At 43.8% G+C, this 576,716-nt stretch overlaps 1 protein-coding gene and 1 non-coding gene across 3 annotated transcripts; one reads left to right on the top strand and one right to left on the bottom strand.

The window, feature by feature from the left end:
* Nucleotides 1-229,660: 229,660 nt before the first annotated feature.
* LOC144695894 (angiopoietin-2-like) lies at nt 229,661-479,044 on the bottom strand. 2 transcript variants are annotated; one of them, XM_078566970.1, is made up of 10 exons: nt 478,745-479,044; nt 459,126-460,032; nt 364,488-364,643; nt 357,798-357,919; nt 347,940-348,172; nt 341,859-341,980; nt 324,619-324,720; nt 297,262-297,428; nt 248,507-248,637; nt 229,661-232,371 (listed from the first exon to the last, which is right to left on the bottom strand). In XM_078566970.1, the coding sequence occupies exons 2-10, from the start codon at nt 459,423-459,425 to the stop codon at nt 232,211-232,213; spliced, it is 1,494 nt and encodes a 497-aa protein (XP_078423096.1). In that variant the 5' UTR covers nt 459,426-460,032; nt 478,745-479,044; the 3' UTR covers nt 229,661-232,210. The 2 variants fall into 2 exon arrangements, with proteins under 2 accessions (XP_078423096.1, XP_078423097.1); XM_078566971.1 differs by lacking the exons at nt 459,126-460,032; nt 478,745-479,044 and adding an exon at nt 401,226-401,461.
* Nucleotides 408,376-408,480, top strand: LOC144696238 (U6 spliceosomal RNA). Its single transcript, XR_013580143.1, has one exon. It is a non-coding gene; the product is annotated as a U6 spliceosomal RNA (small nuclear RNA).
* Nucleotides 479,045-576,716: the final 97,672 nt, after the last annotated feature.

Here is a 576,716-nt window from a genome sequence, read left to right as displayed (position 1 = left end):
AGCCATCAGGCATCTGCAGAGTTACAGTCCACAGGGATCTCACACACCACCAGCTCAACACACACTTTTACATCATAATCTCCTGTCACATCCTGTACAAGTCAAGTCTTCAGCCCTCACGTAGGGCTACTCAGCACACACAGAAGGCAGACAAGATTATCATCTGCTTTGGCATCCACCTTGTTTACAGCCTGTTCATCTTTATGCAGGAAAAAGATCGCCCACACGAGAAGGACAGAAGGTGGGATGATGGAGCTCAGGCCACTCACTCCCTCTGAGGAACAGGCAGCAGAGCTGGCCGGCGAGGACAGGGACTGTTCCTATGCTGAAGGTGAGGTCGGCGTCTCGCAACAAGCCAGTGAGGCCCCGTCCACTCATATTTACCCACCCGCCGAAACTGTGAGTGCTCTTCAATGTAGGTGACTACCCAGCCAGTCACTAATTATCTCTTATTTCTATTACAGACACCAGCAAGAAAAAGAGGAGACACACCGCCAGCAAACCCATCAGCCCCAGGCCACCTCGGATGAGGACCTTGAGGATCCACGAGATGTAGAGCACTGCGGGGCACTGCGTTCACCTGCATCCTCTACCAGCGCAGAGACACACATCTCGGTGGGACCTATTTTTAGAACAGGCTCGGGGTCACCATCCGGTGAGGAGAGATTTGGGTCTACAGCAGATGGAGGCAGGGACAGCCAACATCACTGACACTCGGACGACAGCTGGAGACCAGGCTCCTGCTGAGCCTGAGTCTGATGTCGAGCCTCTGGAAATGGCCCCTACAGAGATCTTGGAGCTCCAAAGACAGGCTGGGTTGTCAAGGCCATCACCAGATTATAACAGAGGATGGAGGAGTCCGTCCACATTCAGTTCGACGTCAAGGCACCATTGAAAGGGTGGCATCCGCCATGGAAACTTGGTCCAGCAGAATGCTCACTTTCTGTCCGATATGTACATGGATGTGCACACCATCGCTCACGAGTGGAATGGAGCAGTGGCTATGCGAGAGGGGGACGGGGCATTTCAATCTCCATCCAAGACCACTTTCTCCTCAGGGATTTAGGGAGGTACCTTCGGGCACCCACAGGGAGGAGGAGCGTCAGTCAGACACTCTTGGGCAATACACCCAGGACTCTCCTGGGCTGCCCATCTCTTCCAAGACCCCTCTGCCTGTAATCACAGCAACTTGTGCTGCTCAGGCAGAGGAGGGTGTACCTGCTCCACAGCAGAAAATCCAAAGAAGGCCAGGGTCCTCCAGGCCTTGGCCCTCCAGAGGAGGCCCGCCAAGGTTATCACAGACAACAGATCAAAGCAGTCAGCAGGCTGATTCCGCCTCTGCTATGGGTGTCAGGGATGCACCTAGACATAGCGGCAGGGTAAGAGAAATTAAGAAATTTTGGGGGCACAATGGTGGCATGGGTGTTCACTCACTGTATATACTATGCACATCTGTAAATATATATTTCTTATCTGAAATTCTCATCTAGTGAGTGGCTTTTCTATCTGATGCAATGCTCCAAGGTCATACAAGTGGAACAGGTGCTGCCCCTCCTCACTTGCCTCTCATCGTCTGCCTCAGGATTATGGTCTTTCACAGAACCTCATTACAGTGAGTCACCCTTCTCTCCACAGCAGCTACATGAGCAAAACCTCTTGCCCTATCAACATGGTGGTTGGGTAATGCCTTTCTTAGATTTGCGTCAGAGGATCATATCATATGGCCCCATGAGTATAGATTTTGTGTTTTGGTTTATTCTCCTGATGCTGCTGCACTGAAGACTGGTCTATGTGGCTTCTAGGTTTTAATGGTGACCCACATTGGAGTCAATATAACTTGGTGCATCTTTCAATGGCCTCCATGTAATGTCTGTCAGGCTTGAGTGTGGGTTGCATTTCAAGTAATAGTCAGGGGGCTTAGGTGTTCATGGTGGCCTGTAACATTACATCGTTTCTATGCACAGCTAAATGTCACTCCTATAGTAGTTCCCACTCTTCACCTGCATGATGCAGAGCTATGGACCTAGCTAGCACTTGGTGACTCCTGCAATGTCTGCTAGATGGCCAGGACTTTGCGAGATCCAAGGTGTGTGTCTAGGCTCCTGATGCCGGCCTATTAAATGGGAGATGCTGCTTTGGACCTGAAGGTCTGGCTAGCGTGGCTTGACATAAACCCCGAGCCAACTTTCCCATTGGCAATCAGTATGGTTATCTCTTCATCATAATGTCATCAGTGCACCAGGCTTCCTTATGATTATCTGAAGCTGCTGGAATGAAAATATTGCAGCCTCAAATTGGGTCAGTGAAGCTCCACTGCCTCTGCATCGTCTGCTTTGTTTGCATCAACAAAATGTTATGACCCAGCAATTTGGTAAAGTCGAGTTCTTTAAAAATCCCAGAAGGAAACTTTAAACAACTGTCATAACCTATATTTGAAGTGATATGTTTGAGATGCAGCTCTAAATTCAGGAATCAGACCACCAGTTCTCGAGAGGCTTTATATTAAACTAAATGAAACATTTTATTAAACTACAACACATTAAACATATATACATGGCTACAAATTACTACTTATAACTTTTAACAAATTCATAAGCTAACCTCCATAAGGCAACAGCACCCATAGACTTAACCAGACACCAGGCAAAGCATTTTCACCTTACAAATTCAAAATGAGGTTCTTTTCACTTTGGTTCCTGTGGAGACAGTTGAAGGTTTACAGCTGCTTTGATCTCACATTGCTTCTGCACTGCACACACAAAAACTACTGAAGTTATACCTAGCACAGCTCATTGAATGTAAATTCTCATTGTCTCACCAGCCTCTTTGAACTCCACTTCTTCTAACAATTAAACCCCTTTCATAGTACCAATTTTATTAGCCATATAAGCATATTATTTGGTCTCTAATAGCTAGGTGCCAGATTTCACCCCATTTCTTGAATGCTCCATTCAAAAAAATGCAAATACACTCTACCTCTCTTACATCTCAAAATTAGTACACATCAAAGCACCCAGACTAGCTGGTTTTAATCCAATTAAGACACACCCACAGGCTAAACCTCTATTTTAGATCAAAAATATTTTCCAATAATATTATATACATTAATCGCTTCATGACAAAAGTTATTAATTAACTTAAATGTATTGTCGACATTTTCTGGGCCACAGATGCCAAGGCATTGCTGGGCGTGACCGGGGAAGCTTCAGACGATGGTTGGGTCATGAGTGCTTATTAATGATCAGATGTTGGTGCTGCTGAAGCTCTCTCTGTGCACACAGAGGTAACCTGACTCGCAGGCTCACATCCATGACTGAGAGTGACAGATCACTGCGTCCTAAAGAACGATCTCATGCTGAGAGCTCAAGATGAGGATGAGGCCAGAACATTATTCTTGCATGAGGGATGGCCTGTGGAGAGATACCATAGTCCAGATTCAGCTCAGGCCTCAGATGTTCAAGCCAGAGCAAGTGATAGATGATTGTCCTCCTTGAGGTGCCTTGCAATGCTCCAGGCATACTGCCATGAGTGCGCTGAGATTTACCGTGCTGCTCCTGCCTCTTAAAGACTACTACAGCAGCGAAATGTTGGTGTGATGCTTGAAAAGACTGTACCATGTCTAATATCTTTACAGTGTGTGCTGCTGGAGTTCTTATCACACAATAGAACAGCCACATGCTCCAGAGGCTGCTTAGCCTTCCAAGGATGAGGCCATCGTAACGCAAGATGGTGACTAGTCATCCTGAGATTGATGTCCTACATTGGGATGTTGAGGATAGCAAAGAATGTGTTAATGTTGAGCCTGCATGGAGGGTACAGGTAAAAGAGCTCACATGAGCTATTCATCTTCTTCGTCCTAGAACCTTGTGGCTATAAGGATATCACAAGTATGTCTGCCGCATCTGTCTGTGCTATGGCCTCTTCCTCTGGGGCCTCAACATTACCCTCATCAACCTCATCCCTCATGACGTCCTCCTCATTGGAGGAGACGTGCAGCTCCTCCATCTCTCTATCTGGCAACTCATCCCCCTTTTGGAGCGCCAGGTTGTGTAGAGCGCAGCAAACCACGATGATGTGGGAGACTCTCTGGGGAGAGTACTAGAGAGCACCGCCCAACCGGCCCAGACATCAGAAATTCATCTTCAGGATGCCAGTGGTCTGCTCAATCAAGGAGCCTGTCGCAGAATGAGCCACACTGTACCTCTCCTCTGAAGCACACTCTGGCTGCCAAACGGGTGTCATTAGCCACATCTTTTGGGGGTAGCCTTTGTCACCGGTGAGCCAACCCTGAATGCACTGAGGACACTTAAAGACCTGTGGCGTATGCAAGTGACTCAAGATTTATGAGGGTATCTGGCACAGACCTGCATAATTTGCTCTTGGTATTCACAGATCAGCTGTACGTTGAGAAAGTATAAGCCTTTTATCTTGATGAATCATTGTGGCTGTTGCCAGGGGGATTTCAAAGCCACATGCGTGCAATTGGTGGCACCTTGCACCTCTGGGAAGCTGGAGATCGACGCAAATCCGACTGTCCTGGCTGCCTGGCTAGTTCCATCCAGGGAGAACTGGACACAATTGTGTGCCTTACTGAATAGTGTGTCGATGACCTTTTGGATGCATTTATGAGCAGATGCTGGAGATATGCTGCAGAGATCGCCAGTGGAGCCCTGGAATGAGCCACTTACAAAAGTGCTGAGTGCAGCGGTCACCTTTAGAGCCACTGGCAATGGATGGCCTCCCAGATCATGCAGCGTCAGATTCTCCAGAAGAATTTGGCAAATGTGAGCCACCACATCCCTTGACAAGTGTAGACTCCTACGGCACTGTCTCTCACTCACCTGCAAGTATGAGAGGTGTCTTCGGTGAGCCCTGGGTTGTGCCAAACGCCTCCATGGAATCGATCTCTTCGTCTTAGCTTCTCGGTCTTCATGTGGCCCTGCTGGCCTATGTTCATCAGGGCGAGGCTCTTCCCTTTGTCCTGCCTGATGGTGATGGGCCCTTCTTCTCCTCCTCAATTCTATGAGAGCCATGAAAAAGGCAGCATTTCATGCTGCCTTCATTCTGTACTCCTCATCATCTCCACAAGATAAGTGAACAGAGACATGAGTGAACAGAACCCTGCAATGATCGCTTTTCACACCTAGCTAGGAAGTCATTGTGAAGCCCTTGGCCTGCCCTCACTCTAGGGACGCCATCCCCAGGTCATCCCTTGCAACTGTCGCACAGCTTAAGAATCACTGGGAGCTGAACAACCCCCCCCACCCCAAACCCCTGCCCTCCAAATGCCCCAGGCATGACAGTGCTTTCACAAAGGGGTTTGGATCTGGATGAGTACAGCCAGGCGCTATTAGCCTCAGTCAGGCTGCCTCCCTTGGAGCAGACTAGAGCCCAGCTCTGCACTAATGTAATGACTGTAATCGTTGAGCCGTGTAAAGCCAAAACCTCTCAGCTGCACTGTATAGACTGCACTTTGGAGCTTTCTGCATATGCACTTTAGCTATTGTCTCTTTACAGTTGGATTGTTACGACCTTTGCACTTCCCTATGGGAGGGACAAATGGTCATTCAAACCCAATCAACAATTGGCCCAAGCTTCTATGGATTCTTACAAGAATGTGTCCCATGAGTTAAGGTGCCCAAACCCTTCATCTGGCATTTGAGTCTTCCTAACATGTCTCAGCTGAGCCTTGCTCTCCATGTACTAAAGCGGAAGTTATTAGGGTGCCTCATCAATTGGCCCAAAGGTGCAGTATTCAACTCCTCCCACAATCCCTCAGACCCCCTCCCCTGGTGATTTTTTTTTCCTAGGTTATTTTTCAACTGTGACATTCCATTAGCTGTTGAAATGGTGCTGCTCTGTGTCTATTATGGACCAGCTTCCAACCCCTTCATCCCCGTGACTGTCCAAGTCTCTCCTATCATTCTGGAAGAGCATCATGGGCAAATTTCCCTCCTCTGATCATTCTCCTGCCTCCCCCTGTAACCCTGGAGCTCATCATGATTCTTGTGGATACCCTTGTCCCCCCCCCCCCCCGACCCAAACCGTTTTCTGTTGATGCCCTGATGCCCCATGTCGACCTCACCCCTCTCCATGTTGAGACCCTATGCACAGTGAAATACAGAGACCACACCCCCACCCATGATAACATCGAGTGTCCTCCTCTTAGTCACCAGTTCCCCATCTACAGGTTGCAGATGCCTCCCCTGACTCTTACCGTGCCATCTGTGGCCCAATACAAAGCCACATACCCCTGGACTGATATGTGTGAGAAACTAACCACTCCCTGCACACCAAGCTATGCAGGACTGACACAGGACGGACAGGCCCTCTCCCTCCCTGGGCTGGGACTGGGACACGCATGCCAGGCACAATATGGTAGCATGGTACGCACAGCCCCAGAAATGCCTCTGCTTTCTTACCTCGATTATGTGCTGTGCAAAGCTCTAGGACTGTCTCTGCTTTTGCTCCCTCTTCCTTTCCCCCCCAGTCATGTGTCTCTGTACATCCCTCTCCCCGCTCTCTCTAGCTTCAGTCAAAGCCCTGCACACCCCCTGTCAAGTGTGCCTTCCAGCCCCTTTCCTTGCCTCAATTTTGTCTCACTCACCCCCCTCCAAGTCAACTGTGTGCCTTACAAACTCCCATCCCTTGCCTTCCCATTGGTCCTGCCTAAGCAGCCTTGGCACGGAGTTGGAGCAGCCGCGAATACAGCACAGTGAAAAGTAGGTGAGCACTGTGTGCACAAACCTGGAAGTCATGAGTGAAGTGCAGTTCACCAGGTGCAGATCAGTTACATATGGTTGTGCTTCACACTGGCCTAATTAGCTGCCAGCGAGGCCATTTGATTTGGAGTGGGGACATGATTCCAGCGAGCTGGGTTTTTAATGAGCATTAATAAGATGCAAAGGTGGTTTCTGACATGGCGCAGCAGTCACCCTGAAGTTTGGAGTGGAAAATTGCGATCCATTTTAACGCGAGGGGGAAACTGACTTTTGGCCGCTCTCCGAATTTCCTGGTCCCGCCTACCATGATGCCCGCTGCTGGGGGACTGGAGAATTCTGTCCATAGCTTCATGTTGCTGTGCAAAAGTAGGATAGCATATTGGGGGGGGAGGTGCAGTATAAATGGTTAACAGATGGGATATGCCAACATATGCCACCGATGATGATGTACCACTGACACTAACCAGTCATGTGTTAGACCCTTGAGAGAAAGGTTTGAATCATGCCTAAGAGCTATGTCCCTTCTCTGTAACCTGTTTAGAAATCGTACTAATAAACAAGAGTGTGTCCACAGTCTGTCTAAAAACCAAGTCCCATGCCTAGAGTCCAAGGCAGAAGGACCCAATGTCAGAACAATTAAGACTGTGTAATAAATGATTTTTTTTAAAGAATATTACAGAATTATTATAGAATTAGCAGGCACAGTGTAAGGTCATCTGGCAGTTGGTGGTATCCCTTCTCTCTCCTGAAAAACACAGAAACAGTCCTTAGAAATGTTGAGGTCTCTTGGTTCAGGCTTCCATGTTGCCACTTCTAAGTTGATAGGATGGTGTCTTGTACCCCGTTATTGATACAAGTGTCTAGTAAAGACTCAAATATCTCCCAGCATGAGGTAATAAAAAATGACTTTGAGCAAAAGTGATGGACAGAGGGGAGGTGATCCTTTGAGTACATGTCCTATGGTCATTTGCCAGTGCTATTCAAACAAGTGATTGACATCGGGTAAACAACCAGCCCCTAGAAATAAAGTATATTAATGGGTGCTCGGAGGCAGGGGGACAGTCCTCGTCAGGCAGCTGCCCAATCTTCAGATGGAAGAAGACCAGTGAAGATGGAGAAAGACAGGGTGAAGAGCTTCCTAACACTTAAAATGCTGAGCAGAGGCTTCTGCCACAAGTTACAGAGATCGCCACACTCTGTGCCATCCATCTGTTTGTCCTCTGGAATCAGTAAAATCTCCCAGCTGTCACAGGTCATATATTTTTCCTATCTAAATAGCCCAAGCATCATATCTAAGCTGTTGCTTCTTCATAAATTTCACAAATGACCTTAAAATCACTTATGAATTCTTAACCGCCTGTTTTGAGTAATATGTGACTCCCAAACCTTAAAACTTACAATGGTTCCTTCCCAATGTTGCATATCAAGGAAGAAAGTTTCGGGGAAATAAAATTGAACATTGACAGTCTCATCAGTCCAGCAATAATGATCTTTTGATGTGGGATCATTTGAGGCACAGTAATTTGGGAACTAAAATGTCCTATAATGTGAAAAAACAAAATTTGTTAAGAATTTGGGCCAGATGGGAATGCTGAATCTACAATTTTTATGTAGAAATATCATTCAAACAGTAAAGTTCCTCCAGGTTCATGACTTATATGAGATGATAATTACAGCATGACATTGGCAGAGAGGACAATAACAAAATACTGCAGATTTTGGAAATCTGAAAAAAAAACGCTAGAAATACTCAACAGATCAGGCAGCATCTGTGGAGCGAGAAACCGAGTTCAGCTGGGTCAAACTCCTGGAACTCCCTCCCTAACAGGACTGTGGGTGTACATAACATGACATAGACTGCAGCGGCTCAAGAAGGCAGCTCACCACCACCTTCTCAAGCAAACTTAGGGATGGGCAATAAATGCTGGCCCAGCCCATATCCCATGAATAAAAAAAAAAGGTCTGGAGAAAGGTCACTGACCTGGAACATCAGCCAGAATTTTACCTTCGGTGTGTGGGCGCGTGCCCAACATGCCGGAATGTAATATGACGTATGATGACATTGGGCATGCGTCTTGACGTCATCGTGCACCATTGCGATATTTCGCTAGGCGGGCGCTTGATGAAAACGAAAGTGAGCCGGCCATTAATTAATGGGCCAGTTAAGGTCCTTGAGGCACCAATTGTCTGTGATTTTACGCAGCCCATGCGATTTTCAGGGCATCACACGGGCACAACAGGCAGGCGGGTCAGCCACATTTTCAAAAACCTCATCCACGGGCAGGATAAGAGGGGTGAGTGGGCTCGCTAATGCGTAAAAGTTGCTGCTGCTTGCTTGTGTGAACAGAACAACTTCATTTCGCTTCAGAGCTGCTTTGACAGAAATAAGAGGCTTCAGTTCAGGACTCCGGAGGAGTCATACCACGTGGGGCCTTCCAGGTATTAGACAGCCTTCCCTTACCCTGGAAATGGGGATTGTGGTCTCCATTGGAGGCACCTCCTCTGAGGAGGAAGAGAGGGCCAGAAGGGGGAGGAGGCCAGCTTTCAGGGGAGTGACCTGGGGGAGGACAGGCGTAGGCACAAGGGTCGCAGGGCCAGCCTGAAGTCCAAGGCGTAAGGGGCTGCAGAAGACGCCATTATCTTGCTGCCAGAATTTACAGGCGGTGATGCAGCTTCCTCAGTATGCCTGAGGTGCAATGTCAAAGGACATCTGCCTCTCAAGGGAGAAAGTGGTCTCCATCTGTCAGACGATCGGCCCTGAGATTGGCTCCGACTGTGTGGGTGGACACCCCATGCCAGTGGCGCTGATGGTCACAGTGGCCCTCACCTTCCAAGCCTCCGGTTCTTTCCAGGGGTCAGTGGGTGATCTCTGCGGAGTCTCCCAATCAGCTGTCCACAGTTGTGTCAAGCTGGTGACAGACGCTCTGTTCGGGCGTGCATTGAATTTCATTCACCACCGCACGGATTAGGCCAGCCAGGCAGAGTGAGTCCAGTGGTGAGTCGGAGGATGAGTAAGGTCAGGAGATCGCTGAGGGGATAGACACTAACCTGGGCAACCTTCAGGGAGGCAGGGACACCTGGGAGGCTTTGATCCAACACTCCTTCAGCTAGCCTACCAAATAAGAACTACCACCACATGCCAGGGCTGCAGGCCCCATACTCGATACCTGACAGGAACATTTGCTGGGTGAACAACATGCACTATGTGCCATTTCAATAAAGTTCAACGACAAACAAGTCACTTGTAACATCATAAGTTACCCTTTACCTGCAGAACTACTGAAGCACCCAGTGGCTTGTTTAATAGAAACACATATAATGCTGTGGTGCCTGGCATACATAATACAAATTAAATTGATAGGTGTTATCCATCACACCAAATAATATTTAACCTAAAACTGGGGGAAGAAAAATATCATCAGTGATAAGTCCATGTTGTGCTTAAGGTGCTTTAAGTTTTCGCTTGCGGGTGCTATGTCTAGGTGCTCCCTCTCGCTGGCACTGGCATTGGAGACAGCCTGCTCACTCTGCTGTTCTGTTGGCCTTGATGACCTTGGTGGTTGTCCTCTGGCCCATGGAGCCTGTGCTGGTCCTGCCTGGAGTGGCCAGTGCCATGGCTGGCATCTCGCCAGTCGCCGCAGCCTCATCAGATGCCACGGTCACTGGCAGAGGGGCGGAGGAGCTGCTCCCGACTTTCGGAGTGCCCTGAGTGGAACCCACAGAGACAACAAGCAGCTCATGCGCCAACATCAGGTCGCGTTGGACCTCCCTGCTCACCATTGATGGATGGGCACTTAGCTGGGATACTGGGTGCCCAATCCATCTCCCACACTGACAGTGGCTGCCTGAGGTTATTGCCAGTGTGAGGGCTTGCAGGTCCAAGCGCATCCCCAGGAACCCCTGATTCAGCTCCTGGAGGAGCCTGTCCATGTGAGTCACCACTTTCCATGGAGGAGGCAGTGCGCTCGGCCATGAGGGTCACCCAGCTGGACTTCCAGTATCTGCTGCCTCAGGGACGTCTCCAGAGGCACATCATCAGACACCGACTGAGCATGTTCCTGGTCCCCAGCAGTCCTCCAATTGCAGGTGCCCTGGGCACTCTGCCTCCGCCTGCACCTCAGGTGAGCATGAAGCGCCCTTACCGCTGTGCACCAAGATATTATCCACCAATCTAATGCCCACTGAGATGCTGGTATCTCTGCTGATGCCTGCTTGGCTGTGAGGGTGTGACGCAGGTGCATTTTGATGGCTGCTGTCCTCTGGGGTCAGTGGTGGGCCTTCAGGCTCCTCACACTGATGGGCTGCTGGTGAGCCTGAAAGGAAGAACAAGGACATGTCATTAGTTGAAGTCATTACACTGTTACTGTGCATGCCTGGCACCCGGATCAGGGTGCCCTCGTATTTCCATTATCAATGGGGATTCCATGTTCGAGGCTCACATCAATATAGAGACTATAGTGGAATGGTTGCAATGACAGACATTCTGACCTCAGTGCACTGCACTCTTACCTCCCTGTGCCGCCCCAACCTCACCGCAGCCGGTTGATCTAGGCGCATGGTGCCTCTCCAACTCCAGGGCCTCATGCTCATATATACTTAGGATTAGAAGGTGGGCCGGTCCTTCGCTAGTCCGCAACCTCTCGGCATTGTTATGGGATGTCTTCCCCTGGAAGGACAGAGGAGCATTGATTACCCTGTACCTGCACTGCCATTGCAGCCAGGCCAACCCCACCTGAGGAACACCTCGCAGGGCTCAGCCGATTCATGACCCTGGGCCACAAGGCACTCATTCCAAGCAGCCACGACTCACTCTATTGCCCAGATGCTGCCTGATTAACATTTTCCACTCACACTCTAAGACCTCTGAGGGTGTGGTGGGGCGGGGGGCAGCTCCTAACTGCTGTGCTAAGTGACCTATACGAACACAGTATTCACCCTTCCTGATTGTCGGAGACCATTGAACTGCTTGCGGCACTGCACCCACTTGCGCCTCACCACATCATGGGAGCTCACCCTGGAGGCCAGCTCCTTCCAGGCATTTTTGGTGAGGTGGGGGAGCCTCCTCCTCCTGTCCCTGGGGACAAGGATCTCTCTACGTGCTGCCACCTCCTCCAGGAGGGCGGCGAGAAACTCGTCGGTAAAACGCGGGGCTGACTGACCCTCCGACCTGCCCTCCCGCCTGCCCTGTTCAGCACTGACGAGCTCCATGACGAGGTTCCTCTGATTCAACTGGCAGCCTTCGCATGACTGCCGCGGCTGCTTATGAATCGGCCGTTGGGTCGCCCTTGGACCCGCCGGACTTTGAGCTCCCGCCCCTTCTCCCTGTTGCCGCTGTCGCGCCTTACGCTGGGCGGGCCTTAATTGGCCAGCATGCGTAAAATGGCGGTGCGGAGCTGATCGTGGGCGGCGTTGGCTTCCTGATCATCCCTGCCCGCTCCCGCCGAGCCTGCAGGCTGACCATAAAGTTCTGGCCATTAACTCTGTTCTTCCCTCCGCAGATGTGGTCTGACCTGCTGAGTAATTCCATCTTACATTTTCTTTTTTTATTATTGACTGAGAGGAAGTGATTGAGGATGTAGGATAGAAACAGACAAGTTATACCACCAATTGGGAATTTTTCTAAAATCATTTTTCTTTGCAAATTTGAATAAATCACCAAAGCACAATTCACCATAAATATCAGCCCGGACACAAAGCACATCCTTGCGATGTGCAGGAAACTGCAGATAAGAATGGCTCATTGGTAGCTTTCTCTTGGAGATTTTTGTATCCTTTCCTATACTATACTATACAATAAGAAAACTGCATTTAATGTCCTGGCCATTACCTGGACCATAAAGGAGGAGGTCTGCAGGGCTCCTACAATCTGTATATCCAACATTTTTTGGGGGAAAATAACTAGTAGTCAGTTATTATATAATTTGTTAACAACGTATAAACTACACAGTTCCCACACTGTCTGCTTCAAGGTTTTATTGGCAGGATCTTGGCAGTTGATCCAAGCAACATTGATCTTTTGCCAGTCCTTCCTCACTGATTTCAGCTTTTTCAAGATGCTAAATAGAATCGATGTGAAGGTCTTAACTGGACACAGCTGATTATTTAAATGTTGTGATTTTTTTTGCAGAAGCCTTTCATCAAAAAGGGAACAGGCTAGGTATTATACTGCAGCAGATAGAAGAGATTCAAAGTATGTACACATTGGGCTGTTCCTTTATAATCTACTGATACAGTACACATGGAGCAACATTTTTCACTTCTGTGCCAGTGACAGTGGCAGAGAGCAAGTATTAGCATCTCTCAATGCACAGGGCAAGATGGTCAGTGGATGTCAGATTAACAGTGAGAGTTAAGAATGAATGTTGTCATTCCCAACTGAAATTCAAAATGGGCAATGTTGCCAGGCAGAAGAGTGATTGAACCCACACTAGTCAAATTACTGAAACTACTGGCTATTTAATAGGTTAACTTCAGCTCTTGACAAAATGATCATGTGGTGATTGCAATTGCTGTCAGGTATCAAAACCAGACAATTTGAAATATTAATATATTAATATATATATAGAAATATTTACAGAAAGGCATTAAGAAGTACAAAAGCTAGCTATGAAATGAGCAGCTGGAATTTCATCATTCCTCACAGTGGCATAAAGCAATTAATGTCCACTTAAGGGCCTTATCCTGCTGTTCATGGTGGTAGATTCGCCATGTGGTGAGCATTTCAAGCAAACCCATGCAGAGTTGCATGCGCACTCCCAGGTGTGGGTGGGGGTTGCCTTTTTCAAAGGCACTCAATACCTGATTGAGGGGCCTGCCATCATTGAAGGGTGGGGCAGCATAGAGCCACCCCATGCCTTATCTGCCTATCTCCCTCCCCCATGACTTCACTTCCACCACCACTCTCCTCTGGACTGGGATCCAGTGACAATCCCAACTGTCATACCAGCAGCAGACACCAACTCCCCAATGGCACGGCCCTTCAATAGAGCTGCCGGCCTCTGATTGGTCAGCAGCTCTTGGCAAGTGGAACTTTCACTCCCACGGTCCTTGATCCTGGGTTAGGTTCGCCGTTGGCCTGTCAAGTGGCTGAGTGGAACAAGTGTTCCCAAAAAGAGGTGATGCAAGGTCCTCGCTGGATCTTCAAACGGTGGCCAAAACCCCATCGCCTCCACAAAATTCTGCCCATGGACTCCAAATTTAAGGAAGGATACACTTGCACTGGAGGCAGCACAGCAAACCTTCACTAGTTTGGTCTCTGTGATGAAAGGGTTGTCCTATAATAAGAGGCTGAATAAATTGGGTCTATATTGTCTGGTGTTTAGAAGATTTGAGAGGTGATCTCATTGAAACATTCAAAGTTATGAAGAGTCTTGATAGGGTAGATGCTGAGATGTTGTTTGCCCTGACTGGGGAATCTAGGGCACAGGGGTGTAGTTCTAGAATAAGAAGCCAATCATTTAGGACTGAGATAAGGAGAATTCTTTTCACTCAAAGGGTTGTTGAAACTTTGAAATTCTCTACCCTAGAGGGTGGTGGACATGCTACCACTGAATATATTTAAGGCTGAGAGAGACAGATTTTTGGTCTCTCAGGAAATTGAAGGGTATGTGGAGTGGGCGGCTAAGAGGAATTGAAGCCAAAGATCAGCCATGATCATATTGAATGGCGGAGCAGGCTTGATGGACCATATGGTCCACTCCTGCTCCTATTTCTTATGTTCTCCAACTCCCTCCGCACTGTGAGATAGTTAACCATGTGCTCTGCACCCATTCTCGTTTTTTTGTTCACAACGAATGTGAAATACTTTCCATTGATATTGCATGTACATACTGGATCCTGGGTGAGTGGCAATGGAGGGTATATGGGGGTGTTTTGGGGTGGCAGCGGGGAGGTAAGGGATGAGGTTTAGGGGGCCTTTAAACAATGCTAGGAACTGTGCTGCTGTTGCTGTGACGGGCCTTTTCACCAGCCTGCTTCCACACCAGCTCTCCCCCTGCACAGGTTCGCTGCTCATAAACTGCTCCACAAAGCCAAACCCTGCGGGAGAAAAATTAAACATCCCGGGCAAAATCACACATTAGGGCAGGAGTGCAGCTTGCGAGCCACCAATAAACCTGACTCACAACACGTGCTCCCAAAAGGAAAAAATCCATTCCCAGGACTCACTTTGTATGTCTCACCTCCAAATTCCTGCTTAAAAATACAAGATTTTGTAAACTCAGTTTTCATGAAGACATGCTTGATCCTGAAGAAAGAATAGTAATAGTGAACAAAGAAACTGCTGGCTGATTTTTGGCAGCCTTGCTTAACTGTTTGCTCATTTTCACATGATGAAGATCTTAACAGAAGAGGACCATAGAGCCCATGATCTGCTTCTACCCATGTCTATTCCAGACTTAAAATCTGTGAGAAGGCTTTCTGCTTGATTTACCTTTGCAATTTCGATCTATCCCCTGAGGAAATTTTTTACTTGCCTTCTCTGTGCACCAGCTCATTGGCATTTAGAATCAATAACGTGAAAGATGTTGGAATATTAGCAAAAATTTACAATTAAAAAAGTGCTTTTCTAATACAAAATGCTTCACTACAAGTAACTGTTCACCTCATATCACTGTATAAAGCAGTGAGATATACTGCAGCTACATTCAAGCTACTTCACATTGTCCATAGCCAGTGTTTGAACAGTGATATCTTAGCAGATCCCTATGAGTTGGGATTCATTTAAAATGTTCAAATGGCTCACTGCATCATCATGAGCTTGTGAGTTATGAATTAATATTTGGCTTTAGTTAGTTTAATTGATGCAAGGTGTTTTGTACTCATTTGGGGTGTCCAAAAAAACCGAGCTCAAACAGATTCTCATTAGGACTGAGGGTATATAAGGACTGGGATTTAAAATGCATGAGAACATTTCTGATTCATTAAGGAAGGTAATTTGTTCTACAGTTGGAATGGAAGGAAGCTTGCTGCAAGAGAAAATGAAGCCAATATTTTTATTATCAAAGCTGAATGTTTCTCCTGACATGATGTGCTTTATGCCAAATAATGATTTTTAATTTACTGGCTCAAAACCTGAACTGAACTTTTAAAAACTGACTTTTGAAAAACAGAGTGGGCTGCATTCCCCTGCCTGGCGTGTTTTCAACAGGGTGGGGGAGGGACGTAAAATAGGGCAGGTGCCCACCCTACTGCCTTCCTGCCCACCCCCATAATAGGGGGATGGGCAGCTGCTGAATTTGGCAGCCGCTCACCGTACTTAATTAGATCATCAAGAGTCAGTTAGGCTTGTTAGCAAGCCAATTGACCCTTAAAATGGGTAGCTTGGGCAGTCGGGCAGGAGTGGGCAGCCATGTTTTTAAAAAAAATTCCTCATAGGGCGGGAAGGAATGGGGTGGGGGGGGTTTCTATCTTTGGGGGCTGCCCTTTGCAGACCGGGTGCGGCCTCCCTTCATATGTTTTCAGATACACAAGAGCTGCTGCCTGGGCAGCCTCAACAGAGACTGGTTAAGGGGGAGAGCTGCCTCTCAAAAGTGAGGAAGAACCGTCATTTGACCAGATGCTGATGGCCATCAGCTCTGATACTGACACTGCGAGGACCTTATTGGGGCAATTATAGAGTCACAGCCGGCACATGGTGAGCCATTGAACATGAGTGGGCTGCAGTCAGGCGGGAAGGAAAGTGTAGCTTGTGTGCCAGCTCCCTGGAGGGTGATGTTGCAGAGGAGTTCAGCTGCAGAGAGCTCCAGTAAGGATCTCATTGGGACAGACTACAGAAAAACATACAATGATGCACAGCAGTATGCTTGGGGCATTGGCAAGCCTGCCTGATAGCCTCCTGTCACCAACTCGGGAGCATGGAAAAGTCTGGTTCCAACATGGCAGAGGCTGTTTTGCAGAGCCTGGAGTCTATCCTTTCCACTATGAGCAATTCCATGAGAACAATGATGCACTGATCCATGTTAGAAGGTCTGGTAGCCACTGTCTCAGCTTCCACACAATCTACACTCTCTTGCTGCACACAGTTATACAGTGACCTATGTTACCACCTCCTCTTCTTTCTCCCCCTAAGGTGGCCTCCAGATGGCAAAAGTTAATGGCTTAGGCCTCATAATGGTCACATTGGGGATGATGCAGAACAGCATGGTAATGGTGCATACCACAGACGTCCAGACAGCAAAATTGTGATTTCAGAAGGCTGATTGTCTGCTCCACCATATTACTTTTAGTTTTCTGACTTTCATTAAATGTCTGCTCTGCTCGCATGGTAGGATTGTCGAAGGGTATAATTAGCCATGTGTAGAAGGCTAACTCTTGACCCCAAGTACTCAGTCTCAGGGGCTTCTTATAGACATGAGGCTAGTCGGTAGAGCAGATTGTTGCAGAATGAAGGCATCGAGGTGGCTGCTGTGGGGATAGCAGGCATTCACTGAGAGGAACTTCGTTGAGTTATTGCACTCCAATTGCATGTAATTGGAGTGGCAGCCCTTGTGGTTTCTGTACCTTCCACTGTTGCCATGTTCGGGGCCCCCAGACTCTAATGCATGCAGTTGGTTACGTCCTACACAGTTGGAAATCCCACTACCCTGGTGGAGCCACGAGCCCTTTCATCCTGCTCTTTCCTCCTGAGGGAGAAGAAAATGAAGTTCGCTCTCCCGGCATATATGGCCTCCATCCTCTCCTAGATGCTGTGATGATGATTCCATATTGAGGTATTCGCAAAGTCTCCACTGGCACTTGAAAATATCTAGATGTACAAAAAGGTAAGAACGAGTGTGGCCTTCATGGCCACTGGGAGGCAAGCTGTCCTCAGCTGGTGTGGGAATCCATTTCAGGCTGAAGGAGATGGCACAGCTCTGTGACCAACTCCTTGGAAAATCTGAACCTCCTCAGGCATTGCTTCTAACTAATACAAATGGAATTTCTCTCGGAAGACCCAAGAGCCTTTGATCGACTTGCCCTTCTCTGCTCTACTTCCCTTGTTGCATTTGCCGGCCATGTTGCAGACCAAGGAAGAGATTTTCTGGCCCTGCCCGCCACTGTTACTGTCTGGCTCTGCCGAAAGTCAATGGACCGGCTGGGCCGCTGAAGCTCCTGTGGCAGATCCCGCCATGATGGGGCCGGAAAACCCCGGCCCAACAACTGCCCCCATTTCTGAGGCCAGAAATCTTCTCTCCTCCTGATTGTAATCAACAACTGTCACAAAAAACCTCCAATAACACTCCACTGTATGGGCTGGATATTCCAAGCAGCAACAATGATAGTCATTTTTCCGTTGTGCTTATAAATTCCCCTGACTCGATGGTTCTGTTAATTTCTTCTGGACCCTTCCGAGCCCGGCTGTTACTAAGTTTATTTTTCCCGGATGTGCTGGCCATAATGACAACATGAAAGATTTTTATATTCTAGAAAATGTAACTTCCAAAGAAAGTTTAGAACAATGGGTTTAGGGATAAAGGGGGAAAAATAGTTTTAAGGGAAGATTGAAAGCTGTATGAGTGAGTGGCCATGTGAGATATTGAGGGGTGGGCTGCGCAAAGACAGGCCTGTGAAAAGCAGCCTCTAGCCACCCCAGAGAAATGCTTGCTTGTTCCAGAAAGCAAGGTTTTGTTTTAGCCTTGGATTCCCATTGTCAAGTAAGAGGGAGAGGGAAGCCTTGTGAAATACCTCCCTTATAGCAACAGTGGATGCCTCGTGGTAATATTACTGGATGGTTTATAGATTAAGAATCCATTTGGACTGTTACCTGGAAAGGGGTGTCTATTTGGGAGTCTAGCTAAATAGAAATCTTTTTTGGAAATGTTGTAAGACTAAATTTAATTGTGTAAATGTAATCTTGTGTGTTTAAGTTTTCTTTTCTTTTGTTAATAAATGTTTAAATTTAATATTTAAAATCTCCAAAAGTGGCAGCAGAATCTTTACTTCTGACTTCAGTGCATATACCTTCTTGTAATAAAAAACAAATTGCAAATTATTATGATGGCTTGGTCAAGTTTTCCTTTGGGATTTGGTCAGCCCAGCAATTACTATCTCCCAGCTCATAACAAAATTCGGGATTCTTTGCGGGATTAAAAAAAAATCCTTGGTTGGTATGGAGTTGGTGAATCTCAAAGGTATGAGTGCGAGAAGAACATTGAACTCAGGAGTTGGTGTTGAGGAATTTTAAAGTGGTTAGCCTACAAATATAGCATTAGCAATTGCTAAAACTTTTCTGGGAGTAGAAGATGGAACACTGATTGGTTTACAAAAAATAACCAAGGCTCAGTTAACAGAATTGGCAGATAAATTGCAGTTAGGATTAACCACAGGGGTGAAGAAAGCAGACATAATTGAAGAAATAGACCGCATTTGAAACTGGAAGGGATACCTGAAATTAGTGAGTCACAACTGGAGGCAGTGACACTTCAGTTGCAAAAAAAAACTTGAATTGGAGACAAAAGAGAGAGAAAATGAAAAAGAGAGAGCACATCAAAGAAACATAGAAATTCAAAAACTTGACCTCCAGAAGGAGAAGTTAGCAATGAAGGAAAGGGAGAAGAAAAGAGAAAAGAAATACCAACTTAAAAGGCTGGACCTTAAAAAGAGACCTCAGATGCCGAGGAAGGTTCTGATGGTGAAACAACCACCTTCAACCCAAAATTCAGCAGGGAGATGTTTCAATTTGTACAGGCACTTCCAAAGTTTGAGGAAAAGGATGTAGAGGCATTCTTTATTTTATTTGAGAAGATAGCTAAACAAATGAATTGACCACATGAAATCTGTACATTGCTTTTACAGACTAGGTTGGTAGGTAGAGCTCATGAGGTATATGCATCACTGTCAGAAGAAGTATTTGGGAAGATAATGCAGTTAAAAAAAGCTATCCTGGGTGTGCATGAGTTGGTTCCTGAGGTGTACAGGCAGAAATTTTGGAATTTAAGGAAACAGCCTGGGCAGACCTATATTGAGTTTGAGAGAGTAAACAAAATAATTTTGCCCATTGGGTTTAGGCATTAAAGGTAGAACTAACATATGCAGCTCTTAGTAATTATTTTGGAAGAATTTAAAGATTCACTTTGTTTGATAGTTAGAAACCATGCAGAAGAACAGAGGGTTGGAACGGCTAGTCAAGCAGCAGAGATGGCTGATGATTATGAGCTAGTCCACAGATCAAAACCATTTTTTTCATCACTCTTTTAAATCTGAGAAGAATAGGAGATGGGAAGGTGAAAGGAAGGCAGGTAGTCAGGGAAGAGAAGGGACTGTTGGGAATTCTCAGGAAAACTCTCCTCAGACCAGAAAGGAAGGTGCTGAGGGTAGAAGTGACACTCGAAGGTTTAAATGTTTCCATTGTAATAAGATTGGGCACACCAAGTCGACGTGTTGGCACTTACAGGGAAAACCTACAACAGTAATTGGAACACAGATAAGTTCCAGAAATAATAGTACTGTGGGCTCTGAGGTCCAGAGGCAAAAAAAATACAGTTATTTGAGTACAGGTGGAATAGGAAGAATCAATGGCAGCTAAAGATGTGGGAATGTGTACACAACTTACCCAACGCAGTTCTGAAGGGCAGGTTACAGAAATGTTTAAAGATTTTATATGTAAAGGGAAAGTCTATCCATGTGTACAGGGTGGAGCAGGCAAAGATATCAACATTTTAAGGCACATGGGGGCTAGTCAGTCCTTAATGTTATGAGATAGTGCCACCTTTTGCTCATAGGGGGTATTGCAGGAAGGAATATTAATAGGTGTAATTCATGGGGATAATAAACATATTCCATTGTGTAAAAAATAAGTTGAAAACAAGCAAGGTGACTGTTGGGGTAGTGGAAAAATTGCCCGTTGTTGGGGTTCAATTTACCCTAGGTAATGATATAGCTGAGTCACAAATGTTGGTGATGCTTACTATAGTCATGCAACCTGTGGAGATACAATCAACAGAGATGTTGCAGAAAGAGCATCCTAGATTGTTTCCAGATTGTGTTGTGACGAGATCACAAGCTCACAGGTTGAAACAGGAAGGGGAAGAACCTAAAAGACAGGGGAAGGATTCTGACATTCAGTTAGCTATGTCTGTCTTTGAAAAGCTTGTTCAGGAAGAGAAAGTGGAAGAGAGTGAGGCTGAAGTATTTGGCTCAGTGAAATTAGCAGAGTTATAGCAGAAAGATCCACAAATAAGCAGTTATACCAGACAGCTTATTCTGAAACAGAGGTAGAATATATTCCAGAGTGTTATTGCCTTAAAAATAATGAGTTAATGAGGAAATGGAGACCTCCTCATATTCTGGCAAATGAAAAGTAGGTGGTAGTACATCAAATAATAATACCATCTGGATACAGAAATGAAATATTAAGAGTGGCTCATGAAATTCTGATAGCTAGACACTGAGGAATTAGGAAAAGTCAGTTTAAAATACAAAAACATTTCTATTGGACTGGACTGCATAAAGATGTAATCAATTTCTGTCTAACATGTCACACATGTCAGGTAATAGGAAAATCTCAAGCAATGATTAAAACTGCACCTTTAATTCTGATTACAAAACTTGAAAACCTTTTACCAGGGTCCTGATTGATTGTGTAGGGTCCTTCCCTAAGACCAAAATAGGAAATCAGTACTTGCTGACAATCTTGCTGATGTGTCCATTGGATTTCCAGAAGTAATACACTTGTGAAATATTACAGCAAAGAGAATTGTAGAGGAGTTGACCAAATTCTTTACAAGCTATGGGATACTAAAAGAAATACAGTTGGATCAGGGTTCGAATTTCATGTCACAGCTGTTTAAGGAAGTAATGAACAGCCTGGGAATGAAGCAGTTTAAGTCCTCAGCTTTATCACCCTGAATCACAAGGTGCTTTAGAGAGATGGCATCAAACTTTAAAAACTGTTACAAAGACTGTATATGGATTATTGAAACGTGAACGCAGTGACAAAAGCAGGTTGATATCCTATCCCATGGTTGGGAGATTGTATTGAGAACGTGGGACAATCAAAGTTTATCACAAAGATTGACTTGCTGTGAGGAGCTTGGCAAGTACCCTGATCAGAAAGAGCAAAAGAGATATCAGCTTTTGTAATGCCAGTTGGACTATATCATTTCAAAGTTATGCCATTTGTAATCAAGAATACACCAGCAACATTTCAAAGACAGACAAACAAAGTAATTGCAAGACTGAGCAATTGTGCTGTTTATATTGACGACTTGGAAATTTTCAGTCAAACATGGGAGGAGCATTTACAATATCTAAAATAACTGTTTGATCAACTGCAAGAAACTAATTTGGTGGTGAATTTGGCTAGGAGTGAATTTGAGAAAACACAAGTTACATATTTAGGTCACACCCGTTGGACATGGTCAGGTGGCCCCATGAGTTGTGCAAGTAAAAGCCATTGTGAATTTCCCAAAGCCTACGATGAAACAGGAAGTTTTGAGATTTCTAGGCATGTGTGGATTTTATTGGAAGTTTGCACTGAATTTTAGCAGTGTGGTTGCTCCATTGACTGAACTACTAAAAAAGAACAAGGAATTTCAATTGACACAGGAGTATTGGAATACATTTGACAGTTTAAAAACTGTGTTGACTATTATACCAGTTTTGGCAGCACCTAATTATGCCAAGCAATTTGAGTTGGTGATTGATGCAAGTGATCTGGGTATTGGTGCTGTGTTGTTGCAAGAAGATGAAACAGGAATTGAAAAGCCAGTAGGATATTTTTCATAGAAGCTGAATGTAAATCAGGAAAGATACTCAACAATCGAAAAAGAGACTCTAGGTCTGGTGTTAGCATTGCAGCATTTCGAAGTTTATGTTGCATGCAATTCTTCATAAACAATTGTTTATACAGACCATAGTCCTTTAAAATTTCAAAACCGGAGTGTCAACTGTTCAGATGGAGTTTATTGCTGCAACCATTTAATTTATTGATTATATATGTGACTGGACGAGAACATTTAATTGCAGATACATTGTCAAGAGTTTAAAGTTCAAGGGAAATTGGACATTTGAAACATGGGCACTTGCCTAAAATGACCTCTGTTGATGCAAAGACCTTGTGTATATTGCCATGTTAATGCATGTACCTGGTAAAGTAATAGTTTTGTATATAGAGATAAGTATAGTAAGTAATGCGAAATGGATTGAGAAAATGAAACCATGGCAATTTGGGGGGGGGGCCCGCTCGCCGAGGGGAAAATGACACGGGATGACGTCGGGAGGAACCTCTGACATCATACCGGTCCATTTAAATCTTCAGGAAGGCGGGCAGACAGCGAAATCAGCTGTCCGCCTGCTGACCTGTCAATGGCCAATTAAGGCCTTTGACAGGCTAATTAGCCTTGTTAAAGACCCTGCCCGTCCAAGCTTAAGGCTGGTGGGCAGGCCAGGAGCCCCAGCGGGCTCTAGATTATTCATGAAACTTCATCCACTGGTGAGATAAAGTTTCATGTTCGTTTTTAAAAAATTTAATAAACTTTATGTGTTTCTTATTAACATGTCCCATCTCATGTGACATTGTCACATGAGGGGGACATGTTAATAATTTTAATATTTCTCTATTTTTTGACATTTCTTACCTGTCAGTAAACTCCCTGAGACAGCACTTTGCCTCAGGGATCAGTGTGCTCTTTTGCGCGCGTGAGCGAAAGAGCGCACTTTGACAGTTGTGGATTCCCTCCCCTCCCCGGCACAGGAAGCGCATAGTCGTGCAGGCCACTGAGCGGGCCTTAATTGGCCCGCCTGCTCAAAATGGCAGCGAGCCTCGTTTCGGCGGCGGGGGTCGGCTGCTCACTCGCCGCCGAGCCGGTGGGGCCCACATGCCCACCAAGGGCAAAATCCTGCACCATCTTTTAGAATTATGATGACTCATTTTTCTATGAGGATGGAGGTGTAAGGAGAATATCATTTTTTCCCTTAGGGAAATGTCAACAAAGAACTTGATTGAAACAGCTTGAAAAGATGCTACCCCAGCTGGCCTGTCAATTAATGCAATTCAACAGTGATTTTACTTTAACAATCACTACAGCTGCAGCCAGTGTTTTACACAGTTGAAAGAGCAGGGGATTTTTTTTAAAAAGCTTCCGCTCTTAACAGACCTTATCTTCCCTTCAAGAGCATTTATGTCTAGCCCATAAATTTAAAACTCCCACACTGTGGGTTAAGGCCCTTGCAACAGCCAAAATGGGGCCTATTTGAACTCACAACTAAATTCAAATGGCCCTACTGAATTTGACCTCTATCCTGTGTGAATCTGGGCCTGGCCCCTTTTCCCTCTGGCAAACATGGGATCTGTCAGAAATCCACATCCAGCTCCCACCCGCCACAAAAATCTGGCCCTAGGTCAACTGTTCTAGAATTACTGGATCTATCCATAGAGCTACAATTATCAAATGTGTTTCTCATTCGAGTGTCCTCTATGTGCAGCAATATATACAAGAGTAGATGCTGAGTGATGAAGTTACAGTGGGACAGATGAAAAGTGTGTGATCAGATTAGCAGTTTGATGGTTCCATTAAAACTACCAATTACAACATAGATCAATCCATCCTGTCCTACAATATGAACACATCTGCTGTCAAGCCTGGTGAAGAGAGTCATGAATTACACCCCATAGATTCTTTGCTAAAAGGTAATTTAGTGAGAGATTTACTCATTGAATTAAGTGACGATTCCCAGTGGTTTCAAACAAAAAGTGACAGGAAGAAGAGCAATTCTACTCCAAAGCAGCAATCTATACAGATCAAATTGTTTGAAGACATTTTTTTCCACATCACGGATGCCGTTGAAATTTGTAAGAGACTGCGGGGACTCTATGAAAGAAAGAATCACCATGCAGAGCTCAACAAACCCAGAGACATTTTTTCTCTAGAATTGACTGTGTAAATAATGCCTTATGATTGGGATTTTGATGTCAAGTGCATGGGATAAACAAAGATGCCATTCAAGATTAACAGTGGGAAGTATCAGCAGGAAAACAATTTACCCTTGCTAAATGCTAAATGGATATTTTCCCTTCAATCTTTCTCTTTTTAAATGTAACCTGATTTTGAACAGTTTTGTGCCATGGACAACCAAGCACCAGAAACTGGGTTTAAAGTGTTCAGTTCTCTTAGAGCATCGCTAACTGTCAGAAGAAAGACATGTTCAACCAACAGTCTAAGATGGGCTCAAGATCAAAGAGCAATGCAGTGATATAACCTTGAGAACAATTAATTCAGTCTCCCAACTTCCACCATTAATCATGCATATTACTCTAGTAATGCCTTGTGTTGGATATTTTGATCACAGGTATTTAAGAATATACAAAACTGGAAGAGATGGCTGCAGTCTTTTGGCAGGTCAAACAGTTCAAAAACAGCATGCAGAATTGGCTCAATACCTATATCCCTCAATTGACGTTCTTTCCAAGTGCACACCTCCCTGAGTAGCCCATTACAAACATCCACTTCTGTATGGAATCATCTGATCTGTCCATTCTCCTTTTAGCCTCACCCTTGAAATTCAGGCCAATTTCATATCCATTTCCAGGGTCTGCCCTGAATCCCTATGGCTGATCCCAAAAGCCTTCCATGTGGAATTTTGTCCAATGCTTTTAGGAAATTTCAGTATGAAATGCCATAGAGCCATTAATAACCCAATTGAGATACCACTTTCTTAAAGAAGTCTAAATAACTTTGGTCAGGCAGGATGTTCCTCTTCTAAATCCATCTTGTGATCTGTAGGATGGTACAGCGCATTTATGAAGAGAAATTTCCTGACCTGATCCCAATTAAAATTTTCTCCATTTATGTTAATAAGGTATCAAAAAAACACAAAAAAAAATGTTTATTAAGAAAGGAAACAAGGTGCACCCCACTGAACTAGGAATTAGAAGTAAATTGTAGATTTTCTTTTCCAAAGCTACATATGCCCAGAGCGATATGGTGTCACCATGCATTGGTGTGTTCATAAACCAGGCCTCAAAGGGGAATTAGAACTTACCAAACGCATACTGTTTATTTGGCGGAGATCCCAACCAGCCATTATGAGTATGTAGTGAGCAGAGGGCGGGAGAAGATTTTTTTATTTTTAAAAACGAAGGGCCGAATTTTGCCCTCGCCAGATGCCCAGGCGCGGTCACAAAAGCGATTAACGGCCAGCCAGCGTGAACTGTGTGCTGCAAAGCAGGATGGTGCCAGGATGGGGGAGGGCAAGCACGGAAGTTTGTGCATGTGCAACAACAGCACAAATAAAGGTTTAAAAAATAAGGTGAACATGCCCCTGCTCATGTGACTCTGTCACATGAGCAGGGACATGTTATAAATGAGATTTAAACATTTTTATTTTATTTTTAATTCTTGTTGGAGACCTTATCCCGCCTCACGGCTGAGGTTTCATAAAAAATCGAAAGGCTGCTTGGCCTTTTCACGCACCTGCCAGCCGAACGGCTGGACGGGCGGCGCAAAGTCAGATTTAATTAATTGATTCAGGGCCTTAATAAGCCTCTTAATTGTTGGTGGGCGCGCTGCAGCCTCTCGCATGTGCCCGCTAGGCGAAATATCGCAAGAACACACATTGACATCAGGACATTCATCTGACGTCATCGTGCACTGTTTTACTCTCGTTCGGGCTGAGCACGCGCCCGCCTGACAAGAGAAAAATTCTGTCCTAGGGATGAGCTACTCCGGCTTGCACACGAGTGTTGAAAGGGATTGGGAAATGGTCTGTTGCATGAAACGACCTGTAGGGGGGGGAAAAAAATTAAGAAAGGGAATCATTTTTGGATTTTGTTTTGGATTTCCAGCATCCACAGTTTTTTGCTTTTATCATAATTTAATCCTGTCCTCATTGTAAATTGAATTTATGCATCTGACCCTCTGGTTTTAAGCTGAATTTAGGTACAAGCTACCACACAACATATTATGCTGTGTTGAATTATTCCAATAGAAAGCAGCAGGGTGACAGCATAGCAAGTGACTGAAAGAGAGAAAAAAGATAAAAATAAGGCAATAAATGCACATTTCTTTTGTTTCATAATGTTACTCAACAGATTTTATATCAGCATTGTACATAGAACATGATCTGTGTGAACACTGTCTGAATGATTAGAGTTATCCCTGATGTGCCCTGAAGTATCACTGGAAACTCCAAAAGACTTACTGCCAGAACATAATCACATGAGAGGGTATCAAAGGATGATATTTTTCATAATATGACCTGAAGTGTGTGAAGAGCCAAGGAAATTTTCAAAATGGTTTTGTTTCTAACACTGCCATTGCTATGACTTAATCATATGGAAAAATTGTTTTTTGAGATTCAGTTGTAAAAATGCAGCAGCTGACTCAGAATCAACGAGAAACTTGAATAGGAGATTGGTTCGGCCTCAACTGGAGTACTGCATCCAGTCTGGGCACCACACTTGAGGGAAAATGTGAAGGCATTAGAGGGAGTGCAGAAAAGATTCACAAGAATGGTTCCAGAGATGAGAAACTTCAATTATGTAAATAGATTGGTGAAGTTGGGACTGTTTTCCTTGGAGAAGAGAAGATTGGGAGGTGATGACAGAGGGGTAAAATCATGAGGGGTATGCAGAGCAGACAGGGAGAAACTATTCCCATTGGTGGAAGGATCGAGAACAAAAGGACGTAGCTTCAAGGTAATTGACAAAAGGAGTGGTAGTGACATGAGGAAAAAACTTTTCACACAGTGAGTGGTTAGGATCTAGAATGCACTGCCTAAGAGTGTGGTGGAGGCAGGTTCAACTGATGCATTCAAGTGGGAGTTGAATGGTTATTTGAAAAGGGAGAATGTACAGGGCCACAGGGAGAAGACGAGGGAATGGCACTTGGTAAATTGCTCCTACGGAGAGCTGACACAGACACAATGGGCCGAATGGTTTCCTTCTACACTGTAACAATTCTGTGATTAAATGGTGAAGAAATCATAGAATTATAAAATTATAGAATGGTTACATTCTAGGATGCAATTTGCTCTGTTGTGCCTGTGCTGGCTGGCTGCAAGAGCTACTTACCATAGTCTCACTCTTTTACCTTGTCCACGCAACCATGTAAATGTTTTTTTAAGATAACTATCTAATCCTTTATTGAAGGCCTCATTGAATCTGCCTCCACCATACTCTCATGCAGTGCATTCCAGGTCTTCATCACTTCCTGCAGAGAAAAGATTTTCCTCATGTCACCTTTGCTTCTTATGCCAATCACCTTAAATGAAATGAAAAAGAAAAAAAAACTGCAGCTCAGTCAGCAGCTTAAAGCTTAAATTTTTGTCTGGGACCATTGACTGTGACTATTGGGATGGTCCCGTCTTTTGACATGGTGATGTTCTAGGATGGAGATTGGGTGGAAGGATTAGTTCATTTTTTGAAGGTGGGATTGAAGGAGTTATGGAAGTGAGGAAAACAATGTGAACTAGAGGACTTCAACAACAACAACAACAACAACAGCAGCTTGCATTTCTTCTTTGTCATGTGTGTTCTGCCCAAAGACAGGTCCTTAGTTCATTGTCCACTGATGCTTTCTCCCCAGTTTCTACAGGCTCGGATTCCTGTTCACCAACATTCTGGGCAGAATTTTCCTGTTGGCGTAAAATGATGCGAGGTGACATCGGGCGAGCGTCCCAACGTCACTGCGTGCCATCGCGATATTTCGTCGGCGGGCACATGATGATGTCCGATGCGCGCTCACCATTAATTAACGGGCCACTTAAGGCCCTTGACTCACCACTTGACTCCAATTTTTCGGCGCCTGTGCAATCCTTGGGTCGGCGCACGGGTGCAACGGGCATACGGATAGGAGGCATTGGTATAAACCACATCCACAAGCGGGATAAGAGGGCTCAGTGGGGTCGCGAGTGTGCACTGTCATGCATTTATTTTTCAAAGTTATTGAAACTTGCCTGTGTGATCTGCAATACTTCAAAATGCATTCCACCTGCTTTGTCTGGACTCTTAACCTTCAGGTCAGCACACTGCAGTGAGTAATCTTTTCTGGGCCTGCAGATTTCAGGAAACGCCCCCTGAGCGGCCCAGGCAGCCGACTCCAGAGGCACATCATCAGGCACCGACTGAGCATGTGACTGGTCCCCTGACGTCCTCTGACTGCTGGCGCCATGGGCACTCTCTGTCTCTGCCAGCTCCTCCAGTGACTGTGAAGTGCCCTCAGCGCTGTGCCATTAACATTCAGCACTGCTATGGCTGTTGGGAGAACAATGCTGGCCTCACTGTTGGGCATAAGTACCTGGCCGTGGCACCCCAGCCTCACCAACACCAGTGGACCTGAGTGCATGGCGCCTCTCCAAATCCAGGGCTCCTGCTCGAACCAGCTAAGAATGGCGATCTGTGTCTGCCCGCCACCAGTCCTCGCACGCTCTGCTGCCTTATGAGCATTCTTCTCCTGAAAACGAGAAACGCGCATTGATTAGTACAAATTGTACATGGACTCTCTTCGCGCATGGCCCACCCCAACCAGAGTGGGATATATCAGGGCTCCAGTACCTCCTCACCCCGTTGCTGCCAAACACTCACACAAAGATGCTAGTCCTGTTCCCCACCACTCCATGTCCCCCCTTGGACACATGCTGCCCACATCACATTAGGCGCCACACAGTATAGCCTTCCATAGCAAGGAGGCGCAAGGATGTGGAGCGCAGAGGGCAGCAGATGGTTCAGTGCGACGCCACCTTGAAACTCCCCTCCCAGCATGTCAGCACCCTGACTTGGACATGTCTTGCAGTTCAAGCACAGCGTCATGTGGGACTCAGTGTAACACATGCTGCGGGGGCAAAACCCATCTCTTCACCACCCTCTCAGGCTGACCTCAGCATGGGAAATACCTGCTGGCCCACCCAGCAAAGGACACATGCCGTCAATGATTCAATGCAGTCATTGCACTCAGACTTGGGGAGGGGGGCTGTAGGGGGTAAGCCGACCTGCTGGGTTAAATGCCCTATGCCAACATGGTACTCACCCTGCCAGAGCCCAACAAGTTGTTGAAGCGCTTGCAACACTGGATCCAGGTCCGCTGCACCACGTCGCGGGAGCTCATCACCTCTGCCACCTCCTCCCAGGCACGTGTCATCATGTGGGGGGGCCTCCTCCTCCCATCATGGGGAACCAGCACCTCCTGCCGTGCTGCCACCTCCTCGAGGAGGGCAGCAAGGTAGTCATCTGAAAAACGAGGGGCACACACTGGCCCCCCGCTCTACCCTCCAGCCTGGCCTGCCCCGATGGACTACCCTCTGGCCTGGCCTGCCCCGATGGACTACTCTCCGGCCTGGCCTGCCCCGATTGCCTACCCTCTGGACTTGCGTCAGCTCCATTGCCCCTCTGCACAGCCCTTCGCCCAACCATTAAGAGCAGCCTTTCCGAGGCTGCCAGGCCTTCCTATATACAGGCTGTCAGGTCGCCACTGGACCCGGTGGCCTGAGTGCGCCCGCCGCCGCCCGCCCACTCCCGCTATGCACAGGAGTTGTGAAGTACGTTGGGTGGGCCTTAATTGGCCCGACCGCGTAAAATGGTGGTATGGACCCGATCGTGAGCAGCGATCAAGTCCATGCCCGCCTGCGCCCGCTCCAGCTCCACCACACCCCCGGCAACCAGAAAATTCAGCCCTCTGTAGGAATTGAAAAAGCTTGTGAGCTCACTATATTGTATTTGCATGATAGAATAACATTCAAATGGCCCCTTAGTTTACCACAAAGGGATACCTAGACACACCTCAAACAGCTACAAAGAATTTGAACTGCATCATTTTTTTGTCTCTTTTGATCTTCCTTTATGCCTGAATTTTATGTTCCAATAACAGTTTCCCACTTCGGGGAGTGTAATATTGGGCGTAATGGTGTCGGGCAGCATTCATCATGCTGGTTTTAGATATTACCATGTGTGGGCAGTTCAAAAGGTTGGGAACCTGCCCACATTATTTAAATGCCCATTTAAGTGCCTATTGAGGCAATTAACACACGTGCAGAGTACATTAATACAGGCTGAAAGACAATAAAACACCTCCAAGGTCTGAATCGCGTCAGGTTTTTTTAAGGACAGGCTTGTTAGGATGGGCTTTTAAACTGCAGCTGAGAGTAGATTCTCAGCCTTGCAAGTGCAGAAACCTCTGATTGCAGGGAGTGCTCATTTAAGTGGGCCTTACAGAATTTGGGATTATACTTTTGTAGAAGGACTGTCCTCTCATTGGGTGGGGTCTCCAGCAACCTCCATTCTCTCCTTCAACTCGGGGTGAGTGTTGTAATTTCTCAGACACGGCTGGGGGTTGTGGTGTCAGTCAGAGGCACACCCTCCAGTGAGGAGGAGAGAAGGTTAAGGAGGAATAGAAGGAGGTGAAGGGTGAGAGGAGCTAGGGATCAGAGGGAGCCCCTGGAGGCAGTGGCTCCTCCGGAGGGAGACAGACTAGCACAAGGTCCTGAAGGTCATGTAGAGCCTGGAGAAGCTCGTTGCAGACAACAAAGACATTACGCAGGACGTACAGGCAGCGGTCCAGCTATCTTGAGATGACAGAAACTCAGTGCTGAAGGCCACGGTGACCATTTCACCCTATCACCCAGTATGATATGTGTGAGCGCTCAACATCAATGCCCAATGCGGCATCCTGCTTGCAGCTAAAGAAGGTATGCCTGTGTGTAGACCGAATATTGGGGAGGGTGGTTGATGATCAGTCAACAGCGTGAATTTCCATCCAAACAGATACTGGCAAAATTTCCTGATTCCGAAAATGATTCCCAGTGCTTTGCATTCGATTTGAGCGTATTGGCTCTCTCCTTTGCTTAAAGTCCGTGGAGTGGACGCAATGGGCTTCTCCACATCTGAGGACATTATGTGTGAAACAATGGCCTGAACTCCATAAGGCAATGCATCACATGCAAGTTGTAGAGGTAAGGAGGGATCAAAGTGCGTTAGTACTTTGGAATCTGTCAGTGCTGCTTTAGCCTTTTTGAACGCAGCATCTCCGGCTTCTGTCCAATTCCAGGCTTTGTTCTGACACCGAAACTCATGCAGGGGTTTCAGCAGGGTTGCCAGCTGTGGAATAAATCTCCCATAATAAGTCAGCAGCCTGAAGAACGAGCGAAGCTGGCTGGTATTCTGAGGAGCTGGAGCATCCACAATAGCCTTGAACTTGGAGGGTGCTTTGTGAAGCCCATCAGCATCACTGACGTGCCCCAAATATTCCACAGAGGGCTGAAAAAACTCACATTTGTCTTTGCAAACCTGTAGGCCATACTCCTCTAGCCTTTGTAGGGTGGCATCCAAATTCTTGAGGTGATCCTCATCAGTCTTGCCCATTACCAAGATGTCACCATGGTAGCACTGAACTCCAGGCAAGCCAGTCAGGATCTGGTCCATGGCCCTCTGAAAGAAGTCTGGAGCTGATGTTATTCCGAAAGGTAAACAGCAATATCTGTACAGTCCCTTGTGTGTTGTGATGGTCAGATATTCTTGTGACGTCTCATCAATGTGCATTTGTAAGTAGGCCTGGAATAGATCTATTTTATTGAATTTCTGTCCACCAGTCAGGCCAACAAAAAGGTCCTCAATATGGGGAAGTGGATATTGTTCAGCACACAACACAGGGTTAACAGTAACCTTGAAATCTCCACAGATGCGAATGGAGCCGTCTTTCCTGAGCACTGGAATGATAGGTGTTGCCCAATTACTATGGGCGACAGGTACCATGATTCCTATATTGAACACACGCTCCAGGTCAGCTTTGACTTTTGGTCATATGGCATGAGGCACAGTTCTGGCCTTCAGAAATTTTGGATGAGAGTCAGCTTTGATATTCAATTTTATGGTGATTACCTTCATGCTTCCCAAATCTCATTTGGAAACAATATATTTTTTTTATAACAGCTGTCAGACTAGTGTCTCCTTTTGCAATGCTGTGTACTTCTGCCCAGTTCTTCTCAAGCCATGACCGTCCAACTAAAGCTGGGTAGTCTTTCACCACAAACAGTGGTAGCTTAGCAGTCTGTCCATTTAGTTCCACTTTAACTTCCGTTCTGCCCATCAGAGGTACAGATTCCCCTGTTTATGTTTTCAGAATGATTTTTGCAGGCGTCAAGGGAAGATGTTTAAGCTTCTCCATAAATACAACATCTGGGACCAGAGGAACCACTGCCTCTGTATCCAGCTCCATATGTATTGGTCGGCCCTCCAAAGCGATGTTACCCAGTAGCCCGGTGAAAAATCTGCCACTGACACGGTGTGGAGGGGCCCTTCTTCTTTGGACTCGGTGTCACCCTGATCCTCCTGTTCCTGCTGTATGACGTGCAGATTTTCCTTCTTGTTGCGCCAGACGGCAGATTCCTTTTTTCTCTAGTTTGCCTTTCTGATTCACTGCTACTTTTTTGTTTTTACAGGCACACTCAATGTGTCCCTTCTTGCCACACTGATAACATTCAAGGTCTCTGCACCAACATTCAGATGGATGGTGACCAGACTTTCCACAATGGTAACATTCTTGGCTGCTTGCTATCTTGTGTGCACACTCAACTGTCATGTTATGCACTTGAATTGATGCACTCAGCTGCTTTGCTTCTTTGCATGAAGGCTGCAATCTCTATGGCTTTCTGCAAAGTGAGGTTAGCCTCTGCCACAATCATTTCTGGATTGCTTCAGTACTAAGGCCACAGACCAACCTGTCACAGAGTTCAGTAGTTCCTTGAATTTACAATGTTCAGCGAGCTTTTTAAATACTGCAACTTACTGCATAATTGTTTCCCCCTCTTCGTTTCTTTTGTGAAACCTAAATCTTTCTGCTATGACAAGTGGCTTAGGGGAAAAATACACCTCCAGGACTTTTACAATGCCCTCGTATGATTTTGTGCCAGGTTTGTCAGGCTGCACCAAGCTGCTTATTAAGCCAAAGGCTTTAGGTCCCATCACACTTAAGAAAGTTGACACTTTTTAAATCATTTTCAATTCCAGTTGCAAGGACAAAAAAATCAAAACGTTCAGTGTAGGAGCTCCACTGTTCCACAGTCTTATCTAAATGTCCCATAGGTCCAGGAAGTATAGTCATTTTCCACCTTTTCATTTTCTCTCCTTCGTCAGTAGCTTTTTGTTTACTGTTGTTTCCTTCTTTGTAGTTACCACTTTAAATGCTGTTCGCGCTTTAAGACAACAACCTTTGTTTTAACTTAGGCTGGCAGCAGCTGCCGGTTATGTCTCTGTGATTTTTACTGCACTTTCTGGGTTTTGGCAAGCTCTGCAGTGATTGTGGGCCTACCCTTTCTGTAAGTTTTTAAACTTGTTAAAACTGCAGCACATTCTGTGTCGCCTTTTTGAACCCTGCATGCCCTGTATAGTTGGAACTTCGGAGACTGTCTGCAACCGGTGGACCTGTCTGTATTTTTCCCATGCTTTCTTGGGATCCCCGTGCTCTTGGGTCTCCTTTTTTTTCTGCAAACGTGGCTGCTTCACTTTTTTCTGTAAGTTTTTTTTTTCTAAACTTCTTTCCTGTTCAGAAAAGCACAGCAGCGATTCCTTCCCTTTTTGTCTTTTTATCTTTGCCTGGTGAATCTCTTTTGTCTGAACTTACAGAGTGCTCCAGGAGAGTAAATGCACTTTCCTTTTGCTAGTAATTTCCTTTTACTAGCTGTTTCACTTCTCAAGTGGCCTTACTGCAAAGATCTGTCGTCCTCGTTGCCAATTTGTTATGTTTTAATATTGGTACGGCCAATAACTTTTTAAAAGACTCATCAATACTCCTGAAGGCGTGGAAATGATTGGACATTGCAGCTCTTGTTTATTCTACTGCAGTAACAGAACTAACAAAACAACATGGAATTTGCGATCCCATGATGCAAAGGCTTGCAAAGTACAGCAAGCTAAACAAGACATTCAATACATAACAGTTGTGGTCTGCTGTGTCCTTCACAACATAGCTATTCAAAGAGGAGGCACTTTGGAGGATGATGCGAAGCCAGAACGGGAGAAGTTATCTGAGGATGAAGGAGAGGATGAGGCAGGAAAACATGGCAATGCTGCGGTGCATGTGCCTGGCAGTGAGCGGGAAGATAGCCACGAGATTAGGGAAACTTTAATACAGCAATGGTTTGTGTAGAGCCCTACCAAACGCCGTCACATCAGTGAGAAGACGGATTCCCCCCATCTCGCAATTCCAATGAGCAACTCCTGAAGCCCTCACAAGCCACGCTTCTCCAGTAACCCACAGGCATATACATTTTCTTCAGCCCTCCCTCAGATTTGGAAATCCTACCTTCGTCCACAGACACGAGTCATACAAGTTCCAGCTATGAGAAAGAATGCATGGATGAGTAAATGTGACTTTACTGTTTAATGAGAACGCTTTACAAACAAAAAAAGTTGACAATGAGAGATCTCACCCTCATTGTGAGTAATGTGAATAATGACAGAAGCATTAACGTGTGCACTGGCGCAGTGCACCCCACTTGCTTGTGGCTGCACTGGAAAGAGGCGTCTGATCTGCCACATCCCTTGCCCTGGATGAATTTGGCAGGTGTCCTCTGCGTGGCATAGGCCCCAAGGTTCCGGCCACTTCTGGAGACTTTTGCATGGATGCATGTGACTCTTCAGTCACCACAGCACTGGCTGAGGCCTGTGTCAATGGCTGTTGGATGGCGGAGATGCTGCCCCCTCACAAATGCCACGAGAGGAACTCACTGATAGAGGTTGCAGCTGCTTATCCCCCACCACTAGGACCGCATGGTCCTCCCTGCCAGCCGGTGAGATTCCAGGAGCTGGGTGGGTGACCAAGCTCCCAGTTCCCCTGTCGCCCTGGGCCTGAGCCCCTGAGCTCAGAGCCAAGGCAATGGTGCGTGGGTCAGAGCGCATCCTGACAATCACATCTGCAATGCGTTCGGTTTGCCTCTCCAGGACAATCACCAGCCTGTCCATAGTGGATACTTGGCGCTCTGAAGAGTGGCTGACCACTGCAATCACCGTCTGGATGGACGCCTCCACAGTCCGGGCCAGAGCATGCAACCCCTCTGGTATACCAGCCATATTTCCAAGGACCTCACGCTGCACATCCAGCATTTGCCACTTTACTGATGACTCCAGAGGCTCATCTTCTGACTTGGAATCAGACTCTGGCTCAATCCGAGCACTCCTCCGAATGCCTGAGGCCTGCTCCACCAAGCTCTCCAGCAGCTGCACTTCTGACTGTGAAGTGCCCTCACCAGTGCATATAGTACCCCTGCCCGACACACAGCACCCTGCTGAAGTGCTTGTGATGGCACTGGGTGCCAAGAGAAAATGCGATGGTGCACCCTTTGAGGGTTGCCCCTTGGAGGAGGGTGGAGGTTGTTAACTATTCTCCAATGGAGGCAGAGCTGCAGAGGCTTCTCCTGTAAGGAACGCAATTGATTCGGGGTTGGGGGGTGGGGGGGTTGGTGGTGGTCATCGGTTATGACATTACTAAAAGCATTATGTCTACATCTTGACGCAGTTACGCTTTTACCCAGCTAGACATGAGTTCATTAGCCCTGTGAAAATAATGAATCCATGAACAAAGACTGGAAGCCTCTGATGATGATGCTTGTCAAGGGTCCCAAGTGTCCAATCCCAGAACCAGACAGTGGCATTTTGCCATTATACCTTCAAACCACAGTGAACATTTTATCCTGTCACCCGATCTGATATGTTTGCCATCTCTTCAGAACCTGGCCGCCCTCCAATTTCTCCACTGCCTATACTCCTTAACCCCTGAGGGGGCAACGAGGTACAGCATTTGTTCCTCAAATGCGGTAAGGATCTCGAGCCTTGCAATTCTGCTCCCAGTGTGGGAGCACTCTCTGGCATTCTTGGCTCGCTTCTCCTGAAAAGATTAGACCTCGAGTTGGCAATAACATTCTCAAATTCTCTCATGTCTTGTCTCAGTAGCGTTATCAGATGAATGCATGATCGGCTGAAGCCTATGCTCAGCTGTCAGAATGTCATCATGCCAACCAACTGGCATCCAAAACTACAATTGTATTAAACAGAGAGAATCTGGTAGAAGTAGCATGTCTGGCATCATCTGTGGAGAGAGAAGCCGAGTTAAACTTTCAAGCACGCATGCATCTTCTTCTGAGCCTTGAGGAAGGCATCAGCACTGAAAATGGGTCCCTTGGTCTCCCTCTCCACAGATGATGCCAGGCCTGCTGACTTTTACTAACATTCTCTGTTTTATTTTACTGATTTCCAGCTTTCACAGCTTTTGGGCATCATACTTTATAACTGATTGGAATGATCCATGGCATGGTTGAGGGAAGCTGTGCATCTGTGCAGACATACAACTGTGGAGGAGCTGGTACACCTGCTGCATTTGCTTTTTACACCTGCCCCACACAGGTCACTTCTTGCTCATACTGATGCCATGCTCACCCTTGCCAACCACGCGAGGTCACTGAATCTTTTCTGGCACTGACTATGTCCATACTCGAGGGTTCTCGGCCACCTCCTCCCACGCAGCATGCATCTGCCTATGGTCCCTCCTCTTGCCACCTTTCAGAATGAGATGCTCACTTCTAGCCTCCATTGCATGAAGGAGTGCACCGAACACCATCTCCGTGATCCTGGGGACAGATTTGCTCCTTCTGGAGCTACTCTCCCCTTGCTCCGATGGTGCAAGCATCCATGAATGGAAAGGTAACATAAATGCACAAATCCTCAATATCTACAGCTGGTAGACTTGCTGAATTATTCAATGGTGGTGTGTTGTGAGGCTGCAGATGGTTGACAGACATAAACAATCATTATCATTTACTTACCTTGATACACTGCAAAGGACTATAACCCTCTCTGGCCAACAGTTCCTTTCTCTCCAGGATGCTTTCAGGGCTCACCTGACACTAAAAGCTGACTGGGGGCCCTTTAAAAGGCTGACCTGACTTGGTTCCTGGTCACGGCAGCGAGTTTCAGCGCCTAATTCCTGCCTTCCAGGACACATTGGGCAGGAAGACTGTCTGGCACCCACCCTTGCCATTAATTGGCAGCAATTAGTGTATTATTGCAGGCTCTAGTACGGCGAACCCGGAAGTCAGAACACTGCTGGCTTCTGGGTGCGGGACCCACCATCATAAAACCCAGCCCCATGTGTGTGTCTTTGGTTGGAGAGTTAGTACTAATGATGTCACAAAGGCATTATCATAGTTGATTCATTGCATAGACAGAGTAACAGAATTCAATTAACATGCAAACACACAACTGATATATAGCAGAAGCGCTCCCTGTCTATGGTCCGTGTTTTTCTATCAGTATACCTATGCCGGATGCAAGTTTAGTACTCAATTATCATTTCTCCTTCTCTTGCAACACCGCATGTTTTTTCTCAGGATGGCTTTCAACAACTTTCTTACTCATTCCTAACAAGCCAATTTCCTTACACTATTTCATGGAGACTTGAGTGCAGCAGTAACAAATGAGAAGTCTATTACCACTTTATAATTGCATTTTGCTCAGCTGTTTACTCAAGGATTTCCATTATTCATAACATCCAACTTTAAGTTTAGCCTTTAATGCCTTGCTGCATTAACTGACCTGCAGGATATGGGCATTGCAAGTGCCTGGGAGAAATTGCATTCAGCTTGATTGGAGTTTAACAATCTTCAGGGGTATGAATGTATAATCAGAGATTAAAGCAAAGATTTACGCTTACTGTAAAGTTTACTTTGTCAGTTCATCCCATCCTTCATGTGTGGTAACATTCACATGCAAATTGTAAAAATTTGTTAATGACCAATAGAAGCATATCAAATTCTGATTGTATAATAAAAATCAAAAACTGCATGAACACAAATATACTTTGATGCATACATAAATATAATACAAAGGTGTAAAATTAATTTCAAACATAACACTGTGAAAGAAAAGATGAACAAGATTACAGTCTGTAAATATATCCCCACAGCTGTTATTTGAAAACTTATTCACTCTATTAGGAGATATTTTAGTTTTATTGCAATATTTTTCTGCCACGTTAGACTTCTGCTTGCACCCTAAACTGCACAGATGTCTTGTAGGACAGCCAATATAAACCCTGGGGAAGTTCAATTCATTTCAATAGGAATTGGCAATTCCGACTGTGAGCTGGAGCCTAGTTTGGAAACGTTGGAGCCAAGAAGGCTAGTACCACCATTTTTTTCTCCTTTTGCATATAATGATCAGAGGGGCCAATGGAAGATAAATCCAGCTAGATCCATAACTTGTTACAGAGAGATGAAAGGCATCTAAACTTAATTAAAAATCTTCCTCAATATTAGTTAATTTTTCATATCAATTGAAATAAATATTTATCCACCACGGGGAATTATTCCACTCAGGTGTCCTAAAATACTTAGCTTCACTTGTTGAACAAATTATAAGTCTATTATTTAGAAGATCCTATTTGCAAATGGTTTCTACATGCACCAGGTACCAGCATTGGCCTCCAACTGTGTGCTGGATGTGTAGAATCTGAATCAGGAAATCTACTTTGGCCCCATTTTAGTAGGTTTCAACATATTGAGATGATACGAATAAAATCAGCCTCTAGTTTTTTTAAAGGAAAGTTCAGGCATGGGTTGCCAATATTCTGACTAACTCCCATTTCCCCGTTTTAAGACAATCGGGCCAGAATTTTATCTCTGGCGGGTATGCGCGACCAGCGGTCCCGGGAGGGGTTGGGAAACGGGCCCTCAACCGCTATCAGCCCCCATCCGCAATTTCACGCTGGCTGGCCAATTAGCAACCAGCCAGTATGAAACACATGCTGAAAAGCTCAGCACTGTTGGGGTGGGGGTGGGAAGAGGGCAGGCGATGACGTTTCCGTGGGTGCGAGGGAGCGCTGTGAGAAAGGTCCCTAAAGGCAGCCAGCAGCCTCAGGGAGCTGCAGACCTGAAAATGCTCAAATAGAGGTTTAAAAAGCGGCAAAAAAAATGTCCATGCATCATAATCAATCACCTGAAAATAAAGCTGATAAAATTGCTGTCCACAGATATTTACTTTAATTTTATTTCATAACGGAAATTTCATTCTGCTCTTGGATGACGTTTAATGATAAATGCAAATGCTGCCTGGCCAATTCGACCATCTGCCAACTGTAAGGTTGGACAGGCCACATAAAATTGGAGACAATTGCACCATTAATGGGCTTAATTGGCCTCTTAATTGTTGGTGGATTTGCTCCCAACTTTTGCACGCGCCTGCCAAATGAAATATCGCGCGAGTGCGCAATGACGTTTGGATGCTCACCTGATGTCATCTCACGTGACTTTTACACCTCTGATCGGGTCGGGCACGTGCCCACCCGCAGGACCTAAAATTCAGCCCTTGGTGTGGGAAGCTGACACAACTTCAAATCATCACTTCATAAGTATTGCCGATGAAGTTGTGCCAATTACCTCACTGACCAGTTTACCGCAAAGAGTTATCTAGACACACCTCAAAAAACTACAAAGGATTCTGAACTTTAGCATTTATTTTTGTCTATTTTGATTTTTTTAGGATCCATGAGAAGAATTTTTGGGTCAGCGAGCGGGGGCGGGGCCCACTCACCGACATGTAAAATGACGTGCGATGACGTCGGGTGTGCGTCCTGATGTCACCAAGCGTCATTTAGATTGTCAGTTCAGCGGGTGCGCAGCCGACTCGGCTGTGTGCCCACCAAACTGTCAAAGACCTATTAAAGCCATTAAAAAAGAAATTAAAGTTTGTTAAGAATGCTGCCCGCCCAACCTTAAGGTTGTTGGGCAGGCGAAGAGCCCAGGCAGCCTCCACATTTTCCATGAGGTTTTGTGAAGGGTTTATTAAGAAAATTAAAATTTTTGAAAAAATTAATGGACAGCTTCACATGAGGGGACATGTCCTTAAATTTTTTTTTAAGTTCCTTCAATGTTTCATGAGTGACAGTAATCTCCCTGTGGCAGCTCTGTGCCTCAGGGAGATTTATGCCCTCTTCTGCGCGCATGTGCGAAAGAGCGCAGACCCCGACTCAGGGAATCCCCCCCCCCCACCACCGCACGGGGAGCGCTCAGCGCTTCCGGGCGTGCGCCACACTGGGCAGGGCTTAATTAGCCTGTCCATGTAAAATGGTGGCGCGGCCCCGATCAAGGGCGCTGATTGGGTCCGCGCCCACCCCCGCACAACCACCCCCGACAGGGGGAAATTTCTGCAACATGTGTGTGTCTTTGTTTAGAGATATCTGATGATATCACAAAGGCAATTATTATAGTTGATTCATTTCACTGGACAGTGTAACAGTATTCAATTAACACACAAACATGCATCTGATGGGCAGAAATGCTCCCAGTCTATGGTCTGTGGTTTTCTGTTAACGGACCAAAATAACTGAAGTTTTAATGATATTCACTATCCTAATTTTTTTTTTTAACCAGAATAACATTGTTATTGTGTGGGCATGGTTCTGCTTTTAGTGTATTCGATTGTCCTAAGGTTAACAAGTACAGATTCCTGTAACACTATTCTTCTTTCACACTGATGTTTGAAGTAATAACCCATTCACAGTGGAAATTACTTCGCTGATGGGCCTTGATACAATAACTGGGAGCAAAGCTTTATTCTCATCAGTGGTTTGTTATGTGTTGAAGGTTTCTTTGCAAGGTTTCTAACTAATTTTGTGCAGTAAATTGGTGCTTTTCTAAAGTTGTAGGCAGAGAGAAGGAAAACTAGGGGGATTGTAAATCTTATTGCACTCATTTCACTGCAGTGCTCGCCAACATTGCTTTTCCAAATGCTGCTTATTAGATTGGGAGTTAGTGCTAGAAATCTACCCCTACCCCCTCCATTTGAATTGTACAAAATTAATTCAAATTTCTACCTCACATACGACTTGGGCTGTCAAGTTAACTGAGGCAGCTACCGACAATTATGTCCACTCAAATTCTAAGTGAGACTTCACACATGATCAGAACTATTACTGGATGCAAACCAAAAATGGTGGTGCAAAGCTTAATTCTCTCAATGTAGGACACAAGGATCCAGCCCTTTCTAAAAGATAAACGCAAACCTTGGTACTGACCTCTATCCTGATCGTGTGATAGCACTTGGCCTTGCCCAACCTTCTCCCCAACGCATGAGAAATGATGCGGGTAATTTATCAATGTTTGTTACTCAGAATTGCTAGCTAAATCTCTTTAAGATATAACAAATTGCTACTGAAAGATGGAAGAAGTAATGAAGTTCTGAAAAATACCTAGATATCTTGGTTGTTGGCTAATCTTGGAATTTTACATTTCCAAATGATAGGCACCAGGATTCAGTTATGTGCAGTGCTTTTGACCCAAGGGATTGTACCAAACACAAAACAAGTATTTATCAACTGCTAACTGAAATTGCGTTGGAATTTTCTCCAGGGTATATAATGAGAGCAGTCTCAATGATCAAGATATATGAATCCTGACAACAATGATCATGAGAAGAATGCATGATTATGAAACATTTTGTAGCCTTTTAAAATAGCTTCATTCATTTGTAAAATGTCACTTTCACATCAGACTTCCTCATGGGAATACTTTTTGAGCTTATCTTGCCTGTTGACAGTTTGCATAGAACCTGCACCTGAAATAATTTGATTCAACTGCAGAGATCTTTCATTTGTTTCTCCTGGTTCCCACAGCAACCATCAGAAGAATCACCAAACTGGAATAAACTAACCATTGCCAACCAAGTTTCCTATAGCTGATATGATCAGAGAAAGGGTGCAACCGGCAGGGAGGTCAGGCTATCAAAGAGATGCTCTGTGCCCTCCCACCAGCAACCACACTTCCATATTTGCAGAGAGCGACAATATACCTTATTTCAGCATGCGTTGTGCTGTTCAGTGTTTCTCTAACTCCGAAGGAGTCTGTGGCAACAGACCATTGGTGGCATCATTTTGAGATTTGAACGCCTGATGAACCATGGAAGGTTGTTCAGAAGGAACCCAGTCATAGCAAGTCAAATTTTATATATGCCAACATTAAGGAAAGCATGTCAGTGTTTCTTCTTTAGCCACACCTGCCAAGATGCTAAACATTTCTGCAGACCCTGAAAAATCTACCCAAGAACAATCATGAGAACATGTGCCAGTTGCCACCAAAGCAACTGTGGTGACCATTTAGCGCAGTACTTGCATATGCATAGAGACAGTAATAGCTAGGTCTGGCTTAAAAACTGTTTGCAACAGTGCTCATCTATGAGATTGGGCACTGTGGAGTGGCATAAAGGACAACTCATAGGAAAGGTAGGAAATATGAGACAAGAAAAGACCTAGGCCCATCTGGCTAACGCTTAACTTACTTAAATGAGTGGGGGAAAAAAACTGTGGCAAATGGAGCTCATTGTGATGAAATGCAAGGTCATCCACTTTTGGACCCAAGAAAGATAGGTAAGAGTATTTTCTAAACAGCAAGAAGCTAGGGAGCATGGAGGAACAGAGATTTAGGGGTTTAAGTAGGGAAATCACTTAAAGCTAGAGGACAGGCACAAAACCTTACTTAAAAAGTTAATGGCACAATAGCCTTTATCTCAAGTGGACTGAAATACTACAGTTGTATAAAACTCTGGTTAAATTGCCTCAGGAGTATTGTGTTCAGCCAGGGCACTGAATCTCAGTAAGGATATTTTGGCCTTGGAAGGGGTGTTCACCATAATGAGATAGGGCCTGAAATGATTCCATTATGAGGGCACAGTGTTTGGGTTGCGTTTATATTTCCTTCGGTATAGAAAGGGAAGGATATTCCACTGAGATGTTTTTAAGATGCTTAAAGGAATTGATAGCTTCTCTGTACCCTATTTCCTCTGGTGGTGAAGTCCAGAACAAAAAATCCTCAGGACTAGGTCTTTGAAGGGTGATTTCAGGAAGCACTTCTCAACACAAAGGATCATGGAAATTTGGAACTCTTTCCCCTGCTTCTCCACAAAAAAAGCTGCAGAGGCTACAGCAAATTAACATTTTAAACTGAGTTTGATAGATTTTTGTTCAGCAAGGATACTAAGGGATAGAGGACCTAGGCAGGTAAAATTAAGGAAGCAATCAGTCCAAGGGGCTGACATCTAAACCATCATTCCCTATCATCCTAGGAGTCACATGATACGATAATAATCGATGTTGACTAATCATTGGCAGGCTTGGCTTCCAGCGGAGAACTCATTGGAGAAGACATAGGAAAAGGTAGCTGCTGGGGAGAGGAAATATCTGATCATGGGGATTTCCCAGGCAGGCATGTTGGATGCAGCAAGTTGGTGCAAAAGTGCTTACCCGCACCTCCCCCGCCACCACCACTCCCCGCTCTCCCCGCCCCGCACCCCCCCCCACCGGATTCACCAGCCCTTGCCTGGCCTTAGCTGCTGGATTTCACCAGGCTCAGGGAACCCAGCTATCCGTGATTAAAGTCAAAAAGTGGAACAACAATAAGGCTTGCGGTGTTACATGCCCCCTTGAAGCAGGCTGGTCAACCATCCACCTCAGTTAAAGCCAGACGTGGGCATGTTGCAGGTGGGCTTGGGTCAGCCTTCTAATTTGCTTGTTTTTTTTTTGGTTAAAATTTGCAGAGCTACTTTGAATTTACCCCTGCTCGAGCAACCATTTAAGGGTGTCACTTCAACTGCTTCAATCAAAGAGGAGAATAAGCTCTGGGTTGCTCAGTAATTTGTCTCCATTTAGACCTGCACTTAATGGCCCTTCCCCTGACAGATTCTAATCTGCCTACCCTTTCACCTTGAAAAAGGCTGCTGATGGTGTCAGGAAGGTATAATAATGTTCATAATGTTATTGGAATTTATTATAAAATAGAGTCATAGTAGGGTCTGTGTCTATGGGTCTATGACTGTGTGTGTATGTGTGAGTCTTAAGTGAATTAAAGGCAGCTGGTCTGAAGGCTTTGATGTAACAGAAGATAAGTTAGGTTTGAAATGTTGGTAAGAATTTTCTCATCGGCGAGTGGGGGTGAGGCCCGTTCGTTGACGCGTAAAATGACACGGGGTGACATCGGGCAGGCGTCCTGACGTCACCGCGCACCATTTAAATTTTCAGTTCAGTGGGCACGCAGCCAAGCTGGCTGCGCACCCGCCAAACTGTCAAAGGCCTATTAAGGCCATTTAAAACCTAATTAATTCAGTTTAATGAGCTGCCCGTCCAACCTTAAGGTTGTCGGCAGGCAAAGAGCCCAGGGGACCTTCGCGTTTTTCATGAAACCTCATCCACGGGCGGGGTGAGGTTTCATGAAGTGTTTTAAAATCTAATAAAAATGTATACATTTATTCTTTGATGTGTCCCCCTCATGTGAAAGTGTCACATGAGGGGACATGTTTTATAAGTGTTAAAAATCTTTCTTTAAAACTTTAGCACTGAAACAATTCTCCCTGAGGCACCTCAGTTTCTCGGGGAGATTTCTGCACTCTTTCGTGCGTATGCGTGAAAAAGCACAGGGAACTTCTCAGGGAAACCCCCCTCGCCCGCACAGGGAGCGCTCAGCGCTTCCAGGTGAGCGTCACACTGGGTGGGCCTTAATTGGCCCACCCACATTAAATGGCAGCGCACCCCTGATCGGGGGCGCCGATCTGAAGCGCGCCCGCTCGCGCCTGCTCCTGTTCTACTCACGCTTTTTCCTGTTCTACTAGTGGACTTGTCCCATGACCACTGAGTGTTGCATCAGGAGTTATAAACAATTATGTAAAAGACCATATAGCAGAAACTTGTTATTTGCATCTTAGATTCAGATGGATTGTAAAGCAGTGCAAAGCAAAATAGAAACTGTGGAAAATCTGACCACAAACTAATCTCATTCTAAATAAGAAAATTGGCTAGTCACATTGAATTAAAGAAAACAAGTTCCTGGTAGAGATAAAGTGTTAGAGTCATTGAACAAGCATACAATCTTAAAAAAAATCTCCACACATGAGTTGCCATGGTTCTCAGCTTGAATGGACTTCTAGTAAATGAATTCTTCATCTCAGGGGAATAAACAAAAATGGATTAATAAATTCTCAACTCACAAAAATGCATGTCTCCTTTAGGTTAGTACAGTAGTCAGAACTCTGGCCTGATGCACTGATGGGTCAGAGATTCTGGAACTACCAACCTTAAAAAATTGAGGTAGTACCTTCACCACATGGATTGCAGTGATTCGAGAAGGCAGTTCACCACTGTCTTTCTCTAGGGGAACTGGGGAAGGGCATGTAATTCTGACCTTACTATCGACACCCACATCTCATGAATGAATAAGAAAAAACTGAAGCGGATGTACTACCAATTCAGCTAACTTACTCACATATATTGTAAGTTTAGAGGGTATTGTGATTAAATTTGCAAATAGTTTGTAAATTTACATGCAGATAAGCAGTACAGATTATAATTTTAAAATTGTTATTTATTTAACCCATGTCAGAAAAATGAGACGAATAGGAGATTGTCACGTAGCATTACAGTTAAAACTATTCTTTATGGGCAGGATCTTCTGGTTGGTGAGCGGGCCCCGCCCCCGCTCGCTGACAAGTAATATGACGTGGGATGACATCGGGTGGAACTCCCGACGTCACCCCGCATCATTTCCATTTTCAGGTTGGCGGGGGCGCAGCTGAGTCAGCTGCATGCCTGCCGACCTGTCAACGGCCTATTGAGGCCATTGAAAAACTAATTAAGGTCATTGATGGACCTGCCCATCCAACCTTAAGGTTGGCGGGCAGGCCAGGAGCCCTAGTGGACTTTGGAAAAAGCATGACACCTCATCCATGGGCAGGATGAGGTTTCATGAGGGTATTTAAATTTTTTATCAAATCTTTCAATAAAAGTTATGGACATGTCCCAACTCATATGACAGTGTCACATGAGGGGATATGTCAGGGAATTTTTTTTGTTATTTCTATTAAAAATTTTAATTCCAAGCCAATCTCCCTGAGGCAGCACTTAGCCTCAGGGAGATCTGTGAGCTCTTTCGCGCTTCCTGGTGGATGTCACGCTGGGCGGGCCTTAATTGGCCTGCCCACATAAAATGGAGGCGTGCCCCCAATTGGGGGTGCTGATCGGAGGCACGCCCTTCCACGCCCACTCCCGCACTCCCCCCCCCAATGGGGGAGGGAAATTTTCCCTATATTCTCTAGTTTTTTTGAGCTTGATAGATTGAAGGCGGCATGACAAATAATTTGGATTCCCCTGTGTGAGTTTGAATTAGTTGATTCTTCCATTGCTCAGCACCTTATCTTTGACAGCAACTCAGTGGCTAGCAGATGAAGATTGAACAGATGTGAACATGACTGCTTCCTTTGCCTTTTATTTGTTTTGGTAGTTAATTCTAAAAAGTATTCATTTACTTCATTTGATTCTCATCTCTCTTATTTTCATCCAATACACGATCTACAGGTGGCCTTTTACTCAGTCAGGATTGCTAAAATAATCTAGGAGCAATCTGAACTTCTCCCAGCAGCTATCAATGCAGTAGAGCAGACTTCTTATAGTGACCTAAAGGAGGCATGCTTTTTTATGAGGTGAGAATTTTCTATCCATTTTTATTTATTCCCCTGAGATGAAACATTCATTCGCCAGAATTGGTGGATGGGGTACTGATCTTTGTTCTGGATAGTGTTAAGCTTCTTGAGTGGTACTCATCCGGTCAAGTGCAGAGTTTCCCATCATATCCCTGGTTCATACCTTCTAGTGGTGGAAAGGCTTTGAAGAGTCAGGTAGTGTCACTTTCCAAGGATTACTCAGCCTGACTTGTTCTTGTAGCCACTGTATTTATGTTAATGGTGACCCCCAGGATAATGATGGTGGGCGATTTGACAGCTGTAATGCTACTGAACGTCATGGGGAGGTAGTTATTCTCTCTTGTTGGGGATGGTCATTGTGTGGCACAAATGTCACTTGCTATTTATCAGTCCAATTCTGGATGTTGTACAGGTCTTGTTGCATGTGGCATGGATTGCTTCATTTTCTGAGGAATTGCAATGATACTGATCAATGCAATCATAAGTGAATATCCCCACTTCTGAACCTATTGATACAGAGAAGAAGATAATTTATGAAGCAGTTGAAGGTAGTTGGGCCTAGGACACTACCCAGAGGAACTCCTGCAGTAATATCCTGAGGCTCAGATGATAAGCCTCAAATCACTATAACTGGCTTCCTTTGTGCTAGGTGTGACTCCAGTCAGTGGAGGGTTTCCCCGCTGAATCTCAATGACTTCAACATTACAAAGGCTCCTTGATGTCACGTTTAGTCAAATGGTGCCTTGATGCCTATGACAGTGACTCTCATTGCCCCTGTGGAATTAAGCTCTTTTGTCCATGTTTGGACCTAGGTTGTAATAAGTTTGGGAGCAACGTTGTTCTGGCAGAACCCAAACTGAGCATCAGTCAGTAGGGAATTGATGAATAAGTGTCACTTGATTGCATTGTTGACAACACCTTCAATCACTTTGATGATGATTAAGAATGAGCTGATAGGACAGCAGTTGTCCCATTTGGATTTGTCCTGCTTTTTGTGCAGGGAACATATATACTTAGATTCTAGTGCTGCAGTTGTTTTGGAATAACTTGGCTGGAGGCGCCTGGATTCTGGAGCATTACAGCTGGGATGTTGTGTCTTGTGGCCTTGGCTCAATACCATGTGCTCAGCCATTTCTTGATATCACAATGGATGAATCAAATTGGATGAAGGCTGGCACTTGTAATGGTAAGGATCTCAGGAAGAGGTCAAGTTGAATTATTTGCTCTCTACTTCTGGCTGAAGATAGTTGAGAAAGCTTTAGCCTTATCTTTTGCATACACATACCGGCCTTACCCATTATTGAAGATGAGGATCTTCATGGAGCCTCCTTCTCCACTTTGTGGCTTAATTATCCATTAATATTCATAACTGAATGTGGCAGGATCTTAGAGTTTTAATCTGATCTGTTGGTTATGGGAATGCTTGCTTCCTACACCTCTGAGTGAAAATGTTGTAGTTTTAAGCCCAACTCCAGATCGTCAGCACATAGACTAGGCTGATAATTCAGTGCAGAACAGAGGGAATGTTGCACTGTTAGATGAGACATTAAGTTGTTGTTATATCTTATAAGATCCCTTGGCACAATTCAAAGAAAAGGAAGGTATTTTCTCAGGGTACTAGCCAATTCCACCAAAAGACAGTTTAAATGATGATTTATTTTACTGTTATTTGTGGGACCTTGCTCCGCTACAACTGCATACATTGCAGTGACGGCACTTAAAAAGTAAATCGTGTCCTTGGGAGGTCTCAATGATAAAGGTCATGTATAAATGCTTTTATATAATGTAGACTCTATTTCCATCTCATTTCTTATTCAAAGCATTGACTCAGAACTTCATGTTATAAAATATATCAAATGCTCTATTTACACTAAAATGGAGTAAGTAGGTTGTTAAGTTGATGTACATATATTAATAAAACTGGTGCAAACAACATCATTAAAAACTGCTAAAGGATAGATTTTAAACATTCAATAAAAATGAGTGAAAATTACGTCCCAAGATTCTTAATAAGAGTAACTCATTTTTGTGAGGGAGGGGATTTAGAAAATAAATCATGCTCTTAAAAAGGAAATGTGTTCTACTGCCAACTGCACAGAAAAAAAAGCTTAACTGCATTGATTTTTATAACATCATATCTGGATACAACTGTGGCCTTTTTTTGTATTCCATTCCTCAGAGTACAGCTAACCAAGGATCATTGTTCTATTTTCAAAAATATATAGAAGTTGCATCATCCAGAGTATGCAGTCCCAGAGCAGTCTTAGCTCAATGCATTGCAAAAACAAACCTCAGATTTGACATATTCTATTTCTAGCCTGATAACATTATAAAATCCTATTTAAGTAGTGTTCTTGGGATTTGAAGTGGATAAAAGGTTTTCAATATTTTGTATGGAAATCTAGAACCTGTCTCTGTAGAAGAATTCAAGTTTCTGTTTTGCAGTGAAGCACTCAAAGGTACGATAAGTTCTGAGCAAGAAAATTGGGTGATCCAACAATTGAGCACTTATGCTAGTTCCTCATTTGTAAGACTGAGTTTATAATCAGAATCTTGATAAATGTCCAGGGGCAATGACGCCGATAAGCATTTTGAAAATGTTGTTAGGCTTGGGTAATGTTTTCAGACCATCCAAACACACAACTTTCTACCTTAGCTAATGACTTATTGCTGACAATCTGTGGAGGTGAATTTATGAATTGGATTTTCTTACACACCTGACCAAAGTTGGGGTGAGAGGTGGGTGTGGTGTGGTGAGGAAAACTGCTATCTTAGAAGGAAAATACTGGGAACTTGTAGGGAGAGGAACAAGAGAAAGATTGGGTTATTTCCATTCTATCATAAATTGTGAACAAAGTCATGTATTTTCACTTGCAGTGGATGCAGTTTACCCGAATAATTTGACAAATCCCACGTGTCCAAAGCAATTGCACTAGAAGTAATAGAAGTGTCATTGTAATGTCAGCACAAGTGATTGGTTTATTTAGACATGTCTTTGAAACTCACTCAAAGCCAAAGGCATTTTCCTACTGACTTGACAAATATGGACTTCAGGAAGATTTGCACTTTAATTGTCTTCTTTCACACTTTGTCCATCTGCATCAACTGGTAGACCAAGGTTAACCATGGGGCAGAATCTTAGGTCCTGCGGGCGGGCGTGCACCCTACCCAATCGGATGTAAAATCGCACGAGATGACGTTGGGTGGGCATTCCGATGTCATCGTGCACTCGCGCGATACATCGCTCGGCGAGCGCGTGCAGCAGTCAGAAGTGTGCCCGCCGACAATTAAGCCCATTAATGGTGCAATTATCTGTGATTTTTCATGGCCCATCCAACCTTACAGTTGGCGGACGGGTCAATCAGCCAGGTGGGCTTTACATTTTTCATAAAACCTCATCCAAGGTTGGGATGAAATCCCCGTTAGGAAATAAAATAAAAAGAAATATCTGGGAACAGCATTTTTATGAGGTATGCTTTCAGCACTGGAACACCCACAGTGCTGTTAAGAAGTGAATTCCAGGATTTTAACCAAGCGAAAGTGAAGGAACAGTGATATAATTCCAAATCAAGATGACATGTGCCTTGCAGGTGTTGGCGCTTGATTGTGCTGCATAGACATTTTTTGCAGCTTTTTTGAGCTTTATTTTATTATTTGCAGGTCTGCAGTTCCCTGAGGCAGCTGCCTGCCTTCAGAGAGCTCTCTTGCAGCGCTCACCCTCGTCCACGGTGATGTTGTTGCCCACCCTCTTCCTACCCCCACCCCGGTAGCCCTGAGCTTTTCAGCATGCGTTTCACGCTGGCTAGCCGTTAATTGGCCAGCCAGCGTGAAATTGCGGTCAGGGGCCGATCACAGTTGGGGGCCCATTTCCCTACCGCTTCCAGCCCCACCGATCATGCATGCCCGATGAGGGAAACATTCAGGTCCATGGGTTGGGAGGACCGTGGAGCCCTGAATCCTTCAGTAATCATCCTAAATGTGAAAGGGACAATCAGCTATCATACAGCTTTCTTCAATACTTCAGCTGTTGTTTGCTTAACATTTAGTATAGAATCCATTCTGTAACAAATCTTTCCACAACTTTCTAGATTAGGGAATTTATGTCTGAGTCACACTTGAAGAAATTATTACAAAAACGACCATTACAGCATTAATATTTCATGCATTTAAGCAACTATACTTGAACAAACAATTAAGTCTAATGACATTTCTTAGCAAACCAGACATACAGTTACAATAGACTTGGGACATACTTGAAGAACATAGATATGATTTTACATTATTCCAATACAGAATAAAGACAGCACAGCTAATGAAAACAGAATTGGTTTACACTGTTAGTCCTAAGTTGTCCCAACCCTCAGCCTGAGACTATGAGCTCTAGTTCTAGACTCTACAGCCAGAACAAACAGCCTCTCAGCATCTACCCTGTCAAGCCATCTCAGAATATATGTTATTCAAATCAGCTCTCATTCTTCTTAATTCAGTGGCAAGTAACTCACCTGCTGACTCCCCAAAACCTGCCCATCAAGGCACAAGTCAGGAGCGTGAGGGAATACTCTCCACTTGCCTGGATGAGTGCAGTTCCAACAACACTCAAGAAGCTTGACACCATCCAAGACAAAGCAGCCCCCTTGATTGGCACCTCATCCATCACCTTTAACAGTCACTCCCTCTGCCACCTGTGACCAGTGGTAGCAATGTGTACCATCTACAAGACGCACTACAACAAGGCTCCTTCAACAGCATCTTCCAAACCTGCAACTTCTATAACCTAGAAGAACAAGGTCAGCAGGCATATGGGAACACCAACGCCTGTTTCTTCACTTTCGCTTGGTTAAAATCCTGGAATTCATTTCTTAACAGCACTGTGGGTGTTCTAATGCTAAATGGACTGCAGCAGTTCAAGAGTTTGTCACCACCTCTCAAGGGCTGTTAGGGATGGGCAATAAATGCTTGCCAGCAAGGCCCACACACCACAATCAAATATAAAAGAGAATCTAGGCTCATTCTATGCGATCTCTCCTCTTATGATAACCCTCATCTCTGGAATTCATTTAGTGAACCTTTGTTGCACCCCCACCTCCAAGGCATGTATATTCTCCCATAGGTAAGGAGAACAAAATGTTACATAGTAGTCCCGGTGTGGCCTCATTATAACCCTATATAATTGCAACAAGACGTCCTTAATCTTATCTTCCAAACTCCTTGTAATAAAGACTAATATATCATTTATCTTACAAATTGTTTGCAAAACCTACATCTAAACTTTCGTTGATTCAGGGACAAGGACACCCAAATCCCACGGAAAACTGACATTCACTAGTCTCTCACCTTTTTAAAAAAAGTGAAATAATAAACTGTGGTCGGTAAGAAAACACTTCTTGTCTACTATCACAGCCTTTAAAATGTTAAGTATGCTTCTGCAAAAATAATGCAGCTATGAATCAGAGACTGTTTTTTTGACTGTTGTGTGGAGTGCAGACTCTTATGTGAAAATCAATCTCAATCTGAACAAAATTTAGTGTCAACAGATTTCTGCCCACGCTTCCACTCATGCACAATCTCCATAGCAAGCAATGTTCAAGAATCAAGGCTAAAAGCATTCCAAACAAAGGTTTCAAAGCTCTCATGAATTCAAATGGACCACTGAGATAGTTTAATGCAACTTTGTGGTGGATTGGAGTCAAACTACATTCAGTGCAAGCATAGGATCAAAGTGAGACACCACTTGCTTGAGGTCTGACATTGCTTGATAGAAGCACACTTGTGTGAGATGCAGTACAAAACCCCAGTGATATGGCCACATTTCAGATCATTGCACATACAAAGCTATTTTGCATTTAATACAAAAGTAGCAGTATAAATGTAGCCTGGAAAAAAATGTGTGGAATGACATTTGAGCAGTACTGAAAAAAGAGACATGTGCAGTCAAAGCTTTTTGTCTTGCACTCACCAGGACAGATTCACAAGAATACTAAATCTCAAAGGGAACAACAATTTACACTACATGTACTGAATGTTGTTCCCTTTGAGTTTTGATATTCTTGGCAGTCTGTCCTGCTAAGTTGAAGATGAAAAGCTTCCTCAGCATGCCCTCTTTTCTCAGTAATACTGCCAAGCAGCTATTTGGAATTACATTTGCTGTGTTGATGACAAGAATGTGCTTTCAAAAGGGGATTTAGAGTTATAAGGAGATTCCTGCTCCCCCACATCCAGTGTTGTTTGATTGTCTCGTTCCACAAGGGTTGGGTAGTTTAATAAATAAGAAAAGAGAAGCGCAGTGGCTTTCTGAGGTGAATTCTTAAGGCATACAATTGTCACAGAGTTGCTGTAAGTTAGCTTTGTTTTGATTGGTTGATTGGAGAGTGCCGAATACTGAAATTGGGGGCAGAATTTTCAGGTCGGCGGACGAGCGTGATTGGCGGGCCCAGGATCGGCTGGGAAAAGGGCTGCTGCCTGATTGGCCCACGACCACGATTTTGCACTGGTGGGCCAAGTAAGGCCCTCCAAGTGTGAAATGCAGCTCCTCAATGGTCAGGAATGGGTGGGCAGGGGCAGGGGTCTATTGGCCTCCAGGTCCAATGGCGACCAGGCAGTCGGTTTAAAATCAGCACAGGCAGCCCCTTGAAGGCTGCCTTGGAAGAACGTATCTCCTGCATTTTCAACAGTAGAGTTATGGAATCAAGTGCAGCTGGGGATGCCAGGTGGGAGGTCAGGTTGGTTGGGCACTCAGCCCCCTGCTACTTTTCCGCTTGTCATGCTCTTGGAGGAGGTGGCTACCAGGAAGAACACCCTTGTCCTCAGAGATGAGAGCAGGAGGCCACCGCACCTCGCAAAGAAACCATGGAGGAGGTGGTAGTGCAGGTCAGCAGCTATGATGTGGTGCGGCACACATGGGTGCAACGCCGCAAGGAGTTTAATGACCTGCTGTGCTCGGGAGGGCTGAGTACCATGTTGGCATGGATCAGTTTGCAAACGTGTTAAGGGCTGGCTGACCCCTGTGGAGCTCAGGGGAGTTAGAGCCTGAGTGCCAACTGTCAATGATGCTGGAGCTGGCCAAGGAGGTGAGGGCTGGCTGCTTGGACTCAATGCCTTGTGGCTCGAGGGCTGTGACTCAGACGTGCCTGCAAGATGTTCCTCAGGTGGGATTGGCCAGGCTGCAATGGCACCTCAGGTAGAGAGTGGACTAATTGTTGCTCCTTTGTCCTTTCAGGAGAAGATGGGCCACAACCAAGCAGAGAAGTCATAGACAGGCAGAGACCCGCCCAACCTGCTGCTGCTGACCAGGTTTAAGCAGGACGCCCTTGAGCGGAAGAACCGGCACACTCCCCATGCACCTGGTCATGGAGAGGCTAGGGTGCCAGACGAAGGTAAGAGCGCAGTGCACAGAGGTGAGAGTTTCGGATTGTGCAACCATTCTAGTGAGGTCTCTTCATTAATGGGACCCTCAAACCTGGAGTCCCCATTGATCATTGAAAGATGATGGCACCATGATGCAGGCCTCCATTGTCTTACCATGGTGCCTGGCAAGCACAGTGACAGTAAGCAGGGAGGTCCAGAGTGACCTTACGTTGGCGCATGAGCTGCTTGTTGCCTCCGACGGCAGCAGCTTCTCTGCCTCTCTGCCAGTGACCATGGCATCTGATGCGGCTGTGATGACTGGGGGGATGCCAGCCATGGCATTGGCTACTCCCTCCCAGGCCAGGCCAGCACAGGGTCCACTGGCCAGAGAATGACTGCCAATGTCATCAAGGCCAACAAGACAGCAGAGTCAGCAGGCTGCCTCCAATGTCGCTGCCAGCGAGGGTGGGCACCAAGAAGTATATCATGAAGCTATTAATGTATATAATATTATTGGAAAATATTGTTCTTTTAAAAGAGATTTGATCTACGGGTGTTTCTTAATTGGGTTAAAGCCAGCTAGTCTGGGTGCTTTGGTGTAAACTAGTTTTGAGATGTAAACAGAGAAGTAGAGGTGCATTTGCATTTTGTTGAATAGTGCATTCAAGAGGTGGGGTGAAATCCGGCACCTAGCTAGCAGAGACCAAGCAATATGTTTATATTACTAATAAAGTTGGTACTATGAAAGGGGTTTTATTGTTAGAACAGGTGGAGTTCAAAGAGGCTGGTGATACAATGAAAAATTATATTCAAGGAGCTGTGCTGTATATAAGGGTAGCAGTTTTCGTGTGTGCAGAGCAGAGGCAATGTAAGATCAAAGCAGCTGTAAGCCTCTAATTGTCTCCACAGGAATCAAAGTGAGAAGAACCTCATTTTGAATTCATATGTTGAAAATGCTTTGTCTGCTTAAAAATGTATAGGTTGCTGTTGCCTTAATGGAGATTAGTTTGGGAATTTGTTAAAAGTTATGATAGTAGTACTTGTAGCCATGTATATGTGTTTATTGTGTTGTAACTTAATAAAATGTTTCATTCAGTTTAATATAAAACCTCTCGAGAACTGATGGTCTAATTCCTAAATTTAGAGTTACATCAAAATGTTGTTTAAAGTTTCCCTCTCGGATTTTTAAATAATTCAGCTTTACCAAACTGCTGTCTCATAACAAGTAGCACTCACAAACTGAAGTTTAACGCACCATGAGCTCAAGAGGGGCTATTTACGGGTGACCCTGAGGAACTCCTGCAGTGATGACCTGGAGCTGAGATGACTGACCTCCAACAACCACAACCATCTTCCTTTGTGCTAAGTATGACTCCAACCAGCAGAGAGTTTTCCCCCTGATTCCCATTGACCCCAGTTTTGCTAGGGCTCCTTGATGCCACACTAGGTCAAATGCTGCCTTGAGTCAAGAGCAGTCACTCTCACCTCACCTCTGGAGTTCAGCTCTTTTGTCCATGCTTGAACCAAGGCTGTAATGAGGTCAGGAGCTGAGTGGCCCTGGAGGAACCCAAACTGAGTGTCAGTGAGCAGGTTATTGCTCAGCAAGTGCTGCTTGACAGCATTGTTGATGACCCCTTCCATTACTTTACTGATGATCGAGAATAGACTGATGGGATGGTAATTGGCTGGGTTGGATTTGTCCTGCTTTTTATGCATTGGATATAGCTGGGCAATTTTACGCATTGTTGGGTAGATGCCAGTGTGGTAGCTGTACTGGAACAGCTTGGTTAGGGGCACAGGAAGTTCTGGAGCACAAATCTTCAGCACTATTGCCAGAATGTTGTCAGGACCCATAACCTTTGCAGTATTTACTACCACACTGTGTTCAAGTCCTGGAATGGGGCTTGAATCCATGACCTTATTCAGACTAGCACTGAACCAAGGTTGACATTTTATTCAAAAATATCCATGTCTGCAAAACAATTCATTTCCCTTGCTCCTTTGCTTCAATAAAACTATATGTTTTCACAAACTAGTTTAGCGAGACACGAGGAAAGTTCATTACACCTTTAGCACAGAAAATATTTTTTGAACAAAATCACCAGACCACATTTTAAATGAGCTAAATTGTACAATTCTGAAAAAGTAATTTACATTTACAGGAAGAGTTAAATACAGTTACATTCAAGGGCCTTAAAACCCATTGTAACCCACACATTTTCATTATTTACTTTGGTATTTTCCTCATAGGTATCTCCCAAATAATTTCTCCCTCTCCCTCTTTCCCTCCCTTTATTAACTCACCGATATGATCGGTTTCTCCGCAGGCAGTTTTTCCGCCCCACAATCTGCATTATAAATCAACATAAAAGTTTGAATAAGATTTCAATCCATTTCTTCTCCAGAAGGTGTATATGTACAGTGCTACTTTGATGGTCTGGTTCAAGGCTGATTAAACTCCCAACAAATAGCGAGGGGCGTTCCTTGAATTGACCTTTTTGAGCATCTGATAGACAAGCACTGATCCTAGCTCACTGCTGTCCCCTCTGCATACTTGCACATGCCAGGCAATGGGCAGAAGGATCTGGATGGTGGTCCTAGCTGTGAACTTCATGTTCATGTTATTGTTTTCCAATCTTGGATTATTAAGTTAAGTTTTTTTTTGTAAGTTCTGTTTGATTATTCTTTCCTTCACTGTAAAAGTGATTATGCATATCTAGTCATCAGTTTAATATTACTTCGCAACACATGCACAGAAACATCCGCCTACAGAATGAAAAGGGCTTGGTTTTTTGCATTTTTACATTACATATATAAATTTGCTAGCTCCTACTAAACCACTGAACCAGAAATAATTGCAATAAACACACAAAGTACTGCTGATTGATTTTCTACTGCATATTCCTCCATTAAGTTTAACAAGCTTAATGAACTTCAGTCCTTTCATGCAATAAAGCAAATCAGAAAAAGAATTTAGGCTTCTTTTACGCAAACAACAGTCACACAAAACACATCAGTGCACTGAATAGGTCAGCTCCAATCTGAATTTTCATTGATATCAATGTTTGTTTTTCTGTAATCAGCTGTATATTGATTATATTTATTAATGTGACGGTTGGATGGGCTCCCTGCAAGATTGCAGAACATATATTTTGGAAACTTGTACAAAAGGTATAACTCCCTCATTAGCTTAAATTTAATGCTTTTAAAGGTGACAAAGCAAAGCCAATTTCCAATTAAATTGGTTTTCATGGAAAATGATTAGTAAAGGTCATTAATATTGCAGTAATGTATTACTTTTTACCCAACAATTAGCAATTATCTTCACTTTAGGTAACTGGTGTAAAATAATTCTCCTTTGCATGCTTTTTATGCTCATTACAAATTATAAACAGAGTTTATGCCCTTCTTGATCCCATAGGGAAGGTGAAAACAAGCAAAATATTTAGAAACGAGTAATAATCTTCCTTTGTGTGCCTAGTAATTTAGATTTACTAACATTTTGCAATAAGGCACTGCAAAATTGAACCTGAACAAGTTACTTACACACATTCTTCATAGTCAGATCTAAAAGGATTCAATGTGGTAGAAATTCATCTTAGCAAGTATCATAAAGCAGGTATTAGCAAATTGGCCACTCATTGATCAAACTGCATGGGGCATATAATGGGTAGTCAATTTGATAACGCCTGCTTTGTGTTAGCACACAAGATACATTTCTAGCCAAATATGTGGCTGTTTTGGCCCAACCCTGTTTGTAACAATGTCAAACAACATCCGCATTACCTCATGTACCAATCAAATATAAAAGGTGTTGGATTAATGGGGACATTTAGAGGTGGCACAACCCAAAATCTTGCTAAAATGCTTTGTTTTTTTTCCCCCTTCCTTCTCTTTTCTCCTTTCTTAATGATAATGGGGCAATTTTCAACTTCACTTACTGAGCAGAGTGGATCAACTGTCCATTTTAGAAGGCGGGCAGTTTCTATAATGTGCAAGTGATCCATGCTGCTTTATTGCTAGGAGCAATCAGCCTCCCAGTTCTGTCCATGTTCAATCCCTAACTCCCCTAACCTTTTCCAGCACAGCCCCTGGCACCATCCCTCATTCTGAGCATCACCTCACTTGCCTGTCCATTCAGCTGCTAATCCAAGCTCAAACAAGTTCAGACCCAGGTCTGCCTGCATCTTCCAAGTCCAAGTCTAGGGCAAGGCATGCTCCTTTCTAGCCTGGGCGCCAGCTTTTCCAGCCCTTCAGAGCTCAGCTGCATCCTGACTGATGCTTCCAATTTCAGCCCCAGCCAGTCTGTATCGCCTGAGCCCAGAAACCAACATGCCTGCTCCCTTTGAGCCCAGCCCAACGACAGTCAAGCCTGACTTTTTCCTCAAAGCTGGAGCTTGTTTGTCTCTCCGAATTGCATTTCTCATTTGCCAGCTCCCTCTTACCCTCAGCCCAAGCCATGTCTTCCTTCTCCTTTTCAATTAAGGCTGCCTTTCCCAAACTCTTCCTCAAAATAGTTGTTCTATTTCATCCCAGCCTAGGACATGCACATTGCCTCCAGAACCTGATGTTGCACTTAGAGCCTGCACAAACATGAATGCTTTCTCTAGTCTGTTCTCTTCTACACCCAACTTCAGTCCCTCTGTATCTTCCCAGCACCAGATCCTGGTTTACAGTTTTTCTTTTTGCACATGTTGCAGTAGTTCTCTGATATGTTAATAGCAGTTGGGAATGTGGCTCCAGGTCAACACTGACTGGAATATGAAATAACCTTGTTAGAATATCTAATCCCAACCCGTTCGCTTCATCCCACTTTTAGCCCTTTTCCCAGCCTAAACCTTACCTTTCTTATTGCCGCAGCTTGGACTTTTCTGGTTCTTTTGCCCCATGACCCTTTCAAACCAAAGGAGAGGGAAGGTGCCATCCGCAGCTATCAGGGGTGAGTTAAGCAGGTTGGAGGTGGAGGTTTGGTATGAGACAAGGGTCAGAGCCCTGAGTTCAGCTCCAGACATGCAGCGGAGGTGAGAAAAAAAAGAGTGATGTGCAGAAAAACAGACAGAGAAAATACCTACATAAAGTAAAACGTATATGGGAGGGATATTGAAAGAGAGACAGAGAGAGACACAAACTTAGAGAAAAATAGACCAAGTGTATACGAGCAAGAGCAGGAGCAGGAAAGGGGAAAAAGTGTGAGACAGATTTTCAAGGAGTCAGGAGGGCTCTGGAGCCATTTAAAAATGTTGGGTAGGACCCAATTCTGGGATTGCCTCCCCATTCCCATACCAGCAACATTTGCCACCACGGGGTAAGGGTGCGGGTAGCGAGTCCATACCCTGCAAATCCGAGCTGGCAGGCTCCATTGAGTGAGCAGGTATCTGCCACCACCCCCTGCAATTTTCGTGGAGCTGCGCCAGCTTCTCCATGATGAGTGGTTCATGGCCCCTCAGCCGATTTGTGGACCGTGGGCTGGATTCAGGAATATTTGAAAGGTAGCTTCAAAACGTCTTACCCGATCCCCTTAGCAACTCCCCATGGCCCCTCATACTCTCCATGCCAACTCAATGTCAAACTCCTTCCATGTCCATTCGTCCATTTGCACTATGTACAAAATTATTGAGCTATTAAAATAGTATGTATGGAACTGTGAGAAAAAAAACAACCATTCCAAAGTGTTATTTGAAAAATCCCTGCTGTCCCTACAACTCTATAAAACTGTCAACCAGGCAGGCCATTAAAGTATTAATAACAGAGGCTTCAAAAACTTCATACCTCTTAACCTTGTCCAAACAACCAAAGGTATTGACAAAAGATTAGGGAAAGAACAACTTACTATAAACACTTAAAGATGTTGTTATGACCAGGATGGGAGGAGTGCGTGAATTATCAAGCGCCACTACTCTGCAGCCTGTGCCATTAATGTAAATATGTAATTTTCTCAACAAAATGGCCAATTGTGTACTTGGAAGAAGGGACCGAAGGAATGGTTGCTAAATTTGCTGACGATACAAAAATAGGTAGGAAAGTAAATTGTGAAGAGGAAGTAAGGAGGCTTACAAGTGACATAGATAGGTTAAGTGAGTGGGCAAATATCTGGTAAATGGAGTATAATGTGTGCAAATGTGAAATCATTCATTTTGGCAGAAAGAATAAAAAAGAAGCTTAGTTTCTAAATGGTGATAGATTGCAGAGCTCTGAGATTCAAAGGGACCTGGGTGTCCTAGTGAATGAATCACAAAATCACAAGTACAACAAGTAATTAGAAAAGCTAATAGAATGTTATCATTTATTGTGAGGGGAATTGATTACAAAAATAGAGAGGTTATGCTTCATTTGCACATGTCGTTGGTGAGAACACATCTGGAGTATTGTGTACAATACTGGTCACCTTATTTAAAGAAAGATGTAAATGTGTTAGAAGCATTTCAGCGAAGGTTTACTAGACTAATACCAGGAATGGCTGGCTTGCCTTATGAGGAAAGGCTGGACAGGTTAGGCTTGTATCCACTGGAATTTAGAAGAGTAAGAGGTGACTTAATTCAAACCTTTAAGATCCTGAGGGGTCTTGACAGGGTGGACATGGAGAAGATGTTTCCTCTTGTGGCAGGGATGTGGGGTTGAGGTGACATTCAGATCAGCCATGATCTTATTGAATGGTGGAGCAGGTTTGAGGGGCCGGGTGGCCTACTCCTCCCAATTCGTATGTTTATATGTATATCTCTAGTCCCCAGAAGAAAAGTGACTCTGACCAGGCTGCTTTCAAGAACTTGGAGTGATTAATTTATTTTTAAAACAAAACTTCCTTTAACAAGCACTGGTTAACACACAATTGTAATCAGGAAGTATAACTATCTATCTCTTCCTAAAGAATTCCCCCAGCACACACACACAGGCACAACCACAGACAAACAAAGGGAAAACAGATAGAGTCTCTCTGCAGAGATGGGCTTTGGAGAATTGGCATTGTAAAATAAAGGATAAAGTCCATAGGGTCTTGACCCTGTTGGCCTGGAGTTCTCTCGTGTGAAGACGAGCTGCTGGTCCCAGTGGATGCCCCAGTGTTCTCACCACTGGTCTCAGCTTTGCAGGTCCAAATGCAGACTAGTTACACACAGATGAGGGTTCTCCGGCTACAGCTTAATAACCACACACAATTTTAGGCAAGGTAGACAGAGGGAGCCAGTCAAGGTAGCCTGCTTTCCTCAGCTTAGTCTGCAACAAAACTGCTTTCCAAACAAGAAGGTTCACAACTTAAGTTTATCCCCTCTCTCCCATGTGACTGCCTTTTTTGTCTCCCAGCTTTTCATTAAGTGAAGCTTTGCGGTTCAAACAAATAAACAACTCCTTCTCAAGTTCCATATAGGTAAGGTGATTTCTTGGAAGAGGCCTGCTTGTTTACAGTTCCAAGGTGAACTTACGATCTTCTTTTAAAAAAATCCCAGGTTAGCTTCCACATGTCTAGATCATGCCAAGACCTTCCATTTTATAAATGAAAACTTCAGTCTTGAGAGGTATAATTCTAACAGTGTCAATCAAGCAAAGCCAATAATTTATTTCACTTATCAAAACAGAAATCCCTACTGAGTTCATGTTTTTATTGGTCTGGGTGCTCAGCCAGGTATGGACAGGGGCAGACCTGGAGTGAAAATCATACAATTTGGGGGATCTTTAAAGTGAGGCGGCTCTATCGAGTCAGGAAATTTCCTGACTTGAGCTACCTGCCTCAGTAGTGAAAATCCAGCCCTTAGAGAGAGAAAATGAGGAGTCAAAGACAGATAGATAGCAATGAACTTACAAACAGAGAGAAAGATAGAAAGAATGGAAGGCGAATGGGAAAACAGAAAGAGGAAAAGAGGAAGAATTGAATATAAGAACCATAAGAGCCAGAAGCAGGAATGGACCATATGGCCCCTCGATCTTTTCAATGTGATCATTGCTGATCTGCCTCAGCTCTATTATCCTGCCTGCTCCCCATATCCCTTGAATCCCTGAGAGACCAAATATCTGTCTATCTCAGCATTAAATATATCCAACGATGGAGCATCAACAGTCTTCTTGGCTAGAGAATTCTAAAGATTCACAAGCCTTTGAGTGAAGAAATTTCTCACCTCAGTCCTCAGTGGCCAGCCCCTTAATGAGTTCGAGGCAAACTGAAAGGCTGGCAAATGAAAAAGAAACAGATTTTTCCTCAAATTTTCTCTGTGAACACTGCCATTGAAGATCAACAAACCAGAATGGTTCAAAGTTCTCCTGTCCGTGCTGAGTGAACTGATCTCAACTGCACTGGTGGTCAACAGTTACATTTGCCATTAGTACCCTTGGGGTGGCAAACAGGAAATGGACCAAGGTTCAGGATCTTTAATGCTAACCAGTGATTTCTGCTGGAAATGCTGCATGGACTCTTGGTCAGGACAAGATTGGGCAGTTGAATAACTTGCCAGCATTCATTGATACAGCTCACAAATAATCCATTTTCACTTAGTCAAGGCATCAGATGTATCTGGATACCCATGGGACATCATGCAAGTAGGTCTCGATGTCCTCAGGGAAGGGAAGATGCAGATAAATATTCATGAGAGAAAACAAAAACAATTGAGTTACTGCCCCTGGAGCCTTCTTCCATTCCTCATTTCCTGTCAGTCAGATTGCCACCTTAATGCACAGTAGGAAATATTTAAAGAATGACTGAACTAGATGATTTTATTGAAATCTAGTCAGAATCTCAGGCAGTCCTGAGGCAAAGAGCCTGAAAGAATTTATAAACAATAGTGCAGAAGGGAATGAGACATAATCCAATTGATACTATGTGGTCCACAGTGCATCATGAAACTGTTTTAGCACAAGTACTGAACACAGTATTTTTGTTAATTAACTGTAAATTATTTCTTGATAAACCTGTAGTGGTAGCCCTAGTGACAAATTCACTGTCCTTCTGTGAGTATCATACCTTCAGCTGCCAGCTAATGTCATGAATGCAGACCGGATTTTTTTTTCAATATGTATTCGCTGCAGAAATTAGTAAAAGCTGCAACCTGAATTATTGTTTAAAAAGTTCAATGCAGATGGATGGACTAATCTGCCTTTCTTAAACCAATAAAAGGGAATCTTGCTCAGCCATGTTCAAAGTGAGGAAATGGAGAAAAGCGTACTTTTGTTCTGAGCAATATCAGTAAATGGTGTAGACTCACACTAGCTCCCTAAGCGCCAATACCATCACAGCCTTCAAGTGTAGTCAGGTTATTTCACACCTGCACAACCATCTGTGCTGCTTTGAAGGGTGGAGAAATTCATAAATAAATACAACAAGTACAAGACCTTTCACGAGTGGCTGCTGTATTCTGAAAGGGTCATAGATCAAATATGAAATTTCTGCATCATTCTCAATCGAGGGAAACTTGAGTTATTGGATGCTAACTACTGGAAATGGTGATTACTCCCAAGGGAACTCCGCCAATTATCTCTTCACTCATGCATCTTTAAATTGTTTGGCGTAAAAGATAAAAACAGTACATGTGATGATGCAGAGAATAGATTAGAAACACACCATTGTAAATTTGACAATAGTGCTTTGAAATGGAAACTCAAGCATGAAATAATATACATAGTTTTTGAGTTTATCATAAATACAGTATTTGTGACTATCTCAGAATGTCATCAATAAATACCAGTGTCAATTGGAACTAATTACTTGTCACTATGTTCCAACCCACAAGGAGTTGGCAGTGTCATGGTGGTTGGTGGGGGCGGGGGTGGGATGGGGGCAGGGGTTACAGAACTAAGCAGCTAACCGGTGCATTTGTATTACTTATGCTATGTGATAGGCAAGATTTAGAGAATAAAAACAAAAAGCTAAAAGCTACTGCGGATGCTGGAAATCCAAAACAAAAACAGAATTACCTGGAAAAACTCAGCAGGTCTGGCAGCATTGGCGGAGAAGAAATCAGTTAATGTTTCGAGCCTTCATGATTTAGAGAATGCTGCTCAACTATCATGCTCCTGTTCAAATTTCTCTAAATATTATTTCATTTAAATTCCATCCTGGGACATGGGCATCACTGGCTGGGCCAGCATTTATTGCCCATCCCTAATTGCCCTTGAGAAGATGATGGTGAGCTGCCTTCTTAAATTGCTGCAGTTTGTGTGGTGAGGTACACGCACATTGCAGTTAGGCAAAGAGTTCCAGGATTTTGACAATGAAGGAGCTGCGATATAGTTCCAAGTCAGGATGGTGAGTGGCTTGGAGAGAAACTTGCAAGTGGTGGTGTTCCCATGTGTCTACTACCCTTGTTTTTCCAGATGGTAATGCTCATGGGTTTAGAAGGTGATGGCAAAGGAACCTTGGCGAGTTTCTGCAGTACATTTTGTAGACGTGTTATGGCATGGCCGATGATAAATGCTGAGTTGTTCAAATTCCAAAGGGAAAGTTGAAATAAGCGCCACAACTTGTTTTGCAATTTATATAAATTTTGAGGTGCATGTCTTGAATTCAGCAGTAATAAGACCACCAGGTTTTATAGGTTTCTTACCAAACTAAATTAAACCTTTATTAATAGAAGACATGATTTTAAATACATACATAGATCTACAAATTACTACTATGGTAACTTATAAATCCCCTAATTAATCTAACTCCCAGTTACACTTTCATTAAGGCAACAGTAAGACACACAGATTTTAAAAGACCCAGGCAAAGAAACATGATGCCCTGAATAATCCAATTCAAAGTGAGTTTCCTTAACTTCAGTTCGTTGTAGACAGCAGCTGGTTAGATCTGAAAATGCCTCCACTTACACACATCCCAGGGTCCTTTATACATATTTTCCCCCTTGAATGCAAATTCCCATTGTTTCACTATGGCTGGAATTTTCCCAAATTTGCACTAAGTGCGGTAACGGGCATTCAAAATGCCATTCCACCTGCTGATGGAAATAATGGGTTTTCACGCCGTATCATCCCGACCCCGCCACATTACTTATGCATTCCTGGAAACATGGAGACATGACCAGCAAAGGAAAAAGACTGCAGCCCCCCACTTCAACAACGGGTCCTTCGAGCGACTGCTGGATGCCGTGGAGGCCCTCCGGGATTTCCTGTACCCCTGCTCTGGTCGCAGGACGGGCAGCAACATGACCAATCCAGCTTGGGAGGCAATGGCAGCGGGGGTCAGCGCCAACGCCCTTCAGAAGAGGACAGCCACCCAGTGGTGCAAGAGGATATATGGTCTCCTCTGTTCTGCCAGGGTAAGTCACTGTTCTCATCACTCTCAACTCTCACACTCACAAACCCATCACACATCCACAGGGCTCTCACTCACTGCCAGTTCAAGGGATATCACCATTCACTCTCTCACACACACCTTCATTGTCCTCATCCCACCCAAGGGACCACTCATCACCCGCACAAGCCAGGCACATTTATCGTTGGGCCCAGCAGGCGTCCTGCTTACACTTTCTCTATCTCTATCCATGCAGGACAAGCTGGCACACAACAGAAGAGAGAAGTCGCAGACCAGGTTCTCACCAACTTTGAAAACAGAGCCATCCAGCTGGCCGGCCATGATCTAGACCTGTCCTGTGCTGACAGTGAGGTCGGTGCTGCTCTACCAGGTGAGGATCCAGCAGTGCAGCATCCATCAGACAACATGCCATCAGTGATGTGTCCTCTTTCACAGGCCACTGCCATGCACTAATTATCTCCCTTTGCTTTCACAGGCACATCTGGGAAACAGCCAATAGAGCCCATGACCCAGGGCCTCTAATCAAGCCCCAAAAAAACCTCTGAAGAGGAATCTGGAGACACCCTCCCTGAAGTCCTGTCACAGCGCTCACCCACACCCTCCACCAGCGCAGAGACACACACTTTGGTGGGAGCTAGCTTTATAGTAGCCCCAGGATCACAATCTGGTGAGCACATCACACTGTCTGATCCACAGCAGGCAGCGGCAGGGACTTCCCAGGTGTCCGGACCTCGGACGACTGCTGGAAGCCAGAATGTTGCTGTTCGAGTCAGATGATGAGCCTATGGTGTCAATCATGTCACAGTTGCTGGAGCTGCAAAGGCAAGTTTGGGAACCAGGAAGGAATGTCTGCTGCACTCCTCTGATTACAAGGCACAGTGGAGGAGTCCGTCCGCTTTGAGGCTGAGGTGATAGTGCCAGAATGCCAATGCACCGAGGTCAACACTGGCAGGATGGCAGCCGCCATGGAGACCTTGATCCAGGTCTTCACTCCTGCACTACTGTGGGAGCTCAACTCCATCGCTGATGCCATAGTTGGCCTCCAACAGTGTGTATGCAAGAGGGGTGTGGGGCAGCTCGATCTCACTCCAGCTACCCCTTCTCCTCAAGGAGTCAGCCTGGGGCCCCCAGACATTGCCCCACCCCACTGAAAACAGTCGCCTCCGAGACTGGACGGCAGTTGCCCCTGAACATCCCCTGACAACAGTCACCCCCGTGGCAGGGCGGTACTTCACCTTGGCCCCCTGACACCCCTGAAGCCTGCAAAGCAAGAGGTAACCCTGGTGAGCTGTGCAGAATGCTGTTGTTCACTCACCTCCAGTTCCCCCAAAGTGAAGGCTGCCAAGTGCACGTTGCCTGTCTGCTGTTGTGAAATACGTCGATGTGCTTTCCAGCTGACGTGGACGGACGAACCAGCGGGAGTCCAAGAGCCTGGCAGGATGGCCTGTTAATGATATGCTGATGTATTACAATAAACTCCCCGATGACCGTTGGCAGGAAACGCGGCCCGCTGTCGATGGGCTGAGCGGACAATCGTGACCTGCCTTCCCGCTGTTGTGAAATAGATCGCGCCATATTGTCTGCACACGCTACCTATCATGCCCTCCATCTGCGGGCACGGAAAATTCCGCCCTATGGCTTTGGACTTTACCTTCCTGATCATGAAAATTTCTCATAGTGCTAATTTTACCAGTCATCTTTGGGAAAAATAAACACACTGTTTTTGTACTTCACCCAGCTAGGTGACACATTTCACCCCGGTTTGAAAACAATCTAGTCTGGTTTATTTAAAAATGCAAATGCCCATTTAAACCTTAAACTCTAAGCTTCCCCCATGTTTACCTGCTTAATGGGAAGAATTTTCCCCCCCCGTTGGGGGGGAAGCTTAGCAGTGGGCACGTGCAGGCGTGCCTCCAATCGGCGCCCCCAATCAGGGGCATGCCACCATTTTACATGGGTGGGCCAATTTAGGCCTGCCCAGCGTGACACCCGCCAGGAAGCGCTCTGCACTCCCTGTGCGGGCGGTAGGTGATCCCCTAAGCCGGGAGTGTGCTCTTTCGCACATGCACACGAAAGAGCGCATTCATCTCCCTGAGGCTAAGGGAGATTGGTGCCAAATTCAAAAACAGTCAATGCACAAATATAAAATTTCCCTGACATGTCCCCTCATGTGACACTGTCACATGAGTTGGGACATGTCCATCACTTTTAAATACACTTTTACTAAATTTTTAAAAACCTTCATGAAACCTCATCCCACCCGTGGATGAGGTTTCATGGTTTTTCTGAAGCCCGCCAGGGCTCGCGGCCTGCCCACCAACCTTAAGGTTGGACGGGCAGGTCCATTAACTACTTTAATTACTTTTTAAATGACCTCAATTGGCCGTTGACAGGTCAGCGGACATACAGCTGATTCAGCTGTGCCTCCGCCGACCTGAAAATTGAAATGACGCAAGGTGATGTCGGGAGTTTTGCCCGACGTCATCCTGCGTCATTTCTCGTGTCGGCAAGCAGGCCCCGCCCCCCACTTGCTGACCTCAATATCCTGGCCAACATTTCAAAACCTCCCAATACATCAAAGTCTTCAGACCAGCTGCCTTTAGTCCAATTAAGTCTCTCTCTCTCACACACACATATAGACACAGATTCCACCATTTTACAGTAAATAACATTATTATATCTTAATGCCACCATAGTGGATGGTGTGCCAATAAAGTGGGCTGCTTTGTCCTAGATGGTGTTGGGAGTAGGTTGAGTGACGTAATTTTTGTGCATGGTCAGCGAAGGTGTATTTATGCTGCAGAGTAACATTATTGATTTTTTTTGCACCTATTACCAGCATTATTGATTCTTCAGTGGACCACAGCTCTGTCACAGAGCAAGACTCCCTCTGAGCTACCCCAACAGCAGGATTAATGAGAAGAAGCAGTATAGGCTAAATTGAACAATTTTAAAGGGGATACAGGACCAAAGAGGCCTGGGATATATGTATGAATCTCTGAAGGTTGTTCGACACGTTGAGTAGCCTGTTAACAGGGCATACAACTAACTCCGATTTGGAGACATTCATGGAGGGTCCTGGGCAGCAGGATAATTGCCCACTGGAATTTGAAACTTCCAGGGCAATTCCCACAGAGGTCAACACGTCAGGACTTCTGCGGGGTGCAGAAGTGCATCTTGGGCCGTATGTCCAGTCTCCAAGAATCCAGAGACCAGAAGATTTGGGCCAATAGTAATATACTGCATAGTATGCTGTATACAATTTACGGTTTCTTGAGTTTTCTACACATGATCATTGATAACCAGAGGAAAAAATAAAACTCCCCACAAAGAGAACTGAATTTCACCTGTAATACTTAACAACAGTCAACATTTACCCTTTAACCAATATCACTGGTAGCAGATTATTAGATCATTAATCTCATTACAGTTTAAGGGACCTTGCTGTGTGCAAGTTGGCCACTGCATTTCCTATATTATAATGATGACTGCACTTCAAATGTACTCAATTGACTATGAAGTACTTTGGGATGTCCTAAGGTTGTTAAGGTTATTATATAATGTCTTCCTTTTCTATTATGAAGTGGAAAGAAGATGGGAACGGTGTCACAGGAATAGCAATAAAAAATTAGTCAACTCTGTGTTCTTAAAAATAAATCAAAATAAGGAGATTTGAAATGAGTAATGGTCTATCTCATTTGCTTCGTCATACACAATGCAAGGAGGCACTCTTATCTTGACATCAAGTTCACATCCTTCCAATTTCTGTTAAAACAGGAAACCATGTATTTCTTAGTGAATCTATCAACCAAACCACACTTCGTGTTTCAAGTAGAATTTTGCTTAAGAGGCCAACAACACTCAGATATAAAACAGTTATGCCTTAGGCCACATTTTCTTTGAATACTTGGAAACATGACCCCAGGGTATACTCTCGTAGTTCAAAAAAAGGCGTTCTCCACAATCGCTTCAAGATGTTAAAGCTTTGATATTATTCTGTCCCATTTTTCCAGACAGAACTAATAATAATTTTATAATGACTGAGATTGGTAAGCATCGATTATTTGTTTATTAGTGTTGGAGAATTTACACATTCCCTTAAATATTACACTATCCCTTAAAGATATTTTGCATTATCAGTAATTACTATTTATTTTACTAATGGTTTCAGTTTGGTATTCATTTTTGAACAGGATGAAATTATTACTTGCATCCATAATCAAAAAATATAATTTACTAATAAATGGTGCATGAGAACATTAAATTGTTGCTAATGCCATAATTCCTTCAACAATGAATTCCTGATCTCAACTTACCCATGGGGAAAGCCACCTTTTCTCAGGAAAATAGGGAAATTTGGAGGTCAAGTTAATGTGATCCCACTCTGAAATATTGGATCCTTTCATTAACAGAAATCTAGGAGTAGGCCAGCTCTTTGCACTCATGGGTAGAAATGCAGGGAAACAGATGTAAATAAGGGATGGAAGATCTAATGTGAATTAATGATAGGAAACAGAGGCTCTGGATTTTTCTTTAAATCACACCCACTTTCAGGTGGTTTTGCAGTGTTAAACTAAGTGGGGGCTGTTGTATTTGTGTTTATTTCATGCAAATTTATCAACATCACACAGGACCAGTAAACTAAACATAGGTTCAGTTCATTTGAAGATATAGTACAGGATACTATAAAGATCCAACAGCTATTGTTAACAGGAAAGTACAACTGCAACTTCTTCACACCACATGCTGCTAGCTAAACTGAAGGCTCCTCTGAACAATGTCTGTTGGCCACATGGCTTACATCCTGGCTACTTACTTATTAACATATTGTCTCTTAAAGTCATATCACAACATCCTGTTACCCACCCCCCCAACTCCCCCAACCCCCAAAAAGATAATACTACATATATTAAGAGTGAAAATACGGTAGGGTACTTGCAAAAGCTATTTATGCAAAAAAAAAAATCTGTTTGAGTGTTTAAGGATTTAAGAATTTAAGAGTTTAAGAGTCTGTATAGTGTATAGGTGGCTTAACAATCCTCTTGGATCTCTTAAAGATATGACTTTCCTGAGATCTAGATTTATCACATGGTATGTTCTTGGCTTATAGGTATGTTGGTATCCTGTGTATTGTTGGGAAGTGCTGATTGTTTGCATGGTGGCCTTGCACAGTTGCACTCTCTAAGTCCATCTGCCTTCTTAATGTCACTCCATCTGGTGTGTTGACCTCATAGGATCTAGGCTTATTGCATACTTTGGATACTTCTGCTGGTAACCAAGTTCCCTGGATAGGATTTCTGACTCGACTTCTTTGTTCAACATGTAGACCAGGCAGTTCCACACCTGCATCTTAGTTGTACACCATCTTCATGCTCCCTTGTTGCAAGGAGTCTCTCTTGTACTTCTAAGAAATGGGACAAGCAATGGCTTGGCAAGGTTGTCCTAGCCTGCCTTCTGAACAGGATTTCCAGTGGTGATGGTAAGCCCATGTCTAGAAGTGTTGCCCTTAAACATAACATGATGATACAGAGATCTTGTTTTGTTTCGCTGCACTTTATGATTGATGACTTAACATTGCAAGCCATTCGCTAGGCAAGGCCTTGGATTTGAGATAGTGTGTGACAAGGTTGTCAATGCTTTATGCCCATTTAGCGCACATGTCCCAAAAGGTCTGCCAGTGTACTATGGCCCATTGTCTGATGTGAATTCTTCAGGTGTACTGAACAAGCTAAAAATTGCACTCATTGGGCAGAATTTTGCCCTTGATGGGCGGTTGGGTCAGACTGACTCGGCGGCGGGCGGGCAGCCGATCACCGCCGCTGAAATGGGCCCCACCGCCATTTTAGGTGGGCGGGCCAATTAAGGCCTGCCAAGCGTGCTGTCTGACGGGAAGCGCTATGCATTTCCTGTGCGGGCGGGGGAGAGATTCCCCAAACGCGAGAGTGCGCTCTTTCGCGCATGCGCATGAAAGAGTGCACATCTCCTTGAGGCAAAGTGCTGCCTCAGGGAGATTGCTGAAACTCTGTGAAACTCTAAAAATAGAAACATTAAAAAAATCATTAACATGTCCCCCTCATGTAAAAATGTCACACGCGATGGGACATGTTAGTGAAGAACACAAACACTTTATTAAAAGTTTTTAAACCCGATATCAAACCTCATCCTGCCACTGGATGAGCTTTGTAAAAAAATCAATCACCCGCCTGCCCGGTGGGCCCGAGCGCTGACCTGAAGTTCACATGGGCCCCTCAAAATCCTGGTCAATTGGAGAGTTAATGGCTTTAACAAGGCCTTTAATTAATGGTTGACGTCGGGACATTTTAAGCGCTGGCTTGCGGACTCCACCATCCGCACGCCAGCCAGAAGATTCTGCCCATTGTGTCTGCCTTGGATGCACTTGAGGTACCCTTCAATTGTCTGATTATTGTAAACTTGGAGAAGTAGTCAGTGCCTAGGAGAAATTCATCGTCATGGGTAGTGAATAAATCTGCTGCGATTTTATATCAAGGGTGCGATGGAACTTCAAGAGGTTGTCAAGGTTTTTTGTGTTAATGTGGCTGGTGTCTTTGGCATGCTTCGCACATCCTCACTGTCTTCTTAATATTGTTGTTGATCCCTGGCCAATTCGCAGTATATCTTTCCAGGTGCCTTGTTCACCCTATGCCCATATGCCCCTGGTGTAACTGTGATAATATGTCCTTGTGAAGAGCTTAGGGTAGAAGCACCTGCTTTCCCTTGAAAATCATGCCTCTTGAAATATCTATTCATCTCGGTACAGCCAAAAATATCTGAGGGTGTCTGGCAAGCCTTGTATCATATCAGGCCAACCTTCTACAACGATTTTCCATTATCCCTTCAGTTGTGCATCATTTGCTGTTTCCTTTTGAAGTTGGTTGCAATTGTGTTGACCAAAATTCATCAGATCGACCTCGGGTACATCTTCTACATTAATGTCCACACCATCTACTTGTAGGTCTAGCGAGGCGTCCACTGTCTTTTTCAGATTGGGTAACCTGCTTAATGTATCTGAAGTAACCATTTTGCTACCAAGTTTGGAATGGACTTCAAAGTCTTAACCCTGTATTGATCAAAAGTCGTTGTAGTCTGCGTGATGCACTTGTCAGTGGCTTGCACCAAATCATTGTCAAAATAGTTCATGGTCAGTTTCCACAATGAGTCATTTGCCAAATAGGAACATGTGGACCCTTGTGATACCGAATATCAGAATGAGTGCCTCACACTCTATGCTCGAATAATTGGATTACGCTGTGATAGACTTTTGGAACCAAATGTAATTGGCTTGCCATCTTGCATAATGCATGCTCCTAACCCTTTTTGAGATCCATATACCTCGTGGATTGTCTCCTTTCTTGGGTTGTAGTATTGTGGAACATATGGCTGTCCTGACAATGCCTGTTGAAGTGGATCGGACATGTGTCAATGGTCCTCCTGCCATATCTATGGAACATCTTTCCTTAGCAGCTCTCAAACTGATGATTCTCTATTGGCAAAGTTGGGTGTGTATGGTGCTAAGAAGTTGAAAAATCTAAGGCACCTCTTCAAGTCCTCTTTGTCCTGAGGAGTAGGCATGTCTCATACATCTTTGAGTTTTCTGGATCAGGACGGATCCTGGAACTTGATTGGATAGAACTGAGAAAGTTAATCTGACCCACATTCACCTGACATTCCTTACTGTTCAAGAGGAGTCCTTCATGAAGAGCTGGTCTATCAATGAGTGTAGATTTGATTCATGCTCTTCTTTGGTTTTGCCCATCACTTCAATACCATTGTCAATGCATACGCATCCTGGGGTATTTTCTGTAATTCTGCCCATGTGCTGCTGGAACAGATCCCGACTGATGGATAAACCAGAAGTTAATCTTTGAAAACAGCATCTTACAAATGGTGTCCTTAAAGTAGTGATTTCTTGAGATCCCTCTACCAAGTGAACTGACCAACATCCATGTTTGGTGTCCAACTTGGAGAAAAACCTTGTTTTGCGAATTTGGGATTCAATTCCTCTAATATTGGAATCTTGTATGGGTACCTCTTTGGTGTGAGAATTAGATGTCTTGGATCTGAGCATTCTTGGATTTTACCATCTTTTTTCAGTTTGCACACAATGGAACTGCATCAGTTGGTGTTCTGATGCACACGACGGATAATGCCGTCTCACTCCATGTCACCCAACTCACTCTTTAGCATCTCCTATACATGCATACTGCACTTTCTAGGATTGTTGGCATTGTATCTTCTCTGAGATGTAACACAGCATCAACTCTGAAGTACCCTGTGCTGTTGAATCTGTCTGGGTACATCTGTTGTAGGTCATGGACTGTCTCAATGCGACTAATCTTGGCCTCTTCTGCTGCGGTTAGTATCTTGATGATCTGGAGTATGGTCACAATGTTGAGTTTGGGTCATGTCGGTAACTCTGCTACTGCTGGTCTATTGATGTCAACCAGGTAGAATAATTGTGGTTTCCATGCAGACTTGCATCTCATAGAAATAATAGAAACATGGAACATAGGAGCAGGATTTAGGTGATTCAGACCTTTGCACCTGCTAATAGAAACAAAGAGACATAGAAAATAGGAGCAGGAGTAGGTCATTTGGCCCTTTGACCCTGCTCCGCCGTTCAATATGATCATTGCTGATCCTCAATCTCAATGCCATACTCCCGCTCTCTCCCCTGACCCCTTGACACTTTAAAGTCTAGAAATCTATCTATTTCCTTTTTAAATATGTTCAGTGACTTGGCCTCCACAGCCCTCTGTGGTAGAGAATTCCACAGGTTCACCATCCTCTGAGTGAAGAAGATTCTCCTTGTCTCAGTCCCAATTGGCCTACCCCATATCCTGAGACTGTGACCCCTTGTTCTTGACCCCACCCCAGACAGAGGAAACATCATCCTTGCAACCAGTCTGACCAACCCTGTCAGAATATTATACGTTTCAATGAGATCTGCTCTCATTCTTCTAAACGCCAATGAATACAGGCCTAGTCGGCCGAATCTCTCCTCATACGACAATCCTGCCATCCCAGGAATCAGTCTGGTGAACCTATGCTGGACTCCCTCTATGGAAAGTATTTCCTTCCTTAGGTAAGGAGACCAAAGCTGCACACAATATTCTGGGTGTGGTCTCACCAGGGCCCTGAGCAGCTGCAGTAAGACATCTTTCCTGCTGTAGTCAAGTCCTCTCGCAATAAAGGCCAACATCCCATCTGCCTTCTTAATTGCTTGCTGCACCTGCATGCTTGCTTTCAATGATTGGTGTACAAGAACACCCAGGTCCCTTTGCACATCAACATTTGCCAATCTATCATCACTTAAGTAATTAGTTCTGATGAAGAGTCATACGGACTCGAAACGTTAACTTTATCTTCCTCTCCACAGATGCTGTCAGACCTGCTGAGTTTTTCCAGCAATTTTTATTTTTGTATCACTTAAATAATATTCTGCCATTCTGTTTTTCCTACCAAAGTGGATAACTTCACACTTATCCATATTATACTGTATCTGCCATGTATTTGCCCACTCACATTCCCACTAAATTTTGTGTTGTCAGCAAACTTGGAAATATTACATTTGGTTCCCTCATCCAAATCATTCATATATGTTGTGAATAGCTGGGGCCCAAGCATTTAACCCTACTGTACCCCACTAATCACTGCCTGCCTCTCCGAAATATTATTATTTATTCTTTCTCTCTATTTCCTATATGTTAACCAATTCTCATTCACGCCAATATATTATCCACAATCTCATGTGCTTTAATTTTGCACACTAACCTCTTATGTGGGACTTTATCAAAAGCTTTCTAAAATACAAATACACCACATCCACTGTTTCTCCCTTATCTAATCTGCTAGTTATGTACTCAAAAAACTCTACTAGGTTTGTCAAACATAAACTTTCACAAATCCATGCTGACTTTGTCTAATCCCATGGATATTTTCTAAGTGTTCTGCTATCACATCCTTTATAATAGACTCTAGCATTTTCCCTACTACTGATGTTAGGCTAACCGGTCTGAAATTCCTTGTTTTATCCCTCCTTCCTTTTTTAAATCAAGGGGTTACATTTGCCACCCTCCAATCTGCTGGGATTATTCCAGAATCTATAGAATTATGGAAGATGACAACCAACGCATCCACTATTTCCATGGCTACCACCTTTAGTACCCTGGGATGTAGATTATCAAGCACTGGGATTTATCGGCTTTTCAGTCCCATTAATTTATCCAGCATAATTTTTTTAGTAATACTAATTTCCTTCAATTCCTCCTTCTCACTAGACCCTTGTTTCCCTAGCATTTCTGGGAAGCTATTTGTGTCTTCCTATGTAAGGCTGAACTAGAGTAGTTGTTTAATTGCTCTGCCATTTCCTTTTTCTCCATTACAAATTCTCTCATTTCAGACTGTAAGGGTCCTATAATTGCCTTCACTAATCTTGTTCTTTTTACATACTTATAGAAGCTTTTACAGTCTGCTTTTATGTTCCTTGCATGTTTACTATCATAGTCCATTTTCCCCCTGTTAATTAATCTCTTGGCTATCCGTTACTGAATTATAAACTGCTTCCAATCCTCAGGCTTGCTACTTTTTCTAGCAACATTATATCTAATACTATCCTTAATTTCTTTTGTTAGCTATGCTTGGGCCACTTTTCCTGTTGTGTTTTTGTGCCAGATGGAATGTATAACTGTTGCAATGCATGTAATTGTTCCCTAATTATTAACCTTTGCTTATCCACCATGCCTTTTAATGAAGTTTCCTAATCGATTGTAGCCAGCTCACCCCTCATACCTTCATAGTTTCCTTTGTTTAAATTTAGGACCCTAATTTCGGGTTGGATTACTTCACTTTTCATCCTAATGAAGAATTCTATCATATTATGGTCACTGTTCCCTAAAGGACTCTGCACAAGGTTATTAATTAACCCTTTCTCAATGCACAATACCAAATCTAGGATAGCCTGTTCCCTAATTGGTGCCTCGATGTACTGGTCTAAAAAAAACATCTCGTACACACCCCAGGAATTCATCCGCCACAGTATTATTGCTAATTTGGTTTGCCCAATCTAGATGTAGGTTAAAGTCACCCATGATTAATGTAGCACTCTTCTTACATGCAATTCTAATTCCCTGTTTAATATAATTCCCTGCCTTAACACTAATGTTTGGAAGCCTATAGACAACTCCTACTAATGTTTTCTGTCCCTTTTAGCTTCTTAGCTCCACCCAGACTGATTCTATATCTAGATTTTCTGAGCCAATATCCTTTCTAACTATTACACCGATTTCATCCTTAACTAACAAAGCCACCCCACCTTCTTTTCGCTTTTTGCCTGTCCTTCATAAATATCAAAAACCCTTCGATATTCAGTTCCCAGCCTTGGTCACCCTGCAGCCATGTCTCCATAATCACAATCATATTGTACCCATTTACATCTATTTGCACAGTTAATTCATCTACTCCATTGTGCATGCCTCATGCATTCAGATACAGTACCTTTAGACTTGTTTTTTTTAACGTTTTACATTTTTTTGTATTATGGCCCTATTTGCTGCTAGTCTTTGTTTTCTCTGCCTTCCACTTTTGCTCCCTATTTTTCTGTCTTTCATTTCTACCTTTATTTCCCTCTCTTGTGTCTCCCTGCTCAGGTTCCCATCCCCCTGCAACTCTAAATTAAACCCTTCCCTTCAATACTAGTGGTTACTCCTGCAAGGATGCTGGTTCGAGCCCTGCTGGAGTGCAACCCATCCAGCTTGTACAGGTCCCATCCTCCCCAGGATCGGTCCCAATGCCTCAGGAATCTAAATCCCTCCCTCCTACACCATCTCTCCAGCCATGCATTCACCTGGTCTATTCTCCTACTCCTGACCTTGCTAGCACGTGGCACTGGGAGTAATCCTGAGATTACTACCTTTGACGTCCTGCCTTTTAATTTATTTCTTAGCTCCCTATATTCTGCTTTCAGGATCTCATCCCTCTTTTGGCCTATGTCACTGATACCGATATGGGCAATGACCTCTGGCTGTTCACCCTCCCCCTTCAGAATATCCTGCAGCCGCTCAGTGACATCCTTGACCCTTGCACCAGGGAGGCAACATACCATCCAGGTGTTGCGTCTGCGGCTACAGAAATGTCTATCTGTTCCTCTTATAATGGAATCCCCTATCACTTTTGATCTCCCACTCTTTTTTTCTCTCCCCCCCCACCCTCCCTGTGCAGCTGAGCCACTTGTGGTGCCACAGACTTGCTGCATTCCCCTGAGAAAGCATCTCCCCCAGCAGTATCCAAAATGGAAAAGCTGTTACAGAGGGAGATAGACCCAGGGGACTCCTGCACTACGTGCCTATTGTTTTTTCTCTGTCTGCCAGTCAATCATTCCCTTTCTACCTGTGCATTCTTTACCTGCGGTGCGACCGCCTCACTGTATGTACTATCCATGGAGATCTCAGCCTTGCATGTGCTCCACAGTCCAACCACAGCTCCAGCTCAAACATGTGGATTTTGAGTAGCTGCAGCTGGAGACATTTCCTGCACTTGTGGTCGCTCCGGACACTGGAAATGTCCCTGACTTCCCACATCACACAGGAGCAGCATTCCACGTAGCCAAGCTGCCTTGCCATGACTTGCCCTTAAATTACTACCTTTACTTTTACACCCTTGAGTTTAAGGAATGTGAAGGGCAGTAGAAATACTCACCAGGTCATAGTTACCAAAGTCGCCACTCCTTTCGCACTGGTTCCCGGTCCCGCTCTGGTCTTGGGCCTGGTTCCCCTTGCTCTTTAAGGTTGTTGCTCTGCTTGTGTTATCAAATGGCAAAAGCAAAAGCAAGGACTACCTCTTTTGCTTCATCCTCTAACTCCCTTAATCACCCAACTCCCAGCACCCTATTCTAAGTTGTACACAAGTGCTAAGTTGCACTAAGTTGCTTGGCTTTACATGCTTCTAAGACAAAGGCTACAGAGTTACGCAGCCACAGCGGAACCGGTTTCAGCTGCTTCTTTAATTAACCAAGCTCAACTGCTCATCCAGTTGACATCCAGACCTTGTTAAAACCCTACTTAAAGCTGGGAACTTTAGAATTTAAACTGAAGATTTCAGTTAAATGCTAACTATAAACAAAATTAGATTTTTACAAAAAGATTTTTAAAAATTAAGACTCGTTACTCACAACCCACTAGCATCCAATCCAATACGTAGGCCTATACTTACCAACCAATCAACTTACGGGACTCCTGTGACGTCACTTTTAGATTTTATCTGTAAACTCCCGGCTCTCTCTCTCTGAACTCCCGCTGCTTTATGGACTTCCCCGATAGCAAATTAAGAGCCAGCTACTGGAGGCTGAGGAAAGGTACAAAATGAAACCTCCTTCCCTCTTCACTGAACTCCATCATTCACCAAACTCCAACTTTAGCACTCTAACGCAGCCCAAAGCAGCACTGAAGATGACATGTTTTTATGCTCCCTGATTCAAGCTTCTGAAAACCTGTTTAAGCCAGGGGTAAACAAGATCTGCTTGGAGCTGCAGCTAGTTAATTAGATAACTGGCTTAAACAGATTTTAGATAAAAATTAGCCCTTAAATTAAATTGACCGTTAAACCTTCCTCACTCACCAAGCTCCAACTTAAGCACTCTAAAGCAGCCCAAAGCAGCACTCCAGTGTCAATGGCCAGAATTTTACGTTCATCGGATGGGCGGGTGGCCGAAGGGCTTTCCCTTGTTGGTTTCTGTGGTATTTGAGTAGTTTGGGGACAAGCTGCAGGGGAGGCCAGTAGACACATACTCAGAACTCCAACACATGTCTTATTGATGGTAATGAGATGGTCCAAGAGGTGCCTCAAGATCTTTTGGGCAAGTCCCATCTGCTGGCATCGGCGCCGCACCTATTTGCTCCTCCTTGCCATGGGCGGTAGGACTCGTGTGCTATTCCAAATGATGGACGCCGAATGTGTCCAAGGGGCCTGTTGGGGGAGGAGGTTGGGACCAGCTGTACTATATTCTGGGGACACATCACTAGTAGTGTGGACAGGAGCTGCTGGAGGCCTCAGATAGGCGACTGTGGTTGGGGTGCGGCGTGCGCATGCAGAGTACATGAGCGATCAGCCCCAATAAATTCTCTTCTCTGTTTTGCAGGTAAAAAGTAACCACAATGCCCGGGAGTGCCTGAGGACTGGAGGTGGGCGGGCCCTCCTCCAGCACCTCACACCCTTCAAGGAGCAGGCCATGGAGCTGGGCAGGAGGCAGGAAGCCAAGGCGGCCGGGGATGGCGAGGCTGGTGTCCAGGGGGCAGGTATTTGAGGTCCACAGTCCAATTTACTCTGTCTGCCCACCATCCAAACCACTGATGGTTGCTGCAATCGTTAATGCTGAAACAATGCTCATTCACAGACTGAGACATTCTGACGTTTGGGTCATACAGGAGGGGCCCTCATCCCCTCGAGGAATTGCGTTTCCACCACCTTCCAAAATCACCTTATCCCATTTGTGACCACTATCACCATGGTCTAACATGCCATTGGATCGCTGCTGCACAGCCAAAGACTTATTCCATTCTAGGACACTTGAGACCTCCTGCACCCTTTCAGCCAGTGCGCCCCTCATTACTTGTCTAAAAGGTCCTCAGCACCTCAGCTGTGAACATCATGACACTCAACTTAGATGAATTCCACCACGTTACTCATCCCTGCGCCAAGGGGAAATGTTGCCTTCTGGCCACCCGGTCTATGCCCCTCCTTACGGAATGAAGGGCAATAATGTGACCTTTCAATCTCCTGTGTTCGGCGGAAAATGTCACAACTGTTTGAGATGTTTCCTCAGCCCCGCAACTATCCAGGCAACAATGTATCAACATCAGGTACCCCTGCACTCTCCCCACTCCTATGGTTCATAACAAGCCATGTGGCATCCATGAGGCCATCTGACCAGCCTGTCTGCATGTGCGTTTAATGGTTGGGGCCCGTCTTGACTCATTTCCACCTCACCAATGTTCTTCTCCTTAGGGTCTTTAAGGGTGAGCAACTTATGAGGCTGGGGGGGAAAGGGATGAAAGGTTGAACTGACTGTACGCTAACTGATGCACTATCCTTATTGTTAATTTCAGCGTCACCACCACAGCGAGCCGCACCTCGAACTCCATGGCCCCCCCTCCACACCTGAGGGCCAACATGTGCAACTTGTGGCACATTATTTCAGCCAGCCAGGCACCAGCACAGACACACACACCTCGGTGGGGACTTTACCATCATCTAATGTCCCGGGTCACAGTGGAGAGGGCGCACCACGATCGCTGGAGGAGATGGTAGTGGCAGAGAGTGCCGATGGCGCCAGCAGCCGGAGGGCTGCAGGGGGCGAGGCACATGCTGAGTCCGGCACTGATGACGTGCCTCTGGAGTTGTCCCCAATGCAGCAGCTGCAGGACAGGCGACAGGAAGTGCGTTTGCATCTGGCAGGGTTGCATGAGGGAGTGGTTCAGTTGCTCTCTGCGACAGAGGAGTCCAGGCAGAGTGCACGTGAAGGTTTGGCCCTCAGTGCAGAGCTTCAGGCTTCCTTCAGTGAGAGATTGGTGACTCTCATTGAGAGGGGCTTTAACCAAATGGATCAAAATATGATTGGGATATGCTCTGAGCTGCAAGCCCTCACAGCGGTACTGGCCATGGGTGGTCATTCCGAATGTGGGAGATGTTGTGGACACCAAGCGCCAGCACTCGGTGCCCATGCATCTGTGGTGAGCAGGGAGGTTGAAAAGGACCTCATGTCGGCACAGCAGTAGCCTGTTGTCGCTGTGAGCTCCTCACAGAGCGTTCCCGATGAGGGCAGCAGCTCCTCCGTCCCTCTGCCAGTCAACGTTTCTTCCGGTGAGGCTGCGACAACTGGGGAGGTGCCAGTTCAGGAACTGGCCACTCCTTCCCAGGCGAGGCCATCACAGGCTCCAAGGGTAAGAGGACACCCGCCAAAGTCATCAAGGCCAATAGGACAGCAGAGTCAGCAGGCTGTCTCACAAACCACTCCAAGCAATGGGGCGGCACGTAAACGTAGCACCCAGAAACATAAGCATAAGGCACCTTAGGCACTCCATGGGTATGTCACTGGTGGTTTTGTGTTGGCCTTAGAATAGGGACCCATTTTTCTGTCATTGTGAAATAATCATGTGTGCTTTAATTTTGGACACAATAAAGTCCACCTTTGTTACCATGGCTGAGAGTCTTTTCATTGTGGTGCTTTTTTTTCTTTTTCACATAATTATCATGATTGCTTGAGTGGGCATTGATGTTTCTGTACTAAGGCCTTATTTGCAGCTGAAAAGGTGAAAGATGTAGCACCTAAGTGCCACGTGTGGGAGTTCCAGGCAATGCTGTTCCTGCTGATCCATGTGTGTGGAGCTAGCTTAAGGTTCTATGGATTAAATTGTCCCGGGTGTCCCTGCCTCCTTGGTGTAAACGCGGGTCGTCGTTGTGCCCCTCATCATCGCCCTGTGCTTCCTCAACCTCTGAGGCACTGTTGTATTCATCATGTGCAGCCTCATCCAGGGCGTTAAGGTCTTCATCGTCAATTCCATCCCCCCTTTCCAGCGCAAGATTGCGGGGCGCAACAGATTACCACTATCAGAGAGACGCGATCTGGGGGGTACTGGAGTGCGCCCCCTGAGCGGCCCAGGCAATGGAAGCGCATCTTGAGAAGACTGATGGCTCTCTCCACCACAGCCCTTATGGTGCCCTGGCTCCTATTGTAGCGCTGCTCAGCTTCTGTCCTTGGACGGCGTAGTGGCGTCATGAGCCACCTTCGCAGGGGATAGCCCTTGGCACCCAGCAGCCAACCATCCAGCCGAGCTGGAGCACTGAAGAGCCCAGGCACCTGGGAGTGTCTGAGGATGTAGGTGTCGTGGGAGCTGCCTGGATACCTTGCACAGACTTGTAGAATCAGCATCCTGTGATCACACACTATCTGCACGTTCATGGAGTGGAAGCCCTTCCTGTTGACGAAGGCACCGGGCTCACCTGCTGGCGCCTTGATGGCCACATGTGTGCAGTCTATTGCACCCTGGACATGGGGGAACCCAACAATGGCCGCAAAGCCTCTGGCTCGCTGTGCCTGACTTGACTGGTCGCAGTGGAAGTGGATGAAGGTGGATACCCGTCTGAACAGAGTGTCTGTAACCTGCTTGACACAAGTGTGGATAGCTGATTAGGAGACACCTCAAAGATCACCCACCGAGCCCTGGAAGGAGCCAGATGCATAGAAGTTGAGGGCAACTGTGAGCTTCAGAGCCGCTGGCATGTGGTGTCCTCCCACACAGTTAAGGGAGATCTCAGGGCCAATCATCTGACAGATATAGTTGACTGTCTCCCTTGAGAGTTGGAGCCTCCTTTGGCACTGCACCTCAGTCATACTGAGGTAGCTGCTTTGCCGCCTGTATACCCTGGCAGCAGGATAGTGGCATCTTCTACGGCCCCTTCCACCTTGGACAACCTCTTGGCCCTGCACCCCTTGTGCCTGCGCCTGGCCTCCCAAAGGTGGCTCCCCTGGAGGCTGATTGTTCAGTCCTGGCCTCCTCCTTATTCTATCCCTCCCTTCCTCCTCAGGGGAGCTGCTTCCAGTAGAGAGGTCAGAACCCATAGCCCCTGGCCAAATGGAGGCCTCTGGAAAGCTGCAAGGCCGAAAAAGAATGCTGTCTGCAGACTGGTTTCAAATTACACAAAAGCCTCTTGGACATCGATGAGAAATACTAACAATCACACAGGTATATTTTAAACACTTTCATCAGTTATAACTTCATGTAAAACATGAACAACCCCTCTGAGTCCACATATCCCGACATTGCCAAAGTTTTCTTCAGTAATCTCCTACCTGCCTGCTCTTTGGGCTTGTGCTCCGACCTGAAGTTCGCACGGGCCCCTCAAAATCGCACACAATTGGCAAGTTAAGGGCCTTAACGAGCCCTTCAATTAATGGCGGGTGAACTGAGCACGCCCGCCCACTGAAATATCGCGATGCCGCGCACTGATGTCAGCACGGTCACGCGACATTAGCGCGCGACATTTTACACGCTGATGTGGGGGCTATGCCACCCGCACGTCAGCCGGAAAATTCTGGCCAATGAAAGGGTGACCCATTGTATGCAGTTAGTTTGTCTGCAGTAGGCATCATTGACTTCCAAAAATCCAGATCGGTATCCTGCAGGATTCTGGCCAGTAGGATATTCGCACTCACTCCCATGTTGACTTTGGCTGTGAGCATGTGTTTGCTGCTTTCCTTTGGTCATATGATGATGATAGTAACAAAATATTCTAACCGTTTGACATCATCTACACATTATGTCATGTTGACAAGTGGAAAGCCTGTTTGTTTCTCAGCTGAAGACCTTTCCACTCTGTACCTTCATCCTAGTCTGCCTTGCCGCTAATCTTGTGTATGTGCTTGTGTTTATGTGGGTCTATGGCACACTCCCTCTTGTTGCTGCCAGTACGCTGCACATACTTCTTGTTTGGCTGCATTTTACCTTTGGTGGCACCCCCAGAACTAGATTTCCTGCAAAGGTGAGCCAATGTCCTTTAACACTGCATAACTCACAAAGATCTGAAGGGTCATACAGACTCAAAACGTTAACTTTATTTCTCTCTCCACAGATGCTGTCAACTCTGTTTCTCTCTCCACAGATGCTAACAGGCCTGCTGAGATTTTCCAGCATTTTCTGTTTCTATTTCAGATTTCCAGCCTCCGCAGTATTTTGCTTATAACTTACAAAGATCTTAGAACACAGGAAAGCTTCGCTGTGGGTGAAGCAGACTGCACTTTGCACACGACTTGCTTGCTTTCTGCATCCTGGCTACCACGCCATACTGGAAGTTGCACCTAAGGCTTGTAGATGCTGTTGTCCAACTACAACGGTATCATAGTTTCTGCCATCTTTTAGCAGTGTGTCAATGTCATGAACTTTCTTTTTCTCCAAAAGATCTTATTGGAAAGCTTCAATTGGCGTTCAAACTATAACCCGTTCCATTATTTGTTCAGACAGCTCAGCTTCTGAGAAATCACAGTCCTTGTCCTTGAATTTATTGATTGATTCTTGAAGCTGTTGTCTGTAAGCCATCAGCTCAAAGCAATGTATTCTAAAGTTTACCTTCACACAAAGCTAATCCTCCAGCATGTTCCACAGGATCCTTCTGATCCTCCTCAGACAAGTCCAAAGTGTTGACTCTGTGCCAGCCTCTAGTTCCCAATGGCTATCTTTATTTACACCACTTGTTTATCCAGTTCTGTGATAGATACATCTAAAAAGAATAGCTCCATCCTTTGTTTAAAAAAACAAAATTCAGTGGGGACAGCTGTGGCCTTGCAATACGTGCTGGAGAACTTGGTGGTCATTTTCCTGATGTTCCTGTCTTTTACAAATGTTGTCGATGTGTAGTTATTTTAAGCTCCTCTATTCCATGGGAGATTCAGCAATGCAGCTGCTGTGTGTGTTTTTTGTCTCTCTTTTTTTGGCTGGTGCCTGGGTTTTTTTTCTGTTTTGCGTGCTTTCTGTCTTTTGTGTGGGAATGGCACCTGAGAATGTCACAATGGCTCTGCAGCCTGTACTGTCCAATTCAAATGGGACTGCCCGAATAAAAATGGACTGCGTGCCTCACCACCAATTCACTACCCCACAAACCACGTACCAATTGCTCTATGAAACACTGTCTTTGGAGGCACTTTGCCTCCTGCAGTCTGCAATGCATATACAGTCTTTGTACAGCATAAAATCTTGCCCGTGGTTTTCTTGTGATCTTCAAACCCTCATCATTTTGTTTTAGATGAACCATTGCTGTTCACCATATTTTTTTAATTCATTCACAGGATGTGGGCTTTGCTGGCGTGACCAGCATTTATTGCCCTTGAGAAGGTGGTGGTGAGCTGCCTTCTTGAACTGCTGCAGTCCATTAGGTGTAAGTACACCCACAGTGCTGTTAGGGAGGGAGTTCCAGGATTTTTACCCAGCGGCAGTGAAGGAACGGCAATATATTTCCAAGTCAGGATGGTGAGTGAGTTGGAGGGGAACTTCCAGGTGATAATGTTCCCAAGTGTGTGCTGCCCTTGTCCTTCTAGATGGTAGTGGTCATGGGTTTGGAAGATGGTGTCGAAGGTGCCTTGGTGAATTCCATCAGTGCATCTTGTAGACGGTACACACTGCTGCCACTGTGCGCCGGTGATGGAGGGAATGAATGTTTGTGGATGTGGTCCCAATCAAGCGGGCTGCTTTGTCCTGGATGGTGTCAAGCTTCTTGAGTGTTGTGGAAGCTGCACTCATCCAGGCAAGTAGGGAGCCCTGATTTGTGCCTTGTGGACAGGCTTTGTGAGTCAGGAGCTGAGTTACTCATCACACTATTCCTAGCCTCTGACCTACCCTTGTAGCCACAGTATTTATATGGCCAGTCCAGTTCAGTTTCTGGTTAATGGTAACCCCCAGTATGTTGATAGTGGGGGTTTCAGTGATGGTAATGCCATTGAACATCAAAGGGCAATGGTTGGGTTATCTCTTGTTGGAGATGGTCATTTTGCCTGATACTTGTGTAGCACAAATGTTACTTGCCAGTTGTCAGCCCAAGCCTGGGTATTGTTCAGGTCTTGCTGCATTTGGACATGGACTGCTTCAGTATCTGAGGAGTCATGAGTACATGGCTTGTTAAGTAAGGTCATAAAACAAAGAAGTCTCATCCTTTTTAAATAGGGGTAAAATAATCAATAAAAGAACTAGAAGGGAAATGAGCTGATTTTTTATTTTAAATAGAGAATTGTTAAGACTGGACGCACTATCTGAAAGAGTGGTGGAAGCTGATTCCCTTGGAACTTTCAAAGGGCAATTGAAATATACTAATTTGCAGGGCTATAGGAAAAAAGTTGGGGAGTGAGACTAAACTAGACAGCTCTCTCATACAGCTGACACAAACATGATGTAGGATTCGAAATAATCAAAAAATCCTGAAATGTGAGAGTTCCAAATGCTTTGGAACAGAGGGATATGGGGGTTGGAGTGAAAAGGAAGAAAAGTACATTCCACTTCAGAAGGCACTGATTACTGCCGGTGGTGCTGTACTCAAACATCCAAAGTTATTCAATAACTGTTGGCTAGGAGGCACAGAGCAGATGATCAACAGGGAGTTATCAGAAAGCATGTCACAACATTTGCCTAACTAGCTGAGCAGGAATGAAAAAACACCTTGTGCTTGAAATATATTGTGACAGGCTAAGGCCATCATTATGGTTTTGTGGAAATTAGTCAAGAATTACTTGTAAAAATTTTGAAAACAGGAGACTGTTTGCATCTATCTGGCTATAACATTACAATGTTTCAAGATGCCATTAAAAATATTAGGCTGAAGTGTAAATGTATTCCTTGTATGATAATAATTCAAGTAAGGACTTTTATTACAATATTACAAATACATTTTTCAAATTCTATAATAATGAGGACATTTTTTGATATATCAAACTTTTCTAACAAGAGCATTTTTAGAAATATATTTTCAAAATTAAACCATCCACAGTGTTTGATTATTTTGTTTATTCTTTTGTGGCACAACAATCTAGTTCTTGAGTTAAGGATGTACTGAATTTTTGTATCATGTATCATTCTTTGAAAATTTCAGATCAACAATTCAACCTACATTTTTTCCTGAGCTGCTGGTAGCTCAGGATTGAAAAAGCCTGGGGATAGTGTCATTAGTTCAAAAGGGGCAGATGCCATTTATGGTATCTTGTGGGTTGGTGCCAGAGAAGTCAGAATTTTAACGTTATATTAGCTAGAGTTGAATTGTTTTATAAATGTAGTGACTTCTTTGTAGTCACTTTCATAACATGAATTGATTGCTCTGATTAATTATCCTTAGAGAAACAGCATTGAAACAGCATTGGGCTTCAAAATTCACCATTGTTCCAGTCACTGTGCCTGCTGCATGCAAGTGTGATGAAAGAAAGTCAAAACCTATATTTATACAGCACCTTTCATGATGTCCCAAATCACTTTATAGCCAATTCAGTACTTTTGATTTGTAGTCACTGGTCTAATGCAGGCAATGCTATCAAATGGCAGAGCAGGCTTGAGGGGTCGAATGGCTTACTAATACATATGCTTGTATGTCATTCTGGATGGATGAGATGAGCAGGGTTTGATGGTCTTTGTCATCCATAATTATCTTGCGAACAGAGGGTGGAGACGTGGCTGGAGGTTCTGTTTATTTTGTTGCTAGTGGAAGTTTACTGTGAGCAGACTTTGTGGGGTGAAATTGCCAAGGCAGGATTTTATATTAGGCTCATAGTGAATCAGTAACCTGTTTTACACTGCAGATGATTCTCAAAAGAGTCTTTTCCATTGAATTAAAACTTGTCCTTTTGTCTACTTACCTATTGTCCCATTCCATCTCAGTGCTTCCATGAGCTTTTTGAGGTAGTAAATTATTGTGATAAAGTGGTGTTGCATAATAGATATTGAAAACATATTGTAGTGAAAAACAGCAATTAGCAGGGTCTTCAGACTTGCAAATCAAGAAAACACAGATACAATTGTGAACCGTTCAGTCTTTGTCCTCTGGCCTCTTAAAATTTGTTTTGCACAAAGGTGCCTGAGGGCACCAATGCTTCTCACTGACAGTGAAGATCTATGTTGTTCAATTATTCCACTTTGTTGCACAGGAGTCATCTGATCTTTCTACCCTGTGAGATTACTGATAAAATAGAATCCAAATACACCCTTTCTATGAAATAATCATATTAAATAATATCATGCACCCAGGCAGGAGAAAGTCTTTTACTTCTCCTACAGAAAGGAAAAGAGCTTGTGCAGTGTATCTGGGTTGCAAGAATTGAATCATTCCCCCAGATACAGTGCAATGTGCAGAACACACAGTGTCATGAATAACTAATGGGACATTTCCCTATCAAATTAACAATATTGCATGATGCTGTTAAAGTAAAATTTGTACTCTCTGGTTTGTTTAATAGTCGCAGTGGGATCACCTACAGGACACACACAAATTAACATTGCATTGTACCATTGCTGCTCTTAATATTAATGACCCATGCTGCATATATTGGACAACATTTGTAACCTGATGCCAGCAATGGGCATTATCATTTTACTAACACTTTTCTGTGATTGTCTGGTGATGTGATTGATGAATCTTAAAATGGGACAAAATATCATGCATGATTGAAAGAGAAGGTTAAATGGGGGAGGGAGTGGGGAGGGGGGGTGGTGGAGTGGAATAAGAGGCCCAGAAATAGGGGAAGCACCAAGGCCCATGATTTCTCTCCCTGGCTCTGGTTGAGAGCCAACCACATTTCTGCAGGTGTGGATTCACATGTAGGACAGGGCAGGTGAGTATGGCAGATTTCCTTCCCTAAAGAGCAGTGAACAGATGAGTTTTTGCAACAAGTGATGCTAGTTGATACAGTTACCATGACTGACACTAGCTTTCAATTCCAGGTTTTATTAATCAAATTTAAATTCCACTAGCTGTTATGCCAGATTTGAACCCATATCCCCAGAGCATTAGCTTTGGTCTCTCAATTACTAGCCCAATAACATTAGCACTATGCCACCATCTCCCCAATCCTCACAATGTAACCTCATAGGATTTGCAATGCTTCAAAATTAACAACAATTTGCCTTTGTAAAGTGCCTTTATTGTAGAAAAAATGGCCCAAGCCACTTTGCAGACATGTGAGGAAAACAAGCTGAGCTTGGAGACATTAGAAGCTTAGTCAAAAAGGGGCTTTAAAATGGATGACAATGAATGAAAGGGAGGACGAAATACATAAAGATTTAGAGCAGAAATTCCAAAGCATAGGGCCTAGGCAGCTGAAAGCACAGGTACCAAAGATGGGCCCATGAGAAGGGGATTTAAAAAGATCTAGAGTTAGAAGATAGAAGAATTTGGGAGAGAATTTTAGGGTGAGAGGAGGTTACAGGGAGAGGGAGGGGTGGGGGGCAATGAAGGTCTTGAAAATTTAATATCTATAGGATTGGGGGACTGGGAGCCATCATAGATTTGGGAGGCCAGGCAGGTGAGCAGCACAGTTTTGGATGAGTTGAACATGGCAAAAGATCAAAGATAGGAAGCTGGACGAGAGCGTGGAATAATTGAATCTGGAGGTGGCAAAAACATGGATGAGGGTTTGAGTGACAGATGGGCCCAGTTAGGATGGAGACAAGCGATGATACTGTTGTGAAAGTAGGAAATCTTTGTGACAGAGGCAATTACTTGATTGGAATAGGATAGAAATGTCTGCTTAGGAAGGAGAATGGAGTCAGTGGCAAGGGAGTTGTGGCAGAGAATGGAAGGTAGTGAAGCTACAAAGTTTATGGCAGGGACTAAAGGTGATGGCTTTAGTCTTTCCAATGATTAGCTGAAGGAAATTGTGGCTCAGACCAAAAGTGGGTGTTGGGCAAGCAGCCTGCCCTCACAGGGACAGTGGAAGGGTTAAGAAAGGTGGTGGAGGGGTAAGCTCTACATCAAAATTCATGAATGGCGACATATAGATATATTGAGATTGCAGTTATACTGAAAGAAATTTAGTACCGATTAACTTTCCAGTTGCTAATCTATAGTAAAAATCTGAGCACCAGTTCAATATGTTTCAGCTCAGCTTTGAGTTGTGAAGTACGAATAAGCAAAAGCATAAGTTTTCGTTCAGGTTGCTTTCATTAGGTTTTTCTGCTGCCTTCCTTTTCTTGATGCATCAAGTTTAAAACACAACTCATGCATCTACCTTTTTGCACATTAAAAAGTCACAAAAATACTGTGCCATAGGTCGTCCAAGGTTCACTCAGGCTTTTTTCATCTCCTTCCTACCTTGGAATCAGAAATCTGTCCATTTGTTTTCAATCTCCATCCTTATAGAACGAGAACAGATTGAGCTTCCTAAGTTTTTGATTTTCTCTTTGACTGGCATAAATAAATTTGCTAATGTTTTAGGTTGATGCCCTCTTCTCTGAACTGTGTAAAATGCAAGTTGCCGGCCCATAGTGAAGGCTCATCAATCTGTGATGCTAACTTTGTTTCTCTCTCCGCAGGTGCTGCCAGGCCTGCTGAGTATTTCCAACATTTGTGGTCTTATTTCAGATGTCCAGCAGCTACAGTATTTTGTTCTTTAATAACTTTGCTGTATTTCTTTGTTTAATCTCTAGTATAACATCTATCTCATACAAACATAGAAAATAGGAGCAGGAGTAGACCATTCAACCTTTTTGAGCCTGCTCCGCCATTCAATATGATCACGGCTGATCCTCCATCTCAATGCATGCTCCCGCTCTCCCCCCATACCCGTTGATGCCTTTAAAGTCCAGAAATCTACCTATTTCCTTCTTAAATATATTCAGTGACTTTGCCTCTACAGCCTTCAGTGGTAGAGAATTCCATAGGTTCACCATCCTCTGAGTGAATAAATTTCTCCTCATCTGAGTCCTGAATGATCTACCCCATATCCATAGACTTTGATCCCTTGTTCTAGACTGCTGAGGCAGGGAAAACATCTTCCCTGTATCCAGTCTGTCCAGCCCTGCCAGATCTTTATATGTTTCAATGAGATCCCCTCTCATTCTTCTAAACTCCAGTGAATACAGGCCTAGTCGGCCCAATCTCTCCTCGTATAATAATCCTGCCATCCCAGCAATCAGTCAGCTGGACCTTCACTGCACTGTCTCTATGGAAAGTACATCATTTCTTGGGTAAGGAGACCAAAACTTCACATAATACTTCAGGTGTGGTCTAACCAAGGCCCTGTACAGCTGCAGTAAGACATTCTTGCTCCTATACTCAAATTATTTTGCAATGAAGGCCAACATACCATTTGCCTTCCTAACTGCTTGCTGCACCAGCATGCTTGCTTTCAGTGTCTGGTGGACAAGGACACCCAGATCCCTTTGTACACCAACATTCCCCAATCTGTCACCATTTAAATAATACACTGCCATTCTGTTTTTCCTACCAAAGTGGAATCATATTGCACCAGTCATATATTAGCCCACTCACTCAGCTTGTGAAGTCATCTTGAAGCCTCTTTACATCCTCCTCACCACTCACATTCCCACCTTGTTTTGTGCCGTCAGCAAACTTGGAAATATTACATTTGGTTCCCTCATCTAAATCATTTATATATATTGTGAATAGTTGTGGCCCAAGCACTGATCCCTGCGGTATCCCACTAGTCACCGCCTGCTGCTCTGAAAAAGACCCATTTATTTCTACTCTGTGTCAACCAATTTCCACCAATTCTCAATCCATGCCAACATATTACCCCCAATCCTATATGCTTTAATTCTGCACACTAACGTCTTATGTTGGACTTTATCAAAAGCTTTCTGAAAATTCAAATACATCACATCCATTGTTTCTCCCTTATCTATTCTACTAGTTACATCCTCACAAAGCTCAAGTAGGTTTGTCAAACATGATTTCCCTTTCATAAATCCATGTTGACTTTGTTTAATCCCGTTGATATTTTCCAAGTGTCCTGTTATCACATCCTTTATACTTAACAAGCAATTTGATCACCTAACCCTGATGCTGTAAAACACCAATGCAGTAAAAAGTAATAGCCGTGACAAATTGTCATAATAATGTGTTTTGTAGATACTTTCTTATGGAGAGTAGCTCAAAATTGCTTTAAAAATAACTGAAGCCACACATAATATTAGAATGTATCGTTTAGTTACGTTAGAAGGACAGATCCCGGTCTATGTCTACGGTGCAATCAGATGTGCAGGCTTCACAAAATATGTTTTGAAACTTAAAAAAAATTCAATTGAGAAGTAAGCACGTAAAAAGAGTATTTTACAGCCCCAGTTTGAAATGGTAATGAGAGTGGCCGATGTAGATAGAGGGAAAGTAAAGTGCAATTTTTAAATGTAACTACACTAGCAAGCTCATTTTACACATATGCCTTACAGCTGGCTGTTAGCCAGACAGACAAATGATCAAATCTAGTGAAGCTGAGTATGAAACCATGCATGTGAGGTCCTTATGGCAAGCCAGCTCATCATGAGGGACTTAAAGATATGTTTCAAAATATCACTGAACTATTTCCAGAGTCCTAAAGAATGGGAGCTATTTGATCAGTTAAAAAAGCCATAAATACACAGAGTCATTATGGCACAGAGGGATAGCATTCAAGTCCGTGTCAGCTCTCTGTGGGAAAGCATTGTCCAATAGATACAGATTCGCCACAGATATGGCAACAGCAACATCATTTTAGCCACATGCAGTAATTTCAGTAGAAAATGCCTTGCGCACATGCACACTATACAGTTAAGTGTACTTTACATATGTATATTTACTTAATGAACATGTACGGTCATTCAGTAACCAAGTAAACACTCACAATCATAAAAAATACAGCTTGACTTTTGCTTTTCCATTTTAAGAAAAAAATGCAGAAAAAAGTTAAAGTTCACATGCATATGTTGTGTGAATATGAGTAATGAGATCACATGCCCAACAACAATCTCTATTTCAAACTGTTTTCTTTATTTATCAGAAATTCTATTAGCCACATCTGGGTTCCCAGTTAGCCATATGTGGCCAGTGGCTAATGTGTTGGACAACACTGCTGTAGACTAATTCAATCAGTCCCTGCTCTATCCCTGTAGCCATGCCAGCTTAATTTCCTCAAAAGAGAAAGCAAACATGATTGGGACCCTCAGTGTCTGTTGGGTTAGCAAGGCTGAGACAAACTCATTTGTCCAGAAGCAACAATTCCAGCAATGAGTATAAATGCGCAGTTGGCTGCCAAAATGGCCAAGTTTGTGAGCCAGCAAGTTTGTTTAGTTGTAATTGTTAATGCAATAGGAGCAGCATATAGCTGACTGCACCCATCATAATTTAGTACAAAAATGCAAATTGAAAGCTAGTAAAAGAAAATATCTGAAAAAGTACATCCCAGATCTTTGTATTCTATGTCATCTAACCTGAAACATATTCTGACAGTCAGCATAAAACTTTTTAAATCAATTATCCCAGGGGTATGACCAGTCTGAAAACATTCCACTCTCATATTAATGTTCTTTTAAGTGACTTAGTAGAATGAAGAATATTTTAGTTACATGAGTAGATCAGTCAGCTCCTAGGGTTTGCTCCACCAATAAAATCATTCTCATAAAGAGGTTCCAAATTTCTTCTGCACTTTGTATGAAAAGTACTTCATGATTCTGCTCCTGAATGACCTGGCTCTAATTTACGATTATCTCTGCTTCTGGTTGAGACTCTCGCCAGAGAAATTAGTTTCTCTGTTTCAACAACAAAAACAACTTGTACTTATATAACACCTTTAGTGCAGCAAAATCATCCCTATGTGCTGCATAGGCGTATAATCAGAAAAAAAATTGAACTGTGCAGCATAAAAAATATGAGGGCAGGTGATCGGATACTTGATCATACAGGTAGGTTTTAAGGAGCAAATTGAAAGGAGGAAAGAGAGAAAGAGAGGCAGGGAGGTTCAGGGAGGAAATTCCAGAGCTTTGGGCCTTGACAGCTGATGACACAGCCACCAATGACAGAGTGTTGTAAATCAGGGATGTGCAGCAAGTCAGAATTGGAAGCACACAGATTTCCCAGAGGGTTGTAGGACTGGAGGAGTTTGCAGAGATAGGGAAGGACAAGGCCATGGAAAGATATGAGGACAGGGATGAGACCTTTAAAATCGAGATGCTGCCAAACGAGGAGCCAATGTAGGTCAGCAAGCACAAAGATGATGGGTGAACAGGGCTTGATGCACATTAAAATATAGGCAGCAGAGTGCTGGATCAGTTCAAGTTTATGGAGATTGGAAGTGGAAGAAGGCCAGGAGAGCATTGGAATAGTTGAGTCTAGAACAAACAAATCCTGGATCTTTGCATTGGATGTCATCTATGCTGAGGCTTAAACTTACTCTAGCAACCAGCATTAAAACTTTTGATATTATGCTAGCTTGAAAACATTGCATTCTGACATCAACAGCCTTTTAAGTGGCTTAGTCGAATTGAGTCTATTTTTGGAACATGAATAGACCATTCAATCCCTTAGGCTTTCATTGCCATTCCATTAGATAAGTGTTCATCTTCACCTCAATACCACTTTCATACCTTTGCTCCATATTTCTTGATACACTTAGTTAACAAAAAATCTATATCAGTCCTAAAAACTGCAATTGTCACAGTGTCTATAGCCTTTTGAGGAGGGCGTTCCAATTTTCTACTAATCTTTGTGTGAAAAATTGTGAATGAGTGTTTCATCAGAAGATGAGCTGTGGCAGGGGTGGAGATGGCTGATATTATACAGAGGTGGAAATAAGCTATCTTGGTGGAGTGAATATGGAGTCAGAAGCTTTGCTCAGGGCCAAATCGGGCACCAAGATTGTGAACTGTCTGGTTCTGCCTCAGACAGTTACATGGGATGGAATTAATGACTAGGGAACTAAGTTTGTGGCAGGGACAGAAGGCAATGGCATTGGACATCCCAATATTTAATTGGAGGACATTTCTGGTCATCCAATATTGGATGTCAGATATAAGTGTGACAACTCAGAGGTATTGGAGGGGTCAAGAGTGGTGGTAATAAAGTGTGCTGGATGTCATCAGCACACATGCAAAATTGAAAATAATGCTTTTGGATGATGTTGCTCAGGGCAGGATGTCGATGAGAAATAGAAGGGGTCAAGGATAAAATTGTGAAGGATACCAGAGATAATAGTGCAGGAGCAGGAAGAGAAGCAATAGCAGGAGATTCTCTGGCTACTGGATAGGCAGAAATGGAACCAGGTGAACACAGTCCCATCCAGACAACAGAGAAGAGGCAGTGGAGGAGGATGGTGTGGTCAACCATGTTGAAAACTGCAGACAGGACAAGAAAGCTGAGGAGAGGTTGTTCACCACTGTCACAATCACATAGGATGTCATTTGTGACTTTCCATTTTTCAGTATTGTACCAGAAACCTGATGAGAAAAATTTAAACGTGGAGTTGCAGGAAAGATGTGCAAGTATTTGGGAGGTGACAGCATGTTCAAAGACTTCTGAGAGGAAGAGAAGTTGGAGATTGTGCTACACTATGACATTCTTTGCAACACCTCAGTCAGATTACCATTCAATTTCCCATATTTAAGGAAGTAAAACCCAGTTTTATATTATATTGCATTTCAATGGTCTGATGCAATCAGAGCTATTAACTCTTCGGAACTCTCTTTGTTTGCTGTGTTATTACTTTCGTTAAAAGTACAATTAAAAGTGATTTGCTTAATTAATTAATTAAAGCTCCTTTAAATGGGTACATTTTTCTCATTGCAGTCTACAGATAAGGAAGAGTCTTTTGAAATGTTGAGATGTGTAAGTTTTCCTTTGGGGCCTCTTGGTGTAATCACTCTCTCCAAATAAACTCATTTTCTGAAAGGGAAAAAAGACTGCGTCTGCTCACTGTGAATATTCTAATGAACAGCAAAAGCTACAGAGATGTAGGGGCAGGAGCTTATTTAAATATTTAAATCCATTTACTCTGTCAAATACCCTCTAGGGAGCTAACTGCATGCAAGCGTGAACCCATAAAGCAAGATTTAAAAATAAACCGGCCATTGTGCTCAAATGGACTGGATCAGCTAAATAGTCACAAGCCGCGGAATTCTAGAGACAAAATTAAACTCCTTTTAAGATGAATGGTCTAATGGGTAATACTTGATGATCATGATAACCAGTGGTTATTCTAACAAAGATGTTCCATTCATCTCTCATCCATTAACCAGCTTCTATGCCTGCCTTGCTGCAGCTTCTAGATTTAGACTGGAGTCACACTTGGTAAAACAATTATGTGTTTGAATAAAAATAATAGATTTACAAAAAATTCCATCATTTGCTACAAAATTTCTGAACAATCGTGGTCTGGGTTGTGTCAAATAACATACATTGAAGTCCCTCTTTTCTGGCTTTGAGATGATTTATTTCAGTCAGGAGGAGATTGGTATTCACAAACTCCAGAATGAAGCTGCGTCTCACAGATGACAGATAATCCAGAATTTAGATAAGCACAGCACAGACACATGAGGTTCCAATACTAGTAAATGACCTCTTGCTTTTGCCTACATTTCTTTCTTCACTGTAACAACAGTTTGACTTGAACAATACATGCTGATGACAGTATCCAGGGACTGGCTAGTGTGACTTACTAAATAAAATGAAGGAGCTGCACATTGGTAGACGCACAAGAGTTGATTCCACATGTAGGCGCTTCCTGAGGACAGGTTGAAAAAGCATTGGCCGACAATCCATGTTTCTGATCTTCACTCCCTGGAATCACTGCCATTCACTGGGAATGCTTCATTGTGGAAATAACCCAATAATCCCAAATAAAGAAGAAGAAAGAACTTGCATCTATCATGCCTTTCAAGACTTCAAGGCACCCCAAAGCCAATTAAGTGCTTTTAAAGTGAAGTAATATCTGTAACGTAGGAAATGTGGCAGACTGTGATATCTTTTCTAAAGTATATTTTCATTCATAAAGTTAGGAAATACTTTTATTTTCTCCCCGGTCCCTTTGATCTCAGATTGTGGACAAGCCCTGTTCCTCGGCCTCCAATTGTACAGCATCAAACATCAGCTTTGGGGCAGATTTTCCCTCTAATCCTTTGTTATGGGCAGAATTTTTAGCTCAGCGTGCGGGCGCTTGCCTGACCTGCTCAAGCGTGAAATAACGCGTGATGACATCGGCCGAGCATTCCGTAGTCATCGCGCATTCTTGCAATATTTCGGTCAGTGGGCGTGCGAGAGTCGGCAGCGCACCCGCTGACAATTGAAAGTCCTATTAAAACCATTAACGTTGTAATTGACAGAGATTTTCTGTTGCCCGTCCAACATTACAGTTGACCGGTGGGCGAATTGGCCAAGTGGCCTTTGCCTTTTCGAGGAAACCTCATCCAAGGGCGGGATGAGGTTTCTGATATTAATTTTAAAAAAATAAAAATGTTTGGACAGAATTTTCATCATCCCTATGTGCAGGTGACTGATTCTGATGTGTGGACATTTTTTTTTGGCATTTTACAATCTTTATTTATTGCTTTTGGATTCTCGAGCTCCCTGAGGCAGCTTTCTGCCTTCAGGGAGCATCATCCTGCAAAATAGCGCTCGGGGGCTGGTCGCTGTCGGCGGTCCATTCCCTGGCAGCTGCCGGACCCACTGTCGCGGGCGCCCACCGAACTAAAAAATCCTACCCCCTGTTACAGCAATACAGCAATGGTCCAATAATTAATGATCTTATCCGTCAAAAAATCACCACTATATTGGCGCAAGATTACAACGATCTAATATCCTAGATAGCCAGACCATCAATGATTTTCTTATTTTGAACTGGCAATGTTCATTCTGTTCCTTCATGCTTTTCGGCCTCAGTTATAAAAACAACTTAGTAATCCCTCTTCCAGCACTCAGCTGAAACAAAGCATCAGACATAAGGATGTTTAAACAAATCTTAATTCGTCATACCTGTTTATTTTTTTTAAAGAAAGACTGACAGGGAAACTGCTCTTTAAAGTGTAAATGTTAAATATTGAAACGTCCTTGTCTGAACTTCAATGTCATTTCCAACTCCTATTGATCTGAACTACATTCACTTGTTGGAAAGTTTTCTGAATTTGTTAAAATTCAATGGAAATTAATTTCAGAGGCTACCTCCCACCATCTTAGAGAAAGTCACTGACAGATCTCACACGTCACAGCTGAATCTTTGAGAATGGCACATTCTCGATTTCAGGCCTTGGACTGCGTCTGAAACTGTCTCAATATATTTAACCTCCAAAACCGCTCAGATTTATCTATCCCACAATACCTACAACCAAGCAAAAATTTCAGGATTTATGTTAGGTATGAGGGCACTTACCTTTCTAGCTCTTGGTCAGTTTGGCTCAATGGCAGCTTTGGAATCAGAAGATTGGGCGTTCACACACTACTTCACAACTTCAGCACGTAATACCGTGCGACACATAATTGAAGGAATGAAGCCTTTAAGATGAGACATTAAACCACTGTAAAGTAATGGGTTAATGGATACGTTAATGAGACCATGATGCTATTAATGATGTGACATCAGCAGTCAGTTGACAAAGAGGCTCCATCTGTTTACTCTGAGGTCTTTGTAAATGCTTCTTAATAAATTGCTTAAAATAAAACTATACTGAATATCTCAAGTCTGTTATAGGAGAAGCAAAGCCTCATCAAGATATAGTAAAGCAAGAAGACATGGTACCAGTAAAACCCCACTAAGCTTGGCAACAACTCAAAACGACCAAGGCACTTTTACATATACTGGTGGGCATAAATGATTTATTTAATGCAGAGTAAGGAGTTCTCCCAGTGCTCTAACTACCATTTGTCCCTTAACCATCAGCCCCAAAACAGATTAGATTGTTTGCTGGTTGTGGAAGCTTGCTGGATGAAAATCAACTGTCACATTTGCCTATGAAGCAAATGATAACATATCAAGGAATTCATTGCCTGTGAAGCATTTTGATGCATGCTGTGGACATGAAATGTACTCTGTAAATGTAAGATATTTTTCTCTTTTCAATTCCATCTCAGTTCTCGAGGCTCACAGCAATTTCTGCCCTTTTTGAAATCTGACATTATTGAACTGATTCATCCCGAGCAAGCCAGTGAAGAGAGACAACTGGAAAAATCACAAAATGTTTATTCAATTACTTTGCTGACAAGTCACCATCCAAGCTTCAGATTTGGAGATTCTTCTTTGAAGCTGTTCAGAATAGCTTTCCTCTGAATTACTTGTGTTTAGTTTGAATACATTTTCCTTATTCTTAAAAAGAAATTATTTGCCCCCTCTTTTTAATTTTTTGGCTGATATTAAAACTGCCTGTACTCGTCACCTGCATGCTCAACATTCATGTGTTTAAGTCCAAGTGCTTCCCGTTGTCTCTGAAACTTAACTGCTATAGTTCTGAAGCAATTAGTTCTTAATTGGATGGCTAGTTACATTGTTTCATCATGGCAGGATTGACATCAGGCAATATTATTCAAATTATTCAATGTGTGGGACTGCCTAGAAATGTTGACACATTCCAGTAATACCCCTGTCTTAATGCCTCCTACACAAATGGCGCTATAATAACTGATGTTTTTTTTTTAATATTGGCAATGGAAACAATATGGAAAATAACAAAAAGAGAATTCTCAAGGTATTTGGACATTCCAGTGGTGAAGCTCAGTGTGCATAATGCATCAATCCATGAACAATTACAGATATCTATTTATACTCTTAGACCATCTTTAAGTATTCTGTAATTGCTTTGCCCCAGACTTTCAAAATAATCTCAAGTTTCAAGAGAAATTCCCTTTCTACAGAAAACCACCTTCAAATCCTGGAATGATTTTTAAATCGGCTGTGGAGCTATGCTGCGGAATAATCAAAAATGAAAGCTCAAGAGGCTTTGTGACTGAAATATCACAGACTGTCAGCTACACTAACCAACTTCTGAGTCCACAGATGTTTCCAAAACTTAGTTGACAGACTAGGACAGTGCATCTGAAAATATGTAAATAATTTGAAAAGAAATCCCAAGTGTTAAAGTCTCTTTCCTCAGTGGCTCCATCATTATGTTTGCCCAAACACAAGAGTTTTTCCAGACAAATATAAGCTGAAAATTGATGGTGCTTTTAGCAAGTTATTGCAGAATACATTAGGTTGGATGATAGGAACTGGGGAAGGCCATTTAGGCCCGTGAGCCTGTTCTATCATTCAACTTGATTATGGTTACCTCAATTCCCTGACTCCATATCCCTTGATACCCTTAACATAATAAAAATCTGTTGATCTTAGTCTTGAAAAGTTCAGTTGTTTCAGCATTTACAGGCTAATGGGGGAGAGAATTCCATATTTTCATGACCTATTGTAAGAAAAATTGCTTCTGAATTTCATTCCTGACTGACCCAGCTCTAATTTTAAGATTGTGTCATTTTGCTCTGGATTGTCCCTGCCAGAAGGAATAGTTTCTATGGGCCGAATGTTCAATTCTGGATCAGAAACCTTCCCACTAGAGCAGTTGTGGGTCCCAACCCTACCCTCCATTAGATTCAATGATGTGGCACATTGTAAAATTACAGATGAGCTAATTGGCCTGGGGCAGACTTGGCATTCAATTGGCGACACTGGGAGCGGCCTGGAGGTGGGGACATAGAAATGGAGGGGCCTTTGAAAAGGCAAATGGTGGCCATGGCTGGGTCTGTCACTTGCTGTGGAAATGTCTGCACAGGAAGTCGATTGGGATCAGGCTGGCACTAGAGGGAAAACAGGTACGGCTGGCTGCATGATTGATGGGTGCCTCCCTGGAGATCCTGTACTGAGGCTCTGGACTTGATTGTGCTGATGCTCCTATTGAGTTATCTGAGTTCTCGTCAACACCTTCTTCTTGTGTCTCCTACAGGGCCTCCAGCCGGTGACACATATGTTGGAACAACGCAGGCATTGCCAGCCTCCTTTGCAGGGGAGATTCTACAGCACTGCCCCATCCTACATAAACACCCTCCACCACCCTCCACTCACCTCAATGGGGCCAAAATCTAACATAGAGCAGGGACCACTGGATGAACAGCACATCTCCAGTGAGCAGGAGGAGGAGTATGTGGGCAGTTCCCTCCAGAGGATGGGGGGCGGACACAATCATGGTCTGTAGAGTGAAGATGCTGGGCCTCGGGCATCACAGGCAAGGAGGGTCATTCTGGAGCATCAGAAGCAAATGAGATCCCTATTGTTGGAGATCCCTGAGGCATTGTGGAGCCACAGGCAGTCAGTGGAGGAATCTAGGCAGTGCATATGTGAGTGGCCACCCTTATGGAGAGCCATATGCAACACCACTCTGAGTTGGTGGAGGACATGAGTTGGTGCATGCCAACATGCATAGAAAGATTGAGACTTTCAGTAGCATGGATTGCTCAGTGTTGCTGATGGTGCAGAGATGCTTGGAATGGATGCAAGCTGCATTCCAGCTGGTGGCCTCATCCACCATTGAACAGTGCCATGAAAGGGCTGAGGCAACCAAAGAGGCAGTCATAAGGTGCACCAGGACCCTCTTTCTCTTGTCTCTTTCCTCCCTTTCCTCATCCAAGGAAGAGTGATATATCAGGCCCTCTTCCCATTCTAGCTCCAGGCCTCTTTGTATAGTCATGTTCTGGAGTGTGCAGCAGATGACCAGAGCAAAACAAAGCACAAGAAAGTGCTATAGCCCAGGGAGAGAGTGTGGAATAGAGATCAACAGAAAGAAGGCACTGTAGTAGAAAGAGCTGCACAGACAAGATCATATAGGATTGAGACGGGCCAGGGAAATATCAGAAGGAACCGAAGAGCCTTGATATAATTGGGAAGGAAACCATTGGAAACTTGAACATACTATTTAGATCCAGATGGAGACAAGGAACCAGGAATAAGTAGAAACTCTACCCAGGTGGAAGGCACTCCTATCGAATGATGAGAGGGTGTAATTCATCCTCAACCTCAAATTGAAATCAGGGAGCTTGGTCAAGACACAACAGATACTAACCCTGTGAAGTCTGAGACTTTGAGTGGAGATGTAGGAGGATGTATATGGTTGGTATGAAGACTTGGTGTGAGATGTAAAGGGTTAACATCAGGACCTCCTGACACTGATGTAATTACTGATGTAACGATGATGCATGTCACATGACTAAGAGACTGGGACCTGCTGGAAAGAAGTATAACCTCATGTAGAGTACTGAGATGTACATAGATCTGTAAATAAACAAGAACGTTTTTGATGAATAACACTTTATGGTAGCATTCTTAGGGTAAGAGGGAAACCCTAAAGAAACCCCACCTAGACATCGAAGCCAAGGTGAAACACTGACCAGTGTTTCGAATAGGCCTGATGACTCCCCGTTGTGTGTTGCCAGGTTTACCCTATGTCCCAGACACTGCGTGTTCCCAAAGCCTGCTGACTGAAAATCCAAAACTAGCCCGGTGAGGCCCTTTAACTAGCTTCACAGCTAGCTGAACAGGCACTAAATTGGAAGCATGACAGGCTCCAGCCACTTGTCACCCACTGCCCCATCGAAAATTGCATCGCATTCTGGAGGTGATGGAATCCAGTATCTATCCAGAAACGCAATTTTCAAATCATGCCTGCACCCATTCCCACTGGCAATTGAAAATTCAGCCCTGTGTATAACTTTATATTATCCTTTTTTGTTACTTTGGGCATCTCAATTAAATCACTTCTCAACCTTATCAATTCAGATAAAGCCAAATTTATTTAATGTATCCTCAGAATTTAAACCCTTTAATCCTTGGTATCATTGTGGGTTGGTATCATTGAGATTAGTCTGCAGTCTATCCCCTCCTAAGTCAATATATCCTTCCTGAGTTGTGGTGTCCAAAGCTGAACACAATATTCTAGGAGGGGTCTGATCAAGGGTCTACATATCTGTTGCATATCTTCCTCCCCTTTGCATTCCAGCACTTTTGAGATAAAGAACAGTGTTCCAGCAGCCTTTTGATTATTCTGCCTAAGGATATCAAGGAAAATAAGGTAATGGAATTGAGGAATAGATCAGCCAATGAACCTGCAGGGACAGCCTAAATTGAATGATTTTGGAAAGCTTCCAGCAGAATTCCCATCTGTCTTGAAGAGTCCAGTTCAGGGAGGGTGGGCAGTAGTAACTTCAGGCAGGGCAGCAGTGCAACAGAGCCAATTTCCCTCCTGTGCACGCTAATCTTTTGTTGAAATTTGAAAAACAACACAGCAGAAGTAAGATAATCAATTAACCCACAATCAAATATACTCATGGGGAACTTAAGTTTTAAATCTTCCCACCATTGCAAAACTGTACGGGAAAAACATGAGAGTACCGAAACAGCTCTTATTTTAAAGTCACAAATGACATGCTTCATAACTGTGGCAAAGGTAAATTTTCCCCCCTCATCCTTCTTGACCTGTCTGCAGTCTTTGACATGGTTGACCACAGCATCCTCATCCAACACCTCTCCACTGTAATCCAGCTGGTGGGACTGTGCTCATCCAGGTCCATTCTTCCTAATTGTAGCCAGAATATCACTTGCAATGGTTTCTCTTCCTTGTCCTGCAGAACCTCCCTCTACTGTCCTCCAAGGGTCTACCTTGGCTGCCTTATATTTCTTATCTATATTGCTGCCCCAAGGCAACATCATCAAAAAGCACAGCATTTGTTTTTGTATGTACACTGACAACAACTAACTCTACCTCACTCCCACCCCTCCCGACTTCTCCACTGTTGCCAAATCACCAGACTGTTTATCTGCTATCCAGCATTGACGAGCAGAAAGTAAGTATTGGGAGACATTGTTTATGATCCCTGTACCCAATTGCGTTCTCTAGCTACTGACCCCATCCAGCTCCTTGGCAACTGTCTGAGACTAAACCAGACTGTTTGCAGCCTTGGTGTCACATTTGATATCGAGATGAGATTCCGACCTCATATTTGCACCATCAATAAGACTGCCAATTTCCACCTCTATTACATCACCTGACTTTGCAGACTATGAGAGCTTATCCGCTGCTGAAGCCCTCATCCAAGCTTTAGTTACTACTAAACTTGACACCCTATTGCAGGACACCCCTGTCTGATCTCACACAATCTTGAGGTCATCCAAACTCTGCTGCCTGTGCCCTAACTCATACCATGTCCCATTCACTTATCACACCTGTGTACGCTGACCTATATTGTCTCCGGATTAAGCAATATCTTGACTTTAAAATCCTTATCCTTGTTATCAATCGATCACCTTGCTCTCCCCACCTCTGTAATCTCCCCCAACGCCACAACCCTCTAAGAGATCTGCACTCTTCTAGCTCTGGCCTCTTGTGCAACCCTGATTGAATTGCTCCACCATTGGAGGCCATGCCTTCACTTGCCTAGGCTCTAAACTCTTGAATTACCTCCCTATCTCTCTTCCTTCCTAGCTTGCTCATCTCCTTGAAGCCATCCCTTAAAACTTACCTCTTTGACCAAGCTTTTGGTCAGCTGACCTAATATCTCCTCATGATGTTTGGTGTCATATTTTGTTTTTGAATGTTCCTGTGAAGTTCCTTGGGAAGTTTTATCACTTTTTGTAATTGGCATGTCATTAAAGCAGGCTCAGCCATAAAATGCAGTCTGAGAACAGTCCCACCTACTTTCTGTCACACTTTCCCTATCACACTTTGTTGATAATACTCTTACTCCTTCGAAGGTTAATAATACGCCTATTGCTTTAAAACAGCATATCTTCTAACTTGTTTCTGGTAAGATATAAAAAGAATCCTTCAATTTAATTGGATCATCCCCCAAAAAGACATTGGGAAAATACTGACTTTGCATGATAGTGCAACACACTCAATATTGATTCAGCCATTCATTATATGTTTCTTGCAATTATCACTGACTTGCAATGAAAACCACAAGAGACCTATAGAGAGCTACTGAATGATGTCGCTCATGTTACACTATTTGCCCAAAGTCAGAATTTACCCCTCCCCCGCCACCCCCACACACGCTTATATTTGATTTGAACCACATATTCACTATATCCTTACATGCTTTACAAACTCCCAGGCAGAGCTTAAACTGGATGACAGAATATTCAGGGACAAACTTGGAAAACATATTGTTTTGGGAGATGATAAATAAGGGAAGTCATTTACATTTTGCATGGATTACCAGAGAAACTCCTCACCTGTTTTATTTCCCACTAGGACACCCAGATCCCTACGAACCTTTGTCTTCAAAGCTTAATTAAGCCTCTAAGCCCTAGTATCATTCTGGTGAACGTGTCAAGGACGATGTATCTTTCTTGAGTCGTGGTGCCCTCAGCAGGGGAGGGATTTTTTTGAAACTAAGAAAAGCAGGTGCACTTGCACCCAGTTACAATGTCACCACACCAACATATTAAAATCTAGGTACACCCACCTGGATCTATCCAAAGAGACATGCTTTCTCTTCTATAAAGAAGGCATTGTCAAATTATGCTGCCTGATTAAACATGACCATTCAAGCACTTTCATCACTGCCTCTATTGTGGTTATTATTTCTGTGTCACTGGATCCTTCTAAATCTCCATCAAGGACATTTGCCAAATTAGTCACATTTTAGTCAATCAGTGTATCAAAAAGTGACAGAAATCTTGTTTGCTTGAGGAAAAAGATACTTTATATTCCCCAAGTAAAGAATGATGTGTTTTCTACCTTATAGAAGTACAACAACCACACAAAGAGTATTGTTAAATCAATTAGGTGAGTTCTTTTATATGAAGAGATGAAACTTTGTATAGCGATACCTGGGAGGCTAGTTAACACATCTGGTCTCTAGGATTGCTCCTATCTTCTGCCTGATAATTACATGAGAATATGCATCATATCCTGTCTGGTGATGCATGGCAGTTTTAGATGTACCCCTTAAAGTTACACCACAACTGTCATTATGAAAGCAAAATACTGCAGATGCTGGGAACCTGAAATAAAAACAAAAAATGCTGGAAAAAACTCAGCAGGTCTGGCAGCATCTTTGAAGAGAGAAACAGAGTTAACGTTTCGAGTCTGTATGTCTCTTCTTCAGAGCTAAAGAGAAGTAGAAATGTAATGGATTTGATAATGTTTAAGAGGCAGTGGAGCAGGTGGAGCAAGATAGAAGTTCAGGGATACGTGGGATCTCAGGAGAGGTTGACAGAGACGTCATGGACACAACTGTCATGCCCAGTCAGGGCATATCATTTTCATAACTTTAAACATGGACTGTATCAATATAGAATTTTCTGGAGCTGCCTTTTCTTTTTAAAAATAGGCGTTAAAAGGCTGCCAAGAAGATTGACGAAGGTCGGGTGACATTTTCAATTTCTACATACACTCAGAAGTTTCTCAATTTTTAGTTCCGAATTAAATGACAATGGGTGGAGTTCTTCCATTGAATGGACATACCAGAACAAAAAACATTTGTGGAATTCACACCTCTTGTTGTTTGTGGACTTACCTGAAGCTCAAAATCAATGGACTCCCAGGCCCACTGTCTCTGAGCTCAATAGCTAACAAAGGGAGCTGCAGAAACCAGTTAAAGCATAAGTAGGCATGAATGACCATCATCCACCCACTATCCTATGTGTAGCAATGGCTTCAAACTTCAAATCATTCTAGGTGGACGATAGAAGGATTGATCATGTGGTCACCTGATCGATACTGGCTTCAGATAACTAACCTTAGTCCAAACACCAGGTTGAAACCAGTCAGTCTGCAAATAACACAGCAAGAAACAGCAGCAGCAGCAAAGGGAGCAACATATATGCTTTAAAACTGGAGACTGCAGCATTATAAGGTCTCCAAGTCTGTTCCTTTTCAAGCCCACCAGTGCAGCAAAACTGACCTCCTGATAATAAGACTACAAGCAACTAACCTTGGAACCTGCTGAATTTCTACCTCTTTGAAGAAAACCTGCAATTACTTTGATAGTTATTCAGTTATTGAATTCACCTAGCTACACTTCAAGAATGCAAAAGAACACCTTCTTCACTAAGCTTGCACCAAAATGAGCCAATTATGTGACTTACAAACTATTCTTTTGTTTGTTACTTGCATAACTGCACTATCTTTTTTAACTGTATTTTCCACGAGATTGTGTGTGTGTGTGGGGGGTGGGGTGGGGGAGGGGGTAGGGGGTGGGTGGGTGTGTGTGTGAGAGAGGAAGAAGGAGAGAGCAATGAGTGAGTGACATAGCATTAGACTCACTCAGGGATGAAGAAACACATACATCATCTTTTTCAAAAAAAATACTGATTACAGACAGTAAGGGAAGGGAATAGAAGGTTCAGTTCTCTCTCAACCCTGTCTCCACCAACAACAAAGGCAGCATAACAGGGCATTGTTTTATCAGATGACAAGTTTTATAAACGGTGTGGGAAGACATGATGGTACACATGGCCATCTGTGTCTCTAAAACTAATCCCATGGTGCACATAAATCAGAAAGTCTATTCACTTTGACATGGGGCAGAATTTTGCCATCGGTAAGCAGGGGGCGGGGCCCGCTCACCGACACATAAAATGACATGGGATGACGTTGGGCGGAACCCCCGACATCATCCCGCCCATTTAAATTTTCAGGAAGGCGGGCCCTCAGCAAAATCAGCTGCGGGCCCGTCGACCTGTCAATGGCCAATTGAGGCCATTGACAGAATCATTTAAACAATTAAAGGACCAGCCCGTCCAACCTTAAGGTTGGCGGACAGGCCAGGAGCTCCGGCGGCAAATAGAGAAAACATGAAACCTCATCCACTGGCGGGATGAGGTTTCATGCAGGGTGTTAAAAATTTTAATGAAGTTAATCTGTAAATTATGAACATGTCCCATCTCATGTGACATTGTCACATTGTCACATGAGGGGGACATGTTAGGGATTTTTTTTTCTCTATTTTTACTATTGTTCAAAGTGGAAGCGATCTCCCTGAGGCTGCACTTAGCCTTAGGGAGATGTGCGCTCTTTTGTGCACATGCATGAAAGAGCGCACTCTCGCTTTTAGGGAATCCCCCCCCCCACCCCAGCCTGCATAACGCTTCCCGCCGGACGTCACGCTGGGTGGGCCTTAATTGGCCCACCCACGTAAAATGGCGGTGCGGTCCGCTTCTCCGGCAGGGATTCGCTCTCTGCCTGCCGGAGATTGGGATGGGATGGGCCCGCCCCGCCCACCCGACAGGCAGAAAATTCTGCCTACAGGCTTGGATGACAAGATCCAAATAGTGTAATTGAATGCAAAATATCCGGATAGCACCTACAATGTTTTTATTTTATGGCAGTTCACCCATCCACTATTACATGAAGGAAGAAAGATTTAAATGGATGGCACTTTAGGGTTTGATTGTATCCATTGATTCCATTGAGAAAACTAAGGACATTCACAAAATGCAGATACAATGAGGCTCACATTGCCACCACAACTCTAGTGGCAATGGTACATTCCACAGTATTTACTACTGCAAAACTGTCCAATAGTGGCTAAACCTTTGCTTCTTCTAAGTTAGTGTTTTGATCAGCAAATTTAATTTAGCAATGAAATATAATGGATATATCTATGATTTATTATATTTTAAACATGGGAGTTTTGATCAACTATCATTTTTCTTTGTGCAGAGTTATGCTTTTATATCTGTTTTCTTTAACAATCTTATATTAGGCCTTCTGAACATGACTCCTATATTGGGTATGCTGTCAATTTCCACAGAGACAAGAATGTCAGGCTTCACTGGATAGCAAGATCATGCTAGTTCTTCCATTCAGCAATAAACTCACTGCCCACATCATAGGAGCCAACCATTTCTTAAATTACTTCAAAACCTTTGCCTCCTCTTCCATATTACAAGTTAATTAGCACTGAAGAAGAGACATACAGATTCAAAATGTTAACTCTGTTTCTTTCTCCACAGATGCCACCAGAGTTGTTGCTGAGTTTTTCCAGCATTTTCTGTTGTTATTACAAGTTAATTCGGTGTTCCTCACTCTTTGGGCAGAATTTAATGGGGCACTCAGGAGCGGCCTGGGAGCAAGGGGCTTCTCCGCTATGTGAGGAGACCATCCAGTAAAACATGGAGACTTCCCTGTGGGCTCCAGGAGGTGACCTTCTGATCTTTTTAATTCATTTATGGGATGTGGGTGTTGCTGGCTAGGCCAGAATTTATTGCCCATCCCTAATTTCCCTAGAGAGGGTGGTGGTGAGCTGCCTTCTTGAACCGCTGCAGTCCCTGTGGTGTAAGTACACCCACAGTGCTGTTAGGAAGAGAGTTCCAGGATTTTGACCCAGCGACAATGAAGGAACGGCGATTTGTTTCCAAGTCAGGATGGTGAGTGACTTGGAGGGGAACTTTCAAGTGGTGGTGTTCCTATGTATCTGCTGCCCTTGTTCTGGACGGTAGTGGTCATGGGCTTGGAAGGTGCTGCCTAAGGGGCCTTGGTGAGTTTCTGCAGTGCATTTTGTAGATGGTACACACTGCTGCTACTGCTCGTAGGTGATGGAGGGAGTGAATGTTTGTGTAAGGAGTGCCAATCAAGCGGGCTGCTTTGTCCTGGATGTTGTCAAGCTTCTTGAGTGTTATTGGAGCTGTACTCATCCAGGCAAGTGGAGAGTATTCAATTACACTCCTGACCTGTGCCTTGTAGATTGTGGACAGGATGTGAGTTACTTGCCACAGGACTCCTAGCCTCTGACTTGCTCTTGGTAGGTACAGTATTTATATGGCTAGTCCAGTTCAGCTTCTGCTCAGTGGTAACCTCCAGGATGTTGATAATGGGGATTCAGCAATGATAGTGCCATTGAATGTCAAGGGGTGATGGTTAGATTCTCTCTTGTTGGAGATGGTGATTGCCTGGCACTTGTGTGGCATGAATGTTACTTGCCACTTGTCAGTCCAAGCCTGGATATTGTCCAGGTCTTGCTGCATGTGGACATGGACTGCTTCAGTATCTGAGGAGTCATGAATGGTGCTAAACGTTGTGCAATCATCAGCGAACATCCCCACTTCTGACCTTAAGGTGGAAGGAAGGTCGTTGATGAAGCAGCTGAAGATGGTTGGGCCTAGGACATTATCCTGAGGAACTCCTGCAGTGATGTCCTGGAACTGAGATGATTGACCTCCAACAACCACAGCTATCTTCCTTTGTGCTAGGTATGACTCCAACCGGTGGAGAGTTTTCCCCCTGATTCCCATTGACTCCAACTTTCCTACGGCTCCTTGATGCCACACTCGGTCAAATTCTGCCTTGATGTCCAGGGCAGTCACTCTTACCTCACTCTGTGGCCCACCAGGTGTCCCCATCCCTGGGGGCAAGGCCCAACACTGCAGAAACAACCAATTCTGCCCTCGCCATAACATCCCCTTACTGGGGCCTGCCTGACAGATCCTGGTGACCCCAACCACACTTACCTTGGTTCCAAGGTGGCACCCACAATGCTGCTGCAGGTGGGGTGCACTTCAAGCAGTGGGCATCACTCTCGGTGGTACTGTTGAGACTGAGAATCTGTTGGCCTTCTGACTGGCTGGCAGCTCTTGGAGATGTGTCCTCTGACGATAAAGAAACGGGAGCCCTGATGCCAGTCAATTAATTGCCTGATGTGCATATAATTTGGGTTAGCGCTCTTGCAAACAACCAAGGCAGCATCGCCTGTGCCTTTCCGGCTCACTCTCAGAGCCATTACCACCCTAACAAAATTCAGCCCTTTATCTGGAAAATATGTCTTGATTTGCATACTAAATTTACCTTTTGCCAATTTGAACATGAGTCCCTTAATACAAATGTCACCATTTTTATTAATGTTCTGAACTCATCTTTTGTAGGACATTTGCTAATTTATGGAACTCCGAGATCCCTTTAACAATCACTTTTCAGAGATGCTAGGCTTTGGTTCTATATTCCTTACTCATAATTTAGCCTCAAAAAGTGTGCATTCAATCTTGATACTATTCTCTGAAGCGACTCTAGGAGCAGAATCATCCCAGATTTGCAGTAAGTATGGTAGCGGGTGAGGAAAAGGATGTTTTACCCTCTGGCTGCAATGGCAGCTTTTCACGCCATATCATCCCAATCCTGCCTCATTAATTATGCATTCCCAGGAAACGTACCATTTTGCTGGCGGCCTCCAATTGATCTGCCACGCCATCACTTCCTTGCTTCCTCCCGCCAGGTGCCAAATTTAAAGTGCAGCATTGGCATTGATCACCACTGCCACCACCTCCCAAGCCAGAGTGGTGACACTGATGGGCCTTCTGCGGCTAGAGCCGGCACACACCTCTCAGTGCTTCCAGCCCAGGATTGCTGCACAGCAGACATGGCCCCAAAAGGAAAGAAGACTGCAGCCACCCCGATTCAGTGACGCATTCCTGGGATGCCTTCTGTAAACAGTTGGAGCCTGCCGCAAAATCCCCTACCCCGGCTCTAGCCGCAGGAGGCCCATCAGTGTCACTGCTCCAGCTTGGGAGGTGGTGGCAGTAGTGGTCAATGCCAATGCTGCACAGAAGAGGCTGGCCATCCAATGCAGAAAAAGGGTGAATGATCTCCTCCGTGCCACCAGGGTAAGGCAACCACCTCCTCACTCTAGACTCACAACCTCACAAGCCAATCACACATTGACTGGCATCTCACTCACTGCCAGCTCAAGGGACATCACCACACGTTCTCTCACACATAGCCTCACATCTCCATCTGGCTTCATCTCCTCTGGAGACTGCCTCCTCAGCCCTGACCCTCTTGAGGCCGCTTGCACAGAACAACATGTATCCCCACACACACACCCTGAGCTACCCCTCTTCCCTAATAATGCCTTAGCCCTGCAGCCTTTTCCCTTACCTGAGGCCACTTCGCCCCCATCCCCAAGCAAGCTATAGCCTTGCAGCCGCTGAAAAGCCATCTCTGCCTTACGGCTGGCCTGGTAGGTAGAGACCTGCTTGTGAGCTCCCCTAAACGTGATGCGCTGCTGCCTGCAAAGCCTGGCGCTGATGATCGCGAGTGCTGCCCAAAGCCAGGTAGGCAAACAAACCTCGAAGCCCAGAGAGAAGTGCAGCTCGTCAGGTGTATGTCGGCTATGTGCAGTTGTGAAACACGCCGGCATGCGATCATGCCGACAAGCTCGGTTGATCCAGCGTGGGGGCGATGACTACGGCGAGCAGGGCTTATAATGATATGCAGATGTATTACAATGAAGTTCCTGATCTGCAGCGGCAGGAAACGCAACCTGCCATTGACGGCCGGAGCGGACGATTGCAAACTGGTTTCACAATATTGTCAAACTGATCTTTGGCCTTCCTGCCACATTGTCCACTCATGCCCGCCATGACGCCTGATGCGAGCGGGCACAGAAAATTCCGCCCTGGAATATGAATGTTGCTCTTGTGTATTGACGACCAAATGTTGTTTTGGTACTCAGGGTGCAGCCTTACAATTAATTATTCTTAATACAAAAGGAAAATACTGCAGATGCTGAAAATCAGAGCAATAGCAAGTTTCATTATGAACTTTTTCACCTTCTAGTCTATTGATTTGGCTACAGCGCCCAATATCCTATTTCTCTCCAGATTACACTGCATGGAAAGGAAGATAGGAACAAGAGAAGGCCACTCAAGCCTGTTCTGCCATTCAAATAGATCATAGTGATCTGTATCTTACCTCCGTTTACCCAATTTGGATCCATGTCTCTTAATAAACTTACGTAACAAAATCTAAGAATCTCAGTTTTGAAACTTTCAATTGCCCCCAGCCTCAACAGGTTTTGGGGGAACAAAGGAGTTGCAGATTTGCACTCCCCTTTGTATGAAAAGGCTTTTCCTCATACCATCCCTGGGCTCATCTACATTTGAGAGACCAAACTCAGACTGAGCGAGTGCTTTGCAGGACACTTCCATTCCGCCTGCAAGCGTGACCCAATTGCCTGTCATTTTAATTATTCAGCTCGCTCCCATTCTGACCTTTCTTTCTTGGCCTGCTGCAGTTTTCCAATGAAGCTCAGCACAATCTTGAAGGATGAGGCCTTGTCTTTCGACTCGGCATTTTCCAGCCTTCTGGGTTCAACATTGAGTTCAACAATTTTAGATCGGAACCTTTGTCCCGATTTTGTTTCCTTTTTCTTTGCCTTTTGTTCTCTCTTGTTGTTCTTCTTATTTCCTTTTACTACTTTTCGCAAGGCTAGCATTCAGCATTGTGCCATTCACACTCACTCTGGAAAGATCTTTTGTTTCTTTCCTTGTCCCATTATCAGTCCCTTTGGAATGGAAGTTTTCATCAGTTCATAGATTTCTCACTGTTTATTGGGTCTGGGGTGACATCAACAGTGCACTCTCTGGAGAAATGTAGAATCACCCATAGCAATTTCCGGATTTCTGTTATTGTGCGCATAAGTGGACTCCTGAAGTTGCTGTCAGTTTCAGTGATGTAATGATGGCAAAAGGACCAACATATCACCTGCCATTGACCATGATCAATTCAGCACCTTCTTGAAAATGCAGTTCTGTATCGAGTCTGCAGAGTGTACTGTTACGGGAAACTTTTAATCACAATCACAATTTCAACTCCCACATACCTTCACCACTACTGTTCTCCCTCTTCCATGTTGTGGAATATTCACAAGCCATTTCATATTACTATATACTTGAAAGGAAAGGGAAAGCCTTAACTAAATGCAGAAGAATTAAAATGACGATCAGTTTTGGGATTTATATCAAGTCAAAAGATTGAGCGAGTTATTTTGATAGAAGAGTGGAAACAGGCACAAATTGGATAATATGCTAAGATATGCTTGTTTAAAATCTGGTTTAGGCATGCAATTTTGGGCCAAATTATTGACTGGCTTAAAAACAAAAAGCTACTGCGGATGCTGATTGGCTTAGTTTGAATTTACCTGGTGGTACTAAATCAGACACCTGCAGGTTTAGTGCTCACGTTCCAATTAGGTGCAATTTTCATGAAGCAGTATTTGTCTCCCACTCATCATCACTCCGCCCCCAGTGGTGTGAGCAAACTGGCAGGGATGACGAGGGACCATAAAATCGTGTGTCATTGCCACAGTGCCATGTTTGCTATTTACCCGCCTCTGCTGGTATGTTACCTGCATGCCCAGCAACATCGCTCCTCTTTGGTGGGGACTGCCTGTAGTCCTAACAGTAGCCACGGTTCCTGGGACGAGAGAGCTGCTGGCCATTTGATTGGTCAATGAGGCGGGGCATGAAATGCCGGCCTGTATGTGGGCTCCATGCACCCACTTCCACTGAAGGTGTGGCATACACTGGCTTACATGTAACAGTCAATTTCAGGATGGCTTAAGGAACTGAGTGATAGGGCACAAAGGTTCTCAGATGCATCCCTACAGATCCTTGTGGAAGAGGTCCAGAAAAGGAGGAAACTCCAGTACCCATGGGGGTGTGTGTGCTGAGGGTAGGGTGGCGGCAGGGGGAAGAATACCACCTCACCCTCGAGTCGCTCTCTCTTGCACCAACTGGCACTGCTCTGCCTGGCCTCATGTCCCCCTGCCAATCCTCCTGCAGACTAAACTCTTTCGAGTTATCAACAGTCACAGATTGCAACTCTTTCGAGTACAATCACAGTTCTTGGTTTCCGGGAATGGGACATGAACCCACAACGCTCTGATTTAAAGGCGAGGGTGCTATGAACTGAGCCACAGCTGACACCTCTCTCCTGCAGACTAAGGCGGACACCGAGCAACATGCCCATCCCCAAACATTTCATTCTCAGGTGCCTCCTGTCAAATGAGCTAATCTAATAATTACTTTTATGAAGTGAAGTCCTCAGAGAATTTCCAGGAAAAAAAAGTAATTCAGCGTTAGGGGAATCTTGAAGAAGTGTTTCAAAAATCATCTTTAATCTTCCAGCAACAAGGGAACAGAAAAAGATAAGTAGCACTTAAAATACTTGGCAACAATGAGCTTACTCCTAATCAGCTGGTTGCTGTCAGAAGGTTTGAGTTCAAACCCTAGCTATCACAAAAAAAAGATACAGCCTCAAAAATGAAAGCTAACTTGGCAATTGGTGTAACAATTAGATACTTAATGATTCACTGGATGGAACTGCATTACCAAACCTGCATCTTGGCCCTTTTGCAGCACTTTAACACCTAAAATATCTGGAGAAAATCACCTTTAAGTGCACAGCTATTGATCGTACATGTTCTTACTTATTTCTGTCTGAGATTCATGAAAAAAGGGGTGGTAAAACTAAATGTCAAAGAAGAATTTAAAAATCCTCTGAACCAATGAGCGTGATCTGTGCCAAAAATGTTCTTACCCTTTAAACAGTTGCTGCAATATGTCCAAACGAACAGGTGTTTTTTTTTTCAATTTACTGTGTACAATACCTTAGTGTGATATTGTAAAGTACTGCAGGATTGTCTTGGAGCCAGCAGATTGTCACAGCACCTAGCTGCCATTTGCGACCGAATCTGCTATAAATCACAAGAAATTCCAAGCAGATTGCTTCTATTTCAAGACTACTTTTTAACAAGATCAATGGGATCCTGTCAAATAATAATGCAAGGCTATGAGAGGCCCCAGTGAATGGAATGGTTTACACCTCTGTATTTGTTTTTTTTTTAAGTCAATATAATAAACAATTTCTCATGAAGAATTTGTGGCCCTTCCCACTGTAACAGAGTGAATGGCCTTGAATTAGGCTGGGGCCCTGGATCGGATAGGCTGCACCCTGGCCCAACATCAACATAGGAATACAAGAAATAGGAGCAACTGTAGGCCATTCAGCCCCTCGAGCCTGCTCCGTCATTCAATTAGATCATGGCTGATCTTTTACCTCAACGACATTTCCCCGCATTATCCCCTATCAAAGTTCTCATTGGCCTTGTTAGGATTGAAATATCTATCCTCCCCAAATAGGTCATCAGTGCAGGAGAGGATCGAGCTGATGATTGAGAGCTCCCAAAATGCCCATATCCCTGGCCACAGAAATGCCAGTAAAGGCATTGGCAGCTGGCAAGCTCAAAGAATGAAGCACCAGCTTCAAGAATGATACTTGTAGAGCCAGCCTCAGAGGTTCAGGCTTGAGAATGGCCTGAATCTCCAACATTTATTAAAAATAATTGATTATTTTAGTCTTTTTTACAAAGCAAGGTCAATGGGCATGAGGTTTGCCGTAGGAGCTTTCTCATTCTTGGGATCTGGGTGTTATTGGCAGGACGGGCATTTATTGCCCATACAGTTGCCCTTAAGAAGGTGATGGTGTGAATCACTGCAGTCTGCATTGTGAAAGTGCTACCACAGGCAGGGGTTTCTGTGATTGTGATCCAGCGACAATGAAGTGGTTTTGGCTGGGGTGCCCCAAGTCTTGAACAAGGCCCATTAGCATACGGACTCAAAACGTCAACTCTATTCCTCTCTGCAGATGCTGTCAGACCTGCTGAGTTTTTACAGGTATTTTTGTTTTAGATTTCCAGCATCCGCAGTATTCTGCTTTTATCCCATTAGGATAATCTGACTTTGCTGGAGCTCAGCAGAGACACTACAGCTCCTATATAGTGCCCAGGTAGGGAGGCACAGCAAAATCACCCTTTTATGGTTACCTACCTTTCACTCTCAAACGCTGACTGACCTAAGCACTTCTAGCTTTTTATTTTTTCTTCAAATTCAACATTTACAATTTTTGCTACTTCTTCTGTTGGTTAAGATTGAACACAAAATTCTATTATTCAATTTCCTTGACTTTTTAAGGGAAGAAATGCATTTATATAGCAACTTTCATGTCCATTGGCTATCCCAAAGTGCTTTATAACCAATGAAGTACTTTTTGAAGTGTCGTTATTGAGTGGGATTTTCCATTCTGGAGACAAGGCGCGGTGACGGGCAGGAAACTCGGCGTGATTCCCTCTGCGCAGCGGGTCAGGTTAATCCACGTGATTTTCCGCTTATTAATTATACCTCAACATGGAGCTCATTGAATATTTTGGTGGGTGGGTAGGTATTTATCATGGGGTTGAAGGTCTTGGTGCCATATTGAAATGGCATTTGCACGGACATTCACTCATGGCAGTCCAGGTGTATTGCGTCATTCTGGTTCTCAATGGTGCCCAAAGGAACAAAACCCCTGCTCCATAGTTCACCGAGACGTCCCTGGGGAGTCTCCTCCAGGCTGTCCAGGGAAGTTGGGAGGTCCTCCTTCTGAGGGATGGGAGCAGGAGGTCCTCCCAATTGACCATGCCGACCAAGGTGGAGGTCACCAGGGAGGACAGTGCCCGTGCCAACAAAAAAGTGCAGGAAAAGAAGGAATGACCTGATGCACTCCGGCAGGGTAAATGAAACTTCTACTCAGTCCAAAATCACACTCTCAAAAGGGCGTCAGGCAGTCTAAGTGTTAGAGTCCACAGGGATGTCATGCGCTACCAGTAGATGGGACATCAACACTGAACGTCTGCCAGCCACTTAAAGCTCACCATCTCATGTAAGCTCCTGCACGACAGATGTCTCAATCCCTTACTGGGGAGGCTCAGCACACAACAGATATGCATGCTTCTGAGCTGCTCTTTTATCTATAGTGTTCACAGTCAATCCATCTGTCTTCATGCAGGACAAGAATGCTCACAACAGAAGTGGATGGGGACCCCAGAGCCGGTGACACTCCCCTTCCATGAGGAGCAAGCAATAAGCTCACTGGAGAGGGTAGAGCTCGTTCCTGCATGGAAGGCCGAGACTGGTCTCCCTCAACAAGCCAATGAGAGTGCATCCAGTATACATTGGCCAAATGTGGACAATGACTGTGAGTGACCTATAATGTTTGAGCCTGCCTAGGCAGTCACTAATTACCTGTTTTGCCTATTCCAGCTACTAGCAAGAAAAATCAAATAAGATCTCCAGCAAGCAACTCACCCAGTCCCCAGACCACCTCAGGTGAGGATGCTAAAGACCCATCTGATGAAGATCCATCACTGTGTTCACCTTCACCCTTCACCAGCTCAGATACACACTCCTAGGTGGAATCTAGTTCTAGAGTAGGTTCGGGTTCACAAGCTGGTGATCACCTCACTTACACGTGTCCAAAACAGGTGGAGGCAGTGGCAGCTGAGGTCTCTGACACTCGTAGGACTGCTGGAGACAGGGAGAGGTGATGGCATAGTGGTATTATCGCTAGGCTAGTAATCCAGAGACCCAGATGGTGGAATTTGAATTCAATAAAAATCTGGGATTGAAAGTCTAATGATGACTATGAAACCGTTGTCAATTGTTGTAAAAACCCATCTAGTTCACTCATGCCCCTTAGGGGAGGAAATCTGATGTCCTATCTGGTCTGGCCTACATGTAACTCCAGGCCCACAGCAATGTGCTTGACTCTTAAATGCCCTCTGAACAAGGGCAATTAGGGATGAGCAATAAATGTTGGCCTAGCCAGTGATGCGCACATCCCGTGAGTGAAAAAAAAGAGACCAGGCCCCTGCTAAGTCTGAGTCTGATGGTGAGCCTCTGGAATTGGCCTTGAAAGAAATTTTGGAGATGCAGAGACAGACAGGGGATCATCAGGCAGAGTTGTCAGAGGCCATCACCAGACTGGAACGAAGGATGGAGAAGTCCAGTCCATGTTCTGTCTGGTGTCATGGCTCTGGCACGCGAGCACATTGAGGTCTCCATGGAAAGAGTGGCAGCCGTCTTGGAGACCCAGGTCCAACAGTTGCTGGATTTGGGCTCAGACCTGCACGCTATCACTCTAGCTATGGGTGCACATTTGAATGCACAATAGTGACAAGGGTGTTCATTCACTGTGTATAATCTTCACCATTTTAAATTTGTTCGCATTTATCCCTCTCCAAGTCTTAGGTATTCAATAGCTAATCAATGTGTTGAAAGGTCCTGCGTTCATTCAAGGGTCCAAAATATACCTCCCCCCACCCCCCCAGTTATTTCCCAACTGGATCCTCAGCTCCATTAAGTCTCACTCAATCTCATCACAGTGAAGTGCCTTTAGTTCCACATCTGCAACATGAACAAAGACACTTCATATGTGAGAATGATGGCCGGACTATACATGTGACCCTTGGATCCCAGGCAGATTTTATTTGGCTAAAAACAAAATACTCTGGATGCTGGAAATCTGAAATAAAAACAGAAAATGCTGGAAAAACTCAGCAGGCCTGGCAGCATCTATTTTGAGTTAATGTTTTGACTCCATATGACTCTTCTTCAGAGCTCAGACATTATTTGGCCTCAGGAGAGTTGCTCATCATGGTTAATGATTTCGTAAGGCTGTTGCACTGAAGTTTGTAGTTTGTGGATGTAACAATATTTGTCATGGCCAATGTTAGAATCTTTTCTCCCAAGTGTACTTTGCAATGGTGCTTATTTTATGGCTGAGTTTTTGGGAAAAGTAGCATTCATCGTTGAGCACCATAGCTTTTCATGCCTCCCTACAGTGTGATTTCATCTCCGCTTTTAAGTCTGAACGTTATTCCTTTCTTAGTTCCCACTCTTCTCATCCATGATGCTAAACACTTGAAGTAGGTTCCACTCAATGACATTTGAAAAGTCTACTGGAGGTGAATGAGTGTGTGCTGTCAGAGGTGCGTGCTCATCCTGATGAAGCTGTCTCCTTACCTGTGAGGATCTTACTTTACTTCTAAACAGGTGCCTAGCGGTGCTTTACGGAATCCTCCTGTAAAGGGACAGTACGCAAATCAAATGGAATTCATTGCATGACTTTGCACTCATTGACTTAGGGTAGATAGAAAGGGTTGACCTTTATGAGATGGACAATGTCAAGGACTATAATGTTATGAAAATGGTGCTTCAGCACATCTCCTGAGTGCTCAGCAGGATCGCTGAAGGGAAGAAGTTGTCGTTGACTGCTGTCTCAAAACTGATTGGGCCATGTCTCTCCCAAATGCCAAGGCATTGCAGGACATGGACTTGGCAGACTTCTGACAAATTCAAGGTCATGAGTGTTTGTAAATAATCAAATGATAGTCATGCTGAACCACTCTCTGTGAGGACAATGCAAACTCGCAGCTTTGAGTGCATGCTATCGAGTAAGAGGTCACTGCAACCTGATGTCCAAAGGCATATTGGGGCTCAGTAGCAAGGTGAGGCCTCTGCATTATTTATCCATGAGAGCTGGTATTTGGAGAGATGGTACTGTCAGATGTTGCTTTCTCTTAAGACAGTCAAGCGCTAATCATTGATAAATGTTTTTCCTGTTAGCACCACCTTGCTAAGCTGCTGTTATATTGGCATGAGCACATCCATGTGTGCAATGGTGTTTCAGTCGTTTGAAGGCTGTCTTGCCCACTGACTTGTTGACACCATGGTTGAAGGGGCTTCACTATGTGTAGTTGCTTAAGGAGTTGCACAAGTGGAGTGTTCATCAAATTCCACAGAGGCTATATGTCCCCAAGGCTACTGTGCCTTCCAAGGATGGCCCCATCATTATGGATGAAGATTACTTAAACTGCTTCCGTGATCATTATGAGATTGATGACCTTTCTTGATTGGTTGATGCTGACAATGAAGGTTTTGCTGTGTCCCTTACATGAAAGCCTGAAGTGAAATTCAATCATGAAAACTTGTCTTCATCTTATTCCTCTAGCTATGAGGCTGTCACAGGCACCTCTGCCACATGGTGCCCATGTGGTGGCATCCTCATGGGGCTCGTCTGAATCCTCGCCCTCTTCAGGTTCATTCCCTTTCAAGTCCTCCCCATCCAAGGTGACATTGAGCTCCTCCCTGTCTCCCTCTCGTAACACATTCCTCCTTTGCAGCGTTAGGTTCTGTAGGGCACAGCAAACAACAATGATGCAGGACTCTTTCTGTGGTAAGTATTGGAGACCTCCGCCTGACCAGTCCAAACATCAGAAACACATCCTTAAGAGACCAATAGTCTTCTCTATTAAGAACCTTGTGGCAGAATGTGTAGCATTGCATTTCTCCTCACATGCATCCTGTCGCCAATGAACGGGCATCATTTGCATCGTCTTCTGGGGTTGCCCTTTATCACCGTGGAGCCAACCTTCTAAGTGTCGAGGTCCCTCAAATATCTCCAGCACTTGGGAGTGACTCAAAATGTATGAGTCATGTGATCTCACTGGGTACCTAGCACGAACATGCTTAAGTTGCCTTCTGTGATCACAAATAATCTGGAGGTTCAGAGGGTGAGATCCTTTTCTATTAATGAGTCTCACAGGCTGCTACCAGGGAGCTCTGAAAGCCACATGCATGCAGTCGATGGTGCCTTGCACTTGTGGGAAGCTGGAGATCGCAATGAATTTCACAGCTCTGGTGGAACTGCACATAATGGTGAGCTTTACTGGCAAAGGCATCTGTCACGCCCCTTATGCATTTGTGTGTCCCCAATTGTGAGATTCCGCACAAGTCTCCAGTGGAGCCCTAGAAGGACCCATTGGCAAAAATGTTCAGTGTGGTGGTAACCTTCAGAGCAACCAGCATTGGATGTCCTCCAAATCTGTGTGAAGTGAGTTCCTCACAGGCAATATGGCAAATATGAGCTACCACATCACTAGACAAGTGAAGGTGGCTATGGCACTGTCTTTTGCTCATCTCCATATATCAGCTGGGTCTTCTGTAGTCCCTCGGTAGCACCAAATGTCTTTGTGGATTTGGCTCCTCTTCATCAGCATCTAGAACTTCCTGGGACTACACTGGCTTTTGTTCCTTAGGGCGATGGTCTTCCCAGAGTGGTGCCAATAGGCGGCAAACCCTTCTTCTCCTTATTCTACTCATAGCTAGCAAGAAGGCAGTGTTAATATAAAAGCAAAATACTGCAGATCCTGGAAATCTGAAATAAAAACAGCAAGTGGTGGAAAAGCTCAGCAGATCTGGCAGCATCTGTGGAGAGATAAACAGACTTAATGTTTTGAGTCCATATAATTCTTCTCCAGAGCAGAAGACAACATTGCCTGTAGCCTGCATTCACCAATCCTCCTTATATCCATGAACGGATACAATTGAGCAATCAATGGTAGTTCCCGTTGAATGGGCTCCCTCCACATACAAGGCAGGAATCAGTCTCTAGCCTTTGATTTGCCCTCACTCTGTATATGGCATACCAAGGCCACGCTTTGCAAGATGAGATCATCCTGGAGGATGACTGGTGTCTGAGCTTGCTCCTCGGACGGGACTGTGTATCCACAATGAGGGTCTTAACTGGGGTCAAAAGACCCAAGTCCTATGTCCCACAGTCAGGCTTCTGATGGTTGTCCTGCAGTGGCCTTGACAATAACTATCGATGCCCAATCTTTGCACTTATGTCATCATTGCAAGCATGATGCCTTGAATGCAATGACCAGTAAACTGCAAACATGGAGGCTTGTAGGGTCCATGCTACCTCTGTGCAGCAGTGTGGCCCTTGATTGTTTGTCCTTACATCCATTCTCACATGCCTCTGTTAGGATCAGATTCTAATTAAGACCATATGCACTGCAGCACCTAAACTTAATGGATTCTTGCCTGAATGCTCACCATTAATAAAGGAGACAAGCTCGATCATTGTGCATTCGATCCTCGAGTCCAGCACTCAGATGAGCTATTTTTCCCATGGTTTGAGCAGGAAATTCATTGCTTTGATGAACTCCTTTCACATGCCCAGGGACCCCTCCCCGATTGATATTTTTCTAGCTTGTTTTTCAAACTGAGTCACTCTTAGCTGAAATCGAAAATGGTGCTGCTGACTTTCATCCGTGAGACCAGCTTTCAACCCCTGCCTATCACACACCCGGTTCCTCCCATTCTTGCCCATGTTCACCTCCTCCCAATTCCCATTCCTTCTGTCACTATCCAGTCGCACACTAGTGGAAATCATGTACGTCTCGTGAATAGCCATGCAACACTTGTGCTCCCGGTACTTCTTAATCTTCCTAGCCCTACTGTTACGTCTTGGTGCATCCCCGACATCCACAGTGGAGGTGGAGGCTGCCTGCTGACTGCTACTCTCTGTTTTCTTTGATAACTTTGGATGTCCTCTGGAGGGCCAAGACCTGGAGGGCCCCGGCCTGCTTTGGGTGTCCTGCTGTGGGGCAGATGCACCCTCCTCAGCCTGTGGAGCTGCAGCTGATAGGGTCACAGGCAGAGGGCATTAGGATCAGCTGGACACTCCCAGAGTCACCTGGCTGGATGGCCCCAGGGAGTCCTGTTCTTGGTCCTCGTCCCTATGGATGCCCAAGGGCCCCTAGCTGATTCTTTGAGGAGAAGAGGAACCTGGAGTGAGATTGTGGTGCCCCATCCCCCTCTTGCTTAGCTACTTATGGATGCCACCAATGTCGACAGCGATGGAGTGCAACTTCTGGAACACAGCAGGCCGGAATCCCTGGGTCAATGTCACCATGCTGGTCGCCATCCTATCGGTGTTCACCTCTGTGCACTGGCATGTCGGCGCTATGACCTCAGACTGAATGCAGATGGGCTCTTCCATCATCTGTTACAATCTGTTGACTGCATCTGACAGCCCTGCCTGATATTCCTGTCTCTGTTGCTGCAGCTCCAACATCTGTGTTAGGGCCAAGTCCAGAAGCTCATCGTCTGACTGAGGTACTGCAGAACTTGGGCCTCCAGCAGTCCCCCACATGCCGGTGACCTTGGGTGTCCGTGCCTCTGCTTGCTCTGGACCAGAATCTGTGCTGTGCTTACCAGATTGTGACTCCGAGCCTGCTCTAGACCCACAAAGTCTTCAACTGGTGAATCCTCAGGATCCTCATCCGAGGTCATGTGGGGGCTGGAGCTGAGGGGCTGACTGTCATTGTCCCTTCTGCGTTCCGCGCTGGTGCCTGTCAAAGAGATAAGAGATAATTAGTGAATGGCTGCATAGTCAACAGCATTACAATGCACTCACAGTATCATTGGCTGAACAATGGGCTGGTGCAGGGCCCTCACTTGGTTGGGAAACGCTCACCATTGGCGCACGTATGGTTCCGGTCCTCTCCGGTCAGCTCAACAGCACGCTCCTTTTACGGAGTGAGGGCCCTGAATTCCCGCATCCTCCCACCAGTCTGGGATCTCTCCCTTTTGTTTTGGGTGAATTTGTCCTCCGTAAACACAGATGGAGAGACTGTGAGCAGGAAGGATGCCAAAGCAGATGATAAGGATGCCTGCCTTGTGTGGGTACTGAGTGGACCTGGGTGAGGGCTGAGAATGCGAGCTGCACATGACATGAGACCAGATGAAAATGTCAAGGTGTGTGAGAAAGGGTCAGTGGTGATGTTCATTGTACTGTTTGTGTGTGAGATATCTGTGGACTGTCAGGCTGTGAATGTCTGATGGGCTTGTGAGAGTGTGAGTTGAGAGTGAGGAGAAATTTGACTTACCTTGGCGGAATGGATGAGATCATTCATCCTCTTCCAGCACTGGATAGTTGATACCTTCTGGACTGAGTTGGCGCTTACTGCACTGCTCCCAAGCCGGAGTTGAGGTTGGTGGACCTCATTCTCCCATCACAGTGTTAGAGGACGTCCCAGCATTTCTCCATGGCGACCTCACTGACACACGTTTGTCCTGGTGTTTCCTGCTGGAGGTTGGAAAGTAGCGACCTTGTAGTTTTGTGCATTCTACCCACAAGGCTATCGGGATTATGCAGTGCAGGGCCATAAGTTCTGGTTAGCATCACCTGATCTAAGTCCTCCGAGAACTCTGAGATGCTAATTCCAAATGGTTTTGTGGAACAGCCAATGGCATCTTTGTGTCTGTTTTCCGTGTTCATATGTCAGGCAGAGGGAATGAAAATGTGTCTCCCTGAAATTGGTTAAGAGCAAGGATGCAATGCAGCTGATGTGTACCCTTTATTATCAACGATTAGCAACCTTGAGGGCTACACGGTGTGTCTGCATTTTCATTAAAAGAAAGGCCAGGGCTGAGCATTAGGGCAGAATGAGAGATTCCAAACGGGGGCAGGTTCATGACTGGCAGGCAGCTATCAGAATATTGTGCTTGACCATTGAGAGTTCAGGGTAACTACAGCCTGCATTGTTTTCTGTGATGCTAGAGTGAAAGTACTCATTCACAGATTGAAGTGGATGGGTGAAAAGAGAAGGATAGCAACACAGATAGTAAGGTGGGCCCAGCATGGAGGTCATTGGTCAGAAAGGATCATAATAGCTAGTCATCATCAGCCTCCTGGAATCTGCTGGTGATTAGTGTATCATGTGCACTCCTGCTTCTTCTTGCCAGTTCAATGGCCTCTTCCTCTGCTCCCCCAGCTTCCTCACCATCATTGCCCTTAGCCCTCTCGTCGTCCTCCTCATCAGAGGAGACGTGCAGCTTCTCCTCACCATTTGGCAAAACATCCCCCTTTGGAGCACCAGGTTGTGGAGATCACAGCAAGCCACGGTGATGTGTGAGACCCTCTGGGGAGTGTACTGCAGAGCACCACATGACTGTTAAGACATTGGAATTGCATCTTCATGGTGCCAATGGTCAGTTCTACCAATGACTGTGTTATGGCATGAGCAGTGTTACACCTTTCCTCAGAGAGAGTTTATTAACGTTGGACAGGGGTCATCAACCATATCTTTAGCAGGTAGCCTTCATCCCTGAGTAGCCAACACTGGATATGCTGAAGTCCCTCAAAGATTTGTGGGATCTGCGGTTGACTCAAGATGTATGAGTTGTGGCAGCTTCCTGGGTATCTGGCACATACCTGCACAATGTGTTTCTGGTGGTTGTAGACAAACTGCACATTGAGAGAGCGGAACACTTTCCTGTTAGTGAATTGGATTGGCTGTAGCCAGGGGGTTCTTAAAGCCACATGAGTGCAGTAGATGGCACCCTACACCTGTGGGAATCTTGAAATAGCAGCAAAGCCCAGTGTTCTGGCAGCCTGGCTGGCTTCATCTAGAGAGAATAGCATGTAATTGTGGGCCTTTGTGAATAGAGCATCCATGACCCTTTCTTGCACTTGTGATCGAAGTTAGAGAGATCACATAGAGCTCCCCCGTTAAGCCCTGGAAGAAACGACTTGCATTGAAGTTCAGAGCGGAAGTTGAGAGCCTCTGGCAATGGATGGCCTCCCAGACCCTGTGGTTTCAACTCCTCCTGGAGAATGTGACAGATGTGAGCCACCAGATCCCTAGGTATGCGGAGACGTCGACAGCACTGTCTCTTGCTCATCTGGAGATATGACAAGCGTCTTCTGTACACCTTCGGCTTTGCGATATGCCTATGCTCAGCAGCTCTGTGAGCTTCAGCTTCTGGGGACGGATGGGGCCCTGCTGCCCCTTGCTCATCAGAGTGAGTCTCTTTCATTTGGCAAGCCTGGTGCCAATGTGCCAATCACTTCCGCCATTGGTATTGCCTGTATGCCAGGATGAATGCAATGTTAGATCCACCATCCATCTTTCTCTCCTTCTCCTCTCTGCAGGAACATTGAACAGAAACATGAGTGAGCATTAGCCTCCAAAGTTCATCTTCCTGTCGCTGATTAGGGATTGACAGTGTCGCCAATGGATTACTTTCAGTCCAGGCATTACATCCCCACCCAGTCCCGTGGCAGCGCAATTACAGCCTTCAGGATCACATGAAGTGCTAACACCAGCAACCCACCCCTCCCCCCATGCCAGCTGACCCTACTGCAATGAGAGTGCTTTGAGCAGGCACTTGGATCTGCAAGAGTTCTGGTAGGTGTTGGAAGCCTCGCACTGTGAGACTGCATCCACAGCAGACCAAACATCCAGTGAAGGAATGAGTTTTTTCTAAGGCGGGAGGTGTTGGGGGTGCCCAGCTCTGAACTTGCCAGTTGTAAAATTTAGATGTTTGGTGAACAATAGATGCCTGCAGTTTGTCAAGTTTCTCCCTTGGCTGTTGGGTCATTTTTGCTGAAAAAAGAGACATGGCAAAGCTGTATGTTTTGCATTCATCAGGACACTTCGCAAGAATATCAATAGAAGGGGAAAACAACAATTTATACTGTATGAGAAGAGGGTGCTGATTGGTTGGCAAGTGGACTCTGGTTGCCTAACCCTGACCCTTGCAAAAATACATTCTGCCTATCACACAAATGTGTAATATAGTGTATAAATTTCAGTGCCAGTGTGAAGCTAGGTATGTGGGCTGTATGTCCCAAAGACTGGCGGATCATATCAAACAGAATGTCTCTTCTGCAGTTTGCAATAGGCAGGATATGGACTGTACCTAACCAGCCCATGCTTGCAAAACTCAAAACACAATGTCCAACATTAGATGGGATTCTGCGAGTGGACAACATTTGCTAAATAATCCTCAGTGTGCTAAGAATTACGCTGACAACCAATTTGAGATTGTCAGTCAGGCTCACAGTGTGGGGTATTTACATGTACTGGAAGATACATATATTAATACACAGGGCCCTGTTCTTTGCAGACAGAAAGAACATGTACACACATTGTGCCTGTTTCAGCTAAACAAAATAAGTGATAGCCATTCGTTGACTATTCCTCAGGGCAATGTTTTGACCAATCAGGGTCAAGCTGCCTGGTTTAAATTTCAACAATGCTTGGCAGTTAACTGTCAGTCACCATCACTGTTGCATTCTCAATGGCAACACCTCTACCAATCAGAGTCCACTTGGCAACCAATCAGCACTCTCTTCTCAAACAGTATAAATTGTTGTTTTCTGTTTATATTCGTATTCTTGAAAAGTGCCCTGATGAGTGCAAAACAAAAAGCTTCGACATGTCTTTTTTTCAGCAATACTCAAGTTCTGTACTACCAAACGACTATTGGGTTGTTCTTCAAATGGGGATCTCCCGCAAATGGGACAAATGGGTTACTGCAAGGAAATCAATTCGTGAGATGAATCGTGATTAGTCTTGCATGAATGCGCTAGAATCGTTAAGGCTCCTGATTCCTTCCATTGTCATTGAAATGCCCCCAACATGTCTCAACTGTGCCTTCCTCTTCATGAGGGAATACAGATTTCAGTTAGGTCCCCTTCAATCGGCCCACAAGTGCAGTGGTCGACTCCCCCCCACAAGCCCAGAGAACCCCCCCCCACCCCACCCCCCCCCCCAACCCCCCACCACCGCCCCCCACCGCAGAGTTTGTTTATACTTTCTTTTTCAACTGCGACATCGCTTCAGGTTTGAAAATGGTGGTGCAGAGGTTCTACTACCAGAGCAGCTTCAACCCTCCTAATGTGACAGTGGAAATCCCTCCCAACGTCCTGGAGAAGCACGTAATGTTCAGGTTACCCTACCTCCAATCACTCTCAGTCTGCCCCCTCTAATCCTTGATCCCATTGTCAGAGTGGTGGATATGCCTATCTTATCCCCTGATCCCTTTAATGTTGATATGCCAATGTCCCATGTAGACCTGACCCCTCCCCATCATGAGGCCTATTATACATATAGAGACACCCTCCCTCCATGAGATCCTTGAATGCCTGGTCCTACATTATCTGTACCCAATTTACAGGCTGCAGTTGCCTCCCCTAACTGTGTCTGTGTCATCTGCGGCCCAGTACTATGCCAGAAACCCCCTGGACCGATGTGTGTGAGGTGCTGACCATGGCCTGTGCACACCGTGTTGGGCACGGCTGACACAGGACTGACTGGTCCTCCCCCCTCCTTGAACTGGCTCAAGGACTGTCTTTCTACAGCCAGCAATTTAATTTGTGGCACTTCTGCACTGGACTGTCTTTCTATTCTGGCCCAGGCTAACTTTTGTGCAGCTGCACTTGACTGTTTTCTCATTCTGACCCCGAGGGTGCACCCCCGCCACCACCTCCCCTCCAGTCATGCGTCTGTGTGCACCCTTCCCCAGTTTTTGTCCCTAATCATGTGTCTGTCTGCATTCTTCCCCAGTCGACCAACCCCCCCAGCCAGGACAAGCCTTTGCCCTCCAGCCACTTCCCTTGCCTCTGTCCTGTGTCACACATGCACATCCCCATCTGGAACAAGCCTTTGTCCTCCAGCATCTTTCCACCCGATCAGCACCCCCCACCACACAGACCCCTGCACCCAACCCCCTGCCATACTGCTGGTAGGTAGAACCTTGGCTCTGGAACCCCCGCCTCTTGAGCTACCTCTGCTGTTGCCTGTGCACCTGGCACAGAGTCAGTGTAGCTGCGAACACAGTGCAGTGAAAGTTAGGCGAGCACACCTCGAAGACATGAATGAAGTGCAGTTCACCAGGTGCACGTCACTTTTATCCGACTGTGAATGACGCCGGTCTAATTAGATGCCAGCGCGGCCTTTTGATCAGGAGTGGGGGGCATGGTTCTGGTGAGCTGCCTCCATGATGAGCATTCATGATATTTAAATGTATTCAAATGCCATTCCCGACATGATGCGGCAGGAGACGTGCACCCCCATTACAGTCAGGAGCGAACAATCGCGACGCCTTTTTACGCCGACGTAAAACAGAATCTGGAGCTTCCTCCACATTTTTGGGTCCCGCCCACCATTAATGCCTGCTGCTGAAGGGACCGGAAAAGCCCACCCATTGATTGTGGAATAAATATTGTCCGGGACACTGGTCGTTTTCTAGCTTTATAGCTTGGTATGGCTAGGCTCATATAAAGCGTTTAATAAAGTTCTGACTGGAAGATGCTTATTAAACTGAAAGTAACAAGAATTGAAGATGAAGCTTCGAAGGGGATAAGAAATTAACTGAAGTGTGAGAAGGGGTGATTATTTGTTAGAGAAATGAGGGACTGCAGTGTGTCAGAAATCAGTCTTCCCACAGCTGCTTTCCCACTGTTATTTTTCATAGATGTAAGGTAGTTTTGGATGTACATCAAGAAAAATGTGGCAGATATGACAGTGCAACTCATGAACTGGCAAGCACTAGGAGATTGTCACATTTCAGTTTGAGTTGTCAAAGCGTGCAATATCTAATATACATCAAGATAAATTTAGAAATTCAATGGAATCCAGTCAAATTTGTGCACAAAACCCAATGATATGATGGGGGCAGCAGCCATCAAATCTGTAAAGGCAATCAAAAATTGCCTTTTTTTGGCATTGCTACCTCAAAAAGGGAGGTAGCAATGAAAGAAAAATGCACGGTAAAGTTTTGCATGCTGGAAGCAAAAATGTAATCACTACATGAATGACATGCAAATCACTAAGGATGAAACTGAAAGATATCGGGAGGTGGCAGTAGATGGTTCCGAAAAACAGTCATATTGGACTCAAAACGTTAACTCTGTTTCTCTCTCCACAGATGCTGCCAGACCTGCTGAGCTTCTCAAGCGCTTTCTGTTTTTATTTTGGATCTCTAGCCTCTGCAGTATTTCTGCTTTTATGGTAGTAGCTGATATTGTTTAGCTTTGACCACCAGGTAGAAGAGACACCTTTGAGTCCCGAGATTGTTGCACAGAAAAGCTATGAGGGTAGTGGGGAAGAGTTGATGAAACTTGGCTCCTTCAGCCTCGAAAGGACAAAACTATGCAGAAACCTCAAAGTGGTGTAGAAGAAAATAAGCAATAATTTGCTGTGGCGCGGCATTGATTGGAGGCTGCCGTGACAACACAAAGCAAAGTAGAACGGATGCTGGAAATCCGAAATAAAAACAAAAAATACTGGGAATACTCAGCATATCAGGCAGCGTCAAAGGAAAGAAACAGAGTTAACATTTCAGGTCAGGATGACTTACCATCAGAACTGAAGAGGGATAGAAATGTATTAGGTTTTGAGCCACTGGAGTCGGGTTGGGGGGTGCGGGGCGGCAGGAAGAACAAAAGGGAAGGTCTGCGATAGGGTGGAGGACAGGGGAGATTAAATGACAAAAGATTTCATGGTCTAAAAGCGAAAGAGAGTGGTGTTGGTAGAGTAAAGAAACAAAAGAAGTGCCCAAATAAGGTGTGAATGGTTGCATAGCGGCCGTCTGAATATACATGATGGGATAATGAAAGAAGACCAACCCAGCAAAGAAAAACATATAGAACAAGATTAAAGTTAAGGTTATGATCCAAAATTGCTGAACTCAAATTAAGTCCAGAAGGCTAGTAGGGTGTTGAAAAGTGAGGTGCTGTTCCTTGAGCTTGTGTTGAGCTTTACTGACACAACTTAGCAGGTTGTGGACGGAAATGCCAGAGTGGGAACGAGGCAGAGAATTAAAACGTCAAGCAACTGGAAACTCAGGCTCATGCTTGCAGATTGAACAGAGGTGTTCCTCAAAGCGCTTGGTCTCCCCAATGGAGACAAGACCATATCATTAGCAGCAAAGACAGTATACTAAATTGAAAGATGTACAAGTAAATCACTGTACCACTTAAAAGGAGTGTCGGGGATCTTTGCTGGTGAGAAGGGTGGAGGTAAAAGGACAGGTGTTGTATGATGACTCTATGGAGCAGACTGGTTTCGTCAAGAAACAGTTAAAATTTTTACAGAGACATTTTTAGTGCTTGCACGCTCAACCAGATCTCTCATTGGAAAAACACGGAATTAAGCTGTCAAGACGGAATTTGTGTTGTGCGGTTCAGGAGTTGTCGTACCATCACAAGGTAGAGAACCACTCTTGACAGAACTTCACAGTGCGCATCCAGGCATATCAAAGATGAAAATGCTTGCATGAAGCTATGTCTGGTGGCCAGGCATTGACAGTGACATTGAAACATGGTCAAGCACGGTCTCCATTGTCAGCAACAACAGAAGTTGCCTGTTTCAGCTCCATTGCATCCGTGGGAGTAGCCTGGTTGACCCTGGGTTAGATTGCATACCTATTATGTAGGACCATTCTTAGGTATCATGTTCTTGTTAATTGTAGGTGCACATTGAAAATGGATGTATGTGTTAAATCTCCAACGTCGAATGCAACTATCGAGAAGCTATGTCGCTGTTTCAGCCTTCATGGCCTACCTGAAATTGTAGTTTCTGATAATGGTACAGTCTTTACCAGCACTGAGTTTCAGAAATTTATGGATCTGAATGGAATCCGATATATTGAACAGCCCCTTGGCATCCCTCATTGAATGGTCTAGCCGAGAGGGCAGTACAAACTTTTAAGTATGGTGTGGTCAGACATAACCACTGGAACTATGGGTGCAGCCCACTCCAAGAATTGCTGGATGATGTCCAGATTTTCTAACCTGCACAACACTGCTTCCACCTTTTCTTTCAACGTATAAGGCACAGGCCTGGCCTTAAATAAACATGGTGTCGCCAGGATCAACATATATCTTGATGTGCATGCCTTTTAAATTCCCTAATTCATCCCGAAAAACCGTGTTGTATTTTCTTAGAAGTCCTGGAATTCCATCTGATTTTAGATGAAATATCTTAGACCAGTCGAGTTTGATCTTCTGTAGCCAATCCTGACCTGTAAGACTGGGTCCCTCTCCTTTCACTATTATTGTAGAAAGTTGGGCTGTCTAATGCCTGTAAGAGACAGTGGTGATGCCCTTTAATGGAATAGATTTTCCTGTGTAAGTTCTTAATTTAGTGGTTGCTCCAAGTTTATTGGCTGTCTTCCTTCATTAAGGTACCTGAAAGTGTGCTCTCCTACCACCGTAATTGAGGTACCGTTATCCACTTCCATTGTCAGTGGCTTCTCATTCACTTGTATTTTCACTGTAATAGGCTCGGTCTTCACAGCAGTCACATTTTATAAGGAGTGAACATCAGGAGCAGCAGCTTCAGCCTTTGCTGTACCCGTTACTTCTATCATGTTTGTTTGTTGTTTTGCAGACTGCTTCAGCTTTGCCTGGCATTGCCTAACCACGTGACCTTTGTCATGACAGTAATGGCATTCTGCCTCTTTGAATTTACAGGCGTCTGCTCCATGGTCACCTCCACATCTACAGCAATTTTGTCTTGAAACCAATGATGAAGTGTTTCTGTTAGGCTTCTTAATGTTTCTCACAGCTGCCATTGAATCGTGCTTTAATTCTGCAGGACTGGTTTTCGCGCCACGCTCGGCAGCAGGTTTCTGTCCAACATGAAGCACGGTGCCATTATCCATGTGTTGCAAAGCCTGCAAGTCTCTTATAGCACTTTTCATGGCGAGGGAGATCTCTAGGGTGCGTTTAAAATCAATATCGACCTAGCAAGCAATAGGCGTTGAATGGAGTCACCGTTGACTCCACATACCAATCAGTCCTGCAGCATATCGTTTAAAATGTCTCCAAAGTCGCAGTGTTCTGTTCGCTGCTTGAGGTTTGCCACACAAATTGTGATGGACTCTCCTGATGCTTGAACTCTTAAATTGAATTTAAGGTGCTGCATTATCACGGATGGCTTCGGCTGGAAGTGGGTTTTCACTAGGTCAACTAATTTGCCATATGACATGGAATTGGGCGCTCGGGGCAGTCAGGTTACGAATCATGTATGTTTTACTGCCGCACACACTTAAGAGGATCGCTTTCCACTTTTCGTTGGTGGTTATTTCATTTACTACAAAGTAAAGTCCAAAGCGCTCAACATACTGGCTCCAATCTTCAATATTAGGATCACATGGATCAATTCTTCCAAACAGCAGCATGGCTCGTGAGTAGTTTTTTCTTAAATTCAATTTACTCACAGTAACAGGGCGAGATGCAGAGTCAAAGTTGATTTTACCCTCATTGCCAAATGTGATGACTGTGGAGCAGAACGGTTTTGTCAAGAAACAGTTAAACTTTATCACAGAGACATTTTTAGTACTTGCATGCTTGACCAGATCTCTCATCAGAAAGGCCCCGCCCTGCGATTTGCCCGTGCTAAAGGCTCACTGGAAGGAGCCCCTACAGTACACCACATGGCCCGTGATTGGCAGGAGGGGGTGACTATACTTCCAGTTACCACCTATTGCAGCTCCTGTGCTTGCATGGAGCCTGCCATTAGTCAGACTTGCCCTTGCAATGCTTTCTTCTTAAAATGTTTGTGCAGCAATTTACTGAAAATGTGTGCTGATATTGGTGCAGTGAGGGAAACAGAGTATTTGGGATCTCAGTGAACAGAGCAGGCAACTGTGTAATTTGTGAACCAGTTTGATTGTAGGAATGTGAAATCAGCAGCGCAAGGAACTGAGAAGGAACTGTAAATTCGAGTAGGTTCATTCAATGTCAAATCAGGGACAGAAGGAGAAATAGAGAGAAACAAAATGGATTAAGAGACAGATACAAAACAGCAAGAAAAAAAACAAGATTTTATAATTTACATTTTTAAAATCTCCAAAAACAATTAAAACCTGCAGGAATGAGAGACTCCACATTTGTAGTAGTTTCTTTCTATGCTTGAGATTGTCAGTAATTCAAACTTAGCATAACATTAAAAGGGCACTTAATCTGAAATGGAAAAGAATTAACTTTCTGTGCCAAGTTTAGACAGTATTTACCACCCAAATACAGCAATCTCACAACATTCAATGCAAGTCGAAGGTGAGGCAGACAGTAAAATGCCGTATTTATGAAGCTAATGGCAGACTGTCAAAATTCACATGCTGGACTTTTCCAGCCCCGTTGGTGTCAGGCATCATGGCGGGCAAGGGGGACAATATGGCGAGAAGACCAAAAATCGGTTTTACGCTGTCGTGAAACCAGTTTGTAATCGGCTGCTCCACCCATCAATGACAGGCTACATTTCCCATCGCCACACATTGGGAACCTAATTTCAATACTTTAGCATCTCATTATAAGCCCACTGGAATCATTCCCCAATCCCGGATCATTCGGGTACATTCGTGTGGTTGCATGCCAACGTGTTTCACAACTGTACATAAGCGACGTGCATCTGGCGAGCTGCTCTTCGCTCGGGACTTCGAGGTTTGTTTGCCTACCTTCATTCAAGTAGCACTCGCAGTCATCAGTGCCAGGCTTCACAGGCAGCACCACATCACTTTTAGGGGGGCTCACGGGCAGGTCTCTATCTACCAGACCAGCCGTGAGACAAAGGTGGCTTTTCAACGGCTGCAGGGCTAGGGCTTGCTTGGGGAAGGGGGGGAAGTGGCTTCAAGCAATGGAAGAGGCTGCATGGCTAGGGCAGTATTAAAGGAGGGTATCCCAGAGTGTATGTGGAGGCACATGTTGATCTATGCAAGTGGCCTCAAGATGGTGGGGGTTGATGAGGCAGTCTCCAGAGGAGATGAGGCCAGATGGACATGTGAGGATGTGTGTGAGAGAGTGAGTGGTGATATCCCTTGAGCTGGCAGTGAGTGAGATGCCAGTGAATGTGTGATGGGCTTGTGAGTGTGCGAGTTTAAAGTGATGAGCTGACTTACCCTGGCGGCATGGATGAGATCATCCATCCTCTTTCCGCACTGGATGGTGAACCTCTTCTGTGCAGCGTTGGCACTGACCACCACTGCCACCGTCCCCCAAGCCAGAGTGGTAAAACTGACGGCCAGAGTGGAGGGGGATAGAGGACATTGCGGCAGCCCTCCATGGCATCCAAAACGCTTTCCAGGGGCGCGTCAGAAAAACAGTGAGCTGCTGTCTTCTTGCCTTTCGGGGCCATGTCTTCTGTGCAGCAGTCTTGGGCAGGAAGCAATGAGAGCTGTGCACACGGCTATAGTTCAAATATGGTGCCCTGGTGTGAAGAAGTGGTGAGGGGAAGATGTGGCGGGCAAATTGGAGGAAGCCTGCCAGCGAAGCGGCGTGATTCCCGTAACTGTATAAGAAAATAAGCAGAGATACCTGGGGACTGTTTTTTAATGAGGTATGCTTTCAGATGCTTGATTGTGCAGCATGGACATATTTTGCAGCATTTTTGTTGTTTTGTTTATTCTGTGGAGGTCTGCACCTCCCTGAGGCAGCTGTCTGCCTTCAGGGAGCTCATTGGAAGCGCTCACCAATGGTGACGTCGGCGCCCGCCCTCTTCCCACTCCCACAGGTAGCGCTGAGCCTTTCTCAGCGCTCATTTCGGACAGGGGCTGATCGCAGTCGGGGACCTGTTTCCCATCTGCTTCCGGGCCCACTGATCGCACACGCCCGACAAGTGACCATTTCAGGCCCATAACTTTCTCGGGTGAGAATTCCCAGCATTACTAACCATTTCAGTGAAGTACTTTTTCCTCATCTCGGTCCTAAATGGCTAATCCACTATTCTAAGACCACAATTCCTCGTTCTCGACTCCCCGGCCAGGCAAACATATGCCTTATCAAACTCCTTAAGAACTTTATATATTTCAATGAGTTCAGCTCTCATTCTTTTAAATTCTAGAGAATATAGGCCTCACCTACTCCAATCTCTCCTCAAATAACAACCTCAGCCCAGGAGTCAGTGAACCTTTGTTGCACTCCCTCAAAGACAATATAGAATGTAGAACTGTTGTCAGGAAGTTCTTTTCCACACAATCAATATAAAATATAAGGTAGATGTTCCATTCCTTGACACCACATTGACTTACATATTACTTTAGCCATTGCATTGAAAATGAGTAGATATGACTTACCAGATTCCATACAGTTTCAGTCTCAGTCATCGGGATAGATGGTGCCAAAGTTGAACCACATTTGGAATATTTGTGAAATGATTTTCTCTGACACATCAATAGGTTTTTTGTTGGCTTTTGTATCCAGATGATGTAGTTTACACCTTTTGTTGTGTTCCAATTTACAACTTGCCAAATATGTTAGGTCATTGATTTATTTTTTCCAGTTACAGGTATTCAAAGGACTTGAGAGTAATGATTCCCCCATCTAATAATTATACCTACTTCTTAGCACACTCACATAGAAAAAGATTATTTTCCTTTCCTGTACTTAATAACAAATTCTGAATCTCAAACTCTTTAGATGCTGTCCCATTGAGTGCAGTCTGGCCCAGTGCAGACCCCTCTTCACATGCATCCCAGTTCTTGGGCAGAATTTTGCCCTAGGTTGGCGGGGGGGGCCCCACCGGCTCGGCGGTGGGCGGACAGCCGAACTCCGCCGCCAAAGTGGGCCCCACTGCCATTTTAAGTGGGCGTGCCACTTAAGGCCCGCCCAGTGGCCTGCCCGACTACTGCTCCCTGAGACTAAGTGCTGTCTCAGGGAGAGCGCTGAAAGATTTACAAACTTAAAAAATAGAAAAATAAAAAAAATATTAACATGTCCCCCTCATGTGACTGGGGCTCTTGGCCTGCCCGCCAACCTTAAGGTTGGACGGGCAGGCCCATTAACTACCCTAATTATCCTGTCAATGGCCTTAATTATAAGGTTAGACCTACAAATTATGAATGAATGAAACTGAGGTGATAGAAACAGACTGTTTACCGTGATGGAGGGGCCTAGAAAGAGTGGACATCGATATAAGATTAAATACAACAAATTTAAAGCAGATAGCAAGACCCTTGTGAGGCTATGAAATTCATCAGAAAAGTTAGTGAGTGACTGAATCAAAGAAAATGCCAAAGTTTAGGAATAGGTCACTTGGCTGGATTAGGACTATTGTGAAGGATAAGCGTCAGCACAGGCTGGTTGGTGGAATGGCCTATTTCTGAATTGTAATTTTCATGTAATTCAATGTAATCAACTGGAATTCACCCACACATGCAAATGATGAGCATGGTTGGAGTTATGGTGCCAGGCTGATAAACTAATTTCTGACATGGAATACCTATGCCAGAAATTGATCATTTCTGACTGTATAGGCTCAAAACACATGATGCAGTGAATTTCAGCTGTTGCTAATGTGTTATTAATTATACTGACACCTGGAAATTGATTCCTGTATTTTAAGATAGTATCAATGGCATCATTTGAAAGTAATTAGACATGATATTTTTGATTTGCCCACATGGAGTTCTCACCTTGCAAGATGGTGCAATCCTTTAAAGTGGTTCCAACATTTCAAAATGAGTACCCTGCCATGATTTGTTACAATATCCTGCTGGCTTCTCTTTTTAAGATTGCTTAAAAATCAAAGGGTTGCAGATGGCTGTTTCACAATTTGGCTTACCCAACGGATTGCTGAGACTATTGCTGCTAACAATGATCCAACATGGAAATAGGAAAAGTTCACTCTTCCTGCAAAGATGCCTACCCGTTAATTTATTTGTGCATGCAGACCAAAGCTGTAAGGCATATCATAGTGGCTTTCACAGCAGTGCCCAGTGATTATAGCCTCTTATAAAAAAACAAATGGTCAATAAAACTTATGAAAAGGGGTGACAGCCCCTGGTGGGGTGCTGTAACAAAAAAAAAATCAACACTTCAAAAGAAACTTACAAAGTCAAATCAAAATATTGTCCCTTGCGGGTGATGATGCACCCCAGCCCCCATCAGTCATGGAAGGCCTCAAGCATACCATTGGGCACCACCTGCTCCCTCTCCAGGGCCACCAAGTCTCAAACAGCCACAGTAGAGGGGCAGACAGTCAGGTCCAATAACCCCCTCAACCACCCACTGTCTGGACCTGTTGATGGCCACCTTGGCCAAGCCCAGGAGCAGGCTTAAAAGGAGGTCATCCTCCCTCCCTGGCCCCTTCCACAGCAAATAGCACTCCTCATTAGGGAATTGAACCCCAGTCCCCCACATGATAGGCAGGGATGCCAACCATTGTGCTAACTACCCATCTAATTGTGTGTTTAAAAAAAAAGAGACTATCTGCTCTTGGACCAGTTATCTCAGAAGGATTCCAGATAATGTGGCAATGGACTCATTTTTTAGCAATGTGGCCTTCTCAAGAACCTAATGATAGTTCCTTACTTGTGTAGCAAGATCGAGGAAATTGGTTTACCCATTTCTTTTGGACATACCAGTTATGAGAAAACTAAAACCACTTGTATTTATATAGCGCCTTTAACATCATAAAACGTCCCAAGGTGCTTCACAGGAATGTTGGAAAACAAAATATGACACCGAGCCACATGAGGAGATATCAAGTTAGATGACCAAAGGTTTAATCAAAGAAATAGGTTTTAAGGAGTTTCTTAAAGGAGGAAAGGTAGGTGGAGAGACTGAGAACTGAAGGGATGAAACTCCAGAGCTTAGGACACAGCAACTGAAGGCACAGCCACTTAACATGGATTGGTTAAAATTAGGGCTGCTCCAAGAGGCCAGAATTAGATGAGTGCAGATATCTGGGTGGGTTGTAGGGCTGGAGGAGATTATAGATATAGGGAGGTACGGGGCCATGAAGGGATTTGATAACAAGGATGAGAATTTTAAAGTCAAGCTGTTTCTTGACCAGTAATCCATGTAGGTCAGCGACTGCAGGGGCAATAGGTGAATGGCACTTGGTTCGAGTTAATATGCAGCAGCAAAGCTTTGGATGACCTCAAGTTTATGGAGTGCTGAATGTGGGAGACCAGTTAGCAGTGCATTGAAATAGTCAAGTCTAGATGTACCAAAGATATGAATGAGGGTTTCAGTGACAGATGAGCTGAGGTAGTGGAAAAATTAGGCGATGTTACAGATGATAAGAGATCATAGTGATGCACATCTATGGTTGGAAGCTAAAATCAGGCTCAAATATGACACCCAGGTTGCGAACAGCTTCAGACTGTTTCCAGGGAGAGGATGGAGTCAGTAGCTAGGCAATGGAGTTTGGAGCAGGGACAATGTCTTCAGTCTTCCTGATAATTAATGAGAGGAAATTTCTGCTCATCCAGTATAGGATGTCAGAAAAGCAGTTTGATAATATAGCAACGCAGGAGGAGTTGAGAGAGATGGTGGTGAGGTAGAATTGGATGCCGTCAACATACATGTTAAGAGGGAAGACATAAGATGATGCAGGGAAACTGTATGATGTTCAGATTGTCAGAGACTGGACCCACATGTTGTTGAGGAGGCAGAAGATAGCTTATAACTAAAACCAATTGTGAAATCCATGGAAAGGAGAGTGTGGATCAATGGAAAATCTTAGGTAAAGCTAGGAGAAAATGAGTTTAAAATATAGGAGTATAAATACTGCAATAGTTATATCAAGTTATCCTGTCAATAAAAATAAAAACGCTTTTTTAAAAAATGGCTTAAATAATTAGGATCCAACATTTCATGTTTGCATCAATGTTTACACTTTGTTAGACAGTTAAATGTGCTAAATCATTTTCCAAAGGGCCTAGCTAAAGTCTCACCATTAAATGTAATGCAATACCTGACCATCAGTTGTCAGCACTGCTCCAGGTTGAGTGAACATTTCAATGCTTGTTCTGAACTGGAGTCCATAAAACAACTGAAAGCCACGTTTTACAGTGGCTAAAGCAATATGTAAGAGCTGACAGGCAATTGAAAAGCACCATTGCTACAATGGTGAGGGCATTCAGGTAAAATACAACTGGCTCTGCACTAATTTGGATTCAAGAACAAAGCACTTGCAGAAACGAGAACAGCAAGCTGCAATACAGTTGTACCCATGAAGCTCAATCATTAAAATTAGACCACTACAGTAGCTCATAAATCTGGTTGAAAAATGTTCTTTTTTAAGAAGAAGCTCACAGCTTACTTCATTTGCAGAACAATTGATTTATAACTTTGTTGACCAATGTTACATCTCTGACCCCACCACTTTTTATTCTCTGCAATAACTCCTGGCTGAGAAAGTAGGCTGGCAACTGATGACAACTAGGAGGCATTGAGACTATGGACTCATTATGTAGCTACTCAGGGGAACAAAACCCTCTAATGCTACCTGGCTATGCCACCGTATAAACCGTTTTAAAAGAAGGCTAACATACAGGGAAATGAGGGAGAACATAAGTAGTATTGCACTCTATACAGTGAAAACAAAACAGAAAATGCATTCTGCTCTGGAGACAGTTTCACCTAATAAGCACTTCTCACCCCTCCACAAGTACTAAAAACAAGTAATAACATCAATCTTTTGGCACTTTTCAGTGTAACAGATGGCTGATAATTAAAGTCATGTGGAAAATAATAGAGCAGTACCGTATAGAGTAGAGCCTATTCAATGTTTCATAAGATTATTTTTGAGAAAATAATTCAGTATGTATAGTGATAAGAACTGATTATTTTCTTCCATGAGGTGCACTGTGAAATATAAGACAGATTAACTCTCCCTTTGTGATGGAAATATAGACTATAGTAATATATCCTGATAATGGGTTAACTTGAAAACACACTGACTATCTAATTTGTATGAAGTCCTCTCACAACTACAAATTCTATCAGTGTTGTCAGAGGATTGACCTGGTGCCATTTAAGGGCACTACTTTGCCAGTTTAGCTACAAAACAGAAATGCTTGACTTCAGATCAAACCATCATGTTGTCTGGCAACGTTACCTATAACAAGGTATGTAGCATAGTCCAGCTGTATGCAATTCTGATGTCTGCAATTCTCTCCATTGTTCCGATTATTTTACAGTCATGTTATATCTGGTTGCTTAAATGCAAATCTGGATGTAGAAAGGAATTTTTTATCTGGCTCGCTCTATTTCATTTAACGTGGCTTCACCCTCGTGGCAGTTCTAGCTCTGACCACCCAACTCCCACCCTCAACTGCCCTTTTCCTTTTGCCCTCAGCCAAGCTGCTAGAGTCAAGGCTCTGGTTGGGAGGAGACCACTCTAATTCAAGGAATGGTCACCACCAGGGGTGCAACTTCCAAATTTGGTGGGCATGTAAAACTGGCGGCGGCATTTTGGCTGCCTGTTATACATTATACAGTTCAGGATGACCCTTTCTTAGGACTGAGGAGAAGACTCCAGGATTCTGTGTTTAGGAGGAATCATTTAGAAATATAAGAATTGCTGCTGGCATAAAGAGATGGTGCATTAGGAGATGGGTCAGTAATTTCATTACTTGGCTCCAAGTAATGCTATTCCACCTCATTTGGAGTTAAGTGCTATCACCAGTGGGAAAATAATTTCATATAGTGGTAACTGTTACCATGAGAGAAAAAAAGAATGTTATCTTTAATGCTGAGGAGAAATTTCAGGTCCTGGTTTCTGTCATCTGAAAATAAAATATTCAACATCAAAAGCTGATGCTATCTATTTCAGTGTCCGAAATCAAGGTCCTCACAGACTTTGAAAACAAAGCCATCCAGTTGGCCAGCGAGAATCTAGACTGCTCCTGTGCTGACGAGTAATTGCAACTTCTGGTGGTAGGGACATATTTTAAGAAAATATCATTTGCATCTAGTTAAAAATCTCAAAGTATTATACTTTTTAAACTAACTCCTGTGGGATCCAACAGGAAATTGTTAACATTTTACATTATATTTAAGCGGATATTGTAACACAGAAGCCACTTTATACTTTTGAATCAGGTGTGATAATGAGGTCCCGTAATATGAAATAACAAATGACGAATATGTTTAGAGCCAATGTTAAGCAGCATCATAATAGTGGCAGTGCTGAAAGCGAGTAATTATAAAAGAAACCCCATTATGAGAACTTGAGGTGCAATTCCTAACACAGATCAGATGCATCTCGTAATTTCTGAAATAAGAAAATGCAGTAAGTTTAAAGGTATTACTAAATACTTAACCATGTGAGTGAGCAATGGTGACGTTTACTTTTTGTTTATTGTATTGTGCCATGGAATGAAAGATGTCGGATCTTTCGACAGGATGAGCCCCAGTCCTGACTGTACCACTAAAAGGAATTGTTGAGTAAACGCTGAGCTCTTTCCCCACAGGAAATGATAGAAAAATGGATCATTCATAATCAAGATGGTGTGGGGAAAGGGGAACTGACAGTGATGTGGAGTAGGGGGAATTATTCTGTATGGCGTGGTTTCTTCTTGTGCTAGTACTGTAAACTAAAGCATTCACTTTTACTCACAGTCTTGAAATGACTCATATGCATGAACAATTGGGCATATTGATGCAGGGGCATGGGAGGCAAAACAGGTTAGCCCCCGAAAATGAGTGTACAGATTGTGATGTATGATTCACCTATGATTGAAATGCAGGCACCAATTTCAGCAGGACTTTATAGCCACAAATAAGCTCCTTCACAGCAACTGCTAGCAACGCCTTGTTGTGGTCTAAGGTTATATTTGTGGCTGCAGTAGGTTTTTTTTATTCATTCACAGGATAAGGTCTTCGCTGGCTGGGCCAGCATTTACTGCCCAAACCTAATTGCCCTTGAGAAGGTGGTGGTGAGCTACCTTTCTGAACCGCTGCAGGATGTGTTGTGTAGGTACACCTTCTCAAAGGCAACTAGGGATGTGCAATAAATGCTGGCCCAGCCAGCGAAGCCCACATCCCATGAATGAATAAAATAATAAGGTTTAGGATGGTGGTGGAAAAGGATTATGGTCAATCCAGAGTAAGAGTAATCAACTGGCAGAGAGCAGACCTCAATAGGGCAAGAACGGAGCTGGGCCACATAGACTGGAATGGAAGGTTGGCAGGGAAAACAGCTGAACAATGGGCTACCTTCAAAGAGGAGATGGTTTGGCACAGTCAAGGTATGTTCCCTCAAAAGGGAAGGGTAGGACAAACAAATCCAAAGCTCCCTGGATGACAAAGAAGATAGCTGTTGGGAAGTGAGTTCCAGGATTTTGACCCAGTGACAATGAAGGAGCGGCGATATATTTCCAAGTCAGGATGGCGAATGACTTGGAGGGGAACTTCCAGGTGGTGGTGTTCCCATCTATCTGCTGCCCTTGTACTTCTAGATGGTAGTCTGCCTGGGTTTGAAAGGTACTGTCGAAGGAGCATTGGTGAACCTCTGCAGTGCACCTTGTAGATGGTACACACTGCTGCTACTGTGCGTCGGTGGTGGAGGGAGTGAATGTTTGTGGATTGGTGCCAATCAAGCGGGCTGCTTTGTCCTGGATGGTGTCAAGCTTCTTGAGTGTTGTGGGAGCTGCACTCATCCAGGCAAGTAGGGAGTATTCCATCACACTCCTGACTTGTGCCTTGTAGATGGTGGACAGTCTTTGGGGAGTCAGGAGGTGAGTTACTCATTGCAGGAGTCCTAGCCTCTGACCTGCTCTTGTAGCCATAGTATTTATATGGCTAGTCCAGTTCAGTTTCTGGTCAATGGTAACCCCCAAGGTATTGGTAGTAGGGGATTCAGTGATGGTAATGCCATTGAACATCAAGGGGCGATGGTTAGATTCTCTCCTGTTGGAGATGGTCATTGCCTGACACATGTGTGGCGTGAATGTTACTTGCCACTTGTCAGCCCAAGCCTGGACATTATCCAGGTCTTGCTGCATTTGGACATGGACTGCTTCAGTATCTGAGGAGTCGTGAATGGTGCTGAACATTGTGCAATCGTCAGCGAACATCCCCACCTCTGAACTTATGATGGAAGGAAGATCATTGATGAAGCAGCTGAAGATGGTTGGGCCAAAGACACTACCTTGAGGAACTCCTGTAGAGATGTCCTGGAGCTGAGATGACTAACCTCCAACAACCACAACCGTTTTCCTTTGTGCTAGGTATGACTCCAACCAGTGGAGAGTTTTCCCACTGATTCCCATTGACTCCAGTTTTGCTAGGGCTCCTTGATGCCACACTCAGTCAAATGCGGCATTGACGTCAAGGGCAGTCACTATACCTCACCTCAGGAGTTCAGCTCTTTTGTACATGTTTGAACCAAGGCTGTAATGAGGTCAGGAGCTGAGTGGCCCTGATGGAATCCAAACTGGGCATTAGTGAGCGGGTTATTGCTAAGCAAGTGCTGCTTGAGAGCACTGTTGATGACCCCTTCCATTACTTTACTGATGATCGAGAGTAGACTGATGGGGTGGCAATTGGTCGGTTTAGATTTGTCCTGCTTTTTGTGGACAGGATATACCTGGGCAATTTTCCTCATAGCTGGGTAGATGCCAATGTTGTAGCTGTACTCGAGCATCTTGGCTAGGGGCATGGCAATTTCTGGAGCAGAATTCTTCAGTACTATTGCCGGAATATTGTCAGGACCCATAGCCTTTACCACATCGCGTGCCTTCAGCCGTTTCTTGATACAACATGGAATGAATCGAATTGGCTGAAGACTGGCATCTGTGATTCTGGGGACCTCCGGAGGAGGCTGAGATGGACCAATAGTCAACACTTCTGGCTGAAGATTGTAGCAAATGTTTCAGCCTTATCTTTCGCACTGATGCTCTGGGCTCCTTCATCATTGAGGATGGGGATATTTGTGGAGCCTCCTCCTCCAGTGATTTGTTTAATTGTCCACCACCATTCACAACTGGATGTGGCAGGACTGCAGAGCTTAGATTTGATCCGTTGGTTGTGGGGTTGCTTAGCTCTGTCTATCACTTGCTGCTTATGCTGTTTGACATGCAAGTAGTCCTGTGTTGTAGCTTCACCAGATTGATACGTTATTTTTAGGTATGCCTGGTGCTGCTCCTGACATGCCGTCCTGCACTCTTCACTGAACCAGGGTTGATCCCCTGGCTTGATGGCAATGGTAGAGTCGGGGATATGCCGGACCATGAGGTTACAGATTGAGTTCAAGTACAATTCTATTGCTGCTGATGGCACACAGTGCCTCGTGGATGCCCAGTCTTGAGTTGCTAGATCTATTCGAAATCAATCCCATCTAGCACAGCGGTAGTGCCACATAACACGATGGAGGGTATCCTCAATGAATGTGGGACTTCATCTCCACAACGACTGTGAGGTGGTCACTCCTACCAATACTGTAATGGACAGATGCATCTGCAGCAGGCATGTTGGTCAAGTATGTTTTTCCCTCTTGTTGGTTCCCTCATCACCTGCCACAGACCCAGTCTAGCATCTATGTCATTTAGGACTCGGCTGACTCGGTCAGTAGTAGTGCTATCGAGCCACTCTTGGTGATGGACATTGAAGTCCCCCATCCAGAGTACATGCTGCACCCTTGTCACCCTCAGTGCTTCCTTTAAGTGGTGTTCAACATGAAGGAGCACTGATTCATCAGCTGAGGGAGGGCGTTGTGTGGTAATCAGCAGGAGGTTTCCTTGCCCATGTTTGATCTGATGCCATGAGACTTCATGGGGTCTAGGTCCGGACTTGATGTTGAGGACTCCCAGGGCAACTCCCTCCCTCCACTGTGCTACTACCTTTGCTGGACCTGTCCTGCCAGTGGGACAGGACATACCCAGGGATGGTGATGGTGGTATCTGGGACATTATCTGTAAGAGATGATTCAGTGAGGATGACTATATCAGACTGTTGCTTGACTAGTCTGTGAGACAGCTCTCCCAATTTTGGCACTAGCCCCCAGATGTTAGTAAAGAGGATTTTGCAGGGCCGACAGGGCTGAGATTACCACTGTTCTTTCTGGTGCCTAGGTCGATGCCGGGTGACCCATCAGGTTTCATTCCTTTTTTGTGACTTTTTAGAAGTATGTTACAACTGAGTGGCTTGCTAGGCCATTTCAGAGAGCATTTTAGAGTCAACCATCTTTCTGGGGCCCGGAGTCACATATAGGCCAGGCCAGGTAAGGATGGCAGATTTCCTTCCCTAAACGGCATTAGTGAACCAGATGGGTTTTTACAACAATCGGCAACAGTTTCATGGTTAGACTTTTAATTCCACATTTTTATTGAATTCAAATTTGATCATCGAACCCGGGCCCCTTGAGCATTAACCTGGTCTCTGGATTACTAGTCTAGCAACAATACGACTATGCCATCGCCTCCCCTTGAGATTGTCCTTACTGAAACACTCTTGCCTGATGTTTCGGGCTAGATTTTACCGCTGCGAGGTGGGTTGGGAGGTCTGCAAAATGGTTGAGAGCTGGGGAACAGTAGAAGTGCCTGTTGCCTTCCCACTCCATGGCATTTTACTGGAGTGGGGAAGGTGCCAGATGGCCTACCTGCCCAGAGGTCAATTAAGCCACTAAAGTGGCCAATAACAGCCTCTTCCTACCACCACTGGCATTTTGTTTTCAGTGGGTGGGCCCTCCAATGTGCAGGAAGACTGTTAGGTAGACCCTGGTGGCATTTCAGTGGGCTTAGAAGGCTAGGGGCTCTCATATTCAGGCAGCTTTTGCACCATTGAGCAGCCCCATGGCAGTAACAACATTGTCTGCCCTCACCAACTTTCCCTACTCTCACTGGGGCCTGCCTGGTTTGTCCCAGGGTCCCCAAACCCCACTTACCTGATTGGGAGGGCTGCATCCTTCCATGGCATCCTCTACTGCCAGATGCAGTCCCAGCAATGGTCACTGCTTTTGGTGGCACTGCTGAGCTGCCAGCCCTCTGACTGGCAAGCAGATCTCGTGGACAGAAGACCACTCTTTAAAGGGATGCAGCCCCGATAGCAACCAATTAATTGCCTGACACCATCCGCCCCTCCCCACCGAAGGTGTAGCTGGGGATCCCAAAAATGGCCCTGACAGAGTCCCCCCCCAGCTTTTGGTCCTGTTGTCTAGGCCCCTGCCGTGATGATAGGAGTCCAGCCATTGTTTCTCGCTGCAGTTCAGGTAGGAAAATTGTTTCTTGAAAATTCTGGCTGGATAAGATCTCCTTCTGAGAAGCCTTCTTTCCCTCCTCCTCTCTCTCCTAGCAGTTTGTCCTGCTCCGCCTGGCCTCTGCCCATTCTTCCAGTCATGCTGTATTCCAAGAGGAATGCCTAATAGTTGACCCATGTCTGGGAACAACTGGTTTGTGCAGAAGCCTTGAAGTCAGCAAAAAGTCCTTCAGTACCTGCGACACTCTCCCTGTAGAAAGAACCAAACACTTGTAGAATCGTAACAACAGCCAAAAGAAAATCACCCAATAACTGACCTGTAAGTCATTAATGGTACCTTTAAATAGTGCTGGTGGGGTTCTGTCCTGCTGCTTAATGTTTGCTCAGCTATGTGAGGTTAAGAGAGGGCATTGGCTGGAGCGCTGAGTTCCAAACCTCCACTGCTGACTGCATCAAATCATTGTTGCAAGCTGCATGACAGAATGATCTGTCCATTCTGCATACTTTTGTTGGATGCTACATGTGCCCGTGCTAACACCCTCACCAGTATTGCGCGATTCACAGTAGAAGTGAGTGTGCATACAATAGATGCCAGCTTGGTCCCTGAGGAGCACCTGTAGTTACCGAACAATGGGCACGACTGAACCCAATTTTGTGCATGTTGGTTTATTTTTCTTGTTGAATAGCAACTAACATGCTTTGTGCAAAATTATTCAGGCTTCACTTCATGCAGCCAATAGCTTTTTACTGCATAACATTGTGGAGACAGACTCCATGAATCACTTGGTGATTTATACAATTGGAGTCCTTTGGGATCTTTGAAACCCTGCTTTATCATCATGTTTAATCTGTTCCCAAGTAAATTGGTTTCAATAGCAAAGCATTCCTGAGAGATGCAGCTACTGAGCCAGCTATCTGTGTACTTGAGACTTCCTCTGCCGATGGTACTGATTCAGTATGCTGCTCAGTGACAACCAGGAGAGCTAAGAACCATTGTTCCATATAATACACAACTCCACAACACTCCCCAAATCTGCTTACAGTGTGTTTTACAAAGAGCCAAGTAACTGTTGTACACATTTCTGGTTGGAAAAGCAAACACCATTACATAGGTGATCCCTTGGAGTCAGGAGCAAGGGAAAAAAATTAACACGTACTGATCTAATTGAATAATATCCACATACAAGGTGAGAAAAAGTCCACTTGCTGCAACATTGACTGTATGCATGAGGATTCACTACCCAAATGCTGCAATTTTACGTCGAAAAAAATCTTTGATTTAGTAAACATCACATTATCTGAATCACATCAAATGTGACAATGAATCAATGATGCCAAATCACTTCATTCAGCGACAGATATCTACTTATTGTTGCATGAGAGGTGAAAATATAATCTTGCAATTGCTTTACATTAGCTAGGGTGAAGGAACATTGCAAGACCATCAGCCATGCTCAGACTTCGCACAGCAGCAGCAGTTAGCCCCTGTTTGAGGCACTGACTGCTATTTTCACATGCGTAATACATGACTCACCATATTCCCAAACACCATCTCCAGTGATTCATAGGCCTTTCTATAACAAATTGGAATTTGTGGAATCTCCAATTCTGGCGCTAGATGTGTGTAAAGTAATACACTCCACAGCTGGATTGTCCTGCCTTCTGTTATATTGGTTTCATTAATTATCAAGTTCCTCAGTATGATTAGCTGATAGCTTTGGTGTTTTTTTTTTACAGAAGTGTACTGATTAAAGTTGTGCTTTCCAGACTGTGCTTTTTTAAAAAAAGGAGGATAATGGCCTGTGTACAGGTCACCTGCCAACTCTTTGAGTCAGTGAGCAATGAATGACAAAGAGGGAAGCAAAGAAGAAGAAGAATAAATTGTGAAGGGAAAAATACCTGCCTTACATTGTTTAAAGTATTAAACTTATCAAAGGAGTAAGAAACGATCAGGTATTGATTAAATGGAATAATATGTGCATGCACCAGTTGACATGCAATGTGGTAACAAAACCAGGCAAATTATACCAGGCTATGTAGTTGTACAAAATTGACTGTACAAATGGCTACGCATAGGATTAGGATAAAAGATCTCAGCAGAAACTGATTACATCCATGATGCTTGAGAGTCTGTCTGCTTATTGCCTCAGCTCCTGTTGCACACAGTCGGGCATCTCCAAGAGGGATACCAGCAGGGCACAGTAACATACTCAGTGCCATATAACGCTGGGAGGAAAAGGCCTCATTATTTATTTTTCATGTGCCATGTGATGCCATTTCCTCCCTGTTGTCTTAATGAAATGCCAGCATGCTTGAAATGCCAGATAATTAGATCTTGAATATTTGCTTGTTAGTGTGAGGCACACTTCGTGATCTTGAGTGAAATAACCCTGAAATAAAATGTGCAAAATGACAATCAATGCAGCACAAATACAATACAAATTGATATTGTCTCATTATCAATGTCTTAGATTAAAGGCATGAGATCCCTAATTTAAAGTGGATTAGCAGCATGTATTAACAAATGTAAATAGATTTAGTCAATTTTTGCCAGTTTGTCCCATTGGATTTCAATGGACAGTTATAACTGTTTCTCCTGGATCCTCACCTATTACTTCAGTCCATTTGTAAACTTCATTGTTAGACATACCACCAAAGAAATATGTTGCTTAAAGTTTTGCTATCACCTTTCAAACCCAAAAATCTGCCCACGAGATATGGAGCATATTGACCATTTTGTGACCAGTGCATTGCCTAATGGTCCTTGGGCCTCGTAAACACACTTGGAGTGAGTGTACGCCTCCAGTCCTGCATCCACAGGGAGTTTGACTGAGCAAAGAGTTGATACTAAGGTGTCTGCCTTCCTGGCAGTGGCCCTCAGGTAAGTGCAAGAATTGGGTTGGGGTGCATTAGAATGATCAGGATTGTATATAAAGTGAGGTCACTACCTCTGGGTTCCACTCTATGTTGAGGACTTTTTGAACATCATACCAGCAAGTTAACTTTAGTTCTTCTAAAATATGTAAAACATGTGCCCCAGTGGTCTAAGATTTTTTTCTTAATTCTTTGATGGGATGTGAACATTTACGGTGAGGCCAGTATTTGTTCCCCGTTGCTAATTGTCCTTGAGAAGGTGGTGATGAACTGTCTTCTTTCAGTCACGTGGTGTAGGTACACCAACAGTGCTGTTAGAGAGGGAACTTCATGTTTTTAGCCCAATGACAGTGAAAGAATGGAGATATAATTCCAGTCATGATGGTGTTGGAGGAGAACTTACATGTAGTATTATGACCCCAGCTGATGTTACTACTCGACAAGTCAGACCCCAGAGTGGAATCTGGCTTGCTAGATCCTAACTTTTATTTTTTGTTTAGAAACGTGGAGGGCGGCTACTGAACAGAGTCACAGAAGTCAGTTGATGGACTTTTAACAAAAAGAAATAACATTTATTAAACAAGGAAAGATGAACTGTATTACAATACTCCCTCACCCACAAACATGCCTTTACAGATATATACAGATTTGTGAGGATAACACAAATTACAAAATACATCTGATACTCCAATGTTCACAGTATGTACACAATCCATGTCAAGCAATAGCCAACCTGTAGTCAGATACCCCACACTCTGAAACCATGCGACAGATGCCACCTCAAACAAGGGTCTTTCATCAACTCCCCCTAGACGTTTGTCACACCATGAGTCATCGGTCTCACGGAACTCCGTCTTTCTCCGGAGGGTTTCCAATCTTAACGCTTGAAGAACTTGCCTTGGGATCTTCTCCCAAGCAACACTTTCTCTTGGATACCTTCCACAAGGATCCACCTGCAGGCTGTCGCTCTCTTCTTCCGATGTTCCTTTTCCCAGGATCACCACGTGCATTCAAGTTTCATCTTCTACACACTCTCTCCTACATACTCAGCCATGCTAACAGAGCACCACTGCTTCACTTGCCCATAGTAAAGAGTCACCAACATTTGTCTGTATCCCCAGATCTTCTGGCTTCTTGCAAGCCCATTTTGCCTTGATTCTGCTTCCCGTAGCTTTCTCTCTTTAATTCATAATCTTACCCTCTGCTCTTTGCTTTCCCTTCAACTGAACAGGACCTGATCAAAATTCCTGTTCTTGTTCTTTGACTTAACTGTCTTCCTGGCACTATCTTTTGTCCTCACTCCCTGGTTTCTGGGGCTTTCTGCTTTTCTTTTGGGACTTGTGTCCTGTAGCTCCCTTCCTGCCAGCTCTGGCAGTTTCTGTGAAATGGTCCTACCAATTGAACTTAAACTGCTTTTATGTTTCTCTTTGTCAAAATGGGTTCCCTGTTGCTAGGCAACAGCACAGTGTTCCCTGCTTTGTTTTAACTTCCTTAAACCACTTCAAGGGTCAGAAAACATCATTAAAATGCAGATATACAAACAAACCCACAGACTTGCAGGCAACACTCAAAAATGAAACTAGATCCCAGGTTTTGCCTTTTTAACCCACAAATAAAAAAATATAAATTGAACTTAAGCTTAAAGTTAAAACGTAATCTTAAAGCTATAGCTTATTCTTAACACCCACCAATACAAATATAACTTACTTAAAACTAACCCTAGTTACTAGCAGTAGTGGGGTTTCCATGTGTCTGCTGCCCTTTCTCTTCTACTTGGTAGAGGTTGTCAGTTTGGAAGATACTGTTGAATGTGCTTGGTGAGTTGGTGTGGTGCACCTTGTAGATGGTACACACTGTTCCATTGTGCATGGGTGGTGGAAGGGGTGAATGTTTAAACTGGTGGATGGGATGCTGATCAAGCAGGTTTCTTTATCCTGGATGGTGTTGAGCTTCTTGAGTGTTGTTGGAGCTGCACCTTTTCAGGCAAGAGGAGAGTATTCCATCACACTCCTGACTTGTGCCTTGTAGACAGTGGACAGGCTTTAAGAGTCAGGATGTGAGTTGCTCAACACAAAACTCCTGGCCTCGGGCCTGCCCTCACAGGGATGAATCTTCCCAGTCCCCAGAGGGCTGGCTTCAAGGTGGGACAATGAGTATTTCCTGAGGGCCACCCCTGAGTTATCTTCCTTGAAATGGGTCAGCACCAACAAAGCTTACCCACCTGGTAGCAGAGGGTAGCCAATCTGTATATTTAACTGCCCATTTGTGACTGATTGGGCATGCTGCCAGGATCCTAGCAATGGATGGTCCCCACTGAGGGCTAGGCCCAGAAGGTGCCTGGAGGCGGTTTGCCAGTGACTGGGCTGGAGGTGGGGGGGGCTCCAGAGCTGCAGCCATCAGTAGCCACGCAGCTGTGGCTAGAGTCCTTATTATTGAATTCAGAGGACGTGCCAAGATGCAGCATTAGGAATCCACCCGCCATCATTAATTGGACAGTGAACCCAGGGACGGCCTCTTAATTTGCTGCCTCTGGGAAGATCTCCCAGGTAGGTGCCCCTACAGAGCAGGGTCAAGGCCCAGAAATGGTCCAGACTCTTGTTCATAACCTAAGAGCAGAAGATTCCATCTGTAGCCACAGTACTTATATGGTGGGTCCAGTTAAGTTTCTTGTCAATGCTCATCCGAAGAAGTTAATGGTAGGGGATTCAATGGTGGTAATGTCAAGGGGAGATAGTTAGCTTCTCTCTTGTTGAAAGGCTCAATGTCTGGCTCGTGTGGTGTGATTGTTATTTGCCACTTCTCAGCCGAAGCCTGAATGTTGTCCAGGTCTTGCTGCGTATGACAATGTGCTGCTTCAGTATCTGAGCTTTTCTCAAATGATGCTGAATATTGTGCAATCACCAGCAAACATCTGAGCTTATGATTGAGGGAAGGTCATTGATAAACAGCTGAAGATGGTTGCATGCCACCTTGAGGAAATCCTGTAATGATGTCCTGGGACTCAGATGATTGGCCCCCAACAACTGCAACCACCTTCCTTTGTGCTAGGTAGGACTCCAACCAGTGGAGAGTCCCATTGGGCGGAATCATCCCAATTTTGCACTACGTGCGGATAAAATGACATTTTACCTGCCGGCCACAATGGCGGCTTTTCACACCATATCCTCCCAAACTTCCAAATTAATTATGCATTCCCGGGAATCATGCCATTTCCATAACAGTTGGGTCCTCATTTGCCCGCCATGCCATCACCTCACCACTTCATCATGTCGGATGTCATATTTAAAGTGCAGCCATGTGCACACCTCTCAGTGCTTCCAGCCCACGGCTGCCGCATGGAAGACATGGCTCTGAAAGGCAAGAAGACTACAGCCCCAAGCTTTAATGACGCATCCCATGAGTGCCTTTTGGATGCAATCGAGGCCCAACATGATGTCCTTTACCCCCCGCTCTGGCCACAGCAACATCACTAATCTGGCTTGGGAGGCGGTGGCAGGGGTGGCCAGTGACAAAGCCCTGCAAAAGAGGACAGCCACCTGAATGAATGATCTGTCCTGTTCCACCAGGGTAAGTCACTCTTCTCATCACTCTTGACTCACACTCAGAAACCCATCACACATCCACAGGGCCCTCACTCACTCCAAGTTCAAGGGACATCACCATTCACTCTCTCGCACACACCTTCATCATCCTCATCCTGTCCACGGGACCACTCACCACCCACACATGCCAGACATACTTATCATCTAGCCTGGCAGGCATCCAGTTTACACTCTCTGCATCTTTATTCATGCAGGGCAAGCTGGTGCAAAACAACAGGGAGAGGTTGCTTACCAGTGGAGCAATGCCTGAAATCAAAGTCCTCTCAGATTTTGGAAACAGAGCCATCCAGCTGGCCGGCGAGGATCTGAACCAGCCTTGTGCTGATGGTAATGTTGATGGTGCTCTACCAAATGAGGATCCAGGAGTGCAACATCCATGAGACAACCATGCTGTGAGTGACGTGTCCTGTTTCACAGGCCACTGCCATGCACTAATTATCTTTCCTTGCTTTTGCAGGCACATCTGGGAAACAGCCAACAAAGTCTATGACCCAGGGCCTCCAATCAAGCCCCGAAGAAATCTCTGGAGAGGCATCTGGAGGCACCCTTCCTGAAGTCCCGTCACAGCGCTCATCCACACCCTCCACCAGCCCAGAGACACACACCTCAGTGGGACCTAGCTTTAGAGTAGCCTCAGGATCACAGTCTGGTGAGCACATCACACTTTCTGATCCACTGCAGGCGGCAGCAAGGACTTTCCAGGTTCCGAGCACTCGAGGACTGCAGGAGGCCAGAAATTTGCTGAATTTGAGTCAGATGACGAGCCTCTGGACTCGGTCATGTCACAGTTGCTGGAGCTGCAAAGGCAAGCTAGGGAACATCAGGAAAGGATGTCCGCTGCACTCCTCAGATTGCAAGGCACGATGGAGGGGTCCATTTGCCTTCAAGCTGAGTTGATAGCACCGGCATGCCAATGCACTGAGGCCAACACTAGTAGGATGGCGGCCGCCATAGAGGCCATGGTCCAGGACATCGCTCCTGAACTGGTGCAAGAGCTGAACTCCAATGCTGATGCCATAGTTGTCCTCCAACAGCGTGTAAATGACAGGGGTGCGGGGCTGCTCAATCTTACTCCAGCTACCCCTTCTCCTCAAGGAGTCAGCCAGGGGCTCTTGGGCACCTATAGGGAGGAGGGTCAGCAGGTGCACACCCTGGGGCCATCTTCCCAGATGACTCCGGGAGTGTCCAGCCCATCCAAATCCACTGTCCCTGGGACCTCAGCAGCTCCAGCTCCAGAGGCCAAGGAGGGTGCCACAGCCACACAGCAGGACTCTGAAAGCAGGCCTGGGCCCTCCGGGTCTCAGCCTTCCAGAGGACACTCTTCAAAGTCATCACAGACAGGGCATACCAGCCAGCAGGCTGCCTCCACCTTTGCTGTGGATGTCCAGGGAGCACCAAGACGTGGCAGAGGATTAGGAAGATTAAGAAGATGTGATTGCACAGCCTGGGCACGGGTGTTAATTATTTGTACATAATGCTCGCTATTGTCAATAAACACCCAAGAATGTCTCCCTGCCTATGGCTACTTGTTCTGATGAGCAGTGTTCTTGTCACTCAGATGTGAAACCTTTTTGCACAAGATAAAGGCAGGTGTCTCAGTACAGGGCCTCTTCCCTGTGCAGCCTTCGGACCAAAGTGATGGTCCAGCCTCACACTGCCTGGACACATTATTTGTGCCTGCACCTCGACTGTGCTTGTCATTGCTGCCAGAATGTCCTGGGCAGGCGTCACAGAGTTCTGTCATTCTCTCTGTGTGCTCTCAGCACCTTGAATGTGGGGCTGGCCTCCATCTCTTCAGCATCTGTGACCAGTGATGCTGTGCTCCAGCTCCTGAAGGGCTCAGGTGCTGAAGGTGGACAAAGGATCAGGTGCTTTTAAAGTTTCATGCCTGCATCTCTATGATATGACCCTGGTCACAGAGCCAGACAGGAGTCAGACATTCTCAGTGGCTATATGAAGATCTATGGAGTGTCCTCACTGCATATCGTCATCATTCTCCTGGAATTGAGTGACAATTTGGGTCTCCACTGCCTCTCCATGACAGGAGCATTATCACAGAGGGTATGTGCACTGCCACAAGCCAGACTGGAGTCAAACATTCACGGGTGCAATGTAAGGACCTTATGGTGTCTCCTCACTGCATGTCATCATCATCCTCAAATCTAGCAGCTATTAAGGCCTCCCGAGAGAGCTTGCCTTGTCTGGCCAGTGTGAGGGCCTCATTGCCATCATTGTCGCCTTTGAGGACCTCCTCACCCTCATCACCATCGAAGTTCTCCTTATCAGAGACCTCCAGCTCCTGCATCTCCTTCTCAGCCAGCTACTCACCCCGTTGCAGCACTGGGTTGTAAAAGGCACAGCAGTCGATGATGATGCGTGACACCCTCTGTAGACTATATTGCAGGGCTCCACCAGACTGGTCCAGGCACTGGAGCCTCATTTTCAGCATCATGGTGGTTTACTCCACCAAGATGCGAGTGGCAGCATGAGCCTCATTGTAGCTTTGCTCTGCTGCAGCCTGAGGCCGCTGCACGGGTGTCAGCAGCCACGTCCTCTGTGGATAGCCCTTGTGCCCGAGTAGCCATCCCTGCAGCCTCTGTGGACCCTGGAAGAAATCAGGGATCTGTGACCAGCTGAGAATATAGAAGTTGTGAACACTTACTGGAAACAGTGCGCAGGATGTGTTTGTGGTGGTCGCACACCAGCTGAACATTCAGCGAATGGAATCCCTTGCGATTGACATAGTTGACCGCTTGTTGCAGCGGAGATCTGAGTGCCACATGAACGCACTCAATAGCACCCTGCACCTGTGGGAATTCCAAGATCTAGGCAATTCCAATCACTCTTGCATCCTGGCTCTCCTGGTCCCAGGTGAAATGTACAAAATTGTGTGTCATCATAAAGATGGCATCTGTGACCTCATGGATGCATTTGTGGGTGGAGGCTTGTGATATCCCACAGAGATCACTTGTGGAGACCTGAAAGGAGCCACTGCCGTGGAAATTGAGCACTGCTGTCACTTTAACAGCTACTGGCAGTGGGTGCCCTTCATGTCCACGTGGTGCAAAATCCTGCAGTAACTGGCAGGTGTGATCAACCAGTTCCCTAGACATGCACAGTCTTCAGTGACACTGGTTCTTGGTCATCTGCAGGAATGAAAGGCAGAGTCTATAGACCCTGGGTCTAGCTAGGTACCAACGATGGCTCCCTGTGGCTCTTCAGCAGCGTGTGTGGGAGCCCCAGCTGCCCCTTCTTCCAGAGGGTGCTACTCCTCCCTCTGCACAGCCAGGTGCCTCAGTCATTCTCTTCTCTGTCGTCTTCGCTCTCTGTAAGCCACGAGGCACTAGTTCAGCAGGCTCCATGATCCTGATGTACTCCTCCTGCAGAATGAAAGAGAGAGACGACTGGGTTATCACGGATGTACCAAGAACCTCTCTTGGTTAAAGCTGAAGGCCCCTTAACACATCTCAGAGACTGCTGGCCACCACTTGGTTGGTTAGAGTTTAGTGTGCTGCATGGCTGCGCAAAGCCCCACCTACCTCCTCCCCACTCCGCCTGACCGATTAGCAGCAGCTTTGCCCACTGGACTGCATGCTGTGCTCTCAGCTCAAGCACAGGCATTCTCCTAACCCGCACTGCAAGGCTGCACTGTTAGCTTGAACCATGGGGGAGACTGGTCCAAACCGGGATGATAACATTGCAAGGGGCTGTGAGTGCCTCCACCAGTGACTGCTCCATGACCAGATTTAGCAAGGAAATTGTACAACGTGCCTAGTCATCCAACTGTTCTGCAGTCTATTAAAATGCTAATAAGTTTGCAGTGTGTGCCCGAGGGGTGAAAAGCTTTGGAACACTGGGTGGCACTTTGATGCCTCTGTGTTGCTTGAGTGGGCAGATAAGCTAGAGGCCCAACTCCAATTATATCAATGTGGCTGTACCTGAACTGTCCCAGCTGCTGAGGAATGGTCACTTTATACAAGGTTTCCCTAATGTGTGGCTGCTTCGCTCGCCCACCCCCACCCTGCACATGCTTGTGCGCTACCTTCAACCACAGGGCAGCATTTTGCTCCCACCTCCCAATGTCGCCTCAACCGCAGGTCAGCCTTTGTACAACCCCCCCACCAACAATGTGCCTCAACCTCCAAGTCCAACAGGCATCCCTTGCGAGTGCTGGTCGACGTTACTGTGTACTCACCTCTAAATTCCCCTCAAAGTGCAGCCTGCCAAGTACATGCCTTTTATATGTTGTTGTGAATCACATCAACGTGCAATCACACCGACGTGGGCGGACAATCAAGCAGGGGTATGAGTCCAGCGGGCTAGCCTTATAATGACATGCTGATGTATTATAATGAGGTTCCCAACTTCTGATGGGGGGAAATGTGTCCTGCCATCAAACGGGCTGAGTGGACGATTGCAAGCTGGCTTCATGATGTTGTGAGACCGAATTTTGGCTTTCTCGCCATATTGTCCGCTCATGCTACTGAACACATCTGACGGCAGCAGGTATGGAAAATTCCACCCATTGACTTCAATTCTGCTGCTTGATGCCACACTTGGTTAAATGCTGTGTTGATGTCAAGGGCAGTCACTCTCACCTCACCTATTGATCTTGGCTCTTTTGTGCATATTTGGACCAAGACCATAATAAGGTCTATAGCCCGAGTGGCCTGGTGGAACCCAAAATGAGCATCAGTGAGCAGGTCATTTGTGAGTAGGGTCCACTTAATAGCCCTGTCAGTGACACCTTCCATTACTGATGATCGAGAGCAGACTGATGGGGCGGTAATTGGCTGGATTGGATTTGTCCTGCTTTTTGTGGATTGGACATACCTGGGCAATTTTCCACATTGTTGGGCTAATGTCATTGTTGCAGCTTGTTATGGCACAGAAGATGGTAAATGCTGAGCTGTTCAAATGCCAGAAGGAAACTTGAAACAACTGTCACAACTAATTATCAATTTGTATGTTTTGAGATGCGGGCTTTGAATTCCAGTAATAAGACAACTGAGTCTTAAGAAGTTTTTATAAAAGTAAATTAAACATTTATTAATAAGATAAATTATTTTAAATACATACATAGATCTACAAATTACTACTATGATAATGTATAATCAATCTAACACCCAGTTACACTTTTGTTAAGGCAACAGTAAGACACATAGATTTTAAAAGACCCAGGAAAAGAAACATGATACTTTGAATAAGTCAAATTCAAAGTGAGTTCTCTTAAGTTCAGTCCCTGGAGGCAGCAGTTTGGTACATACACGCTGCAGGATTTTCACACTTGTTCGATCTTATGCTGCCTCCCTTCTCTCCTTTATACACATTTTCCTCTTTGAATGCAAATTCCCATTGTTTCACTATGTCTTTTAAACCTTACCTCTCTACTAGTAAAAAGTCTATCCTGGTACCAATTCCATTAGTAATCTTTGGGAAAAATAAATATACATACTATTTCTTACTACTTCTGCTGACTATGTGCACATTATACTTCTCCTTTGAATTCAAGCCACTATAGTTTGTGTAAAAATGCAAATGTTCCCTTTACGCTTCATATTCTCAAACTTCCCATGTTTACCTAATCAACATTTCAAACATAACTTCTCTTCTTACATCAAAGCACCCAGACCAGCTGCCTCTAATTCAATAAAGTCACTCACACACAAACACACACACACAAACACATCCCGCTATTACTCTATTTTATAATAAATTCCAATAACATTATGGAAATTAATATATCTTCCTGATATAGCTGTACTGGAACAGCTTGGGTGGGAGTATGGCTGGTTCTGGAGCAGAAGTCCTCAAACTGTTGTCAGTTGTATAAAATTACAGTGACCAAAGAGAAGGACGTGGTGTTATGGGAGTCAGTCATTCCTCCCTTTACAATAATACATGCAGTCCATGCCTTTGCAGTGTTTTAGATATCCCTTCACTAATCTTGTCCCAGTCATGTTTATTTTTTCAGCCTTCCATCAAGCTTTGCAAAATATTTTTCTATTTACAGACGTAAAAGATTTTAGCATAAATCCAGGTGAATAATAATATTGTCCCAAGAACACAAGAAATGGGAGCAGGAGTAGACTATTGGGTCCGTTGAGCCTGCTCCATCATTCAATGTGACCATGGCTGAATTTGGGCTTCGACTCTACTTCCCTTCCCATTCCCCATATCCTTCAATTCCCTGAGAGACCTAAAATCTGTCTATCCCAGACTCAAATGTATTCAATGATGTAGCTTCCGCAACCCTCTGGGGTAGAGAATTCTAAAGATTCACAACCTGAATGGGGAGGTGGTGCTGTAGTGGTGTTGTCACTAGACTGCTGCTCCAGTAATTCTCCAGGGACCTGGGTTCAAATCCTACCATGGCAGATAGTGAAATTTGAATTCAATTAAAAACCTGGAATTAATATTCTAATGATAACCACGAAGCCATTGTTGATTGTCAGGAAAAACCCATCTGGTCCACTAATGTCCTTTAGGGAAGGAAATTTGCAATCCTTACCTGGTCTGGCCTACATGTGACCCGAGACACACAGCAATGTGACTGATTCTTAAATGACCTAGCAAACTATTCAATTCTCAAGGGCAATTAAGGATAGGTAATAATACCTCATCAAGCCCCTTCAGAATTTTGTATGTTTCAATAAGATTGCCTCTCATTCTTCTAAACTCCAGAGGCAATAGACTCAATTTTCTCAGTCTCTCATCATAGGACAAACCCCCTCATCCCAGGGACCAATCCAGTGAACTTTAGCTATACCACCTCCAATGCAAGTATATATTTTCTTAAATGTGGAGACCAAAACTGCACACCATTTTCCAGATGTGGTCTCACCAAAACCCTGTACACTCTAGCAAGACTTCTTTATTCTTGTACTCAAATCCCCTTGCAGTAAAGGTCAACATGCCATAAGCCTTCCTAATTGCTTGCTCTACCTGTATATTAACTTTGTGCATTCCTTGTACGTGTACACCGAAGTCTCTTTGAACATCAACACTTACAAGCTTATCACCTTTTTAAAAACCTTCAGATCTTCTATTCTTCTGACCAAAGTGAATAAGTTCACACTTTCCTACATTATAATCCATCTGCCATCTTGTTGCCCACTCACTTAACCTGTCTATCTTCCTTTGCAGCCTCTCTGTGTCCTCCCCACAGTTTACCGGTCCACCTAGCTTTGTATTATCAGCAAACTTAGACGCATTGCTCCCTTCATTTATCATCACCGTGCCTTTTCTAGCTGCCCTTGTGGTCCAACAGTTTTCATTAAAACAGTAAAGAAGAAAGGGTCCCAAAGCACTTCAAGATAATTTTGGCACTATAAGGTCCTGCCAAAAGCAATGAGATAAATAACCAGAAAATGTGTTTTAGTGCTGTTGTTCGAGGGATAAATATTGGCCAGGAATCCCCTTTCTCCTCTTCTGAACGTTGCCATGGGGTCTTTTGGATCCACTTCTGTAGACAAATATCTCATCTGAGAGATGACACCAGAGACAGTGGGTGGAATTTAATTAAGCGAGTAAGAGACGGTTAAGGAACTCAAGAATTGGGGGAGAAGTTGGGAGATGGAGAGCCTTTGGTCTTCCCTACTCCCCCGATTAAGGCAAGGGTGGGGAAAGTCAAGGATAGCCTAACCACCAGGAGGTCAAGTGAAGCACTTATGTGGTCAATTAATGGCCATTTAAGGGCCTCATCCCACCACTGCTGGTACCAATGGCAGGGCGGGGGGAGGGAGTGTGTGTGGTTGCGGTGTGTGGGTAATGCAGGGCATACACTCTGTGGGAAGACCACTTAGTAACACCTCTCAGTGTCAATGTTGGGATTGAAGAGCTGCCAGCCCTCTGATTAGCCGGCAGCTCTTGGAGCTGGGTTCTTTGCCTTTAAAGGCCCGTAAGCCCCGACAACAGGAAGTTAACCACCCGATTGACATGGAATTCTATTGGAGCTTCCGAAAACGGAATGGGCAATGCTGCAGCCATTAAATTTATCCTAGTGTAGCACCGTCCCAGTACTCCATTGAAGTATCAGCCAGAATTATGTGCCTGAAGTGGGGCTGGAACCCACAGTCGTATGCCTCAGAAGTGAATTGCTACCAGCCAGACAAGGCTGACACCTAACCCTTCAAACACTCGCGTGCCAATAGTGATAAAATATAATTATAAAATAAAATGCTTCAACCAGTTAATAGAGTTTTTAAAAAAATAATACTGAGTTACTGCTATTTTTGTAATGAAAGAAAAGCAGTGATGAACCATTATAATGCTTGCCCACAGTGCTGAATAAAATCACAATGCTTAAGGACTAATGCTGAAAAATATCTTCACTTTGAAGAAAAACTGCACATTCTCAATGGAAGCTAATCCAAGTACCCAAGATTGTAAACTCTGATGAATGAACTGAAAACAACACTAATGATATCATTCTCTGGTATCCAATGTATTTAGTTTTTTGTGTAAGCGTCAGTGAAGAAAATAAAGAAAACTTTGCGTTTCTCATATACTCAAGATGCCCTAAATTACTTTACAGCTGGTGAACTACTCTTGAAGCGCTGTATCTGTTGACTTGATGGCAAAGATGACAGCTAGTTTGTGCATATGTCCTCACAACAAATTGGTGACCAAATAGTCTATGTTTGGCAGTGTTGAGTAAGGGGGAAATATTGGTCAAGACACCAGGAGCACTCCCTACCTTTCTTCAAATAATGTATGGGATATTTTATGCTCATCTGAACAGGAATATAGTGCCTTTGGTTTATCTATCATCTAAAAGACTGAATCTCTAATAATGGAGCACTCCCTCAGGACTGCACTGATGTTTACATTATATGCTAAAATCCATAGTGATCAGATTCTCCCCTTAAATCACAAGACTTTCTTTTGTTTTTGCTTATTGGCATTCCCCAGTTAGGATCCTGTATCAGATTAGTTTACGGACTTCTAAAGAGATTGGTGTTATAAATATCACAAATTTACTTTGGAACTTTCCTGATTTAATGGTGCATTTCAGGAGCATCATCTAATTGATGATGCACTTACAGAGATTTATGGTCCAATTCACAGCCACAAAGGCTACAAACCAATTAGCTTTCCATTAAGTTTAAGTGTCCAGTTAACCTATCGGGATCTAGGTACGATGAAAATAGCCAGCTGAGAGAACACCAAGGTTCACCCAAACAGGTGATGTGAACAGAATGGCAAGATATTTGTGTCAATAATGACTTTAATTCGATTGGAGACAATAAAACACCGTAAAATATCATTTTAACATAAAATATTTGGCATACTATAACAGTTCAATTCTTCTGATGCAGAAGGAAAGATGATGTAAAGTATCAGTTCTGAACTTTTGTTCCAACATATTTCACATTTTCATCCTCTCACCTTTCACTATTACCTGTTAACACTTTATTTTCCCCTAATACCCAGGTGGGGAGAAAATGTAGGGAGTCTACATCCACACTGCAATATTGCTCCATAAACGTGAACTGGGAGGTTCCCGGCAGCCACGTCAATTGGGTTGTTTTTTTGATTTTCCCTTCCTTCGTTTGAGGAAGTGTCTCCCTATTATTTGCCACCTCTCCCAACCTCCTCGCTGGTGACCAAAAACAAAGCACCAAATGAGCAATGAGTGGAGCAAGTTGGTGTTTTTAGATCTTTTGCAGTCTCACACTAACATTTTGTATCAGCAGACCACCCTGACTTCCAGCTTCAAAGACATTTCCTAAATTGGCAATGGCTGTACCCCTGTCATTGTTCACACTCAAGATTTTTCAGCTTGAAGTTGAGGAGCAGGGCCATTGGATGACTCCAGGAGTTGATTGCACCTGAATGGGGCAACTCACTCACAGCACACAAAGGGTTAATACACAGCCCATTCCTGTCATAAGTGGTTTGCAGCGGCTATTCACATTGCCATTCCCTCTATACAGTAAAGGCAAGCTCCAGGGTAAATATTTTCCATTTAAATAGAGCAACTTGGGAGAAATAGTCAACATGCTTTGTGTCTCAAAATTATTTTACAAAATGCTTCAGTGAATTGAAAATCAAGAAAGGTGTATAGCAATTTACTTAAAGCAATAAATGGTTTTGGATGTTTAGTAATGTGCTTTAATGTGTTGTTGGCAATCATAAGCTCTGTTGAAAGAAAATGGAAAATCAAGATGTTCAGAATTCTTTGACTTCCAAGCAATTTCAGCACGCAACATATTACCACAAATAAATTCTCAAAACAATTAAACACAATGAGGAATTGCATGAAGGCAAGAGTCTAGACTTGAGTTCTTGCTAAATCAGAAGTGTTTATTTACATGGCATGTACCCATGCACAATGGAAAAGAATGGAGATGGCATGATTTGCCGACTTAGGTATTTACCCCATATCAAATGGACTCCCTGCCCAGTGGTAAAATACATAAGGGGGACCATGAAGCCATTGTCAATTGTCAGAAAACCCATCTGGTTCACTAATGTCCTTTAGACCATCCATTAAATACCTCTCCCCATTTGTGTTTCCATTGAAGTGCATTTGTTAAGATCTTTCAACCTGTGATGGCTATACCAAATCCTTACAGCAGGGTATCTACCAGTATGATGCATCTGTGTCACCTTACTGCTCTTGGAAGCCATTGTCTGAGGGATGCATTGTACATTTTCCTGCTTTGCTTTTCCTGTAGACCCTTTCTAAAAACGAGGACGCCAAAGGCAACTTTGTGACAAGTGCTTCACCTGCCCTTATGGCTAAGGAACTTCAAGTAAACACATGTATTTGCATTTCTCTTTAGCTGTTTTTCTTTTGGAGGGATGGATGGTTGAAAGGGTGTTGGGGTGAACCAATGGAACTCTGATTTGAATGGGTAGAATGTGTGCCTCCTTCATCTGTGTGTTTATGTTGATGACCCACAGCTCCATGGTGGTAAGTCGTTGTAGACTGAAAATAGTAAACAATCATGAGTTTTGTTTTCTCTGGGTGCTTGCACACCAGCAGCCTCTAAGTTGGTTTACTCTAAGATAGTACCCTCACCTCTGAAGGGTGACCTGCGTAAATTTCCACTTTAGCAAGAAGGAACAAAAATAGAGTCTTCATGCAATGTGTAAGATCCTCCAAAGCAGCTACAAAAGCCATGCTTAGCTGAACAAATACCCCCTGAAATTACTAAAATAACAGTCAATTTTAAGAGAAGCCTTGGGGCAAGCAAGATCACTTTCCATTTGAAGTGCCAACTTTGTTTGGAGATGAGTTCTTTGTGGGCACGATTTCTTCCAAAATTGATAAACCTTGCATGATTTACCACAGTTACACGTAAAGTCAGGTTCCAGGCCCTGGTGTTGCAGGCTATTTGCCTACCAAAATGGCTTTCAGAAAATCGGCTGTGGGAAAAAGCGGTGTGCACGATAGGGGGAGAGGGTTGATTTTATGACCCACACAGGTAACTGCTGAGAATCTGCACCTCAAGCATAGCCTTGGAAGTATCAACCCTCTATCAAGGCCTTCGTAAAAATTCATGTGGTAATTTTTTAATCGTGGATTTAAGCTCCTTGATATAGGCAGTCTGATAAATTTCAGAAAAAATATATTCCAAGGTTTCAATTTACTGAGTAAATCCAGAAAGCTCAGAGTAACAAATGCTGTGGTTTGATTGGCCCACTGTGTTTTCACATATTGCCAACCTGTGTAAAAATGCAGGCCCTTATGTCTGTGGGCATCTGCTAGCTTTGACCCCTACATTACTCATGCTGTCGAACGATTGGTCCCTGGGACACATTTTAATTAAATGACTGTAATGTTGAAGTAATCTTTCTTGACACGTACAACCTCCAACGCCCAAGACACAATCTGTAACTGGTAACTAGAGACATGTGAAACAGTCCCAAATGATAAAGCAGGAAAGAAAAGCAACAGTGACTCTGAGCATGGGCAGTGGATGCAATCCTGGGAAGCCAGTATATTAAACACAATATTGCAATATTGTAGGTTTTGGCAGTCACTTCGAAGACAAACAAACAATGAAAAATATTACCTGCCTCACAATGCCCATCTGTTAATTTTGTCCTTTCACAACAAACAGAATCGCCATTTGTCATCACAGTTAGACAGCGAAAAAACAGAACCAAGTGTTAGAACAAACACTGGTGACACTGAACCATGTATCTACTCACATCTTGGAATGAAACAAACATATAAAAATTAGTTTTGACCTTTATAAATATTAACATCTGTTACAGTGATGCCAAAGCTTTCATTCCAAGCCAACTGAAGTTATCTCAGCATGTTACATTTATCTCTTTTTCATGTCAATTACCAAAAATTATTTTCATAGTTTGGGCAAAGATCGAATCACTTGGATATGTTATTCATTGAGCTTCACAAAGGTATAACATACTGTTCTCAGAAAGGGTAGTTTTTGCAAATAAAAATCTATGCTACTGCAGTCTCATGTGAAACAAAACCCCACGGACCAGGGCGGTAACTAAATTCACTCTTTAGTCTCTGCTGGGATGGCAGACAGTGAATAGGTCTTTGTGCCCCTTGGCTACAGATGGAACAAATCACCCAGGATTCTGACTCATATTGTGATCCAGTGTCTTCTGCAGAGAGTTCATATATTTTGACATTGAGTAAAGACAGGTTTGGGCTCATTTATGATTTACTTCACTCCACTCTCAAAAGGTTTTTCCATTCTAAGCTTACAGAGAGAGAGAAAAAAAATACTTCTTGGACAAAATATTGCAGGGCAGCTGGTATGATCCTCAGCAATAGTCAACATCCTCGGGTTACTTTGTAAAAATGATAAAGTATGAGACACTTTGGGCAGAATTTTCTGCCTGTCGGGTAGGCGAGCCCGACCCAATCTCCGGTGGGCGGGGAGCTGACCCCGCAGGAAAACGGGTCCCGCTGCCATTTTATGCGGGCGGGCTAATTAAGGCCCACCCAGCGTGATGTCCGGCGGGAAGTGCTATGTGCTCCCTGTGCGGGTTGGGGGGGGGATTCCCCAAAAGCAAGAGTGCACTCTTTCACGCATGCACACGAAAGAGTGCACATCTCCCTGAGGCTAAGTGCAGCCTCAGGGAGATTGCTTACACTTTTAAAAATATAAACAATAGAGCAAAAAAAATCCCCTAACATGTGCCCCTCATGTGACAATGTCACATGAGTTGGGACATGTTCATAATTTACATAATAAGTTTATTAAACTTTTTAAAACCCTACATGAAACCTCATCCCGGCGGTGGATGAAGTTTCATGTTTTTTCTATTGCCCGCCGGGGCTCCTGGTCTGCCCATCAACCTTAAGGTTGGACGGGCAGGTCCTTTAATTGTATAGTTAATCCTGTCAATGGCCTCAATTGGCCATTGACAGGTCGGTGGACCCACAGCTGATTTTGCTGCGGGCCCACCTTCCTGAAACTTTAAATGGGGCAGGATGACGTCAGGGGTTCCGCTCGGCATCATCCCGCATCATTTTATGCATCGGCAAGCAGGCCCCGCCCCCTGCTTGCCGACGGCAAAATTCTGCCCTTTAACACTCAATGAATGGCATATATTTGCACTGCCCGCAGTAATGTTCTAAGTTAGTTAATCCCCACATTGATTAAATTCTATTTTATTGATGAGTTGATCTTCTACTTGGTTCAAAGTCAGAAAATCATGAAAAAATCTATCACATTGTAAATATTGTAATAAGCCTTTAAGCGATACAGCCGGCCATCACTAGAAGGAAGTGTATCATTTGATTCTGCCACAGTTTCACTTTGGACTGTGAACAGAACACAGTATGCACAGGTCTTTTTTTTTAATATTCATTCATAGGATGTGGGCTTTGCTGGCTGGGCCAGCATTTATTGCTCATCCTTAGTTTCCCTTGAGAAGGTGGTGGTGAGCTGCCTCCTTGAACCGCTGCAGTCCATATGGTGTAGGGACACCCACAATGCTGTTAGGGAGGGAGTTCCAGGATTTTGACCCAGCAACAGTGAAGGAACGGCGATATATTTCCAAGTCAAGTTGGTGAGTGACTGGGAGGGGAACTTCCAGGCAATGGTGTTCCCATCTATCTGCTGCCCTTGTCCTTCTAGATGGTGGTGGTTGAGGGTTTGGAACGTGCTGTCTAAGGAGCCTTGGTGAGTTCCTGCAGTGCATCTTGTAGATAATACGCACTACTGCTACTCTGCGTTGGTGGTGGAGGGAGTGAATGTTTGTGGATGTGGTGCCAATCAAGCTTTGTCCTGGATGGTGTCAAGTGTCTTGAGTGTTGTGGGAGCTGCATTCATCCAGGCAAGTGGGAATATTCCAGCACACTCCTGACTTGTGCCTTGTAAATGATGGACAGAGTTTGGGGAGTCAGGAGGTGAGTTACTCATCACAGGATTCCTAACCTCTGACCTGCTCTTGTAGCCACAGTATTTATATGGCTAGTCCAGTTCAGTTTCTGGTCAATGGTAACCCCCAGAATGTTGATAGTGGGGGATTCAGTGATGGTGATGCCATTGAACGTCAAAGGGCAATGATTAGATTCTCTGCTGACACCTTCAAGCTTTCTATCCATGTATATATGTTCTCATGTGCCTAGTTTAAATAAATGAACCCACAGTGTGTTTATCCAATCCCTTCTGAGTGATTGGTGCTTTTATATCATTCCAGCAACATGACAGTAAATGCCCAAAAAGGAACATAAGTCATTGTTTCAAGTAAAGTCTCTTCTTCAGATCCTATGCAGGATCAAATGGAGTTGATGCATTTTCTGTTTATATTTCTAATTTCCACTATTTATTGTTTGTATTTTACTTTCACCTGTTCCTGTCTGCCATCTTTAAGGATGACCAGTTAAAAGAAGAGTAAATTAATTAATCATCCATTTTGTTGCTTGTGAACACCTCCCCGTTTTAGCCCATAATTTGAAAACAAATAGTTTCCATTATTTTGCACAAACATCACTTCTACTTTCTGCCAATTGTTTGAAGGAAATCTCTGAACTGAAATGTACACCGAAGATGGTGACAGTGAGTGTTGCCCTTTGTTAAACTAAATGTTGAAGGATATGTCTGACATTTGGGTTAGGAAACTGACCTTTGAACCCTGTGACCATGGGATTCAAGAGCAACCCTGGATTAAGGATGGAACCCAGCTGCTGCAAAGGATCTTTATGAAATCAGTTTAGAAATTTGTTCAGAATTTTCCTTTTGTGCCCCAACAAATTAATTAACTTCCAAGAAAACGATAGCTGCGTGACCTGTTAAACTTTCATGGTGATTGGTGGTCAAGGACATCAGCTGTCTCCTCAAGGGATACAGAACAAGATTGTACATGGACTTCTTCACCATCCTCTGTTAGAATGCACTGTGCGGTAGTTATTCTTAGTCATATCAATGGAAATTGATTATGGAATTATATGCACTCCAGGTAGCTGCTTAATTGTCTTCCAACACATCATTTTGGGCCCTCTCCAGCATCCATCAATGTTGTTCACATTGTGTTGCCATGTCGTAAAGGAACAACTGGTAACAGAGGGTTCTTAAACAGACACTGTACTTTGTTATCTATTCATCTAAATCATGCCACTTTGTTACTGCCACTGCGGATGTCAGCACTCTGTTTTACTTCCCTAAAACCGGGCTGTCACATAAAAGGAAAGGATGCCATAAATTGAATAAAACACAGACATTCGCATTCCCTATTTGGCAGCCAGACACTGTTAGGCTCTCCTAGAAATGTACTGCACTGTCTCAATTTGTCAAGGGTAAAGGAGTCATGGGTGCAGCTGTGGTAACTGCCACACATGTTTACGATGACATTCCTGGAATCACACACCATCTGTACATTAACAGAGTGGAACCTCTTCCTGCTGAAGCAAATGGCTCTCATTCCCAGGAGCCACAGAGATGAGTCTGTGTGCAGTCAGTAGCACCCAGGACATTGAGGGAATCAACAATGATAAAGAAGCTCAGCCTGGTTCTCTGCCATTGCTGCTGGGATGTTGAAAATCTGATTAAGTAATGTGTTCTTTGGAGCAAATCAACTGTGACTTGAGAAATGACTTTGGATATTGCTGACAGACTGCTGCCTGTTGATGCTCCAGCTGTGGCCTGAAAGGTGCCAATAGTATAGAAAAGAGAGCAATGGCCTCTGGCAATGATTAATTTACAGATTTATGATGTTCCACATCCTTCTATAGCTCTGTATTGAATCTAAAACCCTATTTCCCGAGCCCATTAAACTTGGGACTGTGCATTCCTATGGGGGTGAATGCACCCGTGCTTGCTGTAACAGGATGAGTCTGTTTGGATTTTTCCAGCTTAAGTTCCTCCTTTGAATGGGCTTCCTGCATATGGAAAATGTACACAAATAATGAAAGCGCGGGACCAGGGGTGGGGGTGGGGGATTGTCAATAGGAAAGTTAGGCTGACCAGAAGTTCGTAATGGCAGTTCATAGGTTATTCTTGGCTGGAGTTGGAGATACAGGACAATAATCAGGGAAGTTGCTATCATTCAATCCAAATGCACTGGGGGTCTTGAGGAGTGAGATGGATCAAAGAAGAATATTCCTTGTTAGAGAACAAGGTCATACCTCATTGAGGAAATGTTCCCAAAAATATAGCCTTCATGCATTATATAGAATCTTCAATGTAGCTGTACAAAAAATACCCAGCTACAAAAACCCTCTGAAAGTACTGCAGTGAAAATAGCTGGAATCCAGCTTTAAAAAGCTCCAAAGAAGGCCAGTGGATATAGTGTTGCAAAGAAGGACAGGTTATGTCAAAGTGGATATAGTACAGGCTGCGTGACTCTAAGGCTGTGAGGTCAAATCCTACCAGAAAATAACCAATAATGTTACCAGATTGGTTCCCTGGTTCCCTAATGCTAGTATCAAATTCTCATTCTTGTTTTTAAATTCCTTCAAGATCTCATCCTTCTGTATGTCTGTAACCTCCTCCATCCCACAACACTCCAAGATCTCCATGCTCCTCCAATTCTGGCCACTTGTGCACCTCTGATTTCCTTTGCTCTGCCATTGGTGGCCATCTATTTAGATTCCTAGGCCCCAGGCTCTAGATTCTCCCTCCTATCCCAATCTGTTTCTCCACTTATCTCTCCTTATTTAAGCTGCACCTTAAAACCTACCTCTTTAAACAAGTTTGTGATCACCTGTGCTAATATCTCCCTATGTGGCTTGGTGTCTATTTTTATGAACATACATATGAACACATAAACTAGGGGCTATTCAACCCCTCAAGCCTGCTCCACCATTCAATAGGATCATGGCCGTTCTGATTGTGGCCTCAACACCTTCCACATACCCTGATAACCTTTGGGTCCCTTGCTAGTCAATAATCTATCTACCTCTAGCTTGGAAATATGCAATGGCCCCACATCCACCACCCTCTGGGAAAGAGAGTTCCAACGATTCACAACCCTCTGAGAGAAAAAAAATCTTCTCAACTCCATCTTAAATGGGAGACCCCTTACTTTTAAACTGTGTCAACTTATCTGAAGTGCCTTGGGACATTTTACTAGGCTAAAAGTGACATATAAATACAATTTATTATTGTTGTTGAGCGGAACCTGCAACTGCCACCACATTTGGCCTCAATGCAACTCCAGTTTACTCTATGTGGTTGACTCATAACTGCAGTGTTCTTCATAGGGCATTCCCTAAACAGAGCTTGAGTGATGTTATCAACCTGTTAAAGCAACCAGTCACATTAAAGGATTTTCACAGACACCCATCAGGAAATAAAATCACTTAACATTTTTATACAGAGCAAATTAAAGATTGGGACATACACATGGGGTGAAGGTAAAAGCTAAAAAATTCTGAAAACATTAAAAACAAAATAAAATAATTGAGTTTACATAAACCACTAGTTAATCATGTAACAGCACTCCATGATTATGAAATTACCTTTTCAGTTCTGTTGTTCATCAAGTTAATCACATAACCATTAAAACTCGTTATACCCTATTGAGCAAGGTATAACTTTTTGTGGGGTTTCTGACAGTGATGTGGAGGTGGAAGCATTAAAATTGTCACTGGTTTCAGTGATTGCTGGCTCTGGGGGAGGAGGGGAGGCACACTACAGCACATGTTTTTTTTATCCTTTCATGGATGTGGGCTTTGCTGGCTGGGACAGCATTTATTGCCCATCCCTAATTGCCCTAGGGAAGGTGGCAGTGAGCTGCCTTCTTGAACCACTGCAGTCCATGTGGCGTAGATACACGCACAGTGCTGTTAGGAAGGAGTTTCCAGGATTTTGACCCAGTGACAGTGAAGGAACGGTGATATATTTCCAAGTCAGGATGGTGAGTGATTTGGAGGGGATCTTCCAGGTGGTGGTGTTCCCATCTATCTGCTGTCCTTGTCCTTGCAGATGATAGTGGTCGTGGGTTTGGAAGGTGCTGTTGAAGGAGCCTTGGTGAATTCCTGCATGTGGTGGAGCTCCGAGTGACAGACAAAAAGTTCGGAATTTCCAAGCTAATCTGCCCTTGTGCTACATCCTGAAGTTGTGGTCAGTTTCAGAGGGTAATGACGATGAATGTTGATGGTCCACCATCAATGCTCCCCCCACTTTGCCCCACAAAACCCAGGATATTGCCTTTTTAATGGCATCCATATCCCAAGGACAAATGTAAAAATACAAATCCAATATTTTGTGGATGGACAACTCACTGGGAGCAGATCACCTGCTGGAACTGAAAAATTCAGGAAGCCAGAGACTTTATGACCATAATTTCAGTATATAGATGAAAGATTATGCAGGCCGAGAGTGAAACTTACCTTTCTTAACTCAAATAATGGCCATCAAAGAGAATCAAGTGTTGGCTGACAGCTGAGGTCAGGGGCCTGTTTTCCGAGGTTTGCTGCCAATGAAGTTTCATGGCATGCACAAAAACATGGAAAATACACTGCCTTAAATAGAGCCTCGCTAGACCAATAAGTAGTTTTATGTGATTCTGCAATTTCTGAGATGGTTGTCTCTCTCTAATATGGTCATGATAATATTGTGAATACTCATGAGTGAATGTAGTAATTGACAGAAACATCAGCCATTGATACTAAATAATTTATGGATAACTTTGTTGCTTGTGTTTTATGTGCTGACATCCACTCATTATTTAAATGTGGCATCCTACTGTGGCATGTGGTGTCTCCTCTTTATAAAAGATTAGTCATCTGATCATTTACCAGTGCTACATCTTCACGGTGATTATAAAGATTTTCTTATGTCCCCCAGAGCCAGCAGAATTATGGCAAAGGACTGAAATTTAAATCTCTTTTTCTTCTTACAAACACCATTCTGATTAAGTGACAACTCTTCATTCAGCACCTGTAGTCACAACTAATTTTATAATTTCAATCTGATATCTTTGGCAATTGTCTCCATCCCCAGCAGAATACAAATGAACATACTTAAATCCCTTTTCAAATTAAACCCTTTTCTTCTCTGCAGGAACTTCAATGAGTTTCTTGAACAGTAGCCATCAGTGAGATCCAATTAAATCTAATGGAAAATGGATGGGGCAGTTAATTCTCAGATTGCCTGGCTCACGCAGAATAAGCTTCATTTACAATGGAGGCTGTTCTGATGGAGCTGTCAGTGAAAAGTAGAATTCTGAGGGACAGAATATATCTGCACTTGGAGAGACACTGATTAATCAGGGATAGTCAGCATGGATTTGTTAAGGGAAGATCACGTTTGATAAATTTGATCGAATTTTTTGAGGAGGTAACCAGGAATGTTGATGAGGGTAATGCATTTGATGTGGTCGACATGGACTTTGGCAAGGCTTTTGATAAGGTCCTTCATGGCAGACTGGTCAAGAAAGTAAGAGCCCATGGGATCCAAAGCAAAGTGGCACATTGGATCCAAAATTGGCTGAGAGGCAGGAAGCAGAGGGTGATGGTAGAGGGATGTTCTTGTGACTGGAAGTCTGTTTCCAGTGGGGTTCCATAGGGGCTGGGGCCCTTGCTGTTTGTGATGTACATAAATGATTTGGACTTAAATATACGGGGTATGATCAAGAAGTTTGTGGATGACACGAAAATTGGTAGGATGGTAAATAGTGAGGAGGATGGCCATAAACTGCAGGAGGATATCAATGGGCTGGTCAGGCAGGCAGAGCAGTGGCAAATGGAATTCAACCTGGAAAAGTGTGAGATAATGCCCTTGGGGAGGGCTAACAAGGTGAGGGATTACACTATGAATGGTAGGGCCCTGGAAAGTACTGAAGGTCAAAGGGACCTTGGTGTGCATTTCCACAGATCCCTGAAGGTAACAGGGCAGGTAGATAAGGTGGTTAGGAAGGCATATGGGATACTTGCCTTTATTAGCCAAGGCGTAGAATACAAGAGCAGGGAGGTTATGCTGGAACTGTGTAAAATGCTGGTTAGGCCACAAATGGAGTACTCCGTGCAGTTCCGGTCACCACATTATAGGAAGGATGTGATTGCACTGGAGAGGGTGCAGAGGAGATTTACTAGGATGCTGCCTGGACTGGAGGGTCTGAGCTATGAGGAAAGATTGGATAGGCTGGAGTTGTTTTCCTTGTGCAAATAACCTAGAATTTTTATTTTCTTGAACTGTGACTTTAAGATTGACTGTGGCTTTTAAAAACTACAGTGGCTGCAATTTAAAAAAAAATGTTCTCTGAAGCAGGAAGAGAAGATCTACAATGTGACTGCTCCTTAGAACAAGGTGTGCCAGGTTGGATAATGGTGCTGGAAAGGACATGTCTAAGAGAGAACTGCCTAGTGACGGTGTTTGATTGGCTGCTGACCAGGGTTTTGTGATAGCAGTAGCTAGAAGAAGGATCCCAACCTGCGAAGAGGAAAGACCTAAAAATCTCTCTCTCCCTTTCTTCTGTGTTTTTGGCAAAACTCCAGTAATTCTGCCATAGTAATTAGCTGGCTGTCCCTCACATCTCCTTATCCTGTTTTTTGAGAAATCACTAGTAGAAATGCTAAAAGCAGGTTTTTAACTAGTAAATTACAGACTGGAAGTGGTGAAACATCACCTTGTATCAGCAGTACAGGTCTGCAAAGAACTTGGAAGACTTCAAGCAAAATCAACTCATCTAACCCTATACGCTGGATTGGTGCTATCGAATTGTTTTTTATCCTCACCCTTAAAATCCTTGTGTGTGTGTGTGTGTGTTTGTGTATAGGGTTAAAAAAGGGGTAGAGTAAGTTATAGAGTTAAGAGTTAGTAGTTCATATTTCTTTCTTTTGTAATTGATTAAAAACAATTTGTTTAATAAACAGTTATTTACTTGTTAAGTTTACAAACCTGGTGCTTGTTAATCTAAATTAAAATAAATTATACAGTTAGGTAAAACTGAGGCAATTTGGTAGTCTGATTAAACTTTTCACATTTGTCACAGCTCGGGGAGCAGTGGGTCTTGATATTACAGCGCACTATGCCCAGTGAGTTGTGACACTTGGAGCAGCAAAGGTTGAGATGGGACCTGATGGAGATATATAAGATTATGAGGGGCATAGATAGGGTGGGTAGGAAGACACTTTTTCCATTTGTAGAGGGGTCAACAACCAGGGGGCATAAATTTAAGGTAAGAGGTAGAAGGCTAAGAGGGGAGTTGAGGAGAAAGTTTTTCACCCAGAGGATGGTGGGAGTCTGGAACTCACTGCCTGAAAAGGTGGCTGAGTCAGAAATTCTCGTAACATTTAAGAAGTATTTAGATATTCACTTGTGTTGCCATAGCCTCCAGGGCTATGGAAAATGGGATTAGTGTCGTCAGATCTTTGTTGACTGGCACAGACACAATGGGCCGAATGGCCTTGTCCTGTGCTGTAAATGTCTATGAGTTTATTTGATCCTTTGTCCGCCTTCAGCACCTGATCCCTTCAGGAACACAGCGTCACTGGTCACAGATGCTAACGAGATGGGGGTCAGCCCCATCTTAAAGGTGCTGAGAGCACACAGAGAGAATGACAGAACTCTGTGATGCCTGCCCACAACATTCTGGCAACAATGACAAGCGCCTTGAGGTGCAGACATCAGTAATGTGTCCAGGGAGTGTGAGGCCAGACCATCTGAAGGCTGCACAAAGCACAGGGAAAAGGCCCTGGATTGAGACACCTGCCTTTATCTTGAGCAGAAAGGTTTTACATCTGAGTGACAAGAACACTGCTCATCAGAACAAGGAGCCATAGGCAGAGGGACATTCTTGGGAGTTTGTTGACAATAGTGAACACTATGTACAAGTGATTAACACCCGTGCCCAGGCTGTGCAACTAATTCTTCTTAACTTTCCTAACCCTGTCACTACATCTTGGTGCTCTCCGGAAATCCACAGCGGAGGTGGAGGGCAGCCTGTTGACTGCAATGCACTGTCTGTGATGACCTTGGTGGGTGTCCTTTGGAGGGATGAAACCTGGAGGGCCTCAGCCTGTTTTTTGGGGTCCTGCTTTGTGGGGCAGTGGCACCCTCCTCGGCCTGTGTAGATGGAGCTGCTGAGGTCACAGGAAGAGGGGATTTGGTTAAGCCGGACACTGCCAGAGTCACCTGGGTGGATGGCCCCGGAGTGTGCACCTGCTGATCCTCCTCCCTACGGGTGCCCGAGGGCCCCAGGCTGACTCCTTGAGGAGAAGGGGTAACTGGAGTGAGGTTGATCTACCCGGCACCCCACTCACATACTCACTGTTGTAAGCCAACTGTGGCATCAGTGACGGGGTTGAGCCGTGCAGCAGTGCAGGAGCGACGTCCTGGACCAAGGTCTCCATTGCAGCCACCATCCTATCAGTGGTGGCCTCATTGTGTTGGCATGCCGGCGTGATCAGCTCAGCCTGAAGGCGGACAGGCTCCTCCATTGTGTCTTGCAATCTGAGGAGTGCAGCAGACATCCCTTCCTGATGTTCCCGAGCTTGCCTTTGCAACTCCAGCAACTGTGACATGACCAAGTCCAGAGGCTCGTCATTTGACTCGGACTCAGCAAATTTCTGGCCTCCAGCAGTCCTCCGAGTGCCGGGGACCTGGGAGGTCCCTTCCTCCGCTTGCAGTGGATCAGACAGTGCGATATGCTCACCAAAATGTGATTCCGAGGCTATTCTAAAGCTAGGTCCCACCGAGGTGTGTGTCTCTGCACTGGTGGAGGGTGTAGGTGAGCGCTGTGACGGGACATCAAGGACAGTGCCTCCAGATTCCTCTTCAGAGGTTTCTTGGGGGTTTGATTGGAGGCCCTGGGTCATAGACTCTGTCGGCTGTTTCCCAATGTGCCTGCAAAAGCAAGGAGAGTTAATTAGTGCATGGCAGTGACCTGTGAAACACAGCACATCACACACGGCATGTTGTCTGATGGATGTTGCATTGCTGGACCCTCAGTTGGTAGAGCACCGCCAACCTCGCTATCAGCACAGGGCTGGTCCAGATCGTCATCAGCCAGCTGGATGGCTCTGTTTTCAAAGTCCTTGATTTCAGGCATTCCTCCACTGGTCTGCAACCTCTCCCTCTTGTTGTGTGCCAGCTTGTCCTGCATGAATCGAGATGGAGAGAGTAAGCAGGACATCTGCCAGCCAGATGATAAGTATGCCTGGTATCTGTGGGTGGTGAGTGGTCTCATGGACGGGATGGGGGCAATGACACTGACTGTGAGAGGGTGAATGGTTATGTCCCTTGATCTGACAGTGAGTGAAATCCCTGTGGTTGTGTGACGGGTTTGTGAGTGTGTGAGTTGAGAGTGATGAGAAGAGTGACTACCCTGGTGGGACAGAGGAGATCATTCATCCTCTTTTAGCACTGGGTGGCTGTCCTCTTTAGAAGGGCGCTGGTGCTGACCACCGCTGCCACCATCTCCCAAGCCTGTTTGGTCAAGTCGCAGCCCATCCTGTGGAGGTAGAGGACACCCTGGTGCACCTCCATGGCATTCAAAAGGCGTTCCAGTGACGTGTTGTTAAACCTGTGTAGTCTTCTTGCCTTTCGTGGACATCTTCCCTGCAGCAGTTGTGGGCTGGAAGCACGGAGATGTGGTGCATGTGCCTGGACTTTAAATATGGCGCCTGGCATGATGAACCGGTGACGCGATGGCGGGAGGGCGAATGAGACATCGCCTGCCATGGAAATAGTGTGTTCAATGGGAATGCATAAATAATGTGGCAGATTTGGGATGATACAATGTGAAAACTCGCCATTGCAGCCGACAGGTAAAACGTCGTTTTACCCCCACACTGCCGCACTTAGTGCAAACCTGGGACGATTCTGCTCATTGTCCAAAGTTTGTTAAGTATGCATTTTACTTTCCTAAACTTTCTAAAATTTATGATACAAAGGGTCCTGTTTTTGTCTTAATTGGTTAAGCCTTGTACAAACAAAAGTAGATATATTAAGTCACTTACAAATTGCTGGCAAGTTGGAGTGAAATCCATTAAGTTACAGATAACAAAATCACATAACATTCTGGTTCCAAGATATAATGGAGTTTAAGGGCATTTCCTTTTGCAATTCTGATTTTAGTTTCTGTTTCAAGGATAAAAAGCAACATTTGTAAGATGCTCTGAAGGTAATTTTGATGTTGGGCAATAGCATAAAATGGGTGACATCAGATCACCTGCCCATTATACATCTCTTTAATCAATTTACATTAGCTGCAGCAGAACTGAAATTAGGGGGGAGACGTATAATAATGGCTGATCCAGTATCTTCCATTTACAGGACCAGCCAAAGTCAAAATCACCCCCTCTTTGAATTAAAGAAACACTGTCATCTCTTGAAAGAGGTTTCACGCTCTGCTACCATACTGGTAGTTTGGTTGCCTGGGCAAGTTTGCACCACAACACATATTAATTATAGTTACTACGGGGAAACATGTACAATGCATTGTTTTGACATTCATTTTAAAGTAATGTGCTCCAGTCTACAGTGCCCGCCCCACCGACTGCTTTTACCTGCTGAGCTTCAGAGTTGTACCTCTGGGGCACCACCGGCTTCTCAGCTGTGTGGGTTTTGAGAGAATTTGCATTTGTTGCTGACTATTGGGCTTTCATATGATGTCCACAAGTTTCTAGCACTCTGGCTTCATCCTTCTCTATTATTGCGTTGTCCTCCAGCCCTACAATTGTTCCTCACGCCCCTCCAAATATTTCATTCCATGACTTTGGCCTTCTCCGCATCTTCTCCCTTTACCCCACCACTAATGGATGTTTCTTTAACCACCCAGGCCCCTATTCTGTTGCTGATGTTAGGTTGTCTTGGAAGAGGTTGGGTGTCTTTCCTCTTAGCATGAGATCTGGCTGAAGGTGAAGATCTTTTTTCAAAGTAACCTTTATTTACATACTATGTACAGGATTACAAAGCACTGCTACTGTTCATTTCTCAGATTCTCCTCATTCTCTTTTGTGTGACATTGGGCCGTAACTTCCGGGCTCCCCAGCATCGCATTTTGGGGGGTACCACAAAGATGCGCTGGGGAATTACTTTTGGAAGTTCCCAGGTAAGGGTTTGCACGGCAATTGCCCAGAAGTGCACACTTCTTCTGGACAATTGTGCTTCACTTGGAACTATCTGAAAATGTGGTTTAAATTGCAGACCTTGGATGGCTCCGCCGGGGTAATAACCAATAGTTACTCAGAAAAAATTAGAACCTCGGACACCCCCATCCCCCCACCAGACCTTGGACCCAGCCCCCTACCCTGGACCTTGGACCCTCCCCCCAACCCTTGCGGACCTCAACCCAGCCCCCCCCCCCACCCCCGGACCTCCGACTCTCCTCAATTCACAAGGCTCGGACAGCCCCCCGTCCCCAGACCTCTGATATCTCCAGGGCCTTCAAATCCCCCAACTACCCCCCTCAGACCTCAGACTTACCCCTAGTCCCCGGACTCCCCTAGACCTCAGACACCCCCCCCCACCCTCCCACTGGAACTTAGACATCCCCCACCTCCTCGGACCACCCCCTGCGGACCTCAGATCATCTCCTCCCGAATGTCCGACACCACAGCATTTCCCCGGACCCCGGATTCCCCCCACCCCCCCACCGAACCTCAGACACCCCCTCGGTCCTCCAACACCCCTACTCCCCCACTCCAGACCTTGGACTCCTTCCCCCCACCATCCCCCTGGACCACCAAACTCCCTCCAGGACCTTGAACCCCATCCCAGATCTTTGACCCCCTCCAGGGCCTCCAACCCCCATGAACCTCCGAGTACCCCTCAACCCCATGGACTTCCAAGCACCCCTTTCCTGGGACTTCCAACACCCACCCACCCCTCCTGGAGCTCCGACTCGCCCCACCCCTCCCTGCACCTCAGACTCCACCCCACCCCCCCCAGATCTCGGAGCCCCCTCTGAGGAGTTTTTCGATACAGGCCCCAAGCAGTTCCAGTGAACAGAAGGGTTGGCGTAATTTTCAAGACCCAGTAAGTGTGAATTTATTTCTTCTAATCTCTGCGCGCAAGCACTTTCCAATGCTAGTTGGAAGTTAAGGCCCATTATTATTACATAGCTCCTTACGCACATGCTCAGTAGCTATTGTGAGAGTAGTGCTACAAGTAACCCTTTTCACCACCCTCTGGAATTCCCTGCTGATGGCTGTCTGCACCTCCCTCTGCCTCTGTTTCTTTTAGCTTTTCCTTAATAAAACTTTTTGATCAAGCTTTTGATCAGCCTGCCTAATATTGCCTACTTTAGTTTAGCATCTTTTCAGGCAATGTGGATAAAAATTTAAAATAATGTCACAGGATCTTTTACATTCAACTGAAGAGACAGATGGCGCCTTGGTCTAACATCTCAAAGATCCACAAGATGGTCCCTCCAACAATGCAGTACTCCCTCATTACTGCACTGAAGTGTCAATCTTGATTTTTTTGCGCACAAGTCCTTGAGTGCAACTTGAACCTTGAACCTTGTGATTCAGTGGCAAGAGAACTATCAACTGAGCCACAGCTGGCGCTCAAAAAAGCTTCCAACAATTCTTGCAGCCACAGGACTAAGCCACAATATTAAGAGGCACAGGCTGTGTTTAAGTAGCATCAACCACCAATGATATCAGGTTCCCTGTGCAACCAATGGACATCATGTAGGGCTGGCGACATGTAGCAATCATTTGCAACACCACAATGAATGGGGACAGGTTAACCACATAACACGATCACCATGCTCATTCTGGGAGTTATCCAATTTAAATTCCAGTGGGTCAGCGTGATCTTTATGATGGCTCCCACATATAATCACACAGGCACGATGAATTAAATGGCCTTTACGATTCTTTCTGTTTCATGAATGCCACCAACTAAGATGAAAAAAGCCACATTGAAATTCAACTACACAACACCTGAATTAATTGCAACAAAGTGGTGAAAGGGTTAGTGTCGCCATGGGATGGTGATTTAACATTGTGCAAAAAAATTCTATTGAATTGCGACAACACTTACAAATAAACCATCCCTATGCTTTTTATGCTGTGTGCTGTACCAAGTAAATTTAGCAGCAATGTAGAAGAGAGTATATTGAGGACAAGTGCCTTGAACTCAACACATGCTGTCCCCTACAGTCAAACTATTGTCCTCGGCTATAAGCTGCTGTATGGCCCCCAGTTGATTACAGTGATTTGATTAGACAGCAGGTTTACTTTGTTGAGAAAAGCCTATTTTGAAGTATGTGTGGCTGGAAACAGCTTAGTGGAGCCTGAAATAAATCAATTTGGTCTTTGTGGTCAGGACGTTGGAGGTTCCATTGTATAGCATTATTTAAACCATGGGAACTGATAGAACACGGCATTGCCCCTTGTACGTTTCTTTTGCAACTCATCCACTGTGACCTTGAATCAAAAACACGTATCACTAATATGACACAAACATCAAGCCCCAGATTTTTGCTCCTGGGTCAGATGTGCAGAATGGAGAATTCCCGGCTCTGCAAGCTCGACCTTTAAAAAATGTCTGCCCAAACTTCCTATTTTCAGTTCCGGGGAGGGTGGGAGTCTATCAGATGCACCCACACTGTTGACCCATGACCAGATCCCTCACAGCTGCACACTGTCACAGCATAACAGTATGAGTAGAGGGAGGAAACTAATAGGGCTGTCAGTGGTCATGGAGCCCAGCATGTCTCCTTGGAGTCGCAGCCACAACATACATGGCACCAAACATTTGCACAGCACTAGTTTCTCCACCTTACCTCATCAGTAATCACTGATGTAATAGTGAAAATGGTTAGTACATGCAGGCACACAAAGGTGAATGGGAGCATTGTAATCTGAATGACTCACAATCCTTTTTACCTTACATTCCCAGAATGAAAAAGCAGTAAAAACTGGGAAGTAAGAGTACTGGTCTGAACTGATCTTGTGTACCTTAAAATGGAACACCAGTAAAACTGAGAAATAAAAGTATTGGTCCAAACTGTGTTTTTCCTTCTGGGTTTTAATTGATAGAATGTCACAGAGAGGACATGTGGGAAAGGATGGGTCCAGCAGCCCCACGCTTCTCTGACCAGAACCTTCATGTTTTGGTGGAAGAGGCCCAGAAGAGGAGGCCAGCCCCCTATCCTGCTGGCTGCTGTAATGCCCCTGCAGCAGCCACGTCACTGTTTGAGGAAAGGGTGAATCTGAAGGTAATCTTTTCCTTAATCCAGGCTTATTCCCAAGACGACAGAGTAAAGGCACAGATTCCTCCTGTTTCCCCCTATGCCCAGAGTAAACTGGTTTTATACACTTGCAATCATTCCCTAATCTTTCCCCCCAACTGGTGGCAGCTGCTCTCAATTACAAACTTAAAGCACGTACTCCATTGCAGCATGATTCCAACAAAATAAACAAAAATGTCTGGATTCAAATTGCGGCTGTGGTGAGCGCAGCAGGGGGCCATCAGTGCTCATGGATTCAGTGCAGGAAAAGGTTCAATGACCTGCTGTGGTCCAGCAAGCTCATCCATATAGAGCTCCAAGGGAAGTGTCATTTCTGCATGCTGCAGCTAAGGTACGAGACATGGTACATTGCACTGCTTCAGCATTGTGGCTTGTACAATTGGGGAAAGCTCACGTAGATACGCACAGAACACATGTGAATGAGCACTATGATGCACAGATCAGTGAAGAGCAATATCCCTCCATGCGCTTTATATCAGGCTTAGATAAATTCATGTTGTTGTTGCTGTCAGAAAGGGCGAAGAATGCCATGGAGATAGCTCGGGCTGGGGCTGGGTCAGCCTGGGTAGGATGTATCCATACCATGGAACAGATGACCATGGAGATTGCCAGGGTGCCTGAACAGCTGTCTCTTGGTGCTGGTGAATTTCCATTAGCAGGTGATAAAGATGGTGTTGATGCCACCTTGGCAAATGGAGGTAATGGTGGAGGTTATGATGTCATTTCTCTGAGCCAACTGTTGCGTTGGCATGAGAAGAAGTGCAAGGATGTGGGTCAAAAGGGCAGCACAAGCATGGTTAAGGCAATGGCGTGCAGCAGAGCGTGCTTTCACAATGTGAAGGGCTTTACCTAAATAACTCCTCTTGTGTCTCACACAGGTCGCAGCTCTCTGCCTCACTGTCCCCACCCACGCACCCCTCTCCCAGCCCTGGGTCAAATTATCACTCAGGCATCAAGAGGAGGAAGAGGTGTCTGAAGAGGAAGCATCACATCATACTAGCCCACACTCAACCAACTCAGACACAAGCACTTTGGAGGGATGTAGTGTGTGTGTGTCGAGTAAGTGGCACAGAGTGAAAGTCACCACACCAGAGTGCAGGAGGGGGTGTCAGAGTCAGAGATATCTGTGCACAGACCCCTTGGAAGATGGAAGGAAATCACGATGATGCTCCAGTGGGCAGGAACGTGGAGCCTCAGGATTCACCTTTCGGGGCACAATATTTGGATAATCAGCAGCAAATGCGGGGACATCTGGCAGAGCTCCCTGAGGCAGTGGGAGCTCTTGGTCTGCACATGAACTCCACATTGTCCCAGGGCTCAACCACATGAGCTCTGGCCATGATAAATTGGCCATTTTCATGGTGAGATACGTGCATCAACACTCAGAGTGAATGCAAGAGCATACCTGGCTGGGAAAGGGTGCAAGCCTCCCACAGTAGCCTGGATCAGCCCATTCAGAGTATGGGCATTGACATCCATGGGATACATGAGGAGCTGAGTACTCTTAATGGGCCAGTCATACTATTGGCACAGCAGCTGCTGGAATGAATGACCGCTGTGCATCAGGAGCCTGCCTCATAAACCCCGCCTGAAGGCCAACCCAGGGCTGTGAAGGTCACTGAGGAGGATGAAGGTACCGAGAGCTCCTCAGCAACTTCATCTTCTGCCACCTTCTCAGCCCCTCCTCCAGAGCTCTTATCTGTTGCACATGTGCCAGTGACCATGGCTGTCCATGCAGAGATGCAGAAGCTGCAGTCTGAAGGATGTCCCCAGTGGATGCCTGCAAAACGGAGCAAGTCACCGTGCTCCTCATTGCTGTTTAGACAGAGAAGTGAGTAGCCAACCTCTGCCTCCTCCAAGGAAACATGAAGTGGGGGTGGGGGGAGACTTCATAGGACTGTGTGACACCATCTTGCCTAGAGCACTCATGGGTTCACCATGGTTACACTTTTCACATTGTATATAGCACACTTGAGCACTTCTTGAATACATTTACTTACATTTGTACATGACTCAATGTGTGTTTGTACAAAAAGAATAATAACATTATGAAAGTGGCTGTTACCAGTAATAATGAGGGCATCATTCTGAGGTCCATCTTGACATACCGTTAACAGGATCAAGGTTATCGGCTGATGTGTAATGCTTTGGAGAGCTTTTACCTTCTCTGCTGCATCACATAAGGCTCCAGTGTTCAAAGGCTCTAGAACTGAGATGCTCCGTGTATCTTCTAAGCTTGAATTTAAGGGAGGGTCAGTGATCAGACTCCATGAACAGGTGCTGCGCAGAGAGTGCAGCTCAGGCATGAGTGTTGGGTGCAAGGCATTCATCTGCACTGCAGTGTTACACATTGACCGAGGTGTAGGCATCACAGCTTGAAAGGCCGTGTACCGAGCACGTAATATTGGCCATCTGCTGTGCCCACTACTTTGGCTGCATTTGCACTCCAGGTGTCACGGGAAGTGCTTTGTGTGGTAAGCAGAGATATGTGGAAGTCAGGAATGTTGCATGTGCGGCCCACATCAGAAACTGGACCATTGTCCAAAATGGATAGTGCGCAAGTTCTTTCAAAGAGCTTTTGTTGCAGTTATGGGCTCCTCATGCAAGGAATGCCTTATCTGCATGTATGCTACAACATACAATCCTATCAGTGTGTATAGGATTTGAAGTCTGATGTGTCACTCTCAGCATTGTGGGCATGGCTTGATTATGAATAATTTGGCAACATGGGCCCCCATTTAGAGTCATTGGTGTTCATGTGAGGGGGCCATTGCAATATGATGAGGCCCATGTATATTGTGGTGAGGGTTTCAGTCCTATGAATGTGACTGAGTCCAACTCATTGATGTTTATTCTCTCTCCTGTAGGGGATGGGAAGTCCCTTGAGTAATTGTGGAGTCAATGTACAAAGTTCTTTAACAAAAATTACTGGAAAAACTCAGCTGGTCTGACAGCAACGTTAACTCTGCCTTTCTCTCCACAGATGCTGCCAGGCCTGCTGAGTTTTTCCAGCAATTTTTGTCGCTCTTTCAGATTTCCAGCATCCGCAGTATCTTTCTTTTATACAATTCTTCAGATGGAAGTATGTCACCAGGGTCTGGCTGATGGCAATTGTGATCTCAGAAGACTTTATGAGTATCTATTTTGAACAATGACCTATCTGGCGATGATCCCTCCTACACAGATTCAATTCTGGTTACATGGTCATGCCTCCCTGATGCTCTCCCATTGGTGGCCTCCTCACCCTCAACCATTTTGGAACCTTCCAAATGGACAGCGGCTTCCTCCTCATCATCATCTTCCTCATAGCCCTCCTCCTCAGAGGGTGGAGCTCTGCCCATGGTGTCATCATCATCGATTTGTAGGCCCCTCCACTGCACAATGTTGTGCAGCATGCAACACACCACTACTATTTTTGAAACACTTGCTGTGGTATATTGCAGAGCTCCACGTGAGCAATAGAGGCACTTGAAGCATATCCTTCGAAAGTCAGTTGCCTGCTCAATGATGGTACTTCTGGTGATGACGTAGCTGCTGTTGTAGTTGCGCTATGCCTCCATTTCTGGGCTCTTGAAGGGAGTAATTATCCAAGTTCTAACGGGGCAGCCCTTGTCCCCTAGGATCAAACCATGTATCAGCTTTGGGTGCTGAAATAGCTGAGGGAGTTGGGAACTCCTTATCACAAAGGCAGCTGCCAGGAACTTTGCACACACTTGAAGGGAGATCTTCTTGTGGCCACAAACCACCTGTAAGTTGATTGAGTGGAAGGACTTCTGGTTGAAAAAGGTGTCTGCATGTTGAATTGGGGCCTTTATTGGAACATTGGTGTAATCAGTAACATCCAGCACCCGAGGGAAGCCCGCTAATTGGGAAAAGGCCATGGCTTTCTGCATCTGAGATGTCAAATCTATAGGGAAATTAATATGATCTGCTACATGAGGCAACAGGGAATTAGTCACTACCTTAATGCAGCTGTGTGCTGCAGACTGGGATATACCAGACAGATCTCCTGACGATCCCCAGAAAGCTGCTGAGGCATAGAAATTGATAGCGACAGTTACCTTCACAGCCAATGGCAGGCCTGTCGAGATCAATGAATTGTGGCTCGAGTTGCTGCTGGATCATGCAATACATGTCTGCCACCACCTCATAGCTTACTCTCAGTCACCTTTGGCACTGGTTCTTCCTCATGTTGAGGTAGGATATCCTAGGCCTCTACACCCTCCCTACAAGGTAGTACCTTGTTGTCCTGCCTCTCCTCCTTCCTGATGCGCGGGCATCAACCTTCCCCTCCTGACTTTCTGCCCCACCTTTGGCCTCTGGCTGTTCACCGTGACTGGCTTCTATGGCCTCTCTGCTATGCCCATCTTCTATGTTCCTTCGCACAAAGCACAAAATGTGCCTTTCTTCAGCATAAAGTTCATCCTGGCACCTGGGTGCACAATTCAGCATGGGCAAAAACAATTGCCCTACAAGACCAGGAATCCCACCCTCCTACACCCTAGGGTTAAGTGAAAACAGTTGGAACTAAAGTTTTAATGCAAATTCTGCATGGGTAGCCTACTTCTCCTGGCTATCCAAAGAAATACGCTAAGTTCAGACCTGCTCTTACCAGGTCCAATTTGCACACTTCGGGATCCACATTCCTAGGCTACCAAGATCCGACGAGAGTGAAGCCAAATGATGATTTATATGGCCAGCTGCCTCCATAAAACATGTATGCATGAAACGTGAAAATAGGAAGTGCTGTGTTCAGGGACAGTAATTATGACTCTCGCGCAGTTCTGCTATTTTTGCCATGACAGAGAGACTCCCTGTTATGGAAAAAATCTGGGCACAGGAATAGCATTTTTAAAAAAAATGTAATATTAACCATAAACAACTAAAATATCTACCACATAATGAATATTGAAATTCTTCCCCAATAAAGTTATTTTGATCTCTATGGCCAGGATTTTCCTGTTGGCAAGCAGTCCACCTAATCCTACCGCCCGCGTAAAATGGCGGCGCACCCTGATCGGGGGCGCGCATTTGTGTGCTCGCTCTTCAACTTCACCCCCGACGGGGGGGCCAATTCTGCCCTATGTGTTTAATATGATTTGCACAGCTTAATCTGTACTGCATAACCATTTTTACTTTTGGTTTTATTCTTAGTTTTGGATGCAAGAAGCAGACATTAGCTTACATATTGCCTTTCAATGCTCTCCAAACATTATTCATTATACATACAGACATTCACAGGACCTTGAATAAAAAGCTCCTTACTCTATTTGCTGGGAAATAATTTGCAGTGAGAATCAAGAAATTTGTGACAATGCAAAACACTAATGTACTTGCATCAGCAGTGACTCCCATTCTGCATTATTAGATCGATAAAAGGACATAAAGCTATTTAAGATCCTTAATAATTGAAAAGGAACAAATCCAAAAGCAATGTATTGCATCTATCTGAGCAAGAGGGCAAAAAGGATATTATCATTGTTACAAAGCGGAAGTTTAGGGCAAATGTCTTCAAATATTTTTTCACACAAGATCATCAAACACTGAAATATGTTGCAAAAGATGGTTGGGTCAGAACACTAAGCTAGTTTAAGTAACAGTCAGGAGCTATAATATACTGATGGCAAGGTTGGTGCTCTGAAAAAGTGGTGCTAAATGGGCCAGGAGGCCTTCTTCATCAACCTTACTTGCAATCATATGAAGTATCATTTTGGAGGCCTAGTTCAAGTGATGTGATGAACAATAAAAATGTCTATACATGGCTGGCCTATACTGTTCAACAAAAAGCTTTCACATCTCTTGCAATAAAGATTTCAGGCAATGTTACAATAATTTAGAGGAGGAATTATATATAAAATGACTTGACTGAACTTTTCCATCATAGCCCTTTGCCTCATCAACACAGAGAACTCACTAATAACATATAAAAAAATATTAGCTACTGGATTTACCTTACATTGCCAGAAAGAAGCCCAAGGGTACATTGGAATATAAAGCGAAGCCTTGAACATTAAGTGAAAAATTATGCAATTTGGATCATTTAACTTTGTTCAGGCAAGTTTTTTCTTATTAATTCATGGGATATGGGCATCGCTGGCTAGGCCAACATTTATTGCCCATTCCTAATTGCCCTTGAGAAGGTAGTGGTGAGCTGACTTCTTAAACCACTGCAGTCCATGTGGTATAGGTACACCCACAGTGCTGTCAGGGAGGGAGTTCCAGGATTTTGACACAGTGACAGTAATATATTTCCAAGTCAGGATGGTGAGTGGCTTGGAGGGGAACTTGCAGATGGTGGTGTTCCCATCTATCTGTTGCCCTTGTCCTCCTAGATGGTAGTGGTCATGGGTTTGGAAGGTGCTGTCTAAGGAGCCTTCCTGCAGTGCATCTTGTACATGGTACACCTTGCTGCTACAGTGCCTCTGTGGTGGAGGGAGTGAATGTTTGTGGATAGGGTGCCAATCAAGTAGGTTGCTTTGTCCTGGATGGTGTCAAGCTCCTAGAGTGTAGTTGGAGCTGTACTCATTCAGGCAAATGGAGAGTATTCCATCACACTCCTGACTTGTGCCTTGTAGATGGTGGACAGGCTTCGGAGAAGTCAGGAGGTGAGTTACTCACTACAGGATTCCTAGCTTCTGACTTGCTTTTGTAGCTACAGTATTTATATGGCTAGTCCAGTTCAGTTTCTGGTCAACGGTAACCCCAGCAAGTTGATAATGGTGATTTCAGTGATGGTAATTCTATTGAATGTCAAGGGGCAATGGCTAGATTCTCTCTCATTGGTCATTGCCTGACACTTGTGTGACGCGAATGTTACTTGCCACTTATCAGTCCCCCTAAACCTGGATATTGTCCAGGTCTTGCTGCATTTGGACATGTAATGTTTCAGTATCTGAGGAGCTGATTGTGCTCAACATTGTGCAATCATCAGCGAACATCCCCACTTTTGACCTTATGATGGAAGATGGTTGGGCCTAGGAAGTTACCCTGAGGAACCCCTGCAGTGATGTATTGGAATTGAGATGATTGATCTCCAACAACCATAACTATCTTCCTTTGTGCTAGATATGGCTCCAACCAGCAGAGAGTTTTCCCCTTGATTCCCAATGACTCCAGTTTTGCTAGGGCTCCTTGATGACACACTCGGTCAAATGCTGCCTTGATGTCAAGGGCAGTCACTCTCACCTCACCTCGGGAGTTCAATTGTTTTATTAATTTTGAACCAAGGCTGTAATGAGGTCAGGAGCTGAGTGGCCCTGGTGGAACCCAAACTTAGCGTCAGTGAGCAGGTTGTTGCTAAGCAAGTGCCACTTGATAGCACTGTTGATGACCCCTTCTATTACTTTACTGATGATCGAGAGTAGACGGATAGGGCGGTAATTGGCCAAGTTGAATTTGTCCTACTTTTTGTATGCAGGACATATCTGGGCAATTTTCCACATTGCCAGGTAAATGCCGTGTTGTAGATGTACTGGAACAGCTTGGCTAGGGGTGCAGCAAGTTCTGGAGCACTATTGCTTGAATATTGTCAGGGCCCATAGCTTTGCAGTATCCAGTGCCCTCAGCCATTTCTTGATGTCATCCATTCGGCACTCCTGGCTGAAGATGGTTGCAAATGCTTAAGCCTTATCTTTTGCACTGATGTGCTGGGATCTTCCATCATTGAGGATGGGGGTATTTGTGGACCCTCCTCCTCCAGTGTGTTGTTTAATTGTCCACCACCATTAACGACTGGATGTGGCAGGACTACAGAGCTTAGATTTGATCTGTTGGCTGTGGAATTGCTTAGGTCTGTCTATCACTTGCTGCTTATGCTATTTGGTATGGAGGTAGTCCTGTGTTGTTGCTTCACCAGATTGACATCTAATTTTTAGGTATGCCTGGTGCTACTCCTAGCATGCCCTCCTGCACTCTTGATTAAACCAGGCTCTTGATCCCCTGGCTTATTGGTAATGGTAGAGTGGGGGATATGCTGGGCCATGAGGTTACAGATTGTGGTTGAGTGCAGTTCTGCTGCTTCTTATGGCCCACAGCACCTCATGGCTGCCCCGTCTTGAGTTGTTAAATCATTTGAAATCTATCCCATTTCGCACGGTGGTAGTGTGGATGGAGGGTATCGTCAATGTGAAGACGGGACTTTGTCTCCACAAGTTCTTAAGTACTTCCCTGATATATGTTCTTCCAGAAAGAGTTCAAAAAGAATGGAAAGTGAGATGGCAACATTTTCCAGCTCATATTGGGGGATGGGGTGGGGGTTGTCTGAAGTTGGAGGGATGGGGATTAGGGGGTGGGAGCATCACCATCTTTGCCTCACTCAAATTGTCACCATAATTATGTTATAGCCTGTAAAAACAACAAACATGCCAATTTTAAATTCACTGAAATTAGAATTTAAATAGATTACACAGAATTTAAAGCACTGAAACAGGCAATTTGGCCCAACTAGTCTACACCAGTACAAAACCAAAATGTGGCTGCTGGAAATCTGAAAGCAAAACATAAATCGCTGACACCGCAGGTCTGGCAGCATCTGTGGAGAGAGAAAAGGAGTGACCATTTGAAATCGATCACCTTTGTAAAATCCAGAAAAATTCAGAGCTGTAACAGGTTTAATCAAGTACAGAGGCAGGGAAGGCAGTGGTGGTGGTGTTGGTTGTGGTGGGTGGAGCAGCAGGATGTTCAGAAAAACAAAAGGGAACGCCTGAAATAGGATGTATGACAGGAGAAATTAAATGATAAAAAGTATGATGGTGCAAGGCAAAAGGAGGTAATAATGAATCAAGTGAAGAAACAAAAGATGCGACTAGAGGTTTTATGTTTTTGGTTATCAGGTTCGCTTTGTCCAGTGAATGCAAGCTGCACCCTTGATATTCACACATTAGTCAATGCTTGAAACAATATAGGCAGGGAGACGGATTAACTGAACAACATTGGTGGTTTATTGGGACTAAGGACAGGACAATGTGTACTTCTTCAATCACCTCCAGCTCTAGACTTCCCGTTACCCAAGTAGCCTGCACTGTATAGCGATTGATCAATTGAATCACGTGGCCAATTAACTACATTCTCTTAAAGGTACATAGCACTCCAATTTACCACAGGGGGTGTGAATGTGATTAGGAGAATCACTCACAACTGCTGTCCCAAATAAAAATGAAGCTTGAGGTTATGATCTGACATGTTGGAACCCAAGGTTGAGTCCAGAAGGCAGTGAAGTGCCAGATCAAAAGATGAGGTGCCTTTCCTCGAGCTTACATTGAGCTTCAATGGAACAATATAGGAGACCAAGGGCCGAGAGATCACAGTGAGAAAGGAGCAGAGAATTCAAATGACAGGTAACCTGACATTCAGGGTCATGCTTGTGGACTGAACAGAGGTGTACATAAAGCAGTCACCCAATCAGCAGTTGGGCTCCCAAATATAGGGAGACCACATCATAGAGACCACAACATATTAATTGGAATTAATTACAAGTAAATCACGGTTTCACCTGGAAGGAATGTTTGGAGACCTGGTTGGTGAGAGGGGAGGAGGTAAAAGGGCAAGATTTATGGTCTGGTCAAGCCTACTTACACCCTACTTCATTCAGTTATCCTTCCATTCATCCTCTTTCATGTAATTTACAACTTTGAAATTGTCAATCATGGGTTGTGTCGCACTATTTTGAGGTAATGAGGATGTGAGTGCGGTTGCTAAGCATGGATTTGGCATAATGAATTTTGTGCATAAGATTGCATAGAAATGCTTCAATGAATAAGATCACTTGCATGAAATTTCCTTTGTCTTCAAGTGAAACATCTAATGATGTTTTGTAAATTGTTTCATAAACAATACATAGTTATTGGTAAATTATCCAGTAATTAAAGCATTGATTCTACCAAGGATGCTGAATCATTAAACTAATATTCCATGACATCCAGCATCAACTGATCACTTAGTAGCAGCATACCTTAACATCCATAATCGTTCAATAGCGACAGAGACACATACATTGGAAAGGAAATTATGTATAGTTTATAAAGAAATTTCGTTGTAATCTACATATGTAATGCCTCTGAACTCAACAAAATTATGAGAAAGTTAACCTGATTTCATGGATGCACACATGAATAACTAAGTTTTACTCTTGCATTTTATGCCCTTAATCTGAAAGGCAGAATTGGATTACTGCCTCATATTACAATGAAAGAAATGAATGTTGCAATTTGGATCTTTCCACATATTTTTTCCTCAAGTCTGACTCAAAAGCCAGTTCCCAAAGGCAAGCCTGTGCCTACTATAAAGTTAAGTAGGGCCTGATGTGCAAAGCAATTTTAGATATCATGTTCTAGGTGAACGATGGATTTATTTATTGTCTCTTGAAATACAAATAAGATTTCACCTATTCAGCCACTCCATAAAATAATTACTATCTGTCACCCCTATGGTCTGGCAACAGACTAATATATTTATTCACAGAAGGAAGCATTCATAAAAGCAAGTAGTAACAGTGAGCAGTTGAATTTGGTCCAAGTGAGGCATTGAGATTAATTGTAAACTAACCTACCCAGTCGGAACCAGACGGGTACAAGTCAACTGTTCATTTTACACATCATCCAATTTTACTTGCCAATAAAATCATGAGTGACCAATCCAATCTCATCAGTTCCATGCTAGATGAGTTATGTTAAAATTACTTCTAGTGGCTTTGAACCAATTTACAAAGCTATACTTAAATCTCAAAATCCCTGTTCTGAAACAAATGGAGTTTTCATCGATCATGGAAGTCACAGCCTTAATTATGGACCTGTGTCTGAAATCTGATTTTAAAAATATATTCCATGGAGTGTTCCATTGGCACCAAGGCCTCATCTTTGGCATGAGAGAGCATAAAATCATTAAAAAGCCTACATTTCTGCATTAAAATAGTTATTTTAGAAATGATATTGGATCCTTAAAGGATGATAATTTGGATGAACCGGTAGAATACCTATTGACTTTTTCTTTGGAGCATTCAATGCTGAAGATTCATTCAAAAACCAAGATTTATATGTTGCATCTGGTTTAAAATTCAGACTGAAACAAACAAATATTGAAAAGTATCTTTCACAAATAAAAATGTTGTTGCAGACACATGAACTGCCTGGTATAATATTGATGTGAAACAAGTCTGATGCAAATGATAATTGCCATCCCTCACCATAGCTTTAATGGCAGTCTTCTGTGGTTCTAAAACAATCCACTTTGCAGGAGGTGACATGCCCCGCTATAAGTGGTATCTGTACAAGAGCCACGGAATATGCATTTCATCTGATGGGGAAAACAGACAGACCTTTTGCAGGCTAGAGTAGACATTTTAAACTTGTCACAATTTTGTCAAGTGATAAATTCTCATAACATGTTAGATTACTTTGTGAGTTGAAACAAGACAAACCTCTGGACCTCACAATGAGCACAGCTTCAGATCCTACGTACGTCAGAAAGTTTTTCTAGCAGTATAATCATCGAAGAGCTGTTAGGAAAGAAGTGGGTCCTTTTAAAGAGTGGTAACAGGGATAAAACTGAGGAAAAACAGAGAATAGTTAAAATATCCAGTAACTATTTCCTTGACATCTTCACTGCTGAAGCATAGAGTAAAATATCTACATGAATGGGGAGAATTCAAGTGGTGGTAGTTCCTTGTACTTAAAGATGGCTGACTTTGTTGGAAAGGCACTTAGTCTTGCTGACAGTGCTGCTGCCTTTTGAGGCTGGTATAACAGAAGCAATCTTTACTGCACAATTTATAGATGCCAATAGCCCTTCTAGGTTTGACAAGCTGCTGCTGTTACTTATTAAGAATAGCAACATGCTGGTTCATGTGCCAACTGACACCATCATGCATTGCTGGTCCTAGATGTCTAATTACTATCACATAGCTGGAGTTTGTACTTGAGCATGTCATTGTTCCTTTTTTGCTTCTTATTCTGCTTCTGTTTCACATGCACTGCTTCTTTGGAGTCTTCCAAATGGATGTTGTGTCCTGCCTGAACAATAACACAGAAAAGTAGGGCCTCAAAGGCTAATGGTCTTGGCACACCTGAGGATGTTGCAGTTGCTGACTTTTCCTACTTAAATGTGCATGATGGATCTCAGGTGATGGAAGTGGATCTTGCCAAGTCATCAAATGCAACATGTCCACCATCATTGATATAAAAAAGTGGTTATGTCAATAGCCCTACATACTTAAAACTTTGTATGAGCCTGACCCCATGGTTGTTTTATCTATTAGTGTATCAATTTAATTTTTTTTTTCTTTTATACCATTCTTTGACTGGAGAGATAACCAGATCTCAGATCCTCTATGACCGCCAGGGGAGGGGTTGCAGTGTTGGCCTCATTCCAATTATGCCCCTTTTCGAAGTAACTTCCAACAGATTGCATTTGAAAACTATTCCATGTGTCACTTTGAGGGAGTTTTGTTTTTTAAATAAGCAAGTAAAGCATTGCTCTAAATTGCTGATAATTTTGCCTTATCTATCAGCCTGGGAGCAGTGCCCAGCAAAAATATTGCATCTAATTGTGTTTTTATCTCTACCATGTAACTCAGGGCTGATGTGTTTATCTGTGTGAAAATTGAAGCCAGTCTTCCTTGTTTAAAATCTTCTTACTGTTTTGACATTTTGAACCACCTTTTTAAAAATTCAGTTCATTCGATATTCAATCCTGCAACATATTCGGAAAGAATTGTTAAATCAGTTGAGCAACATTGAAAAAATACATTTGTTTGGTTTTGGATCAAATGAAATCACAAGCATTTCTGCTTGCTATTGTTAACAGGGAATGTAAAATCTATCTCCTTAATTACCTATATTTCACACAATTTCAATTTAACATGAATGTCTGTCAGACAGGCACAAACTAATGGAACAGATTGAGAAAGACTATTTTGTAAAACTGGAAACTGGATTTGGAAACAAATCTAAATCATGAATATATAATCATTTTAAAACAAAATTCTCATGCATGGGGGTATCTCAGATAAATTATCCAAGACAAACATAAATATAGTTGGTTTCTCAGAGCGTTAATTCTAACTTGCCCATTAAAAAATTGTAAGGGGAATAGACAGGTGTTTGTGTGGCTGCAAACGGAACTCCAGGATGATATGTTGCCTCCCTGGTGCTAGGGTCAAGGATGTCTCCAAGCGGCTACAGGACATTCTGAAGGGGGAGGGTGAACAGCCAGTGGTCGTGGTACACATTGATACAAATGACATGAGTAAAAAAAAGTGATGAGGTCCTAAAAGCAGAATATAGGGAGTTAGGAAGTAAGTTGAAAAGTAGGACCTCAAAAGTAGTGATCTCAGGATCACTACCAGTGTCACCTGCTAGTCAGAGTAGAAATAGCAGGATATATCGGATTAATACGTGGCTGAAGAGATGGTGTGAGGGCGAGGGTTTCAGATTCCTGGGACATTGGGACCAGTTCTTGGGGAGGTGGGACCAGGACAAACTGGATGGGTTACACCTGAGCAGGACCAGGACTGATGTCCGAGGGGGAATATTTGCTAGAGTGGCTGGGGAGAGTTTAAACTAAAATGGCGGGGTGATGGGAACCTTTGCAAGGAGTCAGAGGAGGGGGAATCAAGGACAAGAACAAAAGACAGAAAGGGAAGTAAGAAAAGTGATAGGCAGAGAAATCAAGGGCAAGAATTAAACAGAGTCTCAGTGAAAAATAGTGGGAACGGGACAAGTAATGTCAAAAAGACAAGCCTAAAGGCTTTGTGCCTTAACGCGAGAGGCATTCACAATTAAGGGGATGACTTAACCGCGCGAATAGATGTAAACAGGTATGATATAGTCAGGATTACGGAGACATGGCTACAGGGTGACCAGGGATGGGAACTGAACATCCAGGGATATTCAGTATTTGGGAAGGACAGACAAAAAGAAAAGGCAGTGGAGTTGCATTGCTGGTTAAAGAGGAAATTATCGCAATAGTGGGGAAAGGTATTAGCTCCAACGATGCAGAATCTGTATGGGTAGAGCTGAGAAACACTAAGGGGAAAAAAAAACATTAGTGGGGGTTGTATCTAGACCCCCAAACTTTAGCGGTGATGTTGGGAATGGCATTAAACAGGAAATTAGAGACGCATGCAATAAAGGAATAGCTGTAATTATGGGTAACTTTAATCTGCATATAGATTGGGCAAATCAAATTAGTAACAATACCATAGAGGAGGAATTCCTGGAGTGTATACGGGATGGTTTTCTGGACCAATACATTGAGGAACCAACTAGAAAACAGGCCTTCAGATTGGGTATTGTGTAATGAGAAAGGAGCAATCGGCAACCTAGTTGTGCGAGGCCCCTTGTGGATGAGCGACCATAATATAATAGAATTCTCTATCAAGATGGAGAGTGTTGCAGTTGATTCTGAGACTAGGGTCCTGAATCTTAATAAAGGAAACTACGATGATATGAGGCACGAGTTGGCTATGATGGATTGGGAAACATTACTTAAAGGGATGACGGTGGATAGGCAATGACAAACATTCAAAGAGCGCATAGGTGAACTGCAACAATTGTTTATTCCTGCCTGGTGCAAAAGTAAAAACAGGAAAGGAGGCCAAACCATCTCTTACAAGGGAAATTAGAAATAGTATATCCAAGGAAGAGGCATACAAATTGGCCAGAAAAAACAACAGACCTGAGGATTGGGAACAGTTTAGAATTCAGCAAAGGAGGACCAAGGGATTGATTATGAAGGGGAAAATAGAGTATAAGAGTAAGCTTGCAGGGAACATAAAAACTGACTGTAAAAGTTTCTATAGGTATGTGAAGAGAAAAAGATTGGTGAAGACAAATGTAGGCCCCTTACAGTCAGAAACAGGGGAATATATAATGGGGAACAAAAAAATGTCTGACCAACTAAATACATACTTTGGTTCTGTCTTCACAAAGGAGGACACAAATAACATGCCAGAAATGTTGGGAAACACAGGGTTTAGTGAGAGGAAGGAACTGAAAGAAAGCAGTATTAGTAGGGAAATGGTGTTGGGGAAATTGATGGGATTGAAGGCCGATAAATCCCCAGGGCCTGATAATCTACATCCCAGAGTAATTAAGAAAATAGCCCGAGAAATAGTGGATGCATTGGTGCTCATCTGCCGAGATTCTATAGACCCTGGAACAATTCCTACAGATTGGACGGTAGCTAATGTAGCCCCATGATTTAAAAAGGGAGGTAGAGGGAAAACAGGGAATTATACATCAGTCAGCCTGATGTCGGTAGTGGGGAAAATTTCTAGAGTCCATTATAAAAGATTTAATAGCTGAGCACTTTGTAAAACAGTGGCAGAATCGGACAGAATCAGCATGGATTTACCAAAGGGAAATCATGCTTGACAAATCTACTGGAATTTTTTGAGGATGTAACTAGTAGAGTTGATGAGGGGGAGCCAGTGAATATGGTTTATCTGGACTTTCAGAAGGCTTTTGACAAAGTCCTACATAAGAGATTAGTGTGTAAAATTAAAGCACATGGGATTCAGTGTAGTTTATTGAGATGGATAGAAAACTGGTTGGCAGACAGAAAACAAAGAATAGAAATAAACAGGTATTTTTCTGAATGGCAGGCAGTGACTGGTGGGGTACCGCAGAGATCGGTGCTGGGACCCCAGCTATTCACAATATCTATTAATGATTTAGATGAGGGAACTAAATGTAATATCTCCAAATTTGCAGATGACTCAAAGCTGGGTGGGAGGGTGAGCTGTGAGGAGGATGCAGAGATGCTTCAGGGCGATTTGGACAAGCTGAGTGATTGGGCAAATGCATAGCAGATGCAGTATAATTTGGATAAATGTGAGGCTATCCACTTTGGTAGCAAAAATAGGAAGGCAGATTATTATCTGAGTGGTTATAAATTGAGAGAGGGGAATATGCAACGAGACATGGGTGTCCTCGTACACCAGTCGCTGAAGGTAAGCATGTAGGTCCAGCAGGTGGTAAAGAAGGCAAATGGTATGTTGGCCTTCATGGCAAGAGGATTCGAGTGCAGGAGCAGGGATGTCTTGCTGCAATTGTACAGGGCCTTGGTGAGACCACACCTGGAATATTATGTGCAGTTTTGGGTCTCCTTATCTGAGGAAGGATGTTCTTGCTATCGAGGGAATGCAGCGAAGTTTTATCGAACTGATTCCTGGAATGGCGGGACTGACATATGAGGAGAGATTAGGATTATATTCGCTGAAGTCCAGAAGAATGAGGGGCGGATCTCATAGAAACCTATAAAATTCTAACAGGACTGGACATGGTAGATGCAGGAAGGATGTTCCCGATGGTGGGGGAGTCCAGAACCAGGGGGTCACAGTCTGAGGATATGGGGTGGACCATTTAGGACTGAGATGAGGAGAAATTTCTTCACCCAGAGAGTGGTGAGCCTGTGGAATTCACTACCACAGAAAGTAGTTGAGGCCAAAATATTGTATGTTTTCAAGAAGGAGTTGGATATAGCTCTTGGGACGAAAGGGATCTAAAGATATGGGGAGAAAGTAGGAGCAGGCTATTGAGTCGGATGATCATAATGAATGGTGGAGCAGGCTCGAAGGGCCGGATGGCCTACTCCTTCTCCTATTTTCTATGTTACTATGACAGGAGATTGCCTACAAGCAATTTACATACATGCCAGTGGATTTCTCTACCTTCCTCAATTCAGACACCTGAAGACAATGGGTTGGATTTTATGGACCCCTGGTGATGTGTTGGCAGGTGGGGTGGGCCATAAAACGCCATTGGCGCCATACCTGATGCCTACCCACTTGCCTCGCTCATCCACAATTTTACCAGCAGTGAGTAGCCATTAGGTGGCCTCCCTGTGGGCCAATTGAGGCCAGTTAAGAGTCTCTCAATTTATAAGATAATTCCTCTTAATATGTAACAAACACCAGGACCCTGAAATTCTGTCTGTGTGGTGGGGGTGAGGGGGAGGGGGTGTGTTGAGTGGTTGCAGGGGGTGGCGGGGTGGGGTGGGATTTACCGATTTGTCATAATTTCAGCTGGAAGCCAGTGGAAGCCTAAAGTTTTCTGAGGGATTCCACTGGTCTCTTATCAGTCTCTTACAGAAGGAGCCTGGTAGAAGTTCAGGACCTATTTATTTAACTCTAGAAACTTAGTAAGAATCAAGGTCACTCAGATAAAATGTAATTAATGTAAAATATGGTGATGACATCTTTAGTCCAAGCTCAATTAAGCTCAATTTCCATCCTCCTCCATCTTTGATACCTGGGTGAGTGAAGGCAGTGTTCATGAAATAGCTTTATATTACTTACAAGTGCATTTAGCATGTATTGCGTATGCTCCACAGTATAATATTTAGCAATCTACCAGTCATTTCTAGTGTCAAATAATTAACAACACATGACGTTTATTCTCATGGACGTCAGTCTTACTGACCTGCCCTGTCTATTCCCCTTACTCATGTTGGCCCTGAGCACTGGAAATGTTCCCAGCTTCCCACATAGAGCAGGGGGAGTACACCACAGCTTTGAAATCTCCTGCCATGATTTACCCCTTTAAATTAAATGAAACCTTTTGGAAGATACTTAATATCAAATAATATCAATTACTCTAGGGCCCTTCTTCCCTGCTCCTCACTGTTACAGAATATAGACCTTACAAATGATGAACCACAAAATAAGATCTTAAAAACTATAAGCGATAAAAGTAGTAAATACTTACCCGACCGTACTCACGGTACTCAAAGGATCACCTCGTCCCCTCCTCACCAAACTCTCTCAGTCACCAGACTCCAACTTAAGCACTCTACTGCAGCCCAAAGCAGCTCTCCAGTGCAGACAAAGTCAGCACTGTAAGATGGCCTGTTTTTATACTCTCTGAATCTAGCCTCTGAAAACCTGTTTAAGCCAGTTATCCAATTAACTAGTTGTAGCTGCAAGCAGAGCCAGTATAAACCCTGCTTTAAAGTTGGCCTAAAACTCACCTTCTTTCACCCCAAACAGCAACTTTTAGTTAATTACTAAATTAAAGAAAGACTAGACTTTGGATAGAAATTTACCCTTAAATTCCCTCAGTCACCAAACTCCAACTTAAGCACTTTACTGTAGCCCAAAGCAGCACTCCAGTGCAGACAGACACACATAACTGGGGAGAATGATTGAGGAAGGGTGCACAGAGACACATGACTGGGGGAGGGGAAAGGGTGGACAGTAACACCTGACTGGGGAGGGATGACTGGGAAAAGGTGCACAGAGACACGTGACTGGAGAGGGGTGCAAAGTGACACGTGACTGAGGGAGTGGAGGAAAGTTAGTTGGAGCCAGAAAGTATAGACAGTCCTGTGCATTAGTGCACCAATTTAGAGGGCTGTGCTTTGCAAGCCTGTCCTTGGCCCAGTACAGGGAGGGGAAGGGCCTGTCCGTCCTGTGTCCGTCATGCACAGCATGGTGTTCATTGTCTGCTTAGTCCCTCACACACATTGGTCCTGAGGGTTGGGGCTGTGATGCAGATGGCACAACCACAGTCAGGGGTAGCCTGTAGATGGGGAACAGGTAATACAGTGGAGGGCATCGATGGCCTCATGGCGGGGGGTGGTCTCAGTGCGTCACTGTGCATAGGGCATTGGGACATTAATATCAAACGTTTCGGGGGCAGAACAGGGATCTAGGATTAGAGGAGGAGGAAGGAGAGAGATCGGAGGGAGGGAAACCTACACATTACACTCTTCCAGCATGATGGGAGGAACTTCAATGGTGCCAGTGGGGTGGGAGTTGGAAGCTGACATCATAGTAAAACCTGAACACTACCATATTGCAAGCTGGTCCAATGACTCAGTACAAAACTAAGTACATGACACAGTACAAAACTAAGCTGTAAAATAATTGCTGGGGAGGGGTCAAAGGGCTTATGGGAGGAGTCAAATACTGCACTTTTGGGCCAACGAACGGGTACCCTACTGATTTGCATTTTACTAAATGGAGATCACTGCACAGCTGAGACATGTTAGGAAGACTCAAATGCCAACTGAAGGATTTGGGCTCTTTAACTCATGTTGCACATTCTTATGAGACTCCATTCCGCCCTGGGGCCAGATTTTGATTTTGTTCCAATGGCTATTTGTCCCTCTCATTGGAAGGTGCAACCCTTAGATGGATCCAGCTGTAAAAGGGCAATGGCCAAACTGCATATGCCTAATGCCCCAAAGACCTCCACACCCAGAGCTGAAAGGTCCTGGCTTCACATGCCTCCCTGATTACAGTCATTACATTAGTGCAAGGTTGGAGTCTAGTCTAATCCAAAGGAAACAGTCCATCAGAGCCCTGGCTAACACCGCTAGCTGCACTCATCCAGATCCAAACCCCCTTCCGAAAGCATTGTCATGCCTGGGGCCTTTTTTTAAGGAGGAGGTGGAAGGGGGGCTCTTCCACTGATGCTTAATGCTGTGCTACAGGTGCGAAGGACAATCTGGGGATGGAATGCTTTGAATGAGTGTTAACTAAGGGCTTCACAGTGACTGTTGAGCTTGTGACTGGAAGGTGATCATTGCAGGGTTATGTACAATCATGTATCTGTCCAATGTTTGGACAGAGATGAGCAGGAGCAGAGAATGGTAGCAGCAGGCAATGCTGCCTTTTTCCTGGCACTCAGGCAACTGAGGAGGGGAAGAAAGGCCCGTCGCCGCCAGACAGGGCAAAGGGAAGAGCCTCATGTTGAGGAACATGGGCCACTGGGGCTGACCCATTCCACACAGGCATTTGACAGGACTAAGGGTGTTCCAGTGATGCTTCTCTTACCTACAGATGAGAGAAAGACAGTGCCAAGAATGCCTTCATTTGTCAAGGCACATAATGGCTCACATCTGCCACGTTCCCTGCCACTCTGCTGGGACTGGGAGGCAATCTATTGCCAGTGGCTCTGATGGAGACCACTGCATTCAACTTCTTTGCGAGTGTTTGTTCCAGGGCTCCACTGGGGACCTCTGTGGCATATCCCAAGCATCTGCTCATAAATGCATCCAAGAGGTAATTGATGCCCTAATTTAGCAAGACACACAATTACGTCCAGTTTGCCCTGGATAAAGCCAGCCAGACTGCCAGACCAGTGGGGTTTGCAATGATCTCTGGCTTCCCACAGGTGCAGGACGCCATTGACTGTACACATGTGGCTTAAAGACCTCCTGGCATCTTGAGTCACTTGCAGGTGCCACAGATTCAGGGTTGGCTCCTTGGAGATAAAGGTTATGAGCAAAAGAAGTGGCTAATGATGCCTGTTTGGAGGCCTCAAAGTGCTTCAGAGGAGAGGTACAATGCAGCTCATTTTGCAACATGCTCCTTGATTGAGCAGACCATTGGTATGCTGAAGAATTGTTTCAGATGTCTGGACCGGTCAGGCAGCGTTTTCTAGTACTCTACCAAAATGGTCTCCGCAACATCATGGTTTGCTGCACTCTACAACACCTGGCACTACACTTGCCAGGTGGAGAGATGGAGGAGCTGGATAACTCCTCCAATGAGGACGACGTCAAGAGGGCTGAGCTCAATGAGGCAAGTAAACTGTGGTTCCAGAGGAGGAAGCCACAGCATGGGCCAGGCATGGCAGATGTGCCCACGAGATGCTTATAGCCACAAGGTTCCAGGACAATGAAGGCGACTTGGTCAGACAAGCCTCTTTCACCTCTGCCCTCCATTCTGCCTCGACATTAAGACCTTCATTGTATCCTCAGCAACTCAATAGAGGACATCAATCTTGGAATGAGTAGTTACAATCTTGCATGACAATGGCCTCACCCTTGCAATGCTTGGCAGCCTCTGGAGCATGTGGCCGTTCTGTTATGAGATCATAGCTCTACCATCATGCACTGTTAACAGAGTAGACATGGTGCAGTCTCTTCAAGTATCTTGCCAACATTCCACTACCTATGTCAGTCTTCAAGAGGCAGGAGCAGCACTGCCAACATCAGTGCACTCGTGGCAGTATGCCTGGAGCATTGCTAGGTGCCTCAAGGAGGGCAATCAACACTCACTGGTTCTCGCTTTGATGTCTGAGGTCTAATACGAATCCGGACTGTGGGATCTCTCCACAGGCAATCCCTCATCCAAGATTAGTACTCAGACATTGTCATCATACTGAGTCCACATCATGAGATCATTCTTTAGGATGCAGTAACCTGTCACTCTCAGTCATGGAAGCGAGCCTGAGTGTCAGGTCACCTTTGTGTGCACTATGGAAGCTTCTGCAGCAGCATTATCTGATCACTGACAATCACTCATGACCCTCCCTTCATCTGGAGTATCCCAACTTCCTGTGGAGCCTAAACTTTGCATCTGTGGGCCTGAGAATGCAGACACTGCATTTTGGCATTAATTAGTGAGCTCATTGATAATAAACAGCACGCATCAGGTGTAGTGGAACTTAGCTCTGATTTGAGGCCTCCACATTTTCATTCCAGAAGTCTCAGATGTCCACATAGAAACCAGGCTGATGGCATTCTCACGATAACCATGCCAACTGTCCATCGAAGAGCTGTCTCAGGGATTTGGGGAAACCACGCTAGCTACACATTGAGGTCCAGAGCGGCATCCTCCCACATAATAGTCTGGCATCTGGGGTCTTGACACTCACTTCTGTTCTCGCATAATCGACCCTCTAGTAGGCATTTCAGGAGTCACTGAGTGTTAATAGCTCTGCATTATGCAGGTGGACAATGGGGACTACTACAGGGCTGATGTATTGTTGTAAACGTGGACAAGGCATAATGCTGCAGGTCACCAGGAGCCCCGAATATTGGTAGATATGTAGCCCGCACTCAAGCCTGACAGCCATTACATGGAGGCCATTGAAGGATGCATCAAGTGAGATTGACTCCAATGTACTTGACATTAAAACCTATATGGACCACATGGATCATTCCTCAGTGCAGAAGCATCAGGTGAATAAACCAGACTACAACATCTACATTCGTGAGGCCACATGATATGATCTTCTAACGCAAGTCTCTGATATGCATTGTTCAACCACCATTTTGTTGGAACCAAAGGCCTTGCCCATGTCTGTGATGTGCACAGAAAGGTGACACACTGTAATGAAATGATGCAAGACACCATGACGCACCCGAAGGGAGGTATGTGAGGAGGGGCGGCCTCTGCTACGCCTGTCTGACCTCGGAACATTACATCAGATAGAAGAGCCATTCACTAGATGAGAAGTTCACAGATATATTTACACATGTGCATAGTATATACACATTGTGAACACACTTGTGATCTCAGAATTTCTTAATTTTACCTACCCCACTGCTACGTCTGGGTGCATCCCTGACATCCGCAGCAGAGGCGGAGGCAGCCTGCTGGCTGCTATGCCCTGTTATCTGTGATGACTTTGGCGGGCCTCCTCTGAAGGGCTGAGGACTGGAGGGCCCCAGCCTACTTTGGGTCTCCTGCTGTGGGCCAGGTGCACTCTCCTCAACCTGAGGAGCTGGAGTTGATGGGGTCACAGGCAGAGGGGACTTGGAGCAACTGGACAGCCCAGGAGAGTCCTGGGTGGCTTGCCCAGGGGTGTCCAACTGACGCCCCTCCTACCTGTGGGTGCCTGAGGGCCCCTCCCTGACTCCTTGAGGAGAAGGGACTCCTGGAGGGAGATCGAGGTGTCCCGTCCATCTCTCGCATAGCCACTGATGCATCCCACTCATGGCTATAGCGATGGTGTGCAGGTCGGAGTGCATATCTGGCAGAAACTGCTGGACCAAGGTCTTCATGGCGGTTGCCACCCTTCCGATGGTGACCTCGATGTGCTGACATGTTGTGACTAAGACATCAGATAGAACGAGATGGACTCGATCGTCCATTCTAATCTGGTGACAGCCTCTGACAACCCTGCCTGCTGTGCCCCTGCCTGTCTTTGGAGCTCCAACATCTCTGTGAGGGCCCATTCCAGAGATTGTTCTTCGGACTCAGACTCAGCAGGAGCCTGGTCTCCAGCAGTTCTCCGAGTATCGTTGACCTTGGCTGTCACTGCCTCCAGCTGCTGTGGACCAGAACCTGTGCTGTGCTTACAAAAGGGAGACCCTGAGCCTGCTCTAAAACTAGGTCCCACTGAGATGTATGTCTCTGCACTGGTGGAAGATGCAGGTGAACGCAGTGACGGGTCTACATCTTATGGGTCCTCAGGGTCCTCATCCGAGGTGGGGGCTGGGGCTGGTAGGTTATTTGGCAGTGTGTCTCCCCCTTTTCTTGCTAGTGGCTGTAATAGAGAGAGGGGAGAATTATTGGCTGGCTGGATAGCCACCTATATGAAAGAGCACTCACTATCGGCAGGTGTATAAAGACTATTGGATGGGGCCTCAGTAGCTTGTTGGGGAACGCCAAGCTCACCGTCAGTACAGGCACAGTCCTTCTCCTCACCAGCCAGTTGTGCTGTCTGCCTATTATAGGGGATGAGTGGCCTGAGCTCCAGCAGCCCCCCTCCTGTCTGAGATCTCTCCCTCTTGTTGTGGGCGATCTTTTCCTGCATAAAGACAAATGGACAGACTGTGAGCAGGACGGATGTCAACGCAGATGATACACATGCCTGCCTTCTGTGTGTGCTGAATGGACCTGTGTGAGGGCTGAAGACGTGGCTTGTGCAGGATGTGGCAAGAGATGAAGTTGTAAAAGTGTATGCGAGAATCAATGGTGATGTCCCTTGTGCTGGTAGTCTGTGGACTGTAATGCTGTGAATGCCTGATGGCCTTATGAGAGTTTGTGTTGAAATTGAGAAGCACTTTGACATACCTGACGGAGCGGATGAGATCATTCATCCTTTCCTGCATTGGATAGCGGTCCCCTTCTGGAGAGTGCTAGCACTGACCGCCCTGGCGACCTCTTTCCAAGCCTTGGTAGTCTTTATGGTGGACCTTCGTCTCCCATCATGGGGGTAAAGGGTAAGGGTTTCCTGCTCGTCTTCGACTGCCTGGAGGAGTGCTGCCAGTGCCTTGTTGCTGAACTTGGGTACACAGTGTTTGTCTCTTCTAGGAGTCATCACTCGCCATAACAAGTCTCGGGCTGCAGAGAGTGAATGTATGTGTGGGTGCCATTTAATATGACACCCGGAAATAGGAGCCATTGAGGTAATGAGGACAAGTCCCGGCCCACCCCACCACAAGATACAGCGTCTTTTATCATCGCAGGATCTCCCTCTCGACTAGCACTGTAGGTGTACCTAAACCATGTGGACTGCAACGGTTCAAGAAGACAGCTCACCTCCACCTTCAAGGTCAGTTAGGGTTGGAAATAAATGCTGGCCTTGTTAGTGATGCCCACATCTTATGAATGAATCAAAAAAAGATGGAAAGCTATGAACCTGATATCAAACAAGCTGCCCCTTAACCTATATAAACCTGACTTGATTAAGTGATCCTTCACTTCAAGAAATGCTTCACAGTGAAGTGACCTTGATTGATTGTGAACAACATCCTTTTAGTTCTTGCATGAGCTAGGTCAAAGGGGAGAGAGAGAGAGAGAGATAACTAGGACTGGAGTTCTTGTTGCTCAATGCTTCTGACTGCTTGCAATACAATTGGAATCTATACAACATGAAGCTGAAAACACTTGCAGAAAGTGCAACATATTTAACCTTTTTTTAAACATTAACAGATGGCTGACTGTCCTGTCAGCTCTCTCTTAACATTCAATTTTAACTGACATTGCGATGTTGGTGAGTGACACTCAATAATATTCGCTTAATCTGACAAGAGAGCCAGAGGGAGATTATAATGCAATACAGTTTTACTGATTTTGCTTTCAGTTTTAAACCACTGTCTGTAGTATAACAACAATCGATACGAAGACCATTAAATCTTAAAATTTCAGAACCTCAATTCGAATCTGTGGTACAATGCACTCTGGAATGGAATTCATTACAATGGGCTCATTCTAACTATGTTACAAACTTTCAATTCAACTTATCATAATTTTTTTATCATGTATGATAACATATTTGGAAACAAAACAAACTATAATTAATAAGCAACACAAATGGGCTTAATAATGATCAAAGCCACAAGCATAATGAATTGTTGCACTATTGTGTAAATATGTCCTGTTCTAAAAATATTCTATTAAATTTGAACTTTTACTAAATTCAAGGTCTCTTTTGCACTTGTTCAGTTTTACTCTTTCTCTGGTGAGCCACTATTTCAGGGACACAACTTGACCAGCTTGTGCGGCCGTCAAATGTGTCCAGTGCAGTTGGCCTGGATTTCCATCTCAAGGCAGGTAGCGGGAGATGGGAAAATTCACAGCTTGGCCTGCCCACCTCAGGCTAAAGTGTCCACGAGGACGGGATTTTCATTGTGGAGGGGCGGGTGTGGGCTGAAGTTGGGCCTGCCAACCCAGAAAATTGTTCAGTGACAACCACAGGGGCTGCCGGTGTTGAGGCAGCTCCTTAAAAGGCCCACCTCGGCACTGTGGGACTTCGCCGCAGTTAAAATAAAACCAGAAAGGCCCTCCGGTCTTCACACCTCTTCACCACCCTGCCCAACACACCCGCCATGCCACCATGTCCCCCAGGCTATGTCCCCCAAACAACCCCTATGGCTCCTCATCCTACTTTCACTATAGAGTTCATTAGTTCTACACAGTATATAGTGGGTAAATGGGCATGCAAGTGTCATAGCTTGGCATGGGGGCACGAGGGGCTTGGGATGTTTAGTGGGAATATCATGTCATGGGGGTACATGAGGGGCCATAAGGGGTGGGTGGGGGCATACCTTGGTATGGGGACATGCGAGACCACAGATGGTGATTGGGTGGCATACCTTAGCATGGAGGGCCAGGAGGGGCCAGACGGGGTATTTGGGGGGCATACCTTGGCATGGGAGGCATAAGGAGGACCTTTTGAACTTATATTTAAAGGGTCCCCTCGTGCAGACTATGGTACACGACACCTCTCAGGTGCCGTGAACCACGACTCTTTGAAAACCTGGCCCGACTCCATGAAAATTGTGGAGGGCTGGAACATGTCTATCCCCGTAATGGAGCTGGCCAGGTCAGGAGTGCAGGGTGCGGGCTCGTGACCAAAACCAGCTCGCACCCTTAAAAGGCCCTGGTGAAAATCAGAAACCCCAGGAATGGGGTCGGGAATTCCGGAATTGGGTCCCTGCTGCCATTTTTAAAGACCTCCCCAGTCGTCTCGACTCAGTGAAAATTCAGGCCGCTGCCTCAATCAAATGTTTGGCTGCCAAACATCTTTTGTCAAGGAAAGCCAGAATGTATTTATTTTTTAAATTGTTGCTACACATTAAAAGCTGAGGAATTCCCCCTGTAACATTAAGGAGTTTATTAAAGCATAACCAAGAAATTCAAAGTGCAATTATTAAGCCACTGGGACTGCCTTCAGAACAGATGAACCAGATACGAATCACTGCCTTGGCCCCAGGTCAAGGGTGAAATCAAGATGCAAATGTCGTGAATTATTATAATGAAAATGCAACAATTCTTGGAATTACTGACAGGTTAAGAATAAGCACATCAATAAGTTCAGATTTTGGATTCTGATTAGGAGATATGGATTAGTGGGAATCAGCAGTAGGAATAGGCACCAATATATCTGTGCATGTGAAAGCATTAATAGACTGACTAACCATGCAGCAAATGTGCCTCCAGTCTTTTGCGCAATCAGTTTGCACATGGCTTACGGATTATTCTGCAACCCATCTACCTGCCAAAATGGTAACGTTACCCAGTGCTCCTTTATTACTGGCTCATGAGCAAACAAAGTTTCCAGTGGTGTTATGAAACCTTGTGCATGCCAACTGTAATGAGTCTCTTGGGTGCATAAACATCCCATAAAGTAAGTGGCAGAGACCTGCAGCACACATAAAAATAATTTCCTCACAAGATTTCCTTGCAGCCATTGCTTCTGCATTTTGAGGCACAAAGTGCAAAATGCCATTATGCATTTCCAGAGAGAAAACATTGTGTTTGTATGCTGACACTAGCATCATTTAAAAGGCTAGGCACATCAAAATGGTTGAACCTGGGCCAAGTTCATGTTCTTGTACTATATGAATACGATCAGATGAACTCTTCAGTCATCTCTTAATACTTACCCATCACTCGCTCCACCCACCATCGAACAATCTCTTAACATTCTTTGTTAAGGTTCACGTGTAATAGCAACTGCTTTGCTGGGCTGCTGGAGATTGATCTGAGCCCATGGAATTGTCTCACTGGAGGAGAGGAGAGGCAAGAGGTTTGGCAAGAACAAATGGAAAGCCAGTGTCCTTCTGGATCTTTGCAATTTGGGGCCATGGCAAAGACCAACATCCAACTTTTGTGGGTCTGAAGAATTGGAAATAATTTAGTTTGTTTTATTATTTCATGGGATGTGGGCATCACTGGCAAAGTCAGGATTTGTTGCCCACCCCTAATTGCCCTTGAACTGAATGACTTGCTAAGCCACTTCAGAGGGTAGTTAAGAGTCAACCACATTGATGTGGGTCTGGAGTCTCATATAGGCAAGACCAGGGGAGGATGACAGATTTTTTTTTTACGACAATTGCCGATGGCTTCATGGCATCATTACTGAGACTAGCTTTCAATTCCAGGTTTTTTAAATCAATCAGTTGAATTTATTAATTAATTGAATTCAAATTCCACCAGCTGCCATGGTGGGATTCAAACCTGTGTCTGCAGATAATTAGTCCTCTGGATTAGTAATCTAGTGTCATTACCATTATGACACCATCTCCCCTAAATATATGTGAGGAAAATGGTTGTATTGTTTTTACCAATTAAATGGCAATGCTCAGATCTAAAGGAAAGTTAATTTGTAAGATGATCTCTCCAACTGATGTGTGGGTGCAGGTTCAGGTTAACTGTGATATCCTTTGGGTGAACAGACATGCGCACTCACTTTCCAGGCTCAGACTTGAGCTTGGCACTGGAAGGTTTCTGATGCCCCTGAAAGATGAATCTGAAGAGTTGCAGTAGTGGGAGTATTAGGTTGAGTCCTGGATATATAGGAGCTAATATGCTACAATATCAGGGCCACTGATATATAGCGACTAAACCAGTAAAATTAAATTTTTACTGAATGATTGATTTCATGACAGTCTATGACCATCAATGAGTGGCCTTCTGTGTGTGTGAATATAAACTCCTTTATCTATGTATTTCAATTTTGTTCCATGCCAATTTCAACGCTGAGAATTTGCAGTAAAATAGCGTGCAAGATGTACAGTTAGATTTATCTATCTGATATCTCTCACCATTGGGAAATGGGAATGATCTTTGGCTGTATCAATGGTTGCCCTGGGCTTTGGTAGCTCTAGGCTGGGCCTGGGCTAATAATCTGGAGGTATGAGTCCACATTCTACCATATCAGCTTGTGAATTTGAATTCAGTTCATTAAATAAATCTGGAATATTAAACTGGGATCAATAATTAAATTGCCTCCAGCCTAGAATCCAATGAGAACTCTGCTTTCCTCCAACTCTAGCCTCTTGAGCATCTTCCTTTGTTACTATCCTTCAAAGCTATTGGATTCTCATAAAAACCCGATGTCCTTGAGAGAAGGAAACCTGCTGTCCTTACCAGGTCTGGCTATAACTATCTCCAGGCTTACAGCAATATGGTTGATTCTTAAGTGTGCTCTGATTTGATCTAGCATGTAACTAATTTGCATCAATGCACTACAGAAAATGATACGAATAAAACTGGATGGTCAGCCTGCCATCAAAATATGTATCAAAGGCACCCCCAGGCCTCCACCACATAGAAGGACCAGGGCAACAGATGCATGGGAACACCACCAACTGAAAGTTCTCCTCCAAGCTACACACCATCCTGACTTGGAACTATACGGCTGTTCCTTCACTGTCATTGAATTAAAATCATGGAACTCCCTTCCTAACAGCTTTGTGAGTGTACCTACACCACATGGACTGCAGCAGTTCAAGAAGGCAGCTCATCATCACCTTCTCAAAGGGATGGGCAACAAATGCTGGCTTTGTCAGCGATGCCCAAATCCCAATAAAAACAATTTTTTTAAAAAAAGCTGAACACACATTCAGCTGTGTGTGTTTAAGCAATGGCACTATCTAGTGCATTTAGCTCCAAAATGGCAATGCTAGTGTCAAATCAGCATTAGACACGGATTGATGTCATGATCAGCCTACTCTGCATATTTCTGGTGGCTGTTCCTGGCATTGATGCTAACCAAAATGGCTTCTAGCATGGCTAGCCCTAACAGTGCGCGTATGCAGTGTGGATGCCATTTGGAGGCAAAGTGACGTTTAAGATGCAGTGAACCTGGGCTAAAGAGTTGAATTTTGCAGCACATGGCTCTTGTCACAGCCCCCCTCATGAAGCAGCATGGCAGGCCTGTCCAAATTTTAATACTTAGTTCCTGGGTCGATCAGATGCTTCAAGTTCATCTGTCTTTCTCTTCATTGCCTGAACTGCTCTTCCTCCTCGCAATCTGTGACATCCATTGGAAGACCTAGCAGAATACTCAAGATGAACTGTGAGATTATAGGTAAAGTTTTGTAGTTGCTGCAAAATGATCACTTTAGTGGAAAAATGTAATAGGAAGCTGCAGAAGAAATAAATGCAGAAAGTGAAATAATGAAAAGTCAAATAATGAACATAACTCCAAGTGATACAAATCTGAAGTGGAATGAGATTCTTTAAAGTTCCATTTACCTAGGATCTATTTTATAATCAGATGTGGGAATACATAATAACTTTGCACCAAAACAACAGGAGTAGGTCGTTCAGCTTCTTGAGTCAATTCTACCATTCCATTGGAACATGGCCAATCTGTATTGTAATAGTATCTGTTGTGGCCATTTGTGTGTGTATATATACAAAACAAAACCAGAATAAATAAGTTCAGTTGGGTATTTGAACTCCATGTGGCGCACAGTCTTTTTTCATCCTCCAAAGGTTATCACATGTATATTGATGTTAGCTGTCTTGATTACATACCCTGTAATGATACCCTTGCTTAACAAAAAGCTATCTTATTTTTAAAATGTTCAATTAATCTAGCTTCAACAGCTTTCTGGAAGAAAATGTTCCAGACTTCCACTACCCCTTGTGTGCTGAAGTGCTCCCTGACTTCACCCCTGAATGGCTTAGCTCAATTTTAACGTTAGGACCCCTTGTTCTGGACTCCCACAAGAAAGGAGGCAGTTTCTCCCTATCTTTCCTATCATATCCTTTAATCACTTGAAACACCGCAATTCGATCACACCTTAATCTTCTAATCTTTGAAAGCTTATCCCAATATGACACAACACCAAAGTTGCTGCTGGCAGCCTTGAAATCATAATTTAACCTGAACCAGTAATTCTGAGAAAAATAAGTGTGTTTGGGTTGGCAATAACAAATATAAAAAAAGATCTTGTTGAAAAGGCATGAAAAAAGAATATTCCAAGTCACCATGAATATCTCAGCAGGAAAAACCACCAAACAGGAGGACATGAGACAAGCAATGAAAGCTATTATTGACCAAGATAAATGAGGAAAGACAAATATTTCAATTAATTGTTGAAGTGTGATTATTCCCACCCATCCAAGCAATCCAGAACGCCATCAATGGAGGACTAGCATCTGATTTGATAAGAGCGATATAGATTGAGTGGTCAAGTAACTGAAGGACAAAACACTGAGAATTAATAGTATTCAAGGAAGGCTGCTTAAAAACATGATGGAGCACTGTTGCTGAGTTTTCTAGTTGTCATGTCTCATGTGAAAATTTCGGAAGGATTTACTGTTCTTGGGGAGCGGTACAAAGATATAATCATCAACCTGCTGAAGTAAGGAGCTGTAATGAAATGTGAAAGCTGCAGAAGGGTTGCATTGTCAAATAGGTTTTCTCTATTGTGATGTTATAAGAAATCTAGCTGGCTTTTGACACGAAGTCTAATGAGAATCAGTGAGGTTTAGAGGCTGACAATGATCGTATTTCTGTATGGTGAATGATGAGAATATCAGAAATTTCCAGTCCCTTGAAGCCTGAATTTAATTGTGTAAATGACTATTCAATTCAACACACAGACATAGCCTTTGGAAATAAATGGAAGTGCCTGCAGTACTCCAGAACTTGGTCATTGATAACATATGCTCTTACAAAGCAGCCTGTTCGAATTCTATGCATTAATTTTTCTGCAGTTTAACGAGTATTCGTGCTCATCAAGATTGTGTCTCAGCCTCAGTACTACATGGAATACAATGAGCTTGGTTCTAAACTAAATACTTAATTACCATGAACAGACTTTAATGCTAACATGCCAGAATATCAGAGAGACCTGTATTGAATTAATGAATCAAATAGCTCCCAGAGAGCTAAGTTTATGCCTTCCTACTCTAATGGATTTCATGGGATGCAAGATAATTTGGATTGGTGTGTTAGCAGATGGGTCAAAGGTGATACCTGAATGATAAAATAATACCAATGCAATCCCCGTTTGAAGCAGAAACTAAATATATGTTTTTCTGAGACAAGACAGTCAGGAGGAAAATGATTAAATAAATCCTCTCCAACATAGATAGCATATGTGCATTCAAGAAACGGACGAAATTTAATGCAATGAAGTGTGTAGTGATATATTTTGAACTAAATGGTGCAATTTTAAAGAGGGTGTAGGAGCAGAGTGATCTGGAGGCTATTGTACACAAACCCTTGAAAATTTAAGTTGCGAAGACTTAAAAAAAAGCACCTGGATCCTTGGCTTTATTAATAGAGGCATAGGATACAAAAGCAAGGACGTTTTGTTAAACTGTTACAAAACACTGGATAGGCTCAGCTGGAGTATTGTGTCCAATTCTGGGCACCAGACTGTAGGAAGGATTTCAGAGCCCTGGAGAGGTGCAGAGGAGATTTACGAGAATGGTACCAGGACATGGACTTCAGTTGTGTAGGAAAGACAGGAGAAGCTGTGGTAATCCCCTTTGGAGCAGAGAAGATTAAGAGATTGAATAGAGGTGCTCAAAGTCATGAATGGTTTGGATAGAGTTAATAAAGTGAAATATTACCAGCGGTAGAAGGATTGGTAATCAAAGGACACAGATTTGAGGTGGTTGGAAAAAGAACCAGAGGCAACATGAGGAAACATTTATTTATACAGCGTTTTGTTGTTGTCTGGAATGCCTGAAAGGGTGGCGGAAGCACATTCAATAATAACATTCAAAAAAGAGTTGGATATATACTTGAAAGAAAAATAATTACAGGTCTATGGAGAAAAAGTGTGGTATGAAGCTAATTGGTGAGCTCTGCCAAAGACAGGCATGATGGGGCAAAAGGCTTTTTGTGCTATACCATTCTATAATTTTGCAATCTTTTTAATGTGTGTCATGAGAGGAAAATGTCTGGACCACAAAGATTCATTAAAACAATTGCTTCTCTTGTCTGCGATAAGGACAGCAAATGAGAGCAAGGGTATCCAAATTTTAATCTTCACGAATCTCACAGATGCGTGCCATAGAGCCTTAGAGGCCACTTATAAATTTTAAATCTGTACCACCCTGAAGTAGCAGATATTTCATGTTGCAGACTCTTAGGGAAAAATTTTCCCTTCGGTGAACAGGGGTGGGGCCTGCTTGCTGTCACGTAAAATGACGCGGGATGGTGTCTGGCGGAACTCCCGACGTCACCCCGCATCATTTGCATTTTCAGGTTGGCAGGAGCGCAGCACATTTGTTTTGGCTGAAGATTCCTGTTTTGGCCAACAGCACAGTCCAGTTTTGACTGGAGTTGTATTTTCTGATGAGGAAACACAATTAAAACCAACTCTTTCAAACTTCTACAACATTTAAACTAAACAACGAAAAAGAAATGTAAGTGCAATTAGAACTGTGTTTCCTTGGGCTTCAAGTTCTAGATAGCTGAAGCACAAGGAGCTGTGTGCCCGCCGACCTGTCAACGGCCTATTGAGGTCATTCAATAAGTAATTAAACCAATTAGTGGATCTGCTAGTCCAAACTTAAGGTTGGTGGGCAGGTTGGGAGTGCTGGCGGCCACCTGAAAAAGGATGAAGCCTCATCCACGGGTGGGATGAGGTTTCATGACTGAATTAAAAAATCAAGGTTCACTTTTGCTTAAAGTTATGTCCATATACCAACTCATGCGACATTGTCCCATGAGGGGACATGGATGGTAAATGAAATTTTCCACAGAATAACTTTTTCACTTTGGGAACCGATTCCCCTGAGGCAGCACTTAGTTTCAGGGAGATTGGTGCACTCCTTTGTGCGCATGCCCACATAGCGCTTCCTTGCAGATGTCATGCTGGGCGGGCCTTAATTGGCCCGCCCACGAAAAATGGTGGCGCGCCCCCAATTGGAGGCGCCGATCGGAGGGCCTCCCGTCCACGCTCGCTTCTGAACTTCCCCCCAACGGGGGGAAAATGTTGCTCTTAATGTTTTGACTGGAGTTGTATTTTCTGATGAGGAAACACAATTAAAACCAACCCATTCAAACTTCTACAACATTTAAACTAAACAACGAAAAAGAAATGTAAGTGCAATTAGAACTGTGTTTCCTTGGGCTTCAAGTTCTAGATAGCTGAAGCTCAAGGAATTGTATTTAGCCCTCGGACTGCAAGTTGGACAGCCCGGAACTAAAATCTCAGCAGCTAAATGTCTTAATTAATTTCTGGCCCCTGGACTGTGAGAGGATGCTAGTGTGAATAACTACATAATAATGGGTTTCAAGATCAACATAGTAATAGTCTGTGTTAGACCCAATCCACAAGTGACAACTGCTTTGATTCAGTTATATGTATTCGATGGCAAATGACCATTTGTCTAGAAGTAACGGCTCAGGTAGCAGTTGGAGAGAATGTTCCAAACAAGACAGCGGACGCAATGATGAGATGGAATTGAGGAGGTGATGGGAATGTTAATCTTAGCAGTGACAATGAGAACAGATAAAAGCAAACAGTGCATTTTGTTCGTGAAAAAAACATGCCTGTTAAGCCAGCGTTTTCCAACATTTTGCATTATACCAGAATTCCAAGATTTTCTGTTTTTATATTTACTTAACCAATGAGTCTGCTGTAGTCTTGCATAACTTATTCTGGTATAATTAAAGCGTGATGCTGGCACAAACATCTACAATCTTGTGATTATTTTTATTTCTTAACCATTACCCAAAATTTAAAATTCACAAAGGGCTAAATTGGATAGCCCTAAAAGTGGGCGGAGTGATTGCAATGTGCGATGAACCATCTTATTATGTAATGCAAAAGGGCTAATTAATAATCTTGTTGTGAAAGGACCTTTAGGGATGAATGACCACAATATGATAGAATTTTACATTATGTTTGAAAATGAGGTAGTTCACTCTGAAGCAAGGGTGTAAATGTTGAATGAAGGAAATTATGAGGGCATGAAACAAATTGGTTGAGGCGGATTGGGAAAATGCATTAAAAGGTATGACTGTACATAGGCAATGGATAGTCCTCAAAGAACCATTACATAGCTTACAGCACTATACATTCCTTCAAAGTGCAAAAACCCAAAAAAAGTCAGTCAACCATTGCTGGTAAAGAAAGCTAAGAATTGTATAAGGTTATAAGAAAAGGTTTATAAAGTTGCCCGAAGTAGTAGTAAACCTGAGGATTGGGAGGTTTTTAGAATGCAGCAAAGGAAGACCAAGAAACTGGTAAAGAAAGGGAGAATAGAATATGAATGCAATCTAGCAAAAAAAACAAAAACAGACTGTAAAAGCTTCTATAGGTGTGTAAAAAGGAAACATTTGGCTAAGGCAAATGTGAGTCCATTGCAGGAAGAGTCAGGAGAATTCATAATGGGGAATAGAGAAATGGCAGAGAAGCTAAATGATTACTTTGTGTCTGTTTTTGCTGAGGAAAATACAGGAAATCTCCCAGATTTAGAGATCTAAGGGATTGGGGAGAATGAGGAATTGAAAGAAATTAACATAAGTAAGAAGGTTGTAATGGAGAAATTAATGGGACTGAAAGTTGAATTGTCCCAGGGACCTGATATTCTGCATGCCAGAGTGTTGAAGGAGGTTGCTATAGAGAGAGTGGATGCATTGGTGCTCATTTTCCAAAATTCTATAGATTCTGGAATGGTTCCTGAAGATTGGAAGGTAGCAAATGTCACCCCACTTTTAAGAAGGGAGGGAGGGAGAAAATGGGGAGCTACAGACCTGTTAGCCTCATATCAGTAGTAGGGAAAATGCTAGAATCTATTATAAAGGATGTGATAAATGTATGCTTGGATAATCATAATCTGATTGGGCATAGTCAGCATGAATTTGTGAATGGAAAATCATGTTTGATGAACTTGTTGGAGTTTTTTGAGGATGTTACTAACAAAATTGATAAAGGAGAGTCGATGGACATAGTATACTTGGATTTTCAGAAGGCTTTTGATAAAGTCCCCCACCGGAGGTTGATTAGCAAAATAAAAGCACATGGGATGGGAGGCAATAAATTGGCATTAAGGATTGGCTAACAGACAGACAGCAGAGAGCAGGAATAATGGGGTCATTCTCGCATTGGCAGGCTGTGACTAGTAGGGTACCGCAAGGATCAATACTTGGGCCCCAGCTGTTCACAATATATATCAAAGATTTGGATGTGGGGACCAAACATAATGGACACAATTTTGCCCTAGGTTGGCGGGCGGGCCCCACTGGCTCGGCGGCGGGTGGGTAGCTGAACTCTGCCGCTGAAGTGGGCCCCGCAGCCATTTTAAGTGGGTGGGCCAATTAAGGCCCGCCCAGCAGGGCTGCCCGGCGGGAAGCGTTATGCTCTTCCTGTGCAGGGTGGGGAGAGAGATTCCCCAACTGTCAAAGTGCGCGAAAGAGCGCACTGCTCCCTGAGACTAAGTGCTGTCTCAGGGAGATTACTGACATTCTAAAAAACTTTAAACCCTAACCCTAACCCTAACCCTAACCCTAACCCTAACCCTAACCCTAACCCTAACCCTAACAATGTCACACAAGATGGGACATGTTACTAAGAAGCACATAAACTTTATTAAAATTTTTAAAAACCGACATGAAACCTCATCCCGCCAGTGGATGAGGTTTCATGTATTATCAAAAGTCCGCTGGGGTTCCTGGCCTGCCCGCCTGCCTTAAGGTTGGATGGGCAGGGCATTTAACTACCTTAATTAGCCTGTCAATGGACTTAATTGGCCATTGACAGGTCGGCAGGCAGACAGCTGATTTCGCTGTCTGCCCGCCTTCCTCAATATTTAAATGGACCGGGATGAGAACATGGCAGATGAAATATAATGTGGAAACATGTGAATTTATCTACTTTGGTAGAAGGAACAGATGTGCAGAGTATTTCCTAACTGGTAAGAGATTAGAAAGTGTACATGTACAAAGGGACTTGGTGCCCTTGTCCATAAGTCACTGAAGGCAAACATGCAGGTGCACAAGCTATTAGGAAGGCTAATGGAATGTTAGCCTTTATCACAAGAAGATTTGAGTATAGGAGTAGTGAAGTCTTGCTTCAATTGTATGGAAGCTTGGTTAGACCGCACCTGGAGCGCTGTGTGCAGTTTTGGTCCCCTTACCTCAGAAAGGATACTATTGCCATAGGGGGAGTGCAACGAAGGGTCACCAGACTTGTTCTGGGAATGGCGGGACTGTCTTATGAAGAGAGATTGAAGACACTGGGCCTGTATTCTCTATCGTTTCGAAGAATGAGAGGTGCTCGCATTGAAACCTACAAAACACATAAAGGGATAGACTGGGTAGATGCAGGTAAGACGTTTCCCCCGGTTGTGGAGTCTAGAACCAGGGGACACCATTTCAAAATAAAGGGGAAGCCACTTAGGTCTGAGATGAGGAGAAATTTATTTACTCAGTGGGTTGTGAATCTTTGGAATTCGCTACTCCAGAGGGCCATGGAAGCTCAGTCTTTGAGAATGTTTAAGGTAGAGATTGATAGGTTTCTGATTAACAATAACGTAAAGGGTTATGGGGATACTGTGGGTAAAAGCATTGAAGTGTTCAATCAGCCATGATTGTACAGAATGGCAGAGCAGGCTCGATGGGCTGAATAGCCTTCTCCTGTTCCTATGTTCCTATGTTCCTAACACTTGCCTGTCCAGTGTAATGCAAACAGTATAGCATCCTTGAGCTGCCTGCTCACCATCAGGATTTCTGCATGCAGCCAGAGCTAACCATGTATTTCACTGGCTGAATACATTAGCAAAGGACTCCCTGTAAGCACTCCCTAAAGCTAGCCTGCACTGCTTAAAGGCAGGGGGCATTGTGGCTGGAGCAGGCCTTTGTCAGCTGAATCTAACCTAGGAAAGGAAAAAAAGAACAGTTGGAGAACACGGGCACTCAGGTTTTCCGATGCTACAATACAGGTTTTGGTTAAAGAGATGACAAGAAGCATAGACGTACTATATCCGCAGGGAGCCAGGATGCCATCCAGCGAGAGAAAATAGCCATGGGGGCCAATGACAAAAGTACAGCCCCATGGATCTAAGTGTAGTGCCACAAGAAGTGTAATGAGCTGACGCGAGTGGTCAAGGTCAGTGAATGCATTTTCAAATGTCTTATCCTACCATGTGTCTCAGACACTTCTCAATTCACCTAACCCCCATCACTCACTTACCAATAATCTCTATCAATCAGGTCTCATTCATATAATTAGACCATAAGACCATAAGACATAGGAGCAGAAATTAGGCCATTCGGCCCACCGAGTCTGCTCCGCCATTCAATCATGGCTGATAAGTTTCTCAATCCCATTCTCCCGCCTTCTTCCCATAACCTTTGATCCCCTTACCAGTCAAGAACCTATCTATCTCGGTCTTAAATACACTCAATGACCTGGCCTCCACAGCCTTCTGTGGCAATGAATTCAATAGATTCACCACTCTCTGGCTAAAGAAGTTTCTCCTCATCTTTGTTCTAAAAGGTCTTCCCTTTACTCTGAGGCTGTGCCCTCAGATCCTAGTCTCTCCTACTAATGGAAACATCTTCCCCACATCCACTCTATCCAGGCCTTTCAGTATTCTGTAAGTTTCAATCAGATCCCCCCTCATCCTTCTACACTTCATTGAGTATAGACCCAGAGTCCTCAAACGTTCCTCATATGTTAAGCCTTTCATTCCTGGGATCGTTCTCATGAACCTCCTCTGGACCCTCTCCAGGACCAGCACATCCTTCCTGAGATATGGGGCCCAAAATTGCTCACAATATTCTAAATGTGGTCTGAGCAAAGCCTTATAAAGCCTCAGCAGCACATCCCTGCTTTTATATTCTAGTCCTCTCGAAATAAATGCCAACATTGCATTTGCCTTCCTAACTACCGACTCAACCTGCAAGTTAACCTTAAGAGAATTCTGGACTAGGACTCCCAAGTCCCTTTGCCCTCCATATTTCTGAATTCTCTCCCCATTTAGAAAATAGTCTATGCCTCCATTCTTCCTACAAAAGTGCATGACCTCACACTTCCCCACGTTGTATTCCATCTGCCACTTCTTTGCCCATTCTCCCAACCTGTCCAAATCCTTCTGCAGCCTCCCCACCTCCTCAATACTACCTGTCTCTCCACCTATCTTTGTATCATCTGCAAACTTAGCCAGAATGCCCTCAGTTCCTTCATCTAGATCATTAATGTATAAAGTGAAAAGTTGTGGTCCCAGCACTGACCCCTGCGGAACTCCACTAGTCACCGGCCGTCATCCTGAGAAGGACCCCCTTATCCCCACTCTCTGCCTCCTGCCAGACAGCCAATCTTCTATCCATGCTAGTACCTTGCCTCTAACACCATGGGCTCTTATCTTACTGAGCAGTATTATTATTATTATCTTATCTTAATTCACCACACTTTTGCACAATTAGTAATGTTACAAGCCTCACACATCTCAAACCTTACACACACTCCTTGCTATTCAACCATGACAACCACATCACCCAAATGCATGGGTTATATTTCTGTTAATCTAAGTGTGAGTGAAATCAATTACACTAAAATGTGTTGTGCCTCAATCTGTGCCAGTGGGGAAGACTACAGTTTTAACATTTAATGAGCATGAAGGCTCGCCACCACCCATGTATTCTTATACATTCTCCCATCTGATCCAAAATCTAGTCCAAAATTTCTTAATTCTACTTATGAAATAGATCCCAGTACAAGAAATCTGTGCTTTGGTGTCATCTCAAAAATAGGTGTTGGGGAATATCAATGTGTTGCAGAAAATAGTGTTTGACTTTCCCCACTCCCATGGAGGAGATGGCCATTACAAGATGGCCAGTGGCAGGGCAAAATCCATTGAAGATGACTGTATCCTCACACTTTATCTTCCTTCTCACATCCTGCAACTCTGATTCCACAATCTGTCCTGACTTACAAGCTACAGATGGTGTATCCATGCACCTCTGACTTTCCCCTCTCCGCTCACGATAGCCTTGCTCTTGTCCCTTTTCCCTTTCAGATACCCAAGAATGGCCATGGTCACAGACAGTGGATGAAGACCAAGAGGACAGTGATAATGAAAGCACAATGGCCGGGAGTTTCTGGCCCCATTGTGGGTGGGACCCGCCTTGGGTGAGGCGGCGCCCCAGCCAGAAGGCCATTGGCTTGCAGTGGGACCGGAAAATCCCGGCGGTGGGCGGGTGTGGAAAATCCCACCCAATGTTACATGATTTCACACTCACATCGTGGAAGATAGCATAGAGCCTGGGTCTGCATGTGATAAGATACTGGGCACTTATGACCTGCAGGCAGAGTGGGGGCAAGGATAGCACAGGTGCCAGCTTGTCAGAGGTTGCATACAAGCTCTGCCTCAGCAGACTCTGATGAGGGCTTTAGTGGGCCAGGCTACAGAAAAGGCTAATGGGCTTACACATCTGAATGCTTGGTGTATGAGGAAGCCTGCCAGAAAGCTTGTGCTCTATGTCAAAGTGTATGGAGCAGTCCAACAGTAGTTTGGCACAGGGAGATCCACAAAGCAAGGCATCCAACTTTTCTAGCAAGGACCGGTGACTAACTTCATCGACATACTTGTGGACCCAATCATGATGCAGTCGCCTAAAGTCGATGCCTCAAAATTCCATTGCAGAACAAGCAGCTTCCAGCAAAATTATCAGTGCAGACATTCCATCTCCGCTCATGCAAACTCAGGCCGTTGCCATCATGGCTCTGGATACCAGTATTCAAACGGACTTGCAGGGTATCACAGCAGTCCAGTAACCCTTCCTCTAGAACGTTACTAGGATTGCTGAGGCAAAGCCCCAGGGGCGTGACAGTGGCTCTGTGGAGCACAGGCCTGTTGTCCTCTCTCAGGATGTTGGCATTCATGCTCCTATCACTGCCTGCTCCATCAGTGCCCTTGTTTTGTCCACCTGGCTGCTTGTGTGTATGCTGAGGCCGGGCCTTCTAGGCTCAAAGATCCTCAAGGTCATCCTGCAAGCTCATCCCCAGCTCTGCCGATCAAAGTCAGCAGCCATCCTCCGGCCATGCTGCAACCGTGTTGGAGTGCTAGGACAGGCGAAGGCACTCAAAAGAAAGGCATTAAGGAATTGCACAAGCATGATTAGTTTAAATTTATGTGCAATATGGAAATGTTTTCAGTTATAAATTTGGGTTGGAATGTTTATTTTGTGTTGGCTGTTACTTTTACCTTCTGGCCCAGAGATTATGTGGCAGTCAGCGAGAAAGATAAAGTAAGGAGTGTGGACGATAGGTGAATGTGAAACTGCATTTGAGGTTATGGTCATTGCACTTGAAGTAGTTCTTCCTGTACATCAAGAGAAAGAGGAATTGCCTGGGTTGTAGCCTATTCCTCCTTGGCCCCATCCTTGTGCTCCTGCTTCTTAGCTTTTCATGTATAGCTGGTGGCAAGGGCTGTTTCCACATGGTGGTACAGTTATGCAAAATACAGCAGACCACCATAAATCTTGGGACCTGCTCAGCGAGTACTGCGAGTACTCCTCTAGAATGGCCCAGGCAGCGGAATCATTGTTTTAGCTTGCCAATAGCCATCTCTGTCACAATTCCTGTGGCAGCATGGCTCACTGTAAGCATGCTGCCCATGTACATTTGAGTTGCAAATTGAGGTCGTGAATCATTCCACCAGAGATAGTTAAGGTGCCCAGTAGCCATCCTTTGGTTTGCAGTGGCGAAATAGAACTGGCACAGCAGATTATTGCAGAAGGAAAGCATCATGGGTACCAGGATAAGGAATCTTGACCTGCATAATGAGATGCACATGAGCTGCAAATTGAGGAATTGGAATTCCTTTTGGTCCTGGTGTAGGACAGAATTGGCATGTGGCACTTGCAAAGCAATATCCCTGCAATCAATGGCTCCCTACACCATGAGGAAGCCTGCAAACCATTGATACTCTTGTGCCTATTCTGGCTGTTTGTCTCTGGCAAGAAGGGTTGAAATTGAATTAACTCTTTCTGAACAGGAAGCCTCAGTGACCTCCCTTTCTTTTATTCATTCAAGGAACGTAGGTGTCACTGGCAAGGACAGCATTTACTGCCCATTCCTAATTGCCCATGAGGAGGTGGGTTGAATCACAACAGTGAGCTACAAACTGGGGAATGTTGATAATATCTTCAGCAAGCAGCCTTGAAGGAGCTAGATGCATAAATGTTCATAGCCACAGTCACCTTTGCAGTCACTGGCAATGTGGTCCTTTCCCTGTTCTGGGGCTGGAATTCTAGCTGCAACAGTTGGCAAAATTCAGGGTTGACTTTCTTACTGAAGTGGAGACTTCTCAAACATTGGCTGTCACTGGTGTTCAGGTAGGAGAATTGCTCCCCGAATACCCTGGTGCATATGGCCTCCTGCTGAGAACCCTCTCCTCCCTCTTCTAGCAGCTTGTTCTGTTCTGTCTGGCCTCTGCTTATTCTCCTGCATTCCCCCAACTTTGTCCTCATGTGAATTCAACAGCCCTTCTTTCCACCACTGGTTCTTGTGCCTTCAGCCATCTAGGCCTTAACTTCTGGAATCCCCTCTCTAAACCTTACTTTTCCCCCTTAAGACCATTCTTAAAACCTGCCCCTTTGATCAAAGATTTAGTCACCTATCTTAATATGTCAATTTCCTTAGATTCACCAAGGTGAAACATCAGTACAATTTTTAGTCTGAGTTGATCCTGGTTGTTGTTGGAATTTAGCACAACCCTACTCAAAAAGATGTAAGCATGAGCAAACTGAAGCTGGTTTTTACCATATCATTCTTTTACTTCTTCTTGGATCATTGACTCCTTGCTGGTGTTCAGCCCCTATTATGGCGTTTGTCTTACTAGAAACCATCGTCAAGTGACTGCCCAGGAAGATTGTCAACATTGACAAAGCTTCTATTTTCAAAATATGTTCCCCCAGGATTAAACTGAAAATTAATCTAACCCTAATTTAACAAGAATATAAATTTTGGGATAACAGATTTCCTTCAAATTTTACATTACGGACAAATGTTTTTGTGGCTCATTGGTCTAGCTCAAAAAAATAATCTTTGCGATTTGCAAAGTTGTGTCCAGCACTGTGGCCCTCGCTTCTGCTGCAGTCCTAATGACAAGAGCTAAATGATTAAACACACCAAGCCTAATTTATTTCCCTCTAGATTACAAATGAGAAACAGATGGCTCTCGCAAATTATTGCTAATGAAATGCTTGTCAGCACTGACAAACTTCCTATTTTACAAAAACAATAGTATCCACACATTAAAAACACAAAATTTTTTTCAACTTCTCATTGCTGAACAAGTGCAATCAGTCATTCATATGAGCTATGGCCAAATGTGCAGGAGGAATAATAGATTTAGTTATCAGAATGTGACAGAGTGATTTGTAAAAGCATATTCTCTGACCATCTCCTGTAAACTAGGCAATTTTGTGCTAAAATTATTTTGTATCAACTTATTGCATTTTTATCTGAGAAGTATATCATCATTAAGTGAAAAATTGCAGTAAATGACAGAGTCTCAGAGCTTTTATAAAGTATTAAATAGAATGTACACCATGAAAACCATTAGGCCCAACCAGCCTATGCCAACGTTTATGCTCCACTTGAGTCTTCTCCCATCCTTTTTCATCTAACTCCATCAGCATAATCATCTATTTCCTTCTCCCTCATATACTTATCTTGCTCCCCCTTAATATCTATAACATTCACCCCCATTAGTCCCCGTGGTAGCAAATTCCATATGCTCGCCACTCTCTGGATAAAGAGGTTTTGCCTGTATTCCATATTTGATTCATTGGTGACTATCTTATATTGAAGACCTCTAATTTTGTTGTTTCTCAACAAGTGAAAAGACTCTCCATTGGGCGTACCTTAACAAAACGTTCCATAAGTGTAAAGGACTCTATTAGATCATCGCTCAGTCTTCTCTTTTTGAGAGTACAGGGACCCATCCTCTTTCTCCTTTTCTGGCATGTGCAACTTCACAGTTTTGGTATCATTTGATCTCTTAAGCCCAAATCTTCCTGTCTCATCGGAGATGGGGTGTACGTTGGGAGATGTGCGTGAGAACCCTGCAGAAGTCCTGGCATGCGGACATACATGGGAAATGCCCAGGAAGCTTAAACTTCCGATGGGCTGATTCCCTGCTGCCCTGGATCTACCCCGAATGTCTCTGGTCCTGAGCTTAGGGCAGAGTCATGGGCTAGATATAGGGAACCTAAATTACCCTGGACTTCTTACTTATGTACTTACTTACCCTGGAAATGTTAGACAATTTAAAACCTGGTCTAACAACTGGGTAACTCCACAACCGACACTGCCAATAAAACCACCACCTCCCTGACCACCCAATTACCCACACATCCACCCAGCTACCCTCATGACCACTTATCTACTACCCTTAACCACACCTCCAACCATCCAACTACCCACCTGGCCAGCCAACTACCTCCCCAACAACCTGACTACCCCAATCCCAACCATACCTTTGACCTGACCGCTCCCCCAGCCCACCCAACTAACCCCCAACCTCCTGACTACCCCATTAACCCAGCCCAACCACTCCCCCGGCGACCCATTATAAACACCCCGGCCTGACCCAATTACCCCCGCATTACCCTGACTACCAAATTAGTACCCCAACCACTCAACTATTCTGCCGAACAACCCGACTAGCCCCATGACCAACCAGCTTCATCACCAAACCGATTACACCCACCACACCCCAACTCCCAACCAGCTGTTAACCACCCAACGTCCCCCCTTAACCACCCGACTAACCAGCCTAACCCCCAAACACCCGCTCAACCCCACCCCGATCTGACCACTCCTTCTGACCAACCGACTACTCCTGACCTAACCTGAACAAACCCAGATCCGACAATTCTACCCCCCAGACCACCCAACTACTTCCTGACCACCCAACTGACCCAACCTGACTACCTACTCACCGACCTACCCATTCACTCACTCACTCATTCAATCACCTATTCACTAACCACACTCATCCAATAAAAGACTTGGGCCTGTTGGAAGCTAGTGCTGGAAAAGGGGGACATGTTCTCTCCTTCCCTGTCTCTGCTTCACCCACTGGGCTTAGCCTGGACACGCTGCATGCCCATTTCTGCTTCAGCTGGGATTGGAAGATCCCAAAAGAAATGGGCAGTAACGTTGTGTTGGTAAAAACTTTCCAGGAAGCAGCAATGCCAGCAGCAATGCCACTGAACTTTGTTGTAATGAACAAATTTTTTGCTCTAGGTCAGAAGTGAAAAGTGTTCAGATGTCCCACTAGATGAGAAAGCAAAAAATGAAAAGGGCCAAGGAAGTAAAACCAATGTATTTTGTAGACAGAATAATAGTTGACTGAGTTATCAATCATTCCATGTACCTTTATTATACTCTTTCTTTATAAGAAAATCTCTGTCAGGTTTAGGAAGTTCAAAGGGTTTTAAGTTTTGAGAATGTCATACATTGGTCACACTTTCTCAGAATAGTTTGTTCTGCTTTGGTCTTCCATAAAATACTTACTTGCTCTAGAATTTTTATCACTAAGAGCACCATAAGATATGACTTATGATACTGTGACCAAATTATTTCTAAACTATATTATCCAAAGCATTGCTACTGACTGGAATATTCAGGCCTTGGTTTCTACTCAATATTCAATTCTAAAGGGGTGGACTTAAAAAGTAGAGCAATTATGTTAAACTTCTATCAAACCTCAGTTAGACCACATCAGAGTTCTGGGTTCCTTGCTATAAAAGGGACAAAGTGAGAAGGTGCAAAAATGATTCATGTGCATGACACCAGAACTGAGAGAATATACCAGGAAAGGTTGAATAGGCTGGGACTCTTTTCTCTATGAAAAACGATGGCTGACGATTGCCTTATTAAAGGTTTTTGAATTTATGAAAGGGTTTGATACGGTGGATGTAGAGATGCCAACTCCGCTTACGGGGGAGAAAAAAATTAGGGGCCATGTATATAAGATAGTCACGAACAAATCCAATAGGCATGAGAAATTTCTTTACACAAAGATTGGAAAAAATGTGGAACTCCCAATGCAAGGGGTACTCGTGGTGAGTGGCATAGATGCATTTCAGAGAAAGCTGGATAAACACTTGATGGAGAAAGGAATAGAAGGATGTGGTGATAGGGTTTGAAAAAAATTGAGTGGGTGGAGACTTGTGCGGAGTATAAACAGCGATATGGATCAGCTGGGTTGCATGCCTGTCCCTATGCTTTAGTCTCGATTTAATTCTATGTGACTCAGGTTCTGAAATAATTTGGACATAATGTCATAAGTCATATCCTATGGTGCTCTTAGTGATGCAAGTTCTATTTCAAGGATCCAAAGAGCAGGTAAGTATCTTATGGAAGAGCAATAGTACAAACTATCCTGAGAAAGTGTGACCAATATATGACATTTCCCAAAACTTAAAAGCCTTTTAACTTCCTAAATCTGATAGAGATTTTCATATAAAGAGTCCAGTAAAGATATGTGGAATGATTAATAACTTAGTCAACTATTATTCTATCTACAAAATACATTGGTTTTACTTCCTTGACCCTTTTCATTTTTTGCTTTCTCATCTAGTGGGATATCCAAACACTTTTCATTTCTGACCTAGAGCAAAAAACTTGTTCATTAGTGCCACCAGAACCGGGATGTGAGTGAGAGCATGAGGCATGGGGGAGGGAGGAGGAGGGGAGGGGAGGGGTTGGGGATGGAAACTTATTTACCTCCCTACCTATTGTGGGAAAGTAGCTGGTTTGTGCCTCGTGCCCCCCTCAATGTTACAGCTGAGATCAAGAAAAAGTTGGATGGAGAAAAATTACATAGGCAACCTCTGTACTGACGAAATATGTAGGAGCTCCAATCACTGCCCCACTCTGTTCTGATTCACTATATGTACAAATAAAAAATAGGTATATATACTGGAGTGTTGGACAAACATCAGGGGCTGGCGTTTGCAGATCCCCCTACCGAGCGAGGCGTGTAAAATGTGACAGGTCGCCAGCCCCCCAGCTTGCCTGTCGCCCCTGACCTGGTCCGCATTATCCGGTAGGCTGGGGGTTGGTTCAAATCTGCAGCCTGCCGACCCGCCATTTAAAAAAAAAAATAATTAGCGGACAATTGAGCTTGTTAACAGGCCAAGTGACCCAAATAATACTGCCCACTCCATAAAATGGTTGACAAGGCCGGAGTCAGAAGACTCTTGTGGAAAAGGTGGGAAGGAAGGAGGAGTGCATCTTTTGGGGTCTGCCCTGTAAACACCAGGGGCAACATCTGCCCCCTCAAGATATTAGCCTGCAGCCCACCCTCCCCACCCTATTATTCCTCCCCACCTGGCCTTCAAAACCCACCACTCCCATCCTCATCGCCTGCCTCCCTAAGCCCCACAATCCTTTCCTGTCTTAAATGCTTTAGATTTATCTTAGTCCAGGTCTTCCAGGATCTATTGCTCTTTCTCCTGGGACTTGCAGTCCCAGTAACGCCCACTGCTAAGTTCTGGCGCTGCTGGGACTGCTAGAGCTCGCTGGCCAATCAGATGGGCTGGTAACACTCGACACTGGGACGATGCTCCCATTGAGGGTGGAAGTCCAACCCTCACCTGCTTCAGGCCACCAGTCTTATTGGGCAGGGCAGCCTTGTTGAGCGTCGGTCAGTGCAACATTGAATTTCCTTCTGGGAACAGGGGGTTGGGGTGGTGAGCAATATGCCACCCCTCCCCCCACCCTGGAATGATGTTTTACAGTTTTCTTGCACAATTAAAGGTCACAACTTTGTAATAATGATCCACTTTTATTGCTGGCAGACAGAATAGATAAAAACACAGGCAGAACTTTGGACAATTTTATTTCTTAAATTAATTCAAAAACTGTTGTAAATTGTACGCTCATGCTTAATAGTTTTTAAAAGGTGAAAGTATATAAAACAAATTTGAGTTATTGTTTGACAATTTAACTTAAATTTCTTTTGCAGAATAAGTAGCAGTAACCTTTTCCAATATTTATACATATTGGAAACAGTGAATAACTAAGCTATAATTATTTATATTTTACTTCCATTTCCTGGAAGTAATGATTGATGAATCAATATCTGTAATATTCTTTATTTCAATAATCTAGTTAAAAAATGGATATATTTGAGCAAAAACTTTTCTCGACCTTTTATGCACAAGAATCAAAAGCAGACTCAGGTTACTTGATAGATTCTCTGTCATGAAGATTGGATCAGCCTACTGTGATGCATTTTTGCAGGTTCTCATCATTTGTTAGTTCTGTTAAAAACAGCTTTTAATGAAATGTAAGTTCAGTACAGTTTTGTTTTTGGACCTTTACAAAGGTCTGCTTTATAACGCATTGTTGCTCCACCTGGTTGTGATGTTTAACCTGTCATTGGCACATTTCCAATATTTCACTTGGAGCAATATTCCAGCATTTCAATATACAGCTGCATTGTACTCTACACAGAGAGGGCGTGTGAAATTAGAGACCAACAATTATGGGTGGCGTTCCTTAATTAACACTTGACAGCAGAATTGTTAATATCATAAAACTGTCAGCAAAAACCTGCCTATCAATTATCTTGGAAAAATTAATAATTTCAAGCTGTGTCATACACCCGCTAGTCTGCACCTGTGTTCTTGTGGGGTGCGGCTGGGGGAGGGGGAGGGGCAGGGTTAAGGTTGTTGAGAGATGGTGATGGGAAACAGAGAAAATCATCCCAGGTTACTCCCACATATCTGCTTGCAGCATTTGGACACACAGAGGCCAGCAAGCTGGTCAATCACTGCTCTCTTGGTACCAGAGGGCTCACAATAGAGACAACAGGGGCAGTGGAAGAATTTTTTTTTGCGTGAACTCTCCAAGATAAAGACAGTCAGAAAATCCTGGAATTTATGTGAGGCTTGTTTTCTTCTGTTTTACAAAATGTGTTTGGTCTCCTTTAGTCTCTCCTAGGTATTGTTATGATTTGCCATTTTGGATGATTCAGTTTATATACTGTTAGACAGGAACAATTATATTTATTACACATTGACAATGTTATTTTAAAACTGCAGGTGGCCCCACATTTGGTGTAAGAACAAAGAGGTTGGTATGCAAGCAAAAGTTAACTTCTTTAGGAGAGTCTCCCAGACGCAGCCATTCTGAACAAAACCATATTTTTTATGGTAGTTTGAATTTCATTGGATTGTTTGCTCACGGTAATGACCTCTGCCCTGTCCACTAATTCTTCACTCTATGACTGACAAGATGCTTGGGGGACAAAGAGCAATGGTTGGAGGCACCATTACCTATTTCTGAAATAGCCATGCGCTGCAAAAACAATGATCTCATAATAACAGACAGCAGTTGAACTGGATGTGGTTCGCTCGGCATAAGACATGCAGCAGAAACTTTCACAGCAAACTGCACAGCAGAGACTCATTCCGATGGAGCAAATTAGCCAAGGCCCAATGTATTGGAAGATACTTAACCGTGTTTGTATGCAGAGGAGAGTGACATGGTCTGGCATCAGGCTCTCCACACTTTTCAGATTTAATCATAGTTGTACCAAAAACAAAAGATTTCAAAAGCACGTTGAAATAAACAGCTGTGTGTGCAGCAAATAGAACATCTGTTAGAACACAATATGCAGTGACAGCCAACAAGCAATGGAATTTTTTGGAACAGGCTGTACACGTTGGCTGATGTGAGAACTGAGCCTACCGAGAGAAAAAAAAAAACTGGCTGCTCTCAAAAGCCTGGAATAGACACAGATGGACAAACATAATAATGTAAATATGCAATGTTTCCTTTTTCCTAAGGAAGAATTTACCGAGGAAGCACCCAAATACATTCTGTACGTGAAATAGTTAAACATGTTACATTCACGCTTTGCTTTCCTTTCACTGTGGTCATCCGACTCCGTACCCACTGAAGGAGAAAGCAGATGTGAAGGTTGATGCATCGAAGACAACATTGAAGACAGCTGACAAAGAATGAACACTTTCGAATACACTCTGCCCTGAATCTAGATTATGTCAATGGGCAACACATTCTTTGCATCATTCGAGTTGAACAGGAGAAACCCTGAGGGGATTTTTCTATTTCAGGGACTAGTTCAATGGCAAGTCATTTAATATTCTCCTTCCAGCTTTCTGCCAAGATTGTCCTTGTCAAATTTTTCACCGCTGAAGAAGTGCAGGAAGGTTTTTTGTTAATTCTTTTCTAGCAATCTGAAGGCTGATAGCTGTGGTGGTGAAGCTTTTAATATTTATATCCCACCAGTGCATGCTAAACGATTTAATAAAATTAAATCAGTGATTGTGCTGCAGATGTAGAGTATCCCTTACATGCGATGGTGAATTCCATTAGCTGCTCAGAAAGGGATCCTTATGCATTGCTCAGAAAGCTACAGGTCGAATCATCATTGTGGTGGACTTGAGGGAGTAATGTGAGCCTTTCCAGTAGTGCCACTTGATACCATTAAATCGAATTGTGTTCATCCCACCTGAGTAATACATGCCATTCAAGTTAGAAGGGCCACAGGCCTGAAACCACCATCCTGCAGGCAAAAACAATAAACAAAGTGAAGTTTAGAACATGTCCTTCGTAATGTCACCTTAAATCACTTTATCACACCGAGTTGCAGACAGTCATTTTGGCATAAAGAACACGTTAACAGGCAAAATGTGGTAAGATAAGGATATGTATCAGTGATCGCCTCAGTAGTGAGTTCTCAATTTGGGCTAAACCATCTGGTAAAGGTGCCTGGTGCAATTTATTCATGGGGAATGGAAAATTGGCAGTACCAATGTCCCAGTCAGCTGTTACTTACCGCCAAGGAGCTGGTTCAATGATGCAGCTTTGCCAGAGGGATAGGAATGAATGACCTAGTGAATCCATTGAATACACCCCAGAGATCACCAGAACAAGAGAAAGTGCAATAAGTTTAATTTGGATAAGTTAGAGCTACTTTTAGAAATATATATAAACTGGTGCTGAAACTGAGCAATAACTGTTGCCTTTCATTACAGCAAATTGCAATATTCAATATTTGCATGTGTCATGCACCATTTGTGTGGTAAGAAATACAGGTTATTTCAACAGGTATACACAAGAGATTAACCACATCTTCACACAGAGTAGGCCTGTTGCTATCAATGGATGTAAATTGATGGGAAAAGAGTAAGAAAACCTGACCAGTTGCTGCACCCTTCAGTTATACAATTATAGGAGGGACCACTTTGATGGTGAAGCTATGGATACGCTGTTGAGTGAGAACTGAATTGGGCTATGGAGAGAGAGAAGAACTGTGACATTAGTTTTTGATGACTATAGCAAAAGCCAGAGCAGATTTGATGGCCTGATATTTACTGGGGTGGGTTGTGTATTTGGGGTGGATGGAAAAGAATGCGGGCAGAGCTTCAGATGGAAATCCCGGAAGTATGGGTTTCCCCATATGCTGCAGAGTTTTCATTCCACTGTGTGGACCTTTTGGCCCAAACAGGTTGTCCACTTGGAAGTCAGCCTGATTGGCAGAGGAAGAAACCACAGGGCCAGGTAGATCCAGTCCTCGATCCCAGGGGAGGCAGGTCCAGTGGAGGGGAGAGTGGGATCTCATTCCTGACCTCGTGGGGGCACCTTACCTCCAATCTTCCAATCCTGGGTCTGCCAAGACAGTGGGAGGGGAAGCATTCCTGCTCCTCCTGGCCCACAAGCAGTGCTATAAATGCACTTACCTTTTCCCCCAATCAGCCCATGCCTTGTTTCAGCTACCAGGTTTACAGAGGCCAGGACTAAGGCACTCCCAGCCCAGTTGACCCTGTAAAGTCCTCCTCTCTAATATCTGGGAGCTTGTGTCAAAATTGGGAGAGCAGGCGACAGCCTGTCAAAGTTTTACTCACGGAGTCGTACCTTCAAGCCCATGTCCTAAACTCCACCATTGGCATTCCGAGTTATGTGCTGTTCCACTGACAGGGCAAACCCACCAGAGCTGGTGGCACAGTGGTATACAGTCGGCAGGGAGTGACCCTGGGATTCCTCAATACTGATTCTGGACACCATGAAGTCACGTGGGATCAGGTCATACATGGGTAAGGAAACCTCCTGCTGATTACCAGTTAGCTCTCACTTACCTCCCTCCCTCAGCTGATGAATAAGTACTCCTCCATGTTAAACACCACTTGGAAGAAGCATGCAGGATAACAGGGGCACAGAATGCGCTTTGGGTGGGGTCTTCAATGTCTATCACCAAGAATGGCTTGCTAAGTTAATTATGGGACAACATGAGGGGAAATCTACTTGACCTCACTTACCTGTCACTGATGCATCTGTCCATGACAGTAATGGTGGGAATGTGGCACACCACATTGTTAAATGGGATCGATTCAGAAAAAAATCGAGCAGCTCGAAATTAGACATTCGTGTGAGCCATCAGCTACTACAGAATTGTAATCCACCACAATCTGTAACCTCTTTGTTCAACACATCCCTCACTCTATCAAGTCAGGGATCAGCCTTGATTCAATGAGGAACATAGAATGTCAACAGGGTGAAGCTGCAACACAGGACTACATGCATGATAAACAGCAGGTGCAGAATACTATAAACCACGGATCCTACAACCAATGCGCCATATTAAAGCTCTGCTGTCCTGCCACATCCAGTCGTGAATGGTTATGGACAAAATAACCAAATTCTAAAGATGTAGTGAGAGTGACTGCCCTTGACATTAAGGCAGTATTTGAACAAGTGTGACTTCAAAAAGCCCCAGTAACACTAACACCAATTGGAATCAGGGGGAAACCTCTCCACCAGCTGGAGTCATATGTAGCACAAAGGGAAAGATGCCTGTGGTTGTTGGAGTCCAATTACATCAGGCCCAGGACACTATGTCAGGAATTCCTCAGGGCAATGTTCTAGGCCTAACCATCTTCAGTTGATTCATCAATGACCTTCCTTACACTGTAAGGTCAGAACTGATGATGTTCGCTGATGGTTGCATAGCATTCAGTTCCAGTGTCAATCCTCAGATACAGCCTATGCCCACATACAGCAAGACCTGGACATCATTGAGGCTTAAGCTGAGAAGTGGCAAGTAATATTTCTGCCACACAGATGGCAAGCAATGATGACCTCCAACAAGAGAGAGTCTAACCACTCCCTTTGACAAGGGCAGCAGGTGCATAGGAAGACCAATACCTCCAATTTCCCATCTAAGTCACATAGTTCATACATTTTTAAGTTCACACACCATCCTGACTTAGAAATATATCACCATTCCTTCATGGCTGCTGGGTGAAAATCCTGGAACTCCCTTCCTGACAACGCTGGGGGAGTACATTCACTACATGGACTGCAGCAGCTCAATTTTGACCCAGTGACAGTGAAGGGATGGCGATATATTTCCAAGTCAGGATGATGTGTGACTTGGAAGGGAACTTCCAGGTGGCAGTGTTCCCAAATTCTAGAACAAAGGAGTACAATTTGAAATTGAGACCACAACTATTCAGGAAGCACTTTTTTCACTGACTTGAGATTGACAGGTTTTCATTGAGTAGATATATCAATATGGAGCAGAAAACAGGAAATATTTGCCATATACCTGTACAAGTGATAATAGTATCAGGAATCCAATAGGCCTAGGTCTTTAAAGAGTGACTGAAGTAAATCCACATTATTAATGTCCTTGTGTATTCCAGTAAACCCTCAATACCTGAAGGACTCAGTCTTTGCATGATCAGTAGTGGAGAAATCCATTAATAGCTTTGCTCATTTGATTATTATTTGTTAGGTCACAAAGTTAGAGCAGGCTTAGTTAAGCTTTAATCATTGCAAGAAATAATAATTTATGCAGCTGGAAAAGGCCCATAATACCAGTTTTACAAACAAGACAGAGGAAAGGCTACTGACAGTACATGCAGAAATGCCAATGTGAGAAATGCTGGGTCCAGCTGACAGTAGGAATGTTAAGTTATGCTTTGATGGGGTTTAAAGACGTTCTCCTACCCAGGTACAATTGGGCTACCAGATAGGTGGACAAGATAACTGCTCAAAATTTCATGTCAGAAAAGCATGCCACAAAATTGTGCTCTGAAATGACCAGGGTAATCTTCCAAATTATGGGTTTCAGTTGGCTGGAACAGTTTTTTAAATCCAGTTTTCAATTTTTTTTCAATGTTACTTCCGCCTCCAAAGTGGGCACCAGGACTTGGGAAGTTCAGAAGAAAAGTAAATCGTGTTTTGAGTCATTAAAGGGGGAAAGATATGAAAATAAAAGAACAAAGTGCCAATGCGAACAAAAGAGAATGAGCTAATAAAAGGATAACTGGTTAAGTGTTTTATTGTGCTGCATGTTCCAGGAGAAAGCTATTCTGTTTGCGTCGTCATATTGCTGTTATTAGACAGCATCAGAGTGAAGCTGAACACTGCAACTGTCCACGAATCCAGAGAAACTTTTGCCAGATTTTGGGGGATTTGGGTTGAGGGTGAACTGCCAGTGTTCACTGTCTTTAGCCCTCTGAAACTGCCCGCAACTTCAGGATGTCAGGCATGAGCGGCTTGGTGCAAAAAATCTGAAGTCGTGGCCTGTCACTCGGGGCTCCGGCATCACCTTCCCCCACCAGAGCTGGCAATCACTAAAATCAGCAAGAATTTTATTTTTTTAGCTCCCACATCACGATTAGAAACCACATAAGAAATTACATCATGTTCAATCAAGTGAAGCAGAATTTTTAACAGATGTGATTATGATAAAGTTTGATAAACAACAGAACTGACCCTGACAAGATCTTTTTATAATCATGGAATACTACTAAATGATTAATTAGTAGATCTTTTAAGCTACATTTTTTAATAATGTTATTTAAAAAAACGTTTTCCAAAATATTCTTGCTTCTACCTTCACCCCATGTGTATGTGTCAGTCATTAATTTGCTCTATGCAAGACTTCTAAAAAAAATGATTTTATTTTAGTGTTTTTAGTTTTCTGTTTGAGGGGTTGGGTGTTGTGGTTTGTGAAAATCCTTTAATGTGACTGACTGCTTGATGATCCAGCTCCACCCTAGGAATAGCCAGTAAAGAACACTGTGATCAACAGCAGTACCACTGCATGGCGATAGAGGTGAAAATCTTACCATAGAGATTGCCAGATGTCTCAGCAAAGCTTACTTCATGGTCAGCAGTGAGTGTCCTTGCTTTGTCGCTGACTGCAAACTCCTGCCCAATGTTTCCTTGGGCTACTAATTCTGTAAATTTTCATGTACTCACAATCTATGTTAACAATGTTACTGAACATAGATTAAGGATGGACTGGCATGTGTTTCAATGATACGGCACGTTCCCATTTTTAAGCACCTTAGCCTCACCCTGCCATCCCCATCACAGATCCCAGTCCTCCGCCAAGTCGATTCATTCCATGTGATACTGAAAAATGGCAGAAGGCACTGGATACAGCAAAGTGTATGGGCCTTGACAACACCCTGGCTGTAAGTACTGAAGGCTTGCGCTCCAGAATTAGCCACGCCCTTAGCCAAGGTGTTCCAGTACAGCTACAACACTGGCATCAAACTGACAATGTAGAAAATTGCCCAGGTGTGTCCTGTCCATAAGAAATCCATTATGGCCAATTACAGCCCCATCAGTCTACTCTCAATCATCAGCAAAGTGAGAGAAGTTGTCAATGACAGTGCAATCAAACAGCACTTACTCAGCAATAACCTGCTCACCAAACTCAGTTTGGGTTCCACCAGAGCTACTTGGCTCCTGACCTCATTACAGCCTTGATCCAAACATAGACAAAGCTCTGAACTCCAGAGGTGAGCTGAGAGTGACTGCTCTCGACATCAGGGCAGCATTTGATTGAGCGTGGCATCAAGGAGCCCTAGAAAAACTGGACGCAATGGGAATCAGGGTAAAAACGTTCCACTGGTTTGAATCATACCTAATGCAAAGGAAGATGGCTGTGGTTGTTGGAGGTCAATCATCTTAGTTCCAGGACATCACTGCATGAGTTCCTCAAGGCGGTGCCCTGGGCCCAACCATCTTCAGCTGCTTCATCAATGACCTTCCTTCTATCCTAAGGTCAGAAGCGGGGATGTTCATTGATGATTGCACAATGTTCAGCACCATTCACAACTCTTTAGGTACTGAAGCAGTCCATGTCCATATGCAGCAAGACCTGAACAATATTCAGGCTTGTGCTGATAAGTGGCAAGTAACAACCATGCCACACAAGTGCCAGGCAATAACCATCTCCAACAAGAGAGAATCAAACCATTCTCCCTTGACAATCAAAAGGATTACCATTGTCCACTGCCAACACTTTGGGGATACAATTGACCAGAAACTGAACTGGACCAGCCATATTAATACAATGGCTACAGGGAACAGGTCAGAGGCTGGGAACTCTGTAACTCATGTACTTTCTACCTAAAGCCTGTCCACCATCTACAAGGCACAAATCAGAAGTGTGAAGGAATACTCTCCACTTGCCTGGATGAGTGCGGCTCCACAATTCTCAAGAAGCTTGACACCATCCAGGACAAAGCAGTCCACTTGATCAGCACCTCGTCCACCACCTTAAATATTCACTCACTCCATCACTGCCTCACAGTGGTGTTAGTATCAGCTACAAGATGCACTGCGGCAACTCGCAAGCCTCCTTCAACAGCAATTTCCAAACCTGCAACCTCTACTTGCCTGGAAAGGCAAGGGCAGCATGAAAGCAGTACCACCTGCAAGTACCCCGCCAAGCCACACATCATCCTGACTTGAAACTATATCGCCATTCTCTCACAGTTGCTGCGTCAAAATCCTGGAACTCCCTTCCTAACAGCACTGTGGGTGTACTTACACCAGATGGACTGCAGTGGCTCAAGAAGGTGGCTCATCACCACCTTTCTCAAGAGCAATTAGGGATGGGCAACAGATGCTGGCCGGGCCAGCAATGCTCATATCCCATGAAAGAATAAAAAAAAAACACAAGTACAAGCCAGAAATTTTTGCTTAATTCTACAAACTACAAATTATACCATCTGAAACAATCTACTCAGATGATGTTTGGGAAATGTAAGCAAAGAGATTATTCATTATGCCATAGACCACTGGTCAACATCCTGTTGTTACAAATATATTTCTATTTTACTTACAGCTCCATCCCTGTTTTACGAATGCCTTTTCTCTTCCAATGTCATAGTAGGTAACTTTGTGATTTTGGCCTCAGCACCCTGGGACAACCAGGCAAAGAGTAAATAAATCACTCACTGTTCCTTCCCCTGATTGCTATTCACATATGAAGATGGTATGTGAAATATGGAATTGTTCATATGGATGAACAATCCACTAATAGTCATTGTTCAAATCCACATGTGAGGAACGGTTATTTCGAGTAGATAGAGAAAGGCTGTCAACGCCTTCATGGAAACCTGGATTCAAAGGGGCAGAAGAGCTCTTGTTCATTGCTTATGTTCTTGCCTCAACAGTTCTTTATGAGAAGAAATTTATGTAGTATCATGCACAACCTCAGGACATCCAAAAGTATTTTGCAATCACTGTATAAATTGTTGTAATGTAGGAAATACAGCAGGCAGTTTGCACGCAGCTATGTCCCACAATGAGCTAATGGCTAGGAAATCTGTTTTTAGGTGTTCTTCAAATAGTGCCATGGGACATTTTACGCTCATTGAGAGGGCAGATAGGGTCTGGGTTTAATGTCTTATCCAAAAGGCAGCACCTTCAACAGTGCAGCACATCCTCAGTATGCAGTGGAGTGCCAACCTAGAATGTTGCTCAAGTCTCTGGAGTGAGATTCGAAAGAACAGCCTACTGACTGGGAGACAGAACTTGTATTCAAATTGTACTTATCTCAGCTACTGGTGATTTCTCAAGGTTAGCAGAAGGCAAAAACGCCTCCTGCGCATTCCCTCTTGTGAACTTCATTTTGGTTTGACAGTTATGGAGTGGGGCTTTTCTAAAATCAAAAGTAAAAGAGGAGACAGAGCTGGAGGACCAGAAACCAGGATAGGAATGTACTTGATCAGATAGCAAACCAGAAAGGAACTGTTGCAACAATGAGTTTGCCAGATATTCTGCCAACAACCGTTGGTCCCCAGTGCATGTCTTGTTCCCAGCTCTTAAATATCCTTTTGCTTCAGGAGCTATCTGTATTGATTCACACTGCTGGTGGGAATGTTTAATCTGGCAAGCATAAGTAGAGTCAGGAACAGCCAAATTTGCAGCTGTTTATACTGGTTTACTACTTCAATAACCAATCCAAAATCGAGGTACTAAGCTAATCAGCCATTTGCACAGAAACACCTGTGAAATGAGACTTTCAAATGTAAAATGCTGCTTTAAATTGTTAAATTACTGGAGTCAGAATAATACATGTGTATTTAATTAGAAACTACTGGAAATCTGAAACAAAAACAATCAGGAACTGGAACTGTTTGTGGAAAGGAAAGTTTAACTTGCTTTTTCTCTTTACAAATTCGAATTGAAGTATTGCAACATTTTTGATCGCTGTGTCAATTGATCAACATTGCTGGAATTGTTCAGTGTGACTCACATACATACTTTTGAATTTAGTGTTTGAGTGAACCAGTAAATGACTTCTTTCGAAAAGGAGTTTTTTCTCATTAGAACTGATATATAATCCTAAACATAGAAATTATTCTAGCGCACTTAGTAGTGTAATGTATAGTAGCTTAGATAAAGAGATGCAGCTTCTGGCAGGATATTGGTTCAGATGTTGGAACACATGAATTACAGTTGTAGCACTAGGCGACGATGATTTGGGAGCCTGCCGTGCTCAAATTGGCTGCCATGTTTTCCACATTACAGGCACATCGCTTAAAAAGCACTTCATTGGCTATGAAGCCTTTTGGGACATACTAAAGTCATGAAATGCAGTAAATAAATGAAAATCTTTTGTTTTAATAGGAACAACATGAACAAGGCTTACTTCTGGAGATAGAAAGAAATACAAAATGGTAGGGTATATAATATTCTAGTCTACAGATAACTAATACACTTTGACCTCAGTATAGACTACTAGTTCATCATCAGGAAGAGGCACTTGATGAAGAGGCAGGGAGATTGGGAAAAGAACATGGACACATCCATGGGGGATTTCAGCTAACCAAGAATAAAGTGGGATTGCCCATGTAGTTTAGAGTTAGACTTGATAAATGCAATGCAAAATTGCTTCTTGACCCTGTTTGCCATGGCACCTCAAGAGACAGTTGCTGGTTTTACTTTGCAATAGTAACCCCTACAGCACAGAGAAAATGCAACTCACAGTACCCCAGGTGACGGAAACCATGACATGATTTAAGTTTGACATGATAAGGGAATCAATGTGCTAAGGACCAACAACCAGGTATGCAATTTTGAAAAGGTCAAGTTATAAGAGAAGAGCTGAAACAGATTGACAGGGGGATTGCTTAATAATATCTCATTGAGGACAAAAATAATAATCTGAAAGACATAATGAGATTTATGCAGGATAAGTACACACTAGACTCAATAAAAATGAGCATAATTCATTAACAAAGGAAAATAAAGAGAATGAGGTCCACAAATGCTGCAGAGAGAAGGGCAAGAAAGTCTACTGGGAAAATTATATGAAAATCCTGAAGCTTGGCAAAATGATGATCAGAAGTGTGAAGAGGAAACTGACAATGAGTATTACGGCAAATAAGCACAGCATCAAGAAACTCCTCCAATATCAACCCAAAAAGTGTGGTAATCTGATGCATAATATACCTTTAAGAAGAATGTTATAATGGAAGATCACATAACCTTCGTGTCCAATAGCGGAGTAGCACGGGCTACCTCTGTAGTTAATAGTCTGTAATCAGTAGTTAGTAGCAGCAGTAGTGTAGAGATAGAATTTGAAGTGTAAGCACATGTTTAGTTGCTGCTGTAAATAAATACTGAGTGTCTACCAATGAGGTGTCTGCTACTCAACTCTATCATTAGTACCAAATCGACCAACCCTTATGACAAGCATGCAAACAGGATCCGACAAACAGGTGACTAGGATCCAGCAGAAACAGAAAATTCAGGATTGAGGTGCAAAACTTTAAAAATATGCATATCTATAAAATATGTATTTAAACGTCGACAGGACTTCTAATTAGTCTTAAAAGCACTTTTAAACAAATCCCTAGAATCTATCCCATTTTACAAAGACAGACTTAGGATGAAATCTGTGAAGTACTGACAGGCATCAAGAAGTCACTCATTTTTGAATACTCAAAAGTTCCCATTCGATTAGAAACAATCTTACATAGTATCCATATTCAATAAAAGGGAGAAATCAAATTCTCTGAATTGTAGATTCATTAATTTTATGTCAACACTGGCTAGATAATGGACTTAAGAACCACCTATGTAATGATGAAGTTAGAAATAATGGTGAGGGATGACATGTCGAAGAAATTCCATAATAAAAACAGAAGATGCTGGAAAAATTCAGTAGGTCTGGCAGCATCTGTGGAGAGGAAAACAGAGTTAACATTTCGAGTCTGCATGACTCTTCTTCAGTGTTCTGACGAAGAATCATCTGAACATAAAACGTTAACTCTTTCTCTTTCTACAGATGCTGCCAGGCCTGCTGAGTTTTTCCAGCATTTTCTGGGTTTTTTTTCAGATTTCCACAACGCACAGTATTTTGTTTTTATTCTATTACAGGAGAAATTCCATTTTACTCAATTCAGTCACAGTATGAAGTACCCAAGGAAGTGACTGGGTATAGTATCCATTATTGAAGGATCAATAATAAATGATTCAAGGGTTGTGGGGGGCAAGCAGGAAAGTAGAATTAAGGCCACGATAAGATCAGACATGATCCTACTGAATGGTGGAGTAGGCCCAAGGTCCAAATGGCTCCACTCATGCTCCTATTTTTTATGTTCTTATGTCCTTATGATCTATTGAGTTCAGGAGTTTTTAAAGAGGGCTTTGTATTAGATTGCAGTTGGGAGCTATATTGCTATCTAGTTGGAAAATTAGGGCAAGCTCAAGGGAGTGCTGAATGAAAGTGATTTATGCAGGACAGTGAAAGCACTTTGCTGTATCTCTAATGATATGATACTCACATGTGAGCTGTACTGGAAAATGACATCAAAAAAGCATAGAGGAAGAAAACAATTCCTGGATTAATAGCAAGACAATAATCTACTGGAGAAGTTCAAGGATATCAGAAAACATAACAATCACTTTCATTATATGCAAGTGCCTTTAATGTACAAAAGCATCACAAAGTCCTTCACAGCAATAAATGCTGACTCAATGGGCTGGATTTAATAGAGGTAACGAGGGTATTGACCCACCAGCAGGAGAGCCGGCAGAAGCCCTGTTTTTAGGGAAGGCATGCTAAATTAGGTGCCACTCAGGCACTTGATTGGCCAATGGTGGGCCTTCCCCTGGGATTAAGGACCCCGAGGGCAGAAGTCCTGCCCACCAACTGCTACTCAACAAGGCCACCAGGAAGGCAGTGGGTGCTGTCAAATGCCAACTGAGGCCTTGGATTTAGGAGGGACTTGGGCATAGCTGAGTGATGGTAGGAGAGGTGTTGCAGGTGGGGGCTGCAGGTGGGGGTTGGCAGCAAGGGCAGGGGGCTGGTTCTCAACAGGCCTCCCTTACCTGATGCTGGGCGCTTGATCAGGCACTGAGCGCCTTTGAATGAGGGTCATCACCACCCCCCCCCCTCCCCCAACCGTGCCCCACCACCCCCCACCACCCCCCCAACATCCCCCACCCCACCAACCTCTCCGCCTCTTCCAATTCCCAGATGCCTGCAAGCAAACAGGCCAGGGTTTGCTTGCCATGCTCTCACATGGCGAACTACCCACCCACCACTGACTTAATACTAGCAGCAGTGGAGTGCAGCCCTTAAGTGGGCATTAATTGGCTACTTAAGGGCCTAAATTGCCTGTGGGGTGGGAAGGACGTCTCTGGGCCTTCCTGCCACAGACTTAATCAGGGTGGAAGCGGGAAAGTGGCAGGGTCCTCACCCATCACCCTCCCGCCTAATTAAATTACCCCGTCACCAAACTTGCCACAGGGGAGGGCATTAAATTCCACCCAATGAAGGAGCAATTAGGAAGAGAGGCTGAAAACTTAGTGAGCGGTCAGTTTTAAGGAGGATCTTAAAGAGGGAGGAAGGCGGAGTCAGAAAGGAAGAATTCCAGAACGTGGAGTCCCAATGGCTAATGACATGGCTGCCTGGGTGGGGTGAAAAGAAGCCGTTGGGGGAGTTGTTGCACAACATGTCAAAATCAGAGGGACAGAAAGTTCTGGGGTGTGAGTTGTTGGTCTGAAAGATATCATGTGGTGGTAGGGAGGGGTGACATAATGAGAGGTTTGAGGAATTTACATTGGAGGCGTTAGAGCACCAGGAGCTAATGAATTTCTGAAAAGGCTGGGATGGACAATGAATTGGATCTGGTGAGGAATAGGAAACAGGCAGCAGAGTTTTGGATATATTGATGTTCCTAGAGAGTGGAGGATGGGAAATTGGCCAGGAGAGGAGTGGAATAGTTGATCTTGGAGGTGGTAAGAGCATGGAGGAGTGTTCCATGGCAGGGATAGAAGTCAGTTGACATTACTGAATTTGAAAATCTCTGATTGAGAATGTATGGGGGTCAGATGGTCAGGTCGGTCTCATAAAGGGCTCAGATTGTAAACAATTTGGCTCATCCTGAGATAATTAACTGGTAGAAAAGAACAAAATCGGTGGTTATCTTTGATTTCCAAGGGTGATCTGGGGAGCAGGTGGTTTTAGCCAGGGCGGATGAGGCATGATAGCACTTGAGATGGTCCAGTCTGTGATGGACAGCTAAACCAGTTGTGGAACAGAGATGCTCAATTCCACGCCCCTTAGGCTTGGAATGAAGGTGGGGGCCACACCAGCGAAACTGATGGAAAGGGAAAGAGTATGGTTTTTTTGCTGAAGCCAAGATGGACACAAGGGAAAGGCTGAGCAGATTGATGATAAAGCAGGAGCTATTTGAATCTGGAGATTTAATAAACATCTTGGATTCACTTCAGTTATTTGTTTTAGTAATTAATACTGTGAGGTTTATGGGTTGGAAACTTATGGCAGCTGATACTGCTAGTGAGTTTGTTATCATTGATATGCAAGTACATCCACGATGGAAGATTAATGATTGCGAAATTGCAGCTGCAAATTTAGCGAGAAATAATTTGAAGTTGATTTCTGGAAAATCCTAGCTCCACTGTCTGTTTATTTTTACAGGCAAGAATTTGCAGAATTCGGTTATTATGTAAAATTAAGTGTAACTAGAACATACTTTAGGATTTACGATTCATATTCACCTGCCAGAAATAGTCACTTAAGTGGAATGAACTGCACTTTCAATCCAATGTGAATTAATACCTGGTGAACTGTCAAACAGCTTAAATAGAAATGCAGGATTATATCATATTTATCCCAACTTCACACAGAAAGCATGAGAACACAATCCTTCCACCTCTGAGACTAGAGTATTACAGAATAACAGTCTCTCTCAGATTATTATAAATCACCTTAGAATCATAGGATGATAGAGTACAGAAGGAGGCTATTTGGCCAATTGTGCCTGTCCTAGCCCTTTGAAAGAGCTATCCAATTACATCCACACCCCTGCTCTTTCCCCTATCCATGCAAATCTCCAACTTCAAGTATTTACCGAATTCCCTTTTGAAAGTTATTATTGAATCTGCTCCCACCACGCTTTCAGACAGTGTATTCTATAACAATTTGCTGTGTATGTTTGTTTCCTTATATTGTCTCTGGTTCTTTGCCAAATACCTTAAAATTGTCTCCACTGAAGTGGATAGTGACCCTTCTGCCACTGGAAACAGATTCTTCTTATTTAGTCTATCAAAGCCTTTCATCATCTTGAACACCTCTATCAAATCTTCCACTAACTTCCTCTGCTCTAAGTAGAACAGTCCTAGCTTCTCCTGTCTCTACATGCAACTGACAACTTTCATCTCTGTTATCATTCTAGTAAATCTCCACTACACCCTCTCTAAGACCTTAACATCTTAGAGTCTGGTGCCAAAATTAGCCACAATATTCCAGCTAGGGTTTTAAAGATGCTGAGCATAACTTCCCTGCTTTTCTGTAATATGCTTCTACATATAAAGTCAAGGATAATCTCTATTGAACCATCCCATTACCTTCAAAGAATTGTGTACCTACACCCGCCAGGTCTTTCTGTCCTGAACGCCCTTTAACATCGTACAATTTTGTTTCTTTCTCCTCCCCTCATTATTGCTATCAAAATAAATATTTGTGTTAAATTTAATGGGCTGAATTTTCCTGGCCCCATGGAGACAGGTTTGGAGATGGGGCGGGGGTGCGGGAAAGTAGCGTGAAACCCCTTTGGGACACTTTCCCAATGCTATCCTGCCTCCAGGCAACTTTCCCAGGGGTGGTCAGCCAATGCAGCAAAGTAAGGCCCCAATCAAGTTTCCTCCAGCATTATAACTTTCCTGGTGTCGCACGGATCCCCTGCAGTGTTTGGGGCCCAGCAATGATGTGGATGCGGATTCTTGCAGTGAAGGTGGTGGGCCATGTGCAACTGAATTAATTGGCAGCGTCAGCGGGTTGTGATGCTCACAAGGATCCAGGAGAAGCTGCAAATACTCTTTTGGAAGGGTTACACCTCCACCCTGAGGCCCCTCACAGTAATTTGTCATCTATCTTTCTCAGTACTAAAGAGCGAGGTCTCCATTTTGAAGTGCTACACTCACCTGCACCTGGATATTGTTGCACGCCCTCCTACTGGGCCTTTGCTTCCCTGGTCCACTTAATCAGAAGGTGAACATGGAGGTGGACAATTGGAAGGCTGCTTCATGTAAAGTTGTTTTGTTGGGCACGCTGAGACCGTGTGTAGGCTTGGGACATGCATATGGTCCCAATGTCAAGGTCCTGACACCGACACCATTTCACCAGTCTGCCTATGTCCTCCTTAAGACTCTCCACCTCACTGTTTACTATCGTTTCAAGTTTCATGTCATCTGAAAACTTTTATATTATGTTGCATATATTCAATTCCAAGCCACTAACATCTATCAACAGTGCAGTGCTCACAACACCGACCTGTATGGGGACACCACTCCACACTTCCTCCAATCTGAAAAACCACAGTTCACTACAACTCTCTGCTTTCGATGCCTCAGTCAGTGGTCAGTGTCACACCCAGGCTGCCACTGCCCCTTTAATCCTAAGAGTTTCAATTTTGTTAACCAGCCAGGGTATTAGCATCCCGCTTCTGGATTTCCCAATCAATCACAGAGGGTGGGCGTGATTACAATCTGCATCAGCTAAGTAGTCCAAAGAAGTGATTTTCATAAAGTTGGAAATCGCCTGTGAGGAAGTGGCTAACAAGTACTGTGAGCACAAGCCTTTCACTTGGGCAGTCCAGCAACTCTTCAGCTTCACTGTTTAAAAGCTTCCAAGCTTCACTGAACAATGACTTCCATCTGTATTCTCATCTTGGTTCCCCTGCAAGTTTCAAACAGCTCAGGAAACCAAAGCATTGCTATTAAAGCCAACATCCTGGATCACATACATAGTATATTGACTGGTTAAATGTATAAACACTTATCCAACAGTTCCATGAGGGTTTCCCACTCAGCTCCAAAGGTGCCCTGATGAAACCAGTGGTGGATGGAATCATGTTGGGTTTTCAACACAATGACACTTTTTGGGGCTTTACCACCCTGCCTCCAACCTAAACACTATGCACCCCCTCCCAAACCCTTGACAGTTAAAATTCTGCCCTAAATATTTCCTTGCCACTTGGCCTGTGACAGCCAAGTTTATCTCTCCCACATTTTTTGTACAGGTGTAACATTTACAATCCTCCAGTCGTCTGGCACCACTTCCATATCTAAGGAGGATTTGTAGATTGTGACTAGATCTTCCGTTAGATCCACCCTTACTTCCCTCAGTTACTCAGGATGTGGCCCATCTGCATGCGGGAATGGTGTCTCTACTTTGAGCATTGCCAACCTTTTAAATATCTCCATTTTATTTATTTTTATTCTATTCAATTTCTCTATTACCGTCACCCTTAGTGTAACATTGGCAGCATTATCGTCTTTAGTGAAGACAGATGTAAAATACTTGGTGAAATAAGTTTGGCCACTTCTCCATTCAGTTACTCGTGGACATGATTTTGCAGTGTAAAACTTCAATACTAAATAGTTAGTATTTCAAAGAGGTGAAGAGGGCTGTTGTGGAAAATGGGACCATCTTACTGATATTGTACTGAATTGTGGCAATGCTGCCCCTACTAGAATATAACACAGGAAATCTTACTCTTTGTTTAAGTTGTGCCAAATTTGACTAACAATTTCTTGGCAAGGATAGTAGATGCAAATGAAAATTGTCCATTCTTTAGTAATATATATTTCTCATCCTGATAAGCATAAAACGCAGAAATTGAAAAATGCTTTGACATGTTCATGGTGGGGAGAAGAGAAAAAAGAGAAAATGTCACATTTCTCTGTAATGTTTTTGCTTTCTGTTTTCTGAATGTTGTTACAGTGATATTCCTACTTCAGTCTCTTTTTGTCTCATAACTAGAGGTCACACTGATGAAACTGTAATGTTTTGAAAGCAGTTTCCCAGTACAAACAACAGATAGCTGGAAAATGAAACTCTTTTGTCTTACCTCCAGAAGCCATCTGGGAGCATTTGCAGCCACATTCATCATTGTCCACATCCTTGGTGCTGAATTTTGTACCAGAGGGGCTGAGACTGCTGGTTCTCCCGGCTGTTCCACTGTAACCCTTTATGTGGAGCCTGTGAGATAAATAGATCAGGATTGAAAGAATGCTAGCAATCACCAGACTGTTCCTCAGCTCAATAAAAAGCTTCCTTTTGCATTTTCTGTTAAACAAGTGAATCAAACCAATGAACTATGTTATTATGACCTAGCCAAAAGAAAATTGCAAGCTATACATAGCTGAAATCCCTATGACTATAATGATTCAATAATTGTCCCAGATTTTACTGAAATAGTAATGGCATCGGAACGATGCACACCATTACTAATGTGCAAATTGGCCATCATGAACTATGAATCTCTATCAGTTGCTGCCTGATATGTGCTGTTTCACCATTAACTTCATAAAACTGGCATCTCACACTTAATCTCCCTGTGATTTTTTTTGCATTTTCGCCCTAATTGCCTGCTAAACTTGCCACAGAAAGTTAAGTCTAGTCACTAACAGAAGAAGTACCTTTTTAACTATGTGACAATTGTTAATGACCAACAGTCCATCTCTCTGGCCCAGAAAGTAAATCATTGTAAGTATGGAATCTCATTCCTTCAGGTTGTGAAATGTTGTTGGAAATTATAAAATGTCATTTGGATATTGTTTTCTTACTTTTCCTTTGTCTTTTTTCTCATTCTTTTAATAAAATCTTTCTTTCCCTTCCTTTCTGTACTTAATTTGATGCTGAATTCAATTGTTTTCCCAGCACTTCCTCATTTTATTTACTGACCCTATAATCTCATTGGTTAAGGAGATATATTATTTGTCCCAAATGCCCTATTGCCTTTGCATTTCCAGCAACTTGGAAAAAAGTAAAACTTAAACATCCATGGAGCATCTAAGAAGGCACATGTCCAGCAGAATTTGGACCATTGAGTCACAAGTTATTTCTGTGCTGTACTGGTGATAATATTCCTTCAGTTACTCAGTCTCTAAGGCCAAAAATAGGGATAAAGATGTTTGCCTCATGAAAGCTACATACAGGGAACTGTAGCTTACATTCACAATCGGTTTATTAACATATTATTTTAGTTGTGCATGATATATTTTAGTGAAACTTTTCTGTTTGTCAAGTGAAAGGTTGAAATATTTTATTCCTCATTATTATCCTTACTTTATCTACATAGTGCTTGAATATAGATAACAGTTGAATATTCCGTGCAGCATGAATTAGGCATAGTGCAAAGTTCTTTCCACAGTTTAATAATGCTGCCTAATTGTAGATTTGAATCAGCATTCATGATTGAACCTGCACAGCACTTGCTTCCTGCAATCAAAACAGAAAATGCTGGAAACTCAGCAGGTCAAGCAGCATCTGCAGCGAAAAGAATAGTGTTACTATTTCAGATCTGTGACCTTTCATCAAAATCTTTTCTGATGTAAGATATGAAACATTAATTCTGTTCTTTTCTTTCCACAGATGCTGTCTGACCTGCTGAGTATTTCCAACATTTTTTATACTTATTTCAGGTTTCCAGCATCTGCAATATTCCGCTTTTGCACTTGTTTACTGCCAGTATTGTATCATTCTTATGCTGTGTTTTAATATTCCAAATAAATTTCAGAAACATGCCAATTTTGCTGAGTTGAATATTTATTTTGAAACCCAATTTTACCATGGATCTGTGAAATAGCTTTACAGAAAAAGCAGCTGGTGCTATATCAATTTGCATTTTGAAAACAAAAATGGACTAATATCTGATTGGAAGTGCAACTGATGGTTACAAAGTAAGTACAGATAGAGCTAACTGAATGCAACATATGCCATGATGGTTTTGACTGTTGGAACCATGTGGGCATCATGCCAGTGGAATTGCATTGGTTTAAGACATGATGTTAGATAGATATTCTCAATTTACATTTGGAGAAAATTTGCATAATATTTTCCTCAAACGATGAGTTGGATGTGTAGAGGCCATGTTTGAGTACAGTGGTTATCAACTATGTAAAGACAAAGTTTGATGACTTTTTTTTTTGTTCCATTATGTGTTATGTATTTTCAAACTCTGATAGACTCAGACCTTGGTCATTGATTTGAATCAGTTCAGATAATTGCCCTTGAGAAGGTGTTAGTGAGCCACCTTCTTGAATCACAGCAGTCCATCTGTTTAGAAGGGAGATATATGCATGAAATGGGCACATAACTCTACTTACCTAATCTGACCTCCCTAAAATAAAAGAATAAACAAGTGCCCTCCATTATTCATTTCTCTCCCAGCGAGTTCAACTTCTCGTACAATGGTGCTCACCTCTGGCCTCAAAGAAAACTGTCCAGAAGGATCTAGTGATCTCTGTTGTGAAGTTTTCCCCTTCCCCAATGGCAGCTTAAATTGGTGCTAAGCAGAGAGGAATCTTCAGATGTTAGCAGCAAAGATGGCATGATGGCATGGTAAACAGCCAATCAGATTCAAGTATTCCCATAGGTAGCAAATCAGGAAGTTTAAAGCACTGAATTGCCTCACTTATAATTTAGATAGTAGAATAAATGATGAAAGGATTAAGTTTGAAGCAAAAAATCATGCAAACATATTTTAAATAACTATTTTAAAAATGCAGGATGTTGGCGTCAGAAAGGAGAAACTTGACATTCCACAAATAAATAGTTATATTTTTCAGAGCCAGTCAGGGTGTTTGGCAAGAATTCTGAAGTTAATAATTCTGAAGTTAACCCAGTTATATCTCTTTCTCTAATTGGTAGCCTATTTAAGGACTTTGGGATTCAGAATTTTGGATTAAGAGTACAAGTTTCAGTCATTTCATAGATCTTCCATTGATTGAAGGCTGGGGGTGCATCAACAGTGTTCCCTCCGGAGAGGCTAGGAATTACTGGCAGCAATCTCTGGATGGTCATGTTATCCTACGGATATGTAGGCTTCAGAAATTGCTGTCAGTTTCAGTGGTGAATGATGACAGTTTTGCTGTCATTACCACTGCAAAATCTGGGCCTCATAAGTCAAATAGTAGGTACCTAGAGTGCTCAAGAAAACTAGAGCAAAAGGAAAGGCGTTGTAGCTCAAAATGGCAGAAACACCTAGGAAGTTAAGGTGAATCTTGGAACATGAAAGTTTCTTTTTTACCCTTTTAGAGATTAATATGAGGAAAATGCATCAATAAAATAACCACCCACTAATGAAGTAACAAGAAATGTAAATGGGAAGCTTAAATTTAATGAGGGATTTCTACCACCCTAATATAAACTTGGAACGCCCAAATGATTTTCTAAATTCAGAAATTACTGAATAATTGCTTCATTACCTAATGCCTCAGAGACACAGAAGTGAAAAGTTATGATTCATAACATGACTTGGTCATTCTAAGTGAACTGGGAAGCATTAAACAGGGATGACTATCGAAAATCACATTTATGCAGTGCGTTTAACGTATAAAAACATCAGAAAGACATTTAGTAATATTTTGAACATAACTGGATCTTTAATATCATCAGTTGAGAACAAATGAACTGCCTTTAAAAGCAAATCACTGAGCAACTGGAATGATCAAGCATGGTCCTAAATGGAGTCAACAGAACAGAATGCAGGAATAAAGCATGGTCCAAACCTTTTTCCATATGCTGCACAGAAGATGGTACATCAACTCAGAACAATGAAATTTGAATGTGAAGCATGGAAGAAGGTAAGAAATTGGTTTAAGGATAGGAAGCAGGGGAAAAGGAATACCCCAGGAAAGCATGTTGGTAGTCTAGTTAATCTTATCAATGTCACTGACTCAGATTAAGACAAGCAATGCAAACTGCATAAATCCACAGATGATAGATGCATTTGGAGAAGGGTGTGGTGCTTGGTTTGCATAGTCAGCCAAAGGCCTGCAAAATGAGTTTGCTCAATCTAAGTGATCAGGACAGTGGCATGCAAAGTTCAAATCTGTGAAGTGCAAGATACTGCACATTGGAATAAGTCACAGGATATTGGGCAGAATTTTACACTGCCTGAGTTTTACGGTCCTGACAAAGTCAATGGACTTTTGACCAGCTCGCTGCATTTTGCTGCCCTGTCCCTGCCGTGATAGGGCTGTAAAATTCTGCTCATAAATACTCTTGTGAATGGTATGAACATAGCCAGGTGTGAAGTTGAAAGAAACCAAGGTTTTTTTTTATAGGTTTGGGGATAAAACATTTGTTCGCATAGCACCACTTCAAAGAGGCTTTATGCAACTACGTAGATTCCCCAGGGGCCGTCAGCGCTGCGGGCCGATATCTGCACAACCCGCGTGGGTTTTTCTATTGGCATCATTGAGGAAGAGGTGCTGCGTGAATGAGTTTCGAACTCAGTTTTTAATATCTCCAATCACTGGAAAGCAGCAACCAAAGCAAACAGAATGCATAAATGTATTGCTGAGTCATTAAGTTATCATTGAAGGATGTGATGCTGAGTATGTACAATGCCCCAGTGCAACTGTGGCAGATGGAATTCAATGTGGGGAAATGTGAGGTCACCTACTTTGGATCTAAGATAGATAAGAGTATTCTCTAAATGGCAAAAGCTAGGAACTACGGAGGAGGAGGGAGATTTAGGGACATGTATGCAATCAGTAAAAGCTAGCAGGCAAGTACAAAATTAAATTACAGGGCTACTGGAGTGTTGGCCTTTGTCTCAAGAGGGCTGGAATACAAAAGAGTGGAAGTTATGCTACAGTTTTATAAAGCTGTGGTCAGAATGCATGTGGAGTGTTGCATTCAGTTCTAGGCTCCACACCTCAGGAAAGATACATTAGCCTTTGATGGAGTGCAGCACAGATCCCCAGAACGAATCAAGAACTAAACTAAATAAGGTTATGAGGACAGATTGCATAGATTATGCTACTATTTCCTTGCATATAGAAGGCTAAGGGGTGGTCTAAATGGGGCATTTAAAATGGTGAAAGGATTTGATAGTTTTGGAGAGATGGAGAGAAGCTATTTAACATTGGCGGAGGAGGCCAGGACAAGGAAAATAACCTTAAAATTTGAGCTGGGCCTTTCAGGGCTGATGTCAGAAAGCAATTCTTTGCACAAAAGGTAATGGAAATCTGGCACCCCTCTCCCTTAAAAGCTCTTGAGGTAGCAGGTCAGTTGACAATTTCAAAACAGGAAGTGGTAGGCATTTGTGAGGTATTAAGGGATATGGAACCAAGATGGGCAAACTGAGTTGAGGATATGGATCAACATGATTTAACTGATCGGCAGAACAGGCTCAAGGAACTAATTATGCAGTTAGATTGCATCTTGAGTAAATGTCCAGGTTTGTTCACTGAGATTCAATTTGAGAGACATTCAAGACAACAGCCACAAAGTTGATTTCTAGCTCAAGAAGACTGAGTCATGAGTAGACAGTAGAAACTTGGGCTCTTCAGCCTTGAAATGAGGTGACTTAGAGAGATACTCAGGAGTAAATGGCCAAGAAGTCACAAGAGTTTTAAGTCCATACCATGTGCAATGTGTCACCAATTTGGTTCCCTGCCTGGAAGCCAGCCTGTTTGATAGACTTGGCTTCCAGTTGGACAGGGAGCTAGAAGGTGAAGCTGCAAGATGAGGCAGGTTTGTGGCAGGGAGTGGGAGGGAGGGGTTTTGATCTGTTATAAATATCTAGCTCATGGTTCATTGTAATATTTTGGAGGTCATTTTTAGTTTGGGAAGATTAATATTAACTGTAGAAAATTGAAGCAATGCAACTAAAGCTGCTTGAAGACTATTACACTTAAAAGGTTGGAACCATGTTGACTTAAGGGGTTAACAGCTAGAAAGGTACGATCATAAAACAGCCAATGGGCTTACTTAGCTGAAGAGTCTAAACTGCTTGCAAAGAAATGCAGCCAGAGAGTTGGTTTGTTTTGGGAATTAAAATTACAATTAATTTAAAAGCATTCAGTGAGCCATGGAAGGCTACTGCATCATGGAAATGGGTGGAGCTTAAGAAAGTTGTAGGGTTTCAATTTATCGGTATGTTTGCTGAGAGAGTGAGTGTTCTGCAGCAGGGGAAAAGGCCATTGTGAAAAGGTGCTGCTGTTAGTAGGCTCCAGGCAGCAAAAGTGTTGCTGTTAGCTGGATCTGTGCAGTTCGGGCTCAGGAGAAGTCCTAGGGTGCTGAGAAGGTAGCAGAAGGTCACTGGCTCCATGCTGGAAAGGGCTAGGGCTCAGAAGAAGCCCTGGGAGCCATATATAGCTTTGTGAAGCTTGGGCACCATATTTAAAGTCCAGCCACGTGCACACATCTCAGTGCTTCCAGCCCACGACTGCTGCAGGGAAGATGTCCACAAAAGGCAAAAAGATTGCAGCCCTCAGGTTTAGTGGCGCGTCACCGAAAATGGCATAAAATGGAAGATACCAATTTATATGTTTTATTTTATCCTTTTACTCAAAACACAAATAGCGTGTTACCTAATACATACCATGCTAAAGTACTGGACTGCTAGTGAGGCAACTCAAGTCTGAATTCAATTTGCCATTCTAGCAGAATGCTCATTTCGGCTACATGATTAATGGGTGGCTATGAAAGCCAGAAGATATGCGGAGCATTGGCTCCTATACCAATGAAACTTTCAAGTCAGTGAAACAACATTGCTGACTATTTGTGTCACGGTAACGAAAGGCTTGACTATCTTATTCTAGAACTGAAGAGATTCAAAGGGTGAAGAGGGACAAAAAAAAACCCACCCATCCTCCCAACCCAGGAATCAATAAATCGATGAAATAGTCAACATGAGAATAGACTATCTCGTCTTATAGCCCATGAAGGGCGGGGGAAGGAAGAAAGAGGACAGCCCCAGATAGGTAAGAAAATTGGGAACACAGATAGAAAATAGTTAAAGTGGAATCACTTATGCACATATACCCTCTTGTCAAAACAAAGTCCTGAAATCTAATTAATTTAACAAATAATTATGGCTGACATAGTTGTCACAGACTCTAACTGAACAATGCACAATGTATCCATCATTATACAATTCTACTTCAACAGTGTTGGAGTGATGGGGTATGAAGTGTGCTAATAACTGTGACACTTGCTGTGACTTACTCAGAATTACTTTTCCTTTTTTGGATTTATATTTCTCTGACCTACTTGTAAACCTCCTTCAATGCTTCTATTGCACCTGTGTTTGAAAGTGGGACAAGTATGATAGCAGAGCGCTTATATCACTGGACCAGTAATCCAGAGGCCTGGGCCAATGTTTTGGAAACATGGGGCAGAATTTTATGTCACGGTGGGGGGGGCGGGGCTGTAAAATGCAGCAAGCCATTCAAAACTCCGTTGACTTCAGCAGGACCATAAAGTCCCGTCAGTGTAAAATTCCACCCATGAGTTCATACCTCACCTTGTTACCTGGGCAATTTGAATGCAATTAATTAAACAAAATCTGGAATTCAAAAGTTACCACCTGTAATGGTAACCATGAAATGGATTATTGTAAAAAAAAATCTGATTCACTTTAGAGAAGCTGAGCTGTGAAGAAGATGCCTGCAAGCTTGAAATGTTGGGTGGAATTGTCCCAGGTTTGCAATAAGTGTGGTAGCGGGCGGGTAAAACAATGTTTTACCTGCTGGCTGCGATGGTGGGTTTTCACGCTGTATAGTCCCAAACCCGCCGCGTTACTTGTGCATTCCTGGAAAACACGCCAATTCTATCGTGGGCGGACTCTCATTCGCCCGCCACGCCATCACTTTGCCACTTCAGCACACCGGGCACCATATTTAAAGTCCAGCCGCGTGCACACATCTCAGTGCTTCCAGCCCACGACTGCTGAAGGGAAGATGTCCACAAAAGGCAAAAAGACTGCAGCCCCCAGGTTTAGCGGCGCGTCACTGGAAAGCCTTTTGGATGCCATGGAGGTCCGCCATGATGTCCTCTACCCCCACTCTGGCCGCAGGATGGACAGCGGAGTGACCCACCAGGCTTGGGAGGTGGTGGCAGTGGTGGTCAGCACCAAAGCCCTTCAAAAGAGGAGAGCCACCCAATGCTACAAGAGGATGAATGATCTCCTCCATTCTGCTAGGGTGAGTCACTCTTCTCACACTCTCAACTCTCACACACACAAACCCATCACACATTCAGAGGGATCTAATTCACAGCCAGTTTAAGGGACATCACCATCCACTCTCTCATACACACCTTCATTGTCCTCATCCTATCCTTGGGACCACTCACCACTCACATATGCCAGACAAACTTATCATCTGCAACAAAACAAAAACAGAATTACCTGGAAAAACTCAGCAAGTCTGGCAGCATTGGCGGAGAAGGCCTGGTAGGCATCATGCTACACTCTCTCCATCTCTATTCATGGAGAACAAGCTGGCAAACAACAAGAGGGAAAGGTCGCAGAGTAGTGGGGGGATGCCTGAAATCAAGATCCTCAGGGACTTTGAAAACAGAGCCATCCAGCTGGCCAGCGGTGATCTGGACCGGTCCTATGCAGATGGTGAGGTCGGCAGTGCTCTACCAAGTGAGGGTCCAGCAGTGTAACATCCATCAGGCATCCATTCTGTGAATTATGTGACATGTTTCACAGGCCACTGCCATACACTAATTATCACCCCTTGCTTCCACAGGCACATCTGGGAAACAGCCGACAGAGCCCACGGCCCAGGGCCTCCAATCAAGACCCTAAGAAACCTCTGAAGAGGAATCTGAAGGCACTCTCGTTGAAGTCCCATCACAGCGCTCACCCATACCCTCCACCAGCGCAGAGACACACACCTCGATGGGACCTAGCTTTAGAATAGCCTCGGGATCACAATCTGGTGAGCATATCACACTGCCTGATCCACAGCAGGTGATGGCAGGGATTTCCCAGAAGACTGGCGGAGGCCATAAATTTATTGAAATTTATTTACAGATGACGAGCTTCTGGACATGGTCATGTCACAGTTGCTGGAGCTGCTTTTATGTTTTTCGTTATCATCTTCGCTTTGTCTGGCGAACGCTAGCTGTGCCCTTAATATTAACATATTAGTTGGTGCTTGAAATAATATAGGCAGAGAGACCGACTAACTGAATAAACACTGGTGGTTTATTGGAACTAAGGACAGAGCACAAACACAATGTGTGCTTCTTCATTCACCTCCAGCTCTAGACTTACAGTTACCCAAGAAGCCTGCGCTGTCTAGTGATTGGTGAATACAGTCACATGGGAAATAATTTTCGGCTTGGCGAGTGGGGACGGGGCCCGCTCACCGAGGCGTAAAATGAAGTCACCGCGCGTCATTTAGATTTTCAGTTCGGCGTGTGCGCAGCCGGGTCGGCTGTGCGACCTCCGAACTGTCAAAGGCCTATTAAGGCCATTTAAAAACTAATTAAATCAATAAACTGAGCTGCCCGTCCAACCTTAAGGTTGGTGGACAGGCGAAGAGCCCAGGCGGTTTTCGCACTTTTCATGGAAATTCATCCATGGGCGGGATGAGGTTTCATGAAGTGTTTATAAATTGAATAAAAATGTTTTAAAAAGTTAAGAAAAAAACACCTCTGTGCCTCAGGGAGATTTCTGTGCTCTTTCGCGCTCATGCACAAAAGAGAACAGGCCCCGACTCAGGGAATTCCCCACCCCCCCAACTCCGTCGCCCGCACAGAGAGCGCTGAGCGCTTCCGGGTGCGTGTCATGCTGGGCCGGCCTTAATTGGCTCGCCCATGTAAAATGGCGGCGCGGAGTCCATCGGGGTGCTGATTGGGTTCGTGCCTGCCCCCCCCCCGCCCCTGCACAACCCCCCAAAGGGAGGAAAATTTTCCCCATGGTCAACTAACTACATTCTCTTAAAGGTACATAGCACTCCACTTTACCACATCCCTCCCCCTTTACTTGAAAGTACAATTGACAAGCATCACAACATCCCAATTATTTACATGAATAACTATTTACAAGCCAAGTCCCTCAGGAGGCTTCCTCGGACATGTCGAGTGTCGTAGCTCAATGGCCTCGGCGAGTTTTTCCAAGACCCTCTTCTCAGGGGTCAGCTGTCCACCAGGCTCTTCAGTGGAAGTGGGCAAGTTTGTGTCTTTGACCCTCTCAGGTCCAACAGGCCCCACCGGTACTTCCAAATCATGTGACATTTCTTCCTCGTGCTGTGTGGACTCAAACGCAAATGATGACGGCATTCCTTCTTGTGGGACTCTCTTCTCCAGAGAGGATCCAAATGTTATCTAATTATTCAGCCGTTTACCGACACATTATAGGAGAGAGGTCCTGTCACGGCACTCACTTCGCCTAATAGCCAATTGGGCACATCTCCAAAGTTCTTTGAGAACTGTGTCTCCCACCATGAAATTTCTTTCATGATTATGGCCATCATGTCTAGCTTTCTGGGCCTTTTGGCTTCTCTCCACCCTCCCCACTAAATTTGACCTGATAAGTGTTAGACGAGTGCAGAGGCATTAGTAATTCAGTGGGGGCAATACCGGTAGTCGTGTGTGGCATTGGCTGATATGCGAACAGAAACTGTGACAATCTGGTGCTGATGGAATCCCCATCCAGCTTTTTCATCCCGGACATAAAAGTTTGGACACTCCGCTCAGCCAAACCTTTAGAGGTGGGATGTTAAGGTGAGGTTTTGATATGAGTTATTCTGTTGAGGGTTGTATACCTATGGAACTCCCCGTTGGTAAATGCAGTCCCGTTGTCTGACACGAGCGCCTCTGGTAACCCGTCCACCGCAAAACTCTGCCGCAAATGGTCTATGGTGGCAGCAGGCATGGGTGACCGGACTTTGTAGACATCTATCCACTTGGAGTGGGTGTCTATTAGTAAAAGGAACATCATGCCCAAGTAGTCGATGTGGAGGCGCACCCATGGCTGCCCTGGCCATTCCCAGGGGTGCAAAGGAGCCAAGGGGTGGGGTAGCTTTTGTACCTGCTGGCGTTGAAGACAACTTTTAACTAGGGTTTCAATATCCACGTCCATCCCTGGCCACCACAAGTAGCTGCGCGGGAGCATCTTCATCCTACTAATGCCAGGGTGAGCGCTATGTAATTTGGCCAGTAGTGAACTTTGCCCTCTTAGGTACACAATAGCCCTTGCTCCCCAGAGCAATAGGGTGACCTGGCAGGTGAGCTCATATCTGCGATTGAAAGAGGGCTTCAGGCCATCAGGCTTTGGCTCACCTGACCAACCATTCAAGACCTGCTCCCAGACGTGAGATACAGGTGAATCTCGGCTTGTCCACTCATGGATTTGTTTGGCCTGGACAGGGGAGAAGTCCAAAAAGTTTAGTATGAAGATAAGTCCCTGGAGAATTAGAACTTTCACGTTGTTATCTGGTTGGGGGCGGGGGCGCGGCGTGGGTGGTGGGGGGTGGGGGGGGAGCTCGGTGTGTCTGCATGTGCGATCTGGCTTCCCGATCGGTGAATAAAAGTGTATTCGTAAGCAGCCAATATCAGTGCCACCTCTGGATGTGAGCAGATGCGATGGGGGGCATCGCCTCATCCTCTCCAAATAATCCCAGCAGCGGCTTGTGGTCGGATATAATGTGAAAATGGTGACTGTTGGGGTATTGATGGAATTTTTAAATGCCAAACACAACAGACAAGCCCTCCTTCTCAATTTGAAAATATCATCGCTCTGCAGCACTGAGCGTGCGAGATGTATAACCAATGGGTCGTTTGGAGCGATCCACCACCCGATGTGAAAGTACAGCCCTAACTCCATAAGGGGATGTGTCGCAAGTTAAAATCAATTATTTCTTTGGGTCAAAGTGGACCAGTAGGGCTGATGATCTTAACAATTGCTTTACCTTCAGGAATGAATCCTGGTTTTTCATAAGCAATGCGTATAATGGAGCCAGTACAGTTAATAGATTTTGCATGGGGAGGTGATGGCGTAGTGCTATTGTTGCTGGACTAGTGACCCAGAGACCTAGGATAATGCTCTCGGGACCTGGTTTCGAATTCTGCCATGGCAGATGGTGGAATTTGAATCCAATAAAAAAAGTCTGATGATGGCCATGAAACCATTGTCAATTTTTGCAAAAACCCATCTGGTTCAGTAGTGTCCTTTAGGGAAGGAAATTGGCTGTCCTTACCTGCTCTGGCCTCCATGTGACTCCAGACCCACAGGAATGTGGTTGACTCTTAAATGCCCTCTGACCAAGGGCAATTAGGGATGGGCAATACATTCTGGCCTAGCCAGTGATGCCCACATCCCATGAATAAATAAATAAAATATTTGGGAGAAATCGCTCATAGTAGTTTATCATGCCTAAGAGGGCCTTTAGTTCTGTAGTGTTTCACAGTGCAGGTGCCTTGTGAATAGCCTTGACCTTTTCTTCCACGGGATGCAGGCCCTGCACCTCGACCTTATGGCCCAAGTAAACTACCTCCTTGGAAAATACATATTTCTCGCTTCAAGCATACTCCTACTTGTGAGAAGCATTTCAGCACCTCCTCCAAATTAGCTAAGTGTTCTTTGTCAGCTCATCCAGTGACTAAAATATCATCCAAATAAACAACGACACGGGGCAGTCCCTGAAGCAGATTTTCCAGGGTACGCTGGAAAATAGCTCATGCCGGTGAGACTCCAAAGGGCAGTCGAGTATATTGACACAATCCTCGATGTGTATTGATGATCACGAATTTCTTCCAACTCTACCTACTGGTAGGTGTGGCTCATGTCGAGTTTTGAATATGTGATGCCCTCTGCCATTTTCGAATATAATTCGTCAATCTTCAGTATCAGGTGTCTGTCAAGTTTGACCACTCTGTTTACAGTGAACTTACAGTCACCGCATAAGCGAACACTTTGGTCTGGCTTCAGTGTGGGATACCATGGGTGCCACCCACTCGGAAAATTGCACCGGTTGTAAGGTATCCAACTTTTTCAGCCTGTGCATCTCGGTTTCAACCTTGTCCTGTAGAGCATAAGGGACTGGTCTGGCTCTGATAAATCTGGGGTTTGCGTTAGGGTCCACGTGGATTTTAGCTTGTAGCCCACGAATTCTTCCTAGCTCATCACTGAAAATGGAAGCGTACTTTTGTAACAATTCCTGTAAGTTTCTCGTTCTGATTTGAAAAATCCCTTCCCATTACAATTTAATCTTTTTGAGCCAGTTGCGACCAATTAAACTGGGGCCTGCCCCAGCCACCACTATAAGGAGTAAATTTGCAGACTTATTCCCATACTGCACCAGGACTTGACATATCCCTTTCACTCTCATTTCTTCACCCGAAATGTTTTTAATTTAGTGTCTGATTCTTCCAAACTCGAAGGATGGGCTCCTTTATTTAAGTGTCTGAATATATGTTCTCCTATGACAGACATTGATGTCCCAGTATCGACCTCCATTTTGATGGGCTGTTCATTTTCTCTAATGACCACCTGGATTGGCTCAGTTTTACCCACTTTCTGGTTGTATAATGAATAAATGTCAGATTCTGCTTCCTCTGGTTCTTCAATGAGACAGATTTAACAATCTCTACCTTTGTTTTTAAAATGCTTGTCAAGCAAGTTGGGGTCCTCCAGGCCTCAGCTCTCCAGAGGTCACCCACCAAGGATATCACAGACAGGGTGCAGCAGTCAGCAGGCTGCCTCCACCTCCATTGTGGATGTCCAGGGAACACCAGGACGTAGCATCAGGGTTAGCAAAGTTAAGAAGATGTAGTTACACAGCCTGGGCACGGGTGTTAATGACTTGTACATACTGTTCACTATTGTCAGTAAATGAGAAATGATAAATAAGAATGTCTCCCTGCCGATGGCTGCTTGTTCTAATCAGCAGTGTTCGTGTCACTCAGACATGAAACCTTTCTGCACAAGATAGGCAGGTGTCTCGGTCCAAGGCCTCTTCCCTGTGCTCTGTGCAGCCTTCAGACCAAAGTGATGGTCCGGCCTCACACTTCCTGGACACATTACTGATGCCTGCACCTCGATGGTGCTGGTCATTGCTGCCAGAATGTAGCGGGCAGGCATCACAGAGTTCTGTCATTCTCTCTGTGTGCTCTCAGCACCTTTCAGGTGGGGCTGGCCCCCATCCCTTCAGCATCTGTGACCACTGATACTGTGCTCCTGAAGGAGTCAGGTGGGGAAAAAGGATCAGGTGCAATTAAAGTTTCACATCTGCGTCACCATGATATGATCCTGATCACAGAGCACAATCAAGCTGCCCTCAGCCAGACAGGAGTCAGATATTCTCAGAGGCTATGTGAAAATCTATGGAGTTTCCTCACTGCATGTCGTCATCATCCTCCTATAATTAAGAGACTATTAGGGCCTCCACTGCATCTGCATGACAGGAGCATTCTCAAAGAGGGTATGTGCGCTGCCATAAGCCAGACTGGAGTCAAACGTTCAGATGCAGTGTGAGGATCTTTGGGGTCTCCTCACTGCATGTCATCATCATCCTCCACAAACCTAGCAGCTATGAGGGCCTCCCAAGCACGCATGCCTTGTCTGGCCAGTGTGAGGGCCTCAACCCCGTGATCACCGCCTTCAAGGACCTCCTCACCCTTATCCCCATCACCATCCTCCTCATCCGAGGATACCTCCAGCTCCTCCATCTCCTCTTCAGCCAGCTATTCTCCCCGTTGCAGCGCCAGGTTGTAAGGGGTGCAGCAGGCGACGATGATGCGTGGCAACCTCTATGGACTGTATTGCAGTGCTCCACCAGACCATCCCAGGCACCAGAACCTCATTTTCAGCATCCTGATGGCCTGTTCCACCGAGGTGCGATCTGTAGCGTGAACCTCATTATACCGTCATTCTGCTGCAGTCTGAGGCCACCACACGGGTGTCATCAGCCACGTCCTCTGTGGGTAGCCCTTGTCCCTGAGGAGCCAACCCTGCAGCCTCTGTGGACCCTGGAAGATGTCAGGGATCTATGACCGACTGAGGATGTAGGAGTCATGCACACTCCCTGGAAACTGTGCGCACTCCTGAAGGATGCATTTCTGGTGGTTGCACACCAGCTGCACATTCAGCAAATGGAGTCCCTTACGGTTGATGTAGTTGATCACGTGTTATGATGGAGGTCTGAGCACCACATAAGTGCACAATGGCATCTGTGGAAAACACGAGATCTGGGCAAGTCCAATCACTCTTGCATCCTGGCTGTGTGTGCCCTCACGAAGATGACTTCCATGACCTCATGGATGCACTTGTTAGTGGAGGTTTGTGAGATCCTGCAGAGGTCACCTGTGGAGCCCTGAAAGGGGCCACTGGTATAGAAACTGAGCGCCGCAGTCACTTTCACAGGCACTGGCAGTGGATGCCCTCCATGTACCTGTGGCGCCAAATCCTGCAGCAGCTGGCTGATGTGACCGATCAGTTCCCTAGACATGTGCAGTCTTCGGCGACACTGATTCTCGGTCATCTGCAGGAATGAAAAGCAGCGTCTATTAGACCCTGGGTGTCGCTAAGCGTTGACCAGTGATGGCTTGCTGTGGCTCTTCAGTGGCATATGCTGGAGCCCCAGCTGCCCCTTCCTCCTGAGGGTGCTGCTCCTCCCTCTGCACAGCCAGGCACTTCAGTCACTCTTTCCTCCGTCGTCTTCGCTACCTGTAAGCCACGAGACACACAGTTAGTTCACCAGGCTCCATGATCTTGATGTACTCCTCTTGCAGGATGAAAGAGAGAGATGCATGGGTTAACATGGCTGTACTAAGGATCTGTCCTGGTTAAGTGTGAAGGCCCTTTAATGGATTCCGGAGAGTGCTTGGATGGCCAGAGATTAATGCACTGCATGGCTGCCCAAAACCCCACTCCACCTGGCTGATTGGCAGCAGCCTTGCCCATTGGACTGCATGCTGTGCTCTCAGCTCAGGCACAGGCATTCTCCTAACCTACACTGCAAGGCTGCACTGTTAGCTTGAACCATGGGGGAGACTGGTCCAAACCGGAAGGATGACATTGCAAGGGGCCATGAATGCCTCCACCAGTGACTGCTCCAGAAGGAAGAAACAGTTCGGACCTGTACTCTTATTTCCCAGTTTTTACTGTTTTTCCTTCTGGATTTAGCAAGGAGATTGTACAACTTGCCCAGTTGTCCAACTGTTCTGCAGTCCAGTAAAACGCTCATTGCTTTGCAGTCTGTACCTTAGGGGTTAAAAACTCTGGAGCACTTGGTGGCCCTTTGATGCGTCTGTGTTGTGTGAGTGGGCAGATAAGTTAGAAGCCCGACTCCAAACATATCAATGGCTGCACCTGAACTCTCTCAGTTGCAGAGGAATGGCCACTTTATATGAGGTTTCCCTAATGCATGGCCATTTCCCTCGCTCACCCTCCACCTCGCCCTGAATGCTTGTGCACTACATTCAACTGCAGGGCAGCCCTAGCTCCCCCCCACATCCCCCAAGTCATCGCAACTGCAGGGCCACCCTCCCCTCACCCGCCCAACGCCCCTTGCAAAGTCACCTCAACTGCAGGGCTTCCCTTGCACCACCCCCCACAAGTTGCCTTAACCACAGGGTTACCCTTATCCTCCACCCAGCCCAAGTCACCTCAACCGCAGGGTTGCCCTTGACCCCCCACCCCTCCCCAACGCGCCTCAAGCTTCAAGTCCAACAGGTGACCCTGGTAAGCGCTGCTACTGTGTACTCACCTCCAAGTTCCCCCCAAAGTGCATGCCTTTTATATGCTGTTGTGAAACACATTGGCATGCTTGCCAGCTGACGTGGGCAGACAATCCAGCGGAGAGGGGATGATTCTGGCGGGCAAGCCAAATAATGATATGCTGATGTATTGCAATGAGTTTCCCAACATCTGATGGTGGGAAATGCGGCCTGCCATCGGCGGCCTGAGCAGGTGATCATAAACTGGTTTCACACCGTCACGAAAACAATCGCACCATATTGTCCGCTCACGCCACCGAAGGTAGACGCCCGATGGGCACGGAAAATCCCAGCTGTTAACTCTGTTTCTCTCTCCACAGATGCTGCCGGACCTGCTGAATTTTTCAAGCATTTCCTGTTTTTATTTAACTCTCGAGAATGCTCCTTTAGGGAAGGAAATCTGCTGTCTTTACCTGTTCTGACCTATATATGATCCCAGACCCACAGCAATGTGGTTGATGCTCGAGTTCTGGTTATAGGTCACAGATCTTGACCAGGGATTCAGATGCTGTTGAGACGTTAAGTGCATGGATTAAAAGGAAGCTCCTGAAATACTTTTTTTTCCATTTATGCGTGGGATGTGGGTGTCACTGCTATGGCCATCATTTATTGCCTATACCTGCTTACATTTGAGAAAGTGATGAGTCACCTTCTTGAATACAACTGAGTGGGTTAACATTTCAGAGGATAGTTAAGAATCAACCACTGTTACAAAAGCAAAATATTTCAGATGCTGGAAACCCGAAATAAAAACAGGAGATGATGGAAATACTCATCAGGTCTAGCAGCATCTGTGGAGATGGAAAATTAATTTATCAATTCAGGTCTGTGACCTATCATCAGAAGTCAAGTTTCAACCACATTGCTGTGGGTCTGGGATCATATATAGGTCAGAACAGGTAACAGCAGATTCCCTTCCCTAAAGAACATTCACTAAAATTAATCAGATATTTTCTCTTACAATAATCCAGCAGTTTCATGGTTACAGATAGTAGCTTTTGAATTCCAGATTTTGTTTAATTAATTCCTTTCAAATTGCCCAGCTACCATGGCAGGAATTGAATTCATATTTCCTAACCATTAGTCCAGGCCTCAAGATTACCAGACCAGTAATATAAGCACTATGCTACCGTGCTTTAGAACTGTTCCAAAGAAGTCATATCGGACTCGAAATGTTAACTCTGTTTCCCTCTCCGCAGGTGCTGCCAGATCTGCTGAGTTTTTCCAGCACTTTCTGTTTTTATTTCAGATCTCCAGCATCTGCAGTGTTTTGCTTTTATGCTATTATACTTGTCCCACTTCCAAGCACATGTGCAATGAGCAGCATGGATGGAAGCTTACAAGTAGGTCAGAGAAATGTAAACCCAAAGAAGGAAAAGAAATCCTGAAAACCATTTAACTGCACTTTCAAAGATGTCAAAACTGAAGTCAATACCTTCAGGGTAGCTCTGTAGTAAGCAAATCCTTAATTAATTTAGCACAAAGTAAAATATTTACTTCCCTGATAGTATCTAACACATTATTTTGCAATGCATACTTCAGAGTCTAACTACATTACGTAATTATTCACTATAATATAGGTAGTAACTATGAATGTCAGGTAACCAATCATTAATGATCACTAAATAAGAAAGAAGACTATCATATCACATTTCTTAATCCTGCTACATGGATTTCATTATACATCAAAAGCAGACGCAACGACTGAATTAAACAATCCCTGAATTGGATGGAATACATTATAAAGATAGATCCCTACAGCAATTTCAAGGTTATCTCAAGTATATTGCATCCAAAGTCTTTAATGCAATTACAGTTTTGTAAATTACTGATTTGCATTCATTCCCACACAGCCATTATTGTCTGTTTTCATTTCATTGGGAAATTGCATGTCCTGACTTTCATTCATTCCTCCCAAAGTATGCATAAAAGTGAAAAGCTATGTTCAGGTCCCCACCTGCCAACAACGACATAACACAGACCCAGCTGAAAGTGCCACTGGAGCATAACTAAAATGTGCTGGTTAACAGTTAAATTGGACCAGCAAGGCCAATTCTAAAATCTAACAAATTTGTTGCAACTAACCCTTACAGTGCATTTAAATGGACGTGGGCCAAGTGAGATCGAGGGGAGTTTTTTTTTTGGCTAATTTTTCTGATTTTCCTCTAGGGTAGTGTCATCACCTAATTTTCCTGGTCTCTGAAGATCAGCATCTCCTGGTGCCATTGGTAGTATTTGGGAGGGTCCTGTCCCATGAAAGCGTAATTCAGCACAGGAGTTCACTGTGTTGAGAAATGATTTCCAAATGGTGTTGTTTTCTTTCACGTTTCAGCAATTTATTAGAATTCATTGAAGGAGACACATGGGTGCTGTGGATAAAGGGGAACCGGTGGATGTACTGTACTTAGATTTCCAGAAGGCATTTGATAAGGTGCCACATAAAGGCCTGAATTTTTCCCTCGTTGGGCGTGCGTGATCGGCGGGCCCAGAAGCGATTGGGAAATGGGCCTCTGACAGCGATTGGTCCCCAACCGCGATTTCACGCTGGCTGGCCAATTAACGGCTAGCCAGCGTGAAACGCGTGCTGAAAAGCTCTGTGCTGCTGGGGTGGGGGCGGGAAGAGAGTGGGCAACAACATCACAGTGGACGTGGGCGAGCGCTTCGAGGGAGCTCCCTGAAGGCAGATAGCTGCCTCAGGGAGCTGCAGGCCTGCAAATAATAAACTAAAGCACAAAAAAGCTGCAAAACATGTCCATGCAGCACAATCAAGGCCCTGAAAGCATACCTCATAAAAATGCTGTCCTCAGATATTTCTTTTTATTTTATTTTCTAATGGGGATTTCATCCCGCCCTTGGATGAGATTTCATCTAAAGCATAAAGGCCGCCTGACTGATTCGCCCATCCGCCAACAGTAAGGTTGTACGGACCATGAAAAATCACTGACAATTGTGACGTTAATGGGCTTTATTGCCTGCTTAATTGTTGGCAGGCGCGGTCTTGTAAGATATTGCGCCCTTTTGGGTTGGGCGTGCGCTTGCCCACGGAATGTAAAATTCTGCCCCAAAGGTTATTGCAGAAAATAAAAATTCATGGTGTAGGGGGTAATATATCGGCATAGATAGAAAATTGACTAGCTAACAGGAAACAGAGGATAACCATAAATGGGTCTTTTTCTGGCTGGCGAGATGTAAAGAGTGGTGTGCCACAGGGATCAGGGCCTCAACTTTTTACAATTTATATTAATGTCTGGGATGAAGGGACAGATGGTATGGTTGCTAAATTTGCTGATGACACAAAGAGAGGTAGGAAAGTAAGTTTTGAGAAGGATGTAAGGAGGCTACAAAGTGATATAGATAGGTTAAGTGAGTGGGCAAAGCCCTGGCAAATGGAGTATAATGTCGGTGAATGTGAAATCATCCATTTTGGCAGGAGGAATAAAAAAGCATATTCTCTAAATGCTGAGAGATTGTAGAGCTCTGAGAGTCAGAGGGACCTGGGTGTCCTAGTGCATGAATCACAGAAGGCTAGTATGCAGGTACAACAAATAATTAGGAAAGCTAAGCTAGTAGAAAGTTATCATTTTTTTGTGAGGGGAATTGAATGCAAAAGTAGGGAGTACTCACTTGCATTCAGTTGTACAGGGCACTGGTGAGACCACATCTGGAGTACTGCATACAGTATGGGTCTCCTTATTTAAGGAAAGATGTAAATGAGTTAGAAGCAGATCAGAGACGGTTTACTGGGCTAATACCAAGAATAGGTGGGTTGTCTTATGAAGAAAGGTTGGACAGATTAGGCTTGTATCCATTGGAGTTTAGAAGAGCAAGAGGTGACTTGATCAAAACCTCTAAGATCCTGAGGGGTCTTGAAGTAGATGTGGAGAGGATGCTTCCTCTTGTGGGAGAATCTAGAACTATGGGTCATGGTTTAAAAATAAGAGGTTGTTCATTCAAGACAGAGATGAGGAGAATTTTTTTCTCTCAGAGGGTCGTGAGTCTTTGGAACTATCTTTCTCAACAGGCAGTGGAAGCAGGGTCTTTGAATATTTTAAGGCAGAGCTAGATAGATTCTTGATTAACAAGGGGGTGAAAGATTATCGGAGTAGGCGGGAGGTTACAATCAGATCAGCCATGATCTTATTGAATGTTGGAGTAGGCTTGAAAGGCAGAGTAGCCTACTCCTGCTCCTAGTTCCTAGTTGAAAAATAGCTGACCTAAATTTGCCTCTGATGCCTGTTGGATGACTTGGTGCCTTTACACTCTGATTGTTAAGACTGGTTGCATAAAACCAGTAGGGAAACATTTTCCAAGACGCCTAACTACTTTTATCACATTGCAGAGTTTTAGAAAATATTTTGTTGCTACAAATTACACTACAGTTGATTACCAAGATAGTTAAAATTGCTTTCTAAATGTAATGTACAATCCACTTCCTTAATAAGTGGCACTGCTGACTAAAAATGTTTTTTTTTGTTTCACACAGGTTGCTATTCTGTTGAAGGATGAGTGGGACAAAGGGCAAAAGGTATCAAAATGAAAATTATATGATCCTTGTATTGTTGTATTGATTTATATTATTTGGCTTACACATGTATGACATAGGCCAAAGAGATTACTGTATTTTGGAACAATGTTTTGACAATGAGATGAAAATTGAAACCCAGTGCTGCTTAAAGCCATGGGAAAGTTGACCAAGCAATCTGAAAACCCACAAAAGATTCCAGAGGTCTTTTCATTCCTCATGTTCCTTTGTTGTCGTCTTTGAAAATCTGCTGCCTGACATTTTGACAAATAACCCACGTGAAGTGTTTCAGGATTTATATGTTGGCTCTGCTGGTCAAATTTTAACAGCACTGTTCACTATGATAAAGATCAGCACCACTTGGGAGTACCCAAGGGAGTACCCTGCTGAGGATCTCTGCTGCTCAACTCTTGCAGCCTCAGAATTTTCCACAGAAATGTTTTAATACCTTATTGATGACATCATTGCTCTACCAAAAACACAAAAATTAAAAGTTACTTTGCATTTGTCTCACTGTGTGATGGGACTATTCATTAAATCAATAAGCAACATTTCCTCTAACTGATAGTTAGCCCCAATGGTCCAGAACCAATTGAAATAGTCGTGACTTCAGTAAACATGTCAATATAAGGCCTGTGTTTCATTGTCTTAACCAGTCATCATCCTGGGATTCATCAGCTTGGATGTTCTCTATCTCTTTGATTAAAATAAACCCTCTCGTTTACAATGCACATGCGTAGTGAAAGGGGAAAATTGATGTATTTTTGGGCCTATGATAATTGCATTCAAATAAAGTAAAGATAGGCAATTCATTCAGAAGTATGGATTGGTCTAAAGTTATGTCCTTTTTTGTGTGATCCAGAAAATCTGAGCAGAATCTGCATGCCTGCATTATTTCCTAATATCACATTTTTGCATCTTAGGAAAAACACAAAATTTACATTGATCTGGTGACACTGGGCCCTGGAGATGAAGTCCAAATTCAACCCACAGTCTGTGTTGTAGTAGAACAGATTTTAAGTGGGACAGTGGCCAAGGACGGTAAATATCCTCATTATCCATGGCTCACGAGAGTCCTGAATTCCTTGCTGGAAAATGCTTATGTTCTGGTCAACATTCATCCCTCAACCAATACTCAAAGAGAGATTGTTTGGTCTTTCATTGATTCTGTGTTTTTAATGTACACAAATAATTTGCTACGTTCATCTGTGTGACACTGAATGCACTAGATGAACATTCTGCCAACAGAAGCTATGGAATGTTTATATCCACACTAGTTATATGCTGTAATAACTGATTCAATTTAATAATTTGCATTATGCGGAAGAAACAAGAATTATGCCAGTTCAAAGATATTTTAGGGTAAAATTTTACAGCAGCGGGATTTTACAGTCCCGTCAAAGCCAATGAGGTTTAGAATGTCTTGCCGCATTTTACGACCCCATCCACGCCGAAACTGAGCTGTAAAATTCTGCCCTTAGAATTTGAAAAATGTAGAAAGTGATTTGCTTTGCTTAATTGCAAAACCATCATAATGCTGTAGATGTAGAAAAAATGTTTCAATTTTATCCAAAATTGAATCTTTAGATTTCCCATTTAATTCTGAGTCACAGGGCTGAATTTTTTTTTGTCAGGGCTCAGAGGCACATTTCAGCGCACAAATGGCTACGCTTAGATTTTTGACGAAATATGGTTTCCCCCTGCATTCCCGACCCCACGCCATTTTCCTCTGGTCGCTTTGCAGGTCAGGAATGCCTAGTGTGCAAAATACACACCTGCCCCCACTCAGATTGGGTTCCCCATTTTAAATGGAAGACAAAAATCAGATTTCCTCCCACGTACCATTTTCATCTGGTGGTGAAGGGTTTTGGAAACCCATTAAAAGCATGCCAGGTTTGACACTTCATGCAGAAAATGGAAAGCCTGTTGTGGAGTCTGGAACATTCTGAAAGGTCAGTGTAAACTGTTGTCACAGCTTCAAATGTCACTAGTAGGTGCTGTATTATAATGTAGATTTTTTAAAATGCAATAATTCATCCTTTAAAGGTAAGTTTATCCTTTTCATTCACCAGCATTGTGTATTTATTCATATGTATTACAGTGCTTTTCCAATTGAAGAAGCACCATAATGCAGTGTAAAAAGTATCAACATGTCCTGTCAGCCTGTGCTGTCAGCTTTTCTACTGTGATTTAAATGGCTCTGGCTGATTAAAAAAAAAGGTCTGGTATTGACACTTGAAAAAATCTAACCATAGTTTCCCTACATTGATTGACGGGCACTCTGCTTTGAAATTGAAATGAATACCTGTCCTTTCCTTCCCAGAGAGTAATCTAATGTTTGGACCATTATCAATGCTTCACTGAGTTTCAAGTGCTAATGGGTTTCAGCACAGTAGGTGTTCCATTTATCTGAGAGTGAATGTGTTTCACAAAGTTGGAGTAACAGATTGTGCCTTCGATGTGATTTCTGGTTTGTACACAGTTTACAAGTATTGTGTCAACAAACCAGAAGGCTTTTTTCAATTCCAGAATGCATTTGCTCTCTGAGTCTCAATGATATGGAAGCTTTTGTTAGATGGTGAGAGGTTCATTTTCTCCCCCAACAAATGTAAAATATTTTCCATTTATATTACATAAGAAAATAAGAACTAGGAGCAGGAGTAGGCAATTCAGCACCTCGAGCCTGCCCCGCCATTTAACACCATCATGGCTGATCTCATTTCGGCCTCAACTCCAATTTTCTGCCCTCTCCCCATAACCTTTCAATCCGTTACTAATTAAAAATCTGTCTATCTCCTCCTTAAATTTATTCAGCGTCTCGGCATCTGCTGCACTCTGGGGTAGTGAATTCCACAGATTCACGACCCTTTGAGAAAAGTAATTCCTCCTCATCTCTGATTTAAATCTACCATCCCTTAGCCTAAAACTATGGCCTCTCATTCTAGAATGCCCCACAAGAGGAAACATTCGTGCCACGTCTACTTTGTCTATCCCCTTTAGCATCTTATATACCTCAATTAGATCTCCTCTCATCCTTCTAAACTCTAGCGAGTATAGGCCTAAACTGCTCAATCTCTCCTCATAAGACAAGTCCCGGATCTCTGGAATCAATCTAGTGAACCTCCGCTGAACCGCCTCCAATGCAACTACATCCTTCCTCAAGTAAGGGGACCAAAACTGTGCACAGTACTCCAGGTGCGGTCTCACAAATGCCTTGTACAGTTGCAACAACACTTCCCTATTCTTACACTCTATCCCTTTAGCAATAAATGCCAAAATTCCATTTGCCTTCCTTAATTACCTGCTGTACCTGCATACTAGCCTTCAGCGATTCATGCACGAGGACACCCAGATCCCTCTGCACTGAAGCATTCTGAAGTTTCTCTCCACTTAAATAATAAATCGCCTTTTTATTCTTCCGACCAAAATGGATAACCTCACACTTATCCACGTTAAACTCCATCTGCCAAATTTTGGCCCACTCACCTAAACTGTCTATATCCATTTGTAAATTTCTTATTTCTTCATTGCAACTTACTTTCTCACCTATTTTCGTGTCATCTCCAAATTTAGCTATTGTACTTTCTATCCCTGAATCCAAGTCATTGATATAGATTGTAAATAGTAGGGGCCGAAGGACTGAACCTTGTGGCAGGCCACTAGTTACAGTTTGCCATCCAGAAAAAGACCCGTTACTAATTAAAAATCTCTGATCATCATCACTAGTGACTCTCTGCTTTCTGCTGGTTAGCCAATCATCTATCCAAGCTAATATATTACCCCTAACTCCGTGTGATCTTATCTTGTGTATTAATCTTTTGTCAAAGGCCTTCTGGAAGTCCAGATATACTACATCTACAGGATCCCCATTATCAACTTGTTCAAAGAACTCTAGCAAATTAGTCAAACACGATTTACTCTTCATAAAACCATGCTGATTCTGATGGATTGCATTTTGACTTTCCAAATGCCCCATTACTACTTCCTTAATAATGGATTCCAACAATTTCCCAATGACAGACGTTGAACTAACTGGTCTATAGTTCCCTACTTTCTGCCTTTTTGCCTTTTTGAATAAGGGTGTTATATTAGCATTTTTCCAATCCACTGGAACCTTTCCGGAATCCAGGGAATTTTGGAATATTATCGCCAATGCATCCAATGCAATGCCTGGGATGTAGGCCATTAGGTCCTGGGGGCTTGTCACCCTTTAATCACAATATTTGCTCAGTACTTTTTCTCTAGTGATGATGATTGTTCTAAGTTCCTCTTTCTCTATACCCTCTTCACTACCTGTTACTATTGGGGTGGTACTAGTTTCCTCCACCGTGAAAACTGAGGCAAAATATTGATAAAGCGTCTTTGCCATTTCTGCGTTCCCCACTATTAACTCCCCAGTCTCATCCTCCAAGGGACCAACATTCACTTTAGCTACTCTCTTTTCTTTTATGTACTTGTAGAAACTTTTGCTATCACTTTTTACATTTTGCGCTAGTTTTCTTTCATAATTTACCTTTGCTCTTTTTATTATTTTTTTAGTAACCCTTTGTTGATCATTAAAAGTTTCCCAATCTTCCAGCCTGCCACTGACCTTTGCAAGTTGGTATGCCTTAGTTTTTGCCTTTATGTTATCTTTAACTTCTTTGCTTAGCCGTGGATGCTTTTTCCCCCTCTCACCATCTTTGTTCCTCTTTGGAATATATTTTACTTGGGAGGAATTGAATAACTCCTTAAATATCTGCCACTGTTCATCAACTGTCCTACCTTGTAGTCTTCCTGCCCAGTCTACTAGGGTCAAATTGCCCTCATGCCTATGTAGTTACCTTTGTTTAACTCAAGAACACTAGTGTGGGACTCAAGTTTCTCGCTCTCAAACTGAGCCTGAAATTCTAGCATGCTACGATCACTCTTCCCTGGAGGATCCTTGCATGGAATCTGAGGAATGTGACTACTGGGTGCATGGCTACAGATGGTATGGAGGTAGCATGGATGATATGAGAGGGCATGGAGATTACATGGGGGCCATAGGAGTGGCCTGGGTGATCTGAGGTGACATGGAGGATACATGGGGGGATGGAGGTGGCATGCAGTGGCATGTATGATTTGAGGGGGCATGGGCTGGCATGTCAGTGGGTGGGCGAGAGAGGTGAGGGGTGAGGTTTAGAGGGCCTTTGAACACAGTTAGCAGCTGGCATACTGTGTTGGAGAACAGAGGTGGGCTTTCTAACTGTCCCGCCTCCACACCCACACTCCTCCCTCATTGGTTTGTGGCTTGCAAACTTGCACTGATGCTGGTGTGAAAAGACAAAAGTAGGATGTGAAATCACATATGGACAGGTGTGCAGTTTGCAAACCGCACAAGTGTGCAGGTCGAGTTTTCTCAAGCCCAGAAGAAGATTCAGCTTATAAAACCAATAGTTAGACATGTAATGTCAAGGTAGGGTTGCACAAGTGGAATATAGTCAAAACTAATGCTGTACATTTGAAATGCGAGATTCTGGTGTAGCTGAATCGGAACACTCGCAGAAAACTGGCCCACAGGTCAAAAAGAGAAGAGAATCACAAAGTCTGGAGTTGAGACTCTAAATATCTATGTGAAATCATTTGTTAATTTACAGAGTGTATGTGGCTATATGCTCTAAAGATATCTGTGAAGAATGATAAGTGGCTGCTTGAAAGAATTCCTGTTATACATCTGGCAAGTGTGTATCAACACAGGTTCTGCAAGAAGGATTGAAACAGACTGTACGATATCTATTCCGTCACCTTGGTTATGCTGTGCTGAACACAATATCAGTGAATCCATCCATGAATCCAAAGTCTGTTGGAAAGCAGCTTTGTCAGGCATCAAACTTTAACTTTGCAGAAATTAGGGTAAAAAGGGAGAATGAAAACTTTGTTGGTTGTCATAGTTGATCGTCTGTGAAGAATTAGAAAGCAAATTTGCAAAAGGTAATCCTAAAACATTAACAATGGGCGGAATCGTCCCAGATTTGCATGAAGCGCAGTGGTGGGCGGAAAAAACAATGTTTTACCCATTGGCCACAATGGTGGCTTCTCACACTGTATCGTTCCAAACCCGCCGCATTAATTATGCATTCCCGGGAAACACACCGTTTTGATGGTGAGCGCTGCCTCATTCACCCACCACGCCATCACCTCGCCACTTCATCATGCCGGGCGCCACATTTAAAGTCCAGCTGCATGCACACCTCTCAATGCTTCCAGCCCACGACTGCTGCACAGAAGACAGGCTGGCCTCGAATAGCAAAACGACTGCAGCCCCCCTGGTTTAATGACGCGTACCTTGAGCAACCTTTGGATGCCGTGGAGGCCCAATGTAATGTCCTCTCACCCGCTCTGGCCACAGGATGGGCAGCAACGTCACCGATTCAACATGGGAGGCGGTGGCAGCGGTGATCATTGCTAATTCCCTGCAAAAGGTGACAGCCATCCAGTGCCGCTAAAGGATGAATGGTCTCATCCGTTCTGCCAGGGTAAGTCACTCTTCTTACCACTCTCAACTCACACACTCACAAACCCATCACACATCCACAGGGATCTCACACCTCAAGGGACAACAAACTCACACACAACCTCTCACCTCCATCAGGCTCATATCACCTTGAGTTTGCGTCCTCATCCCGTCCATGGTTTCACTCACCACATAAACATCCCACGCGGTGCCATGTGTCCTGCTCACACGCTCTCCATCTGTTTTCATCCAGGAGGAGCCTGCTCACAACAGCAGGGAGAAGTCCCAGGTGAGGGGTGAAGTGACCCACATTAGGCACCTCACTCATCTTGAGCAGCGTGCAATCTTGCTGACTGGTGAGGATATGGACTGTGCCTATGGTGACAGTGAGGTCAGTGGCGAACACCCTTGTGAGGATGCTACACCATATCATCCCTCTCTTAACTCAAATATGAGTGCTGTCTCTCCTGTTTTTGACTGTGCTGCCATGCACTAATTGTCTCTACTTTGGTTCACAGGGAGCTATGCAAAGCAACTCTCCATGATTCTCACTTCCCTTTTGATTTAGACAGCATGGTGGTGATAGAGCATTTCATTCACCCCCCCGATCTTTCCCCTCCCCCAGTCACCCATTTCCTTTCCTCCATCACTGTTAAGCCCCCTGAAATCACGTTCCACCTTCCACCTCCCCTCCGTGACCTACCAGCCACAACCCTTTGCTTTCGGGGATGTCCAGGTGAACATGCACATTCCCTTCCTTCCTGAAAATCCCGCCCCCATCCAATGTAACCTCCCCGTCCTCCTCCTTCCCACACCTAGAGTCTGTGTCTGCCTCCAATTCCCCACCAACCACCCTTGCCGTCCCTTCTACAAATACCATCAAACTTTCACTCTCCCACCCTACCACCTCACCCTGCCGTCAGTCATTCTCACCATTCCCTTGTACCATACCCACCATCAGTTCACTCTCCAGGAGGCACTCATGGACCCATCAGACCCCTCTCTTGCATATTCACTTGGACATCCTCCCCCCCTCTTTCCCCCTTGGAACCCCGTCCTCCACTTGGAACCCCTTCCCCCACCAGAACTTCTTTGCCCCTGGAACTCCTTCCCACACCCCCAGACTCCTCCCGCCTTAGTCCTTATCCCCTTCCCAGACCCCACCCCCCCCTCCCCCCCGCATCCCCCTTCCCACTTCCTGACTCCTTCAGACCCTTACTGCTTCCATCAACATTAGTGCTTCTTCCCTCCCAATTTCTTCCTCCAGCCTTCCTCCTTCCTCCTTCCTGACTTCTTCCTCCACTGTTACTTCTTCCTCCACTCTTACTCACTCCCCTCTCTGCACTCCTTCCTCCCCCCGGAATCCCTTCCCTCCCCCCCTCCTTCTTCCCTGGACTCCCTCCCCTCTCTGCACTCCCTTCTCCCCCTGACCTCCGTCCCCTCTCCACACTCCTTCCTCCCCCAGACTCCCTCCCCTCTCCACACTCCTTCCTTTCCCTGGACTCCGTCCCCTCACTGCACGCCTTCCGCCCTCCGAAATCCTTCCCTTGCACCTTCCAGACCCCTTACACCTACCTCCCCAGTTGTTATCTTCTCCCCATTAACCCCTCCTCCCCATACTCCCTCCCCACCTCCCAACATCCCCCCGACACCTGCATTCCCTCCCCCCACAACATCATCCCCCCCCAGACCTTTTCCTCTTCTAGACCTTCCTCTCCCAGCCCCCACCCCCACCCCCACCCTATACATCTTCCTCTCCGAAACACAGCTGGACCTTCCTCTCCACCACCTCGATGATTATTTGTCGTGAGCTGACCCTCAGCCTTGACTTTCCAACTTCCGTGAGCTGCTTCGCAGCAGAGTCATGTCTATGAGGATCCATCCAGCATGCCATGGAGGTTCCTCCAGTCTACCATTGCTGTCTGGCTCCAGCATCTTCTGATCCTCCGATGTCCGCGATGTGAGCAAGGCCCTGGCGGTAAGTTCTGACGTCTGCACATCACACTTGTCAAGATGTGTTCTGCACCAGTGTGTTTTCCCGCCGATGTGGGCAGATTATCCAGCATGGCAGGGGGCGGCGGACGATTCCGGTGGGCTGGCCTAATAATGATATGCAGATGTATTACAATGAGGTTCCCGACGTCCGATGGCAGGAAACGCGGCCCGCCATTGACCAGCTGAGCGGACGATTGCAAATTGATTTCACAACTTTGTGAAACCGATTTCTGGCCTTCTCGCCATATTGTTCGCTCACGCCGCCAAACACGCCCGACGCCAATGGGCACGGAAAATTCCGCCCAATGTTTCTCAGTCCACAGATGCTGCCTGACCTGCCGAGTAATTCCAGCATTTTCTGTTTTTATTTCAGAAGGTGGAAGGCATTTTTGGTATTTTATATATGTGACATGCCATGCTGAGCAAATTATGCCCTGAAAACTACCTGACGCGATAAAATTATTTCGAGATTGATCCTGCAATGCTTATTTGAAATCTCTTCACTTCATACTTTCATTCTGCTCAAAATATTACACAAACCTCTTTCTGGCCAAGTCGATGGGTTGACGCCAAATTGATCTGAACTGTTTTCACAATGTAAGTCTGCCTGGACTCCTATTCCTGAGGACTCAGTTAACAATCAATCAGTCAATGCAACTTCATTTTGTTGAAAATTACAACATTGCAGTGTCTTTTGTTTTTCCCTTTATACCATCTAATTCTACATTTTATTCTTTATATAGGGAATGATGAATGCTTTCAACTAACTGGGGTTAAAATGAAAAAAATATTTCCTGACAAAACCACCAATTAAGTATAAAAACAGGCTATCAATATAATAAAGTGCTACAGATCGTGTGATGTGTTGACACAAGGGGTCGTTGACCTATTATTTGTCTACATTGCACAGTTCCTAGGTAGGAGAGGCCTAAATAAGGTTTGTGTTTGAGGTGCTTTATTTTGTTTACAGATTTAACATTATTATTATATGCTTGGTAGCCTCTGAGGACATGATTAAACACATAAGCAGTTACCCAGTTCTTCATCTGCATTCTCTATCAAGTTGGTATTTGCTATTTATCAGAGTTCAGGCCTATATGGTGGACAATCCATTGTAGTTCCAGTATAAGCCAGCAGACTGTCATATCTCACTCCCTGCAAGCATAACTTTACATTTTGGACCATAATAAGGTGTGACTTACCTAAGTATGTTGCCTTTTGTAGCAAGCACAGGTAAAGATTATTGGGAAGGGTCATGAATATGGATGCAGCACACAAATGATCTGATAAAAATGGGTAAAATTTGAACCATCTTGCGCTTGATGTGAATAAAAATAAATAAAACATAAAAACCATTTGGTGTGGCAGACATAGATTTGGTTGTAGCACAGTGGCATGTATACATGTTTCATTAGTTTCCACTATATTAAGCCTCATTATGAATGCTTCGCTGAGAGCCAAGGCATCCATTGCTCTCGTTGAAGTTCCTGAGTCCCAGGGAAAACATTGCTTGATTGACAGCTCAGGCTCTCTGATCTCTGCTGTCAATTTCATAATGCTTATTTACACAAGGTTAAGTGGTTTCAAGGGCTTGCAGTTTCTGTTATTGGTATTTTAAAGGGTCTGGATGATTGACACTTTTATTGCCTTATTGTGAAATCACTTTGTTTTTAAGAAAGTGGAATGTAATAAATGAACAACTGATTTTTTAACAGCACTTTTTTCTGGAGCAAGTGGATTATGCAAATGAATCTATTCAAAAGCTCACTTTTAAGGTGATCAATTGACCAGTATAAAGATGAAAAGTTCAAGTTAATGTCACCATCCTTGTACTTATAAAGAAGGGGTGGTTGGCTAGTTACAGTTAAATCTTGGAAACCATTCTACCATTTAGAAAAATGATGTAAAAATATTACTATTAGTTCATAAAGCCTTAATATAGAATTTATGGGCTGGATTTTTATTGAGTTGGGATGACTTTGAAACCCTTTAAAAATGGAGGGTGGGTCCCAATTCCCAGGATTCCTCACCTAGGCTGTCTGGTATTCAGGAGTGCCTTTAAAGGGTGTGTGCTGGTTCATTCCAAAGCTCAGCCGCTGCACCTGGACCTGGCGAGCAGCATTGGAGATGGACATGTTCTACTCTCCCACAATGTTCAATGGAGTTGGGATAGGTTTTTTAAGAGTCATGGTTCATCGCCCCCTCAGAGGAGTCACAAACCCTAATCTGCATGAGGGTACTTTTTAAAGAGTGAGATCAAAAGGTCCTCCTCATGTGGTCCCATGACAAGGTAAGGCCCACCACAGCCCCTCATGCCCCTTATGGCTAACTATGCTCCCATCCACCCCCATGGCTCCTCATGTCCCGTGCCAGTCATTTTTTTTACTACTTTCCACTATGTTAAACCTCATTATGTATGTTTGGCTGAGAGCAAAGTCACCCATTACTTTCATTGAAATTGCTTGAGTGACAGCTCAGGCTCTCTGATCTCTGCTGTCAATTTCACAATTCTTATTTACACAAGGTTTAGTGGTTTCAAGGGCTTGCAGTTTCTGTTATTGATACTTTAAAGGGTCTGGAGGATTGACACTTTTATTCCCTTATTGAGAAATCACTTTGTTTTTAAGAAAGTGGAAAGTAATAAATTAACAGCTGATTTTTTTAAAAGCCATTTTAACACATAATACTATCACTATAGGGTTCATTAGATCTATACAATGTACCGTGAGTCAATGGGCATTGAAGTGCCATAGCTTGGCATGGGGGCATGAGGGACCATGGGGGGTGGTTGGGGGCATGAGTGGCATGGATGGGGAAGGGGGTGTTTGGAGTGAGGGGGTGTGAGGTGTGAGGGCTGAAGAGCCTTCGTGCTTTTATTTGAAGTGGGATGAACACCATGACAGGCCTTTGTAACAACCAGCATGGGCATTTGGCAGCACCTGTGGCTACTTTCAAACTCTTTCCCGGATTAGCTGGCCTGACTCCTGCCCACATCTGCCTCCTGGCAATGAAGATTCAGCCTTTGTGGGCACTTTCTCCTGAGAGGTGGGGTGGGGGTGAGCTGAGCCAGAAATTTTCCCTGCTCCTGCTACCTGCCTGGGTGATGAATGTCCAGCTCTATAGGATACTCTCAGGTGAATTAATGTTTCAATAGTGCTCATCTTTAAAAATTGTCATCTACTAACCCAGACAACACTGGCATCTTCCCGGTAATGTGGAAAATTGTCCAGGTAAGTCCTGTACACAAAAAACAGGACAAATCCAACCCAACCAATTACCGCCTCATCAGTCTACACTCGATCATCAGTATAGTAATGGAAGGGGTCATCAACAGTGCTATCAAGCGGCACTTGCTTAGCAATAACCTGCTCACTGTCATCCACTTTGGGTTCTGCCAGGACCACTCAGCTCCTGACCTCATTACAGCCTTGGTTCAAACATGAACAAAAGAGCTAAATTCCTGAGGTGAGGTGAGAGTGACTGCCCTTGACATCAAGCCAGCATTTGGCTGAGTGTGGCATCAAGGAGCCATAGCAAAACTGGAGCCAATGGGAATAAGAGGGAAAAATCTTCGTTGGTTGGAGTCATACCTAGCACAAAGGAAGATGGTTGTGGTTGTTGGAGGTCAGGCATCTCAGCTCCAGGACATCACTGCAGGAGTTCCTCAGGGTAGCGTCCTTGGCCCAACCATCGTCATCTGCTTCATCAATGACCTTCCTTCCATCATAAAGTCAGAAGTAGTGATTTTCACTGATGATTGCACAATGTTCAACATCATTCGCGACTCCTCAGATACCGAAGTAGTCCATGTCCAAATGCAATGAGACCTGGACAATATCTAGGCTTTGGCTGACAACTGGTAAGTAACATTCACGCTACACAAATGTCAGGCAATGACGATCTCCAACAAGAGGGAATCCAACCACTGCCCCTTGATGTTCAATGGCATCACCATAACTGAATCTCCCACTATCAACATCCTGGGGTTACCATTGACCGGAACCTGAACTGGACTACCATATGAATACTATGGCTACAAAAGCAGGTCAGAGGCTAGGAATAATGCGATGAGTAATTCATCTCCTGACTCCCCAAAGACTCCGTCGTCTACAAGGCACAAGTCGGGACTGCGATGGAATACTCCCCACTTGCCTGGATGAGTGCAGCTCCCACAACACTCAATAAGCTTGATACCATCCAGGACAAAGCAGCCCGCTTGATTGGCATTACATCCAGAAACATTCAGTCCCTCCACCACCGACGCACAGTAGCAGCAGTGTGTACCATCTACAAAATGCACTGCAGGAATTCATCAAGGTTCCTTTGACAGCACCTTCCAAATCCACGACCACTACCATCTAGAAGGACAAGGGCAGCAGATAGATGGGAATAGCATCACCTGGAAATTCCACTCCAAGTCACTCACCATGCTGACTTGGAAATATATCGCTGTTCCTTCACTGTCGCTGGGTCAAAATCCTGGAACTCCCTTCCTAACAGCACTGTGGATGTACCTACATCACATGGACTGCAGTGGTTCAAGGGGGTAACTCACCACCATCTTCTCAAGGGCAACTAGTGATGGGCAATAAATGATGGTCCAGCCAGCGAAGCCCACTTCTTGTGAATGAATAAAAAAAATGTATTGACGCAGTTGGCTGTTGTTTGAAGTATAACGTAACAAACAAGTTTCTAAACAAGAAATTTCTGATGGTACCACAGAAATAGGAATAAGTATAGTGGATTTTTCTTGTAGAATAAAGAACCAGTTAATACTTCAATTTATGTCTTATCCAATGGATATAAATTTGGCTGTGATGTGAATTTGTTGATGTGAATGGCTGTTTTTTTCTGTATGGAATGAAGTATATAATGCAGTGCCCCAAGATTTAGTAGTAGGGTCACTGCTGTTTTTGATATATGCTAATAACTGGACTAGGGAATACAGGGCACAATTTGTAACTGTGCAGATGAAATAAAACTTGGAAATGTGAAAAAACAGTTAGGAAGATAGACTCCAAGAGGACAAAGACAAGCTGGTAGAATGGGCGACTGATGAAATTTAACACAGAAACGTGTGTGCCGAAAAATTTTGGAAGGAGGAATCGGGAGCAACAATACATACTAAGGCAATTTTATGGAGGAGGCAAGAACAAAGAGAGCTGGAGGTAAGAACAGAAAATTCTGGAAAAACTCAGCCGGTCTGGCAGCATTTGTGGAGAGAGAAACCGAGGGAAACCGAGTTAACGTTTCAAGTCCGTATGACTCTTCTTTGAAACATTATCTCTGCTTCTCTCTCCATAGATGCTGCTGGACCTGCTGAGTTTTTCCAGCATCTTCTGTTTTTATTTCAGGTTTCCAGCATCTGCAGTATTTTGCTGTTATACAAGAGACCTGGAGGTGCTGTGCACAAATAGTTGTAGGTGGAAGGACAGGTTAGCAAAGCCATTGGTAAAGCATATGGGGATTCTACGCCTTACAAAGAGAGGCATAGAGTACAAAAGCCAGGAAATTATGCTAAACTATATTTAAAAAATGCTAAAATAAAGGCAAAATACTGCGGATGTTGGAAATCTGAAACTAAAACAAAAAATACTGGAAAAACTCAGCAGGTCTGACAGCATCTGTGGAGAGAGAGACAGAGATAACGTTCGAGTCTGTATGACTCTTCTTCAGATCTGTCTCTCTCTCCCAGATGTTGTCAGACCTGCTGAGTTTTTCCAACATTTTTTGTTTTCGTAAAAAAAATACTAGTTCAGTCCAAATTGGAGTATTGTGTTCAATTCTGGGCACCACACTTTAGAAAGGATATAAAGGTTTGGAGAGGTTACAGAAGAAATTTACTAGGATAGTTCAAGAAATATGGAATTACAGTTATATGGATAGACTGAAGAAGATGGAGTTTCTTGTTAGGGCGCAGAAGGCTAATAGGTTGTTGGATGGAGGTGTTTGCATTCATGACGAGTTTATATGGAGTAAAGAAAGCTAAACTCTTTCCAATGGCTGAAGGGTCAATATCCAGAGAGCACACATTTAAGATGATTGGCAAAAGAACGAAAGGCAACAAAAGGAAAATCTTGTTTTACGCAATGAATGGTTAGGATTTGGAATGCACCACTTAATAGGTGGTGGGTATAGATTCAATAGAAGCTTTCAAAAAAGAATTGATAAATACATGGAGAGAAAAATTGCAGGGGTGCAGAGAAAAATAAAATGAATGGGACTAATTGGCTTGCTCTTTGAAAGAGCTGGCGTACACTCAGTGGGCATTCTGTTCTGTATTATTCTCTGAATTGAGCTTTCACATATGTATTTTCATTCATATACTGAAGCATAAACTTGTAATTACATTTACACAGTCTGAAAGAAATACACTTTAATGCATATACCACCAAAGTAACTATTTGCTTGGCTCTATCCTTTATAGTTGATGTCAGACCTCAAGTAAATAGATTCAGCAATGTTCATCTGGATTTTATACATATTGCTCTTCTATTTTGAGTTATTTCCAGAGTAAAAGTCACCCTTGCAGAAATTGTTGGCTTTATATTTGTACTTCCTTATTAGTAAGCCCTCAGAGGATGCCATTCAATCTTTCACTGTGGCATCACTTCAAGGTTGCAGCCAGCAGTGATAGGTTTCTCATGGACAGCAAAAATACTTGATTCCATTTGCACTGTGAAGTGCAAGCCAGGGCGAATCCACTGTTGGCTGCACACCATGACTGACTTTGGCTGTGTAACCCCTGCTGATCTATGATCTCATAACAGCACGAAAAGCAGCCCAGCTCCGGGCCAGCTGTGAGTTCAGAGAGATGGAAGTCAGGCTATGACATCGAGGTATTAAGGCAGCAAAAGCTATGAAAAAGGATTCTTGGTCATGATAAAGGACTTTAAACCAACACGCGGATTGCTGTCATAGAAAAGATTAATCCTCTTTTCACAATGCTAACATCCAGCAGTTCTGAGTCAAATTTAACACATGCTTGATGAAATCTCTGTACTCTGCCACAATATGTCACAACACCAATCGCTTTAAGTGTCCCCTGCTGTACCAACATGTCAGTTTCCTACACCAGACATCACTGAGGCCTCCTTGAGTGAGTATTTCATGCTAATTTGAGGACATTTTTGCGCTTGAAACTGACAGCCGTTTATTTATTTTAAGTAGGTTAATGCTTCCAATAAAATGCCAGGGAACAGAAAAAATGCACTTAACTTGTTTAAACTGCCTGCCATCTTAATAAAGACAGGAGCCCAATTAAAACAATGGATTATCATTTCCCAGCACAAAACCATTCACAAATTGGCACAACAGTTGTTGGAGGGAGTTATATGTCTTATATTATTGACAGCATTGCTCTCTGGTCTTTATTCAAGGTGCTCTGCTAAATCAGTCGCGTGTCCATGGTTTAGAAGCTTGGCATTCCTGTGATTCTTCAAAGTTAAGTACCTGGGGTGAAAAGCTCAGGCAGCATGCTTCTTACTGGATGATTGCTATCATTTTCCTCATCTTGTATAGACATGGACTGATTGCAATAGTCCTATCAGAAATTAATTTAGGATTGCTTAACTCAATGCAGAGTTACCGTGGATCCAAAGAATAAAGCTACACTAATTAGCAACTTCAGAATTGTGACAGGATCATTTAGGTGGGAAGCGGACAGGAAGGTTGTATTTATTTTGGGTAGTACTTTTTTAAGATTGGGTCTGAGGCACATTGCTGACACTGAACGAAGGAGAAACTTACTCTAGATCAAATCGAGCCACATTGTGCATTTGGCGAGGAGGGCCTGTTTCTGACCAGATGCCAAAATGCAATTGTTTCATCCCCCGAAGTAAAACTCCTCACCCTGAGAAGTATAAAAATCAGCTATAAACAATTCTTAAAAAGCAAAGCTGATTTGGCCTTTAAATTGAAAGAATGATGCAAGTGGTTCTTTACTACGACAATTCATTCATAAAACATACTGTGCAAATTGTTACTTCGTTACTTCAACACTAATACTTAGCATTGTTCAAATACTGTGCAACACATCTTTGTGTATAGTTGGTCATCCTTGGAGAGTTCCAGCTTCTGACTGTGAAGCAACTCAACACAGCAACAGATTGACTGGCAATGGAGCTCCAGGCAATTTCACTTCTAATCCCTTAAAAAATGGCTCGTTACAGGCAATATTTTCTCAAATGCATATATAGGAAAGGCCTACTATTGATTAAAAAGTTAGTGTGGCAACAAGGAACTAATCAGATAGACCAAAGATCAAGGAACATTTTGATAGCAAGTTGTTGAGCGTATTGATGCACTGATAGTCACTGCTGGAGCAAAATATACCACAGCTTCAGGCGAGGGAGCCATACCTGGGGTTAAGAATTAATTTACCTGAGCCTAATAATGCTGAACATTGGAAAAATAAATAAAAAGCGGTATTTCATTGACAAAGATACACTAATGAACTGAAAATAATTAAATTGGTTACTGAGGCAGTTAGATTTGTTTTTCAATAGAAGAACTTGAAGGATGCGGTGAATTATGTAATTGAAGTCATATAAAAGATACGTTTATTGGGGCTAATGCCTTAATTTGTTGGTAGAAAGTTGTCCAATTCCCCAACTCAGATGGTTCATTTTGAGAACAACTGGAAGGAAAGAACATTATTTGGGTAACAAAGGCAAAAATAAATAAGGGGAAAAGATTGAATTCCTTTTTCTCAAAAAGTGGAATAATCTTGGCTCTGAATTTGAGGCAGTGGTGGTGGCCCTGCCCTCAGCTTAATTATCAAAATTGAGGGGGATGGTGGGGTGGTGGAGGTGCGGTGAGCAGGCCTATGCATGGCAGGGAAGCCCCAAACCAATTTAACAGCCAGTGGGATGCTAGTTGGCTTGGGTTAGGACTTCAGCCTCCATCTAGGATGAAGTCCCACCTCCAAGATATGCCAGCCAATCAGCAGTGCCACTGGAAGAGGGGGTCAGTGCTGCGCATGCAGAAACTCCCCAACAATGAGAAGCAACAGAGCTGAGTGAGAAAATAACTCGGGTTTCGCACTGGCCAACTGCCAGGAGTTGACGAGGAAGGTGGAGGATGGGAAACATGCAGAGACAGGAATTACCATGGGAGGTGGGCCTCTGTTGCGCACAGAATGTCCAAACAGGAGGGACGGCCACCAGCAATCCATCCCCGCCCCCACCATTCCCCAATACTGCCCCAGGCCACAACATAGCCTGGGCAACACTTGCTTCTGGCAAAATGAGAGTGGCGGTGGGAGGAGGACCTTAATTGGCCACTTACAGGCCTCAATTGACCAAAGGGCAGGTGGGTTGCCCAACATTTCCCCCACTGTTGGTAAAATGGCAGTTAGGTGACGAGCATGGTCCTGCCATCATGACACCCGATTTTACATCCTCGTGGCCTGCCAGCCCTCTCCCGGGGATGGAGAGTGCAAAGTGTCACTGTTGATAATTGTAAAGGCAAAATAACTTAGTGGATTTGGGAATAATATAGTGGAGCAGAGCAGAGTATAGAGTATGTTAAGCACTACAGATCCCAATTTACTTTGTGTGCAAAATTGATACAAATACTACTTGGATTGAACTGCTGTTACAAAGGTTATTTATTTTTCCATTTAATTCAGTCTGAGCTACATGGACGCATTGTTTAGACATTTTGAAATCTCTTAAAAAGTAATATATTTAATCTTCACCTGCATGAGATACTTTACCTAGATACAAACACACACAGAAATACAAATGAACTCCAAATCTGAACTTGCAAGGAAATGTTGGAAGTCTACTCAGCTGCTCTGTCCATGTCTACAAAGATTAAAAAACAGGCTCACAGTTCCAGCTGGACCCTTCCACATTCTGATTAAGGGTCTATACTGAAAACTCTCCCATCATTTTTCTAAGATGTCGATGGATCTCTTGGGTTTTCCTTTTTGTTATGAATACAAGAGTGATTGTCTCAGGAATCTGGGTGATACTGCTTGTTTTATTTGTTACAGACCTACTCTATTGGATACTAAATCCATTACCAGTGGGTTCTAACTTGACAAAACAGATGGTTATAATACACACAGGAGCTTCAGATGACATTGTAAACCAACAGAGTGAAGCTTGCGGATCGTGTAAACACCAATTGAACCCAGGTGTATTGTAACCTTAAGCCACACTCTCAATCATTTATCAGGAATAGATTCAACTATTCATTAAAAAAAATTGGAAACTTCTGTGTTTTGCAGAATATGCCATTTAGAATTTTTCCTCATTATTACCCACATTGGCTTCTATCACTTCAGCAAAGTTTTACATCAACAGAAAACAGATGGCTATATGAGCAGATTATGACCAGGGTTATAATAATTTCTGTGAACACGATGAAAGGATTTTACTTAACAAAACATTATTTTCCCTAAATTGAGTAATAATTCTTTCCAAAGCCAACTGAGAATTACTGGCAGTAGAATCCTTGGTCAGGAAATTCAGTCTTTGTAGTGAAGATGGAAGGGGTCATCAACAGTGCTATCAAGTGGCACGTGCTTAGCAATAACCTGGTCACTGATACTCAGTTTGGGTTCCACCAGGGTCACTCAACTTCTGAACTTATTACAGCCTTGGTTCAAACATGGACAAAAGAGCTGAACTCCCGAGGTGAGGTGAGAGTGACTGGCCTTGACATCAAGGCAGCATTTGATCGAGTGTGGCATCAAGGAGCCCAAGCAAAACTGGAGTCAATGGGAATCAGGAGGAAAATCCTTCACTGGTGGGAGTCTTTTCTAGCACAAAGGAAGATGGTTGTGGTTGTTGGAGGTCAGTCATCTCAGCTCCAGGACATCACTGCAGGAGTTCCTCAGGGTAGCGTCCTAGGTCCAATCATCTTCAGCTGCTTCATCAATGACCTTCCTTTCATCATAAGGTCAGAAGTGGAGAAGTTCGCTAATGATTGCACAATGTTCAGCACCATTCACGACTCCTCGGATACTAATGCAGTCCATGTCCAAATGCAGCAAGAGCTGGACAATATACAGGCTTGGGCTTACAAGTGTCTGGTAACATTTGTGCCACACAAGTGTCAGGTAATGTCCATCTCCAACCAAAGATAATCTAACCATCATCCCTTGACATTCAATGGCATTACCATCACTGAATCCCCCACTATCATCATCCTGGGTGTTATCATTGACCAGAAACTGAACTGGACTAGCCATATAAATACTATGGCTAAAAGAACAAGTCAGAGGCGAGGAATCCTGCGGTGAGTGACTCACCTCCTGATCCTCCAAAGCCTGTCCACCATCTACAAGGCACAAGCCAGGAGTGTGATGGATACTCTCTGCTTGCCTGGATGAGTGCAGCTCCCACGACACTCAAGAAGCTTGATACCATCCAGGACAAAGCAGCCCGCTTGATTGGCACCACATCCACAAACATGCACTCCCTCCACCACCGATACACAGTAGCAGCAGTGTGTACCATCTACAAGATGCACTACAGAAACTCACCAAGGTTCCTTAGACAGCACCTTCCAAGCCCATGACCACCACCATCTAGAAGGGCAAGGGCAGCAGATAGATGGGAACACCACCACCTGGAAGTTCCCCTTCCAGTCACTCACCAGTCTGACTTGGAAGTATATCGCTGTTCCTTCACTGTCGCTGGGTCAAATCCTGGAACTCCCTTCCTAACAACACTGCGGGTGTACCTACACCACATGGACTACAACGGTTCAAGAAGGCAGCTCCCCACCACCACCTTCTCAAGGGCAATTAGGAATGGGCAATAAATGCTGGCCTAGCTAGTGACACCCACATCCTGTAAATGAACAAAAATAAGATGGTCACAGCAAGGATCTACCTGCAGAACACGTGGCAGTAACTGTGGTTCAGCAAATGTTGGTCAACTCTTTATCCCAATTTCTGCACACTTGGGGTAGAATTCAGTTGATAATAATAACCCAGAATTTTACTGGAGCAGCCTGCAGAGTGCATCATTTTCCAGCACCCTTCAGCTCGGAAAAACTCTGTCTGGTACGCTGCTGGAAGTGTGAGCTGGTAATGGTGTGACAAGGATAACAGGGAATCTGGGACCTAAGTTGGCAATGAAACCAACAGTGCATCCCCTTAACCAATGAGATTTGAGGATTGAGAAAATAAAATGGAACAATGGAACATGTGGGCGTATGAGAGTGAGTGAATCGGAGTTAAATCAGGTAATGAAAGATAAATGAAGACTGACTGAGAGCAAGAGACAGAAAGGAAAGGAAGAAAAATTAAATTTGAAGTTTAATCCAAGCTTAATGCGCACATACAGAAAATTCTTAAAAATAACGGGGAGGTTAAGGCTGAAATTCCGCGTGTGTGGGGCAAAGAATGACTCGGCATAACTCTTTTCTTCACTTGAATTTGAGAGTAGATTTGCACATTAATAACAGTATGTGTTGGGAAAACGCTGTTATTGGGCTATTTTCTGGGAGAGAAATGTAAAGCTTTGTTGTTGATATTCTGTACAAATTATTTTGGCCTTTTACAGAACATTGGGTTCCAGCTACAAGAAATCTTATGTTCCTGACATAAACATGGCAGTTTGGCTTAGATACCAACAAAGCTTGTGGTGCTTTTCTGGGCATGATTATGTGTGGACTGGCAGCCGTACAGCACCTCTCGTCATGTTGTAAAGGATCTTGAAGGTTTTGAACTGAACTGAGTCCAGGAGAAAGAAGCTGGTTTTCTTTGTAGCCTGCCAAACGATGTTTTGTGCAACACTAATGATGCTGACTGGGACAGGTAGCATTTTCATCGGTTAGCACGCATCAGAAAGCTCTCTTCCCCCATAGATAACGTGATCCAATACTTGTTTATTAAACCTGTCCTGCAAAATAAGCAGACCTGTCAAGTTTCATTTAATAAACAATACTAATATATTGATGACTGATTGCTGCTTAGAGATACTCTCAACTGTATTCTCAGGCACAGGAAAAACATTGGCATGGATTTTACATTGGAATGACAGCAAAACTGTCAGCATTTGCTATCATTGCAAATGGATAGCAAATTTGCTATTTTGCAACAGCTGGAACAGCAACTTCTGAATTCGACACATGGGCAGTATAACATGGAAATCCAGACATTACCATCAGTGATTCTTCACTTCTCCAAAGGGTGTGTTGTTGAGGGACTCCCAGACTGCAATCAATGGGAAATCTTTAAATTGATGAGAATTTTCATTATTATGTGGTTAGTCTCACTGTAAAATAACCCTTGTAAAAATTAAACCTTGTTACATTAAATTTTTAAAGGCACACTGGCTTAATTATTACTGCTAAACAACCTCACTGACCCTGAAAAGCTAATGTCAGATTTCTTCATTATGTTAAAAAGAAGTCCACATTTAAAGAAAATGAGTTTTTTTTAATCATTATTTTAGCTTTCAAGTCCAATCATAAACATTTCTTTGGCTTTTCAAAAATTTTAATTAAAGGTGGAGGATATTAAGAGTTCTTTATTTTCTGTTTTTTTTGTGTGTGAATGTTTCATTTTGATTGGCTGCTTACCTACTTACCAACATCACTGCTGCTGCATGCCAAGAGATCCCCTTGACAAGGTGCCAGATTTAAACTGCCAACTGGAAAGGGCAAGTCCGCACCACAGAGATCACCAGATCTTTGTGCGCAGATTTTTTTTGAGGTCAGTGGCACATGCTGTTGCTTGGAGACTGACTGCAAAATCTAGCCCATAGTTAAGTGGGTTTTCCTATGCCAGTGTGGGAAGTTGCACACCTAACATACATAATGTATAGCAATGCAGAAATGGGCAATATCCACATTAGGCATCATGCATATTCATAACACTCCAAACTGCACAAATCTTCAAGGCTGGTCACAGTTGCAGGCATAAGATCAACTGGCAATCTCAAGCTTCATTTCACTGAAACTTGTAGACTTTGCCTCTTTACCAGTAAAGACATTTATATTTTTGATCAACAGTTTGATGTTAATTATATAGAAATTCTCAGTTGGGAACTCCACTGTCACCTCTGTTACCAGAGTTGATGACCTATTTTTCTTACATAGTTATTGTGCTTCTTTTTATATAGGTTAATGATAAATCCCCAAACAATACACTCTGCCTACTAAAGCTCCAGGGAAACTGCCCAATTTAAAGGCAAGGAAAAAAGGTGCATTTGTTTTTGTGAAAAATATTGTTAATGTAAGCTTCATTTTAGAAGGGCCATTTATCAATAGTAGCTATGTATTTTCAAAATAGACATTTTCAAATAAAGATTACAAGCATTGACTTTAGTTTCAGAATATTTGGGCTGTTACTTCTTGAAGCTGATAGACCCAGTGTTAAGAGATTAATTCTGACTATTAGTTATTCAGAAGATTGAATGTTAATTAAAACAAATTACTATTGAAACCGAACAATACAGGATCCAAGCAGGACTAATGCAGAGCAATGTTATCCTGGTGAGAACACTAATACAAGTGTTTTTTCACCAGCTTTTCCAACAAAAGGCTATATTTGAATGTTGGGTTTTTTAAGTAAAGTGTATTCATACAATTGATATTGTTCCTGTAAAGAGTGAAAGCAATTATCTGGTAATTAATAAATGTTTAATGTGCATTGTGTTGAAAATTCCCTGATTGTGACAACTCAACAGGGGCTGTTTGACATGGGTCCTTCTCCTATGGTTGTGAAACAAACACTGAGACAAAACAGGAGCAGATTATACGCTGAAGGTTTTTATGAAGCAAAGAACTACTAGAACAGGCTTTCCCCAAGAAGTTTAGGATCAGGGTGTAAGGTGGATATTATTTTAATTTGACCAAAACAGGCTTATTTTGGCGAAACAAAAATACTAATTTTCCAGGAGAGAGGTTAAATTGAAGCCTTGTTTTCCTGCTTAGGTAGACATAAACTATCTCACAGTATTCTTTTGAAGAAGAGCAGGGGACCTTCCACACTAGCCTGGTCATGATTTACCCCTCAACCAACACCACTAAAAATCAGATTATTTAGTCATTATCACATTGCTTTTAATGGGAGTTTGCTGTGTGCAAATTGGCTGCACTGTTTCCTACATTACAACAGTGGCTATGCTTCAAAAGTACTCCATTAGCTAAAAGTGCTAAGGGGCATCCTGAGGAGGTGAAAAGCACCTATGTAAAGTTTTTTTTGCTTCCTGACATGAGGAATTATTTCATACTATTTTCAAAAACAAGTTGTACTGATTAAATTAATAGCAAGTCCAATCATAGGTGTTACTCCATTTGTTTACTTGCTGTCTGAAAAACAAAATAGCTTAGACGTTTTATTCTGACCATATCTCACCAAAGAATGAATAGCCTGCCTATTGAAAACATACACACAAAGACACATATGGAAGACAATAATCAAATTGAATGTTAAGGGGAAATGTACTGCTATAGTTCTTAGCTTATTATGTACTTTTACAAATTGGGCAGTGAAGATCAATGGTGGAATGTAGGGGATGCCGGATCTATTTCAGGACACAACTGAATCCAAGAAGGAAAATACACTAGATCCTAGTTATTTGCACTCCTCATGGACACATATTGAATGTTCACACCCACCCCCTCCCCCAGCAATAGTTAGGCAGCAAAGTGATAAAGTGTGCTTGTAAGCTTGAGAGAAATACAATGGGTGGGATTTTCTGGCCCCGCCCACCGCCAGTCCCGTCGAAAGTCAATGGACTTTCTCGTGAATCTCGTGTGGCGGGTCCCGCCATGGCAAGGCCGGAAACTCCCGGCCAATATCTGTGATCTTGCTTGCAACAAGTTCTTGATCTCATTGGCATGGGAGATAGCTTTTGCAAGACCATGCAAAAATTTAAAAAAAACAATTGACACAGGGTTATCAGTGGTCCAGTCCAGTTAACACTGAATTCAGTGACTGAATATCAGAAATGTGACTAAACAATACATATTCAATAATAATATTGTCCTGTTATAGAGTCATAGAGTCATAGAGGCCCTTCGGCCCATTGAATTTGTGCCGGTCAAACAAGTACCTAACTATTCTAATCCCATTTTCCAGCACTAGGCCCATAGCCTTGTATGCCATGGCATTGCAAGTGCACATCCAAATACTTCTTAAATGTTATGAGGGTTTCTGCCTCTACCACACTTTCAGACAGTGAGTTCCAGATTCCCACCACCCTCTGGGTGAAAAAATTCTTCCTCACATCCCCTCTAAACCTCCTGCCCCTTACCTTAAATCTATGCCCCTAGTTATTGATCCCTCCACCAAGGGGAGCAGTTCCTTCCTGTCTACCCTATCTATGCCCCTCATAACTTTATACACCTCAATCATGTCCCCTCTTTTTCTCCTCTGCTCCAGGGAAAATAACCCCAGTCTATCCAATCTCTCCTCATAACTAAAACTCTCCAGCCCAGGCAACATCCTGGTAAATTTCTCTCTGGTGTAATCACATCCTTCCTATAATGCGGATTCCAGAACTGCACGCAATACTCTGGCTGTGGCCTAACCAGCGTTTTATACAGTTCCAGCATACCCTCCCTGCTGTTATATTCCATGCCTTGGCTAATAAAGGCAAGTATTCCATATGCCTTCTTAACCTCCTTATCTACCTGTCCTGCTACCTTAAGGGATTGGTGGACATGTACACCAAGGTCCCTCTGACTCTCGGTACTTCCCAGTGTCCTACCATTCATTGTGTATTCCCGGACCTTGTTTGTCCTGCCCAAGTGCATCATCTCACACTTATCCAGATTAAATTCCATTTGCCACTGATCAGCCCATCTGACCAGCCCTTCTATATCCTCCTGTAATCTAAGGCTATCCTCCTCATTATTTAACACCCCACCAATTTTTGTGTCATCCGCGAACTTACTGATCAACACTCCTACAGCAAGGGATCCAACACCGATCCCTGTGGAACTTCACTGGACACAGGCATCCAGTCATAAAAACACCCTTCAACCATCACCCTCTGCATCGTGCCACTCAGCCAATTCTGGATCCAATTTGCCAAGTTGCCTTGGATCCCATGGGCTCTTACCTTCATTATCAGTCTCCCATGCGGGACCTTAACAGAAGCCTTGCTGAAGTCCACGTAGACTAAGTCAAATGCATTGCCCTCATCTATATACCTGGTCACCTCTTTGAAAAAATAAATCAAATTGGTCAGACATGACCTCCCCTTAACAAAACCATGCTGACTGTCCTTGTTATAATATAAATATCAATTTGCATGTATGCAATGCTTATAACATAGCAAAAAACTTCACAGGGACATAATCAGACAAAAATTGACATTGAGCCTAAAGAGGAGACATTGGGACAGGTGACGCAAAATTGGTTTCAATCAAGTCTTAAAGAATTAGAGTGGGCTTTAAAATACCATTGTGAGTAAAGGTAGTTATGGGTCACGTACTTGATTTGTATTTTATGAATAAAACTGTATATGGAAAATGTTATACATTTTGCAATGAAGTGATCAGACACAAATAATACCTGGCAAGTTATTATTTGAGATTCATAACTAGTGAGTCTGTCCAACAGTTGGACACTGAATCTTTGTGTGGGCTCGGGAAAACCAGACCTGCACAATTTTGCCCCTTCCAAAATGTACATTCGACCCATGTGTGACTTTGCCCAGGACTTTTTTCTTTTCACATTGGGGTCGGATTCGCAGCGCATTTCACAAGACATGATGGAGTGCTTGAAGAGTGTGGATGCGGAGACAGGCCAATTAGAATGCCAGCCTCGGTTCTCCAAAACAGCAGCCTGGATCCCAACATTGTTTAAATATCCCATAAACCTCACCCCTCAGCCCTTTCACCCTCCCCACCCACCCCATGCCCCCTCAGATCACATGCTACCATTCCCCCATGCCCCCCCATGCCCCTCCATGCTCCCCATACCCCTCATGCCACCTCCATGCCTCCTCAAATACTCTATACCACCCCATTCCCTTCAAATTTTCCATGTCATATCCAGGCCCTGATGTATCCCCAATAGCCACTCACACAGTATGTACTATGTATCGTGGTCAGGAGCATATAACATTGCAATAACAATAGCAATTATTTTAATATCATTAGAAAAACCCCTAACAATCTAATAAAACTCTGAATTCAAACACACTATCATTGATACTAGAAAAGAACTACTCCAGTACAAAGACAATTGTAATCCTTTTAGTATCTATTAGATTTTTAAACAAACAAAAAAACACATCAAAGGCATATTCTGTTACTGCAGCCTCTTAAAAGTTTCAATTATTCTTGGATCAAAAGACCACCTGCTGAGCTGAAGCCATTAACAGCCTTTGAAAACCAGCCAATCATTCATAATGGTGACAGCTGTAAAATAAAAACTTAAAGCTACATTACCTGAAAGTGACAGAACAAAATGGTATCACATTTCAATTTCAAACCAGAGTGCCTGTCAATTAATAGAAAGGAGCAGGTGCAGGGAGTTTTTTTTTCAACTTTCAAAAGCAGATTTTTTTAAACGGCTAGAGCTGTCAGTCAATTTAAGTCACAGCAGAAAGCATGACTGTAGAAGCTGACAGGACATTTTTTTGCTTACATTTTAATCCATTATGGCACTTTGGACAATTTGAAAAGTATTATAGTGCATGATAACAATTACACAATGCTGGTCAATGTAAGGTTCATCTTACTTTGCAGGATAGATCCTTATGATGAATCATTGCATTAGAAACACATCTACATTACAATACAGCAAATAGTGATATCTGAAGGTGTCAAAATACTTTAGATTTAGTTTTCAGAATGTTCCTGACTCCTCAGCACAGCTCCCCCATGGTCGCTAATCATCCAAGGAGGGGCAATTTTTTAGGGCTTTCAAAACCCACACCAACATACGAAAATAGTGTGCAGGAGGAAATACAATTTTTCAATGGTCCTCATAGTTGGGCCCTGACCTTGGAAGAAGTGTGTGTGTGTTTTGCACCAAAGCCTTCCCAACCCACCAAAACATCACACGAAAATGGTGTGGGGTCAGGAAGGCACAGGGAAATTGTTTTTCCAGCAAAAAAACCTAATTTCAGTGTTTTGCAACCCAATTCACACCTCCACTGATTTGTAGCATACTACTCTTCAAATCAACTCAAATCTCTCAAATTTAACTTACTGATACTTCTGCTCCTCACTTCCCAGAAAGAAATGGTCAAAGACAGCAAATGCTTCATTTCCGTTCCAGTCCTTCAGTTGAATGCGTAGAACATGAGGAGACTGGCTGGTAAGCAGGTGAACAAATTCATTTCCTAGCCAATATTCTCCCGAGGGGTCTCCAAAACCCTGATGAAACAATAGTTGTAAATAATCATTAAGTAGCATCACACAAGAACAGAAGATGCTGACCCAGATGGAACAAGACTTTGTGAATAGTAACTTCTTTCAAAACTATTTGCACTTAAATGCATTTGCTTTTGAATTAAGATAAAATGACAATGTTATCTGAGGCTAATAATACTGCAAGAAAAACTGATAACTCTTGACACTTAGCATAGAATACAATTACATGCTAAATTTAGCCCAGTTTACTCAGTGATGTTTTGTTTAAAAAGGGATGCTTTTGTAATGGGCCATCCTGCCATCACTCTCCTACCTGTGCTATGGAACAAACAGCAGAAGATTTTAAGTACAATTTTTGGGAAAATAACATCATGCTAAAATGACTTGAAGAGTTTCAATGAATTTTACATCACAGGCTTGGAACAAGGCAACAGAAGGGTCGGGTGAGCATATTTTTCACAAAGGCTATCTACAATTAAAAAAACTATTTATCAACAAGAAAGATGTTGAATAGCAGCTTGTTCTACCTTTGTATCATCAGAAATAGGGCAAAGTAGGTTGTTGTAGTACAGCACGCAGAGCACAATAAGTTATGTCAGGTAACTCCTGTGCATTATCTATGGGCTTATTGATCAATAGATCAAATCAATCTTAGTAATAAGCAAGGTAGTTTATTCACTGTTGCTAAAAACATGCCTTGGCTAAAGAGTAAACTTCTTCCTCTGTATTTTTTTATATGCCAGCTGAATTAGATTGCTCAATTTGTTTTCAGTAGCTTCAAATTATGTACTGGATTGTGCGGTTGAGCCAAGTCTGCAAGGAACCAAACCAAGATTACCCAAATACTTTTTATTTAGGACCCCTGAAGATATTGGAAAGAGTTTTATCTCATCAATTTGGGTGATTCAAGACTTGGTCCTAGGGACACCCTGGTCCACTCCTCCATCACCCCCTACTCCTCAACCCCCACCTATGGCACCTCCCCATGCCCACGCAGAAGATGCAACACCTGCCCCTTCACTTCCTCTCTCCTCACCGTCCAAGGGCCCAAACACTCCTTTCAAGTGAAGCAGCATTTCACTTGCATTTCCTCTAACTTAGTCTACTGCATTCGTTGCTCCCAATGTGGTCTCCTCTACATTGGAGAGACCAAACGCAAACTGGGCGACCGCTTTGCAGAACACCTGCGGTCTGTCCGCAAGAAAGACCCAAACCTCCCTGTCGCTTGCCATTTTAACACTCCACCCTGCTCTCTTGCCCACATGTCTGTCCTTGGCTTGCTGCATTGTTCCAGTGAAGCTCAACGCAAACTGGAGGAACAGCACCTCATCTTCCGACTAGGCACTTTACAGCCTTCTGGGCTGAATATTGAATTCAACAACTTTAGATCTTAAACTCCCTCCCCCATCCCCACCCCCATTTCCGTTTCTTCCCCCTCCCTTTTGTTTTTTCCAATAATTTATATAGATTTTTCTTTTCCCACCTATTTCCATTATTTTAAAATCTATAATACCCTGTCAGTCTTTCCACCCCACCCCCACTAGAGCTGTACCATCCATCCTTAATTAGCACATTCTCATAGATAATATCACCACCTTTAACACCTCCCTGTTCCTTTGTCTGTAACATCTTTTGATCATCTGTATCACTGCTTGCTTGTCCCTACAACTCCCCCCCCCCAACTTCTCTCCCCCCACCCCCCACCTTAAACCAGCTTATATTTCACCCCTCTCCTAACTTCACTCAGTTCTGCTGAATGGTCATGAGGACTCGAAACGTCAACTCTTTTCTTCTCTGCCGATGCTGCCAGACCTGCTGAGTTTTTCCAGGTAATTTTGTTTTTGTCTTGGTTCTAGGTGACTGGAGAGTTGCAAAAAAAAACAATTCTCCTTACTTTGGAATTTCAGCAGGTTAGAAACTTGAATATAGGAGAAAATAAATGCTTTTCACTGTTAATGAAAAAAATGACATGGACGCACAAAATGAATCTAATCATGAAGATCATATTTAAAGGGGCATAAAGCGTTCTAAAATGGTCAGTTAATCTTTGCCTCAACATACATGACATGATGACATTTACATTACCAATAAATTAATACATTACTACCTGAGTATGACACTAGACCATTGTTAAAAATACTGAGCTTTCCAAGTTTAAGCAATTAAAATTCTATCCCCAAAATAAAACTAATAGCAGTCAATTGTTATATAAGCTTAAGCTTTCACATTTTGTTATACATCAAGACATGGAGCTCTCTATAACTACATCTATATTTTTAGATAGAAAGCTTCTTCTCACCACAATTAAGATTAAAATAAAATATATTTATCCTCGCAATTGAAATCACTGGAAGACATTTGATCATAAAGTTCTCCTTTGCATCATTATGGATATTTACACTTTGTGGTTCCTTCTCTCCCTCCTGGGCATCCATAGCAAATCTTTAGACAAATTATATGGGGTCAGAAGTTTATATGACCTACCATAATCTCCAGGAACTTTGGGCAGAATTTAATAGATTTTCTATCCCGCCACCCAAAGTGTCGTCAGGGAATGTATATCTGCTGATGCTGGCTGCCCCTCAACTATTTAATGCTCAGAAGAACAGTGGCCACTACTGGGATTACAAGCAGTCCAATAAGTCGAAGTCCCAGAGCCAGCAGGCAGGTAAATGCTGGGGGGTGTCGCGATGGGGGTGAGAGAGGAAGCCCATTTTTTGGCCAAATTATGCCTCAATTGGGGCGAGGGCAGGTGGGCCGCCTCAGGCCCTGTCCACTCTCCCATAAAATTGAGGGCAGGTTGGGGGATGAGGGAGAGTGGGGTGAAGGCCACCTGGGTAATTTTACAGGCAAATCCTCCTCTGCCTCGCAAACACTTGGTGGGGGCCTGTAAAAATTCTGCCCTTTGTTTCATTGGATTCGGGAACCAGAAAAGGAATGTGTTGAGACCGGGTTGGGGGTGGGGGGAGGGGTGAGATGGGGTGGAGGTTGGTGGCGTGATGAAGGGTGGGGGCTGGTTGGAGTGGAGGGTGGCAGTAGGTGGAGGATGAGGGGGTGTTGGTGGAGATTGATAGAGGGTGGCAGGTGGGGTGGGTGAGTGGGGTGTTAATTGTTCAGCAGGTTTACTTTTAAATACATTTTGAGGGCTTCCTGACACAGCTTCTGCTGTTAATGATTTTTAACCCAGGTCCAATGCCTGTGAGTAACAATGTGAGTATCTTGGAGTAAATCTATGGGCAAGTTCAGGGCATCTAGCCTAAGTCTATAATGGCAAAGTCAGTGTTAGAGGCACCACACAGCCTATCTCTGCCCATCAGAAATTTGAATCCTTGGTTAAGTACAGCACAAGTTGGGACTCTCTGGCTCCTGACCTGCAACAGTACAGCTGCCATAATCAGACTAAGTCACTTATGAAGCCTCTTCTGTATGAAATAGGATAGACCTAGTCAAACAATTCTGCTGGATTCCTCGAAGATAAAAGCAAAACACTGCAGATGCTGGAAATCTGAAATAAAAACTGGAAAAGCTCAGCAGATCTGGCAGCAACTGTGGAGATATAAACAGCATTAACGTTTTGAGTCCGTGTGACTCTTCTTCAGAGCTATACAGAAATAGAAGAATTATTCTGTTGAAGAGGGGGTGGAGCAGGTAGAGCAAAAAAGGTCAGGGATAGGTGGGACCTCAAGAGATATTAACAAAGGTGTCATGGGCACAAGACAAAGGGAGTACTAATGGTAGTGTTAAAGACTAAAGAAAGTGCTGATAGTGGCATAACGGTAAGATAGCAGAATTTGTCAACCGCAGAACAAGGGTCAGTGCTCTGTGAAAGCACAACATAGAAACAAATGAAAGATGGCCCTGTGGATGGGGGTGGGGATTGGACAAAAATAAATAAATAAAATTAATAAAAAGTAAAAAATTGGTAAAATAAAAAAAGCTGGATGAAAAAGGGGTAAAGATGGAGGAGAGAGTTCACGGTCTGAAGTTGTTGAACTCAATGTTAAGTCCGGAAGGCTGTAAGGTGCCTAATCGGAAGATGAGGTGGTGTTCCTTCAGTTTGCGTTGGGCTTCACTGGAACATTGCAGTAGGCCAAGGACGGACATGTGGGCATGAGAGCAGGATGGTGTGTTGAAATGGCAAGCGACAGGGAGGTCTGGGTCATGCTTGTGAACTGAGCGAAGGTGTTTCGCAAAACGTTCACCTAGTCTGCATTTAGATTCCCCAATGTAGAGGAGACCACATTGTGAACAGCAAATGCAGTTGATCAAATTGAAGGAGGTAAAAGTGAAGTGCTGCTTCACTTGAAAGGAGTGTTTGGGCCCTTGGACGGTGAGGAGGGGGGAAGGAAAGGGGCAGGTGTTGCACCTTCTGCGATCGCATGGGAAGGTGCCGTGGGAAAAGGATGAGGAGTTGGGGTTGATGGCGAAGTGGACCAGGGTGTCCTGGAGGGAAAGGTCCCTATGGAATGCTGACAAGGGGGTGAAGGGAATATGTGTTTGGTGGTGGCATGATGCAGGAATTTCTACTTCTCTTTAGCACTGAAGAAGTCATATCGATTCAAAATGTTAACTCTGTTTCTCTCTCCACAGATTCTGCCAGACCTGCTAAGTTTTTCCAGCATTTTCTGTTTTTATTGCTGCTGGATTCCTCTCTATCTTTTGCCTATCTCACTAAGTTCCTATAGATCAGGACCGCCAAAATTATTAAAATTTTATCCATATTCCCCCACCTTGTATCCCAAGTTCTCTCCAAAGTCATATTGTCCATGTGCCCCGTGCCCTTCTCTCTTGACCTCATTCCCACTAAAGTGGTTACCATTCAGATACCCTTCTTGGCTTCCAGGCCTGGACATTGTAAGTAGGTCCCTCTTCTCAGATATTGTCCCTTTCCTTTTCAAAATTGATATGACTCAATTCCTCAAAAAAACACCCATGACCTCTTGGTCCTTGCAAACAATGATCCTATCTTCAACCTGCCTTTGTTCTTGAAACTCGTTCGATAAGTTGTTGTCTCCCAAACCTGTGCCCATCTTTTCTGAGACGCCATATTTGAATCTCTCGAATAAGATTTCTGCCCATGCCAGCCACTGAAATAGACCTAATCATTACACAAGTTAAATTTGTGACTCTGACTGTCGTACATTATTCTTCCTCACCCTTCTTGACGTTTTTACGTTTTTGCAACCTTTGACATCCTCCTGCAATGTAATTCCGCAGCGATGCCCACCTCAGTGTGAGTGCCCCTCACTTGATTTTACTCTCCATTGCCCCTGAGTTGTCAGATTGCTTTGCTGATATCCAGTCCTGGATTTGGTGCAATTTCCTTCTATTCCACCCCCACTGGTGTTTTCAAGCTAAACCAGGCTGTTTGCAAGCTTGACATCCTATTTGACCTAGAATTGAGCTGGCATCCCATATCCTCTCCAGCACAAAGAATGCCCACTTCCTTCCCTGAAACACTTTAACATCTCTGATCATCTGTGACTGAAACCCTCATCCACGCCTTTGTCACCTGAGGCTGGAATCCTGCAGTGAGTAACTCACCTCCTGATTCCCCAAAGCCTGCCCACCATCTACAAGGCAATAGTGAGGAGTGTGATGGAATACTTTCCACTTGCCTGGATGAGTGCAGCAGATACATGGGAACACCACCAACTGGAAGTTTCCCTCCAAGATACTCACCATCCTGACTTGGAAATATATCGTCACTCCTTCACTGTCGCTGGGTCAATATCCTGGAACTCCCTCACTAACAGCAATGTGGGTGTACATACACCACATGGACTGCAGCAGTTCAAGAAGGCAACTCACCAACACCTTCTCAAGGGTAATTAGGGATGGGCAATAAATGCTGGCCCACTCGGCGACACCTACTTCCCGTAAAATGAATTTAAAAAACCAACACTCAAGAAGCTCAACACCATCTAGGACAAAGCAGCTTGCTTGATTGGCACCCTATCCACCACATTAAACATTCATTCCCTCCACCACTGATGCAGAATGGCAGCAGTGTGCACCATCTACAAGATGCATGCAGCAACTCACCATATGTCCTTTGACAGAAACTTCCAAAGTCATTCCTTCACTGTCGCTGGGTCAAAATCTTGGAACTCTCTGCCTAATAGCAATGTGGGTGTACCTACACCACATGGACTGCAGTGGTTCAATAAGGCAGCTCACCACCACCTTCTCAAGGGCAATGAAGGATGTGCAATTATTGCTGGCCCAGCCAGCAATGCCTACATCCCATGAAAGAACTAAAAAAAAATTCCAGGGCTTGGGGCCTAGGCAACTAAAGCACTGTTACCAATGGTGGCACAATTAAAATGGAAGAAGCTCCAGAAGCCAGATTTTGAGGGGAACAGATATCTGGTTGTGGGGCTGCAGGAGATATTTGAAAATAAGGGTGTGAAAGTTAAGATCCAGGCACTGCTTAACCTGGAGTCAATAAAAGTCAGTGAAGACAAGCTTGATGGGTGAACAGGACTTGATGCAAGTTAGGACATGGGCATTACCATTCCAGTGCTTCCCTGGTCAGCCTCTCATCCTCCATAAACATCAGCTCATTGAAAACCTCTGCTCCCCATATCCCATCCATCACCAAGTTCCACTCATTCATCACCAGTGTGCTTGCTGCACTACTTTGGTTCCAAATCCTTCAACAGCTCAAATTTAAAGCTTTACCTCTCCTTATCGCTGTAATCTTCTCCAGCCCTTCCCTCGCCTCTCGTGCACTCTCAAGTCCCTTTGCTTCCCCCTTGGCGGCAGTGCCTTCAGCTATCTCAGCCTTGCTCTGAATGCTTTCCCCAAACTTCTCCATCTCTGATTTACACTACTGCGAAGTACCTTGGGATGATTTTTTACAGTTTAAGGTGCTATAAAAAAGAGTTGCTGTTGCTGAATTGCAGTACATTGCTTACTGGGCAATGTGTGTGACTCCCATCTATCACTTCAGAAGGTAGAAAATCCAAATTGTCAGACCGCATACAGGCTAAAATCATCCACAATTATTGTACAAACATACAGGCACAGGAAAATTAGCAGGTATTATTACAATCAATAAAAGTTCCTCAGTAAGCAAACTGAATCATCTGTTTAAAAAAAGTGCAAATTGTTTGAAACAAGGGGGGCAGTAATGAAATTAGACAACACCAGCAGTGCAAAATTATCAGCTTATTATATATATACACTGTGCCAGTTTTTATTTTCCATTGACTTGGAAAATATTTCCGAGAGTTTTAATTTCAGACCAAGTAAAAGCAAACAGTGAGACAGAAAATGAGCCTCGGACAAAAGGTTTGAACAATTGCTCTGTGAGCTTCAGCGGAAAGCAGATCAGGCGCAGTGAAAAAATGGCTGCCAGTTTGATACGAGCATAGCCCAATGCCACCCCCATAGAATTCATGTCGGTATACATTGTCTTCTGGAGCTTTTATTCTTCCTTCAATAATTGAAGTGAGGTGAATAGAAAACAAAAAAAAAAGCATAAAATAATCTCTGGGTTGTAAGGATTTTATTTCCTTGATGCTCAAATAATTTATTTGCAGCAAATGTTAACAGTTTTATCACCATGGTAGATTAAAGGATAATGGTTTGCAACTGTTCATACCTGATAGAGAAGAGCTGCCTTATTTTGACACTTGAAAGGAACTAAAAATTATGCTTTCAAGCAGAAATTTTCTGGGTTTGCTCACCAGCAAAAGTACCTTTATCTTCATTGATTTCTGAACAAAAGCTATCTGCCATTCTCCGAAACTGCCAGTGTCCTATCTGCTATTTTGAAAGTTAATGAAGGATGATAGCCTTCATTTAACACTAGCTATTTTAAAAATCATAATATTAAAACAGAATTTCCTCTTTTTATAGTAATTTGCTTTTGTAAGTTGAGGAATTTACCCTTTGGGTACAAGAACACAGGAAAAACTGAACCAGAATGCAGATAACAATGGAACAGAGTTAACGTTTCGAGTACGTATGAGTCTTCTTCATACAGACTCGAAACATGAACTCTATTTCTCTCTCCACAGATGCTGCCAGACCTGCTGAGTTTTTTGAGCATTTTTTGTTTTTATGTCAGATTTCTAGTGTTTGCAGTATTTTGCTTTCATTAGATAACAGTGGTATTGAGAGGATTGGAGGCTACTCAGATAAAGGTGTTTAAAATGTTTTTTAAAATGACAGGTTAGGTATGGGGAAACTATTTCCTCTGGTGGACAAATCAAGAATAAGGGGACATAAAACCTGTATTTTGCGGTCAGCGGTTAAAAAAAAAAACAGTGCTTGCCATTCATTATGTTTACAGTTGTCCACAGACTTTACATGGGCTTTTACACAGCTAATCATGAGGGAGAATTTTCTCCCCGTTGGGCGGGCGAACAGCCAATCGCCACCCGTGATCGGCTGCACGCCGCCATTTTACGTGGGCGGGCCAATTAAGGCCTGCCCAGCGTGACGTGCACCCAGTAGCGCTGAGCAGGTGGGGAGGGGAGGAGGGAGGGTCGGGGCTTGCGTTCTTACGTGCGCATGCGTGCGCAAGAGCGCAGAAATCTCCCTGAGGCACGGCACTGCCTCAGGGTGATTACTTTGACTATGAAGAATTGAAATAAGGAAAAAAAAAATATTCATATGTGTCCCCTCATGTGACAGTGTCACATATCATTGAATTTTTAAAAATTTTTAAATTTAAGTTATAAGTCATCCTGCCCGTGGACTCATGGTTTCATGATAAATGCGAAGGTCGCCTGGACTCTTCGCCTGCCCCCCAACCTTAAGGTTGGATGGACAGCCCTGTCGATTGTTTCAAGCGGTTGTTAAATGGCTTTAATAGGCCTTTGACAGTTCGGCGGGCACACAGCCGACTCTGGTGTGCGCCCGCCAAGCTGAAGATTGGAATGACGCGCAGTGACGTCGGGACGCATGCCCAATGTCACCGCACATCATTTGATATGTCGATGAGCGAGGCCTGCCCCCGCCCACCGACCAGACGATTCAGGCCATGGTAATCAGGAGACTGATTCAGTGCAGTGCCCTCGATAGGGAATCTGGGACTTGTGGGCGGAATTTAAAGCACTCCCCCCGTGGTGGGGGCATTTAATCGAGTGGGAGTGTTACTCATCATACAGGAACCCCAAAAAGCAAATCCTGTGAGGGTTGCTTATGGGTTTCTGGGGCGGGGGGGCTGAGGAGGGGGAGGGTCCCTGGTTCAAAGGCAGTCAGTGCCTGATCATAGGACCCAGCATTGGAAAGGGTGGGCCCACGGAGATCCATCCCCTGCCTTTGCTTCAGAACCCCTCCCCATGACCCCCACCCTGCGGTCCCCATCCTGCCACCTGTGGCCTGAATCCCTTGGCGATCCTAGGTCTTGGTTGCACAGCCGACCAACCTTGGGAGGACATAACTTCTGCCCCCATGGTCCTTGACTCTGGGAAGGCCCACTGCTGCCCAGTTAAATGCCTGATTGGCAGGCACTTCATGCGGCAGGACTTCTCGCTAAGAGGCGACGCGGGGCTCCCGCTGGCTCTCCAGCCAGTGGACAGATGTCTCCATCGCCTACATTAAATTCTGCCCTGGTTTTGCAGAGTAAGGAATATTCTGCTTCTTCAACCAATCAGATTGAATAATCCTTACTGTCGCACACAGGGTTTTAACAAAAAAGTATATGTCAGAATATTTAATTCAATGTAAAATCATGTTGAGAAAGCAAAATAGAGAGAAGGTATTAAAGCTGGGATTAAAAGAGAGATATGAGAAAGAAAGAAAAATTTAGAAAAGTTTTATCATTTTTCTTTTAATATATTTTGTTAAATATCCAACTATAATTAAAACTGAGAAGATTGTGAGTTCACATTTGTAAAAGTAAATTTTCAGTGACAGGGAGGTTCGTTGCCATTAATTAAGATGTGTTACATCATTAAAAAAATAATTTACACTTGAATGGGCAAGCCCTAACCCTTTCTGTCGTGTTTCTTGAGGGTGTAGTGGGTAGGTACCACAACTTCATGTCCTTCTCATATTTGAATGCTGAGCCTCTCGGTGAAATACTTGTTTAGTGAAGCCTGTGGAGGAGTGGGGAAAATTGAATAGTAACTTTCTGCATTCAACTGCAAATGTGCAGATGCTGGAAGCTGCTATCCTGATTTACTCCTTGATAATGTGAGCGATGGTGGCCATACCATTATTTCTACCGCAAAGTCCAGGATAATAAAATGCTAAACAGGAGCAAAATTGGCAAACCATCTTTTTTCACATTAAGGGTAACAGAAATCTGGCATTGTCTTCACCAAAGGCTGTGGAAGTTGGGCCCATTGAAGTTTTCAAGACTGAGATAGATGGACTTTTCTTAGGAAAGGATAAAAATGGATTTGGGGCAAAGTGAGTAAATGGAGTTAGGGTGCCTTTCAGCTACATTCTAATTGAATGGCAGAGTAGGCTTGAGGAACTGAATGGCCTACTCCTGTTATTAATGTTCTTCTGTACTGAACAGTGTCATGAAATTGAAAGTCAATCTGCTCATCGTCGCTTAAAATGACATCATTTGAAGATTAACCTGAGTCCTTGATGTATTCGAATACAACCCTTTGCCTATGTTTTTCATTCAGTTATTTTTCAGTTTAATAAAATATCCTGCTCATAAGAAGATTAACACTTTCCTTTCTACACTCCTACCCTAGGGGAGATGGTAGTGTAGTCGCAATGTCATAGCACGAGTAATTTAAAGGCCCAGGCTAATAGTTTAGGGACATGGGTTTAAATCCTACTGTGGCAGATGGTGGAATTCAAATTCAATTAATAAAATCTGGAAATGAAAGCTAGTTTTAGTAATGGTGACCATGAAACTATTATCATTAAAAGCCTTTTTATGCCCTCAAGGGAAGGAAATTTGCTGTCCTTCCCTGGTATGGCCTACATGTGTCTTCAAACCCACAACAATGTGGCTGACTCTTAACTGCCCTCTGAAATGGCCCAGCAAGCTATTCAGTTCAAGAGCAATTAGGGATGGCAACAAAGGCTGGCCTTGCCAGCGATGCTCACGTCCCATAAAATAGAAAAAAAAACTGCTTGCTTCCATATCGTGAACTATGAATGTTATTAAGCAGTGAATGCCAGTAAACGTTTTCCCAATGTTCACTACCCACACTCACAAGGGGAAATGGTGATGCAGTGGTAATGTCACTGGACTCATAATCCAGAGGCCCAGGATAATGCTGTGGGGACATGAATCCCACCATGGCAGCTGGTGGAGTTTGCCACTGACACCCACATCCCATGAAAATTTTTTTTAAAATACAGAAGTTGTGAATAGGAAGAAACATAAGAACACAAGAAATAGGAGCAGAAGACCATAAGGCTAGTTGATCCTGCACCACCATTCAGAACGATCATGACTGATCTTGGGCTTCAACTTCACTTTCCCAATGCTTCCCCTATCCTTTGATTCCCTGAGAGACCAAAAATTTGTCTATCTCAGCCTTAAATATATTCAATAGTGGCATATCCACAACCCTCTAGGGTAGCAAATTCAAAGATTCACAACCCTTTAAGTGAAGAAATTTCTCTCATCCCAGTGCTAAATAATCAGCCCTTATCCTGGAACTGTGACCCCCTGTTCTAGGTTTCTCAAACAACATCTTAGCATCTACCCTGTCAAGCCCCTTGAATATTTCAATGAGATCACCTCTCATTCTTCTAAATGCCAGAGAATATAGACTCATTTACTCATCATTAAAAAACCCTCTCATCCCAGGGACCAATCTAGTGAACCTTTGTTGTACTGCCTCCAATACAAGTATATCCTTCCTTAAATATGAAGACCAAAACTTCACACAGCATTCCAGGTGTGGTCTTCCCAAAGCCACATACAATTGTCGCAGGATGTCTTTATTTTTGTACTCCAATCCCCTTGGAATAAAAGTCAACATGCCATTTGCTTTGTAACATTTTGTAATCCTTGTATGAGTACGCCCTAGTCTCTCTGAACATTAACATTGACAGCATAAGCAACACAATCATGGATACTTTATATTTTATCAAAAAGTTGATTTTGTAAAATAAATGCTGACCCATTGGCATCCATTTTGCCCCTTTGATGGAAACCAGGCCAAGGGGTAGTTAAAATAAAGCATCTCACGAACCCTCAGTAATCCCACTTCCATCCCACATGTCTACATATTGAACTGCTCTTTTGAGTAGGTGAGTAGGACACATGCAGGAAGGAAGCAGGGTCCTACTGTAATTATACAGATTGGGTCCAACAACACGGGGCATGTGTCTGTTCCCCTCATCAGGGAACCCTTTTAATAGCCTGCATGAAGGCAAGTTTTAAAGCTATATTTCAGGCTTCACTGTGGGTGAGTAGGGAAAAGAGAGCTGCTATGGACCACCAAAGGAGGCCTTGGACATCACTTGAGCGGACAACCTCCACGGTCATTGTTACAGGTTCACCCTGCTGCCGATGCCTTCCAACCGGTTCACTGACTGCTGGGGACTGATAACATGGATCTCCAGCTGTGGCCTCCTCCTGTCTTTCAGACACATTGTCACTCTTGCCAGATGTCAGAGTGCTCTTTTACTGTATTTAAATGCTGACCTAAGCCCTGGCTTTGCTGGGTTCATCACCCACCACTGAGCTGCCCTGCACCTTTCCTGCCTCCCTGTTAATATCGAGGCCATTCTCTTTTGGAACTAGTGTTGGATGTTTTCATGACAAGAATGTTCCGATAATATAGTCTCAGCAGAAAAACCTTGACTAAGAATTAGCCATCGACACACTGACAATTCTCAATGGTGTGAACTGGGTATGGGGTCATTCTGTGCTTGTTTGATGTCATTGTTTGTGTCTGATATGAAGAAAAAGAGTAAAACGCATCTTTTGAAAATAATGCAAACATTTGTCTAATAGCTATTTTCACAGGGTGGTAATAGTTTTTTCTTACTGCCTGGGATCTAACCAGAAGTTACCACAAAGTCTACCAGAAATGCAAATAAGAATATAAAGCTCCTACTGCTACCATTCCAACTTGATTCCTCCAACCACAAATATGTGGGTTATGCAGCTGCAATTCATTTACTAGTCAGAGAATGTGATGCATGGACCCTCTTAAGCTGGGAAATTATTAACCAGTCTGCACCTCCCGCAAGTTTTTCTTTCCCGGAGATCTTACATATCAACTCTCACAAATCCCCCAACGCACTCCTGCAGAGCGAGGGATAGATTAATACCAAATAGAAAACACACTCTCGCTATTCCTCTCCTGCTGTACAGAAAGTGACCTAACATAACCAGCTCCCCCATTTTCCCTCAGACCGGGTCGGATTGCCCTCAAATATTATGGTGCTTTACAGGTACCCAAGGTGTCACACAGCTGATAAATTACTTCTGAAGTGCAGTCACTGCTGCTTCCTCGACACAGCAGCTAATATGCTCACAGCTGCACCACGTTCCTCCCCCTGCCCCCATGCCAAACCAAAAAAATGAGATAAATGATCAAAAAAGTCTGGGTTTTCCTTGATCCAATGATGGATAATTGCTGGTCATGACATCTGGAGAACCCAAAAATGCTGGAAAGTTTGTCAGAACAGAGAAGAGGACAGAGAAGTCAACATTTAGGCTGTGGACCCTTCATCAGAACTGGGACAAAAGCTGATCAATCGTGTTTAAAAAACAGAACAAAAGGGACCATACATATAAAAGAGGAAGTAGAATTACCCATTTCCTCCCTCATGCATACACAGATTTTTCTATTGTTCCCTTTCTTTTATCCTGTTCTTTTCTAAAAAGCTTCCAATTTGTATATTTTACAGTTCTAATGAAAGGTCCACATTCTGATTGTTAGCTTGTTTATTTATAACTGACCTGTTGAGTGTTTCTGTTCCTATTTGAGATCTGTGGGGCTTTTTTTTTTGCATTTTACTTACACAATAGAGTTTCCCTGCTTTCTGTAAATAGCACAAAGTGATATCCAAACAACTAGATCACACTGATTTGACCTTTATTCTGAAATATGGCACCTTCAACAATGCAGCCCGGAACTGTCAGCTGAGGTTATGTGCTCAAATCCTGAAGTTCAGTTTGAATCCACAAGCTTCAGACTGACACCAAGGAGCCAACCTAACACTTGAGAAAATGTATTAATCATACATCAGGGTGAAAACCAGTATACAATTTTTGATTATTTTAATTTGAAAATAAAGTTATAACTATGCTGTTAATTGTTGAATATTTGCCGTTTCTAATTCATATTATGTTTATACTTTCAATTTTGTTGGGTTCTGGCAAAATTTTCCGCTTGGCGTGTGGGTGCGTGCCCGGCACACTCGAGCGTGAAATAGCGCATGATGACGTCGGGCGTGCGTCCTGATGTCATCGCGCACTTGCGTGATATTTCAGTCAATGGGCGTGCGCAAGAGCCAGCAGTAGATTTGCTAACAGTTAAGAGGCCTATTAAGGCCATTAAAGTCGCAGTTGATGGCGATTTTTTGCTGCCTGTTGAATGTTATGGTCGACGGGTGAATGAATCGACCAGGCAGCCTTTGCATTTTTGAGAAAGCCTCATCCAAGGGCGGGATGAGGTTTCTGTAATTAGTTAAAAAAAGATTTTAATGTTTCAAAAAAAATTTTCATCATCGGTACATTGAGGTGTCAGATTCGGACAAGTGGACATTTTTTCCCAATTTTAAATTCTGTTTTTATTGATTTTACATTCGTCAGCTCCCTGATGCAGCTCTCTGCCTTCAGGGACTTTCCTTCCGCGCTGCCCCTGCGCCCGTGCTGACTTCAGTGCTCGTCCTCCTCCCACCACCACCCTGGCAGCGCTGAGCCTTTCATGTTGGTTGGCCGTGAATTGGCCAGCCAGAGTGAAATCCCGGTCAGTGGCCGATCGTGGTCAGCGGTCCATTCCCTGGCTACTCCAGGGTCCTCCGATCCCGGCCACCCACCGACCCAAAAATTCTGCCCGTAATGTAGGAACACCTATTGAATATCACATTCCAATGCTGAAGGATATGGAAGTATGTACAAGAAACAAAGTTAATTAAGTCTTCAGCTTGAGCCAAATAAACATGTTAGACAGCCTTTTCCCTTCAGATATGTTTGCTGATCTGGGTGCAAATTTTACTCAAAACTGCAATAGCTTTCAGAAGCTTTCTTTTAACTCATGGCCAGGATTTTCTGACTGGTCACAGCCATTGCGGCAAGCCAGCCAAAGGTCCATTCACGTCGGCAGCACCGGTAAATCCTGTCGGATCCTGGCCCAAGATGCTGCTCATTTGCATATCACCGAATACAAAAACAGCCATGATCCAGCACAAATGAGGAGTATGTTATAACATATTTTTTGCATTAAAAGATATTCCTTAATATATTTAATATATAAGAATAATATATTTATAACCTGGTTCAGTTCTATTAATGAACCTGAAGATGTGTTTAATTACAAATCGTTAAGAGTTTTTAACCAGATTGTCTAGTTATCACCAGTGAATGATCCTGTTTTAATAATTGAAATGACTAGAAATAACTATGCAGAAACATTTATTAGTTACATTGGTGCACAGTAGTCAGTCTCTTCGTAAATTTAAATGAAAAATTAAAAGATTTTAAAAGATGCCCTTTGCCCCTAAATAAACAGCTTAATTTTAAAGGGGGAACAATTAATGAAAATTCTCAGTGGTCATTAATTCAGTCTGAGAGTGGTACTAGTTTCATGGATGGGACCAGCTTCCAGCGAGATGCTTTTTCAACTAACACAAACGATCGCAGAAATTTTGTTTGCGCTGGATATAGTTTGCGCTTGAGATGCCTGCACTGGCAACACAACCGCATGGAAACCCCAGCCCACAGGCAGAATTTTCACCTTAGCGGGTGGGTGCGCGCCCGACCCGCCGAGCTGTGAAACGATGTGTGATGACATCGGGTGAGCCTCCCGACGTCAACACGCAGTCGGCAACAGTTTGGTTGGCGGGCGCACACGGGAACCTGTCGACAATTAGAAAGCCGATTAAGTCCATTAAAGTATTAATCAACTTAGATTTGTTCGCTGCCCGTCCAACCTTACGGTTAGCGGGCAGGCGATAAGGCCAAGCGGCCTTTGCACATTTTCATTCCCCCCATGAATGAGGTTTCCAATAGCAAATAAAAATATAATTAAAAAATTTACATCTCATTCACCGCATGTCCCTGCTCATGTGACAGAGTCCACATGAGTGGACATGTTTTATGGCATTTTTAAAATCTTTATTTTTTTTTTAAACCCTTCATCTCCCTGAGGTAGCTCTGTGCCTCAGGGAGCTTTTCCAATGTGCGCCCACGTGCATGCGTGAAGTTCCCACTTGCCCTCCTCCCCCGCCCGCACGGGCAGCGCTGAGCGCTACCGCTCGTGTTTCATGCTGGGCAGGCCTTAATTGGCTTCCCGACCGCCCCCGCCCACCCCTGCCGAGCCCACCCAACAAGGGCAAAATTCAGACCATGTGTTATTCGACAATGTTATAGAGAATAATTTCCATTCATGCAACATATTTCACCTCTCCTAATGTCTCCTTCCTTTGCTTGGTATCAGTTTTCTTTGTCTGATTACACTCTTGAAGTGCCTTTGGTGCACTTTAATGTTAAAGACATTTTATATAACTGAAAGCTGTTGTGAAGCATACAGTATTTGTGCTGCATAAATTAATATTAAAAGGAGCCCCAGTTCTTTTCAGTGGAGATTTAGCACGTTGTCCTGCTCTGCAATTGCTTAATGTAAATTAAAATACAGTAGTCCACCAATGTCCAAGGTATCTGAGAAAATTCCTCTAGCTCCTCTCTTGCACTTCTACTTGGAAGAAAATATTGCTCCCAATTCTAGCCTCCAAACTCTTTCCCTATTGCTTTTTGTCATTCTAATTAATACCACTATTGTTTGGAGAAATGCCTTTCTGAATAGTTGCCTGTTGTGTACTGCGGTTTGCCATAGTCATGTGACCTCTGAATCATGTGACTGCTGATGTCAGTCCTTTGTGAGCAAAGGATTGAGGCAGAAGCCATTTTACCCATCACATGGAACATGGTGTCTAGAGAGTGCAGCTGAAATTGAGTGGATTTTATAGCAGAGAATAATTAAAACTCCAGTCTGCAGCTTTGTACAGGACATTGACTGCTGGGTGAGTCAGCGTGGCTTTGAATACTCTTGTACTGGCTCCTGGATAAAGGTAGATTTGAGAATGAATTGGAAATTCTTCCAGTCTTAATGGTAGAACTGTGAAAATACCACAGAGTTGAACAGGAAGCCTGAAATGGTAAGAGTAATAGCTCTGTTATTAGTGCTGGGGAAAGAGTACTACAAGCTGTGTTGCACCCTAGACCTCCCTGAGGGGCAGAAAGGCCAGTCTTGTGGAATTTTGGAGGCCTTTGATTCACTTTGAGACCTCTACTAATGTTATTTATGAACATTATGTGTTCAACGCTAGAGCTCAGGAAGAGGGAGGAGAATATTGATCAATCTATCACTGCTCTGTGAAGTCTAGCTGAATCTTATGAGTTTGGGCAACTGAAGGATGACCCGATCAGAGACAGGATTGTCTTAGAAACAAGGGATCTTGCCATGAGAGCACATCTTCCGAGAGAAAAGAAACTTACTCTCGAGAAGGCTATTGACATATGCAGAAGTTCTGAAGTGACTAATCATCAGCAGAAGTGTATTGATGGGAGGACTGACAAGGCTTTGCACTGTGCAGAGAGGCAGTTTAGGCCTTCCAAGCACAAGGCAATGGAGAAAAGTAAGTACTAGGTACAGAAGGGCCAACAGAAAGATCAAAGCCAGAGTACTGGATGTAAATATTGTAGAGAACACCACATAAAAGAAAAGGAAGCATGTCCAACGTGAGGAAAGCCTTGTTCTAACCACAAGAAGCTGAATCACTTTGCGCGTGAGTGCTTTGCTAGAAAGAAGAAAAGGAAGCCTATAAAGATGGTGACTCGAGAGATATCAGACAATGGTTCTGATGAACTACTCTACACCCTAAAACAGGTTGGCACTGTCAAGTCTCAAGGTAAAAAATGTAACTATTGGAATGATGACTGCAGAAGGAGAGCATCAAGTTAATATGAAGTGTCATTTGGACACTGGTGTTACGTGCAACATCCTGAGCCTCGCAGACCTGTGTAAAATTGCTCAAGATGGTGACACGAAAATAAAGCTGTCAAAGGTAAAGTTGAGGCTATATGATAGAACAATGCCCACCCCAAGAGGGCAAATTAAGCTCAGAGTGCAATGCAATGTGAAGAAAGAAGATCCACAGTTCCAGACAGGAGACGCCAAGCAAAATCCCCTCGTATCAGCTGAACAAATCAAACCTTGGGGCTGGTAACTCTCTATGTACCAGAATAGATGTGCAGAGTTTCGCAAGGCACCAAGCCATTGACTGTTGAACAGATTATGAACACTCTGGGCAGAATTTTCTGCCTGCTGGGCGGGCGGGCCTGACCCAATCTCCGGTGGGCGGGGAGCCGATCCCCACCGGAGAAGCGAGCCCTGCCGTCATTTCATATGGGCGGGCGAATTAAGGCCCGCCCAGCGTGATGTGCGGCGGGAAGCGCTATGCGTTCCCTGTGCAGGTTGGGGGGGGATTCCCCAAAAGCGAGAGTGCACTCTTTTGCGCATGCGCACGAAAGAGCGCACATCTCCCTGAGGCTAAATGCTGCCTCAGGGAGATCGCTGACAGTTTTAAAAACGTCAAAAATAGAAAACAAAAATCCTTAACATGTCCCCCTCATGTGACAATGTCACATGAGTTGGGACATGTTCATTAATTACACTAAAACTTTATTAAACTTTTTAAATCCCTACATGAAACCTCATCCCGCCGGTGGATGAGGTTTCATGTTTTTTCTATTTGCTGCCGGGGCTCCTGGCCGACCTGCCAGCCTTAAGGTTGGACGGGCAGGTCCGTTAATTGTTTTAATGATCCTGTCAATGGCCTCAATTGGCCATTGACAGGTCGGCGGGCCCGCAGCTGATTTGGCTGTGCCCCCGCCTTCCTGAAAATGAGGTAGGTTCCCCCTGACGTCATCCCACGTCATATTACGCGTCGGCAAGTGGGCCCCGCCCCCTGCTCGCTGACGGCAAAAATCAGCTCTCTGTTGCTACTGTTGCGCTAAATTTCAAAGATGTTTTCACAGGTCTTGGATGTCTGCCTTGTGAATATCATCTTGAAGTAGATGAGCGTGCGAGACCAACTCAGCATCTTCCGGGGAGAGTTCCAGTTGCCCTCAAGTCCAGCCTGAAAGACAAGATAGAGCAGCTTGAAAAGATGGGAGTAATCAGGAAAGTGACAACTCCTATAGACTGGGTTAGCAGCATGGTAGCAGTGAAGAAACCTCGAAAGCTGAGAGTGTGCATCGATCCAAAGGACCTCAATAAAGCTTTGAAGAGATCCCACTATCCCATGCCAAACATTGAAGAAATTTAGCTGCAACTTGCCAAGGGAAAAGTTTTTATCACCCTAGATGCAGAAAACTGATTCTGGCAAGTGAAAGCAGCAGCAATTTCCTGACTACGTTCTGGACACCATTTGGGAAGTACAGACGGCTGCGTATGCTGTTTGGCATTTCCACTGCTCTGGAAGAGTATCAACGCGACAGCATGCCAATGATCTTCCACGAATGGAAGCAATTGTGGATGATCTATAGATGTTTATAGATGTGGAGTTATGATGGAAGAAACCATCGCAGACAATGATCAGAATCCAGAGAGACTCCTAGGGAGAGCTCACCAGGTGAACCCGAAGCTGAGCAAGAAAAAACTGCTACTCAAAGTCAAGTGCAAAGGTCAAGTGTTGACACCGAAAGGAGTTCACCTTGATTCTGATAAGGTGAGAGCCGTAGCAGAGATGCAGCAACCAACAGATGTGAAGGTGGTGCAACGATTTGTTGGATCTGTGAACTACCTAGCAAAGTTATTGCTCAATTTGTCATCAGAGTGTGGACCTCTACACAAGTTCATTGCAAAGGATGTTCAGTGTTATTGGGGCTCAGAACAAGAAGCAGCTTTCACTCGCATTAAACAACTAACGACTACAACATCAATGCTGACGTACTATGATGTCAACGACCAGCAGTGTGATGCAGATGAGACTGGACTTGGAGCAACCCTCATGCTGCAAGGACAACCAGTTGTGTCTGCATCAGAAGCATTAATGCAAACTGAATGAAATTATGCCCAGATTGAGAAAGACTGCCTCACTATTGTCTTTGCTTGGGAAGATTTTAATCAGTGCCTGTTTGGGGGAGACAAAGTGATGGTGGAGTTTGACCACTTCAAAGCATCTTTCTCAAACTGCTTCTATCTGCTCCCAAAGCAGCTGCAAAGGACATTACTTCATTTGCAGAGCTATCATTTGGAAGTGAAGTACAAGCAAGGGAAGCAGATGTACATTGCTGACATGCTGTCAAGGGCCTCAATCTGTTTGAAGAAAGTTGATGACCCTAGCACAGAGTGTGAAATCTTCCACATTCAATGGGAAACAACTGCACAACATGCTGTGGAAGTCATCAACCCAGCAGAGACATTGAATCTGACAGACAAGCGCCTTGCTCAGATCAAGAAAACTACACAACGAGATTCAACTCTCCAATTGATACAGGAAGTAGTGATGAAAGGATGATCTGAAACCATCAAGGACACACCTGTTGCTATAAAAGTATCAGGCATACAGAGATGAAGTGATTGCCCAAGGTGGCACCTTGTATAGAGTCACTATCCCTAAGGAGATGAGAAAAGAGATGCTGAAGTGCATCCATGCAAGCCATTGAGAAATTAAGTCTAGTCTGAGGAAGGCATGAAAAGTGCTTTATTGGTCAAAGATAAGCAATCAGATTAAGGACCACATCAGGCAGTGCAGTGTTTGTAATGAATATCATGCTAAGCAAGCTAAAGAGCCACTCATGACATCCCAGACAGGCCATGGATGAAGCTTGGAGTAGACCTCTTCACTCTGTTTTGGAACTGATTATCTCGTCACTGTTGACTCCTACTCAGATTACTGGGAGTTAGGCAAGCTGATATCAATGACTGCCAGTGAGATTGTATAATGCCTGAAAGCATACTTCAGTCATCATGGCATTCCTGACATTGTTATGAGTGACAATGGCCCTCGGTTCACAAGCGAAGAATTCAGACACTTCATGAATGATTTGGAAATAAGCACTGCACATCTTCTCCACACTAGCCCCAGTCAAATGGAAATGCTGAGGAGCAGTGAAAATTGCCAAAATCGCTAAAGGCATGGAAAGTAGTCCAATCCAGTGACTAATATCTCACTGTACCTAAACTACTCTTCCAATTGTTAAAAAACAACTGAATTCAGAAGTAGTAACAGAGGTAAGTGACAAAACTAAAGTGAAACGAGAGCCAAATTTCACTTTGATAAAGCTGCCAAATCATTGCCAGAGCTGGAGAGCTGATCAGAGTGCAAACATTCAATGCGCTCAACAAAATTCAGCCCCCTTGGCAACTTGGAACCTGTGTAAAAAGCAGTTGTTGCCTCGATCATACACAGTGAAAATGAACGCCCAGATATATTGCCAAAACTGCAGACAAATACATGCAATTGGAGAAACTGCTCCTTCGCAGCAGTCGGCTGATGAGGAAGAACTGATTTTGGCAACTGGACAAAGGATGGAATGACCATCAGTCGCAGAGGTCAACTGCTCTCCAACAAATACAACTGATCAGCAACAACATTCTCCAGGGAGGCAAAGCCACCTCAGGAACCAGCAGGCACCAGACAAACAACCAAAAACCACCTGCATACGCACGTGTATCATTAGAAAACCTGAACACATTAAAGATTATGTATGTAATGTATGTGTAGGGATAGACAAAACTGAGACAGCCTTGAATGAACAGTTTTCTGTTCATAAAAACAAAAAGCTAAAAGCTACTGCGGATGCTGGAAATCCAAAACAAAATAAAAACAGAATTACCTGGAAAAACTCAGCAAGTCTGGCAGCATCGGCGGAGAATAAATCAGTCAACGTTTCGAGCCCTCATGGCCCTTCAGCAGAACTGAAGCATAGTTTCAACAAGGGAGAAATATAAATTGGTTTAAGGTGGGTGGGGGGGAAGAGACACATTGAGGGTGTGGTGTGAGCAGATAATCAAAAGATGTCAGAGACAAAAGGGTCAAAGAGGTGTTGAAGGTGGTGGTCTTTGTCTGAGAAAAGTGCTAATTAAGAATGCAAGTGCTAATTAAGAATATCCTGTCTTGCATTCTTAATTAGCACTTTTCTCAGACAAAGACCACCACCTTCAACACCTCTTTGACCCTTTTGTCTCTGACATCTTTTGATTATCTGCTCACACCACACCCTCAATGTGTCTCTTCCCCCCCACCCACCTTAAACCAATTTATATTTCTCCCTTGTTGAAACTATGCTTCAGTTCTGCTGAAGGGCCATGAGGGCTCGAAACGTTGACTGATTTCTTCTCCGCCGATGCTGCCAGACTTGCTGAGTTTTTCCAGGTAATTCTGTTTTTATTTAGTTTTCTGTTCATGCTTGATAACTCTCTTTATTGATTGTGTATGTTGGTAACTTGCAAATGCAAATGTGCATGCAATGCAATGTTTTCTTTTTATGAAAAGAGGGATGTGCGGAGAAACGCCTTTGTGCACAGTTGCCTGTTGTATACTGTGGCTTGCCATAGTCATGTGATCTCTGAGTCACGAGACCTTTGATGGTATTCCTTTGTGAGTAAAGGATTGAGGCAGGAGCCACTTTATCCACCATGTGGAACAACTATATGACCATTGTTTCTCATGTTCCTCCTATGCTGCAGATACACGGCCTTGCATGCTCTTCCTTCCCCCTGCAGACTTACTGTGTTTAAATCACCGCTCATCATACAATCTCCACAAAATTACAAGATACCTATGGAGAAGGAATGTCATTCAACATTACTTAATATATCCAGAAAACTCTCATCTCATTGATACATTTAGTTTCTAGTTTTGCGCCACCACTATTACTGAATTGATTAAGTCCAGGCAGCCTTTGTATTTGAAGGCAATGAATATTGGGTTGTTTGCCAGAGGGCACAGCGGCAGTGGGAGGGGGGAATATGGGGGGAGGAGTGAAAAATGGCATTCACTCTCTAAGTCTTAAATTGGTGCACAACTCCTGTTTCTCCTGGCTCCACAGCAACTTTCCCAATTACCTCCCTCCTGATCTCACACTTCAGTAAATCCACTGTGCTGGTCCCCTTTAAGGGTAATCTTCATGTTCTTCTTTGCCAGCTGCATGGGAAGCCATTTTGTGTCTACAGTTCACCATGTACATGGTAATGAGACATGAGGCCCAAAATTAGGTGTGCCTCAAGTATTGAGGGATTGTTTCCTGTGCATCCAGTGCCATGAGGTTTTACTTGTTCTAAACCTTTTCAAATTGCCATCTCACTTTATTGAAGTCTTGATTTATTTCTTGGCAGTCCTCTGTGTGGCAGGGGATGAGAGAGGCACGTTGTAAATATGTTTCTCCTAAATATTTTGAGGATGTTAACATTCAGAATATTTTCAATCTTGTGCTTAACCTCAGCTTCAAGCCCACTTGTATCTTCTAATATGCTCTCTTTTTCTCTGTAAGTCTGATGTTACTGTAGCACTGAACAAGCATTTAGTCATTCTTTTTCAACATGTCAAACTGTCAAATTTCTTTGCCCCTTCATTTTCCCTTCCTCCTACAAGCAATTAGATTATATAACCAAAACTTGCTGTCAACTACTCACACCTTCTGAATACACCTTCTCTTCTGACCTATTGGTTTCAACCTGGGCCTTGCGTGTGTCTTAAATGGTGTTTTTTTTTGCTTCATACAAGTGCATAGTACTTTGTGATGCAAATGAGTAGAGAAAAACATTTTGGCCTGGATCTTCTGGTCTCTGGATAGTCGGAGACCAGAATCGCCCCTCAAGATATGCTACAGGACCTCTGGGACGTCCCAACACACTGAGCCTGTGGGAATTGCTCAGCAAGTTTGAACTGATGATGGGCAATTCTCCTGCTCCATGGGACCCTCGGCAAAACTCTTCAACTCAAAATGAGAGTCAGAGACTTGAATTGTTACCCAGGAAATGTTAGACAGAAAATCCCTAATGTAATTCCTGGGTGTCATGAAAATATAATAATTCTCTCAATATTATTGTAATTTATTGTAAAGATAGGTTAATAGTGGGGTTGGATTCGTTTCTTTGTGTTATAGATGCCTGTGTGTGATTTTTAATTGAATTGCAGGCAGCTAGTCTGGGTGCTTTGATGTATCAGAGGGAAACTAGGGCCAGAATTTACCCAAATTTGCACTAAGTGTGGTAGCGGGTGGCTGAAACAGCATGCTGCCCGCCAACAGCAATGGCGGATTTTCACACCATATCGTCCTGTGCCCGTCTCATTATTTACGCACTCCCGGGAAGCACGCTGTTTCCACGGCAGGCGGGCTCCTCATTCACCCGCCCGCCATCACCCTGCCGTTGCATCACGCTGGGCGCCATGTTTAAAGTTCAGCCACAGGCACAGTGTGCTCAGTTCTTTCAGCTTACCACTGCTGCCCGGGAGACATGACCCTCTAAGGCAAGGAGAATGCAGCACCCCAGTTTAATGACACGTCCCTCGAGTGACTGCTGGGTGCCCTGTACCCTCGCTTTGGTGTGGTGTGGATCTCTGGGGATCACCAAGATGTTTGGGCAGGGTTAGAAAAGAATTAGTTGCTCAGCCTGGGCAAGGGTATTAATCACTTCCACATACTGTTCACTATTGTCAATAAACTCCCAAGAATGTCTCCCTGCCTATGGCTCCTTGTTCTGATGAGCAGTGCTCTTGTTACTAAGATGTGAAAACTTTCTGGGCAAGATAAAGACAGGTGTCTCAGTCCAGGGCCTCTTCCCTGTGCTCTGTGCACTGCACAGTCATTGAGGAGATGAAGTCCTGCCTTCACATTGAGGATACCCTCCATCGTGTTGTGTGGCACCACCACCATGCTAAAGGGGATAAATTTTGAACAGATCTGGCAACTCAAGACTGGGCATCCACGAGGCGCTGTGAGCCATCAGCAGCAGCAGAATTGTACTCGAACACAATCTGTAACCTCATAGCCCGGCATATCCCCCACTCTATCACCATCAAGCCAGGGGATCAACCCTGGTTCAATGAAGCATGCAGGAGGGCATGGCAAGAGCGGCACCAGGCATACCTAAAAATGAGGTGTGAACCTGGTGAAGCTGTAACACAGGACTACTACCATGCCAAACAACAGAAGCAGCAAGTGATAGAGCTAAGCGATCCCATAACCAATGGATCAGATCTAAGCTCTGCTGTCCTGCCACTTCCAGTTGTGATTGGTGGTGGACAATTAAACAACTCACTGGAGGAGGTGGCTCCACAAATATCCCCATCCTCAATGATGGAGGAGCCCAGCACAGCAGTGTAAAAGATAAGGCTGAAACATTCACAACAATCTTCAGCCAGAAGTGCCAAGTGGATGATCCATTTCGGCCTCCTCCGAAAGTCCCCAGCATGACAGATGGCAGCCTTCAGCCAATTCGATTCACTCCACTTGATATCAAGAAACGGCTGAAGGCACTGGATACTGCAAAGACTATGGGCCCTGACAATATTCCAGAAATAGTACTGAAGACTTGTGTTCCAGAACTTGCTGCGCCCCTAGCCAAGCTGTTCCAGTACAGCTACAACACTGGCATCTACCAGGTTATGTGGAAAATTATCCAGGTATGGCCTGTACACAAAAAGCAGGACAAATCCAAACCGGCCAATTACCGCCCCATCAGTCTACTCTGAATCATCAGTAAAGCAATGGAAGGGGTCATCAACAGTGCTATCATGCGGCACTTGATTCGCAATAACCTTCTCACTGATGTCCAGTTGGGTTCCGCCAGGGCCACTCAGCTCCTGACCTCATTACAGCCTTGGTTCAAACATGGACAAAAGAGCTGAACTCCTGAAGTGAGGCGAAAGTGACTGCCCTTGACATCAAGGCTGCATTTGACCAAGTGTGGCATCAAGGAGCCCGAGCAAAACTGGAGTCAATGGGAATCGGGGGAAAACTCCCCGGTGGTTGGAGTCATTTCTAGCATAAAGGAAGATGGTTGTAGTTGTTGCAGGTCAGTCATCTCAGCTCCAGGACATCATTGCAGGAGTTCCTCAGGGTAGTGTCCTAGGCCCAACCATCTTCAGCTACTTCATCAATGAGCTTCCTTCCATCATAATGTCAGAAGTGGGAATGTTCGCTGATGATTGCACAATGTTCAGCACCATTCGCAACTCCTCAAATACTGAAGCAGTCCATGTCCAAATGCAACAAGACCTGGACAATATCCAGGCTTTGGCTGACAAGTGGCAAGTATCATTCACACCACAAAAGTGTCAGGCAATGACCATCTCCAACAAGCGAGAATCCAACCATCGCCCCTTGATATTCAATGGCGTTACCATCACTGAATCCCTAACTATCAACATCCTGGGTGTTACCATTGACCAGAAACTGAACTAAATGGACTAGCTATATAAATACTTTGGCTACAAGAGCAGGTCAGAGGCTAGGAATCGTGCGATGAGTAACTCACCTCCTGACTCCCCAAAGCCTGTCCACCATCTACAAGGCACAAGTCAGGAGTGTGATGGAATACTCCCCACTTGCCTGGTTGAGTGCAGCTCCCACAACACTGAAGAAGCTGGGCACTGTCCAGGACAAAGCAGCCCATTTGATTGGCACCACATCCACAAACATTCACTCCCTCCACCTCCAACTCACAGTAGCAGCAGTGTGTACCATCTACAAGATGCACTGCAGCAATTCACCAATGCCCCTTAGACAGCACCTTCCAAACCCACGACCACTGCCACCTAGAAAGACAAGGGAGGGCAACAGATAGATGGGAACATCACCATCTGGAGGTTCCCCTCCAAGTCACTCACCTTCCTGACTTGGAAATATATCACTGTTCCTTCACTGTTGCTGGGTAAAAATTCTGGAACTCGCTCCCTAACAGCACTGTGAGTGTACCAACACCTCATGGCCTGCAGCGGTTCAAGAAGGGAGCTCACCACCACCTTCTCAAGGGCAACCAGGCATGGGCAATAAATGCTGGTCCAGCCAGCGAATCCGACATCCCATGAATGAATTAAAAAAAAACAATAGTGAAGTGTTTCTTACCAGTTTGTATTCCTTCCAGTCACGGTGAAAGTCTATGTTTCCATCTTCACGATGCTGGAAGATTGTCCATCCCCCTCCATTGATCTCCATATGACAGAACACCTATGGAGAAGAAATGGGAGGTAGTAATTCAAATATTTTTTGCTGGCATTTTAAAAGGAGATTTTTAATTTTTTAATTGTTTTCTCAGCACATCCTTCACTCTGCTGGTCTCCAGAGTGGAATTAATGCAGATTGCTTTTCTCTTTCAACACCTATGTAATGCATTCCCATCAATTTTGACAAGACTTTTAGCCAATCATTGGTCAACTTCATTGTGTTACTTGGGAAGATTATCTGGTATCCGTTATTCTGAACTGAATTCTTCTCAAACAGTAAAATGCAAAACGGAAATTATTGAGTAGTAAAGATGATTTTACTTCAATTGGTATAATCAGCACTTCATCTCATTTCTATTCACTTTGATGTCAGAGTATCATGTAATTATTGCTCTGTATTAGTGATTTGCCTGAGGGTAGATCCTCTGCTCATTTCTTCATGCCAAGTTGTCTGAGCTTTCCTCTTTAGATGCTCATAGGAGTCTCCCGTTTTTAGTTTCAATTAACAATGTGCAATATGACAGAGGGAAAAAATGCATGAGGCGGTTTCCTGTTGGCTTCCTGATTTGTGCTTAAAGGAAACACAAGTCTTCTTTCTGAAGGATTCTCCACCTGTAACAGCTTTGTCTTTTGCGTTTCTAGCTCTCCTGCCATCACCACCGAATATTTGCTGGTTCTGCTATTGGTCATGGCTCACAACCCTGACCATGCGGCCCTTACCTGGGCCTGGGGCAACTCACAAAAGGGCAAGGATGAATAACCCCAAGGGCTCAAATGACACTGCTACCCAAAATTATTGCCATAAGAGTGTCAAAAACAAATCTATTATCTGGCTAAAATAGTTAAAATTGTAAGTATTATAATGACCAATGTTATGAATAACTCTGATATGTCACACTGCCTATGACGTCTCACTAATATTGCCTCACTTTAACATTACTGTACAGGACTACCTTTTCAGGTGTCGCAGAGGACAGACAGCAACCAAATGTGCCGCAAAAGCAAGATGCTTTCACAGTCTGTCAAAAAATCTGGGCCTGCAGCTCAATTATATTTTTAATCTCAGTTATGATATTCAATATTCAGTTATACTTTCTCTTACTTTTGGCCTACTTTTCATTTGTTTGCTAACTTATTCAAAGAAGAGATTTGAATTGATGATATGTGTTATGATCCTCGACCAGACCCCCAAGGTTTTGGTAAGATCTAGTTGGGGACCAATAACATTTTGTTTAAGGCAGGCAAAGTTTGAGATCCAAGACATTTGCTAAGAGGATAAAGCCACACGATTCCATGTGTTTTGAACAAACAAAAATAAACTTTACTATACAAGGTCAAAAAGGTAAAACGATTTACAATATCCATCTTATAGTCTAACATTCAGGGTTAGTGTGAGGTATGTGTAAATTAACAGGCAAACTGTGATTGAATACACCACTCTGTACAATAAATAGAAAATGCGACCAACACAGATCCCAAGGATTTCTCAGCAACCTACCCAGACATCCATAAACACTGTGAGTCAACCAATCTCGTTGAAACTCTGTCTCCCTCGTGAGGGACTCCAAACTTTTCACTTTCGAAGATCAAGCCTCTGAAATCTTTCAAAGCCACTCCAGCTTGGACTGCCTGAACAACTGCACACCTCCCAGGGTTTCAATCTCATTTCCTGAGACTCCGTTTCCCTTGATTTCTGAGTCTGTACTCCAGCCTGTATTTACTGGCGCAATTTCAACTCTTTAATAGCTGGCTAGCTTCACTGGACTGGCGCTGCCCTTGGGTTTCACAAAGTCCCAATCTCCATAGCTACACCCAGCTATAAATGGCTCCCAGGGTTTCTTCTCACCCCAACCCTTCCCAGCATGGAGCCAGTGACCTTCTGCCACCTTCTCAGCTCCCCAAGACCTCTCCTGAGCCCTGAGCCCTGCACTGAGCTATCAAATGGATCCTGGGACTTCTCATGAGTCCCGACAACACAGAGCCAGCTATCAGCAACACTTTTGCTGCCTGGAGCCTGCTAACAGCAGCACCTTTTCAGGATGGCCTTTTCCCCTGCTTCAGAACACTCACTTCCCCAGCAAACATACAGATAAATTGAAACCCTAGAACTATCTTATGCTCTACCCATCTCCATGGTGATGTAACCTTTCAGGGTTCACTGAATGCGTTTAAATTAATCGTAGCTCTAACTCCCAAAACAAAACAGCTCTCAGCTGCATTTCTTTAGAAGCAGTGTAGACACCTTTCCGCCAATTCTCCAGCTAAGTAAGCCCACCTGTTGTTTTATGATCGTGCCTTTCAAGCTGTTAACCCCTTAAGTCAACATGGTCCCAACCTTTTTATGCGCCAATAGTCTTCAAGCTGCTTTAGTTGCATTTATCCCATTTTCTACAGTTAACTTTAATCTTCCCAGAACTAAAAATCACCCCTAAAGCATTACAATGAACCATGAACTAGGTACTTATAATACATGGGCCTGAGTCTTATTCTCGTCGGGCGCACGCGATTGGCGGGCCCCAAAGTGGACGCGAAATGTGCATCCGGCCACGATCGGCCTCCAAATGCAATTTCACGCTGCCAGTGTGAAATGTGCACTGGAAAAGCCCCAGTGCCATCGGGGAAGGCAGGAAGAAAGCGGGCGCTAACAAAAATGAGAGTGTGGATGAACACTTCTAGCGAGTTCCCTGAAGGCAGGCAGCTGCTGAGGAGCTGCCTCGGGGAGCTGCAGACCTGTACATATTAAATGACAAGAAAAAAATGCAGCAAACACATTCAAGCACCTGACAACAGAACTCAACAAACATCAGTCCCCAGATATCATTTTTTAATTATATTTCTCCCCGGACATTTCATCCCGCCCTGGATCAAGGTTTCAGTGAAAGTGTGAAGGCCGCCAACCGTCCACCGCCACCTTCTCAAGGGCAACTAGGCACGGGCAATAAATGCTGACCCAGCCAGCAAGGCCCACATCTCGTGAATGAATAAGAAAAAAGTGGACGGGCCACATAAAATCGATTACAGTTGCCTCCTTAATGGGCTTAATTGCCCACTTAATTGTCGGCAGGCGCGCCTCCGACTGCCGCATGTACCTGCCGAGCGAAATATCATGTGAGTGCGTGATGACGTCGGGACGCGCGCCCAACGTCTTCTTACACGATTTCACGTGCTGTCTCGTCGGACATGTGCCCACACAGCCAACATAAAATTCTTGCCATGATCTTTAACTGAAAACTGTATAATTTGGACCAGAGGTTTCTCTTGTAATTCTGCCTGCAGGAGTTGATATGATATTTTCTGCTTCAATAAACTGGTCAATTAAAGAGTATAAGGTTGATTTATAGACATTAATGTTTTTCTTTTGTGTTCCCATCATTAATTAATGAAACACATGGGAGATCTGTTATGAACATACATTGCCCTCCTGTATTGCCATCATGTTTGGATATCTTATGACACAATGGTTTACGTCCAGCCCTAGAGTCAGGGGCTCTGGGTTTGAGTCCCACCCAAGGACTTGGTGACCAAGGAAGGTGTGTTCATAATACGACCAAATAGGTTGAATACCAATCGGCAAATTCTTCCAACACATGCCAATAGCAGGCGTTAGGAGCAGGAGAGATTTCTGGTCAGCCATATGATGGAAAGAACATTGGATTGTCTACCATTACTATCCATAGCTCCAGACTACAATGTGCATTCATGTTGTTACAGCAACTTGGACTCCCTGAGTGAACTGTAACACATGCAATCCCCTCATTAGTCAGTGTTAGCTGTTGCTCCTTCACACCTTTGGGGACTTGAACACAAAATCCAGCCTGACACTTCAGTGCAGCACGGAGGGATTGTACCACTTCCAGAGGTGCTGCCTTTCAGATGAGACATTAAAACCACAATCTCTTCTGTCCTCCTAGATGGACAAAAAAGATCCAATAGCGCTATTTGATGAAGAGCGGGAATTCTCTCCCCTTTCCTAACCAATAATAATCCCTCACCCAAAATCACTAACACAAATATCTGGTCATGATCATCTTGCGGTTTGTCACACTTTTAAGAATTGCTGTGTGCAAATTGCTTGCTTTTTTCTGGAAAATATAACAGTGACGGCTCATGAAAAACATTTAATTGACTGTAAAGCCATTTGGTATATCTTGAAGTCATGAAAGATGCTATGTAAATGCAAGTCTTTCTTTCAATGAAAGGACCTGAGGTATTATGTTATAGAGCAGTGTTAATGCACTATATTGCTGTTGTAAATAGAACAGAATATGTTTTAAACAGCATTACTGTTCCCTTGTGCTCCTATAATTAGTCAGGGGAGGATTGTGAGATGTGTTGTAAACAGCCTTAATGCTCTCTTATGTCCTTATCATTAGCCAATGGAAGCGACAAAGTTATGGAAGAAACAGCATTAATGCTCACTCATGAATCTGTGTTAGACAGTGGAAAAGTTCAAAATGAATTAACGGAATTACTGCTCGCCTGTGTTGCCCCACAATTAGTCAGAGGAGAACTGTGGAGTGAGGCATTATAAATTGTTTTTACAGTTACGCAAGGAAAATCAGTGTTCAAGAAAGTTAATTTGTTTTTTCATCAATGGATGTTCTTGAGACTGGTAATCATTATTTATTGGTTAATGGACTCAGAACACTAAATTTTCTTTTCCATTGTGAATCCCTTTCATCTTTTACCTAAGGTTACCGCATGGGAATGCTCACTTTATTACCTATAATTACTTAATAAGCTGTCAAGTTAGAAGCTGTGGGAGGCATTCTAGCACCAGTTATACTGTAGTTCACATGCAGTATGATGCACCTTTTTATGACTACAATAATTGTGAAACCCAATTTAATTTTCTTCCACTGACTGAACTGAATATGCATTGTTACATAAATAATTTGTATGCTTGGCCTTCAGTTAAGCTTTGATTCAACTTTGCACATTTCACTACAGTTTAGTAGTAATCGTGATCTGCCTAAAGGCAGGTCCTCTGCACAATTCTCCATGCCTCACGGTTTTGCACCTCCACTTCAGTTGCTCGTAGGAGCCTCGCTTTTTCAATTTCAAGTTGACTATCATCATTTATTCTTTTTCTCCCTCTTGGTCTGCATCCCTCTAATCTTCCTTCAGTCACCTCTTTCCCACGACTTTTCTCAATGATGTTCAGTTTCTTCAACATCCTGAGAACTTCTTCATCGCTCATGTATTCTCCCCCAACTCACCAGCTTCATTCTTCTCCAGAACCGCATTTCACAGCTTTCTTGTCTTTAGGTGTTTAGTATCCTGGTTTGATCAGCAAACACCAAAATCCACTTGATGTAATGCACAGGACAGGAGTGCATTGTACACCATATTGTGAGTCAAAACCATAGAAACTGAAGATCGAATCGATAAATGAAATGCATCACTGCTTCACTCCTTTGTGCTAATGTTCTGCTATTCCTCAAAATTAGTTCAAACAGGTGAAAAGTTACCTCAGTTACAACTTTAAACAATTCAGACTAGAAGGTTGCTAGGTCAAGTATCAGTCAATGCTGACTTAGGTGATATCAGGTGGTCAAGGATAATATGAATCTTAAACCTCCTGAGCTTGAGTGGAAACATTTAGCAAAGGTTTTATGCTGCTAATCACTCTTCAACATCTCCTGTTGGTTATTTTACTCAACATTGGACTTAGCTTGATGATGTTAAATTCAACGGCTTGGATTTAAATTACCAGCAAGTTTTAGACAGGAAACCGCACCAACATGTTAACTTTCAGCCTGGGGTTGGGGGTGTGGGGAAGCAGTGGAAAATTGTGTGACCTGGGTTCCGACTGTTGACACAAACAGTTTTTCCACTCAGACTCAAAATAAAATTGCAGTTGGTTCCAATTACTTCATCAGGACCCAACATGCAAATGGAAGGAGGTACCTTCGCAGCTCTGAACGAGTCTCCTTGAGAAGACCTCACAGCTCCAAAGCGTCACCTAAAGGGTTAACAGAATGGTTATGCTAATCAATAGGGCACATGATGATGTGGCACTGACATCAGGCAGTTGTGTGTGAGGTACTGCAGGGAGCAAACAGGCAGCCCTGGAGGGAGATGTGTCTTCCCTGTAGCTCACTATGTACATACTGTAAATAGGGTGAATAAATTAGTTTTTGAGCAGATACCCTGATAGGCCTGTGGACCTTCCTTGCTAGAATCCTGGCTTAGCACATCCTACAACGTGGTAGCAGTGCTGCGGCACCAATTTAGTCCATTGTTGGCGTCATATGATGAATACCTTTATGACTGCGACCTTGCTTTGGCAAGATGCCTTGTCAAGCATCCCAGTGACACACTTAACCGTAGACGGGTAGCGATGGCAGCATCGCGAGAATAGTCAACACTCCTACCCCACTTGTTTTCAAGGCTTGAGGACCTACACAGAGATTGCTGCTGGAAAATGCACTGCAGGAAATTTCTACAACCAATCCAGATTGGTCCTTTCCCTTCCTTTGTGGGGCTGGATGCGAATTGGATCATCGATACCCATGTCTCCTGGGCCTCAGAAGACGCCGTGCACTCGCTCCTGAACACTCCAGGTCCAAATTCGGTAACCCCACCTGTGCCTAAGCCCGCCAAAAGAGTACAAAAGGCAGGAAATCGCTCCACCACCATTTTGAAACGTCTGCACTGTGGCGCGAGGTGACAGCACAAATGGCAGTATTGCCCAGTAAGGGGCGCTGAGTGTTTCAGATGCGGCAGACCGGGACATATCCAGTACTTCTGCTTGGTTAGAGTGTCCAACAAATGGGACAAATGACAACAGCACTAGCAATTAGTACCTCGCTCACACTTTCAAGGCAAACCTCTCCAGCATTCCCAGAGCTCTGGTCCAATAAATTAGAAGCCAGATGATTCCCAACATGCTTCAAGTTTGACACAGGCCCAGAGATGGCTGATCACCTTGCATGGCTCTGCACAATTTCTCTTCAGCCTTCCAATATGAAACTCCAGGGGCTGGGACGAACAAGCTTATATGTTAAGGGTCAGATTACCACCACATTCAGCTATAAGAGGTGACAAGATCTCAAAGACCCTTTATGCTGCAATCGAAGCATTTCCCTACTTAGCAGGAACGTATGTGTAGCATTAGGCATCATACAGAAAGTCAATGAGATTCTTCCATTGGACACCACGGTCATCTTCCGCCAGGAATCCCCATGACTTTTTCAAGGGCTGGGGAAGCTGAAGCATGAATATTATATTTCTCTGCTCCCAAACGCCATGCCAGTGAGTCTGTTCACCCATTGAAGGGTGCCGAACCCACTATTGCCAAAGGTTAAGGAGAAACCTGACAGCATGTTACATAAGGGTGTCCTTTCCCCAGTCGCACAACCAACCTGCTGGTCTCTGGCATGGTCATCATTCTCAAACCTAATGGCTGCCTCTGGCTTTGTGTGGATCATGTGCAGCTTAGTAAAGCAGTGCTACAGGAAGTCCACCTGATGGTGTCAGTAAGCGACAGTTTGGCCAAGCTCGCCATTAGTGCCCTTTTTAGTAAGCTCAATGAAAACAGTGGGTTTTGGCAAATGTCCCTCACAATGAACCTGGGCTCCTGACAACCTTTATCACGCCCTTTGGTCGATTTTGCTCTAACCACCTCCCTTTTGGCATTTCGTCTTCTCCCAAGATATTCCAACGTACCATGTCAACAATCCTTGAGGGCAAACAAGGAATTAACTGCCATATGGACAACATCCTCATACGTGGTTCTACAAGAGCCGAACAGGAGTATAGGGCAAGAGAGGTCCTCAAGGTTCTCTAGGAAGCAGGTCTCACGCTGAACGACAAGTGTGAGCTCACCAGGGTCAACATAAAATTCCTAGGAAACACCATCCAATGGCGTGGTATTCCGATTGATCCTCAGAAAACAAAGGCCTTCACTGAGTTCCCCCAACTGATATGCATCACCGACATTCACCATTTTGTGGTGATGCTAAACCATGTGGGAAAGTTTATCCCTAACTTGGCCACACTCGTGGAACCCTTGAGAGATCTCCTGCAGAATGACTAACATCGATTCTGGGGTGTGAATCAAGGCCTTTCAATCCATTAAAGATTGTTTAGTCTCCTCGAATATCCTGGCGCACTATGACACTACATTGCTTATGGTCTTCGCCACAGATGCTTCCTCCCCGGTGGTGTTCTCCTGCAGCTGTAAAAGAATGGTAATGGGAAACCTGCCTATTTTCCACTGTGAGTTCTCACAGAAACGGAACAAAGTCATGCCACTGTTGAGAAAGAAGCACTGGCAGTGACATGGGCTGTCGAGCACTTTACTGATTGTCTGATGGGGCTACCCTTCCAAGTGGAAACATACCACCAGCCCCTCATAACACTCCTCAAACCTGCAGAGATGATTAAGATGCCTATCCATATTCACCTCCAGTTGATGCGGTACCAATATACAGCTGACTACACCCATGCAAGTCACAAACCACAGCTGATGCTCTCTTCAGAGCCATGGTCGACCATACAGTCACCCTTATTTCCACATTAGTGTCAGAAGGAGAAGCATTTCCTCTGCCGTCCTGAGCCTCCTGCCCATATCTGCCATGAAGCTCCAGGATGTGCGATGCACCCAAAAAAAGGCTTGCCAACTGCGTTAAAGTGCAGGAGTTCTGTCTCCAAATGTGGCCCAAATACAACCCAACTGATCATCTTCTCCACAAATACTATGAGCAATGAGCCCATCAGACCGTTGTGGACGACTTCCTCATTTATGACCATTGTTTGGTCATTCGATGCCCTGTGCGACAAGATATTTTACACAGACTCCACGGAGGTCACCTCAGCATCGCTAAATGAAGAGCGAGAGGCCTACAATCAGGGTGGTGGTTGGGCATCACACAGCGGCCCAGGATTTTGTCCTATCCTGTCACACCTGCCGCATTCGCACTTAGCACCAATGGAACCCCTGTGGCGTCTGCCTTTCCTCACCACCCATGGCAGAAGTTAGGCCTTGACCTTTTTTGACTTCCTTGGCATGACACACCTCATGGTTATTGGTTATTATTCTCTTTGGTTAGAGATAGCAGCCACATCAGAGTCTGTCATCAAAGTGCTACAGACAGTATTTTACACCCATGGGCTCCCAGACAAAATATTTTCAGATAACGGGCCCCAATGCACCAATGACTAATTTTGACAATTCACCATTCACAATGGGATCTCTCATGTCACAAGTTCTCCTTTTCTCTCCCACAAGCCAATGGGGGTGCTGAGCAAGCATTCCGGACCAGTAAAGACTTGATGTCCATGAATTCAGATTGGCGAACAGCCCTCACCCAGTATCAGGCTACTCTTCTAACCAATGGATTATCTCCAGCTGAACTCCTTATGGGCCATTTTATAAATTTGCAGGTTACCTATTGCCAGCTAACCTTCAGCCTAATGTCACCCCCACTGACCACGCACAGTGAGGGTGAAGGAGTTACACCACCAGGAAAAACAACACCCATGGCACAATACCAGACTCAGAGTGAAAGCTTTACCACCTTTGACGTTGGGCCAGTGAGTTTGGATCCGGGAACGAATGAAGGCCTCATCCACACTAGGATGGAACACCTGCACTTGTATTTAGTCCAGACGCTGTCTGGTATCATCCGAAGAAACAGATGAGCCCTTGTGGCACTCAGTCCCACCAGACCACAGGGTATCCACTACCATGAACTGTAGACCAAAGACCCTCAAAGAACTCCACATGCTCCGAGGAGTGTTGACCCACCCCAGGACCCACTCCCAGTCCTCTGGCCTAATGGAGCGATTACCAGGACATGCTCTGGTAGGGTGGTGGAGGCTCCCCAGAGTCTATAGCTGGAGAAGCTGGAGATCACTTTGGAGGGGTTGGGGTAGTGAGGCCGATGAGGGGGGATGCTGAGGGGATGTGTATGGAGAAGGAGGCAGTAATGTAAATAGTTTAAAAACAAAGGTCATGTAAATAATTAAAGAGATAGCTTCATATTGTTATTAAAAAGGAGATAATGTACTTGGATGGAGGTGTAGTATAAAGGATTAATAGAACAGGTATGCCAATGTATGGAGCACATGATGTGGCATTGACGTCAGGCAGTCATGTGCAAGGTACTGAAGGGAGCAGATGGGCTGCCCAGAGGACAGACTTGCCTTCCCTGTAACTCACAATATACATACTGTAAATAGTGTAAATAAATGAGTTTTTAAGTAGCTACCATGATACACCTGCGGCTCTTCCTCGCTAAAATCTTGGCTTAGCACGTCCTACAGCACGAAGCAGCTAAGTAACTAAGGGCAGTTTAGCAGCCTAAAGGCTGGCTTCCCATTGGGAAATAGCTTTAAAATCACCCCCCACCAAAAATCTTAAACCCATGCATGTGTGGACATCAGGGGGAAACAGGTTAGGCTCCTTTGGAATATCCTCTATGGCATTGACTGATATTCATTGTTTAGAATGAATGGATATTCGACGGAGGTGGGATGAGGTTTCTGACATTAATTTTTTTTAAATACAAATGTTTTCACGTTATTATTATGTATCTGTTCACGTGTGAGTCCTCTGTGGGGGCATTTTTTTACGGATTTTTAAAATCTTTATTTTTGATTTTAAAATTCTTCAGCTCCTGCCTTCAGGGGGCTTTCAGTGCGCACTCCCCCACACCCACCCTGGCAGTGCTGAACTTCTCAGTGGGCCTTTCACGCTGACTGGCTGTTATTTGGCCAGCCAGCGTGAAATCGCGGTCGGGGGCCGATTGCAGGAGGGGGGCCATTTCATGGCCGCTCCCGGGCCCGCCCGCCACGCCCTGCCCGATGACCCAAAATTCCTGCCCCAAGGGTGTGAAATTCAATTGCCCTGGTTTTTGGCCACGTGGGCCGCAGTTTGCAGTGTGACTGTGCGCCTCTTGCTTCCCACCCCACCTGCCTTCCCTCACACCAACCTTCCCCTTCTGATTTCTTTGCTTCCAGGCATCCAGGAGCTGCCCTACAGCAACCCCAGGAGGAAGAGGAACAGCAACAGCACAGTGTTAATGAAGAGGTCATTAATGTGACTGTCACTGCCACCAGCTCAGATACGAGCATTGCACATAACTTGAATGTTAGTATAGAGTTACGATCAGCATGTGTAGAATTGCCTGGGTATGAGTGGGCTGCAGCCAGGCCAGGAGGAACAAATGATTCATTTGCCAGCTTACCAGAGTGCATGGTGGCAGATGTGTTCTGCTGCAGAGGACTCAGATGAGGACACTGTTGGGAAAGTATACAGGAGAGTTGATGGGCATGCACAGGGAGATGCTGGGTGCATTGGCTGGCCTACCAGACAGCTTCCTGTCACTGTCGAGGAGTGTGGCTCCAAGTTGGCAGAGCTTGCCCTCTCTGCTGCCTCTGCTCCATCTCTCTGTCGTCCTGCAGACCCAGAGGCACTGTCACTGCAGCCCCTTTACCTGTTGCTGCCTTTGTGTGGATAGGTCACCAAATCCTCTGTCTTCCCCATGACAATGCAGCAACACTCTCCGGCAAAGGCACCAAAACCCCTCCAAAAATACACCCGAGCACTTTCAGACACTTTCCAGTGGAAAAAAGTTCCATAAATTTCACTTAGCCGCAATCAGGATACCTTTTAACTAGTACTACTACAGGGCCCAACTTGTTGCTTCAATTTTCTTTGTTCAAGAGTGGACAATGCAGGATGATGCTAAGACCTGTATTGTCCAATTGGTTGGACTGTGCGATGTCAGGATAGTCACTGTTTCTGTGTTCTTGGGAGCACGCAGAGGAAGCAGCTGCTTGCACCCCTAATTTTGAAGAATGCCATGTGGGCCACACAGGTTGTGGCTCAGGTCAATGCCAGTGCCAGGACAACCAAGGTAAGTCTGCGTATACCGTCATTAGAAGTGACACAGCGTGAATGAACTCTTCACCCCTAAACACTGTATAGATTTCCGCCAAATGCTCTTTGGTAAGTTAGGCAAGACCACCTTACAATATAAAATGTCTAAGAATTCCGCAATGTCAGTCATTAGAAAAGCTCTTTAAAAGATTGATCTCCACTCTGCTTCAAAATGTAAGATTTGCTAAAATTAGAAATATTGATCAGTGCAATACAGATTTATGTTTATTGTCAAATGATACTTATTAAAAGTACAGTTAAATCTAAATGTTACATGCATTATGTATAAGGTTTCCTGGTGTAAGAAGGACTGTATGAAGTGTTCCTCTAATGCTTCAGGTGATTTACCAGGTCATTATAGTGGCACAATCTGAAACTAATGGATGTTCAGCATGAGCCTGTGACTGTAACGATTGAATTCACACCAGTGTGAAAGCCAAACCGACACACAATGGTTTGAAGCTGGCACAAGCTCAAATGCACTGCAGTGTAAACGCAGCTGGAATATAAGCCCCTGCTTTGTTGCCAGGCAACCAACTTTTTTTTTGGTCAGAGACCATTCACAGTGGCACCTGTACATTACGCATCACAAGGCTGCTGTCTCTGGTTTGCATGTTTTACAGTGGTTAAAGCCCCGGACTGCAGGGTAAGTTGACACATCTAATGTCAGCATTGGCTGCATTGAGGAGTTAGTTTACTGATAGTAAACTCAATGTTGAAGTATTAAACGGCTTAAAAAATACTGCACCCCTACAGGCTGAGAGAACCTCAAAGCACTCGGTTTATGCTTAAGGCCTTGAAAAGCAGATTGATTTAATTACATATCTGTCAGTTCAAAACAGAAATGATTTTGGCTCAATGCTTCCCAACAACGTTTTCCTCACCAATCCCACTTTATAGAGTCAGATTATAGGGTTTTTCTTACTTAATTTGAGGTAGTTTCTCTATTTTTAATTTCTGTGTGCTTCAGACCAGTTGCAAAGTGAATCAGTAACCTGTACCCTAGCTTCTGCTAACACTATCCTGAACCAAGCCAAGGGAGCAAAGCCAGGTAATCTCATTCTAATTATTCCTTCCTTCCTGTAAATTTGAGCTCATCCAAAACTCCGCTGCCCATATCCTAACTCACACCATCCGTTCACCCATCAGCCCTGTGCTTGCTGATCTACATTGGTTCCCAGTCAGCAAACCCTCAATTTAAAACTTCTCATCCTTGTTTCAAATCCCTACATGGCCTCTCCTCCTGCCCACCCTTGCAGTTTCCTCCATTCCTGCAAGTGTCCAGGATCACTGCAGTCCTCTAATTCAGACCTCTTGCACATCGCTGATTTACTTTACTCTATCATTGGCATCTATGTGTTCAGTTCCTGGGCCCTAAACTCTGGAATTCCCTCTCTCTCCTCCTTTGAAATGCTCCTCAGACCTACCCCTCTGACCAAGCTTGTTGTCACCTAATATCTCCTTACGTGGCTGGATGTGAAACTTTGATAATACTCCAATGAATCACCTCGGGATACTTCACGAGGTTAAAAGTGCTATATAATTGTGAGTTGTTGATGTTACATTGCTCATTTTCTCATTATGCAAACTAGTTTCTAGATTATTAATCCAGAGAACTAGACTGTTGATCGATGGAGGCAAGTTCAAATCCCACCAGGGTAGCCTGAGATAATAGCTCCCGTGAAACACAATGGAGTATTTTATTATATTAAAGGTGTCATATAAATGCAAGTTGCTGTTGTTATTGCATGCAAGTGGGCCAACTGAGATTGGGAAATCATCATTCAGAAGATTTTGGGCAAATACACTCATTCTCCCACGCAATAGTGTTGTATAATAGGGCTTCAATGTTTCCAATATATCACTTCTAATACTAATTTTCTCCAGTTACAGCATTTTCTATTAATTCTGCGATTGGTCGGGTAGCCAATTAAAGACTTTTAATAGCTCAAGATTATAATTGCACCTATCACAGGGACTGACTATATAAAGACTAGGAACTTTCTACATACATTCAGTCACAATAATAAAAATAATGCTGACGTAAACAATCACACTTTATATACCTCCTTTCTGTGATACATGCAATTATACTCTCAGGAGCATTTCAACATTCCTTTAATTGGCTACTTTAACTATCACTACTTTGGAATGGAATTAACAGAAAGTGCTGTAAACTGGAGAAAATTAGTAACCCACCTTCCACAAAACAACTATTAATACTTCCCTCCCGCATAGAACGCCCACAGCTCATTGCATTTTCTTTTTAAAAGAGGATATTGTGTAAAGACACAAACGCCCCACATAAAACCTCATCGTAAAATAGATAAGAAAAATGAGAAAGGAGTGACTTCAAATTGTGCTTGATTTTGAAATTATGATGAGCAATCTCTTTCCCTTCAAATGGGATAAATTGTCCCTTACAATGGTTAATGTCAATGAAACCATCATGGGGGCTGAAGTGATATTGATGCATTGATCTGTTGACCTGATACCAGAGGGTGAGTGATTTGGACAGATACAAACTGATGGCTGTGAGGTTTGGTGACTTGAATAAAATAAATGGATTACTTGTCTAACAATTTCTACATCTATCTTTCTACTCATCTGAGTCCCTATCCTCTCTCTGGCTTTCAACTAGCAAAATGTCCTCACATCTTTAACCCCACACTTCAGAATTCCATTGCCACTGCTGATAGTTATACATCATTACACTTGATCTGAATCCAATGAATGGCAACGGGCATTGTAAACTACAGCTTTTGCATCTCTGAAAACATTGTGAATGGTAATTACCGTTTCAGAACTGAATGCAATGGTTTAATGTTATAAGAGTTTTTTTTTAAGCATTACAATGGGTTAGATCTCAGTTTAGGTTTGCATTTTTTGCTGTTAATATTAACCATTCTCTACTTTGGGAGGGATTATAACTAAAACAATGGTGGATTATGAATACTTGGCTGCTCTGATTCACCTTTGATAATTGACTGGAGAACAGCATTGGCTTCAAATGATTGTGTGAACATTTTCTCTTAATGCTGGCAATGCCGCTTGGCATGGGAAAAGCTAAATTTGGGAACAAATAAAAGGACACAGAAAATATTTGTACAATTTGGCTCAGTCTCCATATATTTCCAATATGACGGTGACTGCGTTTTGTTTAGGAAATTATTCTTTTTGAAGGCTGTAATATCTTCAAGTTCAGTGCTATAATAATGAACAGCTAATGAATTGTATTATTTCAGTGAGACACAGTGATCAGAATCAAAAACCTGGCAGTCTCTTGGTAGAATGGAAATGATGGCTGGTGCAATATTGAAGCCATGTTCCTCATACTTTTAATAAATGCTAAAAACCTTATTTACAAAGCTGTCTAAATATACCTCATGGATAAACATCATTATTGCACCATCCTTTCCATCTAGTTGGCTTCTTTAGTCCTGAAATACAAGATTTTAAAATTGTAGATCAAACAGCAGCTTGAAACAATTTTAAAATATATCAATATCATCCATGGTTTTGAAGTTATATTCTTTCCTTCTTTGTGATCTTGCTTTACACGTGACATTGATTAACTAAGATGGCAGGGAGGTAAGTTAATAGAAGGACTATTTCTGCCCTTGTTGCAGAATGATAAGTTGATTTCCTCTAAGTTTTGCTTTCATTCAGATCACAAATCATCTCCCTCCATTTGGTTACACATCTGCAACAGGTTTTGAACAAAACTGAGAACTACTGCGAGGGAGCAGGGACACAAATCCATCCATCCACTATTCTACGACTCCAATCCACTCCAGAGCGTTGAGCGCATAATCCAGACCAAATCTTCAGTGCAGTACTGATGGAGTGCTGCACCGTCAGAGGCATTGGCCAACATTTTACGTTCCCCTCCCCTGGTGGGTTTTGAGGCGGTGGTGGGGGAGAGCATGAAATTGCATGGACAGGATCCCACCCACCCTGACCCAGTCATGATTTTACGCTGGGGCAAGCAGGGCCTTGGGCGGGCTGCCAGCCCTTGCACCAATTAAGGCCCTTAAGTGACCACTTAATGGCCACTCAAGGATCTTTTCCCACCCAGCCTCAATTTGTAGTCTGGCAGGTGTATTAGGGGGACAATCCGAAAATTTGATCTCGGGCAGCAAGTGAGTGGGGGTGCCTCCAACAGAAGCCCCCTTCTGACTGGGGGCGTTCTCCCCTTAGGGCCCGGTGACCTCCAGACTTCCCTCCCCCACCGACCTATCCCCCGAGACCCCGATTGCACTCCACGTGACCTTCCAGGCCTTCTCTATCACCCACCTCCCCCCCCCCACCCCCCCGCCCCACCCCACCCCTGCCCCCACACCCAACCTCTGCCACTTAACCTGTCCTCCGGTTCCCGGCAGTTAGTTCCAGACAGCTAGCTGCAGTACCACTGCAGCGCTGTTCTTCAAATGACTGGAGAACTGCCAGCCAATCTGATAGGCCGGCAGCTCTCCATGGCAGGACTTCCTCCTAGTGACGGGCAGAAGTCCTGCCTTCCGCCAATCAACGCTTGTTGGAGCATGAAACGGCATCAGGGCTGCTGGAGTTGGCAGAGATATGTTGGCTGAGCCCCCACTATCCTGAAAATCCTGGCCGTAATCTTTCAGGTACATTGTTAAAGCACCGCACCATCTGCCTCCTAAGGTAAAGGTAATATGGCATTCTTTGAAAGTTAGGCAAGGGAGTTAAAGAAAAAACAACTTTGATTTATATTGTGCCCTTCAGAATCTTAGGACATCCCATAATTGCAGACAATTATGTATTTTTGAAGGGTTGCCACTGTTATAATGGTAAAAATGTCCTGGTCAATATTAATCCTGTAATCAATTTCTCCCAAGAACAGGCTTACTGGTCATTTATCCTATTGCTCTTTGTGGGAACTAGCTGTGTACAAATTGGTTGTAGTATTTCCCGATATTACAGTTGTAATTACACTTCAAAAATAATTCACTAGTTGTTAAGCGCTTCTTAATACCCTGAGGTGATGAAGGGTGCTACACAAACCCAAATTCTTTATTTATTGTGGTTTTCCATTCTAAGCCCTCACAATGTATTGAGGCTGGTCAATTCAATCCAGAATCCATTGCTCACATTACTTCAACCTTGCATCTGAGGGAGTTCAGCAGAGAAAGAAGTAAAGATATAAAAAAGAGATTGTAAAATCAAAAGCAAAAAAAAAAAGTTTCAGAAACAATACTTCTTGGAGGGCAGAGAGATTTCCTTCACCTTACCTTCACTGTTTCTGTTGTGTTGGGGATATGGAGTGTATAGACTCCATTTGTAGTAAATCCTGACTTGTACGCTTCAGCACAATCTTTAAAAGCGACTTGATCTTTTGCAACCCGTTGTATTTCTATGATAAAGAGCAACAGATACCTTCATTTTATTCCAACTGGTTTATAAAGTGAGTGTAGCATTTCAAACACATGTTCAACTTTGGGCCAATGCTGCATCTTGTATGAGGACATCATAGCTGACACAGCTTTAATGTTACTTATTGTATCTCAAAGAAAAGGACGCTATCGGCTTTGTTTCACCAAGGAGGAAGGGGTGGCAGGGGGATTCATAATCTAGGATGAGGGCAGAACTGTACTTTCTACTCCCTAGTTTAATCCTTGGTATTGGCTTGAGGTAAGGACAAGTCAGCGAAAATAAGCCCAGAAGATGCACTAAGTACCCAGCAGTGTCCTTTTTTCACTTTTCCATGTGAAACAACATCTGGAGGCTATTTCAACACTGGAATAAATAAATCAGTGAAAACAGATTCACATCCCCAACAGCTCAACATATGAGCAAGTTTTTTATTTACTAAAATAAACAATAAAAAATAATTCTGACAAGGTAGCTGTGTGTCTATTACCTCCTGGGGCCACCATTGCTGATGCTCAATAATGGTACATTGACAGGGGAATTAAATATTAATTACTGCCCCAGAGTCCAGTGGGGAATCACCAGTTTGGTACCTCAAGGCAGATCACAGCTGTTTGTATCTGACATTCTGTTTAATTTTGCACTGCTGATCACATTGCGGAGGAGGGGAAGAGACAGAGTGATAAAAAATAATTACTAAATTTACATCTTCCATTTCTTTTCATAAAAATCTCTTTGAGGGCTGGAAATGTTCAGCTCCAGTGCTTTTTGCATCTATTGTTCAAGTACCCTTATTTACATATTTATGAATATTATTTATAGCCCTAAAATATGCAAACTACATTTCAATCTGTTTATCTCTATCTCATGACTCATGACTCTTTTCACAAGGTGAAGAAAAAAGTCACATTTTCACTATGATGCATAGTATCAAAGTGTATGCTGCACCATTAGACAAACCAAAATGTCTGTGACACATACAAGTGGCCTCATGGTGGGCATTATACCATTAACAAGTGAGGATACTCTTTGAATATTTCTCAACATTCAACCTTTCAGGCATAAGTTAAAAGTTGCTGTGATATATTCCCATCAATTCAAAGATGATTCATTGTCCCCTCGTGAGATACAGAGGCATTGTTAGATACTGTTTAGGGAGAAGGGACATGACTCCTCAGGATTCCCACCAATAATACCTTAACTTTTAAGCCAATTACTAACTGGGTTCTTGCTTAGGCAATATTCCAATTGAAAACTACATCATAATCTAGTGTTTCATCTAAATGAAGAGAATTCTGATTGTTAACACAACTTTCATCAACTTGCCCCCACCCCACCATGTTTCAAACCTAATGATGCTGTTGGCACAGTGATGTTGTCCCATTCAATGACTTTGCTTGGTGGGGAAGGGAAAATTATTACTGGCATTTCATTTACTGAACATAGTACACACTGTTCTCCAGCCGACATGGCACCTCAGCGTTTGAGAGAGTGACTTGGGTCAGCTCACTTCAGACTTTTAGTCTCCCATCTCCCATGAGCCAATGGAGATTTGTACCTCACTTGAAGTATAACCGGCTTTGGAAGAATTGATCAGTGGCAGCAGGGCTGATCAAGCTACTTAATACAGGCAAGTGGACAACTTACTTAAAGACTCCAATCCAATTTACCTGCTTTATGTATACAGTGATTTGACAAAATTGCATTAGCCAATCCCAACAAGAGACTATAATTTCATTAAAACAACTGCAATGTCATCCTCAATGATAAATAACTGAGCCACACTGATCAAGAAGGCCCCAGTATGATCTATGGTCTGTGCTGAATTAACTGTTCTCAGAGAGGACAACAGTAAGCGCCTACAAGTGGCCTTAGCACTTTTGGGTTAGAGAGGGCCAGAATTTCCATTTCATATTGAACATTCGCAACACCTGTCCAGGACATGGTGAAAACATGATGAATTGATTTGATCTCAAAAAAATATAAATTGTCAAACATATTGTCACAGAAAAGCAAAGTTGATAATCGATCAGTATCACTGAAAACAATCAAATGAATTGATCTAATTCCAATTTTTTAGGCTGTTTCAGAGAGGGACTGAAGGAAATAGAGAGAAATATAACCTTAGATGATTAAGTAATACTTGTAATGCAAAAGTCCTAGAGTTCTTGTAGTGCCTATTGAGAACAACTGGCCAGAGTTGGGCACTGGATATGCAGGAGTGGGAAGATATTCTGGAGCTTTGCTTGGTTATCCTCAGCAGAGTTTCCCCTCAGGTATCTAATCAGTTCTCCCTATTTGCGAGAGAACCTCAGCATCCATTCTTGTAGGCCTCTGAAGCCTCTGATCAAACGTGTTAAAATGTATCTGTAGTAATTATGGTTTTATTTAGTATGCAATGTACCTTTAAGAATTAGATGTGTTAAGGAAGATCACATGATCTGTAGTAACCAATAGGAGAGTAGCTTGGGCTACCTCAGCAGTCAGTGTAGAGATGAAGTTGGAAGCACATGTGTAGTTGCTGCTGAGTATGTTGTAATTAAACTTTATGTTTCCACCTAAGAAGCATCTGCAGATTAACTCTATCATTAATAGTAGCAACTCGGCCACCCTTACAACAGTACCATAAAATTTCTTACTCCTATCATGTGTTAGACAAGAGTGCCATTAATGTTGGAAACTTAGAGCACAATGTGTCATCCTTTGAATTCAGGCCAGTGATCAGGAGTTTTACCTTGCTTTCTCCAAGCTGAAGAGTCTGGTTTGAAGCATAAAAGGCACAGGACCACTAGTGCACACAATGGTGTTTCTTCTGAATGAACATCTGGTATGGCCCTGGTGTGCAACAGCAATGGAGGAATGTAGGAACAACCTGTTTATGGGTCATCCCGAAACAAGGCTGAACATTGCTCATAATTTCAAATTTCATATGATCTGGGAGTACAACCAATTTCCCCACAACTGGAGATGTTTATGGCATTCTCAAAAAAGGAGGGAGACAGAAAGCTTAATATCTAGAGTCATAGAGTTATATAGCACAGAAACAGGCCCTTTGGCCCATCGTGTCTGTGCCGGCCTTCAAGCAGCTATCTATTCTAATCCCATTTTCCGGCACTTGGCTCATAGCCCTGAATGCTATGGCATTTTAAGTGCTCATCTAAACACTTAAATGTTGTGAGGGTTACTGCCTCTACCACCCTTAGGTGGTGTGTTCCAGATTCCAACCACCCCCTGGGTGAAAACAAATTTCCTCAAATCCCCTCTAAACCTCCTGCCCCTGACCTTAAATCTATGCCCCCTGGTTATTGACATCGCTGCGAAGGGGAAACATTAATTCCTAGCTACTTTATCTATGCCCCTCATAATTTTGTATACCTCTATCAGGTCCCCTCTCAGCCTCCTCTGCTCGAAGGAAAGCAACCCTAGCTTATCCAGTCTCTCTTCATAGCTGACATGCTCCAGCCCAGGCAACACCCTCTCCAGTGCAAACACATCCTTCCTATAGTCTGGCGACCAGAACTGCACACAGTACTCCAGCTGTGGCCTAACTAGTTTTAAACAACTTCAACATAACCTCCCTGCTCTTATATTCTATGCCTTGGCTAATAAAGGCAAGTATCCCATATGCCTTCTTAAAAACCTTATCTACCTGTGCTGCTACCTTCAGGGATCTATGGACATGTACACCAAGGTCCCTCTGATTCTCTGTACTTTCCTTCTGCCATAGGGAAAATGCTAGAATCTATTATTAAGGAGGGTAAAAATGGGGCACTTAGAAAATCTTAATGCGATCAGGCAAGTCAACATGGTTTTGTGAATATTTGATTAATTTATTAGAGTACTTGAGGAAGTAACAAGCAATGTAGATAAAGAAGAAACTGTAGATGTTGTGTACTTGGACTTCCAAAACGCATTTGACAAGGTGCTGCATCAAATCCACTACACAAAATAAGAGATCATGGTGTAGGGGTAACATATGATCATGGATAGAGGATTGGTTAGCTAGAAGGAAACAAAGTGTAGGGATAAATGGATCATTTTTGGGCTGGCAAGATGTAACCAGTGGAGTGCCACAGTGCCGGGGCCTCAATTATTTACAGTCTATATCAATGACTTGGATGAAAGGACCAAATGCATGGTTGCTAAATTTACTGATGTCACAAAGATAGGTAGCAAAGTAAGTTGTTGAGAAGACATAATGGGCCGTAACTTTCGACTAGCATAAGGAAGTGCTGGCACGCAGGAAATAGAAGAAATAAATACCTACTTACCTAGTCTTGAAAATTATGTTGCCACTTCCGTTCGCCGGAGCTGCTTGGGGTCCTCCTCGCAGGCCCCAGTGAAGTGTAGCTCCAGTGGATTCAAGGAGGCCACGCCTCATTTTTACAGCATTTGCTGCTGTAAAGCAGGTAAGTTTAAAGGGCCAGGGAAATTGACAGGCCAAAGAGAAGGCAAGTGCCTAAGGTAAGTGGATAGAATTGGTGGGTGGGGTGTCTGGGGGCAGTCCAGGGGGCCGAAGGGGGGTGGGTCAGAGGCCTGGTGGGGTCAAAAGTCCATGGGGGCGGTCCAAGGTACCGGGGGGGTGGGGTACAAGGTAGGGGTGGGTCCAAGACACGGTGGGGGTCCGAGGTACGGGGGCAGTGTTTGAGGGCGGGGGCAGAGGTTGGTTGGAGGTCTGGGGCATCGTGGTGGGGGGAGGGCTGAGGTCCGGGGGCTGGGGTCCGATGTCCGATGGGGGTGTGAGATCTGGGGGTTTCCATGGTCAGGAAGGTTGTGAGAGGGATCCGAGGTTTGGAGGGATGGGTGGGTGGTAGTCAGAGGTCTGGAAGGTTTGGAGATCCTTGGGGGTGCCCAAGGAAATTGAGAGATATTGCAGAACCCAGCAGTAAAGAGTGACCTGGGTGTCCTGGTCCATGAATTGCAAAAGGTTAGTATATGGGTGCAGTAAGTGATTTGGAAGGCAAATGGGATGTTGTCATTTATTGCAAGGGGCATGGAATATAAAAAGAGGGAGATTTTCCTACAGTTGTACAGGGCATTGCTGTGTCCGCATCTGGCAAAAAGTTTTGGTCTCCTTGTTTAAGAAAGGATGTAATTGCATTAAAAGCATTGCAAAGAAGATTCACTTTACTGATTCCTAGGATGAAGGGGGTGTCTTATAAGGAAAAGTTGGACAGGTTGGGCCTGTATCCATTAGAGTTCAGAAGAATGAGCGGTGACCTTATTGAAACATATAAGATCCTGAGAGGACTTGACAAGCTGGATGCTGAAAGGATGTTTCCCCTTGTGGGAGGGACTAGAGCTAGGGTGCACAGTTTAAAAAGAGGTCTCCCATTTAAGATGGAGATAAGGAGATTTTTTTTCTCTCAGAGGGCCGTTAGTCTGGTGAATTCTCTTCCCCAGAGAGCAGTAGAGGCTGGGTCATTGAATATTTTTAAGGCCCAGTTAGATAGATTCTTGACTGACAAGGGAGTAAAGAGGTAAAGAGAGCAGACAAGAAAATAGATTTGAGGCCACAATCAGATCAGCCTTGTTTTATCAAATGAGGGAGCAAGCTCGAGAGGCCAAATGGCCTATTCCTACTCCTAATTTGTATGTTCATATGAAATGGGCTACATCTGCTGTTGTTGCTGGCTCTTTGCTAGATTAACCCAAAACAAACAGCACTATCTCACTCTCTCTACAGCTGAAAGTCTCATCCAGCTTAGTAAATGGCTTTTGGAAAATGCTCAAGATCAGACAAAGTGTCATTCTCCTCTTTACCTATAAGAAGTCTTTGTTCTTTATTTCTTATGAATGGAAAGTGTTGCGATTAGGGAATCATAAAATGCAGACAAAACCACCTGTCGCCCCCACGATTCTGTCCCCTAGCACAACAACACACAACCATATTCAACGACAGGGAGACCAGTATGAAATTTCAACATGATCTTATCACTAACCGTTGCCATGGGAAACCATATTCAGCAGGTTGTGAACAGTCTCCATTAGTAAAACCTGCTGGCTCTGTAGGACGCTGTTGTTCTGCGTGGCTACACTCAGCTGCTTCTCAAGCTCTCCGATAATTACGCTCTGCTTCATCAACAGGTCCTGCATCTCCAACTTCTCTGCTTTTATTGACTGAAGCTCAGTTTCATGTTTACCTTCCATTTCCAGGACTTTCTTCTCCAGAAAGCTGAAAGGCAAGAAAATGTCATGGAGAGAATCAATGTCCCTGCAGTTCACTGCATAATGATTTGTATATTAAGCATTTGTTTTCTGTAAGAGAGGAATCCAGACTTAATAATCCATGCAAGCATTCCTACCAGCCCTAAAAGCGTTCAAAATTAGAAAACTTTATTCGTCACTATTTTTTGGCCAGTAGTCATAGCCATCGCTGTAATTCAGAATGGTGTAGGGTCTCTTGCATATGGAAAATTTGTGGAGAGGGTTAAAGGCTTCAACACTCCCATCACCAGAAGATTCTCTTAGTAGTCTGATCATTGTGCATGACATTTTGTCATGAAATCAGGTGGCTTCCCGCAGCTTACTTTTCTTTTTCATTTTAGTCCGTATAAGACTGATTTCTATCACCTTTCTCCACTTTCCCCTATTGTGTTTCCCTGTGCCATGTTCCATTGTAGAACCCAAGATGCTTGGGCATGAGGACAAGTGCTCGTAGCCAAGTCTTTCCCACAGTTTTCCTTCTCTCCGCTTGTAATCATCAAGGATGAATTTGAGGATTAATCTTTGGGAATTACATGCCTGAACATAAGACAGTGTTCTGCATTGTGGAGCCACCATATTGGCACAAAAAAAGTGTCGGACTTATTCATGCCCTTGGGGCAAGTTTGTGAGATGTGTCTCAAAGGAGCAGGAATAGACCATAGTCTGAATTTTCAATTTAGGGTCGGGAACCCAACGCCGGGATCATTTCTGGGTCCTCACCCTGCATCGTGTTAGCGTTAGTGACATAACACAATTTTAAAGTGCAAAGGGATTAATTGGCCCGGGTATGGGTTTGGCGCCCAATTAATGGCACCGGGAGTGGCCTAGAGACAGGACCTAGGAACTGAGGGCCCTTTGAAAAGGTGAGTGGCAGCCATGACTGGGTTTTACATTCACTGGTGTAATGAAGCAGCAACAGCCATAAAGGGCCAGCGCTGACACACGCAGGTGTCCACGGACGGTACCAAGGTCCATGTTGCCTCCCTTGAGGCTTTAACCAGTGCAGTGGCAGACAGGAGAGAAATCTTGTTCCCAGCATCTGAAAGAAGAAATGTGCTCAGAGACTACAAAGAGGGCCGAGGTGGAGGTGGCGACAGAGATCAGTAACCGGGGAGTGTCCAGAAGCATGTGGGTCTAGCGTAGAAAAAGATTCAATGAGCCAAGGTCTGCAAAGGCGAGAGTCAAGTGAAACCCGACTGACAGGCCTCTATCTCTGTCTATCTGAGCATGTACAGCAGCTGAGCAGACTTAGTGCCCATAGTTTTCCCTAACATTGTCAGATCAAGTGGCCAGTTGCATTACTGAGACATCAGCAACTCTCACATATGGGGTGCAAGTGAGCAGGGCCCATCACTGCAGAATGCAACATCTTAACTGAATGTCATGCTGGAATAGGTGAAAGAGGGCAGCCTGCTCAGAAATCATTCTCTGCTCATCTTGCTGGGAAATAGAGGGAAAACTCTTCGGAAATGTCTGAGACAGGTGGTGGTGTTGTGCTGGACTGCCGCACTCTGGGGCTGGAAATCGCGAGGGTGCCATCGCATCAGGCTGCGGGTCATGACGAGACAGGAAGCCATGAAAAGCAGGGACATTTGATAGCTCATTCTACAGGTGAAAGGCATGGAGGAAACTCCATGGAAATGCCCGCTGTAGCGGAACAACTGCTGTCATGTAAGGCGTTGGTTCCGTTGAGGCATCTGCTGAGGAGCTGAGTCCTCATCACCACCTTCTTGTGTTTCCCAAAGAACCAGTTATAGAAATGGCGGAGAGCGTTCCAGCCTAGTCCGGCCTTCTTGAAGGGAAGAAATGTTCCAGACCGAGCACCATCACATCATTATTCCACACCTTCCAAGAGCACAGACACACTCACCTTGGTTTGGCCTCAAGCAAGATGAGAATGGGGAGGGCTGGGTGAGCGGCACTTCTCATGTGAGCAGGAAGAGGAGGGTGAGACAGAGTCAGCTGGAGGACATGGGACAGTCACTGGCATGCTCTGCTGGGTGGAAATTCTGGGCCTCAGGTGTCACAAACAAGGAGGGTTTTTCTGGAGCATCAGAAGCAGATAAGTTCCCCAATGTCGGAGGTCCCGATGGCATCGTGGAGCCATGGGCAAACAATGGATGAGTCCGTGCACAGCATATGCTCCCAAATGTCTCAGGGTTTTGAGTGCATGGGCTGCTCCATTGCGAGAGCAGTCAATTGAGTCATGGAAAGCCATATGCAGCAGCAACCAGAGTAGATGCAGGAGCAACACACTGACATGCACAGAAAGAGTGACACCCTCTGTAGCACTGACGTTCAGTGTCACTGAAAGCACAAAGATACTTGGAGTAGATGTCAACTGTAACCAGCTGGTGGCCTCATCCAGCATGTAAGGGCACCTTCAAAGGGCTGGGGCATACAAATAGCCTTAAGAGGGGGTCACTCTTTTTCTTTATTCATTCATGGGATTTGGGCTTCGCTGGCTGGGCCAGCATTTATTGCCCATCCCTAATTGCCCTTGAGAAGGTGGTGGTGAGCTGCCTTCTTGAACCGCTGCAGTCCATGTGGTGTAGGTACACCCACAGTGCTGTTAGGAAGGGAGTTCCAGGATTTTCACCCAGCAACAGTGAAGGAACGGCGATGTATTTCCATGTCAGGATGGTGAGTGACGTGGAGGAGAACTTCCAGGTGGTGGTGTTCCCATCTATCTGCTGCCCTTGACCTTCTAGATGGTAGTGGTCGTGGGTTTGAAAGGTGCTGTCTAAGGAGCCTTGGTGAATTCCTACAGTGTATCTTGTAGATGGTACACACTGCTGCTACTGTGCGTCGGTGGTGGAGGTAGTGAATGTTCATGGGTGTGGTGCCAATCAAGCGGACTGCTTTGTCCTGGGCAGTGTCAAGCTTCTTCAGTGTTGGAGGAGCTGCACTCATCCAGGCAAGTGGGGAGTATTCCATCACACTCCTGACTTGCGCCTTGTAGATGGTGGACAGGCTTTGGGGCGAGCCAGAAGGCGAGTTACTCGTCGCACGATTCCTAGCCTCTGACCTGCTCTTGTAGCCACAGTATTTATATGGCTAGTTCAGTTCAGTTTCTGGTCAATGGTAACTCCCAGGATGTTGAAAGTGGGCGATTCAGTGATGGTAATGCCATTGAACATCAAGGGGCGATGGTTGGATTCTCTCTTTTGGAGATGGTCATTGCCTGACGCTTGAGGGATGATGCTGCAGGCACCAGCATCATCCCTCAACTCCTCAGTCCCTCCAACTCAGAAACCATCCATGCCGCAAGGCCCTGTGAGAGAGGCTGCCTCCGCAATGATGCAGAAGCAGCAGACTGAGGAGCAGTCCCCAGGAGCACCTCTCTGAAGAAGATGGAAGCCACAGGCATCACAGCCGGAAGCAGAGACAAGGGAGTAAGCTGCCCCTAGGTCATCCTCAGTCACAGGGAAAGCACCCCGTAGAGGTGGGTGGGAACACAAGGTGCCACTTCGTTAGTTGTGCTTTTTGGGTCACCTGGGTATGTTTTCTCAATTGGTTTGTTCAAGAACTTTATAATAATTATAATAATAATAATGCCTTCAATCAGACTTGTGTCTTATTATTGCTTGATGTCACAAGGGATATAGAGTTGATTTTACAGGGTGCAGTGGTCCCCACACACTGCCCCCTCCAACTGAAAAGTCAGGAGGAGCTCGCCCAACAGAAGAACAGCTGTCCCATAGCCATTTAATGACCTATCAGGGGCCAGCAGTACCACTGGGAACGGTGGTCACTGCCGGTACTGCACTTGGGTTTTGAGGAGGAGAGCTGAGCTCGATTGTGACTTAAATGTTTGAGGGCTCACCAGAGACATGCTGACAGGCCCTGGCAAGGGGTTTGGGAGGGTGGGGGATCAGGGTTTGAGTGGCAGAGGGGAATGTGGGGCAGGGGTATCAAAGTGCAAGAGAGCAGGGACCATCGCTGCAGAATGCAACATCTTACCTGAATGTCATGCTGGAATAGGTGAAGGAGGGCAACCTGCTCAGAAATCATTCTCTGCTCATATTGCTGGGAAATAGAGGGAAAACTCTTCGGAAATGTCTGAGACAGGTGGTGGTGGTGGTGTGCTGGACTGCCACACTCTGGGGCTGGAAATCGCGAGGGTGCCATCGCATCAGGCTGCGGGCCATGGTGAGAGGGGAAGCCATGAAAAGCAGGGACATTTGATAGCTCAATCTACAGGTGAAAGGCATGGAGGAAACTCCATGGAAATGCCCACTGTAGCTAAACAACTGCTGTCATGGAAGGCGTTGGTTCTGCTGAGGTACCTGCTGAGGAGCCGAGTCCTCATCACCACCTTCTTGCTCCTTTCCCAAAGAACCAGTTATAGAAATGGAGGAGAGCATTCCAGCCCAGTCCGGCCTCCTTGGCGGGAAGAAATGTTTCAGACCCAGCACCATCACATCATTCCTCCACACCTTCCAAGAGCACAGACACCTTGGTTGGGCCTCAAGCAAGATGAGAATGGGGAGGACTGGGTGAGCAGCACTTCTCAAGTGAGCAGGAGGAGGTGCGCCACCCTGCTGCTGGTAAAACTGTAGTGGGGGCAGGGGTATATGGGCAGGTAGGCAGCAGGCAGGGCATGCACTGAATTTTACATGTCCGCCCCCCCCACCAACCTTCAAACCAGCTGATGGGGAGCATAACTCCAGCACATGGAGTTAAGAGGGAGGTAGCAGGAGGGCCCTGGGTTTGCTGTGGTGCTATGGTCTATGTTGTGGGTGAATGTTAATGGTAGAGACCCCATACTCTGTGGGAAGAATTTTCCCCTTGTCGGGCAGGCCCTGCGGCACCCGAGAAACGGTCCGCTGCCTGTGATTGGACCCCCGACCGTGATTCCACGTTGGCTGGGCAGTTAATAGCCAGCCAGCATGAAAGGCACGCTGAAACGCTCAGCACTGCCAGGGTGGGGGCAGGAGGAGTGCAAGCGCTAAAGTCTGTGCACTGAAAGCTCCCTGAAGGCACAGAGCTGCCTCAGGGAGCTGGCGAATTTTAAATACAAAACTAAAATTTTACAAATGATATAAACATGTCCCCACATCTGACTCAATCACATGAAGAGGGACGTGTAAAAAATGATGTTAAAAAGTTTTTATTTTTTTTTTAGTTACCATTGGAAACCTCATCCACGGGCGGATGAGGTTTCCTAAAAAACGCGCCTGGCCTATTCACCCACCCACCAACCGAATGGTTGAGCTTCAATTAATTGCTTGAGGGTCTTAATCGGCCTCTTAATTGTCGATGGGCACACTGCTGCCTCTCACGCGCGCCCGCCAACCGAAAGTGCTCGATGACGTTAGGACGCTCCCGATCGGTGGGGCAAGTGCCCGTGGGGTGAAAAATTCTGCCCTATGTTTTTGTGTGGCAATGGGATTCTTCAGGTTTTTGTGCTTGTCTTGCTGGATGATTTATCTCCTTAATGGACGGTGAGTTACAGGGTTATCTATCATAATGGCTGTGGGGTGTCCAAGCGAAACATTGTTGAATTAGCACAGCCCTTGCAGCCATCTAAGCCTGCCAATCACTGTGAGGCCTGGGATAGCCGGGGCAGTCATCATCCGTAGCCTGGGCACTGAGTACCTCTGGAGCGCACCCTTCGTCCTCCTTCACCAAAGATGAGTGGTGTTCCATGGTCCTTGTCTTCATCCAGCTCCAGGGGTCTTTGTATAGTCATATTGTGCAGCATATAGCAAATAACCACATTGTGAGACACCCTGGCTGGCTTGTACTGGATGGCACTACCCAACTGTTTGGGTTTTGAAAATGCAATGCTGTACTGACTAACTGGCTTGCCTTAGTCATGTGACTCTGCCTTGACACACTCTGCCTCTGGGGGCAGACATCAGTTCAATAAAGACCTCTCACAGACACACACTAAAGAAGATTGCTGTCCTTTGTGAAGATGGATTTAAAAAATATATTTTTGGGAATATGGTGGCATTGTATAAGGAAGGTTGTAAGTGTAATTAAACTGGGGGAAGTTTAGTAAAGACAGCTTGTCTTGCGGGAGCAGAGAAATTAAAGGTAAAGGTGCTAACTGCATGCATTTGTAATGAGAAGCTCTGGTGAAGTTGAATGTATGAGTAAATAGGTTTGGTTTGAAGTTCTGTTGAAGGGTCATTTGGACTCGAAACGTCAACTGTGTTCCTCTCCGCAGATGCTGCCAGACCTGCTGAGTTTTTCCAGATATTTTTGTTTTTGTTTTGTTTTGAAATTTGCATTATAAATAGGAACTTGACTTTTCAGCTGTTAAGTTTCAAAGGGAGTTTAGAAGTGTCAGGGACCTTTACAACTTACAAAGGCTTCATAGATAAAGAGGGAAGATTGTTAAATTATAATTTACCTGAAAGTGGAAGCGATAGGAAGACGTGGAAGATGTTTATATTTCGGAAAAACATGAGTTCAAAGGGGTGCTTAAAACAATGGAGCCTAAGATCAAAGGGGAAAAGGATATTTAAGGAATATGTTTAGTTGAGTTGTGTTGGCTGTGTGGGGGAGATGTCCTGAGATCAGATCTGTGCTGAGAAAACTTGTGAATTTGAAGCAGCTATCCAGAGCCAGAGCCAGAAAAGTCTCTGTTTTCAGAAAGCAGTCTGTTTCTGAACTTATTTTGGTTTTCCACAGCAGAGCGGAAGAGAGTGAGAAGTGTGAGGTATACTTTATTACGGTAGCAGCAGTTTTGCCTTGTATAATATTACTGGATTGCTGTGGTTAAAAAATCTATAAGGGAGCTATTGCCAAATAGTTTGCTTGCATGTTCTGATCAAGTGGGTTTTTTGGGGGGGAATGTTTTCTAAGACTGTTTAACTGTGTAATTTTAATCTTGTGTACTTAAGCATTTTTTTATTTTTGTTAATAAATCTTCTAATTTTAAAATCCTCAAAGTGTTACTGGGATCTGTGCTTCTGGGATTAGTAATTTCCACCTCGTTTCCAAAAACAAAAAAAAAAAGTTATGATCAGTAAGACAAGCTCCCTCTGGGATTTGGCCTGCTCAATGAGAAACATTGTCTGTGGTTGTAACACTTTATACTTGAAACACCGACCAGTCAAGGCAACGCAAGTGCATCTTCAAGCTGCCAATGGTTTGTTCAATGTGAGTTCGTGTTCAGAGATGGTTTTGGTTGTAGTGCTTCTTTGCATCTGTGTTTGTGCACCGTATGGGCATCAGAAGCCGCCATCTCAGAGGTTAACCCTTATCCCCCAACTGCCACCTACAGAGTCTGGATGTTGGCCTGAACTGTTGCAGCACCAGGCAGGATGAAGGAAGCATGACAGTTGTCAGAGAACAGAGCACAGACCTGCAAGATGTGCTTCCTGTGGTCACAGACCGGCTGCACATTCAACGAGTGGTTGCCTTTACTGTTCAGGAATCTGGCTGGCTGGCTGGTCTATCGGAGCCTTGATGACTATGTGGGCACAGTCAATAATGCCCTGAACCTGAGGGAATCCAATGATGGTGGCAAAGCCTACGGCACCTCTGTCTGCGCTGGTTCATCTATCTTAAAATGGATGTAGCCTCCACCCTCCAGAAGAGGCATCCAAGACCTCTCTGATGACCTGATGAGCTGCCAATTGCAAGATGCCACCCAGGTCCACATCTGATCCTTGGAACAACCCCAGATGCATAAAACATTCAGGGCAATACTGACCTTGAGGCTCTAGGTAAGGGATTACCATGAGGGCCACAAGGTATCAGGTCATTGTGGACCAGAATGCAAATGGCTGAGACCATCTGCCTGGACAGGTGCAATATCCTATGGCATCCTGTCATTTGCAGATAGCTGGTTTGCTCGTGGTACACCTGACATGTTGGGTTGTGCCGCCTTCCCCATGCGGTCCCATTCTGCGCTGCTCTGGCCTCTTCCTGACTAGGAGGATGCACCTGCTGAAGCTGCTGCTCACTACTCTGTCCAATGTCAGATTAAACTGCTCTCATTTCAACTCCCTCACCGACCACTCATTCATTCAGCAGGGCTTCCTCTACCAACACATGCTGTCCAAGTGGTGCCTGTGGCTTCATGACCCCCCAAGGAGTTCCACCACCTCACTGTTCACAAACACAAGCCGTTCAGCACCAGCAATATGGCAACTCTGTGCCGCTGGTTGAGCAGCTGAGCATAATTTTCTGCTTCCTAAGTACGTGCACTGGTGCATTCATGGCTCCTCTGCGTGTTCATGACAGGTTCACTCTGACAAGACCTGGACACTGTGTGTTCCCCATGCCTGCCGATTGAAAACTTCAAACTGCTCCTCTGAGGCCTGAAAATGTGCTCAGCAAACAGTTAATTGGAAGCCTGTGGGTTTCCAGCTCCCCTCCTCCCACTAAAAATCGCCTTGTGTTCTGGAGGCATTGGGATCCAGTGACACATTCTGGGAACATGATTTTCAATGCATACCTGTACCCACACTCGACCCCCATGACCATTTGAAAATTTAACCCCATGTGTCCTGTTGAGTCTATGAGTGAAGACAATGCCAATTTACAGTGACGTGAAATTTGATTTGACTGGATGATAAGGGGCACAACATACCTTGTATTTGTTTTGTGCAGAGTTACAAGTGTATTGTAAGGCAGTAAAATTTAGAGCATTTAGAGAACGTAAAACCACAGAAATGAAAAGGAGGCAGTTTATCACTGTCATCCAACCCATGTTGTCCAAATGCAGTGAAACGCATTCCAACTGGTGTTATTCTTTGTAAAATGCACATGAAAACATAGCTTAAACAAAGAGAGTCTGAAAGGACCAGATGTTCAGAATCACGAAAGCAGCTCAATTTCAAATCGACAGTAGGATCATGTTACCCAGGCTGAAGCAATACTGAATCAACTAACTTCTAATGCACTTATTTCATAGTCAAGAATACATACTCTAAACCTGTCAATTATCACCTTACTGCAGCATCTGAAGCATTCGAAGTAGATAGGAGTTCTAATAAAAAAATTATGATTGTGATTGGAGCTTGTAGCACTGAGGTGAATCCACCATTTATATTTGCGAGTTAAAATGGGCTAAAGCTGCGGTTCTTGACAAAATGAACTGCTCTGAATGGTCTTTTGTCTAGTGGAAGGGCAAAGGGTTCATAAATTATCAGCCAGCCATGCAGCAGATTCTGCCTGGCATTGAATTATGCGTGCGCAGAGGTCTGTTGGAACCATATACAAACCACGATTTAGCTAGGAACATGGGAACAAGTGCACTAGGCCATTCACTCCCTCATGCCTATTCTGTCAATAGACCTCAACTCCATTTACCTGTCTTTAATCCGTAACCCTTACCAAACAAAAAATTATCGATTTCAAGTCTTGAAAGTTTCAACTGATCCAGCATCCATGGCTTTTTGAGAAGGGGGATTTCACATTTTCACTACCTACTGTGTGACAGAGTCGAGCCTCAAGTACTCTTTCAGTTTAGTCCAATGGCTTTTTGAATTATAGGTTGCACTGAGCTCAGGAGAATAAATCTCAGAGGCTCTTTGTTTCTGTCTATTTTATCTGGAAGTTCTTCACCTTTTCTCGCAGTTTGAGTTTTTGACTGCATCATTGACAATGCCAGCTGCATTTAAACACACCTGTTCTTTTCATGGAGTTTGGTAATTTCCTGTGTCTGCACCATGATTTCTTTCTCCAGTTTGTTTGTTGAAAGCGAATTCTCCAACAGCTGGATTTCAAGCCGCGATGTCTGATTCAGAACCTTAAAAATAACACAAGTAATCATTGAGAATGAAAAGGAACTGTTCTCATTCGAGCCAGGATTAATACCTGTGAAGCTTTGGGGTCCTTCTATATTTTAAACAAAAAACTTGAAGCAAGTGCTGAATACAGCCAGGTGGCTTTGCTAATCTACTTTTTTTTTTGATTGCTTGCGTTTCTACCACTTGAAAAATAGACAGCAACCTTCTTAGTGGAACTCAATGCAAACGTGGTGAAATACTGCGGATGCTGGAAACCTGAAAGAGAAACAGAAAATGGGTCATATGGGCTCGAAATGTCAACTCTGTTTTTCTCTCCACAGATGCTGTCAGAACTGCTGAATTTTTCCAGCATTTTCTGTTTTTCTTTCAATGCAAACGTGTATTTGTTACCATTTCAGAAGTCATTTGGGAGACTGATTTGGAGGCAACTAAATACATAGTTGAGTGAGCTACAGCTGAAAGGAGACCAAGTATCAGAAAGAGAGAGAGACAGTCAAAGCAAATATAAAACAATTTTGATATTTTTACCAGAGATCTAGCCACATACATTTCAGAGTTTTCTGCTTCTGCACTTGTTAGTCCATAATTTTGTAACTGGGTAGCAAACTGTGGGTTAATAACAGCTTAAGTACAGACACTGACCATAATGGTCCAGGTCTTCTGGTCAGTGGCACTGCTGGGCACATTGCTGCTGCCTGCAAAGCTTTCTGCACCCCAGGGTTCAGTGGGTGGGGGAGTGGATGTGTGGGTGACTGGTGGTCAGGTGGGCAGTCGGGTCGGATGGGCAATCGGGTTGGGTTGGGGATAGTTGGGATGGGCTGAGTTGGGAGATAGTCGGGTTGGGGGGTGGTGCTGTCAATGGGTAGCTGAGTCTGGTCAGGGGGGTAGTCAGGTCGAATCAGGCTGGTCAGGTGGGTAATAAGCTAAAACACTAAGACTCCTTTTAAGTGAAGCAGCATTTCACTTGCACTTCCCTCAATTTAGTCTACTGCATTTGCTGCTCCCAATGTGGTCTCCTCTACATTGGAGAGACCAAACGCAGACTGGGTGAATGCTTTGCGGAATACCTTCGGTCTGTCCGCAAGCATGACCCAGACCTCCCTGTCACTTGCCATTTCAACACACCACCCTGCTCTCATGTCCACATGTCCATCCTTGGCCTGCTGCAATGTTCCAGTGAAGCTCAACGCAAACTGGAGGAACAGCACCTCATCTTCTGACTAGGCACTTTACAGCCTTCTGGACTTAATATTGAGTTCAACAACTTCAGATCATGAACTCTCTCCTCCATCCCCACCCCCTTTCCGATCCCCCCTTTTCCAATAATTTATAATTAAAAATTTTTTTTTTTTTCATTTCCCACCTATTTCCATTATTTTTAAATGTATTTCCATCCATTGTTTTATCTCTACCTTTTAGCCTAGTTCAATCCCTTCCCCCACCCCACCCCCACTAGGGCTATCTGTACCTTGCTTGTCCTGCTTTCTACACCTTAATGTCATCATTAGCACATTCTTCAGCTAATATCGTCAACACCTCTTTGACCTTTTGTCTATGACATCTTTGGCAATCTCTTCTTTGCCTCCACCTATCACTGGCCCTCTATCCAGCTCTACCTGTTCCACCCCCCTCAATAGCTTATATTTCACCTCATTTCTATATTTCTTAGTTCTGATGAAGAGTCATACGGACTCGAAACGTTAGCTGTATACCTCTCCGCAGTTGCTGTCAGACCTGCTGAGTTTTTCCAGCTATTTTTGTTTTTGTTTCAGGAGGGTAGTAAGGTTGGGTTAGGGGGTTGGTTCTGATGCTCAGTTCAATTACACTGGCTAATCACTGAGTTAGGCTAGGTATTAACCACCATAACATTTCCATGGTAAGTATCCAGATAAGTTCTGTGTATCTGGCCCAAGTCTCTGACACTGAAATCAGTATTGGAGACTTTAGTGGAGGGTCCTGGACAGTGGAACTCAGCCCATCAGAGGTTTAAACACATTTCAGCACATGTGCATTTGCCAAAAATTCCTCAGGGTCCCAAAGCACAACAGCAACTTAAGTCAAGGTTTTGCTGCTCTGGACATGGGGTGATTGGAGCCAATATTTCCAATTGTCATGAATTTACATCCTGTGTCAGGATTTTGTCACACATTGTGAGACTTAGTGTTGGCTGAAAAATAGGGTCAATTTTACCCTCCTTAATGGGTAGGTTGGGATCAGATCAGATGTAAAAAACTTTAAAACCTCTAATCCAACCAGAACTCACTCTGTTCTGGGTTTAATGGAAACGAGATAGAGGAGGCATCCAACGCAATCTCATGAGGCAGATTGGCTATTTAAAAACAGTATTATAATGGGGCAGGGAGCATCGCCTTAAAGACCCCTCAAAGATTTGACCATGGAGGTCTTGTGGTGCAATGGGTAACGTCCCTGCCTCTGAGCCAGAAGCTCTGGGTTCGAGTCTCACCCCAAGGAAGGTGCGTTCAAAAAACAGGCAAACAAGTTGAGTATAAACCTGCAAATCCTCTGACACATGCCAATGGCAGGCAGTAAGGGTGGGAGAACTTCCATGGAAAGAATATTGGAGCTTCTAACTTCCCTATTCATAGCTCCGGACTACAACATGCATGTAAAAGTGCATGTTACCACAGCAACTCGGAACTCTCTGAGTGAAATGTAACACATTACTGCCACAGATTTAACTCTGGCTGGGTGGATTTATTTACCCCTGTGCTGAAACAGCCTCTACATTTTATTTTATCTGGAAAACTGAGGGCAATGATCCTTCTGGGACCTTAGTGCATCTTCTGGGCCTATTTTCACTGATCTATCCTCACCACAAACCTGGCAGCTCAAGGGAGGTGAGAACTGCCTTGTGGAAAAGGTTAGTTCCTTATCATGGACCAGGTGGAGCGGGAGTGCTTCTTCCCAGTCTCCAAAGCTTATCAGCTTCCTTGCGATTGGGACCAATCTCCACCACCCATCCACACCCCCAACTCTGATCTGAGATTGGAGTTGGGGATCATACTGGAGTTGGGGATCACCTACCACCTCTACCTACCACCACAATTACCCATACTCCCACAAGTTTCCCAGCTGCTCCTGACCCCTTCTCTGAAGTGTTCACCACCTAATTGGAAGCAGATCTGTCAATCAAGCTATCTTCCTGGAGGTGATCTGATCAAAAACAAAACACTCTGTGGAATTAAAACTTCTTGGGCTTCCAGTTTTCCTGACCAACATGTTGCATTTCCCCTGTTAGAAGACCCACCCCTGACAATATAGGGCCAGTGCCTGCTTACATTATTTGTAATGGGTAACACTGCCATGTCTGTTTTCAGACTTCCCAATACCACTGTGGCCTGACTGCCATTTTTTCCACGCAATTTTGTGTAGGAAAGTCTTATTTTTAATTTAAAGAAGGGAGGCTTTCATTTATACTGTACCTTTCACATCCTGAAATCAGCACAACCAATTGATGACCTTATAATGCAGTTAATGATGTTTTGTTGGCAGAGATACAACAATTAAATTGTGCACAGTTAGGTCCCATAAGCAGCAACAAGACAAATGCCCTGATAATTTGCTTCGGTGGTGCTTATTGAGGGATAAATGCACTGGAACACAAGAAGTACTCTTCATATCTTCTTCAGATAGCACTCTGAGATTTTTAATGTTCACCTGGAAGATCTGTCAAAGTGCCGTTTAATTTCTCAGTCAAAAGACAGTACCTTCAACAATGCAGTGCTGAAATGTCAGCCCAGATTAGGTGCTCAAGTCCCAGTGATGGCATTTGAACCCATGTACTTCTGATTCAGAGATAAGTCCTCTACTACTGGGCCAACTTTCGATTTAAGTATTTATTTTAATTAATTTCAGCCCCTGAGCCTTTCCCCACTCCTTGACTGACCCTACTCTGGCACATAACAAAGCTCTTCCATCTCTTCTGGCCTTAGCTCTGCTTGTCTTGTCTGTTTGATGGGAAATTACAGGCCGATTAGCCTGACCTCGGTCGTTGGTAAGATTTTAGAGTCCATTATTAAGGATGAGATTTCAGAATACTTGGAAGTGCATGGTAAAATCGGGCAAAGTCAGCATCGTTTCGTCAAGGGGAGGTCATGCCTGACAAACCTGTTAGAATTCTTTGAGGAGGTAACGAGTAGGTTAGACAAAGGAGAGCCAATGGATGTTATCTACTTGGACTTCCAGAAGGCCTTTGACAAGGTGCCGCACAGGAGGCTGCTCAGTAAGATAAGAGCCCATGGTGTTAGAGGCAAGGTATTAGCATGGATAGAAGATTGGCTGTCTGGCAGGAGGCAGAGAGTGGGGATAAGGGGGTCCTTCTCAGGATGGCGGCCGGTGACTAGTAGAGTTCTGCAGGGGTTAGTGTTGGGACCACAACTTTTCACTTTATACATTAATGATCTAGATGAAGGAACTGAGGGCATCCTGGCTAAGTTTGCAGGTGATACAAAGATAGGTGGAGGGACAGGTAGTATTGAGGAGGCGGGGAGGCTGCAGAAGGATTTGGACAGGTTGGGAGAATGGGCAAAGAAGTGGCAGATGGAATACAACGTGGGGAAGTGTGAGGTCATGCACTTTGATAGGAAGAATAGAGGCATAGACTATTTTTTAAATGGTGAGAGAATTCAGAAATCTGGAGTGCAAAGGGACTTGGGAGCCCTAGTCCAGGATTCTCTTAAGGTTAATTTGCAGGTTGAGTCGGTAGTTAGGAAGGCAAATGCAATGTTGGCATTTATTTCGAGAGGACTAGAATATAAAAGCAGGGATGTGCTGTTGAGGCTTTATAAGGCTCTGGTCAGACCACATTTAGAATATTGTGAGCAATTTTGGGCCCCGTAACTCAGGAAGGATGTGCTGACCCTGGAGAGGGTCCAGAGGACGTTCACAAGAATGATCCCAGGAATGAAAGGCTTAACATATGAGGAACATTTGAGGACTCTGGGTCTATACTCGTTGGAGTTTAGAAGGATTAGGGGGGATCTGATTGAAACTTACAGAATACTGAAAGGCCTGGATAGAGTGGACATGGGGAAGATGTTTCCATTAGTAGGAGAGACTAGGACCCGAGGGCACAGCCTCAGAGTAAAGGGAAGACCTTTTAGAACAGAGATGAGGAGAAACTTCTTTAGCCAGAGAGTGGTGAATCTATGGAATTCATTGCCACAGAAGGCTGTGGAGGCCAGGTCATTAAGTGTATTTAAGACCGAGATAGATAGGTTCTTGATTGGTAAGGGGATCAAAGGTTACGGGGAGAAGGCGGGAGAATGGGGTTGAGAAACTTATCAGCCATGATTGAATGGCGGAGCAGAGTCAATGGGCCGATCATCCTAATTTCTGCTCCTATGTCTTATGGTCTTATGGTTTCTCTTTGGCCTTTTCTGATTTCCTGCTTTTCTTGCCACCAATCCAACACATCTTGAATCCACCACGGATCTTGGCCCTTCCCTGGTGACCTGCTTGTTGTTCTGCCCCGCCTCCTTGGGTTCCTTGACCTTTTCCTCTTGCTCCTGGCACTACCATACTACCCTGCAGCTGTTGCCTCTGACTCCCTCAGCTCCCCTAACCTGTTTCCTATCCCCAACTGGTTCCACTGCCTCTTCCAGTCTTTGTCTGGTGATTGTGTTTATTTTTAGATAAAATTTGCATTTTGTCCACACAACATTTTGAAACATTTATTGTGTTTTCTAATATCACGTCAACCAACACATTTAAGTATTACTTCATCTGCCATATATAAAAATGAGATAGTACTTTGTAAACTCCTTGATTGTAAACAGATGTAATTGTAACCCATTTTCCTTGGGCAATGCTGCAGGACCTCCATGAATAATGACTCATTTACGCCTATGAATATTCAAAGGAGGAATCTGGAAATTTCTAATTGTCTAATCCTAAAGTTCTTCCATATTCACCAAGCTCATAAAGTGAAACACTGGAAAACCATGAATGTAATTGAAGATTATAATTAGCTGGAAGTATGCAACGTAGAAAATAAAGGGGAGCTTCCTGAAAAATAAAGGACAAGTCAGAAGTACAATACTCAGCTAATAAATGATGATGCAAGGAAGGTAAATGTTTACCTCGAGTGTGTTTAACAAAGAAGAAATTGTGGTCTTAACTGTACAAAACAGAAAATAAACAGTCTTTCATTCGGGAAACAGACGGTAGTCAAAGTGTGCTATGCAAGGAGCAATTAGTGGTCAGGAATATGCGTAATGTGATCTTTTTAATCCTATAATCTGGATTGTGAGCATTTGCAATTTAAGGCTATGGTTTAAAGGCTTCAACTGTAAGTGGTTGTGATCAAAAGTGCTACTGCTTCAATGCAAGGGCAGTAGATATATCCAAACTGGGCCAACTAAGAATAAATCCAACCTGGTGCATTCCAGTTTCGGAAACAACGTCAACCCTTACTTATTCTTCAAATTCAAATAAATCTTAAAACTATTTTGAAGTTTGCCACATAATTAGTTGAGAACCACAGATTATTGAGAGACGGTGAATGATTTTTTTTTTTAATGCCACTTGGTTAAGTGAAAGGATTACCTGTGTTTCCACATCAGTGAGTTTGCGAGTCTGTTCTGCAGTTTGAGTCAGGAGATTAGTTCCTATTTCTAACATGGCTGCCGTCTGGTTCTGCACCACATTCCTCTGGATCTCCACTATCTCAGTCTTCACGCTGTCCTGAATATAGTTTTCAAGCTGCAATGAAATGATATAAACGACTTTATATAAGCTCAGTGAAGATTCAGTATATTAGAAAAATGCACCTGGGTTTCAAGTTGCAATGTGACAGAAAAAAAAACATATTTGAAAAGTTTAATGGACTTACTGGTGCTGAAGAGAAAGTCTACAACACCGCCAATTTGCTTTCATATAACACCTTTAATGCAGTAAGATGCTCCAAGGTGCTTCACAGGGGCATTATCAGTCAGAATTTGACACTGGGTCACATAAGGCAATGTTAGTGCAGATAACCAAAAGTTTGCTCAATGAGATAGGTTTAATGGAGTTTGTTAGAAGAGTAAAGAGAGAAGGAGTGTACCGAGGTTTAAGGAGGGAATTCCAGAGTTTAGAGCTTTTGCAGCTGGAGCATGGTCGTGAATGGTGGAGTGATTAAAATCGGGAATGCTCAAAAGGCCAGAAGTGGAGGAGCATGGGTACCTTGGAAGGTTATAGGACTGGAAGAGCTTTCTTGTTTCATTATCAGAGGCCCTTTTGAGGAGGGATTTTCACCTTTGGGGCCTCTTTCAAAGAGGCAGCATTGATATCAAAGCTCTTTCAAAACAGGAATATCAGCACCAGGAACTCTTACAAAGAACTGAGCAATGAATTTCTATAGGGGGGATTCTACAATTCATTCACCTTACCTTCAGCAGAAGAGCTGCTGAAACAACAGGAATAAGCATAAATTATGCATGCAGTATTTTTCAAAGTTTCTAAAGGTTTGCCACTGGAGTTACGATGGGCTAGTCGGAGAACCAGTGCAGAAATTCATCCCCTAACTGTCAAAGTTTCTGACAATCTCCCCCCACAATGACAGCTTGCATTGCTTCTTTGGGAATTCCACAGGTCTTGTACTGAATTTATAGTGAGAGGCTGGGAGTTCCCATAGGAAATTCCTCCCCAGTAATGTGTAGATGATTTCTATTTTTGAGTGCATCAAGGATTGTCACTTAGATCAATAGGTTGCAGAACCTACCTGGGAGCAGGCTATTTTAGATGTAGTAATGTGTGATGAGGTAGGATTAATAAGCGATATCGAAGTTAAGGATCCTCTAGTGGATAGCGATCACAACATGGTAGAATTTCAAATTTAGTTTGAGGGCAAGCAACTCGGGTCTCAAATCAGTGTCCTCAACTGTATTGAGGGTAATGTATTATTTAGAATTGAGGATTGGTTAACACACGGAAGACAGAGAGTTGGGATTAATGGGTCTTTTTCAGGTTGGAAAGATGTGACTAGTGGAGTGCCACAAGGATCAGTCCTAGCACCTCAATTATTTACTATCTATATTAATGACTTGGAGGAGGGAGCAGAGTGTAATATATCCAAGTTTGCTGATGATACAAAAATAGGTGGGAGGGCATGTTACAATGAGGACATAAGGAATCTGCAAAGGGATATAGATAGGTTGAGTGAGTGGGCAAAAACTTGGAGATGGAGTTTAATGTAGGAAAGTGTGAGGTCGTGCACTTTGGCAGGAAGAATCAAAAGGCAAACTATTATTTAAATGGAGAGGGACTCCAAAAAAGTGCAGCACAGAGGGATCTGGGTGTTCTTGTGCATGAAACACAAAAAGTTAGCATGCAGGTGCAGCAAGAAATTAAGAAGGCAAATGGAATTTTGGCCTGTATTGTTCAGGGGTTGGAGTTTAAAAATTGGGAAGTCTTGTTACAACTGTACAGGGTGTTGGTGAGGCTGCACCTAGAGTACTGTGTACAGTTTTGGTCTCTGTATTTAAGAAAGGATATACTGCCATTGGAGGCAGTTCAAAATAGATTCACTAGGCTGATTCCTGGGATGAAGGGGTTGACTTATCAAGAAGCAGGTTAGGCCTTTATTTATTAAAGTTTAGAAGAATGAGGGGTGATCTTATTTAAATGTATAAGATTCTGAGGGGCTTGACAGGGTAAATGTTGAGAAGATGTTTCCACTAGTGGGGGAATCTTGAACTAGGGGACGTAGTTACAGAATAAGGGAACATTCATTTAAAACTGAGATGTGGAGGAATTTCTTCTCTCGGAGTGAATGTCTGGAATTCTCTACCCCAGAGAGTTGTGGAGGCTAGATCACTGAAAGTATTTAAAGAGGAAGTAGATAGATTTTTGAAATATCGGAGAGTTGAGGACTGTGAGGCACAAAAGGAGTTGAGGTCTCAGGCAGATCAGCCATGATGTTATTGAATAGTGGGGCAGGCTTGAGGGGCCAAATGGCCTACTGCTGCTCCTATTTCTTATGTTCTTATTTTTTGTTTCTTGGTCTATTGGTTATGATTTTAATTTGAACATTTTAGTTTAAGACAGTGAGTGCTCATTTTATTTTATATTTCAGGCAGAATAATCAAATGTCTAATTCAAATTATTTTATTAACCATTTTCCATTAAAAAAAATCATAACAATAATTATTTGCTGTGCTATTGATTGACTTCCAGCCAACGAGACAGCATCTCCACAGTGGCATTGCAAATATTGTCAATGCAAGAGAAACAAATGAAATGAAGCTGCTGGAAACCATTGATGAGAATGACAGTACAAATCAGTGGGGCTGCAAATAAATCTGAATCTGTCCCTTGAGAAACCTAGCTTAGCTGTTCACATTCAGAACAATTGTTAGCTCGTTTTGGACAGTGCCCAGTTGTATCTCACTAAAAGAAGAAAAAAATATCAGGCCCAGTTCTCCAAGTCTGCTTCGTGCTTTTGGCATGCACCAATTTCACCCCCATAACCTGCTTAAGAATCAGCCAGAGGTTAACGGAGTTGTAAAGAAATTTCCTTGGTACATTTGTTAAGCAAAGTCAATAGCTATTAATAAAACTTCACAGACTCATCCAATTCTGTTTGTAGCATTGACAAAAATATGAAGGAGTTCTACCATTACTTATTGAAAAATTCTTGTGTGGAAAACCAAACTTCACTTGTCCTTCAATCTGCACAGATTGCATTTAGTTGGTAACAAAACGAGTGATTAGCAAGGAAGAGGGGAATGGAGTTGTTCTGGGAACAAAATCTGGGCGCCAACCTACACTGGTACTTCTGGTTGTGTGGTGTATAGGGCACCCAAAAATGGATAAATATCAGAAATACTACAAGAAAAGGCAGACAATATATTAACCAGTAAAATAAATCTCTGGTTAACATATAATTGTAGGCTTGGCAAGGCTCAGTACAAAATATTAGGTCTGTTTGTCAGACTGGCGAACAGAAAAGTCCCTGTTGTGCTTTTCATATCCCTATAGCTTGCAGAATTTGCTCTTACAGCATTTTCACAGCATATAATCTATACAACTGCAGCACTATGCCATTACCACATTGAGTATCTTCTTTAGATCTCTGTATGTTGTTGCTGCACAAAACTCACTTGTTTGATTATTGATTATTTTATAGGTAAAAGCGAAATACTGCTAATGCTGGAAATCTGAAACAAAAACAGGAAACACTGGAAAAACTCAGCAGGTCTGACAGCATCTGTGGAGAGAGAAAAACAAAGCTAATGTTTCGAGTCCACATGACCCTTCTTCAGAGCTAAAGAGAAGTGGAAATGTTATTTAAATTTATACTGTTTAAGGGAGGGGGCTGGGGCTGGTGGAGCTGGATGAGGCCAGCGATAGTTGGGGATAAAGGAGGGACCGACAAAGATGTCATGAAATAAAGGACAAAGGGATTGTTAATGGTAGTGGTTAGTGCTAAAAAATGTGCTAATGGTGGAGTAAAGGTAAGAAAGCAGAATGTGATTATAGCAGAAAAGGGTAGCATTGTGTGAAAGAGCAACATGGAACAAGTGACAGATGGCCCAGTAGGGGGTGAGGTGGGGGGAGGGGGCAGTGGTGGGGGAAAAAATAGGATAGAAAATGGGATAAAAAAGGGGGTAAAACTATGGATAAATGAATAAAAATAAAAATAAAATAAGTGGATAGAAAATAAAAATGAATGTAGAATAAAGGGGATAAAAGGCGGGGTGAGGATGGAGGAGAGAGTTCATGATCTGAAGTTGTTGAACTCAATATTCAGTCCAGAAGGCTGTAAAGTGCCTAATCGGAGGATGAGGCACTGTTCCTCCAGTTTGCATTGGGCTTCACTGGAACATTGCAACAGGCCAAGGCCAGGCATGTGGGTATGAGAGCAGGGTGGAGTGTTGAAATGGCAAGCGACCAGAATGTCTGGGTCATGCTTGGGGACAGACCGGAGGTGTTCCGCAAAGCATCCCCGATGTAGAGGAGACCACATTGGGAGCAGCGGATGCAGTAGACCAAATTGAAGGAGGTACAAGTGAAGTGCTGCTTCACCTGAAAGGACTGTTTGTGCCCTTGGATGGTGAGGAGGGAGGAGGTAAAGGGGCAGGTGTTGCACCTTCTGCGATTGCCTGGGAGGATGCTGTGGGAAGGGGATAAGGTGTTGGGGGTGATGGAGGAGTGGACCAGGGTGTCCCGGAGGGAACGGTCCCTATGGAATGCTGACAGGCAGGGGTGAGGGGAAGATGTGTTTGGTGGTGGCATCATGCTGGAGTTGGCAGAAATGGCGGAGGATGATCCTTTGAACCCGGAGGCTGGAGGGGTGAAAAGTGAGGACAAGGGTGACCCTTGATTATTGATTATGATTATTGAAATGATTATGAAATATGATTATTTCATATCCTTCAGGTACCAGATGCTTAAAATCAACTGAAATGGTGGAAGTGTGGTGGGGCCTGAGTTGCACAGAGCATTAGCATGCCTTTCGGTTTCAGAAGCTGGATTTGAATCCAATCCCTGAAACTGGGATGAAAGCCTCTCTCTGAGTTCAGGCACTCTCACTGTAGCTGAAAGATCCTTCCAGATGTCCTCATGGTGCACAGATCATTCCATAATTCAGTGCTAATTGCAGTCTCACTCAAGAAAGCCCTGAGGACCAATTCTGTGGAAAATAATGATGCAGTAGAATTCATTCTTTTGAGATTGTTGTGAAGGAATATTTTGTAACCAGCAATAATGGAGTGGCTCCCTGTATCTGACCTGTGTGCTGTTGCAACATACTTAGTGGGCTCTGGGGACTGGGCTCAAAATCTAGAAGAAAATCGATCTTCACCTGAAAGAGTATTAAAAAACTCTTTGAAAGGATAAACATAGAGAAGCTCGACAAACGAGCTGAGAAACCAACTCTGTGACAAGGGTCCGGAGCGAAGCGAGAAACACACCATGTGTTACAGTATTGCAGAATGCAAATATCTGCACCTTGTTTCTGAATTCTTCAGTACAGTTTATGAACTTTACTGCAGCTCATTTGGGCCACTCACTTCCTCCAAATAAGAGGTGTTGCCATGGGAACCAGTGTGGGTACCAGCCATGCCTGCCTTTTTTGTGGGAAGTGTGAAACATTCTTTATTCTAAGCCTACACAGATCCGCCCCCTCACCTACTTTTCCAGAATATCGATGCTTTTGGCATGGATTTGAAAATATAATCAACTTTGCTTCTCATTTCCATCCCTCCCTCACTTTCACATGGTCCATCTCCATTCATATGAACAAGGAGCAGGAATAGGCCATTCAGCCCCTCGAGCCTGCTCCGCCATTCAATAAGATCATGGCTGATCTGATGGTAACCTCCAATCTGCATCCCGCCTATCCCCAAGAACCTATCACCCACAAATCTATCCACTTCTGCCTTAAAAAGTATTCAAAGACTTTGGGGAAAATCGTCTGTACCCGCTGACGTCGGGTGAGTTCGGTGGTGTGAGCAGACAATATGGCAAGAAGGCCAAAAATTGGTTTCATGATGTCGTGAAACCAATTTGCGATTATCTGCTCTACCCGTCGATGGCAGGCCATGTATCCTGCCATCGGACGTCAGGAGCCTCATTGTAATATATTTCCATATCATTATAAACATAGCCCTTTGGAATCATCCACCCCCCCACCCCCGCCCTGCTGGATCGTCCACCTGACGCGTTTCACACATACAATAGGTGTGCACTTGGTGGGCTGCACTTAGCGGGGAACTGGAGGTGAGTACAGAGTAACATTGCGGAGCACTTGCCCAGGTCGCCTGGTGCACTTCAGGGTTGAGGCGCATTCGGAGAAGGCGGCAAGGGCTGCCCTGCAGTTGATGCGATTGGGGGGATGGGGCAAGGGCTGCCCTGCAGTTGAAGGTACCGCACAAGCACATGCAGGAGTTGGGGGGGTATCGAGGGAAGTGGCTACACATTAGGGGCAGAGTTTGCCCTTGGCATGTAGGATTGGCGGTGATGGGCAGGTGCAGTCGGGAAGCTGACCGCTGTCCGCGATCGGCAGCACTGCGCGATTTTACACGGGCGAGCCAATTAAGGGCCACCCAGTGTGATACGCGAATGGCAGCACTGAGCGCTGCCTGTGGGGGCGGGGTGGGGAGTGTGAGCAGCCTAGCGCGAACTTCATGCATGCATGCGAGAGAGCGCAGAACAATCTCCCTGAGGCACCGCGCTGCCTCGGAGAGATGACGAATATATTGAACAAATTATTGATCATCAGAAAAATTTAATGAAACATGTCCCCTCATTCCCCTCGTGTGACTCTCTCACATGAGCGGGAACATGTTTTTAATTTAAAAATGCAGTTTTTATTTTATTTGTGTTTGCTTTTGGAAACCTCAACCCGTCCGTGAATGAGGTTTCAAAAAAATGCAAAGGCTGCTTGGCCTTTTTGCCTGCCCGCCAACTATTAGGTTGGATGGGCAGTGAAAAATTAAACTCAATTGATAACTTAATGGCCTTTACAGGGCTTTTAATTGTTGGCGGGGCGATGCTGACTCCAGTGCGCACCTGCTGACCGAACTATCGTGCAACTGCACGTTGACCTCAGCACGCTCGGCTGACATCATCGCGCGTCATTTCACACTCAATCTGATCGGGCACACGCCCACACGCCGAGCTAAAAATTCTGGCCTAGGGAAACCTTGTATAAAGTGACCATTCTTCTGCAGCGAAGACAGTTCAGGCACAGCCACATTGATATGATTGGAGCTGGGCCTCTAGCTTCTCCACCCACTCAAGCAAAGCAGAGGCATCAAAGTGCCACCAAGTGCTCCAGAGCTTTTCACCCCTTGAGCACAGACTGCAAACTAATGAGCATTTTATTGGACTACAGAACAGTTGGACAACTGGGCACTTGTACAAAGCTGACCATAGAGAAGTCACTGGTGAGGCGCACACAGCCCTTTGCAATGTCATCATCCCAGTTTGGACCAGCCTCCTCGATAGTTCAAGCTAACAGTGCAGCCTTACAGTGCGGGTTAGGAGAATGTCTGTGCCTGAACTGAGAGCACAGCATGCAGTCCAATAGGCAAAGCTGCTGCTAATTGGTCGGGTGGAGTGGGCGGAGGTGGGTGGGGTTTTGGGCATACACGCAATGCACTAATCTCTGGCCATCCAAGTGGTGGCCAGCACCCCCTGGGATGCCTTAAGGGGCCTTCAGACTCAACCAACACAGGTCCTTAGCACACCCATGCTAACCCATGTATCTCTCTCTTTCATCCTGCAAGAGGAGTACATCAGGATTGTGGAGCCTGGCGACCTAACAGAATGCCTCGTGGCTTACAGAGAGTGAAGAAGACTGAGAAGAGAGCAACTGAGGCGCCTGGCTGCGCAGAGGCAGGAGAAGCACTCTCTGGAAGAATGGATGACTGGGACTCCCGCACATGCCACCAAAGAGCCACAGCGAGCCGTCGCTAGTCGGTGCCTAGCTATACCCAGGGTCTATAAACGCCGTCTTTCATTCCTGCAGATGGTCAAGAACCAGTGTCACCGAGACTGTGCATATCTAGGGAACTGGTTGCTCACATCTGCCACCTGCTGCAGGATTTGGCACCACGGGGACATGGAGGGCATCCACTGCCAGTGGCCGTGAAAGTGATCCAGTGGCCGTGAAAGTGATCGCACCACTCTATTTCTATGCTAGTGGCTCCTTTCAGGGCTCCACAGGTGACCTCTGAGGGATCGCACAAGACTCCACTCACAAATACATCCATGAGGTCATGGCTGCCAGCTTCGCGAGGGCACACAACTTTATGCATTTTTCCCGGGACCACGAAAGGCAGGATGCAAGAGCGATTAGATTTGTCCAGATCTCAGGTTTCCCACAGGTGCAGGGTGCGATCGAATGCACTCATGTGGTGTTCAGATCTCCATCACAACACGCAGTGAAATACACCAACTGCAAGGGAATCTATTCACTGAATGTGCAGTTGTTGTGCGACCACCACAAATGCATTCTGTAGGTCTGCGCATGGTTTCCAGGGAGTGTGCCAGACTCTTACACTCTCAGTTGGCCTCAGAGCCCTGAAGTCTTCCAGGGTCCACAGAAGCTGCAGGGATGGCTCTTTGGGGACAAGGGCTACCCGCAGAGGACGTAGCTGATGACACCCGTGCGGCGGCCTCAGACTGCAGCAGAGTGATGCTATAATGAGGCTCACGCTGCAACTTGCAACTTGGTGCAGCAGACCATCGGGATGCTGAAGATAAGGTTCTGGTGCCTGGACTGGCCTGGTGGAGCCCTGCAATGCAGTCCACAGAAGGTGTCACGCATCGTCATCATCTGCTGTGCCCTTTACAACCTGGCGCTGCAACGGGGGTAGTAGTAGCTGTCTAAAGAGGAGATGGAGGAGCTGGAGGTGTCCCCCGATGAGGAGGACGCGATGGGGATAAGGGCGAGGAGGTCCTCGAAGGCCACGATGACGGGGATGAGGCCCTCGCACCGGCCAGATGAGGCAGTCATGCTCGGGAGTCCCTCATAGCTCCTAGATTTGCGGAGGATGATGACGACATGCAGTGAGGAGGCACCATAGATCCTCACATTGCTTTTATGAACATTTGACTCCAGTCTGACTTTGGCAATGCACATACCCTCTGTGATAATGCTCCTGTCATGGGGATGCAGTGGAGGCCCTAATAGTCCCTCGATTGCAGGAGGATGATGATAACATGAAATGAGGACATTCCATAGATCTTCGCATAGCCTCTGAGAATGTTTGACTCCTCTCTGGCCGAGGGCAGCTCGCTTGCACTCTGTGATTAGGGCCACATCATAGAGATGTAGCCATGAAACTTTAAAAGCGCCTGATCCTTTGTCCAACTTCAGCACCTGATCCCTTTAGGAGCACAGCATCACTGGTCACAGATGCTGAAGAGATGGGGGCCAGCCACACCTTAAAGGTGCTGAGAACACACAGCGAGAATGAGGATCAATGATCTCCTCCGTTCCCCCAGGGTAAGTCACTCATCTTATCACTCTCAACTCACACACTCACAAACTCATCACACATCCACAGGGCCCTCACTCACTGCCAGTTCAAGGGACATCACTGTTCACTCTCTCACACACAAACCTTCATTGTCCCCATCCCATCCATGGGACCACTCACCATCCACACATGCCAGGCATACTTATCATCCGGCCTGGCAGGTGCCATGCTTACACTCTCTCCATCTCTATTCATGGTGGTGAAAAAGGCATATGGGACACTTACCTTTATCAGTCGAGGTAGAAATTACAAAAGTAGGGAGATCATGTTGGAATTGTATAGAACCTTGGTGAACCTTGGCTGGAGTACTGTGTGCAGTTCTGGTCGCCACATTATAGGAAGGATGTGATTGCATTGGAGGGGGTGCAGAGGATATTTGCCAGGATGTTGCCTGGGATGAAACATTTAAGTTATGAAGAGAGGTTGGATAGACTTGGGTTGTTTTCGTTGGAGCAGAGAAGACTGAGGGGCGACCTGATCGAAGTGTACAAGATTATGAGGGGCATGGACAGGGTGGATAGGGAGCAGCTGTACTCCTTAGTTGAAGGGTCAGTCATAAGGGGGCATAAGTTCAAGGTGAGGGGCAGGAGGTTTAAGGAGGATGTGAAGAAAAACTTTTTTACCCAGAGGGTGGTGACGGTCTGGAATGTGCTGCCTGGGAGGGTGGTGGAGGCGGGTTGCCTCACATCCTTTAAAAAGTACCTGGATGAGCACTTGGCACATTATAACATTCAAGGCTATGGGCCAAGTGCTGGTAAATGGGATTAGGTAGGTAGGTCAGGTGTTTCTCACGTGTCGGTGCAGACTTGATGGGCCGAAGGGCCTCTTCTGCACTGTGATTCTGTGTTCTTACAATGCCGCCTTACACACCAGTACTTCCAATTCACCTTCCTATTTGTTCAACTGAGGATTCCCCTCGCTGTGTTTGGCAGAACCCTCAACTCTATCCATCCCATTTTCCCCACTTATGTTCTCATCCCTTCCCTTCCCTCTCAGAACCACAATAAGGTTCCCCTTGTCCTCACCTTCCACCCCACAGCCTCTACATTTAACAGTTCATCCTCCACCAGTTCCCTCACCTGCAGCATGGTCCCACCACCAAACACACCTTCCCTTCATCTTCTGGCATTCTTAAGGGAGCATTCCCTCCACGATACCCTGGTACACTCTTCAATTACCCCAAACACTTCCACCCTGTCCCACAGCATCTTCCCATACAAGCACAGAAGGTCCAATAGCAACACTTTTACCTCTTCTCTTCCCTTCCCATCATCCCGGGCTCCAAACATTCTTCCCAGCTGTAATGCAATTTATTTGTCTTTATTTTACCTTAGTGCACTGTATTCACTGCTCAAGATGCAGTCTTCGCTACAACGGGGAGATCAAACACAGATTGGGTGATCACTTTGCTAAATGCCTCTGTTTGGTCCACAAGTTTGAACCTGAAATTCTGGTTGTCTACCATTTTAATTCTTTGCCCTCCTCCCACTCTGACCCCTCTGTCCTTGGCCTCCTACAGTCTTCCAATGATGCTCATGAAAATTTGAGGAACAACCTCCTTTACAACTTTCATTCTCAACATTGAGTTCAATGATCAGATCATAACCACTGCTCCTATTTTTTCAGACAGCAGATGCTGGTAACAATTCTGTTGCTGCTATTTACTGCATCTCTAGACCCCATCTCCTGTTTCTTCATCTGTCTTATTACCATCCCTTTCTGTCTTGCACCACTAACAGTTCTGCCATTTAATCATTCATGCACTCCACCCTAATGCACACCTTCCTTTTTTGTTCTTACCTCAACTCTCCATCATTCTCAGCCTACATACTTTCTTAAAACCTGTCACATCTCTAGCTTCTTCCAGTTAAGGTGAAAGGTCAATGACTTTAAATGTTAACTCTGTTTCTGTCTCTGCAAATGCTCCTGATCTGCTGAGTATTTCCAGCATTTTCTGTTTTTATTTCAGCCATGGCAGTGCTGGAACACCACAGCTGGCCTCAGTTCACTTGGAATTGTCACATTGGGGAACCAGGTAAACCAGGGTTGCTCAATGCTGCAACCTCAATGATACATACAAACATATGTAGGAGCAGGAGTAGGCCACTCAGCCTCTCGAGCCTGCTCCGCCATTCATTGAGATCATGGCTGATCTGAATATAACCTCAACCCCATATTCCTGCCTACCCCTGATAACCTTTCCCCTCCTTGTTAATCAAGAATCTATCTAACTCTGCCTTAAAAATATTCAAAGACTCTGCTTCCACCGCATTTCAAGGAACAGAGTTCCAAAGACTCTCTGAGAGAAAAAAGCTCTCCTCGTCTCTGTCTTAAATGAGTGACCCTTTATTTTTAAATAGTGACCCCTAGTTCTATATTCTCCCACAAGAGGAAAGATCCTCTCCACATCCGCCCTGTCAAGACCCCTCACGATCTTAAAGGTTTGAATTGAGTCGCCTCTTACTCTTCTAAAATCCAATGGATACAAGCCTAACCTGTCCAGCCTTTCCTCATAAGACAACCCGCCCATTCCTGGTAGTAGTCTAGTAAACCTTATGTTTACTACTTCTAATGCATTTACATCCATCCTTAAATAAGGAGACCAGTATTGTACACAATACTTCAGATGTGGTCTCACCAGTGCCCTGTATAGCTGAAGCATAACCTCCCTACTTTTGCAATCAATTCCCCTCACAATAAATGATAACATTCTATTAGCTTTCCTAATTACCTGCTGTACCTGCATACTAACCTAATCTGTTGCCCAGATGTTTGCCCGCATGCAGATCTCAAACACTGTGCACATCAGATGCTTCTTGTGTAAATATGCAATAGAATTAAGGAGAAAATACAACACTCTGTAAATAAGATGTAGAACAACTAGACTACAAGGCAGCCCAACTTTATGAAGCTCTTAAATTGTATGTAAATGATTGAGAATTTAATTAACTCAACATATCTATGGATTTTAATACAAAATGCAGTGTAGTAGACCTTTCATTTACATTCTGTAAATTAAGGAGAACTGCATTTTGCAATGTGTTGTGATTTTTTTCCTAAACTTAAATGTTCATAACTGTGCAATCCTTTTATTATTTTATAGTTCATTTTTCTTTTAATGATTGTCTATAACTATGTTACGAATTATGATTACTTGTTTATTTGTATCGTCATCACAATTCGGCACCAGCTGCCATGATTACTTTTCAATAAACCAATTGTCTATCTATCTAAATACATGCATCTGGCGTGGTTCCTCACAATCCTTCTCTAAAACCACCAAATAGAGCAAATGATCAGAGGGATACCTATATGGCAATGCAGTATGAAATATCCCTGGAGAAACAGGAAGAGTTGGAAAATGGAGCACGAAGAAGTGGCAAAATAGTGAATTAAGTCAAAAATAAACAGCAGGAATTTACAGCTGGTTTTGCTAAATGACTGAGTACTTAGAGTCCATTTCAGACCCTGCAACCAGATTATGGGAGGTGGGCCTAATTATGGGCTGACTGCACAACAAATGCTTGCCTGAACACAAATCCTTCCAGGCTACTTCATTGCATGTCAGATGCTTTCTGAGTGCTCTGAGATGTTAGTGCTGGCACCCAAAGTGCAACCTGCTGCAAGTCCTGACGATTACATCAACGGTTCCATTGCCTTTTCAAAAGAGACAACATTTGATCAGCTCCAAAAAACAAGATTGCTGGAGATAGGTTCAATTTCCCTCACAGAGACACAAAGCTAGCAGGAAACAGCCAACAGTAGCCATTTTAAATTGTTATAACAGCAGGTGTGGGTCCAAGTTTTTCTTTATTCTTTAGTGGAGTGTGTGCATTGCTGGTAAGGCCAGCATTTGTTGCTCATCCCTAGTTGCCCTTGAACTGAGTGGTTTACTCACCCATTTGAGAGGGCAGGTAAGAGTCAACTATATCACTGTGGGTCTGGATTCACATGTAGGTCAGGACAGCAGATTTCCTTCCCTGAAGTTCATTAGTGAACCAGATGGGCTTTCACAGCAATCAGAGGTATTTTCATGGTCAACATGACTAAGACTAGCTTTATATTCCAGATTTATTTATTGAATTTAATTCTGGTGGTGCGATTTGAACCTGTACTTCCAGAACCTGAGCCTCTGGATTATATGGGATTAGAATAGTTAGTTACTTAGTTAGATACTTTGACTACCTGTCCCAACATCCCACCCCCCTTAAACCAGCTTATATTTCACCTCTTTTCTATTTTTCTTTAGTTCTGATGAAGAGTCATACGCACTCGAAATGTTAACTGTATCCCTCTCCGCAGATGCTGTCAGACCTGCTGAGTTTTTCCAGGTATTTTTGTTTTTGTTATAGTTAGATACTTGTTTGACCGGCACAGACTCGATGGGCCAAAGGGCCTTTTTCTGTGCTGTAGACCTCTATGCCTCTATTTCTAGTCCAGTGACATTATCACTACGCTACACTCAACTCCCCCCAAATGAAATGAGAAGCAAACAAAAATTCTTTCAATTGTAATTGGGCACATACAAATCTATATCAACTTACATAGTTTAAAAATCCTTGGAATTCACTTTGTGAAATAAACTCAAAAATGCTGAAAACATTTAGCATGTTAGCCTGCACTTTCACCAGGTAACAATAACTCCTTGGCCAGAATTTTACATTGATTGGGCAGGCGCGCGCCTGACCTGAATGCATGTGAAATTGCGCGAAATGACTTCGGGCATGCGTTCTGACGTCATCGTGCACATGAGCAATACTAAGGTCGGTGGGCGCACGCGGGAGTCAGAGCCCCGCCTGTCAACAATTAAAGGGCCAATTAAGGCCATTAAAAACCCTATTGTCCATGATTTTATGTTGCGCGTGTGATTCTGTGGGCAAAACGGGCAGGTGGACAGCCCGTTTTTAACAAAACCTCATCCAAGAGCGGGATGAAATGTCTGGGGTGAAATATAATTTAAAAAAGATATCTGGAGACGGAACGTTTTTGAGTTCTGCTGTCAGGTGCTTGGATGTTTGCATAGACACAGTTTGGTGCATTGTCTTCTAGTCATTTAGTCTGTCCAGGTCTGCAGCTCCCTGAGGCAGCTCCGCAGCAGCTGTCTGCCTTCAGGGATCTCGCTAGGAGTGCTGATCCGCACCCTCACTTTTGTCGGCGCCTGCCCTCTTCCTGCCCCACCTCGGCAGTACTGAGGCTTTCTCAGCATGCATTTCACGCTGGCTGGCAGTTAATTGGGTGGCCGGAAGCGCCTTTCATGTCTACTTCCGGGCCTGCTGACTTGGCGCACATGGCAAGCATGAAATTCAGGCCCTTAATATGAAAGGAAAAGTATCTTTAAGTTTGCCTACCTACCTACTCAGTACTCTGATGTCATTCATGCCTCCCACAAACAGTGCGGCGGGATAACAGAGAGTCGGGATAAATGGGTCTTTTTCTGGATGGCAAGCTGTAACTAGTGGGGTGCCACAGGGTTTGGCCCTTGGGCTCCAACTGTTTACAAGCTATATTAATGACTTGGATTCATGGATAGAAGGTACTATAGCTCAATTTGCAGATGACATCAAAATAGGTGGGAAAGTAAAGCAGTAAATGAAGAAATAAGAAATTTACAAATGGATATGGACAGGTTAGGTGAAAGGGCCAAAATCTGGCAGATGGAGCTTAACGTGGATAAGTGTGAGGTTATCCATTTTGGTCGGAAGAATAAAAAAGCGACTTATTATTTAAATGGAGAGAAACTTCAGAATGCTTCAGTGCAGAGGGATCTGGGTGTCCTCGTGCATGAATCGCCGAAAGCTAGTATGCAGGTACAGCAGGTAATAAGGAAGGCAAATGGAGTTTTGGCATTTATTGCTAAAGGAATAGAATGTAAAAATATGGAAGTGTTGTTGCAACTGTACAAGGCATTGATGAGACCGCACCTGGAGTACTGTGCACAGTTTTGGTCCCCTTACTTGAGGAAGGATGTAGTTGCATTGGACGTGCTTCAGAGGAGGTTCACTAGATTGATTCCAGAGATGCTGGGCTTGTCTTATGAGGAGAGATTGAGCAGTTTAGGCCTATACTCACTAGAGTTTAGAAGGATGAGAGGAGATCAAATTGAGATATATAAGATGCTAAAGGGGATAGACAAAGTAGACGTGGAGCGGATGTTTCCCCGTGTGGGGCTTTCTAGAATGAGAGGTCATAGTTTTAGGCTAAGAGGTGGTAGATTTAAATCAGAGATGAGGAGGAATTACTTTTCTCAAAGGGTCATGAATCTGTGGAATTCACTACCTCAGAGTGCAGTGGATGCCGGGACGCTGAATAAATTTAAGGAGGAGATAGACAGATTTTTAATTAGTAACGGATTGAAAGGTTGCAGGGAGAGGGCGGGAAATTGGAGTTGAGGCCAAAATGAGATCAGCCAAGATCGTAACGAATGGCGGGGCAGGCTCGAGGGGCTGAATTGCCTACTCCTGCTCCTAGTTCTTATGTTCTTATGTTTTTATGTCACACTGAAACATCTTTTGGCTGAACAGAAGGTGTGTTTACATTCAGAGGAGATTAATTACACAGGGAAATGTTTTTCTCCCCACCACTCCCCATTCTGATTACATTGTACCATAATCTTAGGGTACTCTAAGAGTACTCTGTGCAATTTTCATTTCACAGGAGGCTGATATAAAAATAAAAATGGACACAGATTTTAAAAAAAGACTTGCTTTCACCTTCTATATATTATAAAGTAGGTTTAGAAAATATTTATTATCACAGACTATAACTTCCTCGGCAGAATTCCCCGAGCTAAAACAAAACATAAATTTATTATGCCTTGTTGACAAGTAGATACCACACTTCAGGCAGCAACCTCCTGGTACACTAGCCCCTTAAGGAGATTTTTAAAAAAGTTTTTAGCCAATTTGGCCTGTAAAGTCCATTCCATTTTGTAGATCTTAACTATACCCTTCTCGTCACACCCTTCAGTTCCTTCTCTTCAGAGCTTAACTAATTGTTTGTGTCCAAATTGTTTCCAAATGATACCTTGGTAGGTAGTTCCACAGGGCTGATTGTCCAAACCAATGAGCAGGTTATGTGAAAAAAGTGACAAAGTTTGCCAAATCTCTATTCCTTTTGTATTGCTCTGTCGGGGAAGTTGAATTGAATCTGTACCTGCAGCAAGCACTGGCCTGACAGCTCCAATTAAATGCTTTCAATGGTTTAGGGTGTCCCTGGGCACCCACCTCATGTTCTGGATTGCTGACTGGTTGGGTATCGAAGGCAGAATGCTCAAAAGCATGGCAGTGTAGTCTGTTCTTGCATCTCTGCCAGCTGAAGTCTCTGCGGGGATCCCAAGGCATTTCTTGACTTTCAAAACCTCTAGGCCCCTCAGGAGGTCGCAGTCTGTCTGGGACCATATTATTGTTGATTTCCAATGATGGTCTAGGTCTCCAAGGCAAAACACAAATTGCAGATCTAAAAGGCCTATGGCTATGCTTCATTTATCAGCCATTTCCACTGGTGCTAGGCCCTGCCCGGGGAAGGCCTATGCCATGACAGCCCCAGATCATTTAAATTTCCAAGAGCAGGTTATCCCAGTTATTCTGGGATATACATCAGTTGTACTCGAGTCGCAGGGGTGGGCGGTAATGGTGGGGATGGGGATGAAAATCTGCTCCAGTAGCAGTTTGTGTGAAAGAGTTCAGCCTTACTTCTCTGCAGTCTTTGTTTCTTACTAACTTCTTTGCTTTTAACCTGTGAATTAGATACTTGAACCCTTTGTCACCAGTGATATGATTGTGCATTTATGCATTGTGAAAAATCTTGAAAAAGAGGCAGGCACTAATGTTGCTCCAGTCAGTGTCCTCAGCTGAAAGCTCCGGCACTGTTTTGGCATGGAAAAAATGGCTTTCCAACTTTGAGAAATGGACAAAAACCTCAACTAAATAAATGTAACCAGCCCAAAGCAAAAACTAGCAGGAAGGATAAAAGTGAAGACAGCAGTACAAGAGGGGACTTAAAAACCTTATAAAACCTTATAAAAACAAAGTTTCACAGTTAACATAAGACAACTTAAGCTGAAAATTTGCATTAAGTGCCTTTTACTCTTGAAGTATCTGGTAATACAATCATTCTGCTGCAGAGGGGTCAATTGGTAAAGTTAATATACACTGAATAGTTGGACTGGATGGGAACATAGCATTATATCATAGCCCAGGAGTTTAGTTAACATCATATAAGTCATAAACAACAAGATTTCCTGTGATACTTCCCAACTGTAATCGAAGGGATGTGTCATGAGCAGTGTTGAGATGCGATAGTGGAAACTGGCTCAATAACTTGGAAGTGCCTTTACTGCTAGCAGGACAATGGTCAGGAACTAGTAGAGGAAATAATAAGCTTATCTCACTGCTTCCGATGACATAATCTACCTATAATATACAGTAAAAAGATGATGTCGTTTGCACTTTACTGAGTACCGAGCGGGTGAATATTCTGTTTAGTGAATAGAAATGAAGGATGTTATTTGCATTCACTTCAAATTTCTGCTAAGGAAATGTAGGGCTTAATTTTACACCCTCAGGTAATTGGATTCCTAATGCCTACCCATCTATCCCTGCCCTCACTGCAACCTTACCAGTGGCAGGAGAGGCTCATACCAAGTGTGCAGTCTGGGCAGCTTTCACTGGTCAAGGGCGGACACCTCCTTTATAGCCACCCTGTGTCCATTGGAGCTGTCCCCCCACAAGGTTTTCCCATCCCCGTGTTTCCAGTTCCCCACTACCCTGTCCACCCCAGTCTCCATAAAGACCCCCTCAACCTCTGCCTCCCGCTTACCTTAAACTCCTGCTCCATCACAGCATGTTTCCCTCTAAGGTTGTTGCATTCCATAAGACCATAAGACGTAGGAGCAGAAGTAGGACATTCGGCCCAACGAATCTGTTCTGCCATTCAATGAGATCATGGCTGATCTGATGTCCTCAACTCCACTTTCCTGCCTTTTCCCCATCATTCTTGATTCCCTTACTGATTAAAAATTTGTCTATCTCAGCCTTGGATATACTTAATGACCCAGCCTCTACAGCCCTCTGCGGTAAAGAATTCCACAGATTCATTACCCTCTAAGAGAAGAAGTTCCTCCTCATCTCTCTCTTAAATGGATGACCCCTTACTCTGAGATTATGCCCTCTGGTCCTAGACTCCCCAACAAGGGGAAACAACCTCTCAGCATCTAGCCTGTCAAGCCCACTAAGAATCTTATATTTTTCAATAAGGTCACCTCTCATTCTTCTAAACACCAATGCGTACAGGCCCAACCTACTCAACCTCTCCTCATAAGAAAATCCCTCCATACCTGGGATCAATCTAGTGAACCTACTCTGGACTGCCTCCAATGGCAGTATATCTTTCCTTAGATAAGGGGATCAAAACTGTTCACAGTATTCTAGGTGTGGTCTAACTAGTGCCTTGTATAGATTTAGCAAGTCTTCCCTATTTTTATACTCCATTCCTTTGAAATAAAGGCCAATTTGCCTTCCCTATTACCTGCTGAACTTGTATGTTAGCTTTTTGGGATTCATGCATGAGGACTCCCAAATCCTTCTGTGTTGTAGCTTTCTTCAGTTTTTCGCCTTTTAAATAATATTCAGCCCCCCTATTGTTTTTCCCACATTATATTCCATCTGCCAAGTTTTTGCCCTGTCTTAACCTGTCCCCAACTTAACCTGTCTATATCCCTCTATAGACTCTTTGTGTCATCCTCACAACTTGCCTTCCCACCTATTTTTGTGTCATCCGAGTGGCAATAATACATTCACTTCCCTCATTTAAGTCATTAATATATATTGTGAATAATTGTGGCCCCAGCACTGATCCCTGTGGCACTCCACTAGGTACAGATTGTCATCCTGAAATGCCCCCCTTATCCCAACTCTCTGTCTTCTATTAGTTAGCCAATCCTCTATCCGTGCTAATATACTATCCCCAACACCATGGGCTCTTATCTTATTAAGTAGCCTTATGTGCGATACCTTATGGGGCGCCTTTTGGAAATCCAAATATATTACATCTACTGGTTCCCCTTTATCTAGCCTGCTTGTTACCTCCTCAAAGAATTCTAATAAATTTGTCAGGCATGATTTCCCCCATCATGAGCCATGCTGACTCTGCTTGATTATATTATGCATTTCTAAATGTTCTGCTATAACATCCTTTATAATAGACTCTAATATTTTCCCAATATGAATGTTAAGCTAACTGGTCATCTCCTTATCTCCTTCCCTTTTTGAATAAGGGCTATACATTGGCAATTTTTCAATCTTATGGGACTTTTCCAGAATCTAAGGATTCTTGGAAGATTACTACCAGTGCATCCACTATTTGTGTTGCTACTTCCTCTAATATCCTAGGATGCAACCCATCAGGTCCAGGGGACTTATTGGCCTTTAGCCCTGTTAGTTTCCTTAGTACTTTTTCTCTACTGATAGTTATTATTTTTATTTCCTCCACCCCTTTTTCCCCTTGATTATTTAGTATTTTTGGAATACTATTAGTGTCTTCTACCGTGAAGCTGATGCAATGTATTTATTCAACTCCTCTGCCATTCCCTGGTTCCCCATTATTATTTCCCCAGCCTCATTCTCTAAAGGGCCTACGTTAACTTTGGCCTCTCTCTTCTTTTTTACTTATTTAAAGTAGCTCTTACTGTCCATTTTTATATTATTTGCTAGTTTACCCTCAAAGCTTATTTTCCTCCTCTTTATATTTTTTGGTCATCTTTTGTTGGTTTTTAAAACTTTCCCAATATTCTGAGTTACCACTAATCTTTGCCACATTGTATGTTTTTTCTTTCAATTTGATACTAACCTTAACTTCCTTGGTTAACCATGGATGGTTTATCCCCTTCCTAGAATCCATCTTTCACACTGGGATACATCTTTGTTGTGAGTCATGAAGTATTTTCTTAAATGTCTGCCATTTTTCATCAATCATCTTTTCTGCTAAACCCCTCTCCCAGTCCACTCCAGCCAACTCTGCTCTCATTCCTTTGTAATTACCTTTATTTAAGTTCAGCACAGTTGTTTCCAACCCAAGTTTTTCACTCTCAAACTGAATGCTAACTTATACCATGTTATGGTCACTGTTTCCTAGGGGATCTTTTACTCTGCAATTATTTATTAAACCTGCCTCATTACACATTACCAGATCCAAAACAGTCTGATCCCTGGTTGGATCTATAACATATTGTTCTAGGAAACTGTCCCGAATACATTCTATGAATTCTTGCTCATGCCTACCTCTGCCAGTTTGATTTTCCCAATCTACGTGAAGATTAAAGCCATCCATAATTAATGTACTGCCTTTTTTTACATGGCCTCATTATCTCCTGATTTAGTCTCTATCTTACAGTATAGTTACTGTTAGAGGGCCTATAGACCACACCCACCAGTGTCTTCTTCCCCTTGTTATTTGTGCATGCACACAAAAGAGCACAGCAATCTCCCCGAGGCACAGAGCTGCCTCAGGGAGATTGAATGGGTTACAAAACTTGTTAATAAATAAAAGCGTCACATGAGCTGGGACATGTTTGTGAAGTTTAGAAAATTTATTTAATTATTTTTTAAAAGCTTCATGAAACCTCATCCCGCCTGTGGAAGTTTCTTGAAAAACACGAAAGCCGCTTGGGCTCTTCGCCTGCCCATCAACCTTAAGGTTGGACGGTTCTTAACAAGTTTAATTACTTTGTTAATGACCTTAATAGGCAGTTGACAGTTCAGTGGGTGCACAGCTGCCTCCGGCTCGCGCCCGCTGAACAAAATATTGCAACGACGTGCGATGACGTCGGGACGCACGCCCAACGACATCGCACGTCATTTTACATGTTGGCATGTCGGGCCCACCCCCACAGGCCGACTGGAAGATTCAGTCCCTTGACTTTATTTACCCTAGGCCAGTTTTCCCATGGCTCGAGTAGTAATCCCTAGATTATTACCTTGGAGGTTCTGCTTTCTAATTTAGCTCCTAACTGTTCAAATTCTTTCAGCAGAACCCCCTTTCTAGTCTTATCAATGTCGTTGGTACCAACGTGGGTGATGACAACTGGATCCTTCCCGTCCCACTCCAAGTTCCTCTCCTGAGATCTCCTTAACTCTGGCACCAGGCAGGCAACACAGCCTTCGGGACTCACACTCATGGCTGTAGAGAACAGTATCTATCCCCCCTAATTATACTGTCCCCGGCCACTACTACATTCCTATTTTCTCCCCCCACTTGAATGGTTCCCTGTACCACGGTGCAGTGGTCAGTTCGCTCATCCCCCCTGCAGTCCTCGCTCTTATCCACACAGCTTGCAAGAACCCCGTAGCTGTTGGACATTTGCAGGGGCTGAGGATCCTCGAATGCTATCCCCTGGCTCCCCATACCTGCTTCACCTGCAGTCACAGTCTCTTGTCATTGATCACAGACCAAATTTGAATTACCTAATCTGAGAGGTGTGGCCACCCCCAGAGCAAAATGTCCAGGTAATTTTCCCCCTCCCTGATGTGGCACAATGTTTGCAGCTCGGACTCCAGCTCCTTAACTCAAATCTGACGTTCCTCGAGCTGCAAACACTTGGTACAGATGTGTTCCCTCTGGATCACCTTGGTGTCCAGCAGCTCCCATATGCCGCAGCAGCAACACATCACCTATCCTGCCATCACTCTCATATTTTTTTTAATTATGTAATTAATTACTCTAGTATCCCTGCTCTTTAAACTTGAAGAATCCCCCACTCTTTACACTTCATTGTAATTTTTTTACATACCAAAGTATTTATTTTATATCCCAGCAGTAGCCATTTTTCCTGTTTGACCCAAAGCCTCCTCCCTCCCTTCTTCATCTAACGCTATCAGCATAAACTTCTATTCCTTCCTTCCTCATGGGTTTATGTAGTTTTACCTATGTTCTATTCACCACTTGCTGTGGTAACAAGTTCTACACATAAATAATGGCCCAGATCTTCTGAGCAGTGGGAATGATAGCTGGATTGCCACTGTGATTGATTGAAAATTCCCTCAAGTCAATCCTGCTGTGCATTTCTTCCGGCATCTTCCGAGCCCGGCTTTCACAGAAATACACAGCGTAGCATCCCTCGGGGAAGTCTGTCAGATCACAGTAGAGTCAGGAGAAGACAGAACATGTTCCCTTTTTATGGCACTGACTGTTGTAGGGTAAGATTAAAGATCCAGTTTGAATGTTAGTGAATGTGTGAGTGGATGAATGGGTGAGAGGGTGAGTGAGTGAATGAATGACTGGGTGGGTATGATGGGTGAGGTGGGCAAGTGGGTAAAAGGGTAAGAGAGTAAGTGGATAAGTGGGTGAGGTGGTAGGTGGGTGAGCTGGGAAAGCAGGTATGTGGGTAAAATGGGTAAGTAGTTGAAGTGGGTAGGTGGTACGTAGATGAGGTGGCCGATGGGTGAGTGGGTAGTCAGGTCAGGGGTGGTCAAATCGGGTCAGGTAGGGTGGTTAGTTGGCTGATCAGGAAGCTAGTCGGGTTAAGGATTAGTCAGGTGGTCGGGGGTTAGTCAGATGTGAGGGTATGTTTGGGTGGTTGTGGGGTAGTTAGTGATCAGGGGGTTGGCTGGGTTGGGAAGTAGTGGGGTGGTCGGGGGGGTAGTCTGGTTGGGTCAGGATGGTACATGGGTCGGGTTAGGATGTGGTCAGGTCAGATCCAGGGGATAGTCGGCGTTTTGTCTTGAGTGCGGTGTCCAGATGGGTTTCCTTAGGGTTTTCCTTAATCCTAAGAATGTTACCATAGACTATTATTTGTAAAAACCATTCTTGTTTATTTACAAATCTATGTGCATCTCAGTTCTCTACACAAGGTTCCACTTCTGCTTTCCACCAAATCTCAGTCTCTTAATCATGTGACATTGCATCATAGTTATATCAGCAGTTACATCAGTGTCAGGTGCTTCTGATGTTAACCCTTTACTCTACAGTCAGGTGCTTTGTGAGTAGTCAGGTTGAGTTGGTGGGTAGTCTGGTTGAGGGGTTCATCAGATCTGGTTGGGGAGGTGGTGTAGTCAAGTCCAGTCAGGGCAGTAGTCAGGTCTAGGGGTTAGTCAGGTTGTTGGGAGGGTAGTTGAGGGGATCAGGGGGCTAAATGGGGGGAGTGGGGGGTTGGGGCGATGGGAGTGTTAGTTGTGTAGCTATCCAGGTGTTGGACTAGATTTCAATCTGCCTAACCTTTCCTGGGTAATTACCCAGTTAAGAACTGTAGAACTGTCCCAAGTCGCCGACTCTAGCTCAGAATCAGAGACATTTGCGGAGGGTCCCCTGGAGCAGGGGAATTGCCCATAGGAAGTTTAAACTTCCCAGGCAATTCCCACATAGGGTCTGCATGTCAGGGCTTCCATAGGGTCCCGACGCATAACCTTCGGTCATACATCTGGTCTCTGATGATCTGGAGACTGGAAGATTTGGGTCATTCAGTCTTTTAATTATATGGGAGGGGGGAAAACAAATCTGGATTTATGGAAAATCCATGGCAGGAAAAGCAAATATATTTTTTCTTAACTAATATGGACAGCCCACTCAAAAAAAAATGAATGTATCTCATTTCAAAGCACCTTTGCTTTAGTGAGTGTTTCCCACATGACACTGTGCTGGAGTAGCTCCTCACAGAATGTCATCATTTAAAGATGGGTCAAGCTGTCTCATTGCTAAATGACAAGTGTCCAGCTAGTGGCATTGGGTATATTTGAGGAGGGAGTGAATCTCCGTTGGGACTCTGCAGGCTGTGCACAGTAACTTCAGTGGAAGAGCTGGAGAATCCTGAAAACATGGCACGTAGGGCAGGATTTTACTTAGTCGGATGGACGTGCGCCCAACCTGCTCGGCGCAAACTCACACGCGATGACATCCTGACATCATCGCGCACTCTTGTGACCTTTCAGTCGGCGGGCTCGCGCGCCTCCGACAATTATGAGGCCTGTTAAGGCACTTGAGCGGGTAATTAATTTGTATTTTTCGCTGCCCGCTCAACTGTTTAGTTGGTGGGTGGGCGAATAGGCCAGGCGGCTTTTGCAATAGCTATGAAACCTCATCCAAAGGCAGGATGAGATTTCCAATGGCAAATAAAAAAAGCGGAAATTTTTTTTCAACTTCATTTCAAACATGCCCCTCTTCACGTGACTGAGCCACACGTGGGGACACATTTATATCATCTTTTAAATCTTTGTTCTTGTTCCTCCAATTCTTCAGCTCCCTGAGGCAGCTCTGTGCCCTCAGGGGGCTTTCAGCTTGCGCTCGCCCGCGCACGTGCAGACTTTGGCACTCAACCTCCTCCCGCCCCCCAAACCCAGCAGCGCTGAGCATTGCAGCGCGCGCTTGGCACGAGCTGGCCGTTATTTGGCCAGCCAGCATGAATCCCGGGCAGCGGACCTTTTCCCGGCTGCCCCCGGGATTGCCCGCCGCGACCGCTTGATGAAAGTAAAATCCTGCCCATAGTGTTTTTCCAGGGTTTCCACAGCTCTTCCACCGTTACAGTACCAGAGCAGGGGAACAACCCCTCTTTTCTTCAATTGGTGACACACTGCCAAACAATACTTCTGATGAATCAAGACTGGATGAAAGATTTTGAAATACTTCAGAATCATGGGCAAAAGTAAAGTTTGTCCCCATTCTTGCTACAGCTATCTTTCTATTTATCTTTTCGTCCAGTGGTTCGCAAAGCTGTTGGTTGAAGGACCTCTTTTCAAATGGGTTAGTAATTACAGAATCCTCGATCTAAATTATAATACTATATAATATGCATAATATGGAAGTGCTGCATGTAAAGGGAAGTGCCCTGGGTGAAGTCTTTCTATAAGTTGAAGTATGTAGTATTTAAAAATTTAAACAACTTCCCTCTCTTGAACAAGACAGAACTCACCTGGTGCTAACCACCTGCCTTGGGAACTGCAACTCTACCTGGCCATCTTTGTGCAGTTCTCAATGCTCCTCCATATACACTCCCCTCCCAGGTGAGACAGCCAGCACACACTGCACTGCAGATGTGGCCGCCACAATGTGACACTCGCACCTCCCAACTCGCACCAAGCCCAACGCCTTCTGCCACTCATTCACGTACTCTTGACCAAGGCACACTAGGCGGTCACACACAGCGGCCACTCGTAATGCTGGTCCTGCTTGGTAAACACTTCCACGTTATTTCAATTATCTCCTGGAAGGTCTGCCTGGACCCCAGTTTGAGAACCACTGTTTTAGTCTAATTCTCCCCATCCTTCTCCCTCAATCTTTCCCTTTGATTTCCACTTGGTCCCACTTTCCTAAATTTGTGAATGTTTAAACATCTTTTCTCACTTCTTCTCCTTCTATCGAGTCTTGCTCACTTTCTCTTCTTACCAATCCTCTCCTTTCCTTTCTGCCACTCACTTTCTCATTGCATGTTTCTCTTTCTTTTTATCCATCTATCTTTCACTGTGTCTTTTACTTTCACAGAGAGCTGGAGCCAGACGTTGCATTCTTGATATCTCTGAGGTGCTGAAATGATTTAATCCCTTTTTGGATATGAAGCTGTAATCTATCCTCAAATTGTGGCATAAAGCCAGCAAATTCCTTCACTGTTGCTGGGTCAAAATCCTGGCACTCCCCCCACTAACAGTGGTGTGGGTGTACCTGCACCACATGGACTGCAGCGGTTCAAGAAGGCTGCTCACCACCACCTTCTCAAGGGCAACTAGGGATGGGCAATAAATGCTGGTCCAGCCAGCGAAGCCCATACCCCAGGAAAGAATTTTTTTTAAAGTATCAAGGTATGGTGTACCTTAAAGCAGGGAGTGTGATGGCCATGTAAAAAAGTTATTGAAGTAATAGTCATTTGGAATTGGTATGTATGGGCAGAGTTTTAGGTTTGGTGGGCGGGTGCGATCAGCGGGCCCAGGGGACGCCAGGAAAGGTGCCGCCACCCGCGACCAGTCCCAGGCCACGATTTCACGCTGGAGGGCCAATTATCCTCTTAATCCTAACCAGGTACGAGCAAGACACCTTGGAGCTGGAGAGGTACCACACACATCGGTTAACCAGCCGTGGAGAGGTTGGGGTATCAGAGGAAGGTAAGAGAGCAGTGCACAGAGGTGGCAGTTTCGGATGGTGCCAACATTCTTGTGTAGTCTCATCATTGATGGGAGCCTCAAAACTGGATTCCCCATTGATCATTGAAAGACGATGGCACCATGATGCAGATCTCCACTGTCTCACCAGGGTGCCTGGCATGCACAGTGACAGCGTGATGACTTAAACTAATGAATGTCATTGTTCTCCCTTAAGTTTGCCACTGCCCACCCAATCGCAGCACCCTGAAGACCCACCCCTGACGTCAGAGGACCGCAAGGCTCCAGATGCACCTGCGTCACACCCGCTCTCTGAACCAGGCACAGTGCAGATACCAGCACATCGGTGGGAGTCAGATCTTTGGCTAGAATGTTGGTGCGCAGCGATGAGGACACTTCACACTCGTTTGAGGTGCAGTGTCCAGGGCGCCAGCAGTCAGAGGGCTGCTGGAGACCAGGACAATGCTGAGTCCAAAGCAAATGAAGAGCTTCTGGAGTCGTCCATTAGGCGGCAGATGCTGGATGTCCAGCGAGAAGTGCGGGAGGATCTGGCACAGATCCATGAGGGTATGCGTGCCATGGTCTCTATGACGGAGGAGTCCATGCGGAGCATCAGCGGTGCGTTGACCCTCATGGCCAAGCACACTGCCTCCTCCATGGAGAGAGTGGCGAATCTCATGAAGAGGCAGCTCCAGCGGCAGAATCGGGGGTTCCTGGGGTTGTGCTCGGACCTGCAAGCCCTCACACGGTGTCCGTTTGGGAGATGGATGAGGCACCCACTTTCTCAGCTAGGTGCCCGTCCATCAGTGGTGAGCAGGGAGGTCCAGAGCGACCTCACGTTGGTGCCAGAGCCGCTTGTTGTCTCTGTGGGCTACTCTCAGGGTGCTCCGGATGATGGCAGCAGCTCCTCCGCCCCTCTGCCAGTGACCGTAGCATCTGATGAGGCTACAGCAACTGGGGAGATGCCAGCTGTGGCACTGACTAGTCCCTCCCCAGGCGGGGCCAGCACAGGCTCCACTGGCCAAAGGGCGACCGCCAAGGCCAGCAGGACAGCAGGCTGCATCCAATGCCACTGCCAGTGAGTGAGGGTGGCACTAAGACTAGCACTCGCAAATATAAGTTTAAGGCACCATGAGCAGAAGAGGGACTGATCATGGGTGAGCTTTTGTTGTACATCGTCTTGTTTACTGGTCTGGGGTTGAAGACCAGAGAAGCTTCTGTTAGTTTGTTTTGACTATCAACATGAGATAAATTTCCTTTTGTCGTTATGGCCTGAGTATGCTTCACCTTTTTTTATTTAAGGTGGTGCAGGGTAAGTCAGGATGTAATGCTGGACATGGGTGGCTCAAAACTTTATTGCACAGGCACTGAGTGGACTTCGGTGTTGAACGAAAGGGTCATTTCAGACATCTGGGATGGAGGCGGCAGCCCTAGCATGAAGTGGTAGCACTTATTTAGCAGCCTAGCTGAAGGAGCATTGGATCAAGGTGTCCCTGGTGTCCCTGCTTCCCTGGAGGTTACAGAGGTGTGCCTCCATGCAGCATTCTCCTCACTCTGCTTCCCTTCTGACTCACTATTAGATTCATCATCTGTGGTCTGTGGAGCTGCATCAAGATCCTCTTCCTCCAGTGTCTTCCCCCCTTGCCAATGCCAGATTGTGGAGAGTGCAGCATGTGACCACTATCAGTGACACCCGCTCTGGGGGATTTTGTAGTGCTCCCCCGGTCCAGGCATCGGAAGCGAATCTTCAGAAGACCTATGGTTCTCTCTATTGCTGCTCTTGTGGAGGCATGGCTCCTATTGTACCGCTGCTCTGCCTCTATTTTTGGGTGGAGGAGAGGTATCATAAACCACCTTTTCAAGGGATCAACCTTGTCACCCAGTAGCCATCCATCCAGTCGGGCTGGAGCACTCAAGAGCCTCGGCACCTGGGAGTGTCTGAGGATGTAGGCGTCGTGGGAACTGCCTGGGTACTTTGCACAGACTTGCAGAATCTGCATCCTGTGGTCACACACTATCTGCATGATCATGGAGTGGAATCCCTTCCTGTTAATGAAGACACCCGGCTGACCCGTTGGCGCCTTGATGGCCACATGTGTGCAGTCGAACCCAGCAATCGCTGCAAAACCTCTGGTTCACTCAGCCTGCTGGCCTCGTCAATACGGAAATTAATGAAAGTCAATACCTGCCTGAACAGAGCTTTTGTCAGCAGCTTGATGTAACTGTGGACAGCTGATTGTGAGACTCCACACAGATCCCCCACTGAGCCCTGGAAAGAGCCAGATGCATAGAAGTTGAGGGCTGCTGTGACCTTCAGAGCCACTGGGGTGTCCACCCACACAGTTGGAGGTGATCTCAGGCCCAATCATCAGGCAAATGGAGGTCACGGTCTCGCTTGAGAGGCGGAGCCTCCTTCGGCATTGCACCTCAGACATATTGAGGTAGCTGCATCGCTGCCTGTAAACCATGGCAGCAGGTTAGTGGCATCTTCTGTGGTCCCTTCTGCCTTGGAGTTCCTGCTGGCCTGCACCCCCTGTGCCTGTGCCTCTCCTCCCACAGGTTCCTCCCCTAGAAGCTAGCCTTCTCTCCCTTCTACCCCTCTCTTCCCCCTCAGAGCATGTGCAACCAGTGGAGACCACAATCCCCATTACCAGGGTAACGGAAGGCTGTCTGATACCTGGAAGTGTCCACACGGTTTGAATTCTCCGGGGTCCTTGGAGACGCCAAGGAGTCCTTAAATGAAGCCTGGAAATGCTAAGAATCAAGCCCCAAATATAGATGAAGCTGTCAAATACAAATAAGTCACCAGCAGCAAACTATCTACCAAACTCCTCACTACTCACACTGACAATGCTGCTGACCCTTTTTATCTCATCTGTGGATGAGGTTTTTGAAATTGTCGGCTGGCCAGTACAGGCAGTGAAAAATAGCTGTCAATTGCTTTTTTAATGGCCTTAACTGGCCTCTTAATTAATGGAGGCTGTGGCTCCGGCACCCTCATGCTCCCGCTGACTGGAATATTGTGCAAGTGCACAATGACATTGGGACGCTCGTCTGACATCATCACACGCTATTTTACATTTGAGCGGGTCGGGCGTGCGAAAATTTCTGCCCTAGGTTTTTTTCTCACTTAAATGTTAAACAGTTTTGTATTTAATATTTTTATATTTTACTTTGACAAGTATAAATAAGTGCCGACCACGAACTCTCTTGGTGGCTGTGTTTCACAAGTTGGTTTTGAGGTGGGGTTTTTTTTCAATGAAATGTGATGACAGAGAAAGTGAGGTGATGGGTTTTGTGTAATGTGGTTGTTTAATCATGATGGAATGAAAATAAACAATTAGAGGGGGCAAAAAAAGAGAGATTTAAGCACTGAATAATAAGAAAGGACAGCAAATTAAAGAGGAAAGATTTTTCTTCAGAGTAAGGAGAAAATTGGCAGATTCAAAAGCCATAATATAAATAACAGTTTTAATCGGCACAAGGATTTCCTCATCCCGATGTGGGGAAAACCCATGTCAGGCAGGTGGAAATGGAGGCATGCGGCTCCCACATGTGGAGGTCCCGCCCACATTGCTGTCGCTGGCTATTTTGATTGATGCAGGAGAGGAGGCAGGTTGCAAGTCCACACACAGCACTCCTGCCCAGGCAGGCCCCATTGTGGTTCTGGCATTTTAGACCGCCCACTATTTTCTTGGAGCTGGGTCAGTTTTGCTGGGTGTCAGCTCAGAAGTGATCCATGAGGATCCATGGTCTGGAGTCAGGAACTTTTGGCAGGTAAGTTTAAAATGTATTGATAACTTCACATGTCATAATGCGATACTCTAAGATAAGTTAAATATGTTTTTAATACAGTGAATAATAGTAGCGCTTTAGATTAAAAGGTAAATAACCATTACATTTACCAGCATGGTGGAAGTGGAAAAATGTTCAGGCATATTAGAGTACATTAACCAATGAATAAAGTGCTCTTTTGCATTGAACAGTATTGATTTGACTGTGTAATTTTTCTCCGTAATTTAATCTTTTAATTGAATGACAGATCAATCATCATTTCGCCGCTTTTAAGCTTGAATAGGTGGTTAAGGTCTTTCAATGACTTCAAAGGTTTGAATGTATTCCATTCCAGAGACTTTGTTTATACAGCTGTGCATGGAATCCACTTAAAAATGCTTGGCTGAGTTCCACATCCTACTATTGGATTTAGCTCAGCAGGGATTGTTGAAACAGCTGTCAAGGAGACTATGAGTTTATTTATTTAGAAACATTTATGATCACTTAAGAGGAGTATATTTTTGAAGTGGTTTTTGAATGAGTGTTTATCTTAACAGTTCTGTAAACATTTCAAAGACTTCCCAATGTTAATATAGGGCTCAAGAGTTCTGTATGCAGTGGATACTTGGTGAGCGGGCATGGGGGTGAGGGGTTATGGGGTGGGTGAACGGGCCTGGAGGGTGGGGTGAGGCATGGAGGCATAGGGAGTGAGAGTTGGTTGAGGGGGCTAGGAGGTGAGAGTTAGGAGGCCTTGCACTCATCTACAGAGCTGAACCAATGTTGGAAAATGGAAGCGGGCCTTCTAACCTGGATGCCTTGGCATCCACCTGCCTCCATTCCCACCTCTGCCCTGCTTTGGGGGCCTACGGCCCTGATTCCAACCCAAAGACAACTCTGGGGGAAAATATAGTGGGTTGGCATGGCCACTCTGAAGGCTAGACTGCGATATCAGAGAATGGCCCGAGTCCTCAGTGTTCCTACTTCACAACATCAAGAAACTGCATATGTGATTATGTTTTCATATATACTAAAATCATGAATAAATGCACCTGAAAAAGAATCATGTTCTTACATAAAATAAGGTAACTGGAAGTTGTCATGTACGCTCAGCCTTCTATCTCATGATTGCATGCCGTGTTTCTTTTAAGAGCCAACAAAGGGATCCTCGCTAAGTGATCTATTCAAATAACAGAAAACTTAGTCCTAACAGTACTGTTGCAGTCCTGACAGCAGTGTTCCAGAATTGTGAACATTTACTCTAAACCCATCTGTATAGCCTTCAATTTCTTTCATTACCATATATTCTTCCAACTTTTTTTTAAAGGATTAATCACCCGAGCATTAACTGTTTTTCAGAGAGGGCCAATCCCACATGTGTGGGGGGAAAAACAATTTTTTGCAATTTGAGTCTTGATGGGGCTTATTAATTTGTTTCCTTTATTTAGACACTACAAAAAGCTATACATAATTAATGATCATCTCCTTATGTTGTCATCTATCAGAAATAGCAAAACGTTAAATATATTCTGGCATTTAAGCAGAAATCACTCAATTGCGTAAATGTTATTCCATACAGCTGGATTGTTAAGCGATGGATTGTAGAAGTGGCTAAGTTACTTCCAGATGTCAGTTTAGATGGAAAACTATAAATTACACAACTTGTAAATAGCAATCACTGATGTCAAGAGGTTTGAATATTTTTCTCAGCTTGTTTTGATCAGTTTAAAGAGAAATGTCCTGAGCCATTGAATTCCAATGTTTACTCCTAAATGTTTTCTGTTCCGTGATTGCTTTGACAATTTTAAATCATGTACTTCTCATTGCAACATACAGAATGTTGACAAAGATATTTACTTCAACAATTTGGTCTTTTTTTAAAAGGAGACTGATTTATTTTCCCTCTGCCCTGATCATTTTAGGCATTACAACCTAGTGCCAGAGATATTGGCTCTATCTCCCTTATCATAGCTACTGACACTCTTAACAGCCCGCAAGTGCCTGCCACACATTCATGAATAAGGTGACAGGACTCCAATCTTAGGCACATCCAAACAAATGGCCAAATGTTAAAAGATGCTGTAAGCTTGCTACATCTCAGTGACTTCAGGGAATTCAAAGCTGGTTTTGCTTCTGTTCAAGGGTTATGAGAAGAGTTTTTGACTTTTATTTTAAAATAGTTTGTAGTATTGATTTGTGGGAAAGTCACACGGGCACTTGTTCAAAAAGGAACATTGTGACTATAGTCTATCTGGTCAGTCTCATGTGTGACTAAAAATTATACTCCATGGACAGCCAGCAAACATATTCGACTGGAGTCAAAGATATCAGTCTTGAGTTCCGTTACGCTAAAGAAACATGACCACCTCATCGGGGAGCTTTCAGACAAGTTCACATCCTGGAACACCAGGCAGCAGCCTGCTCTGAAAACACTGTTACCATGCCGACATGTCAACGGGCCATTTGTTGTATGTAGTGAAACACAATCTTTTCCGATATGTGTTTTCATTCAGTTTCAGAATTATGAAACCTGTTGGATGAAATGGTTACTGAGAATAGCTTTCATCTCTTAAAAGCAAACCAGCCAGAGTTTATCTCCTACAAATACCACAGTTACTATGAACTACCGCATAATGAAGGCATCATGCTCTTTGGCGGTCTGTCACTGATACATATAATGATGCAATCAGATACCATCTGAAGATTGAATGCAATTCCTTTCTATTTATGCTGAATACGGGATAGAGATACAGGACTCTGATGCTCGCATGGTCCATTTACAATGCCCTGCCATCTGAAGAACCCTGTTAACCAATTAAACCTCTGCATGTTCTCCAGCTGATGCTTCCTTTCCATAGGGCAAGTGATGACGGGGTTGTCCCTTGCAAACAAATAAATTTCAACAATGTGATTATTCTTAGCTATGGCAGATAATACCTGTGAGGCACTGAAATTATAGTCCAGCATTTTGGTAGCAAAATCGAGGAGAAGCAACATAAAATACAGGGTGTGATTCTAAAATGGGTGCAGGAGCAGAGGGACCTGTGGGTATATTGTGCACAAATCATTGAAAGTAGCAGGGCAGGTTTTAGAAAGCAGTTAACAAAGCATATGGGATCCTGGGCTCTATAATAGGGGCATAGAGTACAAAAAACAGGGAAGTTATGATAAACCTATATAAGAACTTAAGAACATAAGAACTAGGAGCAGGAGTAGGCAATTCAGCTCCTTGAGCCTGCCCCGCTATTCATTATGATCATGGCTGATCTCATTTCGGCCTCAACTCCAATTTCCCACCCTCTCCCCATAACCTTTCAACCCGTTACTAATTAAAAATCTGTCTATCTCCTCCTTAAATCTATTCAGCATCCCGGCATCCACTGCACTCTGAGGTAGTGAATTCCACAGATTCATGACCCTTTGAGAAAAGTACTTCCTCCTCATCTCTGATTTTAACCTACCACCCCTTAGCCTAAGACTATGGCCTCTCAGTCTAGAATGCCCCAGAAGGGGAAACATCCGCTCCACGTCTACTTTGTCTATCCCCTTTAGCATCTTATATACCTCAATTAGAACTCCTCTCACCCTTCTAAACTCGAGCAAATATAGGCCTAAACTGCTCAATCTCTCCTCATAAGACAAGCCCCACATCTCTGGAATCAATCTAGAGAACCTCCTCTGAATCGTCTCCAGTGCAGCTATATCCTTCCTCAAGTAAGGGGACCAAAACTGTGGACAGTACTCCAGGTGCGGTCTCACCAATGTCTTGTACAGTTGCAACAACACTTCCCTATTTTTATACTCTATTCCTTTAGCAATAAATGTCAAAATTCCATTTGCCTTCATTATTACCTGCTGTACCTACATACTAGCTTTCAGCGATTCATGCACGATGACACCCAGATCCCTCTACACTGAAGCATTCTGAAGTTTTTTTCCATGTAAATAATAAGTCGCCTTTTTACTCTTCCAACCAAAATGGATAACCTCACCTTATTCACATTAAACTCCACCTGCCAAATTTTGGCCCATTCACCTAACCTGTCTATATCCATTTGTAAATTTCTTATTTTTTCATTGCAACTTACTTTCCCACCTATTTTGGTGTCATCTGCAAATTGAGCTATCGTACCTTCCATCCCTGAATCCAAGTCATTAATATAGATTGTAAATAGTTGGGGCCCAAGGACCGAACGCTGTGGCACCCCACTAGTTACAGCTTGCCATCCAGAAAAAGATCCATTTATCCCGAATCTCTGCTTTCTGTTGGTTAGCCAATCCTCTATCCAAGCTAATATATTGCCTCAAACTCCTTGTGATCTTATCTTGTGTATTAATCTTTTGTGCAGCACCTTATCAAAGGCCTTCTGGAAGTCCAGATATACTACGTCTACAGGATCCCCATTATCCACTTTGCTTGTCACATCTTCAAAGAATTCTAACAAATTAGTCAAACGTGATTTACTCTTCATAAAACCATGCTGATTCTGATGGATTGCATTTTGACTTTCCAAATGCCCCATTACTACTTCCTTAATAATGGATTCCAACAATTTCCCAACGACAGACGTTAAACTAACTGGTCTATAGTTTCCTACTTTCTGCCTCCCCCCCTTTTTGAATAAGGGCGTTATATTAGGGCATTTTTCTAATCCACTGGAACCTTTCCAGAATCCAGGGAATTTTGGAATATTATAGTAATGCATCCACTATCTCTGCTGCCACTTCCTTTAAGACCCTGGGATGTAGGCCATCAGGCCCTGGGGACTTGTCACCTTTTAATCGCAATAGTTTGCTCAGTACTTTTTCTCTAGTAATGGTGATTGTTCTAAGTTCCTCCTTCTCTATATCCTCTGCACTACCTGTTACTATTGGGGTGGTACTAGTGTCCTCCACTGTGAAAACTGAGGCAAAATATTCATTAAGCGTCTCTGCCATTTCTGCATTCCCCACTATTAACTCCCCAGTCTCGTCCTCCAAGGGACCAACGTTCACTTTAGCTACTCTCTTTCCTTTTATATACTTGTAGAAGCTTTTGCTATCAGTTTTTACATTTTGCACTAGTTTTCTTTCATAATTTATCCTTGCTCTTTTTATTATTTTTTTAGTAACCCTTTGTTGATCTTTAAAAGTTTCCCAATCTTCCAGCCTGCCACTGACACTGGTTTGGCCTCAGCTGGAGCATTGTATCCAGGTCTGGGTGCCACACTTTAGGAAGCATATGAAGATATTAGAGAGGGTGCAAAAATATTCAAGAGAATGGTTCCAGGGATGAGGAATTTCAGTTATGTGCATAGGTTGGCAAGTCTGGATGTGGTCTAGAGAAGTTTAAGAGGAGATTTAATAGCGAGTTCGAGATCATGAGGACTCTGGACAAAGTAGTTAGGGAAAATCTGTTCTCATTGGTGGAAGGGTGGAAAGTGGGATTAAAATGAGCGGCTAGTTTCTTTTTCACCTTTTTCTGGCCAGCACAGACATGATTGGCCTCTTTCAGCACTGTAAATTTTCTACGGTTCTAATGCTGATGAGCTGCCCTCACACAATAGTGTTCTTTAAGGAAGAAGGGTTAGAAACACTTACATCACACACTTCCAATAAAGATTTAAATGCATCTGCCTGACATCACACAAGGGGCGTGGATATTAGTTTAACTGAGGTTGACATCAAAAGAATGTGAATCTCACAGTGGGACACTATCACTGAGTAAGAGGAAGGCTAAACCTCGAAATAAGAAGACTCCAAAGTACAAAATCACAATGCCTTCAGTTGACAGGACAGGATCCCCATTATCCACTTTGCTTGTCACATCTTCAAAGAATTCTAACAAATTAGTCAAACATGATTTACTCTTCATAAAATCATGCTGACTCTGATGGATTGCATTTTGACTTTCCAAATGCCCCATTACTACTTCCTTAATAATGGATTCCAACAATTTCCCTCAGTCCTCAAAATTCAGTCCTCAAAAGTATTAACAAAAGTGCAATTGTTGCCGCCATTATGGACAGCAGGCTGGGCACTGTTGAAACCGCCCACCACCACACTTAGTTTCATTATGAGAAAATTCCACCCAAAGTGTAAAATAATTATATCCCTTTAAGCAATGAACTTGAACAGGCCAAGTCTCAGGATTGCCAATGCATTCAAATTACATCACCAGGGTGTAGAGTGGAATGGATTCTCAGCAGGAGTCATGTGAAAATCTCTGAGGGAAATAATATAAATAAATACACTATGACAGATGAGATTTGTACCTGCAGTATAGTCGTGTTCTGGTTCCAAAAATCGACATCACAAAATATAGCAGGTGCCCCTGCAGAGCATTCTAAAGTCAGCCCTTCTGATATGTAGCTGAATGATACTGAGTGAAAGCAATGTATAACAAGATCACATGAGGGGGGGCAATTTTAACCAAACCCACCAGGCGGGCAATTGACAGGATCAGATAAACAATGTTTTATACTCACCAAGTATTACAATTCTGCTGATCATTTCAGGAAATGTTGATCCACCTTGGATCAGAGGAACAGGAAACAATAACTGCTAGAAGTATGATAAATAGCTATTTGTGACTCTTATAGGTCACAGATATTTTGAAATGGTGCACCCGGGATGAAAGATTTCAGAAAATTGGAGGAAGCGAAGAAGGAAAGGAATTGCGGTCAAAGCAGATAATTATGACGTTCTCCTGAAAACAGGCTGTCCAGTGGATTTCGTTTTCAGTGACCACAGCAATGCCTCATCCAGCAGCACGATGCATGCTGTGCAGCACAGATAACAGTGCCGTTTGTTTAAGGCATGACAAGACAAACGCCATTTCCTAAAAATTAATGGAGAGCAGCTGTAGACCGCCTTAGAATTAAAGATCTAAGAAACAAATAGTAACTCCAGCAAATAACATCCCAGTCGTGTGTGCCACAGTATTCTTGAATAAATATTTTTTGCAAATTGACTGAAACAATTTAAACCAAAGTTTTCAAGGGAGTTTTCCAGAACAGTATCACAGCCTAAACACATACCCTGTTTTTAAATATGTGTATTTTCCCCACGCATTAACCTTTTTTTTGTCCTAGTCATTCTACTTGGGTACAAACTATCATATTATAAGAAGAGTAAGACGATTGGGACTTTATTGTAGCTATTAGCATCTTTGGGGTACAGATAACATAATTATTTTGGTCTTTAATAAAAAAAAAATGCATGAAGAAGAGGAGTGTAAACTGTACTCAAGACAAGAAGGAATGAGTGTAAGCTTTTCAAGTCTCGAAAGAGAGCAGTAATTGGAATATTTAATTGCTCACTACAACTGACTTTGAAAACTGTGAATGCTGTGCTGATTAGTCCTTTTAAAAAAGAGCTGTCTAGATACCGGTTAAGGCTGAGGTTGAGAATAGATTTAGGTAGCTAAATTCCCTATGGATTCAGTCCTGTTGGGACCATGGGAATGTCATCCATGCAATGCTAGCAGTCAGAGTGAGTAATGCATGATGCCAAATTGATGGTGCAGAGTTTTTACTAAATTACCTTTAGCGAAGATGGGGGAGGAAGAGTCAGGGGAAAACTTTTATAACACTTACTGTCTTCCTAGAAGTTTTATTGCATTCATTCATAGCCCTCAGGGGATTAAATAAGTTGAAGATATTTCATGTTACAGTAAATTGAACTGACTTTTGGAAAGCATGGCCTTCACGGACCAAACTGCTATTTTTTTTCATTTCATACTGACTTAAGTTATTGTCAGAGATTTTTGATTTCATCCCACAGTTCTCCTCAGATGCAGGGAGAAGAGATTTGGACAGTGGAGCCAATTTTCATTAACATTGGGAGTTGGGGCACCGATTGCCCTCTGTCCCTGTGCCCGTCCATGTCACTGGCAAAAGGCCCAAGCCACTTTGATGGTCAGTCCTCATCTGCCTGGTGAGCTGCGAGCTCCAAATTGGGATGAGGCGAGGTGAGTGGGGTGGGGGTCCAGCAAGAAATCAGGCGGATCCCCTGTGAAGCCAAACTAGAAATCTAACTTAAATCGACTGAGGCAATTACGTGAGTTTGAGGGCAGGGCTGAAATTGTGAGACTGATCGACTGTTTTGGTGAGCAGCCTGCTGAGGCCCCTTTAATGGCTGCTTGCTAAACCACTCTATCCCTAGTACCAATTGGCAGAGCTTGTACTGAAAATTGCATTGGGATCATTGCCTTCTCTATGTTAATGAGCTGGTCAGTTCAACATCTTTATTTTCCATGTGCCCACATCTCACCCCATTCCTGCCCAGTTCAAGCAATGAAAATTGTCCATGTGTGTTTTGATTTCTTCTTCCATGACATAGTCATATTATTTTACGATCCATTTTTAAAAAAAATGTATTTTTGCCCAATTGGGAGCCCAGGTAATTTGCTTCACCTTCACGGTTTTACAACACTCTTCATTCAAAGGCATTTTCAGAAAGAGACTGAACTCACATGGCAATTTTCACAGGGACTGAACAGTTCACATCTCACATTAATCACAATTACCAGCTATCACATGAGCGCTCACCAATCAGATAACAGAGCTGACAGTGCAAGAATATTGCTTCTTCCCAGTTCAGTCTGACATTCTGGGCTGCTTGTTCTCCACTTAACTCGCACAACATTTCAATTAACTTAAATAAGCTGCAAAAGGCAGTCAGTGTGATTGAAAGCTTTTAAATATATTTAAACGTCCTAAACACATCAGTACAGATAAATAGGAGCATACAATGAAGTTAAATTCAATTTTGAATTGGTCTAAATTTTTTACCCTAATACAAAAGCAAAATACTGCAGGTGCTGGAAATCTAAAATAAAAAAATGCTGGAAACATTCCGCAAGTCAGGCAGCATCGATGCAGAGAGAAACGGAGTTAACATTCCAGGAGTCATCTGAAATGTTAATGCTGTTTCTTTCCACAGATGCTGCCTGACCTGCTGAGTGTTTTTAGCTTTTTCTGTTTTTATTTAAAATTCTGCTCTGTTTAGAGTTACCTGTCACTTTACTGCCAAGAGCAAAGATGCCACTTCGGTCCCTATGATCCCTCTCAAAGTCTTTGTTAAAACACACCACAAGTACTGATGGCAGCAAACGCAGTTTTCTTACTGCCCATCGCGCATGTCATTTGCATTCCTCTTCTTTCTGGAGTTATTTTTGTATTACATACAATCTGAGATGATGGACAGGAAAAGTAGTTCAATTCTTTTCCATTTCGAGCTGGTTACGGAAAGGTACAAAGCTTCCAGCAGATTGTCCTACCCAATGCATTTCTGTCTCTCCCCTTTGTATCTTTTCAGTACTTTCTGGATTTCAGTGCGTGGGAAATCATTGGAAGGAAGGTAGATGACCTGTGTGCAATCCCTCTGTGACCCACCATACATCCAACTGGGTTAACCAGCAATCAAATATGGGAAACTTACCTGATTTCCCTACTGACCTGCTGGAGCTGGGGTCCAGACTGTCCAAAACCTATCCAAGTTTGTAGCACCTCTTCCCCTATCTTTTTCACACTTTAAACCAAACCAATATTGACTCGCTCTTATATCAGGATACTCTCTGAGCATTTTTGCTTACACGAGTTCCCAAGAAAATAACAGCACCACTGTGTCTTCACTATCCTTATTACACACAAATAGACAATCTAATTCACATAAAATAAGCAGGGGCAGAAATATTGTTTAGCTGCATTTCCTGGTTAAAAGCTGAAATGCTGCTTTCTGTTTGCAGAGATCCTGTAATTTTTTAAAAAATGAACATTGACAGTGATGTTATTAGTTCTATGCTTTACTCTCAGCTATTTCTGTCATTTTTCTCTTTCTGTTGCCATTACTCAGCTCTGCACAGCAGTGTCGCAGGCTAGGAGGAAAAACAACATTTTAGCGCATCAATCTCATCTCACCTCCTGCTGGTTCATCACGCACTGACAGATTAGCTTCTATTCCCAGCAGGCAGAGGAGAGTTCATGGGAAGTAGAGATCATGGCAAAAACTGGAAAGATAGGATTATAACCATGCAGTGAATTGAGCATAAACAGAATGATAACATTAAAAAAGAGAGATAAACTGAAGTGGCTTTATGCACAAGTGGTCTTTGTAGGAGAGCCCATGGGTAGTTTTATCACATATACCAGCTGTGTTCAGTGGGTAACATTCTCATCTCTGAGTCAGAAGGTTGTGGATATAAGTACCACTCTAAGGGCCTAAGCACAAAATTTAAGTTGATGTTACAGAGCAAGACCTCTCTGCCTCAGATGGATACAAAAGATGCCATGACAAAATTTTGAAGAAGAGCACACAAGGTCTGCTGCACAGGGATTTGATGGGGCAGCCTACAGGGCAATGGTGATGGTTGTGCACAACAAATTGCTTAAGCGCATGGGAAAACCTGCCTGAAAGCCTTTGTTCAAAGTAAAGGAGTTGGAGGCCTCCAGCAGCAACTTGGCACAGGACTTAATGCAAAGCTTGGAGCCCATCCTTTCCAGCACGGAAGTGCTGGCCATTCCCCCACACTGGATCATCCGAGCATGTTGGTGTGATTGCACGTCAATGTGTTTCACAACTGTACATAAGTACATGCGCCTGGCGAGCTGCACTTCACTTGGGACTTCAAGCTTTGTTTACCTACCTTGCTTCAGGCAGCACTCCCGCCAGACTTTGCAGGCAGCACCACGTCACTTTTAGAGGGCTCTGACAGACAGGTCTCTACTTACCAGACCAGCTGTAAGGCTTTTCAACGCCTGCAGGGTTAGGGCTTGTTTGGGGAAGGGGCAAAAGTGGCCGCAGGCCCCTGCGGAAAGGGTGTGTGTCTGGGCACATGTTGATCTGTGCAAGTGGCCTCAAGATGGTGAGGGCTGGGGAGACAGTCTCCAGAGGAGATGAGGCCAAATGGAGATGTGAGGGTGTGTGTGAGAGGGTGAGTGGTGATGTCCCTTGAGCTGGCAGTGAGTGAGATAATAGTGAATGTGTGATGGGCTTGTGAGTGTGAGTTTAGAGTGACGAGATGGTTGACTCACCCAGGTGGCACAGGTGAGATCATTCATCCTTTTTCTGCACCGGAGCACAGAGGAGGTCAACCATCCAGTGCAGGAAGCGGATGAACGCTCTCATCCGCTCCACCAGGGTAAGTCAACCACCTCATCACTCCCAACTCACATACTCACAAACTCATCACACATCCACACCAATATGCCCGGATGATCCAGTGTGCGGGGATGATTCTGGCAAGCAGGGCTAATAATGAGGGTGCTAGAGTGTTGAAATTAGGTTCCTGACATGCGGCAGTGTGAAAAGTGGTCTGCCATTGACTGGTGGAGCGGTCAGTTGCAAACTGTTCTCACGATGGCGTAAATCTGCTTTTTGGTCTTCTTGCCATATTGTCCACTCACTCTCGCCATGACGCCCGGTGCCAATGGGACCGGACAATTCTGCTCACAGTCGCAAAACATAAACCTCATAACTGTAACATGATTATGGCATGCTGAAACAATTTTTCAGCCGCCTGGAACACTCTGAAGAAACTCATACGGACTTGAAACATTAACTCTGTTTCTCTTTCCACAGATGCTGTCAGATCTGCTGAGTTTTTTCAGTATTTTCTGTTTTATTTCAGGCGCATCATGGTTTGGTCCACAAGTGTGCAAGAGGAGTTGTCCAGCATTTCCAAAGGACAACACCATTAACTCTCACACACATCCTCACATCTCCAACAAGCTCATATCCTCTGGAGCTCACGTCCTCATCCTGTCCATGGCTCCCCCCCAACCTCCTTCCCCCTCTGAACTCCTTCCTCCGCCCGACACCTTCCCCCTCCAAAATTCCCCCGCCCCCCTGACACCATCCCCTCCAAACTCTTTACCTGCTCTGTAGGTCTTCCCCCCTCCGAACTCCTTCCCATTTCCGAAGTCCTTTACACCTTCCTCCCCCCCTTACACCTAACTCCCCACTTGCTGCATTCTCCCGTTACACCCTCCTCCCCCATACTCCCTTCTGCCCCTCCCAACCACAACCCCTGACACCTTAATTCCCCCACTCCCAACATTGCCCCCGATACCTCCATCCCCCCTCTCAACCTTTCCCCCCTCTGACACGTTCGTCACCCCCTCCCAACCTCAACCCCCACCAACACCTTTTCCCCGCTGCCAACCTCGCCCCCCCAACACTTCCATCCCCCCTTCCCAACCTCACCCCCCAGACACTTTTGTCACCTGCCCACCGCTCACCCCATCCTTAGCCACTCTGGTACGCTTTCTTCTCCCAGTCAATCCTAGAGCTTATTCTCCCACCCATCACCGCACCCCCCCACCCCCACCGGTTCGCCTTCCTCTCCCACTCACACTAGACCTTCCTCTCCCTGCCTCGCTGATCATCTGTAGCAGCCCACGGCCAAGACTGTGATGTTCTGAAGCAGTCCCAAAGAATCAACGGAGACCTCGCACCTTCTGTGAGCTGCTTCGCGGTGGAGCCATGCCCCTGAGAATCCACCCAGTATGTGATACACATGTTCCTCCACAGTCCAGCAGTTGTAGGGCTCCAGCATCTTCTTCTCCGTGGATGTCCATAACCTGAGCAAGGCCCTAACGGTTAGTCCTGCCTTCTGCACATCATACTTGTCCAGATGTGTTCTGGGCCAGCACACTTTCCCTCTGGCAGAACAAAAATCTGGCATGTGGGGACAATTCCAGTAGGGCCTTACTTTGCCATTGCTGGGATGCAAGTTGGGCTCACACCACCTTCCAGCGGGATTTGCATTCTACCATGGCAGACAACATCAGATGATTCTGCTAGTTTTCATGCCAGTGTGAAACCAATTTCTGCCCGTCACACCAAATTGCCCCCCCCACCCCCCAGTCCACCATAATGCCCAATGCCAAGGGGGCCAGAAAATTCTGGCCTGTGAATCTCTAAAGTCTCAGAAAAGTGTTGAAAATATCAGGTTTTAAACAGTTGTGCTTTAAACTGTGCATTTTGTTCCAAGATGAAAGAGAGTTGAGCTCTCAAGGATAGCTAACTAGCATTTCTACCTAGATAAAAGGCCCATGTGATTCACCTTGCCATGGGAAAGGATGTAAAGGAAATCATTGTAAAGATCATGTTACAGCCTTTCCTAGAATATGACAGACATTGTTTTGAGTCTGCCTGGATTCAGGAGAGAGGGAGCAGCTGGAGGCCAGAAATGTCTATGGTTTGCCATATGGGAGTGCAATTGGAAACTCATGCTTGGACTGTAAAGATCAAAATGTGGAGAGTTAAATTGAGGCAGGAAGAGCGGCCTACCTTGAGCTAAAGGGAGAATCTCTCGAAAAAGAAAGCCTCACTGTGAAAGACAGTTCTAAGATTGCAAATTACCAAGTTTAGAAATGAAAAGGGCTGGAGTGCTGCTTTGGGTTGCATTTGAGTGCTTCAGTTGTAGTTTGGTGAGTGAATCAGTTTAAAGGGTTAATTTAATTTAAGGGTTAATTTCTATCTACAGTCTAGTCTTTCTTTAATTAAGCAACTAACTAAATTCGCTCTTTGGGTTGGAAGAAGGTGAGTTTTAGTCCAACTTTAAAACTGGGCTCATTTAGGCTCTGCTTGCAGCTAGTTAATTAGTTAACTGGCTTAAACAGGTTTTCAGAAGCTAGATTCAGGCAGCATAAAACTAAAATTGGAACGATACAGAGAAGATTAGCATGGCCCCTGCGCAAGGATAACACGCAAATTCGAGAAGCGTTCCATAAAAAATAAAAATAAATAAAAGCAAGCCAGCTACACTGCTCCCTTTGTCTGCACTGGAGTGCTGCTTTAGGCTGGTGGTTTCTCAGGGGAATGCAATGAGAGCCAAGTCTGTGGCACCATGAATGACTCAGCTGCCGGGGGCCGGGGGTCGGGGGTGGGGGGGGCAGAACAAGTGGGAAAGTGTTGGATCTTGTGGATCCTGGTTGCATGCTTGTTGTAAGTGGTGGCTGAGTTGGTACTATAGATACGGTTGATCAGCAGACACTACTTAGGTGGAAAAAGTATGTTTATTTACAAAGGTGCTCAGTAGCTACACTTGTGTACTTCAGGATAAAACCCTATCGCCATTCTACTGACTACTAATTAGAGGTAGCCTGTGCTTCTACTCTATTGGTTGCATAACATCCTCCTTAAAGGTATGCTACACATTACATAAAACCATAATTACCACATCCCTCCCCCTTTACTCATAATACTTTACATGTACAGGTACAATTTTCTCAAGGTACCAAATTACCTACTCATAAGTAATTTACAAATTCAGTATTTTGGGGGGTTTCCTTATGCATGCATAAGGAAACCCCCCAAAATCTCAGCTCTACAGTTTCAGAGGCTTTGTCAGGAACCTCCTTTTCTGGAGTTGCTTGAACATCAGATTCTTCGGCGGGCACCAGCAAATCTGTTTCCTCAACTCTTGCAGGTACAACAATCACTTCAGACATGTCTGTGCTGGGTTGAGTTCTCTCAACAGGTAACAGTGACCTGGTCGTGAACACTAGCGGAATCATTTCTTGGTGATTTGTTTCTCTCTTCCTTAGATGATCCACATGTTTCTGTATGATCTGGCCTTTCACCTTCATGTGGTAAGATAGAGGTCCAATCACTGCATTTATTTCACCTAGTAACCACTTTAGTCCATCTCCAAAGTTCTTCACATATACCGTCTCTCCCACAGTAAATGTTCTGCCAGGACTATGCCAGTCATGTCTAGTTTCCTGACTTCCCTGACTCCTTTCCACCTCTCCCACCCCAACCACACCTCTAAATTTGGCATGATTAAGCTCAATTTTGTTCTGAGATGGCATTTCATCAATAAATCCACAAATGTGACAGCTGTTGTTGTGAAGGTTGGCCCTATCATAGAAAAGAGAACGTGCTAGCTTGATTGCTAAGGAATCTCCAGTTAACATTTTCATGCCTGCCTTGAACATTTGAACTGCCCTTTTGGCCAGTCCATTTGAGGAAGGGTGGTATAGTGAAGGTTTTACATGAGTGATACTGTTGAGGCTGATAAACCATTGAAACTCAGCACTCGTAAATGTTGTGCTGTTATCAGAAATGACTACTTCTGGTAGTCCATTAATGGCAAAACTTTGATGTAACTTCTCAATTGTAGCAGAAGACATTGGTGGCTTCACCTCATATGTCCATCCATTTTGGGTGGGCATCAACAATGAGCAGAAACATTGAATATGTGGGAACTTTCATTGGAACAATGTGTAGTCAAACCTATGGCCTTCCTGGCCACACTCAAGGGTGTAATGGAGCTGTTGAAGGTAATTTTTGCAATTGCTGACACTGCACACAATTCTTCACTAAGCTCTCTCTTTTTCCATCCATCCCAGGCCACCATAGATAGCTGTGTGCTATGGTCTTCATTCAGGAAATTCCTGGATGTGTGCTGTGTAGTTCAAGTAACAATGGCTTTCTTCCCTTGGAGGAACAATCACTTGTGCTTCCCAGAATAAGATGCCATCCTGGCTGGCTATTTCATGTCTTCTGTTAAAAGTGCGGATTCATTTCATCAGTACATGCTCTTGTGACAAACCATGAAGCACTTGTTCTCGTACTTTGAATAAGACTACGTCTCGACTTGTCCAGTCTTTGACCTGCCTAGCACATACTGGTGATGAATCTAAGAAATTTAACAATAAGACGAGTTCTTGAGGAACTGGGACGTCCTCATTATTGCTTTGTAAAGGCAGACGACTAAGTGCATCGGTGTTTGCAATTTGATTTCCAAGCCTATGAACGAAAGTATACTCCTATGCTGCCAGGATCAATGCCTGTTGCTGTATTCTTGCTGAGGCTATGGGTGGTATAGCCTTGCCCTCGCTCAACAATCCTAACAATGGCTTGTGGTCTGAAACTATAGTAAAATGACAGCCGTGTACGTACTGGTGAAATTTCTTGACACCAAAGATGATTGACAGGCCTTCTTTTTCTATCTGCGAGTATCACTTTTTTGCTGTGGTGAGTGTTCTTGATACATATCCTATAGGCTGTTCCATACCTACGTCCATTTGATGGATGAGCACTGCTCCCACTCTGTAGGGAGATGCGTCACATGTCAGCACCAATTCTTTCCCCTGGGCATAACGGACGAGTGCAACAATTGTTTTACCTTTGAGAGCTTCTTTCTGGGGTGTCTCCAAGACCAACGTTGGTTTTTCTTGAGTAGATAATGCAGGGGTGCCAGTTCTCCACACAAATAAATTGGGTAACAACTGCCCATAATTGATCATGCCTAAGAATGATTTGAGCTCTGAGGTTTTTTTTGGTGCAGATGCCTCTCTTATGGATCTCACTTTTTCTTCAACCAGGTGGAGACCCTGTGAATCTATTTGGTGACCCAAAGAGATTACCCCCTTTCCTTGGAACATGCACTTTTATTTGTCTAAATACACTTCAGTTTGCAAGAAATGTTTTAAGACTTCTAAGTTTGCCAAATATTCTTTTTCAGTGAATCCTGTAACCAGAGCATCTAAATAAACTACAACATGGGCAGTCCCTGCAGTAAACTTTCCATTGTTCTCTAGAATATGACACAAACTGAGGAGACACCGAAAGGCAAACTAGTATATTGGTACAACTTTGGGCTTTAATTGTGACAAATCCCCAGGAGGCCTTCTCTAACTCTAATTATTGATAAGCATGACTCATATCAAGCTTCTTGTAGGCTGTTCCACCTGCCAGCTTGGCATACATGTATTTGATTTTTGGTATGGGGTGCCTGTCCAGCTTAGCCACTTTATTAACTGTCAGTTTGTAGTCTTCTCAAATTTGGATGTTTTGGTCCAGTTTAAGGACAGGGGCTATTGGCGCTGCCCATTCTGAGAATGGCACAGGTTGTATAATGCCCAGTTTCTCTATGTTCAGTTTGGTGTCAACCTTTTCCTGTAGTGCATAAGGTACTGGTCTTGCCTCCATGAACTGGGAGGTTGTCTATGGAACCTCATGGAGTTTTGTTTGCAGCCCCTGGATCTTCCCATGTTAGTCCTTGAAGACTGAGGTGTATTTTTGTAGTAGCTCTGGTAACCCACTTGCACTCAGCTGGAAAATTTCAGCCCATTCTAACTTAATCTCCTCTAGGCCAGGAGGCTTGGCCCCTCACCTGCTATTGCCATCAAGGATAGTTATACTGATTGGCTTCTGTAATGGACAGTAGCTGCTTATACCTTTGACTTGGATGCCTTCACCCATGTAAGTTTTTAATTTGGCATCAGTTTCTTCCAAATTTATGTTCACCATAATTCAGATATTTGAAGGTGTTCACCAATTACTGTAGTGGAAGCTCCTGTGTCCACTTCCATCCTAATGGGTCAGCCATTTACCTTCACTTACATATATTGGTTTTGTCTTTCCAGTCTTCAAATTAAATAAATTTCTGAATTTGTTGCTTCAGACTCTTATACATTGTAGATCTCACTGGGTTTTTTCTTTTGTTAGAACGGCTGCCTGATTCTTTGCTTGCACTTTCTGTGTCACCTTTGCTTGTCACCTTCAATGACCATAAAAACATTCAATTTCTTTAAACTGCCAATTGTTATAAGATTGCTTGTTTCCACCTCTGTGGCAATTATTCCTTGTTTTCGCTGCTAAGTCATTATTTTTCTGCTAGCGGTGGCTTTTTCCCACTTTAGACAGAGCCTTGCATTCTCAACTCAACATTGAGGACGGTGCCATTTTGCACTCCCTGTATGGCTATTGAATCCCATATTGTGCTTCCCATGACCAGTGCTATTTCTAGCATCTTCAAATCCAAATTTGTTTCAGACAATAATCTCTTAATTGTGTTTTCATTCACACTGCACACTAAACGATCTCTGAGCATGTCATTTAATGTCACAATGTTCTGTTAACTGTTTCAAACTTTCCACATAACAAACAACTGTCTCCTCTGAGGCTCAACTTCTTGAGTTAAACTTGAACCATTGCATTGCTACCGAGGGCTTTGGCTGATAATGACCCTTCGAGGTCAACCAATTCATCAAATCTTTCCCAATCTGGGGCACTAGGTACTGTCAAACTTCGAATCAAGCCATAGGGTTTATTCCCACATGTAGATAAAAGGATCGCTAGCCTCTTCTTTTCCCCTGTTTACTCGTTTTCTTGGAAAAAGAATGCAAGGTGTTCAATATACTGAGACCACGTCTGGATTAAAAGGATCAATTCTTCTGAACTGAAGCATTGAGGGGATTGCTTTGGTGATTTGGATAGAAATTCTACTTACAATTACTGATTTCTTTAAGTTATTTTATTCTTGATGCCAGTTTTCTTTATCCTTACCAGTTTGTTGGATCTCGTGGATTCTAGTTGTACACTTGTTGTAAGTAGTGGCTGAGTTGGCACTATAGATAGAGTTGATCAGCGGACACTTGTTAGGTGGAACAATTATATTTATTTACAAAGGTACTCAGCAGCTACACTTATGTGCTTTCACATCAAACCCTATCTCCATACTACTGACTACAGAAGTAGCCCATGCTACTCTATTGGTTATACAATCATTTGATCTTCCTTTATAACATCCTTCAAGGTATGCTGCACATTACACAAAACCATAATTACCACAGAGAGCAATAGTGATAGGGGATTCTATTGTAAGTGGAACAGGGACATTTCTGCAGCCGTAGACGTGACACCAGGATGGTATATTGCCTCCCTGGTGGTGGGGTCAAAGATGTCACTGAGCAGCTGCAGGCTATTCTGAGGGGGGAGGGTGAACATCCAGAGGTCATGGAACATGTTTTACCTAACAACATAGGTAAAAAGAGTGGATGAGGCCCTGCCAGCAGGATATAGGGAGCTAGGAAATAAATTAAAAAGCAGGACTTCAAAGGTAGTAATTTCAGGATTCCTCCCAATGCCATGTGCTAGTCAGATCAGGAATAGGAAATCAGACTGGATGAATGTGTGGCCGGAGAAATGATGTAGGAGGGAGGGATTTAGATTCTTGAGGCATTGGGATGGATTCTGGGGAAGATGGGACCTGTACAAGCTGGACGGGTTGCACCCCAACAGGACCAGGACTTGCAGGGGTATTTGCTAGTACTGTGGGGATGGTTAAAACTAGAGTGGAAAGGGGATGCGACACAAGACAGGGAAACAGATAGAAATGAAAGACAGAAAAGTAAAAATGGAAGACAGAGGAAATGGGGGCTAGCAGCAAATAGGGCCATAGTACAAAAGATGTGTAAAAAGGCATGTCTAAAGGCAATGTATCTGAATGCACAGAGCATATGCAATAGGATAGATGAATTAATAGCACAAATTGATGTAAACGGGTACAATGATTGCAAATGCAGAGACATGGCTGCAGGGTGACCAAGGCTGAGAACTGAATATCCAAGGGTATTCAATGTTTAGGAAGGACAGGCAAAAGGGAAAGAGAGGTGGCATGGCATCATTGCTTAAGATTGAAATCTGTGCAATAGTGAGAGAGGATATTGGCTCAATTTCTAGATGTAGAATCAGTTTAGGTGTTGCTAAGAAGCAACACGGGGTGGAAAACATTAGTGGGAGTTGTAGATAGGCCCCCAAACAATGGTAGAGGACAGTATTAAACAGGAAACTAGAGATGCATGTAATCAAGGTGCTATAGTAATCATGGATGACTTTAATCTACATATAGACTGGGCAAAGCAAATAGCAATAATTCAGCAGTAGATGAATTTCTGGAATGTGTACGAGATTAGTTTTTAGATTAATATGTCGAGGAGCCAACTAGGAACAGGCTACCCTAGATTTGGTTTTGTGCAATGAGAAGGTTAATTAATAATCTTGTTGTGCAAGGTCCTTCAGTGAACAGTGACCATAACAGGATAAAATTATCCATTAGGCTGGAAAGTGAAATAGCCCAATCTGAAACTAGGGTCCTAAATCTAAACAAAGGAAACTACAAAGGTATGAGGCGTGAGTTGGCTAAAATAGATTAGGGAACTTCATTAAAAGGCATGACAGTGCGTAGGCAATGGTGAATATTTAGGAACGAATGTATGTATTGCAGCAGTTATATATTCCTTTTGGTGCAAAAGTGGCCCAACCATGGCTAACAAAATAAATTAAGGATAGTATTAGATACAAACAGGAGTCATACAAAGTTGCTAGAAAAAGTAGCAAGCCCAGGGATTGGGAGTAGTTTAGAATTCAGACCCAAAGGAGGACCAAGAGATTGATTGAGAGGGGAAATGTAGAATATAAAGTTAACTTGCAAGGAACATAAAAGTGGACTGTAAAAGCTGCAAAAGTATGCAAGAAGAAAAAGATTAGTGAAGACAAATGTAAGTCTCTTACAGTCTGAAACAGGAGAATTTGGAATGGAGAACAAGGATATGGCAGAGCAATTAAACAACTACTTTAGTTTTGTCTTCACGGAGGAAGACACAAACAGCTTTCCAAAGTCTAGTGAGAAGGAAGAATTGAAGGAAATTAGTATTACTAAAACAACAGTGCTGGAGAAATAAATGGGACTAAAAGTCAATAATCCCAGGGCCTGATAACCCGCATTGTTCTAAAGGAAGTGGCCATGGAAATAGTGGGTGCATTAGTTGTCATCTTCCCTAATTCTGGAACAGTCCTGACAGATTGCAGAGTGACAAATGTAACCCCACTATTTAAAAAGAGGGAGAGAAAAAAACAGAATTATAGACTGCTTAGCCTAACATCAGTGGTAGAGAAAATGCTAGAGTCTATTCTAAAGGATGTGATAATACGACACTTAGAAAATACCAATGGGATTAGGTGGGATTAGACAAAGTCAACATGGATTTATGAAAGAGAAATCATATTTGAAAAGCCTACTGTAGTTCTTTGAGGATATAACTAGCAGAATAGATACCAGTGAATATAGTGCATTTGGATTTTCAGAAGGCTTTTGATAAAGTCCCACATAAGAGGTTAGTGTACAAAATTAAAGCAAAGGGGATTGAAGGGTAACATGTTGGCATGGATTGAATTGGTTGGCAGACAGGAAACAGTAGGAATAAATGTTTTTTTTTTCAGAATGGCAGGCTAGTGGGGTACTGCAGGGATCAGTGCTTGGGCCCCAGCTATTCACAATATATATCAATGATTTGGATGAGGGAACCAAATGTAATATTTCCAAGTCTGCTCATGACACAAAACTATGTGGGAATGTGAATGGTGAGGAGGATGTTAAGAGGCTTCAAGGTGATTTAGACAAGTTGAGTGAGTGGGCAAATACATAACAAATGCAGTATATTGTGGATAAGTGTGAAGTTATCCACTTTGGTAGGAAAAACAATGGCAGAGTGTTACGTAAATAGTGATAGGTTGGGAAATGTTGATGTACAAATGGACCTGGGTGTCCTTGTCCAGCAATCACTGAAAGCAAGAATGCAGGTGCAGCAAGCAGTTAATAAGGCAAATGGTATGTTGGCCTTCATTGTGAGAGGACTTGAGTACAGGAACAAGGATGTCTTATTACAGCTATACAGGGTCTTGGTGAGACCACACCTGGAGTGTTGTGTGCAGTTTTAGTCTCCTTACCTAAGAAAGGGTATACTTGCCATAGAGGGAGTGTAGCAAAGGTTCACCAGACTGATTCCTGGGATGGCAGGATGGTCATATGAGGAGAGATTGGGTCAAATAGGCTTGTATTCACTCGAGTTTAGAAAACTGGGAGATTGCATTGAAACGTATATAATTCTGATGGGGCTGGACAGATTAGATACAAGGATGATGTTTCCTCTGGCTGGGGTGTCTAGAACAAGGGGTCACAATCTCAGGGTAGGACATTTAGGACTGAGATGAGAAGAAACTTCTTCACCCAGGGTGGTGAACCTGTGGAATTATTTACTACAGAAGGCTGTGGTGGCCAAATCACTGAATATATTTAAGAAGGAAATAGGTTTCTAGACTCTAATGGCATCAAGGGGATTATGGAGAGAGGGGTATGGCGTTGAGATAAAGGATTAGCCAGGATCATATTGAATGGCGGAGCAGGCGTGAAGGGCTGAATGGCCTACTCCTTCTATTTTTCTATGTTTCTATAAACACTCAGGAGGTAAGAATCACTCTGGATTGATTCTGGGAAAATTGGTTGTCAACATAAAGAACAGTGAAGTATAATTGTGAATTTTTTTTTGTTCGGCTATGAATAAGAGGGGTATTCTGTTCTGTGGTTTAAGTATATGTTGCCTACAATGATGGTGTTTATTTAATAGTGCTTTGAGTCATTTTTTACAGCAAATGTCTGAAAACATTCATTCTTTTTTCAGCTATTAACTGGAAGTTTGAACTTAAGTTGTCCAATTGCCATGGAGATCATATCAAATTTACATGATTTTAATCCATGGACTGAGATGGTACACTGGGTTTTGACTGAGTTTTAAACAAATAAGATTTCAAGTATATATTTTCTTAGGCCAGGAGACCAAAACTGCACACAATACTCCAGGTGTGGTCTCAGCAAGGCCTTGTATAGCTGCAGAAGATCCCCCACCCTGCATCCTTTCTGCATGTACCCTGTTGAGCCCTGTAAGAATTTGTGTGCCTCAATGAGATAAGAAAAAAGTAATCCAGCTAAAATACTGATTGAATTGGCTAGGATTCAGTCATAACTGCAGCAACTTAATTTGGAAAGAGGGAAATAGAAAGAAAATGCAAAACCTTGGGAGTTACAAATCACTTTGGATTGATCCTGGGAAAATTGAATATCTACATAAAGGGCAGTGTAAAGGATACCTGTGAAGTGTTTTTTTTCCCTATGCAAGAATAGGAAGGTGGGAAATCTGGTCTATTTTTGAGGTATAAGTTACCTCCAAGTGTTTAGTTAATATTGTTTGTTATTTATTACAATAAATGTCTTAAATTGACACGCATTCTTTCAACTATTATCTGGAAGTTCAAATCTCTTATTAAAGTTCAGTCTGGATAGAGATCATAAGTCAGCTTAATCACATCCCATGTGACAACATGAATTTCATAGTATGTCAGCTATGCATATGTGTGTGTAACACTCCAGAGACATCAGCCATGTTGACAGCAGATAGTCTTGTTGCTCAGTAGCCAACCTTTGGTTTGCCATTGTGGCCTAAATGCAGCTGGTATGGTAGACTGCAGAATGAAGGTATTGACTCCGATTAGATAATGGGTATTAACCTGCATGATTTGCTACCTATGGCCATACACAGCTGGACATTGAGGGAATAGAATCCCTTTCAGTTCTGGTATAGGGAAGATAAGAGTACCCACAAAGTGATATGTATCCGTGAATGGCACCCGGCACCATGGGGAAGCCTGTAATTTTGGCAAAACTGTGAACTCATTCCATGGCAAGAGGGAATGAAATGTAATTAGCTCTCCTTGAATAGATAGCCTCTGAGACGTCCCTTAAGCAACACTAAATGGCAAACTGAGATGTTGCAAATATCTCTACTTGCAACCTTGAAGGAGCCAAATCTATAAAAGTTGATCACAGTCACTTTCACAGCTACTGGCAAAGTGATTCTCTCTCTCACAGCTACTGACAGTGATCCCCACTCTGCACTAAGGTTGTATTTGTGTCTGCAGCAGGTGACATTTCAGTGGGGACATCCATACTGAAGCACAGACAGCTCATGCATTGTTACCTGCTGAGCTTCAGGTAGGCAGATTGAAATCTGAACACATTGGGTGTGTGTGGCCTCCTGCTGAGAGCTCTTCTATAACTCCTCCACTCTCTCCACCTCCCCCTTACTCTTCAGCAACTTGACCTGCTCTTTGTAGTTTCAGTTCATTCCCAACTCCTGTATTCCAAGTGGAATATGAAATGATGCACCCATGACTTGGAGCAACTATTTTATGCTAAGCTTTGAAATCAGCTAAAAGTCCTTCAGCACCTGCCTCACTGTAATTAGAAATTTGAAACAATTGTCGAAAGCAACAAAACACTTGTACAATTGTTGGAAAAAGAGACATGCTATTGAAGCTTTTCATCCTGCACTCATCAGGACAGACATGAGTGCCAAATTTTAAAGAACGTGAATTCATACTGCATGAGAAGGGGTGCTGACTGGCTGGCAAGTCAACTTTGGTCAAGATGTTGCCATGGTGAATGCACCAGGGAGCTATTGTCCCCCTGCTTTTGATTTTTCTTCTGTTTATTCAAATGGAGATATTCTTTTTGCATGCTGAGGACAGGTCCCTGCATATGAACATATGTAGCTTCTAGAGTGTAAGTGAGCTACCTGGAGCATTCACCATGGCAACATCTCAGTCAATTAGAGCCAACCTGCCAATCACTCAGCACCCCTTTTCTCATGCATTCAAAATTCACAAATTTTCTCTTTGAAACTTGGCATTCTTCCATCTGTCCTAGTGAGGGCAAGATGAAAAGCGTTGACAGTGTCTCTTTTTTCAACACTGCTCACGTTCTATATTACCAAGTGACTGCTTATACAACAATCATAATGATGCCTAGAAGAAATCAACCAAAGTAATTGATTACCCCTTTAAATAGCATTGGTGGAGGGTCCCTTCAGCTGTCATGATCTGTCTCCTCTGCATACCTCTGGCAAATGCTTACTCCACACCTTTCCAGTTCGCAGTATTATCATGGCTCACAACACAGACTTGAAACAAAACAGTGTTACAGTGCATAATGATAGCAGTCATCTTCTGATGACAGCCACAGGTTTCCTATGGTCCTTTTTTATGTCAGTATGCAAAGTATGGTGATGTACAACTTGTGCATGTGAAAGTTATTACATCTTTCTTTTTTAGACTTAACAACTGGGACTATGTGAAAATTTCAAGGCAACAGTTTATTTTGTGGAATCAGTTTATTCCTCAAAGAATCCCCTCTGAGGTAATAACATCCCTTTAAAGTTATTTTAATTGAATTAAATTAGAACATAAACTACTGGAAGTTGGGATTTTAGTGCAAAATCAGCCAATAGGGGCTGAATGAGGGAAAATATTTTCAGCAATAAAGCAGTGGAATATTTTACCATCTCTGGCTCTTCCATTGTCCTGTTGTGACCTCTCTTCTGTGACCATTGTTTGTACAAGCACTTTAGTTCAAACTGACCCTCAGGTGTGTTGCAGACAAAAAAAACACAGCAGGCCATTATCAAGGACACTTCACACCAACAGTGACAACCAATCTGGTGTTTCAAGTGACAGCAGCCTCTTGGTGACCCAGCCTGTGGTTCAAAAGTTATTCACTGTTTGTGCCATTTCCTTCCTTCCCTGCAGTATGCCCCACACATCCTGATTCCAGACGAGTTAGTGGTGCAGGGGGTCAATGATGCCTGACACTCAGCTTGCTGGAGCTGGATCTGTTTTTTTTTCTTTGCGGATCATGAAATCCGTGAAATATGACATTTTTCACTTTGCAACACAGTGACCCTGCCAGAACTCCCACAGTGTTTAGTGTAATGTGGAAACCTCCTGGGCTGAATTATTTACAGAAAGAAGCCACACTAAATCAGTAAATAGTAACCGCAACAAACATGTGTAATTAAGTCACAACAAAGCAAATCATTCATCACCAAATCACCACATGTGATGAATGTGATTTATGGTGCGTGCACACACTCCTCTAATGTTGGCAGAGCACAAATCTATCATCTCTTCATGCTTCCTGCAGTCACTTCATGACAACCATGACAACAATTTGAATTTAGATAGCACCTTTAATGGAACAACATTTCCCAAGACATTTCACAGAAATGTGATCAACCAAAATTTGATAGTGAGCTACATGTTGGAGCAGATGACTGAAAGATTAGTTGAAGAGATGGGTTTTAAGGAACGTCTTAAAGGAGAAAAAGAAATGTCAAGAGCATTGGATGCTATGCTGTGCCCTATTGTGACCTTGAAATGGAAAGAGTGATCCAAACTTTCACAATACGAATGTAACTGAGCTAACTGGTTGTTTTGGGGGTTGTAATGCATTGCACCATAAGATAGAGTGTAAATGATTTATTGATAAGCCTGCATTAATGATACCCTGCATTAGTAAGATGTCAGTAATTGCCCTTCCCAAGCAATTGCCATATAGTCCTTACCTGGGAAATTTCAGAGTGGGGGGAGGGTACATCTTCTGTCATACCTCTGAGAATGACACCTCAGAGGTTGGCAGTTATCAGCTTCTATTTCCAAGACTAGGTCGTAATAACTCTGTTCCAGAATTTATTCCTTCCACCTTACTTCCTATGACTAATGGAGTGTCTCCTAGTCATGCAGATTGAATATAAGTATTCTGGGCCTAGAATTGGTGCTACACGAGCAGCGCATCTCCCAACTCAAGCCTAAGGCCAGCCTGAACTTGGGTCTCAAGCCTCATTTCAATAATTTAGGCAAGCTGTTGTTGCTGCTTGTGCCTCCACAGCTTGTGCCTTGGGAGAAAAAGTTATCAGGGCACTTGCCTTGCTGACTGTGACGGTGGCCCAGAAAAGTAAGTTTTAAGGGGAGGGTGATCAGGATATTGAGGGGTTGATGGAGGAGCCTTGCTTCTCCTGGATCCACGGTAGAGTTTTAATTTTTTTTTAAATCATACATTTTAGTCAAGACCTATACGCAACCTGCAAAACAGGTGGAAGAATCCAACATATGTTTTGCTCAACAATATCCAACATCTATACTGGGGCCTAACACCTGTTTTGGGCATCTCCTATGGATGTCTGAAAAATGGCCCAACCCAATTTGGACTCTGATGTTTTTCAGGCATCCTTGGGGCACAGGACATTGATCACTGAAACACCATATACACCAGAGGAGGGAAATTCTGTCTGGAACTAGATAACATTTTATAAAACACCTGTCCTCCAAATTTTATTGGTTTAAGAATGAGGTATTGCTGGGCATTTTGAGAAATGGTCAACAGTTGACTGATAGTTGTGGTAGTTTGTATTTCAGCTTGTGTTGCCTTTATCACCCATATCAATATATGGGCATCTCTGTAATGGTGGTTGTAGTAATAAGTGAATCCGATTAGGTACTGAGATCTTGGTCTAACTTGAATTATTCAAAGCTGTCAAACTCAATATCAATTCTGATACTAAGATCTCACCACAGCCAATAGAAAGTATTGGAAATCTGGGTCACGTCCAGGTACCTAATCATAAGCATGAATGCTGAAAGGAGTAAATCCAAAGAGACTAACCAAATATAAACCAGCTTAGATTTGACTTATGTCTTTGTAACTAAAATGCAGTTATAAAACATTAAAAGGAATGTTTCTGCTTTTGAGAGCAGCTACTCAATGGCTCAATGTGGGTGCATGGCTGATGGGTCAAATATTAACTGGGACAGGTCATAATGGTACAGTCTCCATAGAGACCAAAAACTTTTTTAAAATATGAATTTCCCAGCAAATTAGATGACAATTTCATATTTTACGACATTTACTATATCAAACAATCTAAAATTAATATAGACTAAACATTACTTAATAGGTAATTAATACACCAAACTACAGAAAAGGTACTTCCCCATTAACTAATTGGGGGGGAGGGGGTGAACATTGTGGGGAGGGACAGTGAGATGAACTTTGCTGGGGTGGGGGAGGCAGATATGTTAAAGTGCCCATGTGGCTCTTGGGGCTTGAGTGGCAGAAATTTACAATTCAATTCTCAGGTGACATGATGTTGGCAATTCCCAAGGGGTTATGTGGGAAAATAAATTTGTCCAATGTCCCATTTGGGCCAGGGAAGCTCACCTTGGCCATTTATCTGTCTGTTTCTGTATTTCATATCTGGATGAAACTGCAAACTATGGGCAAACTTTTCTGTGCCTGCTGGTGGCATGAGCAGACAATATGGTGCGATTGGCTTCACAACTGCAAAGGCAGGTTGTGATTGTCCGTTCAGCCTGCCAACGGGGATGGGCTGTGTTTCCCATCATCAGAAGCCTCATTGTAATACATATCATTTTCAGGCCATCCGCCAGGCTCTTGCACCCCCACTGGATTGTCTGTCCACGTCAGCAGGAAAGCACGCTGACGTGTTTCACAACAGCAGAGACGACGTGCACTTGGTGGCCTTCACTTTGGGTGAACTGCAGATGAGTGCACAGCAACATTCTACACAGCTCGCCAGGGCTTCAGGGGCACCAGGGAGTTGGGGTTAAGTGCTGCCCTCCCTCAGAGGTGGCTTGTGAGGGGGAGTGGGGGTGTGCAGCCTCACTGTTGGGGAAACTGGTGGGTGGATGGGGTGGGGTCCTGGTTAAGGGCAGCCCTGTCTCTGAGGCGACTGGAGGCAGTTGGGAGGGAGGCAAGGGCAGCCCCACTGTTGAATATAGCACACAAGCATTTGAGGTTGGGGGTAGGGTGGGTGAAGGAAGTGGCCACGCATTCAGGAAACTTGTAGAAAATTACCATTCCTCTGCAACTGAGTGTGTTCAGGCTCTGCCACATTGACATTTATTGGGGTCCGGCTCTTAGCTTATCTGCCCACTCGAGCAACGAAGAGGTGTCAAAGTATCAAAGTTCTCCAGAGCTCCCCCCTGCCCCAGGACAGACTGCAAATTCATGAGCACTTTAGTGGACGGCAGAACAGTTGGACTGCACATGTTGTACAATCTCCTCACTGAAGCTGGCCATGTAGCAGTCACTGCTGGAGGTGCTCACAGCCCCTTGCAATGTCATCATCCCGATTTGGTCACCTCTCCTCCATGGTTCAACGTAACAGTGCAACCATGCAGCACATTAATCTCTGGCCATCCAAGTGGTGGCCAGCACTCTCTGGGAAGTGTTAAGGGGTTATCACACTTAACCAGGACAAGTTCTTAGTACACCCATGCTAACCATGTGTCTCTTTCCTCCTGCAGGAGGAGTACATCAGGATCATGGAGTCTGGTGAACTAGCTGTATGCCTGATAGCCTACAGAGCGCAAAGAGGATGGAGGAGAGCGCGCTGATGTTCCTGGCTGCACAGAGGCAGGAGCAGCAACCTCAGGAAGAAGGGGTGGCTGGGGCTCCCACACACCTCCCAAGAGCCACACTGAGTCATCGCAGGCTGGCACCTACTGACACCCAGGGTCTATAGATGCTGCTTTTCAATCCTGCAGATGACCAGGAACCAGTGTTGCCAAAGGCTGCGAATGGTTGCTCACATCTGCCAGTTACTACAGGATTTGGTGCCATGGGGACATGGAGGGCAACCACTGCCAGTGGCTGTGAAAGTGACGGCAGTGCTCAATTTCTATAATCAGTGGCTCCTTTCAGGGTTCCATAGGTGACCTCTGGGATTTCTCAAGCCTCCACCCACAAATGCATCCATGAGGTCAGGGTACCATCTTTGCAAAGGCACATAACTTTATGCATTTTGCCTGGGAACAGGCCAGCCAGGATGCAAGAGCGATTGGATTCACCCAGGTCTTGGATTTCCCACAAGTGCAGGGTACGATTGACTGCACTCGTGTTGCGATGGAGATCTGAGCGCATGGTGGGAGGTGGAATTTCACCATATGCTGTGGTGGGATTCGAACCCAGGCCCCCAATGGATTACCCTGGGTCTCTGAAATACCAGTCAGTGACAATACCACTATGCCTCTGCCTCCCCTCCTCTTGGCGCTACTCTAAAGTTAGGTCCCACTGAGGTGTGTTTCTCTGTGCTGGTGGAGGGTGTGGGTGAGCACTATGATGGGACTTCAAGGAGAGTGCCTCCAGATACCTCTCCAGAGATTTCTTCAGGGCTTGATTGGAGGAGGCCCTGGGTCATGGACCCTGTCAGCTGTTGGGCAGATGTGCCGGTGAAAGAGGACACATCACTCACTCAGTATGGTTGTCTGACAGATGTTGTACTGTTGGATAATCACTTGGTAGAGCAGCACCGATCTCACTGTCAGCACAAGCGGTCCAGATCCTCGTCGGCCAGCTGGATGGCTGTTTTCAAAGTCCATGAGGACTTTGATTTCAAGCATTCTGCCACTGGTCTGTGATTACTCTTGTTGTGTGCCAGCTTATCCTGCATGGATAGAGATGGAGAAAGTGTAAGCAGGACACCTGTCGGGCCAGATGATAAATGTACCTGGCCTGTGTTGGTGGTGAGTGGTCCCATGGATGGGATGAGGACATTGACAATGAGTGTTAGAGAGTGAATGGTGATGTCCCTTGAACTGGCAGTGAGTGAAGGCCCTGTGGGTGTATGCTGGGTTTTGAGTGTGCAATGAGTGATGAAAAGAGTGACTTACCCTGGCCGAACAGAGGAGATCATTCATTCTCTTGCAGCACTGGGTGGCTGTCCCTTCCTGAAGGGCTTTGGTGCTGACTGCCACTGCCTCCCAAGCTGGATTGGTCACATTGCTGCCCATCCCACAGCCAGAGCAGGGATACAGGACATCCTGGGGGGCCCCCATGGCATCCAGCAGTCACTCGCAGTATCCGTCATTAAACCAGGGGCTGCAGCCTTCTTGCCTTTGAGGGCCATGTCTCTTGGGCAGCAGTGGTATGCTGGACACTGAGCACACTGCTTGTAACTGGCCTTTAAACATAGCAACCAGTGTGATGCAACGGTGTGGTGATGGCAGGCGGGCGATGGGGAGCCTGCCCGCCATGGAAACAGCATGTTTCCTGGGAGTGCATAAATAATGTGGCGGGCTTGGTACGAAATGGTGTGAAAACTCACGGGCAGCATGGTGTTTTATCCACCCGCTACCGCACTTAGGGTGGAATTTCCCCAAATTTGTGCTATGTCTTTTGAAATGTGAAACCCTCCTATTTTATTCAAAGCTTAAGATTTTATTGTGTTTTTCTGTAAAATCTTACATTTCACATTCTGTTTGATTTTAAGTGCTTTTGTGGCTAGGAGCCAGATGAAAGAAACCGAAACATTTGAAACCCCCACTAGAAAGATGAATGATAAAAAGATTGTCATTTCCCATTAGTTCTAGATGGAAACAAGTTGGAAATCTCTTCCCTCCCAAGCAACCTATGGAAATGAGATGAGCTTTACATTCATCTTCACGTTATTAGTTTACTCTGTGAATCTAAACTCAACTAATCATAACAGTCTTATCCAAAGTGATTTGCAATCATCAGTAATTATTTGAAATATATGCTAGGTTAATAGATAGGAGAAAAATTATGCATACCATGTCAAAGTGATTTAACTCAGTATATGTTGACAATTTTGATTAACTATTTGCCAAAAATATGTCCAACTGTGTATATTGTATTTCAATTGAGGATTTTGCCTTGATTTCATTTCATCCTCTGGGCAATGGATGTCTGTGATTTCATGAACAGTGCAATTTAAATTGCAGTTATAGTAGTTTGATTTGCTGGATGGCACAGTGTAAGAGCAGATCCTTAACGGAATATGAAGCCCATTAAAACCCCATTGTTGCTTTTCTTTACATTAATTTTGTCTTGTTCTCCTTGCTGTAGGATTCCAGTAGAAATCATAGGATTTACATTAGGTTTATTGCAGTTGATCAGTACAACATGTGCAAGTATGAACATGGGATTTCCTTTTCTTTATTGAGTCAAAGGGAAGGAGCAGGGCCACAGTGTTTGCATTATCAAGTTGAAATGATAAAGCAGAACACATAGTAAATCAGAACACTAATTAGGTTATGCAAGGATGAGTTTTAAAAAGCCTGCAGACTGTAGAAAGAAAACAGTTCCACAATTTTGAATCTCCTGAAAAGGAATGGGCTGGAACTTGCTGTAACCAGCAGAGTGCATTTGCCATTGATTAGGCTTTCCCTTGCCTTTTGGTTCCCTTAAAATTTTGCACATCACATTACTGTTAGTGAGACATCAAAACGATACCAAACTTCTACAGGGCTTCTGAACAAAGCAAGAAACTATCCATCTTAACCTATCAGCTTGAAGTATTGTTAGTGAACAGTGCGGAGTCTGAATCAGGAAACTTAAGAGAGAGTAATTAATTCCATGTAAAATTTGGCAGAGAGCAAAATAAAGGGAGGGAAAGAAAAATTGAATTGAGATAGGATTAAAGAGGCAGAGATAATGAATGAAATTCATAATGTTTAAACGTCTCTAACAATTTAAAACTGAGATTTTTAACTCACTTGTGAAGTTTTGGCGAGAGTTCCTTTTTTTTCGACAGTAACTAAGAATTACCACATTGTTATAAAGGGTGCTTAAACTGAAATAGATGAGTCCTCACTTTCAGTGTGTTTAGTCCATATCTACAATATCAGTGCAAAAACATCATGCTACTTAATATATTTCAATGGGGAACCACATGATGAAAAACTGTTTTCTTTCAGCTTACATCGAAGCAGTGCATCTTGAATAGCAATGCACCTGCATGAAGTTACTATTCAATTTATATATAGATAATGATGAGGGCAGTTAGCCTCACTGTTACCTTTATAGTAAGTCCTGGCCTGATTCACAATGAATCATGAATTTTGATAAATCAACATAGTTAATGAAAGAAGAAAACTTGTGTTTATATGGCGCACACTCAGCCTCAGGACATCCCAACGTATGTTTCAGCCAATTCAATACTTATGAAATGTAGTCACTGTTATAATGTAGGAAATCATAAAGTTTATGGCACAAAAAGGGACCACTTGGCCCATATTGTCTGCCTAGCTAAAAAACCAGCCACCCAGCCTAATCCCACTTTACCAGCATTTGGTCTATAGCCCTACAGGTTATGGCACTTAAGGTGCATATCCAGATAGCTTTTAAATGAGCTGAGAGTTTCTGCCTCTAACTACCCTTTCAGACAGCTAGTTCCAGACCCCCACAACTATCTGGGGGAAAATATTTTTCCTCTTCTCCCCTCTAATCTTTCGACCAGTCCTTTAAACCTATGCCCCCTAGTTGCTGCCCTCTCTGCTAAAGTAAATAGGCCTTCCCATCCATGCTATCCAAACCCCCTCTTAATTTTGTACATCTCAATCAAATCTCCCCTCAGCCTCCTCTGTTCCAAAGAGAACAACCCCAGCCTATCCAATCTTCCCTTATAGCTGCAGTTTTCCAGTCCTGGTTACATTCTCATAAATCCCTTCTGTATCCTTCTAATGCAATTACATTCTCTCTGTAATGGGATAAACATAACTGCACGCAGTACTCAAGTTGTGACCCAACTAATGTTTTATGTAGTTCCAGCATAACCTCCCTGCTCTTATATTCTATGCTTTGTGTGGGAAAGTGAGATACCCTGTCCCTTTTAAGAGAATGCAAGTGTACTGATCACGTGACAGCATGGGAACTGTAAGTCTAGTTTTGGAGGTTTCTGAGTGAGCACATATGATCTGGTGCTCTGCTCTGTCTCAATAAACCATCACTGTTTATTCTTGCATCAGTCTCTCCCCATTACTGATTGCAAGCAGCAACTGAAGAAAACATAGGTATGAAGTTAGAGTTTGGTTGACCAATTAACTCATTTACCTAAGACATAAGTGGCGGCAAGGATAAAGAACAAAAGAAAATAAATTTCAAGACTGGTGAGAAAAGCATTGGAAAGAGCATCTGTACTTACTATATAAAATAGGCAACAATCAGAGCAGAAAGCAGTGCTGCAGTTTAAAATTTTAAAAAAACCCTTGCAGAATGATGATCACTGGGATCCCGCCATAACCTGAAAATAGCACGAAACCCAGAAGAGAAAAGTCGACAGTTGCAGTGAAACCTTTTTTTAAAAAAAGGTGACCGCTCTTAAAGCGGTGATACATTTAAAAGGGTAAATACATGAAAAATGGCTATGGACAGAGAATTATAAGGGACCCCAGAGAGAGGGCAACTCTGCGGTAAGCCAAGCACCTAAATTCATCATTACCTGGAAAGCCCATTGGAAGTGAGGTCCCCTTGCAGCCGTTCACTATGCTGCAATTCGGGTGTGTCAATCCATTTGACACCATTTCAGATGACTGATCTCGGTATGTCAAACACCTAGTGCTCTTTTTTACTGCTAACGGCATCGCGGGGGAGGAGAAGATGTTGATTCTTCTGTCTTCATGCGGGAGCATGACCTATGGGATAATCCATAGCCTTGCATCACCTAGCACCCCAGACTCGAGGACTTTCGATGAGTTAATAAAAATTGTACAGAGCCACCTGAGACCAAAGCCCTCAGTCACTCTGCAGCGCTTCAAGTTCAATTCAAGGAACAGGCTTCCAGAGGAGACAATAGCTGAGTATGTGGCTATTTTAAAGCCATTAACTGAGCATTGTGAATTCGGAATGTCCATTAGTGATATGTTGAGAGACCCGCTGATATGCAGGATTGGAGATGATACTATCCAAAGGCGTTTGCTAGCCGAACCTAGTCTAGACTTCAATAAGGCATTAGAATTAGCTATCATGATGGAGAGTGCTGTTAGAAATTCAGAAGTTATAAAAGAGACACAAAATGGCGCCATACATCTGGTCGAGTGGGCCAATCTGGCAACAAAAGGCGTGGAAACTTCAGACTCCACGAAAAGACAGGAATCGCTCTCTAGCTCCAGACCATTGAAAAACAATGGCACTGCAGTGAAAACCCACAAAATGAATGAGAGAAATACACCCAGGCCTCCAGTGAGTGAATGACAACTCAAAAAAGTCAAGTGCTTTTTCTGCCACCACTATGGCCACATAATGCAGCACGGCGGAGAGAGGCTAAAACAACTATAAAGACAGAAGGAAAAATCATGAAATATGCCTCATGGAAGAGCCAGAAGAAATAGAATCAGACATCCATTTGTTACATAACCTCAAAGTGGGTCGAACCGAGCAAATCCAAGCAGTCATTACAGTTAACAAACAACCCATTAAGATGGAAGCTGATACGGGAGCATCGATGTCCGTCATCGGAGAGCATACATTTATATATCTGAGTAAAGGAAGCCATCCATTGAAGTTAGAAGCTACAGATACAGCTGAAAACATAGAAGGGTGAAGAAATAAATGTGAAAGCGGTATGTCAAGCCAAGGTGCAGTATGAGGAACAGTCTGCAAAATTACCTCTATTTGTAATGTCAAGCAGGGGACTGAGTCTCCTCGGAAGGAACTGGCTGGGAGAGGTAAATCTTGAGGGCCCACTAAGTTCCCAATTCGAAACCAGAAGTGTGGCTGCAAGAAAAAATGAGTGCACAAAGTCCCAACGGTCTCGAGCGTCGTAGACCTACAGCCTCGGCTGGTGTTTCCGAGACTGCCTTTTCAGGGGCAGCTGCCCACTATGTCCCTCAGTGTAAGTGTTACACTGGGACAGAGTTCAAAACGAAGTCAGCATCCTTTGAAGGAAATGGAAAATCTATTAAAGGATTTTCGTGTGCTACAAAATTCAATTGGCTCTCAATTTGTGCCACAAAAAAGATAGGAAGAAGAATTGGAAGAGCTGAAGCAGCAGCTGTGTAAAAGCCCTGAAGTTTTAAAGCTAGAAGGCCCTCAATTCTCAGAAGAGCTGTCAGAAAACCCTAATATTGAGCTCTTTCGCGTTCAGCTTACGCCTGAGTATAGTCCAATCAACAATGAAATTAAAGAGGAGATAGAGATATGGGCCAGTGCTACCAAGAAAAGGACATGCATGAAGAAAAAGAGAAATTATTGACAGTCCTCGGAAAGAAAAACCAAGATTTTTTTTTCCCTTTTCCTCTTTCTCCTCACACATCATGTAGCTCATCTCTGTATTGCTTTGTGCTTGTTTCCCTTTAACTGTTTCATCTTGGAGGGGAGGGAGAGCAAGACTGAATATGACTGCACCCAGAAGATGGTGAAATCACCCACTGAGAGAAAAAGTGGGCAACTGTGCCTGAAAAGGAGGTTTCATAAACACCAGCCGAGGTTGTAGGTCTATGACGCTCAACCTGTCAAAGGAGGCCTCCTGAGAGATTTGACCTGTAAATAGTTATTGTGTAAATAGTTAATGTGTTTTAAGCTTGTTAGCTGTACTTTTAAGTAAAGGGGAGGGATTTGATGAAGTGAGGAAACCTGTCCCTTTAAGAGAACGCAAGTGTACTGATCATGTGGCAGTACTGTCTAATCACTGTACAGCGTGGGAAACTGGAAACTGTAAGTCTAAATATGGAAGTTTGAGTGAGCACGTATGATCTGGTGCTCTGCCCTTTGTCTCAATAAACCATCACTGATCATTCTTACATCAGTCTCTCCCCATTATTGATTGCAAGTAGCAACTGAAGAGAACATAGGAAGGCATGCAGTTAGAATTTGGTTGACCAACAAACTCATTTATCCAAGACCTTGGCTAATAAATGAGAAGATTCCACATGCTTTCTTAACCACCTTATCAACCTGTCCTACTACCTTCAGGGATCTGTGGACATTTACTCCATGGTTTCTGCTATTCCTCAGAAATGAGGTAACTGTTTTGTGCACAACAAGCTCCAACAAACAGCAATGAAATGGTAGAGTTAGATGGGAAGAGTGTGGGAACAGTGTATCAGATGGAATTGGAGTTTACAACAAAAAAAAATCATGGCAGTGCTAATTATGACATTAAACATGACAATGCCAGATTTAAACAAGAGAGAAGGATATTGAAGCCCATAGATGAGAGATTTATATTGCAAGTATATTCCAAATCAACAGAATATAAATTTGAGACAGAGATTTTGAATCCCAAGTCTGAATTCATATGGATTTTAATTATTACTTTCAACTATATACCATGTGCATTATATCTTAAAGCATGAATTGTGATTTCAATTACATTTCCCTTCATCAGTGGTGAAAAGTGTGTAACAGCACCAAAGAGGGAACAATACCAACTGATTCTAACATCAGTACACTGACACCATGACCTCTATGGTGGACAGTAAGTGTAGGAGCACCGTTTTGTGATCAGGAAACCTGGAAGAACAGGTCGGGTCCTATTGAGTTTAATGGGAGGATCTAATTATCACTTCTGAAATCAGTTTTCTGGTAGCAGCCGGCTAAATGAAAGATTGGAAGGCATCAGGGAGGACATTGAAGCATTGGTGCGGAGTGAGGGGAAACGGTTTGATCGCCGGGGAGATTAACAGGTGTTTCCTTGATGGGTCAGGGGAAGGCACTCCTGGCTCACAAACAGTGCCAGAAAACGCTTATGCTTTCCATGCAGCAGTATTCATCTCCCTTTAGCTGCTGGGCTCCTGAGGCCCAGGAAAACCAGCCAGCCAGAGTTAAAGAAAGAACAGAGAACAAAAACACCTGAGCCACGCAACCCGATAAAAGTATTTAAATAAGGGATCCACCTCCAGGGAACAGGTTGGTCGTCTGCCCTCCATCCAGCTTCCATTATAATTAGGAGTGGGCAGGCTTGAATTGGGTTAGGTTAGGGTTTGAGAACTTCTAATTTTTATTTCCTATCTGACCCAAACCAACCCAATTTATTTTTTTTGGAGGTTAAAATTCTCCTCTATTTTCTTCTGATACTGAGGTTATCTTTTTCAATATAACTAGTCTGTATGGAAATGAGATGCTAAGCATTAATATATTACAGTTCTAAAATGAAATAGAATGCAAAATTTAGATTATATCCTGCAGGATCCTTAATTTCTAAAGCAGAAAATGTGCTGAGCTGGCAGCTCACGGTCTTAGTGGTCTAAAAATATATACCAGTTGCCAGGGCAGTACAGCTTGAGTCCCCCTTCCACATCACCCAGACCAATGGATGATGCCAAAAAACATCTTACTGTGCATTTTAATCATAAAATAGCAACTTGTCAGATTTCGCTCCAAGCAAGAAATCAGTTGGCTTGTTATGGTTTTTGTGGGCAAAGGTCAGCCACAGTTATTAGATGAATTGAGCCATTTTAGCATCAAAAATATGGACTTCAATCGCAATTTGCAATCATGGACTGTATTGAATTGCACATGTCACAATTTCATTTTCTCACAGAATGAGTTGAAAAAGTATTAGGATTATGTAACTCTATACTTCTTAAGTCCTTCTTTTTCAAGAATACTAGCAAGTCCTTCAAAAGCTTTTGCCTATATTTATTTCCTGAGAATAATGTTAACTATTCTGAAAGGAAAGCTAATAAAGCTATATTTGGAATTCTGACCTGCATTTCAGTTTTTGATTCAATGTTGTATGTTGCAAATGATTTTGTGATTTAGTTGTTTGAGCATCACAGCTTTGGGATCCCATCCCAGCAAGTTATAGAAGTTCCAGTTCACATACTCTCTCTCCGTTAGCAAGTTTCACTGATTCCTAATAGCAGGGCTGACAATTGAAACAGGGCACATGCACCATGTTTGGTGTCAGCTCTTAGTGGCAGGAGGAGAATGAAGAGGGTGGTGGTATGAGAAGGATTCACAGAAAATATTAATATCCTGTTATAATTAAAATACAACTGCTGCCAACCTCCAGCAAACATTGCATAGTCCACCGTGGATACATACCTTTCACTGTACTGAGATCCGAGGATGATGTAAACTTTGTTAAATTCAATAGAGGGTGTGAAATAGCCACTGAAGCTCAAAACTAATGTACTCCCAGTATATCAGTATATTTAAACTAATTGAATTTATGAAAATTTATTTTAAATGAAATTTACAGCACAGAAACAAACAATTTGTTCTGGCTGGTCCATGCTAACATTTATGCTCCACATGAGCCTCCTCCCACCCTACTTCATCTAACCCTATCAATATAATCTTCTACTCCTTTCTCCCTCATGTGTTTACCTAGCTTCTCTTAAATGCATAAATGCAATTTGCCTCAACTGCTCCCTGTGGCACATTCTACATTCTAACCATGCTCTGTTATTTCTTTATTGGATTTATTAGTGTCTCTCATATTTATGACCATCACTTTTCATCTTCCCCATAAGTCAAAGCACATTCTCTACCTCGATGCCATCAAACGCTTTCATAATCTTAAAGAGCTCTTATCAGATCTCTCCTCGGCCTTTGCTTTTTGAGAGAATATGCAAAATGTAGACAATGCACATTGTGGGATTTTTAAAAATACATGTTTTGCAGTCGGGTGGTCGTTAATCTCAATTGAGTATTGAGTTGGTTCCAATGTTAACAATGGCTGTCAACTTATGCTCACTGTGTCACACCATGTCTCGAAAGCAGAGAATCCCATAACATGTCAATATTTTAAAAAGAACTGCATTATCTGCTGTCGCTCACCATTTCAGCAGAGAAAGATTTCATCTATTCCTGGAATCCAAGCACGACCTTTGAATTTCTCCTATAGCTCTGCACAATGAACAACCTGCCAAGTGATAATTCACACCTATTACTGATTTCACTTGTCATTCAAATAATTCATGCCTCTGCTGCCTGGTGAAAGTATCATTCACTTTCTTTGACTTCTGCAAAGAATATTAAATCATTTTCATTTCAGAGTTTGGAGTTTTTTTTTAGAAATATGCAAGTTTCAAATCAAATTGAAACACAATGGAACAAAGAAAGCACATATCATAGTGGGAGCTACTTGGCTAAGGCTGACTCTATGACAAAGCATCATGTTTAGTATCAAATTCCTGGAAGCAGAATTCAAAGTTCAGTCCAGGGACAATAATGCCCATTTTAGGAGTTGCTCCTTTTTAATTTTAAGTTTGATGTTGTATAATGTAAATGAAAATACTGGGACATTGGGTATACTATAAGTCGCTTCTGTGATCCATTCTAGCTCAGTCCAATGTGTTGAAGTTTTCCCTGCCCTGCTGGCAATAAGAATTGTATGTGGAATAAGTGTGAGGTAATCCCAACCCAGCTCCAAAAAAAGCAATGGCTCATGGAACAAAACTGTTTGCAAATTTGTTTATTAAATTGTCAATCTCGCTCAGAGAGGCTACTGACACCAACACAAATGGCAATAAGGGGAATTAAAATGATTAGTGCCTGAGAACAGGTACTTTTTTGTTGTCATTCAGTGCTGTTGAGGGAAACCAGAGGCAGCTTTACCATGCTTCCAACCATGGCATAGCTATCGTGGGAGTGCTTGATACTCAGATGGAGTGCAGGATATGAAAAGAGCTGCATTCCTGCACCTTGATGGTGAGAAAACTGTCAAAAATTAAACACCAAGCCAATGAAGTGTGTTATAATGCACAAAGATTATTTACACTAAACCTCACCGAAATCTGTAAAGTCCATATACATACTAATATTCTGGATTTTGACCTATTTGTTCAGCCCTACAAATTAACCTTCAGTGTAACATTCTCAGTTAACCCCCGGCACAGAACATATTTTGTATTTCTTCCTTATTGACTGATAAATTATGAAAATACCCTCTTTATAATGATCATTTTATGATAATCCTTTGATTTTTAATCATCTATCCCTCACTGTAACCTTCTTCAATTTCCCTTCACCATAGCCCATTTTGTGACACCTCTCTTGCTATAAAGCTCAGTGTAAAAGACCCCTTGCACTAATCTTTCTGAATGGTTCCTAAATAATGTGAAACTGTCATACAGATAAATTGAAAATGAGATGCAGTGTCATTTTGGAGCCTTTGCACATGTAACATCTATAAACAGAGATCTATGACACACTTCATTTGCCCTAAGTTATCATGTTTGCCTCACTTGGCAAAACAAATATCATTTCACTAGCTCCACAACATATTCGTTATCTGTGACATGAAGTTACAGTCAGTCTTTTAGTCAAACTACAGAAGCATTTGATGGCTATTTTACAGATTGCACACATCTGGATGAAAAGCTATAATGTGGGAATGCAGAGTGATGGGCAAATTAGAATGTTATGGGAAACAGAGGCATACAGTAGAACCTAGCAAATCCAATTATGCAAATGCATTTTTAAAATGTGAGAAAGCTATGTTATGAGAATATGAGCAGAACATTTATGGTAGATTTAAAATAAGAGTACTGTAGTTATCCAGGAGATATTTCATTTTGCAAGTTTTTTTTTTTGCAAACCCATGTTCTCATCGACAAAATGGACTATCTTTAAATATTGCCATTTAATTCTGACAAGCTAAGGCTACTGCTCAAATTATATTTTGGCTCATAAATGCTTGTAACTGCTCTCCCAACCAGGCAGGAACCTGGCAATTCCAGATACAAGAGCATATAAATTTTTAAAAAGAGAAACAAATAACTTGCATTCATGTAGTGCCGTTCACATCTATAAGTTGTCCCCAAGTACCTTATAGCGAATTAATGAATTTTGATCACAATTAGCAGATCATGGCCCAGATTTTGGCCATAATGGAGAGGCTCTCCAACGTGGTGAAAATAGTGGAAATGCCCAAAAATCCTAAGTCCTGCCCCCAAACATGGGCTTCCCATTTTCACAGGGGAGGGATTGGGAGTGTTTTGCACATGGATGACTTACAGAGGCAGATAGCCATTTGAATTATCAGCTGCAACCACTGAAGTGGGATTTTGGTAAACCAGGGGGCAGGATTTTGCCCTTGGCTGGGGTGCTCAGTGGGGGTGGTCAGGAAGCTGACCGCTGCCTGCGATCGGCTCCACACCGCTATTTTACGCGGGCAGACCAATTAAGGCCCGCCCAGTGTGATATGCGAGGGGCAGCGCTCAGCACTGCCTGTGCGGGCGGGGGGAGGAGGGAGAGCTGGGCCTAGCGCGAATTTCGTGCATGCGCGCAAAAGAGCGCTTCAATTTCCCTGAGGCATAGAGCTGCCTCAGGGAGATGAGGCGCTGTTTAAAAAAACTAATGAACAAAATAAAAATATCATAAAACATGTCCCCTCATCTGACTCTGTCACATGAGCAGGGACATGTTTTTAATTCAAGTGTTAAATTTTTATTTTATTTTTATTTGCTTTAGGAAACCTCATCCTGCTCATGGATGAGGTTTCCTAAAAATTGCAAAGGCCGCTTGGTCTTTTCACCTACCCGTCAACTGTTAGGTTGAATGGGCAGTGAAAAATTCAGGACAATTGTTAACTTAATGACCTTAATAGGCTTATTAATTGTCAGTGGGCGCGCTGCTGGCTCCGGCATGCACCCGCTGACCTAACTATTGCAAGAGTGTGCATTGACGTTAGCATGCTCGGCAGACGTCAGTGCACTTTATTTCACGCTCAGGCGCACACCCGCAAGTCAAGCGTAATTTTATGCCCCAGGAGTGTGAAGCCTGAAGTGTGTAGATTAAACCAGGGAGGAGCTAGTCTAACTTTGTGGATGTGTTTGGAAAGCCAGGATACCCCTTTGGATCTGGTGCCAGGATAATTTTGGGGTAGGTCAGGTGCCCTATGGAATCTTAAAAGTAGGTATAACTGTGTGTTAAAAAGCACATAAACTCATTACCGTCAAGCTCTTTGGAATTGTCAACAGACCTGTCAAAACCAACTGTCAAAACTGTCAGAAGCACCTGGGAAAGAGACCTATCAAAGTGAGCTGTCAAGATGTCAAGGTATTTAAAACTCCTGGCCTTTAATTCTTTGACAAAAAATGTCTGGAGTGTTAAAAAAATGCTTGCTATTTTGTTCTGTCTGCTGACATATGTCTGAGGGTTTCCATTACTGGATTAGTGCTGCATTACTGATTGCACAACAATTGTAATTATACAGTAGGTGCCTGCCATTTCACAATTTGATTGACAGCTACAAGTGGTTATAGACTGTTTGATGTGGGACTGTGAATTCTAATGCCTGTTGTAATAGGGAATTGTGTACTTGAATTAAATATTTGTTATAAGGCTTTATTTAGTTTAAAGAATGTAAATGTAGTAAATGTTTTTTTTTTATGAATGAAAGTGTTTTATTCAATATAGTAAAGTCTGCCATTGACACTTAAAACATTATTTTATCTCATGTCTGCATGGGTCCTGAGCTCTAACTGTGGTGGATACTAGGGAGTTGGCATGTTAGGTGTAAGGGCAAAGGGTGATGGGTGGGGATTCATGGGTTGGCATGAGTTGGCACTGTTAGCATAGGGGCTATAAAGGGCCATGGGGGTGAATGGAGGGCACAAGGACTATAAAAGGCCACGGGGAGAGAACATAAGTTGGCATGGAGGATATGAGGGATTATGGGTGTGGGTGAGTGGCATGTATTGGCATTGAGAATATGAGGTTATGGGATGGGTGGGGGGAATTGGTTGGCTTGGACGGTATGAGAGGTTATGGGGATATGTGGGGGCATGAAGTGGAAGGTAAGAGGTACGGCGAGTATGTGGGAGTGTAAGGAGGTGAGGGCTGGAGGGATGTTTCATATCTTAATCTTTATTTTAAAACTCTGGACACAGTACAGGAGCCTCAAGGCAGGCTTTCTGCCCAGCACATCTCTGCACCCAGCATCCTCCTCAGTTCTTCTTGGATCACCCAACCTGACTTCTAATCCAGCCCACCCCATCACAACCCCAACCCAGATCTGAAAATCCGCCATCTGGGCAGCCATTTTTAAATGTCACGTTCGCGGAGCCAGGAACTCTCCCATCTCTGCACACCCAACCCATGAGCCAAAATATAGGCCCACAATACAAAGTTACACATGGGGCACAATCTTCTGGTCGGCGTGTGGGGATGGGTCCCACTCACCGACACGTAAAATGACACGCGGTGATGTCAGGCGTACGTCCTGATGTCACCACGCTTCATTCTGATCTTCAGTTCAGCTGTGTGCCCGCCAAACTGTCAAAGGCCTATTAAGGCCATTAATCACCTCATTAAAGTCATTGTCAGGGCTGCCTGTCCAACCTTAAGGGGAAGAGCCCAGACAGCCTTTGCATTTTTCATGGAACCTTATCCACGGGCGGGATGAGATTTCATGAAGGGTTTATAAGTTTAATAAAATTTTTTATTAAAATTCATTGACATATCCCAGCTCATGTGGCACTGTCACATGTCTGAACAATTTTTTTTATTCTTTCCTTCAAGTTTTCATAATCACAGTAACTCTGAGGCAGCTCCGTGCCTCGGGGAGATTTCTGTGCTCTCTCGTGCAGGCCCCGACTCTCCCTCCTCCCACTGCCTGCACAGGTAGCACTGAGCGCTTCCGCTTGCGTGTCATGCTGGGTGGGCCTTAATTGGCCTGCCCACATAAAATGGCGACACACAGCTGATCGCGGGTGGCGATCAGCTGCGCACCCGCCTGCGCCCACTCCCAAGCCTGCCTGACGGGAAGAAAATTCTCTGCATGAGGTTCTTTAGCCTAGTAACTTAACTCTTAAAACATTTCAATATTTCAAAATTTCACAGCTGTACTTTTGGTGCTATCCCCAAACCCACCTGCTACCTTTCAATAAACCAGCTCCCTGGTGGCAACTCCCAACTTAATGTCAGCACTATTGTATAAATGAGGTAATGCTTTATTGCATTGGCAGCTGAAGATTGCTGGAATGAATAGTTTTGTATATTTTATCAAATCACATATCACTAACAAAGAAGGAAAGAATTACTTCTAGGGATGGTTGTCCACAGCTCCTCCTTTGTCACTAGAGCCTGGAGTGAGAAATATAAAGAGCCGCCAATTGCCTTTTCTAGCTATATGCAAGCTTAGCATGGAGCCATTTATAGGTCAACAAAGTGGTTGTTATATTGCTGGCCTACATTGGCACTGTTTAACTTTTTCCTTTTTGAGCTGGAAAGGTTCATTGGTGCCGCATAACTTAAATCTGTCATTAAAAGGGTTCTTGCATGATTAAGTACCAGCACTAACGCTTTGGGGCAAATTTATTTCATATTTATAGTGCAAATGCAGCAATTTCTTGAAAAAGGGAGATTTAACAGTGAGTTCTCATTTTGGGCAGACTAAATGACAGAACTCATCCAGCAATTTGTAAGAATTCACAGCTTATCTCTGCCTTTCCACAAATTGCTGCATGATTTACACATGAATAATAGCATGCACATTAACCTCTGTAATATTCACAGCAAATTCTGGGCTAATGTTCTTTTTGGCATCTTGCTGTGGGTAGGTCAGTTCGTGTGTTTGCCAACATTATAGTAAGTCTCATTACGGCAGGTCATAAATTGTTGCTTGAGGTTTCTTAAATTTTTAATTTCTTAATTTTTTTTCTCTACTTTTTTCTTTCTGTCTCCCAGATGCCTCATTGGCCTTGCCTGTGTGGGTCTGCAATGTAAAAGCACATTGTTGGCCTGTATAAATGGGCTCCACGCCAAGCTTACATCAGCCAGAAAATAAAATGGTGGCTCTTTGTATTTCCCACTCCAGGCACGACAAGACAACCATCTCTTGAAGTCATTCTTTACTTCTTTGATAGAGAGATGTGATTGATAAAATGCAGAAAAATATTTATTCCAGCAATCTTCATTTGCCAATGCAATAAAGCATTTCTTATTTATACCATAGCAGTGGCATTAAGTTGGGAGCTGCCATCAGGTAGTTATTGGAAGGATTAGTGAAAGGTAGAAGGTGGGTGCAGGGGTTGCTGCAAAAGTGCAAAAGTGCAATTTTGGAATCCCAAAGTGTTTTAAAAGTTAAGTTGCTAGGATAAGGAATCTCATGCAACAGCTGTACTTTGTATCATGATCAGTCAATTGTGACCAATGGCATCATTGGCAGATGGTGTAAAGGCAGAGGAGGAGAGGTTTTCTGCCAGCAGTCAACATTGGGAAATCCGGTGATAGCAAAGTGCCTCCAGCCAAAAGCTGTGCTATGCTATGTTGCCTTGGCTGATTTTAGAAATGATGTATTTTTCTTCACTAGAGTAATTCATTCTATCTTCAGCTGGGATAGAAAGCACAAGACAGTATGAGGCTGAACCACATCAGTCAGGCAAGGCTATGATTATGAAGTGCGCCCGGGCGAAAATTGCTGGAATGGATAGCTCCGTGTGTAATATGTTAAACCGCAAATACAAAGTGAACCCCATTGAAAGAGTCCTGAGATAATTATTACCCCAGATAATGTGCAGAAAAGTGTATTTGAATTGCTGGCAGGAAATTACTGGTCAGTGCTCTGTATTCAATAAAGTACCCACTTTTCTTGGTTTTGTCTGAACCTTCGTGTTCAACATGCCACTGAAACTGTATGATTAAAAGGAGAAAAGGGCCTTGATAAAGCCAGAAGCCCACTCTGGATATATTAAGAAAAGTTAGATTAGCTCTGCCTTTCCTTTCTATCTTAATTTGCCAATCTGCACCTTGATCTGTCTGGCCCTCGATCTCTTTTGATCTTTCTCTGTCGGTACCTTTGTCCAGTTCAAGCATTTTTTGTCTTATTTCATGTGCTTTAGGCCCCCTCTTTTTTCCATATTCTTTCATGAAATGTAGGTATCCCTGGCAAGGCCAGCATTTATTGCCCATTCCCAATTGCCCTTCAGAAGGTATTAGTGAGTCGCGCTGCAGTCCATGTGGTGTAGGTACACCCACAGTGCTGTTAGGGAGCTCCAGGATTGTGACCCAATGACAGTGAAGGAACAGAGATATATTTCCAAGTCAAGATTGTGAGTGGCTTAGAGGGGAACTTCCAGGAGGTGGTGTTCTCATGTGCCTGCTGCTCTTGTCCTTCTAGGTGGCAGAGGTCACAGGTTTAGAAGGTGCTATTGAAGGAGCCTTGGTGATTTGCTGCAGATACTGCATCTTGACAGCATGGGGATCCATACCTCTCTTGTATTTACTGCGATCTCAAAAGTTGATGCCAATTATCTCTCCACTTCAAACTCAAAGGCAACGACATCCAAGAGAAAATAGTTAGCATTTGATGTTGAAGTGGTGTCATGTGGCCATAAACCGACATCCAGCCAAGAAAAAAACTAATGGGACCTAATATTGCTCAGTCCAAGTACCAATAGCTATCCATACTTTCGAGTATAGCAAAAGGGCAAATTAACAGCACAAACCAATTTACTTCTCTCAAACATTCAATCATTTAGGACGTGTATTCCAAATGTGAACTCTATTTACAACAGCCTTGGCTGACTCATTTGTTGGTTATTACTCATTTACTGCTCCATGGTTTTCAAAATGCTTGGTTGTGTTGTTAACATTCTTGCCTCTCAGTCAGGAAGATGTTGGTCCAAGCTTCACTCTGGAATTTCAGCAAATTATCTAGGCTGATATATGATTGCAGAACTGAAGAAATGCAACCTTGTTAGAGGTACCAACCTTCAGATGAAACATCAGACCAAGGCCAACCTTTTATAGTTCAGGTGAGCATAAAGGATCTCAAGGAACTAGAGGAGAGTGTATTCTGAATACTTGGGCCAAAATTTCTCCCTCAACCAACATCGCATTCAAAGGATCATCCTCCGCCATTTCCGCCAACTCCAGCATGATGCCACCACCAAACACATCTTCCCTTCACCCCCCCTGGCGGCATTCTGTAGGGATCGTTCCCTCCGGGACACCCTGGTCCACTCCTCCATCACCCCCTACTCCTCAACCCCCACCTATGGCACCTCCCCATGCCCACGCAGAAGATGCAACACCTGCCCCTTCACTTCCTCTCTCCTCACCGTCCAAGGGCCCAAACACTCCTTTCAAGTGAAGCAGCATTTCACTTGCATTTCCCCTAACTTAGTCTACTGCATTCGTTGCTCCCAATGCGGTCTCCTCTACATTGGAGAGACCAAACGCAAACTGGGCGACCGCTTTGCAGAACACCTGCGGTCTGTCCGCAAGAAAGACCCAAACCTCCCTGTCGCTTGCCATTTTAACACTCCACCCTGTTCTCTTGCCCACATGTCTGTCCTTGGCTTGCTGCATTGTTCCAGTGAAGCCCAACGCAAACTGGAGGAACAGCACCTCATCTTCCGACTAGGCACTTTACAGCCTTCCGGGCTGAATATTGAATTCAACAACTTTAGATCTTAAACTCCCCCTCCCCCCATCCCCACCCTGTTTCTCCCCCCTCCCTTTTTTTTCAATAATTTATATAGATTCTTCTTTTCCCACCTATTTCCATTATTTTTAAATCTAAAATTAAAACTTTGTTAGTCTTTCCACCCCACCCCCACTAGAGCTGTACCTTGAGTATCCTGCCTTCCATTCTTAATTAGCACTTTTCTTAGATAATATCACCACCTTCAACACCTCTTTGATCCTTTTGTCTGTGACATCTTTTGATTATCTGCTCCTATCACTGCTTGCTTATCTCCACAATCACCACACCCTCAACTTCTCTCTCCCCCCGCCCCCCCCACCTTAGACCAGCTTATATTTCACCTTTCTCCTAACTATACTCAGTTCTGCTGAAGGGTCATGAGGACTCGAAACGTTAACTGATTTCTTCTCCACCGATGCTGCCAGACCTGCTGAGTTTTTCCAGGTAATTCTGTTTTTGTTCAACAGAAACAGGCTACTTGTTTCTTTATAATTTGTGTGCAGAATGGATGCTGTGATGGCTCATAACTACAGTTATTGCACTTCAAAGTCACTCATTTTGAGGTGTTTTGGGGAGATACGAATATACACTTTTTTTTCCACAGAGGGTGTTCTAAGAGCCCATATCGATGTGATCTTGGCTCTTTTGGTATAAAAATTAGCCCTGCTGTACAATGAGGTATTGTCTGGCCCTCATGTGCTGTGCATATTACATATAATTTACAGCAGATAAATAGGCTTTTTGTCCCAACTGGTCTATGAGTTCACAGAAGCCTCCTACTTCATCTAACCCTATCAACATACCTATTACTTTTATCCTCATGTACTTATCTAGTTTCCCCTTAAATGCATCTATGCTGTTCATCTGTGAGATGCTAAATTTCATATTCTAACCACTCTCTGGGAAAAGGAGTTTATCCTGAATTTTGTATTGGATTTATTAGTGATCATCTTATATTTATGATCCCTAGTTTTGGACTAGTATTAAGAAGTCATGAGCAATATGTCAAATCAGAAGTCATGGCACAGCATAAATTTGAAACTATTTTATAAAGTGCTGCTACAGAATAGCTGAGTTTATCATAAAATTATATCATAAAAAAGTGCGAGAGAAGGAGAGAGAAAAACAGAGTGGCAGAGACTGAACCTGAGAGGCTGCCCCTTCATTCTACCTTCTCACAACCCAACACCGTCATTGAGCTTTGAACAAAGCATAGTCATGTACAACAAAAACAAAGCCTCACATTGAATTACATCCTGTAACATCCAGCTATTTGTTAAAGTATATCCTATCGTTTTAAACGATGATTCATTTTTGTTTCTTCAAACTGTTAACCAGCTAATACATTGGCATGGTTACATGCTAGTCATGTGCCAATTTAGCTGAAAGGTTAATGACATGAGAATGTAACATTCAAGTCGATGATATATGGCATTACATTACACGTATGACCTTCCTGGCCTGTCAGAAACTACTTTGTACAAAATGTGAGCAATCTTTACTTAAACCTCCCCTCCCCAAGTTCAAAATATGGACTAAATAGAATACAGATGAAAACAATCAGCAGAATAGCTGTATTTTGTAAGTGTATAGCTCACCTCTTATCCTGCAGCTATTCCAGATATGCTTTGACAAAAGGGCTGTGACCAAAGGACGAGGAAAATAGCAGTAAACTTTTGGGGGACCACTGCCTCCACATTGCTGAATCTATATTGTTTCACTATGGCCTGTGTATAGTTTCAGTGACATCTGTGTATCATCTACTGAAGCACCTCAGCTGTCTGAATGCTGGTACTTGACCTCAGATTTTTCATTCTTAGTTCAAGTTTTTTCCAGTAGTTGTCTTCTGTGCCATTTGAAGTATCTGTATATCCTGTTGTGTATTAAATTGAATCATATCTCCCATTAACGTTATGGGTGAGTTGTGTCTGTTTTTTATGAGTGAAGTCATCAATGTCTCAAAAAAACAATATTTTTGTATGCACTTATGTATATTTAAGCATGTCTCACTTTATGAGCATCCAAATCTTGGTGCCTGTGTGTGAAGAGTATCACTTTTTAATGCATTAATTATCACCATGTAGTCATCATTGGAAGGGCGGTGTGTATTGTCCATCCCTAGTTGCCATTGAGAAGGTGGTGTTGAGCCTTCTTCTTGAATATTCAGTTAATGTGGTGAAGGAGCTCCCACATTGTGTTAGGTAGGATTTTGACCCAGTAACAATGAAGGAACAGCGATTAGCTTAATTTGGGATGGTGTGTGACTTGGATGGGAACTCAGAGATGATGCAATTCCCTGGCACCTGCTGCTATTGTGCTTCTGGATGGCAGAAGGCATGGATTTGGGAAGGGGCTGCCGAAGAATCACTGGTGAGTTGCTGCATTGTATCTTGTAGATGGTCGACAGTGCAGCCACTACATGTCAATGGTGGAGGGAAGGAAGGTTTAGGTTAGCGAATGAGTTGCTGATCGAACAGATTGCTTTGTCCTAGAGGATGTTTAGTTTATTCAGAGCTGTTGCATTCAGGGAAATGAGTGTATTCCATCACACCTTGACTTATACTTTGTAGGTAGAGGAGCAACTGTGGGTGCACATATATATAAACATTTGTGTGTAGGTGTCTGTATAAGTGGTGGTCTTGTGGAGCAGTGCGTAGCACCCTTGCTCCTGAGACAGAAGCTCTAGGTTCGAGTCCCACCTCTGGACTTGATGGCCAAGGAAGGTGCATTCATAGTGTGGCCAAAAAGGTTGAGTATCAATTGGCAAATCCTTCCAACACACACCACTGGCTGGTGATGAGAGCAGGAGAGATTCCTGATCAGCCATGCATTGGAAATAAAGTTGGAGCATCTACCAAGAATAAAGTGAAATTGGAGAAGTCCTGAATTACACTTACAAGACATGGAGGTTGGGGGTTTGGGAGGTGGGGAGGGGATACCTGCAATTGAGAAGCCCCTCACTCTGTGGAGCTTTAACTCCAGAGGGTGCCTCAGATGTCATGGATTGGTTCAATCTCCAGTCGAACAGGGGGCTGGTCACTGATGGTCACAGCAGCAGGTAAGTCCACAACATGAACAGGGGTGGCAGTCAACAACTCTGGACTACAACATGCATGTAAAAGTGGATGTTGCCAAGCAACTCAGACACCCTGACTGAACTGTAAAACACAGCAGACTAGATCAATGTATTGCCATACAGCTTTAAGTACTTTTAAAAAAAAAAATCATGAAACACCAATAATTGCTAGCTTCATAAAGGACTTAAGAGCAAATATTATCCAAACAGATGTTGCACACATATAGGGCTGAATTTCAGCTTTAAAAAGTGCGTGGGTTTGGGGCAGGTACATGAAAATCTGTTCCCCTACTCAAAACCTCCTCCAATCTCTGGCTTTAACTGAGGTGAGAAGATGAGGACGTGACTAACTCAATCCAAGGAGGCAGTTTGGAACTTTAAATATGATGGTGAAGTGGTGAGCCTCATGGTGCAGCTTTTGAAATTCATCTGCTGTTATCTGGGTTTCGTGAGCATCAGGGAACCCGACAGCTTCATCGATGTGAGAACTTGGTGGATTTAGGAGGTAATTGCCTTCACACTTATCTCCTGGATCCAGGTACCTGCATGAGGAGCCTCCATGATCATCCCACCCCAACAATCTTCCTCACAACAAGGCCTCGATCACCTCAATCACCATTAGGCTCTGATTCACACCCCCCCCACCAGTTTACTGGCACCCCAATTCGTGTCTTGGACTTACTTGATGCTGTGACCATCAGTGACCAGCTCCCTGTTCAACTGGAGAATGAACCAATCCATGACATCTGAGACACCCTCTGGAGTTAAAGCTCCACAGAGTGAGGGGTATTCCCAATTGTAGGTATCCCTTGCTCACCTCCCACCCACCCCCCCCCCAACCTCCATGTCTTGTAAATGTAATTCAGGCCTTCTCCAATTTCACTTTTTTCTTGGTGATGTGAGAAACTGAATTTAAGGGATTCCATCATCATTTTGAAATGACACCAAAGGCTCAATTTTATGCTAGGGATGGGGTCCCTGTCCCCTGGTATAAATATCAGCGGTGAGCTCGCCTCCACTTGGCTGGCTCACCTTGTAGTAAATTTACAGTTTTCAGGGCGTCAATTGGGTCAAGAAGGGCCTTCCACCCCCACTGGGGAGGAAGTTCCACCTCTGAGAGCTTCCGGCCAATCAAATGACTGGGAGTGGTGGGACTGCTGGCAGTCCCCTGAAAAAGAGGTGCTGATGGGGCCCGGCAAAGGGAAGACTAGGGTCTCGCTGCAGCCAGCCTGGCAGGCTCCGGAGAGGGGGATGGGGGGCCAAGATTGTCAGGGTGAGGGGAAATGCAGGGAGGGGAGACTGGGAATAACTTGGGTGAGGCCTCCAATGGGAACAGGGGTCCAGAAAGGAGGTGCCTCCCACATACACAGCCAGGTTTCACCTGGAGGGCTGGACGCTTAGCAAGGGGCCTGCCCTGTCGCTGGTAGAATCACATTAGTTGGCAACTTAAGGGCTTCAATTGGCCCACAGTTGAATGGGCCACCCAGCACCCCCCCCCTCCACTGGTAAAATTTCAGCATCGGTGGTCACTGTTGTGGCGTCCAATATTAAAGACCCCTCCGATCCTCCCAGCCTGCCATCCTCCCCTAGCGATCCATAAAATTCCATCCCAACTATTATTTTCAAGCTTAAAGAGAAAGTTCAGTCTCCATTTTGAAACACTGAGTTATTATTGCTTCAAGCCCATGGGTACAATCAAAGACAAGATTACAGTTGCTCAGATGATGGATTCCCAAGCCTGACACAGAAGAAAAATCTGCTTCAATCTACTGCCACCAGACAGAAGGACTTGAAGTCAACTCATTCCAAAGAGATCCTGATGAATGGACATTTGAATGAAGGTCTGAAGTACTGTGAACTCTGGTAGTGGTGGGGGAATGGGTGAGTGGGAGGCTTGCTTCTCCCCTTAATGCTTCCAAGAGATGGGCAAAGCAAAAACTAGAGTCAAACAAAACAAGTCAGTTTGAATCAAGGGTTGCACACTGACCTCTTCAGTCAAAACATTACAAATTCAGACCCCACTGAACAGAATTTTGGATACACTTCAGTGCAGCACTGAGGGAGTGCTGCATTGTCTGAAGTGCCATTTTTTAGATAAGGTGTTTGGCCATGGCCTGTTTTTGTTGACATAAAAGATCCTGTGGCTCTATTTCTCCTGCTGATCCACAAATAATCCACCAAAACAGGTTAATTTATTGTTTATCATCATTCTTTGGGTTCGAAACAACATAACAGCAGTGACTAAACATCAGAGTAATTCTTTGACTGTAAAACATGTTGGGATATGCTTAGAGGATATATAAATGTAAGTTCTCTTTTTCATAAATAAAAAGGACAAAATGTTAAGATAACATGTCCATCCTAGTAAAATGACATGATTATTACTTTATAGCCTGGTTAATAAAATGCAAAGGAATACATTTCTTAAGAAAACGCTTCACAAAAATTGCACAAAATGAATGGATAATGAATCTGCTGCCTGTACTATGCCAACAACTGAATTAATAATCATGGGACTGGCTTTGAGGTAATAGAACCTTTAACATAAAGTTTCTTAAAAGAGGATGGACATCAAGCAGGAATTGGTATGGTTGAGGGGGATTTTGAAGGTGGGTAAATGGCAGGGGTTAGGGCCAAAGTGCAAGGAAATGGTGATGGATGACTCTGCCACTGACAGTGCAGAGGAGGGAAGGGGGAATCTGGATTTTTTTCTGCCAGAAGGTTGTAGATGGTGAGTTGTGTGATTTTTATCTGTGATTCTCAGAAAACAATATATTGAAAAAATATGAACTCACTTTGCTGTAGTCGGCTTGTTAAAAACAAAGGAGAAAAACCTAGCACATTTGACAAATGCTGGAGGAATTTCACCCTCGGGTGGCTTTCCACCTCATCAGCTGTTTACTTTAGCAGGGTAACTGTTGTCGAGTAAAGGGATTTGAATATTGCCAGAAATCTTCTGTGTCAAGCAAAGCCTTGCTTAAGAAGCAGAGGGGGCTGGATTTTACATGCCCCCACTGGGCTTGTTTCCAGCAAGGGGCACATAAAATAGGGCAGGTGCCCAGCCCATCGCCTTCCCACCCACCCCTGAGCTCACCACCATAACATGGTAGGTTGTGAGTGCTGAAATTTGCAGCATGTGTAATTAAATAATTAAGGGTCAATTGAGCTTATTAATAAGCCAATTGACCATGATAATATGCTCCCCACCCCATTAGCATGGTTGGCTTGGGCAGGCGGGCGGCAGTGGGCAGCCCATTTTTTATAAAAAATTTTTAAAGAGCGGGAAGGAAGATGGGTACTATCTTCAGGGGGTGCCCTTTGCGTATCTGTGGCAGCCTCCTAAGATAGTAACCCTGCCTTTCTTCCTACCCACCTGCTCTCCAAAATCTACCCCCCCCCGACTCCCTCACATACCCTCCCTAAGCTAGCCAAACACTCTCCGCCCAATACCCTGGATTTACCTCACTCTGGGGTCCTTTGGGCCTTCTTCTTGGAACTAGTTGCAGTTCTTGCAGTTCCCACTACTGAGCTCTTGGTGGTGCCAGGACTGCTGGAGCTGTCGGCCAATCAGATTGAACTCGTACCTGACTTTTTTCATGGTTTGCCAGTAATCTGAATTGTGAGCACCTTTACTCTACTTTTGTCTTGATGATCATCCAGGACCCCAAACTTGACCATCAGTGAAAGTAAGTGAGCAATAGGTGAGCCCTTCCTCGCAGGGTAAGAGCTGAGATCAAAAGATGTGCTATTCTCAGGCGCATATTGGTAGCTAATTATAGATGGCTATGGGAGAGACTTCAGAGGATATTTTCTAGAAGTAGCAGCTAAGAAGAATTCCAGTTCTGTGGAGGGACCAGAGCAACTAGGATTGTCCTCCTTAGAGCAGAGAAGAACACTGGGAGATTTAATATGTTCAAAATTATGAGAGATTTTGATAAATAGGAGGGTGGGAGGGTTGGTAACCAGAATTAAGGTAACTCCCTAAAGAGCCAGAGGTGCGGTGAAGAGAAATTTCTTTATGCAGTGTGTTGTTGTGATCTGAAATGCATTGCCTGTAAGAGTGGTGGGTATACATGCAATATAACCTTCAACAGGGAATTGGATATCTAGTTGCAAAGGAAAATTTTGCACGGCTATGAGGAAAGAGAGGGGGAGTGGGACTAATTGGTTAATTGTTTCAAAGAGTGGGCACGGACATGAAGGGTTTAATAACCTCCTTCATTCTGCATAATTCTATAATTCTGTTGCCTGGCTGCTTGCTTGGGGACAGCATAAAAAATGGGGTGATAAGGATATAGTAAGCAAGTTGTACAGATATCAAAGGAGAGAGATCAGTTCATGTAATGCTGCAATGCTGACTTAACTCAATTCCATGGAGTCAGGCAAAGTTGTGGACTGCTACTTGCGTGGTCCATGTGGAATTCTTCAATGATGTCAGTGAAAACACAACTGGGCCGTGTAGATCCCGCGGTGCTTCCTGCCCCGAGGGGATTGAGGTAAGTTTGCATAATTCTGCTAGAAGTAGTGTTGCGTGAACAAATATTGTCCCCCAAGATTTAATAATATGAGAGAAAACCATTCTGTATCATGACTAACTGGTAAAGAACAATTAGCGGGACGGGTCATTTTGATCAGAGCTTGTTGATAAATCTGAGGAATATCTCTGATGAAAAGAACAATCATACACAACATCTAATTGACGCTTTTGATAAGAAAAGCTAAAAATGATAGAAGCACTGCAGGAAAGCAGATAGAGCTTCCAGCAGGGGAAAGAAAAGCATGTTTTTATGAGTCAGATGGATTCTCTTCCAGTTATTCTCTAGGTCACAAACTTGTCCTCTATTCCTCATGATTTAAGATTGAATTACAGCTCTAAAAGCTCTGCTACGCTTTGTAACTATGATTTTATATGAACTCCCCCTCAAGTGATTATTTTTGGAACAGGAGACTAAATATCCTAGATATTCTAAGCCTCCTTTAAATCGCTTAGGACCATTTTATGTTGATATGCTCAGATATCAGATTGAACACATGGTAGTGTTGCTAACTTAGAAAGTTTAAGAACGCAGGGACAAAATATTCTCTGTGACCAGCTTATAAGTATAAGTAAAGCAATACTTCATATCATGTCTTGCACCTTCTGAGATTTCAGTTGTTCTGACAGGTTTTTGCAGCAAAAAAAAAACTATTAAGAGAGATTTATAATGCTGTTGCTTGTGGCAACAAAGTTCTCCAGTGGTAAGTTCTGGGGTTGACAGAGGTGAAATGTTCCAAGTTAGTGCAGCAATTAAGGGTTTGAAACCAATTACAGGTTTAACTTCTTGAGGTTATATTTGCTGATCATTATCTCTGCATCAGTAAGTGATTGTTGTATTTCTTCTTAATCCATATTATCTGAATTACAGATGAAGAGTTTCCTTGATGAATGTTTCACCGATGAATCATATCATTGATTGCTTCCAAGATTCATAACACAGTTCATTTGTTCATCAATAATCTTCCAGTTCTGTAAACCTCAACTTTTTCAATACAGTATTCAAAAAAGTTGCATTATTGAGTAATTATTAAAGGTGGAAGACTTAGCACATTAATGCAGAGGCCCTACACCACAGAATCATAAGATGCAGATTCATACCAACAAACATGCTCAAATGATAAATGATATCCATATCTTGCACTAACCCATCCAGGAGAGGAAAGGAATGGCAGAAGTGAAGACCTTCCCCACAGTGAGGGGAATAGAATAGAAAGTCGGGGTGGTGACATAGCCCCGAACATAAAGGTGACAAAATTTTTCAGGTCATTTGATTGTAGCAGCCACACACTTGATGGTGTTTTCCAGCTTGATCCTGCTACAGTTTGAGAGGTTATCAGGTGGACACTGTACTTGAATGGTGGGCACAAGCATTAGCACAGATGCATCTGCCTGCATGACCATCAAAAACTCTAGTTCCTGTCTGCCATATTGGGAGTTGCTCAAGATCCCACCTTTCCCCAACTCCACCAATGTACTAATCTGTTCCTTAGAGCAAGAGAGCCAATCCATCCAAAGTTTTGAAAATTTGAAAGTCTTGAGGTTGTTGGGCTGGGTGGTTGGCACGGCAGGAGTTGGGAGTGGGGTGGTGACAGCGGTGGGCGCACAGTCTAGGATGCTTCCTTAGAGTTCTCATATGCCCTTGTGGTAGTCTGTACATCTCCCTTTAGTTGACATATCATAGGCATGCTACTTCCCAAATAAGTCCCAGATACCAATAAATCTGAGGAGGGACTACCCCTCACTCCATTCCCTGGTCAACATTTACCCAGTAGGGACCGAACAGATGTTTGACCCCATACAAAGGAATCTTCTCAAGAGTCAGCCTCTACCATCTTCCTAGGGGGTTCTGCCATTTAACTGCAAGAAATATGGTGAGAATCTGGCAGAACACCAATTGAATTTCAGGGAGAACGTGTTTCCCAATGCTCTTCCATGACTGTGAAAGGCACATAGGTCACAAGAGCCACTGGCACATACTAAGGTTACAAAGGTCCTGTTCACAAGTAAAAGAACTCATCACTCTATGGTCATCATTGTAAACTGAAGCTTTAAATGATTCCACAGTTACAAGCAGAGTACAGAACATCAAGTAGTATGAGCAGCAAGTTTAAGGTTACATGGGGCTAATCAAGGCAATTGATGCCCATAGAGCTTATTTGAGACACACTGTATATTCAGTAAAGAACCAGATCAAACAGAGATTTTAAATCTCAACATACTAGAGAGATGAACTTTGAAGCATTGCTGTCTCCAGCCATAAACAATCAAGTGGCTGAGATAAACTGGTCTCCACCTTCTCAAACATTGTTCCAGATTATTCATTTTACATTAACTATGCTTCTCCGTTCGCTAACAGTTGGCACCAACTAAACAAACTCAGAATGTATTAACATAAATGTTGCAATGTTTAAATGAATACATGATGCAGTGGATTCTAACAGTAGTATGCCCAGCATGCACCAGAAGAAGTCAGGGTCATTCCTTACTTTCTAACAAAATTTACAAAGGATCCAAAGTCCACCTGGATTCCTCAGTGCATCATTGTATTATGTACGCTTCTCCCCCTATCTGGTTAGGGTTGCCAACCCTCTTGGATTTGTTGGGGTCTACTGGAATCGGCATCTATTTCCTAGCGACCATTGAAAGCAATCTGGGCGATTTAAGAGGTGCAAAATGTTAATGGATATGCTGTGCATGAGTGGCTCAGGTTGGCAGGCAGCTGAAACTTTTGCTGATAGCTGCTGGATGTTTGCAGAATGCCAGTTCTCCTTCCGGCAAAGATGGCGGGCTCGAGAGCTGAATTGAGGCTGCCACTGTTGCTTTCAGATGCAGTGCTTCTGAAATGGAAGAAGTACAGATGGGGAGCCCTGTGCCTTGGGGTTAGTTCTCACCAAAATGTTGCATGCTCCTGGGTGGAGTGCGAAGCAGAACTGGGGCTCAGCCTGAAATATAGTGAGAGCCTGGGCTTCAGGGAGTGGGGAAGCCCTAGGCTCTGCTGCCTCTCAACCTGACTGTGAGACCAGGAGTCTAGGGTAGGGGCAGTTGAAGGTAGGAGGTCATGTAACATCTCACAGAATTTATCCAGCCGGAGATGGCAACCCTATATCTGGTACATCAGATTGAGATGAGAAAAGGAAAGCTCAACTGGTCTTAATCTTACTGATTTGCAATGTATCTGAAGTACTTGTGAAGAGGAATTTGCTGAACATACTTCCCTAACTATCAAAAAAAATCTACGTTTTTTTGAGAGATCTAGGTGAATGAGCAATGCCCACTGTGTAAGTTTTAAAAATATAACACAATAGATAAGCACAAAAATTATAGAATGGCAAGCTTTATTGTGGTAGGAATGGAAGTCTGAGAGGAGTTCCACAGTTTGAAGTAATGTGTCATTAAGGCTTTATTGTTATTTGTAGAAATGGTATACAATTTGTAACTTGTACAGAAATGAAGCATGTAATGTGGCATTTGTACCACTCACCTGATGGTTTATTCACTTACAAGTACATTGAAAAATAGGAACAGACATAGGCCAGTCAGCCCTCGGGACAGTTCTACCCATTCAATTGGATCGGTACCTCACTGTGGAATAATCCAAGGTAGGGGAACAGTGGGGGAATGGCAGGAAGCTGGTTACTCTAGCACATGCCAGCTAGACTTGGTGGACAGGGGGACCCAGCTGCTTTGTGGAGTTTTATATAATATATCATTGTGCACCCATAGGCATAAAAAAATGAAGAAAGCTAAAGATAATCAAACAAAAATCACTGAATTCTTTGGTTTTGTCAAGGTTTGATTGGTTCATAGTATCACCTAATTATCATGGACCAATGAGCAATGTTTGTGGCTTATTACAATGGCCAGGCTTTTACTGCCCCTCCAGAGTGTGTCTCCCTATCCTGCCCAAAAGCAGATGCAGCAAGCCATTTAAATTTCCTTTTAGTTCGGCAGGGCCATAATATTGCTCAGGGTGGGAGGGACCTTAACATCCTGGCCAATATTATACTCACGCTAACCTATTATATTTAAATGACATAAACCACTGATTTGTGTAAAAACACATATTTCTTACGCTATATAAATGCATATGTACATGAGCACACAAACTCCAGTAGATCTCTCATGGCATTTGTTTTCAGGTAGTCTGGGGAATGCAGCATTGTTGTGATAGACTGTTGCTAACAAGGCCTGCCCATTTAAAGCCACTGGTCAAGTATCTCTTCTGGAAATATCTATATAGAGGGCAGAGATAGATAATTGTAGCTGGTTATAAACCCTAAAAGACAGCAAGTAATTGGAAATTCTTGCCTCCAGATCAATAAATGACTTTTAATTTGCTTTTGTAGTGTCAGTGTGACTCTGAAGTGTGACATTTGAAACATATAATATTCACAGGGGTTCACAGTATAGGTACTAAGAACTTGGAATGAAGAGCTTAGAACTAGGAGCCTTAGAGCTGGATTTTCCCATCCCGATGCGGGGCTGAAGTGCATCAAGTGGGATTTAAAAATGGAAGCTTGAACCCAAATCCAGCATTCTTGCACCCAATTCAGTGGAAGATAAAGAGGTGGGTCATGAGCCAGCATGCTGATGTCCCAACATTATCGACTCTATTGCGGAAGTGGGAATTTCAGACCACCTGCAATTTCCATGGAGTCAGGCCAGCTTTGGAAGGTGGTGTATTTCATAATAGCACATGGATGTTGTGAATCGTGGGGGAGCCATGCATGGAGTTGGAAACTGTATGGAACGTAAGTGCAAAAGGTGTTTCCTATGTCACATGTCATAATTAAATACTGTAGCATAAGTCAGTTTTTTAAATACAGTAAGTGAGGATAGGCCTTTTGAAAAGGTAAATGACCATTAAATAATGTGATAGTCAAATTGTCACTTCTGACATCTGTGAAGCTGTCAAAGTAATGAACTGCATTGTGAAAGTGGAAAACTCTTAAGATGCATTATAGTACATTATCCACTGGATAATAGATGCATTGTACAATAATGAAATTCAGATTTGATTGTGTGAAATACCCTCCTTGCCTTCTTGTTTTCCTTGAAATTCAGCTCAGCTATCTACGTGACTTTTTCAAAACTTTGAAATCTGACTGAGCTCTCAACATCTTTCAAGTTCAGCTTAACCATCTGTTTGGTTGTTGCAAAGCTTTGACAGATGGCTGAGCTTCTGGCTGCCTTCAAACAGTTTAATGTATTCAGCTCAGGAGGCTTTGTTGAGACAGTTGTTCAATAGAATGCCATCACAGATGCTTGTCTGAATTCCAAACTCACTAATGGATCCTGCGTAGCAGGGGTTATTGACACAGCTGTCAAGGAGCATGCAAACTTGGTTATTTTGACAGATGAACTATTAAGAGGAATATACTTTTTAAGGGGATATCTGAGTACAATTTGTTTATATTATGAATTTCTCAAAGATCTCAAATATTATTGTAGGGCTCATGAGCTCTGTTTATAGTGGATACTGACTGTGTGGATTAAGGGATGAGATTGGGTAAGGGGTTATGGGGGTGAGAGGAAGTAAGGGGTTAAGGAGCATGGGGGCATATGGATCATAGGGGTGTTAAGGGGTGTGTCGAGGTCAAAGGGATGGGTAGGTGGTGAGGGAGGTAGAGGTGTGGGTTTGAGGGCCTCACATTCATCTGCAGATCCAGGCCAATGTCTCAGTGAACAGAGACAGGCCTTTTAACCCTGATTCCTAGGTGATTCTTTACCCCGGAACACTATGAATGTTCAGTCGTTGAGTACAGTCAAGACTAAGATCAATAGATTTTTGGATTCTTAAGGAGCAGGAAAGTGAAGCTGAGGTAGCATGTCAGCCACAATCTTGGTGGAGCAAGCTTGAGGGTCACTGTGGCCTATTCCATGGTGGTGTAGTGGTAATGTCACTGGGCTAGTAATTCAGAGGCCCAGGCTAATGCCCTGGGAACATGGGCTTAAATCCCAGCATGGCAGCTGGTGGAATTTAAATTTAATTAATAAATCTGGAATTGAAAGCTAATCTCAGTAATGGTGACAATGAAACTACCATCGATTGTCATAAAAACCTATCTGGTTCACTAATGGGAAGGAAATCTGCCATCCTTACCTGGTTTGGCCTACACGTGACTCCAGACCCACAGCAATGTGGTTGACTCTTAATTGTCCTCTGAAATGGCTGAGCAAGCCACTCAGTTTAAGGGCAATTGGGGATGGTCAATGAATGCTGGCCTTGCCAGTGATGCCCACATCCCATGAAAGAATAAAGAAAAATTTGGATTGTGACAGGCACAAAGTTTATGAAAACTGAATAAATATTTTGGCATTTACATTGAATTTTTTGTTCAATAGGATTTCATCTGAAGATATTTGTGAACTCAATAAATGCTGGATTATACTTTTGACATGCAGGAGAGATCATAAAACAATCCAAAATTGGGACATATATATTACACATGGGTATTAAAATATATTTAAACTTGATCCTAAAATTCATAGCCCAATTTTGGATGGATGGTTCACTGTTTGAATTAAATGGGGTCTCCCATTCAAGACAATGGATGAGAAGGATTTTTTTCTCTCAGAGGGTAGTGAATCTTTGGAACTCCTTTCCACACAAGGCAGTGGAAGCAGAGTCTTTTGAATGCTTTCAAGGCAGAGGTAGATAGATTCTTGATAAACAATTTTGTGAAAGGCTACCGGAGCTTGGCGGGACGTTACAGTCAGATCAACCATGATCTTATTGAATGGCAGTGCAGGCTCAAAGGGCTGAGTGGCCTACTCCTGTCCCTAGTTCGTATGTTCAAAGTGGTATGGTTAACTTTACATATAATAAGCACCAGCTTACTACGCTAAATACTTATATTTCCACTGTATGCTGCTGTTTTTTTGAGATGAGGCTTAATATATTTTCATTGTATCTGAGGCTGCCCGTCAAACATATCATTTAATCAAGTTAGACCAACTGTTTCTTCTGTTTTTGAGATCCCTTCAAAAAGCCCGTTCTGCTGAAATGCAAGTAGGCTGCAGCTATTTTCTTGCCCACACATGGGACTGTCAATCACTTGGTATTCCATTGTTCACACTTCAACCTGTCAATCACTCGGTGCCTGACTACTCCCGCTTTGCTCCTCAAAGTCTCAATCAATAAGTAACAACCTCCATGCACCCAGCTGCCATTCCTCTCTCATTAGACACAAAAGCAGAAAATGCTGGAAGCGTTCAGCAGGTCAGCCAGCATCTGTAATGAGAAAAAAAGGTTAATATTTCAGGTTAGAGCTTCCATCAGAGTTTGTCAGAGTTCAGATGAAGGTCTCCACCCAAAACATTAACCTGTATTTTCTCTTTACAGACACTGGCAGCCTTGCTGTGTGCTTCCGGCATTCTTCTTGCACCAGCTTTTTATCAATTTTTTGTTTTTATTTCACATTTCCAGAATTACATCTTTTATTTTTTAGGCTCTTTAAATGTAAATGTCCCAAAATTAAATGACAATTCTGGTTACAGGCAATGTTGAAAGCAGGTATTATACTGAAGTTGTATTACCATAGAGGTACAATCGATTCACATTGCATATTCAAGAATGCCCATTATAACTCCATATATTATGCTTGTCCATCCTATATAGCAAGGTGCCACACCTCAAACAGTAATTGGCAGATTCATGTTTTCTTCTTTTTAGAGAGATAACAGATTTGGCTGATGAAGAAGGAAGAAAAGAGTTTCCAACAAAACTTGACTTTAATCCAAATTAGACATTCTGCGACTTCCTTTAGGCAACTTTTTGATCTCTAAATCGATACATTACCCATTAGACAAAACATCCTAAAGTGATCTCTGTTTATAACTGCAGAATAATTGCTACTTTCTGGGGTGACTTGTTACCTCTTCTTGATCTAAAGTGCTTTTCCCCTTAATTCCCTTAAATATGATGAAACAAATCACAATGCCTTGCTCTTCTATGAGACAACACACCATTTATTTCCCAGGTGTACCATATAAGCAGTCCCATGGAGACCTGATGTGTCAAGTATCCAACAGGAATAGCCTTACTCCATAAATGTATCGAAGTGGCCAGTGTCTGGCAGGCAGCCATACACTTGAGTGAGAAACAGCTTCCTCCCAACTCCTGGAAGCCGATTAGCGAAATATAAATATAAAAACTCAATTGACCTGGGACCTGAATACTTTTAAACACCCTTCCATCCGTCGTCTTCCCTCATACTATTTTCCTCTAACTTAAGTAAACAGACTCACAGAATAAAGAATAATTAGCCAAGGAACAAAAAGGTCTGATAATGTATAATGGGATACATGGCATTTTTTGGTAACCAATTGAGAAATGTGCAGTTGTAATACTGTAGTCAGTCATCCTCTTGTTTTGACACTATCCCACATCAAGGACCCTGAGTGCTCTGACAGGCAACATGTGCAATGATTGCAGCAACAACCACAAAACCATGTCCAAAATCAAATTTTAAAAAAACACACATAAAAAGAAAATATCAGTTATTTCGAGCAATGAGATAAGCATAAAGCTTCCGTGTAACCGGTATCAATCCCTCCAGCATCACCTACACAACTTACGACATTGTCTAATTCTTTTGACTAAATTACCACCTGGCAATTACTTCCAGTCACTTACTGATACCAACATTATAATTTCTAGAACTTAAAATATCAAGAAGCTTTAAACTTGTCAGTCTTAATACACTTCAGAACAAGCAGAGTTCTTCATATTGGAGACATGTTTGACCTTTCAAACTTTGTTTCATTTGATGTAGCAGATGCTTTTCTCATAAATGCAACATTTTTCATAAAGTTTTTTAAGCAATTCAAACAAAAGTTTTCACTTAATGTATTGCAGCAGCCTCACTGTCACAATGCTATTTTCTGAATGGACTATTTTTGCTTTATATTTATGTCTAAAGCATTGTTTCAAATTCTACAGCACTGTTTTAGTGCATTTATTCATAGCTCTTTAGCATCCATACATAATCAGTCCACCTACACAGAAACTCAAAATATTTTGAAAATGACTCACAACACCAGAGTGCCTAAATTTAAATGTTGCTGCATTGGTACATGGTTTTGGATGAGCATATGGCTAAGGCAAGTCTACAAAATTGTCCTGTGACATAAGAACGGTGTTAGCAACAATGGTTCTTACCTTTTGCAGCCACTGTGTGTTGTTTTCCAAGATGCCTTCGAGTTGCTGCAGCCGCTTTCGGGACCAGTTGGGCTCCACTGGTGGAGGAGCATCTCTCTGGAGTGAGTTGGACATGTGGTAATCTGGGGAAGGTTGGCAGTTCTCGATCTCTGGAAGGAGAAATGTATAGCTGCACGGTCCATGCTGAATGCGATGGTGGCGCTTATCTAAACTGTCTGTGGCTTTATTGTAGGAGCTGTACCCTGACATAGCCAGGAAAATACAAACACAACTCGCAAATGACAAGTAGCTTGATAGCATTCTGATGGTTTCCAACTGCAACTGAGCTTTTCGTAAAACTATGTATGTGCAGGGTAAAAAAAAAAAGCTTCTAAACGTTAACCAACTTCTCTTCTTTCTCTGATTCTTTGACTATTCAATTGCTTGGTCATACATTCGGAAAAAGAGTTACTGCTTCTCCTGACGGGTTGTTCTGACAGTTCACTGGCTTTATGTAATGTTGCCAAGAGTTTGTTTTCCTTCTGTGACTCAATGATAAGGCTCAGTATTGCTTCCTATGTCTCACAGCCCACGTTGCACTGACAAATGCAGGAAATGTTCAGTTGCTCCTGATGGCAAGGTCTCTCTCCCACTTTGAGTTGGACTGAAGCCCATGCATGGAAGGAGATATTTGGTGTAAGAAGGTTATGAGTCAGTGGCTCTATCTCGCCATCTGATTTGACCACAAGAATGCGTGATTAGCACACGGTCTGCTCCGTTCAGTTGCTTTCGTCAGTGTTTGACAGTTTATCTTAGTGCACCATTCTGATAACAAGGGATGTTTTACATCATTGTCCAGCCCACACTATTTTCAGACACGAGGCTGTAAATCAACTCGTCAGTGAAATTCTGGACAAACTTCCATCACCTTTAGAAGAAAAAAGTGTGCAAAGTTTATTTTCAGTAAACCTCTGCGTCTTGTATGCCCGATAAGATATATTACTAAAATTCTTTAAGTTTTACAATTTCTCCTAAAATCCATTTCAAGATAATCATTTAACCCTATCAGCCTGAATAGGTTCGTTGTGCGTAATAGACTCCCAAAAAAAAAAATTGGGTTTTCTTACAAACAGCCACAAATAATAATGCTTGCAAGAGCAAAAGGCTTAACCTGACATTTCCTCAAGGGATGTCAATGACCATTTGCAGCTTGGAAACAACTTCTTGTTTTTTCTTCCAATTTTCTCCCCAACTCCTCCACCTCATATTTAAATAATGTTCCAATAACTCAGCCACCCATCCACTAGTATTCTCCATAAATAAACATAGAAAAATGTTGGCAGAGGTTGGAAAGGATGCCAGCTGAAGTAAATTCTGTCTTTCCTCAACACCCCTACCTGCAGAAGTCACTGGGACATGATAAGGAGCTGGGTCCCTGACTGTTATTTTGCCTTCCTAGACCTCCAGTTCAGCAACTGAGACAGCCACTTCAACACTGACCACAGATCAAAATTAAGGTCACCTAAAGTGTGCATGATTCAATACTACACTTACAAATGCATGAAAGGAGCACATAATCCAGGTTGGCACTCTAGTGCAGCATTGAGGGAGCACAGCACTGTCAGAGGTGCCATCTTTCCAAAGTAAGCTGAGGCCCTGTCTTCCCTGTCATGTAAAAGATCGCATGGCACCAGTGGAAGAAGAGTAGCAGATTTCTCCCTGGCATCCTAGTCAATATTCCCTCGACTACCATCACTGAAAACAGTTAATCGGGTCATTATCTCATCGTTGTCAGTGGGACCATGCTTTGCACATATTGGCTGTTGCTTTTCCTACATTACAAGAATGACTATTATTATCAAGTACTTTACTGAATGTAAAGTGCTTTGGAATGTTATGAAGTTGTGAAAAATGCTTTCTTCTTTATTTTATCATCAAACAAAACATTGATAAAATAGACAGATATGTTAGTTTAATGACTGATGCAGTTTGTTGACTTGCTAAAAATTGGACAAGAATAATAAAGCATGCAATAAACTGGTGGGAAGCTTAACTTCAAATCTTTTTGCCGAAGTACACATGGGAAAATAGATGGCTAAGACACTTAATTAAATATGCTGCAAAGCTGAAGTGCCGTCAATGTTCTTCACTGTCAGGCTTAGTTTCAATTACTGCCTCAAGTCTCTGTCAGAGACACCACTTTATTTTATACTAGCTGATCTTCCATGGTATTGCTTATAGCAAGCCACAGGATTGGTTGTGTTATAAGAGCAGAAGTGTTATATCATGTCACATCCAGTCTGCAGAAGTACAGCTGTGTCCCGTTAAGGCAATGAGGCTATAATTGTTGTAAAAGTAGAATAAACCCTTTCCTCCCTAAGATCTGAATGGCTTTATTTACTTTAAAGGTCGTTTTGCATTTTTGTAGTGTGATGGACCTAAAAGTCTAGGTCAACCCAGCATCTATTTTTAGGGTGCTACTTAAACTACTAGGGCCCCATAGGGTGGGCAGGAAGTGTGAGCACATTTCCGGCCTGTATTGCACCCGCCTGCAATATTGGGCAAAGATTTACAAGAGACAATCCCAATTTCTCACCCAGGCTCTGACTCCTGGCCCAGATCCCAATCTTCAATTATTAGACCCAAGGCTCTTATACCTTGGAAATCCTTGGAGCCACAATCATCTACTCTGTATTTTCTGAACTCCAATCCCCAAATAGACTTGGCAGCCACATATCCGAGGCCCGATTTTTTACTACGCTTTTCAGGGGGTCTGTTATGCTGCACAGGCTCGATTACAATGAGCTCCGAGACCTAATATCTTGGGGTCGTGGGCCTCACCATTCTGGTGCAGAAATATTCCCTATGGCAACCCAACCCACAACAGCACCCACTATCCCTGTGCCCAAATCATCTAAATTTCTGATATTATGTTTATCAGTGAAGTTCACTGAAGTAACTTGAAAGTGTTGCTTTTTGGCAGCAGTGTACTTAGGCTATGGGGGAATGAAATGCATTAATAACTTGCGTGCTAGCACAATACTGGAAAAAATGATACTGAATTTGAAAGTGCTCCTAATCATATGGTTCCTAATGTATTAATACCAGATTTAGTGTGTGGCAGCAGAATGAAATTGATATAATAAATGACCTGTAAAAAATGTTGTGAAATCTGTCTAAGATATATGATTATATAAGAACAATGGACAGGAAAAGACCAGTTGGTCCGTTGACTGTCCCATATAAGCATGTTGTGTCTTAGCATCATGGTTCCCAATGCTCCCCGTCCACTAGCAATTATGTAACTTTTTGAAATGGGGAAAAACACAGATAAAGAGAAAATTCTGGGCAAATTCAGGGAAGAAAATGCTATGGGAAATTCATCTGCAACCTTCCAAGGGAATCAAAATGATTAAAATCCAGAAAAGAACAATGGCTGTGAATCACATTGCACCAGTTTTTTGTACCCTGGAATTTCAGCCACAGTCAGGGAGTTGTCCAGCTGTCCTTTGAATGCTTGAACTGAATCTCCACTTATTACTTGAGCTGGCAACTTGAACCTGTGCGAAAAGAGAAAGGAAAAATCTTGCCATCTACCCTACACTTAGCTAAGTTATACACATGTCCCCCCCTTAAACCAGCTTATATTTCACCTCTCTTCTATTTTTACTTAGTTCTGTTGAAAGGTCATTCGGACTCGAAACGTTAACTGTGTTCCTCTCCGCAGATGCTGCCAGACCTGCTGAGTTTTTCCAGGTATTTTTGTTTCTGTTTCACATATCCACAGGTTCTCCTTAACATATTTAATTCATATAGTCTACCCACATGAACACAGTTTCATACCTTCATTATTCCGAGGACCACAACCCAATCTCCCCAGCATTTATGCTTTTCGAGAGTAAAGTTCTCAAAGGCCACTGTGGTCTAAGGCTATTTAAATTAGGTATCAATCAAGCCATTCTCCACTGAACATTTTCCAGGGCCTCTGTATCACCCACCAAGCAGGAAGATGAAAACTGGGCACAGTATTCTAGATGAGGCTTGACCAAGATCTTGGACATGGGTACTACAATGCGTCTTGTTTTATACAGTCTGCAAGACTTATGTTATCCACACATGGGGTAGCGCTAACCATTTCCCAGTGTTGAAGGGGTCAATTTCCAAGGTGTCACTTACGATATATTAAGCACAGCAGCCATTTCAGGCAGTTCAATGGGTTCGTCGATAAATTTGCACCTCGTTAATCCGCTGTATTTGCCAATTTACGTACTTATAGTCCTAATTGTATGCATACCCTTTAACTAATGCAATTGTGAAATGGGCCCTTTGTCATGATAATTAGATCCCAGCTGTGAATGAAACAAGTTCCAACAAGTTTTACCATCATCAAAGACAAGAACCAAATTCACAAAGAGAAAGAGAGGCAGAGATAGAGAGATACACACAATTGAAACACAGGCCATAGGACTCATAGGGTGCCATTTAATTCTGAACATCTGAACATTGTTTAATTTCAGCCTTAAAATAAATTCCATGGTTGTTGCTGCCATGAATACGTTAGCTCCTTCAGTTTGTTAAAACAGGGAGCTCAACTGTACAGAGGCTCCGTCTGGTTGATAGCAAGAGCTGGAAATACAGTGCCAATTGTAGAGGCAACACACTCTAGCCAAATTGACAAAGCCATTTCTTAGAGGAACAAATTGAGGAGGCTTAAAGTTGGTACACAGTACAACTTATGATGGTCTATGTATTCAATCATTCTAGCAATACATCCTGATAGTCTATTTGCTTTTGCTAAAGCTTCATCTCACTGCTTGTGAACCTGTAAAACATCATGTGCTGTAACATCTAGATCTCTTTTCCACCAAACATTCTTTAATTTTGAACCCTGAATGATATACACATGCTTGGGTTGGCTCTAACCAAGGGCAAACAATGCATTTATCCACATTAAATGTCATCTGCCAGATGCCAAGTCCCATTCTGTTATCATAGCAAAATCAGATTGCTGCTATTTCCTTCACATTCAAGATCATAACGCAAGCACAAACCTTTGCATCATTTGTAAACTTGCACACAGTTCCTCCAAACCTTTAACCACATCATTATGGATAGTGAAGAGTAGGGGGTCTTAACACTAATCATCGTGGGATTCTACTGGTAATTGGTCTTCATCCAGAACAACTACTGTTACTAACAATCACCTGCCTACAAGAATACAATTAATACTTCATTTGATTCAGCTTTTGTCTTCCAGCCCCACAGGACTCTGCCTTTTAAAGTAACCTGGTGCGTGGTTGCTAGTCAGAGGTTTTTTTTGAAAATCCAAGCACAAAATGTTGATTGGGCTGCCTTCATTCAGCAACCTGCCTGAAAAAAACAAGTTAGCTCTTGGTTTGGGAGCGCAAACACGACCCAGGAGAAAATGCCCTGAGAATGGGATTTTCATTTGAGGGTGGCGGGGTTCTCTGGGAGTTGAGCCGAGTGACCTCAGAATGAGTGCAGAGGCTGCCAGGTGCAGAAGCTGGCTGGGCGGGAGTCCTGCCTCGGTGCACCGGCACTTTGTCAAAGATTTTCAAAAAAGCATTAAAGCAAAAAACAGCCCTCCAGCCCTCATGCCTCAGAACCCCTCACCCACCACCCCCACACTCCCCATGCCCCATTCATGCCAATCCACCTCATGCCCTCTACCCATCCTCATGGCCTCTCACACTCTCCATGCCATCGTGTGCTCCTTGACCCACCCACATGGCCCTTCATAACCCCTATGCCAACTCATGCCAACTAATGCCTCCTACCCACCAACCTTAGTCCTTATACCTACCATGCCAATTCACCCTGTATCCACATGGGCAGACCTCAGGAGCCATGCTCAGTTTAAAAATACAAAGTTCTAAGCACCTATTGCAGACTTTATAATTTTTTTAAATCACTCTCATTCATAAAAACTTAATCACTTTATTTACATTCCTTCAACTACATAACCCCTCATAAGAACAAACTTTTCATCCAATTGTTTAATCCCGTGTAAAAACAAGCATTCATAGACTGACTGCAAAGGGTCTACAACCACTTGGATCTGTCAATCAAACTGTGAAATGGAAGGCACCCACTATGACATCAGAAGGTTGTGAAATCAGTCATGCAGCACCAATCCAGTAATGACAACCCTCTAGCTTATGTCAATAACCAGAGTGAAATAGAAAGCAATCATTTTTAACACTCCACACAGTTTTTTCAAAGATTAAAGGATAGGAGTTTTAAATGCTTTGACTGCTTGACAGTTGCTTTTGAGAGATGCTTTTGACACTTTTGACAGTTCCTTGTGACAACTTGCTTGATAGTCCCAATGAGTTTATGCACTTTTTATGCACTTTCATGTCCACTTTTAACAATCCAAAAGCACACCTGACCTCCCCAAAGGTGTCATGGGACTATATCCAAAGGGGTACCCTAACTCTCGAAAAGGGTACCCCACCTCTCCAAAGGACTCCGCCGAGTTTAGACCTGCTCCTACCAGATAAAATCTCCACACATCATGTTTCCCAATCCTGGTTAATGAAAATCAGACATGCCTGGAGGCAGCTGCTGTTTTATTTGGGAAGCTACCTCCGTGAAACGCTCATGCGCAAATCCCGACCCTGGCCCATTCTCACCCAGTGAAAATGGTATATTTTAGCCATATTTCAGCCTCTTCTGCCGTTTTTACAATGACAAAGAGGCTCTCTATTGTGAAAATTCAGGCCATAGTCTTTTTTTCAAGGACTCATGTTCAGAGTTTTTTTTATTATCCCCTCTCTCTCCATGTGATCATACAGACTATTTTATTAAAAGTGAAAAGCTAGGAACAGTGGAGGTCCAAAGAGATTTTTGGGCCCATGTACACAGATCATGAAAATATGGTAGTCAGGTACAAGAAATAATGAAAAAGACGAATGAAATGTTAGCCTTTATAACTCAGGGGCAAGAATATTGAGGAAAACAGGTTGTGCTAAAGTTATACAAGGCCCTACTTAAATGATATCTGGAGTATTGTGTGCAACTGTTTTCACAATATCTTAGAAAGGATATATTGGCCTCAGAAGGAGTGCAACACTGATTCATCAGAAAGTTATCAGGGCAATGGCCGCAGCAACTTATATTTATACAGCACCTTTAACATAATGAAATGTCCCAAGGTGTTTCACAGAGCATTGTAAAGCAAAATATGTCACCATCTCAGCCAGGCAGGTACCAGCGCAGATACCAGCACCTCGGTGGGGATAAGATCATTGGCTAGTGTCCCGAGGCATAGTGGTGAGGGCACTTCACACTCGCTTGAGGCGCAGGCAGAGACAGAGAGTGCCCAGGGTGCCAGCAGTCGGAGGACTGCAGGGGACCAGGAACATGCTCAGTCATTGGCTGATGATGTGCCTCTGGAGTCGTCCCTGAGGCAGCAGATGCTGGAAGTCCAGCAGGGTGTGCGGGAGGATCTGGCGGAGATACATGAGGGAAAGCCTGCCATGGTCTCCATGATGGAGGAGTCCATGTGGAGCATCAGCAATGCAATGACCCTCATGGCTGAGCGCACTGCATCATGGGAGCTGCCTGGGTACCTTGCACAGACTTGAAGAATCAGCATCCTGTGGTCACACACTACCTGTACGTTCATGGAGTGGAAGTGCTTCCTGTTGACAAAGGCACCGGGCCACCCGCTGGCAAATTGATGGCCACATGTGTGTAGTCGATTGCATCCTGGATGCGGGGGAACCCAGCAATCGCTGCAAAGCCTCTAGCTTACTCAGCCTGGCTGGCCTCATCCGTATGGAAATGAAAGAAGGTCAATACCCCCCTGAACAGAGCGTCTGTCACCAGCTTGACACAACTGTGGACAGCTGATTGGGAGACATCGCAAGGATCACTCACCGACCCCTGGAAAGAGACAGAGTCATAAAAGTTGAGGGCCACTGTGACCTTCAGTGCCACTGGCATGGGGTGTCCACCCACACAGTTGGAGCTGATCTCAGGGCTGATCATCTGACTGATGGAGGTCACTGTCTCCCTTGAGAGACAGAGCTTCCTTCGTCACTGCACTTCAGACATATTGAGGTAGCTGCATCGTCGCCTGTAAACCCTGGCAGCAGGGTAGTGGCATCTTCTGCAGCCCCTTCCGCCTTGGACTTCCTGTTGGCCCTGCGCACCTTGTGCCTGTGCCTGTCTTCCCAAAGGTGGCTCCCCTGGAGGCTGCATATGAACATCTGGCCTCTTCTCCCTTCTGGCCCTCTCTTCCTCCTCAGAGGAGGTGCCTCCAGTGGAGAGTCCAATCCCCATTCCCAGGGTAAGGAAAGGCTTCCTGCAACCAGCAAGACCCCAAGAATTATGTTTTCTCCAGAGCCCTGACCTGAAGTTTGTTATTCCTCTCAAAGCAGCTCTGAAGAGATTTGAAGTTCTCCTGTTCACACAAACAAGTAGCAGTAAATTTCTAAAGTAAATGACTAACAACTCACATTCGCGAGCCCACTCACCCGTCTTATCCTGCCCGTGGATTAGCTTTTTGAAAATGTGGCCTATCCGCCTGCCCGTTGTGCCCGTGCGATGCTCTGGAAATTGCACAGGCTGAGGAAAATTGCTGTGTATTAATGCCTCAAGGGCCTTAAGTGGCCTGTTAATTAATGGTGGATGCGCCTCGGAACTCATAGCGCACCCACCCTCCAAAATATCGCGATGGCGGGCGGTGATGTCAGGACACACACCCGACATCATCGCGTGTCATTTTACACATCGGCATGTCAGGCCTGCCCCCGCACGCCGACGTCAAAATTCTGCCCCTATTCACATAAGGAGATATTATGATGTGCGAAAATATGAAATTGTCCATTTTGGCAGGAAAAATAAAAAAAGCATATTATTAGAATCTAACCATCACCCTTTGACACTCATTGGCATTGCCATCACTGAATTCCCCACTATCAAAGGTCCTGGGGGGTTACCATTGACCAGAAATTAAACTGGACTAACCATATAAATAGTGTGGCTACAAGAGCAGGTCAGAGGGTAGGAATTTTGCAGCGAGTAACTCACCTCCTAGCTACCCAAAGTCTGTCCATCATCTACAAGGCACAAGTCAAGGGTGTGATAGAATACTTTTCACTTGCCTGGATGAGTGCAACTCCAACAACACTCAAGGAACTTAACACCATCCAGGACAAAGCTGCCCGCTTTATTGGTACCCCATCCACAAACATTCACTCCCTCCATTATCGATGCATAGTGGCAGCAGTGTGTACCATCTACAAGATGCATTGCAGGAGCTCACCAAGCCTCCTTAGACAGCACCTTCCAAATTCATGGCCATTACCATCCAGAAGGACAAGGGCAGCAGACACATGGGAACACTGCCACCTGCAAGTTCCCTCCAAGGCACTCGCCATCCTGACTTGGAAATATATTGCTATTCTTTCACTGTTGCTGGGTCAAAATCCTGGAACTCCCTCCCTAACAGCACTGTGGGTGTGCCTCCAGCACGTGGATTGCGGCAGTTCAAAATGGCAGCTCACCACCACCTTCTCAAGGACAATTAGGAATGGGCATTAAATGCTGGCCCAGCCAGGAAAGTCCACATCCGATGAATGAATTTTTAAAAATCTAATTGGTGAGAGATTTCAGAGCTCTGAGATGCAGAGGGATCTGAACTTTTGATTGAAATAAAGTCACCTATGAAGCAGCTGAAGACAGTTGGGCTTAGGACACTGCCCTAAGGAACTCCTGCAGTGATGTCCTGGGGCTGATTGGCCTTCAACATCTTCCTTTCTGCTAAGCATGACTCCAGCCAGTGAAGAGTTTTCCCCCTGATTCCCATTGACTCCAATTTTACTAGGGCTCCTCAATGCCTCCCTCAATCGAATGCAACCTTGATGTTGAGGGCAGCCACACTCATCTCACCTCTGGAATTCAGCTCTGTTGTCCATGTTTGGATGAAGGTTGCAATGAGATCAGGAGCCAAATGGTCCCGGAAGGATCCAAACTGGTTATTGGTGAGTAGGTTCCACTTGACAGCGCTGTCTATGACACCTTTCAACATTTTGCCAATGATTGAAAGTAGATAGATGGGGCACTAATGCACCTGTTTCGATTTGTCCTGCTTTTTTATCAACAGGACATAAATGAGCAATATTTCACTTTGCCAGGTAGATGTCAATATCATAACTGCACCGGAAAATGCTGGCTGGAGGTGCTGCTATTTCTGGAGCACAAGTCTTCAGCAAGCAGCCAGGAGGTCATCAGGACCCATAGCCTTTGCTGCACCCAGTGCACTCAGCCATTCCTTGAGATCCCATGGAGTGAATCGAGTTGGCTGAAGAATGGCTTCTCTGATACTTAGGAAGAGGTTGAGTGAATCATCCACTTGGCATTTCTGGCTGAAGATGATTGCAAATGCTTCAGCCTTGTCTTTTGTTCATAATTTATTTTCCTCTTGTACTTTGCAGAGGTTGATCACTGTCAGTTGTGTTATTACTGATGGCACTTCACGTTTCTGTTTATTCCTCGTTAAAGTTGTCCTTTTCCTACACATTATGCTCTAGCATGAGAGAGGCAGGAAAAAGACTACAAGGCCTCTGATTTATCCCTTCTATGATCAGCTGCTTCAACCTCTTAACCTCCTATGTGGAAGAATCTGACCCCTGCTCTCCATCTTCCCCACTGACATGGCTAAGTCTGGAAACTGAACATATGAGCAATTTAATCTTGATACACCACAGGACACATCGTCATTTTAGCTCCAAAACACTATGTCCTACTTGTGTGAAACTTGGACAGTTCACTTATTATACTATTTGAGATGACTATCATTAATCATGTAAATTATATTGAGTTTCATGTGGACAGCAGGTTAATTAGATAAATGATGGTCCTTTAGAATCAACAAAAATAAAAACTGTATTATGATTACAAAACTCTGAAGTGTGCTTATCATAGTATTTAGGTTAATTTTGTTAATGAATTATTCTAATATGACCTCATTTGCATCTGCACATCATAATTAGAAAACAGATTTTCCCCTACTGGAGGCACTATTTTTTTTATGAACTTTTGGCAATAAAATCATACTGGGATTTGAAATAAATCTATTTATATATTAAGTTAATTTGGTTTGACATATAAAAATTGAATAAATTGTGTAAGATTCTAACTCAACCATCTTGGCTAGGATAAAGGCTTATTTTACCCCACTTGCATGAAGTCATCACAGGGAATTGGCCGAGGGTGTGGAGGGAGGTGGGGGGAGGAGGTGTAGAACGGTGTGGGGGGTGCAGGGTAGGGAGGTCCAAAAGTCTGGATTGGAAAGTTTGGCTATGGTCCAAATAGTGAAAAAAATTATTGAATTGGCTTTAACACCACCTTGAAAATACTTAATTTATTGATTCAATCAAAACTGATTAAAAATACATATAAAATGAACTCTAGCTCAAAGAAGGCCAGGAATCTAGGGACACTGTGTGCCTATAATTTATTTAATAAAATCATGAATTGGGCAAGCAATTCCCAGACTGAGGAAGAAAAAAAAAATGACTTCTAGAGATGTGTGTAACTGAGGCTATACGTTGCATTTTGCTCAAGTACTGTCAGAAATGTGATTTTTGGCAAAGCTACCTGAGGTCAGTTATGTGAGCATGATGTTGAGAGTTCTTCACCACCGTTTAATTTTCTCCCCTTCTTGATTTACTGGCTTTGTCAAATGACCAGTATCTATGCTGTCAATTGTATGGATGTATTCTTAATTTGCTGCTTCAGCCCTGAACGAGATAGCTTATGCTAGACATGCATTACAATGTATTATAAAGTATTTACCACAGAGAAACAGGCCATTTGGCCCTACTGGTCCATGCTGGTGTTGATGCTTCCCATAACCATCTACCCACCCCTCTTCATCTATCCCTATCAGCATAAGCTTCTATTCCTTTCTCCCTCTAACTTTCCCTTGAAGTGTAGTGTAAGGATGTTCAGGCAGAGCAAGGGTTAATGTGGGACTGGAGAACAGTGCTGCCCATGGGTATGATGTAAAGAGTCATATGATGGCAGGCTGTGTATGAAGAGTCTGGAAGGCGGCATCATGGAGACTGCACCCATGCAGGGCTAGACCTTGGATCCATACAAGCCTCTTACTGAGACACCAAACAACCTTACAACATAGTGGCAGTGAAGGATGGACTCCAAAATCGCAGAGGAGCTGGAGAAGGAACCCAAAATCTCAAAGCGTGAAGAAGTGAAGAAACTGCAGTCTGACCCTGAGAAGTGCACTTAAATTGAAGACACAGTTGGAGATCACCTAAAAAGAAGCTTCAGTGCAGACGTGGAGGCTAGAACCATAGAACCATAGTAAAGTTACAGCACAGAAAGAGACCATTCAACCCATCGGGTCTGCACCAGCCAAAAAATAAAAAACTAGCTGCCCAGTCTAATCCCATTTTCCAGTTCCTGGTCCATAGCCTTACAGGTTACAGCACTTCAGGTGCAGATCTAGGTTCCTTTTAAATGAGTTAAGGGTTTCTGCCTCCACCACTAAACCAAGCAGTAAATTCCAAATACCCACTACCCTCTGGGTGAAGAAGTTTTTCCTCATGTCCCCTCTAATCCTTCTACCAATCATTTTAAATCTGTGCCCTCCTAGTAATTGACCTCTCCACGAGGGGAAACGGGGCATCCGTGTCTACTCTATCTTCACCCCTCATCTTGTACACCTCAATCAGGTCACCCCTCAGCCTCCTCTGTTCCGAGGAAAACAACCCCAGCCTATCCAATCTTTCCTCATAGCTGCAATTTTCAAGCCCCGGCAACATTCTTGTAAATCTCCTTTGTACTCTCTCCAGAGTAATTATGTCCTTTCTGTAATGTGGTGACCAGACTGTGCACAAAATTCTACCTGTGGCCTAATTAGCATTTTATATAGTTCCATCATTACATCCCCACATTCTATACCATGTCCATATGCTTCCTTTATCACCTTATCCACTTGTCCTGCCATCCTCAGGGACCTGCGGACATGCACTCTAAGGTCTCTCACTTCCTCTAACCCTCCCAATATCCTCCCATTTATTGTGTATTCCCTTGCTTTGTTTACCCTCCCCAAATGCATTACCTCACACTTCTCTGGATTGAATTCCATTTTGCCACTTTTCTGCCCACTCAACAAAACCATTGATATAAGTCTGGAGACAACGGTTATCATTTTCATAGTCAATTACATGGTCAATTTTTGTGTCACCTGCAAATTTGTCAATCGTGCCACCCATATTTAAGTCCAAAAGGCCCCAACACTGAGCTCCATGGAACACCACTGGAAATCATATTCCATTTACAAAAACACCCATCAACCATTACCATTTGTTTCCTGTCACTGAGCCAATGTTGGATCAAACCTGCCACCTTCCCCTGTAGACCATGAGATCTCACTTTCCTGACCACTCTGCCATGTGGGACCTTGTCAAATGCCTTACTAAAATCCATGCAGACAACATCCATTGCACTACCCTCATCAATTCTCCTTGTTACTTCTTCAAAAAATTCCATTAAGTTAGTATGACACGATTTTCCCCTAACGAAACAGTGCTGACTATCCAGTACTCCACCAGGGCATGTGGAGGTACATTGCCAGACCTGACTAAATTCAGGGTCAGGGGACCTGGCTAGATCGCAAAGGGCTGAGCAAAACTCAAAAAAGGAAAAAAGGCCAAAAGGCAGCCGGAGAATCCATGGTGCAGATGAAAAGCCAGACCTGATAAAACGTAGAGTCAAGGGGCCTAGCCAAATCACAAAAAGGGTAAGAAAAATACGGTAAAAAGGAAGAAATGACCTTTTAAAATAGGCAGCAATCAGGATCAGCACTAGCATACTAGAGCGCATCTGGAAGAAAGCTTCAGCAGCATGTCCACAGCCAGCACCATAACGCTTGGTGGCCAAGTTGAACGGAAAAAAAAGAAAGTTTCAAAACTGAAAGGCACAGCTTTAAATTCGCCTTCCAGTATATTTTCTCTGGCTCAGGCTGCTTATTTTGATGATTTTCTGTGCAGACAATCTGTTTTAAAAAAACGGCCCTGCCAGAGCAACAGAAGCCCACTGAGACCTGACAAACACGGGAAGAACGAAAAGAAGAGAAAAAAACAGCTGCTGCGGAGCCATCTTGAAGAAACATGATTAAAGGGGTACTCACCTGTCATGAGAAACAGCCGTGGATAGTAAATTAAAACTACTGGACAAATTTAGGCTAAGGCAAGGGCCAAATCAGGCCGAAAATTGGGCATTTTGGAGAAGAAAATTTGTAGATTACATCAGGATTATCAAGAAATTAGAAAAAGTGCAAGTTAATGCAGTTTTATGCTTGATTTGTGTATTTGCAGATGAAGTAATTCTAGTGCAAGGTACAGAGGAGTCCTCAACCACATATGGTGAGGTATTAAATGCCTTTGACAAATGTTTTAAACTTCAAGCTGTGGAGAGTGCAGATCTAAACAAAAGGTCTGGAACACCCCCAATAAAGCACTGAAGGGGCAAGGAGAACTGAGGGCGAGGGAGCCAGGAGACCCCAAGTTGAGACGGACAGGAGATCCCAGACCAAGTGGGACAGGAGACTCCAGGGTGAGGGAGCCAGGAGACCCCAGGCTGAGGCAGACAGGAGACCCCAGGCCAAGGCAGACAGGAGATCCCAGGCCAAGGGAGACAGGAGATCCCAGGCCAAGGGAGACAGGAGATCCCAGCTCAAGGAAGACAGAAGACCTCAGGCCAATGGAAATAATACCTAAGCAAACCACAAGATTGTCACAAACCAGATCAACACAATGAGGTGCACAAGCCGAATAGTTTGGTGCAGAAGAAAGAAGAGGCTGGGAAGCAGCTTATAAGTATATCTTCTTGAAAATGCTGACACATTACTCAAACTGCAACAGCAGGTGGCAGTGCAGAGCAAGCAGCTGGCTGTGAATGAAGGAAAGCTATCCAAGGTAACCCAAAATAAACAAAACCTGCAAAAAGAAAGTGAAGCTGTTCCACAGGAGAATTAAAGCTGAGCTGGAAGAACTCAACCAGAAGTACAGCCAGCACAACAGCAAGTGGGAGAGGTACTCAAAGAAGTCATTGCACTGAAAGGCTCTTTGAAGAATCAATACATGCCCCTGGATAAACATGCATAGTTAAAAAAGATGTTGAACTCTACTTCAGAAAAAGCTGAATTTGAACTATCAGTAGTGATGAAGCAATGCACTGAAGCACAGTGTGAATTAGCAAGAGGTCAACAAGAAAATAAAGGAGAAAGAACAGCTGATTGTCCTTCAAGATCAAATGCAAAAGGAGTGCACAACCCTTCAGCAGCATGAAGAAACATAGACTGTCTTGAACAGCAGAATGGAAGAACAGCTAAAAAGACTTGAGGAAGCTCTTTTGAATTACAGGAAAACTCAGAATGAAAGAATTGAGCTTTGCAAAGAAAAAGAAAACCTGTTGAAGGGCCTTCACATGCTGCAATAATCACTCAGGTCATAGTTTGTTCCTCCAGAAAATTGCGAAGAGAAGCAAAATGAATTTAATCTCCCTCTGAGCAAACTGAAAAACCAATTCGCAGAGAATATTTAGCAATGTTCAATATTCCAGGAAGAAGCCAAGTGGTACAATAAAGAGACTGAAGAGTTGAAGAACCCACTGAATAGAAAAGTGGAGGCAGTGAAAGGAAAAGCCATAGACCTTCCCGAGCTGCGAGCAGATAATGAAGCCATAAGCAGCACAGTTACAGAACTGAAACAATTTAAGACTTCATCGGAGACAGATCTGGCCAACAGTGAAACCAAAATGAAGGAGGACGGCAAAGCTCCGCTGCAAGCAGAGAAAAAAAAGACTGAAATAAGTTTGGAAAACAAAAATCCAATACTGAAGCTCAAGGAGCTGGAAGAAAAATCATTGGATCCCTCAATGTATTGAGAACCATAGATTTGTTGAAAAGTGTCATGGCTGAAATGAAAACCAAGAACTTAGAATGTCAAGAAAAAGTTGCAAGAGAAAGTAGAAGTTCTCACAAATGAGCATAAGGAATCTCAGAAACAACTAGCAAAGTAAAATTAAAGAATTTGAACTTCAAGGATAGCACACAGAAATTAGGCTCTGTTAAGGAAAAACTTCAGTGTAGATAACCCACATTCACGTACAGGAGATGAGTCTGCGAATGAAAAATTAGAAAGGGATGAACTTCAAGTATCAAAAGTATCTATTAAGGATCACAAAATTGCCTGGAATAGGAAAAGAAATTGCTGATGAATCAAAAGAATTGGTTGAGTGCGGAATAAACAGCTAAAACTGATTAAATTATTGAGCTTCGATCCAACATGAAAGATGAGAAGTGCCGTATGGATGAGCAAATCTAGACTTTAAAAGCAAGTAACTCTGAAACTAAAACAACTGAACTGACCAGAGTAGTTACTGAGTTGAATGAAAAGATGCATAAGCTTGAAAAAGGATTGGAAAAAGAGAGTAAACAAATATTTAACTGAAATTATGAAATAAGTGCAAATGAAGGTTCAATTTTTGAAACGTCAACTTCCAAGAAGATCATGGCGGACTCCATGGAAAAAGGAAATCCGAGTCCACTCTAGGAATGAATGGAGTGAACATTCCCTTTGGAAGGAATAGCACATAAACCCACCGTGTCCAGACAAAGCAAACGGGTTGTTGATAAAGAGAAATTCAACTCGAAGGATTCCAAAAAGCAAATCAAATGGAGACAAATAAGTACCGGAAAAACAGACTACTACAAGTTCAATGCCAAACCGACAAAGTTAGCCCAAAACAATTGAGACTACCGTTCCTCCAGAATGAGATCTGGAAAAATTGTCAAGCCTCTAGATCATCTGAATTTAAAAAGTCAGAGACTTGAGTTGGGGGAGAGGGGGTAGCAGGTAAATTAAAGATTTTATTATAAATATATTTGGGTAAGGTCTTGGTGGGGAGGTGTAGGATAAAGGTGTTCAGGCAGAGTAAGGGTTAATGTGGGACTGGAGAACAGTACTGCCCATGGTATGACGTAGAGAGTCACATGATGGTAGACTGTGTGTAGAAGATTCTGGAAGGAGCCAGCATGGAGACAGAACCCATGCAGGGCTAGACCTTGGATATGTACATAGTTATGGGTTACCAATAAATGGTTTATGTTCAACCATACAAGCCTGCAGGCGTCTTAGTGAGACACCAGACAACCTTACAACAGAATGCATTTATGCCACTCACTTCAATTCCCTTTGGCAGCAAATACCGCATTCTACACTCACTGCGCAAAGAGGTTTTTCCGGAATTCCCAGCAGAATGTATTAGTGACTAGCTTATATTTATACAATCCTAGTTCAGATCCTGCCCACAAGTGGAAACAGCTTCTCTATGTCTACCCTATCAAACATAAAAGTTGGGTACATGATTATGCACAGTGAGTATTGGAAGGCTGTTCATCATAAGCCATTTCTAAATCCAATATTGGCACACATAACCTTATCAACAGGAGTCACTGGTTTGTAATCAAGAACAGAATTTTTAAAAAGTAGTGACACTGTGTATCTTTTTAATGTATTTCATTGAACTATAGTTGATGATGTACCAACCTATCAAAACATCAACATATGCTAATAAGGGGCAACAATAAGAGCCCATATAAAATCAAATCTGCAGTCTGCAGAGTAACTGCAGCCTTCCAAAACACAAGTCAGTGACTTCAAATATATTCCACTAAGAAAAATGGCACTAAGGTTACAAGAAACATACTATGATGCCTTAAGTCAAAATAATTTGTTCAGCTCTTTTGAAAACATGTCAGCAACTTTCCCTTTATTAAAGATATTTGTTAAGAATTGTAGTTAAAGATTTAATTGTGTTACTTATGTCACTAGCTTCCAGCAACACATGCCCAAACCTCTTGCCCCTGTGCAAGAATTCAAGGTATTATTTAAGATCTGTGTGTAACAGTGTTTGGGAGGAAAATAAAACAGCTGGCTCAAATATATTTTCCAATGATCCAATCACTGCCACAGCAACTACAGTAAGGTGAAGTATGCAAAATATGACTGATGAATAAAATTGACATTTTGGAGGATATTCTGATCTGAATAATTGATAAGGGGTTGCACATAGGCCTGAATTTTTCCCGCGTCGGGTCGGCTTGGTGGGAGTGGGTGGGGGCGGTCGCAGAGCCGACTGCCACCCACGATCATCTCCGCGCCGCCATTTTACACAGGCGGGCCAATTAAGGCCCAGCCAGCTCAATTCGCGAACAGTAACGCTGAGCACTACCTGTGTGGGCAGGGGGAGGAGGGAGAATTGGGTCCAGTGCTCTTTCGCACATGTGCGCAAAAGAGCGCTTTAATCTCCCTGAGGCATGGAGCTGTCTCAGGGAAATTGAAGCACTTTTAAAAAAAACAAATAAATGCAATAAAAATTTAATGAAACATGTCCCTTCATGTGACTGTGTCACATGAGATGGGACATGTTTTTATTTAATGTGTAAAAGCTTTAGGAAACCTCATCATTTGGTCTTTTCGCCTGCCCACCAACCGTTAGGTTGGATGGGCAGCATAACATTCAGGTTAATTACCTGTTTAATGGTCTTAATAGGCCTATCAATTATTGGCTGGCGGGTGCGCAGCCGACTCCGGTGCGCGCCTGCCAAACGAAACATTACGAGACTTCACGATGACATAGGAATGCACACCCAATGTCATCATGCATCATTTTATGTTCTGGCATGTCGGACCTGCCCCCGCACGCTGAACGTAAAATCCTGGCCATAGTTTATTCATCTTTTCAGGAACAAATGAGAATGTATTCAATGAGTATGAAGTTGGCAAAACTTGTGCCTTTTCCTCTGTTCTGATGCTTTTGTTTGAGGTGATTACTAACAAAAGCAATGTTGTCTGTATGAAGGCTCTCAGCAAAACAAATACAGGCAATGGGCAGCAAGGAAGCTGACATTGTGATAGTGCATGCACTTGGTCTTCTCTTTAGTTTGAGTGCAAGCTTGAATTTTCATTTTGAATCTGACTTTACAATTCAACTGATATGAAAAGCAATTGCAGAATGCAAATTTAAAAAAAAACAAAAGCCTATTTATATTTAACAGCGACAACACTTTCAAAATTTGATTCCATAATATATTATAATGGATGCTTTTGGCTAAATAATAATGCACTAAGTATAAATATATAAAGAGTTATCATGCAAAATGAAACAATCATTGCCCAAAGTTGTTGCTCAAAGACACCAATGTCATTGGTTCATTTAGATACTTCGAGGGCTTCATTAGCCCCTTGAATTTCTCTTCCAGATTTCGGCAACATTAATTTTTCAATAGAGCAAAGTCAAACTGCAAAAAAGAAATAACTGAAAGGCGCTTGCCCACAGAGTGATCAGTACATTATGTAACTCAGCAATGGCAGCTTAAAGAATCAAAATTACTTTCAGTGCACAGGCACCCACTGTTTGTGATGTTTATTCTTCTTAATGATCCACACTTCTAATTGTTTTTCAACTGTTCCCTCGGACTTGTTCGTATGCATAACATTCTATCTAAAAAAAAACAGTCAGGGAGGAATAAATGACCCAGGCAAATGCACACTTCTGATATATCGTAGAACACTTACCTTATTGAGTTTAAATGTCCAGCTGCTCAAAACCTCCCTTCACAGTGGAAAAGTTTGAAATATTTTACTCAAGTTTCATGGCGAGTAGTAAGCATTGCTTTTGTTTGTGGCTTTACTGCTTCATCCGGCTGAAATAGTTCTGTAGATGTTCAGGTACGTTGAATAATAGTTTACAATGTAGAATAGGGACCTGGTTTTTAGCAAAAATCTTGTGAGAAGCACTGGAAGAGCAGAATGAAATGAGTTTGTTTTTAACCAAGAAATCAGAGTAAATTGCACAGATTTCCATACATGACTTCAAGCAGCACTTCCTGAAAGGTTGCCAAAAATGTCTTTTTTTTTAGGGAACAGCCAGAAATGCTGTTTATGTAAGAGGAAGAAAGGTCTGCAAGTCAGTCAAATCTACGATAGTTCTTCAAAGGCTACTGAATTTGTCTGTCCAGCAAGCAAAAATTGTCTTTCTGATATTTTGAGAGTAGGGAAAATAAATCAAGTTTTATGATCTTTACACTTATATGTTATTTTAAATTTGCAGTGCACAAAATATTCCACTTGCAAATTTGCACGAAGTTCATTAGCTTCACAAACCTTTTCATGGCTGTGATGCTACTGATAGAGTGCAGGTAATGCAGCTCAGAAAGGGCCACTTTGCCCATTGACTTGATACAAAAGGCAATAAAGGAAAGAGAAAGGTCAGGGAGTAAGGAAACTAACAATTTATGTGCGTATTGTTATAACTGGTTACAGACCACCTTAGGTAGAGGCCACGCTTCAGTGAGCGGAGATGTGGTTTTTACATCACTCAGGTAAGGAATGGAGAATATCATGAATCCTAAAGACGATATGGGAAGACATGCCAACAAAGTAGTTAAAATTTTAATCCTTAACGTTAGCAACACATCAGTGTTTATAAAGAGAGCCTGAGTCCCAATTCTCTCAGCTTTACTCATGTACTTTAAGACACATTAGACAGGTAAATAGCAAAGGACATATTTTCATTCTCCTGAAACTAAAGTTACAGCATACATCCCCTGAGCCATTTATATAAGTATGTCAAAGAAGTAGCATTTTGGCTTTTGAAATTATTTTATCCTCATCCTCCTCCAGATAGCACATATTTAATTTTTACTGCAGCAATATAGTGACTGATGGTTCTGCTTCCAAATTAACATGAACACATACAGCTTAACTGCTTAACTGATTTAAAGTATATGAACTTGTCCAAAAGTGCCAAGTATGTGGAAAGTGCACATAATCTAATGGCACTGAGAAACAATTTTAAATTCAATACAGATCACTTACACTGCTGAAGATATTGAAGACACATGTTGCTTTGCAGTCTTCTGTACATTAGTGGATGAGTAGGTGATTTTGAACCAATGCACAATTTTCAGCATAGAGCAGTAACCTCCCAGGAGAAATGGTTCATTTATAAGTAGGAATTAGGGTTAAAAAGAAAATGTGGCTCAGTTAAGGAGGAGCAACTGTTCAGCTGAATAGCAGAAAGTGCCAAGTTCAAGTCATAGAAGAACAACTTGGGAAGAAGGGCTAGTCTAGTTATTGACCAATAAATATATGGAAACATCAGAGCTACAGGTTTAATCATCACTAAACTATCAATATCTTTGGCAATGCTGTGAACAGAAAACAATTGGATGCTAAGACAGGGCACATATCAGAAGTAGAGTTGCCCTCAAGCTGGTCAACAGCCAACACTGACTGAGACCCGACAGTCAATTCCACCGTTTAACACATTGCTTTCTCTCCCACAAGGTGGTGCATACCTTGGGGGAATCCAAATATATTTGGCAGTTGTTGGAGGAATTTAAAGCCATCAACAAATAAGTAAAAGAAAAGGAGTGACTTTACTTACCAGCAAGATGTTATCCATCACAGCAGCAATGCTTTGATTCATAATTGTATTCTGAACTGAACATTGTCATAAAACTATCATATTTTTCATAACATTATTGTGGTTTATTGTAAAGTAGATTTATGAGCGTGAGTGTATATGGTCCTGTCTGTGTGATTGAATTGAATTGGAGTCAGATAGACTGCAAGTTTGAAATCATCACTGGAAGTTAGGTGTAAAAGGCATTTGAAATGCTAATGAGTAAACGGGGTGAGGGCATGTGGGGCGTGAAGGGAATTCACATTTTTAGATAAGTGAAGGGGTTGTTTAGGTTTCAAAGAAATAGTAGGGCGTTTACAACTAACAAGACCAAGCAGTGTGTTTATTTTTCCCAAAGATATTGACCATATTGGCGACATGAAAGATCTTTATATTATGGGAAAAGTAAATTTCCAAAAACATGTAGAACAATGGAATTTACAGATTAACGAGAGAGAAAGATATGTAAAGAAAGATGGAAAGCTATGGGGGGGGGAAGGGGCAGGGAGGTGGCGGGAGTTAAAGATCTGAAAGGACTGTGTAAAACAGCCTTGGGAAAAAAGCCTCCAGCCACCTTTGCAGAAAAGCTTTTGAAATTCCACTGTCATGTGGGTGCTGTTGTAAACTTGCTGGATTGCCTTTCTACATTTACAACCTATTTTGGATTATTGCCTTAAAGCTGAAAGTCAAGTTAATTAGGATTTTTGGGATTTGTTATAGTATTAAGTAATCTTATGTATGTGCTTAAAATCTTTTCTTTTGTTAATAAACATTTTAATTTAATTTTTTAAATCTCTAAGGTTAGTGGGCTCATTACTTTTGGATTCAGTGCACAAATCTTCTCATAACAAATACAAATTGCAAAACTGTTGTGATAGCGTGACCAAGTTTCCCTTGTGGATTTGTTCCGCCCAGCACACATCACCTGCCTCATCATAACAACATATTACTGTGTTCTCCAATCTTGATTCTCTAATGGAAGGTTATGGAGCAATATTAATAAAAGCCTTGAGGAGGTTAGGTGGTTTTCTTCTCGGTTGTAGTATAGTTCATGGTGCAGCTTATTCTGGGACAAAGAAAAGGAGGAAAACATATAAGGCAGAAAATTTGACTCCGTGGCAACAATATTTCTGGCATAACAGGTGTGATTTCCATACAAAATGGTGTCTGTGCTGTGTAAGCACCCTTTTGGTGTGGGCCACTTTTGTGACACCATCTTAAGCAAATGAATAGTGAAATATAGACTGAGAAGCTTGCAATGCTGATGTAACTGATCAATTATTGGCTGCATATTATGACTTTAGTTATGTCTGTTATGCTATGAAATTGTACATAAGGCACAATATATTAAGTTGAATTGGCCGCAATTGACTTTGCTATCTTGATCTTTGTGGTAAGACAAGGGTAAAGTGAGTGAAAAATAGTAATGGTCAATACACCTGTGCAAACAAGCACATAAACAGAAACCAGTATGAAGGATCTTGTGTCCTGGGTGTGCTGCATTCTTAAGGCAGGAAATGGGCTATAACTACCAAAGGCTTGTAATTATAAGAGGTCAGGAAATATTTCAATGGCACCAATACCTATGATTATCAAGACACTGACAGGAAGAATCTCGTTAAGGAAATCTTGAAACTTCTTCTGGTTTCATAGGTGATCATTGTGGTCAGTGGAGCAGGGACCCTTGAAACCGTGTGAATATATGTACACCTAGGTGATGCTTATCAAGCATGTAGAATCTTTGGGGGCCTTGTAACAGTCAAAAAAGGGCATTTTGAAACAGTTCATAGAGACTCTGTCCATGAGGGGTGACATCACCCTTTGACTACTTACTGAGCTGGCCATGCAGGGAGTAACCAATCTCTGATTGCCACAGGTTTTGAACATATGTATAGAGGGGTATAAAAAAGGCATACCTTCCTTTGTTCCTTGCTCATCAGTCAGATGTTTGCCAACACGTCAGAAGTTACATCGTGTCCTCTGGGTGTCTGATCAGTGCTCCAAGTGTGAACAGGGACCAGGAGGAAGCAGTTGTGCTGGGTATTGTTAGTGTCATTCAGGGAACATGTTGTAGGGTGGCCGAGTTGCATTATTAATGATAGAGTTGATCTGCAGACACTTCTTGGGTGGAAACATTAATTTTATTTAGAATATTCTCAGCAGCAACTACATGTGTGCTTTCAACTTCAATTCTGTCTCTACACTGACTGCTGAGGTAGCCAGTACTGCTCTCCTATTGGTTACTACAGATCAAGTGATCTTTCTTAACAAGTATTATTCTTAAAGGTACATCACACACTAAATAAAAACATAATTACTACATTCCTTCATTCAACCTCGTCCCGAGATGGCGTTTGAACAATAACGATGCAGGTGTGACACCTGTTGTGTGAGGGGTAGTCCTATAATGGAAAAGAAAGCTTGGTTGCCAAGGAATCACCAGTTAGCTTTCTCGTGCCTGTCTTGAACGTTTGAACTGCCCTTTTGGCCAGTGTGTTTGAGGAAGGGTGGTATGGTGCAGTTTTTACATGAGTGATACCATTGAGGCTGATAAACTGTTGAAACCCAACACTCGTAAATGCCGTGCCGTTATCAGAAATGGTTACTTCTGGTAGTCCATGAATGGCAAAACTCTGACGTAGTTTCTCAATTGTTTATGACCACTTCATGTATGTCCAACTATTTTGAATGGGCATCGACAATGAGCAGAAACATTGTTCCCAGGAAAGGCCCAACGTAGTCAATGTGTAACCACACCCAGGGTCTGTCTGGCCACTCCCATGGGTGTAATGGAGCTGTCACTGGCAACCTTCACAGTTGCTGACATTGCACAGAATGCTTTACCATACTTTCTATTTCGCAATCCAACCCTGGCCGCCATAGATAGCTGCGTGCTATGGTCTTCAATTGGGAAATCCCTGGATGGGCATTGTGTAGCTCAACTAAAAGTGGCTCCCTTCACTTTGGAGGAACTATCACTCGCGCACCCCACAATAAGATGCCATCCTGTCTGGCTATATCATTCTTCTGTTGAAGTACTGTTTCATTTAATCAGATACAGGCTCCTGTGGCCAATCATTTAGCACTTGCTCTCGTACCTGAGATAGGACTGGGTCCCAACCTATCCAGTCTCTGATCTGTCGAGTACATATTGGCGAGGAATATAAGAAATTTAACAGTAAAATAAGTTTCTGTGAAACTGGGACATGCTCATCATTTTCTTGTAAAGGCAAATGACTAAGGACATTGGCTTTTGCGATTTGATTGCAAGGCCTATGTACAAAAGTGTATTCGTATGGTGCCAGAATTAAGGATCATCGTTGTATTCTTGCTGAGGCTATGGTGGCATAGCCTTTTCTTCACTAAACAAACTTAACAATGGTTTGTGGTCTGAAACAATTGTAAAATGGCAGCCGTATACGTACTGGTGAAATTTCTTGACACCGAAGATGATGGACAGGCCTTCTTTGTCTATCTGTGAGTATCCCTTTTCCATTGTGGTGAATGTCCCTTATACATGACCTATTGGTCGTTCCATACCACCGTCCATCTGATGAGATAGCACTGCTCCCACTCTGTAGGGAGATGTGTCACATGTCAGCACCAATTTGTTTGTCAGGTCATAATGTACTAGTAGATTGAATGAGTGCAACAATTGTTTCACCTTTATGAAAGCTTCTTTCTGGGGCGTCTCCCAAGGCCAATGTTGGTTCTTTTTGAGTAGAGAATGCAGGGACGGGGGGCAGCACTGTAGACAAATTGGGTAAGAACTGCCCGTCATAGCTGATCACTCCTAGGAATGATTTGAGCTCTGAGGCATTCTTTGGTGCAGGTGCTCTCTTATGGCTCTCACTTTCTCCTCAGCCAGGTAGAGGCCCTGTGAATCTACCAGGTGACTGAAATAGATTACCTCCCTCGCTTGGAATGTGCATTTTTTTTTAGATGCACTCCAGCTTGCAAGAAACATTTTGAGACTTCTTTTATGTTTGCCAAATGCTCTTTTTCAGTGAATCCTGTCAGAAGGTAAAGTCGCATGGGATCAGAGGTGAGCTGGCAAGATGGATACAGAATTGGCTTGGTCATAGAAGACAGAGGGTAGCAGTGGAAGGGTGCTTTTCTGAATGGAGAGCTGTGACTAGTGGAGTTCCACAGGGATCAGTGCTGGGACCTTTGCTGTTTGTAGTATACGTAAATGATTTGGAGGAAAATGTAACTGGGCTAATTAGTAAGTTTGCAGACAACACTAAGGTTGGAAGAGTTGCAGATAGTGAAGAGGATTGTCAAAGGATACAACGGGATATAGATCGGTTGGAGACTTAGGCGGAGAAAGGCAGATGGAGTTTAATCCGGACAAATGCGAGGTAATGCATTTTGGAAGGTCTAATACAGGCAGGAATTATACAGTAAATGGCAGAACCCATAAGTGCATTGACAGGCAGAGGGATCTGGGTGTACAGGTCCACAGGTCACTGAAAGTGGCAACGCAGGTGGATAAGGTAGTCAGGAAGGCATATGGCATGCTTGCCTTCATTGGCAGGGGTATTGAGTATAAAAGCTGGGAAGTCATGCTGCAGCTGTATAGAATCTTGGTTAGGCCACACTTGGAATATTGCGTGCAATTCTGGTCGCCACATTACCAGAGGGATATGGAGGCATTGGAGAGGGTGCAGAGGAGGTTTACCAGGATGCTGCCTGGTCTGGAGGTTATTAGCTATGAGGAGAGGTTGGAGAAACTCGGATTGTTCTCACTAGAGCGACGGAGATTGAGGGGCGACTTGATAGAAGTTTAGAAAATTATGAGTGGCATGGACACAGTAGATAGTCAGAAGCTTTTTTCCCAGGGTGGAAGAGTTAATTACTAGGGGACATAGATTTAAGGTGAGAGGAGAAAACTATAGAGGAGATGTGCAGGGCAAGTTTTTTACACAGAGGGTAGTGAGTGTCTGGAATTCGCTGCCAGAGGAGGTGGTGGAAGCAGGTACGATGTGGTGTTTAAGAGGCAGCTTGACAAATACATGAATAGGATGGGAATAGAGGGATATGGACCCTGGATGTGCAAAATGTTTTAGTTGATGGGCAATATGGCGCAGGCTTGGAGGGCCGAAGGGCCTGTTCCTGTGCTGTACTTTTCTTTGTTCTTTGTTCTTTGTTCAATACATCATCTAAATAGACTATAACCTGGGGCAGTCTCTGCAGTAAGCTTTCCATTGTTCTCGGAAAGATGACACAAGCGGAGGAGACACCGAAAGGCAATTGTGTATATTGGTACAAACCTTTGTGGGTATTAATTGTGCCAAATTCCTGGAAGGCATTATCCAATTCTCATTGTTGATAAGCATGACTCATGTCAAGCTTTGTGTACGTTGTCCCTCCTGCCAGCTTGGCATACAGATCGTCAATTATTGGAATGCTTGCCTGTCCAGCTTGGCTACTTTGTTCACATTCAGTTTGTAGTCCCCACAAATTCAGATGTTTTGGTCATATTTAAGGGTGGGGGCAATGGATGCTGCCCATTCTGAGAACTGAACAGGTTGTATAACGCCAGGTTTCTCTAGTCTGTTCAGTTCAATGTTGACTTTTTCTCGCTAGGCATATGGTACTGGTCTCACCTTCACGAAGTGAGGGGTTGCTTCGAGATCCACATAAACCTTGGCCTGCAAACTCTGGATTCTCCCCAGTTTGTCCATGAAGACGGTGGCATAGTAAATAGCTCTGGTAGCCCACTTGCTCTCAACTGGAAAATTTCAAACCATTCTAACTTAATCTCCTTTTACCAAATTCACCCCAGGATGCTTGGCCCTTCACCTGCTACCACCATCACAGAAAGCTGTGCCGATTGGCTTCTATAATGGACAGTTGCTCTGCTTTTGCCTTTTACTTGAATGTCTTCACCCGTGTATGTCTTTGGCTTGTTTGTTATAAACTTAATTGATGTTCACCATTATTCAAATATCTGAGGTATGTTCCCCAATTAGTGTAGTAAGCTTTCATGTCTACTTCCATTTTAACAAGTTTACCATTTACTTTCACTGTGACAAGTATTGGTTCTGTCTATCCAACTTTCAGATTAAACAATGAGTAAATGTCAGGATTTGTTGCTTCAAGCTCTTCTACATTGTAGATTTCATTGGGCTTCTTCTTTTGTTTACAAGCCTGCTTGAATCTTTCCTTGCACTGCCTCATTATATGTCCATTTCTGTGACAATAGTAGCATTCAATTTTTTTAAACTGCCAATCGCTAAAAGACTGATTGTTTCCACCTCTATTAAAATTTTTCTTTGAGCTCACTGCTAAGTTATTTTTCTTTATTCTTCGGCTGGCAGGAGCTGTTTCCCTCTTCTCAGCAGAGTCTCGCTTTTTTGCACCACTTTTGCTTGAGGTTTTCTACCCGATGTGGAGGACAGCACCATTTTGCGCACCCTGAATTGGTTGTGAATCTTTTACAGCACTTTCCATGGCCAGCGCCATCTCTAGTGCCTTCTTGAAATCCAGATTCACTTTGCACAATAATCTTTTCTGAATTGTGTCCTCTTTCACACCACACACTAAATGATCTCTGAGCGTGTCATTCAAAGTCATACCGAACTCACAATGTTCCATTAGCTGCTTCAAATTTGCCACGTAGCACGCAATTGTCTCACCCGGGGCTCTATTTCATGAACTAAAGCTAAACTTCTGCATCGACAGTGAGGACTTGGGTTGAAAGTGACCTTTCACGAGGTCCACCAATTCATCAAAATTCTTCAACTCTGGGGCTCAGGGTGCAGTCAAACTTCGAATCAAACCATAGGTTTTGCTCCCACAAATACTCAAGAGGATCATTCACTTCATCTCTTCCTCCGTAATCTCATTTGCTTGAAAAAAAGAACGTGAGGCGTTCTATGTATTGAGACCAATCATCTGTGGCTGGTTCAAAAGGATCAATTCTCCCAAACTGAGGCATTTTGTGGGGGGATAACTTCTTCATTCTAAAGGAGCTTGCTACTTACAATCACTGGACGAGATACAGTGCCGATTTATTTTTAATTTGATTTCTTCTGTTCAATCCTATTTTATCTTTGTTGCCAGTGTGTTGGGTGACTGAGTTGTACTATTAATGATAGAGTTGATCTGTAGACACTTCTTGGGTGGAAACATTATGTTTACTTAGAATATACTCAGCAGCAACTACATTTGTGCTTTCAACTCCAACTCTATCTCCACACTGACTGCTGAGGTAGCCTGTGCTACTCTCCTACAACAAAAACAGAAAATGCTGGAAAACCTCAGCATCTGTGGAGAGAAAAACAGAGTTAACGTTTCAAGTCTGTATGAATCTTCTTCAGAGCTTATTCAGCGCTACTCTCCTATTGGTTACTACAGATCATGTGATCTTTCTTAACCAGTTTTATTCTTAAAACTACAGTGTATACTAAATAAACCATAATTACTACAGAACATGTAATCCTTTAGCCTCCTGGTTGAGTTAAAGCAGGGAGCTGGAGAAGTGCCAGTTGTTTCTGTGGATTAAAGTTAAGAGACTGAAGGGCAATGCTAGTGGCTGTGTGGAAGATTCAGCTTTGTGGAAATCATCCAGATAACTGACTGTGTAGACCTTTGTTCACATAGTTTAAAGTAAGACAGGGAGCTGAATGAAAGAGACCAGTTGCCCTAAAGTTTAAAAGGTAAAACACGAACGGGATTAGGAGGATTCAGTTCCTGTTGGGTATTTATAAAACAATTGAATTGAAAAAATCAGTTTCTAAGTTTTGTTTCACATTGATCGGTGCTGCATAATGTTATTCGCCTGTTCATCAGCTATCAGTGTGCTCTTCAGTTCCTTGTGATTTTGAAACATACTTCAACAAAATTAGTTTGAGGATTTTAGAATCCTATACCTTTGCCAGTGTCATTATTTATTCTACTGAAGTCTGAATTCTTGTAACAGTTCAAGTGTTACTGTCGTGTTGACGCTAGAAACAGGTTTTGTCGTCAGTTGGCATCTAATGCTGATTTGACACTCGCAATGACATTTTCGATCTCAACACTCCAGCTAACACCTAATCCTAATTTTGCAAATCTGAATATAAAAGCTCCCCCACCACCAGTGCTTTTTAAAAGGATAATGCTCGGCCCCCCTCACCCCTGACAACGTTCACCCCACTCATCACCCCCCCCGACAATGCCCGGCCCCCTCACCCCCCCGACAATGCTCACCCCCTCACCCCCTTGACAGTGCTCACCCCCCTCACCCCAAACCCTAGACAATACTCACCCCCTCACCCCCTGACAATGCTCACCCCCCTCACCCCACCGACAATGGTCACTCCCCTCACCTCCACCACAATGCTCACCCCCTGACAATGTTCACCCCCTCACCCCCGACAATGTTCACACCCCCACCCCCCAGTAATGCTCACCCCCATCATCTCTCAACAATGCTCCCCCCCTCAACCCCTGACAATGCTCACCCCCCTCATCTTTTGACAATGCTCAGCCCCTCACACCCCTGACAATGCTCACCCCCTTTACCCCTTCACAATGCTCAACCCCTCATCCCCCTGATAATCCTTACCCCCCTGACAATGTTTGCCCCCTTACCCCCGACAATGTTCACACACCCACCCCCCAGCAATGCTCACCCATCTCATCCCTCGAGAATCCTCAACCCCTCACCCCCCTTGACAATGCTCAACCCCTCACCCCATGACAATGTTCACCCCCCTCAACCCCCGACCGTGCTCGCTTCCTCACCCCCCTGACAATACTCAGCCTCCCTCAACCCTCGACAATGCTCACACCCGTTCATCCCCCTGACAATACTCACCCCGCTCAACACCCAGGAGCTGCCGTCTTGAACCACTGTAGTCCCTGTGGTGTGGGAACACCCACAATGCTGTTAGGGAGGGGTCCCCAGGATTTTCACCCAGTGACAATGAAGGAACAGCAATATATTTCCAAGTCAAGATGGCGAGTGGCTTAGAGGGGAACTTCCAGGTGGTGGTGTTCCTACATGTCTGCTGCCCTTGTCCTTCTAGATGGTAACAGTTGTGGGTTTGGAAGCTGCTGCCTAAGGAGCCTTGGTGAGTTTCTGCAGCGCATCTTATAGGTGGTACATTATGCTGCTACTGTGCGTCGGTGGTGGAGGGAGTGAATGTTTGTGGACGTGGTGCCAATCAAGTGGACTGCTTTGTCCTGGATGGTGTCAAGTTTATTGAGTGTTGTTGGAGCTACACACTTCCAGGCAAGTGGGGAGTATTCCATCACACTCCTGACTTGTGCCTTGTAGATATTGGACAAGCTTTGAGGGGGTCAGGAGGTGAGTCACTCCTTTCAGGATTCCTAGCCTCTGACCTGCTCTCATAGTTACAGTATTTATGTGGCTGGTCAATTTCAGGTTCTGGTCAATGGTAAACCCCCAGGATGGCGATAGTGGAGGATTCAGAGATGGTAATGCCATTGAATGTTAAGGGGTGATGGTTAGGTTCTCTCTTGTTGGAGGTGGTCATTGTCTGGCACTTGTGTGGCGCGAATGTTACTTGCCACTTGTCAGTCCAAGTTTGGATATTATCCCGGTCTTGCTGCATTTGGACATGGACTGCTTCAGTATCTGAGATATCGCGAATGGTGCTGAACACTGTGCAACCATTGGCAAACATCCCCATGTCTGACCGTATGATGGAAGGAAGGTCATCACTACATAGGAACAGAAGGACAGGCAGAGGCACATAGAAGACAAACATTAAGGAATGAACATGGGTGATTATTTGACCTTTGTATGGAATATTAGATGGCCTGAATCTTCCAATATTGGGAGCACCAAATGACTCAACTTGAAGCTGCTGATGCGCGTCGGGGTATTGAGGTAATTCCGATGTGCGCACATGCATGGTTCTGACACGGGAAGCTTAAAGGTCTGATTGCTGGTTTTCCCTGCCCAAATTTCTGCAAGATTCCCTATGACAGTGTGATGAGATGTCCATCTCCACACAGACTTGGGCTGTTTTCCCGATACTTACATTGGTTTAGACCAGTATAAAACCTGCTCAGAAGCGCAGCTCCTCATAAATCAGCCAGAGTGTCAAAGCCTCCAGCACAATGGCAACCCCAGTGCAGCTCAGCACCCCACAACAATGCTCATTGATGAAGCAGCTGAAGATGGTTGGGCCTAGGACATTACCCTGAGGAACTCCTGCAGTAATGTCCTGGAGCTGAGATGATTGACCTCCAATAATAACAACCATCTTCCTTTGTGCTAGAACAACAATGTGGACAACAATGAGGGATTCTGCAATGTGAGTTGGGAGAACAGGTGTGGGAATGGGGATAAACAATGATGTGGGGGTTTGAGTGTTGTTTGAGTGTGGGGTGGTGAGCATTGTTGTGGGGGTACTGTTCTGTGTCGGGGGGTGATTAGTTGTATCCGGTGGGTGCTGATCTACACTGGGGTTGCCATTGTGCTGGAGGCTTTGACACTCTGGCTGATTTCTGAGGAGCTGCGCTTCTGAGCAGGTTTTACACTAGTCAAAACCAATGTAAGTATCAGGCAAACAGCCCAAGTCTGTGTGGATATGGACATCTCATCACACTGTCATAGGGAATCTTGCAGAAACCTGGGCAGGGAAAACCAGCAATCAGACCTTTAAGCTTCCCATGTCAGAACCATGCATGTGCGCACATCGGGACTGCCTCAATGTCCCAAAGCGCATCAGCAGCTTCAAGTTGAGTCATTCGCCACTCCCAATATTGGATGATTCAGGCCATCCAATATTCCATACAAAGGTCAAATAATCACCCGTGTTCATTCCTTAGTGTTTGTCTTCCATGTGTCTCTGCCTGTCCTTCTGTTCCAATGCAGTGCCACCCCAGTTGCTGCAGCATGGCTAGTGGAAGGTTGCTGACATTCGGTGGACAAGACTGCCAATAGCCTTGCAGGACATTCACAAGCAGTTCTGGGAAGGCCCACTTTGGAGTGCACCACCTCATCATGGGCGTTAGCAGTCTGCTCTAGTCAGTATGCAAGAGGTGGGCAACCAAAAGCTGTCATGCTGAGAGAAGGCAGCAGCTCCATGCTCCAGACAGCCAATGCCCTCCCCCAGCCCCCCACCCCCCCCACCACCCCAGGATGATGCCTCAGCAATCCTAGTAATCGGCTGATTACAAGCTCTTTTGATCACATGATGGCAGCAGTCTCAGCACATGTGGCTGTGGCAGTAAGCTAAGCTTACACGATTTCAGCCTTAGCTTCCATTACAACAGTCAGATGTAGCATGGCTTTTGCTTGTGCTGCAATGGGAGCTGCAACATTGGTCATCAGATGCTGCACATGGAAGTGTTCTCATGGAGTTGGTCGCCACTTCCATGCTGGAAGGGCTGATCTCCAAGCTCTATGCAGAGCCTTATGCAAGATGTTTACCGGACTTCTCCATGTTCCCTGGCAGTGATTGCAGATTTTCTAATAGGCCATCCAATGCACCAGGCATTTCTGTGTCTGACCTATCAGCCCTTTTCTGTATGCTGTCCCATCAAAGTTCTTAACTGAGTCCTTTGCAGCAGAGTTTGTGTGTGAATTCACCTTCTGGAGAGCTGACATCCTTTCCCTCTGCCTCAGCTGCAGGTCATCATGCCAGTGTCTCACCAGCTGCACATCCCGCCTCTATGCTAGCCTATGAAGTATGTACATTGCCAGTACCTGATCTGATGACTGCAAGCACCAAAGCAGGTGTTGGTGTTTCTTCATCATCAGGTCATCAGCATCTTCTTCTTCTACTATGAGTTGCTCCCACATCACTGCCTGGCCAGATTGCAGTTCTTGGGTACCTTAAAAGAGACAGGCATAAGAGTAGGCTTGTGGTTAGGGGAGGGGGAAATGCAAATGGTGGTTTAAAAAATCTGCAGTTTGTAAATCTGAAGAGATTGTGGGATGAGGGGGGGGTGGAAGTCAAATGTGAATAGGAGGATGAGGTATCAGCAGACAGCCATCTTCAATGGCTTCAACCCAACTATGGGCCATGGCCTCAGTCATGGCCACTCCTAACATGGTGAGCTCTACCTCCTTGTGGTGAGGACATGGAGCCCTGCCTGCCCACACAGACCCCCACCCCAGCACCTCCTCACCCTACCCACCCACCCCCCAGTTCTCTCCTGCTGTCTCTGGTTATGCATCACCTTGTCCTACCAGAGAGAAGGAAGTGTGTTTATGAGAGTGGTACAATGTGTTTGGGGGATATGGCTGTCAAGGATGCATAGCTGGCACTGGTCAAGCTGTGAGATGAGGCTTCCAGCAGTGCATGTGAGAGTGAGGTCAAGCTATAAATGTGGGGAATTTCTATGGTTGATAGAAGTTGTTTGTAGGTAACTGAAGGAGATGTGATAGCTTAATCAGTGTAGGAGGCGATTGGCTCAATTATCAGGATATCACATCTGAGGATGGGATTCATTGACCTTGACCATTCATGTGAGGTCATTGAATTTCTTCCTGCACTGCAGCTGGTCCTGAGGGCTAAACTGCTTCCATTGACTGCAATGACTATCTGGTCCCACTGTCTTCACAAAGTTTTCTAGGAGGACCACCTGGCCCTTTGCGGGTAGAGGACCTCCATCTTCCTATCCACCTCATGCATCAAGTTCTCCAGTCCTATGTCAGAGAACCTTGGAGGATGCCTTCTACACTGTTGCACCACATTCATTATTCTTGTGCACCAGACACTCTTCTGCAGCCATTTCCACTACCTGTGGCAGTCAGAATGCTCCTCTTCTTTAAGAGGTGCAGTTTGGTTTTACACAGTGCAGGCTAGCTTTGTATGGTGTTAGCCTTGCACAAATCTGAGCCACTTGGTGCAGCATACAGCCATTCACTGGGCTGCAAGCTACTATCAATAAAATGAACACAACGTGCCTGCACTGGAAGGAATGGGCACAGGTTAACCATACATTGCAATCCCCACATTGCTTTCAGAGGTTATCAAATTTTGCCCCCATATTATTTTTAACTACAAAAGTAACACAATGAACCAAGATCTAAACACAGACCAAAACAATTAAGAGTGTGATTGCTTTATAAAACAATCATCTTTACAATGTCTGCAAACTTAGCGAAGTTGGTGAATGCAAACATTTAATAATATAGCCATCAAAAAAGTTAGCTGTCTTGACAGATTTGTCCTTTTAAAGATTGACCTACAATGACTTCCTTCAAATCCAACCATATTCAAAAACAACCGGCGGGATTTTCCAGCCCTGCCCGCCACCGAGATCATCTGGCCCCGCCGAAAGTCAATGGACTTTTGGCTTGGCCGCCGAACTTCCCTTGGCAAGTCCTGCCACGATGGGGCTGGAACATCCTGGCCAATAATTTTGTAGCATGTTGTTAGCAAAGATTTCTCTTAAAAATTTGTCTTTTGCAGGCATCCATTCACATGTACTACCTCAATGTGACCACCAGAAGACTATTCTACAATATAGGTTCAGCTATCGGTAATTTAAGTGCAACACCTCTTACTCGTTCTCTTGCACAGCTTGTGATATTCAGGAAGATCCAAACAGGGAAAGCCTACTGATTTCTTTTATCTGTGTGCTTGGTCAGTTCCATCCACCCCCATAACATTACTCTACTCTTTCATGGGATGTGGAATTTGCTGGCAAGGCCAGCATTTGTTGTCTATCCCTAATTACCCTTGAGAAGGTGATGGTGAGCCACCTTCTTGAACCACTGCAGTCAATCTGATGCAGGTACACTGGATTTTGATCCAGTGAAGGAACGGTGATATAGCCGCAAGTCAGTGTAGCATCTGGCTTGGAGTGGAACTTGCAGGTAGTGGTGCTCCTTTGCATCCGCTGCCCTTGTCCTTCTAGTTGGCAGAGGTTATGTGTTTGGAAGGTGCTGTCAAAGGAGCCTTGGCTACAGTGCACTCAAATTATTTGACTGTGCTTCTCACTGAGCAGTTTTAGATTTGTCATTTTTGTAATCTTGGAGTTTAAGTTTAGCACATTGACAGTGCAAAAGGGGATGGTTTCCTCTGTGCAATTATTGTTAAAAAGAAGGCATTTACAATGTTGCTACACATAGCACATGCTAATCTTCACCTATATGGCAAACATTCAAGGGTGCTTAGGTTGGAGGGACAGGGGAGAAAAATGAAAACAATGTTTTCCTATGCTGCAATCCTGTGACAATCTTTAAAGAGCAGTAAAGTAAGAAAAATCTGTAATTTCTTTCAAATGTTTAGGGAATCTGTAATTGTTTTTAAGAATGCTTGAAAGGGACTTTGAAAAGTTTGCATCAATTGTAAAGGGATCTATTGTAATTTTTTTGAATAATAAGAAATACTGATCCATGTGACCTGGCTACCCTTGACTTGGAAGCAGTACCAACAAGAAGGATGTTAACAAAAAAGCCACAAAGGAGAACTGCACACACAAAGGAGAACTGCAGACACAAAGTAGAGTTATATGCAGGAGGTCTGGAGGGTCAAAGCGATCAGCTCACAGGAGCAGACACATGAGAAATCAAACTGAGGCAGAAAGAGGAGCATAAAATTATTGTGAGGAGGAGATGCAAATCACTCTCAGGAATAGGGCAATTTTTTTCTGTTTAGCAGAAAAGGAGACAGGAGCCCTTAGAAATAATGTGTGAGCTGGTTAAAAAATGTTTAAAACCTGGAAAGCTCTGGGAATAGCTTGGAGATGTTGCTGGGTGTTGTCCCAGGAGAGGCCAAACCGTGAACTGGAATATTATTGCTCAGTTGAAAAGGAACTCTGGAAAGCTGCACCATCAGGAATGTTATGAACCAAGGGAGAGGAGCTTCATAGAAGTGCGCTTTGCTTATGATAATTGTAACAGTGAAAGCTGTTGTCAGATATGACTCCTGACCTACCCTGCATGAATAAAGAACAGTACATTGTGGAACCGAACAGCTCATCGTGCTACTTTTCTGTTGAAGTGATGCGTATCTTGTATCATTGTTGTATCGCTATTTAGAGTGAAATTTACCTTTTTATTTGAAGTATCATTTGCCAGTTAATTCATGTTTAATTTGTGTTAGTTCTAATTCATGTTAAAGTAAAAGATACAAAAGTCGAGTCTGGTTGCTAGTTTTTTCTTCGGAGGTCATTTGCTAAATTTGATTATTTCTGTTTCTGGTTCCCCCACTGGCATCATAATAATGCAACAGGATGTATCTCTGATATGTACTCTCTCAGTGACACCATGTACTGATGGAATCTCAGGTTAGCTTACTGACAATATAGTTGCTGTCAACATGTAACTCCTGGGGATTAGTAATGAATATCTTTCTGTTCAAAACATTGGTGGCTTTAGCCCTCAGGAGGATAGAAAATTAAACATAGTCATCACTGTGCTGCTTTTATTTTTGATTCTTCATACTGCATTTAAAAATGCACAATGTCACTCTAGATCACTCAGTAACACATCAATATTCCCATCTAATATCAAAGTATTTTTCAGATAGGGTGAAGAGCTTGCTGTTAGGTACAGTTAATTTGGTCATTAATCATTCTGAAATTAATGTCTAGGACTCAGTGATTCTTTTGTATTTTAAAAGAGTGGTGGCTTATTATTTTGTTCCCAGGTGGCAGATGATTATAGGTAAGCTGAAATATTATGCTTTTTGAATTGCTTTCCTGAAGTTGATATCAAAAATCCATTACAATCCAGTTGTCTTTAGAGTAATTTATCAAAGCATGACCATACAAGCACCTGAGGAAATTAATAGCTTAGATTAAAACTTCTCTGCCAAATCTTTGATTTCAGATATTATTTAGTAGGTAAATATATGCAAGTTTTTTGCATTGTAATCACTTTGTTGCAGCACAAAGGAAATTTTAGAATGTTCCAAACAAACATTCCCTTTAATGGCAAATGGCTGCCTTAAAGAGCTGCTGTCTCACTGCTCTGGCTAACCATGGGATTCCTGCACAATATTATTGACAACGACCCTGGCTCAAATTTGCCCAGGGCTGCAGAACTAAAACAATAGTCTCATCATATCTCTCAAGCCCAATCATCGGCTGCCACCTCTAACTGTTGATGTCTTAACTCATAATATTCCTTCAGGGGAGATGGTGGCATAGGGGTAATGTCATGGGACTAATAATTCAGAGGCCCAGGCTAATGCTCTGGGGACATGGGTTTGAATCCCAGCATGGCATTTAAATTCAGTTAATAAACCTGGAATTGAAAAGCTAGTCTCAGTAATAGTGACCATGAAACCATTGCCAATTGTCATAAAAACACACCTGGTTCACTATTGCCCTTTAAGGAAGGAAATTTACCATCCTTACCTGGTCTGATTTTCAATGTGACTCCAGACCTACAGCAAGGTGGTTGATTCTGAAATAGCCTAGCAAGCCATTCAATTGCAACAAACTGCGAAAAAGCCTACAAAAAGGAATGAAACTAGATGGATGACCTAGACACTGACAACAGCAAACTCAGCCCTGTCAATGCTGCAAGGTCCTCCTTATGAACATCTGGGGGCTTGTGCAAAAATTAGGAGAACTATCCCACAGACTGGTCAAAGTAACAGCCTGACATAGTCACACTCACAGAATCAAACCTTAAAGACAATGCCCCAGACACCACCATTACCATCGTGGGTATGCTCTGTCCCACCGACTGATGGTGGTACAGTGATATATGGTTGGGAGGGAGTTGCCCTGGGAGTTCTCAACATTGACCCTGGACCCTATGAGATCTCATGTCATCAGGTCAAACATGAGCCAGGAAGCCTCCTGCTGATTACAACCTACCGTCCCACAAACCTCCCTCCCCCCCACTCCTCAGCTGATGAATCAAGTACTCTTTCATGTTCAACATCATTTGGAGGAAGTACTCAGGGCGGCTAAGGCACAGAATGTACTCTGGGTGGGGGATTTTAATGTCCATCACCAAGAGTGGCTTGGTAGCAGCACTAAAGACTGATCTGGCCAAGTCCTAAAGGACATAGCTGCTAGACTGGGTCTGCGGCAGGTGGTGAGGGAACCAACAAGAGGGAAAAACATACTTGACCTCATTCTCACAAATCTACCTGTCACAGATGTATCTGTCCATGACAGTATTGGTAGGAGTGACCTCCCCACATGGTCCTTATGGGGACAAAGTCATGTCTTAACATTGAGGATACCCTCCATTGCATTCTGTGGCACTACCACCATGCTAAAAGGGATGGATTTCAAACAGATCTAGAAACTTGAAACTGGGCATCCATGAGACACTGGGGACCATTATCAGCAAAGGAATTGTTTTTGACCACAACCTGTAAACCCATGGCCCGGCATATCCCCCTTTCTACTATTACTATCAAACCAGGGAATCAACCCTGGTTCGATGAAAAGTGCAGGAGGGCATGCCAGGAGCAGCACCAGGCATACCAGTGAAGTAATGGAAGGGGTTATCAACAGTGCTATTAAGCGGCACTTACTCAGCAATAACCTGCTCACTGACACTCACTTTGGGTTCCCCAATGGCCATTCAGCTGCTGATCTCATTACAGCCTTGGTTCAAACATGGGAAAAAGAGCTGAACTCCAGAGGGAGGTGAGAATGACTGCCCTTGACATCAAGGCAGCATTTGACAAATGAGTCATTAAAGAAACCTAGCAATATTGGAGTCAATGGCAAACAGAGGAAAACTCTCCATTGGTTGGAGTCATACCTGGCACAAAGGAAGATGGTTGTAGTTGTTGTAAGTCAATCATCTCAGTCCCAGGATATCACTGCAGGAGTTCCTCAGGGTAGTGTCCTAGGCCCAAACATCTTCAGCTGTTTCATCAATGACTTTCTCTCCTCATAAGGTCAGAAGTGGGGATGTTCGCTGATGATTGCACAATGTTCAGCACCATTCACGACTCCTCAGACACTGAAGCAGTCTGTGCCCATACGCAGCAAGCTCTGGACAATATTCAGGCTTGGTCTGGTAAGTGGCAAGTAGCATTTGCGCCACAAAAGTGCCGGGCAATGACTATCTCTAACAAAAGAGAATATAACCATTAGCCCTTGAAATTCATTGGCATTATCATTGCTGAATCTCCCACTATTAACACCCTGGGGATTATCATTGATTAGAAACTGAACTGGGCCAGCCATATAAATACTATGGCTACAAGAGTAGATCAGAGGCTGTAAGTTCTGCGGAGAATAGGTCACTTTCTGACTCTGTAAAAACTGTCCACCATCTACAAGGCACAAGGCAGGAGTGTGATGGAATACCATCCACTTGCCTGGGTGAGTGCAGCTCCAACAACACTCAAGAAGCTCAACAAAGCAACCCGTTTGATTAGCACCCCATCTGTCACCTTCAACATCTGCTTCATCCACCACTGACGCACAGTGGCAGCAGTGTATACCATCTACAAGATGCACTGCAGCAACTCACCAAGGCTCCTTCGACAGCACCTTCAAACCTGTGACCTCTATCACCTGGAAGGGCGAGGGCAGCAGATGCATGGGAGCACCTCCATGGCATATAGCATCCTGACTTGTATTTATCGCTGTTCTTGCACGGTTCCGAACTGCACTGTGGGTGTGCTACACTCCATGGACAGCAGCAGTTCAAGAAGGTGGCTCTCCTGAAGGGCAATTAGGGATGGGTAATAAAAAAGGCCTAACCAGCGACGCCCTCATCCCGTGAAATGAATTTTAAAAATCAAATGACACTCTGAACTTCACATTTCTCTGAACCCAAATGTGCCTCCCACATCCCTCTATTGTTAAAACTGATTCCAAAAAGCAGTTGTTTTGTGTTGACTTAGGGGGTTAAATTTGAAAGCCCCCAAAGATGTGCGATTAACCTGCACCCATTGATTGCAATGAATGAAGGATGGCAACTTCTCACTGCCTGCTTATTTCAAGAATTTCAGCCTCCAGCCAGCACCAATCATGCTGATGCTTTGCTGGATGTATCAGCAGGAGGCCAATAATATGAGTGGCTAGCACCACTTAAAGGCAGGCTGGAGTCCTTAAAGCTAGCCTGCACCTCTCTAAAGGGTTGGATATTGTGGCTGCAGAAGGCATGTAGGAAGTGACTCTGACCTAGGAAACAGAAAATATGGCACAACACAGAAGAGTGCAGCCTCCAAGTTTTTCAGACATCGCACTTGGAGACCTTGGTGGAGCAGCTAGAATTGAAAAGAGGTGGCCTTGTGGCCTGGATGACCAGGAGTCCCTCCAGACAGACTTACCAAGTGGATGTTATCTCACAAGAAATGATTATCTATCCAAAATTCAATGGGCAAGCTGTTGTATATGACAAATATAATCCCATATCCATGCTTCCACAAGAGCCAGTATTTTAGAGTCATGGAGGTCTACAGCACAGAAAAAGGCCCCTTGGCCCATCGAGTCTGCGCCATTCAAACAGGTACCTAACTATTGTAATCCCATTTTCCAGCACTAAACCATGGCATTGTAAGTGCACATCCAAATACTTCTTAAATGTTATGAAAGTTTCTGCCTCTACCACCCTTTCAGGCAGTGAGTTCCAGATTCCCACCGCTCTCTGGGTGAAAAGTTTTTTTCTCACATCCCCTCTAAACCTCCTGCCCCTTACCTTAAATCTATGCTGCCTGGTTATTGATCTCTCCACCAAGGGGAAAAGTTCCTTCCTGTCTACCCTATCTATGCCCCTCATAATTTAATACACATCAATCATGTCCCCCCCTCAATCTCCTCTGCTCCAGGGAAAATAACCCCTGTCTATCCAATCTCTCCTCATAACTAAAACTCTCCAGCCCAGGTAACATCCTGGTAAATCTCCTCTGCACTATCTATGGTGTAATCACATCCTTCCTACAATGCGGATTCCAGAACTGCACGCAATACTCTAGCTGAGGCCTAACCTGCGTTTTATACACTTCCAGCATAACCTCCCTGCTCTTATATTCTATGCCTTGGCTAATAAAGGCAAGTGTCTGAAGGGTTCTCAAAAGTCCCACATTGTTCATATCATCAACAAGGGTATGACTTTTGGACTTTTATGGCAGAGGACCCAACTGCTGAGTTAAGTGTAGAACCCTGCAGACAGGAGGCTAGGCCCAGGAAGGCCTGGGACTGGACATGCCCGTGCTTGTTGAGTGCAGTGTGGATTGTTGCCTGAACCCAGACAACGAGAGGAGACAGAATACGCATTCTTCCTTTTAAAACAATCAACCCAGAGAAAGACGTCATCTTACATGAAACTAAAGCCCATAATAAATCTTGCATAAATAATTGCTACTAACTACTAAGGCAGGAAGACAGTAATCAATGCAATTATGCGAACCTATTAATACTCCACATATACAATGGCTTTCAGTTCAAGACTAGGTACGGGGGCAGGAAGACAACGATAAACATCATGCGAGCCCATTAAAATCAACGAGACAACAATCACCTGAAGAAGCCCACCAAAATCAGACAAAGAACTAACCTTGATTTGGATTGAGATAAGAAATTCGAAAAACAGTATAACTGGGCCATCAGTTACGAAGCAGGGGGGTGAGCAGTTTTGGAGCGGTTGAAGTGGAGTTTAAGCAGGGAGAGGTAGCTGAGCCAAGCGGAGGGAGGAGATCTGGAGGTTTGCAGGCCCACAGGCAACATCGCGGTGAGGGGCATGGTGTGGCAGGCTCAATCGAAGACAACAAGGCCTCAACCGCAGCCCTCCATGAAGATCGACCACCCACAACCGTACCCTCCACCCAACTGAAGAACCTTCGCAGATTCCACAGACCAGGACCACGTGGGGACGGCAGGTCCCAGAGGACACAAAGAACGTACCCCAAACTGCAACCGGCTTACCTGGCTGGAGTTCGAACTGTCAAGGAACCTTGGTTGGTGAGCATGATCCCTGACCTCTCCTAGTTCAATTTAGTTAGGTTTTGGGGATGGGACAAGGGTAAGGGGATTAGTAGTGTGATTTTCCCTCGTTATGCCGTGTGTTCCCCATTCTTAACTAAGTGTACTTTGTAGGTCTGTATAATCTCAGTGTAATCCTAATGTTATAAGTTCATTTGTGACTTCAATAAACACAGTTTTTTTTTTCTTGCACCAAAACCAGTTGTCTGCTGCACTTTGTCACAACACCCAAATAAGTCCAAGGTCTTGAACCCAGGGAGTGGGAGCGATTTGGACCGCTCAGAAGTCAGAGGTGAAGCTGACACACACCACCACCCCCTACATGTCTCATATGCCTTCTTAACCACCTTATCTACCTGTCCTGCTACCTTATGGGACCGGTGGACACACACACCAAGGTCCCTCTGATCCTCCATACTTCCCAGGGTCCTACCATTCATTGTGTATTCTCGTGCCTTGCTTGTCCTGCCCAGGTGCATCACATTGCACTTATCCGGATTAAATTCCATTTGCCACTGATCAGCCCATCTGACCAACCCATCTATATCCTCCTGTAATCTAAGGCTATCCTCCTCACTATTTACCACCCCACCAATTTTCGTGTCATCCGCGAACTTACTGATCAGCCCTCCTACATTCAAGTCTAAATCATTTATATATACCACAAACAGCAAGGGACCCAATACCGATCCCTGTGGAACCCCACTGGACACAGGCATCTACTCACAAAAACACCCCTCGACCAACACCCTCTGCTTCCTGCCACACAGCCAATTCTGGATCCAAATTGCCAAATTGCCTTGGATCCCATGGGCTCTTAGCTTCATTATCAGTCTCCCATGCGGGACCTTATCAAAAGCCTTGCTGAAGTCCAAGTAAACTACATCAAATGCATTGCCCTCATCTACACACCTGGTCACCTCTTCGAAAAATTCAAACAAATTGGTTAGACATGACCTCCCCTTAACAAAACCATGCTGACTGTCCTTGATTAACCCCTGCCTCTCCAAGTGTAGATTAACTCTGTCCCTCAGAATTACTTCCAATAGTTTCCCCACCACTGAGGTTAGACTGACTGGCCTGTAGTTACCCGGTTTATCCCTTCCTCCCTTCTTGAATAACGGTATAACATTGGCTATCCTCCAGTCCTCTGACACCTCTCCTGTGGCAGGAGAGGTATTGAAAATTATTGCTAGTGCCCCTGCTATCTCCTCCCTTGCCTCATGCAACAGCCTTGGATACATTTCATTTGGGCCTGCAGATTTATCTACTTTTAAGCCTGACAGACCACTTAGAACCTCCTCCCTTTCTATGCTAATTTCTTTTAATTATATCACAGTCCTTCTGCCTGATTTCCATACCCACATCATCCCTCTCACTTGTGAACACCGACACAAAGTATTCATTTACAACACTACCTACGTCTTCCAGCTCCATACACAAATTACTACTATGGTCCTTAATGGACCCTACTCTTTCCCTAGTTATCCTCTTACTCTTAATGTACTTGTAAAATAACTGGATTTTCCTTTATTTTACCTGCCAATGTTTTTTTCATGCCCCCTTTTTGCTCTCCTAATTTCCTTTTTAAGTTCCCCCCCTACACATTCTATACTCCTCTGGGGCTTCCGCTGTTTTGAGCCCTCGGTATCTGCCATAAGCCTCCCTTTTCCTCTTTATCCAATCCTGTGTATCGCTCGACAACCAGGGTTCCTTGGATTTGTTGTTCCCACCATTTGTCTTTACTGGAATATGTTGGCCCTGTCCTCTCCCTATTTCCATCTTGAATGAGTCCCACTGCTCTGATGCAGATTTACTTAAAAGTAGCAGCTCCCAGTCCACTCTGGCCAAATCATAACTGATCTTATTAAAATCGGCCTTCCCCCAATTTATAAGTCTGATTCCTGGCCCATCCTTGTCCTTTTCCATAACAACCTTGAATCTAACAGAGTTATGATCACTATCTGCAAAATGCTCCCCTACTGATACCTCTGCACTTGCCTGGCTTCATTCCCTAAAATTAAGTCCAGGACCGCCCCCTCTCTTGTAGGTCCTTCTATGTACTGGCTTAAAAAGCTCCCCTGGATGCATTTTAAGAATTCTGCTTCGTCTAAACCTATCACTCTATGACTAACCCAGTTAATGTTGGGGAAGTTGAAATCCCCCACTATTACTACCCTATTATTTTTACACTTCTCTGAAATTTGCCTACATACCTGCTCTTCTATTTCTCTCTGACTGTTTGGGGTCCTATAGTACACTCCCAGCAATGTAATTGCTCCTTCTTTGTTTTTCTGTTATACCCATTTGGCTTCATTTGAGGAGCCTTCTAAGATGTCATCTCATTTTCTCAGTTGAAATACTTTTAAGACCCCTTTTTATTTTCATAGCTTCCCAGGCTAAAAGGCAACAATTCCCATTTTCACACACCAAAAATGGCATGAAAACAGCAGCACTTGAATTCTCATCAGGAAGACCGGCGTGAGAAGCATCACTAAAAATGACTAATTTTATGTTCTTTGGGTCACCCAAGGATGGAAATTTAAGTTTGTAATTTTTCATATTTAATATTTAAAAATGCTTTATTTGCCCTTCAAACATTCTTGACTTTAGGGTGCTTCACTTTGGTACTTAGTTCCAATACATTAAGACTAACATTCAGCCTTGTCTGAGTGCATAACCAATTCAACTGACCAATCAAGCTTTGCAAATGCTCTGTTTCTTCTTGAGATGTGACATCATCTTTCTGTGATGACCTAACATGTTTAACTGGCATAGGAGCAACATTCTCCAAATAGGATTGCTGATTCAAAGTTACTCCAGACTTATTCTGCTTAGTGTCTAAACTAATGTATTTAAAAATCCCTGAAGCCTGACTTCCAATCTGAAGTTCCACTTTAAGCTGATTTTAAAAATTTATTCATGCTATGTGGGCCTTACTGGAGGAGGAGGCTGCACAAACATCCCCATCCTTAATGAAGGGAGGGCCCAGCACATCAGTGCAGCAAATAAGACTGAAGCATTTACAACAATCTTCAGCCACAAGTGCCGAGTAGATGATCCATCTCGGCCTCCTCTGGAGGTCCCCAACAGGCGCCAGTCTTCAGGCAATTTGATTCACTCCATGTAATATCAAGAAACAGCTGAAGGCACTAGATACTGCAAAGACTATGAGCCCTGGCAATATTCTGCCAATAGTACTGAAGACTTGTGCTCCAGAACTTACTGCACCCTCAGCTGTTCCAGTACAGCTACAACACTGGCATCTACCTGGCAATGTGGAAAATTGCTCAGGTATGTCCTGTACATAACAAGCAGGACAAATTGAACCTGGCCCCATGAGTCTACTCCATATGATCAGTAAGGTGGTGGAAGAGGTCATCAACAGTGCTATCAAGCGGCACATACTTAGCAATAACTTGCTCACTACGCTCAGTTTGGGTTCCATCAAGTTCACTCAGCTTCTGACCTCATTACAGTCCTTGGCTCAAACATGGACAAAACAGCTAAATTCCCGAGGTGAGGTGAGACTGACTGCCCATGACATCAAGGCAGCATTTGACCGAATGTAGCATCAAGGATCCCAAGAAAAACTGCAGTCAATAGAAATCGGGAAATCGGGGAAAACTCTCCACTGGTTGGAGTCATGCCTAGGACAAACAAAGATTAAGCAAAAACAGAAAATGCTGGAAAAACTTAGCAGTTTGGCAGCATTTGTGGAGAGGGAAACAGAGTTAACGTTTTGAGTCTATATGACTTCTTCAGAGCTAAAGAGAAGTAGAAATGTGATGGATTTTATACTGTTTAGGATGGGGTGGAGCAGATGGAGCAAAAGAGAAGGTCAGGGTAGGTGGAAGCTAAAGAGAAATTTGACAAAGATATCATGTACACAGGACAAAAGAAGTGTTAATGATAGTGTTAAAGATCAAAGAAGGTGCTGATAGTGGCATAAAGGTAAGATAGCAGAATGTGTGAATAGAAGAACAAGAGTCAGCACTCTGTGAAAACACAACATAAAATCAGGTGGCAGATGGCCCTGTAGCTTTGAAGAAGAGTCATACAGACTCAAAATGGAGCTGCTTCTCTCTCCAGACCTGCTGAGTTTTTCCAGCATTTTCTTTTTTTATTTCAGTTTTCCAACATCTTCAGTATTTTGCTTTTATTTTACAAAAGGAAGATGGTTGGGGCTGTTGGAATTCAATTATCTCAGTCCTGGGACATCACTGCAGGAGTTCCTCAGAATAGTGTCCTTGGCCCAACCGTCTTCAGCTGTGTTATCAATGACCTTCCTTCCATCATAAGGTCAGAAGTGGGGATGCTCACGGACGATTGTTTCACAACTCCTCAGATGCTGAAGCAGTCTGTATCCAAATGCAGCAAACCCTGGACAATATTCATGCTTGGGCTGAAAATTTGCAAATAATAGTTGCGCCACCCAAGTGCCAGGCAATGACCATCTCCAACAAGAGAGAGTCTAACCAACTTTCCGTGACATTCATTGGCATTACTATTGCTGAATCCCCCAAATCCCCCATTATCAACATCCTGGAGGTTACCATTGACCAGAAACAGAATAGGACCAGCCATTTAAATATTGTGGGTGGGATTTTCTGGCCCTGCCCACCACCGGGATCATCCAGTCCCACCGAAAGTTAATGGACTATTTTCTGGGCAGTCGCAATCCTCATGGCGGGTCCCTCTACACCAGGGCTAGAAAATTCCGGCCTGTGGCTACAAGAGCAGGTCAGAGGCTAGGAATCCTGTGGCGAGTAACTCACTCCCCAAAGCCACCTATAAGGCACAAGTCTGGAATGTGGTTGAATACGCCCAGCTACCTAGATGAGTGCAGCTCCAACAACGCTTAAGAAGTTTGACACCATCCAGGACAAAGCAGCCCACTTGATTGGCACCACATCCACAAACATTCACTCCCTCCACAACCAACACACAATGAAAGCACTATGTACTATTGACAAGATGTACTGCAGAAACACACCAAGGCTCCTTAGACAGCATCTTCCAAACCCACGGTTACTACCATCTAGAAAGACAAGGGCAGCAGACACATGGGAACACCATAACCTGGAAGTTCCCCTCCAAGCCACTCACCATCCTGACTTGGAAATATATTGCCGTTCCTTCACTGTTGCTGGGTCAAAATCCTGGAACTCCCTCCCTAACAGCACTGTGGGTGTACCTACACCATATGGACTGCAGTGGTTCAAGAATGCAGCTCACCTCCACCTCCTCAAGGGCAGTTAGGGATAGGGAATAAATGCTGGCCTAGACAGTGATGTCCACATCCCTGGATTGAATTTAAAAAACCGTGAGTATGAGAGATTCGGAGTGTCTCATTGCCTTCTATCAGTTGCTCAGATTCTGAGAGTTTATATCCAATGCTGATTACCTGTGAGGAATGAACCTTAATAGTTTGATTACCATGTTGGATAACCACTGTATTAACATCATGCCTTATTGCCTTACCATTCCTTAGAATTTTCTCCAAGACCTCAGCCTTGATGAAAGCCCTTCTCCCTGCATGTAAAGCATTCAAATATGCAGAAAAAAATGAACTAATTGTCCTCCCCTTTAGGGCAGGGTGCTCTCACCCAGCATAGAAGGTAATTTTGAATTCCTCTCATAGAACAATTGATAAGGACTATACCCTCCAACCATCTGAAATAAATTCTTTGCATAAACCGCCCATGTGAGTACAGCTGTCAACTTGCTGTTTGGCTGATCTACTAAGATTTTATACAGTATTTTATCTATCACTGTGTGATTCCTTTCATAGAGTCCATCGCTGAAAGGACTTGCAACTGTGCTATTCATAACGACATTGTTCATGTTTTCACATGTCACTCAACTCATCATTGGCAAATCACGCCCCCCCCAATCAGAAACCCAGCCTGTGCCCCAAGTCCCTATCCATTTCTCAATGATATTATCTACAATCACCTTTTTGCCCTTGCCATGTATTACTGTTGAAAGACTAAATTTGGCTGCCATGTCTTTAAAATGTAAAATGAAAATATTTCTGTCTTTGCCCCACAACTTTAGATCCATGGCAACTACTACATTAAAGTCACGTGTCAATGGAATGCTTACGAAATGACCTGACAGTCTTCTCTGATACTTTTAACATATTCCACATTTTGCATTAAACTGTTTGATGAGCCATATGTACTCTTCATCAACTATACCTACATCCTTTAGCAGGATTTTAACAAGCGGGTTGAGCAAATTGGTTGTGCAGCTTTAAGACAATTAGTTTTTTTCTCTCTCTGATTCTTATCAGCTGATGTCATTAACATTCTAATCAAAAATATCAGATTTTGTTAAGTAGATACAATAATGCCCTGATTGGATAAACTGCAAATTCACTGACTTTTCAAAATCAATTGCTTTATCACCCTCCATGTCCACTTTCATTTCTGCATTTTTCATGGAAGGCTTACTTAACAGCAAAGGTATCTCACTAGAGGCTACATCAGTACTAATGAAGTTGATTACTTCAGCTATAGTGCGTGGAATCATAACACATTAAGGTCATTTAAAAGAGTGATCATCCCCGAACTTAAAACAAATAGAACTTTCATACTTCCTGACCTTGCATTGATCTTCACTACTGACTGAATCTAGATAACATTTTAGCCAATCTATTCCACAGACTGTGGAGTTGCAACCCTTATCCAACACCATACAGATAAATGAGTCCACAATTAATACACTCATCACCGGACTATAGCTTCTTGTGACTAGTAAGATCCTTTCAAAGTGATCATTATCGTCATCTTCGGCTTCCAAATTCCCTGAGTCATTCATCATTTTGAGAACCCTGCTGTTCCACTTTGGGTAGTTCATTGCATAATGACATTTCAAGTAACACCTGAAACACCTGTTAACTGTTCCCAAGGCGTTCCTGGGCTTCATTCGCCTACTACTGCTGCTTCCAATCTTGATATCTGCTGTGGTATCTAGATTTGCTACAAGTACTTTCACCCCCATTCCTTCTGTCTGTAACTCTTCCTTTGTATTGGCACCTGCAAGCTGGCATTTGGGTGATCTCAAATTGATGTATGACACCATGAGTGGTGAGCTCGAAAGTGGTACAGCTGGTGTTAAATCAGCATTAAATCCTGATTGATGCCCTAGCCAGCTGCCTCTGCATTCTTTCATCAGATATACACTGCATGAATGCTGACACCCTCACCAATGTGGCGTCGGACACAGTTCGCCCACAAGTGTGCATGGTGGACACCATTTGGAACCACCAAGGTCACTTGTAAGTGTCCCAGGAAAATGGTGCAAATTATCACAATCTCCTGCCCACCTTTACTGTTCAATAAGACTTAAAGCTCTTTAAAGCCTAAAACATGCATGACTTCCATATCTGAGGAGCATATTTGACCAGCTATCACACATTCCTAAATAAAGAAGAAGAAAGAGATAAGAAGCAATCTTTTTTTCATATCTCAAGGCCTACCTCTCACCACTGCTACTACTTTGGCAGTTTTCTATTCGGTCAGTACTACAATAGACATTTTCCTCTGATTTTTTTAAATCAATCTTTTTTAGCAATTCAAAACTGTGGACGTCTTCCTCACCCTCAGTCTTCAACCACTACCTAGTTTGTCTGGTCTACTGGAGCCTTTCTCAAGCTGGTTTGTAGAACTCTTCACTCCTGATATTATAAGAGCATTTTAGTTGAGGCCCAAGTTTGAATAATTACCAGTGTATTCCTGACTGTACTCAAGTAATTTTAATTTGTTGAATGTACCAAAAAGCTGTATTTTCAACCATCCAACGAAACAGCTGATGGGCTGCCAAGTTTCACCCTATTGAAACGGTGGTGTCTTTTACTTGGTCCTGGGCTGGACCTCCAGCTACTCCCTCCTCTACCTCTGCCCCTTTGTCAGTCAGTATGCCTGCTTTTACTAATTTAGCTGTAGCAATGGCATAAACTTCAAAGACCAAACAAGTGTCCTGGGCAGTTACCATTTCATGTAGCCTTTTGCATCTCTTTCAGTTGTACAAGAATGAAAGGAAAAATAGATCAAATCAGTGACTCTATGGATTATAACAGAGTCAAAGATAAATTGCTTTTCTGCTGTAAGTAATCAGACATAAGAATAAACCATGTAGTCTCCAGCCACAATGCATCACTCAGCAAGATATCATATTGAGAATATTCCACTGGATTCATAGATCTGTTTAGTGCAACTGATTTACAGATGCAGTGGTTATTGTGGGACTAAAGCTGGTCAACACTCCAACTTAAAAACAATCTTACAAAAGCAAAATACTATGGATGCTGGAAATCTGAAATAAAAATAGAAAATCCTGGAAATACTCAGCAGGTCTGGTAGCATCAGTAGAGAAAGAGAAATAGAATTAATGGCTGGGATTTTCCAGTCCCACCTGTGGCAGGAATTGTTGCAGACAGGATGGAAAATTTGACGGACCAGCCAAACCGGACTTCAGGAGGGAATTCCTGGTCCCGGCCAGTGTTTTTCAGGTCTGCGACCTAGTTGTGATGAAAAATCAACAACCAGAAATGTTAACATTGTTTCTCTCTCCATAGATACTGCCTGACCTACACAGTATTACGAGCAGTTTCTGTGAAATAAAAATCACTTTGGTGGTTCCACATTAATGTTCCATTCACCCCCATCTGCCAACCCGCCAAACCCCCACCCCTGCCACAGTAAGGGATGACATTATTATGTTATTATAAATATTATGCAGCAGTACCAATGTGTTTTCCCTGCTGTCTCAAAGCATCAGAATATGGAATAGAATGGAATAGGCAGAGTGGCAAGTTGGTGAGGTGAGGTGGTGGGTGCATGGGTAGCTGGGTCGGAGGGTAGTCAGGCCAGGTCAGGAGGGGTGGTCATGTCAGGAGTGGGGTTGGGGGTTAGTTAGATGGTGCAGGGTAGCCAGGTCTGGTTGGGGCTTGTTGCGTTGGGAAGGGTATTTAGTGATTGGAGGGCTGGTCGGTGGTTTAGACAGTCAGGGGGGTAGTTGGGGGACCAAGGGTGTAGTCAGAAATTCAAGGGGGGGGAACTGGAAGGTCAGTGTGAGTGATTGGGGGGGTGTTCAGGTCTGTAGTTACCCAGGAGTTAGACTAGGATTTTTCTATCTAACATTTCCTGAGTAACAATCCAGGTAAGTAAGTTGGAATAGTCTGAAGTGTCCAACTCTAACTCAAAGTTGGAGAGATTTGCGGAGGGTCCCAGGGGAGTTGGAGAATTTCTTATCAGAAGTTCAAATTTCCTGGGTGAGTCCCTTGAGGTCAGCGCATCAGGAGCCCCTGGAAGTCCCGATGCGCATCTTGGGTCATATGCCTGGTCTCTGATGAGAATGGAAGACCTGGGCCATAGTTTCACATAGGCCCATGGCAAACTAGTCACATATCCAAATGTCCAACTGAGTATGAATCATGAGTGAGAGCAGGTTATTTTACTATTGGGCTGAATTTAATGGCTGCTGTTGTGATATTGTATGCTTGCCAATGCAGACAATGACACAAAACTTTAAGAAGCTGCATAATGACATCACTATGACATTACTGTGTGTAAGGCTGGAGGATAAAAGGTACGGACTCCATGTTAAATGTTTACTATTGCCTGTGATCTCTACTGCAGGCATTCACCACTGTCTGTGATTCTGTATCAGTAAGACTTTATGTGTACCTTATATAGTCACATAGTCAAGGAATCAGCCTATGTAACTGTTAGGACACAGGCTAGATCGAGGCCTGTGCATAGCTGTATATAGTTGATGCTAGTAATAAACTTCACGTAATTATGTTGAACCAAAACCCTCATCAGTCTCAATACCTTGTTTAGCATAGATAGCATCAAGACAGATCCCTTGAGGTCTTAATTGAGACCCTCTACATACATGGCGGTAGCAAACTTAAAAGACCACGACAGCTACTGTCCACCAGCAGGAAAGCCAGCGATAGCCTAGCAGCGGCCATTTTCAAAAGCCCTGGTGTGATTGCATGAAGATCAGGCATTTAACTGCCCGATGCTAGGGCTTCCATGCCTTTGAGGGCGAAGGTCCCATCTCTAAGAGCTGCGGCCAATTAGAAGGTTAGCATCTCTACAGTCCCAGCAGCACCACTAGAAGCGTTGACCATCAATGGTACTGCAGCCAGCCTAGGCCAGCGGAGATAGCCTCAATTGCTCACTCAATGTTTCCTGACCCTGACTTAATCAGAGGGAGTTGGGAAGGCAAAGAGCACTCCACCTCCAGCCTTCCCTCCTGATTCTATGGCCAATCCTGCACCCCCCGCCACCACCACCCCCACCCCCCAATCCGGCCACAACCTCCTAGCCTGCATGTGCATTTGAGCATGGCGCAGTCCTCAGTCAATGCTGCCTGCCCCCATTCAAATACACTTTATAGCAGCAGTTACAGACTATTTTTAACTTATGAGATATCCCCAGTGCTTGGCCGAGCAGCTGGAAAGATATATTGTACTGATATAGTGCATTATATGACCCCAGGATACCCCAACGTGATTCACAGCCGATGAAGTGCTTTGGAAGTGCCATTATGGGGGTAATGTAATCAAGCCTGGTCAATTTATGCACAAAGAAAATCCCACTGCAGCAGGAGAATAAATGACCAACTGATCTGTTTTCACGAAGCTGACAGAGGGATAAATATTAGCCAGGACACCTGGAGAACTGTAGTGCTGTTCCTTGTAAATAACTAGGGAAATTTTTGCATCCACCTGGAAGGACTGAGTCTTAGTTTAATATCTCATCCAAAACAGACAACACCTCTGTGATGCCACACTCCCTTGCTACTGGAGTAAGTTAAAAACAGCACAGTAACTGATTAACTGATAATACTGACAACGGTTGCAAAAATAATAAAAGGTCCAAACATTCAGATTTTTTTCCAGAATATTTTAACTGAAACTCTGATGAGTGTTACAGTAACACATCAGTTCCACAAAATATCTGCTTTTGTTATAATATGGAAACTGGTTTACAGAAGCTTGAAGCACAGAGAACTGCCATTATATATTATATCATTCTTTAGGATTCAAATTTCGATTATAACACAAAAGATCAAAGACATTCTTTTGCACTAGGCAGCTTATCATTTAATTAATCAGCTTTACTAGTAGTGTGTAAATAGCAGGCTTTCAGCCTCAAGGAGAAATTTGTTCTTGATACCTAACTTGCATGTCAAATAGATAAGCCAAAAAACACAAATGCACAACGTCCATATTTTTAGCCCTATGGATGCTGTTTCAGGTCCAAAAAGGCATCTGTGCCACACCTGCACACTTCTGGTGTGGGCCACTGTGGATATTTTGAGTGGATCATTGGGCGGGGCGTTAGGAGTATACATCAGAAATATGCAGAGTAAGGAGATCATGTGCCAGTCAACATATAACTCTGGAGTGACTAGCAATGCCATTCAACTTTGACATTCCAGGTAACACCCTCTTTTAACCATGTACAGCTGAACATGTATTTGCATCAATCTCCACCAGCACTATTTAAGGGATTATCAAATACTTTCAGGTTACTTGCTGATTGATTTCCACTGGCTGAAACTGAAGCTAAGTTGCTAGAAATGTTTGGAAGGTTGCACTGTTATTTAAAGTTTGTCAAGTTGACAGAGAGTGGTAAAAGCCTTGGTTCTCACTTCAAGATTTCTGCTCAGAACACTCTCTCTTAGAGATGGGTGCTGCAGTTTCTATCCCCCTTGGCCTGCAGCATGTCAGGGCAAATGAACATAGGTGACACAGAGGAGGACAAGCTGCTCTAAGAGAGAGGAAGAGGCAGAGAATGGCTCTCAGCAAGAAGCCTCATCTTTCCATGGTGTTCAGGGAATAATTCTCCTCACTCAACCCAAGCCAGAAATAATGTGTAGCAACGTCTCTGTTTCAGTACGGAGGAGATAACAGAAATGTGCCATCTGTTGCAGGCAGACCTGCAGCCTCAGAGTAAAAGATGGCATTGTCCATGGCTGTAAAAGTCATAAACTTCTTCACTTAAGCTCTTTTCAAGCTGAAGAAGGGGACATCTCCAACTCTCATAGCTCGTCATTCATTGTTGTATAAGCTAGGTGAATGAAGTATTGTGTGCAAAGAGAGAGGAATAGATTTCACCTCTCTTTCCAGAGAGAGCAGGCATAGCGTACATATTGTCAGTACAGCAGGTTTCCTTGATGCAGAGTGCCATTGACTGTATGTTGCTTTGTGTGCATGGCTTGTAAATTTAGGGATGTACATCAGCCACAAAGGATTCCACTCTCTCAGTGTGCAGCTGTTGTGTGCTAATACCTAGAATACAATGCTTGTCAATAGCTGCTATCCTGGCAGCAGCATTGATGCCTTTATTCTGTGCCTGTCTGCTGCACCATCAACATTTGGAGCCACCATGAGAGACCAGAGGTTTGCAAAAAGAGGTGTCCCCTGACCACCTGGCTTATACCGCCAGTGCGAGACCCATGCAAAGGTGGACAACATGCACATACCGAGAGCCATGCTGCCACACAAAATAGCTTTGAGAAAACCACTTGGGTGGCCTAGGAAATGCTTCTGCAGGCTTCTGCCTGAACCACTTGGGAGGAACCCTGCAATACTCTCCAGAGCACGTCACAATGTGTTAGGCCTGTTGCATGCTGCACAACTCGGAGGGCACAGACCTTGCCACCAGGAAAATGGTGAGTGGCTGAGGAGAAGGACGAAAATGAGGAAAGGAAGAAGCAACCAACATGTCCCCTTACTGGTCAGGCTGTCCATGGTCAGCTCATCCAACTGTGGTACCAGCGAACACAGTTCCAATTCCTCATTTAACAACAGTCCCACATTTTACCATACCCCTATTACAGACCAGTGCAGTTCCCTCTTGGCCATAATGCTGAAATAAAATCCACTACAAGACTGACATTCCAAGCCAACTTTACCAAACAAACCATCCCATATTCCAAACAAAAGTACAATAATCACTTCTGTGCCTTCTCTTGGTGCTTGTTTTCCATTGTCTCTGCTTGGCCTCATGCTCCTATGCAGTTCTACCCCAGTAGCTGCAGCATGACTCCTGACTTTCAGTGGGGTAGTCTGCAGGTAGCCTTGCACGAATGACCTTGTGCAGCTCTGACCCTAGAAGGCTCAGTTATGCAGCCACTCAACAGCGCATTTAGTGCTGGGCTGCACACTGTTATCATTTAAATTATCAGGTAACAGGAGGGTTACAGATTGTGCCTGCATCAGAAGGAACAGTTGCGAGATAATTCTGCATTGTGATCTCTGTGCCTGTTTTCAAGGCTATTGAACTCTAGCCCCATAGGCTCCAAGAAGAAGGAGAATGGTACTAAAGGGAATGTTGTTGAGAAAGGTGGTATTGAAAGTGTATCCTGCAACGTAATGGGCAGCCATGGGAAGCTGCACTGGTGTGTAAATGTTTTGTGATTGGGGGCTGGTAGAGGGTAGGGGGGATGCACTTTTACTTTATTTATTAATTTATGAGATTTGGGCATTGCTAGCTAAACCAATATTTATTGTCCATTCCTAATTGCCCTCGAAAACATGGCCTTCTTAAACCGCTGCAGGTCTGTGTTAATTGCACCTCATTGGGAAATGCTGCAATGATGCAAATAAACTCTGTTCTGAAAAGGAAAGACTAGGTGCCATGACTTTGCCTTCAACTGATGATAAACTTAACATCACCAACGTAACATTTTCACCTGCATCATACCTTGTCTGAAGCCAAAGAACCCACTCAGTTCCAGCACCAATAGCTTTGGTTGAATGAACACACAAAAAAAAACAATCATCATAATTTTCACTTCAATTTATCCAGCAATGTAAATTGGTAGATAAGCCTTTTTAATTCTTTAGGGTTTTGCTTTGCTTTATAGGATTTACTGTAATAATGTACAATATTTTCAAAATCCCACCGTAATTATTTGGTAAGACATGTGTGACATGAGCAAGATTGAGACAACAATGATTCTTCCTAATACAATTACTATTCTAAATAAATAAACAGTATTGTGATGCATGCTATTTAGGACAAAAGCTTCATCATTTTGGGAAAGCTCAAGATTTTTCATAATAATGAAAGCTAAATCAGGTTATTGTATCTCTTTGACAGACAGGTTGAGCTCTCGCTGCTGCTCATTATTGATATTTAAAATTCTCGCTGGAAAAGTCTTTCATTATTTCCTTTAAAAATATGCATTAGGAAATGAAATGTATTTCAACAAAGCACTTTGTGCCTATTTCAGTACTTAGCATTTTGAGGTTTAGACAAGTAAAATCACATCCTTCAACTCTGCCCTTACATTGCATCAGCACCTCAGAGGGTCACTATGGTAACATTATGGCATTTTCATTTACTACAAATATTAGACAAAGTAAGGTTAAGAGACTGAGAAATTCACTATCAAAGGGGGATAGTTTAGTGCATTGCATTCATGAATGCTGAGAAACAGATATATACTGACCATATCCACTGTACTTAAATACTCTTAAATAACTTTGTCCAAAGTCTTTATGGAATTTTAATGATCAAACTTAGCTTTGGCACATGAATGGGATGCTGCAATGCTCATTTATTCTGCCAGCCAAATTAAAAGTACTCCAACTTCATTTTGAAAAAAAAATTACCTGGGTTAGACATGTTGAACAATGTGCATTGTTTGTTCAGTTTACTTTTCATCAAATTTAGATTTTGGTTCAGCCAGACTGCAAAAATTTAGACCTGATTATTCCCTCTTGATTTTGTAATTTCTATATATTGCTTTGTAGAATCCGCTTCACCTGGTAAATAAAGTATTAGTATTTTTCTCTATGCGATACAAGAATCTTTTGAGTTTCAACTTAATGGCAGCCAGCCAGATTATCAGTTGATTCTGTGTCAATTACACACAGGGCAGAATTTCACCCATGTTGGACGGGCTCGGCAAAGGCTGTTGGGAATGGTTGGGAAGCCGACCACCGCCCGCGATCGGGGGCCGGAAGGCAATTTCATGCTGGCGGGCCAATTAATGCCTGCCCAGTGTGAAACGCGAGTGGCAGCGCTCAGCGCTGACATCTGATTATGTGCATTCCCAACTTGAATCAAGGTAGAAGTGTCTCCAAATTTTGTCTTTTAATACTGATTCCAGATGCCGGTATCTGGTCATCAATAATGATAAATGAAGGTCAAATTTCATGAAGAATGGAAATTTCTTTTACACTGTAAATGAGGCCTTGGGGACAGTAAAGTTAAACATCCACATCTGTGTTAGATTTAGAGTTGGGTTTAATTGTGATCAGCATTTAACTGCTCCGAGTGGCTTATTTCACTGGAATTTAATAAGAATATGTTAACACCATCAATGGGGCACTCATATTAATGAGTGGAAGGGGGCAGAAGGCTTGAAACTCACTCAATAGTATCAGGTACCCTTCTTGTCATAAAATTTTCTAATAGAAACCATCCTCAGTGTTTCACCTTTCAAATAAATTTTAACCAGATTCTGTTACCATTCTATATGGATAAAATAATAACACCAAAAAAAAATCCTGAACAGAAATTGAAAAACAATATCTCCCTGAACAGTAATGCTGGAACTTAATCCAAATGACTGAATCCAAGGCATTCCAAGAATCTAATTGCTTGTATTATGGTCATGAATACATCTATGGTCTCTTAAGATAGAATGGATGGAATGGTGTACTTTTAAGACTATCATGCTAATCTGGTTTACATCAGGTTCAGGACAACTTTTATTACAAACTTTGACTTACTTAGGGGAAAAATAGATGTGCCTATCATATCATGGAAGAATGTGGGGGAGGTTTGTGCCCAGGGACTTTCAGGCAGCTGGAACAAAACAGTTGGAACTGTCAGGCTTTATTCTCAGAAGCCAAGTGTTTGAGTGTTTTTGGCCAGTATAAGAAGCATGTTGTTAGGATAGAACACAAAATTTATTGGACTGATAAAACTTTAAAAAGCCATTATTATTGCCAAATAAATGTCAGGTTGCTATTTCAAACAAGTTGGTCAGTAAGAATTTAATCATACTTGTACTACTTAAGTAAATAGTAAATAACTGTTAACAATGCTTCCTTTGTGGTTTTGAGGCTCGGTACACTGTCTAGCCTGTACTTAGTTGAACAGACTGGGCATGTTTAAGTTTCTATCCTCAGCACAATTGGCTTTCAGTGACCCTGGGCTACATATGGGATTTCTGCTCATGATCACTACCTTAAGACCCTTGCTACGAAATGCATGTCCAAGTGTCATGTAAGGATAGATGAAGCCTGGCCATGATGCTATTTAAAGTCAAACACCTTGATGACACACAAAGTGTAGCCACAGTATCAGTGCATCAGAGGGTTCCTGTCCTTAGAAGCCATCCTTCTAGACTGACATCTTCATGGGATATGTGAAGAGAATCGGAAAACACAAGGAATAATCTTTAACTTCATACTGGACTGTCAAACTGACATTGTGGGTTGGGCCTGATACAAACGGGCCAATTTTGCTTCTCCACTGAAATCATTAGAAAGGAAAATTGGGTGATTTCTACCTGGCACCCAATGTGAAAAGCTAGTTTTATTCTCAGGTGGCAAGTTGAAAATGACCCCCATTGTTAAAACAGCAAATTAATGTCTTCAGAACCCTTTCCTTTAATGTCATCAAGGGGTGGCAATAAGGGCAATGCAATCAACTTTAGCTCCCCTGGGCACAGGAGGGGTAAGTCAGCCAGGGGTCTTGCTTCCTATCAGTATCTTGTGACTCATGCTGGAAAATAGTCTGTCTGGACAACATCAGGCCAGCTCAGCATTGCCCTGTAGCTGACCAACACATGGAGGAAGTGAAATCCCATGTGGGGAGGGGGTGGTGTTGGGGGTTGTGGGGGAGGTGTGGTTTTGACTGCACGCTCTCTGTAATCTTAGAAGAAGACTTGTCAAAATATCTGAATAATGCCAAAAGTGCTGTTTAACTGCTTTTCCTGGGCTTCCGTTCCTCTTCTACCAAAATTATAGAATGACATTGCATTTGCATTACAGGAACTGGCCATTTACCCCAACTGATCCACGTCAGTTTTCATGCGCCACCTGTGATGCCTTCCACCCCACTTCATCTCACTCTATCAAAAAATCCTTCTATTCCTTTCTCCTCCATTTACTTTTCAAGCACGCCCTTACAGGCATCTATGTTATCCACCTCGATTGCTACATGTGATAGCAAGCTCCACACTCAAACCCCTCTCCAGGTGATAACATTTCTCCTGAACTCTTTATTGGATTTGTTTGTCACTATCTTTTCTTACATACTCTAGTTTTGGACTGCCCCACAGGTGCAATTATCTTTTTTATGTCGACCCTATAAAAATGTTTTTATAAAAACCTCTATTGGGTCAAATACCTATGGAATTTCACCCTCATTGTCTACATTAACATACAATGAACGGTTACTTTGAGGATAATCAGCACCTGTGAACCTGTATTCAAAGAGAAGGAATTGGCTTCAGGGATGAGCGGTGGTGTGGGGGGAGCAAATCATTTCATGATTAATTCAGAATTATAGATAAATGTATAGTTCTTTCTCAAAGTTAGGTTTAAAACATATTTCCCATAGAGAAACTTAGCAGTAAGAGCGATTTATGAAAATTCTCATTTTTAATGGAAACATTTTACTTTGTAAAATGTGTTACTGGTGAGAAGCTAAGAAAACTAAAAATTGTTTAATACAAATATCATCAGAAATTGGCACGCATGTCAAAATGTATAACCCCCAGCAAAAGAACTCAATAGAAAACATCAAAATATTCATTATGAAAATAAATGTATTTTTCTCAAACTTGTGACTTCATGAGCCTGAATTTTTGCTAAGATGGAGAGGGTCTCCGGCTTAGCCAAAATGGTGCTGGAGAGCCTGCCCCCAGAACCTGGCACTCACCATTTTCACCAAGGTGGAGGGGGGGGGGGGGGGGGGCGGGGGGGGTGGGGGGGGGGGGGCGAAATGGGAGTGGGGTGGGAAACAAGAACAAGTTGTAGTTTGAACATCTGTGGTTCATGGAGGCAGCTGTGCATGCAAAAGCACAGCTGCCTTCAAACAGATTCAATTTTCACTAGTGGGATGTCCAAAACATGATATGTGGTCTTTACATTTTACAGGAGAAGGTCTAAAGCTGCCTGACTTATTTGGAGAGGTAGGGCATCCTTTTAGATAGGTCCAGGGACACGTTTGGGAGAGGTAAGGTGTCCTTTGGAAGATGTCAGGTGCTCTTTGGGAGTGGTCAAGTGCCCTTTGCGATTGTTAAAATGTGCGTAGAAAGTGGGTAAATGCGTTGGAACTGTCAAACTCATTGGAATTGTCAAACTTATTGGAACTGTAAAGCTGTCAAGACATTTAAATCTCCTGGCCTTTAAATGTTTTTTAAAAATCTGCAGTTTTTAAAAAAATATGTTTGCTATTTCACTCTGACTGTTGACATAAGCTTGAGGGTTATTATTATAGGATTTGTGCAGCATGACTCATTTCACAACCTATTATTATCACAGTGGTGTGCCTGTCAGTTCAGAGTTTGCTAGCTCTAAGTAGCTATAGAGGCTTTAATTTGGGGCTATGAATGAATGTAAATGCTTATTTTTACAAGGGGTTAAGCACTTGAATGAAATGTTAGTTTTTATAAGGGATCATGTAGTTGAAGAAATGTACATGTAATGAATGGGTTTTTATGAATGAGATAATTTTTATTGAAAGAAAGTCTGTAATAGACACTTGGAACTTTATTTCATTTCATCTCTACATGGGTCCTGATGTCAAACCATGGTAGATACTGGGTAATTGGCATGGAGGGTATAAAGGTAAAAAGGGTTGGGAAGCATCAGTTGTCATGTGTTGGCACTATGATAGCATGGGGCAATAAAGTGCCACATTGTGTGTGTAGAGGGGCATAGGTGGCATGGAGAGTATAAGGGGCCATTGGGGTGGGTAGAGGATAGGTTGATATGGAGGATATGAGGGACTGGGGGCCCCCGGTAGAATGGTATAGATTGATATGGAGGGTATGAGAGGCCATGGGGAATGTGTGGAGTTCATGCAGTGACATAGGCTGGTATGGGTGGGGCATGGAGTGTGTGTGGTGGGTGAGAGGGCGTGAGGGGTGAAGGCTGGAGGGCTGCTTTTTGTTTTATTTTTTTTTTACAAGTAGAACAAAGTCCCAGATAACCACAGCCCATCTCTGCACCCAGCAGCCCCTGTGGCTGTCTCCAAACTCTTTCATGGGGAGCACGGGCCCAACTCCCGCTAACACCCTTCAACTCCCGGAATGGAAATTAGACCATCCGGAGCACTTTCTCCAGAGTCAGGTTTATGGAATTGGGAATTTTCTTGACTCTGCACTCTCGTCTCAGGAGCAAAAAATTCAGGCCATGTTCTCTCAGGCTGCATTACTTCTGTCCATTTGTGATTCTCTTCCTACAATTATGATTCTATGTTATTCTTATAACTTGTTCTGTTGGTGATCCATCTCTGACAATTCTCAAATGTCAGTGGCAATTATGAAAATAAAGTTATTACGAAAATGATCTGAAACACCAGATGCTCCCAGGTTGAACTATTATATTCCTCACCAGATGTGAAAGCTGGCACTTGCCTCTCTCTGCCAGAAATTGAATAAAATTTAACAGTTAAAATAGTTTGTCCAAGTGATCTCTTGGGGAATCAAGGGACATAGGAAAATGGAGTTGAGGCAGAAGATCAGCCATGATCGTATTGAATGACAGAGCAGGATTGAGATCCTACATTGTCTGCTCCTGCTTCTATCTTTTATGATTTATTGGAGCATACAATAAGAGCAGTTCTCTTAATGCAGCCATTTGTGACTTATTTTGGAAACTATGCAATAGGCAACATTAATGATCAGTGGGCAAATACTTATTGAACTATATTCCTATCTGAGATGCTAAGCAAATGAACTATATCTTTCATCAGTTCACAACATTGTCCTGCATTCACGCTATAGCCTACAAGGGAGTAGATATATCTTTTCTTCATTAACTGTAGTGGGTAATGACACTCAATCATAATGAACTTATTTGCAGGTATTGACAATGCCTTATTGATGTCTATTGTCTGTGGAGGGACAATTAATTCAGCTCTTTAAAAATAAATCAGCAATGACAGGATTTCATATGATACCTGCATTGGTAAAATGTCATGTTAAAACAAATATGAAGTAAATTTAATTGAGAACGTAAGTAAGGGTACTGTGCACGCAGGATAAAATGAAGCCATTCACTTGCATCTATTACTACATTTAATTCAGGAAAAGTGAGACATGCTACTTCTAATTCTCACCTCGGAACATCATCTGATCACGTTACAGGTGTAAACCTCATCCTCACTTCCTCAAAGACAGAATTATTTTTCCATTGGAATCTCATTCAGTCTCCTGGGCTGGACTTTTCTGATGGTGCCTCCCCGAAGAGTCAGCAGGGATTGCATCCCCACTGATACCCACTGCCCACAGCTATTTAAAGGAGTGTTAGTTGGCTGAGATGGGACTTCCGCCCCTCACTCAGAAGTTCCGCCTCAGACAGCTGACGGATAATCTGATTGGCCAGCACTCAGCAGCAGCAGTGACCAGGACTGGGACTGGAAGCAGTCCTCAGATTCAAAGTTCCGGAGTCAAGGACCGAGTAAGTACTAGTGGTCTCACGGTGGGGCCGGAGCGTGAATCTGGGAGATATGGAGAGAGGCGGGGTGGGGGGGTGCCTGATGGAGAGGACCTGGCGGGGTGGAAGGGGTGGGGATAGGGGGGAGGGAGCACCCACGGGTGGCAGACCATGTTGGGGTGCGCCCGATATAAAAAGGAGTGTGTTGAAAGAGGTGCCTCCACTTCCTGCCGAGGCCCCAGCAAACTGACTTGCCGGGCTTTCCCCCTGCTTTTGAACTCCTTCGCCAGTCTCAAAATTTAGGCCGGGCAGGAAACAGCCCTCAAGTGGCCATTAATTACCCACTTCAGGGCATCAATTGGGGCATGGGTGGATGGGTCCAGTCTAGGCCTGGCTGTCCCACCATAAGATTACGGGCAGGCAGGGGCTGACGGGAGGGCGGAGGGAAGGTCGTGAGGGGAATTTTTGGGCCTCCCTACTTGCAAACCCACTGGCGGTGGACCGTCAAATTCTACCCCTAGTCTTGATTTCATCTTAGGCAGAACTAATTTGCTGGGAAAAGATATGAAGGCTTAAAGGTTACGATTCCCAAACTTGTGTTGCTGAGCAAAGTACCTTAGAGCCCAAGTAGCAAAGTCTTCTACAATCTGGGTGAACGGCAGTATAGCAAAGCACTCAATTAACCAGTTACTGATATTACAAAACTATCCATGTAGTGAAGCTTTTAAAAACAGACTTAGACCAGCTACCAGCTGTACTGTGCTTAGTAGATACTGCAAGTACCAGATGGCATCTGTATCTTTACTTCATCTTCCACATATCTTCAAATCTATAGGGGATAGTGGATTCTTCAAATATGCACAGTTAAACCTTTCACCCTCCCATGGTGCAAAAAGTTCTGACAAAACCAATTGCCTTGTTGTTGTCAAGCGTTATGTAAATTTGCCTTATTTTTTTTTGAAAAAAACTAAATATTTATTCAGCTGCATCTCTCTCATGGATTTTTTTTTATTCATGTAATATCGCATAAGTCCACATTTTTATTGATGATGTAATTATGAGTAGATTGTATTGCAGACCAAAAGACAGATTGTTATGCAAGAGTCATTTTTTGGATTGAAATAATTTTTGCACATTAAAATGAGTGCCATGATTTTATTTAATTTTAACATAAAGCACAGACACTTTGAGGAATTTAAAAATCTAATCTATGGCATGTGGGAATGAGGTATATCTTTTTTGATTAACCTTTTTGTCTTAATTATTATAAATTTCTGTGGTGTAAACTCCACACTGTGATAAATGCAAAACAAGAGTAAGTTATAAAGAGGGAAGAAAGAACTACATTTATATAACAACTTTCATGATCTCAGTAAAGAATCCTGCTTCGGACACCAAGAAGTAGGCTTTGTAGTCTTGAGTACATTAACAGCAAGTCTCTATTAACAACTCATAACTATATACAGGTACCTATATACAGTAGAGGGTACAGGTATAGAGCTGACTGTATCCTAGGTCTTTTTCTAGACTGACTCTGGCTCATGTGCCTTCTTACATCATTGTATGGGCGGTACTGTACTCAGTCCCACATCAACCCTGTAAGTACCAGACCCTACTACTACACCTTTCCCAAGTCTTTATCCCATGGATACTGAGTTTTATTAGTTTACTTCAAATCTTGCACTGTTATATACCTTGTGCATTTACCTTATTGTTACTACCTTAATACTATGCCAACATTACTGTTATTACTGTATTAATATTAACAACATTCTCATTACCCCATCTCCCCACTTCAAGTCCTTGGAGGCAGAGGTTCAGATGCACTGGACGCCTTATAACGCTTCCACATCTCATTCACTGTTCTGATGGGAGAGTCGTAAGCTCTGGCGGTTCTGGTTTCTGTTGTTGGCTTGGGGTTTGGACAGGCATTTGGGTATGGTTTCATCCATTTCTTCCATTGCTTGATGTTAAACCAAGCCTGGTTGGTCTGGCTGGTTTGGTGGTTCATGTTACTGTTATTCTTGATCTTTTCTTGCAGGGTGGAGGAAAATGGTATTCATCTTCTTGGCGATCCCTTATCTTCCTCTTTTTCCATTTGGGTCACTGGAAAGCTCTCTGGGGCTCAGGAACAGCATTCCTGTGGCAAGAAGAAGGTTGAGTAGCATACTCATCACTGCTTTTTGTTGTTGATGGTATGAGACTGCTATGAAGTTCCAGCATCCCCTGTGCTTCCGGCATGCTGGCTGGAAGTTGCTGTGTGTGCACAGTGGTTGGTGTGCCTACCAACTGCACCATCATCACAGTTGGAGACAGAGGCTCCTCAGACTGTCGATCCTTCTCTGGTACCATTCCCTCAGAGGTGCTATGGTAATCTCATGTGCGGTAGGCTGGTCTGACCATTGCAGACTTTTCAGGGCTTGGAATGATGATGGACAAACCTGCTGCACAAAAAGAGAAGCAAGATTGCAGATGAAATCAGAGTCTGAATACTTTAGTGTTTGAGGACTCAGAACCATGTTGTTCTTCTGCTGTCTGGAGGAGGTCTAGGGCTAAGCAGGCATCCTTGCTGAAGAGAGACAGGCTGATTACAGACAATGTATATCAGCTGAAAGATCTGTTTGTTGCCATACCTCAGTGGTTCAAAGATCATGCAGATGACCGGAAGTCAGGCTACCCCCGCTTCATTAAGTGGAGTGCCTGTTGTTCGAATCCAAAGGCCTTGAAGCCATGGTTCCTCATCTGACAGGACTGTCGGACTGGCATCTGAATCTAATTAAAATTTGTTAGATGACAATTTATCAGGATGTCAGCTTTCCAGAATGAAGAGCCGCATTCTCTGATGTCACCCAAGAAGAATGGCTGTGTGCCTTCTGGGTTTTCGGAATCGACTTCATGGACAACCTTTGGGATGTCTGTGCAGTGCTGGGTTTTTGATTTGCACAATTTATCAAGGTGTCCCTGTTGGTTGCAGTGGAAGCATTGGCCGTAGGACACTGATCTTTCCTGTGAGGGCGCTTCACACCGCAGCACTGGCAAAGTCGCTCTGCTGGGCGGCTCAGGAATTGCTTTCCTTGACTTGGATGGTCCTGCCGTTTTTGTGACCTGACAAGCTGGACTGAGGGTTGGCTTCCACCCCATGATGTGTATATCTCCCCTTAGGATGGTCCTGTATTGCTCATGTATCTCGTACAGTCTTACTAGCTGCATTGCCTTGTCTAGGGCAAGATAGCCTCTAGCTTGCAGGTCTGCAGAATTTTTATGGAAGTCTAGAGCAATGCTGTTCCATAAATAAAAATATTTTCCTCCAGGGACTCCAATTCTGTGACTGGTTTGGGCCATGGGTGGAGCTGAAAGTGTGGAATTGTGATCCATTTTCAGGATTTTTAAAAGTGTGGGTACAGTTTTAAGAGACTAGTCTCCCAAGATGGCGCAGCTGTTCACTGCTGAGCCATGGATCTTCCCACGCTTGCTGGTTTTTGGCAGGATTTCCAAAATGGCGATGATACACTTCTGCCTGAAGGAGAATTGTTCACAATGACTGAGTGGGTTGGCTGGCTGCCAACTTAATTTAATCAGTGGTACAGCGTTGCGAGTCGGGATATGTAGAACCAAAGGTTTGCTGTTTAGGAAAGCGGATGGTTGTGAGGCACCTGAAGTAGGCAAAATTAATTGTTAATTTAATTTATTTCCTTGTCGAACCTGCGAGCCACATGTTGAGACTCGGAGTCGGGGATCGGGATTAGCGACAGGTTTCTTTCAAATGGCGTTTCTGATAGAATGAATGAAAAGGGATTTCTCAGGTTGGCCTGGAATTCAAAACATTATCTCACCCTTGCCAGCTGCGAGCTCTGCTTGCTGAAGCTAGACTTTCAAGGGAGATTCAATGGAGTCTAATGAAGTAAAACTCCTACCTTTTTGCTTCTAGGCTCTTCTCTCTCTGGAACTTTCTCTTTCTGGTGGATTTTCTCCACATCTGTAGCTTCATTGTGGAGTTTGTTTCAGTTCAGAATCCATTGAAGGTGTCATTTTTCTTAGCTTTTCTGCATTTGTGTGAGGATAAGGGTTCTTGATCCGGATGCTGCCACCATGAAGAATCTTGCTTCGGACACCATGAAGCAGGCTTCATAGCCTTGAGTATTTTAATAGCCAGTCTTTATTAGCAACTTGTAACCATATACATATATACAGTAGCAGGCACAGGTATGGAGCTGACTCCATCCTAGGTCTTTACACATCTCTGTCCATCTCTAGACTGTCCCTTGTTCTGGGTCATGTGCCTTCTTACATCATTGTGTGGACGGTACTGTACTCACTCCCACATTAACCTTGTATGTACCAGACACTGCATTTAGGATGTCCCAAATGAATTTACTGCCAATTAAGTACTTTATGAAGTATGGTCACTGCTATAATATAGGATAGACGGCAGCCAATTTTTCCACCAGCCAAGGTCCTAGAAACAGGAATGGCATTAATGACAAGATAATCTGTTTGCATGATAACATTGATTTCTCTTTGGAAATGCCCCTTCTTTTCAAATACCTGCAGTGCAAGAGGAGCTTTTGCATCCACCTGAGAGGTGTTATGATCTGATTAGGGACCAGTAACTTTTTGTTAAAAGTAGTCAAAGTTTGAAATCCCAGTTACCCACTAGGAGAATAAGGCCACAAGATTCCATGATTTTAAACAAACAAAATAACAAAAATTACCATGCAAAGTCAGAAAGGTAAAACAGTTTATAGTATCCATCTTATACTCTAATGTTCAGAATTAACATGAGGTAAATGTGAATTAACAGGCAAACTGTAGTCAAACACGACACACTGAACATTAAATGGCAGTTGGGACCAAGACAGATGTCATGGATTTCTCGCTAACCATCCAGACATCAACGACCACTGTGAGTCACAAAATCTCATTAATTCTCCATCTCCCTCATGAGGGATTTCAACTCTTCACTTTCAAAGATCTAGCCTCTGAATTCCCTCAAAAGCTGCTCTGACTCGGCTGCCTCAATGACTGTTTACTTCCTAATGGCTCAAACTCCCCTCTTGAGACTGCGTTCCACAGAATTCACAAAGCTGTGCTCACACCCCTAATTCCTTGCAGAATACCAACTCTTCCATAAACTGCTAACTTCACTAAGCTGGCACTACCCAAGGGTTTTTTCAAACTCCAAGTTCCCAGCTGCACCAAACTATGAATGGCTCACAGGACTTCTCTGAGCTCCAACTGTCTCCAGCAACCTCCTGCCACCTTCTCAGCTCCCCAGGACTCCTCCTGAGCCCTAACTGGCTTGAGCCTGCTAATAGCTCCCAGGGCTTCTCCGTGAGCTGCAAACCACATGAGGTCCAAACTGCATCCAACCCCCTCTCCCAGAAAACACACAGATAAATTGAAACCAGAGAACCTTCTTAAGCGCAACCATCCCATGACAACATAGCCTTTCAGGGCTCACTGAACACTTTTTAACACACGAAACAAAACACCTTTTTGGACTGCACTTCTTTGCAACAGTATAGACACCAGGTCTCCAGTTCTATAGCTAAGTAAGCCTACCTGCTGCTTTATGGCTCCATCTCTTCTATGCTGGCTCTATTAAACAAGCAGTGCTAATCTCCCAGACTGCCAATTTCTTTTAGGTGTTCTGGCAATCTCTAAAACCCAGCATTTCAGTTACCTTACTCTCAAAACAATAATCTTCCCAGAACTAAACATTAACTCTAAAATATTAACATGAACCATATATTCATAACAGAGGGTAGATGGGGCTTCCATTTAACACATCCAACAGTGCAGCATTCCCTCACTACTGCACTGAAGTGTCAGTTTAAATTGGTGTGTTCAAGTCTCTGCAGTGTGTATTGAATCTATGGCCTCCATCAAAGGCATCCGTGCTTAACCATGGCAGACACTTCATCCATATATCATCAACAAGCATCAGTAAAACAATTGTCGAAAGAGTTATAACGTTGGCAGGCTCTTTAGGAAGTTAATGAACCCTGAATTCATTAACATACACATAAAGTCACATGGACAAAAACACACCTCAAAATCAGTGTTAGGGTGAAAATTATAGTAGTGAAAGCTGACATTGCACAAAGAAATTTAAAATGCACTTCTTCAGTAGGACAACTTTACTCAAATGCATGATTTATCATGTCTTAAATAATAAACATGTTCTGGCTTAACAAAACTGATATGAGGTCAACAAGAGAGGCACAATAACAGGCATTTGCACCAAAACAAAATACTACACACATTTGCATTTTGATGGTACAATTAATTAGTCTGCTTCTTGCTCCATTTACTGTGTTACTTAAAGACCATAAACATTGCAGTTCAGATTACTAACTGCATCAACAAGTTCTCTTCCAAAAGTTGTTTATTTCCACTTGTACTGAAGAGATGGCATGGGCCAATTGCTTGGAACGGGATACTCGGGGTTGCAGGAGGGGAGGTTGGGGGCATCAGTCTGATTTTGCCAGCTTCAAAGTCTTGTGCATTCCATTGATTTTCTCAATCAAAATGGAATCATTGAATGATTTAGCTTGTATTTCAGAAAGATTAATATAATTGATATTATTTGTACAGTGTATTGAAACTGGAGTAACATAGACCATATTCAATGAAAATGATAATACTTTTAGGCCTACACACTCTTTGCATCAGACATCTTGATGAATAATGAAGTCCTCTCTCATTGGGCTGTTTGCTTCCTCGTTTTCCCCATACATTACAGAAAATAACTTGTTCAATGGTTAATTGGCTCTGATTAACACTGAAGTGCCACTATTGCCCCAGAAAGTCCTGATTTGCAATTAGGATGGATAAAAAACAATAGTGTAACAGTGGCATGAAACAAGAGGAAGCACTATTGCAAATTCATGCAATTTTACTACTGGAACCGCAGGTTAATAAAATCTGTCTAACTGCTGCTAAGGATCCCCAGTGAGAATTGTTCCTGGCACTCTGATCATTTTCCCATTATTCTAAGAGTCCTCGGTGGTTTAAAAAGTCTGCATGTAATTCAAACACTCCAGACTTAAACTGGAGAGTCATGCAATAGACAGCTTGAAAATAAGGGGACGTCTTTTAAAAGTGGGTTTGAATAACATAGTTGAGACAAAAAAGTAGTTGCAGGCATTGCTACATGCTATATGCTATACCCGTTGTGGATGTGGTTAGCACCGACACTGGCTACGAAGTGAACAATGTTCTGTTCTCTAGTGCTCTCATCACTCATCTCAATAAGTCCAATACAGTGTGACTTTTTCACAATGACATCGTGTTTGCCATGACAAAATCTCACAATGTCAAGCGTTTCACTATATCAAGGGCTGGCTGCTTGAACTCTGTGTGAAGTGCAAGTCAGACATTAAATTAGGTGCCAACAGAGGAGGCAGAGCTGGATTGACATGTTACAGAGTGAAAGCAACTACATAGGCAACTGGAGAGGAAAACAGACTGGAAGAAGAAATACGTGTCTTAGAAACTTGACGTAATGACAAAAGAAACATTGCAGCTAAGAACTGATGGAACATAACTTGAGAGAACAAAATTGCTTTTGGAGAAGAGGAACACAGAGCTTCAGAAATTAGTTGTAAAAGTCAAAGCAGGTCAGAAAGATATTAAGGTAAATTGACAGTCTTGGCTCAGTGGTAGCACTCTCGGCTCTGAGTCGAAGGGTTGTCGGTTGTAGGCCCCACTTCATAAACTTGAGCATACAATTTAGGCTGATGTTTCAATGCAGCAGTGAGGAATGCTGCACAGTCTGAGGCGCTGTTTTTCAGATGAGACATTAAATTAAGGCTTCATCTGGTTTTTTGGATGTCAAAGATCCCCCCAGCACTATTTGAAGAAAAGCAGGGAAGTTCTCCTCAGTGATAAAAATAAAAAACTACTGCGGATGCTGGAAATCCAAAACAAAAACAAAATTACCTGGAAAAACTCAGCAGGTCTGGCAGCATTGGTGGAGAAGAAAAGAGTCGACGTTTCGAGTCCTCACAACTGTTCAAGGGTCGTGAGGACTCGAAACGTTGACTCTTTTCTTCTCCACCGATGCTGCCAGACCTGCTGAGTTTTTCCAGGTAATTTTGTTTTTGTTTTTAAGTTCTCCTCAGTATCCTGTTTGATGTTTATCTCTCAACCAATCTTACTAAAACAAACTATCTGATCATTATCTCAATGCTGATTGTGGCACCTAGGTGTGTGCAAATTGGCTTTTGTATTTTCTACAGTACATCAGTGACTGCACTTCACAAGTGTTTCATTGGCTTTACCTTCAAGGACTTTGGTTGCTTCTGGGATCATGAAGCACACTGTATATATTCAATCTTGCACTCGTTTTCACTAATGTGCATGTTAGCTTTGATTCAATTGGTAGTACTCTTGCCTCTGAGTCAGAAGGTTGTTCCTCAAATCTCACTCCAAGTTTGAGCACAAAAATCAAGGCTGACACTCCAGTGAAATGTTGAGAGTGTGCTGTGCCATTGAAGGTGCCATCTTTTAGATGAGACATTAAATCGAGGCCCTGTTTGCCCTCTCAGGTGGACATAAAAGTACTCATTGCACTATTTTGAAGAGTAGTGGAGTTAGTATTGGTATTCTGGCTGATATTTATCCTTCAATCAAATACAAAAACAAATCATCTATATCATTATCATATTGCTGTATGTGGGAGCTTGCTGTGCGCAAATGGGCTGCCATGTTTCCTACATTACAACAATAACTAGACTTCAAAATGTCTTCATTGGATATAAAGCGCTTAGAGATTTCCAGTGCTCTTGCTGTATAAAATGCAAGTCTTTCAGTATTAATAAGTTGTATAAGGAGAGCTTATTCTTACAGTAAATAAAGTGAGATTGGTTCCTTTATAAAAAATGATTAGAGTTTCTCACTGTAAACAGGTTCCACAGTAAATCTTAATGCACAACCTACATATAAAGCAGCATTCACCATGATAACTAGCTTCAAAGAACAATTTAGGTATTCAATATTAACATTGCTTTTACTGAAGATAAAAAACAATATACAAGCACTCAGGAGGCAGTAGGGCAACATCATACCACTTTATCTCATTAACTTTGCAACTTCATGTTTCATACAGTAGTAAAATAGGGCTAAGATTTGCAAGGTGATAAGGGAAGAGCAGGGGAGTGAGACTTTTGAAAAAGCCAGCATAGGTACATGGGTTGAATGGCCTCCTTCTGTATTATTGTATGATTCCATTATTATAAAGCAATTTAACTAACAGGAATTTGTCGAGTTGTGCACTATACGGAACGCCAAAATATTCAGCGGTCAACATTCAGATTTTTGGAGAATAACCCAGGAAACAAGTGTCAGAACCAGACCCAATGCATCATATTGCAAGTCCCACTGAGATCATTATAATTCAATTAAACCGCATTTTGTAAACAAACTCCCCCACTAACCTTCATAATCTTGATAAATCAGCACTATGTGTTTATTACAGGCCATTGTCCTCATTACTAGCCTAGGGGTATAAACCTTTTCATCGCTGAAACCTTCCAGCGCCAGAAATTGTCAGATATTTCAGCTGGACTATAATTAGTCAGTTCTGCAAATATACTTGGGATGTGGAAACCTACACTTGGGATCAGCCACGAAGATGGGAAATCAGATGATTACATCTCTTTTTCCAGATTACTTAAGATATTTACCCAGCCAAGAACAAACACACTTGTATATGAATTTGTCAAATAAAGAAACAAAAATGGTCTTGCTATTGGCTCACTGAATATTTAAATATTAAACAAATACTGTCCTGTAATTAGTCCATAATCATTCAACTAGCATCATAAAACATAAACCTATCTTTCCCTTTCAAATTCTGCCTCACCTGCTGTACCTTTAAGTCTTATTTTATCCTTTTAATAAACAGCAGCATATGATTCCAGTATTCCCAGGATACTGCAGGTTCTATGAGATCACAACATATTTAAATCTGAATGAATTATTAATCCTCCAAATCTCTAAAGGCAGTTGGAAGCATTTTAAGGACATGGGTAAAAAGTGCAAGAAATAGCTGTGGCTCAGTGCCATGTTTTGTTCCATGACACTTCTGTGAAGTGCCTTTGGATGGTTTACCACATTAAAGGTGCTGTATAAGTGCAAGTTAGGGGAGATGATGGTGTGGTGGTAATGTCACTGGACGAATACACCAGAGACCCAGGCTAATACTCTGGAGATAAAAACAAAAAACTACTGCGGATCCTGGAAATCCAAAACAAAAACAGAATTACCTGGAAAAACTCAGCAGGTCTGGCAACATCGGTGGAGAAGAAAAGAGTCGATGTTTTGAGTCCATATGACCCTTCAACAGAACTGAGTATAGTTAGGAGAGGGGTGAAACCAGCTTATGAAACCAGCTTTGACCAGCTTATATTTCACCCCTCTCCTAACTATACTCAGTTCTGTTGAAGGGTCATGTGGACTCGAAACGTCGACTCAATACTCTGGAGACATGAGTTCAAATCTCACAGTCACAGCTGGTCAAATATAAATTCAATTGTTATGGACAGGAGTGGTGTTAATTAAACAGCACTAGTTTCTTCTCTCACCACCCGTCCGTAAACAAAAAGGTTCTTTGATTTGTTTCCCTCTTTATACGTGGTGGCGTATTTCCCAGCCCCTTAGTTTTGTGTGATCCAATTTTCTATCAATATCCCCACAGCAAACATGAGATAGGATGGACTCAAAGGATTAGTTTATTTACACAAATTTAAAATGCGAAAGGAGGCTTACAACGTTCCCCCCCTATTTAGATAGTAAAGAGAGGGATAGAGTAAAGAAAAAACTATAGTACAGAGACCACATATAAAAGAACTATTGTTTCACATGGTTTCCAGAGTCCAGAATCAAAGTCCAATAAGTTATTCCTTCACAGTGGTCATTGGGCTTAAACTGATGCTGGAAATTCACGTTAACTTCACACGATGAGATAGGCATGCAGAGATGAATTACTCTTATCGGTGACAGTACAGAACTTCCAGCAGAAGCAGGGTAGATGGGGCCACATATCCAATCTGGGCCTGAGCTCCTGCGGTATGGCCTGCAGGTCAGATGTTAAACAGCAGACTGAGCTATGAGCTCAGCAAGGCAATATTACTTGTTCCACAAGCCAGAGGCCTATGTCACATGACTCGCACCTCTCCACCATCTTTGACAAAGGATGTGTATCCATCGTCTGGATTCCAAAGGGTCTTAGCCATTAGGAATTGAAAGGAAGGTTGCGGGGCCTTTGTCTTAGTAGACGATCCATCTCCTTGTGGCTAGCCTGGGTTATTAAATGTAGATGGTCTTCGTATAACTTTCTTTGAAGTTGGGCTGTACATTCCACAGGGGGTCATTAGTGACTCCTTAGATCAGAGATCACGAGGCGTGAGATTTCCGAAACTGCAAGGTGGCTCTTTTGTTCTGGCGTTACAGACAGAAACAGTTTCAGCCATTTTAAAATGTTTTAAATTTTAGAAATTATCATGAGAATATCTATATATATATATACATATAACAAAAATATACAGGGCGGAATCATCCCAGAATTGCACTAAGTACAGCAGGGGAGTGAAAAACAACATTTTAACCATTGGCTGCAATGACGGGTTTTCATGCTGTATCATCCCCTTCCTGCCTCATAAACTATGCGGTCATGGGAAACACACCTTCTTGCTGGCTGACTGCCTCTGATTTGCCCGCCACACTGTTACCTCACTACTTCCTCACTCCAGGCGGCGTACTTACACTGCAGCCGCGCACACAGTTCTCAATGCTTGCAGCCCAGGACTGCTCCGGTGAAGACAGAGTCCCATAGGCCAAGAAGCCTGTAGCCCCCCCCAATTCAGTGATGTATCCGTGGAATGCCTTTTTGACATTGTGGAGGCCTGCTGTGATGTCCTCTACCCTGCTCTGGCCTCAGGAGGCCCATCAGTCTCACCACTCCAGCCTGGGAGGTGGAGGTAGAGGCGGTCAGTGCTAACGCTGCACACAAGAGCCGGCCATCCAGTGCAGAAAAAGGATGAATGATCTCATCCACTTCGCCACTCTTAACTCACCCACTCACAAGCCCATCACACATTCACTGGCATCTCACTCACTGGCAGCTCAAGGGACATCACCACTCACTCTCTCAAACACATTCACATCTCCATCTGGCCTCATCACCTCTGGAAATGGCAGGATCAAAGAGAGAGATGCACGGATTAGGATATGTCTCCTAAGGACCTCTCTTGGTTAAGTCTCTGGTTCCAGCTGTGTCTCAAGACCCCTCCAGGCATGCCAGAGAATGCTGGCCACCACTTGGATAGGCAGTGTGTAGTGCACTTCATGGCTGTCCAAAACCCCACCTACTTCCATTGCACTCCACTTGACTGACTGGTGGCAGCTTCGGCCACTGGACTGCATGCTGTGCCCTCAGCTTAGGCACAGGCATTCTCCTAACCCGCACTGCAAGGCTGCACTGTTAGCTTGAACCATGAGGGATACTGGTCTAAACCTGAATAGACTTTGCAAGGGGCTGTGAGTGCCTCCAACAGTGATTTGGCATGCAGGCACAGCAACAAGATGAAAATACATTAAAATTAAGTTCCTGACGTTGGACAGTGGGAAATACGGCCTGCCATTGACGGGCCGGAGCAGACGATCACAAACTGGTTTCACGGTGGCATAGAACCTATTTTTGGCATTCTTGCCATATTGTCCACCAAGCACACCCACCACCATGGGCAGCAGAAAATTCCAAGGATGGTGTGAGGTCTTTGTCTCTCACATAACTTAAAAGAAAATATGCAATTGAAAGCTATTCTCTGTGATGGTGACCATAAAACTACCATTGATTGTTGTTAAAAACCCATCTGAATCATTGATGTCCTTTCGGGAAGGTAATCTGCCATCCTTACTTGGTCTGGCCTACACGTAACTCCAGGCCCACATTAATATCGTTGACTCTAAACTGCTCTCAGGTGCAATGAGTAATGGTTAACAAATATAAAAACAAAAAGCTAAAAGCTACTGCGGATGCTGGAAATCCAAAACAAAAACAGAATTACCTGGAAAAACTCAGCAAGTCTGGCAGCATCGGCGGAGAAGAAATCAGTTAACGTTTCGAGCCTTCATGGCCCATGAAGGCTCGAAACGTTAACTGATTTCTTCTCCGCCGATGGTTAACAAATGCTGGCTTTGACAGCAACAATCCCATTAACAAATTTTTAAAAAGTAGTTGTTGTTATTACATACGACAAAGCTCCAGGACATGAAACTAAAATACCTAAATATACTATTCAACTCCAGCTGTTTGCATTCCTCTGGCACCATTCCTTGAATATCTGGTGAAAAATAGCATTACCAGTAGCCTCAGAGCTGCCCTCAAATTATTTACATGGAATCACATGAATCTACAACACTGAAACAGGCCATTTGGCCCAACTAATCCATGTTGATGTTTATGTTTCACAGAAGCCTCCTCCTACACATCATGTGTTAAAAAATAATTCAACAGCATCAGCCTCTGGGACATTGAAAATGTAAATAATCCCAAGAACAACATTGGATGCTACAGCTGAACAGATGTCCTTGGATGTTGGAAGTATGATGGCACAAATGAAGAAAAATATATTGGTGAGTTTATTTCCATAATTTGCATATTATTACAAGTTCTACATTCCGTCATTTCCAATGAGAAATCCTGGATACAGCCAGAGCCTGACACATTTGGTTCCCATTATTTTGCAGGCCCAGGTCTGAGAAGTTGCATAACTTGAGTGGAAAGTCTTCCCCTAGGTAATTAGTCTGCTAATTGAGGGAAAACATTCTCCTAATCTTATTTGAGGTTTCTTAATTTGTATTCATGTCCTCTAACCCTGCTTATTCCCACGTTATTTGTGTTCTTCAGTAATTGAAAGACTTGCAACTTGTTACATTTCAAAAAATGACCTATAAGCCTTCGGACTACAAAATGATCATAATGAGTTTTTTTTTAACCAGATTATTTAGTCTAAATTATATCACAGCAGCAGGCTGAATGTGCAAAGGGCAAAGGCTGCTATCACATAGCAAGAAGCAAACTGCAGTCTCCAACTGATACACTTGAGAGCATGGTGACATAGGCCCACTTTAACATAACATAACAGACTGCAGTAAGTTTGAAGTGCCCAATTCAATTATCATTTGGATGGCACAAACCCATCCACAATGAAGTAGTCTTCCTAAGGAAGTCTCACCTCGCTTGGCTCCAGTGCATTCAGTGCAGGCAAAGGCAGAAATCCCAACTCGTGCTTCCACCCTTGCATTATTGCACAGCCCAAACCATACATATTGATTCAAGAGTGGCAGTGCAACTGTACCCTTAGATATGATAAATTAAACAGAAATACAAACTTTATACATGTTACATAAAAAGAATGAACAACTCCAAAGCATGAAAGTGTCTCAAGGCTGAAAGATTTTGGAAAAAAAATCATTGCTATTTCAAAAAATAGCTTGACTCTGAATTCTAAATGATGGTCACCCATACATATCAGCCTTTTGCAGGAAGTCCATCACTGTTGGACAAATTGCGATAAAATGGTAACAATATCTACTTCTCTGTGAAAACACATAAATTAAATGTCCCATTGGACAATTAATAGTTGATCCTGCACTGGGTTAGACAGGTGCAGAAATGTTTCAGTTATACTGTAAGAATAACAGGAAACACCCTTCTAACAGTGATTTAATGGGCCTGGGAGAGTAATACTTTAAACTCTGCTGTGAAGGTCAATGCTTTTCTTTTCAGCACAATCGCTTTCACCCACAAATGATATTTAAATTTTGCCGGAGATGGTTATTTGTTGCATAAAAATCAAAAGCAGCAAGGATAATCTGAAAGGTAAACTCATTGTTTTAAGGGTAGTTTTCAGCTATGATGCATTCTTGTAGACAACGGTGTCTGTGTTGTATGAAGCTGTTAACACTTTTGGAGTGTATGAACTGAGTGTGTAGCTATATTTCTTCCCTTGCACCCTGAGTGAGATGGGGAACATGGAGGAAGGAAGGTGGAAGGAAGGTTGGGCAATCAATTTCCTTGGAGACCTGTGCATGTACACTAGAGTCCACAAGCCGTGCTCAACTGCACTTGTGCACATCTATCTTCATGTGCACTTTCACTCATATGTGAACAAGTGATGTGTGCTTTCTTTCATGCCTTGACATCAATGCGGTGGATTGTGGGTGTTTTTTGGTCAATGCTGTATTGGTTGCCGTCATACTGCAACTGAGGCATGAAGGGTGAAAAGAGACAGATCTCCCCCTCCCATGTAATATACAGAGCAGAAAACTCCAAACCACTGTGAGTTTTGTACACTGAGCTTTACTGTACATGTTGCTGTGACATACAGTGTGATCGGAATATGCTCACAATATCAGCATCACTACCATGATAATTATTAGGATGTACAGCGACTCTGGCAGATTCATGCAAAATGTTGATTTCAAAGTTTTAATTGCTTCCTCTGCAGCCTTCAGCAGTTTGGCTGTTGATGGTTGACAGTTGTTATAAATGTAAATTCTGGTTGTAGTCCATTTTCATCTTCAATTTTTAAAAATTCATTCATGGGTTCTGGACTTCGCTTGCTGGGCCAGCATTTATTGCCCATCCATAGTTGCCCTCGAGAAGGTGGTGGTGAGCTGCCTTCCTGAACCGCTGCAGTCCATGTGGTGTAGGTACATCCACGGTGCTGTTAGGAAGGGAGTTCCAGGGTTTTGATCCAGCAACAGAGAAGGAACGGTGATATATTTCCAAGTCAGGATGGCGAGTAACTTGGAGGGGAACTTCCAGGTGGTGGTGTTCCCATCTATCTGCTGCCCTTGCCCTTCTAGATGGTAGTGGTCGTAGGTTTGGAAGGTGCTGTCTAAGGAACCTTGGTGATTTCTGCAGTGCATGTTGTAGATGGTACATACTGCTGATACTGTGTGTCGGTGGTAGAGGGAGTGGATGTGGTGCCAATCAGGTGGCTGCTTTGTCCTGGATGGTGTCGAGCTTCTTGAGTGTTGTGGGAGCTGCACTTATCCAGGCAAGTGGGGAGTATTCCATCACACCCCTGAATTGTGACTTGTAGCTAGTGGATAGGCTTTGGGGAGTCAGAAGGTGAGTTACTCATTGCAGGATTCCTAGCCTCTGACCTGCTTTTGTAACCACAGTATTTATAAGGCTTGTCCTGTTCAGTTTCTGGTCAATGGTAATCCCCAGGTGTTGATAGTGTTGTTCAGTGATGGTAATACCATTGAATGAATGTATATAATTGGTAGCCCATGGGCTATAAACCTGCAAAGCTATGGATGATACTGAATGGCAACAATGGCCTGGACCTTCTACTATATGTTATCATCTTTCCCCTACCAGATATGTGTGTGAGGAGTTGACTTCAATTCATGCCAAAGCAATCATAGCCTTTGTAAAACCATACATTTATGTCTGTCTCATCCATTTTTGCCTGATTATAATCTAGAAATCCTCTGATGCCATTTAAGATTTTCTCCTTCTAAGTAAAATTTGAAATGAGTCAAATGTATACCTTTGTTTAAAAAGTAACATGTGCCATGAATTAATATCAAGGTTCTCTGTTACGTAACTGCAAATTAATGAATATGTTCAAGCTATTGTACAATCTTTCTATTAATTGTATGAAAGTATGCATTTCAGATTGCAGATTTTTGTGCCAAAATAAAATTGATATTTTGTTATTCAATACTGAAAATAGTTCCGCTTTTCACCGTGAAATGTATATTTTAATATACATTGCACGGTGATACCACTGTAATATAATGAGGAGAATCAGAGACTTGGGGGGAGATGTAGTATGTTATTCTAACTGTGTAATATGCTAATCACAGGAAGTGATGCAATACCTCATGACCTTGTTCTCTCTTGTAGACCTCATGGCAAGGAAACCACAGTTAGAGATGTTTCAATAAAAGCTAGTATTTTCCTTATATAAAGGCAAAATACTGCAGATGTTGGAAATCTGAAACAAAAACAAAAAATGCTGGAAAACCTCAGCAGGTCTGACAGCATCTATGACGAGAGAGAGACAGAAATAATGTTTTGAGTCCGTATGACACTTCTTCAGATCTAAAAGGAGGTAGTGATGTGGTGAAATATATACTGATTAAGGGAGGATGGAAGCAGTGAAGTTGGATAGAAGGCCAGTGATAGATGGAGGCAAAGGAAGGATGGCAAAAGATGTCATAAACAAAAGGTAAAAGAGTTGTTAATGGTGGTGGTACTGGCTAAATGAGCTGCTAATGGTGACATTAAGAAAGCAAAATGTGATAATAGCCAGACCAGGGTAAGCACTCTGGAAAGTGACAGATGGCCCTAGCGGGGATGGGGTGGTGGGTGGGGGGGATGGTGGTGAGAAGAAAGATTGAAAATAGGCTAAAAGCTGGGGATAAAACAATGAATGAAAACGGAAATAAATTTTAAAAATAATAATAACGAAAATAAGTGGGATTTTTTTAAAATTAATAAAAATTAAACAAATAAAAATGAATATGGAAAAAAGGGGGATGAAAAAGGGGGGTGGGGTGGAGGAGAGAGTTCATGGTCTGAAGTTGTTGAACTCAATGTTAAGTCTGGAAGGCTGTAAAGTGCCTAATCGGAAGATGAGGTGCTGTTCCTCTAGTTTGAGTTGAGCTTCCCTGGAACATTGCAGCAGGCCAAGGATGGACATGTGGGCATGAGAGCAGGATGGGGTGTTGAAATGGCAAGCCACAGGAAGGTCTGGGTCATGCTTGCGGACAGACCGAAGGTGTTCCGCAAAGCGGTCACCCAGTCTGCGTTTGGTCTCTCCAATATGGAAGAGACCGCATTGGGAGCAGCAAATGCAGTAGACTAAATTGAGGCAAGTGCAAGTAAAGCGCTGCTTCACCTGAAATGAGTGTTTGGGCCCTTGGACGGTGAGGAGGGGGGAAGTAAAAGGGCAGGTGTTGCACCTTCTGCGATTGCATGGGAAGGTGCTGTGTGAGGGGGTTGAGGTGTTGGGGGTGATAGAGGAGTGGACCAGGGTATCCCAGAGGGAACAGTCCCTACAGAATGCTGCCAGGGTGGGTGAAGGGAAGATGTGTTTGGTGGTGGCATCATGCTGGAGTTGGTGGAAATGGTGGAGGATGATCCTTTGAATGCGGAGGCTGGTGGGGTGAAAAGTGAGGACAAGGGGGACCCACAGACCCGAAACGTTATCTCTGTGTCTCTCTCTCTCCACAGATGCAGTCAGACCTGCTGAGTTTGTCCAGCATTTTTTTGTTTTTGTCGTAGTATTTTCCTTACCTCAACAGACTCTGTAAATATTCTGTGTTAGCACAATGAGGCCAAGAATATTAAAACCACCAGGTAAAATTTGCTCAGTTTAATATTTGTAGCAAGATCATGTACACATTTTCAGTATTTGCATTTCCGAATTCATTACATGTGCCAAGCATAGAGCCAACATGTTCTCAGAGCCTATAAGGTAGCTGATGGTTAGGGTCCCTTCTGTCACTGGTTGAAGCAGGTTCTTTCTTTCTTCATAGCTAATCTTTTTACTGGGCAAGCTTATATCAACCTCATTAGTTTCCACTCATTTTGAATACCTAGTCCAGGTTGTGGTGGATGTCTTTTTCACCTCCTGGGCCGGCAGATAGCGAGGAATGGTCGTCAGGGAACTTCTAGGTCCTATTAAATCAATACTCAAATATAGTTCTCTGGGCTAACACCCACAGGTAGCAGATGAGGTGTAGCTTTAAGAAGATATGAATAGCTGCAGCAGTGAAGCCCCGTGCCAATGAGAATTAAATCATGAAATCACAACATGCAGCTACTTAGTATGATCACCAAGCAGGCTCTAAGTAATAAACACCAATGTGGTTAATTGGGCCAAACATTTCAGCTAGTGTTATGTAAAGATGGTGAGCTGGAATCCTAGCAACAGCTTTCAGGCTCTAGTACCACAGCATGGGGCAAGGACCTCATTAATTCTTGAGGCCTTAATGCCTTGTTTACACATCGTGCATACGTGCCCAGTACTTGAACTGTGCATCAATACTACAGACACAGAGACTTAGCAGCCCCAGCACTCTCTCTTGTATTCTTACCATCCTGTACTAGGAGTTGATTTGCCATTGTAGCTTCAAATTATGGGATTAAATATTGATCACAATGTTTACAGCAACACGCATAATAACTTCGGCCTGTGGTGAAATAAGAGATTGGGATAAACCTCTCCGCTAGCTCCACCAGATGGCCTCACTTGAGTACATCTGCTCAAAGAGAGTGGCCAAGAAAATTAGACTCATCATCCTAAAAACAAAACTCTTGCTATTTGGGAAAACACAAATGATAGAAATAGAGGACTGACTGCTCCTGGCAGCAATGTCTGGAGTTCAGAAAGATTTCTTCCTTTTACAGAAGAAGTCTTCAATCTACAGCCAGGCCACAAGATTGGACAGGGCCTAAAAATGGACTCAAGTTTTGAGATACAGGATTACCAAATGGCCATTGATTTTGATTCAGGCAACACACAACCTTCATGCTGCCTGCTAACTTAACTGATTGTACTGTGCAGCCACTGTTAAACACTCTGCTGAGTGACTACATGTCTGAGCAGACAATGCAATGTGAGAAGCTAACGTGAGTTATAGCTTACATTACTTAAAGCCAGCCTGCACCTCTTAAAGGGGGGGTGCAGTGTGGCTGGAGCAGATGCTGGAAGTCATTCTACAACTGATTATGTCCTGGGAAAGACGCAAGGGTGGCACACTATGACAAAGAGAGGCTCTAAGATTCTATATCACTGCACTGGAGGCTTTGGTGCAGGATGTGGAGAGGAGGAGAGGTGTCATCTGTTCATTGGGACCAGGAGACCCAAGAGACAAATTTTCCAAAGACAGTTGGGTCAGACAACCATGGTATTCAGAGCTAAGAGTCTTGCCCCGAAGACCTGGATGCAGTGCCGCAAGAAGTTCAGTGACCTCACATGAATGGTCAAGGTCAGTGAATGCATCTTCAAATCCCATATCCCACCAACTGCATCATTAAACTCAATCACTGCTCAATGCACGACACCCTCATTATGCACCTACCAGTCTTTAATGATCATGATTCATATCTAACATCCACAAGCTTCGGCGCAACCTCACAAACTTAGCACTGCCACAAGTATCACACCACAACTTTACCCTTATACCTTTCTCCTTTCAGATGCCCAGGACCTGCCACTTGGTCAAGCAGGGCCCAGGCCAACAGCATTTCTGTGTCTCAATCCCACACGTCAGTGCCTGTTGCCAGACGCAACATTCAACATGATGGCTAATTAGTGGCTAGATGGTGCATTCGCCATCCAATTAAGGATGACAGTGTGCTCTTGAGTGTTAAGAGTCAACAGGAGGATGCCCAGCACTAACAGATTGGCAGCTCCATCATCAGAGGTGGGAGCTGCTGAAGTCGATAGAGCTGGACCAGGATGCCTCCATTCCCAGTTACCAGCCACAAATTAGATAAGTAAGAGGATCGGGAGGGTTGAGGCCTTTGGACAACAGGGAGAAAGCCCACCACATTAATGGGCACTGCTGCAGTTGTGACCAACTTTTGGAGCAGTGGCTTCCAAACAGATTGGAACCTTTGGCTCAAATGTCTACCTACCCTGCTGCTGGGAGGGCGTCTCAGTTTCAAGAGGCTTAACTGCTTACCTGCCACGTTCGGGTAGGTGGCCAGTCTGCAGGGTGCTCACCTCTTCCAAAATTGCTGGGAGGCAGGACCGCGTTGGCCAGCCAGCACAATGCTCAGGGATGTGAAATTGTGGTCTCACCCACCTCCAGACCCGCCATAACAGTGTTATCATTCTTGACTAGACCCCCAAATTTTTGGTAAGATCCAGTTAGAGATAAATCACATTTTGTTTAAGGCAGACAAAGTTTGAGATTCAAGATACTTGCAAAGTGAATAAAGCCACAAGATCCCACCGGTTTTGAACAAACAAAAATAAACTTTGCTATGTAAGGTCGGAAAGGTAAAACAATTTAAAATATCTATCTTGTACTTAACATTCAGGGTTAATAGGAAGTATGTGTGAATTAACAGGCAAATTGTAGCCAAACACAGAGATAAAAACAAAAAACTGCGGATGCTGGAAATCCAAAACAAAAACAGAAATAGAAATACCTGTTTTTTCTCAGCAGGTCTGGCAGCATAGGCGGAGAAGAGTACAGTTGATGTTTCGAGTCCTCATGACCCTTCAACAGAACTAAGTAAAATTAGGAAAGGGGTGAAATATAAGCTGGTTTAAGGTGGGGTGGGGGTTTGTTGGGACAAGCAGCCAGTGATAGGTGGAGATAACCAAAAGCTGTCACAGACAAAAGAACAAAGAGGTGTTGAAGGTGGTGATATTATCTAATTGTGCTAATTAAGAGTATAAGACAGGACAGATAAGGTACAGATAGCTCTAGTGGGGGTGGGGGAATACTAAAAGGTAGAAATAAACAATGGTGGAAATACATTTACACACCTCCCTGCATAATAAATAGCAAATGTCTCCAAGACAGATCCCATGGATTTCTCAAAAACCTACCCAGGCATCTGTAAACACTGAGTCAACCAAACTGAGTGAAACCCTATCTCCCCCACAGGGGGAGTTTTCACTTTTCACTTTTGAAGTTCAAGCCTCTGAATTCTCTCAAAGCCACTCCAACTCGGGCTACCTCCACAACTGCATACCTCCTAGGGTTTTAATCTCATCTCCCGAGACTCCGTTCCCTTGGTTTTCTCGGCCTGCAGTTTAACCCCTACTTACTGATGTAATTTCAGCTCTTTAATAGTTGGCTAGCTTCACTGGGCCAGCACTGCCCCTAGATTTCACCAAGCTCTAATCTCCCCAGCTACACCAAGCTATAAATGGCTCCCAGGGCTTCTTCTGAGCCCTAACCCTTTCTAGCATGGAGCCAGTGACCTTTTGCCAGCTTCTCAGCTCCCAGGACTTCTCCTGAGACCTATAAACACAGAGCTATCAAATGGCTCCTGGGACTTCGGCTGCATCCCAACTACACAGAGCCAGCTAACAGCAACACTTTTGCTGTCTGGAGCCTGCTAAACTTTTCATGATGGCCTTTTCCCCTGCTGCAGAACACTCACTCCCCCAGCAAATACACAAATAAATTTCTTAAGCTCCACCCAACTTCATGACAGCGTAGCTTTCCAGGGTTCACTGAATGTTTACTGAAACTTTAAATTAATTGTATCTCCAACTCCCAAAACAAAACAACTCTCTGGGCTGCATTTCTTTGCAAGCAGTGTAAACAACTTGTCTCCAATTCTCCAGCTAAGTAAGCCCACCTGCTGTTTTATGATCTTACCTTTCGAGCTGTTAACCCCTTAAGTGAACATGGCCCCAACCTTGTAAGTGTGATAATCTTCAAGCTGCTTTGGTTGCATTTCCCATGTTCTACAGTTAACTTTAATTTTCTTAGAACTAAAAATTACCTCTTAAATATTAATATGAACCATGACTAGGTATTTATAGCAACATTACTCCAGACATGGTCTCACCAAGGCCCTGTACAACTGCAGTAACACTTCCCTACTTTTATACTTGATTCCCTTTGTAATAAATACCAACATTGTATTCGCCTTCCTAATCACTTGCTGTATTTGCATACTAACTTTCTGTGATTCATGTACAAGGACACCCAAAACCCGTACCTTATAGATCTGGAGTCTCCATCCATTCAAACAATATACTGCTTTTCTATTCTTTCTGCCAAAATGGACAAGTTCACCTTTTCCCACATTATACTGTGCCTGCCAAATATTTTCCCACTCACTTAACCTATCTCAATCCCTTTGTAGACTCTTTGGCCCAGATTTTCGCTCCCGGGCCGGGTGTGCAGAGACAGGAGAATAGGATTTGGGGCAGGTGACCCTGGAAGTGGTAAGTTGTCAGAGCTGAGCCCAGCGGGGTTGGGTGTCTCGGGCACAGATAAAAAGCCGGCCTTCTGAAAGGCCCATTTGAGAGGCAGGTCTTCAATGGTGAAGTCCTTCAGCCTTGTAAGGTGTGTCAAAGTTGTAAATGTTGTCCGACTGTTAGCTGATTCTGGAACAGATGGCTCATCATGGGCTTTCCCTACGGGGGAATTGTCACTGTTGTTGCCTAATCAAAGTGTACTCCACTGAACCACTGAATGCATGGTGTGGATTCATAAGACACAGCCATGGAGATGGCATCATCTTGCCACCACTACCTGGTACAGATATTATGCAGTCATGCTGTTAGCTGCCAAGTCTCAGTTGGTGGATGAATGATGAACCATGTCATGCTCATTATCCCTTCCGCTTGCCCTCTTGCAACCCATTTATCAGATGCGCCCACACTGTTGACCCTTGACCAAGTCCCTCACAGCTGCACACTGTCACAGCATAACTGTGTGACTAAGAGGGAGTAAACTAGGAGGGCTGTTAGTGATTGCTGAGCACAGCATGCTACCTTAGAGTCACAGCTGCAACATACATGGCACCAAGCATTTGTGCAGAGGCATTCTCTCCACCAGACCATTAACAGCAATCAGTGATTGATCATGGTGAAAATGGTTAGTGCATGTAAGCACACAAAGTTGAATTCAGAGCATTTTCACTTTTCACTTTACATTTTATTCATGGAATGTCACATAGAGGAGGAGCGGGAGAAGGGATGGGTCAAGTTGCCCCATGATTTTCTGACTAGGACCTTCATGTTTTGGGGAAGAGGCCCAGAAGAGGAGACCAGTCCTCTATCACACTGGCTGCTGTAATGCCCCTGCAACACCTACGAAGGCCTGGATTCAAATTACCACTGCGGTGAGTGCAGCAGGAGGCCACCAGTGATCATGGATTCGCTTCCGGAAAAGGTTAATTGACCTGCTGTGTTCCAGCAAGATGAGTAGCTTGGCTCATCCATACAAAGCTCCAAGGGAAGGGTGATATTTACATGCTGCAGCTAAGGTACGAGACATGGTACATACCTCTGCTTCAGCACTGAGACTTATATATGTACACAGCTCACGTAGATGCACACAGAACACATGTGAATGAGCATTATGATGCACAGTCCAGTGAAGAGCAATATCCCTCCATGCGCTTTATATCAGGCTAACATAAACTCATTTTGCAGTTGAAGAGGGCGAAGAATGTCACAGAGATAGCCCGGACTGGGGGTGGGTGAGTATAGCTGGGACATATCTGTACCATGGAACAGATGGCCATGGAGATTGCCAAGGTGTCTGAACAGCTGTTTCTTGGTGATGGTGAACCACTGGTATCAGGTGATCAAGGCGGTGTTGATACCACCTTGCTCATGGAGGTAATGGTGCAGGTTCTGATGACACTTCGCTGAGCACAATGGGACTTTGGCATGAGAGGGAGTGCAAAGATGAGGTTGTGTCAAAAGGGCAGCACATGGTTAAGGCAATGGCATTCACCACAGCGTGCTTTCACAATGAGAAGGGCTATATCTAAATAACTCCTTTTGTGTCTCACGCAGGTCCCAGCTCGGCTCCCACAGTACCCCCCGGTCAGATTATCCCTCGGGCAATGAAGAGGAAGAGATGTTTGAGGAGGCAGCGTTACATCATGCTAACCCACGCTCTGCCAACTCAAACACAAGCACTTCGCAGGGATGTAGTGTGTGTGTCGAGTCAGTGGCACAGGCTGAAATTCACTGCATCAGAGTGCAGGAGGGGGTGTCAGAGTCAGAGATATCCATGCACAGACCCTTTGGAAGAGGGAGGGAAATCAAGATGATGCTCCAGGGGGCAGGAATGTGAAGCCTCAGGATTCACTTTATGGACACAGTATTTTGATAATCAGCAGCAAATGTGGGGACATCTGGCAGAGTTCCCTGAGGCAGTGGGAGCTCTTGGACTGTGAATGGAGGAGTCCATCATTGTCATGATTTCCACATTGTCCCAGGGGCTCAACCACATGAGCTCTGACTATGATAAATTGGCTAATCTCATGGAGAGACACATGTAGCAACATTCAGAGTGGATTTAAGAGTAGCGTCTCAGACAGGAAAGGGTGCAAGCCTCTCTCAGTAGCCTGGATCAGTCCTTTTAGAATATGAGCATTGATATCCATGGAATACATGAGGAGCTGCATACCATTAACAGGCCAGTGATACTGTTGGTACAGTGGTTGCTGGAATGGATGATTGCTGCGTACCAGCAGCCTGCCCCATCAACTCCACCTGAAGGCCAACCCAGAGCTGTGCAGATCACTGAGGAGGATGAAGGTACCGAGAGCTCCTCAGCACCTTCATCTTCCTCCATCTCCCCACACCCTACGCCAAAGCCCTCTTCTGCTGCACATGTGCCAGTGATCACGACTGCCCATGCAGAGATGCAAAGGCCGCAGTGTGAAGGAGGTCCACAAGGGTGCTTGCACAATGAGGCCAGCCATCACACTCCCCTCTGCCGTTGAGACAGAGAAGTGAGCAGCCTGCCTCCATCTCCTCTGAGGAAACTCAGGGGGCACTTCGTAGGAGTGTGTGAGAGCAAAGGGTACCATCTCGCCTAGTGCACTAATGGATTCACCATGGTTACACTTTTCACATACTATATAGCACGTTTGAGCACTTCTTGAATACATTTACTTACACTTGTGCATGACTCAGTGTGTGTTTGTACAAAAAGAATGAAAACATTATGAAGGTGGTTCTTACCAGCAATAATGAGGGTGTCATGCGGAGGTCCATCTTAACGACCATTAACAGGATCAAGGTTATCGGCTGATGTGTAATGCTTTGGAGAGCTTTTACTTTCTCTGCTGTGTCACACAAGATTCCAGTGTTCAAAGGCTCTAGTACTGAGATGCACCTTGTACCTTTCAAGCTTGACTTTTAGCGAGGCTTAATGATCAGACCCCAAAACAGATGTGGGCAGAGAGTGCATCTCAGGCATAAGTGCTGGGTGCAAAGCATTCATCTGCACTGTAGACTTACACATTGACCGAGGTGTAGGTATCGCAATTTGAGAGGCCGAATAGGTAATATTCATCGTCTGCTGTTGCCACTACTTTGGCTGCATTTGCACTCCAAGTTTCATAGGATGTGCCTTATGTGGTAAGCAGAGGTATATGGAAGCCAGGAATGTTACACATGAGGTTCATGTCAGAAACTGGAACACTGGCCACAATGGATGGTGCGCAAGTTCTTTCAAAAAACTGTTGTTGCACAGTTATGAGTTCCTCATGCACGAGATGCCTTATCTGTGTGTATGCTACAGCATACAATCCTATCTGTATGTGTGGATTTGAAGTCTGACATTGTGTCACTCTCAGCATTGTGGGCATGGCTTGATTATAAACAATTTGGTGACATGGGCCCCTCATTTACAGTGATTGGTGTTCATGTGATGGGGCAGGCTGTGAATGACTTATTACCATGTTTGTTTGCAATATGATGATGCCCATGTTTGTTGTGCTGAAGGTTTCAGGCAAATGAATGTGACTGAGTCCAACTCATTGATGTTTATTCTCTGTCTTGTGGGGGATGGGCAGTCCCTTGAGTAATTGTGGAGTCAGTGTACAAGATTCTTTAGGTGGAGGTGTGTCACCAGGGATTGGCCGGTGGCAATTGTGGTATTGGAAGAACTTATGAGAACCTATTTTGCACAAGGACTCATTTGGTGATGATCCCCTTCTGCACAATGTCAGCCCTGGCTACATGACTATGTCTCCCAGCTGCTCTGCCATTGGCGGCCTCCTTGTCCTCATCCGTTTCTGAATCTTCCAAATGGACAGGGGCTGGCTCCTCCTCCTCAGAGGTTTGAGCTCTTCCCATGGCATTATCATTATCGATATGTAGGGCCCTACGCTGTGCAATGTTGTGCATCTCACAGCATACCACTATTATTCTTGATACTCTTGCGGAAAATATTGCAGAGTTCCACATGAGTGATTGACGCACCTGAAACGCACCTTAAAAATATTAATTTCCTGCTTCATCATACTCCTGATGATGACGTGACTGCTGTTGTTGTTGCACTCTGCCTCAGTTTATGGACTCCTAATGGGGGTCATGATCCAAGTTCTTAAGGGCTAGCCCTTTTCCCCTAGACACCAGCCATGGATCTATGTTGGTTGCTGAAATAACTGAGGGGGCTGAGAACTCCTTAGTATGAAGGAGATGAGGCAGCTGCCAGGATTCTTGCATATACTTGAAGGAAGGCCTTTTGGTGGTCACAAACCACCTGTACATTGATTGAGTGGAAGGACTTCCAGTTGAAAAAGGTGTCCACGTGTTGAATTGGGGCCTTTATGGGTGCAACTAATAACACCGTGCGTCTGATGGAAGCCTGATAATTGGAAAAAGGACATGGCTTTCTGCATCAGAGACACCAAATCTATAGGGAAATTAATGTGATCTTCCACATGAGCAAACAGGGCATTAGTTGCTGTCGTAGTGTGCCTTTAAGGGATAGCAGCATGCCATTGGAGTATAAGGGTGTTTGGCAGAGCAAGGGTTAATATGGGAACGGAGAACATTACCACCTACAGTATGATGTAGAGAGTCACATGACAGTAGACTGTGGTAGAGTCTGGAGGGAGCCGGCATGGAGACAGCATCCATGCATGGCAGTACCTTAGATATGTTCATAGTTATGGATTAACAATAAATGGTTTATGTTTAAACATAAAAGCCTCTAGGCATCTTAGTGAGACACCAAACAAACCTTGACAACAGTTACAGTCTTAATGCAGCTGTGTGCTGCAGAATGGGATATAACAGACAGGTTTCCAGATGATCCCTGGGTAGATCCTGAGACATGATGCAATGCAGGACTTCACTAAGGCTCCTTAGGCAGCACCTTCCAAACACATAACCACTATCACCTAGAAGGACAAGGCCAAGACACATGGGAACACCACCACCTGGGGGTTCCCCTCCAAGTTACTCACCATTCTGACTTGGAAATGCATCGCCGTTCCTTCACTGTTGCTGGGCCTGGAACTACCTCCCTAACAGCACTGTGGGTGTACCTACACCACATGGACTGCAGCAGTTCAAGCAGGCAGCTCACCACCACCTTCTCAAGGGCAACTAAGGATGGGCAATAAATGCTGGTCCAGCCAGCGAAGCCCACATTCTCTGAACGAATAAAAAAAACATAGAGGTCGAGAGCGATGATTAACTTCACAGCCACTGGTGGGTCATGGGGATCAATGGGTGGTGGCTCGAGTTGCTGCTGGACCATGCAATACATGTCTGTCACCACCTCACAGCTTAGTCTCAGTCGCCTTTGGCACTGGTTCACTGTCATGTTAGGGTGGAATGTTCTGGATCTCTACATCCTTCCCACAGGGCAGTACCTTTTTGATCTGTCTCTCCTGCTTCTCCTTCCTGGCGCAGGGCAGCAGCCTATCCCTCCTGACCTTCTGCCCTCCCTCTGGCCTCTGGCTGTTCACTGTCACTGGCTCCTATGGCTGCCATGTGCGAAGGTGCTATGTCCATCTTCTATGTTCCTTCACACAAAGTGCTATGTGACCTTCTCAAGCACAAAGTTCTTCTTGGCACCTGGGTGCACGAGTCAGAAGGGGCAAAAACAATTGCCCTGTAAGACCAGGAACCCCACATTCCTACTCCCTTGGGTTAAGGGGAGACAGCTGGAATTTGTTTAGTGCCACCTCTGGGGCAGTGAATAAAATTTTAAGGCAAATTCTGCATGGGTAACCTACCTCTCCTGGCAATCCAAAGAAATACGCCAAGTTCAGATTTGCTCTTACCAGGTCCACTTTTCACACTTTGGGATCCACATTCCTAGGCTACCAAATGCGCGAAACACACCACACTCCCATTCCCACCTCCACAAAAATGGGAAGTGCCACGTTCGGGGGTGGGGCTTCAGGCAGTTCTGCCATTTTCGACACGATGGAGTGGGTCTCCATCATGGAGAAAATCTGAGCCTTCATGTCCTCTTGACAACTTAGTTTCCGACCTTTGTAAAAATTTGTTCACGGGGTGTGTGCATCGCTGGCTAAGCCAGCATTTATTGTCCATCCCTAATTGTCCTTGAGAAGATGGTGGTGAGCTGCCCACTTGAACTGCTGCAGTCCGTGTGGTGTAAATACACCCACAGTGCTGTTAGGGAGGGGGTTCAGGATTTGACCCAGTGACAGTGAAGGAACGCCGATATATTTCCAAGTCAGGGTGGTGAGTGGCTAGGAAGGGAACTTCCAGCTGGTGGTGCTCCCATCTACCTGCTGCTCTTGTCCGTCCAGATGGTAGTGGTTGTGGGTTTGGAAGGTGCTGTATAAGAAGCCTTTGTAAGTTCCTGCGGTGCATCTTGTAGGTGGTAACACTGCTGCCATTGGTGGTGGAGGGAGTGAATATTTATGGATAGGGTGCCAATCAAGTGGGCTGCTTCGGCCTGGATGGTGTCGAGCTTCTTGGGTGTTGTTGGAGCTGCTATCCAGGTAAATGGAGAATATTCCATCACACTCTTGCCTTCTGCCTTGTAGATGGTGGACAGGATTTGAGGAGTCATCAGGTGAGTTAGTCGCTGAAGGATTCCCGCCTCTGACCTGCTCTTGTAGCCACAGTATTAATATGGGTAGTCCCATTCAATTTCTGGTCAATGGTAATCCTCAGGATGTTGATAGTCGGAATTTAGTGATGATAATGCAAGAGAATGTCAAGGGGCGATGGTTTATTTCTCTCTTGTTGGAGATGGTCATTGCCTGCACTTGTGTGGCGCAAATGTTACTTGCCACGTGTCAGCACAAACCTGGATATTGCCCAGGTCTTGCTGCATTTGGACATGGACTGTTTCAGTATTTGAGGAGTCAAGAATGGTGCTGAATATTGTGCAATCATCAGTGAACACCCCCAGTTTCTGATCTTATGATGGAAGGAAGGTCATTGGTGAAGCAACTAAAGATGGTTGGGCCTAGGACACTACCCTGAAGAAAGCTTACATTGATGTCCTGGAGCTGAGGTGATTGACCTCCAACAACCACAACCACTTCCTTTGTGCTAGGTATGACTAGGTATGACCAGCAGAGTGTTTCCCCCTTGATTCCCACTGACTCCAGTTTTGCTATGGCTCCTGATGCCATACTCAGTCAAATGCTGCCTTGATGTCAAGGGCAGTTGCTCTCACCTCACCTCTGGAGTTCAGCTCTTTTGTCCATGTTTGAACCAAGGCTGTAATGAGGTCAGGAGCTGTTGGCTCAGGCAGAACCCAAACTGAACGCCAGTGAGCAGGTTAATGCTAAGCAAGTGCCACTTGATAGCACTTTTGATGACCCCTTCCATCACTTTACTGATGATTAAGAGGCTGATGGGGCAGTAATTGGCCAGGCTGGACTTGTCCTGCTTTTTGTGTACATGACATACCTGGGCAATTTCCACATAGCTAGGTAGATGCCAGTGTTGTAGCTGTCCTGGAACAACTTGGCTAGGGGTGCTGCAAGTTCTGGAGCAACATTGCCAGAATACTGTCAGGGCCCAAAGCCTTTGCACTATCCAATGCCTCCAGCCATTTCTTGATATCACGTGGAGTGAATCAAATCAGCTGAAGACTAGCATCTGTGATGCTGGGGACGCCGAGATATGTCATCCACTCGGCTTTTCTGGCTGAAGATTGTAGCAAATGCCTTATCTTTTGCACTGATGTGCTGGGCTCCCCCCATCACTGAGGATGGGGATATTTGTGGAGCCTCCTCCTCCAGTGAGTTGTTTAATGTCTACCACCATTCATGGCTGGATGTGGCAGGATTGCAGAGGTTAAATCTTTTTAGCAGTTTGATACAACTGAGGTTGGTTAGGCCATTTTAGAGGGCATTTAAGGTCAGCCACATCACTGTGGGTCTGGAATCACATGTAGGCCAGACCAGGTAAAGACAGCAGATTTCCTCCTCTAAAGGACATTAGTGAACCAGATGGGTTTTTACAACAATTGACAATGGTTTCATGGTCATCATTAGACTTTTAATTCCAGTTTCAAATGTCACCATCTGCTGTGGCAGGATTTGAACCCAGATCCCCAGAGCATTACACTGGGTCTCTGGATTACTAGTCCAGTGATAATACCACAACGCCATCACCTCCCCTATCTTTACACTATCAGCAAATCTGGCTACCATACATTCAGTCCCTTCATCTAAGTCATTGATATAGATTGTGAATAGTTGGGGCCCCAGCACTGATCCCTTTGACATTCCATTAGTTACAGTCTGTCAACCCAAAAATGACTCATTTATTCCTACTCTCTGCCTCCTGTTAGCTAACCAATCTCCTATCCATGCTAATATGTTATCCCCTGCACCATGAGCTCTTATTTTTGTGAAGTAACCTTAAATGTGGCACCTTATTGGAATGCCTTTTGAAAATCCTAATACACCACACCTACACCTTTTCCACTTTGCATGTTACGTCTTCAAATAACTAATAAATTAGTCAAACATGATTTCCCTTTCACAAAACCATGTTGACTCTGCCTGACCTTGCCCCGCTTTAAGACTGCAATGGTGGCTGTAGCACCTGGCAGATTTTGGTGAGAATATACTTAGTAAAGAGCAAGCGCACACACTGTTCCTTGCTGAGGTTCAGGTAGAATTGCTCCTTGAACACACTGGGCAGATATGGGCTCCTGCTGAGGATGCTTCTCCTCCTCCCTCTTCCAGTACTTGTCCCTTTCTTTATCACCTTTGGTCATTCTCACTAACGCACTGTAGTCCAAGGGGGATGCATGCTCCTGGACCCATGTCTGGGAAAGACTAGCTTGCGCAGACCCCTCAAAACCAGGACAAAGTCCAAAGTACTACACCACTCCCTGTGGACTTTAGCTACTTTAAGCAACACTAGAATCCTCCAAACGCTTCTATAATCATAGATATAATAGAAATCAATCAGCAGCTGACCAGAAAGTAATTGATGACCCCTTTAAATAGAGCAAGTGGTGTGGGGGAGGGGGTGTTCCTTCAAGCTGCTAAGCACTAACATTCTCACCAAAATGTTTGCCAGAGCAGCTAGTAACAGAAGTGTACATATAAGCTGTGGACTCCATTTTGGAAGTAAAATGGCAATCGTAGCACGGAACAATCAGGCACAGAAGAGTTAAACTGTACGGTCCCAGAATCCTGAGCTCCCGATATAGAAGACCATGATCATCACCTCAAAAATAAAATTTGCAATATTTTCTGTTTTTGTGAAAACCACATCAATTTGCCTCATAGGCGCAAACTTTGCATCAGTTTTGACACTTACATACTCCAGGGACATCAATACAGATTACCAATGATATCGCATTGCCTGCTGTCAGTCCATTGCTAAAATAGAACAATTGATTCAGTGAATTTGTGCTTTCCTTCATGTATTTTTTTCACAAAAAATCAGATCCGACAAAGCAGAGACTTGTTGCGCCTGTCTGCTGAAGTGTAGGTGGGAGCCTGACCTGGGTATAAAGGTGCACTCTATTGACACTTAATTATTTTCTTACAGACACAAAAGGCAGCTCGCCAAGAAAATAAATAATGAGCTGTAGAATCATAGAATTTTACAGGATAAAAGTGACCATTTGGCCCTTGACATCTGTGGCAACTCTCTTTAAGGGCTATCAACTCAGTTTCATTCCCCTTCCCTTTTAAATATTTATTTTTCAAATATCACTCCACTTCCCTTTTAAAAATTATTATGGATTCAGCTGCCTACACTCCTTCGGTTCACAATTCTATGCACTCACAAGCTTCTATCTAAAAACTTCCCTAACCTCACCTTTTGCTCTTTTGGAGATTATGTTAATACTTCTGCCCTCTCGCTAAAGTCACGTCAACCATTGGAAATAGTTTTTCTCTCTTTATTTTAGCAAAAATTCTTGGTCATTTTAAATACCTCTATCACATCTCCTCTTATCTCATGCTGCTCTAATAAAATGAGCCCCAGTTTCTCCAATATTTTCTGGTATCATTTTAGCAAATCTCTCCTGAACCTTCCCCATTCTTTCGCTGTACCCTACATTATCAGCTGCCTGAAATTAGACACAAAAGCATAGCCAATGATTTGTAGAAGTTCAGCATTACTTCCTTGCTAACAAGGCGACATTGAGCTAAATGAATAGATTTTACAGAGTGAACGCAGATAGGGTTGGTCTCCTTCTTAGATATATAATTCCATTATTTTAATTCTCGAGTCTAAGTTGTCTGAGCCACTACCAGTAGTCTGCATAAATTTGAAAGCTTCTAATAGATTATCACAAAGTTTAATTTCTCATACTCACAGACACAATGAGGGGTAACCCTCTGAAATGATTGGAGGGGATATTAAAATTTTAAAAATCTCAAACCTGAACCCAACTCTGCCCCCTAGCGATATAAATAAAGGCAGACTGTGAGAAGACAATCAAAGCACTTTGGGTTTTTTGCAGCGTGTTGCTTATTTAAATATTTTAATGAAGCCATGTGCCTCATATTTTATCACACCTCCAGAATTAACCCTCAACAGATAGGTTTGCCTGGTCCCGGGAAACTGAGCAGCTAAAGCGAGGTTAGTACAGCTACATGGAAGAGGTAATGCTTTTCCAACATTGTTTGTGGGCGAGGAAGAGTAGATGCGTTTGCCCTGGCCAATCAAGCTAACCTGCCTCTCTCCCTTTGTTGACCTCCCCACCCCCAAGCACGGTAAGACCCTGCCACCATTGTCGACCCCTCCACATTCGCCACGCCCCTCCACGATCACCAATGACTGATCTCTGTCTCCAGTCTATCGCTGAACCCTATTTCTCATTCCCAACCCTCCAAGCCAGGCTGTACCCACCCCCACACCTGCTGCCCTACAACCTCTACTTCAGCAGCAGGAAAGCCATGGCTCCTTGGCTACGACCTCTTTTGCAGCATTGCCCGCCAGGCAGGAGCCAAGCCTGTCAATCAGGCTGACGAGAGGATCCTGTTGGTAAAAAAAACATGCATGCTATGGGGCAGAATTTTGCCCTCGTCGGGCGGGTGTGGCAGCGGGCCCGGGAGCGGTTGCAACGCCGGTGTGCGCGCATTAAAAGCTCTCTGAGGCACGGAGCTGCCTCAGGGAGCTGAAGAATTTTGAAAATAAAAAATAAAAAGAATTTTAAAATGTTAATAACATGTGACTGTGCCACATGAGCAGGGACATGTTAAAAAACTAGTTTGAAATTTAAAAATTTTTTTTTAAATTACAGATTGAAAACTCATCCTGACCATGGATGAGGTTTCGCAAAAAATCCTAAGGCTGCTTGGCCTTTTTGTCTGCCCGCCCACCATAAGGTAGGACGGGCAGCAAAAAATTTAATGTAATTAGAACTTTAATGACCTTAATAGGCCTCTTAACTGTCGGCGCACCTGCTGACCAAAATATCGTGAGTGCGTGATGACATCGGGACGCTCGTCCGGTGTGATCTTGCGTCATTTTACGTTCATTCGGGTCGGGCACGTGTTGCCCAACGAGCGCAATATTCTGCCCATGGGGTTAAAACTGCACAGCATTTGGGGACCCTACCACAACCTCTCCCATCTCGCTTGGAGCACTGCCTGAATAAAGATTAGAGCTAATTTCCTTAGCCTTATCCTGAATATTTGGATTCTTAACCCATAATATCAACTCAGTCGCCTTTTGCTACACTCACTGAGAGGCAATATTTTTCTGCCAATTATATCACAACAACCAATATTGAACACTACATTACAGATAGGGTGTAACTAGAGCAATGTACAATAACTAGCACCTCTTTTGGTTTATTTTCTATCTCCTTGTTGACGAACCTTTATAACCTTCTTCACTGCAGCCATACGTTAAGCTGAAGGTTTAATTTTTTTCCACAATACCAACTATTTCCTTTTTCCTTTCAGTGAACGTGACTGCTCTGAGTAGGCAATGGTATTGAAGCCAGACAGAAGTACAGAATTTGCACAAGGGGAATGTGGCAAAAAGCTATGGGAGGACAAACGCCTTATTGAAGGCTAGAATGAAAGCACAGTGGATGGGGAGGGTGAGGAAAACAGACCAGCCGATCAGCAACTGACCACTGGATAGCCTGAGATCATGAACCACTGGACCACCTGCCATATCGGCAAGCTCCGCGAGCAGCCTGATCCACTGGCCTGAATCTTCTATGGAGTGGCAATCAAAGTCAGATTGCGATTCCGTTCCTGGTTACCAACCTCCTTTTGCTCCTTTCTCGCCCGACCTTCCGACTCAGGCCGGGTGAGAACAGTGAAGTTTAACAGGTTCCCAAGGTCTTGTGCCGCGGGCAGCTGAGTCAGAGGTGAGGAAGTCATGCCCCGTTTTATATGGCACTAGCTGCCATAAAGCAGGTAAGCTTCAAGGTCCAACCGCTTTGAGAAGCCAGGGAGAAGGCAAGCGTATAAGGTAAGAAGGCAGGATTGTGGGGCGGGGCTGGGGGTTGAGTTGTGTGTTCAGGGGTGTCAGGTGGTCAGTCCAGGGGGGTTGTGGGGGGGGTCGGCTGTCATTGGGGAAAGGCCGGGTGGTCAGGGCGCTTGGGGGGCCGTGGTGTCAGTGGGGGGAGGGGGGGGGGCAGCCATTGAGGGGGTTGGGTGGACAGTGGGGAAAATGGGGAGGGTAGCCAGGGACAGGAAGGGGTAGTCGGGGGGTGTATATGTGGGGTGTTGTCGGAGGAGTGTAGTTGGGCGGGGTGTAGTCAGTGGGGAGCTGGAGCTGGGGGATATAGTTGAGGGGGGCTTACTTCGGGGGTACATTTGGGGGTAGCCTGTGGGGTAGTCAGAGAAGGAGTGTAGTCAGCGGGTAGTCGAGGTGGTAGTCGGGGGTGTAGTCGGGAGGAGGGGTAGTGAGGAGGAGGGGAAGTCAGGGGGGCTGGGCAGTTGGGTGGTCAGGGGATGGTGAGGGCAGTAGGAGGGTGTCGTCGAGGGTTGGAGCGGTAGGCAGGAGGGAGTAAGTGGCAGGGGTGTGGATCAGTACTACAGTTACCCAAAAGCTAGAAGTGGTTTAATTCTTCTAACTTTTCATGGGTAGCTTTTACTGTAAGACAATTGAAACCATCTAAAGTTTGTGATTTAACTCGCAGCATTGGATGGTTACCTTTGCAGGGCAATTGCCTAATGGAAGTTTGAACTTCCAGGGCAATTACCGTGTAGTCCTTACTTCCGGTGAGGTGGGGGTGGGGGCAGGGATTTCCTCAGCGCATCTTTGGGGTACCCCAGATGCCCTAGAGCTCAGAAGTTATGGGCCATTATCTTTCACCTCGAAATGGTTGCTTACATTTAAATGCCAGAGTAACCTTGTATCTTTGCCTAAAATCAGGTCTGTGTATTCTAACACTGGACTGACCAGAACCTCCAGTTACTGCTTACTAAGCCTCTACTGAAATTAAGCCTTTAAACATGTTCAATTTCTCCTGTGGCTTCTACAACTTTTGTGCACAAAAGGCTCGACCTCTGCTACCCCTACACACAACTTCCCATTCAATTCCTATCTTTTCCTTCTTTGCCACCTATTCTCCCTTGCCCTCACACTTCCCTCAGTTCCCTGCCCACTGATGGCATATCCTTTCTCTATGCTCTGATTCCAGGTCCCCACTATCACTTTAAGCAGATCCATACTTTCTCTCAACCTTTAGGAACAGCAAAGATATCAGGGAGAAAAAAGCTCTACTGACATTTCAGTAATTGTATTTTTCTTTTGCCTGACTGTTGTTGCTGCTCCCACCACTGCCTATAAACCAGTTACATAATTATCAAATAGCACAACACTCATGTTTGGTGATGACCAGTAGTGGCAGTGACATCAGCACTAGGAACTGAATCAATTATTCTATGTATATTCCCTTCAACATGTTACAGCACAGCAGGCAGCAAGAGTGTTAATGTAACAAGGAGATAAAATCACAGCAAGAACTCTCGTGCTGATTTTTTCTGTGGCTAACTGCAACAGAAGGCAGGGCAAAATGAAAAATATGTATAATATGACAGCTGCAGCTTTGACAAGGGTAGTTCAAGACCTGTTCTCAGTTTGGCACTAAAGGTCATTGTTATTCTGGTCAAATTCTTTTACATAGGATTGCACACATAAGATACACAGCAGAGAAACAAGCCATTCGCCCCAACCAGTTCATGCCGGTGTTTATGCTCCACTCTAGCCTCCTCCCATCTTTTCTCATTTAAATTCATCATCAAGACCCTCTATTTCCTTCTCCTTCATATGCTTGTCCAGTTTCCCCTTAAGTATTTGTTCGATTTGCTTCAATCATTCCCTATGGTACCGAGCTTCGCATTCCCATCACTTCTTGGGGTAAAGAGGTTTCTTCTGAATTCCCTACTGGATTCCTTGGTTATGCTCTTCCCCACACCAGGAAACATTCTCTCTGTATCCATGCTATCAAAGCCTTTCATAATTTTAAAGGTCTCTATTAGATCTCACACCCCAACCCTCTTTTTTTGCTGATTAATTCTATTTATTTTCCTTAATTTTATTTTCCTCATGCCATGGATTAGATAAGTGCTTCAACTATTTGCATCTAACTATATTGAACCATAAACAACACATAAACTAAAATCAATTTATTCATTTGGTGTCTGTTCAGATGTTGAAAAATAAGAGTAGTTAGTAAAATTGAATTTAATGGTCGTTGTGATCTTCATGCTTGAAAGCACAGTTGATGCTTTTTTTATTTCATGTTATTCTTGCTGAGAATTGAGAACTAACTGATGGAAAGGTATGATGGGGCCTGTAGCCTGCCAAGGACTTATAGTAGAATGGGAACACTTTTTTTCCTCCAGGACAGGATTTTGAAGTAGGCGGGTGGGCGCGGGTGGCAGGACTGGGAGCGGCCGGGAATAGGCCTGCCGCCTGCTATCAACCCCCAGCCGCGATTTCACACTGGCGGGCCAATTAAGGCCCGCCCAGCATGAAACGCGGCTCTCCATTGGTTGGGAAGGGCTGAGCGAAGGCTGGGGCCTTTTGGTTGCCAGGTCAAATGGCTACCCGGTGGCCGGTTTAAAAACAGCCCAGGCAGCCTCAGTAAGGCTGCAACAGAAGGACATCTATTCGGCATTGTCTTCTTGGAGTTGAGTGCGACTGGAGACGCCAGGTGGGAGGGCAGGTCAGGTGGGCACTCGGCTGCCCCGCTTTCCAAATGAGTGCCTCACGTTTTTGCTGGAGGAGGTGGCTGCCAGGAGGGACACCTTTGTCCCCAGAGATGGGAGGAGGAGGCCACCACACCTCACAAAGAGGGCATGGGAGGAGGTGGCAGCGCTGGTGAGCAGCCATGAAGTCGTGCGGCGCACGTTGGTGCAGTGCTGGAAGCGGTTCAATGACCTGCTGTGCTCAGGAAAGGTGAGTACCATGTTGGTATGGGTCATTGTGCAGAAGTGTTAAGGTGTGGCTTTGCCCCTGTGGACTTCAGGGGTGCTAGACGCCAGAGCTGGCCAAGGAGGTGAGCCCTGGCCGCTTGGGCTGAGTGTTTTGTGGCTCGAGGGCCACGACTCGGATGTGCCCTTTCGAGATGTTCCTCAGCTGGGGTTAGCAAGGCTGCAATGGCATTGCAGGTAGAGAGTGGACTAAACAATGCTCCTCTGTCCTTTCAGAAGATGAGCCATAACCAAGCAGAGAGTGCACGTACAGAGGGAGGACAACCTAACTCAGCAGGTTCGAGCAGGATGACCTAGAGTTTGAGACTGTCACTGACGCCGGAGCTGGCCAAGTAGGTGAGCCCTGGCCACTTGGGCTGAGTGCTTTGTGGCTCGAGGGCCACGACTCGGATGTGCCCTTTCGAGGTGTTCCTCAGCTGGGGTTAGCAAGGCTGCAATGGCGTTGCAGGTAGAGAGTGGACTAAACAATGCTCCTCTGTCCTTTCAGAAGATGAGCCATAACCAAGCAGAGAGTGCACGTACAGAGGGAGGCCCACCTAACTCAGTAGGTTCGAGCAGGATGACCTAGAGTTTGAGAGCCGGCACGTTCCCTGTGCAATCGGGCATGGAGAGGCGGGTGTGTAAGACGAAGGTAAGAGTGCAGTGCACAGAGGTGAGAGTTTTGAATTGTACTACCATTCTAGTGTAGCCTCCTCATTGATGTGAGCCTCGAACCTGGAGTCCCCATTGATCATTGAAAGATGAGGGCACAGTGATGCAGATCTCCATTGTCTCACCAGGGTTCCTGGCATGCACAGTGGCAGTGTGATTACTTTAACTAATGACATGTCCTTGTTCTTCCTTTTAGGTTCACCAGCAGGCGTTCACTGTGCGGACCCCGAAGGGCCACGCCTGACGCCGGAGGGCCACCAAGTTTCGCTTGCACCTGTGTCACACCTGCTCTCTGAACCAATCACCAGTGCAGATACCAGCACCTCGGTAGGCATTAGATCGGCTGCTAGAATGTTGGTGCACATTGGTGAGGGCACTTCACTTTTGCTTGAGGCGCAGGCGGAGGAAGAGAGTGCCCAGAGCGCCAGCAATCGAAGGACTGCTGGGGACCGGGACGATGCTCAGTCGAAGGCAGATAATGAGTCTCTGGAGTCGTCCATTAGGCGGCAGATGCATGATGCCCAGTGGGATGTGCAGGAGGATCTGGTGGAGATCCATGAATGTCTGCGTGCCATGGTCTCCATTGTGGAGGAGTCCTTGTGGAGCATGAGCACTTCGTTGATCCTCATGGCCGAGCGCACTGCCTCCTCCATTGAGAGAGTGGCGACTCTCATGGAAAGGCAGCTCCAGGAACAGAATCAGGTGTTCCTGGGGTTGCGCTCAGACCTACCAGCCCTCACACAGGCAATTACCTCAGGTGTGCAGTGCCAGTGTGGAAGATGGATGAGGCACTCAGTATCCCAGCTAGGTGCCCATCCATCAATGGTGAGCAGGGAGGTCCAGAGCGACCTCACATTGGCACAAGAGCTGCTTGCTGTCTTTGCAGGCTCCTCTCAGGGTGCTCTGGATGATGGCAGCAACTCCTCCAGCTCTCCGCTAATGACCATTGCATCTGATGAGGCTGTAATGACTGGGGTGATGCCAGCCAGGGCGATGCCAGCCATGGCACTGGCTGCTCCCTCCCAGGTAGGCTCAGCACAAGCTCCACTGGCCAGAGGACAACCGCCAAGGTCATCAATGCCAACAAGACAGCAGAGTCAGCAGGCGCACTCCAATGCTGCTGCCAGCGAGGGAGGAGGCACCAAGATGTAAATGTAAATTTAAGGCACCATGAGCATGAGAGGGACTGGTCACATGTGATTTTCTGTTCATTTATGTTTGGTTTATATGTCTGCTGCTGTGGACATCAACACCAGTAATTGTAATGCCATAATCATTTCAATGTGACAATAACATTTACTTTGCTTTGATTTTGATGGCCTGAGTATGCTTCACATTTTTTCTTTCTGGTGCGGGGTATGCCAGTATGTAATGCTGGACGTGAGTAGCTGGATACTTTATTGCACAGACATTGAGTGGACTTTGGGTGCAAATGACGGGGTCATTTTAGCCATCCAGGATGGAGGCAGCAGCCCTGGCTTGAGGTTGAAACCGATCTTTGGTAGCCCAGCTGAAGGAGTGTTGGATCAGGGTATCCCTGGTGTCCCTGCTTCCCTGGAGGTTAAAGAGGTCTGCCTCCATGCCCTCAGCATTCTCCTCACTGTGCTCCTCTTCTGACTCACAACTGGATTCATCATCTGTGGCCTGTGCAGCTGCATCAAGATCCTCTTCCTCCAGTGGGTCCCCCCCTTGCCAGTGCCAGATTGTGGAGAGTGCAGCATGCAACCACTATCAGTGACACCCATTCTCGGGGGTATTGTAGTGTACCCTCTGAACGTTCTAAGCATCGGAAGCGCATCTTGAGAAGACCTATGGTCCTCTCTACCACCGCCGTCATATTGTAACACTGCTCAGCCTATGTTCTTGAGTGGCGGAGAGGTGTCATGAGCCACCTTTTCAAGGGATAGCCCTTGTCACCCAGCAGCCATCCATCCAGTCAGGCTGGAGCACTGAATAGCCTCAGCACCTGGGAGTTCCTCAGGATACTAGCGTCATGGGAGCTGCCAGGTTACTGCGCACAGACTTGCAGAATCAGCATCCTGTTGTCACACACTATCTGCAGGTTCATGGGGTGAATCCCTTCCTGTTGACAAAGGCACCCAGCTGACCCATTGGCACCTTGATGGCCACGTGTGTGCAGTCGATTGCACCCTGGACAGAGGAGAACCTAGCAATCACTGCAAAGCCTCTGGCTCACTCAGCCTGGTTGGTCTCATCCATATGATAAAGAATAAAGGTCAATACCCGCCTGAACAGAGCTTCTGTCACCAGCTTGATGCAGCTATGAACAGCTGATTGGGAGACTCCATACAGATTCCTGACCCCTGGAAAGAGCCAGAAGAATAGAAGTTGAGGGCCACTGTGATCTTCAGAGCCAGTGGCATGGAGTGTCCACCCACACAGTCGGAGCTGATCTCAGGCCCAATCATCTGACAAATGAAGGTTACTGTCTCCCTTTAGAGGTGGTGCCTCCTTTGTCATTGCACCTCAGACATATTGAATTAGCTGCATCACTGTCTGTAAACACTGGCAGCAGGATAGTGGCGTCTTCTGCAGCCCCTTCCACCTCGGACTTCCTGCTGGCCCTGTGCCCCTTGGACTTCCCGTGCCTCTCCCCCCACCGGTCGCTCCCCTGGAAGCTGCGTTGGGACACCTGGCCTGCCTCCCTTCTGCTCCTCTCTTCCTCCTCAGAGGAGATGCCAGCAGTAGAGACCACAATCTCCATTACCAGGGTAAGGGAAGGCTGCCTGATACCTGGAAGGGTCCACATGGTCTGAATCCTCCGGGGTCCTTGGAGACAACAAGGAGACCTGAAATGAAGCCTGGAAATGCTAACAATGAAGCCCTGAACAGGGATGAAGCTGCCAAGTACCAATAGGACACCAACAGTAAACTATGTACCAAACTCCCCACTACTGACGCTGGCAATTCTGCTCACTGCTTTTATCCCGCCCGTGGATGAGGTTTTTGAAATTATCAGCTGACCGCCTGCCCGTTTTGCCCATGTGACAGTGTGAAATTTCACAGGCAATGAAAAATTGCTATCAATTGGCTTTTATAATGGCCTTAAGTGGCCTCTGACTTAAGGGCGGGCAGGGCTCTGGCACCCGCCTGCGCCTACTGACTGAAATATTGCGCTAGTTTGCAATGAATTCGGGACGCTCACCCAAGGTCGTTGCGCGCCATTTTACATCCGATTGGATCAGGCACGTGCCCGCCCCGGGTGTAAAATTGTTACCCAATTGTGCCCCAGCTTCATGCTTACCTGCTACAGGAAGGAAGACAAAAGAAAAGCCTTGCAGTTCCAGCTTTGACTGACTTCAGCAGAGACTGCCAAAAAATATATGGATATAGAAGAAGATGAGGTGGACAACCACCTGGATTAGAATGAGATCAACAGGAAGTTTTCTTTCTCTTTGTTGGGTAGTAGCACCAGGAGAGTTCAATCAGCAAGATGTTAAAGTTTGTGTGGGCACAGGGAACTAACACATGCAACCTGAGTAAATGAACGGAAAAGAGAGGCAGCTGCTTTCAAAATAACAGTAGCACTAAAACAGCCCTGTTTCTCATTACCTGCATTTCTTAATCAGCCCCCATCTGTTTCCTGTTTTCACTCACGTAATGCACCAGGTTCTGTTCCCCTGAACATACTGCCCTCTACCATAAGGTAGCTTTATTTTTAAAGGATACTTAAGTAGAATATGTCACTGTATCCCAAGTACTTATCGAGGAATTTTTAACAGGCTTTGGTTAATTGCCCATTGCTAACACTTTTGAGGGGAAGAGCTGGATAGGGCCCAAAGGCATCTAAACTCCATGCTGTCTGCTGAATTAAATGATAGTAGCATGCAGCCCAGTGCTAAACATGGGTGCTGAGTGGCTGCGCACCTCAACAGGAAGCCCAAGTTCATGAGAGGCTAGCACCACTTAAAGCCAATCATATTTCCAGTCAGTTTGCACCTCTGAAAAGGGAGCTGCATCCCGGCTGCAGCAGGTGCTGGGAGTGGCCTGAAGGGGCAGTTAATGTGGTGAAACAGGACAGAGCACTTGCGCCAAGGTTCTTGGATATAGCACTGGAGGCGTTGGTGCCGGAAGTGAACAAGAGGAAAGAGTTCCTCTAATTATTGGGGGAGGAGCCAGGAGGCCCTCCAGGCAAAAACTGAGTAGGTAGCAGATAACTCTCATTGTGGTTAATGCCAAGCTTCAAGCTTCAAGATTCTGGGCGCAATTCTGCAACAAGCAGTTCTATGACCTCACATGAACGGTCAGGGTCAGTGAATGTACCTTCAATTGCCATGTCCTTAAAAATGAACCATGAGCCTCACACTCTGCTCAGTTTACCAGCCCTGCTTTTCACTCACCGAATAACAATCTATCAATCACACCTCACGTTCATAGCCTCATCTCACCCTCACACACTGCTGCAAGCCTCACACCCATACCTCACAGCTTACACAGACTGCCAGCTATTCAGTTATGATAGGCACATCACTCTAACACATTGCACCACACTCACTGACACACATCTCTTTCAGGGCAAGGTAGCATGTAACTGGAGGCAGCAGCACCTAAGTGGAACAGTCTCAATGGTCTGCTCGGTAGTATTTCATGTAGGAACAGGGCTCTCATTATATGCATGTTACCCAAATGTGGTTAGGCTGCACATTGCAATCATGAGTCAGATGGGTCACTGGATCGACCTTATCACCCAGAAGCCACCCTCTGGATTGACATGGTGGCTCAAATACTTATGGTACGGGAAGACTATAGGGTAGAGAGATCATGACTGCTGCCAGGATGTTGGGCATTCACCTGCATGATTTAGTGAACATGGTTGCACAACAACTGCACACTCAGGGAGTGAAACTCTTTGCAGTTGTGAATATCGCAGCATTGAGATTTGGTACCCTTAAAGCCACATGTGTGCAGTCGATGGCACTCTGAATTATGTGGTAGTCAACTATACTGAAGAAGCCACATGCATGCTTCACCTGCACCTCTGGTTAGAGAGAACACAATATAGTACCCTCTCCTGCCATAAAGTCTGTCAGTTGCCTCTCTTATAAAACACTGGACAGCAAACTTGGGAAATGTTAGAGAGATTACAGCTGCTCCAGTTTGGAAGAATCCCATGCAAATAAATTCATGGTCATGTTCACCTTCACAGCCACTGGCAGTGCGATTCTCACTGGACTTTGAGGCTACAGATTTGCCCACAACAAATGGCAGATTTCAGTGAGCACCTCCTTTGTAAAATGGAAATGTTGCATGCATTTTTCCTTTTGGCTGAGGTAAGAGAAAAGTTCCCTGAAGATCTCTGGTGATTTAGACACCTACTGCAAGCCCTTTTGCCCCTTCACCTTCACTGCATTGCCTCTTCTCAATCTCCCCATCATGCTGCATGCAAAGGGGATGGTAACCACACAGCAGCTATAACTGGGAGCAAGTGATCTAACCAAAACCCTTTGATGTCAGAACCAAAGCCTTCCCCATGTGCAATACCATTCCCTGTAGATATCACCAATCTTAAATAGCACTAGAATACTCACGGCATTTCAAAAACTCAGACAGAGCCAGTAGAAATCCATTAGCAACTAACATAAAAGTAGTTGATGATCTCTTTAAATAGAGTGGCCCTCGTTGTACAGTAACAGTCTGAGCGATACATCTCAGGACACTGTTCGTTTTGGCTACAACATTCAAATCCTGCATTTGAACCTTTAGGAGTAGTTAGTGATCACTCCCAAGCTTCTCTCCTTGTCACCCTTTACTGTAGAGCTGAATTCTCTGTGCCTACTTACCTGCACATATTGGCACTGATATTTACCAGTCTGGGTCCCACTTTCTTGTTTTCTGCAAATCCAATTTTAATTTAATTCCAGGGTCCTGACTTTACTACACAATGGGCAGAATTTTGCCCTTGTCGGGCAGGCTTGGCAGGGGTGAGCAGAGTAGCTGGGAAGCCGACCACCGCCCGCAATCGGGACTGGGCTGCGATTTCACGCTGGTGGGCCAATTAAGGCCCGCCCAGCATGAAACACGAGCGGCTGCGCTTAGCACTGCGTGTGTTGGGTGGGGAGGGGGGGATGGGGGTGGGAAAGAGGGCAAGTGCGAACTTCGCGCATGCACACGGGTGCACGCTTGAAAATCTCCATGAGGCACAGAGCTGCCTCAGGGAGATGAACAGTTTTTAAATAAAAATTAAGATTTATAAAACGTTATAAAACATGTCCCCTCTCTGTCACATGAGCAGGAACATGTTATAAATGAAATGTAAAATGTTTTATTTTATTTTTATTTGCTGTTGGAAACCTCATCTCTTCCGTGGATAAGGTTTCCTAAAAAACGCAAAGGCTGCCTTTTCGCCTGCCCTTTAACTATAAGGTTGAATGGGCGGTGAAAATTTTAAGTTAATTATCTTTTTAATGGTCTTAATAGGCCTTTTAATTGTTAGCGGGCACACTGCCGATTCCCATGTACACCTGCCGACCAAAATATCACAAGACGGTACGTTGACGTCGGGATGCTCGCCTGACGTCAATGCGCGTCATTTTACGAGGTAAAAATTCTTATATTATCAAGTCTGAATTTAATTATTGTGCCACTTATGGTTAACTAACAGAACTGGATGTAATATTAAACTCTGGGGATCCCTACTGGTGAGTGCATCTCACTGGGAGGCAAGCCTGTTTAAAACTATTTTTTGCCTACAGTACATTATCCAACTTGTAATCCATTTCACAATGTTGCCCTTGATGCTGTGGATAGTAAGATTACCACACAAGTCCTCACATGACATTTTATCAAAAGCTTTTTGGCAATCTCTGGATCTTGGTGACCTAGTGTTCCAGTTTACACACACTCTTTTGGGACAAACACAAAATCAAAAGTTATGTGACTGCAACATCTGTACAAGAAACCATCAGTGTACCTGAAATCTTTGCTGCCTCAAGCTTGTCTGCCACAGACAGTGAGAGAAAAAAAATCTAATAGCCTTCAGTTCTGCTCTCCAACAGACTGCATTGGTTCTGACAGCTTCCTGTTCTATCTCTTGACTGATTTAATTGATCATATTGACTTCTTCCATTTCCAGTTAAAAAAAAACTTCATGTGAAATGTCAATGAGCTGATACATGGCCTTGAAAAGCTGATATTTAACCTATATGTGGCACTTGACTAACTACAAGTACCAAATGGAGTATCAGTGTTGCCATGGTACCTGACTGCACTCCATGGTTGTAACTTTAAATACGACTTTTAAAAGACAATTTCTACCTTAGGTCCAATTATCCTAGACCAGTTGTCTTCACTATTTTTCAAGCAAGGGTCACTTCAGCAAAAATACCCGCAATGTGAGAGCCACATCGACTACTAAATTACCATTACTTACTACCCCAGTAACTCACTTGGGCCAAAAAACTACATGACACCAACAGTTGAATAGTTTGCTAGTTCTATGGTGGTTGCTATGTCAATGTAACTGTTTCTATACAATGCGCATACTTAAATATACTTATTGGTACACATTGTACCATGTGGTCAATGTGACATGGAAAGAAGGCTGACTTTTGATAGGCTCAGTAAACATTTTTTAATGTTAAACATATAATAAATAGGAATATTATGCTGGGTTGGGCTCCACTTGCCACCACCGCCCTCTGAGGATAAAGCGGTTACTGAAAATGGATGGATGGAGTTGGGAAACCGCACTTTGCGTCGATAGGAGCAGCCACTGGAGCGAGGGCCTTATTATGAATGATGTCCTGGACCACCATGTACTTACAGAATAGCTTTTTATTATTATGGTGGAACTTTATTTGAGAGGAAATGCTAGTAAAATGCTACCAATCTAAGCAAATAATATTCAGGAAGGTTTCAGTAACTCTCTATTGATTTAGGCAGCAAGTGGACCACCATAGGTTGAACCATGCAGATCAGAAGATCCCAAGTTTGATCCATGTTGCCTGGCTCAGTCAAGAAACCAATAAAGATTCTACAAATGGTCTCAGTGCCACTATATTAGGGAGGGAGAGTTCCTCTGCTGATCACTATCCAATAACCTTGCTGGCACGTAAATGTACATGGTCATCAGGTGGGGACAGTTCAAGGTCAGTTGTTGGCAGAAGGAACAAAATAGGCGATACTTCAGTTGGTATGCTAATTCTTTCCTTTCAAAAACTTGCATTGTGTTCTTTGGCAAACATTAGTACCAATCACATGAATGGTTCCAACTTTATGAACAATTTACCTTTCTGCTGGCGATTAGTAACCAGCAGTTCTCTGCTCCACTGATCAACCACTGCAATCTAGAATTCCTTAACTGAAGATGGTGAGGCATTGTTATGTCACCCTAGTATTTCATCTTTAGATGGAGAGTAGGAACTCCTGCTACCCAGCTGTCTGACCTGAGTACTCAATGCCTTTCACTGTTTTCAATGCACACATAGGGCAGAATTTTTCGGTCAGCGGGTGCACACAAGGCACACAAGGCACACATGCAGTTTTTGATTTCTTTTCATGTCTTATTGACACAACAGTAAAAAAAAGGCATTTGGTTACCTGGTCTGAAAAATGATGGGCGGATGGGCGAATCTGCCAAGCGGACTTTGCATTTTTGGTGAAACCTCTTCCAAGGGCAGGATGAGGTTTCCGTTATTAAATTTTTAAAAATTAAAATGTATGGGCAGAATTTTCATCATGTATATGTTCAAGTGACTGATTCTGATGCGTGGACATTTTTTTGTCTGGATTTTGACATCTTTATTTCATTGTTTTGAGGTCTTCAGATCCCTGAGGCAGCTCTCTGCCTTCAGGGGGCTCTCATTCAGTGCTTGCCTGTGCCCGTGCTTATGTCAGTGCCCAACCCCGCTCCCCCACCCTCCTCGGCAGTGCTGGGCATTTCAGAGCAGGCTTCATGCTGGCTGGCTTATTAATGGCCAGTCAGTGTAAAATCGCGTTCGGGAGCCAATCGCAGGTGGCGGTCCACTCTCTGGCCGCTCCCTGGCCGGCCAATCGTGCCCGCACGCCAACCTAAAAATCCTACCCAAAGTTTCAGATGTACATTATTCCAATTATTCATGAGGCTTGAACAGCAGAAGAAATTCAAAAATTCATTAGCTTTATTAATCATGAGGATTATAATTTGTGTAAAAGAAAAATGTCAGATTTAAAAGTATCCCCAATCATAAACCTGTGGAATAAGCATTCTTCTCCTGGGTGGGAGGCTGAAACTACTGCCCTAGAGTCACCACTCTAAACTCAAAGGCTGACATCCTACCCTCCTCATGATTCTGTTGTACAACTCGCACAAGGGATGAAGGCTTTTGATAGAGTAGATAGGAAAAAAAGTGTTCCCACGTGCAGGAGGGTTGATAATCAGAGGACACAGATTTAAGATAAATGGCAAAAGAACCAAGGTGAGGTCAGGAGGATTTCTTTTACACAGCAAGTTGTTTTTGGTCTGCAACACACTTCCAGAAAGAGTGATGGAAGCAGTTTCAATAGTAACTTTCCAAAGAGAAAGGAATATTTACTTTAAAAGAAGAAATTTGCAGGGCTATGGTGAATGAGCAGGGGAATGGGACTAACTGTATAATTCTTCAAAGAGTCAGCATTGGCATGAGGGGCCAAATGGTCACTCTATTGTACTATTCTATGATTCCATGATTAAGAAGAGAATGATTGGACAAATTTTCTTAAGCCCAAGTATAATCAAGAACAAATTACATGACACATATCTCACATTGCAACCTGAGTTATTGAACTCCATAAAGGCATGAAACATTATTGTAACGTGGAACCTTTGATTAGCACTAACTCTACATTTTCTTTTAACTTATAATCATTTTTCAGACCAGGTAACCAAATGCCTTTTTTTTACTGTTGTGTCAATAAGACATGAAAAGAAATCAAAAACTGCATGTATTAAAACTTTATTCTTTTTCGCTATTTTAAAATGGACTTCTGCTGAACCACAAAATGGCTGCTACAGCTCACATGACTGACAAGATTGGCCGCCTGTTCTGGAAGGCTCCAACAGAGACTACAAGGACAAAACAGTTCCACCTTCATCCTTGTGGAATCTCACAGCCCATTGTAATGCCACATTATAGTCATAAAACTAGACAACTGACAGATGAACTGATTTCCCCCAGCAGGGACAATGGATGGGGTTTTACGGCCCTGGCCATGACGGGCATCATGGCAGCTGGGAACCAAAAATATCGCGAGATCAGAAAAATCAGTTCACTGCCATCGTAAAAGCAGTACGGGATCATCCACTTCAGCCATCAATGGTGGGCCGCGCTTCCCACTGCGACACATCAGGAACATCATTTTAATACATTTGCATCTCATTATAAGGGCTGCTCACCAAAATCACCCCCCACCCACCCCCCAGGCTGGATCAAGAGGGCATGTCAGCGTTCAATTAGACTGACATGTTTCACAACGGCATATAATCCACGTCCACCTGGTGACCTACACTTCGCTCATGGCTTTGAGGCTCGTTCGCCTACCTTACATGGCACGGCGCTCGCAGTAACTCAGACTCAGTGTCAGGCTTTGCAGGCAGCACCACATGGCTTTCGAGGGGGTGTCAGAGGCAAGTCTCTACCTACCAGCCCAGTGGTAAGCTGGGGTGGAGGGGGGTGGGGGGGTGGCTTTTAATGTGCTGCCGGGTAAGACGTCCCCTGGGGGAAGAGGGTAAACTTTTAAGACCTTAGGATGTCCCAAGGTGATTTACAGACAAGGAAATACTTTTGAAGTTCTCTTTCCAAGAGTAGGCAAGAAAATAATGGGATGAAAGGCCTCCTTCAATGTTGTGAGTTTCTATAATTCCATGGTGTGAGCCACACTAATACTGCAAGAATTATGGAAAAATATTTTTATCCTGTTCTTTCTCATTTTTGGCAACATTTTGAATGAAGGTGACTTCAGATATTGAATCATGTACATTTTTTGACAGAGATTAGCCTATGTATAAGAAATTAACAGGAGTAGGGCAAGTCCTTTCCAAACACATATTCAGAAGATTGTTTTACTTTCCAAATGTTAAGTGGCATAATGACAGAGTGTAGCTAGGAGCAACTGACAAAAGGAGCAGGTGTTTCATAAAAAAAACAGCCCCTGATGGTTGTTAAGAGTACATGACTAAGAAGCACAACCAGAGCCTTCCCCAGGCCTATTGAATTCTATAACAAAAGCAAAATACTGTGGATGCTGGAAATCAGGAGTATAAACAGAAAATGCTGGAAGCATTCAGTAGGTCAGCCTCATCATGTTCTCTCTCCCCACTGTCCTCATCCTCCCTAAATCTCTCCCTCTGTGTAAACTCTCCAACCTATATTCACAGCCACACTCTTGACCTTGCCATCTCACGTGGCCTTGCCACTCCCATAGTTTCAAGCACAGGTAAGGAAATTTCTGATCACTTCCTTGCATTGCTCATCACCCATATCCCCCGTCCAACACCCCAATGCTACCTCCTTCTGTGTCTGTCCCTGGAAAAAACTATCCCCCAATTCACTTACAAAGCACGTTCAAAATGCCAACTGGCTAACCTTTGCCCTCTCCCCTCCCATTTAGCAGAACATTTCTGCAGCTACTGATTTACTCAACTGTGCCCTCACCTCCACCTTTGACACCCTAGTCCCAAATTACTCTGTCTCTCATCCTGGCTGTTCTCCTTGGTACAGCCCTTATCTCCACTCACTTAAATCCAAGGGATGTAGACTTGAAAGGATATGGCAGACAACAGCTGAGGAGAGCAGGTAGATCTCATAGGGGAATGGAATACATCCAGTGGGGAATGATGTGGGGGCAGGAATGGAAGAGAGCATGAGAGTGTCATGATTGCATGTGGGGTGGGGTGTCCTATTGGCAGGGGGTTTGAGCGGTGTTTGCAATCATTGGGATGTTCCCGAACACACATTTTTTGAAGTTAAGATTCAGCCCTTGTAGTTTCAGGTTGATGATTTTCCTTCAGCACTAGGACGAGCTGTCATTGAGCAGAAACATTGGACTCAATTTTAGATGGGTGGGAGAGAGTCGGGGGCACGGTTAAAATATCAGGATTGAGGGCCTCAGCCCCACTCCTTTGCATTTTATCAAACAGAAATCAGGCCATTAATGAGGTGTCTGCAAAGGGCAGGCGAGGCTTCATTAACATTCCAGTGTCAAGGCCTCGGGGCATCATTGGTGCCAGGACAACTTTAACTGGAGGTGGGGGGAGGACTGGGTTATCGGAAGGAGTGGGTTATTAGCTGGAGAGCAGCTGATTGGAGACAGGAGATGGCGGCTCCCAAAGGTCTTCTCTTTTAGCAGTCCGTGTGGTCCAGGATGAGCAGGAGTGCTCTCTTCAGACCTTACAATGAAACCTTCAGCCTCCTCCAATGCCGATCATTGTTCAGAGGCTTCTGCTCTCACTTCTACCCCCAATCCACTTGCCCTCCTCACCCTCACCATTCACACCCCACCTCCCAATCCACCCACCTGACCCTCCCCATCAGCACTGCCCCCCACCCCCCCACCCACCCCCACCTCAGCCCTGATCTCCAGGAATATCCTCCTAGGTCCCCAGCTGTAGCTTCCTGCCAGTGATCTTCCCTCCCACTTGCCTGCCAGCCAGACTGTCAAATTGTCCGGCTGCATGTCAGAGGCGACCCAAGAATATTCTAGAAAGGCCCTGCTGTTGAGATTTACAGGGCCTCTCCATCTCCAACCTCGCGAATATCAGGACTGTTAAGTCTGTTTCTTTTCCCATTGATGCAGCCAGACCTGCTAAGTGTTTCCTGTGTTATTGGCATTCTATGAGAAGCTGGTTCATGTGGTTTGGTTTAAATCTACATTTGAAAATATTTATTATCAAAATGCCCTTCATGAAGCAGGAACTGACAGAAATAAATGGATTTTGAAATGGCACTTAAAGCGTGACACAACCTTACCTGTTGCCACAAAAGTAAATAAACAGAAAGAAAATAAGACTGAATTTTTGATGATGTAGATAGATCAGAATGTCACCAAATTGCTTTGATCAGAAAATACATGCCAGACAGGCAAAATAGCTCATTTATTTGAAGTGGTGGGGACACTTACCATGACTGAATCTCACATTGCCAGAAAAATGAGAGAGCAAATAACATTTCTGGAAAGGAAAGGGAAAGCGGGAAATGATCCAATATTTCCCAACATGACATACAGCCCCTCCTTCCTGACACTGCAGTTTAAAAGGATGGCTGTGGCATCCACTGGATTGAAAAACACTTCAGAAATGAATTAGCAGATTTAGATTGCATCACTTAAAGCAAAAAATACAGGAAGACAACCCAAAGAGGATGTCCCTTTAAGCTCCCTCGGAATTTCCTCCTGATGTGCTAGCCTACAATGAAAATGCATTATAATGCTTTAAATAGAAAAAAAATATCTTTCTCCAGCACAGATGAACCATCACCTGCCCCATGATGGAACCAGCTATTTTATGAAAAATGACATCAATAGGTTAGGTGAAAACCTCTCCTTCACACACTCAGAATAATTGTAGATTAACCATTTTGATCTTTTATCTTTGTTACGGACAAGGAAGAGATGTGGAATAATTTCTCCTTTTCCCCTCCTCTTGACTGGCCGCAACAAGATGTATTCCTAAGAAGGAATGTTTAACCCCTTGAGTGCTGTGACTTTTAAGAACATATACCAAAGAGGCTTTCTTGTAAATTTAAATAAAAAGAAAGGATACACATTTACTTGCACAGCACCTGGACTGCAATCACAGCAAACACCCATTCCTCATTCACATAAGACACGCACACACACACACGCACACAAACACACACGCACGATGATTACAACCAAAGAGATAGCATGCGCCAATATCTTTAGAAAAAGATGAGAGATCACTTTTACTTTAATCCTTCAAGATGGTCGTTGAAAAGATTGCAGACCCGAGAGTTGCCCTTTTGTCTCCCTGAAGCAAAATTGAAAGTCAGGAGGTTTCTGGTGATGAACTCACAATGGTTCACTCCAAACAACTGCAGGTTTCTGACTTTTCCAATGTTATAGCACAGCAGTTTGTAAAGGCTGAGTTATTTAAAATCCCAGGGGGAAACTTTAAACAACTGTCATAACCTATATTTTCAACTGGTATGTTTGAGATGCAGCTCTGAATTCAGAAATGAAACCACCAAGCCTCCAGAGGTTTTTATATAAATTAAATTAAACATTTATTAATTTAACAAGGAATTAAACACATATGCTTGACTACAAATTACTACCATGATAACTTTTAAACAAATCCCCAAATCAATCACTCCTTGGTAAATCTTCACCAAGGCAACAACAACCCATAGACTTTAAACAGAAACCAGGCAAAGCACATTTTATCTTGCAAATTCAAAATGATGTCCCATGGAATTTGTTTCCTTCGCAGACACTGTGGGGCTTACATGCCACTTAGATCTAACATGCCTCTGACTCACATACAAAACTCTTTTCGGTATTTACCTAGCCTTCCTTTTGAATGCAAATTCTCATCATATCATCAGGCCCTTTGAACTCCACCTCTTCTAACAATAAAACCCCTTTCATAGTATCAATTTTATTAGTAATATAAACCTATGGTTTGGTGTCTCCTAGCTAGGTGCAAGATTTCACCTCCAGGCTTTGAATGGTTTATTCAACAGAATACAAATGTGCCCTCTGCGTTACTGTTTAACATCTCAAAACTACTATACATTAAAGCACCTAGACTATCTGGCTTTAATCCAATAAAGACACACCAACTAATACCCACAGACATAGACCCAACTACAAGTCCAATTTAAAATAATTTCCAATAACATTATATGCATTAATATCTTCATGACACCAATCGAAGTTGGTTAAGCCCCTGTAGTGAAAGATATTATCTTGCAGGTGAAATTAATTAGCCTCAATTCACTGCCTGTGGTGGATTTTTCAGGTCAGGGTCCTCCCTTTGGCTGGGTGAGATGGCTTCCATCGGACCTCCGTATCCCAGGTTGACCCACTGGGTAGCCCTTGTGGATTAATAAGGTGTTTCCTATCAGTTTCTTTCATGTGACAACAGTATCAATATTTCCAGTGTCCACAAAATGGTTTGATGGCATAAGCCATTGTCACACAATAGGGAATGAATGATGGCCATTTGCACCTTCTTGTGATAAAGTGGTTTCCATCACACCCCTCCTTGTGGGGTTTCAAGTTTGTAGATACCAAGCTCAGATTTTCACTGCCAGGTCGGGTGTGCAAAGACAACAGAATTCCAGGCTCCGCAAATCTGAGCTTTAAAAATGGCTGCTCCAATGTCAGATGTTCAGTCCTGGGGGAGGCTGGCTGGGAAGAGCTGAGGAGGGTGCCGGGTGCAGAGCCGAGCTTGGTGGGAGCCCTGCCTCGGGGCTCTGGCACTGTGTCAAAGGTTTAAAAATAAAGATTAAAACATGAAACATCCCTCCAGTCCCTCATCCCAACACATGCCTCACCCATGCCGATCTATGTCACCTCATGTACCACCTATCCCCATAACCCTTCATGCCCTCCATGCCAACCTATGGCCTTCCACCCA

Source organism: Cetorhinus maximus, chromosome 21, assembly GCF_964194155.1.
Source record: "Cetorhinus maximus chromosome 21, sCetMax3.hap1.1, whole genome shotgun sequence".
In the NCBI taxonomy this organism is placed as follows: domain Eukaryota; kingdom Metazoa; phylum Chordata; class Chondrichthyes; order Lamniformes; family Cetorhinidae; genus Cetorhinus; species Cetorhinus maximus.
The sequence above is the reverse complement of the archived record's forward strand: the minus strand, read 5'-3'. Positions and strand labels throughout refer to the sequence as shown.

What these genes read in the sequence shown, in the direction of transcription:
- LOC144695894 (XM_078566970.1), bottom strand. Translation starts at nt 459,425, where the DNA reads ATGCTATCAAGCTACTTGTCATTTGCGAGTTGTGTTTGTATTTTCCTG. An exon ending in ACACACAGTGGCTGCAAAAG is followed by an intron (nt 364,644 to 459,125) that starts GTAAGAACCATT and finishes ATTTCATTGCAG; the next exon opens with CTTGAAAACTATATTCAGGA. An exon ending in ACACAACAGAAACAGTGAAG is followed by an intron (nt 324,721 to 341,858) that starts GTAAGGTGAAGG and finishes TCTTCTCCATAG; the next exon opens with GTGTTCTGTCATATGGAGAT.